Source organism: Lynx canadensis, chromosome A1 (assembly GCF_007474595.2).
Source record: "Lynx canadensis isolate LIC74 chromosome A1, mLynCan4.pri.v2, whole genome shotgun sequence".
NCBI lineage: Eukaryota > Metazoa > Chordata > Mammalia > Carnivora > Felidae > Lynx > Lynx canadensis.
Genome location: NC_044303.2, coordinates 367,198 through 943,913, shown reverse-complemented (window position 1 = coordinate 943,913; position 576,716 = coordinate 367,198). Strand labels below are relative to the sequence as shown.

Sequence of the window (576,716 nt, the reverse complement as noted above, 5' to 3'; positions counted from 1 at the left end):
ATCAACCTCAGGGCACCTGGGTGGTTCGGTTGGTTAAGCGACTGAACCTTGATTTGGGCTCGGGTCATGATCTCATGGTTTGTGAGTCTGAGCCCCGAGTCAGGCTCCGTGCTAGCTCTGCAGCGTCTGCTTGGGATTCTCTCTCTCCCTCTCTCTCTGTGTCTCTTAATTAATTAATTAACAAACTATCAATCTTATCTAGAAACACCCTTAAAGATGCATTCGGAATAATGTTTAGCCAAATGTCTGGGCACCCTATGGCCGCAACGTCGATACATTAAATCATCACACCCTAGCTTCCACCCCCCAAACACTTCTGATGATGTGAAAAGCATCTAATTCCTTGTACTGAATCCTGTATCAGTGACAGTTCTGATAAGAAACATGGAACATTGAAATTCAGTAACTGGAGGACGTTTTATAAAGGTAATATTTTAAAAGATGAAGAGAGGGGTGCCTGGGTGGCACAAACCATTAAGTATCGGACCCTTGATCTCAACTCAGGTCATGATCTCACAGTTCACGAGTTGGAGCCCCACATCAGGCTGTGCCCCAATGGCACAGAGCCAGCTTGGGATTCCGTCTTGCCTTCTCTCTGCCCCTCCCCTGCTCGTGTGCGTTCCCATGTGCATACACTCTCTCTCTCTAAGTAAATAAACTTAAAATAAAAATAAAAAGCAAAAGATGAAGAAAAACTACAAGGTAAAAGAAAACCAGGAAGGATCGTATAATAAATAGAGCTAGGCACTACGTGTGCCCTGAAGAAGCTAGTGGAAGGGGCAGTCGCTGACACCAGCTCGACCCCAAGACCTGACATTTACTGCCCACCTGCTTGTACTCACCAACCTTTGTCTTACATTTTTCCTTCAGCTCTTCCTTCCAGCTCATCTCTTAACTGAGGCAGAGGACCCTACAGACATGGCATGCCATGATAGAAACTGAAACGACCCCTCAAGCAACACTGACTGCCCCAAGGAAGAACTCCAGGGGCGCAGACTACCCAGAACAGTTTGAGCTTAACCCCTAGCTCGTGCCTGCGCAGATGGACCTCAGTAACCTCTGGAATAACCAACCATAATCTCTACCTCGTTCTAACACTAACATCTCCTGTGGGACCCAAGGAATTTAACAAAAATCCCCTACCCCTGGACAAGCAGAGCAAGACTAACTCCATTTTGTGCTACACCCACCATCTCGTGTATAACCCCCACATGACCTACTTATTGCCTAAGACACTCCCCCACCCTAGTCAAGCCGCTGAGCACACCCTTACTGGAAACCGGTTCATATAGGAATGCAGAACCCCTAACCGCCAAAGATGTAAACCCCGCCTTTCGCCCGCCAAACTTGCGCGCCAATTCTTAAACCCCGCCTTTTGCCCGCCAAACTTGCGCGCCAATTCTGACCAGAATGATAGGCTAGTTCAAACAGTTACTATAGGGTAAATTGTAATTCAATTGGCCACCTGCGTGTGGACTGACATCACTATGCAACTTTTCTGTGTGTGTTACAATCTCATTGGCCACTGGCCCCTATAAAACTGCTATGCCTCTTAACCTAGGGGTCCAAGTCCCTGCTCCGCTGTGTCGGGTATACTTGGGTCCAAGCCCGAGCTTGCAAATAAACCCTCGTGCGTTTGCATCGGTATCGGCTCCTTGGTGGTCTCTCAGATTCGAAATTCGGGGCATTACACTCCACCCAAGGGGAAGCACAGGCCTCATTTACGTAACGTGCTATGTATTCATAGGCATGTTTCTTTAAGGTGCACGTGTGACCTTATGTCTGCCTCTACATGTGATTACAAGGCTTTTCTGTCTAAATATTCATCCTAACCCTACATAAGAGAAAGTTATTTGGGATGTCTGGGTGGCTCAGTCAGTCAAGCATTCCACTCTTGATTTCAGCCCATGTCATGATCTCACCAGTTCATGAGTTCAAGCCCCACGTCAGGCTCTGCACTGACAGCATGGAGCTTGTTTGGGATTCTCTGTCTCACTTTCTCTCTGCCCCTCCCCTGGTCATGCTGTCTGTCTCTCAAAAACCAATTTAAGGGGCTCCTGGGTGGCTCAGTCGGTTAAGTGACCGACTTTGGCTCAGGTCATGATCTTACAGTTAAGTGGGTTTGAGTTCTGCATCAGGCTCTGTGCTGAATGCTTGCTCAGAGCCTGGAGCCTGCTTCAGATTCTGTGTATCCTTCTCTCTCTGCCCCTCCCTGCTTGTGCTCTGTCTCACTCTGTCTCTCAAAAATCAATAAATGTAAAAAAAAAAAAAAAAAAAAAAAAGGAATTTAAAAAAACTCTCTCTTCTTTTGAAAATAAATAAACAAACAAATAAATAAATGAATAAATAAATAAATTTAAAACGTTTTTTTAAAAGAGGAAGCCATTCTCCATTGCTCAAGGAGTCACGGCTTTGGAAGTTGTTCCCTGTGACCTCATTTACTGCAAATAAATTTACTTTGTGTGATGACTCCACTTGGAATTGTCTGTGACTCACCAGAGAGTGAATTCACGTTAGCTCGGTTGCATTACTAGAACCCTAAGAAAGAAGGCTGAATGGAGAAGTTCAAATGGTAGTACTGTGATAAGGGACACAGCCACACACAGTGACCCTACAGAGATATTCCCACTTCACTTTTCTTTCTCCGTAGGGTTGTCGGATTTAGCAAATAAAAAATACAAAAAAGCCTTGTTAATTTTGAGTTTCAAGTTAAACAACAAATGATACTTTAGCTAAGGTGTGTCCCAAATTTTGCCTGGGTCACAGTTACACTAAAAAACAGATAGATTGTTATGTATCTGAAATTCAAATTTAACCAGATATTTTATCTGGCAACATTTTTCTTCCCTCCAATTTCCTTTGAAACTTGATTGCAGGTTAGAGGGCATGGGAGCCTGTGTGATGCATTCCATATAAGTTCACCTACCCAGGTCATGGAATAAGATGGAAAAAAAGTGGAAAATGGATGTTAAGAAGTAAATAGATGTACAGCAGAATCTTTTCATGACTACAATTCCTAGAAGGGTACCTGTTACCTTCATTAAACCCTGAATAATAAACCCCTTTATTACATTAAGAAACTTTCTTCTTTTTAAACCTTTATCTTTTCAGTTTTAGATCCACAGCAAAATTAGGAGGGGGACAGAGATTTCCCATACACCTTCTGTCCCCTCACATACATATCATCCCCTATCAACATCTCCAACTGGAGTGGTACATTTATTACAATTGATGGACCTATATTGACACATTATTATTACCTCAGATCTGTAGTTTACCTTAGGGTTCACCCTTGCTTTGAGTATTCTATGGGTTTGGAAAAATGTATAATTATAGTATCATACAGAGGATTTTCACTGCCCTGAAACACTGTGCTCAGGCTAATATTCATCCCTCTCCCACCTGACTCTGGCAACCACGGATCTTTTTACTGTCTCCACAGTTCTGCCTTTTCCAAAATGTCACATATTTGGAATCATACAGTATATAATCTTCTCAGATTGGCTTCTTTGACTTTGTAATATGCTTTAAGTCTCCCCCATGTCCTTTCATGGCTTTCTAGTTCATTTATTTTTAGCACAGAATAATTTTCCATTGTCTGTATGTACCAAAGTTTTATTTACTCACTTACCGACCATAGGACATCTTGGCTGTTTCCTAGTTTGGCAATTATGAATGAAGCTACTATAAATATCTGTATGTAGGTTTTTGTGTGAACATAAGTTCTCAAATCACTTGGGTAAATATCAAAGAGCATGGCTGCTGAATCTTATGGTAAGAGCGTGTTTAGTTTTGTAAGAAGCTGCCAAACTGTCCTCCAAAACAATGAGTGGGAGGTCCTACAGCTACCCACTCTTGCCAGATTCAATATTGTCAGTGTTCCAGATTTTGGCCGTTCTAATAGGTGTGTAGTGATATCCCACTGGTTTTATTTGCATTTCCATAATGACATATGATGTGGAACATCTTTTCATATGGTTATTTTCCACCTCTATATCTTGTTTGGTGAAGGGTTTGTTAAGACCTTTGCCCACTTTTTTAATCAGGTTGTGTGTTTTCTTATTGTTGTGTTTTAAGAATCCTTTGTCTGTTTTGGACAACATTCCTTTATCAGGCAAACCTTTTGCAAATATTTTCTCCCAATCTGGGTACTCTTCTCATTCTCTTGACATTTCCTCTCCCAGAGCAAAAGATTTTAATTTTAATAGAATTCATTTTATTTATTATTTTTTTCCTAGATTGTGCCTTTTGTATTATATCTAAAATGTCATCTCTGTACCCAAGGTATCTAGTTTTTCTGCTACATTATCTTCTTGGAGTTCTATAATTTTGCATTTTACATTTAGGTCTGTGATCCATTTTGAGTTAATTTTTGTGAAGTGTGTGAGGTGTGTGGATAGCTTCTTTTATTCTTATTTATTTATTTTTTTGTATGTGGATGCCTAGTTGTTTCAGAATCATTTGTTGAAAAGACAGTATTACTCCATTGCACTGCTTTTGCTCTTTGTCAAAAGTTAGTTGATCTATATTCATCAAGGTCAATTTCTTTTTTTTTTTCTTTTAAGATTTTATTTTTGAGTAATCTCTACATCCAACATGGGGCTCAAACTTACAACCTCAAGATCAAGAGTCACGTGCTCTACCAACTGAGCCAGCCAGGCACCCCTATTCATGAAGGTCAATTTCTGGGCTCTATATTCTGTTCCATTGATCTCTTTCTCTATTTTGTTGCTAATACCACATTGTTCAGATTACTGTGGTTTTGTAAGTGTTGAAGTTTAATATCAATCCAACTTTGTTCTCTTTCAGTATTGTGTTGGCTATTTGGGGTCTTTTTGCCTTTCCGTATAAACTTGATAATCAGTTTGTTCATGGGGTGCCTGGGTGGCTCAGATGTTTAAGTGTCTGACTCTTAATTTTGGCTCAGGTCATAATCTCACAGTTCATGAGTTTGAACCCTTTGTCGGCTGTGTTGGAATCTACACTGACAGTGCAGAGCCTGCTTGGGATTGTCTCTCTCTCTCTCTCTCTCTCTCTCTCCCTGTCTCTCTCCTCTCTCCCACTCACACTCTCTCTCTCTATCTCAAAATAAATAAACTTTTTTTTTTTTTTTTTTTAAATTTTTTTTTTCAACGTTTATTTATTTTTGGGACAGAGAGAGACAGAGCATGAACGGGGGAGGGGCAGAGAGAGAGGGAGACACAGAATCGGAAACAAGCTCCAGGCTCTGAGCCATCAGCCCAGAGCCCGACGCGGGGCTCGAACTCCCGGACCGCGAGATCGTGACCTGGCTGAAGTCGGACGCTTAACCGACTGCGCCACCCAGGCGCCCCTAAATAAACTTTTTAAAAAAAGAATCAGTTTGCTCATATATACAAAATAACTTGCTAGGATTTTTATTGGGATTGCATTGAATCTATAGATCACATTGGGAAAAATTGGCATCATGACAATACGAGTCTTCCTATTCATGAACATTGAATATCTCTCCATTTATTTCATTCTTCTTTGATTTTATTCATCAGAGATTTGTAGTTTTCCTCATGCAGATCTTGTACATATTCTGTTAGATTTATACAGAGGTATTTATTTTGGGGTTGTGCTAATGTAGATGGTGTTATGTTTTTAATTTCAAATTCCACTTGCTCATTGCTAACATATAGGAAATCAACTGACATTTGTATATTAACCTTGTATCCTGCCACCTTGCTATAATAGCTTATTGGTTTCAGAAATTAGAAACTTCCTTTTTATTACAAATTGATGGGATTTAAAAAATTATGGCAATACAGTGAACTTTTAAAAATACTTACTTTAAATCTATTGAAATGATTGTAGTTTTTTCCTGTTAAATTCACTCAATTTACTGAATGTGCTAAGCTTTTCTAGGGGCTTGGGTTATTCTAATACACAAAACATAAAAATTTCAGCCTTTCTTTTCCCCTTGGAGAGCAAGAAGGGGACTCTTCCTGTTCCTCCCCAGCTTAGGGACCATGGCAAGACCATGGCAGGCCACACGGCTCCTGCTGGCCATTCTGGTGATCTGGTGGTCTCATTTATAAAGCAAGGAAGAAAACTTTTATGAGTGTCAAGGCGTCAGCAACAAAAACTACTGTGACTAGCACGATGCTGTTTGTAACCAACAAGTACAACAGAGAAAGTAATACAAAGTGCAATTTCCACATGGTCCAAGTCTTAGAGCTTCAGAAGCAGACTGCTGATTATATGGAGCATCATATTTACACTGACATATTATGGTCCACATTTCAAAAGGTGGAGACTACTAATTGTGTCTTTCAGAATGGATAACTTCACAGGCAAATCAAGTGCTACTTTTCAGTGGTTTGGAGACTACAAAATTCTGAACAAAAACTGCACTACCAATGGGTAGCTGTCCTGGAATGCACACCTGTGATTGTTCGAGAGTGTCCTACAATAGCAGTAATTCTCATTATGGTTTATAAATGTTTGTCAACTAATTAAAAAAAAAATCCTGCCTTCCAAATTAGAGACATAAAGTAGAATAGTGGTTACCAGGAGCTGGAGGTGGTTATTGGTGGAGGAGAGTTATTGCTTGATAGGTATAGTTTCTCTTTGGGATGAAGAAAAAGTTCTGGAGGTAGATATTGGTAATGGTTTTGGATGTACAATCCAGTGATAATGTAGTGATAATGTGGATCTACTCAATACAACTGAAGTGTGCACATAAAAATGATTAAAATGGTAAGTCTTATATATATTTTACCACAATAAAAATATAATAAAAATAAATAGAAATGAAAACTTCCTGCCTTCAGAGTATTTACATTCTATTGAAGAAACTTTGGATTTAATTTTAAGAGCAATGAAAAGCTATTTCTATGTTCTGAGTCTTTAGATTACAAAACCTGATTTTAAAAATGTACTACTTATTTATTTATAATTCAGGCTGTTTTGTAGAAAACTGTTTGTAAGGGAGCAAGAATAGAGACGGGCTGAGAGATAAATGTGGCTTTACCCAGCAGGACAACGGTGGTGATGTACTAAAGTGGGTATGTTGGGGATTTTAGATAAATGGAGCAGATCTACGTTACTCTCAGGGGGAATAAAAACCTCGATGGTAAAAGGATAAAAACAAGATGCAGCACATTACAAAGTCTGAATTAGCAGTTAATGTCCAAAAGAAACAGTGAGGTCTGAAAGAAGCATGTATGTACTAAATGTTTCATATAGGTACATACACATGTATGTAATGCACAGGAGATAACTCGGTGTTATAGAAAAAAATACATAAATAGAGGGTAGGGGTTAGAGGGGTGATCAAAGGCACTTCATCTTTTTGTTTTAAAGCTTTTTTTGACGAATAGAATATATTCATATATTTAATGTGTAAGTAAAAATTAACTTTAAGAAAACTCCAGAAGCACTTTTGAATAACTGGTGGTAATGGTGACATACTTTTTTATTCTATCCGTATCCACCTTAAAACTACACACGGTGTTCAAGAGAATGAGAAGACAAGACACAGACTTGGTGAAAATATTTGCAAAAGGCATACCTTGTAAAGGACTGTTATCCAAAATATACAAAGAACTCTTTAAATTAAAAAATTAACAAACCAATTTAACCCCTGAAAAAATACCTTACTGAAGAAAATGTACAGGTGGCAATTAAGCATTTGAGAAGGTGCTCACCATCATCTAAACATCCTATGTCATTTGGGAATTGCAAATTAAAACAGCAATGACATCTTTTAGAATGGTCAGAATTCAAAAACCTGATAGCACCAAATTCTGGTGAGGATGTGAAGCACCAGAAATTCCTATTCATTGCTTGTAGGAATGCAAAATGGTACAGCCACGTTGGAAGACAGTTTGGCAATTGTCTTAGTCTTTTTCAGGCTGTCACAACAGAATAAAATAGACTGGGTGGCTTGTAAACACAGAAATTTTTTTCTCACAGTTCTTGAGGCTGAGAAATCCAAGCTCAAGGTATTGTCAGATATGGTGTCTGGTGAGGGCCTTTCCTGTTTTATAGCCAGCAATCTTCTCACTGTGTCCTTACGTGGCAGAAGGGGTGAGAGGGTTCTCTCGGTTCTCTTTTATAAGGACACTAATCCCATTCAAGAGCACTTGACCTTCCAAAGGCACTATCTCCTAATATTATTGCATTGGGGTTTGGGATTTCAACATAAGAATTTGGGGGGGGGGGACACAAACTTTTCTTACATAATTAAATATATTCTCTCTCTCTCTCTCTCTTTTTTTTTTTTTTTTTTAGATTTTATTTTTAAGTAATCTCTACACCCAACGTTGGGCTTGAACTCACAATCCTGAGATCAAGAGTTACACACCACTCCACCAACTAAGCCAGCCAGGTGCCCAGAACTAAACATACTCTTATCATTGGATCCAACAATCACCCTCCGTGGTATTTGACCAAATGAGTTGAAAACTTACAACCACACAAAAAGTTGCACACTGATGTTTATAGAAGCTTTATTCATAATTGCCAGAACTTGGAAACTTCTCCCTCAGTAGATGATAAATAAACTGTGCTACATCCAAACTATGGAATGTTATTCAGTGCTAAAAACAAATGAGCTGTGAAGCCATGAAAAGACACAGAGCAACTTTAAGTGTATATTGCTAAGTGAAATAAATGAATCTGGAAAATGACATGTTTTATGATCCCAACTATATGACATCCTGGAAAAGACAAAACCATGAAGGTAGAAAAAGTAAAAAAGTAGTTGCCAGGGGATTGGAGAAGGGAGAGGTGAACAGGAAGATTTTGGGGACAGTGAAACTATTCTGTGCGATTCTGTGTGGTATGTGCATGTCTTTAGGCAAATATGGAAACCCACAGAACGTGCAACATCAAGAGTCAACCCTAATGGGATAAACTATGAACTCTGGGTGATGAGGATGCGTCAGCAATGTAGGCTTGTTGATTGACTGTAACAAATACTCCACTTTGGTTCGTGTTGTTGATAGTGCCCAAGACTGTGTGTGTGTGTGCATGTATGCACACATATGTATGTGTGTATGTGTTGGGGCTGGAAGCATATGAGAAATGTGTGTAATTTCCACTCAATTTTGCTGTGAACCTAAAACCGCTCTAAAAAATAAAGTCTATTAAAACAATTTTTTTTTAACATTTATTTATATTGAGAGACAGGAAGACAGAGCACGAGCATGGGAGGGGCAGAGAGAGGGGGAGACACAGAATCTGAAGCAGGCTCCAGGCCCTGAGCTGTCAGCACAGAGCCCGAGGTGGGGCTTGAACTCACGAGCTGTGAGATCATGACCTGAGCCAGTTGGACGCTTAACTGACTAAGCCACCCAGGAGCCCCGAAAAGGGCAAGTTTTAAGTTAAATATATTTTACCATCATTTTCTAAAAAGGGAATAAAACCACCTATATCTCAAATTAGTGAAAACAAAATTTTCATATAGGTAGTACTGAGCACATGTCAAAAATGTATTTGAATCATTAATGTGAAAACCAGCAGAATGAGAACTCTGGTTCACTTCAAATGTGAGAAACCTGGATTTGTATCAACGATGATAAAAGGAATGCTGTAAGATAATTGCTAGATTAAATACAGCTGGCTTTTTAAAAAAAGTTTATTTAGGGAGATAGAGAAACAGCACATGATGCAAGCAGGGGCATGGCAGAGAGAGGAAGAGAATCTCAAGCAGGCTCTGACCGTCAGCACAGAGCCCGATGCAGGGCACGAACTCCCGAACTATGAAATCACGACCTGAGCTGATACTACGAGTTGGATGCTTAACCAACTAAGCCATCCAAGAGTTGGATGCTAACCAGGTGCTCCACAGTTGGCTCTTGACCACCGTGGGGGTTAAGGGTGCCAACTTCCTACACGATTGAAAAATCCATGTGTAATTTTTGACCCCCTCAAAACTGAACTGCTAATAGCCTACTGTCAACTGGGACACTTGCTGATAATATAAACAGTCAATTAATACACATTTTATATATGTCTTATATACTGCATCCTTATTTATAATAAAGTAAGCTAGAGAAAAAATGTTATTAAGAAAATCATAGGAAAAGAAAATATATTTATAGTACTATAGAGTATATTAAAAAACCTGCATATAAGTGGACCTGTGCAGTTCAATTTGTGTTGTTCAAGGGTCAATTGTATAAAATCAATATCTTATAGCAAAATAAAATCATAACCTTGGGGATTACAGTCTTCAGTAAACAGAAAACAATAATCACATTGTGTTATTATTCAGCTCAGGCTATCAAAACAGAATACCACAGACAGGGTGGCTTAAACAACAGAAATCTATTTTTTTATAGTCTGGAGGTTAGAAGTCAAAGATCAAAATGCCGGTAGGATGGGTGTCTGATGAGGTCTCTCCTCCCAGCTTGCAGACAGCCACCTTCTCACTCTGACCTCATAGTATCTGTTCTCTGTGCACGCAGTGTGGGGGACGCTCTCATGTCTTTTCTCTTGTAAAGACACCAGTTCTATTGGACTAAGCCCCTACCCGATTTCACCTAACCTTTATTACCTCCTTATAGGTCCTATCTCCAAATGCAGTCACATTAGGTGTTAGGGTTTCAACGTATGAATTTGATATAGGGACATAATTCAGTCCATATGACACATCTTACTAGTGTTCTACAAGTTAGCCTCTAACTTTGCAATGTTGTAAAATATCTGGGCCCTATTCATTTGTAAACAGTAAGTCAAGTTACATTTCCAGAAGAACTAGAAAGTGCTATAACAGGATATTAAATCATGTAATCATCTTTTGTTGCTTCCAAACTTTGCAAAGTATCCCTAAACAGAATAGATTATGGATATTCCTCAGGTGAATTAACATGACTCTAATTCATTTTAATAGCTGCATAATCAATCCATAGTGTAAATGTTCTACAGATAATCTATTCCCCATACTGGGTTTTTTTCCCCCAACTTTTTACACTAAAAGTCATACTGTTTTTATATCTTTGTATATATGTTTCTTGATACTGATGATTTTATTATTGTAAGATAGAGTCACAAAGCCGGGATATCTAAATCAAAGGAAATAAGATATTCCAATTTAAATGTTGTTGCCATGCGCTTTTAATAAATTTTGACAGTTTTAGGTGTAATCCCTTGTGTATTCTTTTTTTTTAAATGTTTTTAAATGTTTATTTATTTTTTGGGAGACAGACAGAGTGTGAGCAGGGGAGGGGCAGAGAGAGAGAGGGAGACACAGAATCTGAAGCGGGTTCCAGGCTCCAAGCCGTCAGCACAAAGCCCGATGCGGGGCTCGAACTCACAAGCTGTGAGATCATGACCTGAGCTGAAGTCAGACGCTTAACTGACTGAGGCACCTAGGCACCCCATCCTATGTGTATTCTAATCTAGTTGGATCAAAACAATCCTAACGGGGCACTTGGGCAGCTCAGTTGGTTAAGTGTCTGACTTTCAGTTTCCGATCAGTCATGGTCTAATCGGTTCATGAGTTTGAGCCCTGTGTTGGGCTCTGTGCTGACACTGCAGAGCCTGCTTGGGATTCTTTCTCTTTCCCCCTCTCTCAAAAGAAGCAAATAAACTTTAACAAAAATTCAAAAAAAAAATTCCAGCAGGATTGAAAATACTGATATCGGGGCACCTGGGTAGCTCAGTCGGTTAGGCATCTGACTTCAGCTCAGGTCATGATCTCGGGTTCAAGAGTTCAAACCCCACGTCAAGCTCTGTGCTGACAGCTCAGGGCCTGGAGCCTGCTTTGGCTTCTGTGTCTCCCTCTCTCTCTCGGCCCCTCCCCCACTCAGGCTCTGTCTCTCAAAATTGAATAAAAGTTACGAAAAAACATTTTAAAGAAAATACTGATATCCTATTGATAGCTGTTGACATTCCATGAAAAGATGACAAGTTTATTGCATGCCAAGGACTTAATGACAAAGACTGTTCAAGCCCTGAATTTAAAAAACAAAGCAAAAACCATATTTTTATTGGTTCAGAGAAAATGTTAATATTAATGTTTTTCTGTTCAAAAAAGCCCACACAGAACTAGAATGAATAAAAACAACCCTCGAATAATAGCTACAACAAAATGAGGTGATATAGCAATGCCATGAACGCCAAAGCATAAGCAAATAGCAACAAACCACCGAAAACTGTTGGAGATAAACAGTATCTGCATCTGTGCAAGAGGAAACAGGGGAGAAATAGAGGACCAGAGAGAACTAAAATCTTCAGGTACTAACAGGTATTTATTGGGAAGCCCCCATGAAACAGTTTGAGAATAAAATCTGCAACTCCAGTATTTTGCGCAGGTGTCTTCCGAAAGATAAAAAGGTACCGAGAGAGATGGTCTCATAAACTCTCAGAAATAACCAGCTAAATCTCTCCTACTGGGAATGTTAAAGATTTAAGCAGTTCATAGACAAAGAACACAGAGGAAAAAGAGGATACAGACAAAACAAGTTACAGTGCAGAGACAGGATCAGGATATCTCAGAAAGCAAGCTGCTCTGTAACTTCTCGTAAAAACAACAGAAGATGGCACTATAGAGCTGTAAAATTGTCAAAACCATTAAATTCTACCTCTTCTCTTAAAGTTTACACAACGAATTTAAAGTAAAAATAGAAAACAAAAATAGATCCGTGTTAAATCTTGTACATAGTTAATGTACTTTGTTAAATAGAGATTAAGAAACCAGATAAGTTCCCAAAAGAAGATAAAAGGACATCAGGAACTTATGCTTGGAACACAAGATAGAAACAACACCTCCATATTTTAAAACTCGTTAAAAGACATTAAAAACTATAAAGAATTGAAAAAACAACATAAGAACCAGAAAAACATCAGAAATGAGGTAGCAATTCAGAAGAGAATCACTTCGGAAACAGAGGAAAAACTAGAAGAAACATAAAGTGAAGAAGCTCTGTAAAATGTCTTAAGAGGAAAAGAAGAAAAGGGGGAAAGTCAAACAGAAATGAAGAAAAATGAAAAATATTCAAGAGAAAGAGCAAATATAGAAGACAGGCAGGGAAGATCTTATACGTATATAAATATGAGTACAATAAATAATATGTAAATATTATAAAACAATAAAATATAATACATAGTATAATAACATCTGTCTCTCATAAGAGTCATCAAAGAAAAAAATCGAAGCAAGGAAAAAGAATAAATACTTTAAAATATAATGCAAGAAAATTTTATACCAAAATTAAAACATTGAAAGGACACCTACATATCTTGGAAAACTGACCCTGAATGACAAATACTAAAACGTATTTTTCAAAATTATTAGGCTTTGGGAGTGCCTGGCTGGCTCAGTCAGTAGAGCATACAACTCTAGATCTTAGGGTCGTGAGTTCAAGCTCCATGTTGATTGTGGAGCCTACTTTAAAAAAACAAATTATTAGACTTTTTAAGAAATAGAAAAAGAAAATATTCTTTGGAGATTCAAAGTACAAGTGATAAAATAAAATGTATTGGAGTACCTGTGTGGCTCAGTCAGTTGAGAGTCTGACTACAGCTCAGGTCATGATCTCGCGGTTTGTGAGTTCAAGCCCCACATCAGGCTCACTGCTGTCAGTCCCTTAGTGTAAAGCCCGCTTTGGATCTTCTGTCCCCCCTCTCTGCCCCTCTCCCGCTTATGTTCTGTCAAAAAAAAAATATTTAAAAAAATTTATTGTCACCGTTCTTGATAGCAATGCTTTATGCCAATAGACAACAAATAGATTTAAGAGAGTCACAGAAAAGAATGTCAGCTAGGAATCTTATAGCCAGCAAATTTAATTTTCAGATCTAAAGGATGTAGAGTAATTGTCAACAACTTGTGGAAAAAACTCAAGGAATATTGTTGCTATGAGCCCTTATTTCCAAATCTACTAGAGAATGATCTTTGGACAACCACAATGGCTGGAATGACATTAACTGACCCAAAGATTAATGAGAATTGAATTCAATGGAGAACTAAGAATATATTGGGGATATAAGGAAGAGAATATAGTATTTCATGAATATATGCTCTAAAAATTAGATACAACAAAATGTAGAAACAATGGCTAAAGGAAATCTTGAAGTCTGGAATTGTGATGCTTTCAGCTTTGCTTTTCTTTTTCAGGATTGCTTTGTCTATTTGTGGGCTTTTGCGGTCTATACAAATTTTACGATTGCTTGTTCTAGCTCTGTGAAAAAGGCTGTTGGTATTTTGATAGGGATTGCATTAAATGTATACATTGCTTTGGGTAGAATAGACATTTAACAATGTTTGTTCTTTCAATCCATGAGAACGGAATGTTTTTCCATTTCTTTGTGCCCTTTTCAATTTCTTTCATAAGTGTTCAGAAGTGTTCTATAGTTTTCAGAGTATAGAACTTTTTCTTCTTTGGTTGGGTTTATTCCTAAATATCTTATTGTTTTGGGTACAATTGCAAATGGGATGGATTCCTTGATTTCTTTTTCATTATTGGTATATAGAAATACAACCGATTTCTGTAAGTTCATTTTATATCCTGTGACTTTGCTGAATTTATATATCAGTTCTAGCGGTTTTTTTGGTGGAGCCTTTTGGGTTTTCTACATAGAGTATCATGTCATCTGCAAATAGTGAATGTTTCACTTCTTCCTTGTCAATTTGGATGTCTTTTATTTCTTTTTGTTGTCTGATTGCTGACAGGCTAAGACTTCCAGTACTATGTTAAATGGTAATGGTGAGAGTGGACATCCCTGTCTTGTTCCTGACTGTAGGGGAAATGCTCTCGGTTTGTCTTCCTTGAGGATAATATCAACTGTGGGTCTTTCGTATATGGCCTTTATGATGTTTAGGTATGCTCCATCTCTCCCTACTTTTGTTGACGGTATTTATTGAGAATGGATGTTATATTTTTGTCAATTGCTTTTCTTGCACCTATTGATAGCATCATATGGTTCTTATCCTTTTATTAATTTGGGGTATCATGTTGATTGATTTATGAATATTGAACCACCCTTGCAGCCCACTGCAATAAATCCCACTTGATCATGGTGAGTAATTCTTTTAATATACTGTTAGATTTGATTTGCTAGTATCTTGTTGAGAATTTTGCATCCAGTTTCATCAGGAATATTGCCTTGTAATTCTCCTTTTTGGTGGAGCCTTGGTCTGGTTTCGAAATCAAGGTAACACTGGCCTCATAGAAAGAGTTTGCAGGTTTTCCTTCCATTTCTATTTTTTGGAACAGCTTGAGAAGAATAGGTATTAACTCTTCTTTAAATGCCGGGTAGAATTCCCCTGGGAATCGATCTGGCCCTGGACTTTTGTTTGTTGGGAGGTTTCGATTACCGATTCAATTTCTTTGCTAGTTGTGGGACTGCTCACATTTTCTATTTCTTCCTGTTTCAGTTTTGGTAGTGTGTGAGTTTCTAGGCATTTGTCCATGTCTTCCAGATTGCCCAGTTTGTTGGCATATAATTTTTCATAGTATTCTCTTCTAATTGTTTATATTTGTGTAGTGTTGGTTGTGATCTCTCCTCTTTCATTTGTGATTTTATTTGGGTCCTTTCTTTTCTTTTCAGTAAGTCTGGCTAGGAAATTATCAATTATATTAATCTTTCAAAGAACCAGCTCTTAGTTTCATTGATCTGTTATACAATTTTTTTGTTTCTACATCATTTATTTCTGCTTTAATCAGTACTATTTTCATTCTTCTGCTGGCTTTAGGCTTTATTTGCTGTTCCTTTTCTAGCTCCTTTAGGCATAAAGTTAGGTTATGTATTTGAGACTTTTCTTGCTTCTTGATTTAGGCCTATATTGCAATCTACTTATCTCTGAGGACTGCCTTTGCTGCATCCCAAAGGTGTTGGAGTGTCGTGTTTTCATTTGCTTCCCTGTCCTTTTACATTTCTTCTTTAATTTCCTGGTTAATGCATTCTTTTTTTTTTTTTTTTTTTTCATTTATTTTTGAGAGGGGTGGGTGGCTCAATCAGTTAAGTATCTGACTTCGGCTCAGGTCATGATCTCACAGCTCATGAGTTCGAGCCCCATGACGGGCTCTTTGCTAACGGCTCAGAGCCTGAAGACTGGTTCACATTCTGTGTCTGCCTCTCTCTGCCCCTCCCCCACTCACACTCTGTCTCTTTCTCCTTCAAAAGTAAACATTAAAATTTTTTTTTAATTTATTTTTGAGAGAGCACAAGTGGGGGAGGGGCAGAGAGAGAGGGACAGAGGATCTGAAGCAGGCTCTGCGCTGACAGCAGTGGGCCCAATGTGGGGCTTGAACTCACGAACTTTGAGATCATGACCTGAGTCAAAGTCAGATGCTCAACCAACTGTGTCATCCGGGGATTCCCCCACACACACACCCACTCCCCGCCTCGCCATTCATTTTTTAGTAGGATGTTCTTTAAACTCCACGTATTTGTGGTCTTTCCAAATATTTTCTTGTGGTTGACTTCAAGTTTCATACTGTTGTGTCCTGAAAATATGCATGGTATGGTCTCAATCTTTTTGTACTTGTTGAAGGCTGATTTGTGACCCAGTATGTGATCTATTCTGGAGAATGTTCCATGTGAAGTTGAAAAGAATGTGTATTCTGCTGCTTTAGGAGGAAATGTTCTGAATATATCTGTGAAGTTCATCTGGTCCAGTGTGTAATTCTAAGCCATTGTTTCCTAGTTGATTTTCTGCCAATAAACAGAATTCTAAACAAGAGTCAAAGAGTGTCATTTGGGAAGCAATGGCAAACAAAGAATATGGGTATATATGTCAGAAAATATAATAACTATGTACTATATAAATAAAAGAATAATAAGGATCATGTTTAGATCGAGAGGAGTTAAAGTTAAGGCAACTCCTTCCGAAATAAAGGACCTAGGCGATTTGGCCTCAGCAGATGATAAAGCCACTAGGTAAATGTGGATTTTTATAATGGATGACGTAAGCTGACATCACCTATGCTAGTTACCAATTTATTCCTTCTCAGCTTCAAATCTACCCTTTGGCCTACTCTGTGAAATGGATCGGGTCCCTTGTTTTTCCTTCTCCAGCTGGCTTAATGTTAAGATGGGTCTGTAGAGGTGCTTCAGGAGTTAATTGCAGGAGGAGAAGGTTTTGTATGTGGTCCAGTTGTTTGCTCACCAGGCTCCTAGGTGCATACAACTCCAGTGCCCGCTTCCTGCAACATAGGTAGTTTCTCCAGAATCAAGCTCTTACAGTGCTTGCAACTTCTAGAGGGCCTAGGTCCTGTAGTGAATGGTGACCAGCAGCTTCCAACTGGGCCCATACCCCAATAGCTTATTTAGCTGGTCTTACTGTAGAATATGGTGTAATAAGGTAGCAAGATTTTTGAATTCTTGGGATTAGGTTTGAGTCCCATTAATTCTAGAAATAAGAGGATTTAAACCTCTATTATTTACTCTATCAAAGTAACTCTTTTATCAGACATATTTCTTTCTTATGTTTGGGGTGGAATACTTGCTGTGATGATGGGCAGAGATACATGTCATGTGCATAGGGGTGAGGGGTAGGAAATTTTTTCATAGAAGATGTATGAGTGGGTCATATCAGAATCGTGGGTAGGATGCTCGAATTCATAGGAAGGAGAATGTTAGGAATAGGGTTTTGACGGTAAAGTTAATGGTGTCTAGTTCTGGTATGTATGGGTTGTGAAATGCTCTGAAGAATAAGATTGTTGTGAGAATATTTATTATGACGATATTAGCATATTCCACTAGGAAAAAGAGGGCGAAGGGGCCTGCTGCATATTCAACGTTGAATCCGGAAATGAGTTCTGATCCTCCCTCTGTTAGGTCAAATGGGGCTTAATTGGTTTCTGCTAATGTTGAGATGAATCATATTATGGCCAAGGGTCATGTGGGAGGATTAGTCATATGTGTTCTTGGGTGGTAACTAGTGTGGCTAATGTGAAGACCCCATTTATTAGCAATACTGATGGGAGAATAATGGCTAATGTAACTTTGTATGAGATTGTTTGGGCTACAGCTCGTAGGGCTCCAATGAAAGCATATTTTGAATTTGAGGCTCATCGTGATCAGAGGATTGAGTAGACAGCAAGGCTTGACATAGCTAGTGTAAACAGTACTCCTAAGTTTATGTTGATGAGTGGATATGGTATGGGTAGAGGAATTCATATGGTTAGGACTAATGAGAAAGCTAAGATAGGTGCTCTAATGAATATGGATATAGAGGATGTGAGGGGTCAGAGGGGTTCTCTGGTGAAGAGTTTTATGGTGTTTGCAATAGGTTAGAGTAGACCACATGGCCCATATGGCTCTACAATGTTTGGTCCTTTGCGAAGTTGTATATATCCTGATAGCTTAGGTTCGACTAATGTTAGGAAAGCTATGGTGAGGAGGATAGGAATAATTAATGAAAGATTGGTGATCATAAACATTTTGTTAGGGAGAGGAGTTGAACCTCTGATTATAAAGGTTTAAGTTTTATGCAATTACGGGGCTCTGCCACCCTAATGAACGCAAACTCTCAGGCAATGTAGATGGGTGAACTGTTTAGATTGAGATTAAATCATCTATTGGGTTGAAGGCACTTTGGTAAAGTAGGCCTCATTTCTCTTGTCCTTTCATACTGGGAGAAATTGTTTGATAGGTAGAAACCGACCTGGATTGCTCCTGTCTGAAATCAGATCATGTAGGACTTTAATCGTTGAACAAACAAACCTTTGATAGCTGCTGTACTATTGGGATGTCCTGATCCAACATCGAGGTCGTAAACCCTCCTGGCGATATGGACCCTAAAATAGGATTGTGCTGTTATCCCCAGGGTAACTTGTGCCATCGATCAAGTATTTTGGATCAATAAATGATGTTATACTTTTGACTGGTTAGTCTAGATCTAAATCCCTCGGAGGTTATTTTATTCTCCGTGGTCACCCCAACCTAAACTGTTGGCCCATGGGGAGATTTGTTGTCCCTATTGGTTGTATTGGTGTAGTCTCTTTGGGCCAGTGAATTAAAGCCTCTTAGGGTCTTCTTGTCCTACTCCCCCCTCTTCACAGGAAGATCAGTTTCAAGGATTAGAAGTAAGAGACAGTAAAACCCTCATGTGGCCATTCATACTAGTCCCTGTTTAGGGAACAAGTGATTATGCTACCTTTGCACGGTCAGGATACCACGGCCGATTAATGAACGTCCTTGGGCGGGCAGGGCCTCTCATACTAGAAATGCCAGAGGTGATGTTTTTGGTAAACAGGCGGGGTTTGCATTTGCCAAGTTCCTTTCACTTCCTTTAATCTTTCCTTAGTTGCATGCCTGTGTCAGGTCAACAATTGGTTTGATATTTAGTTTATAGTTAGATTATTTTTATCTTGTTGTTAATTATCAGTGTTATCTGCTCTGATATGAGCTTATGCAAGGAGAAATATTTCTTGTTGCTCATACGAGCATTAGTGCTTCTATTGTTAAATAGATTAACCCAGTATTAAGTTAGGAGTTGCTTGCATATTTTTGACATTAAGATGTTTTGATTGTTGAGCTTGAATGCTTTCTTAACTGATGGCTGCTTTTAAGCCAACTATGGTTATGTTTATGCTTACTCTCTAAAGAAGGTTGTATCCTAGTTCTAAAAAGCTATACCTTTTTAGATTATATTTTAAACTCACATTAGAATTTTGGGGTTTTTTAGGTAGGTTTAAAGTTGAACTAAAATTCTGTTCTGGGTAACCAGCTATTACCAGGCTCGTTAGGCTTCTCACCTCTCCCTACAGATCTTCTCACTATTTTGCAACTTAGATGAGTTCATCCTGTAAAGATTGTTCATAGGTAGCTCGTCCGGTTTCAGGGGGCTTAGCTTAAGTTCTCTTTGTTAGGTTGGCTAATTCATTATGCAAAAGGTATCAGGGGTAATCTTTGCTGTATAGTGCTTTTAATCTTTCTTTCATCTTTCCCTTATGGTGCTCTCTCTATAGCGCCAAGTTAAATTTCTATCTCCGATACTTTTAAGAATTACCTAAATGTTTTGATTTGTTATTTTATGTTAGTTGAACATATGGTTGTTTGGGCTCGTTTGGGCTCAAGATGGTCAGTTTGATGTGAAATCTTCCGGGTGTAGGCCAGATTCTTTGTTTAAGCTACATCTTGCTTTATCCAAGCACACTTTCCAGTATGCTTACCTTGTTACCATTTGTCTCCTCTTGTGTTTTTATAGTTTGAATAGATGGTCTTTGGGTTTTGTCACGTGAGGAGGGCACGGGCAGTGTGAGGCTCTCTATTCTCAATTCACTACTAAATCCTCCTTTGGTTCTTAATTTCCTAAGGGCTTCGTGGAAAGTGTTCTGGTACAGAAAATGTAGCACATCACTTCCCACCTCAAGGTTACGCCTTGACCTAACTTTTTCGTGTTGAGATACGTGTGCTTACTTTGCTTCCTTTTTAGGGTTTGCTGAAGATCGCGGTACATAGGCTGGATCAGCAAGGGGTGGGGAGGTAGATTGGGGTTTATCGATAATAGAACAGGCTCCTCTAGAGGGATATAAAGCACCACCAAGTCCTTTGAATTTAAGCTGCTGCTAAGAGTTGTCTGGCGGATAGATTTGTTTAGTTAGCTGACTTCACGGCTAAGCATAGTGGGGTATCTATTCCCAGTTTGGGTCTTCGCTATCGTGTGGTCGGAGGTGTTAAAGTTACTTTCGTGCTGTATTTTTATGTTAACTGTAGCTTTTTACAGACTAGGTAAAGTTTAACGTTAGCGTGGGGGTCCTCTATAACACGCTTTATGCCATGGGTCTATCAGTTCGGCTTAACCGTGTGACCGCGGGGGCTGGTCCAAAATTTACCAATCCTCATTTAATATGGCTTAATTGAGCTTTCATTCACGGCTTACTTTTTTTTTTTTTTTTTAATTTTTTTTTTCAACGTTTATTTATTTTTGGGACAGAGAGAGACAGAGCACGAACGGGGGAGGGGCAGAGAGAGAGGGAGACGCAGAATCGGAAACAGGCCCCAGGCTCCGAGCCGTCAGCCCAGAGCCCGGCGCGGCGCTCGAACTCACGCACCGCGAGATCGTGACCTGGCTGAAGTCGGACGCTTAACCGACTGCGCCACCCAGGCGCCCCTCACGGCTTACTTTTTATCGCTGCTGTATCTCGTGGGGATGTGGCTAAGCAAGGCGCCACGAGCTCCATGGTTGTGTGCTCGAAACCCGCTCCTTTAGATCATTAACGATTTGGAGGGCGTTTTCACCGGGGTGCGGAGGTTTGCACATGCAATCCTATTTACTTAATGGAAAGGCTAGGACCAAACCTTTCTGTTTATGGAGTCTGATGCCTAGATGAGCTAGGCATTTTCAGTGCCTTGCTTTGTGTATTTAAGCTACGTTAACAGGGAATATGCTGGGTTGGTCGATTGATTTATGGGATTAGTTGTGAGAGACTATTGCTCAATAGGGACGAGTTGGAGCTCAAGGATGTCTTTGATTGTGTAGTATGAGTGGAATGGGATTTTATCCGAGTCAGATACTATTCCTGAGGGGTTGTTAGATCCTGTTTGGTGTAGGAATAGAAGGTGGACTGCTGCTAGGGCTGAAATAATGAATGGGAGAATAAAGCGAAAGGCGAAGAATCGTGTCAGGGTGGCTTTGTCTACTGAGAATCCTCCTCAGATTTATTCTACTAAATTAGTTCCGATGTAGGGGATTTCTGATAGGAGGTTGGTGATGACAGTAGCTCCTCAGAAGGATATTTGGCCTCATGGTAGAACCTAACCTGTGAAGGCTGGAGCCATGACCGCAAATAACAGTACGATTCCGATGTTTCATATTTCTGAGAAGGTATAGGAGCCATAGTATCTGCCTCGGCCTACATTCATAAATAAGCAGATGAAAAATATAGAAGCCCCGTTGGCATGTATATATCAAATGATTCAGCCGTAGTTTACATCACGGCAAATGTGGGTTACCGATGAGAAGGCGGTTGCTGTGTCTGATGTATATAATGCATGGCTAGGAATAGGCCTGTCAGAAACTGTAGGATCAGGCAGACTCCTAATGAGGAGCTGAAATTTCATCAGGCTGAAATGTTGGATGGAGCTGGGAGGTCGATGAATGATTCGTTGATGATTTTGATGAGTGGGTGATATTTTCAGATGTTGGGCATTAAGTTCTTATAGTTGAAATACAACGATGGTTTTTCGTATCATTCATCACGGTTAGATTCCGTGTGGGAATAATGGTAACGTACACTGTATTTATTTAAGTACTATTTTTGTGATTGGGTCTGTCAGTTTTTCTTCAAAGCCTCCACCATTCTCCTTGATGGTGGATTTGGTTTGATTGTGGCTGGTGGTATTGGTTGTGGAATTGTATTAAATTGGGGGGTTCTTTATTAGGCTTCATGGTCTTTTTATTTGGGGGGTATGCTTGCGGTGTTCGGTTATACTACGGCTATGGCTACTGGACCATACCCTGATGTTTGAGCATCTGATAAGGCTGTGTTAGGAATATTTATTACAGGGGTATTAGCAGAATTGTTAACGGCTTGTTATATTTTGAAAGAGGTTGAGGCTGTATTTAAGTTTAATGGTGCAGGTGATTGAGTTATTTATGATACAGGTGATTCAGGATTTTTTAGTGAAGAAGCCATAGGAATCACAGCTTTATATAGCTATGGAACCTGATTAGTTATTGTCACTGGTTGATCCTTGCTTACTGGTATGTTAGTAATTATGGAGGTTACTCGTGGAAATTAAGTAGGAATGGGCCAAGAATTAGGATGATCATAAAAGAAAGGAAGTATAGTTTAATTAATCCTTTTTGGCCAGATGCAGCAGGTGATGTTTTTATAGGAAAGTAGGAGATGGATTTTGGTAATACATTTTCTAATCAGATTATATCTAGTAGCACTGATGCGGATTTTTGGCTTATAGTTAGGTTTGCTATTGGTGGGAGGCGGTGCACATGACTGGGAAGTATCCTAGAAGATTAGAGAATTTGAAGAGGTTTGAACGATATTTAAATTTTAGGCTTTTAGTTGCAAGGTTTATTTCTAATGCCGGAATGAAACCTATAATAGTCATGGCAAGGGCAGTTAATTTCAGACAATTAGGCATAGTTATCTGTGGAATTGTTGGGAGGATATTGTAAGTAATTAGGTACTCCGCAAAAATACTCCCGATTAAAAGACGTTGGATAGAGTTGATTAGGAGGGGATTATTTTCATTGATTAAAATTAAGGAATTGAAACGAGGCTGTCCTAGAAGTGAGAAGAATATGATTCAGATACTAATATGATTCGGTAGCTGTTAGAGATGTGGTGATGAGAGTTATTAGTAGGGCTTAGGCGTTGGCATACCATGTGTTGGTGGTCTCAATGATTAGGTCTTTAGAGTAAAAGCCTGTTAGGAAAGGTATTCCTGTGAGCGTGAGGCTTCCGACAATGAGGGATGTAGCTTCCTTTGGAATTCATCCTCTTAGGAGATTTTGTAGGAATTACCCTGGTAAGACAGATCCCTGTTAAAAACTTTCCCCTTGGGTCAGTGGGTTGAGCGTCCAACTTCGGCTCACCTCATGATCTCAAGGTTTGAGTTTGAGCCCCATGTCAGGCTCTGTGCTGACAGCTCAGGGACTGGAGCCTGCTTCAGATTCTGTGTCTCCCTCTTTCTGCCCCTTCCCCTCTCATACTCTGTGTGTGTGTGTGTGTGTGTGTGTGTGTGTCAAAAATAAACATTAAAAAAAATTTTTTTTAACTTTCCCCAGCACCCTGAAGATTGAATCTCAGCAAGTTCAGAGAGTGGACTCCTGTAAATTGCACTTCCACAACACTGGGAATTCTAGTTAAGTTCCAGGAAAAAGATTTCCAGAAAATTCCACCTCCGCGCCACCATAGCGCATTCTCTGCCATTCTGTGAGTTATTGTCACACTCCACCCAATAAGGTCTGGCAGGGTGGGTAGAGGTATCTTTCATGGGCATTCTGTCTTAGTCCTGAAGGTGGTAACTACTCGTGACATCTGATATTCCTGTGTTTTCTAGCATTCTCTTCACTTTTAACTAGATAATCCCTTGTTATTCCAATCTCCTGTGGTAAGGAGAAAGTCAAACTGCAAGGTCTGAGGAAACAATTCCCACAAGAACTGTCCTCACTTCTGAAACCAGATGTAAGTTCAGGGGGTTCCCAAAACCACCCTCAGTTTCAATAATTTGCTGAAGGATTCACAGAATTCACAGAGAGTTATTATATTCATAGATTATTACAGGGAAAGGATATACGTGAAAAACCACCAAGGGAAGAGACATATTGAGCAGAGTCTGGGAAGGGTCCAAATGCAAATCTTCCGGTCGTTCTCTCCATACAGAAACATGATTAGTATTACCTTTCCCTGGCCATGAGGTGTACACAAAGTATTGTCAACCAGGGAAACTCATCAAGCTTTTGGTGTCCATAGTTTTTATTAGTGATCAATCACATACTGCCCACGTGGCTGGCTTTTAGTCAAGAACCCCTTCCAGTAGTCAGGCTAATACCTGTAGTCTCCATTTCTTCCTGAGGTTGGAACTGATGTGGCACTGATATGCCGCTTAAGATAATGTCTTTTATTTTGAAATAATTTCAAACTATAAAGAGTTGTATTCACACAAAAATTTCCTGCTTAACTTTTCTACTCAGATTCACTGATTGCTAACATTTTGCATCATCTGCTTTGTTGCTTTCTTTCTTTATACGCACATACTTGTTTTTTTTTTTTTTTCCAGAATGATTTGATTTAGTTGCAGACATAATGCTGCTTTGTCCTTAAATGCTTCAGCATGTATTAAATTATACGGGTATTCTCTTTCATAAATATAAATGAAGTATTGAAGACATACAGATGGCCAATAGACACATGAAAAGATGTTCAACATCACTCATCATCAAGGAAATGCAGATCAAAACCACAAGGAGATATCACCTCACACCCGTCAGAATAGCTAAAATCAAAAAAGCGAGAAATAACAAATGTTGGCAAGTATGTGGAGAAAAAGGAACCCTTGTGCACTGTTAGTGGGAAGGTAAACTTGTGCAGCCACTGTAGGAAATGTTATGGAGGTTCTTCAAAAAATTGAAAATAGTCATGATGAGCACAAGGTGATTATGGAAACGAATTGCCATATCATACACCTGAAAAATATAACACTAAATATTAACTGAGAGGAATTAAAATAAAACATAAAATTATTTAAAGTAGAATTACCAAATGATCCATTAATTCCACTACTGGATATTTACACAAAGAATACAAAACACTCATTCAAAAAGATATATGCACCCCTATGGTTATTACACCATTATTTACAATAGCCAAATTATGAAAGCAACCCAAGTGTCTATTGATAGATAAATGGATAAAGAAGATGTAATATATGCATACAATGGAATATTACTCAGCCATAAAAAAAGAATGATGTCTTTCCATTTGCAACAACATGGATGGATCTAGGGGGTATAATGCTAAGTGAAATACGTCAGAGAAAGACAAATACCATATGATTTCACTTATTTGTGGAATTTAAGAAGCAAACGATGAAAGACAAAAAGGGACAAACCGAACACCAGATTTGTTTTATTTATTCATTTTGAGGGAGTGAGAGACAGTGAGCAGGGAGGGGCAGAGAGAGAGGGAGAGAGAATCCCTAACAGACCCATGCTGCCAGAGCAGAGCCCAAGGTGGGGCTCAAGCTCACAAACCATGAGATCATAACCTGAATTGAAACCAAGAGTCAGTTGCTCAACCAACTGAGCCATCCAGGTGCCCCCACCGCAAAGACAGACTCTTAACCATAGAGAACAAACTGATGGTTACCAGAAGGGAAGGGGATGGGAATGGGTGAAATAGGTGAAGGGGATTAAGAGGACACTTACCATGACGAGCTCTGAGTAATATTTGGAATTGTCAAATCACTATATTGTACACCTGAAACTAATATAATACTGTACGTTAACTAACTGGAATTAGAACAAACACTTAAAAATATATTAAAAAATAATGATCAAAAAAGAAATGTTCTCAACATTCAAATATACACTAAAAAGTGTACAATCTTGTGCTATCATGGTTTTCATGATTTATTCAGCTAATAAATCGGTCTGTAAAAATATGCATAAAATATTTAAATATATACATATATTTATATATAAATATGTATATATTATATAATGTATATATAAATATACATATAAATATACATATATATACATATATATGTATGCATATGTGTATGCATATATATGTATAAATTTATATATATATATGAAGTATCAAATTCCACTGTTAGAATACGATTCCTAGAATCCAAATTTTATTAATTGTCCTAATATTTTCCATTATGGCAATTCTCCCTTTCCCTGTCCCCAGCGGGGATCTGGTCTGGAAGCAAGTATTGTATTGATTTGCCATGTCTCTTGTCTCCTTCAACTTGTGAAAGCCCCTTGGCCTTTTTTGTCTTTCATGACCATGACAGTTTTGAAGAGCCCAGGCCAGTGATTTGGCAGTGAATGAATTTTAAAGATGTTACCCCCGTGATTCTGATGCCCTCCGTAATTTCAGAATCACTAACTCAGAGAGTTCTTTCTGCCTGAGCTGCCCATTCTTCCCCAGCCACACAGATGTGCTAGATCCTGTTCTCAAGGAGATACAAAGGTACTGCTGGGTCCACATTCTACTTATCTGTGTCACTCACACTGGGCTCAGTGCCTGGCATCCTGTAGGGGCTTAATGAAAATTGGGCTTGGGAGCTGTATACACCGGGGCTTCTGGCCCGCCTATACCAGTGACCAACTTGGGCAATGACTTGACCTCTCCAGATCATGTTTCCCTTCTGCCAGCCTAGTTGTGGGGGTTGAGGGTAGGTTGGACTACATGCTCTTCAAGGGTTCTTGCAGATTTAAAGCTTGGTTGTTGACCTTCAAAAGGTTTGGCCCAGGACCCTTTTCCTCCCCTTCAGGAGCTGGATTGGAAGTCACAGGTCTTCAAAGTCAGTCACTCATTCTTTTATCATATACCTATGGATCATCTATGTGGGGGAACCTCTGACTCAATTCTTACCAATGGAATATGGCAAAGGAGATGGGACGTTATTCTCTCGATTAGGTTACATTATGTAAGGATCCCTTTCAGCAGATTGGAGAGAGATACTCTTTGCTGGCTCAATGAAGTAAGCGGCCATTTTGAAGATGCCTACATGGCAAGAAACTGTGGACAACATCTAGGATTTTCAGTCAGCTTCTAAGCTGACCGCCATCCAAAAGCTGGGCACTCAGTCACACACACAGCCTCAATGAAATGAATTCTGTAAACACCTGAATGATTTTTGAAGCAGATTCTTCCCCAGTCAAGGCTACAGGTGAGAATATAGCCTGGCCAATATCTTAATTGTAGCCTTGTGAGGTTCTGAAACAGAGGACCCAGCTAAGCCATACCTGCATTTCTAGCCTTCAGAAACTAGGGAATGTAATAATTGCATTAAAAATAGCAAGAAGGGGCATCTGGGGGGCTCAGTTGATTAAGCATCTCACTCTTTTTTTTTTTTAATTTTTTTAAATGTTTATTTCGAAGGATAGAGAGAGAGCATAAGCAAGGGAGGGGCAGCGAGAGAGAGAGAGAGAGAGAGAGAGGGAGACACAGAATCCAAAGCGGGCTCCAGGTTCTGAGCTGTCAGCACAGACCCCAAGGTGGGGCTCAAACTCAGGAGCCATGAGATTATGACCTGAGCTGTAGTTGGATGCTTAACCTACTAAGCCACACAGGCACTCCAGGCATCCCACTCTTGATTTCGGTTCAGGTCATGATCTCACAGTTCCTGAGATCAAGCCCTGAGTCAGGCTGTGCACTAACAACATGGAGCCTGTTTGGGATTCTGTCTCGCTCTCTCTCTGCCCTTCCCCCACCCGCACGCGCGCACTCTGTCTCTCTCAAAATCAATAAATAAACATTAAAATATTAGCAAGGAAAGAAATGTATTCTTTCACTGTGCTGAAGGACAAAAGTCCAAAATCAGGTTAACTGGTCCAAAGCAAGATGTTAGCGGGGCTGTTCTCCCTATGGAGGCTCTAGAAAAAAAATACATTCCTTACCACACTTATAACTTCTGATGGCTGCCACATATGTTAACTTGTAGTGATACCATTCCAATATTTACTTCTGTGGTCACATTGCTTTCTTCTCTTCTGTGTGTCAAATCGTATAAGGATCCCTCTTATAAGAATATGTGTGAATGTGTTTAGGGCCAACACTGATTGCCCCATACTTTCCCTAACTCAAGATCCTTAATTTAATCACATTTGCAACTCTTTGCCGTATAAGAAACATTCGTATTTCAGGGACTGATATCTTTGGGAGACATAGTTCGGTCTACTACAGTTAGTGAGTAGTATTTAAAGTTGGTATATACATATATATATATATATATATATATATATATATACACATTTATTTACTTACTATTTTTTTCACAGTATTCAAATTGCCTATTCTTGCATGAGTTTTCGCAGACTGTATTTTTCAAGGAATTAATCCATTTCAGCTAGGTTATCAAAAGTGTAGGCATAGAGTTGTTAATAGTATTCCTTCGTTATCCTTTTGATGTCCATAAGAACTGTAATGATGTTCCCTGTTTCATTTATTTTTTTAAAGTTTATTTATTTATTTTGAGAGAGACAGAGACAGTGCAAGCAGAGGAGAAGCAGAGAGAGAAGGAGAGAGAACGAATCCCAAGCAGGCTCCATGTTGTTAGCGCAGAGCCAGATGTGGGGCTCAAATTCACGAAACTGAGATCATGACCTGAGCTGAAACCAAGAGTCAGATGCTTAACCCACTGGGCCACCCATGTGCTCCACCCTGTTTCATTTCTGATGTCATTAATCTGTGTCCTCTATTTTTTTCTTAGGTTGCCTGGCTAGAGGCTTATCAATTTGACTGAACTTTTCAAAGAACCAGCTCTTAACCAGCTTTTAATTTCATTGATTTCTTGTTTTCAACTTAAATGATTTCTGCTCAGATTGTTGTTGTTTTTTTCTGCTTACTCTGGCTTTAATTTGCCTTTTTTCTAGTTTCCTAAGGTGGAAACTTGGATAATTAATTTTATTTTATTATTTTTAAGTTTTCAAATTTATTTTGAGAGAGAGAGGGAAAGAAGGAGATGGGCAGAGAGAGAGGGAGAGAGAGAACCCCAAGCAGGCTCTGTGCTGTCAGTGCAGATCCTAATGTGGGGCTTGATCCCACAAACCACTAGATCATGACTTGAGCCCACATCAAGAGTCAGATGCTTAACTGACTGAGCCCCTCAGGCACCTCTTAGATAAATAATTTTAGGTCTTATTTCTTTTTAACATATGAATTCAGTGCTATAAATTTCCTTCTAAGTATATTTTCACTATATCCACTAATTTTCATAAGTTGTACTTTCACTTTCCTTTATTTCAAAACATTTTGTTTCTCTTGAGATTTCTTCGTTGACCCATGTGTTTAGAAATGTGTTGTTTACTCTCCATGCAGTTTTTAATTTTCCAGTTCTCTTTCCAATATTTAATTTTAGCTTATTCTACTGGGGTCTGAGACAAGACATTGTATGATTTCTATTCTTTTAAATTTGATAAGGTATGTTTTATGATGCAGAACATGATCTATCCTGGTGAATGATTCGTGTGAGCTTGAGAAGAATGTGGATTCTGCTATGGTGGGATGAAGTAGACTATTGATTTCTGATTGAGTGATGGTGTTGTTGAGTTCAACTACGTCCTTAGAGATTTTCTGCGGCTGGATCTATCCATTTCTGACAGAGGGGTGTTGAAATCTCCCACCATGATACTGGATTTATCTATTTCTTTTTGCAGTTCTATCAGTTTTTGCCTCATGGTTTGGTGCTCTGCTCTCAGGCACATACATGCGGAGGACCGTTAAGTCGTCTCACAGAATTGACTCCTTAGGTCACCTGGATGGCTCAGTCAGTTAAGGATCTGACTTCAGCTCAGGTTATGATCTCACAGTTCTTGCATTTGAGTCCCACATCAGGCTCTGTGCTGTCGGCACAAAGCCCACTTTGGATCCTCTGTCCCCCTCTCTTTCTTCACCTCCCCCCTCACTCTCTCTCTCAAAAAGAAATAAACATTAAAAAAAAGAATTGACTCCTTTATGAATATGTAATCCTCTTCTTTATCTCTGATAACTTTTTGCATTGAAGTCTGCCCTGTCTGAAATTAATACAGCTATTCTCACTTTATTCTGATTGGTGTTAGAATGATATATTTTTCTCTATCCATTTACTTTTTTTAAGTCTTTATTTAAATTCCGGTTAGTTAACATACAGTGTAACATTAGTTTCAGTTGTACAGTATAACGAGTCAACACTTCCACACAACACCTGGTGCTCATCACAAGTGAAAAAGTACAGCATAACTGTTTTTAAAGTAAGCTCTATGCCCAACGCAGGGCTTGAACTCAAGACCCCAAGATCAAGAGTCTCATGCTCTACTGACTGAGCCAGCAGGCACCCCATATCCTTTTAATCTATATTTACTTTTACATTTAAAGTGAGTTTTTTGCACACAACATGCAGTACAGTTTTGTTTTCTAATCCACTTCAACGGTCTCTCTTTTAATTGGTACAAATTAGACCATTGACATTCAAAGTGATTATTGATGTATTTGGATTGATATCTACTCTATTTGTTATTGTTTTCTATTTGTTGCCCTTGTTTGTTCCAACTCCTTTTCTGTTCTGTGTGGTTTTAATTGAGCATTTTATATGATTCCCGCTTCTCTTTCTTTTTTTTTTCATCTTAAGTTTATTTATTTATTTTGTGAGAGAGAGAGAGTGAAAACAGGGGAAAGCAGAGAGAGAGGGAGAGAGAGAATCCTAAGCAGACTCTACATTGACAGTGCAGAGGTTCAAACTCCACAATGAACCGCAATGAGGGGTTTGAACTCACAAACCATGAGATCATTACCTGAGCCAAAATGAAGAGTCAGACGCTTAACCAACTGAGCCACTCAGCGACCACCCCCCTCCCCCGCCCTTTTCTCTTTGAATATTTAAAAAAAATTTTTTTTTAACGTTTATTTATTTTTGAGACAGAGAGAGACACAGCATGAACGGGGGAGGGGCAGAGAGAGAGGGAAACACAGAATCGGAAGCAGGTGCCAGGTTCTGAGCCATCAGCCCAGAGCCCGATGCGGGGCTCGAACTCGCGGACTGCGAGATCGTGACCTGAGCCGAAGTCGGTCGCTTAACCGACTGAGCCACCCAGGCGCCCCTCTCTTTGAATATTTTAGACATCAGGTCTCATTGAATGTGCTGGGCAAAACCACACACATTGATTATAAACAAAGTTCCACCTCTACCCAACACAGGGAGTTTGATCTGTTCTATGTCAAGACTTGGACTTGGGGACTGGGTCCCCCTTGCCTTAGAAAACATGGTACACCTCAGGAGCACCTTGTTGGTGCCATACTTGGTGCAGATGTCTACGCAGTTATCTCCCAATTCTTTAGCATCATCCATAGTCAACTGACCTCAGCCTCCCAGGGAGCTGAAATCATAGACTTGCATCACTGTGTCCTGGCTCTCATTTTTTTTTTTTTTTAATTTTTTTTAAACGTTTATTTATTTTTGAGACAGAGAGAGACAGAGCATGAATTTATTTTTGAGACAGAGAGAGACAGGGGGAGGGGCAGAGAGAGAGGGAGACACAGAATCGAAAGCAGGCCCCAGGCTCCGAGCCATCAGCCCAGAGCCTGACGCGGGGCTCGAACTCATGGACCGCGAGATGGTGACCTGAGCCGAAGTCGGACGCTCAACCGACTGAGCCACCCAGGTACCCCTCGTGTCTCTCACTTTAAATCAAAAGCTAGAAATTATTAAGCTCACTGAAGAAGGCATGTCAAAAGCCAAGGTAGGCTGAAAGCTGGCTCTTGTGCCAAATGGTTAGCCAGGTTGTGAATGCAAAGGAAAAGTTGTTGAAGGAAGTTAAAAGTACTACTCTAGTGAACACGTGAATGGTAAGAAAGCTAAAACATGAGGCCAATATGGAGAACCTTCAGTGGTCTGAATAGAAGATCAAATCAGCCACAACATTCCCTTAAGCCAAAGCCTAACTCAGAGGAAGCCCTGTGTCCAATTCTGTGAAGGCTGAGAGAGGTGAGAAAGCTGCAGATGAAAAGTTGAAGCCAGCAGAGATTGGCTCCTCAGGTTTAAGGAAAGAAGCCGTCTCTGTAACATAAATGTATAAGGTAAAGCAGTAAGTGCTAATGCAGAAGCTGCAGCAATGTATTCATGTATTCAATGTATTCATAAGGCCCAGTTAAAATAATTGATGAAGGTGGTTACGCTAAACGACAGATTTTCATTTTAGACAAAATAGACCTCTACTGGAAGAAGATGCCATCTAGCATTTTCTGACTTAAGAGCTTTAAAGTTCAGGCTGACTGTCTTGTCAGGGGTTAATGCAGCTGGCACCTTTAAGTTGAAGCCAATGCTCTTTGACCCTCCTGAAAATTGTAAGGCCCTTAAGAATTATGCTAAATCTACTCTGCCTCTGCTCTGTAGATGGAACAACAAAGCTTGGATGACAGCACATCTGTTTACAACGTGGTTTACTACACATTTTAAGCCGACTGTTGAGACTTAACGCTTAACAAAAAGATTCCTTTCAAGATACCACTGCTCACTGACAATGTACTTGGTCACCTAAGAGCTCTGATGGAGATACACAACAAGATGAGTGTCTTCATGCCTGCTGACAAAACATCCATACTGCAGCCCATGGATCAAGAAGTAATTTTGACTCTCAGCATCCATTCTGGAGTCTGTGGATCAAGGAGTAGTTTTGACTTTAAAGTCTTATTCCAAAAATATATATGGTAAGGCCATAGCTGCCATAGACAGGGATTCCTCTGGTGGATCTTGGTAAGGTGAATTGAAAACCGGGAAAAGATGCATCATTCTAAATGCCATTAAGAACATTTGTGATTCATGGGAAGAGGTCAAACTATCAACATTAAAAGGAGCTGGGAGAAGTTGATTTCAACCCTTATGGATGACTCTGAGTTGAAGTTTTCAAGACTTCAGTGGAGGAAGTAAAGGCAGATGTGGTGGAAACAGCCAGAGAACTAGAATTACAAGTGGACCCTGGAGATGCATTGCTGCAATTTCATGATAAAACTTGAACATATGGAGTGGTTGCTTCTTATGGATGAGCAAAGAAAGTGTTCCTTGAGATGGAATCTACTCCTGATGAAAATTGTTGAAATGACAACAAAGAATTTAGAGTATTACATAAGCTTAGTTGATAAAGCAGCAACAGAGTTTGAGTGGATTGACTCCAGTTTTGAAAGAAACTGTGAGAAATGCTATCAAACAGCATCACATGCTATGGAGAAATCGTTCATGAAAGAAAGAGTCTACTGATGTGACAAACTTCAATGTTGTCTTATTTTAAGAAATTGCCACAGACAACCCAGCTTTCAGCATCCACCACCCTGATCAGTCAGCAGCCGTCAACATCAAGGTGGGACCCTCCACCGGCAAAAAGATTACAACCTGCTGAAAGCTCAGATAAAAGTGAGCATTTCATAGAAATAAAGTATTTTTTATCTTTATTTATTCTTGAGAGACAGAGAGAATATGAGTGGGGGAGTGGCAGAGAAAGGGGGAGAAAGGGGATCCGAAGGATCTGAAGGATGCTGACAGCAGAGAGCCCAATGCAGGGCTCAAACTCACAAACCATGAGACCATGACCTGAGCTAAGGTTAGACACTTAACCGACTAAGACACCCAGGCACCTCTAGCAATAAAGTGTTTTGAAATTAAGTATGCAAATTTTGGCGGGCATAATTCTATTGCACAATTAATAGTCTACAGAATAATGTAAATACAACTTTTGTATGCACTGGTAAGCCAAAAACTTAATTTGACTCATTTTATTGCAATATTTGCTTTATTTTAGTGGTCTGAACCTGAACCCACAATGTCTCCAAGATATCACATTTCTTTTTGTTTTAATTTTTTTTAACGTTTATTTATTTCTGAGACAGAGAGAGACAGAGCATGAGTGGTGGGGGGGCAGAGAGAGAGGGAGACACAGAATCAGAAGCAGGCTCCAGGCTCTGAGATGTCAGCACAGAGCCCGACGCGGGGCTCGAACTCACAGACCATGAGATCATGACCTGAGCCGAAGTCGGACGCTTAACCGACTGAGCCACCCAGGCGCCCCAAGATATCACATTTCTATATTTATCTTTGGTGTGGTTGTTCTACACATTAGTGTGAACAGGTTCCACTATTATTGTGGAACTATTTCTTTTTTCAATTTTGTCAGTTTTTACTTTATATATTTTGATGGACTGTCATTGAGTGCATAAATGTTGATAATTGTTGAATCTTTGTGCCGTATTGAACCTCATATTTATATATAACATTCTTCTTTGTCTCCTATAAACTTTTGATTTACAGTCTATTTTGACTAAAATTAGTTTAGCCACTCTTTCTCTCTTTGGGTTACCATCTTCATGGAATATATTTTTCCATCCTTTTACCTTCAACCATTTATGTCTTTGAACCTAAAGTAAGTCTGTTGTAGAAAGCATATACTTGGATCATGTGTTCTTTTCCATTCTGCCAATCTCTGCCTTTTGAGTGAAGAGTTTACATTTATATTTAAAGTAATTACTGATACAGGCGCCCTGACAGTGTGAAGCCTCCTTGGAATTCTCTCTGTCCCTTCTCTCTTTGCCTCTCCCCCACTTGTGTGTGCTCTCTCTCTCTCTCAAATAATAAATAAACTTGAAAAAAAAAGAATCGCCGTTGAAAAAAAAAATAACATAAAGAAGAACTAAATTCTGATAATACTGATAAATATTGATAATACTGATTAAAAAAGTACTAAATTGTACTATTTGTTTCCTATTTTCCCTTTAGCATTTTTGTCCCTTATTTTCTGTGTTAGTGCTTTCTTTTTTGTTTAATTAATATATGTAGTAAAATGTTTAATGTTTAACTTTCTTTCTCATTGATGTGTATGTATTCCATAGTTATTTTCTTTGGGGTTATCATGAGGCTTACATCAATTCTAAAGTTATAATACTCTAAGTTGAATTTATACTAGCTTAACTTCAGTAACACAAAAACTACTCCTCTACAGCATCATCCCCACCCCTTTCAGTTGTTGTCACAAAATTACATCTTTTTACATTGTGTGCTCCAAATGTAAACTAATAATCGTGTAAAATGCATTAGTCTCCTAAATTATGCTTTTTAAATTTTTACTTAAATTCCAGTTAGTTAAAGGTGTACCTGGGTGGCTCAGTTGGCTAAATGTCTGACTTCAGCTCAGGTCATGATCTCACCTGGTCAACTAATCTTCAAAGCTAGAGAGAATATCCAATGGGAAAAAGATAGTCTCTTCAACAAATGTGTTGGGACACTCAAGAGCAACATTCAAAAGAATGGCCCTGGACCACTTTCTTATACCACACCCAAAAATAAAATCTGAGACCTGAAACCATCAAAATCCTAGAGGAGAACATAGGCAGTAACCCCATTGACATTGGCTGTAACAACTTCTTTCTAGATATGTCTCCTGATATAAGGGAAACAAAAGGAAAAATAAAGGAACAAAGGGGAAAAGAACATACAGGCAAACCAAGAAAGAGACTCTTAACTATAGAGAACAAACTTGTGTTTACCAGAATGGAAAATTGGTGATGCGGATTAAGGAGTGTACTTGTGATGAGCAACAGATGATACATGGAATTGTTAACTCATTATATTTTACACCTGACACTAATATTATACTGTATTTTAACTAACTGGAATTTATTTTATTATTATTATTTAAATGTTTATTAATTTTTGAGAGACAGAGAGAGAGACAGACAGAGCATGAGCAGGGGAGGGGCAGAGAGAGAAGGAGACACAGAATCTGAAGCAGGCTCCAGGCTCCGAGCTGTCAGCACAGATCCCAACGCGGGGCTCAAAACCACGAACCGTGAGATCATGACCTGAGCCAAAGTCGGATGCTTAACCAACTGAGCCACCCAGGCGCCCCATGGTCATCTTTAATATGATTGTTTTAAAGTTTTGTCTACTATAGCAGCCATTATATCAGCAGTTAATATTGATTAATTTTTTTTTCCTTTGGTCTGTACTTTCCTCTTTCTTGTGTGCTTTGTGATGTTTTGTAGTATGCTGGACATTTCAATCTGACTATGTGATAACTCTGGGGATCAGATTCTCCCCCTTTGTCAGGGTTTACTGGGCTTTGTTATTGTAACTGTAGTTTTTATTTTTTTTAATGTTTTTGTTTATTTTTGAGAGGGGAGGGAGCAGAGAAGGGGCAGAGTGAGGGAGGCACAGGATCTGAAGTGGGCTCTGAGCTGACAACAAAGAGATGATGCAGGGCTTGAACTCGCAAACCATGAGATCACAATCTGAACTGAAGTTGGACGCTTAACCAACTGAGCCACCCACATACCCCTGTTTATAATTTTTGTAGTCTGTGTGCCAAGAATCAACTTGAGGTCAGTTAAAATGCTTAAGGTCTTTTCACATTTTTTTCTGAGCCTTCCCGTGGGCATACATGGTCACTGTCTAATTTTTCTCACATATGTGGTTGTTTTTTAATGGCTCAGTCTTTTTTTTTTTTATAAATTTTTTTTACTGTTTATTTTTTATTTTTGAGACAGAGAGAGACAGAGCATGAATGGGGGAGGGTCAGAGAGAGAGGGAGACACAGAATATGAAACAGGCTCCAGGCTCTGAGCTGACAGCCCAGAGCCCAACGCAGGGCTAGAACTCACAGACCGCGAGATCATGACCTGAGCCGAAGTCAGATGCTTAACCGACTGAGCCACCCAGGCGCCCCAATATCTCAGTATTTAATGTCTGGCTTCCAAAAGGTTAAATGTGAAAAATGAAGGGGGTGGAGGACAGTGTGCATGGATATAACATAATTCTAAGAACTGATTCCCAATTTATTGATATTTGGTTTCCTTTATTGTTTGCTATTAGAAATAAAGCCACAATCTTGTGCATCAGTGTGTCAGTATTTTGTTAGTATATCTCCAAGACAGATTCCTAGAAGTGAATTTCTATTTTTAAATGTAAATTTTGAAACACACCTAGATCAACACCAAACTATTTTGAACACCTAGGAAATTGATCTCAGGATTAATGCAACAATCTGCATAACTTGAGCCACATGGGCACTGGGCAGGTACATGGTGTGGAGAGGTGAACTGGGGGAGAGAAAAGCCACAGAGGGTAAGGTGCCATTTTTGCGGAGAGAGAACATAAAGAGAAGGAGAAAGGGGGAGAGTGAGGCACATAGGGATGTTGCAAGAAAAACATTCCCCCTGAAAGTAGCTGGAGTGAAAGAGAGAGTAAGAGTGAAAACACTCTCAGGGGACTGAATAAGAAATCTGTTCCCCAAAACCACTGACAAGGAGAAAGGAGAAAGTTTCCATACCACCAGGATTCTATAAACAATGCAGCACAGAGTCTGAAGGTTTCAGGCTGAGTGCCTGGAGGTTCTCTGGTAAGGAAGGAGGGTGGATCCCCAGGAGTAGGCAGCAGAGTCTGAGGGTTCCATGTGCGACATAGGGAGAAGTGATTCCCCTGCATGGAGTGCATTTGGTAGAGACCATAAGGGCTCCTCACAGGGAAAGGTCCCAGTAGATCCCAGAGAGCAGCCATATTTGCTGGTATTGAAACAAAGATGCCAAGGCATGGCTAAACCTGGTGGGGACTGTGTGTTGTGATTTGCCATAATCTCTGAACCTCTGCCACTGCACGATCACATGAATATTTTCTGGGGCAAGCTGGCACCTGGCTATTGCTCAGTGAGACCCTCCCGCAAGAGTCGGCGTGGGTCCAAGTCGTGGAGGTTTCTGAAGTGTGGGGTTTGAAACACAGCTCCATCTGAGATAAAACTCTGGAAGGAGGTGCTGCCTGATAGGCAGGCAACTTGGACATGGACAGGGTAGAGGTCAGGTGTGGACAGAGGCATGAAACTAAAAAGGGGTGCTTGATCACCAGTCAGTGAGAGACTGTGGTTCCTGTGCCAGAGACTAGGGTGCTGGGTGAAGCCATTTCCACCTCTGCCACACATGCATACACGCAGGCACACTAATCCAGCCCAGTAAGCTAAGCAGTGCCACCTAGTGGTGAGCAGAGCCATTAGACTAAGCCCGGCCCAATTGTACTCTCCAAAGCACATTCTCCAGAAGACCAGCACAACTCACTCTACCTGCTTAGTGTACAGACTATAGAGTGCTACATAGTTTCAGTTCTAGGGGAAACTGGATGTAACTTCATCCAGGCTTCATTGTGTTTGTTGGTTCATTTATTTCCTTGTTTTCTTTGCTTCTGTTTTTGCTTAAATTGTTTTCTTTATTTTCTTTTCTTTCTCTTTCTTAGATACAGAAAGAGGAAATTTTATATTTTTTCACTTTATTTTTTATTTCATAAAAATTTTTACTCTATTTCATTTTCTTTATTTTATTTCATTCTATTTTACTATAAAATTTTTTTAATTTAAAAATTTTTTCATACCTTTTTTTTCTTTCAATTCCCTTTTTAATCTATTCTATCAAGCTTTTTTCAACAAACAGACTGAAACACACCTAGGATCTAATTTCCTTTATTGATTTTTTGTTTTGTTTTTAATTTTTTAATTTTAATTTTTTATTTTATTAATGTTTCTCTTCCTCCAAAATGATAAAATGAAGGAATTCACCCCAAAAGAAATAACAGGAAGAAATGACAGCCAGGGCCTTAATCAACACAGATATAAATAAGATGTCTGAACTAGAATTTCAAACCACGATAATAAGAATACTAGCTGGAGTTAAAAAAAAAAAAAAAAGCATAGGAGACACCAGAGAATCCCTTTCTTCAGAGATAAAAGAAATAAAATCTAGTCATGCTGAAATTAAAAATGTTGTAACTGAGATGCAATCTTGAATGGATGTCATGACGGCAAGGATGGATGAAGCAGAGCAGTGAATCAGCGATATAGAAGATAAATTTATGGAGAATCATGAAGAGAAAACAAAGGCCAAAGATCACAATACAAGACTTAGAGAACTCAGTGACTTATTAAAAAGGAGTAACATCTGGGGTGCCTAAGTGGCTCAGTTAAGCGTCAAACTTCAGATCAGGTCATGAGCCTCACAGGTGATGGGTTTGAGCCCCACATTGAGCTCTGTGCTGATGGCTCAAAGCCTGGAGCCTGCTTCAGATTCAGTATCTCTCTCTCTCTCTCTCTCTCTCTCTGCCCTTCCCCTATTTGTGTCCTCTCTTTCTCTCTCTCTCTCTCAAAAATAAATAAATAAACATTAAAAAAAAAAAAAAAGGGAATAACATCTGAATCATAGAAGTCCCAGAAGATGAAGAAGGTGAGAAGGGGGCAGAAGGTTTATGTGAACAAATTATAGCAGAAAACTTTCTTAATCTGGGGAAGAACACAGACATCAAAATCTAACAAGCACAGAGAACTCCCATTAGATACAACAAAAATCGACCATTACCAAGGCATATCATAGTTAAATTCACAAAACACACAGACAAGGAAAGAATTATTAAAGCAACAAAAGAAAAAAAAGTCCTTAACCTGTATGAGAAGACAGATCACGTTCATAGCAGACCCGTCCACAGAAACTTGACAGGCCAGAAAGTGTGGTAGGATATATTTAACATGCTGAACTGGAAAAATATGAAGCCAAGAATTCTTTATCCAGCAAAGCTGTCATTCAAACTAGAAGGAGAGATAAAGAGTTTCCCAGATAAACAAAAACTAAAGATGTGACTACTAAACCACCCCTGCAAGAAATTTTAAGGGGGACACTTTGAGTGCAGAAAAGACAAAACAAAACAAAAAAGACCAAGAGAAACAAAGACTAGAAAAGACCAGAGAATACAACCAGAAACTCCGTCTCTACAGGCAACACAATGGCAATAAATTCATATCTTTCAGCACTCACTCTAAATGTAAATGGACTAAATGCTCCAATCAAAAGACACAGGGTATCAGAATGGATAAGAAAAGAAGACCCATCTATATGTTGCTTACAAGAGAATCATTTTAGATCTAAAGACACCTGCATATTGAAAGTAAGGGGATAGAGAACCATCTATCATGTTAACGGTCATCAAAAGAAAGCTGGAGTAGCCATACTTATATCAGACAAACTAGACTTTAAAATAAAGACTGTAACAAGAGATGAAATAGGGCATTATATCATAATTAAGGGGTCTATCTACCAAGAATTTCTAACAACTGTAAATATTTCTGTCCCCAACATTGAGCACACAAATACATAAATCAATTAATCACAAACATAAGGAAACTCATTGATAATAATGCCATAATAATAGTAGGGGACTTCAAAACCCCACTGATAGGAATGGACAGATCATCTAAGCAGAAAATCAACAAGGAAACGGTGGCTTTGAATAACACACTGGACTGGATGGGCTTAACAGATGTATTCAGAACATTTCCTCCTAAAGCAGCAGGATGCACATTCTTCTTCGGTGCACACGGAAAATTCTCCAGAATATATCACAAACTGGGTCACAAATCAGCCCTCAACAAGTACAAAAAGATCAAGATCATACCTTGCATCTTTTCAAAACACAACACTATGAAACTCAAATCTACCATGAGAAAAAATTTGGAAAGACCATGAATACTTGGAGATTAAAGAACATCCTACTGAAGAATTAATGGCTTAACCAAGAAATTAAAGAGGAAACTAAAAAGTACATGGAAGCCAATGAAAATGAAAACACGACAGCCCAATACCTCAGGGATGCAACAAAGGTAGTCATAAGAGGGAAGTATATAGCAATTCAGGCCTTCCTAAAGATACACAAATACACAATACACAATTACACAACCTAACCTTACGACTAAAAGAGCTGGAACAAGAACAGCAAATAAAACCAAAAACCAGCAGAAGAAGGGAAATAATAAAGATTAGAGCAGAAATCAATGATATTGAAATAAAAAAAACAACAACAGTAGAACCAATCAATAAAACCAGGAGCTAATTCTTTGAAAGAATTAACAAAATTTATAAACCCATAGCCAGATTGATCAAAAAGAAAAAGGAAAGGACAGAAATAAATAAAAATCACGAATGAAAGAGGAGACAGGGGCGCCTGAGTGGTTCAGCTGGTTGAGCGTCTGACTTCGGTTCAGGTCATGATCTCACAGTTTGTGAGTTCGAGCCCCGCATTGGGCTCTGTGCTGTCAGCTCAGAGCCTGGAGCCTGCTTCAGATTCTGTGTCCGTCTCTCTCTGCCCCTCCCCTTCTTGTGTTCTGTCTGTCTCTGTCTCTCAAAAATAAATAAATGTAAAAATAAATTAAAAATTAAAAATAAATAAAAAATAAAAGAAAGAGGAGACAACAAACAACAATGCAGAAATACAAATAATAAAAGAATATTATGAGGAATTATATTCCAATAAATTGGGCAATCTGGAAGAAATGGAAAAATTCCTAAAAACATGTAAACTACCAGACTTAAACAGACTTAAACAGGAAGAAACAGAAAACTTGATCAGACCCCTAATCAGGAAAGATATTGAATCAGTAATCAAAAATCTCCCAACAAAGTAATGTCCAAGGCAGATGGCTTTCCAGGGGGAATTCTACCAAACATTTAAAGAAGAGTTAAGACCTATTCTTTTGAAGCTGTTCCTAAAAATAGAAACGGAAGGAAAACTACTAAACTCATTCTATGAGGCTAGCGTTACATTGATTCTAAAACCAGACAAAGATCCCACTAAAAAGGAGAACAACATACCAACTTCCCTGAGAAACATGGATGCAAAAATTCTCAACAAGATGCTCACAAACCAGATCCAACAATACATGAAAAGAATTATTCACCATGATAAAGTGGGATTTATTCCTGGGATGCAGGGCTGGTTCAATATCTGCAAGTCAATCAATGTGATACATCACATTAATAAAAGAAAGGATAAGAATCACATGATCCTCTCAATAGATGCAGAAAAAGCATCTGACAAAATACAGCATCCTTTCTTGGTAAAAATCCTCAAGAAAGTAGGGATAGAGGACCATACCTCAAGATCATAAAGGCTATATATGAAAGACCCACAGCTAACATCATCCTCAAAAAAAATTGAGAGCTTTCCACCTAAGTTAGGAACACAATAGGGATGTCCACTCTTCACCACTGTTATTCAATATAGTGTTGGCAGTCCTAGCCTCAGCAATCAGACAACAGCAAGAAATAAAAGGCACAAATTGGCAAGGAGGAAGTCAAACTTTCACTCTTTGCAAACAAGATGATATTCTATGTGGAAAACCCAAAAGATTCCACCCAAAAACTGCTGGAATGGATACATGAATTCAGCAAAGTTGCAGGACATAAAATCAACACACCAAAATTGGTTGCATTTCTATACACCAATAATGAAGCAGCAGAAAGAAATATCAAGGAACCAATCCCATTTACAATTGCACCAAAAACCATAAAATACCTAAGAATAAACCTAACCAGAGGTGAAAAACTTATACACTGAAAACTAGACAAAGGTTATGAAAGAAATTGAAGAAGACACAACAAAATGGAAAAACCTTACATCCTCAAGGATTGGAAGAACAAATATTATTAAAATGTCAATACTACCCAAAGCAATCTACATATTCAATGCAATCCCTATCAAAATAACACCAGCATTCTTCACAGAGCTAGAACAACAATCCTAAAATTTGTATGGAATCAGAAAAGAACCCAAATAACTAAAGAAATCCTGAAAAGAAAACCAAAGCTGGAGGCATCACAATTCCAGACTTCAAGCTGTATAACAAAGCTATAATCATTGAGACAGTATTGGACTAGCACAAAAACAGACACTAGATCAATGGAACCCAGAAATGGACCCACAAACCTATGGCCAACTAATCTTTGACAAAGCAGGCAAGAATATCCAATGGAAAAAAGACAGTCTCTTCAGCAAGTGGTATCGGGAAAACCTGACAGTGACATGCAGAAAAATGAACCTGGACCACTTTCTTACACAACATACAAAAATAATCTCAAAATGGATGAAAGACCTAAACATACGAGAGGAAGCCATCAAAATCCTAGAGGAGAAAACAGGCAGCAACCTCTCTGACCTTGGCTGTGGCAACTTCTTTTTTTTTTTTTTTTAATATTGTACCATGTTTTATTAGGCATATTTGAACACTGATATGACATCATGGTTTTGCATCTATTTCTCATTTCAGCACAGCTTTCTTAACTGTGCTGCACCAAAGTGTTTCAAACCACTGTCATGCCTGGTTCTCCAGAGTTCTCCAGCTTTATGAACTGGGAGAAAAACTGAGTCACAATCTCTTGAGATGGAAAAAAGTGTGAAAGGAAATTTCATATCCAAAATGCAATAAAATTCAGTGAATGAAACTGATGCTAGACATTGTTTTTCTCTTTGAAACCTCCCCAAATAAGTTTTGCATTGCCAAAAAATATAAATAAGATGGGAATTTTTCAACCTTTGTTATACTAGTACGATAACATTTTATTTTATTTTATTTTATTTTATTTTATTTTATTTTATTTTATTTTGTTTTATTTTATTTTACATCCAAATTAGTTAGCATATAGTGCAACAATGATTTCAGGAGTATATTCCTTAAGGCCCCTTACCCATTTAGCCTGTTCCCCCTCCCACAACCCCTCCAATAACCCTCTGTTTGTTCTCCATATTTAAGAGTCTTATGTTTTGTCCCCTCCCTGTTTTTATATTATTCTTGCTTCCCTTCCCTTATGTTCATCTGTTCTGTGTCTTAAAGTCCTCATATGAGTGAGGTCATATAATGTTTGTCTTTCTCTGATTAATTTTGCTTAGCATAATACCCTCCAGTTCCATCATGTAGTTGCAAATGACAAGATTTCATTCTTTTTGATTCCCGAGTAATACTCCATTGTATATATATACCACATCTTCTTTATCCATTCATCCATCGATGGACATTTGGGTTCTTTTCATACTTTGGCTATTGTTGGTAGTGCTGCTATAAACATTGGGGTGTATGTGTTCCTTCTAAACAGCATACCTGTATCCCTTGGATAAATACCTAGTAGTGCGATTGCTGGGTAATAGAGTAGTTCTGTTTTTAATTTTTTGAAGAACCTCCATACTGTTATCCAGAGTGGCTGCACCAGTTTGCATTCCCACCAGCAGTGCAAAAAGAGATCCTCTTTCTCTTCATCCTTGCCAACATCTGTTGTTGCCTGAGTTGTTAATGTTAGCCATTCTGAGAGGGGTGAGGTTGTATCTCATTGTAGTTTTGATTTGTATTTCCCTGGGTGTTGAGTTTGATAAGTTCTTTATAGATTTTGGATACTAATCCTTTATCCGATATGTTATTTGCAAATATCTTCTCCCATTCCGTCGGTTGCCTTTTAGTTTTGCTGATTATTTCCTTTGCTGTGAAAAATCTTTTTATTTTGATGAGGTCCAAGTAGTTCATTTTGCTTTTGTTTCCCTTGCCTTTGGAGACGTGGTGAATAAGAAGTTGCTGTGGCCAAGATCAAAGAGGTCTTTGCCTGCTTTCTCCTCTAGGATTTTGATGGCTTCCTGTCTTACATTTAGGTCTTTCATCCACTTTGAGATGATTTTTGTGTGTGGTGTAAGAAAGTGGTCCAGGTTCATTCTTCTGCATGTCGCTGTCCAGTTTTCCCAGCACCACTTGCTGAGGAGACTGTCTTTATTCCATTGGATATTCTTGCCTGCTTTGTCAAAGATTAGTTGGCCGTATGTTAGTGGGTCCATTTCTGGGTTCTCTATTCTGTTCCATTGATCTGAGTGTCTGGTTTTTTTTTTTGTTTTTTTTTTTTTGTTTTGTTTTGTTTTTTTTTTTTTTTTTTTTTTTTTTTTTTTTTGCCAAGCCACAGTAACTTCTTATTCAACACATCTCCAGAGGCAAGGGAAACAAAAGCAAAAATGAACTATTGGGACCTCATCAAGACAAAAAGTTTCTGCACAGTGAAGGAAACAATCAGCAAAACTAAAAGGCAATCAACAGAATTGGAGAAGATATTTGCAAATTTCATATTAGATAAGGGTTAGTATCCAAAATGTATAAAGAACTTATCAAACTCAACACCCAAAAATGAAAGAATCCAGTGAAGAATTGGGCAAAAGACATGAATAGACACTTCTCCAAAGATGACATCCAGATGGCCAACCGACACATGAGAAGAGCCTCAACATCACTCATCATCAGGGAAATACAAATCAAAACCACGAGATACCACCTCACCCCTCTCAGAATGGCTAAAATTAACAACTCAGTCAACAACAGATGTTGGCGAGGATGCAGAGAAAGAGGAATCCTTTTGCACTACTGGGGGGAATGGGAACTGGTGCAGCCCCTCTGGAAAACAGTAAAGAGGGTCCTCAAAAAAGTAAAAATAGAACTATTTCATTTGCAACAATGTGGATGGAACTAGAATGTATTATGGTAAGCAAAATAAGTCAGAGAAAGACAAATATCATATGATTTCACTCATATGTGAATTTTTAGAAACAAAACAGATGAACATAGGGGAAGGGAAGCAAAAGTAAGATAAAAACAGAGAGAGAGACAAACCATAAGAGACCTTTAAATATGGAGGAAAAAAGGAGGGCTGCTGGCAGGGTGTCGGGTAGATGGGCTAAATGGTCTATGGGCATTAAAGAGGGCACTTGTTGGAATGAGCACTGGGTGTTATCTGTAAGTGATGAATCACTAAATTCTATTCCTGAAATCATTATTAGTGCTATATGTTTACTAACTTGGATTTAAATTTAAAAAATAATTAAAAGGAAAAAAATAAAATAAAATATAAATTGTATGTGATTTTGCCCGTTTTGCCAATTCTTCTCTTATGTTGTATCAGAGAAATATATATTTCTGCCAGTAGAAGTATATATAAAATACGTTTTCTCCTGTAGTGATTACATTAACATGTTTCTAACTTTTTTCTTATCGCTTACCAATAGTGTCCTGAAAGTCCAAATTTCTACTAGGAGTAATCGGTGAAACATTTAAATAAGTAAGTAGAAAAGGTCAACAGAGAAAATGCAAATAAATAAAAAGGAAGATATTAATAAGGATAGTTCATAAATTAGCAAACTAAAGAAAAAATAAACGAAACAAGAGTTTGGCGCCTGGAAGGGGGTGACGCTGTTATAAATTCCTAAAAATGTGCAAATGGCTTTGGAATTTGACTGTGTGAAGGCTGGAAGATTTTGAAGAGGAAAAATTTCCCGATAAATACATTTTAAGTTACAACTTCCCTTTATATTTGCTTCGGGTTTTCTCATATATTTTAACATTTTGTATTCTAAAAAAAAATTTTTTTTAATGTTTATTTATTTTTGACAGAGAGAGAGACAGAGCATGAGCAGGGGAGGGGCAGAGAGAGAGGGAGACACAGAATCCGAAGCAGTTCCAGGCTCTGAGCTGTCAGCGCAGAGCCCAACATGGGGCTCAAACTCACAGATTGCGAGATCATGACCTGAGCTGAAGTCGGACGCTCAACCGACTAAAACACCCAGGCTCTCCTAACATTTTGTATTCTTACTACCATTTCATTCTTAAGTATTTCTTCATTTTCTTGATAATTTCCTTTTACCCCAATAGTATTTAATAATCATTTATTTAGTATTCAAGTATTAGGGCTTATTAATTTTGTTATTAATCCTAAATATTATTAGATTACGGTTGGAGAATATGGTATCTATGATATTGATTTTTAGAATACATTAGGGATACTTTAGGGCCAAATCTGATCTATTGATGTAAATATTTTTAATGTAAAAAATATCTATTTTCTCTTTGCTAATTCTTCATATACACATTAACTGGGTTAGTCAGATCCTTTTTTTAATCTCATCATATTTTTTAATTTCCTCGACGTATCAGGTTTTGAGAGTGGGTATGTTACAATCCTCAAATAATAACTGTTCATTGATTTATCTAAGTCTTACTTCATTTCCTTGTTTTGCTTTATAGCTATATTGTAGCTATATATTAGTTTTTAAGAGCTACCATAACAAATTGCTACAAACTTAGTGGCTTAAAACTACATAATTTTATTCTTTCACAGTTCTAGAAGCCAGAATTCTGAAATCAAGCTGTCAGCAGGGCCATGCTCCCTCCAAAACTCTAGTTTTGGAGTTCCCTCCAAAATTCAAGAATTATTTCTTGCCTCTTCCGGCTTCTGGTTTCTCAGGCATTCCTTATATTGTGGCAGCATAGCTCCAATCTTTGCTTTTGTCTTCACATGGACTTTTCCTTTGTGCGTTCTGTTTTAAGATCCTTAAGTATATGTACAAAGACCTTTTTTTCCAAATAAGATTACTTTTGCAGGTTCTGGATGAACATATCTTTTGGGGAGGGCAGCCTTCAAACAACTGAAAGTGCTATATTGAAGGTACATGTATGTATATGACAGTTGTACCTTCTTACTTGACTGTATATAATATGCCCATTATTTTACTTCTATGTATATACATAACCATATAAAATGCATATACACAAATGTATACAATTATATACGTCTTATATCATGCCATGGAGGGGTAGGCAGCAGTGGGAATTTTTTGTTAGAAAATTTTTTTTTTAATGTTTATTTATTTTTGAGACAGAGAGACAGAGCATGAACAGGGGAGGGTCAGAGAGAGAGGGAGACACAGAATCGGAAGCAGGCTCCAGGCTCCGAGCTGTCAGCACAGAGCCCGACGCAGGGCTTGAACTCACGGACCGTGAGATCATGACCTGAGCCGAAGTCGGACGCCCAACCGACTGAGCCACCCAGGTGCCCCTTGTTAGAAAATTTTTAAAGTTTATTTATTTTGAGAGACAGCATGTGCAAGAAGGGGAAGGGCAGAAAGAGAGGGAGTGAGAGAGAATCCCAAGCAGACTCCACAGTCAGCATGGAGCCCAACTCAGGGCTCAAACTCATGAACCATTAGATCATGGCCTGAGCTGAAATCAAGAGTTGGACACTTAGCTGACTGAGCCACCCAGGTGCCCAGCAGTGGGAGTTTTCAATTGGGAGTTGCAGTGTCTGTAGGGAATTTAAAGACAATGATAAAATCTAAGAATTAGTCTGCATTTTATTATCACTATGGTCAGGCAATTTTAATTAATATCAGTGGTAAAATATTCTTAAAATGATCTCTTTTGTTGGTCTCGGTACAAAATAATTACTGCAGGTACTGTTGAGTATTAATAATAAACATGTAAATTCAAATTAACATGTTTTTATTGCTTTTCATTTAACAAACATTGTATTTTACATACAGGTTAATTCAGAAAACTCCCAATACCACTATCACCCTATAATACACATCAACTTATTTATACATCTTTGTTTTAAGAGTGAGTTTATAATAATTCTAAACCTTTAAAGCTTGCTTCATGTGCAGTTCAGGTCTGCAACCCTTTGGGAAACTACATATTACTTCATTTAAACAACAGGTTATAAATAAGTGATAATAACACAGTCATTGTAAAAAAATAAACAGAATTTGCGTAACCTTAATTCTGTTATCATGTGTGACCACTTGGGTCTTTTGTCTCTGTTTAATAACTGCTTAATAAGAACAACAAAGCAATGTTATTAAATATTGATCTTTTGACATACTGCTCATGGAAAGGCAAACATTGTGACTGAGAATATATTCCCTAGAGCCAGATTGCCTGTTTGATCTTAACTTTGTCACCAGCTAGCTGTACGATCATGGGCAAGTTACTTAAACTCTCTCAGTCTCAGTTTCATCATCTTTTAAATGTGGGTAATATTGAAATATGGATTAATAAAAATACTTTAGAGCATTTCCTTGTGATTTAATGAATTATCACACATATTGCAGTTAGAATTACACCTATAACATTGTAAGAAATTGATAAATTTTAGCTTTTATTATTATTAATTCCCAAGTGGCTCAGTGGTACATCAAGAAAAAAATTCTCTGGGGTGCCTGGATGGCTCAGTTGATTAAGAGACTAACTCTTGATTTCAACTCAGGTCATGATCTCATGGTTGGTGAGATTGAGCCCTGCATCCCTGCTTGGGATTTTCTCTCTCTTCTCTCTCTACCCCTCCCCCACTCCCACCTGATGGTTGGCTCTCTCTCAAAATAAATAAACATTAGAAAAAAGAAAAAAATTCTTCATAACAATACTTTGATAAAACAAAAATATCTTTAATGTAAAATTAATGTATATTATTGTAATACAAAAGAAAAGATTTGGGGTGCCTGGGTGACTCAGTCGGTTAAGCTTTTGACTTTGGCTCAGGTCATGATCTCATTGTTCATGAGTTCAGGTCCCTCATCAGGCTGTCTGCTGTCAACACAGAGTCCACTTTGGAATCCTGTTTCCCTCTCTCTCTCTGTCCCTCCCTATCCCCTGTCCCCACTAGCTCTCTCTCTCAAAAATAGATAAACATTTGAAAAAAGAAGAAGAAAAGATTTAATGCTTGGAATCAGTACATAAAACGAAGAAGCTTTGAGAAAATATACTTGAAACCAAAATTTACTCCTGGAAAGTGGCTTAGTATATAGTTCTAAAATCATGATCAACAACAACAACAAAAAATCACGATCCAAGTATTTCATAGAATATTGGATCAAAACACTTGTGGGGTGAAGGATAGATGAGAAAAGTGACTGAGGGAATAAATGCTTATCCTGATAAACCACCACCAACAAAACATATTTTAGGCAATAAAATAAGGAAGACTAGGAAAGAAGGAACAGATTGGAAGCTTAAGATGGCCGATTGGTTTTTCTGTCTTTTCCCCCACTCTCCCAATATTTAAGATGACTGCAGTGATTTACTATAGAACTTTATGTAATGGTGGAAATATTTCTTATCTATGCTGTCCAATATAGCAGCTACTAAGAATGAGAGAGTTTAAGTACCTAGCTAGCTGATGATAGTCAAAGGCAGGTGATCTGGCTCCAGAAAGTGTACTCTTTTTTTTTTTTTTTTAAATTTTTTTTTTTCAACGTTTATTTATTTTTGGGACAGAGAGAGACAGAGCATGAACAGGAGAGGGGCAGAGAGAGAGGGAGACACAGAATCAGAAACAGGCTCCAGGCTCTGAGCCATCAGCCCAGAGCCTGACGCGGGGCTCGAACTCACGGACCCCGAGATCGTGACCTGGCTGAAGTCGGACGCTTAACCGACTGCGCCACCCAGGCGCCCCTAGAAAGTGTACTCTTAATCACAATGTCTCTCTGCCTTTCCATGGGCAGTCAGTCTTTAATTATCAAAAGATCCATAATAAACAGCATTGCCTTGTAGTTATTTATCAGTGTCACAATTTTTTTTTTATTTGGACCTTACAACACCCTGCATTATTTAATTACAAAATAGCAAGTGAGGTGGAAGTGAGGATAGTCATGGGTTTGTAATTAGTAGCAGACAAATAAGAATTTGAATGCAACTCTTCTGTCCTTGGAAGCTCGATGTAATTTATCATAGAGCCTCTTCGGTTTGCTCTTGTGGTCTGTATAGGAATCATTGTGTCTACCTTTAATAATGAAAAGTTATTCAGAAAATACTTTAAATGTATTGAAGTAAATATTATCACCAATGTCGACTTTTGTTGTTCTAATTCAACATTCCTTGAAATCACGGCAGCATATCAAGGAAAGAATCTATGGACCTCTTACTCTTGTCATTATAGAGAAACAAATGTTATCATTTTTTCATCTTTGAACAGTATCAGTGCCAGAGAATTGTGAGCAAGATAATGCCTCCAGAAATACGTGACGTGTGACTACTGAATCTAGTATCTAACGTCTCTGACACAGACCTTACTTTAAATTGTCTATACAACTCTACCCTGTTAATCCAACGTACCTCTCTGGCTTGCCTTTACCACGTGCTTAAACAGGATAGGGATGGTTATAATTTGCACAGTTATTGAAATGTTGGTAATACATTTTGTTGCTTCATTTATTTCCAAACAATAATTGAGGAGTTAAAACATAAAAATCTTGGTGACATTAGGGATGTCCACGCAATCCAGCACTACATATAAAGACTCTCGTCCATCTATGACCATGCTTTTCCTTAGGTGATTTGTGTCTGTCACTCAATAGGCCTGTGTCTTCACCATATCCCAGAAAAAATAATGAGGGGGTTCAATCGGTTTTTAAAATCCGTTTGTGTCATCTGTAATGGTTTTTTACCAACTTGTAAACACCGTCAGTTGTAATCCCACGAACAACCGCTAGGGTGGGACGAAAGAGGCCTCGCTTTCATCTTTACATGGAATCTTGGATGTCGCACGGCACCCTGACGTGCGCCGAAGACGTAGGTGTAGACGGTGAACAAAAGAGAAGCCCCATCGTCGATGTGGCTTCTCCGGGCACACCCGCCCCGGGGCGCGCCGCAACGCCGCGCGCCTTCGCTCGGCTCCCCGCAGCCAGGCCGGCCCCGGTCGGGCGAAGCGATGGAGCGGAGACCCCATGGACCGTTGAGGACCAGGCGGTGGTGGAAGGCAGTGGGGAGGCCGGGTAGAGGCTGGGGGAGGGCAACGGAAAGAGGCCGCGGAGGAGGACGACGGCAGCGGCGAGGGACGCACCGAGGGGAGGCTCCGGCCCTTCCAACAGGCGGGAGCCCAGCTCCAGGGGAGCCCGCAGCTTCCTCCATCTTGGTTGATGGAGGCGGGGAGCGGCGTCTGGGTCCCTCCACCGTGGCGCCCGTCCCCCAGGGCCCCTCAGACGCAGACGCCGGCATCGGGGGCCGTCCCCCCGGCCGAATGGCGGAGCCCAGTTGGGGCTTCGCGGGAACAAGTTTCCCAGCCCCACGGGGTCTGGTTTTGAACTGGTCCCAAGTTCCCACAGCAGTCCCGACAAAATGGAGGACGTCGTCTCCTCCTGCAGCCATGACGGGAGGTGGGGGGACTATTCCCCACGGGGGTGAGGCGAGGGTGGGAGCGCTCCCACTCCCCGCGGCACGTTCGGGAACCCACTTCACCCGCTGCCCCGACCTCCCCCTTGCAATCGCTCCAGCCCGTGCCCGGGGGCTCGCCCCTCTCGGGGGGCTTCAGGAACTGGACAGGGAGGGCGTTGGGGACATCGAGGCCGCGTCTCTCCTCGGGCAGGGTCGTTGGGAGCGGCTGCAGCAGCCCGGGCGCCCAGGCCCGAGCCAGGGCAGGCGGCCACGGCCTCAGATTCGCGGGCTGTCCCGGGCCCTGGAGGGCACCCCGGGCGCCCAGGGCCGGAGCCCGTGGCCGGTGCAGCGGGCGGCGAAACTCGGGCTGCCTGACCCTGACGGACCCGGGGGTGGGGGCGGGGTGGGAGGCGGGGGTAAGGAGGGGAGGGGACGCGGCCGAGGGCCGGGAGCGGGCGGAGGGGGGGAGTGGAACGGCGACGCCGGGGGGGTGTGGCCTGCGCCTGACGGACAGCCTTTCGGACCACCCCCCCGAGGGGCGTCCTGAAGGAAGGCAGGTGTAGCCAATGGACGTGCCCGAGGCGCCGCGGCCCGCCTTTCCGGCCAGCCAATGAGGGCGCGGAGGGCGGGGCCTCTCCGGGCTCGGCCGCACCGCCGCCTCCTCCGTCTCCTCCGCCTCCTCCTCCTCACCAGCTCTAAACCCGGGACTGGACCGAGCGGAGTTGTGCGTGTGGCCGATGGCGGGGTGGGACTGGGGGTGGGTCAGGGGAGTGGGGGTTCGTTCCGCGGAGCCGCAGCCAGAACCGGGTGAGGCTTATCCCCGCTGTCTTTGCAGTCCAGATTCGCCGGTAGTAGGGGTGGCTGGGTGCAGCGCAGCCGCGGGAGGAGGAGGTGGAGGCGACTGGGGAGGCGGAGATGCGTGAGCCTCCCACCGACCCGGGATTAATACCCCGCGGCGCGGCCGCCGTCGCCGCTACCGTGTCGGGGCCTCGGGGTCTCCTCCGGGCTCCGCTCATGTCACAGGCGTCTTCGCGTGCGGCCCGAAGGGCTGCGAGAGTGAGGGCGAGGCCGGGAGGGCTGGGTGAGGCGGACGCCAGAGGCGGGGGTCGCTCGGGGGGCGGGGGTTGCCCGGGCCGGGGCGGTGGGAGGTCGCGGGGTATTTTTCCCTTTCTTTCTTGCGGGGGGGGGGGGGGGGGGGGGGGGAGGTAGAAAGGTGGGGGGAGGGGCGCCTCAGTTCGTTCTCCCGCTCTCGGGGCTGCGCTCCCGCTGTCTCCGCGGTAGCCCGAGGTCCCCAAGTTTTTCGGGGCGAGGGTGCTGCCTCTTCCCCCACCGGGTCCCCTCCGTCCCTCTTCTGTTCCCTGGAGTTTCTCGTCTTGTCTAATTTGGGCGAGTTCTAATGGCGGACAGGGACTGCAAAGTCTCCGAGTCAGAGCAACTGCTTGGGGCAAATGTAGGAGATTTCACCCGGCGGTGACGTGAGCCGCTCCTTACCTCCGAACTGGTGTCCCGATTGACCGGGATAGCGCTGGGTGGGCAAATTTAGGAGGGAATACAACTCTCTTGCTGGCGTCGAGGGAACCTTTTGCCTTCCACCAACCCCGCCCTCCCCTTCCCTTAGAGCAGGCTTGTTCTCCACCTCCCATTCTGTAATTTGAGGAACGAGATTTAGCTACATCTAGTCGTTTAGATCCCTGTAGTAGTTGTTGTGTGTTTTTTTTAAACCTCGCTTCTCCACCGCTCTGGGTTGGGGGAGGGAAGAAGAGCACGGAAACTCCTTGACTTCTTACCCTTTGCTTCCTCCCTCTGGTGGTTAGGAGTTGGTGCTACGTCCAGATGGGCTGTAATTAAATAGTTTCGCCCCTCTCTCTCCTGTCATCCTAGGATCAGGAATCACCTTCAGGCCAGTCTGGTGGGGCTTTGGCAGAAATTAAGGAAGAAGACATACCATTTGTGAGTAATTTTACCCTGCTTTTTCATTTAAATGCACTTAGTGCAATAGTTAGTCGATTTATCTTTCTGTTATCTTGATGGCAGAGAGCTAGTTGCTTAGATGGATGGACCCTGTCCCCAGAGCCAAGTCAGGGTAATCCCTGGGAAAGCACTGGGAATGTATGCTGATACACCACTGGATAGGATTTAAAGTAGGTTTCACTTTAAATGCTTTGAGTGTAACTTTTTTTCCCCACCTTCTCAGTGGATAAAAATATTTTTTTTCTTTGCTGTTGGATTAAGAAAGAAGTAGGGGCACCTGGGTGGCTCAGTAATTGAGCCTCCGACTTTGGCTCAGGTCATGATCTGGTGGTTTGTGTGTCAAGCCCTCCATCGGGTTTGCTGCTTGTCAGCCTGTCAGCACACAGCCTGCTTGGGATCCTCTGTCCCCCTCACTCTCTCTGTCCCTCCCCCACTGGTGCTCTCTCTCTCAAAAATAAACATTAAAAAAAGAAAGAAAAATACTCTGAATTTTCTGTTCTTTTAAGGTTGATGAAGAGAGTATTTTTTGTATGTTTGTCTTACATCTGAGAAAGCTTTCTATTTAAGTGCCCTGATAGTCCTCCAGCCAGCATCACATCAGGAGGTACATAATCTAGTTGTCACACTACTTTTAGTTCTGAGATTGACCACGAATTGGTAGTGACAGCTGGATCTCTCCATTATGATGTTAATGTATTTTTCTTTGTACCAGGAAGTAATCTATGTAATGTTTCATTTTGGTGCAATAAAATGCCCAATTCTCTGTCAGTTAATTGTTTTTTAACACCAGTCCTTGCCTGAATCAGTAATTTTATTAGGAGTCTGAAGATGATGATTTTTTAATGTTTAGTTTTGAGAGAGAGAGAGAGTGTGTGCATGCACGCGTGCGCAAACGGTAGAGGGACAGAAAAGGGGAGACAGGATCCCAAGTGGGCTCTGTGCTGACAGCAGAGAGCTTGACATGAGGCTCGAATTGGCGAACCCCAAGATCATGACCTGAGCCACCCAGTCGCCCCTGAAGATGATGACTATAAAAAAAGAATCACTGATTCCACATCTATTATCTGGGATTCAGTACAGTTTTAGGTCCTGCCTATTTTGTTCTTTAAAGCTGTTCCTACACCTTACAGTTGGCGATTGAAATGAAACTTGTGATTAGAATAACTCACATGGTAGTACCCCTGCTCTCTTTGGCCTTGTTCTCCTTACCAGTCTTGTCTTTGCACTTAATGCTGTTATTCTTTAGTTAGTTAGATCAAGGACACTGTGTCAGGATGTAGACTGCTGTCTAGCTTTCAGGAATGGATATTGTTTTAATTCAGTAATTTTTCTATAATCCCTGCGTGGTGATATTTCACATTCCCTGGAGTTTTGTGAGGTGATGGGATGTAGGCACTGTTCTAGAGCTCTGCTGGGTATTCACAGAAAAAGGGAACCAGTGAGGGGTGAGTTTGACAGGGTAACAAGTCACTGACTCAGTTATTACCACTTAGAAAAGCCATTTTTCTCAGAGTATTCCTAGGTATTTGCAGCATGATGTAGTATAAAGAACTAGGGTTTAGTGCCAGCCAGATTGGAGTTAAAATTGCTGCTATCTTGGGGTGCCTGGCAGGCTCAGTCAGTGAGGCATATTTGACTCTTGATCTCAGGGTCATGAGTTCAAGCCCCATGTTGGTCATAGAAATTACTTAAAAAGTGGGGTGCCTGGCACTTGTACCCCAGTGTTTATAGCAGCACTCTCAACAATAGCCAAATTATGGAAAGAGCCTAAATGTACATCAACTGATGAATGGATAAAGAAGATGTGGTTTATATACACAATGGAATACTATGCGGCAATGAGAAAGAATGAAATATGGCCTCTTGTAGCAACGTGGATGGAACTGGAGAGTGTGATGCTAAGTGAAATAAGCCATACAGAGAAAGACAGATACCATATGTTTTCACTCTTATGTGGATCCTGAGAAACTTAACAGAAACCCATGGGGGAGGGGAAGGAAAAAAAAAAAGGAGGTTAGAGTGGGAGAGAGCCAAAGCATAAGAGACTCTTAAAAACTGAGAACAAACTGAGGGTTGATGGGGGGTGGGAGGGAGGGGAGGGTAGGTGGTGGGTATTGAAGAGGGCATCTTTTGGGATGAGCACTGGGTGTTGTAAGGAAACCAATTTGACAATAAATTTCATATATTAAAAAAAAAAGTGGGGTGCCTGGGTGGCTCAGTCAGTTGAGCATCTGACTTCAGCTCAGGTCATGATCTCACGGTTCATGAGTTCGAGTCCCACGTCGGCCTCTGTGCTGACAGCTCAGAGCCTGGATCCTGCTTTTGATTCTGTGTCTCCCTCTCTCTCTGCCCCTCCTATGCTCATGCTCTGTCTCAAAAATAAATAAACATGAAAAAAAATTTTTTAAAGAGAATACTTAAAAAGTAAATAAAATTTCAAAACATTAACAACAAATTTCTGCTATCTTATATATTTGGAAAGTGCAAACTAAATAAAGGTAAATAAATGAACATTTATTATGGGCATTTTATAAATGAGTAAATTACGTATATCTTCCCAAGATTGCTGTTAAGATTTAATTGACTATAAAAATAGGTAAAGTGCCTGGTCCATAAGTTTTGGGACACACACATATACACATACATACTGTTAATGGTAACTGTAATTCTTATCCTCTAGGTTTTTGTGTTTTTGTTTTTTTTATTACATGAGATTTCCTCAGGATTATCTTTCAACTTAAAACTAAGTTTTCCCTTACTTTTGTTTTATTTTTAAAATATTTATTTATTTTTGAGAGAGAGCGCACGTGCGCACGTGCTAATGGCGCAGAGCTCCACGTGGGGCTTGAACTCATGAACCATAAGATCATGACCTGAGCTGAAGTCAGATGTTTAACTGACTGAGCCACCCAAGCTTCCCATAAGTTTTTCCTTTCTGCTAAGCTTTTAATATCTGGAGGCTCTTTATTATGTTAGAAATGTTAATTTGGGGGGTACCTGTTGGCTTAGTTGGTAGAGTATGCAACTGTTGATCTAGAGGTTGTAAGTTCAAGCCCCACGTTAGACATAGAAACCACACAAAAAAGTTAATTTTCTATGATCTTTACTCATCACCCAGATAGAGTACTGATAATTTTGTAGTTTTTCATTTTATGTTTGTTTTTCCTGCATTTATCTATCGTTCTTTTTTTTTTCTCTTTTAACTATTCCTATTAGAAGCTTTCCTCAGATATTTCATAATTCTTGACTGGTCTACTTGTGATTAAGAATTCGGAACTAGAAAGCAAATCAGAAAAGTGTGGTTGGGCTTTCAATTTGGGAACTTCACTGTAGAATGGTTCTTTTGGCCAATTGATGGAGAATCTCTAGAGTCATTATCTTTAGGTCTTTTCCTGTTTTTGTTGGTTCCTAATTTCATAGAGAAGAGTGTTTCTGACGCGCCTGTGTGGGTCAGTCGGTTTAGCGTCTGACTTCAGCTGAGGTCGTCATGAGTTTGAGCCCCGCATCAGGCTCTGCTGTCAGCACATAGCCTGCTTCGGATCCTCTGTCCTCCTCTCTCTCTGCCCTTCCCCTGCTTGTGCTCTTCTCTCAAATAAACTTAAAACGATTTTTGTTTTTAAAACATAGGTGAGTGTTCCTGAGAAAGAAGTCTTCCAGGGAAGAGTCAGGTCCTGAAAGATAAAGGTCTGGATGCCACCTCTGTGGGAATCAAGTGGGAGGAAACATTTCGTATGCATGATATTCAACCATTCATCCATGCTTGGTGAACCCCAGACAAAAATCTTCTGTTCTATCCAAAGAATAAAAGTCTAGAACCTTGTGCCAGGGTAGGGAAGAACCTGTCATCATCAACATGGAGGGAGACAATAGTTCTAGGATCTCCCAACCTCATTTTAGCTCCCCCATCCCCTGTTCCAGAGATATCTGCACTTCCTGGTTTCTGAGCCTTTTGAAGATTCTACGGCATAATCAGGAAGTTTCTCTTAGCTTGTTCCATCACTATTTTAGTTTGGCTGTCTCAGATCCACCGAGGTAGTTACTCATCCATTTGCTCTTCAGCTTACAAAATCTTGTTGCTTTTTTTCTTGTTCTTCCTTTCCTTGTGTGTAGGAACCTTACCATTGTTTATGGGGGTTTTAGAAAGGAGTGAAGTTAGTTGTGTGTGATTAATCTACCGACTGAATCCCTACCAGGCTATTGATTTCTAGATAGTAATTTTGTACTTGGACACTTTACTAATTCCCTTGCTATTTGTTGTAGTTGTTCATTTGAGTCTTCTTTGTCCTATCTGATTACATTTTTATACCTCCAGAATCATAGCACACCTTTATTTTGTTTCTGATCTCAAATGGGAATGCTTATAGCAGATACTCACTAAACATGAGTTGGCTTTCGAGTTGAGATTCTTTTTATGTAAATATATAAATATTTTTATAGTAAGACCTGTTCTGTGACAATATAAGTCCACAAAGATGCAGTAGGACATGTTCTAGGACTAATTAATGATTAACAACGGTTTTTGTGGGGCGCCTGGGTGGCTTGGTCGGTTGAGCATCCAGCTTTGACTCAGGTCATGATCTTGTGGTTCACAAGTTCGAGCCCCACGTCAGGCTCTGTATGACAGCTCAGAGCCTGGATCCTGCTTCAGATTCTGTCTCCCTCTCTCTTTGCCCCTCCTATTCTCATGCTCTGTCTCTCTCTCTCTCAAAAATAAATAAACATTAAAAAAAAATTCTTAACCGTTTTTGTAACCTATGTCCTAATTATCTTTTATAGAGCCTACAGAATATAGATGGCCAAAAAAATGAACCTTTGAAACCATAATTTTTTTTATGGTGTGATTTTTTTCCCTAAGATTTTATTTTTTAAGTAATTTCTATACCCACCATGGGGCTTAGACTCACAACCTTGAGATCAAGAGTCGCATGCTCTAGTGACAGCTAGCTAAGCACCCCAATAATTAATTATTTTTAAATACTTTACTGTTGATTTTAATTTTTGTAGATTCATAGAGCAAGTTAGTTTACCTTTCTTATGTGCTAATCTTGTCATATTAACATCTCAATGTTTCGGGGCGCCTGGGTGGCGCAGTCGGTTAAGCGTCCGGCTTCAGCCAGGTCACGATCTCGCGGTCCGTGAGTTCGAGCCCCGCGTCAGGCTCTGGGCTGATGGCTCGGAGCCTGGAGCCTGTTTCCGATTCTGTGTCTCCCTCTCTCTCTGCCCCTCCCCCGTTCATGCTCTGTCTCTCTCTGTCCCCCCCCCAAAAAAAAAACAAAAAAAACAAAAAACATCTCAATGTTTCTATTTTAGCTTTAAACCACTGACAGATTCTTTGTAATAATGTAAATTTTGTGTAATTGTATGTAAACATTGAAAATTGAATGGCTATTAAATCACTCAACTGATAAGAATATAACAAAAGCTTTTGCAACTTTTAAAAAGCATATTTTAAAAATTGACCATGTATGCTTAAAAATGGTTAAAATGGCAAGTTTTATGTTATATATACTTTGCCACAAACTTTTAATTTCCTTCAGGAAATAAAAACAACTGAGATGTCACTAAAGGTAAATACAAAAGGGCAAAACACTCTTTTCTTTGTTTTAATAAGTCTTATCTGTACCCCTAATTAAGTACCCTGTTAATTTTACAAAGTTGTTACCAATTACCTAGAGATAGTCTGCATTTAAAATTCTTATTTGGTCTGCAGCCTAACTTTTTTGCATGGTGGTGTTATAATCTTTTATCAAATTTCTCTGTGCAGATTTTCCTTTCCTTTTCCATTACTTGAGATTATATTAATTTTCATTGTATCAAAATGAAAATATGTTAAACATTGGTTATCAGTTGTAGATGATTAAGATACCAAAGGAGACTAGCTAAATGTTTAAGATTAGACACTTGTTGAAATCCCAGGATGTAAGCAAAGTATTTGCCTGAATACCTTCTCATAGGAGAGGGATTTAACTTTTTTTACTTTCTTTAATATGATCCAAGCAGACGCCAGGGACTTACATGTCCAGTTATCTGAATAAAAACCTTGGAATTGTATATTATCCCCATTTACAGTTTATAGTTTAGAAAACTTAATTAATGAGGTGAAGTAATTTGCTCAGTGCCACACAACTAATCGCTGAAGTAACTTTTTCTGTTTTTGGATATTATAGAAGTAGTCAAAACTTTTCTGTAGTCTTCTGTTTCTGAAATTAAAGTATTTGGTCAAATTATATGCACAGTGAGTTTTAGCAGTAGTTTAACTTTTTTATAATCTGTGATTTGAGAGTAGATGAATACTTAAATCTTTTTTCAGAGATGGAGGAGTGCAGTGAGCAAAGCATGAAGAATGGTCTTTCTTTTAATTTCTTTGAAAAGATTAAGACATGTCACCAGAGGATACTGTGGCGTCAGCAATAGCCCTTTTCCAGAAGTTGTTCTTCTCTGTTGTAGGTTTATTCAAATATAGATACAAAGGACTAAGAGAATTCATGTATAACAGCTCTTATATGTCATAATTCAGTTTAGGCTAAATTATTACCTCTTTCCTTTGAAAATCAACCATGTAACCAGTTTACTGGATGAATGTTAATCATGATCCCAACTTTTGTGGTTTTTATAACCCTTTTAAAGTGGTCTCTTAGATTTGTTATCTTTTCTTTAAAATAGACTTTCTGAATGTTGATTTTGTTTTAATAAATTTATCTTAATAAAAGATAAGTAATTTCTAAAAATTGTTTTATACATTAATTGCATATAATATACTGGCTATGAAATCGATTCTAGAGTCAGATTTCTTAGATTTCAATCCTAACTCTATCCTTTGGACATTTGAACAGGCTATGCTGATTACGTATCTTCTGAGTCTTCATTTCCTAATGGGTAAAATGGGAAAAAGAATAGTTTCACTTCACTTTTATAAGCATTAACTGAGTTAATATTTAAAGATATAACACATACTAAGAATAAACTTTACATGTTGCATGACTTTATTATCAATTAAAATTAGTTGGGAAAATTTTTGAATAGAAATGTTATGTAGCATATTTCATTATGAGTTGTTTAAAATGGAATGAAGACTGCCATATGAAATGAGTTTTCTTAATAATTTAATACCCATGCAGTTCCCACGTTCTTTATTCTTGAAATTCTAAGAACATTGAGGCTGTCATATATAAACTTACCTCAGCTTTTCATTTATCATTTCTATGTACTTACAAATATTCCAGTTATACTTAGCTTTTCCTTGTCTTTTAGATAGAGGTGATTTTTTTACTCATAATCAGTTTCATTACCACCTGTGCACATATCTCCTGTCTACTTTTAAGATCCTTGCTTCATCGGTTATTTACTTTTCCAGATTCTTCAATTATGTCTGTCTGCTGGATCCTTTCCTTCGTCATACCCTAGTGCAGAGCAGGTTCACAGAAGTATTTGTTGAATATAAATGAATGCTAAGAATTTGAGGCCTAGAGTTAGGGCCTGGGGTTTAAGTTCTACTCAGTCTTACCTAGAACAATTTAGTTGGTTTTCCTTTCCTGATTTGTAAAGTAGATTAAGTTATACCTATATTATGGAGCTGTTTTCAGAATTTTACATGAAAAACCCGTAGCATAATGTCTGGCAATTTCTGGACAAGGATAAGGAAGATTTAATCAAAGTTATGTTAGAAACGGATAATTTGAAAAACAGTGACAAAGACGCTAGAGCAATAAGGATTAGATGATAGTCACTTATTTTAGTAGATAAAAGTATAGTATAGTGATTGTATTTGGATCCTGGGTGATTGGTATTTGATAGAATGATTTTGTTACTATTTCCTATTTCAAAAGAAGACTTAGATTTTTTTTTTCATTGTAAAGGGTAAGTTAAATTGAGTACTATGAGTGCATTTTTTAAGGACTACTACAAACTGGATGATTAATTTCCATCAAACTCTGAGGTAGGCATTAAATGGTTAATGAGAGAGGAAAAACAAAATGAGTAACAATATTTTCCCTGAGGGTTGGATAAAACTCACCAGAATTTAAAATTTCATTTGTGCTATTTCATTGCAATAAAACACAATGACCATAATATACTAGAACTTTTGTTATTTACTTTCCTCTGTTACAGGTTCTTTGGCATGGATAAATGTTCAGTGAGAGGATTAGACTTGGCTGAACAGACTCCTGTTTTATTAAAGAGTAAAGCCATGGCAGCTAGCCTCATGGATGTTGGAAATTCATTTGGTGGCCCAACTAGTTCTTTAGTTAATAGATCTAGAAACTCATCAGTGGAAGATGATGATGATGATGATGATGATGATGATGATGATGATGATGTTGTATTTATTGAATCTATACAACCTCCTTCAACTTCTGCTCCAACAGTAACTGATCAAAGAAATTTTATATTTGCTTCATCAAGAAATGAAAGTCTACAAGGAAATTATTCCATAATTCTTCCTTCCTCAAGAGATTCAGCTTCTCAGAAGGGAAATATAAGTGAGACAATTATTATCGATGATGAAGAGGACATAGAAACAAATGGAGAAGAGAAGAAAAATTCTTCCAATTATATCGAATGGGGACTTCCTGGAACTAAAAATAGAACCAAAGATTTGGATTTCTCTACTTCCAGTCTTTCAAGAAGTAAGGTAAATGCAGGAATGGGTAATAATGTTATCACTACAGAATCGACTCTGAAATTCCTATTGCTAATGTTACAACCTTAGAAACAGGTATAAGCTCTGAATGCTGGGCGAGATATGAACTTAATGATTACACGTATAACATCACTGTAGAATACCAACTTGGGAGATGTCGCTAAAGGACTTCAGTCAAGTAATTTTGGTGTTAATATACAAACATACGCCCCATCTTTGACTTCACAGACCAAGACTGCAGTAGGACCTTTTAATCCTGGTAGAATGAATGTGGCAGGAGGTGAATTTCAGAATGGAGGATTTACAACTCATCATAGTCCTGGTAAGCAGTAAGTGATTTTATTGATCTTCTATACATGAAATACTTTTTTTTCTTGACTTTCATATTAAGATAGAATATTTTGCTTGCAATCTACTTGGTCCCTGATTTTTCAGAAATTAAATCTGTTTTACCCACTGCGATTTACATCTGAAGTGTTTTAATTGAAAACCTCCATAATTACTACAACCACCTACCTAGTTTCTTTTTTTTTTTTTTTATTTTTTTAACATTCATTTTTGAGAGAGACAGACTGAGCATGAGCGGGGAGGGGCAGAGAGAGAGGGAGACACAGAATCCAAAGCTGGCTCCAGGCTCTGAGCTGTCAGCACAGAGCCTGACGTGGGGCCTGAACCCATGAACCACAAGATCATGACCTGAGCCGAAGTCAGCCGCTTAACTGACTGAGCCATCCACGTGCCCCTAGTTTCAAATCATAGAATAAAAAAATGGATAGTGAATTGAAGAAATAAAGTAATATGTAATGATTTAATTTTATTTAACTTGTAATAACATAACTTGAAATTTCAATTTTTGCATTTCAAATGTTTACTTTTGGACTGCTTGTCTCTATTTTTGTTTTAAAATCAGCATATTATTAGTTCCTTTATTTTAAAAGTTATTTTGAAAACCCTATATAGTTTTTTCATTTTTTTGTCTATTTATTTATTTATTTATTTATTTATTTATTTATTTATTTATTTATTTTTGAGAGGGAGCAGGTGAGCATGTGGGAGAAGGGTGGGGCAGGGGGCGGGCGGAGAGAATCTTAAGCAGGCTCCACAATCAGCACAAAGCCCAGTGCAGGGCTCATTCCCATGATCCTGAGATCATGACCTGAGTTGAAATCAGGAGTTGGACACTCAACCCACAGAGCCACCGAGGCACGTATAGAGGCCTACATTTTTAAAGCTTATATGGACAGTCTTTTTCTGATAAAGTTAAAATATAATGAAAATTATTTAAAACTTAGCAGATCTTTTTGGCAGCTTTGTCATGATTTAGTGTGGTGTTTGAGAGTTAAAATTTTTGTTTTGGTATTGGTTTTTGGTCATTTTAGTGCTTTAAGCTATTGACCAACTTAGAAGTTTAGGAAAGGACTGAAAAGGAACTAGATTTAAGAGCCTCATTTACTGCTTTTAATGGAATGCCAGAATTTTTTTTCTTTTTTTAAATTAATCTTTTTCTCTGGTTATGAGAATACTACATGATTATTACAGAATATTTGTAAGAAATTATGGCTAGAAATAAAGTATCTTTCACCTTATCCTACCAACTAGCAAGGACTACTCCTAAAATTTTGTTTTCAGTCTTTTGCCTCCATGGTTTTAAAAAATATAATTTAGAGCACATTATATATAATTTTGTGTTTCTGTTGGTTTACTTAATCTAGATTTTCACATCATTTTAAAAATAGAATTTTCCATGTGTATAAGATTTTTGTCTGAGATAACACATTCCTCTACCTTTTTATTAGCATTTGTATAGTATCCCATTTTTTACTGTTGAAACTGTCCACTAAATTTCTTTGTCTACGTTCTTTATTATTTCTACAGGACAGTTCTCAAACATTTTGGGCTCAGTTTCACTCTCAAAAATAATCGGGGGCCCCCAAGATTTTTAAATTTGTATCAATTATGTTATTAGAAATTAAAGTGTAAGACATTTTCTTAAGTATTTAACAATAATTACATATTATATGACAAAATATAATTTTTAATGAAAACTATTTTCAAAATTTAGTGAACAGTGCCATTTTTTCACATTTCTGCAAATCTCTTTAAAGTCTGGCTTAATAGAAGATAGTGAAGTGTATGGTATCTCCTCACATCTATCTATTTCTACATTGAATCTGTTGCAATATCTTGTTTTGTTTGAAGTATAAAAAAATCTGGCCTCACATAGGTATTTGGTTGTAGGAGGGAGTACTGTTTTAGTGATCTTTTTAGAGAATTATGGATAGGTACGGGTTTTTTGATAACAGTCCCAAAACTTGATAAGTGACGCTTTTTTAAAGTTGTTTTTTTTTTTTTTTTTTTTTTTTTTTAATTTTTTTTTTTTTTTTTTCCCAACGTTTATTTATTTTTGGGACAGAGAGAGACAGAGCATGAACGGGGGAGGGGCAGAGAGAGAGGGAGACACAGAATCGGAAACAGGCTCCAGGCTCTGAGCCATCAGCCCAGAGCCCGACGCGGGGCTCGAACTCACGGACCGCGAGATCGTGACCTGGCTGAAGTCGGACGCTTAACCGACTGCGCCACCCAGGCGCCCCTCTTACAGGTTCTTAACAATGTGGAATCTGAAATCATATAACGAAGTTTTCATACTTACTACGTTAAGATTCATTGATCTGTGGATGGATCTTTTACCTTTGTATGATTCGATTACATTGTGCTTTGGTCAAATAAAAAATATATATATTTTGAAAATATCCATTCATTGAACTTCTAGATGTTGATGTGTTATTTTAAATGTTGACACTTTAGAAAGCTGTCAAGGTGACAGTGGTGGATACAGGTTTTCAAAGATGTTGATTTTCACTTGAAAGCTCAAATTTTCTCTTAGCAACAAATACTGTCATTTTTCTTGAAGTGAATTTTTCTTGATTTGTTTTCAAGAAAATGTCAGTAATCAGTTTGTTAGTTATTCTTTTAAGTAAAAATGGTATTTCATGAAAAAAGCCTAGTTTAGCTTGCAATGTAACTATTTTATAAGTGCTTTTCCTCTTTGCCTTCAGACAACCATTGTATTTTGGTATGAAACAGAAGTGTTTTAGGCATGCTTCCCTGTTCATCACACAGAATATTAAGATATAGTCAAAGGCTGAAATCTAGTAAAATCGATACCAATTTTTATTATTTCATCGTGGACATCTGTTTAATAAATAATAACACTGGCCTTTGTCCTTAGGTCTTAGGACAGAGACTAAGTCCTTGGAATTTCCCAAGTATTGGGATTGTCTTTTCTATTTACGAGCCCTTTGGATCACATCTGAATTTGTTTGGGCTAAGACTTTGATCAGAGGAAGGCTGAGAGAGGGTCATCAGAAAGACCCATCATGTGATTAGAGTGTTGGAGGTTTTAGCCAGTCCAGCCTCGAGGGAGGAGAGGAAGGCTAGAGATTGAGTTCAGTCACATGCAGTGAATAAGTCTGTCAGTCATACCTATGCAATGAAACACCAATAAAAGCTAGACACTGAAACTCAATGCAGCTTCCTGGTTGTTGAGCTTATCAATGTGCCAGGTAGGTAACACACCTGATTCCAGAGAGAGTAGGCACAGAAGCTCTGCATTTGGGACCTTCCAAACTTTACCCTTCTTTATCTCATTTGATTGGTCCTGATCTGTATCCTTTATATTAAAACTGTGATTGTGGGGCACCTGGGTGGCTTAATCCGTTAAGCCTCTGACTCTGGATTTCAGCCTAGGTCATGATCTCACTGTTTGTGGGTTCGAGCCCTGCATTGGGCTCTACGCTGACAGCACAGAGCCTGCCTGGGATTCTCTCTCTCTCTCTCTCTCTCTCTCTTTCTCAAAAATAAATAAAACTTGGGGGAAAAAAACTGTGATTGTAAGTATAGAGCTCCTCTGAGTTCTATGAGTCATTCTAGCAAATTATCAAAGCCGAGAGGATAAATAAACCGGGAACCTCCTTGATTTATAGCCAGTTGGGCAGAAGTATGGGTGGCATCTGAAATGACTGGCAATCTTGTTGGGGGCTATGCCATTTAAACCTTTGGGGTCTGATGCTAACTCCTGGTTAGTATTAGAATTGTATTGACCATTTGGTGTTGGAATAACAACCATAAATAAGTGAAGGTGATACTTTTTCTTTTCTCAGATATATGGTAGTGAAGAAATACAGTTCAGTTCCACTGCCAGCAGTTATACCATCGCTGCTTTTGTTACCATTATTGTAAATGCCAACAGTGAAAAATGCAAATAATCTTAGTATTATTATGGAAATAGTTTGGCCTCACAGATCCCCTATTATTTCTTTTTCTAATACAGTGTTGAATAGAAATGGTGAGAGTATAGAGCCTTGCTTTGTTCTTGACCTGGGGTTAGGGTAGGGGGGCATTTGACATTTCATCATTATTAGTTCTTGTCAGATATAATTATCTTTTTTATGTTTATATAATCATTTGTTATTTGAAGTTGTTTCTAGTCTTTGCAATTGTAAACAGGTTTTTCATGAATATCTCTGTAAGTTGACACACTTCTTTAGAAAAGTTTCTGTAGGTGGAATTGTTAAGTCAAAGTGTCAACATATTTTTATTTTTCATTTAGTTTAATAATTTTAGTTGGTTTTTTTTGAGAGAGAAAGAGAGCACATGTATGGGGGAGGGGCCAAAGTGGGAGAGAGAATCTTAAGCAGACTCCTTTCGCAGCGTGGAGCCCACAACCTCAGATTATCACCTGAGCTGAAGTCAAGTGTCAGACGATTAACTGACTGAACCACCCAGGTGCCTCCTCATCAATGTATTTTTAAAGGTTTTGATGGTTAATGCAAAATTGCCCCCACCAAAAAATGGTATTACTTTCCTTACAGCATAAATTTTTTCTCCATATTGTAAGCTTGGGGGTAGGAGTGTTAATGTTTGCTGAACTGATCATTAAAAGGTGGTGTCATCTTAATTTACACATCATTGAATTTTAAAAAATATATTTGCATACTTTTTATGAATTTATGTTTGCATCTATTTATTATTATGTACATCTTTTGTTTATTGAATAAGAATTAAACCTGAGAAATCATATCATGAAAACTTGTGATCTCTTTGATGAAACAGTTGAAGATGTTGAAGACTTGAAATAATGTCCACTGAAAATCATCCTTTTGGATCTGTGTATTTCTTTTACTTACATTTTATTTTAGAATTATTTATTAAATTTTAAATAGCTATTTGTGTAAGCATGAATTCCATCTTATGTATATATAAGCTCTTAAGTGCAGTTAAAACCAGAAACCTTGCCATGTATTTTTTTATGTTTCAACCTTGGCCATTTTTCACCTTCTGAATAAGTTTAAGTTGCGTATTTATTGGTAAATGTGGATAAGTAAGATGCTTTTCAACTTAAAAGCATAGCATAGACTGATAATATAAAAAGCATCCTGTAGTTAGATGCTATACCATCATTCCACTGAAATTGTGGCTATAATTGAGACTTGCAAATGTTATTTGGAAGTGGTTTTGATTACTCTTGGCTTGTCATCCCTTTATCTCACTAATTCAAAGTGTATTTTACATTTTTATATTTTTTTATCATTTAAAGTGTCAGTGATTTTAAAATACAACAAAGAAAACATTACATGGCTCAGTTGACACTCATTCATCTACATGGAGATGTTCTTAACTACATGTGTTTAAACTGTTTATGATATATGACAACAAATTTCTATTGTTTATGAAGAGTAGATGAATTTACAGTGTTCCTGAGCTCTCTAAAATTCTGTTTTTGGGGACAAAAGTGACAGAACTATATCCTTTAAATAATAACCGTGTAGAATTCTAAAAAGAATGTTTACCAAGTTGTCAAGTGAAGAGTGATGTTTGAAGCTGGGGCTTCTGGATGGCTCAGTTGTTGGAGTGTACAACTCTTGACCTAGGGGTTGTGAGTTCAAACCCCACGTTGGATGTAGAGATTACTTTAAAAAAATAATAAATTTAAAAAATTTGTAAATGTTTGAAGCTTTCTTAAGTGTTAAGTCAACTGTGAAAGGACAGTCTTTTTGTCATTGTTGCTATTTTTCCCTCTTTAACTTGAATATAGCAAGCATAGTAATAGTTGTCTAATTTTAGTATTGGCCCTAGGTTTTGTTTTTGCTTTTGCTTGCTATTAGCATTAGTAAAACTAATTTCTGCCGGACTTCTAGAAGAAGATGGCACCAATTACATTATTATTATAATTTTTGTTACTTAGAGCTTCTCCAGAGTGTCTTATTTTAGTTTATCTGTGTGTTCTACGTCTAAAAATTGAAGGATTTCCAAAAAAGGAAAAAGAAAAAAAATAAGAGCAAGATGAAGATTTTTGGAGTTGAGTTACATAAAAATCCAGGGCTTATAGGTTCAAATTTCATCATACAAAATTATGGCTTTGCATAAAGTACACATAAAATTTTGCATTTCATCTTATAAAAATAAGATTATTGTCCATTGACTGGACCTTTGAATCGTTTAATCCTTACATTAACTTTTAGTGTTGACTCTATTTCAGTGAAAGTTATATATTCATCACCTATCTTTATATAAACAGCAAAAATCTCATCACAGAAAATACCTATAATGTAGAAATTGCTCTTGCATCTGTTTTATTTTTTATTGCATTATAAACATTTCTGGCCATTATTCTGATTTTAGGGCATTATATTTCTGCTCATATAAATATAGTGGAAAAATGAGGGCTCTAAGATCTAAGAGAAGGAGCCTCTGAGAAGTAATCTGTTACTTGTGGCTGCTTTTCTCTTGTGGGTGTGTGTTCAGTTCCAGAAAAAACTGCAGAGAAAGGCTGAAAATCTAAGTGGAACTTTGAGTAGATTCACAGAGGCCCACAAAGAGGGATACTGGTAAAAAACAAACATGGGGCACCTGGGTGGCTCAATTGCTTAAGCATCTGACTCTTGGTTTGGGCTCAGATCATGATTTCTGTTTTGTGAATTCGAGCCCTGTATTAGGCTTGGTGCTAGCAGCACAGAGCCTGGCTGGGGTTCCCTCTCTCTCTTTCTCTCTCTCTCTCTCTCTCTCTCTCTCTCTCTCTCTCTCTCTGTCTCCCCCCCCCCCCCCCCTCTCCCCAACTCGCATGGTCTCTGTCTATCTCAAAATAAACTTTAAAACATTTTTTAAAAACAAACAAAAAAAACCCAAACCAACAAACACAACCTTTCCAACCTTTAGTTTGGGATGCTGACCTAATCCAGAGCCTCAAATTTTTTTCAGTTTTTTATTTGTTTGTTTATTTTTGAGAGAGTGCAAGTCAGTGAGGGACAGAAGATCTGAAGTGGGCTCTGCGCTGACAGCAGTGAGCCTGATGTGGGGGCTCAAACTCAGGAACTGTGAGATCATGACCAGAGCCAAAGTCAGATGCTCAACCAGCTGAGCCAACTAGGTGCCCTTCAGTTTTTCATACAAACAGAATGAAAAGCAATCAGCAGCATGAAGATCCAAGGCCATACACCAGAAATCAAGAGGAAAACAGACAATAGAAGCAAGGTTTTGGGATCCAGGTAATAGGATTATCAGACAAAGATTCTAAGGAACTAATCATTTTAACGGCAGGCTGGGCAAAGCTGAAGAGTTGTAAGTGAACTGGAAGAAATCTCAGAGAAAATCATCCAGATTGAATCAGAGAAGTCAAAAGGGTGGAAATCCAGAAAAGAATGTAAAAGATGTATGACACTTGATGAAGAGGACATGTATTTAATGTTCCGGAAAGAAACAAGACAGAAGAGGTACAACTGAGAATTTTCTAAAATGGAGAGAAAGCATTAACTTACAAATTAAAGAACATTTACAAATCCAAATCCCAAGCAAGATAAATACATTAAGAAACTATTAGAAGACATATATAGAAATCATAGTCAAAATTGGAAGCAATCCAAATGTCCATCAACAATAGGATGGATGGGGCGCCTGTCTGGATCAGTTGGAAGAGCAAGCAGCTTGGGATCTTGGGGTCATGAGTTTGAACCCCACAACGGGTGTAGAGATTACTTAAATAAATACAACTTAAAAAAAATAGGGCAGATAAATAGTACTAGCCACATAATGGAATTTTCAACAGCAGTGCAAAATAATGAACTATATATTCAGTGTGAATGAAATTTACAGACAAGATGTTGAGTTAAGGTAATCAGGCACAAAAGAGTACATACTGTATGATTTTATGTATGTGAATTTCAAAAAAAAAAGAGAAAACTAATCTTTGAGGTCATAATACGGATGGCTTGTGGGAAAGGCAGGAAATTATTCAGTGAGAAAAGACCAGGCTTCTGGATGGTAGTCATGCAAGTATATTCATTATAAAAAATTTAATTGAGCTCCACACTTAAGATTTATAAACTTTATGCATACATGTTATTCTTTAACATGCAAAAACAAACAAACCCCACTGAGACACCAAAAGAACTTTTCACTAGCAGACCAACACTAAAGAAATACTAAAATATTTTTTAGGCAGAAGAGTTTAGATGCAGGAAGAAATGAAGAACACCTGAAAGTCAATAGTGTGTCTAATATTTATTAGATTTTTGGATGAGTAATGTAACTTCTAGGTCTTAATTTTCCTTGCATATAATGAGGGATTTGTACCAAATAATCTACTTGGCCCATTCTCTTAAAACATACTTGGGGTAGGATATGGAAGAATTTGATTGAGAGGTTAAGTTTAACCTGTAGACACAAATACCAAAAATAAAATGAAATAAAAATTTGATGAAATAAGAAACTCTGAAATTTCCAGAAAACAAATAGTTGTGGTATTAACAAAGGAAGCATTTGCTTTATGCACCAAAGCTAAAGTGAAAAAGAAATTTCAGAATCTAATTACTGTCCTGAGCATACATTGATGTCTCACATTCCGTAGTTGTATATAAATATGCTTCCCTTAAGTATGGATAACTCCCCAAAATTACAAAAACCAGTATTTTTTCTTTGGGGTTCTTATTTCTCCCATATTAATGGTAATAACAAATCTTGTAATGGTTCCTATCCTTTGTTTCTGTCATTTATTAAATCTAGTTTGGTATCTAGATGATACGCAGGGAACTTTGATCCCAGAAGAAGATGATACACAACCTATATTTGTTATATAGATGAATATGTAATTTTTGTTTTCTTTGGAATGGTTCAGAAGTAGGAAAATTGAGTAGTAATGAAACTTCTGAGTACTAGGTGATAAAAAAAAAAAGTTCATTGTACTATATTCTGTATTTGCCAGCATGTCATCCTATGGTCTGAGAGAGTTGCTTTTGTTACTTGTTCCATTCTATTTTTGCTTGTAAGATAAAGGTATCTTGAAATAGGACAAAGAAAATTAGAAGCAGTAGGTGGGTAATTTAAAACTGAAAGTATAGTTGTTAATGTTAGTAGTATTTTGAAAGGCCTTTGACGATGTGATAGGTGGAGGGGGGCCATAGACTTCTTGTTAATGACCAAAGCTATTTTTGAAGAGAGGTGACAGAATAATTCAGTACTCTAGGGCCTCAAAGCTTCATCATCATGCAAGAGTTAGTTAGAAAGGCAGAACCCTGGGGCACCTGGGTGGCTCAGTCGGTTAGGCATCCGACTTCAACTCAGGTCATAATCTCACGGTTTGTGAGTTCAAGCCTTGCATCAGGCTCTCTGCTGTCCGCACAGAGCCTACTTCAGATCTTCTGTCTCCCTCTCTCTGCTCCTCCCCTGAGCTTGCATGTGCGCATGCACTCGCTCGCTCTCTCTCTCTCTCTCTCAAAAATAAACATTAAAAAAAAAGAAAGAAATGCAGAACCTCAGGCTCTTCCCTAAACCTGTTGATTTAGAATCTATGTGCATGTATGTATGTATATATTTTTAAATATTTGACTTTTAAGTAATCTCTACACCTATTGTGGGGCCCAAACTCCCAGCCTCGAGGTCAAGAGTTGTATGCTCTACTGACTGAGCCAGCCAGGCACCCTTAGAGTCTCTGTTTAAACAAGATTCTTAGGTGATCTCGTGAATGTTAAAGTTTGAGAAACATTACTACCTGTACATAATATTGTACCATTTTGAAGCTAACAATAATATATGATGGAGGAGTCCGTGTGTGAAGTTAGGAAAACTGAGACTTTGCAGAATAATCCATCACCTATATTAATGATTATGAAATAATATTTAGAAGGCTGAGAAGAAACTGTAGAAAGAGTTGCTTTAAAAAGTATTTTGGAAGGGTGCCTGGCTGGTGCAGTTGGTAGAGCATGCAGCTGTTGATATTGAGATCATGAGTTCAAGCCCCACATTGGGTGTAGAGCTTACTTAAAATGAATAAATGAAATTTAAAATAAATAGTGGTGCCTGGGTGGCCCAGTCAGCTGAGCATCCGACTTAATTTTGGCTTATGTCAGTGGTCTCATGGTCGTGGAATCGAGCCCTACATTGGGCTCCGTGCTGAGCATGAAGCCTGCTTAAGATTCTGTCTCTCTCTCTCCCTGCTCCCCACCCTCTGTCCCTCTCTTCTGCTTTTGCTCTCGCTCTCTAAAATAAAATGAATAAGAAGTATTTTAGAGGGGAGTATAATGATGTTCTGCATTTGCTTGAAATACACAAAACACATTGTTTAGAGGGATGAATAGATGTTGATAAAGCAAAAATAGTAAAAGAGGAGAGAATAGACTTGGTGGGCATATGAGTGGTCACTGTAAAATTTTTTCTATGCTTTATATTTTTCGTATTAGGGAGGAAGTGGTTATGAAAATGGACATCACATACCAGATTCTGTACTTCTCTTTGATTTGCATATTTGCTTTATTTTGTAATATATATATATATATATATATATATATTTGTAATATATTAATACTTTCCTCTTTGAGACAAAAAAGTGGCTAAATATTTTTTTTGCAAATGCCCTGTGTACCAAACATACTGCTTTACTATATGCATTATCTCATTTAGTCTTCATAACACTCTGATGAGTTAGATATCATTTCCAGTTTGTAGTTGAGAAAACCAAAACACAATTTAATGTACTTGCACCATCTAGTAAGTCAGGAAATGCATTTTGAACCTAGGGTCCTTAAGAATTGATAACTACCGCATTGCACGATTCAAGGGCCACCATTTACAGTTTGGGCACAATAGAGTACCGTTCAAATACAAAGTGGATGGGGCATCTGGATGGCTCAGTTGGTTAAGCTCTGACTTCGGCTCAGGTCATGATCTCACAGCTTGTGAGTTCGAGTCCTGCATCAGGCTCTGTGCTGATAGCTTGGAGCCTAGAGCCTGCTTTGGATTCTGTGTCCCCCTCTCTGGCCCTCCCCTGCTTACTCTCTCTCTAAAATAAACAAATGGCACAAAAACAGATACTCAGATCAGTGAAACAATAGAGAACCCAGAAATGGATCCACAAACGTATGGGCAGCTAATCTTTGACAAAGCAGGAAAGAATGTCCAATGGAATAAAGATAGTGTCTTCAGCCAGTGGTGCTGGGAAAACTGGACAGCGACATGCAGAAAAATGAGCCCAGACCACTTTCTTACACCATATACAAACATATTCAAAATGGATGAAAGACCTAAACGTAAGACAGGAAGCCATCAAAATCCTAGAGGAGAAAGCAGGCAAAAACCTCTTTGACCTTGGCTGCAGTAACTTCTTGCTCAACACGTCTCCGGAGGCAAGGGAAACAAAAGCAAACATGAACTATTGGGACCTAATCAAAATAAAAAGCTTCTGCACAGCGAATGAAACAATTAGCAGAACTAAAAGGCAGCCAACAGAATGGGAGAAGATATTTGCAAATGACATATCAGATAAAGGGTTAGTATCCAAAATTTATAAAGAACTTACCAAACTCAACACCCAAAAAGCAAATAATCCAACGAAGAAATGGACAAAAACATGAATAGACACGTCTCCAAAGAAGACATTCAGATGGCTAACAGACACATGAAAAGATGCTGAACATCACTCATCATCAGGGAAATACAAATTAATACCACAATGAGATACCACCTCATACCTGTCAGAATGGCTAACAGTAACAACTCAGATAACAGCAGATGTTGGTGAGGATGCATAGAAAGAGGACCTCTTTTGCACTGCTGATGGGAATGCAAACTGGTGCAGCCTGTCTGGAAAACAGTATGGAGGTTCCTCAAAAAATTAAAAACAGAACTACCCTATGACCCAGCAATTATACTACTAGGTATTTATCCAAGGGATACAGGTGTGCTGTTTCAAAGGGGCACATGCACCCCAATGTTTATAGCAGCGCTATCGACAATAGCCACAGTATGGAAAGAGCCCAAATGTCCATCGATGGATGAATGGATAAAGAAGATGTGGTATATATACAATGGAGTATTACCCATCAATCAAAAAGAATGAAATCTTGCCATATGCAACTATGTGGATGGAATAGAGGGTATTATTCTAAGTGAAATTAGGGAAAGACAAATCTCATTATTACTTCACTCATATGAAGAATTTAAGATACAAAACAGCTTAACATAAGGTAAGGGAAGCAAAAATAATATAAAAACAAGGAAGGGAACAAAAGAGACTTTTAACTACAGAGAGCAAACTGAGGGTTGCTGGAGGGGTTGCCTCCGGGAGGGGGACAGGCTAAATGGGTAAGGGGCATTAAGGAAGGCACTTGTTGATATGAGCACTGGGTGTTATACATAGGTGATGAATCACTGGTATCTACTCCTGAAGTCATTATTGCACTATATGCTAACTAACTTGAATGTAAATTAAATAAAATGAAATGAAAAAAGAATTCAAAGTGGATAGTTCCCCTGGGATTGTGCCACAGGGTTGCCTGGCTCTGACCATTTGCTTATAGGGCTGCCTCACTATTCTGTTAAACTTGCAAAATGAAAATTTTAAAATATTTTTCTGATGTGAATTTTGAATTGTTCCATGACTTTTTCTTGTATGTTTTATTTTTAAGATTCTTGGATCTCCCAGTCAGCATCATTTCCCCGTAATCAGAAACAGCCAGGGGTGGATTCTTTATCACCAGTGGCCTCCCTTCCTAAGCAGATTTTCCAGTCTTCAGTCCAACAGCAACTTACTAAACCAGCTAAAATCACTTGTGCACACTGCAAAAAACCTTTACAGAAGGGACAGACAGCTTATCAACGAAAAGGATCAGCTCACCTCTTTTGTTCTACCACCTGCCTTTCTTCCTTCTCTCATAGGCGCACTCCAAAGAAACGCAATGTAATATGTAAAAAGTAAGCTGTACTTTTCAACCTGGCTCCATATAATTGAATACTGGCAGTATAGATGTGGGTTGAATGTAATTGAGAGCTGTATAGATTCATGGATACAGTTGTTGCAGAGATATCTTCAAGTTTATTGAGCTTGAGTTATCCTAGAGTGTGTCAGAGCTGTGAGTTCATTTGTGCTGTCCTTACTCTTGGCAGGAAAGGAGAATGTAAAAATTGACCCTCTCTCTGCCACTGACTTTGCCTTGCTCCTTCCCATCTTTTACCTTCGTTCTACCAAGTTGCTACCACCTTTTTTGAGTCCTTCAAAAATCATAATAATCTGTGAGAAGGTTCTTGTGCTACAAAATGTTTTTACCTCCAAATCATCTCTTGCTGTACTATTTAGGAACTCTTGACAGTGAAACCAAAGGTGGGTTTTGCTAGATCCAAAAATTACAGTTGATTCCTAGGATTAAATCATGAGAAAACGAAAAATGTCATTTCTTGTTCATATATTTGACTTTTATTAAAATGTAATATTCTTAAGTTTCATCTGTCCCTTGTGTTTCAGAGATGCACCTACAAAAAAAGCCACTACTGTTCAAGTTGAGTCAAAAGAATCCTCCCAAGAATTTTGTCGTACATCTTTGCCTCCCTGTGAAGACAACCAGAATCTTAGAAAAAGAGTTAACAAATCAAGATGTATAATCTGTAGTAAACTAACAGAGGTCTGGATTTTTATATCGTATTTAAGCTACTATGTAGGTTAACAAGGATAATTTTAAGTGTTATTATATGTTCTGCCATCTACATAATATGCACGTCCTGGATCTACACAATGAAGTTAAAGGAAAGGATGAGGATATGTTAGAACTGTTTTGTGAACAAATATCCCATTTGCATGCTATGGACAGTACACAGCTATTTCCATGGAAGTGGATATACTCCTAAACAAAGTAATGGTGAATTTTGTTCTTACTAGCCACTCTAAATAATAAAGTGTAGTTTCAGGACACGAAGGAAGCAACCAATCCTGGTACAAGAATAGGTAGAACGAGTGGAGTGTAAGCGTGTTGAAAACTTCACGTTTCTTAAGTGGTATTGCCATCTTTCCGGTTGCCTAAAGAAGAAACATGCATGCAGGCAGTCTTTACGTAACAAACGCCTTGGCAACTGAATTTGGTGTTCCTTGGAGCCATGCAAATTGAGGGCATGATTTTATCTCAGTTACCACAGAGCTGAGCAAAGCGAGAACCGTCTTATTTATGCATATACAGACACCATCCTGAATATAGTAATACTGATTCTTTTAGCACCTTCCATGAATTTTCTAGGGCAGTGAAGTTTATAATAACAAAAATTACAAATCCATTTCTTTTAATTAGGTCGTATCAAAATCTTCTGAACAGTTTGTTTCCTCTAGTTTTTAAGTGTCTCTGGGGAAGTTATTACTGACCTTATAGCTTTTTGTTCCATGAATTTTACTTTATTGTAAGATCAAAGATAAAAATGAAAGAATAACAAAATGTAATTTTTACCCTTTTCCCTGAATATTTCTTCCACTGAGACATTATTAGAGATTGTTTCTTTTGAAGAAACTAGTTATCTCCTTGCTTACTGTGCTAATCTGGCTCATTTATTTAATAAATTCTGGCTTTTCTTTTAGATTCGTCATGAAGTCAGCGTTAATAATGTAGTACATAAACTGTGCAGTAACCAGTGCTTTAATAAGTACAGGTTAGCCAATGGTCTAATAATGAATTGCTGTGAACAGTGTGGAGAGTACTTGCCTAGTAAAAGTGCTGGAAACCATGTCCTGATGATTGAAGGTCAGCAGACAAGATTTTGCTGCCAAAGTTGTGTTAATGAATATAAACAGGTAATTATTTTCAATGCATTTTAAATGATTAAGTATACAATAGCTTTTCCCTGTTAGCTTACATTAACCAGATTTATCTTAGAATCTCATTTAGTTCCACTTTTGTCAGTCACTGAGCTGTCGCATCTCAAACGAGTATTGAAATCAATTGATTGTTCCAAGCTAGTCTTCCTTCCTCTTCTGTGGTTTAGAATAGCTTGAAAAGAATAGGTATTAACATAAATGCTTGATGGAATTCACCTGTGAAGTGAGTCCTAGACTTTTGTTGAGAGTTTTTTGATTGTTGATTCAATTTCAGTACTAGCTATTATCAGTCTGTTCAAATTTTCTATTTCTTCCTGATTCAGTTTTGGAAGATTATATATGTTTCTGGAATTTACCCGTATCTTTTATGTTGTCCGTTTGTCAGCATTTAATTTTTTATTATTGTATCTCCTTATAATCTTTTGTATTACTGTAGTGTCATTATTTCTTCCCATTTCTGATTTTATTTGAGTATTTTTTTTTTAATGAGTAGCTAATGCTTTATCAATTCTGTTTATCTTTCATAGAACCAGCTCCTGGTTTCGTTATTCTTTTTTTGTTTGTTTTGTTTTTTTGGAGAGAGCACGTACAAGGGGGTAGAGGGGCCAGGGGGGGTGAGAGAGAGAGAGGGAGAGAATGAATCTCAAGCAGGCTCCATGCTCAGAGTGGAGCCCAGCACAGGGCTTTATTCCATGACCCTGGCATCATGATCTGAGCCAGAATCAAGAGTCAGATGCTCAACTGACTGAGCCACCCATTGTTTTTTTTTTTTCCCTATTGTTTTTCCAATCCTTATTTAAATCTATTTGTACTCTCATCTTTATCATTTTATTAGCTTTCAGCTCACTGTTCTTTCTCTAGCTCTTTTATGTATATGGTTAAATTGTTTTAGATTTGGCTTGTTTCTTGAAATAGACCTGTATTGCTGTAAACTTCCCTCTTAGAACTGTTTTTGCTGTATCTCAAAGATATTGGACTACTGGCATTTTGTCTCCATGTATTTTTTTTTATTTCCTCTGATTTCTTCATTGACCCATTGATTGTTTAGTAGCATGTTGTTTAGCCTTCATGTGTTTCTGTTTTTTCCCATTTTTTTCTTACAATTGACTTGTAGTTTCATACTGTTGTTGTCAGGAAAGATGCTTCATATGATTTGATTCTTCTTAAATTTACTGAGACTTATTTTGTGGCCTAACATATGATCTGTCCTGGAGAATGTTCCATGTGCACTTGAATGTGTATTCTGCTGGTTTGGGATAAAATGTTCTATATATACCTGTTTGATCCGTCTGCTCTAATGTGTCATTCAAAGCCACAGTTTCATGTTGATTTGCAGTCTGGATGATATATCCATTGATGCAAGTGGGATGTTAATGTCCCCTCTATTACTGTGTTACTGGCAATTTCTCCTTTATGTCTGTTAACATTTGCTTTAAATATTTAGGTGCTCCTATGTTTGGTGCATAGATATTTACAATTGTTACATCCTCTCTTGCTCTCTTTCCTTGTGGTTTGATGGATTTCTTTAATGTTATGCTTGGATTCCTTTCTTTTTTATTGCGTATGGATGGTTTTGAGTTGTGGTTGCCATTGGGTTCATATATGACATCTTATGTGTATAGCAGTCTGTTAAGTTGATGGTTGCTTTATTTCAAACACATTCCGAATGCACTACATTTTTACTACCTTCTCCACGTTTTATGTCTGTGTCATATTTTATATCCTTTTATTTTGTGTATTCCTAGATTAATTTTTGTAGATCTAATAGATTTCCTACTTTTGTGTTTTAACGTCCATACTGGCTTCATAGTGATTAGTCCTACTGCCTTTACTGTATGTTTGCTTTTACATGTGAAATTTTTCTTTTCCTAATTTTCTTCCATTTATGGCCTTTTTTTTTTCCAGTTAAAGAATTCCCTTTAACATTTCTTATAAGGCTGGTTTAGTGGTGATGAACTCTAACTTTTGTTTGTCTGGAACTTTCTTGTATTCTGAATGATAGTCTTGCTGCATAAAGTCTTCTTGGTTATAGATTTCTTCTTTCAGCACTTTGAATGTATCTTGTCACTCTTTTGGTCTGCATTGTTTCTGCTGAAAAATCAGCCGGTAGCATTATGGGGTTTCCCTTGTATGTAACTGTTTTGTTGTTTTAAAAGTTCCGTATTTATCATTACTTTTTGCCATTTCGATTATGATGTGTCTTGGTGTGGCCCTTTTTGAATTCATCTTGTAAGGGGCTCTTGGTGCTTCCTAGACCTGAGGGCTGTTGGTGCTTCCTTCCCCCAGATTAGGGATATTTTCAGCTATTATTTCTTGAAATAAGTTTTTGCTCACCCACTCCCCTTTCTGGCATCCCTATATTGCAAATGTCATTACCCTTAATAATGTTGCAGAATTCCCTTAATTTTTTTTTCATTTTTTATTATTCCTTTCTCTTTTTGCTGTTTAGCTTGAATGATTTCCATTACTTTGTCTTCCAGATCACTGATCTGCTCTACTTCCTCTCATCTCCTATTGATTCCCTCTATTGCAATTACTAAATTCTTCAGCTCTGAGTCCATTCTTTTTTATATTCTCTATCTCTTTGTTGAAGTGCTTACTGAGTTCATCCACTCTTATCTCAAGTCTAGTGAGTATCTTTATGACCATTCATGAATTCTTCATCAGGCGTATTGGTTATCTATATTTTATTTAGCTTTTTAATTGTGATTTTGTCCTGTTCTTTCACTTGGGCCATGTTCTTCTATCTCCTTATTTTGTCTAATTTTCTGTGTTTGTTTCTATGTATTACGAAGGTCAGCTACATCTCGTCTTGAAAGTAGTGGCCTTGGGGCGCCTGGGTGGCGCAGTCGGTTAAACGTCCGACTTCAGCCAGGTCACGATCTCGCGGTCCCTGAGTTCGAGCCCCGCGTCGGGCTCTGGGCTGATGGCTCAGAGCCTGGAGCCTGTTTCCGATTCTGTGTCTCCCTCTCTCTCTGCTCCTCCCCCGTTCATGCTCTGTCTCTCTCTGTCCCAAAAATAAATAAACGTTTAAAAAAAAAAAAAAAAAAAGAAAGTAGTGGCCTTATATAGAAGAGGTCCTGTGGTGCCCTTTTCTGGCCAGTCTTTTCTGGCCACCAGAACCAGGTGCTCCAGGTGTCCCTTGTGTGGGCTGTGTGTGCCCTCCTGTTGTGACAGAGCTGTGATTGCCTTTGGCCCAACCATCTGTAATGACCTACTTTGTTTCCTGTAGGCCCAGTGGGCAGGATTTGCTTCTGATGCCATTGAGAAGCCTGTCATAGTTGTTATGGGCTCATTTGTGGGTGGGGTGGCATTCAGCCTAGCAATTTGCAGTTAGCCTTTCTGTCACAGCTGCAGGGCAGGGCTTGCTCCCTGTGCAGCCAGGTAAGGATCCCAGTTGCAGAAACTGCAGGTGTGTTATTTCTCCCGCTTCCCTAGGGCAGGAATCACTTTAGAGTGGTCCCAGTCCTGGCTGGGGCAGGGCAGACGGTGCTAGCAAGTTAGAGGGAGAGTGTTAGCGTTAGCTTTTGCAAGCAACCAGTTATCTAGGCTGGGGGCGGTGGGGAATGCTACCCATCAGCACTTTTCCTAGAGTAATCTGCAGATTATTCTGGCACACTTTCCAAGAGGAATCAGTAAATCTTCATGTATTCCTCAGATGCTTTTCAAACCGCTGCTTCTCTGGTGTATCTCAGGTCAAGTTATTTAGTATATAGATTCCTTTAAGGGGGTGGACTTCATTTCCTATCATCTTCTTGCTATCCCAGCATTAAACCCACTGGTTTTTGAAGCTCCCAAGGCTTAAGCCCTACTGAATTTTCCTTCCTTCCTTCCTTCCTTCCTTCCTTCCTTCCTTCCTTCCTTCCTCCCTTCCTCCCTTCCTCCCTTCCTCCCTTCCTCCCTTCCTCCCTTCCTCCCTTCCTTCCTTCCTTCGCAGAGGCATTACTTTATTCAGGCAGGGATGAGCCAGACACAACATGGTAGGAATACAGGGGGTCAGGACATGGAAGCACACCCTCACCCAGTCACCCCAAGAGGGTGCAGTGAGTGGAGACGGGGTTGGCGAGCCCTATCACAAGGACCACCACAGCCCCCTCCTCTGGGAGGAGCCTTTCCCAGCTGACAGGAGGGAGAGAAAATGGGGTGCAAGTAAAGGAGCCTAGTCTTACAGTGGTTCAGCTAAGCTCCACTGATTTCTAAAGGTTTTGGAGTTAAGCCCTGCTGGTTTTCAAGGCCACACGTTATAGTGACTCAGATCCTCGGTGTCAAGAGTGCACAGTGTGGGGTCTGAGCCTCTCTTTTCTCCATGCTTGTGTTGTCCCTCTTGTTTGTGGTTAGTTACACCAGGTATTTATTTGGTTCCCAAGCACATCTCGTCAGTGTGGACTTATCTCTGTGATTAGCTGCGGTCTTTAGGTCATTTTCAGAGTTCATTGTGTAGATGTAGCTGTTCTCTTGTTGTGTCCATGGAACGAGGTGAGGTCAAGATCCTCCATCAATTGGTACCAGATCATTTTTATGGGAAAAGTAAGATCTTTCTTGTTTTTATGTTTATTTTGAGAGAAGTGGGGCTTGATCTTACCAAGTGTGAGACGCTTAACCAACTTAGCCACTCAGGTGCCCCTTTGATCCCATAGTTTTAATTAATATATTTTGATGATTTCTAAAATATATCTGTAGATGATATTTTTTCCTCTTTTTTTATTTGAAGGTTGTTTTGTGTGTAGATATATCTTTCAATTTCAGACTATTCTATCCATCTGTAATCTCCATTTTAATGTTCCACAAATACCTCATATTCCATATCTAAAGCTGAAACTCCAAACCTGCTTTCATTCTGTTTCCCATATCCTTATCTCACCATTCAGTCAGATGCCTAGGCAGAAACTTAGGGCTATTCTTTACTCCTCCTTCCTTAACCTCCAGAGTCACTCAGTTACCAATAATCCAGATTCTACTTCCTAAATATCTCTCAACTCTATCCTATCTCTATTCCTATAATCCTAGACGAAGCCACCATCATCTTTTCCAGAATGACTACCACAGTTTCCTGGCTGTCTCTGTACCATTTCATCTTCCTTACAGTTAGAAATGATAATACCATCAGAGCAGTCTAAGTACAAACTTGGTTATGTTGCTCCTGCCTTTTTTACTTCAGTGCCGCCAATATTGCTTTCAGGATTAAATCAAAACAAAATTCTTATAAGTTTTTTAAACTTGAACGCAGTGTTCAATTGTGCTTTGTAGAAAAATATTATACCTAATAGGATGCATTCACATTATATACATCTTTGTTATTTTGATTTTTTAGAATTTTATTTTATGGACTCTAAAATCAGTTCTATGTCTTTATTAAATGGAATCATACAATATGATACTTTGTGGCTGGCTTTCACGTATCGTACTGTGTCCAAGTTTCATCCAGGTTGTAGCATATAACTTCACTTGTTTTTATTGCCAAATACTATTTAATTGTATGGATAATACCCACATATAAAAAAAATTTTTTTTTAATGTTTATTTATTATTGAGAGACAGAGACAGAGCATGAGCATGGGAGGGACAGAAGCGGGGAGACACAGAATCCGAAGTAGGCTCCAGGCTCTTAGCTGTCAGTACATAGCCCAACGCAGGGCTCAAACTCACAAACCTCAAGATCCATGACCTGAGCCAAAGTCGGATGCTTAACTCTTGAGCCACCCAGACACCCTTTCCCACATTTCTTGTTTATCCATCAGTAATGGACATTTGAATTATTTCTACATTTTGTCTGTTATGAATAATAACATTGCTGTGAACACTTTGTACAAATATGTGTAGACCTCCATTTTCACTCTGGCGTTGGTGGGTCATATGGTAACTCTTTAACTTTTCAAAAATTGCCAGGCTGTTTTCCAAGGTACCTGTACCATTTTACATTTGCACTATCACCTTAGGAAGGTTTCAATTTTTCCACATCTTTGCCAACACTTGCCATTATATCACATATCTTTTATTATAGTCACCCTAGTGGATGTGAAGTGGGATGTGGTGGTTTTGATTTATATTTCTTTGATGACAAATGAGCAACTTTTCATGTGCTTATTGAGCAGTGGCATATGCATTAATCTTAACAATTCTAACATAAAATTGTAATCTGTTTCTCCCAGATGATGGAAACAAAATCAAAAAATTTATCAGCATCAGAAAACAGAAAAAGGAATGCTATTAGAGAAGAAAATGAAAGGAAATTATATGGATCATTGAATACTCTTTTAGAAAAAAAAGAGGGAATACCAGAAAAAAAGGAAAAGACTTCAGAGCTACAGGTGTTGGCAGAATGTAGGACAGATGATACATCACTGATCAAACAGGATGTGAATTTACCTTCTATAACCATAGCTGATAAATTTCAAGAGCAACTGGAAGAGAAAAAATCAGAAGACTCCATTATATCGGTTGTACTTTCTGCAGACCCAGGTACATGGCCCCGTGTTTTAAATATTAAACAACGGGACATTCTTGTTGAAAACGATCCACCTCAAGTAAGAAATTTTAACTTTCCAAAAGACAATACAGGGAGGAAGTTTTCAGAAACTTACTATACACGAATTCTTCCAAATGGTGATAAAACCACTAGATCCTGGTTACTTTATTCAACTTCAAAAGATTCTGTGTTTTGTTTGTATTGCAAACTCTTTGGGGAAGGAAAAAATCAATTGAAGAATGAGAATGGGTGCAAAGATTGGCAGCATTTATCACATATTCTTAGCAAACACGAGGAAAGTGAAATGCACATTAACAATAGTGTTAAGTATTCAAAATTAAAATCTGATTTGAAAAAAAATAAAACTGTGGAAGCTGCAGTACATGGATTACATAAGAATGAGAAAAATGATGGTGTGCTCTTGTTGTACACATAATATACCTGATGTGGTTTTGACATAACAAGGTCATACATTTATTCAGAAAAGATCTGTAACCCTAACAGTACCATTTGTTGTTGTGAAGCTCCTATAACTTTCAACAGTTCATTAGCAATAAGTATAATAGCAAATAGTAAAGAATGTTTCTGTTTCAAATTCTAAAGCTAATTGGATTCAATAGTAATTAATGCGGGTTTCAATAAAGGCGATTGTTACTTTTTCATTCTATCAATTCACACCTTTAAAAATTGGCATTTGAGGGCTAACATTTGACAGGTTTGGTTAATTTTCTGTTCTGATTACTTTGAAAAAAGGAGAGAAAGGCTTAGATTTATCAGTAGTAGTTTGAACAAGATACTATGTGAACATTCTCATTATTATTAAAGTAAAAACATTTAGAAACAGTTTGAGAGTAGAATGGAATCCGAAACTGCAGCTTTTTGCTATTAAACCAAATACCTGCGATTTCTTTCTTTTGGGCAAAACATTGTTTTATTATTTGGGCAAAATGGCATTATTTGTTACTTCATATTAAGGTGATTACTTTGCATTTTATTTACTTTAATTTATAAATATTTTAGATTTTATTCTTGTGTGAGAAGTATAAGAATAAAGAGTGTATACCTATTTTTATGTTAGTACAAATATAAGAAATATTAAAAATATATTAAGTTAACCTTTAGGTTTTGTGGCAATTTTTTTTTTGTTCTGAAGACTACATGCTTGAAATTTGAGAAACACACTAATGAAAATTAAGGCTGTCCACTTTTTCAAATGATCAGTGCTCCCATTACTATATATTTAGTAATTCTCCCTTTATATCTGATTTCGGATACCGACTTTATCATATATTAAATTCTTACATATACTGGGCTTTGTCTCAAAGCTTTGAAACAGAATGACAAATGAACAATGAGTAGAGCAGAACTAGGTGTATTCTTTTTGGTGAGTGACACTAGGAGTACTTGGAGACTCTGTCACTGATGCCAGTGCTTAAAGCTATTATTAGAGGACCCACAAAAATCATTATCATTAATGTATTATAACCATTTTGTTTTTTGACAACTCGACCATTTCAGTCTTTCAGAGTTGGATCTGAATGAGGCTTTGGGACGTTACCAAAAATCCAATTTACTCTTAAAGGCCTAAGAGAATACTCTAGAGAATATAACACAGGATTTGAAGTTCCTTTCCAAATGTTTAATGTGCCCATTATTTCACTAAAACTTACCACTAATTGAATGACATTATATGGTTATATTCGATAGACGCTTGGTATCAGTGGTATCTGAGCAAGCTAATTAAATCAACCAGTGGCTACTTAAGATAATTTGCAAAAACATCAAATTTATCCATTGAGAAAACAAAATTAAATCCTGTCCTTTAAATTCTTATTTTATTTATTTATGTATGTATGTATGTATGTATGTATGTATTCTTATTTATTTTTTCACCATACTATGAGGCACCATAAGCTCTTGATGTAGTAATGAATTAAATGTGAAAAATTTGGGGGAGCCTGGATGGCTTAATTGGTGAGTGTCTGATTCTTGATTTTGGCTCAAGTCATAATTTCGTGATCATGAGTTGGAGCCCTGTATCAGGCTGTGCCAAATAGCACAGAACCTGCTTGGGATTCTCTTTCTCCCTCTCTCCCTGCCCTTCCTCTGCTCACATGTGTGCATATGTGTTCTCTCTCTCTCAAAAAAATAATAATAAACATTAAAAAAATTCAAAAGACGTAGATGCTTGGGTGCCTGCATGGCTCAGTCAGTTAAGCGTCCAACTCTTGATTTCGGTTCAGGTCATGATCTCATGGTTCGTGAGTTTGAGCCCTGTAATGGGACTCACACTGATGGTGTGGAGTGTGCTTGGGATTCCTGCTCTCTCCCTCTCTGTCCCTTCAGCTCTCTCTCTCTCTCTCTCTTTCAAAATCTTAAAAAAAAAAAAAAAAAAAATTAGAGGCTGGGTTTTTCCATATTTACTGTAAATTTCTCATTCAACTTTTTGCTGTGTAAAATTTTTCATAATATTCATAAAATGTTGAGGGAAAAATGAACTAAATTCAGAACATAATAAAAACAAACATCTCCAGGCAGGGGAATGATTTTTTTCCGCCTTATCAAGTTTTTGTTTTTTTAAGTTTATTTATTTATTTTGAGAGAGAGGGGGTGGGGAGGGAGAGACAGGGGGAGAGAGAGAATCCCAAATGGGTTCCGCACCATCAGTGCAGAGCTGGACACAGGGCTCGATCTCAAGAACCATGAGATCATGACCTGAGCCGAAGCCAGATGCTTAACCAACTGAGCCATCCATGTGCCCCAAGTTTTGTTTTGTTTTGTTTTTTTATAAGATGAGTATGTTCTCACTATAAAAGGAAGAAAACAGTTCAAGTCTTGTTACCATCTCCTACTTTCCCTACAGAAGAATTTGTCAGCAGTGATCTGGACTATACCCAGCATTTGTTTTCATCTTTTTAATTTCATTGAGAACAGGCATTAGGAAATATTATCTCTTGCCACTAATTTAATATCAAAAATTAGTAAAGACAATTCAGAATAACAGTCCATAAGAAGTGGCAGGGGCACTTGGGTGGCTCAGTTGGTGAAGCGTCTGACTCTTGGTTTCAGCTCAGGTTATGAACTCCCAGTTCATGAGTTTGCTTAGGATTTCCTCCTCCCCCTCTCTATCTGCCTTTCCCTACTTGTGCTGTCTCTGTCTCTCTCAAAATAAGTAAACTTAAAAAAAAAGAAAAGAAATGGCAATCTATTGGTTTTCTCATTTCACAGAAGGCAAGTGAAAATATTTTTGTAAATTTTTTCAGATTTTCTGTCTTTAAAATTCTTACATTTTACCATTTTCTTCCTGTGATTCCTAGACTCACCCCTGCCCCATCTCAGTGCTGAAAGCCAGTAAGAGCCGCTAATAGCTATTTTATATATACAAGGTAAAATTTGCTACATAGGATGGAAAAGTGGATAAGTGATTGAAGTAAAGACGTCAATAAAGAGTAATGCTTTATAATTTCAGGTCATGTCACTCTTCTGTTTCAAAGCTTTGAAGTTCCCCATTGCTTTTATTTTAAAACTGCAACTCCTTGGCACATCATGTATTGGTAGCTGCAATCATGAGTGGCAGATAATAGGGAAAAGTTGTAGACAAAAACAACATGAAGTACAAAATTGTAGAAATGGAATAGTGTTCTATAATTTTGAATTATAAAGTATGCCCGTGTTAGGATGAGATTAAGAATTTGAGAATATAACTATGGCTGAAAGAAGAATCTAAGCCAAGTACCCAAGTCTTTGTGTTCAGAAAATTAGGTTAGCAAAATAGTGGTGTAATATTGAGGACAATAAAAGGTTTTCAAAAGCTTGTAAATGATTTTTTTTTTTTTTAAAGCAACAGTGATTTTAAATCTAGAGCGTTCTGGAAGTCACATCTAGAATGAAGAGCAGATAATCCGGTTTGCTTCTATACAGATAAATAAAGCAAGGGAGACCTAAAACCTGGGAAATCAGACTCACCTCACACATGTAGATACTAAAAGACTTTCATGGGACACCTCACTGGCTCAGTTGATAGAGCATGTGACTCTTGATCTCAGGGTCATGAGTTCAAGCCCCACATTTTAAGCTTAAAAAAAAAAGACTTTAATAATTCATTAAAATTAATTAAATGCCTACAAATTAATAAAAACCAAATTAATAGGGGCACCTGGGTGGTTCTCTTGGTTAGGCATCTGACTTGGTTTTGGCTGAGGTCATGATCTCATGGTTTGAGATCGAGACGAGCTCTGAGCTGACAACATGGAGCATTCCTGGGATTCCCTCTCTGTCTCTCTCTGCCCTTCCTCTGCTCATGTGTGTGCAAACACTCTTTCTTTTTCAAAATAAATAATTTTTAAAAAGTAAAAATAACCAATATCAAGAATCAGTGGAAGGACAACTAGCTGGCTCAGTGGAGTGTGGAATCCTTGATCTTGGGGTCATGAGTTTGAGCCCCATGTTGGGTCTGGAGATTACTTAAAAAAAAAAAGAATCACTTGAGATCCCATGGACATTTAAAACATAAGAAGGTTATGGTGTACCTGGGTGACTCAGTTGAGTGTCCAACTTCAGGTCACAATCTCATGGTTCGTGGGTTCTAGCCCCGCATTGGGCTCTGTGCTGAAGAGCCTGGAGCCTGCTTCAGATTCTGTGTCTCCCTCTCTCTGCCCCTCACCCTCACCCTCTACTCTGTCTCTCAAAAATGAATAAATGTTAAAAAATATTTTTTAATTCATAAAATAAAAAATAATAAACTTTAAAAAAAGCAGTCATTACTGTGAAAGGAATTAGCCTAGGGAGGTATATGAAAAGTTTAAAGACAAATACTATGTCATCTGATGCAAAGAATGGCCAAGGTGCCTTAGAAGGGGTGATCAGCTGACTTAGTGCAGAGTGGGAGGACCTGTGAGACCCTAACTTAGTGCATATTCAGAGAGCCAAGACATGGAAAACACAGAAGTTAGGAAGCAACAGTTTGTACAGGTGTTCATTATTCCCACCTTCATTCTACATTTTGTTTGTCAGAAAACAAAACAAAAAACCAGGACTTTAGTGAAATTGAGTTGATTTAGGAAAGGAATACTAGGACAAGGGATACATTTGTTATATCCTGGTCTTTTTTTTCGGTTTTTGGTTTTTGGTTTTTTGGTTTTTTTTTTGGTAGGAAGAACTGTTTCATTCCAAGAAAACACCTTTTCTTTACTAAACAATAAGTTAGTTTATATCTTTGATATTTTTTCATCAAAGCCTAAAATATTAAAGTGAAAAATATAATGTTTTTAGACGATATAATCTCAGAACATTAAATAAGTTACCATCCTTAATTTGCTGGTACAGACAAATATTTCCCATGGCTTTCTCAGAAAAAACAATTGTTTTCAGAGATTTGGAGAAGTGTTCTTAAATTTTAGAGAATCTAAGACCTTGGGAGCTTATTTATTTTAAATTTTTTTTTTCAACGTTTATTTATTTATTTTTGGGACAGAGAGAGACAGAGCATGAACGGGGGAGGGGCAGAGAGAGAGGGAGACACAGAATCGGAAACAGGCTCCAGGCTCTGAGCCATCAGCCCAGAGCCCGAACTCACGGGCCGCGAGATCGTGACCTGGCTGAAGTCGGACGCTTAACCGACTGCGCCACCCAGGCGCCCCACTTGGGAGCTTATTTAAACTGCAAATGTCTGACATGTGGCTCTGGAACCTTCGCTTTTACCGTATTTTAGGGGATTCTGGTGCAGGCTGTTGCCAGATCACACTTTGAGAAACACTGCGCCTGGGAAATGGATTCCTTCCAACTGAATTCAGCATATGTGTGCTTCTGTTTTTGCTGCTGCTGGTGACAACAAAATCCTACCTGCCACTGCTGAATTTTTGTGTTCTACAGATGCCATAGCCATGTTTCACACATACCTGATTTATATACTGTGTTTCATCACCTTCCATTCTCTATAGGCCTTAAATTTAATTTGGAAATGGATTTTTAATTATATGTATATAACAACACAATACATCCCTATTTCATTTTACCTTATGAATATGAAGTGGGACATATTTTTTCCTAATTTATCTTGTAACCAAACCAACCAGTGTAGTTGTTTCAAAGCAACAGTGTTTTGTAGTTTTCAATGTACAAATCTTCTGTCTCATTAAGTTTACTCCTATGTATTTTATAATTTTTGATGCTGGGATTGCCTTCTAAAAATTTGTTTTTAAGTTTATTTATTTTGAGAAAGAGAGAGAGCAAGCACTAGGAGGTGAGAGCAGAGAGAGAGAGAGAGAGAGAGAGAGAGATTCCTAAGCAGGCTCTGCACTGTCAGCAAAGAGCCCAGTGCAAGGCTCGAACTCACAAACTGTGAGATCATGACCTAAGCCCAAATCAAGAGACAGACGCATAACCAACTGAGCCATCCAGGTGTCCCTAAAGATTTTATTTTTTAAGGAACCTCTACATCCAACATGGGGCTTAAACCCACAACCCCAAGATCAAGAGTCACATGCTCTTATAAGTGTGCCAGCCAGGCGCCCCATATTGATTGATTTTCTGATATTGAAACATCCTTGCATCCCTGGAATAAATTCCACTTGATCATGTTGAATGATTCTTTTCATGTATTGTTGAATTTGGTTTGCCGATATTTAGTTGAGGATTTTTGCATTTGTATTCATCAGGTATATTGGCCTGTAATTTTCTTTTTTGTAGTGCCTTTGTCTTCTTTTGGTATTAGGGTAAGGCTAGACTTGTAGAATGAATTTGGAGGCATTCCTTCCTCTTCATTTTTTTGGAATAGTTTGAAAAGGATAGATATCAACTATTTTTTAAATGTTTGTTAGGGGACGCTCAGTCAGTTAAGCATCTGACTCTTGGTTTCAGCATAGCTCATGATCTTGTAGTTAGTGGGCTTGAGCCCCATGTCAGGCTCTGCACTGCCACTGCTCGGGATTCTCTCTCTCCTCTCTCTGCCACTCCCCTGCTCTCTCAAAATAAATAGATAAAAACTTTTAAAAAATTAAAAAATAATAAATATTGGGGCACTTGGGTGCTCAGTTGGTTGAGCGTCTGACTTTCACTTGGGTGGTGATCTCATGATTTGTGGATTTGAGCCCCAAGTCGGACTTGCTGCTGTTACAATGGAGCCCACGTTGGAACCTCTGTCCCCCTTGCTCTCTCTGTCCCTCCCCTGTTTGCACACGCTCTCTCAAAAAAAAAAAAAAAAAAAAAAAATTGGTAGAATTAACCTATGAAGCCATTTGGTCCTGGGCTTTTGTTTATGGAGTTTTTTGATTACTGATTCAATTTCACTACTAGTAATCAGTCTTCAAATTTTGTATTTCTTCCTGATTCTGTCTTAGAAGAATGTATGTTTGTGGAAGTTTGTCCATTTTTTCTATATTGCCCAATTTGTTGGCATATAATTTTTTGTAGTGGCCTCTTATAATCTTTTGTATTTTCATGGTCTTGGTTGTAACTGCTCCTCTTTCATTATATTTATATTTCATTATATTTTCATTATATTTATTTGGGCCCTTTGGGCCCTTTATCTTTTTCTCTTGATGAGTTTGGCTAAAAGTTTATCAATTTCGTTTATCTCTTCAAAGAATCAGTTCTTTTTTTTTTTTTTTTTTAAAGAATCAGTTCTTAATTTCCTTGATCTTTTCTTTTTTTATTTTCAGTCTCTATATCACTTATTTCTGCTGTGATCTTCATTATATACTTCTTCCTACTTTGGGCTTTGATGTTCTTTTTGTAGTTACTGTAGGTGTAAGGGTACATTGTTTATTTGAGTTTCTCTTGTTTCCTGAGGTAGACCTGTATTGCAATAAACTTTCCTCTTAGAACTGCTTTTACTTCATCCCAGAGATTTTTGTTTGTTTGCTGTATCCCAAAGATTTTGGAATGTGTTTCAATTTTTGTATGCCTCCATATATTTTTTGATTTCCTCTTTGATTTATTTGTTGCCCCATTGGTTGTTTAGTAGCAGGTTCTTTAGCCTCTAAATGTTTGTAGTTTTTTTCCATTTTTTTTTCCTACTTTCTTATTACTTTAGTCAGTGAAGATGCTTGATATGATTTCAATCTTCTTACAAAAAATTTTTTTTGAGACAGAGGGAGCACAAGCAGGGGAGAGGGAGAGAGAGAGAATCTCAAGCAGGCTCCCATACTCGGTGTGGAGCCTCATGTGGGGCTTGATACCACAAACCTGGGATCATGACCTGAGCTGAAATCAAGAGTTAGCCCAACTGAGTCCAACCAACTGACCCACCTAAGTGCCCTTCAGTCTCCGTAAATTTATTGAGATTGGTTTTGTGGCTAACATGTAGGTCCATCCTGTGGAATGTTGCTTGTCTACTTCAAAAGAATGTGTATATTGCTGGTTTGGGGTGGAATGTTCTATATATATTAAGTCCATATGGCCTAATGTTCAAAGACGTTTCCATACTGATTTTTCTGTCTGGCTGATCCATTGATGTAGGTGGGCTGTTAAAGTTCCCTACTATTATTACTGTTGATTTCTACTTTTATGTCTGTTAATGTTTGTTTTATATATTTAGGTGCATTTATGTTGGGTTTGTTTTTTTTTTTCAATATTTATTTATTTTTGAGACAGAGAAAGAGCATGAACGGGGGAGGGTCAGAGAGAGGGAGACACAGAATCCAAAGCAGGCTCCAGGCTCCGAGCTGTCAGCACAGAGCCCAATGCGGGGCTCGAACTCATGGACTGTGAGATCATGACCTGAGCTGAAGTCGGACGCTCAGCCGACTGAGCCACCCAGGCGCCCCTGCATTTATGTTGGGTTTATAGATATTTACAATTGTTATATTCTCTTAGTGGCTTAATTGCTTTATCATTATGCATTGCCCTTCTTTGTCTCTTGTTACAGTATTTTTTTATTAAAAAAATTTTTTTAACATTTATTATTGAGAAACAGAGAGAGACAGAGCATGAGCATGGGAGGGGCAGAGAGAAGGGGAGACACAGAATTCGAAGCAGTCCTCAGGTTCCAGGCTGTCAGCACAGAGCCCAACACTGGGCTTGAACTCACAAACCATGAGATCATGACCTGAGCTGAAGTCAACCGCCATACAGACTGAGCCACCCAGGAACCCCATTGTCATATTATTTTTTTAAAGTCTATTTTGTGTAAGTAGTGGTTCCCAGCTTTATTTTTTCATTTCTGCTTGCCTGGAATATCTTTTTCTATGTCTTTACTTTCAGTCTCTTATGTGTGTGCCTGAAGTAAATCTCTTTTAGGTAGCATAAACATGAGTGGTTTTTTTTCTTTTTTCTTTTTTTTTTTTTTTTTATTCATGTAATCACCCTATGTGTTTTCATTGGAGGATTTAGTACATTTATATTGAAAGTAATTACTGATAGTTTTTGTTTTGTTTTCTGGTTGTTTTTGTAGTTCTTCTCTATTCTTTCTTTTCTTGCTGTCTTTTTTAGTGATCTGATGACTTTTTTATTGTTATACTTGGATTCTCTTTATTTTTTGTGTTTCTATTATAGGTTTTTGATTTGTGGTTACCATGATGTTTGCAAATAGCACCCTTTAAAAAAATGTTTGTTGGGGCACCTGGGTGGCTCAGTCGGTTGAGCGTCTGATTTCGGCTCAGGTCATGATCTCGCGGTCTGTGAGTTTGAGCCCCGCGTTGGGCTCTGTGCTGACAGCTCAGAGCCTGGAGCCTGCTTCGGATTCTGTATCTCCCTCTCTCTCTGCCCCTCCCCCGCTCATGTTCTGTCTCTCTCTCTCTCTCTCTCTCTCTCTGTCAAAAATTAATAAACATAAAAAAATTTTTTTTAATGTTTATTTATTTATTTTTGAGAGATAGAGTGAGAAAGTGTGAACAGGGGGAGAGGGCAGAGAGAGAGACACTCAAGCAGGCCCTGCACTGACAGCACAGAGCCTGATGTGGGGCTCGAACACACGAACCATAAGGTCATGACTTGAGCCAAAAACAAGAGTCAAGATGCTTAACTGACTGAGCCACCAGGCGCCCCAACATCCTTTGTTTATAGCAATCTGTTTTGTTAATGGTCATTTAAGGTCAAACACATTCTAAAAGCACAATTTTACTTCCCTCACAACACATTTTCTGTATTTGACATCAAGTTTCACATCTTACGGTTTTGTGCATCCCTTAACTAATTATTGCAGATATAGTTGTTTTTACTACTTTTGTCTCTTAGCCTTCATACTAGCTTTATAAAAGATTACTGCATTCTCTATGTGTTTGCTTTTACCAGTGAAATTTTTTCTTTCATAATTTTCTTACTTCTGGTGTTATGGCCTTTTCTTTTTGACTTAAAACAATCGTTTAATATTTCTTCTAAGACCAGTTTAGCAGTGATGAACTCCTTTAACTTGTATTTGTCTGGGGAACCCTTTATTTCTTCAATTCTGAATGATGATCTTGCTGGGTAAAATAGTTTTGACTGTAGGGATTTTTTTTCTGTTTGGCATTTTGAATATATCATGTCACTCCCTTCTGGCCTGCAAATTTTCTGCTGAAAAATCAGCTGACAGTTTTATGGGTGATCCCTTCTATGTAACTAGTTGCTTTTCTCTTGCTGCTCTTAGGATTCTCTCTTTAATTTTTGTGACTTTAATTATTATGTATCTTGGCATGGATCTTTTGGTGTTCATTTTGTTTGGGGTTCTTGATGGCTTCTGAATCTGGATGTCTGTTTCCTTCTCCAAGTTAGGGAAGTTTTCAGCTATTATTTCTTCAAATAAGTTTTCTGTCTCTTTCTCTCTCTTCTCTTTCTTGGACCCCTGTAACGCAAATGTTAGTATCCTTGATGTTGTCATAGAAGTCCCTTAACCTACCCTAATTTAAGAAATTCCTTTTTCTTTTTGTTGTTCCACTTGAATGATTTCCACTACCCTGTCTTTAGATTCATTCTTCTGTATCCTCTAATCTACTATTGACTCCTCTAGTGTATTTTTAATTTAACTTATTGTATTCTTCAGCTCTGATTAGTTTGTTTTATGTTTTCTATCTCTTTGCTAAAGTTCTCACTGAGTTCATCCATTCTTCTCCCAAGTTCGGTAAGCATCTTTATCCCCATTACTTTGAACTCTTTGTCAGGTAGATTGCTTATCTTTTTTTTTTTTTTTTTTTTTTAGTTCTTTTTCTGAGGTTTTGTCTTGTTCTTCTGTTTGGAACATATTTCTCTGTCTCCTCGTTTTATCTGACTCTCTGTGTTTGTCTTTATGTATTAGGTAGGTCAGCTACGTCTTGTGGTCTTAAAGGTAGTGGCCTTATGTAGAAGGTACAATTTCTCTCTGGTTACAAGAACCAGGTACTCCAGTGGTGTTCCCTGTATGGGCTGCATGTGCCTTACTGTTGTGATTGATTGGGTCATGACTACTGCATGTGTACTGGTGGGCTGTGAGACCTGGCCATGAGTGGTGTGGGTGTGCTGGTGGCTGGGTTAGCCTACACCGAGTGTCTCACTTCCAACACATGGCTGCAGGTGTTTTGGACATGCTGGTAGGTGGGATTTTCCCCCATCCTGGCCCCTGACTGTTGAGGGTGTGCTGTTGGGCTGAGGTGGCCCTCGTTCATTGGATCAGGAGTTACTTGGAGGGGTAGTGTTCCCTGATGAGGCTGCCTGCTGGGTATTGAAGGGCAAAAACTCATTTTGGAGGCGTGAGTAGTGCTAGCAACTTAGATGTAGATGGTCAGAACTGGTGCTTATCAGCATTAGGGCAACTAGACTGAAAGAGGGCAAAAAAATGACACTCATCAGTCCTTCCATGCCCAGAGAAAGTTTCTATAGATCCCTGCCCCTCTGGCACATGCTCTAAATCAGTCAATAAATTTTCACTTTTGGCCCAGGCTCTTTTCACACCGGTACCTCTTTGTTGGGCCTTGAAGTGAGTGAAATTGTGTGCTGCAAGGCCTTTAAGAGTACTGTTTTGGTTTCCGCTAGCCCTCTGGCTCTCCTGGAGGTAAGCCCCACTCATTTTCATAGACAGACGTTATGGGAGCTAATCTATCTGGCTCAGATCCCCCAGGGCAGGGGTTGCCCAATGTGAAGTTTGAATTCTTACTCCTTAGGGAATACCTCTTTGCAGGTGACATACCTCTTGCTTATGGGTTGCCATGCTAGGGGTTTGGTTCCTGATTAGACAGTGTCTTTGCCCATCCTACCCTGTGGCTTTTTGTTTATATCTTCAGCTGTGGAAAAACCGTTCTGCTAGTCTTCAGGTCATTCTCAGAAAGATTTTTTCTTTGTGTACTCACAACCATGGTGGATTCATGGGAGGAGGTGACCTCAGGATCTTACTACTCTGCCATCTTTCTCATTTTTCCTTGGCATTCCATGATTGTAAAAGGGTCAATTTTCCTAGAAGACATAATAATCTTTAACTTTTAATGTGCCTAACAACAGAGTATCAAAATTCATGATGGATACAGTTGCATGGAGAAATAGATGAATCCACAATGACAGTTGGAAATTTGAACACCTTTATCAGAAATGGACAGATCCAGCAGGCAGAAAATCAGGAAGGACACAGTTGAACTTTACCATCTTTCAACTGGATATAATTGACATCAATAGACTACTTCACCAGACAATAGCAGAGTACACATTCTTCTGAAGATCACATGGTGATCACATGGTGAATGCACCAAGAATGATCACATTCTCAGACATAAAAAATACCTTAAATTTAAAAGAATAAAAATTATATATGTTATCTCAGATCACAGTGGAATTAACATAGAAATCAATAATAGGAAGATAACTGGAAAATCCTACAATACATGGAGATTGAATAACACATGAGTGAAAGAAGAAATCTCAAGAGGAATTTAAAAATATTTTGAAGTGGAATGAAAATGCAAGTTATCGAAATTTCTAGGATGCAGCAAAAACTGCTTAGAGAAAAATTTATAGCCTTGAATGCATAAATTAAAAAATAAAGTCTAATCTATAATCTAGGTTCCATGTTAGAAACCTGGAAAGAGAAAAGCAAATTAAATCCAAAGTAAGCAGAAGAGGGGCACCTGGGTGGCTCAGTCAGTTGAGCCTCTGACTTTGGCTCAGGTCATGAGGTCACAGCTTGTGAGTTCGAGCCCAGTGTCGGGCTCTGTGCTGACAGCTCGGAGCCTGGAGCCAGTTTCAGATTCTGTGTCTCCGTCTCTCTCTGCCCCTCCCCCACTCACATTCCTCCCCAACCCCCCGGCAAAAGAAACATTAAAAAAATCAAAGTAAGCAGAAGATAAGAAATAAGAACTACAGTAGAAATCAATTAAAATGAAAAGTAGATATTTTAAAAAATATTTTTTAATGTTTATTTATTTTTGAGAGAGAGAGAGGAAAACACAGAATCTGAAGTAGGCTCCAGACTGAGCTGTCAGCACAGAGCCCAAAGTGGGGCTTGAACCCATGGACTGCGAGATCATGACCTGAGCCAAAGTCAGACACTCAACCAACTGAGCCACCTTAAATTGAAAAGAAGATATTATAGGAAATCAATAAAACCAAAAGTTAGTTCATTGAAAAGCTCAGTGAAATCAATAAGCCTCTAGCTGGGCTAACTAGGAAGAAAGAGAAAGGACACAAATTACTAATATCAGAAATGAAGGAGGGGACATCATTACAGATCCCATGGATATTAAAAAGATAATGAAGATATACCATTAACCCTTCTATGCCCACATATTCGATAGCCTAGGTTTTTTTTAAAACTCATTTATTTTGAGAGAGACAAAGACAGTGCAAGTAAGGCAGGGGCAGAGAGAGAGAGAGAGAAAAAAAAAATCCCAAGCAGGCTCTGCACTGTCAGCACAGAGCCCAACATGGGCTTCGAACTTATAAAACCATGAGATCATGACCTGAGCCTAGACCAAGAGTCAAAGAGTTGGTTGCTTAACTGAATGAGCCACCCAGGTGCCCCTAGGTGTTTTTTTTTAGATTTTTTTTTTTTTTTTGAGAGAGCAGGGGAGGGGCAGAGGTGGGGGGGACAGAAGATCTGAAGCAGGCTCTGCTCTGACAGCAGTGAGCCTGATGCAGAGCTGGAACTCACAAATCGCAAGATCATGACCTGAGCTGAAGTGGGATGCTCAACTGACTGAGCCACACAGACACCCCGATAGCCTAGATAAAATGAACTAATTCCTGCAAAGGAACAGTCTGCCAAAAATCACACAAAAACTAATAGGCGATCTGAATAGGCCTGCATTTTTTTTTTTTTTTTTGAGAGAGAGAGAGAGAGAAAGAGCATGAGCAAGGGAAGGGCAAAGGGAGAGGGAGCGAGAGAATCTTAAGTATGCTCCATGCTAAACACAGAGCCCAATGTGGGGCTCAATCCCATGACCTTGGGATCATGACCTGAGCTGAAGTCAAGAGTTGGAGACTCCACTGACTGACCTACCCAAGCTAGTATAATTAATAATCTTCCAAAAAATAAAGCACTAGTCCCAGTTGGGTTCACCGGTGAAGTCTACTAAACAGGTAAGAAAGAAATTATACCAATTCTCTATAATCTCTTTCAGAGAGTAGAAGCAGAAGGAATTCTTCTTAATTCATTCTATGAGGCTCACATTACCTTAATACCAAACTAGACAAACACATTGCAAGGAAAAAAAAAAAAAACCACTACAAACCAATATCTCACAGGAACATAGATAAAAACATCCTTGACAAAATATTATCAAATTGAACCCAACGATGTGTAAAGAGAACGGTACATCAGAAGCAAGTGGGTTTATCTCAGGTATGCAAGCCTGGTTCAACATTCAAAAATCAATTAATGTAATTCATCACATCAACAGGCTTAAGAATAAAATCACATGGTCTTATTAATAGATGCAGAAAAGGTATTTGACAAAGTCCAACATTCGTTTTTTAAAAAAATTCTCAGTAAACTAGCAATAGATGGTAACCTCCTCAACTTGATGAAGAATATCTACAAGAAACCTATAGCTAACATCATGCTTTATGGTAAGAAACCCAACTGTTTCCTGCTGAGATGAGGAACAAAGAAAGGGTATCCTCTCTCTCCACTGCCATTCAACATTGTTCTAGAAGTCCTAGATATGCAGTAAGACAGAAAAAGGAGAAACAAGGCATAGAGATTGGGAAAGAAGAAATAAAACTGTCTTTGTCTGCAGATGATATGAGTATAGCAAGGTTGCAGGACACAAAAATGATTTTAAAAGTTAATTACTTTTTTTAATATACCAGCGATGACCAAGTGGAATTTGAAATTAAAAATACAATATCATTTACATCAGTGCCTGAAAACATGGAATACTTAGATATAACAAATTACAAGATCTATATGAAGAAAACCACAAATCTCTGATAAATGAAATCAAAGAAAAGCTAAATAAATGGAGAATTATTTCATGTTCATGGATAGTAAGACTTAATATTGTCAAGATGTCAGTTCTTCCCAATTTGTTCCACAGATTCAATGCAATCCCAATCAAAATGCCAACACATTTTATTTTTGATATAGACAATCGGATTCTTAAGTATACATGGAGAAGCAAAAGACCCAGAATAGGCAACACTATATTGAAGGAAAAGAATAAAGTTGGAGAACTAATGCTACCCAATTTCAAGACCTCCTATAAAGTTACATTAATCAAAAAAATACTGTACTGGAGAAAGAATAGACAAATCAATGAGACAATAGAGAGCCCAGAAATAGACCATCATAAAAACAATTCAACTGATCTTTGGCAAAGGACAAAGGTAATACATACTATGGAACAAAGATTGTCTTTTCAAAAAATGGTGCTGAACAACTGGACATCCACATATTTCTACAAAGGAGAGAATCAACACACACACAAAAACCTTACACTCACTCTTCACAGAAATTAACTCAAAATGGATCACAGACCTAAATTAAAACACAAAATTATAAAAAACCATGGAAGAAAAATGGAAGAACATTAAAAAAAATTTTTAATGTTTATTTTTGAGAGAGAGAGCGGGGGAGGAGCAGAGATGAGAGGGAGACAGAATTTGAAGCAGGCTCTAGGCTCTGAGCTGTCAGCACAGAGCCTGATGTGGGGCTCAAACTCAGGAGCCATGAGATCATGACCTGAGCCGAGGTCTGACACTTAACTGAGCCACCCATGTGCCCCTGAAGAAAATTTAAATGGCTTTTAGTTTGGTGATGACTTTTTAGATACAACACCAAACCAAAGGCATAATTTATGAAAGAAAGAAGAATTTATGATGAACTTCATTAAAATTAAAAATTGTGGGGTGCCTGGGTGGCTCAGTTGGTTAAGCATCCGACTGTTGGTTTCAGCTCAGGTCATGATCTCATGGTTCGTGAGTTCAAGCCCCACATCGGGTTTCACGCTGACAGTGTGGAGCCTGCTTGGGATTCTCTCTCCCCATCTCTCTATGCCCCTTCCCTGCTCACTCTCTCTGTCTCTCTAAAATAAATAAATAAACCTAAAAAAAATTTTTTTTTTTAAATTTCTACTCTGCAAAAGACACTGTCATGAGAATAAAAAGACAAGCCATAGGTTGCCAGAAAATATTTGCCAAAGACATCTGATAAAGGACTATTATCCAAAGTATACAGATAACTTTTAAAACTCAACAATAAGGAAACAACCTGATTGAGAAATGAGCCCATGGCTTTAACAGACACCTCAGAAAAGATATATTGATGGCCAGTGAGCAGATAAAAAGATGCTGCATGGGCACTTGGGTGGCCCAGTCAGGCATCTGACTCTTGATTCTGGCTCAGGTCATGGTCTCACAGTTTGTGGGTTTGAGCCCCATTTCAGGCTCTGCGCTTACAGTGAGGAGCCTGCTTGGGATTCTCTCCCCCTCTCTCACTCACACTCTTTTTCTCTCTCAAAAATAAATAAATAAACTTAAAAAAGAAAAGAAAAAAGCTGCTCCATATGGCTATTTTCCGGGAAATGCAAACTAAAACAAGAGGGAGATACCACTACACCCTGAGCAGAATTGTCAGAATCTAGAACACTGACAGCACCAATGCTAGTAAAGATGTGGAGAAACAGGATCACTCATTCACTGCTGGTGGGAATGCAAAGTATAGCCACTTCGGAAGACAGTTTGGCAGTTTCTCAAACACTAAACATACTGTTAACATGATCCAGCTATCTCACTGCTAGGTATTTACCCGAAAATGTTGAAAACTTATATCCATACAAAAACCTGCACACATATCTATGGCAGCTTCATTCATAATCACCAAACTTGGTAACAACCAAGATGTCCTTTAGTAAGTGAATGGATAAATCAACTGTGGTATATTGGAATGGATAATGGAATATCAGATAACGGAATATTATTCCATACTACAAAGAAATGAGCTATTTAGCCATGAAAATACATAGAGGAACCCTAAATGCATATTACTAAGCGAAAGAAGGCAGTCTACAAAGGCTACACACTGTATGATTCCAACTATATGACTTCTAGAAAAGACAAAACTATAGAGACAATAAAAAGATCAGTGGTTGCCAGAGGTTGGATGGGGAGAGGGATGTAGGTGGAGCACAGTTTTACTTTTTTTTTTTTTTTAAGAGAGCAGGGAAGGGGCAGAGGGAGCGGGAGGGAGAGAATCTCAAGCAGGCTCCACACCCAGCACTGAGCCCAATGTCAGGGTTGGATCTCATGACTGTGAGATCACGACCTGAGCTGAAATCAAGGGTCAGATGCTTGACCGATTGAGCTACCCAGGTGCCCCCACAGAGGAGTGTTAGGGCATTGAAAGTACTCTGTACAATACTATAATGGTGGATACATGTCATCATAAATTTTTCCAGACCCGCAGAACGTACACCACCATGTGAACCCCATTGGACTCTGTGTGATCACAATGTGTCAATGGAGGTTCACCAACTGTAACAGAGGTGCTATTATTGTCCATTAGGCTGATAATGGAGAAGACTGTGCATATGTAGGAGCTAGGAATATATGGGAAATCTCTGTACCTTCCTCTTAATTTTGCTGTGAATCTAAAACTTCTCTAAAAAATAAAGTCTAAAAAAATGACAATAATATCTACCTTCAAAGATCGTTATGAAAATTAGTCAGTTAATAAGTGCAAAGCAATTAGAATAATGCCTGGCAGATTTTGCCTGGCATCTAGTTGGTAGAAGCCAGTGATGCTGCTGCACATCAAATAATTATTTGGTCCAAAATGTAAATAGTGTTCAGGTTTAAAAAACCTGCTTTAATGCTTCTGAGGTACCTTGATGTGGATGGTCTGACTAGGGAATGAGGGTAGCTAAAGAAGAGAGAAGGACTTAGACCTGTGTTCTTCAACAATTGAAATGAAGATTCCTAAGAAAGACATAATGACTGAGGAGTGGCCAGTGAAGTATAAGAGAGAAAGAATACCAGAAGAATATGATTGTACAGAAGACAGAATTGTGTTTCAAGAAGGTAGAAGAAAAGTGGCCAATAATAGTAACATTTATGGGGTCAGAATATTTTCCAAAGTTTAGACCATAATTCATTTACTATGCACAATAACTGTCAAGTAGGTATTTCCCATGGTGGAACTCGGGCACGGATCTACAATGTCAAATGCTGCTGAAAAGTCTGAGATTTAACTATTGCATCTGATAAAGTAGAGGCTGTTGCCCATTGTGTCAAGAGAGGTTTCAGAGGAATGGAATGTGGGGATAGACATCCAATTAATGTGGCTTAAGGAAAAATAAAATGATGAGCAAATGAAGACAGAAAATACAAACAGTTCTTGGGTTTCCTTCCTTCCTTCCTTCCTTCCTCTCTAGTAAAGAAACAGCTAGAGAACAACATGGGTCTAAGAAGGATTTTTTTATTACTTATTTTTTAAACATTTATTTTTTTTTAAAGTTTATTTTTGAGAGAGAGAGAGAGAGAGAGAGTATGAGCCAGGAGAGGGGCAGAAAGAGAGAATCCAGCACGGAGACTTACACAGGGCTCAATCCCAGGAACTGTGAGCTCATGACTGGAGCCTAAATCAAGAGTCAGACGCTTAACTGGCTGAGCCACTCAGACGCCCCTTTCCTTTTTTTTTTTTTTTTTTTAATTTAAAAAAAAAATTTTTTTTTAACGTTTATTTATTTTTGAGACAGAGAGAGACAGAGCATGAATGGGGGAGGGTCAGAGAGAGGGAGACACAGACTCTGAAACAGGCTCCAGGCTCTGAGCTGTCAGCACAGAGCCCGACGCGGGGCTCGAACTCACGGACCACGAGATCGTGACCTGAGCCGAAGTCGTCCGCTTAACCGACTGAGCCACCCAGGCGCCCCGCCCCTTTCCTTTTTTATTTTTAAGGTGATAGTTATTTCAACAGTTTGTTTTGTTTTGCAAATGGAAATAGTTCAATACAGATCAAGTGACTGACTAGATAACTGCAGAAGCAAAGTGCTTGGAAAGAAGATGTTATCCAGTGGGTTGGCCTTAAGAGGGGATCATTGGCAATTCATTCTTGTAATAGGAGGGATGGGTAGGGAGGGTAGAGGTAGGGAGGAGTATTGGTTTGAGGAGAGAGAAAATAGTCTGAAATTGTTAGGTGAGAGAAATAACTAGGGGCTGAGGTCTTACCTGACATTTGTGGTTGTAAATTTAAAGAGTGGTGAGAAAGCTATTACAGGGAGAAGGGAGAGTGAAGAAGAGGGAGAGTGGGAGAGGGAGCATAAACTCATGCTTATGTGGTCACAAGCTTTTTGGAGCTAGGTTTTTTGTTAAAGGAGAGGGAAAATGTTCTCCAACTTGCAAGGGGTCATGGAAAATGTATCCCATCCTCAAGTCTGGTGACCCATAAATAGAGGAAAAAAACCCATCCCCTTCTAGGGAGCCTTCTTGGCTGTTAGGGAAACAGTCCTCAGAGGAAAACCATGTTCCAGTTAAAGCAGGAAGATGAAGATATTCAGAGAAAAAAATGAAAGATTGAGGATTTTGCTGATGACTTGGGAGTGAGATTCCAAGCACTCAACAGAAGGCTTTGGAGCAACTGAGAGGGCTGCGGGGAATTGGGTTAGACTCAGGAATTTACAGAGCTATACGGGGATTAGAGTGTGGATGATTAGAATTTTGGTGGCAACTAAGGTAAGTAGGGATTAGTCTTGATGGTATTTTATTTTTATTTCTTTGGATAGTTTGAAATTTTTTGTTTAAAGTATAATTTAGATACAGTAATGCTGAGCCTTTTAGTGCACAGTTTACCAGGTTTTGGTAAATACAGTTGTGTAGCCACCACCTCAATAGTTTCAACATTCCAAAAATTTCCCTGTGTCTCTGTGCAGTTAACCCCTCACCCCTCCACACTCTTGGCAACCACTGATACATATTCTATAGTTCATTCCTTGTATTGGTGAGTATATTCTATTATGTGAGTGTACCATTGTTTACCTATCACTAGTTGGACATTTGGATTGTTTCCAGTTTTTACTAATTACAAATAAAGCCCCTATAAACACTTGCATATAGTTTTTTTGTGTGAATGCAAATTTTCACTTCATTTGGATGGTTAGGAGTAGGATTGCTTTTCTAAAGTAAGCATATGGCTTTTTTTCTTTTTTTTTAATGTTTATTTTTGAGAGAGAGAGAGCGAGCGAGCACGCACACAAGCGGGGGAGGGTCAGAGAGCGATAGGGAGAGACAGAATCCAAAGCAGGCTCCAGGCTCTGAGCTGTCAACGCAGAGATGGATGTGGGGCTCCAACCCATGAACCTTGAGATCATGACCTGAACCCAAGTTGGAGGCTTAACCAACTGGGCCACCCAGGTGTCTTTTTCTTGTTTTTTCTTGTTTTTTGTTTGTTTGGTGTTGTTTTTAAGATTTTATTTATTTGAGAGAGAGAGTGAAGGGAAGGGATGGGGGGGAGAGAGAGAGAAAGCGGGGGGGAGAGAGAGAGAGAGGAGAGGGGGAGAGAGAGAGAGAGAGAGACAGAAAATCTTAAGCCGGCTCCATGCCTGCTAGAACTCACCACCCTGCTATCATGGAGATCATGACCTGGGCTGAAATCACCGCTTCAGGGACTGGGCCAATCAGGCAACCCTAAAGGACGCATATGTTTAGTTTCATGAGAAACTACTGAAATGTTTTTCAGAGTGTGAATTCATTTCTTTTTAACACTCACTGAAGAGTACCTGCCCATGTGCCAGGAGAGGTACTGGGCAGAATCGAGTAGTTTGGCACACGCTGTATGGCTCACAAATCTTAAAATATTTGCAGTCTGGCCCCTTATAGAAAATGTTGACCCTTCTCACAGAATGTGGTCCGTAAGAGTTCAGAATTTCATAAGCAATTTCATGGAGTCCTTCTCTGAGGTGAATAATCAATAGCACAATTATTTTATAGTCTCAGTAAATATAATAAAAAGCTTGCTGTCGAAACGGGCTGAAATAAATGTGTTTTTACGTGTTTCAATTAGTGGGAAACATCTTCAAGGCTATGCATAAAACCTGCAAATTTTCATTTTTTCATAGTCACTGAAAATTGAGCAGGATATTTAAAATATGGATGTTCCCCAATCACTGTGTTTTCACACACTGCTGCACACATCGCACAAATTTTCACCCGACGCCGTCCAACACTCGGCTAGCTAACTTAGGTCAGGAAACCGCATTTCCGCCAGCCTAGGAGGTTGCTTGAACCCGCAGCTCTAGTAACGTCGCGCTCCGGCGCACGCTAGCTACCGTGCCGGTTAGCGCCGATACTGCGCAGGCGCGTCAGCTCCGGCGCCGGCCTTTGCGGTGGGGCGGGACTTACGGCCGGCGTCTCTTCTTGTAGCTGCGGCTTGTGGCAGCGCCATTTTGAACGTGCAGCCGCCTCGGGCGGGAGTCCTTCGGGGTAGGGCATCCGGCGTGGCGACCTAGGTGTCTTCTCTGACTTTGTCCTTCCAGATTCCGTCTCTGTAGGTATATATAGTGATACGGCTATAGATCTAGAATTCTATCCGGTATAAGTGAACTCACTAAGATGATGTTAAGAGGAAACCTGAAGCAAGTACGCATTGAGAAAAACCCGGCCCGCCTTCGCGCTCTGGAGTCTGCGGCAGGCGAGAGCGAGCCGACGGCCGCCATGGCGCTCGCGCTGGCTGGGGAGCCGGCGCCACCTGCCCCGGTGCCCCCGGAGGACCACCCCGACGAGGAGATGGGCTTCACCATCGACATCAAGAGCTTCCTCAAGCCGGGCGAGAAAACGTACACGCAGCGCTGCCGCCTCTTCGTGGGGAACTTGCCCACGGACATCACGGAGGAGGACTTCAAGCGGCTCTTCGAGCGCTACGGCGAGCCCAGCGAGGTCTTCATCAATCGGGACCGTGGCTTCGGCTTCATCCGTTTGGTGAGTGTCGGGCCCCGGCCGCAGCGTTGTCCGGGGAAGGGGGCGTGAGGGAGCGGGGCGCCTCGGCGAAAGCCCTGGGCACAGCCGCGGCCCTTTCTGTGGCCTGTGAGCATCGCGGCGCCTGTCGTCCCGGTCTTCCCCCGGCGCGGCGTGGTAGCCCCGTGTTTCCGACGAGCGGGCCGGGGCTCCCCGGCCCTCCGCCGTGGCCGTCGCCGACGTTTCGGCTGTGCGCGCGGCGGCCTCCGCTGGCCCGCGCCCCGGGGGCTGCGGCTCCCCCGCCTAGGGGTTCCCGTCGCCTGCTTCCCACCGGGGGCAGGGGAGGGGGCCGCCGTGTTTTGGGGTGAGACTTCTCCCGGCGAAACTGTGTCGTGAGGGCCTTAGATACGGATTTGGAAGGGAAGCTCCGGTCTCACCAGAAATTTCGTGGGGCATGGAAGAGCAGCCAGCGGACTCGCTTCTTGAAAACGTTTTCCGAACGATCTCCCTGGTTTCAGCCAGACTTGGAAGCGTTTAAAGGTAAACCGTGTCGTTTCTCACCCCGCCTCAGCGCAGCACATCTTCAACCGCCTAGTTCTGAAACGCTGCAGTATCTGGACGGCGTTGGATTATCGGATAGCTGATGTAATATGCGTCCTCTCCCAAACATTCTGGAAGTTTCTACGTTGTTTTTTTTTTGGGGGGGGGATGAATTATATATATAAAATCATATATAAATATATTTAATATTTTATGGTCATGTTTTGTTGCCGGAAGAGTACACATTTTACCTTTTTTTTAGTCCAGATCTTAAAAAGTTTTCCAATATCATGCAAAAACTGTGCCTCCCTTACATCGAACAAAAAAATTCATCAAACAGCGAGGGTATACTCTTCTTAACAGGGCAAATATCTACGCTCTTCAGTTTTCCTGAGTGCTTTGTGGTGAATCATTGTCACTTACACAGCTTCATTGTAATTCATATTTAGATGCTAGGCTTTTTCCCCAAGAAAATAACTTTGTTGGAGACATTTTTACACAAGTACTTTTTCTGCGTGTGTTGCCTTTCTAGTTTGACCCTCAGATTTTATGCGCTTTGCAGTTTGTGGAAGCTTCTTTTTGGAACTTTAACTTTCAAAATTGCGTTCTCTTCATGATTGACCCAGGCAAAATTTTAATGTGTAGACAGAATTGATTGTAATTTTGTGACATTGTATTTTTTTTAGGGAGAACGTTTGAACATCTAAAATCTTAAATGGCTTCAAGAGAAGGGTAAATCTTCATAGAATATTAATGAGACCTGAAAATGTCCTTGAAATTCAAGTTAAATAATCAGTGCGTTTTAAACATAAAATTATAAATCATTACCTTTAGGACAGTAGGGAAACAGCCTGTCATTTGGTAAAGTTATTTTTAATATAAATCCAAAAGTTATTTTAAAGGAAGTGAGGTTAGGCAACTTTTAGTAAACTTTCCAAAAGGATGTTATTTAACATTTTCATAGTCTTTAGCTTCTGGCGCCATGTTGGTCTGTTCTAAAGTTTACATTCGGGAGGAAGAATGGTGGGACTCCATTTCCCTTTGTTTTGGGAGCCTTGCACTTAAAAATAAGCCAATAGTAAATATCTTAACATGGAAAAATCTTACTCCTTTCTGTCTTTAAAGCTACTAAGAATCCTTTCTCCTTTAGTGTATTATTGGCCCTGCCAATAGAACTTTCTGTAGTGATGGAAAATGCTATGTGTATGTGCTGTCCGGTGTAGTAGCTACTAGCCATATGTGACTCTTGAGCGCTTGAAATGTAGCACTTGTGCCTGAGGATTTGAACTTTAAATTTTACTTACTTTTAAATTTAAATAGCCACCTGTGGTTAGTGGCTACTGTGTTGGACAGCACAACTCATTGCTATTAGTTTCTTTTTTTTAATTTTTTTTTAATGTTGATTTATTTTTGAGACAGAGAGAGAGCATGAATGGAGGAGGGGCAGAGAGAGGGGGAGACACAGAATCGGAAGCAGGCTCCAGGCTCTGAGCCATCAGCCCAGAGCCTGACGCGGGGCTCGAACTCACGGACGGTGAGATCGTGACCTGAGCCGAAGTTGGATGCTCAACCGACTGAGCCACCCAGGCGCCCCTAGTTTCTTTTTAAAAAAAAGTCTTAATGGGATTATGAAATGGGGAGGTGGGAGGGGCTGCTGTTGTCTGCTCCTTTGGGATATGCTCCTCTAAACCTGTCATGTTATTTTTTGGTGTAGGAATGTTAAAAATTTGCCAGTAGGAAATTAGAATTTAGCTTAAAAGATTTGACTTTATGGATAACTTTACTGTTTAATCTGAGCTCTATGATAAACAGGTAAATTTAAAAGCTTTAAGTATTTCTGAGTTATGTATCTTTCTGCTTAGGAAAACAACATAGTGTATACCTGATCTGAACGTAAGTAATGATATAGTGGCTGTAGTGTGTAGTGGTGGTGTAGTGGCTCTAAATAGTGGCATAATTTTATCTGATATATATTTTTAGATTATATTTTCATTTAAAAAACAAAAAATTTTAATGTTTATTTTTGAGAGAGAGAGAATGGGGGAGGGGCAAAGAGAGAGGGAGACACAGAATCCAAAGCAGGCTCCAGACTCTGAGCTGTCAGCACAGAGCCCGATGCGGGGCTTGAATCCACAAACTGTAAGATCATGACCTGAGCTGGAGTCGAACACTTAACCAACTGAGTCACCCAGGTACCCCAAAACAATTTTTTTAATGTTTATTTTTTGAGAGAGAGAGAGACAGAGCCCGAGAGGGGGAGGGGCAGAGAGAGAGGGAGGACACAGAATCTGAAGCAGGCTCCAGGCTCTGAGCCATCAGACAGAGCCCCGTGTGGGTCTGGAGCTCAAGAACCTAGAGATCATGACCTGAGCTGAAATTGGAGGCTTAACTGACTGAGCCACCCAGATGCCCCTGGAAATACTAAATGCAAATAAATTGTCTTACACTGGTAGTTGTCGTTTTCCAGTTAATTGGTAAGGTGAGACAACATTTTTGAGCTGTTATAGGATCAGCATTGCTCATATGTAATGGTTGGGAAAAAGAATTTAAGTGGCATTTCCTCATAAGATCATAAAGCCATATTATGATGTGAGCCTGTGGTACTTTAGGGTTGAAATAGACTGTTTATTTTGGATACATTTTGTGGAATTTTAGACCTAAAAGCTTCTTTTTAGGTTTTGGCTTGTTACTGACAATTTAGATTGGATAAATTAACTGAAAAGTAGTAGTGCATTTTTTAAAAAAAGATTATATGTATTATAACCTTTTAAAAAAAGATTATATTATATGTATATATGTAAGTAATCTCTATACTCAGAGTGGGGCTTGAACTCACGAACTCCAGAGCCGCTCACTACTCAGACTGAGCCAGCTAGGTGCCCCTGTGGTGCATTTTACAGCTAGTTTAATGTTGTTAAAACTGGTATTAGTTTGATCTGAACTCAGTTTCTGCTTTTATCTTTTTCTTCCCCCTACTTTTAACTTTAGTAAACCAGACTTCTGGAGCGGTGATTTATAGACGTGTGTTCCCTGTCCAGCAGATTCAGGTATCCTCCCAGTGTAAGCAGAAGGCCACTTATATTCCCTACTATTCACGCTAGCAGTGCTGACTACCCCATCTAAAAACTGTCTCACCTCATCAGTTAACTGGGAATTTGTTGGAAATGCAAATTCTAAGGCCCACCCAGGATCCACTGAAACAGAAATTGTGGGTTGGGGCCCTCAATCTTGGGTTTTAGCTAGCCCTCCATGTTATTCTTATGTTTGCTAAGGTTTGAGAACCACTGTTGTAATTAAAGAGTTAAAAATCAACTGAATTTAATATAGTCATCGCGGATTAAACCCTTTCCCCTCGTGCTTTTTGTTTTTAAGTATGAAATGCTGTGTGTTTCTTATGGAATGTCAAACATTAGAGAAGATGTTGCACAATCTCCTTAGTAGGCCTGTCTAGCATATAATTTCAAATGCTCTTTTAGTTCAGGGAAGTTTTCTTACTACAGTTTTAATTTTAGTGAAAGATTGTCCCCTAACACATTAAATGTAATCACTGTTAATCTTTCATTTTTCCATAAAAAATCAAACCATACTATATACTCTGTCGTGTTTTGAGGTTTTCATTTAATATATCTGGTATCTTTTATGTCATGAGATTGATTTTTAATGACCGTATTGTATTTCACAGTATGAATGGACTGCCATTTACCCGATCAACTTTCTATTGATTGACTTGAAGGCTGTTTCCAATTTATCTCAGTGGATTAGTACTATTACAGTGGGAACTTTTAACTGTTAGTTGAACAATGAGAAAAATATCAGGTGCTTTGGAATGAGCCTTTGGAAAGGATCCAATGTACATCATTTGACCCTATTACAAGCAGTCTGTAACTTGGGATAGTCACCTAGTTTCTTGATACTTTTTGTATTATTTTTAGTTAAGAACCTGTACTTGTACTTTTTATACAGAGTAATGCTGGGACACTAGCTGAAAGGAGGGATTTATGATGTATTTGGTAGAGATTATGAATTTTGTATAGATCTTTGGCAACTTATTTCTTTTGTTTGTTTTTACTAAATATAATTTATTGTCAAATTGGTTTCCATGCAACACCCAGTGCTCATCCTCACAAGTGCCCTCCTCAGTGCCCATCACCCACTTTCCCCTTTCCTTCATCCCCCATCAACCCTCAGTTTGTTCTCAGTATTTAATAGTCTCTTATGGTTTGCCTCCCTCCCTCTCTGTGACTTTTTTTTTCCCCCTTCCCCTCCCCATGGTCTTATAAGTTTCTCAGGAACCACATAAGAGTGAAAACATATGGTATATGTCTGTCTCTGACCAACTGATTTCACTTAGCATAATACCCTCCAGTTCCTTCCACGTTGCTGCAAATGGCCAGATTTTTTGGCAAGTTGTTTCAACCTCTCTAGGCCTGTTTACCTATAAGTGAAGTGGGGATAGTAATAACCCACTTTATAAGATTGTTGATGAGACCAGTAGAAGATAATGCATACATATTTGTGAATATATATAAAATAATGAAGAGCTGGAATATACTACCTGCTTAGTAAAAGTTACCTCGGTATCATTATTCTGAGTCATGAAGTAAACAAATATTTGGTTTCATTTCAAACACATAATTTTAATTGATTTTACAGATACTTTAGTACAGATTTACAGCAGTGGTTTTTGAGCACATGCATGCCAGTGGGGGAGGGGCCTACTGAAAGGGAGAGAATCCCAAGGAGGCTCTTTGTCCTTCCATCTCACAAACCTTACAAACAGTGAGATCATGACCTGAGTTGAAACCAAGAGTTAAGCGGAGGCTTAACTGATTGAGCCACCCAGGCATTGCAACCCCCCCCTTTTTTAGTAGGCTCTGTACCCAGCATGGAGCCCAATGCAGGGCTTGAATTTACCACCCTGAGATGAAGACCTGAAGCTTAATCAGCTGAGCTACCTGGGTGCCCCAACAGCAGTGGTTCTTACATGGAGTGGTTCTGCTTCCCAGGGGACATTTGACGATGTCTGGAGACATCTTTCATTGTCAGAAGTGGGGGTTGTTTCTATTGGCTTATTAAGTCTCCTGTAATGCACAGACCCCCTCCCTCCCCCCCCCCCCCCCAAGAATTATCTTGCCCATAATGTCAATAGTGCTAAAGTTGAGAAACTCCGGTGTGGGATTATTTAAAACCATGAAGAGTATAAACTTTGAAGAAGGATCATGGCATTGAAAATTCCTGACAGCATAAACATTTCATTTGGCTCAAAAGTATTAAAAATTGAATTCATTGCCAACTGTAAAAAAAATTACTTGATTTAACATAAAAATTGGGGATTTTCTGCTTCCTCTGTGGAAAAACAAAATATATGACATTGTGATTATACTTGACTGAATTTGAAGAGGAGACATCCTCTGGAAGCACTTTTCACTTTTAGAAAGTCCTCACCAAGTTCTCTTTATTCTTCTACCCCTAACATTTTATTATGAAAAATTTCAGATACATAGAAATGAACATCCATAGATCCACCATCTAGATTCATACTTAAGTTTTCTTATAATGTGTTTTTCACGTATCTATTCATCTTTTCATCCATCAGTTCTTGACTCTTAAACACTCCAGCATGCTTATTATTAAAATTTTTTTTTAATGTTTATTCATTTTTGAAAGGCAGAGCACAAGCAGGGGTGGGGCGGAGAGAGACGGGGCGGGGGACACAGAATCTGAAGCAGGCTCCAGGCTCTGAGCTGTCAGCACAGAGCCTGACGCGGGGCTCGAACTCACGAACCGTGAGATCATGACCTGAGCCGAAGTCGGATGCTCAACCGACTGAGCCACCCAGGCGCCCATCCAGCATGCTTACTAGTAACTAGAGTCCAATATTATTTTTGAGGTATTTGACCTCTGCATACAGCAAAATGAACAAATTTTCAGTGTACAATTTGGTGATTTTAGATAAATAACATTTGTTTAATTCAAACTATCAGGATAGAGAATGTTATCATCTCTTGAAATTTCCTCCTGTCCCTTCCCATTCCCAATTAAACTTAACAGCATTATTCTTATTTTTAATATTTGTTTATTTTTGAGAGAGAGTGAGCAGAGAAAGGGCAGAGAGAGGGGGAGACAGAGGATCTGAAGCACGCTCTGCACTGTCAGCACAAAGCCCGATGCGGGGCTCCAACTCACAAACTGTGATATTGTGAACTGAGCTTCAGAAGTCAGGTTCTTAACTGACTGAGCTACCCAGGCACTCCATACTTAACAGCATTTTAATTCAAGACTTCATTCTTAAAATCTACCTCTTAAGAGTTGTTGGGTCATATGACAGATTAGGTGCAAAGTGCCTATCCCCTGTTAGATATTTATTAAATGTTTGCTGGTATTACTATGTTAAGAGTAATTTTAATTAAAAATTTCTAAGGGTAATTTTTAAAAAATAGCCATTTTGAGGGGCACCTGGGTGGCTCAGTCGGTTGAACATCCAACTTCGGCTCAGGTCATGATCTCACAATCCATGCATTCGAGCCCTGCGTCAGGCTCTGTGCTGACAGCTCAGAGCCTGGAGCCTGCTTCAGATTCTGTGTCTCCCTGTCTCTCTGCCCCTCCCCTGCTCATGCTCTGTCTCTCTTTGTCTCAAAAATAAATAAAAACATTTTTAAAAAGTAGCCATTTTGAGTATCTGTAAAAAGGTTAGATTTGTTGGGGCACCCCGAGGCCCAGTTAGTTAAGCATCTGACTTCGGCTCAGGTCATGATCTCACAGTTGGTGAGTTTGAGCCCTGTGTCGGGCTCTCTGCTGTCAGCACAGAGCTTGCTTTGGATCCTTTGTCCTCTCTCTGCCCCTCTTCTGCTCGTGCTCTTTCTCTCATAAATACACATTAAAAAAAAAGGTTAGACTTGTCTTTGTAAAATTAGTTCTATAGATTTTTGTGTAAGTTGTAGTAATTTAAAGTTGTTGTATTTTAGGTATTAAATAAAGATCTGTTGTGACCTTAGGACTTTTTTCATAAGACAGTATATTTTTACTCTTACTACAAATGCATATAAAACCTGTTTAAATTCTCACTGTAGAGTTCTCACAACACAAAGGAAAAGAACATACTTATATTAAACTTGTTTGTTGATGTTTAGATGTCTGTATTCTATACCAACTTTGAATTCTTCAAGAAGGAAGTTCTCTTGTGGTTTCAGCATTGAACATATTTTCTAGTGTATAAACGGGTGTGCACTTGATTTTCTGTATAATGGAGATAACTCTTACAGCCCATGAATGTATGTGTTTGCTTCTCTCAATATAATGGAGAAATGTGTAGCCCATGAAAGTATTTCAGGAGACCTGGTTAACAACATCTGATAGTAGTTTTCACAGGAAATGTAAAAAATGAAAGAGGAAAGGGGATTTGTGTAGCATTGGAGAGGTGGGTTGTTTTAATAAAAGATATAAATATCAAAAAACAGTATATACTGAAAATTATTCTGTTCAGTAATAGCTTCTAGTAACAGGTGCTTGGTCTCAAAAAGTAATTATGATTTTCTTTTAATATATGTAAGAGATTTAAAAAAGATACTGTTGTGAATATTTAATAGCTGGTAATTTGTGTATGAGTAGACCATCTTTGATGACTTGGGACATTGGGGTTGGGATTTTCTAATTAAAATGTTTACAGTTATTTTTTGAACACTTAATAAAATGCATGTGATACCAAAATCGAAAGACACAAAACAAAGTGACCCTATCAGCCATTTCCAAAAGCTACCCAGCTCTTCTCCCTAGAAACCACTATTTAAAAGTATTTGTGTTTATTACTATCATCTTTAAAAAGTGATTTTTCCTCCTAAAAAGGAATCCAGAACACTGGCTGAAATTGCAAAAGCAGAGCTGGATGGCACCATTTTGAAGAGCAGACCTCTCCGAATTCGTTTTGCTACACATGGAGCAGCCCTAACTGTCAAGAACCTCTCGCCGGTTGTTTCCAATGAGCTTCTAGAGCAAGCATTTTCCCAGTTTGGTCCAGTAGAGAAAGCCGTTGTGGTTGTGGATGATCGTGGTAGAGCTACAGGAAAAGGTTTTGTAGAATTTGCAGCAAAACCTCCTGCACGAAAGGCTCTGGAAAGATGTGGTGATGGGGCATTCTTGCTAACAACGTAAGTTTTAAACATCTCATCATCCTGTGCAGTTACATATGGGCTTCTCTCTCTGTGCTGAACTTCTGTCTTTCTTTATACAGTTCATACTGTCTTGTCATATGGTAAGTAGGTGTTGAATAAGTATATAGTGAATATAAAGAGGAATTTTTGTGTGATTCCAAGAGTCATACTTCAGACTTCAGTGTATTGATTCATACTTGAATCTTAGAAATGATTTGTATTACGATTTTTATTCAGTTTACTGAATGTTATATGCAAAGTAAAATTTTATATTTAAATAATGAATGGATGAATTACATTTTACTCAGGTTTTTTTAAGGCATAATTTGCATGAATTAAAATGTTCCCAATTTTAAACATAGAACTCAAGGAGTTTTAACAGATGTATGTAACCTAGCACCACAATCAAGATCTAGAACATTTTCATCATCCTGACGAGTTCCTTTATGCCCTTTTGCAGTTTCTCTCTACCCCTTAACCCTGTCCTAGATAGCTATTGGTCTTTCTGCTCTTACAATTAGTTTGTCTTTTGTCTTTTCTGGTTATTTCGTATAAGTGAAATAATTTGTACTCTTTTGTGTCTCATATCTTTTGCTTAGCATAATGTTAATGAGATTCCATCCATATTATTGTATTAGTATTTTGCTCACTTTTATGGCAGTTTTATTCCACCATATGGACATAATTACAGTTTGCCCAGTGACCTAAGGGTGGGTGAATGTTCGAGATGCTCTCAACTATTAGCCATTGTGAATAAAGCTACTATGAACATTTCTGTACAGGCTTCTTGTGAACATTATACTTTCATGTGGCTTGGGTAATTAGGGATAAATGGCTGAATTTTCAACTTCATAAGAAACTGCCAAATTGTTTTTCAAAATGGTTGTGTCATTTTACATTCCTACAAGCAATGAGTGAGAGAGTTCTAGTTGCTCCATACTTTCACCAACACTTGATAGTTTTAGTCTTTTGGATAGTCTAGTATAGGAGTGTCTCCTGGTGAGTTTAAATTTTATTTTGCAAACAACTAATGATTAGCATCTTTTCATTTGCTTTTTGTCTATTTTTATATCTTTTGTGAAGTATCTTGAAATTTTTTGCCTAGTTTTTAAATTTAGTTTTTATTTATTTATTTATTTATTTATTTATTTATTTATTTTTTAACGTTTTATTTATTTTTGAGACAGAGAGAGACAGAGCATGAATGGGGCAGGGGCAGAGAGAGAGGGAGACACAGAATCAGAAGCAGGCTCCAGGCTCTGAGCCATCAGCCATCAGCCCAGAGCCCGACACGGGGCTCGAACTCACGGACCGCGAGATCATGACCTGAGCTGAAGTCGGAGGCTTAACCAACTGAGCCACCCAGGCGCCCCTAGTTTTTATTTTTAAAAAATATTTATTTTGGAGAGAGAGAGAGAGCACAAGTGGCAGAGGGGCAGAGAGATAGAGGGAGAGAGAATTGCAAGCAGGCTCCATATGGTCATCGTGGAGCTCGACCTGGGGCTTGATCTCAGCAGACCATGAGATCATGGCCTCAGCTGAAATCAAGAATCAGATGCTTAATTGACTGAGCCACCCAGGTGTCCCTGTCTACTTTTTAATTGGGTGGTTTGCCTTTTCGAATTAAAACATCTGGATACAGGTCTGTTTTAGGACTATTTCTCCTAGTATGTGGCTTGCTTTTTAATTTTCTTAGTAGTGTTCTTCAGAAAGCAGCAGTGAAGTATAATTTACATTTTTTTTCTTTTATGATTTATGTTTTTTGGATCCTTGTATGAAAATTTTTTCCCTTCCTAAGGTAGCAAAGCTTTTCTTGTCCTTTCTTAAGACATTTTATAGCTTTTTTTTTCTTTTTCTTTTTTTTTTTTTTTAAAGTAGGCTCCATGCCCAGTGTGGACCCCAACGTGGGGCTTGAACGCATGACCTTGAGATCAAGATCCAAGCTGAGATCAAGAGTTTCACGCTCAACTGATTGAGCCACCCCAGCATCCCTAGCTTTTTTTATTTATACCTGTGATCCATTTTGAGTATGCTGTGAGATAGTAGATTTTTTTTTCCATATAAGTGCCATTTGTTGCAGCACCAGTAATTGTAAAGATTATGATTTCTCCTTTTTTACCATTTATCTTTATCAAAAATCGAGGGGAAGAAAATCTGCACTCTTTCATTTCACCAATTGGTGTGTCTTTTACACCAGTACTGTCTTTCACTCTTTTTTTTTTTTTTTAAGCTTTTATTTTTAAGGGGCGCCTGGGTGGCTCAGTTGCTTAAGCGTCCAACTTTTGGTTTCGGCTCAGGTCATGATCTCACAGTTCGTGAGTTTGAGCCCCACATCGGGCTCTGCTGACAGCATGGATCCTGCTTGGGATTCTCTCTTTCCCTCTCTCTCTCTGCCCCTCCCCTGCTCAGGTACTGTCTCTGTCTCTCTCAATATAAATAAATAAACGTTAAAAAGAAAAGAAAGAAAGATTTTATTTTTTAGTGATCTCTACCCAGTGTGGGGCTCGAACTTAAAACACCGAGATCAGCATTTGCATGCTTTACTGACTGAGCCACCAGGCACCCCACACTATGCTAAGGTTTGAAATCAAGTAGTATCACCCAACTGAATTGTTTTGTTTTTTTTTTAATTGTTCTGGGTGTTGTGTTTTTTGTTTTTTTTTTGGTATAGCCTTACTGATTTTATTTATTTCCCAATTTGAGTGTAATTAATGTACAGTGTTACTTTAGTTTCAGATTATCTTTACTGATTTTATTTTATTTATTTATATGTTTTTTAAAGTTTATTTTGAGAGCAAGCAGGAGAGAGCATGAGTGAGGGAGGGGCAGAGAGAGAGAATCCCAAACTGGCTGTGGGGCCAAACTCACGAACTGTGAGATCATGACCTGAGCTGAAGTCGGACGCTTAACTGACTGAGCCACCCAGGCACCCCCTGCATTTTTACTGATTTTAAAATCACCTTGTCAATTGAAAAAAGATCTTCTGGGCTTTTTTTTTTTTTTTTTTTAAATTTTTTTTTTTTTTCAACGTTTATTTATTTTTGGGACAGAGAGAGACAGAGCATGAATGGGGGAGGGGCAGAGAGAGAGGGAGACACAGAATCGGAAGCAGGCTCCAGGCTCTGAGCCATCAGCCCAGAGCCTGACGCGGGGCTCGAACTCACGGACCGCGAGATCGTGACCTGGCTGAAGTCGGACGCTTAACCGACTGCGCCACCCAGGCGCCCCGCTCTTCTGGGCTTTTGATTAGAATCGTGTTGAGTGTTCAGGTCATTCTGAGGAACATTTTGACATCTTCATAATACTGACTTTTTTCTAGTCCATGAATGGTGTATCCATTTACTTAAAAATATTCGTAAGTAATTATAATAGTCATTCAACCTGTTGCCGTATTAACATGCCTTTGCTTTCAATTTGCCCAGGGTGGTGTTCTTGATGTTCATCCTTAGTCTTTAGACTGGATTTGGTGGAAAAGTTCCCTAGTTGATTGCTGCATTGATTCCTTTATCTCTGTTAGAGATAAAGTATCCATTTACTTTACTATTGGTTGGGAGTATTCAAATGTTTTAAGGTTTGGGGAATTGGACACAAGGTCAGTGTAAAACATCTCTGCCCCACGGAGCATAGTTTGGTGATATGTAAAGCATTTTTCAATTTGTTTGGGACTGTCAGGTGTTCATGCTAAAGCTGTAATTCGTGTTACATATGTTTTACAGCACTGCCAGTTTTCAGAGATTTTGGTCTTACACTCTGTTTAGAGAATGCTTGCTCTCCTTGTTCCACTTTATTCATATTTTGCTAAGAAACATCTTAGAGAAGCTGTTTTATCTTCATTTATTCATCCCCTCTGCAGTATCAACTGATACTCTCCAATTTATTTTTTGTCATAGCATTTACTGGTTTAATTTGTAGGTCTTTCTCTGCAGGAGAATGCCAAGTTCCATTGAGGGCAGGGACTTGGTCTTGTTCAGTACTATAATCCTAGCACCTGTATTTTTTTTAATTTAATTTTAATTGCAGTACAGTTAATATATAGTTTTATGTTAGTTTCATGTTGTACATACAATACAGTGATTCAACAATTCTGTATATTACTCAGTGTTCAGCAAGATGAGTGTACTCTTAATTCCCTTTACCTATTTCACCCACTTACCCTGCTCTCTGTTGTTAAGATTGTTTTTTGTTTTTTCTTTTTTTTTTCTTCTTTGTTTCTTAAATTCCACATGAATGAAATGCTATGGTATTTGTCTTTCTCTGACTTATTTCATCTACCACGATACTCTTCTAGCACCTGTATTTTAATAATTCCTGGCTACAAATTAAGCTAATAATAATAATTTGTTAAAGTTTTTTTGTTTATTTCGAGAGAGAGAGAGAGAGAGCGCGTGATCAAGTGGGTGCATGGGAGGGGCAGAGAGAGAATTGTAAGCAGTCTTTACATTGTCAGCATGGAGCCTGTTAAGGGGCTCAAACCCATGAACTGAGATGATGACCTGAGCAGAAATCAAAATTCATGTGCTTAACTGATTGAGCCACCCAGGTACCCCAGCTAATCAATTATTTAATGAAGGAAGGAAGGAACTAAAAATACTCAAGGCATGTGATTAGTATTTTTTCCATTGCAAGCTTTGATTAATTGGTATTTTTTAAAAGTTACAGCCAGGCATTGGAAAACAACCATGTCTTACAGGTAGCTTTTAGAATAACTTAAAAACAATTTTGAGGGAATGGGCAAGTGTTGACATTGTATTATCCATTCTGTTTCATAATCATGGTCATAAACATAAGCATGTTGGATTTTGTATTTTTCAGATGAGAAAACTGACCCAGAGATGTTAAATAATTTGTGTAAGATTGCACAACGAATAAATGGTGAATTTTAGCCTGATGCCACATCCCTTTTTTTTTTTAATTTTTTTTTAACATTTACTCATTTTTTTGAGAAACAGAGCAGGAGTGGGGGTGGGGGAGGGGCAGAGAGAGAGGGAGACACAGAATCTGAAGCAGGCTCCAGCCTCAGAGCTGTCAGCACAGAGCCCAACATGGGGCCCGAACTCACAGACCATGAGATCATGACCTGAGCCAAAGTTGGATACTTAACCGATTGAGCCACCCAGGCGCCTCATCCTTTCTTTTCATATTGTGCTATAGGTGGAGTGATTTTTTTTTTTTTTTTAGAGACTCTTCCTTGCTCAGGAACTTTGTTGTTAGTTAAGCCTTCTAATGGAACTCATGAGATCATGACCTGAGCTGAAATCAATAGTCAGATGATTAACTGACTGAGGCACCAGGTGCCCCTATTTTTTTTTTTAATTTTATGTATTGGCAAAGGTTTAAGAATACCCAGTGAGTGAAAGTGAAGTCACATGAGTGTTTTATGAATCCTGGTGCTGATGGAAATCGGTCACTTGGAGGTATTTAGTTACTGAGTATAAAAACCTTAAGGTTGTTTTGCTGTTATAATAGAGGTATATTTTAAGTAAGTATTTGACTCAAAACTTTGGTGTATCGCTTTATATCTGGTTTATCATGATTGGCTACATCTAAATTTCTTAATAGAGAATTGAGTAAGTATATCATATTTCTAGTGGATTAGTGTGTATTTTTTCAAGAATATTTCATGACATCAGGAAATGTAACTCATGAAAAAAATTCCTTTATTATTTTTTAAGTAATCTGTGTGCCTAGTGTGGGGCTTGAACTCATGACCTTGAGAAGAAGAATCACATGCTCTTTTGACTGAGCCAGCCAGGTTCCCTGAAAAATTTTTTTAAAGGGAGTATATACCACAGAGAAGAGAGTAGACTAGAGGTTCAGGGAAATAGGGAATTCATAGCTAATGAATTTGGGGTTTTTTGGGGGGCGATAAAAGTATGCTGGTATTATATCATGGTGATGGTTACACATACTAAAACCCATTGAACTGTACACTTTAAAATGGTGAATTTTATGGTATGTGAGTTATATCTCATTAATGATACAAACAAAACTAAACACATTGCAAACTCCACATCTGTTTATGGCAGGGCCTTTGGCTATGCATCTGTGCTAACTACTGCTCAAAAACTTAAATTCATGTAGATAAATATATATAGGGGTGCATGACTGGCTCAGTCCATAGAGCATGTGGCTCTTGATCTCGGGGTCATGAGTTCGAGCCCTCTGTTGGGTGTGGAACCTATTTAAAAAAATGTATATTTATTTTCTATAAATAAAACAATGTAGCAAGTAAAAAAAAAAAGGGACGCAAGACAAGACTAGATGTATGCTACGATCCAAATTTGTGTTAAGAAACTGATCAGAAAAAAAAGAATGGAAATAAAAATGTGAGTATGTCAGCAAAAGTTATATTTGATAAGTGTGCTTACAGGTGTATCTTGGAAGTCTCCTTGGTTTCATGATTCACTGGTTGGACTCAGGCCTAGCATATAGTTTTACGTCTAAGATTTATTACAGGAAAAGAATACTTAGAGCAAAATCAGTAATGGAAAAATGCACACCAGGTAAAGTTTGGAGGAAACTAGGTATAAGCTTTCCAAGAGTCCTTTTCCAGTTGAGTTGGAAAAGTACTTGGCTTAATTCTGCCAGCAACTAGTTAAGACAATAGAATGAAGTGTTAACTACCAGGTGAAGTTTAACTGATCATAGTAGCCATGTCCATATATAAGGAGTGGGGTGGAGGGTGGTTGGTTTTTTAAGTTCCCACTTACCTGGCAAAATACCAGAATTTAGGACTTCATGAAGGAAAAAAGCTTAGATGGTTTGTGTTCAACATAAACCACATTGTTTGCACAGTTTTGGCACAGAAAATCAGCCTTATCTGTTAGCATGGTGGGATAGCTGTTTCAGGCCTATTTTGGTAACTCTTTAAGCAGATAAGGGATTGATACATTAATTTTTTCATACCTTTCCTATCTTATATTCCTACTTTCCAGGGATTACTTTTCCATCATTTTATTTGCTTCATCGCATCTTTCCGTTAAATGGGGTTCTTTTAGATTCAGAAGAAATACTTAAATAAAAACAATACTGTAATATTGCTTTTGCTTATATAAATTGGAAACACAAGAGGTATCTAGCCATACCTGCTGGTGGTGGAAGTATGAATTACTATTTATTTACCTTTCCAGAAAAACACCCATAACTTTTACACTGTTGGTGTCATTTGGGTCCAGTTTTAGTTTTATACTTTCGTTTTTGAGAAATATTTATAAAGGTTGATATTTTATTATTTATTAGAGGTCTTCAGAAGAACAAAAAGAATATTAAATAAGCTTTTTTTCTCCATAAAATTTACCATATGGGTCCATTGGGTTATTTTGTAATCTGAGATCATATAGGTCCTAGTGATTTTATTTTTCCTCTGTCATAAAACTTTATCATCCTAAGAATTGTTTATCATTACTCTTCAATTCTCAGCTATATTAAAGACTAAAATTGACAAAACCCTGCAAAAATGCTGTATGTGTGTAAGAATTTAGTAGTGAAACAAATTGTCCTTACATAATCCTTTTTTTAATTGCATACACAAAAGGTTGCATCATCTTTTAAGTCATCACGTCACCTTGTTCTCACCATTCTGCTTCTAAAGAGATCCCTGAACAAGTGAGGAAAGATCAGTCACAAATATATATTTTTTCTAAGTTTGTTTATTTTGAGAGAGACAGAGAAAGGGTGAGTGGGGGAGGGACAGAGAGAGGGAAAGGGAGAATTCCAAGCACTGCCAGCGCAGAGCCCGATGCCTCGAACTCACAAAACCATGAAATCATGACCTGAGTCGAAACCAGGAGTAGGATGCTTGACTGACTGAGCCACCCAGGTGCCCCAGTCACAATTATGTTAATCATTCTGTTTCATTTCAGAAAACATAGAAACCTTGAATGTCCACCAATAAGTATGGTTAAAAATTATGGTGCATGCATACATCTGAAATGGTGCCATTTTATATTGAATGATAAAGGATGTCTGAAGAAAGCATGGACAGGTGAATTATTCTGTGTAAAATTATATATATCTAGCAGAAAGGAAAATCTGAAGAGATGTTCATGAAACATAATCAGAGGTCCTTTCCAAATGGTAGGATTTCACAGGACTCACTGACTTCTATAAAACGTATTATGGACAATTATCAGTATTACAGCTAAACCAGTGATGGATTAGTTTAGAGCAGAGTGAGGAGAAGAAACTCTACACATAAGAACCTCCAGATTGAGCATTAATGGTTGATCACTGATTTGTTTCCTTTTAGTCTTTATACCTATGAAATATTTTTCTACACTACTAAAAAGAGTAAATTTAGTAATTATACCTATAAACAGAACTTATGTTAGGTTTTAAAAACTTTTTTGGGGTGCCTGGGTGACTCAGTTGAGCGTCCGACTTTGGCCCAGATCATGATCTCACCATCCTTGAGTTCGACCCTTGCAGTGGGCTCTTAGTTGTCAGCGCTGAGCCTACTTCGGATCCTGTGTCCCCTTCTCTATCTGCACCTCCCCTACTCGTGCTCTCTATCCCCAAAATAAATATTTTCAAAAAGAAAACAACACCTTTTTTTTTTTTTTTAACACAGATCAAAGTGAAATAAATAAGATGTGTGAGATAATGGACAAAAGGAATTTTTACAGGCAGTGGTGCATACAGTGAAACCATAAATGTTCACATTTTAACATACAGCCCAACAAACAAAAATAAGAGTCTCTTAAGGACATCATTTGAACACTACACATGGTCTTTCTGTTTTATGTAATGTGATGAACGTGGTTGTGACTGCCTGATCTTTGCTCACTTATTCATGTATCTCTTTAGAAATGGAATCCTAGGTGTAGGTATAAATATATAACATTTGTTTTTTTTTTTTTTTTAATTTTTTTAACGTTTATTTATTTTTGAGACAGAGAGAGACAGAGCATGAACGGGGGAGGGTCAGAGAGAGGGAGACACAGAATCTGAAACAGGCTCCAGGCTCTGAGCTGTCAGCACAGAGCCTGACACGGGGCTCGAACTCACGGACCGCGAGATCATGACCTGAGCCGAAGTCGGCCGCTTAACCGACTGAGCCACCCAGGCGCCCCATAACATTTGTATGTATTGGTTAAGTTCTGTCTCAGAGAGCTGTATTCACTTTGATGTCTTGTGTCTGGTGGCCCATATTCGTATGTTGAAAATTGAAAAATTTTTGTTACAAACTCAGCATTATTTGGGAGTATAGTAGAGATGTCATTATATTCTCTAATTTTGTTCATCATTTCCTTGACTTCATAAAATTAATTTTGTCATTTCTAAGTAATTCTGTCATGTTCTGAGCGTGATGATTTGCTTAGTACGTTTTCCTTCTTGAGTCTCCTTTTCTGATTTTTCTTTTGGATGGTAGAGGCCTTCTGGTATTGAAATAGGGGGAGTGTGAGTTTCTTTGTTGGCCTTGCTCAGATGTAGTTCTTACCCGGCCGCATTATTTTTCTGGTGTGTGTGGTCCTGCAGTGGCTTCCAGTGGGTAAGTGGTCCATATAGTGCATTTTGTTCATTTGTCCCTGGGCCTCTTTGGGTCCTCTTAGAAGTAACACATCCTCCCAGGGTCTCAGGAACTCTCAGCTGCTTTCTCATACCTCGTTGGCTTGCATATGATCTATGAGGCTGTATTTACTCATTCTTTTTCTTTTTTTTTTTTTTTTTTTTTTTTTTTTAAGTAGCTCCAGTGTGGAGGCCAGTGTGGGACTTGAACGCACAACCCTGAGGTCAAGACCTGGGCTGAGATTAAGTCAGACATTTAACAAACAGCCACCTAGGCGCCCCTGTATTTACTCATTTTATTTATTTGTTTATTAGAGACAGAGAGAGAGACAGAGTGTGAGCAGGGGAGGGGCAGAGAGAGGGGAGACACAGATTCTGAAGCAGGCTCCAGGGTCTTGAGTGGTCAGCACAGAGCCCGACATGTGGCTCGAACTCACGAACCGTGAGATCATGACCTGAGCTGAAGTTGGACGCTTAACTAACTGAGCCACCCAGGCCCCCCACTCATTCTTTATTACACTTCTGCTTTTAGATGTTAGATATGAGGTCTCACCCTTAAAATTGAGGCCTGTAAGGCTCTTTTCTTTTGGGTTCCCACTTAATTTATCTGCGGTTTCTATAATCTCATCGTCACCCCAAGGTATTCCGCACTTGATTCTATTTCTTATTCTGTCTAAAATGTCTTCATTAGTCCCGGAATAATTTTTTTAAATAAAGATTTTAAGTAATCTCTACACCCAGTGTAGGGCTCAAAACTCACAACCTGCAACCAGAGTTGCATGCTCCACCAACTGAGCCAGCTTGGTGCTCCCCAGGAATCATTTTTAATAATCGTTTTTAATAACAGTTTAGAATTTGAAGTCTTTGTTACTCTCAGGATCTTTATTTGTAAAGGGAAGCTTTTAGAATCCAGAAAGCCCCTTTACTTCTTAGTTCTTATGTTAAAGCTGCAAAAGTTAAGTGATTTGTTTTTTTCTGAAGGCAGTATAGATTTTACTATTACTTACATGGTAAGAGACTGATAGGAACAAAATTTCTTTCTTTCTTTTTTTTTTTTTTTTTTTAAGACTTAGGCAAAGATTTTTTACTTGTGGTTAGGCCTACATAGTTCCAAAAGGTGAACATAATCAACAAAACATCTGCAAGTACCAGAGGAGGTGCTCTGTTATCAGTAGAAGGCACTGATGATAAGAAAGATTGATGTGGATCTTCATGTACAGATGATGGTTCAATCCTGTCAAATGAATATGCTGTATTTTGAGTGTGATAATTGGGAGGCAGGAGCTGGAAGAACCAAAGCCTCTTCTCTACTGGATTAGGCAGCCACGCCCTCCAGAGGTATTATTAGAGATGACATGTAGGGGACTGTGATGGTAGCAGTGACAACATAGCAGGTGTGCCAATGATGATGTCATCACCAACAGTTTGACAGGATCTATAAATCCTTAGGTGCTTCTCACCCAGCTGATCATCTGTAATCCATTCCTTGGACAGGCCATCAAATCCACTTTCACAAAAATGAATCCAGTGCATTCAGTTATCACTGAAAACACATCAGTCCTGGTATTTGCTAATTTGGAAAAAATGGTAAAAATACTGTTGGATCATTTTAGAAATGAGTCCAGTCAAAGCTACAAGAAAATGTTTGTACCAAACACACATGGGTACTTTTGGTGGTATAATTTTTAAATCTTGCTCTTGGCTATAAAATCCTTACAAAGTTAATAGCAAGGAAAATTTTGATGTCAGCATATCATCCATTCTATTTCCTTTCCCTGTTTTGTCTTCCTCAGTGAACTTTCCCATCCTTTTGTTTTACTTAGGAAAGTAGTAAAGAAGGAGGGTTTACAAGTCTTATCTTTGATCATCCACTCTTGTCTCCTCTTTCCCCCAACCTCCACCTTGAATGTGTTGTGTCTTCTGGCTCTCTCCTTCTCTATTTGCTTGGCTGCTTGGCCAGTGTGTTTTAGATGTCATTTTAGGTTTTAGGAAGACTTTTCTGAACAAGACTGGTTAGACGCAGGGAGGCTGGAAGGTGGTTGGATATGGGAGTTTGGGATGGTGGGATATGGGGATAATAATTCCACATACATAATATATGAATCAGATGCTCATTCTTTTCCATTGTGCTGTGTAAAAATTAACTACAGTGGTTATGTAGGTTCACAGTTGTTGATTTACTCCTCTGTCATTTTGAATAGGCAGCGCTCTAAAAACAAGCGTTCATTTTTGTTTGACTTTAACGTTCATTTGTATCTGGTGCAGCAAATGTTTATTGACTAATTTTAAGAGTATATGGGGGGGGGTGGGAGCACCTTGGCTCAGGTCCTGCTCTCGCGGTTTGTGAGTTCGAGCCCCATGTTGGGCTTTGTGCTCATAGCACAGAGCCTGGAGCCTGCTTCGGATTCTCTCTTTCTGCCTGTCCCCTGCTTGTGCTCTGTGTCTTTCTCTCTCTCTCATAAATATTAAAAAAAAAAAAAAAAAAATAGAGTATATATGGTAACTTCTGAGACATTTTTCTCAAGAAATTTCCCAAGTATGTATCTTGGAATTATTATTATTTTTTAATGTTTATGATTTTTGAGAGAGAGAATGAGCAGGGGAAGGGCAGAGAGGGAGACACAGAATCTGATGCAGGCTCCAGGCTCTGAGCTGTCGTGGGACATAATCTCATGAGCTGTGAGATCATGACCTGAGCTGAAGTTGGTCGCTCAGCTGACTGAGCCACCCAGGCACCGCATGTATCTTGGAATTAGTATAAAGAATTTCTAGGAGGATGTTAATTCTAGACATTGTATTAATTCTTATGCTTTTTACCTATCCAGGACCCCTCGTCCAGTCATTGTGGAGCCTATGGAGCAGTTTGATGATGAAGATGGCTTGCCAGAGAAGCTAATGCAGAAAACTCAACAATATCATAAGTAAGATTTTACTAATAAATATATTTTTAGATATGTGCTTTCAAGGATGTTACATGACATTTATTGTCAAGTATTGTTGGATTACAAGGTTTTCTGTTCAGTCATATAATCTGGTTAATAGAGTGGCCTGGTCTACATGGAATGCTCTTCTTGTATACAATGGGCAGAACATTAACTTACGAAAGTCTGCTTTTATAACTGGGACCGGAGTAGGTAGCTAGATGGAGACTGTCAGTAATTATGACAGAGACACAATATAATTTAGATACCATGAAAATATTTTTTTAATTAGTATGCTTTAGTTACATTACAGGTTAAAGGGAGACTTTTGGTGGGGGTAAAGCAGGGGAGAGCCTAGTTAGATAATGTGGCACAAGATAGGCACTCCTAGTGGTAAAAAAGAAAAATAGCCAGTTTTCAAAATGTGTATTATTCGTGTACTAGTTGCTTTTTGCTCGATATGTTAGAAATACTTTTACATAAGTTGCCTGTATGAATATATTTTATTACTTTTTTTTTTTTTTTAATAATTTTTTTTTTCAACGTTTTTTTATTTATTTTTGGGACAGAGAGAGACAGAGCATGAACGGGGGAGGGGCAGAGAGAGAGGGAGACACAGAATCGGAAACAGGCTCCAGGCTCCGAGCCATCAGCCCAGAGCCTGACGCGGGGCTCGAACTCACGGACCGCGAGATCGTGACCTGGCTGAAGTCGGACGCTTAACCGACTGCGCCACCCAGGCGCCCCCTATTTTATTACTTTTAACCAGTCACTTGTTCATTATGGTAGATAAAACACGAGCATGCATGAATTCAGCAAATAATGGAGTGCTTTTGTGCTAGGCACTATTCTAGGTGTGGTCAGTGCAACTCTGAACTGTTTCTGCCCTCCTGGTGCTGACATTTCTTGTGGTGGAGTCACACAAGAAATAAGGAATCAAAAATTACAAAACCCGTATTAAAGGTTAACATACGATGTTATAGGTATATGTATGGTCTAAAAGCTTAGATCAGAGGGTATGCATATTTAAAATTGATTAATACTGGCAAATGGTTTTCCAGAAATAACATACTAATTTATACTCTTTGGTATGTATAAAGGTGTTTTTCTTTATCATGACAAAAAACGGATGTTATGATTTTAGGATTTGATAGCTGATGTTTAAAATGGTATTTTATTCATGTTACTTTAATTAGTGTTCTTTGATTATAGGGCAGTTGAATGTTTTTCTTTATGGTTGATTTAAATGAGAAATATGAGTGCTTATTACATGCGTGGTACAGGAGATGTTTCAGTGAACAAAATAGGCCAGAAATTCAGGCTGTGTTGGGGTGGTAAGGAAGGTAAACAGTAAAGTTAGTAGAACAAATACGGCAGAAAGACAGGGGAAAGTGGCTGCTGTGAGCAGAGTGGTGTGGCTCTTTGTATAGGTGGTTGGGGAGCCTACCTGAGAGGGTGACGTTTGATTAACAGCTTGAAGGGGTGGGGAGGAAGCTAGCTATGTAGGTATCAGATGTGGATGGAATAGAGAATAGTGATCTCAGCACAGGAAATAGTAACTATAAAGTCCAAGAAGGAAGACTCTGGAGAGATTCTAGGAACAGTAGAGAGGCCCGTTTAGTTGGAGCATAATGAGTAAGGATGGAGAGATGAGGTAGAGATAAAACCTTGGGAGGAGTGCAGATTATTGTGTCTTGCTGGGTACTGAGCTGATTGGGCTTTTTGTATTGTATGAGAAAGGAATGAGCAGAGTAGTGGCTTAAACCTAAATTTAACAGAAGCTTTTTGGCTACCGATTGATTTAAGAATAGATTGTCAAGGGTGGAATTGGGCAGATAAATGAGTTAGGAGCTCACAGTGGGGATGGTGAAAAGTGGTCAGATTCTGGATAGATATAGTTTGAAAATAGACTTTGGAATTTGCTGATGGATGTGGGAGAAAAAGAGTTAAAAAGCACGATTACATGGTTTTTGGCAGAAGTAACTGGAAATAAGGAAATTGCTAATGATTGATCTGTAGAATCCTGTAGGAGGAGCAGTTTGGGGGGAGGAAGTTCAGGAACTTTGTTTTGGACATGTTAAGTTTGAAATGGTTTTGAACACCCAAGTGGAGATGTCAAGTTAGTAGTTGGATTTGCATCTGGAATTTAGATGAGCTCTGTGGGCTGCAGTTACCACGTGTGATAGAAAACTGTGTCAAAGGATTGAGCCCTGGAATACTCCAATATATAGAGGTTTGGAATATCAGAAGGAATTAGCAAAGACAGGAGTGGGAACAGTCATTGGTGTAGGGGGATCAGCCAGCAGTGTGTCCTTGAAGCAAGGAAAGAACGTATTTTAGGAGAGAAGGATCAGTTATAATTCAGAACCCATTTGATTTCTCATATGTTTTTTTTCCAAAGACTGATTTACTAGATGCTTGACTTTTTTTTCTGGTTATAGTTTACCATTACAAATTTGAACTAGAGCATACTTTCTGGATTCAGGGTTTAGAGAACTGGAATTGTAAGGGTGTTGCAAAAAGTGGAGTTTATATGCATATAGGAAAATTTGCTTATATAATGGTTTAATTAACCCAGCAAACCTTACAAGATCTCATTATATTTCCAGTTTTACTACTAAAGAGTTGTACTTAGAAGGGAATGTTCACAGCATAAGAGCCATGATTCAAATTTAGTTTAACTCCCCAAATCCATATTGTTTCAGTAGTGTTTCCCTGGAGAAAATTAAGATTTTTTAATATTTACAATTATAGTCCAAGTGTGACCTAGGAACTACTGAATAATAAATAATTCTTTCAGAAAAATTAGTGCATGGTTGATTCCCCCAATTTTCCCCTTTCCCAGTCCATGTTTAAAAAAGAAAAAGTATTTTTTAGGTATAGAATACCTAGATCATAGTTAACTTTGTTTTTTTTTATGTGCCTCTAAAAATATTTGAAGCTGTTTCTTGTGACTACATCTTTACCTCTGACGACCTCCCCCTTTATCTCCCAAATTTGTCTTACCTACCCATCTTTCCCTCCCCACCCTAAAACGAAAGTTAAAATTTAGGATTGCAGGAAATGTATATTTTTTGTTGTTGAGACATCTATACTTTTATTGGTGGGGTACGGATTATGTTCTTACCAATGTTTTAAATTTTATTTATTTATTTTCAAAAGTTTATCTATTTTGAGAGAGTGCACATGAACAGGGAGGGATGGAGAGAGAGAGAATCCCAAGCAGGCTGTGCACTAACAGTGCAGAACCATGAGATTGTGACCTGAGCCAAAATCAAGAGTTGGACACTCCATTGACTATGCAACCCAGGCACCTTACCAATGTTTTTTAATAGAAGCTATTATAGGCAAGAATAATTGAAAAAATTCTTTGAATTTCAGGTACATTAGTACGTCATTCTTTTTTTTTTTTTTTTTAATTATTTTGGTCATTTGCTCATCTTTTATGCATTCATTCAAGAAATAAGTACTAAATATATACAGTGTGCCAGATAACGTGCTAGGTATTTGAGGTATAGCATTTAACAGACGTATTTCACATCCTCATTGAGTTCATAGTCTAACAAGGAAAAACAAGTATTAAATAACTACAATTGTAATAAGTTTAGGCCTTTATTTTTTGGTGTAGCCAATTAATCTAGCACATAACACTCAATAAACTATTTGCTTTTATTACTATGCCTAAAAGTTACTTAAAAAAATTTTTTTTTTTTAACATTTACTTATTTTTGAAAGACAGGCAGAGCATGAGCGGGGAAAGGGGGGAAAAGAGAGAGGTACAGAATCTGAAGCAGGCTCCAGGCTCTGAGCTGTCAGCACAGAGCCTGATGTGGGGCTCGAACTCATGAACTGTGAGACCATGACCTGAGCTGAAGTCAGACGCTCAACTGACTGAGCCACCCAGGTGCCCCTAAAGGTTACTGTTAGAGAACAACTTTGATTCTAGACAATTTATTTAGGGCATATTTGATTCCTGTGTTGCATGTTGCCTTATATAAAATTGTTGAGGGAAAACCAGAAAGCCTTATTGAAGGTGATAATTAGGGGAGTGCAGCTTGTAGGTAGTATCAGATTGCTTAGTTTTGAATCTTGGTTCTATGCTTACTAGTTGGGCATCCTTGGGCAGTTTCTTAAACTCAAGCTTGTTAAAACATGAATTACCATATTGTCATGAGGTAATTCATGTAGAGTACTTGCCCAGTACAGTGCCATGAACATTGTAACTGCTTGCTAAATGGTAGTTCTTGTTGTTCTTATTTGTTGTTTTTTTGCCTTTTAAACATAGATTTCTGTATGTTTTCAAATGTAAACTCTTAGGGAAAGAGAACAGCCACCACGTTTTGCTCAACCTGGGACATTTGAATTTGAGTATGCATCTCGATGGAAGGCTCTTGACGAAATGGAAAAGCAGCAGCGTGAGCAGGTTGATAGAAACATCAGAGAAGCCAAAGAGAAACTGGAAGCAGAAATGGAAGCAGCTAGGCATGAACACCAATTAATGCTAATGAGGCAAGGTAAAATGGGTTTTCATATAGATATAGTATGATTTTTTTTTTCTTAAGGCACATACTATTTAAGTTGCTGTTTATGAGTTAGAAGGTAGTTGGAACTCACTGTAACGGAAACAAAAATCTCCCTTTTCCAAGAGAACTTCCTTAAAAAAAAAGCAAAACGGGTGCCTGGGTGGCTCGGTTGGTTAAGCGTCTCACTTCGGCTCAGGTCATGATCTCACGGTCCATGAGTTCGAGCCCCGTGTCGGGCTCTGTGCTGACAACTCGGAGCCTGGAGCCTGTTTCGGATTCTGTATCTCCCCCTGTCTCTGCCCCTCCCCTGTTCATGCTCTGCCTCTCTCTGTCTCAAAAATAAATAAACGTTAAAAAAAAAAAATTAAAACAAAACCATAGAACTTACTAAAATAAGTTTTGCCTACATAAGTAGTATTCTTGGATGTTATTAAAGTGGTTAAATTTTGCCAGTAGAAGATAGATGACTCTGCTGGCAAAAAGAAGCACAGTGGGTAATTCTTTTTTTTTTTTAATTTTTTTTTTCAACGTTTATTTATTTTTGGGACAGAGAGAGACAGAGCATGAACGGGGGAGGGGCAGAGAGAGAGGGAGACACAGAATCGGAAACAGGCTCCAGGCTCTGAGCCATCAGCCCAGAGCCTGACACGGGGCTCGAACTCCCGGACCGCGAGATCGTGACCTGGCTGAAGTCGGACGCTTAACCGACTGCGCCACCCAGGCGCCCCCAGTGGGTAATTCTTGGTATGTGGATTTGGCAAAAGTCACATATCAAATGTTGTACACCTGACACTAATATAGCACTGTATGTTAACTAAGTGGAGTACCAATAAAAATTAAAAAAAAAAGTTTATTGGGACGCCTGGGTGGCTTAGTCTGTTTAGTGACCGACTGCGGCTCAGGTCATGATCTCATGATTCATGGGTTCGAGCCCTGCTTTGGGCTCTGTGCTGAATGCTTGCTCAGAGCCTGGATTCTGCTTCAGATTCTGTGTCTCTTTCTCTCTCTGCCCCTTCCCCGCTTGTGCTCTGTCTCACTCTGTCTCTCAAAAATAAATGTAAAAAAAAAAAAAGTGTATTTATTTTGAGAGAGAAAGGGAGAGCATTCACACATGTGCATGAGCAGTGGAGGGGCAGAAAGAGAGAATCCCACGCAAGCTCCATGCTGTTAGTGCAGAGCCCGATGTAGGGCTCAATCCCATGAACTGTGAGATTGTGACCTGAGCCAAAATCCAGAGTCGGATGCTTAACCAACTGAGCCAATGATGCTCCCCTAGAACAAAAACTTGTACTTTTATTTTTAAATTTATTTCGAGAGTGAGAAATCATGAGCGGGGTAGAGTCAGAGACACAGGAAAGAGAATCCCAAGCAGGCTCTGTTCTGTCAGCGCAGAGCCCAACTTGGAGCTCGATCTCACAAACCGTGAGATCATGACCTGAGCCGAGATCAAGAGCTGGGTTGAGCCATCCAGGTGCCCCTAGAGCTGACTGAATTTTTAAGAACAATCATAGTGGGTGATAATTTATTCTCATAGTTACTGGTCAAATACCTAACCATAAGACAAGCTGCTTGAATATATGTAGAAGCCCACTTCTTTCCTCTCTGCTAGGTTTCTTTTTATGCCTATCTTTACTGTTTATCTTTCCCCTTCTTTAATTTTCCAAATAATTTCTTCTGGTAATTCCTGTCACTCATTTTTTCAACTATCTGTAATAATTTTGTATTTTTTTTTTTAATGTTTATTTTTAAGAGAGCATGTGCGTGCACACGCGAGTGTGGGGGAGAGGCAGAGAGAGAGGGAGACAGAGGATCCCTAGGATCCCAGAAGTAGGCTCTGTGCTGACAGCAGAGAGCTTGAACTCACAACGGTGAAATCAGGATCTGAGCTGAAATTGGACACTGAGACACCAGTGTGCCCCATAGTTTTGTATTTGTTAAAAATAAACCTGTGATTGCTTTCTATTGTGTTAATTTTTTTGTTTTTGTTTTTTAAAGTAAGCATTTAGTAAACATTTATCTACCTTCTTTGACTACCTCCAGAGATCAAGGCACTATAGATATCTACCTAGATTTCTGCCTTCTTATTGGACTGTTATTTAATCTTTGTCTCCTCTAAAGTATTTTTTATACTAGAGCTGGTATTTCTTTAAAAGGTGAAAATGTGATCATCATTCATCTTTTTAAATCCTTTTGGTAGAGTTTTGATTACTAAAAGTCCAGTGTTTGTTTTTTCTGTTCAGTAAAAGTTTATTGAACATGTATGAAGTCACTAACTGTGCTGATGCTAATTAAATACATTAAAAAACAATCCAGCTCAACAACTATAGAAACTAGTCAGACGTTTCTGGTTTCATTTGGATTCTAAACTTAGCAGTTCTGTAAGTTTACTCTTCAGAAAATTGAACTCATTTATTGTCATGTACTATGTTTAAAGATTAAGTCTCTTATGTAGCAGAAAATTTGAAAATTGTTTTATGTGATGAGGTTTCAGAATCATTTGCTGCTTAGAGCTGGAAGAGAGGCCTTCAGTTTTATCTAGTCTGGTGGTTTTATGGTTTTAACATTTGGTTACACATGAGAATCAACTGGGGGATTTTAAAAAATTTAGTTTCTTGGGCTCCATGATTGCTCTAGTACTTCTCTCTAATATGAATTGTTTTCTGCTCAGAGCCTGCTGGGCACTTTGCCACTGTCTACAGTCATGCCATAATCTTAGCACATAACTGATTAAATATGGAAGCATTTATACTACTATAAGCTATTTGTTGCTGCTGATGATAAATGGTATTATAACAGTCATTTCTTCAGCACATAATGTCAGTTGAAGAAGACACTGAGGTATTTGAGGATATAGTGTTGACAAACAGCAATATTTCTTTAGGCCTTATAAAGCTCTTCTGAGCTTTTAGAAGATGTGCCTCATCTCTAAGGACATTGTATGTATGTATGTATGTATTTATTTTTTAGAGAGAGAGAGAGGGAGACAGAACATGAGCAGAGGAGGGGCAGAGAGAGGGGGAGGAGACACAGAATCTGAAAGCAGGCTTCAGGCTTAGCTGTCAGCACAGAGCCCAACTCTGGGCTCGAACTCAACTGTGAAATTATGACCTGAGCTGCAGTTGGACGCTTAACCAACTGAGCCACCCTGGCACCTCCAGTTTGAGTTCTGAAGCACAGTAATTTTGCAGTTATTTCCCCTGAGCTTTTGTTTTTTCATTGTTTTTTGTATGTTTCTTTATAACCCCTGTTAACGGTATTTTTGGTTTATAATATTAGAAAAGCACATTGATTAGTTTATATTACTCCTGGTTTTACTTTTGCTGAAGTACATCTTACATTTATTTCAGCAGATATCTGCTGGTAATTTGTTTCAGTGTTAGTTTGTTTCATTGTTAGTCAAAACTGTTTTTAATTTGTAGTTTTCTTTTATTCTATAATTTTATACTTCATACAGCATTTCCAAGGGTGTATTGGGGTGGTGGAGAGATTTTAGGTAATCTGTGTTCTGTGGCTGTGCAGAAACAGAAACAGGGCTCTCTGGTTGACCTTTCATGGAAATAGAAAACCCAGTTAGTACAGAAAATGTGTCTCCTCCCCTGTCCCCCCTTCTGCTTTCTTGTAGGAATCACAGGTTTCTTCTATATTTTGTTTGTTTTGTATATCCCTTAATGAAAAGAAAACTTGAATATGTCAGTAGATATGTATGTGTATTTATTTATAACCAAAGAGTCTTCTATTTATCTTTCTCTGTACCTTGTTATTTTACTTTCTACAGTAGTACATACTTCCAGATCTTGGTTTTTTGTTTTTAATTTATTAGAAAAATTATTTTTCAGTTTATTTATTTTGAGAGAGAGAAAGCATGCTTGTGCATGAGTGGGGGAGGGGCAGAGAGAGAGGGAGAGAGAATCCCACGCAGGCTCAGAGCTGTTAGTGCAGAGCCCGATGTGGGCCTTGATCTCCTGAACCATGAGCTCATGACCTGAGTCAAAATATGGAGTCGGATCCTTAACCATCTGAGCCACCCAGGCATCCCCGTCTCAGTTTTTAAATGGCTGCATATATTCTTTTAAGTGGGTATAATTAGTTTAGCTCATCCTCTGTTGATTTATCTGTAGTTCTCTTTCCAGGTTGTTGGTAAAAGCAGTGCCTCAGTGAATGTTTATATATATATACCTTAGCAAAGTTTTGTGACTTTTTTTTTAATGTTCATTTGTTTTTGAGAGAGAGAGAGAGAGAGAGAGAGAGCGAGCGAGCTTGTGTGCAAGTGGGGGAGGGGCAGAGAGAGAGGGAGACACAGAATCCAAAGCAGGCTCCAGGCTCTGAGCTGTCAGCACAGAGCCCAACACGGGGCTCAAACTCAAGAGACATGAGATCATGACCTGAGCCAAAGTTGGATGCTTAACCAACTGAGCTATGGAAGCGCCCCAGTTTTGTGAATCTTAATTCTTCTTGGATACACTGATACGTTTTAATAGTTGTACTTTACTGATGTTTATTTAATGTTTTCTAGATCCAAATCCCATTATACTTACTACAGGTTTTTTTTTTCCTTCTCCATTTGTTTATGATCATCAGCATAGGAGCAGTTTCTGAATTTTCTTCATGGTTATTTTGTGTTATCTTTGTTCCTAGAGTTATAAACTTTGAACAGATGAAATTTAACTCTGCATGAATTTTGTTATTACTCTCTCCTCTTCCACCACTGGGTTTTTATGATTGTATTTTCATTCTTTATATGTGCTATCAAACTGGTAAATCAAGTAGTAGAAGTATATTGCCTTTATAAATATCTTTTGATTCCTGATAACTGAAGGAAAGAAAACCAATGGAATAGGCATATTTTATTCCTCTTTCATTCTCTTTTCCTCTCAACTTTTATTTATTTTGCATCTGATTTGTTTGGATTTATTTAACTTAATTTTTTCTTTTTCAGTATAAAGGCTGATTTTGTTTATTTTTCTGGTGTTTTAGAACATTCAAGTTTTATTCTCTTAGTAGTTTTCAGTTACACAGTAATTATTTAAAACATAGCCACTGTGTTACACATTAAATCCTCAGGCTTTACTATTCTTAAGGGCAGAACTTTTATCCTTTTACCAGACTCTCCCTGGTTACTTTACTTTCCAGCCCCTTGAAAGCCACTTTTCTAATGTTTGTTTCTAAGAGTTTGATTTTTTTTTTTTTTTAAGATTCCACATGTAAGTTCTACCATGCAGTATTTGTCTTTATTTGACATACTTTACCGAGCTTAATGCCCTCAAGGTCCATCTGTGTTCTTGGAAATGTAGGGTTTCATTTTCTTGTGGCTGAAATAATATTCCATTGTGTGTGTGTACGTATATTGTGTGTATGAGGGTGTGTAGATAGATGTATATTGTGTGTGTACACCACATCTTTATCCATTCTTTCATTGATAGATAACTTAGGCTGTTTCCGTATATTTGCTTTTGTGCATAATGCTGCAGTGCACATCAAAGTGCACATATCTCTTCAATACTGTGTTTTCATTTCAAGTTAATGTTCTTTAATTTGATAACGTTCATGTGTTTTAATCTTAACCCTATTAAATAGAGGAGTCATGACTTGCCTTTTCATCATTTGGTGTTTATCCTCATGATTTAAGAAGGGTTCATAGAAACAACATTCCTTGAGTTCTTGCATGTTCTAAAATACTATCTGTGATCCTTAACATTTTAAACTGGTGCTTCGAATTCATGGATCTTTTTCTGTCTTCCTTTCTTAAGTACTTGATAGTATGTTTCATTGTCTTCTAGCACTGAATGTTTCTGTGGGAAAGTCTGAGGTAAGCCTGAGTTTTTTCCCATCTTGTCGTAAGTGACTCCATCTTGATTCTTTCTTCTTAAAGTTCAGTAGCTTATTTAGGATATGTTCCCCCCCACCCCCACCCCCCCCCTTTTTTTTTTGTGAGAAAATTTGAACATAGAGTTGAAGGAATTTTAAGGTGTTCACCACTTAGATTCTGTTACTAACATTTTACTATACCTTATTACTGCTTTCTGTCTGTCAAGATGCATCTTGTTGTGCAATACAGTGTTTCAGCTTTTCCTTGGGGCTAAATATGCCCTTACAATCTGTAGATTCAATGCTTATATTTCTAGAAAATAGACTTGTTAGGTCAGAGAGTATACATTCAGTTTTCATGAAGGATATTAAGTTGAGAAACACTTCTACAGTCTAGTAAATCAAATTTTAAATTTGTCTGTATTCTCCTTTAGTTCCTTATATTCCCATGTATTTGATATATTAAAATTATAGATGTAATTTTATGTTATTTATCATTAAATTAGGCAAGGATTTTCAAATGTTATTTGGTCTAGTAATCAGTAGTGCTTCAGGGGCGCCTGGGTGGCTCAGTCGGTTAAGCCTCCTTCTTCAGTTTAGGTCATGATCTCATGGCTCATGAGTTTGGGCCCTACATCTGGCTCTTTGCTGTCAGTGCAGAGTCCACTTCAGATCCTCTGTCTCCCTCTCCCCCGCGCGTGCGCGCGCTCTCTTTCTCACTCGTTCTCTTTCTCAAAAATGAATAGAAACGTTAAAAAAAAAAAACGTAGTGTTACATCTGATGTCTTTATGTGTATGGATGCCTTTGGATTCCTATTTTTTTTAATGTTGATTTATTTTAATAGAGAAGCATGAACAGGGGAGTGACAGAGAGGAATGGAGAGAGAGAATCTCAAGCAGCTCCAAGCTGTCAGCATGGAGCCTGATGTAGGGCTCAATCTCATGATTGTGATATCATGACCTGAGCCAGAATAAAGAGGTGGACACTTACTAGAGTTGGGCATCCATGTGCCCCAGGATATTTTTTTAAGAAAATACCTGTTACTGTGATTTACTGGATCAAAGGAAAAAACACTCTAGCTCTCTATTTTTTTGTAATTTTTTTCCCCAGAAGGATATTTCTCTGGCAGTGTTTAATATATAAGCTTTGGTGAAATTTCAGGAACTTTAGTGTTGGGTTCTTTGAGCTAATTATTTTACCAATGTTGCAGATGAGGAAATACTGTCTGAGAGGGTAAAGCAGCTTTCTCAACAGGCATAGCTTAAAAGGAGAAAATCTTGTTGGAAAACAAATGTCTTAGTCCTTTTCGTGGAAGAAAATGCATATTTTTACATTTATTATATGTGGTAATTTGTCCATGATTTAAGAGAAGCTAGCCTACAAACTCATGTTAAAATTATTATAGGATATACTGAATAGACTTTTTTGGATAATCAGTGATAAAGGGACACTGCACATTTTGGCTTATTGAGGTAGATAATATATTTTTGGTGTCTACTAGCTTTCTCCAGCTAAAGTAATTATATGATAGTTGTATGGTTCTCAGTGGTTGTACAGTGGAGTCAACTAGGGAGCTTCAAAAAAAAAAAAAAATACTGATATCTACCTCCCAAGAGATTTTGTGGTTAAAAGGTACTTAAGTAGTTCTGATGAGCAGTTAAGGATGACAACTAATGGTCTGAATGTTCAAAATCATTGTAGTAGTGTTTGGTGACTTTTTAAGATAGCTAAGTGTTCTGTCAACTGGCATGTTGACAGAATCACCCGGTCCCTACTACCTGTGTCGCTACGGTACATTTATAATCAGTCTGAATGTTTTTTTTTTTTTAAGTTTTCTTTAATCAGTGTACCCCTCGTGGGGTTCGAACTCATGACCCCTAGATCAAGAGTTGCATGATCTTCTGACTGAGCCAGCCAGGCCCGTCTGTCCAAATCTTTTTTCATTGACATAATTAATACATAATTCGATCTGTTTTCAGTCTGTAAAAATGGGAAAGATAATTATCTTGTTAAGGTTAATGATGCCTACTTTGTCATGGTTATGATATTAGGGTAACTGACTCATAGAATGTTAACTGTGACTGTTAGTATTTTGGTATGTTCTCTTCTTTTTAAGTTTACATATTTATTTTGAGAGAGACACATGCAGGAGGGGCAGGGAGAGAGGGAGAGAGAATCCCGAGCAAGCTCTGCACAGTCAGCACAAAGCCTGATGTGGGGCTGGCACTCATAAACCGTGAGATCATGGCCTGAGCTGAAACCGAGTCGGACACATAACTGATGTAGCCACCCAGGCACCCCTGTTATGTTCTTAATAATAGTGATTTGTTAAGGAACATTTAATCAAGATAATTTATGTTCACATTAGAAATTTCAGATAACATGATAAGGGAAAAGGGAAATAAAAGCAACCAGTAATTGTGCTATGCAGAGTATTTTAATATTTTTTGATCCATGTGTGTATGCACACATAATAATTTGGTAAGATATTACAAAGATTCTTTAGCACTTGGGCAAAACAAATGTACTTTTTCTCATCTTGTACTACTCTGGAACCCCTGTTCTTGATATAGCAAAGATTCATGACAGCAGCAATGCTCATCTTGTTTAAAATTAAAATGATCTTGTTAATATCAGAATTCAGCCTTTATTCCCCTTATAAGAAAGAATTCTCTCATTGCTTGTTTTTATAAGAAATTGACTTTGCATAGGAGGAATCTTACACTAATTGTATTTTGGGAGGGATATTCTTTTGGTTTTAAGCAGCATCTTATCTCTTTATTCTGTTTGTGTGTTCTGGTCTTATGTGCCCTCTGTTCATGTCTCCCAAAGCATCTTTTTGTGCTTTATATTCACTGCTGAAAAAAAATTTTAATGTGTTTACGAGTGTACATGAAAATATGTCTGCCATTTATTCCATTTTTAGTATGTTCTAGGCCTTATGTTAAAACAATTACTACCCATTTTAATTTATTAACATAAGGATGAATTTTATTATTTTCATACCTATGAAGAAACAAACAGGTCCAGAAAAGATAGTAATTTGATTATACAGCTTATATAACCTTTCATTATAAGATGGTATAATAGACAAAAGAGAAGCTAGGTGCATGAATATGAATAAGTTACTAAATATATTGTCAGTAATAATATGTTTATTGATTTAAAAATACAGAAAGAGAACGTAGAAATATTAATGTGTGGTTTATTTTATAGATCTAATGAGGCGTCAAGAAGAACTCAGACGATTGGAAGAACTCAGAAACCAAGAGTTGCAAAAACGGAAGCAAATACAACTGAGGTAAAAGAACATCACCATAATACATATATGAACATACCCAGTTTTTGTTGTGTGTGTTATTGATAAAATTCCCTACTGTCTATTATAAACAAATTGTACAAGTTGGAAAATACAGAAAAGTAACAAAATTTTCCATTTTGACTATAAACTAGCATAGTTCTTTGTTATTCTTATGTTTCCTTTATTTTTTTAGCTGGTTATGGACACTTTGCATTCACTGTGAACGTACATAAGGGACTTAAGTGCTTCATATAATTTGTAAGAATGTATTATGATTTCCTGGATCGTTTTTTTCTAGAGATGGCTATATATTAACTGCTCTTAGTTTTAGTTTTTCTTGTTTTGGGCTTCTGATAATTTGCTTAAAGATTTATGGAAGTGGGATACATGATTAAAAAGGGGTATGGGCATTTAAAATCTCAGTATACGATAGACAACTGTGATGGTCAACTTAAAATATTTTAGGTTAAATAAGGATGTTTGGGAGACTGGTTGATCTAAGATGTATAAATAAAAATTAACAGCTTTTCTTATACCAGAAATATTTAGTTGTGAAATATAATGAGATAAATGTTACTTTTAAGAGTTGTTGAAAATCATAGTAATTAGGAAATGTTATAAACAGAGCTATGATATATTTAAAAAATTTTTTCTTTTTTAATGTTTATTTTTTGAGAGAGAGAGTGCGAGCAGGGGAGGGGCAGAGAGAGAGGAAGACACAGAATTTGAAGCAGTCTCCAGGCTCTGAGTTGTCAGTACAGAGCCTGACATGGGGCTAGAACTCACGAACTGTGAGATCATGACCTGAGCTGAAGTTGGACGCTTAACCTACTGAGCCACCCAGGTGCCCCTCAAAGCTATGATACATTAAGCACACTTAAAGTTTGGTTTTTTAAGTGTTATAAAGGTAGTAAGTGCTTGTGGTAGAAAGTAAGGTGATCGTGGGAAATAAAAAAAAAAAAGACAAGGTGGAAAACCTTGAATAAATGTCAAGTATGGTCTGGAGATAGATAGTATTCAGTATATTTTAATGTATTTTTTCTAACTTTGTGCTTGATTAAAACAACGTGTATATGTTTCTGTCTTGGAACTACTCTGATTTCACTCTAACCTACTTTTTTGAAATTATGGTATTTCGACAGGCAGCATTCGCATTTTTTTTTTTTTTAATGGTTATTTATTTTGAGAGAGAAGGAGTGAGGGAGTGGCAGAGGGAGGGAGGGCAAGGGAGAGAGAGACAGAGACAGAGAGACAGAGAGAGAGAGAATGCTAATAAGCAGGCTCTGCTCCGTCAGCACAGAGCCCAACGTGGGGCTTGATCCCACAAACCGAGAGATCTTGACCGGAGCTAAAACCAAAAGTCAGACGCTCCATCTTCTGCGCCACCCAGGTGCCCAGCATTCTATTTTCAAGCCTCCACATCCCCCAACTGGTGAATCAGAAATGGTAGGGGTGGAGACCAGCCAACTGTGCTTAAAAATCTTCCAGGTGATTCTAATGCATCATAAAGCTTGAGAACCACTATTGTATAAAACGCCCTGCATGTTTTCCTTACACAAGGGACCTTTTGCCAACTTCTTCCTTGTTGCTTCTTTTTATGTAAATATGTTAAAGTCTCTTCTACTTTTACAAGAAAAGGAAACCTCCCCTCCCATACATAAAACTATGACTCCATCTTTCCCTGATATTTATACTTGACAGCTAGACTTTTAGAATTAGTACTCTACCCTTCATCTGCTAAAAAAAATAACCAGTGTCGGAGAACCCATAAAAGGGCATAAAAAGAAAAACAAATGGGGGCCTGGCTTAGTTGGTGGAGCATGCAGTTCTTGATCTCAGGGTTATAAGTTTGAGCCCCACATTGGGTGTAGAGATTACTTAAAAATAAAATCTTTTTTTTTTTTTAATTTTTTTTTTTTAACGTTTATTTATTTTTGAGACAGAGAGAGACAGAGCATGAACGGGGGAGGGTCAGAGAGAGAGGGAGACACAGAATCTGAAACAGGCTCCAGGCTCTGAGCTGTCAGCACAGAGCCCGACGCTGGGCTCGAACTCATAGACCGTGAGATCATGACCTGAGCCGAAGTCGGACGCTTAACCGACCAAGCCGCCCAGGCGCCCCTAAAAATAAAATCTTAAAACAAAAGAACATAGTTGTATTGCAAGTGAATAACATTATCACTCTGAAAGGGGATGGGGAAGGAAATAAGGACCCTAAATAACTTTGGAAAACACTGTCTTGACAGTATAAGCCAATGGCAAGAAAAACAGTACATCAAAATTTTAATCTAGTTAATGTGTTTCTCACAGGGATATGGGCTAGCAGTTCTAAGACGACTTTTTAATTTTTTTAATTGTTTATTTATTTTGAGAGAGAGAGCAGGGGAGGGGCAGAGAGAGGAGAGAGAATCCCAAGCAGGCTCCATGCTATCAGTGCAGAACCTGACATAGGGCTTGAACCCACGAACCGTGAGATCTGACCTGAGCTGAAATCAAGAGTTGGACGCTTAACCGACTGAGCAACCCAGCTCCCCTGATTAGGTCTTTAATGGAAAGAATGTATATGTATTTTTTTTTGAGTAAACAGATGAACAAATGTAGATAATCAAATGCAGGTTTTCTCCTTGTTGGAGAAAGAGAAAGGCTAAACTAAAATGAATCCTGGGGTGTTGAATTGGGATCAGAGGTATTGGTATGAACTCAGTATATTTAATTTAGACAGAAATATAGATGTGTGTGTGTATGTGTGGGTTCACATACATACATGTATTTCATAATCCTTGTCCACCTAGAAGTGGTGAACACACATCGTGCCCAGATTTTGGTTTCTAAACACCATTCTGTAATAAATGGAACCAAGGCTTTGTGGGGAAGTGGTTGATTACTGGACTGGAAGGTGTGAGATGATCCTGGAATGTTGTGCCAGAGAATAAGAAAGTACAGTTGTACCTCTGAGATACTGCAAGTTTGGTATCAGACCACTGGAGTAAAGTGAATATTGCAATAAAAGGTATCAGATTAATTTTTTGGTTTCTCAGTACATATAAAAGTTAACATTTACACTATACACTGTATAAAGTGTATAAAGTGTGCCAAGAGCATTATGTCTAAAAAAATTTACACACCTTAATGAAAAAACACTTATTGATTAAAAAAAAAGTGGAGGATGCCTGTGGGGCTCAGTCGGTTAAGCGCCTGACTTCTCATTTCGGCTCAGGTCATGATCTCATGTTTCACGGGTTTGAGCCTCACCCTGGGCTTTGTGCTGATAGCACGGAGCCTGCTTGGAATTCTTACTCTCCCTCGCTGCCTGCCCGCTCCCCCCAACTTGTGCTTGCTGTCTCTTAAAATAAATAAACTTAAAAAGAAATTTTTTTTTTAACATTTATTTATTATTGAGAGAGCGAGCATGAGCAGGGGAGGGACAGAGAGAGGGGGAGACACAGAATCTGAAGCAGGCTCCAAGCTCTGAGCTGTCAGCAGAGAGCCTGACACAGGGCTTGAATTCACAAACTGCGAGATCATGACCTGAGCCAAAGTCAGATGCTTAACTGACTGAGCCACCCAGGTGCCCCAAAATAAATAAATAAACTTAAAAAAATGAAAAAAAAAAGTGCTAAGCATCATTGAGCTTTCAGTGAATTGTAATCTTTTTGTTGGTGTAAGATCTTTTCTTGCTGTTGATGACTACTAACTGATGAGGGGCTTGCTGAAGGTTGGGGAGGCTGTGGCAATTTTTTTGACTCTTCACAAATGATTTCTCTGTCGTATGTGATGCTATTTGATAGCATTTTACCCACAGTGGAACTTATTTCAAAATTGGAGCCAATCTTTACAAACCCTGCTGATGCTTTATCAGCTTCATTTATGTAATATGCTAAGTTCTTTGTTGTCAATTCAACAATTTTCACAGCATCTTCACTAGTAGTAGATCCCATCTCAAGAAACTAATTTCTTTTTTTTTTAAATTTTTTTTTTTTTCAACGTTTATTTATTTTTGGGACAGAGAGAGACAGAGCATGAACGGGGGAGGCGCAGAGAGAGAGGGAGATACAGAATCGGAAACAGGCTCCAGGCTCTGAGCCATCAGCCCAGAGCCCGACGCGGGGCTCGAACTCACGGACCGCGAGATCGTGACCTGGCTGAAGTCGGACGCTTAACCGACTGCGCCACCCAGGCGCCCCCTTTTTTTTTTTTTAATTTTTTTTTTTTTTTCAAGAAACTAATTTCTTTGCATATCCATAGAAGCAGCTTCTCATTTGTTAAAGTTTGGTCATGAGACTGCAGCAATTCAATCACAACTTCAGGCTTTACTTGTAATTCTAGTTCGTTTGCTCTTTCCACCACATCTGCATTTACTTCCTTCACTGATATCTTGAGCCCCTCAACTCAAAGTCATCCATGAGGGTTGGGTTGGAGTCAACTTCTTCAAACTCCTGTTAATGTTGATAGACCTCTTCCTTTGAAGCACAGATGTTCTTAGTGGCACCTAGAATGGTGAAATCCTTTCTGGAAGTTTTTCATTTTACTTTGCCCAGATCCATCAGAAGAATCACTGTCTAGGGCATCTCTGGCTTTGTGAAATGTATTTAAAAAAAAAAAAATTTTTTTTTTTTAACGTTTATTTATTTTTGAGACAGAGAGAGACAGAACATGAACAGGGGAGGGTGAGAGAGAGGGAGGCACAGAATCTGAAACGGGCTCCAGGCTCCGAGCTGTCAGCACAGAGCCCGACGTGGGGCTCAAACTCACGGACCGCGAGATCATGACCTGAGCCGAAGTCGGACGCTTAACCGATTGAGCCACCCAGGCGCCCCGTGAAATGTATTTTTAAAAAAATAAGACTTAAAAGTAAGAATTGCTCCTTGGTCTGTGGGCTGTAGAATGGATGTTGTTAGCAGGCACAAAAACATTAAAGTAATTGTATATTGCCACCAGAGCTCTTGGGTGACCAGTTGCATTGTCAGTGAGCAGCAATATTTTGAAAGGACTCTTTTTTTTTTTTTTTTTTTTCCTGAGCAGAAGATCTCAGCAGTGGGCTTAAAATACTCAGTAAACCACATTATAAAAAGATGTGCTATCATCTAGGCTTTGTTGCGCAATGTATAGAACAGTAGGGTGAGCATAATTCTTAAGAGCCCTAAAATTTTCAGAATGGTCAGTGAGCATTGGCTTCACCTTCAGGTCACCAGCTCCCTTAGCCCCTAACAAGACAGTCAGCCTTCTATAGCTATGATAGTCCTAGATTGCATCTTCTTTCAGTATAAGCCTATTTAGTCTACATTGAAAATCTGTTGTTTAGTGTAGCCACCTTCATTAATTATCTAAGCTACATCTTCTGGATAACTTGATGGCAGCTTCTACATCTCTGCTAGCTTCATAAATTTTTTTCCTGTAGTTTCTTCACCTTTTTCAACCTGCATAGAATTGAATAGCATTAGGGCCTTGTTCTGGATTAAGTCTATAGGGAACCTTGTGGCTGGTTTGATCTTTTATGTAATGTACTTAAAGTCCTCTATTCCAGCAACAAGGCTATTTTGTTTTCTTATCATTCCTGTGTTCACTGGAGTAACACTTTTTTGTTTGTTTCTTTAAGAGATAGCACGATTCGGGGGGGTGGGGTGGGCAGAGAGAGAGAGGTGGAGAGAGACTACCAAGCTGGCTCCACACTGTCAGTGCACAACCCAGCGTGGAGCTTGAACCCATGAAGCCATGAGTTCATGACCTGAGCCGAAACCAAGAGTCAGACGCTCAACCAGCTGAGCCACCCAAGTGCTGGTGGAGTAGCACTTTTTGATTTATTTCTTTGAAGAACTTTTCCTTTGTATTCACAACTTTGCTAACTGTTTGGTGCAAGTAGCCTAGCTTTTGGTCTCTTTTGGCTTTCACCATGCCTTCCTCATGAAGCTTAATCATTTCTAGCTTTTGATTTAAAGTAAGAGACATGCAGCTCTTCCTTTCACTTGAATACTTAAATACCATTCTAGGATTAGGCATTGGCCTAATTTCAATATTGTTGTGTCTCAAGGAGTAGGGAGGCCCAAGGAGAAAGAGAAGAGAGGGGAGAGAGAGGGGGAATGGCTCGTTGATGGAGCAGTTAGATTATACAGTGTTTATTGATCATGTTTACTGTCCGGATGTGGGTGTGGTTTGTGGTGCCTCAGAACAATTACAGTAGTAAGCAACATCAAAAATCATCACACATCATGGGGCGCCTGGGTGGCTCAGTCGGTTAAGCATCTGACTTCAGCTCAGGTCACGATCTCACCGTCCGTGAGTTCGAGCCCTGCGTCGGGCTCTGGGCTGATGGCTCAGAGCCTGGAGCCTGCTTCCAGTTCTGTGTCTCCCTCTGTCTCTGCCCCTCCCCCGTTCATGCTCTGTCTCTCTCTCTCTCAAAAATAAATAAACGTTAAAAAAAAAAATTAAAAAAAAAATCATCACACATCAGTCTTACAAATATAGTAATGAAATATTTTGATAATTACCTACCAAAATATGACACAAAGACACAAAGTGAACAAGTGCTTTTGGAACAGTGGCACCAATAGCCTACAGAGTTGCCACACCCTTAGTTTGTAAAAAAAGAAAAAAAATTGTATAAAAAAATACTGTATGTGCAGTAAAGCAAAACCCAGTACAATGCAGTAGACCTATATTCATAAAAGATGAGACATGTTGAAAATACATAGGAGCCACAATGAAGGTGCTCCTAAATGGCCAAACTTGGAAAAATTTCAACAACAAAATAAAAAATGGTAGTATTAGATTTTATTTATTTTTCTTATAGAACTTTTTTTTTTTTTAATATTTTATTTATTTTTGAGAAAGTGCAAGTAGGGGAGGGGCCGAGAGAGAGGGACAGAGGATCCAAAGTGCACTGAGTAGTGAGCCTGATGCGGGGCTTGAACTGCCAAACCAGGAGATCATGACCTGAGCTGAGGTCAGATGCTCCACCAGCTGAGCCACCCAGGAGCCCTGATAATACTACATTTTAAACTGCAGAATAAATTAGATATCCAGAAGCTCATGCTGATAAAAGTAAACAATTGAATGAATAAATAAATGGAAGACAATGGACAGCTTTTCCTTACAATAGAACAACAATCAGTATGGAAGGAATGAGAGAGAGAAAATCACCAGTGGGCATGCCATGTAGTAATAATAATTGTTACAAACAAGATTTACTGATGGGTGTTTCAAATTTATGCCCAAACTTGAGAAACGCAGTTTACGTTTCTCTTTTGTATTACGTACTAATGGAAAAATAGTAAATTTAAAGCGGAGAAGCAAAAAGCATTAAGGTTCATGTCACCTGTAATGAGACATTGACACCAGATACTGCTTGATACAATAACTCAGAAGGATACATTGTCATTTTTTTGTGTTTTTTTTGTTTTTGTTTTTTTTTTTTTGCCAAACATTTCTAGCATTGGACATTTTCATGAGGGCATATAACATGAGCCCAGCTTGAAGGACATTGTACAAAATAATCAGTTGGTTTTTTTTTTGTTTTTTTTTTGTTTGTTTGTTTGTTTTTTTTTTGAAGTGTCAGATTCACCCTGAGGCTGGTGGGGAAGAAGGTGTGCTGAGTGCTCAGGCTAGAGACCGTGGCCTGTGCACATGGTAGACCTCTGGCTGCCAGGCTGGCAGGGCAGGGAGGCAAGTGCTGCGCACCTGACCATGGCAGCACATAGGTGGGCTTTTGCCTCAGCTGGGCATGGTACCCCCTGAGGACCTTCTGCCCCACACATCCAGTACAAGGTCTGGCAGTCAGTGACAGAGCAGGGCTCCCACGGCCCAGGTGCCCCCAGCAATCCCATTCCTGCATTCCTGGAATGCCCCAAGGATTCTAGTACCATGGCCTGGGCATTGTACTAGCGCATCATGACGGAGCCAGGAGTGTGGTTTGCAGTAGGAAGGAGAGGTGTGTAAGATGATGAAACAGGTTGAAGGAAAAGCAGGAGAGAAGGAAGAAAAAGTAGATGGAACCACAGAACACATCCTGAAGTTGCAGGAGAAGCTTGTGGCCCTACAGGAAGAGGCAGTAGCTTTTCCTACAGCCCAAGAAAAGTTTTACGTGAAGAAAAATGGAGAAAAAGCAGAGGACCTGACCACTCCGACATCACCTGCATACCAGCAGAGTGACTGTTTATACAGGATCTCACCTCTTCAGCACATAGCGGGGGACGAGCCCTAGAGCCCTTTTGGCAGCTGATAAAGTCAAACAGAGATGCAGACTCCCAGGTGCTTACAACCCAGCACTACATGGGTTCAGCAGCTCTTTGTGCAGAGGCAATAATAATGGCCCAGAGCGTAGGCAATCCCGAGGCAGTCCGTGAGCGTCCATGGGACTGCTCATCCCCCATCTCACTATGGACCCAAGATGCTGGCCTGTAGTCCTAGTCAACAGCTCAGCACCTTCATCATTTACTGAAGTGCAGTACCTGTCCCAGCCACAGTTACAGCCCTATGCTGTGCCTGGTCATTTTCAGCCCACCCAGATAGCTTCCAGCCTGGTGGTGCCCTGTACTTACAAAAGCAGGTGGAACATGGTAGCTAACAGACTGGCTTCTCTGACTTACTCCTCCCTGTGCCCCATGCATCCAGCTTTTGGACTCTGTACCTCCCAGCTGCTTCCTGCAGGTGTAACCAGCAGGAAAAGCTTCCTGCTGCACCTGCATGTGCAGTCCAGAGAAAAATTAGACTTTGCAGTTACCAGCTAACCAGGCCCTTGGGTCTTTTTCAGCAAAGACAGAACCCGTGATTCTACCACAAACCATATTTTATTATCAACCTCATCTCCATCCCCTCCTCACCCTGCCATGGGTGAGGATCCCTAGTCTGTCCCAGGCCCGGGCAGTGAAACCTACATGGCACTGGAAAAGAAAAAAATGCCAAGTTCATGAAAGACCAAGAAAGACTGAAAGTGAAGTAGACTAAAGAGAATAGTTAAATACAATGTAATGGATTCTAGAAAGAATCCTAGAACAGAAGAAGGGCATTAATGGGGAAACTGGTGAAATCTGAATAAAATCTGTAGTTTAATTGTAATATACTAATGTTAATTTCTACTTTTAATAGTTGTACTATGTTTGCGTTAAGATGTTAATATTAGGGGATGCTGCATGAGGGATAGACATTCTGTACTGTTTCTGCAACTTTTTGTTAAGTTTTGTTAACTTTTTTGTTCTAATTTGAAATTAGAAATAAGTTAAAAAAAATCGTAAGTATTAGGGATATACTTGGGAATAAAAGACACAAGTACAAGTTTTGCTTCTTTGGAATTTAGAGAAGCATAGGGAGGCGGATAGTTGCAATGATCAGATTATTAAAGTGAAGTGCAGAAACTATGGAGTACTTAGTAATTTTTAAAAGGGTACCTATTTGCACATTAGGTGAAATGTTGGTTGCTTGATGTGAGGAGTGTTCTGTGTATGTGGTAATTTGTAATTGAATGTTTTTTCATTAATCTTACATATTTTTTAAGTTTATTATTTTAGCAGTATGCACCCATTGTGAGGCTTGAATCCACAACCCTGAGGTCAAGACTTGTATGTTCTTCTGACTGAGCCAGCCAGTCACCCCTCATTTATTTAATATGCTGGAGTATATCAGATTCAATTTGAAATTCAGATAGCTGTGTACTATCAGCAAGAGTAATTCAACATGTGATGATCTTATGGGTAGTCTTGATACTTAGCTGTATTGTAGCAGATACAGGCAGTGATAAATCTGTTAACAATCTTAACCCTATGTCTGCCAACTAGAAAGGCTTTTTTTTATATTTTGACTAGGAAGTTTCTTTTGAAATTAACTGTAAGAATCTTGATTTAAGAAATGTGAACAGGGGTGCCTAGGTAACTCAGTCCAACTCTTGGTTTCGGCTCAGGTTATGATCCCAGGGTCTAGATGGGGCTCCATGCTGGGTGGGGACATGCTTGAGGTATCCTCTCTCTCCTTCCCTTCCTCCCTGCCCCCCGCCCCCATCTCTTGTGTGCCCTTAAAATAATTCTTAAACAAACAAACAAACAAAAAAACAAAAAGAGGGGCGCTTGGGTGGCTCAGTTGTTCAGCATCTGACTTCGCCTCAGGTCATGATCTTGCGATCTGTGGGTTCGAACCCCACATCGGGCTTTGTGCTGACAGCTCAGAGCCTGGAGCCTGCTTCAGATTCTGTGTCTCCCTCTGTCTCTGCTCCTCCTTCACTTGCACTCTGTCTCTGTCTTTCAAAAATAAACATTATTAAAAAAATGTGAGCAAGTTGTCTGAAAATTGAGCAGTTTTGCAGTATATATAAAGGAAAGGGGACAGTGTGTCTTGGAACTTTCACTAATAATTGTCAAAAATCTTCTGTACTTTCAGGGGAAAGCAAATAAAATTATGGCACTTAAACTGAAGAAATACATCTGACTGAGGTTCCTACCATACAAAACAGCTTTAATTATTAAGCCAGATAATTTGGACTCTGCTGTTTTGTTTCACTTTAGTTAGAAGATTGACAGAATGGCATAAGAAAGTATGTTTTGAGAGAAATTAAATAATTTATCCAGGGTATACAATTTTCTGGTTTCCTTTTAGTGCTACAAATAAATTACTAAGTTTCTCACGGGTCACTTAATTCTTCAGAGACCGTGGCAGTGAAGAAGGAAGACTAGGACAAGGTGTTGATGAGCTTATTCCGACTGTGACTTGACCACTTTAGTAGTTCATTTATTTATTTATTTCTTCATTCCTTCTCTTACCACCCTTCTGCTCACTCATCTATCCATCCACCTGTTTTCCTTTTTTATGTCATTTCAACACAAAGATCTTACTTAGCCCTGCAACATGTGTGGAGGGCATGTGCTAATAAAAAGGAACAAAGAATAGCAGGACACTTTTATCCATTATTTATATCATCGTTTAGTTTCTAGATCCTTTCTATTTTTCAAAGCCCTACAAAAATATGTGAGGCCTGAGAATAATTAGTGGGTTCAAATTAAATTGTAAAATTGAAGTTTTATCACTTTGCAATTAAGTGTAACATGAAGGATGTTAAAATTTGCCACACCTTTTTTACTTATTAGTTCCATTTGTAAATGTAACCTAGGAAGTTATCCTTCACTTGAAGAGATGTTAAATGTACATGTAAAGATACTCATTAAAGCATCTTGTGGAATAGAAAAAATTAAAAGCAAACGTATATACAATAGGGAATATTTCTGAATATTGTCTGTATGTTCAGATTTTGGAATTACCGGTGTGGTATCAGAACTTATTTCAAAATTAAGTAGAACTTCTCGAATTTATATACAAAGGAAAAGAAGGGAAAAATAGCTGTTTAAAGTGATTATACGTTTTTATCTTATTTTTCCTCCTGGTTTATAAATCTATTCTTACATTATATCAGGAAAAAACCCTGCTTTAATAATGACAAGTACATTACAGATTTTGTTTAAAATACTTTATTTTGTTTTAATTTTAAAATGTTATGGCAGGGGCGCCTGGGTGGCTCAGTTGGTCAAGCATCTGACTTCAGCTCAGGTCATGATCTCGCGGTTCGTGGATTTGAGCCCCGCTGACAGCTCGGAGCCTGGAGCCTGCTTCGGATTCTCCCTCTCTCTCTCTGCCCCTCCCCTGCTTGCACTCCGTCTCTCTCTGTCTCTCAGAAAAAAAAATGTTAAAAAAAATTAAAAAAAAACCAAAACTCAATGATACATTACATGTATGAAATAAAAGAGTTAATGGTCCTGTTCTCTAGAGTATTCCCACTGTGACAAACTTTTTCTACCTTCTTCTGTTCTCACACAAATAATTTTTAGAAGCAGTAATAGGAATGCTGTTTTTTTACTTGCTTTTTTTTCTGGCAGCTTTACCTTGGACTTTGTTTTGTGTCAGTAAATGCAAATCTGCCTTTGTAATAGTTGTTGTGTGTTCCTTGGCATCAATGGGCCATCCTTGTTTCCCGTTTTTTTTTTTTTTTAATTTTTTTTTTCAACTTTTTTAAAATTTATTTTTGGGACAGAGAGAGACAGAGCATGAACGGGGGAGGGGCAGAGAGAGAGGGAGACACAGAATCGGAAACAGGCTCCAGGCTCCGAGCCATCAGCCCAGAGCCCGACGCGGGGCTCGAACTCAGGGACCGCGAGATCGTGACCTGGCTGAAGTCGGACGCTTAACCGACTGTGCCACCCAGGCGCCCCATCTTGTTTCCCGTTTATAGTTGATTGTGTCTTCAACCTTTTCCTTTTAATTAATGCCACAGTGTATATCTGTACAGCGTGTATCTGTACATACATCCTTGCACATTTGTGCAGATATTTCTTTTTAGTTTACTGGAAATGGACTTGCACATTTAAAATTCTATTACATCTTACAAATTATCCCTGAACAAGGTCTTTGTTGCAATTTTGAAGACCAAAGAACTTTGAAAACCAAAATGTATCATTTTGTGGCAGGATCTGATAAGAGCCTATTTGATGACAAAACCTGACGTGTATTTAGGTCTGTGGTCGTATCAGACCTTTACTATTTTCACCAAAATGAATGTTCATCTTACTGGGGAAATGCCAGTGTGGTTGACTATTGGGTTCTGTCCCAGATCTTACTAGTTATATAATAACTGTGCATGAACCCTTTTCGAAATCAGGAAAACTGAATTTCAAAACATACGTAGAATTAGAGTTTTTGAATAGGAAATTAAAAAAAAATTTTTTTTTAATGTTTACTTATTTTTGGGAGACAGAGAGCAAGCAGGGCTGAGGCGGAGAGAGAGGAAGACTCTCCTCCAAAGCAGGCTCCAGGCTCCGAGTTGTCAGCACAGAGCCCAACACAAGGCTTACAAACTATGAAATCACGACCTGAGCTGAAGTCAGACACTTAACTGACTGAGCCACCCAAGCGCCCTATTGAATAGGAAATTTTTACCTGTACCCGCATATATTTTCAGCTATGTGAATATGAAAGTGTTTTCTTTATAGTAAAATTTATGAGTGTGTTAACGTCCAAGAAGTGGATTAACCATTTTACTTGAATACTCAATTTACAATGGAAATGTATATTGGAGACTTAGACAAAAATCTCAAAATAGTCTAGATTTTGCTTAAAATTTCTTAGAAACATTGTCTTGTTACTAACCTGTGGTCTGACACAAATTCTTCAACCAGTGGTTTTTGTGCTGTCTGTGAGATATATCATTTCTTTTAAGTTCATGGACTTGTATTTAGGGGAGGAAGCATTATACAACAAACAACAGAGTATCTTGAAATTGGATTGTTACACTTAGTAACAATAATAAGTAATTACCTTAAGTAATAAGGTACTTAAATGAGCAATTTAGAAAATGTGACTTAATGAGAGGACATCAGTATTATATAGTCTTCACTATTTAAATTATGGGGCGCCTGGGTGGCGCAGTCGGTTAAGCGTCCGACTTCAGCCAGGTCACGATCTCGCGGTCCGTGAGTTCGAGCCCCGCGTCAGGCTCTGGGCTGATGGCTCGGAGCCTGGAGCCTGTTTCCGATTCTGTGTCTCCCTCTCTCTCTGCCCCACCCCCGTTCATGCTCTGTCTCTCTCTGTCCCAAAAATAAATAAAAACGTTGAAAAAAAAATTAAAAAAAAAAATAAATTATTTTTTATTGTTTGGGTGGAGGCATATACACTTGAATTTGCATTGACATAAAAGCCAATATAATGTGAGCCTGTTAACTTCAGGTTATTTTGTAGGTTTTTTCCTTGTAATCATAAGTAATTGCTGATTTACTAGTAATTGTGCACACATATTATAGTTCAATATTTTTTTCTCTCACATGCTTAAATATACCTCTAGGACTGAGGTTGGCAAACTTTTTCTTGGAAAACGGCTAAGGACTAAATGGTAAATATTGTAGGCTTTGCAGGTCATATGGTTTCTGTCTCAACTACTCAGCACTGCTCTGACCCAGTGGTAGCTATAGACATTAAGTACATGATTGTCTTTTACAACTTGATGTACAAAAACAGATGGTAACCTGACACCTGTTCTAGAGGTTTTCTTCAGGGGGTTAATAAAATGGAGAGAGAGTTTGTTAAGGATTCCTTAGACACGATAGATTTTTTGACTAGGCAGTTTTGTTCTTTGCAGTGGCTTAGATTGGGATTGGTTCTGAGTGTCTTTATGCCAGTGATAGATCCCACCCTTTCTCTTTATATATAGTAAGAGAGTACATGTTTGAGCTTTTGGACTCCTGATTTCTTGACCATAAGCACATAACTAACTCAGTTACATGTTGTTACTCTGTTTTTTGATTTACCCTAGGTACTTTTATTTCTTTGGGTTACTTGATTAATTAAGGCTTAGAGCAAACTAGAAGAAGGAAGGTAAATCTAGTAAGTCAATCATTATTCACAGATTTTGCATAAAGTTACTTATAAATGGTTTTGTTTTACATGAAATACAATTCCTGGTAATGGCTTACATGTTGCAATTTTTATTTAAAAATCTTTCAGACATGAGGAAGAGCATCGTCGCCGTGAGGAAGAAATGATCCGACACAGAGAACAGGAGGAACTCAGGCGACAGCAAGAGGGCTTTAAGCCAAACTATATGGAGAATGTAAGTAAAGTACTAGTTAACTAAAATTATTTTATATTGTTAGGTGCACAGTGTATATTTAATTTCTTTGGATATTCGTTTATATATTTTTTAGTCTTCCTGAATTTCTCGTGTTTATGTTAAACTAATGATTTTCTTAACTTCTTACAGGTAATAACTTAAAAGTAGTTTCTGAACATACTATTAATGTTTTATGAAAAGGATGTTAAAAATTTTCCACTTTATCTTTTTTTAATATATGGTACTAAATTAGAACTCTTGATAAATCTATATTCTCTACTTGATTTCATCATTTACTGATATTAAAAATTCTTTGTATTAGATGATTTTAGATATTTACAAATGTAGAATGGTATATACAAAGGTACACTAGTATGTGCTTATTACCCAACGATGACCGTTATCAACACATAGCTGGTCTTTTCATCTTTAAGTATACCCACTTTCCTGAATTATCATTATTTTTTAAATGTTTATTTATTTTGAGAAAGGGAGAGCACATGTGTGAGAGTGGGGGAGGAACAGAGAGAGAGAGGGGTAGAGAGGAAAGATCCCAAGCATGCTCTGCTCTATCAGCATGGAGATATATTTTATATTTTATAAAATGTAAATAAAATTTATATATTTTATTTATTTTGTTTACAATTGGTTTCTTCAAATTGGCTGATAAATCTAGTGTTTTTAGTCTGTAGGTTTTCTCTTCCCCCTTTAAATTTTTTTTTATCTTTTTAAGAAACAGATCCTTGTTGTTTAGAGTATTTCACATCCTATATTTTGTTGAATTTATCCTTGCAGTGATGTTTAACAAGTTTCTTTATCCCTGAATTTCTCATAAACAGGAGTTCCAAAGATTTGGTCTAATTCAGGTTTTTGTTTTGGGTAGGCAAAATGGTAGGGCAAACACGAATACTTGCAATATGTTATAATGCACATGTTCTTATTGTTAACTAACAGTCTTATTCTTCACCTTTAGATGAATGCCATTTTAACAGTCATTATTCTGAAAAATATTTACTAGTGTTTTTTTCTCTAGCTGTTCAAAAGCCATGATTCCTTAATATTATTAAGTCATGACTCTTTTTGCTGGCCTTCTCTGTCCCTGTTCTTCTGTCCCTAGAAAAATTTTAAACTTTTTTCATTAAGAAGGATACACACAGAAAAAAATACATCCTAACTTGTGTAACAACAAGAAATTTTTATCTTAGCTTGCATCAAGTCAATATCCTTTGACTAAAAATTATGTGGCATTTAAATTCAGTTAGGAAAGTTTCTTCTTACTTATAAATCATACTAAAGGTTTAATTGATACCTAAATTCCATTACCAAATTAGTTGAGTGTTTTAAGCATTATAAATTTTCTTTTGAGTAATTTCTAGCATTATTTTGCAATTCTCTTTTTCCTCTTTGGATACATAGTATTTGCTTATGATATATTTTAACCTGTGGTATTTGGTCTTTTGGTTGTTACATGTGAATATAAATCTGTTGGATTTATCAATGCGAGGATATTTTATGATGTCATGAGAGTATGTGGAATTAAAATTTTGCAGGCCCGTGCTCGCTTTGGCAGCACATACACTAAAATTTTGCAGGTCCATGTTTTGGAAACTAGTGATTACATGTTTTTATCTTCAAATATTATCAAGATGTAAACCACCTATGATAACATTTCTTAGGGAAACTATTTCGTAACATTTAGGATTAGGAAATTGTTCCTTGTCCCTTTATGTACCTGAACATTTCTTTTCCTAAAGTGCTTGCTTATGGTTAAAGATGGCGGAATTATCTTTCTTACTATTCTTCTGGCATAAACTTTAAATTCTTGGAACACACTTGTAGCTATTTGTAATAACGTCATATACGTAAATCATTTAGGTGACTTAGGAAAAAATTAAATGCATTCTGCTGTTTAAGTTGGCTATATCATAAACTTGATTGCAGACTCTTCTTTGAAATTATTTCACAATTTTTAAAATACATACCACTTTTTAATATATGTTCAGTGGCATTTAATATAGGTATAATTAATGAAGGGCAGATTTTAATTTTCTCTATTAAAAAATTATTTGGAAATGTTGCTACAATTTAAAATTGGAATATGTAGATTCTTTAATTTGAAAACATTTGTTATGTTTAAAATTCATTTTAATGGTAAAATTTTACAAATATCCAGTGAACTTTGACAAGAAACTTATTTAAAATACTCATGATGGATTTTTTGGCATTTCAAAAATAGATTATTGTTTCACAAGATTATGCTCTTAGAAAATGTAGATGATGATCTATTTTAACATTAAGATATCTTTGTTTTCAAGTAGTTACTTAAAGTATATATTGCATATTTGAAGCATCATGAGATTAATTTGGCTAGAGTAGAAGTCAGCAAACTATAGCCTGGGACCACTGCCTAGTTTCATACCACTCTGCCACCGAGCTAAGAATGGTGTTTACATTTTAAAGAGTTGGTGGATAAGAAAAATAAAAGAATGTTAGAAAGTATTTGTGACTCACAAAACCTAAGATATTTACTCTTTCACCCTGTACAGAAAATGTTTGCTAAACCCTGGGCTGGAGAGTTGGTACTGGGTTTTTTTTGTTTGTTTTTTGTTTCTGTTTTTAATTAATATTCTTGTTAGAGCACAGCATTACTAGAGTCTTAATTTTCTGAAGAGAAACTGTATTTAAAATAGTATGTAACAATGGAATTAAATATTTAGGGGAAAATATAGTCTCTGTCGGATTTTTAGATTTTTTTTGAGACTAGAAATTATAGATAGACAAGTTTTTCATCATTTTGGTATCAGTTTTATTTGGTTCCTAGCTTCATAATGCTTGTTAATATAAGCTAATGAAACACTAAAGAAATGTTAACAAAAGCTCTTTATTGGTCTTGACTATTCTTTGTTAATAGAGAAAACATTGAATTGTATCAGTTATTCTTCATTTACTTTGAAAACTGTCTTTGGGAAAAATTTTTAAATTAATGTTTGTTTTTGTTTTTAAAAGCTTTGAAATTAGGCCCTCTTATGTGCTTTCTCTTTTTTCACTGTTCAGTTTAAAGGGAGGAATCAAATGGTAAGTGTTCAGCTTGCCCAAGTAGTAAGAGTGAAGTATAAAGTAGATTTACTTGGTTTAAGATGCCACCACTCATTTCTTTCTAATATTCCTATTAGATATATTCCAACACAAATAATAGTATGGGTTTTAAAGTATGAAATAAAAGCTGATATTCATATTTTGTTCCTTGAATAATAATTTTTTTTTTAAGTAATAAAACAGGGAAAACACACAGTCATGTCTGGTCATGTTTTTCTTTGCTAGCCTCAACTTTATCATAATTTTATGACATATGAACATATTTTTAAGGGTTTCAGAGATATGTCAGAACTTCGTCAACTAGTGGTTGCCATTTTAATTTCATACCTTATTTCTTAGAAGTCAAGCTCTTTGATAATAGCTCTGGTAATCATAAACATGTTACTTTTCATTTCTATAGCATAATATATTTTTGGCTACCATAACAATGTATATATTTTTGTGCTGTGCCCTAAGTACACTTAGGCTTATCTTTATTAAGTTGAGTGTATTTGAACGATTTTCTAGATAGTACTTAGTAGGTTGAGATTTTCTACTTACACAATTTAATAGCTTTTGAGGTTACTCCACTTACTATAGATTAAGTAGTTTATTTTTTATTTATTTTTATTTTTTATTTTAAAATGTTTATTTTTGAGAGAGAGAGAGAGAAAGTGTGAGTGGGGGGCGGGGCAGAGAGAGAGGGAGACAGAGGATCCAAAGTAGGCTCTTTGCTGACAGCGGAGAGCCTCCTGTGGGGCTGGAACTCAAGAACCTTGAGATCATGGCCTGAGCTTAAGTCAGATGTTTAACTTCCTGAGCCACCCAGGTGCCCCTAGACTTAGGAGTTGAAACATTTAAATACTACAGTGCACCAGTCTTTTTCTGTGGATTCAGTTTGCCTTGGAGTAAAGTGGAGGTTTTAATTAGAATATTTTTTAATGAAGTTTCTTAGAGTAAACTTGGCTTTCTTGAGAAAATGATATTATAAAAACATGTACATGCTACTGTATTTGTATGTAGTTGTATCAAGTAGTTATAAACTACCTTGTTTAGGTAAGTTGGGGCAGTGTTTTAAGACTTTAGAAGTATTTTTTTTTTATTAGAAGTTTATTTTTGGTGTGGTAAATATTAATATTTGCTTTTTAGTGAATAAAAGAATAGCCCTTCAGATTTTTGAAATACATACATGAAGAATATTGAAGAATTTTGAAGAATTTTTATTTTTGTTTGAGTAGGTGGGAATAGCCTTGGATATTTAAACCTATGTACATAATAAACCTGAAAATAAATGTACATTACATGCTGAGGCAGTAATTTGATCCAGTTATGTGTCTTTTGTTAGAATTGTTCCATTGTAGCTACCTAATATGTTAGTAGGCCAAAAGCATTAAAGAGATGTAGCCAGAGGCTAAGGGTATAATGCCTCTTCCATGGTAGTGTTTCTCAAATAGTGCATAATAAACACTCAGGGATCTTTTTTAAAAATGTAGGTTTTTGTCTTAGGTCTTCAACCTACAAATTGAATCATTTTGTGATTCTAGTAGGATCTAATGCATTCTCCGTTGATCACAGTTTTGGCTAAATTCACTAGTTTCCAACCTTTGCAGCACATCTTTGGAACTTAAAGAAAAATCCCTGCTTTCCAATCCACTACATATTTTTGATACAGTGGGTCTGGGTTGGAGCCATGGGATCTGCATCTTAAGAAGCTCTTCAGCTTGCTTATTTTCATTAGCAAAAATAGACTATTAGCCATACGTTGAAATGAGACATAGTCGAAATATTGAAATAAGAATAGTAGTAGTTCAATTTTTTATGGGACCTGGGGAGTTGAAGGGAGGGCTCAGAGTCAATCAACTTGGGGAATAAGATTCATACACTTAACAATGTAAGTAGCACAACATTCTGTGTGAATAGTGTTCTGTGGGATTTTGGTGTGACAACTTCGGTGTGAAAGTTGAGCTTTCAGCCTATATGTGGACAATACCTACAGGTATTGTCTCAAATCATACATTAACTTTTTAAACTTTTTGTTTTTTAAGTATTTCATCTAGACTGGGGGTTGACAGACTAGGGTAAGCCTGGTCAAATCTGAACACTGCCTGTTGTGTTTATGTTTTGCTTATAGCTGCTTTGCCCAAAGATAGCTGCTTTGCCCAACCGTATGAGACTATATCAAGCCTCTCTGGCCTGCAAAGCCTGAAATACATATTATTCTGGCCCTTTACCAAAAAAGTTTGCCGACCCCTGGTCTAGGTCCAGATTGTTGGGAGTTGGGAGGAATCTGTAAAAAGTGACTCATGTTAACCAAACTCAAAGAGTTTGTGAATTAAAAGTAAATTTATTAATTAATATGCTTTTTTCCAGTGTTTTTGGAAGTCTCATTGAACAGAGCACCTCTTATCCTAGAATCAAAGTCCCTGAAGAGTCCAAATTAGTGACCTGAAGGTTTATTGGTAGTTATGGTTATAAATCAGAGCAAAAGTTATTAGAGGAACTGTTTGATAAGGCATCATTGCCCCACAGCTGATATCTTAGAGTTTTCAAATGTTTTCTTAGTAGAGACATAAAGCATTGTTCTTTCAAATGTTACCTTCTCTTGATCAGCATTGCCAAATTGGACCTATTTAATCAGCCACTTCTTTATGTTAGTCTTTTTTCCTCCTTCTTGAGTGGGCATTGTTTCTCTTAACTGATTTACTTAGAACCCAGCTTTCTCTGATGTGCCATGTACAAAACTCAAAACAGAAACTCTAGCTAGTAATAAAATTTCATTAATAGATGTTGGCACAGAGAACTGATGATAATTATTAATTACTAATAAGTAGGTACAAATAACATTTTCTGAAATGATCTGTGAATTTTTGAGAGAAGTTGCCATTTTGTGGTTTCCACGTGGCTATTACTCCTCTTCCTATAAATTATTTAGCTCTAATAAATAATTTGATTTTATTGCAGAAGAAGATTATTTTTTAGAAGTCTAAATACCTGAAGCATTCAGAAAAAGGACATATTTTACAAGGGATTTTTATAGCATCTTCATTATTCTGTGGAAATAACGGAAGAATTATTTGCTGTAGAGCTTGGTGTCAGATTTAGGTGTGACCTGGGGGGGCAGGTTAGTACCTATTGCTGTTATAATAGCAGCTCAGTTACAGTGGTTTGGGCATGATGATGATGATCATGATGATCAAAATTATAGCATTTACATTGCAGTGATCTCCCATATAATGTTCTAGTTGTGACCAGTTTTTTTATTGTTAATGTTTTCATTTATTTACTAAAATAATTTAATGTGTTTCTTACAGTGAGACAAGAACTTTTCTGAATATTTGGGATGGAGCGTAATTGGAACTAGACTTAAACTTTTGTAGTCCAGTGAATACAAAAATTAATATATGTTTATGTTTGTTATGTTCATATATACTTTGGAAGTGATCGTTAGAATTTTGACGATTGGGGGTATTTGGGTTGAAGAAATGTATCACTTTTAACCAGCTGTTGAAATCTTTGATCACTTTTCAAAAGGATTTTTTAATAGTTTTAGTATTATCTAATCATTTGTAGGGGAAAACCTCAAGAATTTTCAACCAAACTAGGACAACTGAATATAGGTACTATTTAAAGTTACTTTTTTTTTTTACAGCAGGCATAAAATGGGCAGTCTCTTGCAAACCAGGATGTATGGTTATCTTAATCATACATTATGATTACAATTAATGGTTTTTTCTTCTTCTGTTTTATCATTCATATTTTAAAAGTCTTCCAAATGACTCCAAAGGGAAATGCATACTGAGCCTCTCTTAAACTCTGTACCAACTTTACCAGAGGATACTTTATTGTACTTAATTATTTTTATGTCATATTAGATGACTAGTGCCTTTTTTTTGTCTTAACCTTCCATTAGAGTTTCAGAGAGGCTTATAATCCAGAAAAATTTCTTTATCTCTTTTCTTCTCCTGGAGAATGTCTGCATACACTCAGTGCATGCATAACCTTCTGTTACTACTCACCTCAGCTGTATCATTTTTAATAATGATTCTTTTTTAGTACTTACCACATTGCATTCTAATTATTTTCTGACTTTGTTGTCCACTAATGGATCTTATCATTGAGTTTTTTGAGTTTGAGAGTGTTGCATTTGTCATATTGTGGTTACTTAGATGTAAACAGAGAATTAAATAGTGTGGTGTCTTATTTTTCAGATACCAATGCAGCTTAGTCACATGGTTTTCAGTGTTGTTTATGGGCCACTATACTTTGGTATTTATTGAATACTAATGTCTCATGTTAAACATCTGTAGTTTTGAAACGATTGGTGTTAAGACTATTGATGTATTTTTGTAGACTTCATATTGGAATCCCACAATGAAGAGTAAGTTTTTCAAAAACAGTCAAATAACAATTTTTGATGTTTGGTTTTCAGTACACCTAACTATTCATTGATCTCACTTGGATATCCCATCAGAGTGTTAGACTTACAGAAGGATTTTAGAGGATTCCATTTAGTAAGAAAATTTGGTCACTGTTTTTACTGTGTTCAAAGTGCTGAGTACCATAGAGGGTACAGAAGTGAATCAAGTTGAGGATTAGGTCTTTGAGTGTCTTATTTATTTTGTTAAAAAAAATTTAATGTTTTATTTATTTTTGAGAAAGAGAGAGAGAGAGAGCGAGCGAGCATGAGCGGGGGAGGGGATGGAGACAGAGAGGGAGACACACAATCTGAAACAGGCTCCAGACTCTGAGCTGTCAGCATAGAGCCCTGTGCGGGGCTTGAACTCAAGAACTGTGAGATCATGACCTGAGCCGAAGTTGGTCAACTGACTGAGCCACCCAGGTGCCCCGTCTCTTTGATTAGAGTATTGTAGGTGCAGAGTATCTGCATAGAGTGTACAGAGATAAAGCTAAAAAGTTTTGAGAGTCTAGGGGCACCTGGGTGGCTCAGTCGGTTAAGTGTCTTAACTCTTGATTTTGGTTCAGGTTATGAGCTCATGGTTCATGGATTCAAGCCCCACGTCTGGCTCCATACTGACATCATGGAATCTGCTTTGGATCTCTTCCTCTCTCCTCTCTCTGCCCCTCCCCTGTGTGTACGTGTGTGTGCTCTCTCTTAAATAAACTTTAAAAATAAGTTTTGAGAGTATAGAAAGAGATTGCAAAGGGAGTGTCGAGTGCATTGAGTAGCCTCAGCACTGTTGTGGAACTTATTTGGGTGTATTTTTTTTAATGTTTTTTTAAAATTTATTATTGAGAGAGTGAGCAGGAGCGGGGAAAGGGCAGCGTGGGGGACGGGGACAGAGGTTCCAAAGTGGGCTCTGCATTGATAGCAGCGTGTTCGATGGAGCGCTTGAACCCACGAATTGTGAGATCATGACCTGAGCCAAAGTCAGATGCTCAACCAACTGAGCCACCTAGGCGCCCCTGAGTGTTTGTTTGTTTTTTTTTTTTCTTTTAAACTGATATGATTGGTTTATTATTCCACTGTGTTGTAGGTATACCTCATGTCTTTTCCTTTGAAATGGTAAGTTCTTTGAATCGTACTTGGTTCAGAATGGTAAGACTTTTAGCTTAATGTTTACCTTTTTTTGAGGGGTTGGAGAAGAGGAAAGTCAAGATTGGTAAATAGAGGTGTTTAACTAAAGTAAACACTTTTGAGATGTCAAATATGTATAATAAAACTAGTAAGAATTTTTACATATTAAATAATTTGAATTAAAAAGATTCTATGAAGACATAAAAATTTAGCTTGTTATTTCTGCTTTGTGACTTCTTAATGGAATACTCAGAAACCCCCCTTTAAGTTCTACAAGGTGATTAAAAAAAGTTTTTTTTTTTAGGTCAGTCTCAATCTAGTTAGTATCTTCTTTACTTTATGTTGAGGACATGAAGTTCTGTCGTGTCACCTGAAATATCAGAGTTTTATAACAATTTAGACTAAATAAATGTGAATGTCTATGGATAGTTATTATCTAACTGTTAGTGGCAGGAAACTTGGGTTTGTGAGCATTCTCTGCTGATGAAATGCATTTATTTCTGTTTAAAATATCAAGTAATTGAAAAGTATATGGGTAAGTTTGCCTGTACTTTGTCTTATGATATCCTGCACTATATTGTACACCACGTTTCAAAACCTGTTTTCTGGTTGTAAATTTACCATGTTTCTCAGAAGGTAACTTCTTCATTTGTCCTGTTACTGGTTTTCCTAAATTTTGCTTTTAAACAATTGATATGCTTATAATAGTAGTTTTTCTTATAAATTTGTGTTTTAAATACACGAATTTTATTTAGTTACCACTTAAATATTTTTAAAATTACTATAATTGAACCTGTTGTTTTGAGTTGTCTACTTAAGAAAACTATGTGATTTGTTAAAATTTCATAGCTTATGGTATACTAACTACTAAGATAATTTGTTTAATACCTAGCATCACACATAGATTCCCCATTAAATATATACTTAATTCTTTATACATTGGAACACTTGTGCTTTGTTTGCACCTTCCACTGCTTTTTTCTGTTGATGGGACCAGTTTGGAATTGCTTCTTGTACAGTTTATATTTGTTCTTTTGTTTCATCCTTCATACTTTGGTCTGGCCAGTCATGTTAGTTGTTTTGACTTTGATAAGGAAATGTACTGGTTAGGAGGTTATGAGTGAAGAGTTGCAAACCAATTACCAGTATTATGTGAGCTTTAATAGGGTAGTACTAAAAATACTGTATTTGTGTTGTAGCTGATACCATCATGGATGATTTCTTTAAGAGTTTAGGATAAAATAACTAAATTTGAAGAATAGATATTCCTAATCAGTTTCAGTCTTTAAAAACCTGTCTTTAGAGTTTGCTATGACAAGTGAAAAAAGATGATGATAATGATAATTTTGAAAGTATCCCTTGGATATGTGATTAAAACTCTTCTCAGCTGAATATAAATTTGTTTAAATATAAGTTTATTCTCTTCTGTCTTTTGATATATGGTGGATTATTTGTAATTAGATTTAATTAATCTTCAGTTAGAAAATCACTCTATTTATTAAAAAGCAGCAATTAAGTTTTGAATTTGACAGGTGGCACCAGAATAATCTTTTAAGATTCCTGAACCAGGCTTTAAAAATACATTGAATGAATTTAGATTCAGAGGTATGTTTTGAGGTTAACAAATGCAGTGAGCTAAGAGTAAGCCCCCCTTTTTGTATTTGTTGTTTCATTTTATTTCTGATTTGAAATTTAACAAGTAACAAAGTTTTATTTCATGACTAAAATTTGTAGTATAAATTTATATATGGAATTGATTATTCAAAAAGAAACATTAAATTTTTTAATGGTTTTTATTTTATTAGTTTTTAAATATTTATTTTTTTTTTAATTTTTTTTTTCAACGTTTATTAATTTTTGGGACAGAGAGAGACAGAGCATGAACAGGGGAGGGGCAGAGAGAGAGGGAGACACAGAATCGGAAACGGGCTCCAGGCTCCGAGCCATCAGCCCAGAGCCTGACGCGGGGCTCGAACTCATGGACCGCGAGATCGTGACCTGGTTGAAGTCGGACGCTTAACCGACTGCGCCACCCACGCGCCCCTAGTTTTTAAATATTTATTTAGAGAGAACAAATTGGGGAGAGAGGCAGAGGGAAAGAGAGAATCCCAAGCAGGCTCTGCGCTTCAGTACAGAGCCTGATGCAGGGCTCCATCCTTTGAATCGTGAAATCATGACCTGAGCTGAAATCAAGAGTCGATGCTTAGCTGACTAAGTCACCCAGGTGCTTCTCTAAGAGACTATTTTTTATTAATTAATTATTTTATTTTATTTTATTTTATTTTATTTTATTTTATTTCATTTTATTTCATTTTTTATTTTTTATTTTTTTTAGGAGAGACTATTTTTTAGAGCAGTTTTAAATTCATAGCAGAATTGAGCCGAAGATAGATTTCCCATATACCTCCTTCCCCTAACTTACCGACTCCTTCACTATCAAACTGACACATCCTCATCACCCAAAGACCATAGGGTTCACTCTTGGTGTTGCACAGTCTGTGGCCTTTGGCAAATATGACATGTACCCATTGTTAACACTATACAGGATAGTTTCACTGCCCTAAAAATCCTCTGTCCTCTGCCTGTTCATCCCTCCCTCCTTCCTTATCTTGGGCAAGCACTGATTTTGTTACTGTCTTCATAGTTTTGACTTTTTCAGAATGTCATATAGTTGGAATTGTAATATATAGACTTTTCATATTGGTTTTTGGTAATGGCATTTTAGGTTACTCTGTGTCTTTTCATGGCTTAATAGCTTGTTTATTTTCAGTGCCAAGTAATGTTTCATTGTCTGGAGCTACCGCAGTTTGTTGATCCATTCACCTAATAAGGACATGTTGGTTGCTTCCAAGTTTTTGCAGTTATGACTAAATTTAGTTGCTATTAACATCCATGTGCAGGTTTTTGTGCGGTCATAAGTTTTCATCTTTGTGTAAATATCAAGGTGTGTGGTTGCTGGATTGTATGTATGTATGTTTAGTTTTGTAAGAAACTGTTAAATTGTCTTCTAGAAAAGTAAACATGCCATTTATAATCCCTATCAGCTATACGTTAGAATTCCTATTTCTCTACATCCTTGTCATGTTTTGTGTTGTCAGTGTTTAGGATTTTGGCCATTCTGATTGATGTGATATCTCACTGTTGTCTTAATTTGCAATTCCCTAATGATATATGGTGTAAAAATATCATTTTAACAGCCACATAACCGAAGAACATTTCTCCAATATTCAGGGGTGCAGATATCATGGAATGCATGTATTCAAATTGAGGGTAAAAAAATCACCATAAATTGTATTTATTGAAAGACTGTCTCATGTTACTTAAAAACATCCCCCCTTCTCTTTCTAGTAGTGAGTAAGTAGTATGTTTGGGAAATTCTTGTTTTTAATTACTTGAAGTAGAAATTTTAAGTCTTCCAAGCATTCTCTGTTGGTTATGTTGGAAAGTTTGCATGCTATTGTTTATATCAGTGGAAACATGTCTTACTTCCCTTTTTAGTTTAAAATTATTTTTATTTTAACAGTATTGTAACACTTTTTAAAGGAGTGAATAATTTCTTGGCAAAGATACCTAGTGGTTATTTTTGTAATTTTTCTTTATACCTATTTCTTAATATTTCACGTAATTGATTTTTATTCCAGTTTTTTTTCCAGATATGTTGTGTTTGTTATGTAGTGAAAATTTCAGATACTAATAGCTTATTTCTTCTTAAAAGTTTAACTAGATATCTAATAATCTTATTATTCTTTTGTGTAAACTTCTCCAGTGAAGGAAAGGATAGATTTCTGAGTGCTAAATGTAATTTATATTTCGGAATGTTTAATGATAAAAAGGCCGAATCTTGTTATTTCCCAAAACTTAGAATCTTCTCTGAAATTATATATCATTTAGTAGATTTAAATGTTCTGTATCAGTATTTTTACATCAAGAATTTTAGCATTTTCTCTATTAAGACATTGAACCTAAATGGTACATGGTGATCCCTTGTCAATCCCTAGAAGTTTCTTCAGAAGTGTACATGAAAGATGTTTACAGATTAAAGAATAATGATCCTTGTCATTCTAACAAGGATTTAGATTAATGAGTGTTAGATGAATATATTCTATCAACTCATTGCAAAGTGTTGTGTCAGTTGATACTATGTTGTCATTTCTGTAGCTCACTTTTCTAAACCTTAGGCATATAGTATAATTTATTTTAGCCTTATTTTTGTATTGTTAATTCTTTAAATTTGGTTATCTAAAAAAAGTAAACTACGAGATCTTTAAATTCACAGGTTGGTATCCTGAGTGTTAAGTATTAAAGGAAAAGATCCTATTTTACATAAAATAATGTTTACTTTACATTGGTGCAGATTTTCTGCTGCTTAAATTTTCATGAGCAAATACTGACCGGAACTTAGAAGCAGTGGTTCTTAATCTCTTTGGTTTTGATATCTTTCTACACTATTAAAAATTATTGAAGACCCCTAAGAGCTTTTGTTTAGGTTATGTCAGTGTTTACCATATTAGAAATTAAGAGAGAAACTTGAAAGAAAATGGGTTGTAGTGGGAACAGTCGCCTTATATTATATTTTTGCAGATCTTTTTGAAGTTCCACTTTAATGTAGTGGGAAGAGCGGTATTGTTTTACTCTTTTATAAATTTATTCAATGTTTGGCTTTATAGGAAATGGCTGGATTCCCATATTTGCTTTTGCATTCCATCTGTTGCAAAATGCTCTTCTGGTTGAAGTGCATGAAGAAAATCTGGCTTCACTTAGATAAATTAGTAAATAGAGATGAGTATATTTTAACATTTACAGATAATTGTGGATATTTTTGTTTAATGTTACAGTGAAACTTGACAGTTTTCATTGTATTACAATCCGTTGGGCTGCCTTAAACTTTGAATGGATCTTTTATCAGTGCATGATTTTGTAATGTCATATACCAAACATTATAAAAATATTGACCTACTGAGTTATACAGATCTTCCATATTTTAATGTATTTTATTATACAAAATAAAAAACAAGTCACATTTTTAAAATATCAACCACTGATCTTATCAGAAAATGTGTACCAAACACTGTCCAAAAGTATAGCATTCCTGTGATACCTTTTGTAAGCCAAAATGGCATAAAATGAAGAAGCAGTTACCATTAATATTTATATGAAAAATGTTTTGAGGGTTTCCAGGCCCAAAAAATAACCCCTTAGGCTTCTCTGAAACCTTAGGACACATCTTGGTAGCTGATGCACAGAGTAAGTCAAGTTAGAGCACAGATGTTCACAGATACAGGCAGCTTGGTGTTGAGATGTTGAGTCTAGTTCCCAGGGAAAGAAAGAGCTTGGCCATGCCAGTCTTGCTGCTCTAGGTTTGTGCTGCCTCTGAAATTGCTTGCTGCAAAACACACTGAACTTTATTTTTACTTTTTGCCTTTTTTCCATAAAAGTGAAAATCTTTGGGTGCTGTTTGGTTAGCAAAAACACTACAAATGTAGGTGTCTCATAAAAGCTAAGTGGTGTAATGCATGCACACTTTCAAAAAGCAAGGAATACCTGTATACAAGTCAGTAACCATAGTTTGTCAGATGACATCTTGTTCAGTTTGCAACCCAGTCATAAGAATGGTTTTTCTTGAAGAACCACCCTATTTTAGAATGCAAGCAGAAATGCTTTATGTATGTATCTTGTTGCATAGATTATTAAAAAGGCATGTGGTGGTTTAATACTCATTTTAACTGCATCTAGGTACTCATAGTTGAAAATTTAAAACTGCAGTTTGTGTGTGAAGAATACAATGATAGTTACTAGTAAAAATTGAATGGAAGTGCCTTGATTTGTGCTAAAATCTCAACATTTTTGCCTGTCATTGCTTTTGCATCATCCACACAATAGTTGATAGACTGAAAAGCCCAACTAGATCATAGTCTTGTATCCATGTTCTAGTGTTTATTTTTTTATTATTTTTAATTATATATTTCTAGTGTTTAGTAAGACATGAAAAGTTTTGAATTTGTGTGCTTCCTGAAAAGTCTTGCGGACTCAGTACTCACATCAACCACACTTTGAGAATCCACTGTTTTAATGGAATGCTGCTTTGATATGTGGTTCTGGAAATTAGTCATATTTTGCTTCCTTTTTTGGTCACCTGTGAATATAAGCATAGTTCAGTGACAGGCTCAGGAATACATACATACAATTAAAAAAAATAATGTCTTTTTAAAATTTTAATGTTTATTTTTGAGAGAGAGAGAGAGAGAGAGAGAGACTGAGTATGAGTGGGGGAGGGGCAGAGAGAGAGGGTGACACAGAATCCAAAGCAGGCTCCAGGCTCTGAGCTGTCAGCACAGAGCCGTATGTAGGGCTCGAACTCATGAACCACGAGATCATGACCTGAGCTAAACAGACGCTCAACCAACTGAGCCACCCAGGTGCCCCAGAAAGGCACAACTTCTTATGAACATAGAATAAATTAAGAACCTTCCCTTTTTTAGTCTTTGTTGGAATCCTTGAAAAAAAAAAATGAAGGTGCTTTGTGAAGGTGAAAACTTTATGAACTCTATTTTGGCAGAATTTCATAGGTCAGTTCAAACTTGAGTAAGTTATTTGACAGTGCTGTGCCTTAGTTTTATGATCTTTAAAATCAGATAACAGTAGACCTATCTTACAGGGTTGCTATGAAGAGTAATTGAATTAATTAAACCAAATTTTTATCATAGCTTTATTATCTTGTTACAGTGCAGTCTTTCAAAATTTGGTTTATATTATGCGCCAGTTCTGACTTCAAATATTAGAATTCATGGAAGTGAAGGTCTTGTGTATTGCTTTTTGGATGGGTACATAGTTACAGTGAATTTCAAGTGTTTCTCACTGATACTTGATAAATCAAGTTATAATGAGAAGTATTGTCTTAATTTTCATTGTTTAACCTACCCTTAAATATAATGTGACTTGCATTTTACTAGAAATAAGTAGCAGTGAATTTTTAGAAAATAACAGTAACCTTAAGACATGACCTTATAGGAAGCTGAAAAGTTCTTTTGCTCTTTCTAAAATAGCTAAAAAATAATCTGTCATCTAATTATACCATCTCATTTTCTTAGTCTTACATGTGAAGCTGTATAAAATAGTACTTGGTACTTTTCTTTAAGGAAATGTCAACAAATACTAAGTATGGAATATATGAATATATGTATGTTTAGTGGAAAATGCTATAATATATATATTGGTGTTTTAGCATAGTGATAGGCTACATTAGCATGGATTATCATAAGACATTCTGATTGTCTCATTTAAAGAAAGATATTATAGAACTGGAATCAGTTTCTAATAGAGCATCAGAAAGGGAATGTTATGGCCACTGTTGAATAATTGACTTAAAATCATAAATCTAGGGGCACCTGGGTAACTCAGTCAGTAGGGCATGTGACTCTTGATCTTGAGGTAATGAGTTTGAGCCCCACACTGGGTGTGGAGAATACTTAATTAATAAAAGCTTCTTTGAAAACCTATAGTCTCTCCAGAATTCTGCTAATGAAGGAAATGGAATAGAATAATTTAAGAACAATTTTTTAAAAGTACTTTGTGAATAGTAAAGCTAAAGGTTACTTTGGAAAGTGATAGGTAAAGCTGAAATTGTAAGGAGATAGTAAAAAAGTTGTCTCCCTCCTTGCCCCCACCAGTGAATCACAGGCACCAGTTAGCATGTCAGAATTTATAAGGGAGATTTGAAAATTGAAGTCTCAAACAGTAAGACTGTCATAATTACCATGTTAGTGGCTAGATGCTACATTTCTCATCTTTAATAGTTAAGGCAAATCCAAAAGTAAAAATACAAATTATTAATCCCTTATTCCCCAAAAATGTCATGATCAAAAAAAAAAAAAAATCCATGTATTTTACTGTGGTGCTGAAATGGACCAGCTTTTCAGTAACAAGAATCTGCTATAACTAATACCTGGAATAGTTTGGATATGCTGAAGCAGTCCACATTTTATCAGGTTTTAGTGATGAGGAAATGACAACTTGGTTTGATTTATTGATGATAGTATTATATGTGATCATAAAATAGTATTTTCCATATGACTTCATCAGAAATCCATTCTATAAAATAGTCTAGTTCTTTTCCTAGTCAGTAGTGTCCGTCACTAGCCAAAAGTTTTATGAGAAGAGACAAATTTGTTTTTTGTAAAGTTTAAAAAAAAAAACAGTGTAAAGAAAGATTTGGGATTTCCATTTTCTAAATAACTTGATAAAACATTTCTTTATGATGCTGTGTGATGTTTTCCTTGTAACAGTTTCATTCAAAGTTACGTCTTGAGACATATCTATTAGGTTACATCTGGGCAGTTGATTTGCTGCTTAATGGCATTTGTCTACCGTAAGCTTTTCTTTATTTCTAGCTTTTATAGGTGCTTTCACTGGTATTTTGTATTACTAAGTGGAATTTTAAGCACATTTTAATAAAATTGCTTTTAAAAGTAGAAAAAGGGTGCTTTTTAAAGATTTAGACATTGCTACAGTTGTCTTAGAATGTGTTTTATGATTGCTACATTTAACACTGATTTGATAATTGAAAAGATCATTAAATAATAGTGCAAATTTCCATCACAGTATGTTGAGTAATTTCACCTAGAGATTTCATTGAAGTTACTTCTATGTAACTACTGGTAGTAAATGAAGTTTTTTAGAAGCAGTTGAATTTTACTGAAATTTAAAACATTTTGTAATTTGCATGACCTTTGTATCACTATTAACCTTAGCATTTTGTTTCAGAATTTGGCAACTGTGTAATAACACTTTTATTTAGATTTCCAAATAAAGGAAGCAGTGCTATGTTGAATTTTTAATAATTGTGTGCTGGGAGACTTTCATGGCCTGTATAGGTCATATCTTGGGTAAAACGATGCTTGGATATTTGAATAAAAACTCAAGTGTGTATTACAGTATTTCTAAAATGAAAATTGTCTATAACTTTATTTTAAGCTTAGTGCCCACAGCTGTTTGTGTTGGATGTTTGAAAACATTTGCATATAAAAGGATTAACGGTCATTTCTGTTTTAAGACTTCAGTGAAATAGTGGGTCCTGGTGGTTATTAATGCTAGATTTTTCTTTTTTGGAATCTAGCCATTGATCTATTGAACTAAGAACATTAAAAACATCTGTGGTAGATTTTATGTAATCTGACAGTATAATCTAGCAGTATAAACTGAATGCTCTAAGCACTGTGGCATATCGAACCTGGGAGACCGAAGTTCTTTTCAGGTTTATTAAGTAAGTGATGTTGGAAACTTTTAATTTTTTTTTAATGGAAAGTGATGTCCCAATTTATTCTTTTCTTTCTGATTTTAGATGGGAAATGTAAAGTCATAAGATCGATAGGTTGACTGTGACAACTATGCTTACTTACAGAGAGAACAGGAAATGAGAATGGGTGATATGGGTCCCCGTGGAGCAATAAACATGGGAGGTAGGGATCTGAAGCAAAAGTCTTCTGTAACTTGTAATTCTTTGGGGAACTGTACATGCTGTTTGTGGTATCTACATATCAGTAACAGTCTAAAATTTGGAACCAACATTTGTAACAGTGAAATCTCATATATTTAGTAAGTTGAAAAAAATAGAAGTACATTAAAAACAGTGTGCCTAAAAACACCATTTTCATTTTGTTAACTTGACGGCTAAGGGTATATTATATTTTAATAGATTTAATGAAAGAAACCTGTAACCAGGTTTTGATACAACCTGAAACTTGTTCAGTCATTGCATGGTGTAATGCAGCTGTGTTGTTGCATTTTTAAAAAATCAAACTTCATGCTTTCAAATTGGCTTTTTTACCTTAGAAATTGATAGTTCCTGACTTTGTAGTGTCTTTAAACTTTTTGAGAGTATTTTATAAATTTCTATTGGTAAGGTAACCTTTTGTGTAACTTTGGAGTTATTTTTTATTCATTTTACTGAATGTTTAACTTATTTTGCCGTAACCTAACGTATTGTGCACAGAAGTACATTGTTTGGAGGCATCTGTGACATGTCAAGGAAATGATATGTGTCTTACACATCTAGGCTAATGCATAATTTTAGAGTTGATGTAAAGGTTTAATGAAAGTGCCTACATTAACATCTCTACTAGTGAGGGATACTGTATCAAGTGAACAAGGTGAAGGGAAAATAAGTGTGGGATGTTTTTGTAGGTCTTTTTAAGTTTGAAATGTTATATACTTAAAAGTTAGATAAGCTTTTTATATATTCATTTCATATTGTCCCATAGAAGCTGTCATGAAATTTAAGTCTTTACATAACATAATGTGAAGGTTAATTACTGTAGCATTCTAATATGCATAATATATACACCCACTGAGAAAATCCTGATTGTACTTAGAATATGTGGTGTAGAGAGTAAAAAAACCTTAAAGCATCTAATATCTGGAATTAGCTTTTTCTGTGATCAACCTTTTCCCCCTACTTCTCATGCCTGTTTCTTTGCTGCTTGTAGTCAGATCATCTAAAATTGTTTATTGCTGTTTACTTGGTCACTTTTCTTACCTGCCAGTAAAAAGTTACTTAGCATTTCTGGTATACAAAGGAAGCATGAGACATGGCCCTTACTCATAAAGATCTTAATTGTGATGTTAGTTGCGATGGAAACATGAAATAATTAGTGAACAAAGAATACAGAAGTTCTTCAGGCTTCGTTCTAGTACATAAATTCTAGAGGCACAGTTGAATATATAGTAATGTACAAGAAGTTCAATTTTAAGTCTTTTTCAAAGTAAAACCATAGAAGGTGTGTAATACAATCCAGGTGCTTTTAAGAGTTGTAAGTGTGAGGTTATGGATTGTAGGTACCTTGAAATACCATTATAATTATTAGATTGCTGTGAACATCAGAAACAAATGAATTATTTCTGATGTGCAGAGGCCTTGAAAACATTCTGACTGCTTGATTAGCAACTTTATCAGAAGAATAATGAGAATATACTTTTAGATTCCTTATTAAGAATTTAAGAGAATTAAAAATTTTTAGGGCATTTTATTTTACCAGAGAACCATATTACAATTGATCACTTTCTCAACTCTCCTAAAATCTAGTCCATTTAATTTCTTCCTTTTTACATTTTATTCAATCTGAGACTTTATCCTAATGGTTTACTTATGAGTCATTATCATTCAGTTGAATGTCACTGTCAAATCAGTAAATTGTCATGTCCTATCAAGTTACGTTGATGGAATGTGGAAATAGACTTTCTGGTGTATCACCAGTTTATCTACCAAGGAAATCACAGATTATAAAACTGCTTTTCAGGGGACCAGATAATTCTAACATTTCTTAGATCTTTAAATTTAGTTTAATATAGCTGTGTGATAGAAAGCTTAATTACTAGAAATAATACTCTAATTATTGATAGTTGAAAATGTTATTTTTGATTTTTTTATTGTACCCATAGTTGTATAGCTGTATTTGAATCTTATAACAGTTAACATTTTATTAAAAAGAGAAGTAAACCTAACCCTTGATGTGTTCTTTTAGGGAAAGTTAAGATTCCTTACAGATAATGTCTCCATTCTTCCTCATTTCCATGTGAGAGATGTTGTGGAAATATTTTTTTAAATTAAATTTTATTTTATTAAAAATTTTTTTAAGGTTTATTCATTTTTCAGAGACAGAGAGTGGGGGAGGGGGGAGAGGGGCAGAGAGAGAGGGGGACACAGAATCCGAAGCAGGCTCCAGGCTCTGAGCTGTCAGCACAGAGCCCGACGTGGGGCTCAGACTCAGACTGTGAGATCATGACCTGAGCTGAAGTGGACGCTTAACTGACTGAGCCACCCAGGTGGCCCAAGATGTGGGATTCTCGTAAAAATTTTTATTTATTGCTCTGCTGAGGGAATAGAAATATTCTTGGATAGATAGTGTAGATTTATCATCAGGAACATTTTGGGATTAAGGAAATAATCTTCCCTATGCAGTGGCTGGGTTCCTGGGGATTGAGTTGAGAGTCCGTATCATATATTGCCAGGGACTGGTAGGGAGTAAGAATTTTTTCTCACAGCTGCTCCCTAGGCTCAGTCATCTGTAGAATTCAGCTGCATTAAGATACTGTGTAGAGTTGTGGGTTTGAATGAAAATGTCAACTCTGCTTACATTGTGTTTTTGAGAAATTGAATTCTGAGTGTCATAAAATTGACCTATCAAACAAAATACTAGAAGAAAACTCTTAAGTTAGAGTCAGTCTTTGTTACGAATTTTTGATGAAAAAACGTATGAGTACTTTAAAAATAACAAAATTCAAAGTAGATACCTAAAAATGTTGTATTTGAAACCATTATAAATATAGTGTTACAGCTCAGCCACTATTGCAATTAACATGAGGCCAGGTGGATATCTTTTTGATGAAAAAATTTGAAGTACATCTAGTTGTCCCCATTTCCGGAATTTCAGCATGTCAAAAAAATTCAAATAGCTGTTAATATTTATATTTGGTTACAGTTGCTTTTTAAAAATAAGCTTTGTCATGATGAGCCTTTTTTTTTTTTTTTTTGTTTAGATTGCCTATTTCTACATAAAGTTAAAAAAACAGTACCTCCTATAGTTTTGGGATATATTCAGTAACTTACATAAAAGTCAAGAGGTTAGTTTTAGTGAACTTTATATATTTATTCGTAGTTTCCAAAGTGCTAATCCTTTGCTGTTAATTTAAACTGGTAGAGTATAGTCACCATTGTAAGGGAGTAGTTGGTTAAAAAGCAGACTATAGCAAGTAACACTCATTTTTTAAAAAAATCTTTCAAGCTTTGACAGTCGCAGATATCCTGAAATAATTAATAGTTGTTTCACTTGTTTTGTGTACATTTGATTTGGGGATGAAAATTCTATAGTGTAGGTAATGCACTGTTACAGAGTAGATAATTGAGCATCCATTCTCGAAGAAGGAAAATGATTTTGGTAATAGTCTTGCTATATAGTTTGCTTAAGTATTGTTAAATTTTTAATGTTTACTAAACTAAGATAGGACAGCTCTAAGTATAGATTGTTTTGCGTAGATGCATTTAGCCCAGCACCTGCTGGTAACCAAGGTCCTCCTCCAATGATGGGTATGAATATGAACAACAGAGGAACTATACCTGGCCCACCAATGGGTCCTGGTCCTGCCATGGGACCAGAAGGAGCTGCAAATATGGGAACTCCAATGATGCCAGATAATGGAGCAGTGGTAATGTATCATAAACATTATTTTGATTATATTCAGTAATATATACTTTTCTGCCCCAAAGGTAACTTCACACTTAACATAATTTGGCATCATTTATTTTGGCGGTAAAAATCAATATCCACTGAAGAAAAAGTAATTTTGTGCAGTTATATGTTGACTTATGTGAAAGGCAATTTTTAAGTATCACAAGAATTAGGATTACCAATCATGGTATGCTTTTGTACTTAAGTATATGGCCAATACACATTTTAATTATAGTTATTTTTATATTGCTTTTAGTTTGTATCCACTTCTTACCAGTATTCAATGTAAAGGTCAAGATTTTAAGATTGTGTTCTTTTTCCTGTGTGTAGACTCCTTACCTTTGGTGGGGAATAAAACTCCAGTATGTGTGAAAACACAGTTTTCTGTAAATATTTTTTAATAACAAGATTGCTTATGATTAATTTCAGAGAATTTAACTGTAAAATAAGGTACTTTAAGGTTGTAAAATATATTTTAAATTACATTTTGCAATCTTACAGGATTACTAATTATATTTGTTATAAAATTTAAAGTATACAGTTTTATGTGTGGGTTTGAGAGTGTGAAGATATCTTTGTGTGGGTTAAGTAATTATAAAAGCAAAATTTTTCAATAATAGTTCTTATTTTGAGTGTCAGTAGCAAGACTAATAACTTCTCATTTCCTTTAAAGTCTGTCACTATTTAAATGAGGTTTTCTATTGGCAAAACATTGTTTCATTTGGTTTTTGTTAATGGTTGTTCTAAATAGCATTTAAAGGAAAATTGGTAATGATTGTATACTTTGAAAGGCAGTTTTATTTTGGAACTACCACAACATGTGTTAAGGCGCCATTGCTGCTAAGAAAGAAAAAGCACTGCCAGTTAAATTCAGAAATGCCATTGACTGTAAATCCATACTGATTTCAGAGATATTAAAAGTGAATGTGTGTCTTAGGATTGATGGATACAGTGTTTGATCATTTTTAAATTTATTTACTTTAGATGCAAATCTTTAAACATTTTGGAAAAATTGGACATGGTAACAGTTTTTTATTTTAGTGAGTGTATAGAGAGATAGAAAAGCAGTGCCATAATATCTACTATGATCAGATGGCGCATAATTAGTATATTTGTTTCCTTCTCTGGAGGCTTTATTTTACAGTAAAATGTCTGAAAGCTAGTAAAAACTTTGCTTCGGTTAAGTTTTTGTGTGGCTTATAATCATCAGTAGTAACTTAAAGTAGTATTAACTGGCCCGTTTTTCCACCCTTCCCTCTGAAATTGTAACTGTTACTTAAATATCACCCTTGATTTTTTTCACAGTGACATTTTACTACTGCATGTAGGGAGTTCTGTTCAATCTTTGAGATTAACATATGTGGTTATTCTTGTAAAGTTTTCCAAAGCAAAGAATTGAGATATTTAATTGTGCTGTTAGTAGTACATGTTAATAAATTGTCAGTTTTTAAGAAAACCATATTTTCCCATTGATAGTCTTTCCAGAAAAACACATCAAAAGTTTTAATATTGAAATAATAATTCTGTGTGTGATTGTACTAGTACTTTCTATGTTCAAAGCACTGCTGTTGAAATTTTTAGGATGTTTATACCTTTTCAGTGTGATGCTGCTCCCCAGTTTTATTTCTTTGATTTTCAAAAAGTATTTTTTTTGCACAGCACAGTTGTATGCAGTATAAACTTATTTTTTTATTAAAAAGATCAGTATTGTAATACTGATTAGGTTTAAAATGGCATTCCCTTCTTAAAATCAATTCTTTTTTCATGAAATGGGGGCATAGCATTAGCAATATGTAACTCTTCAGATGCTTTATTTAATTTTTTTTTTTTTTTTTGACGTAGTAACTAATTAAATTGCTCCTTTCTTCCTTCTATGTGTGATCCTGATTCTGCTGGACTTTCTGCTGAACTTCATGACACCACCACTTGGGATTTTGCCAATTTTTCTTGTCACTTAATATTTGGCGTGTTCCAAATGGACTTCATGTTTATCATGTGGTATTATAGCATAATGATAGATTTCCGCAAGGACCGCCATCTCAGATGGGATCACCTATGGGGAGTAGAACAGGTTCTGAAACCCCTCAAGCACCAATGAGTGGTGTAGGTCCTGTTAGTGGTGGTCCTGGTGGTTTCGGTAGAGGAAGCCAAGGGGGCAACTTTGAAGGCCCTAATAAGCGTCGTAGATATTAAACGTTCTTTCATTCCTGGCTACTTAGAGAAAAAAAACCTCCGTGGTATGCCTTTATACTTTTACCTGTTACCTGGAAGAAATGGTTTTACTGTTAATGTATGTAGACTTTAAAGTTTTTCTTTTGTAAAACTTGAGGTTTTTGTATTTTTCTTTATTCATACATAAGCTTTGTAGATTAGAATGGTGATGATGATGCTCATCATTGTGAATGTTAAAATGTGTTTGTGACTTTAGCTAAATATAAATATGCCATAGAACTGTGACGTCTATGTAGTTACTTAATCTCAATAAAGAAATCATTTTGGATAATTTACAAATGTTATTAGTATTCTCTCATAGTTTTACTAAACTTTGCTGTAACAGTAGTACTTTGGTTGCTTTAATTAATTCCAGCCATTTAAAAATGAAACTGATTTTCTGCTTTTTAGGTTGTGCAAGTAGCACTGAAGATAGAAGCTTAGTGAAAGCTAATGTCAATAAGGGGTAGATAGAATAGTATATGGGGAGGGGTGGGGATGGGAGTTTACATTTGTATAAACCATTGATGTTCTTTCTGTGAAATCAGAGTTGCTGTCTACATTTCATATAGATTCTAAATATTCAAATATTCTGAGAAGGAATATTAAGGATATCTTTGTCCTGTGCTGATTTTTTCAAATAAATCTTTTGAATCTTGGAAAAAAAAACACTGTTTGGAGGCAAATCTCTTTTGCTTATAAAATAATGTCTATTTTTAATCTAATCTGCTATTATTTGGTGTCAGTATCTAGATCTTACCCTTTAAATTTCCTTACACTCATGTTAGGTTGGATGTTCCATGAAGATTTGGTGTGATTTAGAAGAAATTAGGCATTTCTTGAGAATGTTGTTTTATAGAAGTACTAAAGGTGGATTAACTCTGCAGTGTTGTAAATATCTTCCCATAGTTGGGTAAGTCTCTCCAGTAAAACGTGTCTGACAGGCTAGTTGTGTTTGTTTCCAAGGGAAACAGTTCAAGTGGTGATTGGGGGGAAAAAAAAACAACGAAAAGGAAAACAGGAAATTGAGAATGTGGCTAAATAAGGTCATTGGAATCGGATTAGATCCCTGAAGTTTGATTTTCAGTACTAGGGAAAAACTGATTTAATCACATTATAATTGTTATTCTAAAACAAAGTCCTTGCTATATTTAAAATATTGTATGTTAGCCACGTCTAGTTTAAAATTACATTTACGGAATTTTATATTCACCTTAAACTACAAATCGAATGCATCAGCCATTGATCATAACGTAGTTATTTCTCATATAACATTTCAGTGTGTTACTGTATCATACTTTTAGCATTTTCATGAAGAATAATGTGCTATTTTGAAATGAATAGTATGTAAATATTCATTTTTGCATGGTATATGTTTATGCTGGAAGGCATACTTTGGAAAGAAATAAATTTGGTTAATTTAAAATCTTGCACAGAAGCAGTTAGGTATAAAGCAAAACTGAGATGCATTCCTTTGTAACAGTGAAAATTTTCTTGTGTACTATTTCACGTTCTATTTTTTAGACACAGCAGTATGGATGGAATTTTCTAAAATTGTGGTATTCATAGGCTTTTGTTTTTGGCAAATCTTTAAAAACATTTGGAGATTATAAAATAATAGTCAAAGACTGTTCTCATCACATTTTCCATGTACATGAGTTGGCAGGGAGTGGGATTATTTTATTAAGTACAGTGTAGGGAGTTTTAACATTAACTATAATTTTTAAATGATATCTATAGCACCTAAATACACTTTTCCGGTCACCTGTATTTTTATTCATACAGTTCTTAGGTAATTTCTAGCACTGTATTTTGCTTCAAAGCTTAATTAAGAGTGGAAAAAGCTTGATCCTTTGATGTTAATACCAAGCTGTTTTTGGCCAAGGTTGTGAAATTCTGTAACATTGATTCAAGAACATTTGAAAGCCAGTGCCCAAGGAGATGTCCTAATCTTCTGAACATTCTAGTGTCCGGCTCAACTCTGGCTCCAAGAATTGAGTTCTACACAGCTTTTTCCTTGCATCAAGAAAATCTTTGTTCCAGTGCTTACCAAGTTTACCCTGGGAACAGTCAGCTTCTGAGTGACAGTCAAGTGGAGCATCTGGGAACTTCTAGTTATTCAGTTTTTAGTGTTTTTGTATAAACAACTTTGTGGCTGGTTCAGTCAATATTTTTTTCTGGTCAATTAGCATACATACCAGGAAAGATATTTAAATGTCATTTTCTTAAAAGCAGTAGATATAAAAATAAATAATAGTATTAGCTTTTTAAAATAAGTGTGAATTTGTCATGTTACCATAATTCTGTCCATAAAAAGGTAATTTGAAACATCGTAGAATTATAATATCACAATATTGTGTTTCTTTTTGTGTCATGATTTGAAACAGTTTGAAGTCTGTAGGATTTAGATCTCATGGCAATTAATATGTAATTTGCACAAAATAAAGGAATACCCATTTTCCTAATTATTTTGTCAGAGTTTCCCCATTTTTGTTTTGAAAATAAACAAACTTGGACAGATCTAGTTTTTAAAGAACTTACGGTTCACCCATATTTCATAAAGCTCAATTTGTTATTCCTTGAATTTTTGAGTTTTTCTATTTAAAATGAGTACCGATCATTCAACGAAAGAGATTAAATATTTCTTTTTAACCCTACAGTATCAGTAATATTGGGGAAAAAGTAACCTGGTTTCACCAGAATTGACATTTAATAGAACTAGAAATATCAATAAGGACAGTAATGAAATGTTGGATCTTGTTTCTCAAATACTAATTGAAATTACACCTTTACATTTTATGCAAAAACATACTTTGAACATTTCAGTAACTTGGTGTTTATATTTGAAGTCTGTAGTAATTTGCTGAATATCAGCGTGAATGATTAATAGTCACTAAGTAATATTTGGAGATTTGGTTGATAATTACAACCTAGATTCTGAATGAGAAAAAGATACATGGTGTGATTGAAAGAAAATGCCTTGTGAGAGAATGTGATCAAATTTATGTTTAAGCTTTTTAAAAAAGGTTTGAAATTTATTGTCTAATGGAACTAGTCAGAAATCAAAGGAATACATTATTTTGCATAAGTAGAGGAAAATTTCTGGGGAATGTTATGGTATTTAAATGTTCTGTGTGTGCTGTTGTGTTATAATGTCTAATAATATGTTAAAATAAATTCCTGAAATATGAAAGGGTAGTAATGATGTAAAAACTCAGACTTAATACTTTCAAGAATAAGATGGTGAACACCCACATATCTAACTCCTAGATTAGACAGTTGTATTTTTCTGTGCTTGCTTCATAGATAGTTGTAGACATGAACTTATTTAGTGGGGAGAGGTGGGAACTACTTCAAAGTAAGTAACAAGTCCATCAAAGTTGTATAGACCCATGTGGGTTTATTTCATCCTAAAGAAAGCAGGATTAAATAAATTGAGAGTTTTATTTTGTTTATTTTAAAGTTTATTAATTTGAGAGAGACGCAGCAGGGGCAGAGAGAGAGGGAGAGAAAGAATCCCAAGTAGGCTTTGCGCCGTCAGTGCAGAGCCCAGCACAGGGCTCGAACTCACGAACCTTGAGATCATGACTTGAGCCAAAACCAAGAGCCAGTCGCTTAACTGATGGAGCCACCCAGGCACCCTGAGAGTAGTTTTGTATTTCACAAGAGCATTATATCCTTTCCTGCATCCTTCAGAACTAAGTTTCTAAAAATAGGAAACAATTTTAGTATGCTTACTTTACATAATTGTTTTTCACAGTTGTGTAAAATAAAGCATGCATAGCTTCCTGAGTGAATGTGGACAGGTAATTCATAGAATGTCGCTCTGGGGAAATCGTGAAGAATTTCATTTTTATAGTATGTAATCTTAAGTTTTTAAAAACACAGTATCTGATTAAGATCTGTATTTTGCATTGTATGTTGTATTAGGTTTTTTTTTTTTTTTTTTTTTTTTTTTTTTTTTTTAAAAGCACTTGTCTTCTATGTGTAGAAAAAACAGTTTGGAAGTTTCTTTTGTTTACTGGATTACTGAATAGCAGTATTGGTGATTGAAGTTTGAATCTTACATGACTGAATATTTAAAGGCCCAACCAGAACACTGTTATCTTGGGAATATTACTTGACTTCTTGCCTTTTTCTATAAAATCACATTTAGGTTATAAATATCTCCAAGGTTTCCTTTTGGTTGAAAATTACTCTTTGATTATTTTTTATTTACTTGGTGGAATCAGTGGTATGTACTTTGTTTTATGATGTATAGTTTTCCTTTTCAGTAAGAGGATTTTATTTTCTAGATGGAGAATTTTCTAGATTTTCTAGATGGAGAATACTGCATTTCTTAAAGTGAGCTAGCCAGAATTTATAGTGCACATTAAAAAAAGTTATCTTTCAAGGATATTGTTTTATGGCTTGAATCACTGTTACCAGGACCAACTCTTCCTTCCTTTGCAACAGATACTAGGTTTCGTTGACTATGTTTATATAAAAACCCTAAGGTAGAATTACTGTTTGCTTTCTGAATTAAAGAAGTTGATTTTAAAAGATGGTATTGTGCTTGTACATGTACATAAAATTTCACTTCTTATACAGTATAATTCAAATTTCATGTAAGGTACGTCCGTCTTAAAGTTAAGACTAGTTAGTAGGATTAGATACAATTAAGAAGTGTATTTAGTTTGAATACATGATTTTTGAATTTTCAACTTTTTTTTTTAAGTATAGTTAATAAGAAATGGTTTTTATTCATTAAAAATGAGGGCCCTGCATTGCATGAACAGTAACGTATAGACGTTAATTGAATAGTAATGTAATGGACCTTGTGTTTCTTAAATGCTCTGTGTAAGTGTGTTTTTGGTAATGTTCAAGACTTTGGAACTGATAGTGATATCTATAATTTGTTTCTGGTTCTGAAATCATCATTTCAGATATTTAACGTAGGATATGTATGTATATGAGGTACTGTCAAAGCTTAAAGGAGTAGCCACAGTAATCCGTTACGTTTTGTGTTACATCCCTGCCTGGATCTCTAAGACATACTCTTCCTTGTTCCATCTTCATTATGCAAAATGTCAACTTAGCAGACTTTGGTGAATGCAGATGAGAGTTTGTGTATGTTTTGGGGTTTAGGAAACTATATAAATACAATCCTATTTATCTTGCACAGGTTATTTATATTGTTTTATTGTACATTTTGCCAGAATAAGTTTTTCCTCAGGGTATTTTCAGATTATTAGATAACATTAATCAGTATCAAATATGATGCATTGCTTAGATTTACAAATGTCTGGTGTTTTTATGTAATGAGAAAAAGTAAACAATTTAACACATAGTGATTCTCTTAATTTGTGATCTTTTTAGAAGTGTTGGAGGTAGTAGTAACTTACTCAGTGGTTATTGCTTAGTTTATAATGCAAATTCTTAGAATTGGTTAGAATATTTACATGTTCATGGACTTGGTTAGAATATTTTAAACATTAGGGGTCCACAGTTAGCAAAGTGAACATAAAAATCAGAGTGTCTACAAAGTGATACTTTCTCAGTCATAAGGAATTTATGGGGGAGCCATGTCATTCAGAATTGTACTATACCCATGTATTTATTTTACCAGTATGTATTGAAGGGTCCTGTTGTTTGCCGTACCTGTTCTCAAGGTTGAGAGATACAACTGTAGAAAAACAAAATCCCTGTTCTAAATTAAAGGACAAAAGTCATGAACATCCTCCAGATTAGTAGTTCTCACACTTAAGTGTGCATTAGAGTCATCTGGAGGGCTCATTAAAACAGCTTTTTGGGGCCCACCCCACAGTTTTCTCATTCAGCAGGTCTCAGGTAGGACTAAGTAATGTACATTTCTAACAAGTTCCCTGGTACTGATGTTGGGTTTGGGGACCCCACTTTGAGAGTCTCTGTTCTAAAGTATCACTCAAAAGAATCACTGTAACATTTTTGGTTGGTTGATTTTTGTTGGTGGTGGTGTAGGTCATTGTGCTGCTGTTTAGGATCCCTGGCCACTCATTGAGACCATCCAAATACTCCCAAACTTTTCTCTGCCAATTGACGAGTACCACACAAAAGCCATTAAATTTTTTTTTTTTTTAAACATTTATTCATCTTTGAGAGACAGAGACAGAGCATGAGTGGGGAAGGGGCAGAGAGAGGGAGACACAGAATCTGAAGCAGGCTCCAGGCTCTGAGCTGTCAGCACAGAGCCCGACGTGGGGCTTGAACTCATGAACTGCGGGATCATGACCTGAGCTGAAGTCAGACACTCAACCTACTGAGCCACCCAGGTGCCCCCCAAATCCATTTTTTAAAAGCAGGCACTGTCATGGCTATTGATTGCTAAATCCTAACAGGTGATATGTATTTATCCTTTTTTGAACTAGGATTTAATTTTTGTGTCACAAGCCTAGTTAGTTCAAGTGAAGAGGGAATGCAGAAAAGTATAGTTTGAAAATTTTGTAAAAGTTTTTTACTCAAGTGACTTTAAGCTACTTACACCAGTATGAGAAATGAAACAATGTAATAATCTGTTTTGTATCAGTGTATTTGAAGATGGGTATGCCTGACAGGTGAAAAGTTCTAGAACTGTCCGGGTCTTTGCTTACCATCTTGGTAAATATGAATAGAATTACACCATTTTGATGGATTAAAATGATGGTTTGACCTTTCTCTTGTGTGAACTGGTTTTTTGCTTTTGTAGATTAAAGATAAAGATGTCATAAATGTATTTTCTAAGACCATGAGTATATTTATTAAATGTAATTCCCTCTTGCTTTGCAGCTTCAATTTTCATTAGTCGTTTTAGAACATAATGCTGAACAAGGAGTTCAATAAATGGAAATTGTTAAGTAGTTTTATGGTAAAAAGTTACAGCCTGGATTGTGAGACCTTACAAAGACTTACGCTACGTATATGTATGATTCAAAGTCTATTCAGAATTATGCAGTACGTTAAAACAAATCGGTCCATAATGAGAGCATATATAGTTGTTATTGTTGACTATAGTTTCTTCAAAAAGTTTTTTGAATATATTAGTGCAAAGAAACAATCACCTGGTTTGTAGCCTTGTAAAAGTCTCAGCAGGTAGTTTCTAAAACATTGTGGTGTATGTCTGCTAAGAATATCTGTGTATAGAAAACAAGGATAGCGACTTGTTTCTAGTTGTAATTCAGATGTCACCTGGGTGCCTGTCTGTTCTTCCCAAATACTGCTCTAGCATAATGTCCTCTCAGTTTTACCAGGAAATCCACATTGACCAAGCAATGTGACTCTGAGAGGTTACATTATCTGTCATCAAGGAAGACAACTTAGCTACCCTTTCAACTTTGCACCAACCCACATCTCCCTCACTTTTTTATTAAAAAGTCAGATTTCTTGCTCTGTGGAAACCCAGGACTTAAGAGACTACAAGGTTTCTTCTCCAAGGTGGCTTATTTAATCTGTTTTCCAAATGAGGAATTTTCATGCAGTCTAATGAGTGAAACTTTGTTTCATTGTTTACTTCTAAAAAAACTTATGTGAATAGATTTCTTATACATTTGGTTTTTCTGTTATTTATTACTCATTTTCTCCAGTCAGAAAATGATTTTTTTAACTTCTGTGGCAGTACTTGGACACTACAGCGAATTCTGTTTCTACAGAAGTCAACGCTTAACTTTATTTTTAGGTACACAAATGCAGAAAAATAGCGTAAAATTTGAAAAAGGAAACTGTTAATCTATGCATTACTCAAGTTTTCTGATTCAGATTATAGTTTCCCTATATAGTAGTGTCCCCTTATCTAAGGAGGGATTATTCCAAGACCCCCAGTGAAAGCCTGAGAGCACAGATATTACCAAACCCTATATAAATAATAAGGTTTTTCCTATTTACATACGTATCTGTGACAAAGTTTAATTTATACATTAGGAACAGTAAGAGATTAACAGTAATGACTAATGAAAACTACAATTATAATAATATACTGTAATTAAAGTTATGTGAATGTGGCCTCCCAGAATATTGTAGTCATGTCTGTGGTGATGTGAGATGATAAAATGCCTATGTGATGAGACAAAATGAGGCGAATGTTGTAGGCATTGTGATGCAGCATTAAACTACTAGTGACCTTCTGACCATATACTCGGGAGTGTCATCTACTTCCAGGTTGTGGGTAACAAACTGTGGAGAGCAAAACCACAGATAAGGAGAACTCCTATAACTCTGCACACATGACCTCGTATTTAAGAGCCCCTATTATCCTAGTAGGCAGGTATAAGAACTTTAGTTTTGTGCTTGATCTGTTGCTGCAGCTGTTCAGAATTACACATGATTAATTAGGAAGATTGGAAAGACCTAATTTTTTTCTTTCTTTAGGTACGGTTCGCCTTTATCTGGAGCCATTAAATCTTTAAAATGTTAGAAGAGATCACAAGTTTTTGGAAAATAACAAGCTCCAAATTTTGGGGGTAGGAAGTATAATATAGAAAGCACAAGTATTCGGATTCTTAATGTCTACCTTTCTATATAATACGCTTATATTTTAGGAAGAGTAAATTTAGTTTATGTCCCAATATTTGTGCTACAGATGATAGAGCTGAGGTAAACTAAGGTGTAGTTAGGTTCGTATTATGATCTTTTAGATCTGTAAATGGATGAGCTCTTCCTTTTGTTGATTGAAATTACAGATCTCATAATTTGGATTGTGCAGTTACTTGAACAGTGTGGAAGACTACTTGTCACAAGCAATTTCTAGTCATTCTATCCAGTAGATTATATAAATATGTACATGTTAAAGAATATAGCAACATTTAAAACATTCTGTACTGGTTTTGTACAGTTGCTGTGTTGGCAGTTTCTTGCAGTCTTGGCACTGCAGATAACTGCACAGAGGAGAGCAGCCCTCGGCTCCCGTGGCACTGGTGTTCCAGACATGGGAGACCAAATAGAGTTGAAATAATTTGTGTAGTCATAAGGGTAGAGAAAGTGACAGCTCTTTTAGGTAAAAGGACTAGAAAATGTGTGTCTCAGGAGACAAAGGGACAACATTCTGTTTGATTTAGTCTGTGCTGATAAAAGACAACATTGTGATGGATGAAGTGGATGCCATAATTCTATTGGAGCTGTGCTATTTAGTGTGGTGGCCATATGTGGACTATTGAATCTTTAGAATGGGACTAGTAAGACTGTAAGATTTCTAATTTTATTGTAATTAAATTCAGTTTATCAATACAGTGTTTAGCATATATGGAACACCTTGGGTAAGCAAATCTATTTTTGCATCTTTAATGAAATCTAAATACACATAAATATTGGAGAAAATTTACCACTTAAACAGATGTGTAAAGTACAGAATTGCAACGACTTGGTATGAAGAAAATGTAAAGTATCAATAATTTTTAATATGGCCATATGTTGAAATATATTTTGGATATGTTAAGTTAAATAAAATACACTGTTTAGCTAATTTCATCTGTTGCTTTTTTCTCTTTAATGTGTTTCTTAGAAACTTAAAATTTCTTACAATGTGTGCATTATTTTTCTTCTGGACAGTTCTGGTCTAGAATAGTAACTGTCAAATTTTTCTTTTCCTTATATGGATATAATCCCAGAATCTCCCTACATGGTGTAATTATGCAGTTCACTTATTTTTTTTCTTTTTAAAATGAAAAATTTGAAGTTGAACTTCAGAGTTTATGTATTAGACATTAGGTGTTAGTGACGTTGATTAGGTGTTAATGAGATTGATTTCCTGTAGTCTAATTGCTTGGTGTTTATGCAGGAATGCAAGAAAGGAGTTTTGAGTACCAGTTTTCAAGAAATAAATTGTACACATTAAGTTTACATTTACTCCTTTCACTTTTGTTACTTTTCTTTTGGACTTACCTATTGGCTACTGTTTCCATAAAATTTTCAGCCCTAAAAAATTTTTATTGTCATACAAGATTTCTCTTTAAATCTTTGTGTGAGGTTTTTGTGTTATTTGTTTACTTCATTCTGTCCAGGATGTCAGTCAGCTGTAGCAGAGTAAGGACCTTATTATTTAGTGTTTTATCCTCATAGTATGTCCTTATTAAATGTTTGTTTAGTGAATGAATGACACCAGCTGGTGTTTACATGAGAATATAAAAATGAATAGAATAATGGTTCTTGCTCTCTTGGGATTTAGAGTTTAATGGTTATAGGTAAGCAAAGTGTAAGACCACTTGGTAGGAAGGAAGGGAATACGAAATGTTCTGATAATCTAGAAACAAGGTTGGGAAGACGGGGAGGAGTTCACTAAAATGGTAACTTTTGAGCAGGTCATAAAGGTGAGTAAGTACTTGCCAGTTTTGGGATTTTGGAGGGGAAGGAGAGGGCGGGGAGGGTTGTGGGATGATGGAATGGTGTGGTTGGAAGGGCTAATAAGTAAACAGATCCTGGGCAGTTACAAGGAGTTGTCTAGGGGAGGGAGGTAAGTATAGAGAAGGGAAGAAGTAAAGATTAGATAAAACTGATTGACTCAAGTTAAGGAGTTTGGATCTTTGCCTTTTGGGTGACTGGGTGTCAGAACAGTTACTTTCTGTACAAAATTACTGGATCAGAAACAAAGCAGAGACCACATAGATAATTGGTTTACTCCCACAGTCCCCACCCCTCACATGATATTTGAAGGGATCTTTAATGTTAGTGATGATTGTTGAGATTCCAGACAGGAGTAATTCAGAAGTAGAGTGAATTTAACAGACTGTGTTAGTGGGAGACGGGGAGACGAAGAGTGATCTAGGAGTTTCTAATTTGAATGATAAGGTGATGGTGGTGAAACCATTAACTGAAACACAGAAGGTAAGTGTGTTTAGGATTGGGCGTGGGGGAGGTGTAGCTGCTTGAGGGAGAGGTAGGTATTGGATTGTATGACATTTTGGTTTGAGTACCTTGGTGGATTGTTGGGATTTTAAAACTCTACAGTAAATGTATTCTCTCTCAAGGCACTATCATTTGTTCCTGAAGGTGACTACATTACCCTCTAACTTGTCCTGCTTCTACTTTTGCTCTTGTAATTTATTTTCCACATAGTATCTAGAACATTTTTTTAAAATGTGAGTTAGATAATGGTCGTCTCCTTTTTCAAATGCAATAGCTTTCCATTTGAATTAAAACCCAGCTATATTGTAGGCCATTGGGTTTGTTTGTTTTTTAAGATTTTTTTTTTTGAGCAATCTCTGCACCCAACATGAGGCTCAAACCCACAACCCCAAGATAACAGTCACACATTTTGCCAACTGAGCCAGCCAGGCGCCCTGAGGCCACAGGGCTCTAAGATCTGTTTTCAGTCTTCCACCCTTTGTGTACTAAATACTAAAGCTGATCCTCTGTCTCCCCAGATATTTTTAAGAGCCTTTCCTCAATAGAATTTACATTCCTGTCACTTTGTCAGTATATGCTATTTACTTATTTGCTTGTTGTGCCTACATTTTCATCTTATCAGGGTTCCCAGCTAGCATAACATTTGACACTCAGTATATCTTGAACCAGTCTGAGGCAAAATCCAGAAGAAAGACTGGGAGTAGTGTGGAGTTTTCAGTACTAGTTAAAGTGTGTGCATGAGAATCCCAGATTGCTTATTCATTCCCTAAATAGTTACTGGGCATTTGTGTCTCAGCCTGGACTTACAATAGTGAAAAAATAGAACGGGCCCTCGCCTTCTTGGAGCTTGAAGTTAGTGGGTGGCAAGAGAAATCATCAGAAGAAATGATAAATTCTTAGACAATTCCATCATTGTATTGAGGGTCAGAGCAAGAAGAGCCACTAGAGAATGGGAGTGAATTGCCCAGTTTTTAATAGAATTTAGGAAAATATGTACATATTTCCTAAATAAAAATGTCTAAATAAAAATATATCTAAAAAGAAAGTACTAAGAGCCAAGTGAGGGAGGGAGACAGGAAATGTGAAGAGAGTAATTTGAAATGGATGGATGGAAATGACATCTTACTCTGAAGCTGGTGAGTGGATGAGGCAAACTTGCAAGAAGGCAAATTTTAAATTTTTTAAAAATTGAAACAAGGGTTAAAATTTTTTCAATTAAAAAATGCCACAGTTTTGTATATCGGGTACACCAAATACATGGTGTTTTGTGGGTGGTGAAATCCTAAGCATTAAGGAGACCAGAGGAACTGGAAGTGAATATAAAAGTCTTCCTGAAATGTCCAAATATTGATATTTCTCTCCAGAAAAAGAACATTTTCTTCCTAATTGAATGTAAAATGAAGGCGACTGGTTTTAAGAATTTACATATTTGTCTTGCATCTTTTCTTACATTTAGTATATGTTGAGAAGATTAGAAGCAGCAAAAGGGGGACAGGTTGGCTGTGAAGAGCAACTCGTCAGGACATAGAAGGGGCTCCTATTAAAGTGCAGCAACTTGAACTTACTGTTGTTGTGATTTTCCACATACCCTTCGTATATGTAATCATCAGATACACTTCTACAGACACTGAAGGTCTTATTGTGGTATTTTCTAGTAATTGACTTTTAAATGACAGTGGTTAAGATTTCCAGGAGAAATCTTTCAGAAAAAACTTGGATGTTATGAGAGGAACATCTAGGACTCTTGGGGGCTTTGATACATAACCTGGGTATTGCATCAAAAGAGCATGAAAAGCTTTTGTACGAGTATTGGGAGGGAAAAGGCATGTGATACACAGTTTGAAGAAACTTTCTCACTTGGTCTTTTATTAATAGTTCCTGTTTAAGAATGGTAATGTTTCCAGTTCTCTAAAGGGTTTCTTATAGGCTACCAGTTCCCTTCTACCTCATCCTGTTTTATGTGCTTGCTTCCTTTATCATGTTCTTGGAGTTTAACACCCCATTACTGTTCAATTGGATGGATTGTATGGATTTTTAAAATTATTTATAAAAGAGGCATTGCTTGCTTTTCTGAGTCGCCTTTACAACGATTTGAACTATTTCTAAGGAGATAAATTAACATTTTTCTTAGTTACATAGTAGACATTACTGAGTTCCTGCATTTGGGTTTTTATCTTTCATATATTTTATAGTAAATGCAAATTAGTATAAGTTAGGAAGAATGGGAATGCCACTGAGTCTGGGAACCTGAAGAAAATAATTTCCTGTTTTGCCATTTCTTTTTGACCTTAGAACTGATGAAAAGTTGGGAAATAAATGTCTAAGTGCTATATTTAGGAATGATTTAAAAATTTTCCAGTTTGCATTATGGTACGACTTTAAATCAATATGTTACAGTGGTACATATTATCTAACATCTACAAGGAGGACAGATAAGTTGAGTCAACTTGAGGTAGCCAGAGTTGTAATGTGGTTTTTTTTCTATATAGCTAATATGTTCTATGTGAAATAGAAGTATATTTTAATATTTACTTGAGCCATACTTAAGTTTTCTATCCTTATACTCAATAGTGTGAAAAGAGAATGGGTTTTTAAGACCATTAGTTAGCTGTTTGAACTAATTTGTATAACTTTTTCAGACATTTTTTCCTCAGCATTCAGTATCTTTACCGTTTCATTAATTTCCCATGTCCATCATCCTGCCTTTATTTAGCTCTCCTCCTCATCCCAGACTTCCTCTACAGTCCTGCTTTTTTCTGCTCCAAACTGAGCTATTGCTGTTGCGAACAGCTGTAGCAGAACTGTACCCGTTAGAACTTCAGTGGATTGTATGTGCTCTTGGCTGGATCACCATTAAACGAACACTTGAGAATTTGGCAGTAACTATTCTTTCTCTGTTTGTTCCTTGCTAGTTATTTTCTTTTAGATAGCGCTTGCACATGCACACACAATAGCATAGGTGCTAGTACTACCATGAGTTTTTTAGAATTTTATCACATCGTTAAAAATAACTTAGGTATTAAAATGCTAATTTAAGGTACATGTGTTGTTGCTGTCATACTTGGATATACGCTAACATGTATTTCGTCAGTAAAATGAATGATTTTAAGTGGATAGGACCCATGGATGCATTGTAAAGGATTACTGTCATTGTTATATTTGGAAAGAGCCTAGGTTAGTATACAGAAGTCACAGATCATGGATGAATGATTCTGCAGTAGGTAGCCCCATTTGTTAAGTATTTGCTACATTTTAGACTAAGAACCTTAATGTGGGGGACCTTTGTTTAAGACTGGGTAGGTGCAGGTGCTCCTCTTGTTGACCAGTTCCAAACTCTAGTAGTGGCAGAGGTTGGAATACAGCACGAGAATTACAATACACTGAAGAAAAGTCCTAACGGAAAACAAAACGATGGTAAACATCAGTAGGGGGTAGCATCTTTGAGACTTATATTATATTTGCATGATGTTGGTGGCAGGCCAAAGAAAAAACAAAAATTCAAGAAAGTACACATGAATATAAAATCAGTCTTGGTCTCTTGTTATGAGTAAAGAATGCATTTTGTTGTGATTGACCTAGAGCATCACATGCAGTAGGTTATCTTGTATCTCATTACCCATTTAAAAAAAAATAGCTTGCTGTGTGTTCAGATCCGTGGTGGTACTGGGTATATTTGGGTGACTTCACCTACTACACTTGAGACCTGGTGTCCAAAATGAAGTGTTACAGAGAGTTTGGAGAAGAGAAATGAGTAGAAGATAAAAACTAACTGGGAAAGATTTGCATAGGATGAGAGAATGTTGTTGCTTAGGAGTGTGAGATTTAAAGGACCGTTCACAACAAAAGGGGGAGAATTCTTAATGTGTGTGTCCAAGGATTTGAGGAGGTAAAAGCTCCTGAGTATCATCTTCAAGATGAGTTACATCATGTCTTTGGGAGCAGGTGCTATCAGAGAAGGCCCATTATGAACAAAGACTGGGAGCTGATAACTGTGCGTGAAGCTGGTAGTCCAAAATGAGAGCAGAAAACTAATCAGATATTGGGAGTTTTTTGGTCAGAGAATGATGGTGGTACGATTAATACTGTCCAAAAAGTTAACTACATTGTAGGAAGGGTGTATTTGTAGTAACTTAGACTGCAGGCAGGGAAACGAGTTTTTATATGGTATTTGGATTGGAGAGGAAGAGTAGAAGTCAGGACTTCAATTAATTATGAAACCGTCAGGGCTTGGTGATTAAGTGGATACGGGGTCCAGTTATGTGAAGGAACGCAAGGATGACTGATTTTAACCAAATGGTGAGTAGTTTTGGTGCTGCCAACTTCCAAGAATAGGGCAGCAAGGTCAGGATGGAAGGCTTCAGGTACTTGTGACACCTTGTAAGGGTTTCAGCATGAAAAATTATGCTTAGGAAAAGGTCTTGGCTCATGAGTTTTGGTTGTCACCAAAAAAAGTTAATAGTTGATAAAGTATGAGACAAATAGTTCACCAGTACAAAATCTATATAGGTTGGGGGCTGCGATACCTTCTAACCATCTATGTAGATGGAGCTGCTTAGGTAGACTTGGAAGGGCTTGGTGAATGGAGTCTCATACTGGATTACATTTCATCCATAAATACTGCAGTTGTGTTCATTAGTTACAAAAACAGTCTGTTACAGAAATGGACATTTACCTAATTTTTTCATATTTGGTTAGTGGTCAGCACAAGGAAATGTGGAAACCAGAGGTGGATTAATGCCTGTTGTCTTACTCCTCAAAGTTGAAAGTTAACTTAAGTAAGCCCTATATTATAGCCATCATCTAAATACTTGAGATCTGGAAATAATCCTTGTCACACTATTGTACTTTAGAAAGCATTAACAGCCAATATATATGAACTTACCTTCAAATACTATTGATATGTAAACTACTTAATGTATTTTTGAATTATTTGAATAATATCCATCTATTGTACAAACGAGGAGGTATAAACTGGTCTGTAGTGAAAGTAAATTTTTCTATGCTGTGTTTACAAGTCACCTGACTTCTCTGTCCAGGCATAATCATTGTTATAAATTTCTTGTGTATCCTTCTAGAAGTTTCTGTGCACTCAGGCATATTTGTGTACATTCTTAGTACATAGGCAAGCACACTGTACACATTTGCCATTTACTTATTTCCTCACAATACTCTGTTTTGGAGATTGTTCCAAATGCATATGTGACAGAAAGATCCCTTGTTCCTATACCTGTTGGTAGGTCATTGTCAGGTGTATACCAGATCTTTCTTGGCCAGGGATGTTTCCTTCTCCTCTCCCTTATATGCCCTAACATATGTCTTAGGATATATGTTATGAAGCATGCGTGTGAATGTATATATAGGATAAAATTTCTACCAGTTAAATCGGTCGTGGTGTATGTATGTTTTTATAGAGTTTTTTTTAGGTGTTGCCTACCTCTCTATAGACAGAACTCAGCTTTATTCCCTGAAGCCCCCAACCAAATGCATATAGTCAATAAAGATCACATGTTAATAAAACCTGATGGGATTATTGTAGGTAATAGTGGACGTTTTGGAATAGAAATTATGTAATTGAAATTGGAAGAGCTTTAAAGTCTAAAGTTGGCTTATAAGAATTCCAGGAATTAGAGACCTAAAGTCTTGTGCTTTAAAAATTAGATTACATTAAGTAGATGCCTGTTTAATTAAATGAACTATTAATATCTTCGAGAGAGTTATCAATATGTAAGATTTTTAAAGGACTTGGTGAACATCAACAGTTTGCCTTATGAGAGGTGTTGACACAATTTAATAATGGGTTATTTTATTGTGATAGAGAAAAGTAGGGCATTTGACTCCAATTCAAATTGAAGTCTTTAATTTAAAAAATTTCTACAGTTCTCCAGTGATGGGGAAATGGGCATTACTGTGCCCAGATAGCTAACTTGAATTTCATTTCTTAAATAATCAGTTATAGGAAGAACCATAAACTCTTCTAGAAGAATTCCCATCTGTGGTGTTCATATTATGATTTTACTTTGAATTTCGAATCTTACATTAATTCGGAAATACTGGAGGGAAGTAGGTATTTCATTTGCAAACCAAAAAGGATGGAGGCTGTAAGCTGTATTTTAGATTAGCTCTGCTTGGAATTAATAAAAAGACATTTGTGTACATTTCCAAAGAATTGTGGTTTGTTATTCAGTGAATTATATAAGTTTGAAGACTTCATAGCAAAATGAAATGATTGTTTTGTGTGCTTTATTTACTTTTTTAAAGTAAGTTCTGTAGCCAAACATGGGCTTGAACTCACCATCCCAAGATCAAGAGTCGCATGCTCTAACCAACTGAGCCAGCTCAGAGCCCAAAGTAATTTTTTTAATTAAAAAAAATTACTATGTTCAGATAGTAACTATAAACAATTATGTATATATATTGTTTACCCAAGGACTTGAATGAGCAATTTGCTATTTCCAAAACTAATCTTGGTCAGAGATCATTTATTCCACTTTATTCTTCAATATCCATCATAAATTTGAAGTATTCTATCTCCAAGGTATGACTAGAAAATAAACATTGTTTTGTTTCACCATATCATGTAGTTATTAGATTTCCTAAATACATTGAGCACATACTATGGCAATACTAGAGAGTTTCTGACTGACTCCTAATAAACACTGGGGATACAGCTGGTCTGGGGAAACTGACCTGTCCATTTTAGATGGTCAGAGGAGGATTCTCTAAGGAGATAGCTGATACCTGAATGATCAGAAGAGGGGACTTGCAAAATTGGAGGTGTTGAAGGTGAATCCAGTTCAAGCTGAGAGGATTATCATTTATGGCAAGGAGGAGGAGAATGTGGCTCGAATTAAGTGAACAAGACAAAGGTGATTCTTAACCCTTTTTTCTCCCCCCCCCCCCCGGCTGACCTCCCCCCCATGAAATTTTAACACAGCTGTTCATGTCCTGTAAATATATGTTATGTCCATGCTTTTATACATGAAAAGGGATTTTTGCCTTCCCCTACTCCCACCTTCAACTAATTTTCTCCCTCTGGGAATAATACTGCCCCACTGAGTATGCAAGATGTACACCAGGGTATGCCATAGTAAATAGTTGAGGTCTTTTCTTTTTTCTTTTTTTTTCTTTTCTCTCCTCTTCTTTTCTTTCATAAGGATTTTATTTTTAAGTAATCTCTACACTCATCATGGGGCTTAAACTCAAAATCCTGAGATCAAGAGTTGCGTGCTCCGCTGACTGAACTAACCAAGTGCCCCTTGGGGTTTTTTTTCTTGACGAGATAATTATGAAGGCTCGGATCAGGCAGTGACATGATCTAGTTTATGTTTTAGAAAAGAATTTTGCTACTCATGAAGACTTAAGGAGAGCCAGAATAAAAGCAGGCAAGTGAATTAAACCAGTAAGGAGAGGTGAAAAGTAATGGCTTGGTCTATGAAGATTTTTTTTTTTAAGTTTATTTTGAGAGAGAGATAGCCGGGACGGGGGGCAGAGAGAGAGAGGGAGAGAGAGAATCCCAAGCAGGCTCTGCGCTGTCAGCGTGGAGCCAGATGCAGGAGTTGAACCTATGAACCGTGAGATTATGTTCTGAGCTGAAATCAAAGAGTTGAACACCTAACTGACCAAGCCACCCAGGTGCCCCAAAGATTATTATTATATAGAGATAAGGAAGAGGAGGGAGAGGGAGAGAATAAATGGATGTAGCATTAGTGGTCATAAGGTATATGTTGATCAAAGCTTGGCGAACAACGCCCTCTGAGACACAAAGGGAGGTTGCCTATAGAACCAACTGAAATGAAGGAAGAAAATGGCTCTTGGGAAATGAGAAACTTGTCTGATTTAAAAAAAAATTTAGGGGCTCCTGGGTGGCTCAGTCGGTTAAGTGTCTTACTTCGGCTCAGGTCATGTTCTCACAGTCCATGAGTTCAAGACCCGTGTCTGGCTCTGTGGTGACAGCTCAGAGCCTGGAGCCTGTTTCAGATTCTGTGTCTCCCTTTCTCTCTGACCTTTCCCCGTTCATGCTCTCTCTCTGTCTCAAAAATAAACGTTAAAAAAAAAAATTAAAAAAAAATTTAATGTTTATTTTATTTTTGAGACAGAGTGTGAGTGGGGGAGGGGCAGAGAGAGAGAGAGAGGGAGACAGAATCTAAAGCAGGCTCCGGGCTCTGAGGTGTCAGCACAGAGCCCGACGCAGGGCTCAAATTCACGGATTGCAAGATCATGACCTGAGGTGAAGTTGGACGCTGAACCAACTGAGCCACCCAGGTGCCCCAAAACTTGTCTGATTTTTAACCTTGTTATCATTTGGAGTTTATTTCTTAGTCATTTGTGTATAAGTAGATGATCACACACGCAGTTTAGAATGGGCAAAACTCCAGATTTATTTCAACTTTCTATTTTTTTCTCAGTAGGAATGTGCCCCCCATATTGTGTACCTTCCCATTCCAGACTTTTTACTGGGAAATCAGCTTAAAAGCCTGCCTGTTCTTCCATGTTCTGAGTACTGGTGGTCATTAGTACGTGGCTATTTTCAGTTAAATTCTCATTGTTTGTTAGAAGTAAATGGTTCTAATCTAATAGACAATTCTTGGACCCTCCAAGATCCTGAGGGGGACCTATTGTGAATTCCCTGAGGCAGAAGCACTCTCCTATGTAGGTGCTTATTGCAATTTGTTGAGTCAGTGAACCGGCAATATTTCCAAGATCATACTGGAAGGTATTGGCAGAACCCAAATGAGATTTTATACCACACAGGGTTTGTCTCAAAATTGAGTGTAATGAATGCAAAATTACTGGGAATTTTTTTTTTTTCACTTCTTACAGTTTATTTAGAGAGAGTGTGTGCACATGGGAGGAACAGAAAGAGAATCAGTGTCCAACAGGATCCCACCACCAGCACAAAGCCATGGAGGACTCACACTCCTCAACCACGAGATGACTTGAGCCCAGATCTGACACTTAACAACCTGAGCCATCCAGGCACCCCTGGGAATGTTTTAATAAGCCCTGATGGTGACTGAAAATGGGAAATAGCATAGCATAGATGGTCTTAAAAAGGGACTGCAGGGAGTTCTGAGGTTTGCACACCATTCGGATCCCGTTTCTCCTTGCCAAGGGGAGGCATGAAGTCCTTGTGGGCTCTGATGAAAGACAGTGTGCATCTGGAGCTTTTGCTGATTGATGGGAGTATGTTGCGTTTACAAATGATGCAGAGACACAAAGTATGAGAAGTGAGATTTATGACTTATTTTTTTTTGTGCTTTTTGTGTTTTCTGTTGTGTTTCTACAGCCCAATTTCTCAAACCTAGTGGTAATCAAACAGGAAATTTTGTGCATTTTTAAAATGTGACCCCCCCCCCCAATTTTTTTTATATCTCTCATCTGTTTTTCTTTTTTAGAACATGTGTTGGTTATCTTGTGTCCAAGACAAGGTATTAAGACATTTGACCACCTTAATGTATTTTCGTATAAACGCGGTTTTGACGGTACCCTTCTAATCCAGCATCGTGTTCCCACGAGGAGGAGTTGCTGGCTGGAGCACTAACATGGAAGTAGAAACCTGACTGATGTTCCTCATCTTGGGGCACCACTGGTTTAGTTTAGCACCCGTTCTCTACCCTGTATTTAAATAAATTTAAATAGATAAAACATTACAGTGCAGATTACACTTACTTGATGTTTAAGTAGTTTCTCTCCAGTATAACATTGTGATATTATTCACTGCATGTGAACATACTTTTTTTTTTTTACTAAAAAGAAAGTTTTTTTTAACGTTTATTCATTTTTGAGAGAGCAGGAGCAGGGGAGGGGCAGAGAGAGAGGGAGACACAGAATCTGAAACGGGCTCCAGGCTCCCAGCTGTCAGCACAGAGCCCAACATGGGGCTTGAACCCACAAACCATGAGAACATGACCTGAGCTATAAAGTTCGACGCTTCGCCGACTGAGCCACCCAGGTGCCCCAATACCATTTTATTTTTGAGAGAGAGAGCGTGCATGTGCATACATGAGTTGGGGATGGGCAGAGAGGGAGACGGATCCATCCAAGCAGGCCGTGTGCTGTCAGCGCAGAGCCTGATGTGGGGCTTGACCTTTGGAACTGCAAGATAGTGACCTGAAGTTGGGTTCTTAACCAACTGAGCTACCCAGGTGTCCCTCACATGTTATCTTCAAAGCAGGTAACATTGTTATTCTATGTGGATGTAAGTATATGGTGAAAAATAAAAACTGTTGAATGTCATTTGGTAATTCATTTCCAGTGCCATTTCGTTATAAATGAATGTGGTTCAAAAATTAAATAAACTGAGGTTCTTTGTGCAGTAATGTATGTGAAATATTCAACTTTTAAAGAACTAAGAAACCATACGGGTAAGTTCATAACAACTATCTTGAACTAAAAATGCAATTTATTACTGTACTCCCACTTGTTTTTAAAAACTTAACCCTGGGTTTGCCTGGCTGGCTCAGTCTATAGAGCATATGACTCTTTTTTTTTTTTTTTTTTTTCCAGTATATGAAGTTTATTGTCAAATTGGTTTCCATACAACACCCAGTGCTCATACCAAAAGGTGCCCTCCTCAATACCTATCACCCACCCTCCCCTCCCTCCCACCCCCCCCCCCCCCCCATCAACCCTCAGTTCTCAGTTTTTAAGAGTCTCTTCTGCTTTGGCTCTCTTCCACTCTAACCTCTTTTTTTTTTTTTTTTTTCCCCTTCCCCTCCCCCATGGGTTTCTGTTAAGTTTCTCAGGATCCACATAAGAGTGAAACCATATGGTATCTGTCTTTCTCTGTGGAGCATACAACTCTTGATCTCAGAGTTTTGAGATCAAGCCCCAGGTTGGGTGTAGAGATTACTTAAAAAAAAAAAAAAAACAAACATAAAAAACTTAACCTTGATTATGCAATGATCAAGGATATGTTTTCTTTGGCTTTTTTAGGGGAGAGGTGCTTGAGAAATCTCAGGTCATCACAAGAGGATAATGCTTTTTGAATTTTTTAAATTATTTTAATGTTTATTTTTGAGAGACAGAGTGCGAGTAGAGGAGGGGCAGAGAGAGAGAGGGAGACAGATCTGAAGCAGGTCCACAGGCTGTGACCTGTTCAGCGGCAGAACCTGATGTGGGGCTTGAACCCACAAACCACAAGATGAATACCTGAGTTGATGTTGGTCTCTTAATGGACTGAGCTGCCCAGGGACCCTCCTCCGTCTGCCCCTCCCCCACTTTGTTTTGATTGAAACGCCTTTGTGGGAATTTGTGGACAAAATTAAGTTTGGAAATTTTCAGTGGTATCTTTCAGTCACAAGCCATTGTTGACCTCATGACAATTGCCTTGAAAATATATATGGGTCTGGGACCTTGAAACTGAGTTGTAACTTTTCTTAGAAGTCATTAATTACGTATGATAAAAATCATCACATTTTTCACTTTTTTAAAAAAATTTTTGAGACAGGGAGGGGCGCCTGGGTGGCTCAGTCGGTTGAGCGGCCGACTTCGGCTCAGGTCATGATCTCGCGGTCTGTGAGTTCGAGCCCCGCGTTGGGCTCTGTGCTGACAGCTCAGAGCCTGCAGCCTGTTTCAGATTCTGTGTCTCCCTCTCTCTGACCCTCCTCCATTCATGCTCTGTCTCTCTCTGTCTCAAAAATAAATAAACGTTGAAAAAAAATAAATTTTTGAGACAGGGAGAGTGCATATGTGAGCTGGGGAGGGGCAGAGAGAAAGGGAGACAGAATCCCAAGCAGGGTCTCTGCTGTCTGTGCAGAGCCCATCATGGGGCTGGAATCCAGGAACCATGAGGTCATGACCTGAGCTGAAATCAAGAATCTGCCACTTAACCGACTAAGCCACCCAGGCACCCCTAAAAGTCATCATCAAGTACTTTATTAGATTTCATATGAGTCTTTGCTGAATTTTACATTTCTTTGATAACTACAGTAAATGTTATGACTGTTGGAGAAAAAGACTGTGTATCAATAAATTATTTTCCTGAAATATCTAGTTGTCCTCAATAAAGCTGAAAAAAAATCTTTATTTTGTAAATATTTTCTAGATTTCAATATTATTTAATATTTATAAATGATGATTCTTACCTACTCAAGACCTTATTTTATTTTGTTTTTTTTGTTTTTGTTTTTGATTTTTAATTTTGAGAGCAAGAGCAAACGTGAGTGGAGAAGGGGCAGATAGAGGGGGAGAGAGAATCCCAAGCAGGCTCCACACTGTCAGCAGAGCCTGATGCAGGGCTCGAACCCATGAACCATGAGGTCATGACCTGAGCCGAAATCAAGAGTCAGACATTTAACCAAGTGAGCCACCCAGATACCCTTATTTATTAATTTTGAGTTGCTATATGAACTTTAAAATAGTTTTTTTCTGATTCTTTAATTAAAAAAAATTTAAAATCCTGTGGTGCCTGGCTGGATCAGTTGGTGAAGCGTGTGGTTGTTGATCTCAGGGTTAGGATTTTGCACCTCACGTTGGGTGTAGAGATTACTTACAAAAATAAAATCTTTGGGAAAAAAAAAAACTTAAAATCATGCTTTTTAAAAATTTGGAATAGCCTGTCATTTCAATTTGTGAATTTTATTTGGTTTGACAGCCTTAATTTTCATAAACTTTGTATCTTAGGAGCTCCTTTCCAGTCGATACATCCTGCATCACAGGCAACCACTGTTTTGTTTTGATCACAGTAGATTAGTTTTGCTTGTTTTTGAACTTCATGTAAATGGAACCACAGAATGTATACCCTTTGCCTCTGGCTTCTTTCATTCAACATAGTGCTTTTGAGATTCATCTGTGTTGTTGCAGGTGTCAGCAGTTGGTTCTATCTTATTGCCGCAGAGCGTACCACGAAGTGACTATGCCACATTTTGTTTGTCCAGTCCAGAATTCTTGGGTTAGATTCCAGTTTGGGTTGTAATGAATAAAGCTGCTGTGAACATTCCTGTCCAAGTCATTCAGACTTCTCATTTTTCTGGGAGGAAATATCTGGGAGTGGGATTGCGGAGTCTCGTGGATATGTATGTTTCTTAGAAACTGCTAATTTTCCAAAGTGTCTGCCCTACGTCAGTGCACGTGATTCCTGCCCCGTACTGCATCCTTGCCAACACTCAGTATTGTCAGGTTGTGTTAGTGTTAGCCATAGAGTGAGTGTGTAGAGGTATATCCGTGTAGTTTTAATTTACGCTTTCCTAGTAACTTCGGATGTTGAGTAACTTTTCACACTTCTTGGTCATTTGGGTATGTTTTTGTGTGTCATACCCTTATTACTGTTTGTACAGTAGCCCTTCCCCCCACTTTAAGGGAGACACTTCGTAAAAGGCGAAAGATTTATGCGATCTGAAGAGAAACCAGAGCATAAGGGAGACACTTTGAAGAACCCAGGTGGATGCCTGGAGCTGTGGATACTACCAAACCTTACAGATAACTGTTTTTTCCTAATATACGTAACTATGATAAGGCTTAATTTATAAGTTAGGCACAGTGGGAGATTAATAACAGTAACTAATAAAATAGAACAACTTAAGTAATTGTCCAAATGTCTTACTGTACTGTCACCTTTCTCTTGCTGATGTGACGTGCCTATGTGATGAGATGAAGTGTGGTGAAGTAGTATTAGGCTACTGTTGACCTGACAAAACGTTAGGAAAGGACCGTCTGCTTCTAGACAACCACTGACTGTAGGTAACCAAAACTGGTAAAAGCGAAACCATGGGTAAGGGGGGACTGTTGTAACTAGGTTGTGTGGTTTCATCACTATCTGTGTAAAAAAACCATAGGGATCTTTATTAGAATTCTGGAAAGCCAGATGATGTTGGGAATCCAAAATTGGATGTTCATATTATGGATTTTTGCTTTTTGTAAAATATCGGCTGGAAGATAGAAATTATATAATTGAGCTTTTATCATGATATCTCGCTGCTAACTTGGGTAGAAGAAATAGGGTTTGATGAAAAAAATCAAAGCCCTCAGTTTGCTATGTTTTATTGCCAATTTTCAACTCAAAAAGAGGTGAGAATTTAAAATGTTGAGAAACTTCTTAAAAAGTTTATTTACTTATTTTGAGGGACAGAGAGAGAGAGAGAGAGAGAGAGAGAGAGAGAGAGGCACAGAGAGAATCCCAAGCAGGCTCCATGCCGACAGTACAGGGTTTGTTGTGGGGCTCAGTCTCATGAATCGTGAGATCATGACCTGAGCTGAGATCAAGAGTTGGATGCCCAGGTGCCCCTAAAATGTTAAGAAACTTTTTGTCATTGTGACTTCCAATTAATTCAGTTAACTGAAACTATTCAGTTATATCATTTGTTCATCAGTCGAAATTGTATTCCATCAGAAAGAGTGAATTTGTGTAAGTAGTATTATTTTAGAAATTTGCTGTTTTCATGGGCATTTTCTCAAGTTTCTTTGGGAGATGGCTTTTGGATTTTTGGCCGAATCTTTCTGGTATATTATTCACTTAATCACACACTATTTCCCTATACTCTTTGAAGTTATATTCTTTGTTGCTTAAAGAGAATCTATTAACATTCAAATAAAATTACTTAGTAAAGAATATGCTACATATTTTCACTGTTGTGAATTGCCTGTAATAATAGCATTTGGCTTATTTATTGCTTCAGTGACTGGTATTGTGGTCTGTGTCTTTGTAATGAAGGCCAAGGGTCAGATTCAGTTGTGAGCACTATGCCATCTAAGCTGTCTCTGATGGTGATGTTCGATAACGTGGCTGTCCCCCTCTCCCCCGTACCTGCAAACTTCGGAACACAGGCTCCTTTAGGGTTTGATACCATGGGAATCTACTTCAGAGGAAATCGTTACCTAATTTTAGGTTGATTTCTGGCAAGGTGTTTACAACACGAGCCGTTAAAGTCCTGTCTTGGGTATTTACAGTTTGTTGTAATTTGAATAGTCTCGCTCAGCCTCCATGCTTGCTGAAGTATAACCTATATTTTAAACCTCCCTTTCTTAGAACGTTACTTCTATTGTAGCTTATATATTAAATAATGCAAACTACATGTAATGTGTGGATGAGAGTAGGGTTGAGTACTCAGTGGGAAAGGATACCTTCTTTCACTCAAAGAGGGGAGAGTCATTGTTACCTAGTTGACTGTTAAGAATGGGCCTTCTGTAGATCTTTAATGTTTTATTCTTTAAGAAAAATCATCAGAAAAGCATACATGATATTATTGGATGCTTACATTTCTGACTATGAAAGGTATTAGGGTGTGGTCAGAGGAGCCATGTTTCACTCTTAATCCATGTTTTGGCAAGTCAAACATGAACTTCTATGTAGTTCTTACCCAGTTTTATCCTGAATAAAAACAGACCACTTTTGTCCAAAGTGGTGTCTTGTTACAGTGATGCTTAAGATTTCAGTTATAGGAGACCTTTTCTTTTAATGTAATTGTTGGCTGCTTCTCCTCCCCCCAATATTTGACAGTATCGCTTTGATAGAGACACTGTTCTTCAGCATCGGAATTATGTGTGTCACCTTTCTAGGACTTTACAGATTTTAAATCCTAAGCGTCTGTATCATGGAATGGATGTACACGTGCATTGGCTCACTGTGATTCTTTCATTGATGTTGATTATAATCCAGTGTACAATAAACCTGGCCACTTCTTTGTAAGACCACGTCTTTAAACAGAATGCTAGTGATTTTGAATATTGAATTCAGATATTAAGCCACCATTTTATTTATTTATTTATTTCAATGGAATTACTTCTATATTTTATTTATTTTATTTTTAGTTTAACTTAATTAATTTAATTTTATTTATTTTGAGATAGTGTGAGCAGGGGAGGGGCAGAGAGAGAGAGAGAAGGCTTGAGAAGCCAGGGTCTGCACTGTCAGCACAGAGCCTGACAGTGGGACTCAGACCCATGAATTGTGAGATCATGACCTGAGCCAGAACCAAGAATTGGATGCTCCACTGATTGAGCCACCCAGGCGCTCTTAACCCACCTTTTTAAAGACTAGATATTGGCGACTAAACGTGGATAATTCTAGAGATTATTTTTCCAGGTTTCAATATATGTGATGAATGCTTTGTAAATTGCAGGTTCACATTTTTGAGAAGTTGAGAAGACAGTTATTTTTAGCAGTCCTTGTGTCATTAAGAATTAGTAATCCAGGAGAGCTGGAGTGGCTCAGTTGGTTAAGCGTCCAACGTCGGCTCAGGTCATGGTCTCACGGCTCAAGAGTTCGAGCCCCATGTCAGGCTCTGTGTTGACAGCTCAGAACCTGGAGCCTGCTTCAGATTCTGGGTCTCCCTCTCTCTCTCTGCCCCTCCGCTGCTCGTGCTCTGATTCTTTTTCAAAAATAAATGAGCATTAAAAAAAAAATTAGTAACCCAGTTGTGCAGTTTGGTTTATGGTTCCATTCTTCTTGTCAGCCTTAATTTTACTAAAGGAAATACAATGGTAGAAGTGTATGTGTATATATATATATATATATATATATATATATATATACACACACACACACACACACACATATATATATATATATCCAATTTAAGAATGCTTTAATGACTTCACAGTTACCTAAGATTATGTGCAGAATGCTACTTGCAGGTGGAAATATATATAAAAGATAATTTCTTGTTGATTTGTGGCATGTGTTGTTTGAAAAAATATTGAAGGTTTTATAACTTGGACCATGGGGTCCTGCTGGATCATTTGGAATCCCCTTAAATTTACATGCAGAATTTTGTGTACATATTTTTTTACATGCAGATTTTGGGAGCAGTTTCATATTCCATCCAGTTTTCAGGTGAAATTGAGACCCAAATGGGTTTTGAAAACAATATTAATTTAGGGTAGTTATTTCCAGTGTTTTGGGGTCATGTACCCTAACAGTTAAAAAAAATGAGTGCCAATTTGTGTATTTCTAAGCTGTAATAGTGTAGTATTGTGTATAACATTTCAGGTATGTTATAACATACATTTTAGAAGGATGAGATAATATATCTAAAACTGTATTCCAATGAAAAATCTGGGGTTAATGCTCTGTGTTTGGAGAATGTTGGTTCAAGGGATTATTAGGGTCGGTTGAGTCTTTTTCTGATGGAGCACAAGAGGTATATTTGTGTGCCTTGCCCAAGTACAAGTAGAATAAAATGTTGCAAATTAGAGTAGGAATCAGTATCCTGTGTAGGATTCTGGATTATAAAATTTCAGGCAGTGGTATGCTGAGGGATCCACCATGCAAACAAGAGGGCCTGCCTACCGAAATAAGGAAGGATTTAGCAAACTAGGCTCTCAATATTTTAAAATTATTAGCAGGCTTGGAAACTCAAGGTGTAGGATTTAGTAGTGATTAATGCCAAGACATAAAATTGAGTTGAATTTTAAGTCTGTTGATGTTCTTCGAGGAAGTGGATTAATTCAAAGGAAGATCTTTACTGAGTGGGAACCGACTACGGTTAAGAACTTTAAGAAAATGATTTAACACTTCTTTTTATTGATCATTGAAACTGGCCAAATTTGATTTTTATTTCTAGGAGGGTGAAAGAAAACATGGATGAAGCTGCCTGAATATCGGCTTCTGGCATGAATCAAGTTCAGAGACTAGGAAATGCTGGTGTCAGATTTCCTTTCAGGTCAGTCAATGTCCGTTAAAACAACGTTCCTTGCTTCTTAGTTGCCTTAGTCCTACTTCCTGGTGCTGCCTGCGGACCTCCGGAACGGATGTGAAGGATAGTTTGTAGTAGAAGCTGAACCCTCTGCTCCTCCGCGGTCCTACGGGATCTGCAGGGGCACCGGCCTTTTATCTGAGCAGTCAGAGGCTATTTTTAACTCCACATTTGCCCTCGTCTTTCCTCACTGGTTGGTATACTGACTTGTCCTTAGGTAAAACTGAACTAAGAGTAGAGATAAAATATTAAACAGGTCTTATTTACTAAGAAAAAAGTTCCCTCCTGGGTTTTAGTGATCCTAAGTCTAGGATTTTAGTCTTATGTTCCTTGTAAAGTGTGTAAATCTTTGTTAAAAATCTTACTTATTTTTTAGAGAGCACAAGTGGGGGAGGGGGCAGGGGGGGAGAGAGAGAGAAAGAGAAAGAGAAAGAATAGATCAGGCACGCTGAGCGTGGAGCTGGTCTCAGGGCTCAACCCCATGACCTGATCCTGCTCATGACCTGAGCCAAAATCAAGAATCAGACGCTCAACTGACTGAGCAACTCAGGCGCCCCGGAAAGTGTGTAATCTCAGAAATGGTGGATTTTTTTATTTAAAAAAAAAAAAAAAATTTTTTTTTTAATGTTTATTTATTTTTGAGAGAGAAAGCACAAGCAGGGGAGAGGCAGAGAGGGAGGGAGACACAGAATCCAAAGCAGGCTCCAGGCTCTGAGCTGTCAGCACAGAGCCTGATGCAGGGCTCCAACTCACAAACTGTGAGATCGTGACCTGAGCTGAAGTCGGACGCTTAACTGACTGGGCCACCCAGGTGCCCCTCAGAAATGGTTTAATGTCATAAATTCAGATCAGTACTAGGGATAGCAGCTCCATTTCTCCCTTGCTGCTCTTTCTACCCTTTTAAAAGGTAGCAAATTTTCTATTTTATAGCAACATTTACATTGTGACTTAAAAAAGCATTATTTTTTTATTTATTTACCTGAGAGAGAATCCCAAGCAGGGCCCATGCTATCCACGCAGAGCCTGATGCAGGGCTCGATCCCACAGACTGCGAGGTCGTGACCCGAGCTGAGATCAAGAGTTGGACGTTCAACTGACTGAGCCACCTAGGCACCCCTACATTGTGACTTATTATGACAGAATTCCGTTGATGGTAAAATGTCATCCTAATAGCTCCAGAAAGTATTGTTTTAAGGTTATTTCTTTTCCAGCCACTTTATCTGGTGGCGATAAAGGAGCTCTTGTGTTTTTGCTACAACGGTTGTCCCCGGGGACCAGCAGCACCAGCCTTAAGGGCTTCTCTTGGCAGTGCAGAATCTCAACGCACAGCTGACCACATCAACCAGACTACCCATTGAAACGAGATCCCAGGAGATCTGAGCACACATTGTGTCAGAGGCTCTGGCATATAAGGAAACCTGGAGAAACTTCCCCCTTTTAAAGTATCTGATGCCCACGAATACAAAAATGTGAGAGCTCTGGTTTGTGTTCTTTTATCCAGCTCTAGGAAATTAACTTTGGTTAGTAATTCTCAAAGCTGGCCCTTTAGACCAGTGTCGTTCTCCTCTGGGATCAAGAATGCACATTCTCAGGTCCACCTACTGAATGTAAACTTGAGGGTTGAGATCCAGCAAAGCAAGATTCTTTATTTTAAGAGCTCTGTAGGTAGGGGTGCCTGGCTTGCTCAGTCAGTAGAGCGTGCGACTCTTGATCTCTGGGGTTGTGAGTTCCAGCCTCACATTGAGTGTAGAGAATCCAGGGGGTGGGGAGGGAATGATAAAAGCCATCCAGGTAAATTGTGGTTTCTATTATTTACAAAATTAGAATCCCTTTTGAAATTAGAGAATTACTTTGTAAATATCCTTTAGACCTTTTGTTGGTATTAAATTTTCAGACTTCTTTGTGAATCCTTTACTTAAAATTTGAAGAAATAGCCTCAGAATGTATGGGTAAGGGGAAAAAATTTAAGATACATAGGCTGACTGTGGCACAGATCAAAGCTGTGGCATTATGTGGCCAGCGGAGAGAGATCTTACAGGCTTGTCAAGTGAATTTGTCATTGGAACTTGAGGATTTTGAAGTTAATTTTGGTAAGAGATGAATAGTGTTTTTATTTGAAGTAAGTGCTTTTTTATTACAGATTTTATAGTCAGCAAAAACAGAGTGATTCATTTCAGGAAGATAATTAACTTTTATTAAAAGTTTTGGAAGTTAACAAAATGCAGGAATTTTATTAAAAATTGGATTATCTTCAGGTTATCCTTTGAAACAGTGGTTCTCATGTTTTCAAGGTATAGCAGAACCCTCTGGAGGCTTATTAGAACACAGACCCCACTGTTTGTGATTTAGAAGGCCTGAGAATTTTCATTTCTAACAGCTGGTGTTGCTCTGGCATGGGGACTACATTTTCTTTGTTTTTTATAATAGAAAATACACTATAGATATTAATTCCTGTTTGCTAATAAAGAATTTGTCTTTTTTTCCAGGTCATCTTATGGGAGAAATGCTTTTAAAGACAGAGGAGAAACAGCCAGAAAACAGATATTTCATTTGTGAATTTATTACTCCATATAAACAACTTATGAATAATCGTTAACACTTGACATTATGCCTCATGGACAAATTTTCCGTGGTTAAAATATCTGGAATGGTGCAAACTTCCACTTTCATTCAGGTGTTTTATAAAAGAGTTTTTGCTGGCTGATGTTGCAAAGTAGTGTGGTAGTAGCCTACAAATACAGAACGACAAACTCTCCTTTCAATTCGCTACAAATGGGAACTGTTAGAGGGATTTTTTTTGGCATCCCCTCTAGCCTGCAATTTGGGGTCAGTCCCCAAGATAAGGGGCTACTCATGAAATTTGGCACTGTTGTGAGAAAAATCATGTTTTACTAAAGCCATGTATATATATTTAAGCCCAAAGAAAGCAAAGAGTATGAGGGAAGTAGTGTGTTGTAGAATAATGAAAAATTAATTTCTTCCAAGTTAAACTGATATGCAGTATTAGGGTTCGATTCCAGCTGGGGTTCTTGGGGGCTCTGGATGTCGGCAGAGGACTATTTCTGGACTTTAATTTGGTCCTTATTTGTGCCTCCTCACTGTAATTCGATTTAGCTTACTAGTAACACTTTTCTTTACTCGGAAGTAGATGGGAGGCCTAGAAATCCCAGTCTGGTCTGAAAGGAGATTTATCTGCAAGTCTGCACAGAGGAGAGGAAAGCCGTATGGATCCTGTGAGTGGTTCTCTGCGTTTACTTAGCCAATAAAGTTTAAAAAGTTTACAACAGTTTTAGTTTATATAGTATTTAGGCCATGAAACACGAACTGTATGAAATGTTAACATTTTCGGAATTACTTCACAAGTCACTTTTTGACAACTCTGGCGTACGTGTCCTCCTTTTCCTTGGTCTTTGCTGATCAGTGATCCTAAATGACCTATTCTCGGAGTGAAAGCAGACTAACTGTGGTCCAACATTTGCGTAGTGTTAGGTATTAGAGGTTTCTCTTTGGTACGAAGCATTGCGGAGAAAAGCCCGTATAACGTGTTTTCCGCTACAGCCATGCTTGTTAGAGTGGGCCAGGTACGAATGATACAGAAGTTCACGGAGTCCTCCAGCTAGGATGTGCTCACTGCCATATGCACCAGAAAAGAGTAAAGACTGAGGGGTGATTTTTTCTAAGATAAAATTGAAGTAAAAATGTGGACTATGCGCACTTCAGTGATGATGTACTTAGTGATACCACCCACGGCCCAGATGATAAAGTTTAGTTCTATATTCTGTGTTGTATATACTTTCTAAGAAGATTGCTTTGGTTTTGACCTGCAGTACCTAAGCAGGTCTGTAAACCTTTTGGTTAAGCTGCCGCTTGAGAATTGCTTTGTTTTCCAGAGAAACCAAGGCTCACACTTTGTACATACTTTATTTGAATAATCAAAGTAGCAGCATTATTAATATCTGACGGAATTATTAGCTGCCTCATCACAGAACCAGCAAGAAACCACTCTCTCAAGTGCGAGTCTCAAGACAAGTCTCCTTCATCCTTAAGAAACCAAAGTGGACGAGTGTGCTTTTCATTTGGCTCCAGAGAAGCTATAGCTGAGGCGCGGGGGGGACTCAGTGAAGCATCTGCTCTTGATCTCGGCTCAGGTCATGACCTCACCGTTCGTGAGTCTGAGCCCGTGTCTGTCAGCGCAGAGCCTGCCTGGGAGTGTCCCTCCATCTCTCTGCCCCTCCCTCTCTCTCTCAAAAGAACAACAACAAAGCTGTAATTTAGAGCAAAATGTATTAAGTTGTGTGGCTGTACCTTCCATTCCTGGTAGACACAACTGTTTACAGAATTTACTAGCACCTCTGGCACAAAGCTGAGATGGACAACTCAAAGGTGGTGTTACTCCAAGTAAGCTCAAACTTTGTCTTCCTTCCCTGACTGACCCCGCTTCTGTCAAAAGAACTTGCCACTTTCCCTATAATTTTCATCTGTTAAAGATTTTTTTTTTTTTTTTCTCCTTGCTGACTTCTAACAGCTTTGACCCTTCTGAGCCTAAACTCCTACTGAAGGAATTACTCGTCGTTCTACTTGGTTTCTAGCCTGGCCTTACCTCTTGGATCAACAGTACATCACCTTGTAATAATGTGTGCTTATAAAGATGACGATGGAGGTCTTCAGCATGATTTTGAGAGAACAAATTTTCTTTAAAAACCCATTTCTCTTAGTGTGTATTAGATTAAGGTACTGTCTCCCTTGCTGTTCCTGACCTATCCACTGCTGCTCGGTCTTGTGATTTTTCTAGAAAGTACTAGATACAGTACTAGTGCATGATTCAATATAGCTGAAAAAATTCCAATCCCAGCTGTCATTTAGTTAAAAATATCACACATTAGTATCCACCTTGAAGTCTTGAGACTTGAGATACAAAGAAAATAGACCAACATTGTGGTATTTTATTGAGAAAACTGTAGGAAAAAGCCGTTTTAGTACCGTAAAGTAAAAACGGCTCTCTCAAATATCTGTACAATGTGGTCAAATATGTGACCTTTTGAAAAATTTTCATTAAAATTGTAATTCAAACAATTATAAAACCAATCAGGAACTAAATAATTTTATACATCTCTGTAGTCCAGATGGAGTTTGACTTACTAGTTTGCCAAATATTTCTTAAGAGAATTTAAGACCTGTGGGGAATCTGTGGAAGACGATAGCTCTTCACATGAGGCCCAGTGTGGCGGACAAACCTCGGCTGCCTTCCCAGCGTTCGTAACGAGGGCACAGGATCTGCTTTTTAAAAATTACTTGATGGATTCTAAGAACAAGGATAAAAGTTAGTTCGTGAGTCGTATCTTCTTTTATCTTTTCCCGGAATAAAGGGTAACTGCAAATACAAAAAGTTGTCACCTCCAATTCAGGACCTGTGGCAACTGCAGAATAGACATCACACCGCCTCCCTCGAACCTGCCTACCAAGTCAGAGAAGTCATCCTTCGAGGCCAGCAAATTCGCCCCTTATTTAGTGCTTGGCATACACAGACTTGTTTTTAATGCAGAAATTCACCAGGGCTAGTAGAAAATTTCAAGTTAGAAAAGAGACTTTTAATTTTCTTAAATAATTCTATATACCATTCCACATTGTGGAAAAACCGACGTATGCAGTCTGGAGACATCGAGATTTGAGAACACTGGCACAAATACATCTCTATTTCAGAATATATTAGAACCCCCACGTCCCATCTTACAGCCCGTAACAGATACCCAGCCCGAAACTGCAAGAGGTTTACAGATGAAACTTCAAGTCTGGAGGTGTTAGCTGTGCCAGGGTCCTAAAACAGGTCTGGAAAGGACTCCGTCCCGACTCTGTTCCGTCACTGCAGCTGCACCCTGTATGCGCCTATCAGCAACTTCACCTGTCGAAAGAAAAGAGGCAACGTAGCAGCACCAACACCTCTGCCGAGCCCCCCTTTTCTTAGAGGAGGGAGAACACGCGCGCGCGCGCGCGCGGCCGAGAGTTCTTATTTGGCAATGTTCTCAAATTGATTATCATTTCAAGTGTTAGGTTATCACTTTTAATAAGTCCAAGTGCTTAAAGTTCTTATAGTAAATAACTACCACTTATTACATAGACTTTTTTGGTTCATCTTCATTTTACAAAGAAATGTTTAGTGAGCAGCCTATGAGACATACATATGGCCATTAAATAACAGCCTAGAATACAACTCAGGATGCTCTGTACTGGAGAGATGCATTCTTCTCATCTTTCCACACAATTTATGACACACAATTATGTCTAACACATTGTATGTTCTTTTTTTTTTTTTTTTTTTTCCCTTTAAATAGGCTTCACATCCAGCGTGGAGCCCAATGTGGGGCTTGTGAACTCACGACCACTGGATGCTTAGGGACACCTGGGTAGCTTTGGTGGTTGAGTACCTACTTCGGCTCAGGTCATGATCTCACGGTTCGTGAGACTGAGCCCCACATTGGGCTTGCTGCTGGAATAGCAATGTGAGTAGTTGCACTAAATGTGAGGAAAGGATTGTCACCTTGGCAGAAGGCGCTTCCGTCAACCTTATGAAGAGTTTATTGAGGCCTGTAGCAGGGCTGAACGAGTAAACAAAATGGCTATCCTAGAGAGAAAGACCACAGTCAGTGTTTCCTCAAACTTCTACGTCTAAGAGTATCACTGTAGCTTAAGAGAACAAAAACCTTTCAGACTCCCAGTGATGTAGAAGAGAATACCAGTTTTGTATTTTAATTTATATAAAGCAATTTCCTGTGACTACTTTCCCCTTGATTTATTAAAAAGATACAAATGACAAAAAAAGCTTGTTAAGATTTATCTGCAAAAAAACAATACTCAGATAAATCTTTAGGATTAGCATGTATCCAGCCATATAGAGCCTGAGTGTTAAAAATCTTCATAACCAGTTAATTTTGCTGAATTCAGCCTAAGGAAAGAATTCTACCTGTGGAAAAGGAAACATACACAAAGATTCTTCAAGACCATTTTTTTATGTTAAAAAATGTATATAGCCACTAATAGATTTGTTATTATAAAGCAAAATTATAGTATAATGGTTGCCTAAAGCTCAGCCTAAGTACACCCATGTTATACTAGTGGTTGTGTTTCTGGGTATTTGAAGAACAGAATACTTTTAAGATTTCCAAATTTTTCTTTAAGTGAATGTCTGTAATTATAATTAGGTGGGAAAAGGCAGAGTATTTTAAAATCAGTATGTTTCTTCTACCTTAAGAATTTCTAAGACGTGGTAAATGTAACTTAAGGCATATATATCAAACATTTAGAAATCCAGACTTACATTGACAAAATGTGGGACAGTTTTACTTTATGATTATGGGTTATTGCCTCATTTCCAAGTGGTTTACTAAATTAAAATTAACGTACTTTATTAAAACAGCAATTTAAACGTCATCTGTGCTTCTGGATCAGAAGAATGCGCTTTTCAGTAACGAACTACAGAAAATCTTACCAGAAAAACCGGAAGTTGAAATTTATCATTTAACACTACAGCTTGCACACTACACGGTCCACAGAGCCGAGCGATTACTTCTTTACCCAAAAAGTTTGCATGGAAAATAAACAGCAGGATGCCAGAGCCTGAATAAGGGAGATGTAAACACAGATTTTAACACCACTCCTAACGTGGCCACCTTTCAGCTCAGAGGGAGACGCACCCCGTACAAGTTGGAAGCGGTCCCCGGAATGCTCCTGGGTGGAGAAGCACCCCACCCGGTGCCCATTCACACCAAATCGCCAGTCCTCCGATCTCAAACGTTGGCATTCGAAAACGTTTTTTAAAAGTTTATTTATTTTGAGAGAGAGACAGAGGGGGAGAGAGAATTCCAAAGGCTCTGTGCCCAACCTGGGGCTCGAATTCATGAACCATGAGCTCATGACCTGAACCGAAAGCAAGAGTCAGATGCTCAACTGAGCCACCCAGGTGTCCCTCCCAGCACTTTTCAAACCACAGATCCCTTTTATTTTCTGTCTAATCCCTACTGAGAACTCATGAATCAAAATTTTAAAAATACGCTTTTCTACGTAACAGTTTTTGGTCTAAAAAAGTAGCGGTATTTATAATTTGCAGCTGAATACATATTCGTGTCCATGGAATGCAAATGTCCATGGAAGCAAACTTCTGTGGTGGCTGTTTCTGGGTGTGGGTTTGAATGATTGTCCATTTTCTTCCACATGGTATTTGGCCCTTTGCAGATTTTTCGGTTAATACCCAAACTTATTCTAGGCGGGGGGAGGAACATGAGGTTTGAAGCTTTCACTGAATATCCGAACTGTACCGCATGACTCATTTCTTTGAACATAAGCCATACTTTCCAGTATAACAGAAAATAGGCGTATGAACTCCATGCCCCTTCTGGTAAGCCACTTTCAGGACAAAAAAAACAATGGTCCAGAACAATTATAAACAATTATAAACTTCATAAAAGAGACCCCAAGGAACCATCTGTCCTGATCCCAGGGAAAGAAGGACACACAGAGCCCCTGGCCCTCTTACCTTTCCTTTCAAGCTGTTTAAGGTCTGACATCCCGGTTTTGCTCTCTAGCTTTAAAATGCAACCCCCCACTCACCTGAGTGCTGAGGTTCAAAAGAAGAGAAGGCCTACAGTCTTTTTCTCGTCAGCTCCACTATCAAAGAGTTGAGTATTTATTACTGACTGCACCGAAAAGGAGGGTGGTGTAACTCTTCAAAATGGGCCGAATGGGGACACGTGGTCAATAGGGAAAATCCTATCCGAAAATCTTTCATTCAGGTGCTGTTTATTCTGACCAAAAGGAGATCTAAGGGAGGTGTGTTTATTTGCTCTCCTCTGACAAATACTTGAATTTCACAGAAGAAAATGACACAGGGGACTCTAATCAGTTTGCCAGCGGTTGTTTTGTGGTATCGATATAAACATTTTCTCCAGCCGAACTAGGTGTTGAACAATTACAGTCTCCTCAAGAGCCCAAGGTCAGTGTTTCTCAGGGCTGAGTGTGCTCCTAAATGGAGACTTCACCAGGGTGTTGACTGAGGGTCAGGTCTGGGCGGGGCCTGAGAGTCTTGCATCTCTCACGAGCTAGCGAGGGGCAGGAAAACCTATCAGGATCTTCCATCTGAGGACGACAAGGCACCTTTGAGGTTTTGGAAACAGAAAATTTCTGTTGGCTGCAGATGTTGTGCATGTGCAGAGAAGAGCCCTCAGTAACCCTAAGGCAGTCCTGGTGCTCTGGGGCCCATGAGTTACGCATGCTGGGAGACGCCGGGCTCAACTCCCCCATCCCTGCACCCCAACCCCCGACCTGGTGCTCGCCACCCAGCAATGCGAACTAACCGTCTGGACAGTGGAAACCACAAATGATTCTTCAGCGTCCAGGTCACTAAACACAGGTGTTATGAACAGATGTCTTTTCATGGTATGAAATTTTCATGGCTATATTTTAATTAAATTTCCATTAAGGAATCCATACGATTTATTAATTAAAAAAAGTTTTATTTATCTTGACAGAGAGACCTAGCATGAGTGGGGGAGGGGCAGAGAGAGTGAGAGAGAATCCGGCGTGATGCTCTAAGTCACGGAACCACGAGATAATGACCTAAGCCAAAACCAGAGTTGGACGCTTAACTGATTGAGCCACGCAGGTGCCCCTGAATACGTATTTTTTAAATGGATGTTTTTATTTTTTTAACAGAAAAGGCAAAGCCCAGCTTCCTACTTTCAGGCAGAGACAGTGTTACCTCCATTTAAACGTGTGGTGTCCCAGTGTCCCAGAGAAGGCCGTGCCACGGTCATGGTCTTGCCTGCAAAGCAGCTGTTAAGCAGAGCCTAGGAAGCAGAACTGAAGTTTCCATCTCTTGGTACTCAACTTTACGATGAGCCAAGACTCTGGGCTTAGAATCCTGAAGCTAACTAAATTTTAATAAAACTCAATTAAAAAAAACCAAAACGGGGCGCCTGGGTGGCGCAGTCGGTTGAGCGTCCGACTTCAGCCAGGTCACGATCTCGTGGTCCGTGAGTTCGAGCCCCGCGTCAGGCTCTGGGCTGACGGCTCAGAGCCTGGAGCCTGCTTCCGATTCTGTGTCTCCCTCTCTCTCTGCCCCTCCCCCGTTCATGCTCTGTCTCTCTCTGTCCCCAAAATAAATAAAAAACGTTGAAAAAAAAAAATTTAAAAAAAAAATAAAAAAAAAAAATAAAAAAAACCAAAACGTATAACTAGAGTTGCGTGGGTGGTTCAGTTTAAGCGCTGACTTGATTTTGGCTCAGGTTATGATCTCACAGTTCATGGGTTCAAGCCCCACACTGGGCTCTGCACTGCCAGAGGGGGGCCTGCTTGGGATTCTCTCGCCCTCTCTCTCTGCCCCTCCCCTGCTTACGCACGCACTCTCTCTCAAAATAAATAAACATTAAAAAGAGAAAAAACCAAACAAGTACAATTATTAAGACCCAACTTCCATACTGTGTGTGTGTGTGTGTGTGTGTGTGTGTGTGTGTGTGTGTGTGAGAAATGGTTTTATTAAAGTACGGGGACAGGACCTGTGGGCAGAAGAGCTGCCCCAACTTCCGTACTTCTTAAACCGGTGCTAACACAGTGCTCTGTGGGTCCCTCCAGGTCACCTAGGATGGTGGGTAGCAACCGGGTTTCTCTTTGCCAGAGTAGCCCTGCTGTTAACCATCTGGCAGAATTATTACACACACTGGGACTCTGTTCAAGTTATGTTCACAGAAAGAGGTCTGCACTGTTTAAAAATTAAAGTGTCCCTTTTCAAACTGAGAGAAAACACAGGCTTACCTTCTGGTATGTTCTGTGGGGGTTTATAATTGAAATCCGTTGAAAAATCTGGCCCCTCACAGAGACGGTGACATGCTATTGGGAAGATTGGTTCTAACAGAGCAAGACGTGCCTCAAAGTAGTCCCTTATTGTTTCTTCTGCTACTCTTGAAAGTCTAACAAAAAAGAATAGACTGGTTAATATTGACGTAGAAAATAACCATGAGTCACATTATCATCAAACTGTTCAATACCGGTGAGGCCTTCCCAAATCAACTTAAAAAAAAAAACGTTAACTTCCTACTCATCGTTCCCTCTCTGCACTTTTCTTTAGCGCTCAGCATCTGACACACTATGTATGTCTTACTGTCTGTGCTGTCACATGGAAATTCAGGCTGTAAGAGAGCAAATCTTTCTCCCTCACTGCTGTCTCCATCTTCCCAGTCTTCTGAATAGTTCCTGGTACACGGACAGCACTCAGGACTTATTTGTCTATGAAAATGAGAATTCTATTAATAAATTCAAAAACTGCGCCCCCCCCCCACACACACACGCCTTGTTATAGTACTTAGTTTAGAAAGCAGTCGAATGAACTGAGAAGTGCTAATTCAGAAAATATTTTTAAACGACTCATTTGGTTTGCCCAGGACATTCTGGTTTTAGGAGGAGAAGTCTGGCGTGCTGGATCACAGACACACAAAAATTACCAGCTGGGGAAGGCTTCCGGCAAAGGCCGCCGATGTCGGCAGACTCACCACGCACATGCCCTTTCGTTCTGTTTTTTGTCTCTCGTCTGAAATTTACCTTACTTGCTGCTTAGGATACTGATACTGGAATTGGAGTAACTATCGTGCAGGCACGAAGACCTGGAGTCACACCCTGAGCGTGGCTGGCGGTGGAGGAGGAAGAGAGGGGAAGAGTGGCCATTCCTGCCGAAGGCTGCCTACCCCCGGACTTCCTGTTACATGAACAATAAACACCTTACTTGTGTTACCTACTGTTTGTGAAGTTTCCGTTATGTGTTGCCAAAATAATTAAGTGAAAAAGCTACCGAATGACTTGCATGAACTTTTAATTAGAATAAAATGATTTAGAATTCTCTTAAAAAGAGGTGCCTAGGTGGCTCAGCTGGATGAGCATCTAACTCTCGATTCTGGCTCGGGTCACGATACCAGGCTTGTGGAATCAAGCCCAGGGTTGGACTCCGTGCTGAGCATGGAGCCTGCTTAAGATTCTCTCTCTCTTCCCCACTTGTCCTCTCTCTATCAAAGAAAAATAATACTAATAATTCACTTGAAAAAGAATGATCTTGAAAGGATAAACTGGGGTATATCCAGACAATGCGATACTATTCAGTAAAACGAGAAATGTGCTATCAAGCCATCAGACACGGAGGACGAAGGTGGCTATGTTTTTATAGCGTTATTTACAACAGTCAGATATTGGAAGCGGCCCAACTCTTGGTCCATCGACTGATGAATAAAGATGTGGAATACATATACAATGTAATGTTATTCAGTCATAAAAAAGAACGATGTCTTGTCACTTGCAGCCACATGGGTGGAGCTAGAGAGCATTACGCTAAGTGAAGTAAGTCAGAGAAAAAGACAAATACCATACGATTTCATTCATGTGTGGAACTGAAGAAACAAAACCAAGGAAAAATGAAGACACAAACCAAAAAACACATTCTTAACTACAGAGAACGAAGTGTGGTGGCCAGAGGGGAGGCTGGTAGGGGGAAGGCTGAAACAGGTGACCGGGAAAAAGTGTACACTCGTCACGGAGGAGCACCGGGTTTGCCGGGTCACTACACCGTCCACCTGAAGCCAGTGTGACCCTGTATGTCAACTATACTGGAGTTCAAACAAACGAGCGAACATTAAAAAAAAGGCATGGAAGGATCTTCGATGCCTACTACTATGAGAAAGAAGCCATCTGAAGAAGGCAAGCATCAGGATTACAACTGCATGACATTCCGGAAAAAGCAAAACTAGAGAGAAAGTAAAAAGACGAGTGGTTGCCAGGGGTCAGGGGGTAGGAAGGGATAAGCAGGACAGAGGATGTTCAGGGCAGTGGCACTCTGAATGACACCAATGGTGGGGTACATGTCATTACAGTGTGTTAAAACCCCAAGCTGCACAACACCAAGGTGAACCCTCAGGTAAACCAGGGGGTTTGGACGGGAACAGTCCATGCAGGTTCACTGGGTTCAGTGGATACGCCACTCTGGCGATAGAAGTTGGCGGGGAAGTTGTGCATGTGTGGAAACAGAGGGTATTTAGGAACCTCTGGGCTTTCGGCTCAACTTCACCGTGACTTAAGACTGCTCTAAAAATTATGTCGGGAAAACTTTAGGAAGATGGCGGCGTAGGAGGACGCTGGGCTCACCGCGCGTCCTGCTGATCACTTAGATTCCACCTACACTGGCCTAAATAACCCAGAAAACCGCCAGAGGATTAGCAGAACGGAGTCACCAGACCCAAGCGCAGACGAGAGGCCCACGGAAGAGGGTAGGAAGGGCGGCGAGGCGGTGCGCGCTCCACAGACTGGCGGGAGGGAGCCGGGGCGGAGGGGCAGCTCGCCGGCCAAGCAGAGCCCCCGAGTCTGGCTGGCAAAAGCGGAGGGGCCTGACGGACTGTGTTCCGACAGCAAGCGCGACTTAGCGTCTGGGAGGTCATAAGTTAACAGCTCTGCTCGGAAAGCGGGAAGGCTGGAGGACAAAGGGAGGGAGAGCTGCTGAGCCCTGGACGACAGAGTTCAGTTTGGTGGGGAACAAAGGCGCTCGCCAGCGCCATCTCCCCCGCCAATCCCCCAGCCAAAATCCCAAAGGGAACCGGTTCCGGCCAGGGAAATTGCTCGCTCCGCGCAGACACCCAACTCTGTGCTTCTGCGGAGCCAAACCTCCGGCAGCGGATCTGACTCCCTCCGGCTGCCACAGGGCCCCTCCTGAAGTGGATCACCTAAGGAGAAGCGAGCTAAGCCTGCCCCCCCTGCCGCCGTGCACCTTGCCTTCCCACCCCAGCTAATACGCCAGATCCCCAGCATCACAAGCCTGGCAGTGTGCAAGTAGCCCAGACGGGCCACGCCACCCCACAGTGAATCCCGCCCCTAGGAGAGGGGAAGAGAAGGCACACACCAGTCTGACTGTGGCCCCAGCGGTGGGCTGGGGGCAGACATCAGGTAGGACTGCGGCCCCGCCCACCAACTCCAGTTATACACCAGAGCACAGGGGAAGTGCCCTGCAGGTCCTCACCACACCAGGGACTATCCAAAATGACCAAGCGGAAGAATTCCCCTCAGAAGAATCTCCAGGAAATAACAACAGCTAATGAGCTGATCAAAAAGGATTTAAATAATATAACAGAAAGTGAATTTAGAATAATAGTCATAAAATTAATCGCTGGGCTTGAAAACAGTATACAGGACAGCAGAGAATCTCTTGCTACAGAGATCAAGGGACTAAGGAACAGTCACGAGGAGCTGAAAAACGCTTTAAATGAAATGCAAAACAAAATGGAAACCACCACGGCTCGGATGGAAGAGGCAGAGGAGAGAATAGGTGAACTAGAAGATAAAGTTATGGAAAAAGAGGAAGCTGAGAAAAAGAGAGATAAAAAAAATCCAGGAGTATGAGGGGAAAATTAGAGAACTAAGTGATACACTAAAAAGAAATAATATACGCATAATTGGTATCCCAGAGGAGGAAGAGAGAGGGAAAGGTGCTGAAGGGGTACTTGAAGAAATAATAGCTGAGAACTTCCCTGAACTGGGGAAGGAAAAAGGCATTGAAATCCAAGAGGCACAGAGAACTCCCTTCAGACGTAACTTGAATCGATCTTCTGGACGACATATCATAGTGAAACTGGCAAAATACAGGGATAAAGAGAAAATTCTGAAAGCAGCAAGGGGTAAACGTGCCCTCACATATAAAGGGAGACCTATAAGACTCGTGACTGATCTCTCTTTTGAAACTTGGCAGGCCAGAAAGAATTGGCACGAGATTTTCAGTGTGCTAGACAGAAAAAATATGCAGCCGAGAATCCTTTATCCAGCAAGTCTGTCATTTAGAATAGAAGGAGAGATAAAGGTCTTCCCAAACAAACAAAAACTGAAGGAATTTGTCACCACTAAACCAGCCCTACAAGAGATCCTAAGGGGGACCCTGTGAGACAAAGTACCAGAGACATCACTACAAGCATAAAACATACAGACATCACAATGACTCTAAACCCATATCTTTCTATAATAACACTGAATGTAAATGGATTAAATGCGCCAACCAAAAGACATAGGGTATCAGAATGGATAAAAAAACAAGACCCATCTATTTGCTGCCTACAAGAGACTCATTTTAGACCTGAGGACACCTTCAGATTGAGAGCGAGGGGATGGAGAACTATTTATCATGCTACTGGAAGCCAAAAGAAAGCTGGAGTAGCCATACTTACATCAGACAAACTAGACTTTAAATTAAAGGCTGTAACAAGAGATGAAGAAGGGCATTATATCATAGTTACCAGGGTCTATCCATCAGGAAGAGCTAACAATTATAAATGTCTATGCGCCGAATACCGGAGCCCCCAAATATATAAAACAATTACTCATAAACATAAGCAACCTTATTGATAAGAATGTGGTAATTGCTGGGGACTTTAACACTCCACTTACAGAAATGGATAGATCATCTAGACACACGGTCAATAAAGAAACAAGGGCCCTGAATGAGACATTGGATCAGATGGACTTGACAGATAGATTTAGAACTCTGCATCCCAAAGCAACAGAATATACTTTCTTCTCAAGTGCACATGGAACATTCTCCAAGATAGATCATATACTGGGTCACAAAACAGCCCTTCATAAGTTTACAAGAATTGAAATTATACCATGCATACTTTCAGACCACAATGCTATGAAGCTTGAAATCAACCACAGGAAGAAGTCTGGAAAACCTCCAAAAGCATGGAGGTTAAAGAACACCTTACTAACGAATGAGTGGGTCAACCAGGCAATTAGAGAAGAAATTAAAAAATATATGGAAACAAACGAAAATGAAAATACAACAATCCAAACGCTTTGGGATGCAGCGAAGGCAGTCCTGAGAGGAAAATACATTGCAATCCAGGCCTATCTCAAGAAACAAGAAAAATCCCAAATACAAAATCTAACAGCACACCTAAAGGAAATAGAAGCAGAACAGCAAAGGCAGCCTAAACCCAGCAGAAGAAGAGAAATAATAAAGATCAGAGCAGAAATAAACAATATAGAATCTAAAAAAACTGTAGAGCAGATCAACGAAACCAAGAGTTGGTTTTTTGAAAAAATAAACAAAATTGACAAACCTCTAGCCAGGCTTCTCAAAAAGAAAAGGGAGATGACCCAAATAGATAAAATCATGAATGAAAATGGAATTATTACAACCAATCCCTCAGAGATACAAACAATTATCAGGGAATACTATGAAAAATTATATGCCAACAAATTGGACAACCTGGAAGAAATGGACAAATTCCTGAACACCCACACTCTTCCAAAACTCAATCAGGAGGAAATAGAAAGCTTGAACAGACCCATAACCAGCGAAGATATTGAATCGGTTATCAAAAATCTCCCAACAAATAAGAGTCCAGGACCAGATGGCTTCCCAGGGGAGTTCTACCAGACGTTTAAAGCAGAGATAATACCTATCCTTCTCAAGCTATTCCAAGAAATAGAAAGGGAAGGAAAACTTCCAGACTCATTTTATGAAGCCAGTATTACTTTGATTCCTAAACCAGACAGAGACCCAGTAAAAAAAGAGAACTACAGGCCAATATCCCTGATGAATATGGATGCAAAAATTCTCAATAAGATACTAGCAAATCGAATTCAACAGCATATAAAAAGAATTATTCACCATGATCAAGTGGGATTCATTCCTGGGATGCAGGGCTGGTTCAACATTCACAAATCAATCAACGTGATACATTACATTAACAAAAAAAAAGAGAAGAACCATATGATCCTCTCAATCGATGCAGAAAAGGCCTTTGACAAAATCCAGCACCCTTTCTTAATAAAAACCCTTGAGAAAGTCGGGATAGAAGGAACATACTTAAAGATCATAAAAGCCATTTATGAAAAGCCCACAGCTAACATCATCCTCAACGGGGAAAAACTGAGAGCTTTTTCCCTGAGATCAGGAACACGACAGGGATGCCCACGCTCACCGCTGTTGTTTAACATAGTGCTGGAAGTTCTAGCATCAGCAATCAGACAACAAAAGGAAATCAAAGGCATCAAAATTGGCAAAGATGAAGTCAAGCTTTCGCTTTTTGCAGATGACATGATATTATACATGGAAAATCCGATAGACTCCACCAAAAGTCTGCTAGAACTGATACATGAATTCAGCAAAGTTGCAGAATACAAAATCAATGTACAGAAATCAGTTGCATTCTTATACACTAACAACGAAGCAACAGAAAGACAAATAAAGAAACCGATCCCATTCACAATTGCACCAAGAAGCATAAAATACCTAGGAATAAATCTAACCAAAGATGTAAAAGATCTGTATGCTGAAAACTATAGAAAGCTTATGAAGGAAATTGAAGAAGATTTAAAGAAATGGAAAGACATTCCCTGCTCATGGATTGGAAAAATAAATATTGTCAAAATGTCAATACTACCCAAAGCTATCTACACATTCAATGCAATCCCAATCAAAATTGCACCAGCATTCTTCTCGAAACTAGAACAAGCAATCCTAAAATTCATATGGAACCACAAAAGGCCCCGAATAGCCAAAGGAATTTTGAAGAAGACGACCAAAGCAGGAGGCATCACAATCCCAGACTTCAGTCTCTACTACAAAGCTGTCATCATCAAGACAGCATGGTATTGGCACAAAAACAGACACACAGACCAATGGAATAGAATAGAAACCCCAGAACTAGACCCACAAACGTATGGCCAACTCATCTTTGACAAAGCAGGAAAGAACATCCAATGGAAAAAAGACAGCCTCTTTAACAAATGGTGCTGGGAGAACTGGACAGCAACATGCAGAAGGTTGAAACTAGACCACTTTCTCACACCATTTACAAAAATAAACTCAAAATGGATAAAGGACCTAAATGTGAGACAGGAAACCATCAAAACCTTAGAGGAGAAAGCAGGAAAAGACCTCTCTGACCTCAGCCGTAGCAATCTCTTACTCGACACATCCCCAAAGGCAAGGGAATTAAAAGCAAAAGTGAATTACTGGGACCTTATGAAGATAAAAAGCTTCTGCACAGCAAAGGAAACAACCAACAAAACTAAAAGGCAACCAACGGAATGGGAAAAGATATTTGCAAATGACATATCGGACAAAGGGCTAGTATCTAAAATCTATAAAGAGCTCACCAAACTCCACACCCGAAAAACAAATAACCCAGTGAAGAAATGGGCAGAAAACATGAATAGACACTTCTCTAAAGAAGACATCTGGATGGCCAACAGGCACATGAAAAGATGTTCAGCATCGCTCCTTATCAGGGAAATACAAATCAAAACCACACTCAGGTATCACCTCACGCCAGTCAGAGTGGCCAAAATGAACAAATCAGGAGACTATAGATGCTGGAGAGGATGTGGAGAAACGGGAACCCTCTTGCACTGTTGGTGGGAATGCAAATTGGTGCAGCCGCTCTGGAAAGCAGTGTGGAGGTTCCTCAGAAAATTAAAAATAGACCTACCCTATGACCCAGCAATAGCACTGCTAGGAATTTATCCAAGGGATACAGGAGTACTGATGCACAGGGGCACTTGTACCCCAATGTTCATAGCAGCACTGTCAACAATAGCCAAATTATGGAAAGAGCCTAAATGTCCATCAACAGATGAATGGATAAAGAAATTGTGGCTTATATACACAATGGAATACTACGTGGCAATGAGAAAAAATGAAATATGGCCTTTTGTAGCAACGTGGATGGAACTGGAGAGTCTGATGCTAAGTGAAATAAGCCATACAGAGAAAGACAGATACCATATGGTTTCACTCTTATGTGGATCCTGAGAAACTTAACAGGAACCCATGGGGGAGGGGAAGGAAAGAAAAAAAAAGAGGTTAGAGTGGGAGAGAGCCAAAGCATAAGAGACTGTTAAAAACTGAGAACAAACTGAGGGTTGATGGGGGGTGGGAGGGAGGGGAGGGTGGGTGATGGGTATTGAGGAGGGCACCTTTTGGGATGAGCACTGGGTGTTGTATGGAAACAGATTTGACAATAAATTTCATATATATATATATAAAAAAATTATGTCTATTAAAAAAGCAACAACTACAGCTTACGCAGTTTTGAGAAAATGTCCGTAAGCCAAATTACAAGCATAATTAAGGTTTTAAGGAGTCACTCCTAGGCAAGACTGTGTTAAGTTTAAAAGTCTGAGGACCTCAAGGACTTGCGGAAAAACAACTCATATGGCACTTACTAAACGTATGAGCTTTTGAGAACAGAAACCTGGCAGGACTTCCACGCGACAATCTTTTCCCGTTCCACACCTCTAATGATGACGTGTCCGAGACGACTCTGTGACCGAACCATGGCACATTCACGCACACTTACGTCTCTAAATGATTCTTCAGCAAGTCGTACACCAACACGTTGTTACACTGCTTCGCAAAATGCAGGGCACTATTTTGGTGCTTTGACAAAATATTGCAGTCAGCTCCACATTCAATGACAAGTCGTACGATATCAGAATTTCCTCTTTTACAGGCCTATGACAGGAAAAAAGGAGTAGTAATCACTTAACTGCAAAATAAGAGAACTACCCATCAGTGTTTGTCCCCTTCTCCACACGTGAGCCCAGGTGTTCTTCGAGAAGAGGACAGAAGGTCAGAGAGGGGGGGAGAACACGGTTATCAGGTCTCACCCACGGTTACAAACTGTGACATTAATGACAGGTGGCATATGCTCCTTTTAGTCCGCGAACAGTACCGAAATCTGTGCTACGTTCAATCTCCTCCCTGACTCCTGGGGAAACGGGCAAGTCTGAGAAAGGTACTTCTGTCCCAAGACAGAACAAACACCAGGCCTTTCTAAGCTCTGGCGTGCTCCACTCTTCAGACCAAGTTCTGTGCCCTAGCAGCCGATACCTTGGCACCCAGACAAGTGAGATCCTCTTGGGAATCTCTAAGGGAGCTCTCTTAGCATCACAAAGTAATTTCAAGATTTTCCTAGAAGCTGCTTTAAAGGAGACTAATTAAGCACAGATACAAATCTGAATCCAGCAGATCTAAGATGGAGCTGGATGCAGTTCAAAGACCATTTCGAGAGTAAAAAGACCTACATCCAGGCTCTCTCCTGTCTCTGTTACTTACCGGCTTTGTGACTTCAAGTAAATCCCTTAATTCTGAGTCTCACTGTTTCCACTTGTCAAGAGGGGATAACGGTACTTCTGCCTCACGACACTGAGGCTGAAATTAAAATAATATATTGTACACAGATATACAATGGAATCCTACTTGGCAATGAGAAAGAATGAAATACGGCCTTTTGTAGCAACGTGGATGGAACTGGAGAGTGTTGTGCTAAGTGAAGTAAGTCATACGGAGAAAGATACCGTATGTTTTCACTCTTATGTGGAAGGGGAAGGGGAAAAAAAAAAGTTACAGAGAGGGAAGGAGGCAAACCATAAGAGACTCTTAAAAACTGAGAATAAACTGAGGGTTGATGCAGATGGGGGAGGGGAACGTGGCTGATGGGCACTGAGGAGGGCACCTGAGCACTGGGTGTGGTACGGAAACCAATTTGACAATATGTTTCAATATTAAAATATATATAATATATATTGTACATGGAACAGGGCCAAGCCGGTAAGCTTTCCCACAAGAACAATGCCATCTCGTGTGCTACTGAGCGTGCGGGACAGCATTTCTACAGAGCAGGTGTCTAAGCCGTGTAATCGCTAGGTCAAAGGGCCTGCATCTAGTGACAGATCTGACAAATGCCCTTCAAAAGCATGTAACCCTGTGGTTCTCACTGGGGTGGTTTTGCCCCCAGGGGAATTCAGGCAATGGATGGAGACATTTCTGGTTGTTACACCTGAGGGTGGGTACTATGTCACCTGGTGCAGAGGTCAGGGATGCTGTGACACATCCTACAAGTGATCTGGCCCACAATGTCAGTAGCAGGAAGGGTGAGAGGCCCCTGCTGGGACCAGTTATATGCCCAACATTAGGGGGTGAGAATGTGGTTTCTCCACCCCCTCACATTCTGGTAATGATCAAGTTTACACATTATTTCTGAGACGAAAGGTTTTTTATTTTGTCTTAAACATTTCTGAAAATCTTTCCCCAGGTTTATTTCTTCTAATTCTCACATTCAATAAAACCAATTTAATATACTAAATCTAAGTAAAGCTTAAACAATAGGTGCCCCCCAAAACCCAACACAAACAAAAACCAAAGCAAACCAAAAAAATAAAAAACAAAATTAAATACATTTATAGGCAGTCTAATTTAGACAACAGTTTATTATGTATGCTTAAGCTCCTCTCTGGGAAGAAACAAGAAACCATCCCTCGACCTCCTCCCCTCTGGGCACTGCCTTCCTCCTTTTCAGACCAACTCCTAAGTGCCAGCTACATCCAGCATCCACCTTCCCAGACCCTGCAATCCCGCATCCCTCAAACCCAATACAAACTCTGCCCGGATGAGGGCGCCAACACCCTCTGCAGTGCTAACCCCCAAGGGCAATTTCTCCCTTTCCCCCAATTTCTCAGCCCACTGTTCTTTGGCATCTCTGCCCCACAGATGCTTCGGGCCAGCTCACTCAGGATACCTCTCCCTCCTGATCTTCCTCCTCCTCTGGTCTTTCCTATGTGGCTGCCTTCTCTGACCGTTCTTTCCCTTCCAAATCTCAGTGGTGACCCAACTCTCAGCCTAGGGCTGTAATCACGTTGTCTACACAGATGAACCCAAATCTGAACATACAGCCCACACCCTTCTCCTGAGCAAAAGATCACAATGTGAAACATCTGAGCATTTTCAGCTCAAATGCAACCCCACTCCCATTGTATATTGTCTGTGTTCCCTAAATTAGCAAACAGGATTACAAGCATAGCCGTCAATTACCAAGAATTCTACACAGGAATTCTACCTCTTTAAAACACTGGTCTACCCACTTCTATCTCCACTGTCACTACCTGGGTACAGACTATTGTTTCACTTAATTTAAAAAATGTCCCCTATATGTCTGCTAACTCCTGGTCTTTTATCCAATTCCTTCCCCCTGCTGACCTAGGGGGACATTAAAAACAATCACCTTTCTTCCGATTATGTTTCTCCAGCTTAGTGGCTCCTGAACGCTCTCAGGATTAGGTCATCCTAATTCCTGTGTCTGCGCTCACTGCCCCGTGCGCACCTCCACACACCTGACTACTCGGGTATCTGCTGAGCAGCATGTATCCGGTGATTTCGCGGTAAGACAAAGTTTTAATTCATGCTTTGGGGTGCCACCTCTAAACATATGGCAACAGGAACACATAAAGGAAAATTAAAATTCGAAAGTAGGGCTCCTGAACAAAATAAGCATTTCCGCGAACCGGAAGTGAAACAGCAGCACAAGGAGTGAGTTCGGCCGAGGGGACAGGTGATGCTGGCCTTGAGAGTACAAAGATTCAAGACCACACTGAGGCCCGGGCCCGGTGGTAACTTGAGCCTGTACCTGTGCTCTCACTGACTCAGGAAATGCAGCTGAAACTCAGTACGGCCAAGAAACACCTACTCGGATTAAGAGCTTGCACCAACCTGTATCTAGGAAGGGGGCAGTAAGACAGAGCCTCCCTCCGTGCAGGGAACTAACACACGGTGTGATGTCAGGACCTGTTATGTCCTAACAGCATCTTAGGCCGGGAATTTAGAACTGCCACAGGAACATTCTAGACTGGGCTAGGCCCCAGGAGAGGCAAATACAAAACTGTTGTAAACAGAGAGGGGCAATTAAAGGGGGAGATATGTAGGAAGCTTTAGCAACCTTCCATTCAAAACAATCATCAAACCACAACTGCAAACACACACGAAGAAATCTGATTCCACTCACGTAAAACCATAATGCAAGCACACCGTGCTCTTTCCCACTCCCAGGTGTCAGTACACATCTTACTCCAGCTTCCGCTCACACAGCTCATCCCTGTCAGCTTATGTATCATTCTGTGGGATGCAGCTCAGCCACCCATCACATCCACCGTGTCTCACCTCTTTTAAAAAGAAAAAAAAAAAATTTTTTTTAAATCTTTATTTATTTAAAAAAAATTTTTTTAAACATTTATTCATCTTTGAGAGACAGAAAGAGGGAGACACAGAATCTGAAGCAGGCTCCAGGCTCTGAGCTGTCAGCACAGAGCCCAATGCGGGGCTTGAACTCATGAACCGTGAGATCATGACCTGAACCGAAGTTGGAGGCTCAACCGACTGAGCCACCCAGGTACCCCTAATCTTTATTTTTGAGAGAGAGAGAGAGAGAGAGAGAGAGAGAGAGAGAGAGAGAGAGACAGAACAGGAGCTGGGAGGAACAGGGAGAGAGGGAGACACAGAATCTGAGGCAGGCTCCGGGCTCCGAGCTGTCAGCACAGAGCCCAACACGGGGCTCAAACTCACAAACCATGAGTTCATGACCTGACCTGAAGTCAGATGCTTAACCGACTGAGCCACTCAGGTGCTCCTTACCTCTTTTTTTTTTTTTTTTTTTAACGTTTATTTATTTTTGGGACAGAGAGAGACAGAGCATGAACGGGGGAGGGGCAGAGAGAGAGGGAGACACAGAATCGGAAGCAGGCTCCAGGCTCTGAGCCATCAGCCCAGAGCCCGACGCGGGGCTCGAACTCACGGACCGCGAGATCGTGACCTGGCTGAAGTCGGACGCTTAACCGACTGCGCCACCCAGGCGCCCCATACCTCTTTTTTTTTTAAAGTAATCTAAACCCAACGTGGGGCTCAAACTGATGACCCCAGAGATCAAGAGTCATATGCTCTACTGACTGAGCCAGCCAGAAGCCCTGCCCTGTCTGGCCTTGAATCCACACTGCTAGGCCTGCCACCAACTTTCATGTGATTCCAGAGCTCTCTGTGCTTATTCCTATTACATTATTGTTCACGCCAGCTTTTAACTGCTTCTTTGCTAAACGGTTTCTCTTACACATCTGTGTCCTGTTCCCCATCCTATTCTCGGCCCCCAGCAGACTGCCTGGCAGAGGCATCTGTGAAGAGCGAGGGAGTAGGTGACCCGTGTGAAGTATTTACCTTCATTAGAGCAGTCTCACCGTTACTCTGCTGGACATTTACAAAAGCTCCTGCTTCCAAAAGAATAGCCACTGTAGTTAGGAAGTTCTATTAAAAAAAAAAAAAAAAAGCAAATTTAATTCCCAAAATTCTTTAGAAGATATTTTTTGACGATTTGAAATTTTTAGCCATCAGGAAAAATACTCAGATTCTATCCCAAGCAGGTTGGTGAACACGGTTCTTCACTGTGCCCTCCTGCTCAGGCTCCACACAGCCACACGCCCTTTGCCAGCAACTTCGATCTCAAGTGGAACCACTGGTTTCAACCTATGAATCTCTGTGTATTAATCTTTTAAAAAGATAATATGTGGCAATATTTTCATTAAATTCTTAACCAAAAGGAACATTTAATTTCAACTGGAAAAGATTTTTAATTTTTTTAAATGTTTATTTATCTCTGAGACAAACAGCGTGAGTGGGGGAGGGGCAGAGAGAGAGGGAGACACAGAATCTGAAGCAGGCTCCAGGCTCCGAGCTGTCAGCACAGAGCCGGACGTGGGACACTTAACTGACTCAGCCACCCAGGTGCCCCTCAACCGGAAAAGATTTCTAAAAGATCTAACATTGAAACCAGTATTAGGTACCTCAACCAGAGGTCCTTTTACTTTTTCTTTTTTTAAAGTAAACTCTGTGCCCAACATGGGGCTTGAACTCATGACCCCGAGATCGAGACTCGCATGCTCTACCAACTGAGCCAGCCAGGAGCCCCCAGGGTCCTTTTTCAATATAAATCACTTCCCACTACGTGAATCACATTTTGAAAATTCAATTACAAAGTACAGCTACTAATTAACAAAAATCTATTCATGACAAGTCTGAGATGAACTGAAATATGAGACTCTAAAGCTTTGTGACTATATGAGAGTTACATTTCAGGACAGGACAGAAACAGACTGTCCTAGTCCACAGGTAGGAATTCCTACGGACTAAGAAACTGAGGGCTCTTGAGTTCCCAACCTTCTCGGCTGCGTGAATGAGGGCGGTGGTCCCATTCTTCTGTCTGCCATTCACCTTAGCCCCTTTCCTGATGAGGAGCCTCAGCAGGTCGTCTTGCCCTCCGGCTGCGGCGAGCATCACCAGTGTCATCCCGCTTGAATCCTTCATTGGTTTTGTTGAGGAAAAGACATGTCAATGTCTATCAGAAAAATTCCAGAACTAAGTCTCTTCACCTACGATGTTTCAACGTGAAATCGCTGAAGTATACTGATTTAAGCATCTACCTAAGTCTTTCACTAAAATATCCTTATTTTTTTTTTTTTTTTTTAATTTTTTTTTCAACGTTTTTATTTATTTTTGGGACAGAGAGAGACAGAGCATGAACGGGGGTGGGGCAGAGAGAGAGGGAGACACAGAATCGGAAACAGGCTCCAGGCTCCGAGCCATCAGCCCAGAGCCTGACGCGGGGCTCGAACTCACAGACCGCGAGATCGTGACCTGGCTGAAGTCGGACGCTTAACCGACTGCGCCACCCAGGCGCCCCTAAAATATCCTTATTTTTATTTAAGTTTATTTATTTATTTTTAATAATTAATCTCTACACCCAATGTGGGGCTTGAACTCACAACACTGAGATCAAGAGTTGCACCACACCATCTTCTGACTGAGCCAGGCAGGTGCCCCTCACTAAAATATCCTTATTATAATCAGAAACTAATAACCTTCACAATTTCTTTAAATGTCATAAAAATTTTACAACTTCCAGGTATTAATGTTCTAAAGGCCCGTCAACATTCTGCACGACATACTGATGAATAGTGCATCTTGATGCTATAAAAATGGCAAAGGTACTTATTTATTTATCGCACATTTCAGGTCTGAAAGCCTCCTTGTGTTCTAGGTAAAACAGGTGAAACTCACATTCGTGATAGTTGCTTAGCTGGCCAAAGATCTGAGGCTAGAAATGACCACTAGAAGTGACCTAAGTCCAAGGGTAACTGAATGCTGTCTGGATTAGACAAATGGCCTCTACAAAAGCTAACTGTTGGGAAATGACAGTTTGATTGCTCAAGGGATGAAGAAGAAAATTCAGAAGCAGGAAACAGGACACTGATATGATTGGTTTCTAAGAGGCTATGACAATCTAGACAAATTAAAATACTTTATAAAAAATTTTAATGTTTATTTATTTTTGACAGAGAGAGAGAGACAGAGAGGGGAGACAGAGCACAAGTTGGGGAGGGGAAGACAGAGAGGGAGACACAGAATCCGAAGCAGGCTCCAGGCTCTGAGCTGTCAGCACAGAGACTGACACGGGCCTCGAACCCACAAACGCGAGATCACGACCTGAGCCGAAGTTGGATGCTTAACTGACTGAGCCACCAAGGCACCCCTAAAATACTTTAAAAAGAGATAAAATTACATAAAGTTGACAAAAAATAAAAAGCCAAAACATTTCCAATCATTTGAAACAAACACATGGGAAAATCAAGCCATTTATTAAATGCCATTTGATAAAACCAAGTTCTAACAAGGTGAGTTAATTTGGCTACAATCTGAAAGTTTAGCAGAATTCACCTGCATGAGCAATCTGAACACAAATGTAAGAAAAATTAACCGAAATAAGGTAGTGCACTTCCTCTCATCTGCAAATTACCTTATTACCACAAAACATATTAGAGGGAAAAAAACCTTTTTTCTAACTTAGTAAAGTTCCCTGTAGCTGCTAGGCTTTTTATTAATGAAGACCAAGCTACCTAAGAATGAAAGTAGGGAAAAAAGCACCAGATAAAACCCAACATCCATCCCTGATAAGAACTTCAACAGATAGACAAAAGGAAGTCTGCTGTCCACTAGAAACCAACAACAGCACAGCAGAAAAAGGATCTTCACACAGCCTCAGGGGAAAGCCACCCTCAGACGAGAGACAGAACAGGATCGCCTGCATCAGAACTCTTCTGCAAAATGTCACCAAGTTTACAAGACCAGAAAAAGAAATATTACTGTGCACGAAGGAAACAAAACAGTTACTTTTCAGCAGATGATCATATTCTCTACCCAGAGAATAATTTAAAAGTTATTAAAGTAAGAGAATTTCAAAGTGACCAGAGACCACACACACACAGAGATCAATAGCCTCACCGAACACCTGTAATAACGTGTTAGAAGACAAAATATGGGAGGAAAAAGATCCTAATGATCACACTAAGATAATTTAAAAATGATCAAATATGTAGGAAAGCATCTAAACTAAATGTTCAAGAACCGTATGAAGGAAAAAACTCATAAAACCGCTTTAGGAATAAATGAAGAGCTGAATGAATGTAGAGTTATCACGTTCTTATTTGGAGGACTCAAATGTAAAAAATGTCAATTCTCAGCCAAGTTTATCTATAGAGTTCATACAGTTAAAAAAATGCTTTGAATGTTTAATTATTCATTTTGAGAGAGAACGCACACACACAAGCAAGGGAGGGGCACAGAGAAGGAGAGACAGAATCCCAAGCAGGCTCGGCACCATCAGAGCAGAGCCCAATGCGGGGTTCAACCTCACAAACCACATCATGACCTGAGCTGAGATCAAGAGTTGGATGCCTAACTGACTGCACCACCCAGGTGCCCCAGATTTCATGCCATTTTAATCAAAATCCCAATAATTTTTTTGAACCATAATCTCTGAAGATTAAACCTAAAAATCCACCACGAGAGCATGAAAACTAAAGAAGAAAATATAAAAATCTCTTGTAAGTAAGACAAGACACCCAAAAGCCATAAAGGAAAGGACTGACAGATGTGACTATCTAAAAATAAAAATCCTCTGGGGCGCCTGGGTGGCTCAGTCGGTTAAGCGTCCGACTTCAGCTCAGGTCATGACCTCACAGTTTTTGAGTTTGAGCCCCATGTCGGGGCTCTGTGCTGACAGCTCAGAGCCCGGAGCCTGCTTTGGATTCTGTGTCTCCCTCTCTCTGCCCCTCCCCTGCTCACGCTCTGTCTCTCTCTCAAATGAATAAACATTAAAAAATAATAATAATAAAAGAATAAATAAAAATAAAAATTCTCCAAGCTTAAAAGACTCAGACACAAGGAGTCATTTTATGCCCTCAAGCAGCAGAGGTTCAACCACAGACAGAACCACAAACAAAACCAGACAGGTCACAGCTGAACCAAATGGTCACTGTAGGGGTTGGAATTACAAGGTCTGTAATTTTCTACATTATACATCTCTACTGTGCTTTCAGTTTATAAAGTGAACATTACTTTTATAACATTTTATTTTAGAGAGAGAGAGCACGAGCCAGGGAAAGGGATATGGGGTGGGGAGGGGGAAGAGAGCATCTTTCTATTTTTTGAGAGAGAGAGAGAGACAGAGAGAGAGACAGAGACAGAGAGACAGAGTGAGCACAAATGATATAGGGAGAGAGAATCTTAAGCAAGCTCTATGCCCAGTGCAGAGCCCGACTCAGGGCTCGATCTCATGACCTGGAGCTGAACAAGAGTCAGATGCTCAACTGACTGAGTCACCCAGGCACCCCTACTTTTATAATTAAAAAAAATTTTTTTTTAATGTTTTTGAGAGAGAGAGAGAGAGAGAGAGAGAGCGAGCAGGGGAGGGGCAAAGAGAGAGATACACACAGAATCTGAAGCAGGCTCCAGGCTCTGAGCTGTCAGCACAGCTCAAAGCGGGGGCCTGAATTTATGAACCGCGAGATCACAACCTGAGCCGAAGTTGGTGCTTAACCGACTGAGCCACCCAGGCGCCCCCTTACTTTTATAATTTTTAAAATATGAAAAGTAAAACTGAATTATGTGAAAAGCGCTACTTTCCATCTTTATTTCATGAGATTTTACTAAGATGTATTACCTCTTGGTCCAGGTTATAGTCTTCATTTGAATTAAGTGCAACCTTCACAGCAATGTAATCCCCATTTTTCACAGCATCCCTCAATAAATCTACAATGAAAGAATTAAGATAAATTAGGCTTCACACATCTAGATTCATGAAAAGAATCTCCAAAATTCCCACACTACTCACTACTCGGAATTGCATCTGCTGTAGTAAAACTCTCATCTTCCCCATCAAGATGCTTTTGAAAATCTTCTAATTTCATCCACTCCAACTTCAAGTCCATGCCCAAACTCAAAATCTGTTGTCTGCCATCTGGAACACAGAAGAGGCTTATTAATACACTTTTTTTCCCTGTAACAATGCCATTTTCTTAAGTTTGTAGTGTCTTTTGAAAATTTTTTCAACGTTTTATTTTGGAGACAGAGACAGAGTGTGAGCAGGGGAGGGGCAGAGAGAGGGAGACACAGAATCTGAAGGAGGCTCCAGGCTCTGCGCTGTCAGCATGGAGCCTGATGCAGGACTCGAACTCACAAGCCACGTGTGAGATCATGACCTGAGCCGAAGTCAGATTTTAACCAACTGAGCCATCCAGGAACCCCAAATCTCTTAACATTTCTATCTTTGGCCATTCTTCTTGGATATATATTTCCTCCAATCATTTATGTAGGTAAAGCCATTCTAAATGTGTAAACCAAACTTGTATGTAAATAAAAGCCACTGATCCTTCAGACTCAGCTCCAAACTCTCCTCCTGAAAGCCCTCTGTGCTCCCTCCTACCCATAAAGCAAGTGCTAGTTTCCTCCCTCATCTGTCTGACCCAGGGGCTCGTTAACATTAGGAAAGGACATGTTGATCCACTATCGGCCGTGCAACAAATAAGATTTGAACATAACTCATTAGGGAGTAATTCAAAACAACTGTGCTCTTTTTTAAAGTTTTTTATTAAAAGAATTTTTAATATTTATTTTTGAGAGAGACAGTGCGAGCGGGGGAGAGGTAGAGAGAGAGGGAGACACAGAATCGGAAGCAGGCACCATGTTCCAGGCTCCGAGCTGTCAGCACAGAGCCCAACGCTGGGCTCGAACTCATGAACTACGAGATCATGACCTGAGCCGAAGTCAAATGCTTAACCAACTGAGCCACTCAGGGCTCCAAAAAACAACCGTGCTATTTTAGAAAGTAAAAAGCATAAATATTTTATGGTCAGAGTTAAAGTATTTTCACCTAAAACCAATTCCTCAAATTTTACAAATGTTAGGCAGTTAATCTTGCCATCGAGATGAAGTTTGTAAAAGACATGCAAGTAAATGAAGGAAATTCTTCCAAAGCTCTTGACTCAAGCCAACACTTCTCTTTGCACCTCCAAGAGCATTCCACTGTAGCAACAGCACAACCTTCGGAGCTGCACATCCTGGATTTTCTACATCCCAGCTCCACATGTCAGCTGCATGGCTCTGAGTAAGTCACATCAAGTTGCCTTACCTCACCTTCTGAATAGCAGTAGTAATAGTAAACGCAACTACCGTTCAGTAAGAATTAGCACATTTAATCCATACACAATAACCTGTAAGGGGATACATGTTACAGGTAGGGTGAAGAGGTTCTGGATCTGCTCAGATACACATCAGGAAGCCAAGAGCCATATTCGTACTGTGACATATCTGAGCCCACAGCTGGACCTCCTCACTCTAGCACGGCACCAAGGTACCACGAAAAAGATCCGGGAAGCAGGACACATGAGGGTTTGTATCAGCTGAGAGAATATGGCCTAATTTACAGGACTCTTACAAAGTAACAAGAAAAGGTTATGCTTCAGCTCAGACTTTGGTCTCTCACGTAGCAAACTGGTTCAAAATCCTATGTTCGTTCCTACCAAGTACTGGATCTTGATTCAGCATCTGGTAATTTTAACTTTTTCTCTTTATTTTTAATAAACTTTATTAGTTTTAATTTAAAATTTTATTTTTAATAACGCTAAAGAATGTGTTAGGAGGTGAACATCAGTGCACACAGCACTACCTTGAGCACAGAACCATGCCAGGACCTAAACACTCCCACCTGGTACCTGCCCCCCCCCCCCGCCCTCCTCCAACAGTGATGTTAAGGATCCATAATTTGAATGTCATTCTCTTTCATTCTTTTAAAAATGGTTTTGCCATCGGGGCGCCTGCGTGGCTCAGTCAGTTGAGTGTCTGACTTTAGCTCGGGTCATGATCTCACCGTTCATGGGTTCGAGCCTGGCGTTGGGCTCTGTGCTGACAGCTCGAGCTGGGAGCCTACTTTGGATTCTGTGTCTCCTCTCTCTGCCCCTCCCCTGCTCATGCTCTCACTATGTCTCTCAAAAAAGAATGAATGTAAAAAAAAAAATTAAAGAAAGAAATATATACAGAACTGTAGGTAATTTTTATATATTGGCCTTATATCTAATCACCTGTTAAACATTTAACATTTCTAAAAATTTGTGGATTCTTTTGAGTTTTCTACATATATGATAACATCTGATAATGAACAGCTTTTTGGGGGAAGGGAGAGGGGAGGCCTCCTTCCCAAAGGCTTATATCTTTTGTTTTTCACTCTCTTACTGTACTGGGTAGACCTTAGAATAATGTGGAATAAAAGCAGTGACAGATGTTTGCCAAAAGTTTAACGTTCTTGAGAAAGCTCCCTTTTAATTTTTAATTTACATCCAAGTTAGTTAGCATATAGTATAATAATTATTTCAGAAGTAGATACCAGTGACTCATCCCCTACATGTAATACCCAGTGCTCATCCCAACAAGTGTCTTCCTTAATGCCTTACCCATTTAGCCCATCCCCCCTCATAGCCCCTCCAGCAACACTTGGTTGTTCTCTGTATTTGAGTCTTTTATGTTTTTTCCTCCTCGTTTTTATATTATTTTTGCTTCCCTTCCCTTATGTTCATCTGGTTTGTATCTTAAAAGTCCTCATATGAGTGAAGTCATATGATATTTGTCTTATTCTGACTGACTTATTTCGCTTAGCATAATACCCTCTAGTTCTATCCACATAGTTGCAGATGGCAAGATTTCATTCTTTTTGATTGCTGAGTAATACTCCATTGTATGTATATATGTGTGTATATATACATATATATATACATACACACACACATATACATGTATACAGACACGTATAAACATGTATACACCCCCTCCCCACATATATACGTCACATCTTTATCCGTTCATCTGTCGATGGACATCTAGGCTCTGTCCATACTTTGGCTATTGTCGATAGTGCTGCTATAAACACTGGGGTGCATGTGCCCCTATGAAACAGCACACCTGTATCCCTTGGATATACACCTAGTAGTGCAACTGCTGAGTCGTAGGGTAGTTTTAACTTTTTAAGGAAGCTTCATACTGTTTTCCATAGTGGCTGCACCAGTTTGCATTCCCACCAGCAGTGCAAAAGAGATCCTCTTTCTCCGCATCCTTGCCAACATCTTTTGTTGCCGGAGTTGTTAATGTTAGCCATTCTGAGAGGGCTGAGGTGGTATCTCATTGTGGTTTTGATTTTATTTCCCTGATGATGAGTGATGTTGAGCATTCTTTTCATGTGTCTGTTAGCCATCTGGATGTCTTCTTTGGAAAAGTGTTCATTCATGTCTTTGGTTCATTTCTTGACTGGATTGTTTTTTGGATGTTGAGTTTGACACGTCCTTTATAGATTCTGGATACTAACCCTTTATCTGATATGTCATTTGCAAATATCTTCTCCATTCCATCAGTTGCCTTTTAGTTTTGCTGATTGTTTCCTTCACTGTGCAGAAGCTTTTTATCTTGATGAGGTCCCAATCGTTCATTTTTGCTTTTGTTTCCCTTGCCTCTGGAGACGTGTTGAAAAAGAACTTGCTGTGGCTGAAAATCCTAGAGGATTTTGATGGATTCCTGTCTTAACGTTTAGGTCTTTCATCCATTTTGAGCTTATTTTTGTGTATGGTGTAAGAAAGTGGTCCAGGTTCATTTTTCTGCATGTCGCTGTCCAGTTTTCCTGACACCAATTGCTGAAGAGACTGTCTTTATTCCACTGGACATTCTTTCCTACTTTGTCAAAGGTTAGTTGGCCATATGTTTGTGGGTCCATTTCTGGGTTCTCCATTCTGTTCCATCGATCTGAGTGTTTCTGTGCCAGTACCAGACTGTTTTGATGATTACAGGTTTGTAATACATTATTACATTATAAATGCCAGCCCAGCCCCAGGAATGTTCATGCAACCACACTGTTGCAGAGGCCTGGAGACTGTGGCCAGGTGCCAGCCTGCCCCAGAAAAAGTTCACATGATCGCGTGGCACCAGCGTTTCAGGGATTAGGGTCTGTAACAACACACATCTGGCACCAGGCTTCACCCCCCTCTTCGCATCCTCGTTCCAACACCAGCAAACGTGGCTGTTCTCCAGGGTTTGCTGAGACCTCTGCCTGCTGGGGGGAGGCCACACAGCCTCTACCAAATGTCCTCTCGGCAGGGGAACCACTGTCTCTCCCTGTGTGGCCTAAGGACCCTGAGGACCTTGCTCTCTGCTTCCGAGGATGCACCCTTCCCACCAGAACTCTGCCAGGTATTGGGCTGTGGAGTTTCAGACTCTATACTCCCCTGTTCATAGGGTCTTAATGCTATCCAAACTCTCTTCCTTTCTCTTTTCTTCCTTTCTCGGGAATTCCCTTATGGGTATTTCTACTCTCTTTTTCTCTCCAGCTTCTTTCAAGGGGAGTGCTTTTCCCGTACTCTCCCTACTTTCTCTGTCCTCTCTCTGCAAGCAAAAACAGATCCCTACCCCTCTGCGGCTTCTCTCTACCCCAGTTCACCTCTCTGCACTGTGTACCTGCTGAGTTCTGTGGTTCAAGTTGTGCAGATTGTTGTGTTAATCCTCAGGTCAATTTTCTAGGCGTGAAAGAGGGTTTAGTGTTGATCTGGCTGCATTTCAGGGACGAGAGATGCAAAAAGCTTCCATGCTGCTCCACTATCTGACCGTTCCCCGAGAAAGCTCCCTTTTATTAATTTGTTAGGTTTTGTTTTTTAGAAATTGAGGATGTTTCTGAATCAATTTCTCCTTTACTCACTGAATTCCTAAGGACTGCTAACTATTAGGTTATGTTATATTATAATAGGTTATGTTCTTACATACAGCTAGGTTCAATTGCCTAACGTTTTGTTTGGGATACTTACATCTGAGTTCATGAGTAAGCTTGACCTGTCACTTTCCTTTCTTACAAAGTTTCTTTCTCATTATGGTTCTGAAAGTATAATGGGCCCAAGGAACAAGGTAGCATTCTTTATTTTAGGAAGACTTTTTTATAATTTTGGTAAGCTCTTGTATTGAAACTATCTGTGCCTGGTGTTAAAGTTTTTTTTTTAATTTTTTTTTTTTTACATTTATTTACTTTTGAGAGACAGAGAGCAAGCGGGGGAGGGGCAGGAGACACAATCCAAAGCCTGCTCCAGGCTCCAAGCAAGCTGTCAGCACAGAGCCCGATGCTGGGCTTGAATCCATGAACCATGAGACCAGGACCTGAGCCAAAGTCGGACGCTCAACCAACTGAGCCACCCAGGTGCCCTGTAGTGTTAAATTTTTAAGGCTATTTTAAATTACTATTTCACATTCTTTTTTTTTTTTTTAACATTTATTCATTTTTGAGAGACAGAGACAGAACACAAGCAAGGGTGGGGCAGAGAGAGAGAGAGAGAGAGAGAGAGAGAGAGAGAGACATTCAGACAGACAGACAGACTTCAAAGCAGGGTCCAAGCTCTGAAGCTGTCGGCACAGAGCCCCACGTGGGGCGTGAACTCACAAACCACAAGATCATGGCCTAACCGACTGAGCCACCCACATGCCCCTCACATTCTTTAATAGCTGTAAAACTACTCAATTTTTGTATTTCTTTTTGGGTCAGTTTTGTTAAACTATATTCTCCCAGGAATTTTCCCATTTCACTCTATTTTCAAATCTATTGGTAAAAAACTGCTCACAGAATTATCTTTTTAATCTGTACACAATCTACAATCATGTCTCTTTTCTCACTGGAAATATTGTTTGTTTATGCATTCTCTTTTCAATTTTCATTCTTTAGTCAACATTGGTAGAAGCTTGTCTATTCTATTAGTCTTTTCAGTGAACCAACCTATGGCTTTACTGATGTTCCCTACTGTTGGAAGGAGGTCATTGAGAGGATATGACTTTGGGTTGACACAAGCAATGAGAGGCTTTTCTTCAGAAGGTTCCACCCACCATTTTCATACTAGGAGCTATTTCAAGGACATAGCCTTGAGAGTTTAAGGTGTTGTTGAGACTATCTGGACTAAGTATGTGACTGAATCCAGTTAAAGCCTCTACATAAACTTTTAAGATTCACAGGGAGGGGTGCATGTGTGTGCGTTGTGTGTGCGCACATGCACAGACTGATCTACCCGACTTGTGGCAAACGAAGGCAAGTCTCATATGTAAAGTCCCTTGCTTATTAAATCTGCCACCTATCAATCTGGAGTGGCCGGCCTCTTTCTTTGGTTACTTCCTGTACTCCCCAGACAGGCTGGATTCGGATTTCACCCAGGGAAGTCTGGAGTTTGCAAACCAACACCTACTATCTGTTCTTTATTGTTTAATATCCCAACAGCAAAGCCACTATTTGGCATGTGCCCTGTGGGCAACCTCTTTCGTCCCCTTTGTCTACTCCTCCTAGAAGGTGTCCCAATTTCCTGTAAGCTCAGCAATGTATCAGAAAGTATGTTTTACATAGTATTCAGAATCCAGCTGTATTGCAGTATGAGAGTCACCCACACTATCTAGCCTGCCATACATCTGGAAATATTTTATTTTTATTTTTATTTGAGAGAAAGAGCAAGAACATGCAAAGGGCAGAAGAAGAGAGAGAATCTTAAGCAAGATCCATGCTAATCGTGGAGCCTGACGTAAGGCTCAATCCCATGACCCTGGGATCATGACCTGAGGCTGAAATCAAGAGTTGGTGGCTCATATGACTGAGCCACCCAGGTGCCCGCTGAAATACTTAAAAAATTCTCTTTGGGGTGCCTGGGTGGCTCAGTCGGTTAAGCAGCTGACTTCAGCTCAGGTAATGATCTCCTGGTTCGGGAGTTCGAGCCTGTTGTTGGGCTCTGTGCTAACAGCTTGGAGCTGGAACCTGCTTCGATTCTCTCTCTCTGCCCCTCCCCCACTTGCATTCTTTCTCTCTCTCAAAAACAAAGAAACATTAAAAAACAATTTTTTTTAATTCTCTTCAATTGTTTCTTAAGATTTACAAATAATAGAGTTTTACCAGGTTAATCTCTTTTGTTTATTGTGTCCTAGTTTTATATACATATGTGTGTGTGTGTGTGTGTGTGTGTGTGTGTGTGTCTGTGTGTGTGCACACACTCTTCCCCACAGCTACTGTACTCTAATTCTATCCATGATTCTTTCTCCTTGGCAGCCAATTCCAACATCCCCAGGATAGCATTTATAATATAATTTTATTTTAGCAAGTGTTATTGCAAAGTTAAAAGGGTAGAATACAAATAAGTCTGTATTTGATAATTTTCTGAAAGAAATCTAATGAGATATACAATCAGACTGCTTGGCAAGAGTAGGTAATGTAGAAAACCAAAAATCTTTATAATTTCTTTTTTTTTTTTTTTTTTCCAACGTTTATTTATTTTTGGGACAGAGAGAGACAGAGCATGAACGGGGGAGGGGCAGAGAGAGAGGGAGACACAGAATGGGAAACAGGCTCCAGGCTCTGAGCCATCAGCCCAGAGCCTGACGCGGGGCTCGAACTCACGGACCACGAGATCGTGACCTGGCTGAAGTCGGACGCTTAACCGACTGCGCCACCCAGGCGCCCCAAAAATCTTTATAATTTCTAAATGTGCTAAAAGCAAAGTATAGGAACTCAGAAAATACCTGTTTAATCAATTTAGAAGTCACAGAATGACTTAAGTCTTCAAGATAAAAATGTGTTTCTTTGGAAGGGTCAATAAAATCTACTTCATTACTTCCTGATCAGAATTATACTGGGAGAGAGGAGTTAGAAAAGTGAAATATGGTACATTATCCTGAAAAAATACTGCAAAATAATTACAAACATACTTACCAGAATTCTCATCTGCTTGGCTCATACTATCCAGAACCTCTTGATCACCTTCTGCAGCTATATAAGCCCAAGTATCAGTTTCATCTCTTGTATTTCTCCTTTCTTTAAGTAACTGCTTGTTTTCCTTGGTTTTGTGATCTTCTGTGATTTTATAATCTAGTGGTATTTCTTCTCTTTTCCGATTAGTCTCAGGAAAATCATTTTTTTCTTCTGGAGTTAATTTAAATAAATCAAATGCATTTCTGATTTCCTTAAATGCTAGTGAAAAAATAAAATTGAGAATAAATATGACTCACAAATTTCTGTTGTAATCAAAAGAAAATCTAGGTATTAAAGAAATAGTAAGAATTTGAAATTTTTACTAGTATCTGTCTTGGTTATAAAGCATGATCAGATTTACTATCAAAGCTGTGAACTTGTTTCAACTGGCCTTTCTACTGCCTGCTCAATATTTAGAAAGGTGTCTAAAGCGAATGGCTGTTAAACTAGGTGTTCGGAACTACTGCCTGTTTTGACAAAGGCCTACTGAAGATAGTGAGCCTCAGAATAATCCTAGTCTCAGGACACCACTGTCCTTCTGCTAAAACAACTGCCTACAACTGTATCCCAAAGTTAACCTTGCACGAAAATGGCTCTTGGTGGAGAGTGGGGGAAACTGAAGGGTGCCAGCACACTGACCATGCACCTGGTAAAATTATACCTGATGTCTGTAAAAATCTACTTAGCTTTTAACTAAACATAAAAGTGGAAAGAAGATGGGGTGCCTGTGTGGCTCAGTCAGCTAAGCCCCCGGCTTCGGCTCAGGTCATGATCTCACGGTTCATCGTTTCAAGCCCCACATCGGGCTCTATGCTGACAGCTCAGAGCCTGGAGCCTGCTTTGGATTCTGTGCCTCTCTGTCTGCCCCTCCCCTGCTTGCACTCTGTCTCTCTCTCTCTCTCTCTCTCAACAATAAACATAAAAAAATTAAAAAAACAAAGTGGAAAGAAGAGTGGCAAAACAACAGATATGACATAATAACCCCCAAAAAGGGCAGAATAGAAAAAAACTAGGAAGAATTCCATTATAAACTCAGGGTACAAGACAGATAGATTTTATCAGCAGGGATGTTGAAAATTGGCCTCCTAGTGAGTACCATTATAAAAGGAATGAACAGCAGTTTAAGAGTACATATTCCAAGTGTATGTGAGGAAGAAAAAAATTAGTTCCAACTGTACTATATTTTGAATCCCTAATCTCGACTCTGAAGAATGATACATGCTTAAAATATGGTACTTTGAATAGATACCCCTAAGTTATAACTACTTTATGCAAAATCCATCAAAACAAGTGGTCCTTCCCAGCTTCCTATAATACTCTAACTTACTGCTAAGTCCCAACCCAAGCTGTAACCAAAATCTAATTTGAATATTACTTCAGCCATATACAGACTTGGGTGGGCGGGGGGAGGACAAGAAATTACCTATCTTTTAGAATCACTGCTTCATGAGAACATGTGTTCCAAGTACTTTTGGTACATGAACTAAAATATCCAGTGGGGTTTATTTAAATACTATAATGGTGAATGCTTTATAAAGTACCTGATTCTAGTATTGACATGTCATGGATTCTCAATTATGGTGTATCTTGATGTGATACAAAATTTAAATTCAGTATCATACTTATATAAATGACTCAGCGCTTAAATACAATTAACGTATTAACAGTGGTTTGTCTCATTTAGCATCCATCGTGAGAGACCTTTACTCTTCCACCACAACGGATTTATAATGTACTAGATCAAGTACTAGTGTACTCCATCAAAAGGAGAAACAAAAGTGAACAGAAGAGAAAAAAATTACAGAAATATGAACTGTCATATAATAAAGTAACTGTTTAAACAAAAGTAGCATAAAGTTCTAAATTCTCCAGTGAATGAAATTTTCTAGTTCTGTGACACTGCAGGTTAGAAAAGAGAGACTGTCTTCACAGTAAATTAAATTTTTGTATAAAAGACTGCAATGGTAAAAGGTAAAATGTTAGTATTCACACTCACTCTTTAATCCCTTTGGCTCTTTACGACCTTTTTCTTCCTTGTCCAAATCCTGCCTTTTCTGGTATTTTTCTTTGGGTTCATTTTTTTTAATCTCTTTCTCCTAAAAGAGACATATGTAAGATCCAAAACAAGGACAGAGAAGGAAGTGATACTATATATCTGAAAATTGGAAAACGCAGGTTCCTGGCATCAGTGACTGTCTTTTGGGTACTATGGCACATGACCATGGATTATTATATCCTTTTGAATGTCAACTGCTTCTTCAATCAAGATTATCCCTCAACTCTGATGATTTATAAAAATATCAAATTCAAAACTCAACACCTCACTCTTATTTTTTTTAATTATTAAAAATAAAGAAAATTCCAAAAAATCTTCCTACACTCCTACTAACCAAACATGACTATTTTTATTTCTCCACATTCTCCCCTCTGATCATTGTAAATTTGCATAATTTTGTTGTTTAAAGTTCATTTTCCTTTATTTACATCTCACAGATATTTTTACATGACTGGTTTCATATTTACAACTTTCCTCACTGTAACATTTTAGAACCTTTTCTATTTTTGCTACAGTGACCTCCTAATTAGTATTTCAATGGACAGGTAATAGTCCCAAAGCTGATACAGCAATATTTTCCTAATCATTTCCCTCATGGAAATGGTATGGTAGACAGACTGGCATGAGTTTTAGTGAGGCTAACACTGCCATAAGTATCTTTGTATACCTAGCTTTTTCTTCCTTTAAAATGACTTCCTTAAGATAAATCCACAAACACAGAATAATGGATGGAAAAAAAAAGATCTTTTTCATAGCCCATGATACTGTATATATGTATACCTTAATAATGTGCAAAATATTTCCATTTTGAAAAGCCATATGAAAATAATTTTCATAATAATGGGATAACTCCTATTAAACACATTTTTGTAAGATTAAAAAAATTCATCATGTTAGTGCTTATTATTTAAGTAAAAAAGTAGTATATTTTTAAGACAATAGGAAAAATACCCAGTAAGGTATGAAAAGCTAAGCTGATGAAGCTTATTTTCAGTTTTACTACACGACGTTACACATCATCTGAGTAGCCCTGAAAAAAATCCTTGTTTTGTTCACAAATCAGTCCTCAATTTTCTAGTCGTAGTCTAAAAGAAAGCAAACTTTAAGACTAAGAGATTATAGTGTGGGAGGTCCAGAAGCTGGATGGTCTTCACCATTTATAACTACCTATTCTAATCACACATTAAGGAACTCCCTAACCACAGAAAAACTATTCTTATAGCTTGTTACACCGTTTCCACTTTGTCTTTGTAAAGTTTCTTGAACACTCAAAGGAGTGCCAGCTAGACAGGAGCATTTCTGTACTCCGTAAGATTTTTACTGCCCTTCAACTGATCCCCCCAAGTACTCACCTCCCCAGCTGAGTCAGTAGACCTGAGGCCTCTCTCTTCCACACCTGCTCTTGAACTCTTCTGTGTCTGGGCAGGTGCAGGTATCAGCTTATCTAACTCTGTGGTGCTTCTGCCTCTGTCCTGACTCCTTTGCTTCTTATGTACAGGTTTCTTCTCTAGGAAAAGGTTCCTGTTTTCTAGTGTTTTGCTCTCTCTGAGTTCCTCAGTCTTTCTCAGTTTTTTCCTTTTTCTCTTTGCTTTGACATCAGCATCTTCATCGGCACTCACAGAGCCATCTGGCTGTTTATCAAAAACATCCTGAATTGCATCTTGCCCTGCTTTGTCTTTTGCACTTTTAATCTTCTGTTTCTCTTCTCTGTTGTCAGAATGAAAATCTTCATTGTCATCTTCTTGAGAAGGGGAGTCATTAAGTACACTTGATTCAGATTCCAACTGAGATTCAACACATTTCTCTTTTTTTGTTTTTCTGTTTTCTTTGGAATCTTCTCTTATTTTAGCCTTTAAATCTCTTCCTTCACCCTTTTTAACTTTCTTTAATTCCTTAGTTTCTTTTGTGTCCTCTTTTTTGGGCTTTTTGGATTCCTTTATTTCTTCTTTGGCTTCCGAAATTCTTTTCTTTGTCCTTAAATCAAAAACTAAACTTTCAGAAGAGCTCTCCAGGTCTGGTTTGGATTTATCTTTTAGTTTCCCAGTCTTTGCTTTTTTCTTTTTCAGATCATCTGGGCTTTTCTCTTCTCTATGCCTCAATTTTTTCTTTTTCTTCTTTGGAGAAGTATCTTCTTTTGTCTCACTTTGCTGATCACTATCAGAATTTGCCTCAAATATGTCATTATTTAAGGACAGTTTCTATAAGATATAAAAAAGACTTAAATACTCATTAACATAGTAACTGGAAAAGTAGTACGAATGAAATCTAGTAGTAATTTTTTTCCCCAAGTTTCTCAACTTCTTAAAATTATTAATTGAAGTTGTATATTACCTATGTCTCTGATTTAGCAAATAGGTTTTGGTTGTGACACTGAGCATCATTTTAAAATGAAAGCAGATAAACACAGTGAAAAAAACGTTAGTGCCACTGAAGGTCCTAAACTAAAGCAGAAGTGAGTCATAACAGCCTTATGAATGGTGTGTTTTACATGATCTGAAGTTCAAATTTTCCAAAAACACCAAAAAAGTTATCTGTACAGAATTGGCTGTCAAAAAAGTAGTTATCAATCCAAAAGCAAAGTTTTTTTAAGACTGAATCCTAGATGTCCTTAAATTTGCTGTTATATTTCACAGTTACATACGGAATAAGCAAGACTGTACACAAATCTTACTTCCCCAACTGATTTGATTTGTGTTGTATAATCTGAAATACCTCCTATGGAAAATAAAGTTTCCTATTCTAAAAAAACAAAACAAACAAAAACCCTAAATAAACAAACAAAACCACACCTTAAAAATATAATATGTATAGGGGCGCCTGGGTGGCTCAGTCGGTTTAGCATCCGACTTTGGCTCAGGTCATGATCTTGCAGTGTGTGAGTTTGAGCCCCGTGTCAGGCTCTGTGCTGACAGCTCAAAGCCTGGAGCCTGCTTCAGACTCTGTGTCTCCCTCTCTCTCTGCCCCTCCCCTGCTCATGCTCACTCTCTCAATAATAAATAAATGTTAAAAAAAAAATAAAAAAGATTTATTATATGTATAGACACAAAAACACTATGCAAACACTATGCAGTATTTTCAGCTCCCATTTCCCCAAATTCTTTTCTTCTAAATGACTAGGGGGTAGAAAGGGAGGGAAAAGATAGGTACATTTACAAAATGTTTTCCCTACAGTGTGTAAGAAATGAATGCCACCAAGGTTACAGAGACAGTGAGAATATGGTGGAATTGGCATAAGTTTTTCAAATTTCCCAGAAGCACTTCATAAAAAGACAAGACTAGGGTGCCTGGCTGTCTCAGTCAGTAGAACATGTGACTCTTTTTTTTTTTTTTTTTTAAAGAATTTTTTAAAATGTTTATTTTTGAGAGAGGGGGAAGGGGCTGAGAGAGAAGGGGACAGAGGATTCAAAGCGGGCTCTGCGCTGATATAGGACTCAAACTCACGAGCTGTGAGATCATGATCTGAGCCACCCAGGAGCCCCTGCAAGTATTTTTTTTAAATGTGGTTGAAACTCAAATTGTAGGGAAAGAAGATCAACATTCAGTCCTTAAAATAAAGACTTCCACTAGGTAAGAATCTATTTCTTGTGAAAAATTTTCACCATATAGTTCTAAGTTTGAGAACCTCTGCCAATATTCTAAAAAAAAAATAATTTCTAATGGAAAAGAAAAAAAGCAAAAGCAAGTTGAGAAAGAGTTGGTTTAATTTATAAAATAGAAGCTTGGAATGAAATTTACATGGGAAAGAACAATGGGAAAGTCTTATAAGATTCATAAATAAAGCCAATTATTTGTGGAAAAAGAGGACCAAGGATAAAACAATGGACAAATTCACAGAAGAAAACCCTTACCCTAACTTTTGCATCTGTTTTAATATTATCCCACTCTAGCCCACCATCAAATCTTTTTCCAAACTGATTACAGAACTTTAACTTATCTAAGCTCCTCTGATCTCTTTATCCTTACTATCAGAAAAAGCTTACTAAAAAGCAATAAAAGGGGTGCCTGGGTGGCGCAGTCGGTTAAGCGTCCGACTTCAGCCAGGTCACGATCTTGCGGTCCGAGAGTTCGAGCCCCGCGTCAGGCTCTGGGCTGATGGCTCAGAGCCTGGAGCCTGTTTCCGATTCTGTGTCTCCCTCTCTCTCTGCCCCTCCCCCGTTCATGCTCTGTCTCTCTCTGTCCCAAAAATAAATAAAAAATGTTGAAAAAAAAATTTAAAAAGCAGTAAAGTAGCTAAAAACTAAAGTGGGAATAGAAGAGAAAAACAAAAGACCTGGATAATCAGCTCTGTGCATAATCTGTAATAGATTAAAATTTACAGCTTTATCAAATGATCTAAGATTTATTTTATTTTAATTAGCATAAAAATCAGACATAAGAAATGTGTTAATAATGCAGACAAAATATAAAGTATGCACTGTACAGTAGTAACATGAATAGTACAGAATATATTCTTTTTTTTTTTTTTTTTTTTTTTTTAAATTTTTTTTTTCAACGTTTATTTATTTTTGGGACAGAGAGAGACAGAGCATGAACGGGCGAGGGGCAGAGAGAGAGGGAGACACAGAATCGGAAACAGGCTCCAGGCTCTGAGCCATCAGCCCAGAGCCCGACGCGGGGCTCGAACTCACGGACCGCGAGATCGTGACCTGGCTGAAGTCGGACGCTTAACCGACTGCGCCACCCAGGCGCCCCCAGAATATATTCTTAAGGTACATAAAAACAAGATGCTCAAATCATGGACAAATAAAGTTCTGACATGTTTTTAACCCCCCCACTTTCACCTTACTGTTGACTGGAAGGAAAATATTAATCAACACGTACAAACTATACTTGTTCATCAACCGTGATCATAGGTTGACGACAGAAAGAAGAGTTTGGCAAAAATCAATATAAGCATTCTATGAGAATCAAGTGGCTATACAGAATTTATAATAGGAATACTATATGTTTTATTACCATTTGTAAATTTTTACTGCACATTCCTTATACCAGTAAAATTTGCAGTAAGTTTATTATACTAAAAAAAGAAATATGAACTAACATATGATACCTGAATATCCTTCTTGACTGGCTTAGCTTTGTTCTCCACAACTTTCTTCCTAAATTCGAGAAGAACTTCTTTACAGTCCTCAAGATGAATCTCAGGCTCCCAAGTATCATCATCTGATGTGTACCCTTTCCATCGAACCTTGTAAAGGATTTTACCCTGTTACAGAATTAAAAACAGGCAAATAAAGGACATTAAATTTGATAATATAAGTGATTAAATTTCCAAAAACATAAAACCCTGATAATGCATGAATGAACTTGAAATGGAGATTAACATCATTATAAAGTACGTTCATCTCTTGAAGCAAGTGGGTTTAAGAAAAAACAGTGCCACACCAGGGACGCCTGGGTGGTTCAGTTGGTTAAGCGTCCAACTTTGACCTAGGTCATGATCTCGCCATTCCTGAGTTTGGGCCCCGTGTCAGGCTCTGTGCTGACAGCTCAGAGCCTGGATCTTGCTTTGGATTCTGTGTCTCCCTCTCTCTCTGCTCCTCCCCCACACACGCTGTCTCTCTCTCTCAAAAATAAATAAATGTTAAAGAAATAAAAAAAAAAAGAATGAAAAAACAGTGCCACACCAAAACTAAAAATAAACAAATGGGACTATATCAAACTAAAAAGCTTCTACACTACAAAGGAAACCACTAATAAAATGAAAAAGCAACCTACTGAATCGGAAAATATTTGCAAATCACATGTCTGATAAAGGGTTAATATCCAAAATATATACAGAACTCAAACAACTCAATAACAAAAAACCCTCAAACAATCTGATTAAAAATTGGGCAGCAGATCTTTCCAAAGAAGACATATAGATGGCCGGGGGGGGGGGGGGGTGGAGTACAGATGGCCAACAAATACATGAAAAGATACTCAACACCACTAATCATTAGAGAAATGCAAATCAAAAACACCATGAGATCTCATTATAAAAAAGAAATAACAAGTATTAGGAAGGATGAGGAAAAAAGGAAACCCCCTGTGCAATGTTGGTGAGAATGGAAACTAGGTTAGCCGCCATGCAAAAACAGTATAAAGGTTCCTCAAAAAATTTAAAAAACACAAACTACCATATGACCTAGCAATTCCATTTCTGGGTATTTATCTGAAGAAAACAAAAACGCTAATTTAAAAAGATATATGTACCCCCATGTTCACTGCAGCATCACTTCAACAGCCAAAGAGTGGAAATAGCCCAAGTGTCCTCAACAGATGAAGAAAATGTGGTGCATGTGTGTGTGTGTGTGTGTATACACACACTTATGTATACGCACATGTGCGTGCGCGCGCACGCACACGCACACAAATGGAATATTATTCGACCATAAAAAAAGAATGGAATCTTGCGCCTGGCAACATGTCTGGACTTCAAGGGCATTATACTAAATAAAATAAGTCAGACAGAGAAAGACAAAACTGCATAATCTCACTTATGTATGGAAGGTAACAAAACAAAATGAAAACCCAAGCTCACAGATAAAGACAACAGACGAGGTTGCAGATGAAGGGGGCAAAAGGCACTTCCAGTCATAAAACAAGTCATGGGGATGTAATGTGCAGCATAGTGACCATAGTTAATACTGTACTGCATACTTAAAAGTTGCTAAGAAAGCAGATCTTAAAAGTTCTCATCGTAAGAAAACGTTTGTAACTATGTAAGGTAACAGACGTTAACTAGACTTACTGTGATGATTTTGCGGTGCATAAAAATATTGGATCATTATGTTGTACACCTGAAACTAACACTACTACTACTGGTATATGTCAATTATACCTCAATTTTTAAAAATTAAAATACATAAACAGTATTACTGATCTACTTTTCATAAATTGAAGATTGAGGTCCTTCACTGATTATATAAGCAACATGTAATCTTTGAAAATCAATAAAAAGCAGGAAAAAACCCAAAAACCATCCATAGAGTATTGATAACGATTTGACCTATTTCCCACTCTTTACATTTACAAATGTATTTACAAATATGTAATTATAACTACGTATTAAACACATATTGCTTACAACACTAAGTGTATCATTTAGATACTTATCTAATACTATGATTTTACTTTCTTTTTTCACTTAGATATGGAACACTTCTTGTTTTAGTATTTTTCAAAAGCATGATTTTTACTGATTGTTTTAATTTTTTTTTTTTCAACGTTTATTTATTTTTGGGACAGAGAGAGACAGAGCATGAACGGGGGAGGGGCAGAGAGAGAGGGAGACACAGAATCGGAAACAGGCTCCAGGCTCTGAGCCATCAGCCCAGAGCCCGACGCGGGGCTCGAACTCACAGACCGCGAGATCGTGACCTGGCTGAAGTCGGACGCTTAACCGACTGCGCCACCCAGGCGCCCCTACTGATTGTTTTAAATACAATAAAAAATACAGGGGCGCCTGGGGCTGATTGTTTTAAATACAATAAAAAATACAGGGGCGCCTGGGGCTGATTGTTTTAAATACAATAAAAAATACAGGGGCGCCTGGGGCGCCTGGGTGGCGCAGTCGGTTAAGCGTCCGACTTCAGCCAGGTCACGATCTCGCGGTCTGTGAGTTCGAGCCCCGCGTCGGGCTCTGGGCTGATGGCTCAGAGCCTGGAGCCTGTTTCCGATTCTGTGTCTCCCTCTCTCTCTGCCCCTCCCCCGTTCATGCTCTGTCTCTCTCTGTCCCAAAAATAAATAAAAACGTTGAAAAAAAAATTTTTTTTTAAATACAAAAAACCTCTCCCTTTGGAAACCAAAGGTTGTTTTGTTTCCAATTTCTTTTTAAACAAAGCTGTTACATACTTGTGCATCTCTCATCAGGTTGCTAGAATAAAGTCCCCAAAGACAGATCAATTGGGTCAAATAATAAAGCCATTTAAACACTGTTAAGGGGTACCTGGGTGGCTCAGTTGGTTGAGCCTGCAACTTTGGCTCAGGTCATGATCTTGCAGTTTGTGGGTTTGAGCCTTATGTCAGACTCTGTGCTGACAGCTCAGAGCCTGGAGCCTGCTTCAGATTCTGTGTCTCCCTCTCTCTCTGCCCTACCCCCATTCACACTGTCTCTCTCTCCCAAAAATAAATAAACATTAAAAAAAATTTTTTAACACTGTTAAAACACACTGCCAGAAAAAATATTTCTAGAAAAGATGTTCCAATTTACATTTCCACAAGATAAAAGAGCTCATCTCTGTATATCTCTGCAAACTATAGCAGGGCCTATCTCCTATTTTAGTTTGGTCATTCTGTGAGCTAAGAATGGTTTTTACATTTTTAAATGGTTGAAAACAAATCAAAAGAATAATTACATACAAATCAAGTGCTTTACAATCTGTCATGCATGGCTTAAATCTTGGCATTTATTAGCTCATTTAATCTTTACAACAACCCTGTGAAGTACTATTACTCATTTTATAGAGGAGGAAACTGAAGCTTCTAGAAAAAGTAACTAGTAAAGATTACACAGCTAAAAAGTAATTCGGCTGAAATTAACACCCAACGGCACTTAACCAGCTTCTGCATATGAAAAGTTATCCAACTCTGTGAGGATAGTATATATAGGTATCCAAAGGTGGATGCAGTTAACATAGCCTAGTGAGGTCCCAAGAGAGAAGATCACAGTCTTTGAGAGAAGGAAGGATTTTTAGGATAATGAGGTCATGCCTTCCCCTTGAACATTAACTTTAAAAGCTAATTTTGCCTCTCAACCTACAAAGTATAATATTTACTATATGGCAATTTACCAAAGTCTGCTGACTTCAGCTTTATGATCACTTACATAATTATTATTAAGCCATTCACATTTTTTCTTTCAAGAATTACCTGCAATATGCCCACTTTAACCACTGCTATGTAACACTGTACCATGAGTTCTAGCCAGAGCAATTAGATAAAAAGATGTAAAAGGCATTCAAGTTAGAAAGGAAGAAATACAACTAGATTCACTCTATATAGAAACTCCCAAAGAATCACAAGAAAATGACTAGATCTAATGAATGAATTGAGCTTGAAGAGTACAAGAATAACACACAATCATCAGCTGTGTTTCTACACACATGTAATGCACAGTCCAAAAAGGGAACTGTTTTTGCCTTCAATTTTTATTTTAATTCCAGTTAGTAAACATACAGTGTAATATTAGTTTCAGGTGTACAATACAGTAGTTCAACACTTCCATAATCACCCTGTGTTCATCATGACAAGGGCATTCCTTAATGCCCCTCACCTATTTAACCCGTCCCCCCACCTACCACCTCTCTGGTAACCTTCAGTTTGTTCTCTATAATTGTCTGTTTCTTGATTTGTCTCAGTCTCTCTCTTTTTGCCCTTTGCTTGTTTGCTTTGTTTCTTAAATTCCACACGAACGAAGTCATACGGTATTTGACTCTGACTTATTTCACTTAGCCTTATCCTCTCTAGCTCCATCTATGTCATTGCAAATGGCAAGATCTCATTCTTTTCGATGGCTGAATAATATGCCATTGTGTATGTATATATATATATTATCAATCACATTTTTATTCATTCATCAATCGATGGACACCTGGGCTGCTTCCATTCTTGATTATTATATCCAATGCTGCTATAAACACAGGGTGCATGTATCCCTTTGAATTAGTGTTCTTGTACTCTTCGGATAAACACCCTGTAGTATACTAGACCATAAGATAGTTCTATTTTTAACTTGAGGAACCTGCATACCGTCTTCCATGGTGGTCACACCAGTTTACATTCCCGATAACAACACAAGAGGGTTCCTTTTTCTCTACATCCTCGCCAACACCTGGTGTTTCTTGGGTTATTGATTTTAGCCATTCTGATAGATGTAAGGTGATATCTCATTGTAGTTTGGATTTTCATTTTCCTGATGATAAGTGATGACGGGCATCTTTTCATGTGTCTGTGGCTATCTGTATATCTTCTTTGCAAAAATGTCTGTTCGTGTCTTCTATTTATTTCTTAACTGGATTGTTTTTGGGTGTTGAGTTTTAGAAGTTCTTTATATATTTTGGATAGTAACCCTTTATTAGATATGTCATTTGCAAATATCTTCTCCCATTCTGTAGGTTACCTTTTAGTTTTGTTGATTGTTCCTTCACTGTGCAGAAGCTTTTTATTTTGATGTAGTCCCAATAGTTTTTTGCTTTTGTTTCCCTTGCCTTAGGGGATAGATCTAGAAAAAAGTTGCTATGGCCAATGTCAGAGAAATTACTACCTGTGCTCTCTTCTAGGATTTTTATGGTTTCAGGTATCACAATTGGGTCTTCATTTTTTTTTTTCCTGTATGGTGTAAGAAAGTGTTCCAGTTTTCCTCTCCCCCCCCCCCACCCATTTCCCCATTTGTTGAAGAGACTGTCCTTTTCCCTATGGATATTCTTTCCTGCTTTGTCAAAGATTAATTGACCATGTAACAGTTAAGAGACTGTCCTTTTCCCATTGGAGGTTCTTTCCTGCTTTGTCAAAGATTAATCACCATATAATTGTAGGTTTACTTCTGGGTTTTCTATTCCATTGATCTATGTGTCTATTTTTGTCCCAGTACCATACTGTTGACTACTACAGCTTTGTAATATAACTTGAAGTCCAGAATTGTGAGGCCTTTAGCCTTGCTTTTTTTTCCCCCCAAGACTCCTTTGGTTATTCGGGGTCTTCTGTGGTTCCATACAAACTTTAGGATTTTCTGTCCAAGGTTCCATGAAAAATGCTATTGGTATTTTGACAGAGATTACATTAAATGTGTAGACTGCTTTGGGTAGTACAGACACTTTAACAATATTTATTCTTCCAATCTATGAGCAGGAATGTCTTTCCACTTCTTTGTGTCATCTTCAATTTCTTTCATCAGAGTTTTATAGTTTTCAGAGTACAGGTCTTTCGCCTCTTTGGTTAGGTTTATTCCAAGGAATTTTATTATTTTTGGTGCAACTGTAAATGGGATCATTTTCTTAATTTCTCTTTCTGCCACTTCACTACTGGTGTACAGAAATGCAACAGATTTCTGTACATTGATTTTGTATCCTGTGACTTTACCAAATTCGTTTATCAGTTCTAGCAGTTTTTTGGTGGAGTCTTTGGGGGTTTTCTGTATAGAATATCATGTTATCTGCAAATAGTGAAAATTTTACTACTTCCTTACCAATTTGGATGGCTTTCATTTCTTTTTATTGTCTGATTGCTGTGGCTAGGACTTCCAGTACTATGTTGAATAAAAGTGGTGAGAGTGGACATCCTTGTCTTATTCATGACCTTAGGAAGAAGCTCTGTTTTTCCCCATTAAGGATAATGTTAGTTGTGGGTTTTCCATATATGGCCTTTATCATATTGAAGTATGTTCCCTCTAAACCTACTTTGTTGAGGGTTTTTATCATGAACAGATGTTATACTTTGTCAAATGCTTTTTCTACATCTATTAAAATGATCCTATAGGTTCTTTTCTTTTTTTTTTTTTAAGTTTATTTTGAAAGAGAGAGAGTATGAATGCATGTGCAAGGGGGAGAGAGAGTGGGGGAGACACAGAGAGAGAGAGAAAGAGAGACAGAGAATGAATCTCAAGCAGGCTCCATGCTGTCTGCACAGACAGTTTTGTGGGGCTTCATCCCACAAATCATGAGATTATGACCTGAGCTGAAATCAAGAGTCAGATGCTCAACTGACTGAGTCACCGGGATGCCCCATTATCCTTTCTCTTACTGAAGTGATGTACCATGTTGATTGATTTGCAAATACTGAACCCTTGCAACCCAGGAATAAATCCCACTTGACCACAGTGAATGATGTTTTTAAATGTATTGTCAGATCTGGTTTCCTAGTATTTTGTTGAGAATTTTTGTATCTGTGTTCATCAGGGATATAGGTCTGTAGTTCTCTTTTTTAGTGGTGTCTATCTGGTTTTGGGATCAGGGTAATGCTGGCCTCACAGAATGAATTTGGAGGTTTTCCTTCCTTTTTAATTTTGTGGAATAGTTTTGAGAAGAATAGGTATTAACTCCTCTTTAAATGTTTAGTAGAATTTTCCTATGAAGCCACCAGGTCCTAGACTTTCGTTTGTTGGGAAATTTTTTAATAGTAACTCAATTTCTTTGCTGGCTACTGGACTGTTCAAATTTCTATTTCTTTCTGTTTTAGTGATTTATATGTTTCTAGGAATTTATCCATTTTTTTCTAGGGTGTCCATTTTGTTGGCATACAGTTTTTCATAATATTCTCTTATGATTATTTATATTACTATCATGTTAGTTGTTACTTCTCTGATCTCATTTGTGATTTTTATTTCAGTCCTTTCTCTTTTTTTCTTGATATCTCTGGCTAGAAGTTTATCAATTTTACTTTTTCCAAAGAACCAGCTCCTCGTTTTATTGATCTGTTCTTTTGGGTTTTACTTTTTAGTTTCTGTATCATTTATTTCTGCTCTAATCTTTATCATTTCCTTCCTGCTGTTTTCTTCTTCTTTCTTTCTTTTTTGTTATTCTTCTAGCTTCTTTAGACGTAAGGTTAAATTGTTTATTTGAGGTTTTTCTTGCTTCTTGAGGTAGGCCCATATTGCTATAAACTTCCCTCTTAGGACTACTTTTGCAGCATCCCAGAGGTTTTGGACTGTTATGTTCCAATTTTCATTTGTTTCCATGTACTTTTTAATTTTTTTTTTAAATTTCCTGGTTCACCTATTCATTGTTTAGTAGCATGTTACTTAACCTCCATGTATTTGTAGTCTTTCTAGATTTTTTCTTCTGGCTGACTTGCAGTTTCATAGTGTTGTGGTCAAAAAGATTTATGGTATAACTTCGATCTTGAATTTGTTGAGCCTGGTTTTGTGAGCTGATGTGATCTATTCTGGAGAATGTTCTGTGTGCACTTGAAAAGAATGTGTATTCTGTTCTTTTAGGATGGAATATTCTGAAATTATCTGTTAAATCCATCTGATCCAGTGTGTCAATCAAAGCCATTGTTTCCTTGTTGATTTTCTGTTTAGATGATCTACTGATGTATGTGGGATGTTAAAGTCCGCTACCATTACTGTATTATTATTGGTTTGTTCCTTTATGTTTGTTACTGTTTTATGTATGGGCGCTTCCAAGCTGGGTGCATAAATATTTACAACTGTTGTATCTTCTTGTTCAATTGTCCCATTATATAGTGTCTTTGTTTCTTGTTACAGTCTTTATTCCCAAGTCTATTTTTTCCAACCTAAGTATCATTACTCCAGCTTTCTCTTGATATCCATTTGCATGACAGATGTTTCCTCATTCCCTCACTTCCAATCTGCAGATGTCTTTAGGTTTAAAACAAGTCTCTTGTAGGCAACATATAGATGACTCTTGGTCTTTTATCTATTCTGTCATCCCATGTCTTTTGATTGGAGTATCTGGTCTATTTACATTCAAAGTAACTATTGGTAAATATGTATTTATTGACATTTTATTGCTGATTTTGTGGTTGTTTCTGAAGATTTTCTCTGATCTTTTCTTTCATGTTTTGTTGATTTTCTTTACTGATATATTTAGATTTCTTTCTCTTTTGTATGTTTATTAGTGATTTTTGACATGGTTCCCATTAGATTTGTATATAACCTCTTTTACATATAGCAGTCTATATTAAATTGATGGTCATTTAAGTTTGAGCTCATTTTCTCTCCTCTACTCCCCACATTGTAGGTTAAGTATATATTAGTATATCTTACGTCCTTTCTTTTGTGTATGAGTTCCTTGACTGATTTTTTATAGAAATATTCATTTTTACTGTATTTCATACCTCTATACTGTCACTTTTGGTCTATCTTTTCAAAGAGTCCTCTTTAACAGTTCTTTCAGGGCTGGTTTAGTGATTATTTATTTATTTATTGCCCAGGAAACTCTCCTTCTATTCTGAATGATACCCTTGCTGGACAGGGTATTCTTGGCTGCAGATTCTTCCCATTCACCACATTGAATACATCATGCCACTCCCTACCAGCTTGCCAAGTTTCTGCTGAAAAATCTCCCCCTAGCCTTATGGGCTTTCCTTTGTAAGTTACTGACTTGTGTGTTGCTGCTTTAAAAATTTTTTCTTTATCACTGTATTTTGCAAATTTAATTACAGTATGTGTTGGCATGAATCTGCTTTGTTGATTTTGATGGAAGTCCTCTGTGCCTCCTGGATATGGATATTGGTTTCTTTTCCCAGATTAGGGAAGTTTTCAGCTTTTATTTCATTAAATAAAATCTCTGCCCCCTTTTCTCTCCCTTCTTCTTCTCAGACTCCTATAACATTAATATTGATTGATGGTGTCACTGAGTTCCCTAAGCTATTCTTTTTTTTTTTTTTTTTTTGTCTTTACCTATTTTTGAGAGAGAGACAGAGACAGAGTGTGAGCGAGGGAGGAACACAAAGAGAGAGAGACACAGAATCTGAAACAGGCTCCAGGCTCCGAGCTCCCAGTACAGAGCCCAATGTGGGGCTCGAACTCACAAACTGCGAGATCATGACCTGACCCAAAGTCAGACACTTAACTGACTGAGCCACCCAGGTGCTCCATTGGGCTGTTCTTAAATTTAATTTTATTATGTTTTTAGAGAGAGATTGTAAACAGGGGAGAATAGCAGAAGGAGAGAGAGAATCCATGGTCAGCACAGAGCCCAATGTGGGGCTTGATACCACGATCCTGGGATCATGATCTGAGCCAAAATCGAGTCAGATACTCAACCACATGAGCCACACAGGAGCCTCCCTAAGTCTATTCTTGTTTTGTGTAATTCTCCTTCTGGCTTTTGTTCAACTTAGTTACTTTCCATTATGGTCTTCTAGGTCATGAATTTGTTTCTCTGCTTCTTCCATACTGCTATTCATTTCATCAAGTGTGTTTCTCACTTGTTTATTTAAGCCCTTTATCTTTGCTATGTTATTCCTTATCTCTGTGTTAAGGGTATCACTCATGTCTTCCACTCTTTTCTCAAGTCAAGTGAGTATACTTATGATCACTGCTTTAAATTCTCTATTAGGCATGTCATATATGTTTTGCTTAGATCTCTGACCATAGCGTTGTCCTGTTTTTTCATTTTGGATAAATTTCTATGTCCTCATTTTGTCTGCCTCTCTGTTTCTGTTAAGAAAGTCAGCTATTTTATATATACAATGAAATACTACTTGGCAATGAGAAAGAATGAAATCTGGCTATTTGTAGCAACATGGATGGAACTGGAGAGTATTATGCTAAGTGAAATAAGTCAGTCAGAGAAAGACAGATACCATATATTTTCACTCATATGTGGATCCTGAGAAACTTAAGAGAAGACCATGGGGGAGGGGAAGAGGGGAAAAAAAGTTAGAGAGAGGTAAGGAGGAAAACCATAAGAGACTCAAATACTGAGAACAAACTGAGGGTTGATGGGGGGTCGGGGAGAGGGGAAAGCGGGTGATGGGCATTGAGGAGGGCACCTGTTGGGATGAGCACTGGGTGTTGTAAGGAAACCAATTTGACAATAAATTATATTATACACACACACACACACACACACACACACACACACACACAAGAAAGTCAGCTATGCCTTCTACTCTTGAAAGTAGGAACTTTATGAAGAGGATGTCCTGGTGTGCCCTGCAGTGCAGTGTCCCCTGTTCACCAGAACCTGGCACTTAGAGAGTATCGTATGTTGCTTATACTTGGCTGTTGTATCTTAGTCACATTACCTTTCAGTGCAATTGTTTGCACTGACTCTCTACCTTTGTGGGCTGTGCCTGCTCTCTGTTGTTAGTGGGACCCAGGCAAGACAGCTCTGAGGGGGGCATGCCCATCAGGGAGCTTGGGAGCAGGATGATGTTGTTAGCAAATTTTGGGTTGGGCCACTAGTCCAATGCTGGATTCCTTGAAGTGCTATAGCAGCTGGGAGCTGTGCATGGAGGTGGCAGGGGCTAAAAGGCTGGCATGGTGCATGATCATAGCTGGGTATGGGTGGGCCTGGTGCACGAGAGTGGGTGGGAGCATGTGGCTGGGTGCAATATGCTGGGTATTGGAGTGAGCATGTGTGGCTTTAACAAAATTCATCCTGAGTCCAGGACCAAGGTTAGCAGGCCTGGAGCGGGCGAGTTCTCAGGAGAAATCATGGGCATGGCACACTGCTAGCACATTAGGTAGCAAGTGTTTGTGCAGCTCTGCCTCCTATAGGTGGCTCTGAGTTTATGCTGGTGGGAGTGGAGAGGAAAACAGCACCTGCCAGCTCCTTTGTTTTCAAAGAAGTCCCCCAACATGGTCCAAAATCAGTATGAACAGATCTGTCTCCTCTATGCCCCCAGTGTTGTATGCATGCTGTTTTTATGTTGCCTCTCCACAAAAGTTGCTATCTCTTTAAGAGTGGCCACCTAGCTATCACTCACCCTAGTGGCCAGTGCAGTGCTGAGTCAGGTGACTTTTAAAGTTCCAGGTTTCAAGCCCCACTGGTTTTATAAACTCACAGAACTCGGCTCCTGTGGTTTTTAATGTTATGGGGATTAGTTTTCCCCGTGTGAGGTCCCTGGTGTGAGGGCCCATTTCTCTGCTCTCTCCATGCAATGCAGCTCCCTCTCTCCTGCAGGCAGCCTCTCTCTGCCTTTTTGACCTTCCTAACCTTTCAGATGCAGCTTCTTCTCTATATTTAGTTGTGGAATTTCTTCTGCCAGTCTTCAGATTGCTCTCCAGTTTACTAACTTGGATGGAGACGTTATCTAGTTGTAAATATGGGATGGGGTGAGCTCTGGGTCCTCCTACTCCACCATCTTCCCAAACTCCTCCCAAAAAGGAAATTAAGAAAACAATTCCATTTATAACAGCACCTAAAAGAATAAAACACTTAGGAATAAATTTAACCAACAAGGTAAAAGACTTACAAACTTACTACAAAGCTGCAGTGATCGAAACAGTATGGTACTGGCATCAGGACAGACACAGAAAAATCCAAAAATGAACCCATACATCTACAGCCTATTGATTTCTAAAAAAAATTTTTTTAATGTTTATTTATTTTTGAGAGAGACAGAGACAGAGCTTGAGCGGGGGAGGGGCAGAGAGAGAGAGGGAGACATAGAATCTGAACCAGGCTCCAGGTTCTGAGCTGTCAGCACAGAGCCCAATGCGGGGCTCAAACCCACAGACGGTGAGATCATCACCTGAGCCAAAGTCAGACGCCCAACCAACTGAGCCACCCAGGCTCCCTGGCCTATTGATTTTTGATAAGGGTGTCAAGTCCAATATGGAAACAAATTGTGCTGAAACAACTGGATTTCCCCCCCAAAAAAGGAAGCTGGACCCTACCTCATACCATATACTAAAATTAACTCAAAATGAATCAGACCTAAATTTAAGAAATGAAACCATAAAATTTTTAGAAGAAAACATAGGGGTAAATCTTCAGGACCTTGGATTTGACAATGCATTCTTGAATTTAACTCCAAAAACAAAAACAGGTGAGAGGAGTTCATCAAAATTAAAAACTTTTGTGCATCAAAGGACATTATCAACATAGTGAAAAGGCAACCTATAGAACTGAAGAAAATATTTACAAGTCGCATCTGAAAAAGGATTAATATCCACAATACGTAAACAATTCCTATAATTCAAAAATAAGACAAACAAAAAACTAAGAAACGAAACAGAAAAATAAGGCAAACAACCCACTTAAAAAGGGGAAAGGACTTGACCAAACATTTTTCTAAACAAGATATACAAATGGCCAATAAGCATATGAAAAGATGCTTATCACCATTAGTCTTTAGGGAGATGCAAATAAAACCCATGAGACACTATTTCACACCAGTTACTAGATGGGTATATTAAAAGAAACAAAAACATGTAAAACAAATGTGTGTGAGAATGGGGGGAAATTAGAACCTTCTAACATTAGTGGTAGGAATGTAAAATGTTACAGCTGCTGTGGAAAACAGTTGGCAATTCTTCAAAAAGTTAAACAGAATTACCTTATGGCCCGATAATTCCACTGCTGGGTATACACCCAAAAGAACTGAAAACAGGAATTCAAACAAGTATTCATTCAACCATGTCCAGTAGTGTACTGTTCACAACAGCCAAAAAATGGAAATAATCCAAGTGTCCTTCAACAGATAAATGGATAAACAAAATGTGGTATACACATACAATGAAACATATTCAGTCTTAAAAGCGAAGGAAATTCTGACACATTCTATAAGATGGATGAACCCTGAAAATACTATGGTCGGTGAAATAAGCCAGAAACAGAAGGACAAATATTGCATGATTCCACTTACATTAAGTACCTGAATTAGCAGATTCACCGAGACAGAAGGTAGAATGGTGGATACCAGGGGTTCAGGGGAGGAGAATTATTGTTTAATAGGGACAGTTTCATTTGGAAAGATGAAAAAGTTCTAGAGATGGACAGTGGTGATGGCTGCATATCTACCCAAATGTACTTAACAACTCTTCTGTCTCTGTGCATTTGCCCTTAAAAACATTAAGATGGCAAATTTTAAGATACATACATAGAGAAACATGTATGTGAAACTACAATAAACAAGACTTAAAAATTACCTATTGTCGTTTGCCCATTTTCTCACTCATTTATAATAATTTTTCTTTTTAATGTTTTATGGCTATCAAATCTTTATCATACATTGGGGTGCTTGGGTGGGTCAGTTGGGTAAGGGTCTGACTCTTGATTTCAGCTCAGGTTATGATCTCACGGGTTCGTGAGTTTGAATACTGTTTGTGGTTTCAGCTGTCAGTGGAGAGCCTGCTTCAGATCCTCTGTCTCCTTCTCTTTCTGCCCCTCCCCCGTTCATGCTCACTCTCTCAAAAATAAGTAAACATTAAAAAAAGTCTTTATCACATATATTCCAAATTTTTGCTCCTCCAGATTTCTGGTTTATCTTTTCTGCTCAATATCCAATCTCACTGAGAAGCAAGAATAGATGAAATAGTTTTCCACTTGACCTGCAGGGCACTATTCTATCTTACACTTAACACCTGCCTGATGTTATTCACACAACCACCGAGGCAATAAACTTTCCAAACCAAAGGCCAAGTGCTGGTCCCTCTCCTTTTACCCTTCAACATACCTACACTGCCTTTCAATCATTCTGCCACCTGTAGAAAGACCAACATCGGTCTTGGATTGGAAACTAGTAGAATTGAAAACTAAGAAATAATGGGGAAAAAGTGCAACTTAACTTTTAAAGATAAGCCTCATAATCTTAAAATAATAACTAAGTCTAAACTGATACAGTTTGATGGGTCAGTTACATAACAGGATGAAGGGACCGATGCTTGTGCCCCATTATTTTTATGTGTACATAGAAACAGTAGTATCTGCTACTCAATGTAGCTTTTAAACCCTTATTTACCTTCAAATGGGACAGAAAAAAATGTATATAAATAGAGGAAAAAGACAAAATCAGTATTAACAACTGGGGGATATGCACGAAGGTATATGTGAGGCTGTATATAATTCTTACAACTTTTCTGATGACTAAAAAAAAAACAACAGTAAAAAAAACTAGTAAACATTTACTTCTACATTGAACACAGTTATAAATTTAGTGCTAGCTGTCAATTAAGCTCAACCTGGTCAATGAGAGTAAGTGCATGAACAGCCATTCTCAAGTATTAAGTAGCACATCTCAATTCTAGCTCCATATTTCATTTGTTAATAACTGTTATTGATCTTTATTTCAGCAGTTTTGTTTCATTCATTCATTGAACAAATATTTATTGAAAGTCACTATATGTTAGGAACTTTGAGTCTTAGAGATACAACAGTATAGAAAACAGATTAAATCCATGAACTATATGTTCTTTTACAGAAATCCTGTAGATCCAAATATTGCCCAGGGGTTTGCCATATATTAAATTTCATGATAAATTTATCTTCAAAATGCCAGAAACAGTCTATTTTCTTGGTAGCCAAGTTTTCTTTTAGCTTACTCAGTGAGCCAAACCAAAAAAGGCAGAAGACAGTCCTCCTATCCTCCAAAAGTGCATACATTAGATAATTAGTTAAAATTTTTTTAGAAAAAGTCTCAAGGCCAATGGGTCCCAGTGTATTATAAGCATGAAATGTTAAAAAAAAAAAAAAAGTGCAAATGTAATTAAGCATTTCAATGGATTCCAAACGTGTTAATAATAGAAGTAAAAATATCTAGTCTGTTTTAGTGTTGCTTTAAAGTCGACAAGGAACACGTCAAAAAAATGTTACAATAATCAATAATATTAGGAATATGAAACTGAGAACAGCTCATGCATGTAAATTATTCTCAAATTAGTTTCCCATATTTCTAGCTTCAACTTCCTAAGTAATGGCTGCCTTGCTTGCTGGCAACAATATTATAGATTTTAAATAACCCAATTAATCAAGCAAATATTCAATGTTAAACAATATATAGATATATGTCAGTTAAAATTAAAAAAATTTTAAGCACATGGAATATTAGTAATACTCTCAAATGTTTAGAAATTAAGCAATGTATTTACACATAAGTTATAGCTACTGGAAAATATTTTTACCTGAATGAAAACATAGTACAAACATAATTTATGAGTTGCACCTAAACTAAGATCAGAGGATAATTTATAGTACTAAAGGCATATAATTTGAAAAAAAACAAAGGCTGAAAAACAGTTAGCTATGTATCCACCTCAAGATGTTAGAGAGGAGCCTGGGTGGCTTAGTCGGTTAAGCATCTGACTCATGGTTTGGGCTCAGGTCATGATCTCAGTTTGTGGGTTCAGGCCCCACATTGGGCTCTGCAGTGACAGCATGGACCCTGCTTGGGATTCTCTCCCTCTCCCTCTCCCTCTCCCTCCCCTCTCCCTCTCTCTCTCACTGCCCCTCCCCTGCTCACAGTCTCTTTCTCAAAATAAATAAGTAAACTTAAAAGAGAAAAATTATGTGATCACCTTGACAGATGCAGAAAAAAAATTTTAATGAAATTCAACACCCATTCATAAAATTATTTAGTAACTAGAGATAGAAGGGAATTTCTTTAACCAACTGAGGGCACATACGCATAAATTAAATGTATTTCTGTATATGAGCAACAAACACAATGGAATTTTTAAAAAGACTATTATTGCATCAAAAATATCAAATATACCTAAAAATACATTAAAAAAATTTTTTTTAATGTTTATTTATTTTTGAGAGAGAGAGTGAGACAGAGCATGAGCAGGGGAGGGCCAGAGAGAGAGGGAGACACAGAATCTGAAGCAGGTTCCAGTCTCTGAGCTGTCAGCACAGAGCCCGATGTGGAGCTCAAACTCACGGACCACGAGATCATGACCTGAGCCGAAGCTGGATGCTTAACCGACTGAGCCACCCAGGTGCCCCTACCTAAAAATATATTTAATAAAAGATGTTTAAGACCTCAACACAGAAAACTATAAGACATTACTGGAAGAAATTAAACTGATCCTAAATTTATCCACAGATTCAATGCAAATTCCAATAAAAATCCCAAGTTTTTATGTAAGGAAATTGGCAAGTCGATTCTAAAATCTATAAAGCATTGTTAGAGAAAAATAAGAAAGATCTGCTCAATAAAACATGACCCCCACATTACACTATGCACAAAATCAATTCTAAGTGAAGTGTTAAACATAGAATCTGAAAGGGAAAACAAAAGAGCACCTAGAAAAAAAATTATAGAGAATATCTAGGGTAGAGAAAGATTTCTCAAACCAAACATAAAAAGCACTCAACATCACGACAAAGTTTCCTTACATTAACTATATAAACTGTTCATCAAAAGATAGCAGGGAAAGAGATCTGCTCACATCACCAACAAAAGGTATGAATCAAAATATGTTTCAACAAATCAATAAAGACAGACAACCCAGTAGAAAGAGATTTCATAAAAGAGATAACTAAATCTCCATTAAGTATATGAAAAGATGCTCAATGATTTCAACACTGATTACTAACGTAGGATCAGAAAAATACAAATTAAAAGTAGGAAATACCATCATGAACCCATCAGAACTGGCTAGAAATAAAAAGTCTGACCATATCAAGTGCTGACAGGATGCAAAACAAAAGGGAATCTCATAAACCATTAGTAATAGTGTAAATTGGTACAACCGCTTTCAAAAATAGTTTCCACTGAACGTTGAAGATACCTGTGTCCCTTAAGTCTGAACAATTCCATTTAGTGTTTATAACCAAGGGAAACATGTACACAATGTATCAGGAGACATGTTCATCACAGAAGCATTATTCGTAACAGCCAAAACCTGGAAACAACCCAAATGCCCCTTAACAGTAGGAGAAAAGATAGGCTGTAATATATACATGCACCCGAATAATGTGCAGCAATGAAAATGAAATAAAATACAGCTCCACACAACATGGATTAAATCTCACAAAGATATTGTTGAGGGAAAAACCCAGACACACAAAATAAATATTGTGAAATTCCATTTAAATGAAAGAAAAAGGGGCACCGGGGTGGCTCAGTTGGTTCAGTGTCTGACTACTGATTTCGGCTCAGGTCATGATCTCACAGTTGCTGAGTTCGAGCACCGCATTGGGCTCCACGTGCTGACAGTGCAGAACCTGCTTGGGATTCTCTCTCTCCCTCTCTCTCTCTCTCTACCCCTCCAGCACACACTCTCTCTCAAAATAAATAAATAAACTAATAAATCAATAAATAAATGAAAAGAAAGTATGAAAAGAAAGAAAGAAGGAAAGAAAGAAAGAGAGAAAGAAAAAAACAGGTAAAATGACACTCAAGTGTCAAGGAATGCATCCTTAGATGGAAAAATTACAAAGCAAAGCACGAAACCTATTATCATATAATAATTCAGGACAATGATTCTGGGTGAGGGTGGGGGTACTGATCGAAAAGGGGATTCAAAAGAGGTTTTTAGGGATGGCAGTCTAATATTTCCTCATTTGGGTGGAGGTTACACAGGTGTCGGCTTTGTGATAATTCACTAAATTGTGTAACTAAAGTATTTACTTATACACTACAAAATCAAATCAAATGCCCATAAACTGGCACTAAAAAAAATGCCAGTTTTTTATTATACAAAAATGACTCCTATTCAAAATTGAAGGTAAAACCCAAGATTTGTCAGATTCATTTAATTCTTCTGAAAACATACAAAAAATTAGTTAGCAATAAACTGAAAGAATATATAAACGCCAATCTATAAATTTATATATAAATTTAGCATTGATGCTGTTCCTCCAAGCCAACCCTCATCATAATGACGGTCTTAGTCTATCTATCAGGATAGCACAGTCTGGTGGCTTACGAACAACAGAAATACCATAGACGACAAGATTATAAGAAGGCCAAACAAACTGCTACCAGGACACTTTTGTTTTTCAACTGGCTGGCTCACTCAGCAGTACTTCTAAAGTAACTGCCACAGTCCTGTTCTGCTGAGTTAATACTGTTCATCTTACAAATCACTCACTTGCAAGAGCATCTAAAAATACAAGGCCCTGAAAACTAGAAATCTCACCCATTTGTACCCTTAATGTCTTAAACACTTAAGCTTCTTAGTTTCATCCACTTTTGACTAGAATATGAGACTTTGGGTATAGTGCCTACAATTCTTTGGGACCAGATATATTAAATACTGTATGAACTTAACTATACTGGAATTAAAATACATTAAAAAATATTATACCAAATAGGTGAATCACCTTAATTCTAAGGCTTTTACTCTCTTAACCAAATATTTTTCTTTTTCTTTTTTTTTTTATTAATTTTTTTTTTCAACGTTTATTTATTTTTGGGACAGAGAGAGACAGAGCATGAACGGGGGAGGGGCAGAGAGAGAGGGAGACACAGAATCGGAAACAGGCTCCAGGCTCTGAGCCATCAGCCCAGAGCCCGACGCGGGGCTCGAACTCACGGACCGCGAGATCGTGACCTGGCTGAAGTCGGACGCTTAACCGACTGCGCCACCCAGGCGCCCCACCAAATATTTTTCTAAATATCTTTTTTTTAAAGGTTTATTTAATTGGTTTAAGGCGGGGGGAGGGGCAGAGAGACAGAGAGGGAGAGAGAGAATCCCGAGCTGGCTCTCCACTGTCAGTGCAGAGCCCTACACAGGGCTCAGGAAACAGGAGATGACAACCTGAACTGAAATCAAGAGTCGGATGCTTAACCAACTGAGCCACCCAGGTGCCCGGATTTTTCTAAAGATCTTATATGTGCCAAGCACTTGTATTAAATGAAGGTGATACAAAAACAGTTTAAGATTGGCTCTATTCTCTTGGGGCATCTGGGTGGCTCAGTTGGTTAAGCATCCGACTTCAGCTCAGATCATAATCCTGTGGTTTGTGGGTTCGAACCCTGCGACAGGCGCTGTGCTGACAGCTCAGAGCCTGGAGCCTGCTTCAGAGTCTGTGTCTCCCTCTGTCTCTGCTCCTCCCCTGGTCATGCTCTCTCTCTCTCTCAAAATAAATGAACATTAAAAAATTTTTAAAAAGACTGGCTCTACTCTCATCAAGGCGCTTTTGTAATATATTTGGGAAAACTATACAAAACAAAGTTCCTACGTTTACTGTATTGCAACTAACAATAATATTAATGGCATTAGACTTCAATTATTTATCCTCAATAGCCAGAACTTTTCAGTGTAAGCAACCGTGTACGCTACAATTCATCTCTATATCCTCAGAACTTAACACTGCACCTAGCACAAAATATGTGATTAAAAAAAAAAAAAAGTTTGCTGAATGAATGGACAAAAAAATTAACACAAAGTAGCACGTGACAAATAGAGAATAACAGACAATAAAAAGAACATACCGATCCGACTACGATATGGGACCTTTGGTCATCTCACACTTACCTACTGAGACCAATTAGTTACTAGTTTCCTTATTGTCCATCCTTCCACCCTCTCTCCTTCACCCCAGCCTGCAGTCCATGATTCATTCACTCATTCAATCATGTGATATACACAAAGCACTTACTGCACGACAGGCAGTGGATTGAGTACCACTGATACAAAAAGTAATAATAACCATATTTCCTGTATTAGAGGAGCCTAAACCTAGCAGGAGAGGCAGACATATATAAAGATTAGTGCTTTAAGTGCTAAAACAGAGGTCTAAACAAAGTGCTACAAGGGCATAAATGAAGAAGCACCTCACTCTGCAGGGACCAGGGTCAAAAAAGGATTTCACAGACAAACTGACTCCGGGAGAGAGAGTAAGACCTGAGAGACTGAGGAGAAAGAGAACAGTAAGCGCCAAGTGTGATGAAGAATTTCACGTATTACTGTGTGGCTACAATCACATAATACGCAAGAAGAGAGGAAAGATAATGGTCAGGCTTTGGAGACCTTTAAATGCCACCTCCTGGACGCGATTCTGAGCACGAGAAGATCTGAACGATCTGAAAGCGGAAAACCGATCACGGCCTTGGAAAACACTGAGACGACGGCGTGGACAACGGACTATGAGAAGCGGCACGATTTCAGCCTCACTCCTTGCCAGCACCGAGCAGTGGCCCCAGTCAGTTATCTAAACGCTGATGACCGTGACAAATCCTTCACCAACGGTCGGCCCCCTTGATACTCACACACCGCATCCTACACTGCTTCCTCTCTTCTGGCCACACAACCCTTTCAAACTTCTTGAAACGTACCCTCACCGCCACAGACAGCCCAAGAGTCCGTCCAGGGTTGTCAGCGCAGGGCTCCCAACGTGCGCGCGCTTGCGTCGGCTCTGGATGTCACGTTCCTTTCCCCCGCCTACGTCGTGTGTCTGCCCAAGCTTTTCCACCTTGTGAATTCGGGGAGGGCTTCGCGTTTCCGCGCGGCAACCCTCTACAAACTCCCATCGCTCCCCGCTTCTGCACTTCAAGCCCTGCACGCCCAGCCTCGCCTCCCCCGGCGCCCACGTACCCCCTCCGTCTTCATGTCCAGTATCTTTTCCACCTCGAACACATCCTCCCCGTCCTCCTCGCTGTCTCCAACGGCCTCCGCTCCTTTCGTGGCTGCGTCCTTCTCTTGGCCCACTGCTCCAACACCTTCTCCTTCGACTTCAGGAGACTCACCATTGCTGTCGGCACCTGAAACAGCTGCGGTCACGCTCGCTTCCTCCGCAACCGCCGCAGCCGCCGCCGCCATAACAGGAGCCTAGCAAACCGCCGAAGACGAGCGGCTGCGACACACACCCTGGCGGCTCCTCGCGCTCCGCACTCGGCTGTAATCCACTCGGGCAGCGTGACGCGACTGAGAGGGAAACCCGCCAATGGCGGGCTCGGGACCCTGGAGCGACACGCGCTTGAGCCAATCAGATGGAGGCGGGCGCGCCGGGGCCCCGCGGAGCCTACGGGAAGCGGGCGGGCGGGCGGAGGGGCGCTCCGGCGGAAGGGCGGGGCGGCTCGGGCCGTGAGAGACGAGCGCGCTGGGCGCCTCTGGCGCAGGCGAGGGGTACCGGAGGGCTGTTCGGGAGCCCCTGACGCGAGGGGTGGGAACGGCGCGGGGGAGGGGCTTGTCCGGGCGCGTGAGGAGAAAGGACGGAGGCTGGCGGGGTACCTCGGCAGGGGGCGCTGCGGCGTGGAGCTGGAACGGGCGGCGGAGGCGGGCTCCCCGGTGCTTCCCGGGTCGGGAAGGGGTGGCCGGGGAACACCGGAGCGCGGGAGCTCGCCCTGGAAGAGAAGCTGAGGCGCTTAAGGGGGGTGAACGCCGCGTGGGGCCTCCTCCCTCGTCCGGAGCGCGCAAGGGCCCAGCCCTGGGCCTTCTAGGAAAAACAGCGCCCCCTCCCGCCCGGACCTGAGCGGGCCGGAACGCGATGCCCGGCCTTTCGTGCCTGTGTAATTTTGATTCGTTTAACGCATGTGAACGAGCCAATCAAACATAATTCAGAGTTGTATTGTATTTTATTAAGTATTGTTTAAAGATAGGAGAAAATTTTTTTTAATGTTTATTTTTGAGACAATGCGAGAGACAGAGTGCAAGCGGCGGGGGCGCTGACAGAGGGAGACACAGAATCCAAATCGGGCTCCAGGCTCTGAGCTATCAGCACAGAGCTGGGGAGGGACTTGACTCAGGAACGGTGAGATCATGAGCCGAAGTCGGACGCTTAACCGACTGAGCCACTCAGGCGCCCCGGAAAAAAAAATTTTGTTTTAAGGAACTGGCCAAAAAACATTTGTTTTCCAAGTTCTAGAGATTTTTTCCCCATTGAAAACATTGACGTGATAAAGTATTTTGTCCCCCTTATGAATGATTGACAAAGATAGTCATCCAAAGTTGCTAGGATAATCCACCTAAGGATAAAATATTTTTCTCACTTTGAATTGCAAATAAAATCTTTATGGTAGCAAGCTTTTCATTTTTTTGTGTCTTCGAATGGTGGACTTAATTTACAAGATTTCATTTAAATTAACTCTGAGGTTAACTAAAGAATAATTTATGGTCCAGCGGATCCATTTGGAGAGGCACATCAGATCTTTGAGTGGGCACAGTGATTTATTAGTTTAGTTTAGTAAATGCATCCTGTGTACCAGGACGTTACTAAGCATTAAGAATACAAAACACTCCAGCGTGGCATTAAAATATAGCTGACTGTATTGGAAGATCTCATTGGCTTTATTCAACGTTGGGGCAGCATTCCATTTGGCAAATAGAAAGGAGATCCGAAGAAATGCAGAAAGAAACAAGCTTCGCAAGGCAGAAAGGAGGTGGGGCATGGAGTCATAAACGAAAGGATTATTTCAGAAAAATTCGCTGTCCTTTGGGGGAAGGCTGGGGTCTATCAGACTACCTCACTAGTACAGCTAGGAAATTCCAGACTCCTGGTTAAGATTATATTCCTAGAAGAGGCTGAGACTGCAGTTAGGTTGGGTATGGACTCTCGGTTTGCTGATGTGGGGCTTGGCACAGATAAGTGCGCTTTGGGCCTGTCGTCTCATTCTTAACGGTCTCTCTGCCTGCCACAGACTCAGTCTAAAAAGGAAGACGCAACAATTCTAATAATTGGATATCTTTTTTAAAATAAGTTTTTAGAAAAATACTGTAAACAACATCTGTTGATGAGAGAAAGCTCATTTTTTCAGAATTTCAGTTAATACGCATAGAAGAAAAGATAGAGGATCACAATATTTCATGAAAATGATTCAGGCAACAAAACCATGAGGTGAAAGATTGATGACGAACTGGCTGCCAAAGTATCTCTTCACAGATTATTTGTTGGTTGTAGGGGAAACACAACTTCACATTGGAAAACCCACTGATCCATATTAGCATTACTAAAAGTAAAAGAACCAAACCATATGGCTCCTGTTGACAAAAAGATTGATCCTTAATCTATTCAGGACCTTAGATCAAATTTCCAGTTTACAAGAAATATGGGGAAAGAAAAAGTGGAAACAATCAAATCCAGAATGTGGGACATCCTTTAGGACGACTGACCTTGTTTCTTCAACAAGTCAATAGCAAAAGAAGAGGCAAGAGAAGACTGTTCTAAATATATAAAAATTTGGCAAAATATTTTAAATGATGGGATTTATATTGATTATACTATTTTTCTGCTTTTATATATTTTTGAAATAAAAATTTATGTTCACTGTAAAAAATTTTTAATTCAAAAGTATGTAACAGAAATAAAGTTCCTATTCCTCAGATGTAACCAGTTTAGAATACGACAGATTTTTATCTCATACATGTATAAACACCCATTTATATAACTTTGAAATGTGCTCTCTTCCACATTGTTCCGCAACTGTAATATGTACATGCGTATATAACATATGCATGTGTGTGCGTCCATATGTAAGACGAATTTCCAGATGTAGAATTCCTATTAATAAAAGTTATAGGTCAAGGAGGGTACTGATTGAAATTTGGATTAATATTGTGAGCACTGGGCGTTGTATGTAAGCGATGAATCACGGGAATCTACCCCCAAAACCAAGAGCACACTGTATACTCTGTTAGCCAACTTGACAATAAATTATATTTAAAAAAAAAGTTTGGGGCGCCTGGGTGGCGCAGTCAGTTAAGCGTCCGACTTCAGCCAGGTCACGATCTCGCGGTCCGTGAGTTCAAGCCCCACGTCGGGCTCTGGGCTGATGGCTCAGAGCCTGGAGCCTGTTTCCGATTCTGTGTCTCCCTCTCTCTCTCTGCTCCTCCCCCGTTCATGCTCTGTCTCTCTCTGTCCCAAAAATAAATAAACGTTGAAAAAAATAAATAAATAAAAAATAAAAAAAAAGTTTAAGTAGATTATTCAAGTTTACCTAAGTAGTAAATCCTTCAGTATATGTATATCATTAGGAAACAATACCAAGTAGTCATTGTACACAATGATAAGCACATTTGTTTAAAAAGGAATATGTTGAAAGAGAACTGCAGCCCTGACTGGAGAGACAGAACTTCTCAACATGGCTGACAAGGTCCTCCCTGGCCTGGACCCAACCTTGCTCCAACCACAGCTCACCCCACTCCCCTCCCTTTATCTGCTCCAGCCACACTTGCCTCCTGGTCAGGCTAACCTGCTCATCCCCCAGGGTCTTTGTACATGCTGTTCCTTTTGCCTAGAATGCTTTTCTCTCCCCTCTTACCTGACATATCCACTCCCATTTATCACTTCCTCAAGAAAGTCTTCCCTGATCACTCACTACAGCTGTAATTGTGCATGCATTAGACGATTGATTTTTTATATTGTCTGCTCCCACTGTAGTCTAAGCTCCAGGGGGCAGAAGCCATACCTGATTCTTCTCTCTGTTGTATCCCCCACACCTAGCACAGGGTCTGTCACAGAGTGAGTACCCAATAAATATTGAATGAATGAATGAGGAGTTTCAACAGCAGTCACCATATGTAAACATTAACTAATTATCTAAATGTTCAGGTGGTCTCACTAATTTGAGGGATCCCAGAGCTAATTGGTGTTCCAGAGAGCACTTTGGGAGATCCAAATTAAGGCAAAAAATAAATTTGGATTAATATTGCAAAATTTTAGGGGTGCCTGGGTGGCTTAGTTAAGCTCTGACTTCAGCTCAGGTCATGATCTCACGGTTCATGGGTTTGATCCCCACATCAGGCTCTGTGCTGACAGCTCAGAGCTTGGAGGCCACTTTGGATTCTGTGTCTTCCTCTCTCTCAGCCCCTCCCCCGCTCATTCTCTCTCTCTCTCTCTCAAAAATAAATAAACATTAAAAAAATTTTAAAAATATTGCAAAATTTTGTTTTACCAAGTACATGTTTTCATTAACAACATAAGGAAGTCTGTTAACCTTCATACACTCTGCTACCAGGTATCATTCTTTTATTCCTTAATCTAATAAAACAAACGAGTTTATCTTCTATGATTATGTCAAGCAGCAAGGCCAATGGCAAGATCTGATTGATATAGCCAGTAAAGATATAACAAGCCACTTTAGATTTAGATGATTTGTTACTTATATAAACAGCAAGAGGAAGATAGTCAAAGATGCCAGCTCCCCTTGGTTCTCGTCCCACACCCGAAAAGGAGCTAGATAACTGCAAAGTGAGTTGTGGGACACATCAATGCTGAGGAGCCAAGTCTAGATGCAGCTATAAGGATTTTTAGTCTGTAGCTGTATCTGAGCCTTATGCCTTGTCAGGACTGGGAGGATAAAAAACGGTCTCATGTCTGCCTCCCAGAGAGATAGGCAGGTGGGAGAAGGCCTCACGGTAGCACCTCACAAGCTTCCTTGCTATCCGTTGGGTATCAAAGAGTTCTGCCAAGACTCAATTATAGCTGTGGTTCGAGTCCAGGGAATTAGGAGGGGTCATACATTAGGATTTGGGGAGTCACTCAAGATGAAGGCAGGACTGCCAATAGAAAGGGAAATCCCGAACCATATGTAAATGTGTTGAGGTACTGAACATTTGGTGAATGACAGCAAGGAGGACAGGTTGGAGGACAGCCAAAGACTGAACCTCAAAGAAACCAAAGTTTTTGCATAAAGGTAGAGAGGTAACGGCCTGGAAATGGTAGTGTAGGGGAAGATGGAAAGACCTTACAACCTTCATAAAAAATAACTCAGAATGGATCATAGACCATAACATAAAATGCAAAGTTTATAAAACTTCTACAAGATAACATAGGAAGAAATCTACATGACTGTAGGATTTTAGATGCAATACCAAAAGCAAGATCCATGAAAGAATTGCATGAGACACCTAGTTTCTCTGAGTGACAAAAAATGTATCAAGAGATCTACAGACTAGGACGCAGGGAGTATGCGTACCGAGGGCAAAGGTCTAGATACTCAGGGCCTGGAAACAGGCTGGCATGTCAGCAACACTGACATCAGCCAAAGGCCTTGTTTCTCCCCAGCTTACTCAGCCTAGCTGGCCAGATTCTATACCAGACTCCTTAAAGGGGAGAAGGAAATAGGCTCCAGGACCAGCCAGGTGTATCTCTTATTACTTTAAGCATTTAAACACAAAAAATCTGTAATATTGTAATTGGTCATCACTTGTTAGTTCATTAAAATAATCAATTCTGTTTCTGTTTAAAGTGAGTGCTACATTGAATAAAATCTGAATTAAACTTCATTATAGGTATCTATTGATATCTGATTATTTTACACATAGAAGCATGAATAATGTTTAAAATACAACTTCAGTTGATTCAGCCTTGATTGTAATTAAGAACTCTGTGAAGAGGAGAAGTGGTGTCTATGGTTTGGATCCCCAGTAGCTGCTTAGTTGCAGAGTCCCAGTCTCGACCCAATTCAAGCCGTTGGCAGATAGATGGATATTGTCCTTCGGTTCTTCTTACCCACTCACTTGCTTTCTTTATTTCTTCAAAAGCCCAGGGAATATTTCTAGATTAAAAAGAAATGTCTCCATCAATTTCAGAATATAATTACATACGAAATATAACGTGGTACGAAATGCAGCACATTAGATCTGACAAAATAATTCTGTCAAAAATTAAGATATTTAATCAAAGCAATTCTAACATTTTATGAAAGTTCTACCTACCAGACTGACATGGTGCTTTTAACTTATTCGATACATTTTTTTAATGTTTATTCTTTTTTTTTTTTTAATGTTTATTCATTTTTGAGAGACAGAGAGCAAGCAGGGGTGGGACAGAGAGAGAGGGAGACACAGAATCCAAAGCAGGCTCCAGGCTCTGAGCTGTCAGCACAAGGCCCAAACTGAGGCCCGAACTCACAAACCGTGAGATCATGACCTGAGCTGAAGTCGGACCTTAACCGACTGAGCCACCCAGGTGCTCCTTATTCAATACATTTTTAAGTATATTATACCCATCACTTTCCAGCTTCCAAATGCTTCACAGACTTCCTGGCTGCCTCCAGGACAATTCAAGCTTCCTCCAGCCTATGTGTATTTGTCCTTTTTTGTCCCTTTTCATTTTTCTTGATCTAAATCCATCCATTCTTCAAGCAGAAACTCAATACTCTTTTACAAACCAGGCTTCTATTTCTCTCTCCTTTTTACTGTACCAGGAATTCTCAATTTGATTAGTTAGCCATTTTCCTAGGTATTTTCCTAAGACCCATGAAACTGTCATATTTAATTATCATACAAACCAGGAACAACGTACTACTAAATTGTGCATTACATAAAAACTTCAAGTTTGTGTCCATAAAATGCTGTCGAATATTCAAGAATGTCAAATATTCAAGTCTATTCAAGACTCAGAAAAATTCTGAGATTTTTTCATTAGTATTAGCTACTTCCTCATTTGTTTTGTCACCTCTAGAATTCATTAGCAAACAAGTCGTAACATATACTAAAGTTAAAAAAAAATTCTATGGGCAGGGGGACTAAAAATTTGGAAAATTCTCCATCTTCCTGGTTTTTTTCCCTGTGAACTGGGAAAGAGCCATTAGTATAGTGGGTGGCTAAGAGCTAGTTTCAAAGCCTGACTCTGAAATCACACAATGTTGGCTATGTGATATGGTGCAGCTTTCATTCAACACTGAAAGCCTCAGTTTCCTCAATCATGATAATAATATGAGATCCTAGGAGGTTTGTTGTGGGGATTAACAAAACACATGGCTCAATAGTCCCTGGCCCAGAGTAGGTAATCACTAAATGTTAGCTGAATATCATGATGACATGAACATATAAATGGCAAGCACGATCGAACAGATTTGTTTGTCAGTAATCATTAGTCTACTTATAGTTACTAACTACTGAAAGCAACAAAACTAGTTTTATTTATTAAAAAAATTTTTTTTAATGTTTATTCATTTTTTTGAGAGAGAGAGAGACACACACACACAGAGCACGAGTGGGGCAGGAGCAGAGAGAGGGGGAGACACAGAATCTGAAGCAGGCTCCACGCTCTGAGCTGTCAGCACAGAGCCCAACACAGGGCTCAAACTCAAGAAACCTGAGCCAAAGTCAGATGTTTAGCCAACTGAGTCACCCAGGTGCTCCAAAACTAGTTTTAAATATTCTCACTAATTCAAGTGGCCTTCCTTTAATCCAGCTGGCCTGTAAACTTTTGACTGACCATCCCGCTAGCATGGATGTTAAATAAACATTATAAAAACTCCCAAAAAACAGGTTTGATTATTTATTTTAATTTCATCTGTAAATATGTATCTCTAAGAGACAAGAACTTTTTCTTACACATGACATTAAAATAGCTATAAATAATTCTTTAATATCACAAAACATTCAGGTACTGTTTAAATCTCCTTAATTGTCTGTCTCTCTTTTAAAAAAAGGTGTGTTGTTTTTTTTTTTTAACATTTATTCATTTTTGAGAGACAGAGAGAGACAGAGAGAGCCAGAGTGCTAGCAGGGGAAGGGCAGAGCGAGAGGGAGACACAGAATCTAAAGCAGGCTCCAGGTCTGAGCTGTCAGCACAGAGCCCAACACAAGGCTTGAACTCAGGAACTGCAAGATCATGACCTGAGCCAAAGTCAGATGCTTAACTGACTGCATCACCCAGGCACCCCTCTTTCTCTCTTTTTAAAATAATACGGGTTTTGTTCAAATCAGGATCCAAACAAGGTCTCACATTGCCTTTGGGGCATGTGTCCTGTAACTTATAGCTTCCACCCCTTGCCTTTTTTCTTTTGCCATTTATTTCCTCACACTCCAGATGCTGCTGATTGCAGTCCATGGTATAATTTAACATGTTTAATACCTCTTCCCTGGTACATGGACTTTATTATGCAAAATATCTACATAGTTTCAAAGTCAAAAAGGTAAAACAAGATATAGTAGGAAGAACGTAGCTTGTCTCCTCCCCCTTTCCTTATAGATAGTATTTTTATAAATTTTGCTAGTTTTCCCACTTATCTTGCCTTTTTAAAAAGGCATAAGCAAATTATATATGTATGTATGTGTGTTATGTGCATGTATGTATATTCTGTGTATATACACACACATACGGGGTGACCATTTGCATGGGGTATGGATGAAGTTTTGGGAAGTAAGGAAAGTATTCACACGGAGGCTCAAGGCCTCTTGTGGTGCCTGAGGTCAGCCCAAGGGCTAGAAGCCAGGGTCCCAGAACTGTCTCTCTCCACTCTGTCACATTATGGCATAAAACTTCCAAGTGGTCACAGAATTCTAAATTTAAACCCAGCCTTCATGAAGTTGTATTTGCCAAGGCAGGACTTTAAAACATATTTTATTTGACAGTTTGCTAGTTTCATTTATAATTTTTAAATACTTAGATAGTATGTGGGTTTCCATCTATATTCTTGTGCCAGGCCTGCAACTGTTGGGAACAGGACTGGTCCTAACAATCGTATTGCAGATTTTCCAAAAGCACATTTAATCAATATACCATAGTGAAAAGAACACTAAACCAGGAGCCATAGATCTGAGCTCCAGTATAAGCTACACTTAACCCTCTGAGCCCTGGTTTTTCCTGGAACCCAAGAGGCAAAAACACTGTGTCTGCCCTGTCAATGACAGAATAGTGCAGGCAAGATACTCCCTGTGAATAAATTCTCTTTGTTCTTACAATTCCATGTAGCTGCTTGTAAAATTTAGTCAAGAAATGGTTAGAAATATAAATGAGTTACTTAATGCGATAATTAAAGTCACCTGGAAATGGAAGCGTCATCCAACTTCATCAGTGATTTGAAGACTATTCCCTTTTGTTCCAACTTGGTACGAAGAAACTGCAGTACCAGAAATGTGGCGATCAGGTCCAGGAGACGCTCGCTTCCTTTTATACCTGAAAGTGGAAAACTCTTTTGTATCTGTTGTAAATTCTGCATCTCAAACCGTGCCCATTTATGAAAGCACTATGAAATAATACATTAGCAAACCATAAACCATGGTACATTAGCAGATCATAAATTAGCCTGCTATGTAAATAACAAAAGAGGATGAATGAAACAAGCACCATAGCACCCTGGCCATTGTTAGGAAGCAGTTATAGCCACAGCTCCAATCCTTTGCCATCTTTAATAACCAGAGACGCATGAAGTTGGTGAAAGAAATTCAGTTCTTAGGCTCCTGCTACAAATACCTCAGAGGAGTAAACTAAATATACAACAGATGAACAATTGATATGGCTGGCTAAGTCGGTATATCAAATTATTTCTAGTGATTAGACCACTGAAATAAATTTCTAGGCCTAAGATGGAGCCACTACTGCCCGGGGTGTCATGACAGTGAACCAAAGCTTTTGTGTCCCTGTAAAAGCTCGCCTTGATCAGAAACAAAAAAGGTATATCCAGTCAGCCAATCCCCCAACACCAAGCCAACCTGGATGCGATACTCACTACCCTGTTCCTTGACGTTTCTGAATAAGGCCAGAAAGGCAACCCTAGTCAATCAATATAAGCCAAGTACTTCTTCCTTCTTCCCACTTGCCTCTTTCTATAAAAGCTTGCAGCCCAGTCCCCTTACTTTGTAGTTCTCTGGACTCTTGAGGGTAGAGAGTACCAGCTTCAGGAAATGTAAAATAAATGTTTTTTAGATCATCCAAATTATTCTGATTATTTTAACACTACTACAGGTAACAAGTGTTATTTACCCAAACCAAGAAATTTTACTATAAAATACAATTGAAAATGAATGTTTTTATATAGTGAGCCAGAAAATAAGAACCCATTTTAATTTTCTAAATGCAAATCACATATTTGAAATCACTTGATACAAAAATTAGACTTCAAGTATTGTTATTTTTTCAATCTCACATTTCATGAAACTAAACTTTTTTTTTTAATCTTTATTTATTTTTGACACAGAGAGAGACAGAGCATGAGTGGGGGAGGGGCAGAGAGAGAGGGAGACACAGAATCCGAAGCAGGCTCCAGGCTCTGAGCTGTCAGCACAGAGCCTGACGTGGGGCTTGAACTCACGGACTGTGAGAGTCTGACGTGGGGCTTGAACTCACAAACTGAGATCATGACCTGAGCCGAAGTCGGATGCTCAGCTGACTGAGCCACCCAGGTGCCCCGAAACTAAACTTTTAACATCTATCTTGAGTGGGTTCAGAACAAGCCACCCCAGAACATGCTACTTTTGGATGTGGATAATCTTGAGCTGAAGGCAATCAAGATCCAGCAAACTCACAAAAAGCTTTTTACCTCCCACCTAACGGCCTAAAGAAATTAGAAAGGAGGCTTATATCAGGAAGAGAGCTATTACCAGAGACTAGTTTTTCACATAAGAGACTAACCTACATGGTAAGTCAACATTTGTTTATCAAGCACCTTCCTGTGAATCATCCCTGCCCCTCCCCCACTTGCCCAGACCCCTCTCCATTTCCTCAGCTCAGTGCCTGGCTGCCTGCGAGTCTCCCATCTTTGTGGGACTCCCTTTTGTACAGGTATATATGTGTGTGTACATAATTAAAATGGTTGGTTTTTCTCTTGTTATTTTTTTATCATAGGGTGTCTCAGCCAAGAACCTAGAAGGGGGTAAGAAGAGTTATTTTCCTCCCCTGCAATCTTCATCATCATTAGAGTTCACAGTGAGTTGTGTGCGAGCTTCCCAGGTAAATTATCTGTATTTCCATCTTAGATTTTGATATGTAGTCCTGTTAGCATCACTACAACATAGCCACTTAATGTTTTTTTATTATGAAATCTTTTAAGCATACAGAAAAGAGAACTGTGTAGCTTGTCAACTTTTATCATTTTCCCACATCTGCTTCAAATTCCTCTCTTTTCTTTAGAAGAAATAACATATTATAAAATTGAAGCCATCTTATATATGTCCTCCAACTCCCTGTTCCTCAGCTCTCCAGATTTTCAGACGTAAACACTATTTGGATCTTTCAATTTACATTCTCATGATGTACGCTCCTTTGGTTGTGGTGGTTGTTTTGCAAAGTTAGTTTCTACATATCATGTGTTCTTCCTTCCAAGTCCTTGCTTAATCAATTAAATGCACTTTTCTTCTTTTGTATATACCTTACATATGCATATGTTGTGTGTATGTATATATATATGTGTATATATATATATGTATACTTTGTATATACCTTACCTATGCATATGTTGTCTTTTCTTCTGTCTACGCATTTACAAAAAATTTTAATGTTTATTTTTGAATTTTTTAAATGTTTATTCAGTTTTGAGACACGGAGTGAGTGTGAGTGGGGGAGGGGCAGAGAGAGAGAGGGAGACACAGAATCCGAAGCAGGCTCCAGGTTCTGAGCTGTCAGCACAAAGCCCGATGCGGGGCTCAAACTCATGAACCATGAGATCATGACCTGAGCCAAAGTCAGCTGCTTAACCAACTGAGCCACCCAGTCCCTGTTTATTTTTGAGAGAGAAGAAGAGTGAGCAGGGGAGGGGCAGAGAGAGGGAGACACAGAATCCAAAGCAGGCTCCAGGCTCTGAGCTGTCAGCACAGAGCCAGACGTGGGGATTGAACCCTGAGATCGTGACCTGAGCTGAAGTCAGACGTTTAACTGACTGAGCCACTCAGGCTCCCCTATTTTGAATTTTTAGAGGAACCTCCATACTGTTTTCCAGAGGGGCTGCACCAGTTTGCATTCCCAACAACAGTGCAAAAGGGTTCCCCTTTCTCTGCATCCTTACCGACATCTATTGTTTCTTGGGTTGTTAAATTTTAGGCATTCTGACAGGTGTGAGGTGGTGTCTCATTGTGGTTTTGATTTGTATTTCCCCGATGATGAGTGATGTTGAACATCTTTTCATGTCTGTTAGCCATCTGGATGTCTTCTTTGAAAAAGTGTCTCTTCATGTCTTCTGCCCATTTCTTCACTGGATTATTTGTTTTCTGGGTGCTGAGTTTGGTAAGTTCTTTACAATTTTGGACACTAACCCTTTATCCAATATGTCATTTGCAAATATCTTCTCCCGTTCTGTTGGTTGCCTTCTCCCGTTCTGTTGTTAGTTTTGTTGATTGTTTCCTTCGCTGTGCATTAGGTTTTTATTTTGATGAGGTCCCAATAGTTCATCTTTGCTTTTATTTCCCTTGCTTCCAGAGACATATCAAGTAGGAAATTGCTGTACCCAAGGTCAAAGATGTGCTGCCTGTTTTCTCCTGTATGATTTTGATGGTTTCCTGTCTCACACTTAAGTCTTTCATCCATTTTGAGTTTATATCTGTGTATGGTGTAAGAAAGCGTTCCAGTTTCATTCCTCTACATGTCACTGTCCCATTTTCCCAGCACCATTTGCTGGAGAGACTGTCTCTTTTCCATTGGGTACTCTTTCCTGCTTTGTCAAAGATTAGTTGGCCATATATTTGTTGGTCCATTTCTGGGTTCTCTATTCTATTCCAGTATTCTATGTATCTGTTTTTGTGCCAGTACAATACTATCTTAATAATTACAGCTTTATAATACAGCTTAAAGCCCAGAATTGTTATGCTTCCCACTTTGGTTTTCTTTTTCAACATAACTTTGGCTATTCAGGGTCTTTTGTGGTTCCATAAAAATTTTAGGATTGTTTGTTCTAGCTTTGAGGAGAATGCCTGTGCAATTTTGATTGGGATTGCACTGAATGTGTAGATTGCTTTGGGTAGTATTGACATTTTAACAATATTTGTTCTTCCAATCCATGAGAATGGAATGCTTTTCCATTTTTTTTTGTCTTCAATTTTTTTCTTAATTTATTTTTTTGATTTACATTCAAGTTAGTTATCATATAGTGCAACAATGATTTCAGAAGTAGATTCCTTAATGCCCCTTGCCCATTTAGCCCATCCCCACTCCCACAATTCTTCCAGTAACCCTCTGTTCTCTATACTTAAGAGTCTCTTATGTTTTGTCTCCCTCGTTGTTTTTATATTAGTTTTGCTTCCCTTTCCTTATGTTCATCTGTTTTGTCTCTTAAAGTCCTCATATGAGTGAAGTCATATGATATTTGTCTTTCTCTGACTGACTAATTTCGCTTAGCATAATGCCCTCTAGTTCCATCCACCTAGTTGCAAATGGCAAGATTTCATTCTTTTTGATTCCCAAGTAATACTCCATTGTATATATACCACATCTTCTTTATCCATTCATCCATCAATGGACATTTGGGTTCTTTTCATACTTTGGCTATTCCTGATAGTGCTGCTATAAACACTGGGGTGCATGTGTTCCTTCTAAACAGCATACCTGTATCCCTTGTATAAATACCTAGTAGTGCAAATGCTGGGTCATAGGGTAGTTCTATTTTTAATTTTTTGAGGAACCTCCATCCTGTTTTCCAGAGTGGCTGCACCAGTTTGCATTCCCACCAGCAGTGCAAAAGAGATCCTCTTTCTCCGCATCCTCGCCAACATCTGTTGTTGCCAGAGTTGTTAATGTTAGCCATTCTGAGAGGGGTAAGGTGGTATCTCATTGTGGTTTCAATTTGTATTTCCCTGATGATGAGTGATGTTGAGCATTTTTTCATGTGTTGGTTTGCCATCTGGATGTCTTCTTTGGAGAAGTGTCTATTCACCTCTTTTGCCCATTTCTTCACTGGATTATTTGTTTTGGGGGTGTTTTGAGTTTGATAGGTTCTTTATAGATTTTGGATACTAACCCTTTATCTGATATGTCGATTGCAAATATCTTCTCCCATTCCGCCAGTTGCCTTATAGTTTTGCTGATTGTTTCCTTCGCTGTGCAGAAGCTTTTTATTTTAATGAGGTCCCAATAGCTCATTTTTGCTTTTGTTTCCCTTGCCTCTGGAGACGTGTTGAGTAAGAAGTTGCTGCAGCCCAGGCCAAAGAGGTTTTTACCTGCTTTCTCCTCAAGGATTTTGATGGCTTCCTGTCTTACTTTTAGGTCTTTCATCCATTTTGAGTTTATTTTTGTGTATGGTGTAAGAAAATGTTCCAGTTTCATTCTTCTGCATGTCGCTGTTCAGTTTTCCCAGCATCACTTGCTGAAGAGACTGTCTTTATTCCATTGGATATTTTTTCCTGCTTTATCAAAGATTAGTTGGCTCTATGTTTGTGGGTCCATTTCTGGGTTTTCTATTCTGTTCCACTGATCTGAGTGTCTGTTTTTATGCCAGTACCATAATGTCTTGATGATTACAGCTTTGTAATGCAGCTTGAAGTGCAATATTCTTCGATTTTTTTCATAAGCTTTCTATAGTTTTCAGCATACAGATCATTTACTTCTTTGATTAGCTTTATTTCTAGGTATCTTATGGTTTTTTGGTACAATTGTAAATGGGATTGATTCCTTGATATCTTTTTATGCTGCCTCATTATTGATGTATAGAAATGCAACCTATTTCTGTACATTGATTTTATATCCTACAATGTTGCTGAATTCATGTATCAGCTCTAGCAGTTTTTTAGTGGAGTCTTTAGGGTTTTCCATGTAGTATCATGTCGTCTGCCAATTTGCATGCCTTTTATTTCTTTTTGTTGACTGATTGCTGAGGCTAGGACTTCCAACACTATATTGAACAACAGGCATGAGAGTGGACATTGCTTCATTTTCCTGACCCTAGGGGGAAAGTCCTCAGGTTTTCCTCACTGAGGATGATATTAGCTATGGGCCATTCATATGTGCCTTTTATGATGTAAAGGCATGTTCCTTCTGTCCCTACTTTCTTGAGGGTTTTTATTAATAAAGGATGGTGTATTTTGTCAAATGCTTTTTCTGCAACTATTGAAAGGATTATGTGTTTCTTATCCCTTCTTTTATTAATGTGGTGTATCACATTGATTGATTTGCAAATATTGGACCAGCCCTACAGCCCAGGAATAAATTCCACTAGATCATGGTGGAAGGTTCTTTTGATATACTGTTGGATTCAATTTGCTAGTATCTTGTTGACAATTTTTGCATCCAGGTTTAACAGGGATATTGGCCTGTAGTTCTCCTTTTTTGTTGGGTCTTCATCTGCTTTGGAATCAAGGTAATGCTGACTTCATAGAATGAGTTTGGAAGCTTCCCTTCCATTTCTATTTTTTGGAACAGTTTGAGGAGAACAGGTATTAACTCTTCTTTAAATGTCTGGTAGATATCCCCTGGGAAGCCATCTGGCCCAGGACAATTTTTTTAATGTTTATTTTTGAGAGAGAGACAGAGCACAAGTTGGGGAGGGGCAGAGAGAGAGGAAGACACAGAATCTGAAGCAGGCTCCAGGCTCTGAGTTATCAGCAGAGAGCCCAATGCGGGGCTTGAACTCACAGACCGTGATCTATTTTGGAGAATGTTCCATGTGCACTTTAGAAGAATATGTATTCTGTTGCTTTAGGAGGAAATGTTCTGAATATATCTGTTAAGTCCATCTGGTCCAGTATGTAATTCAGAGGCTTTGTTACCATGTTGATTTTCTGTCTAGATGATCTGTCCATTGTTGTAAGTGGAGTATTAAAGTCTCCTACAATAATGGTATTATTATCAATGGGTTTATGTTTGTGATTAATTGATTTATATATCTGGGTTATTCCAAGTCAGGGGCATAAATATTTACAATTGTTAGCTCTTCTTTAAAAAAATTTTTTTTGATGTTTATTTGTTTTTGAGAGAGAGAGAGAGACAGAGAGACAGAGCATGAGTGGGACAGGGGCAGAGAGAGGGGGACACAGAATCCGAAGCAGGCTCCAGGCTCTGAGCTGTCAGCACAGAACCCAACGTGGGGCTCGAAACCACGAGCCGTGAGATCATGACCTGAGCCAAACGAAGTTGGATGCTTAACCGACTGAGCCACCCAGGTGTCCCTACAATTGTTAGCTCTTCTTGATGGATAGAGCCCTTAATTATAATGCAATGCTCTTCTTCATCTCTGTTTTCAAATCTAGTTTGTCTGATATAAGCATGGCCACTCTAGCTTTCTTTTGCCGTCCAGAAGCATGATAGATGATTCTCCATCCCCTCATTTTCAATCTGTAGGTGTCCTCAGGTCTAAAATGAGTCTCTTGTAGGCAGCATATAGATGTATCTTGTTTTTTATCCATTCTGACTCCTTTGTCTTTTGTTTGTGGCATTTAGTCCATTTACATTCAGAGTGATTACTGAAAGATATGAATTTAGTGCCATTGCGTTATCTGTAGATTGCGTGTTTCTGGTGATGTTTTCTGGTCCTTTATAGTCGTTGCTGCTTTCCACTCTGACAGTCTCCCTTAGAATTTCTTGCAGGGCTGGTTTAGTGGTCGTGAAATCCTTCAGTTTTTGTTTGTCTGGGAAAGTCTTTATCTCTCCTTCTATTCTGAATGACAGGCTTGCTGGATAAAGGCTTCTTGGCTGCATATTTTTCCTATTCAGCATATTGAATATTTCCTGCCACTCCCTTCTGGCCTGCCAAGGTTCAGTGGACAGGTCTGCTACTAACCTTATATGTATACTCTTGTAGGTTAAGGACCTTGTATCTCTAGCTGCTTTCAGAATTTTCTCTTTATCTTTGTATTTTGCAAGTTTCACTATGATATGTCATGGTGTTGACCTGTTACTGTTGATTTTGAAGGGAGTTCTCTGTGCCTGTTGGACTTAGATGCCTGTTTCCTTCCCCAGATTAGGGCAGTTCTCAGCTGTAATTTGTTCAAATAAACCTTGTTCCCCCTTTTCTCTCTCCTTCTTCTTGAACTCCTATGATATGGATATTGTTTCATTTCATGGACTCAGTTCTCTAATTCTCCCCTTGTGATCTAGCAATTTCCTTTCCCTTTTTTTTCCAGCTTCATTATTTTCCACAAATTTATCTTCTATTTCACCTATTCTCTCCTCTGCTTCTTCAATCCTTGCTGTCACTGTATCTAGTTTATTTTGCATCTCAGCTATAGCGTTTTTAAATTCATCCTGACTAGTTCTTAGGTCTTTGATCTCTGCAGCAAGGCTTTCTCTGGTATCTTCTATGCTTTATGTTTTTTTCAAGTCCAGGTATTAGTCTTATGACTGTTGTTTTAAATTCTTGTTCAGATATATTGTTTATATCTGTTCTGAGCAAGTCTTTGGCTGTGATTTCTTCTTGACTCTTCTTTTGGGGAGAATTGTTCCATCTTGTCATGTTGGCTAAGTTTCTGTCTTTGGCGTGTTTGAAAAGCATGTCTTGCAGCTGAGAGTACTACTATACTAAAACGGGTCATACACTGCCCAAGGCCTGGCACTTCAGTAGGTAAGTGTTTGTTGTGTGCACTCTGCTGTTGATTTTGCCAGACCTCATTTTCTTTTTTTTTTTTTTAATTTTTTTTTTTTTTAACGTTTATTTTTTTTTGGGACAGAGAGAGACAGAGCATGAACGGGGGAGGGGCAGAGAGAGAGGGAGACACAGAATCGGAAGCAGGCTCCAGGCTCTGAGCCATCAGCCCAGAGCCCGACGCGGGGCTCGAACTCACGGACCGCGAGATCGTGACCTGGCTGAAGTCGGACGCTTAACCGACTGCGCCACCCAGGCGCCCCAGACCTCATTTTCTTAATACAGGGAAAAAGAATTAAATAAAATTTTAAAATAAAACAACAAAACCAATCCATTATCTCACAAATAAAATCAGCAGAGACAAAAGAAAATATGGGGACTGTTTAATTTAGTGTGTTCTTTTTTTTAAGCATTACATATAAAATCTTAAGCATTACATATAAAAATAGACTAATTTTTAAATGACATTAATAACAAGCAACATGTATCTCTATTAAAAACATCATAAATAATAAAGTTATAAAATGCCTAAATAGTATTATCAGAATCACTTAGAAAATAAATTAAGAGGGGGAAGGAAAGATAAAAGAGAAACAAAGAAGAGGATAAAATGGAAAGTTTGGTAGAGAGATATAAAGCCAAATCAGAGAAAAAACCAAACATCTCGCAACTATACCAGAGGAAAAAAGGCTGAAAAACACACATACAGAAAAATAACATGAGTAATATGGAGATATAAAAATTAGTATAGAGAAAACCCATAGGAAAGGTATATCCATAAAGAAAGCTTACCCACTGCCATCTGTGATGCCAGATGCCCTAGCTTTCTTCTTATTTCTGTGGCCATTTCTTCTCAGTGTCTCCATTTCTGCTCAATGTCTTTGCTGGTTCCTATTCTGTCTGACTACTAACTATTGGCATGCCCAAGGACAGCCTTCAGCCCTCTTCTCTGTTCTAGCAACCCTCTTTCTTTAGGTGATGTCATACATGCCCATGGTCCATAGCTTTAAGTACTGATGGTTCTCCCAAAGTCTTTTTCAATTCTTACCTCTTTCTGAGCTCTAGCCTCATAGAACCAACTAGGTATTTCTTTCTAATGTCTGCTAGGAATCTCAAATTTTAAATGTCCAAAACATAACTCTATTAGTGTGTTTGTAGGCTCAATCTACAGTTGTTTTCCCTTCCCATGCTCATGTCTGAAAACTCTCTTTCACCTGTCCACATCTAATTCATCACCAAAGCCTGATGTTTCTTTTTCTTTTTAATTTTTCTTTTTGTTTATTATTTACTTTTGAGAGAGAGAGAGAGAGAGAGAGAGAGAGAGCAAGCGGGGGAAAGGCAGAGAGAGAGAGAGAGAGACAGAATCTCAAGCAGGCTCTGTACTGTCAGCACAGAGCCCAATGCAGGGCTTGAACTCACGAACCATGAGATCATGACCTGAGCCAAAGCTGGATGCTTAACCAACTGAGCCACCCAGGAGCCTTAAGCCTGATGTTTCTTGAGAATGAATTTCAAATCTTCTCAAGTATACACTTAAATTTTTAAAAAATTAAATGTATTTATAGGGTATAAATAACAAACACTCAAGTAGGAATTGCCCATTTATGTATTATTTTTGTTTTAAAAGACTAGTAAAATATACATAACATAAAACTTACCATCTTAACCATTTTAAAGTATATAGTTCAGTGTTACTAACTACATTCACGTTGTTGTGTTACGGTCACCACCATCTATCTCTGGAACCCTAACTCCCCCATCCCCTATTCCTCTCAGCCCCTAGTAACGACCATTCTACTTTCTGTTTCTGTGAAATTGACTATTCTTGGTGTCTCGTATGGAATCATATGGAATCAAGTGGAATCATACAGTATTTGTCCTTTTGTGACTGGCTTGTTTCACTTAGCATCATGTTTTTGAGGCTCATCCATGTTATGGCATGGATTAGAATTCCTTCCTTTTTAAGGCTGAATGATATTCCATTGTATGTATATATCACATTTTCTTTATTCATTCACCCATTAATGAACATTTGGAGTGCTTCCGCTTTTTGGCTATTGCAAATAATCCTGCTATGAATATGTGTGTACAAATATTTCTGAGTCCCTTCTTTCAACTCTTTTGGTTATATACCCAGAAATGGAATTTGCTGAGTCATATGGTAATTCTATTTTTAATTTTTTGAAGAACCACTCTATTGTTTTCCCATAGCAGCTGTACCATTTTATGTTGCCACCAACAGTGCACAGGGTTCTGATTTCTCTACATCCTTACCAATACTTGTTATTTTCTGTTTGTTTGTTTTTTATAGTAGTCACCCAACTACCCATTTTAAGAAACAGAATATAATCATTACCTTGAAAGTGTCTGTGAGTTATGTCCCAATCATATTCTCTTGTTCTCCCTCTTAGAAACTACCACTATGCTAATGTTTGTGTTTATCACTCAGTTCTATCACAAGGTTTGTACCTTGTTTATATGCTGTTTATATGTGTCTTTAGGCTAGTTTATAGTATGCCTTTCTCACAATTTAAATTTTATTTATTTTTGGTGAAAAGGCATGGCTGATGTATGTAGTCTACTTTATTAATCTTTTCCTTTATGGCTTGTGCCTTTCTTTGCATTGAAAATTCCTCTCTGAATGATAAATTAAATACTTCCAAATGTTAACATCTGGAGAATTTACGTGAAGGGTGTATGAGAATTCTTTGTACTATATTTGCAACTTTTCTGCAAGGCTAAAATCACTTAAAAATAAAAAGTTAAAAAAAAATTTACCTGTCCTAAAATCAAAAAGATTCTTTCCAGTATTTTCTTCCAAAATTTTTATTGTTTGTTTTTTAATACTTAGGTTTTCAATCTATTTGGAATTTTTGAGTATGGTATGAGGTAAAGGGCCAAACTGTACTTTTTTCTTATTGTTTGGTTGTCCCATCACCATCAATTGAAAAGTCCATCTTTTCACCCTTGATGGGTGTTCTTTTTTTTTTTTTTTTTTAAATTATAGTCACCCTAGTGGGTATGAAGCAGTACATCACTATAGTTTTTATTTCCATTTCCCTGATGACTAATGAGGTTGAGCATCTTTTCAGGTCTGTATTAGCCATTTGTATGTCTTCTTTGGAGAAATATCTATTCAAATCCTTTGCCTACTTTTTAATTGTACCATTTAGCTTTTTATTACTGAATTATAAATGTTCTTCATATATTCTGGATACCAGTCCCTTATCAGATACATGATTTGCAAACATTTTCTCCCATTCTTTGTGTTGTCTTTTAATTTTTCAGTTGCACACAAAATTTCAGAAAATTTTAATTGAGGCATACCTTACATATACAATTTTAAATTTGATCAAGTTTAGTTTGTCTATTTTTCTTTTGTGCTTTCAGTGTCAAGAGACCATTGCCTAATCAAAGGTCATGAAGATTTGCTTCTGTTTTCTTCTAGGAGATGAATAGTTTTAAGTTATATTTGGAAGAAAGAGATCCAATTTCACACTTTTGCCTCTTAGATATCCAGTTGTTCCAGTGCCAGGTGTTTGTGGAAAAGGCTGTTCTTTCCCCGTTGGATTGTCTTGACATCCTTGTCACACAACAACTGACCATAATGAAGAGGCTTATTTCTGGACTGTCAATTCTATTCCATTGATTCCATTCCATCTACCTTTATGCCATTACCACATTGTCTTGATTAATGCAGTTTTTCCTTAAATTTTGAAATTGAGAAGTGTTACTCCTCCTGTTTTTTGTTTTTTTCAAGATTGTTTTGGCCATTCCAGGTCTTCCATATGAATTTTAGGACCAGCTTGTCAATTTTGGCAAGAAAGTAATCTGAGATTTTGATAGGGAGTGGATTGAATCTGTAGATCATTTGGGGGAGTATGGCTATCTTAACAATATTAAGGCTTCCAATCCATGAACATGTGACATTCTTCCATTATTTAGATCTTTTAAAATTTCTTTCATTAATATCTTATAGTTTTCAGTGTACAAGTCTTGCATATCTTTTGCTCAATTTATTCCTAGGTATTTTATTGTTTTTGATGCTATTGCAATCTTTGTCATATTTTTAAATTAAATTATGTTAGTAAAATAAGCTGAAAAGTATTCTCATATTTTTCCTAAGATCTACAATATTTTGTATTAGGTTGGAATTATCTGTTCTTTGAATATTTGGTAGAAGAATGGGGTAAAATAATCTCAACCTAGTGTTGTTTTCTTTGTGAGAAGGTTTTAAACTAATTTCTTTAATCACTACAGAATTATTCAAGCTTTCTATTTTTTCTTTAGTTGGGTGTGGTAAATTTAATATTTTCTGAAAATTCACCTAAGTTTTAAGCTTTATTGGCATAAGGCTGTTCATAAGATCTTATTATTCTTTAAATCTCTCTACCACTTTTCATTAACTACCCTCTTTTATTCTTAATATTCTTTATAATGCCTTCTTTCTCTTTTTGTTCACTCATGCAAGAACTTTGTGATTATTATCAATCTTTTTAAAAACTCGACTTCTTTTGGGATTTTTTTGGTTTCTTTTGAGAGAGAGAGAGAGTATGTGTGGTTCTGTACAAATTTTAGGATTGTTTATTTCTGTGAAGAATGCCATTGGAGTTTTGATAAGGATTGCATTGAGTCTGTAGATTGCTTTGGGTAGTATGAACATTTAAGCAATATTCCAATCCACGAACATGGAATAACTTTCTATTTTTTTGTGTCTACTTTAATTTCTTTCATCAGTATCTTATACTTTTTATGTATAAGTCTTTCACCTCCTTGGTTAAATTTATTCGTAGGTATTTTATTCTTTTTGAAATGTGTAAATCGGATTATTTTCTTAATTTCTTTTTCTGATAGTTCATTATTACCGCATAGAAACACAACTGATTTTGTGTATTGATTTTGTATCCTGCAATTTTCCTTAATTTGTGTATTTGTTCTAATAGTTCTGTGGTGGAGTCTTTAGGGTTTTCTATATATACTATCATGTCAGTTTGCAAATAGTGATAGTTGTACTTCTTCCTTTCTGATTTGATGCCTTTTATTTCTCTTTCTTGCATTGGACCTCTTTCTGACTAGGACCTCCAATACTATGTTGAATAAAAATGGGGATAGTGGACATCCTTGCCTAAGATCATTGGGCTCCTGATCTTAGAGGAAAAGCTTTCTGCTTTTCACTACTGAATATTATGTTAGCTGTGGGCCTGTCAAACATGGCTTTTATTAGGCTGAGAAACATTCCCTCTATACCCACTTTGTTGAGAATACTTTTTAACATAAGTGATAAAAAAGACTTGTCAAATGCTTTTTCTGTATCCACTGAGATGATCATATGATTTTTCTTATCCTTCATTTTGTTAATGTGGTATATAATGTTGATTAATTTGCAGATGTTGAATCATCCTTGCATCCCTGGAACAAATCCCACTTGATCATGATACTTTTAGCGAATTGTTGAACTTGAGTTTCTAATATTTTGTTGAGCATTTTTGCATCTGTAATCATCAGGAATATTGGCCTGTAATTTTCTTTTCTTGTAGTGTCCTTGTCTGGTTTTGGTATCAGGGTCATGCTGCAAATCTGATTAAGACTTCTTTTTTTTAAGTTTTAATTTTAATTCCAGTTAAGTTCCAAGAGTTTTTTGTTGATTATTTTGAATCGTCAACAATCATATCATCTGTAAACAAAGAAAATTTTAATTTCTTCCTTCCTGATCTGTAGATCTTTTACTTTCTGTTCTTGCCTTATTGCATTAGCAAGGACTTCTAGTACAATATTAAAAAGGAGTGGAGAGAGGGGAAACCTTTGTCTTGTACCTGATCTTGATGGAAAAGCTTCTATATTCTCACCATTTTGCATAATATTAGCTGTAAGTTTTTTATAGATAGTTTTTAGTTGAAGAGGTTCTCCTCTATTCATTGTTTACTGAGATTTTATTTATCTATTTATTTATTTAATTTATTTTTATTTAGATCCACGGTTTAGTTAACACATAGTGTAATAATGATTTCAGGGATAGAATTTAATGATTCATCACTTACATATAACACCCAGTGCCCTCCCTAATGCTCACCTCCCATTTTGCCCATCTCCCCACAATACCCCACCAGCAACCCTGTTCGTTTTTTGTATTTAAGAGTCTCTTATGGGGCGCCTGGGTGGCTCAGTCGGTTGAGCGTCCGACTTTGGCTCAGGTCACGATCTCACGGTCCCTGAGTTCGAGCCCCACGTCGGGCTCTGGGCTGATGATGGCTCAAAGCCTGGAGCCTGCTTCCGATTCTGTGTCTCCCTCTCTCTCTGCCCCTCCCCCGTTCATGCTCTGTCTCTCTCTGTCTCAAAAATAAATAAACGTTAAAAAAAATTAAAAAAAAAGTCTCTTATGGTTTGCCTCCCTGTTTTTATTTTATTTTTGCTTCCCTTCCTCTAAGTTCATCTGTTTTGTATCTTAAATTCCACATATGAGTGAAATCATACAATATTTGTGTTTCTCTGACTGACTTATTTTGCTTAGCATAACACACACTCTAGTTGCATCTGCATTGTTGCAAATGGTAAGATTTTATTCTTTCTGATTTCCAAGTAATATTCCATTGTACATGTATACCACATCTTCTTTATCCATTCATCAGTTGATGGACATTTGGGCTCTTTCAATACTTTGTTTACTGAGATTTTATAGCATGAATGAGTATTGGATCTTCTCAAATGCTTTTTCTGAATCTATTGGTATAATCATGTAATTTTTTTGTTTTTAGTTTGTTGATGTAATGGATTACATTGATAGATTTTCTAATGTTGAACCAGCCATGTGTACTTGTGATAAATCCCACTTGGTCATGTATATTGTTCTTTTTACACTTTTCTGGATTCAACTTGCTAATATTTTATTGAGGATTTTTGCATCTATGTTCCTGAGAGATATTGGTTTGTAGTTTTCTTCTCTAGTAATGTCTTTGTCTAGTTTTGGCATTAGCGTAATGCTGCCCTTAGAATGAATTAGAATGAATAGAATGAATTAGGAATTATTCCCTCTGCTTCTATACTCTGAAAGACACCATAAAGACTTGGTATAATTAGTTCCTTAAATGTTGGTAGAATTCACCAGTGAACTCATCTGGGCCTGGTGCTTTCTGTTTTGGAAGGTTATTAATTATTGATTCAATTTATTTTATAGACATAGGTCTATTCCTATTTTCCATTTCTTCTTGAGTGACTTTGGCAGATACTGTCTTTCAAGGAATAAGTCCATTTTATCTAGATTGTCAAATTTGTAGGCATGGTTATTCACAGCATTGAATATATAGATCACTTTGGGGAGAATTGACATCTTCTTGTTTTGAGAGAAATTTTTTCCACTTAGTTAGATCTTTTAAGAATTCTCTCAATAATGTTTTGTAGTTTTCATTTGAGAAATCTTGCATATCTTTTAAAAAATTTATTGTTAGGTATTTGATATTTTTAATACCACTATAAATAGTATTTTAAAATTGCTTTTCTGGAGAACTTGGGTGGCTCAGTTGGTTAAGCGTCCAACTTTGGGTCAGGTCATGATCTTGCGGTTCACATGGGTTTGAGCCCCGCATCAGGCTCTGTGCTAACAGCTCGGAGCCTGGAGCCTGCTTCAAATTCTGTATCTCCCTCTCTCTTTGCCCCTCCCCTGCTCATGCTCTGTCTCTGTCTCTTTCTCAAAAATAAATAAACATTAAAAAAAATTTTTAATTGCATTTTCCCATGATTTGTGGCTAGCAAATAGAATAATGGAATTAAAATTGATTTTTGTATTTTGATCTTCTATCCTTTGACCCTGAATCAGCTTTTGTTTGTCTTTTGTTAATTTCCTTATTTCCTTAATTTCATTTTTTTCCTTTTTTTCAGGCTTTTTATTTGTTAATCTGAATACATACATATACATGCATACATTGTATTTCCTTGTGCTTAGTGTTCTTTTCTTTTAACTGACGTATAGTTGACACACAATGTTATGTTAGTTTCAGGTGAATAACAGTGACTCAGTAATTGTACACATTATACTACACTGACAATCATTCAGATGTAGTTACCATCTGTCATTATACACTGTTATTACAGTGTTATTGACTATATTCCATATGCTGTACTTTTCTTTTTTTTTTAAATGTCTACTTATTTTGAGAGAGAGAGAGAGAGAGAGAGAGAGAGAGAAAGTGCACAAGCAGGGGAGGGGCAGAGAGAGGGAGAGAGAGAACCTCAAGCAGGCTCTGTGATGCAGCACTCCATCTTAGGAACCGTGAGATCCTGACCTAAGCCAAAATCAAGAGATGGATGCTTAACTGACCGAGTCAGCCAGGCGCCCCCTATGTTGTACTTTTCATCTCCATCACTATTTACCTATAACTAGAAGTTTGTACCTCTTAATTCTCTTCACCCATTTTGCCCATCTGCCCTCCCCCAACTCTTTTCCCTCTAGCAACTGCCAGTTTGTTCTCTGTCTCTATGATTATGGAAACAAAGTTTCCTTTATTTTTAAAGGATCTTTTCTGCTGGATATAGAGTTCTTAGTCTATAGGTTTTTTCTTTTAGCACTTTAAAGATATAATTCCATTTTCTGGGGCACCTGGGTGGCTCAGTTGGTTAAGTGTCTGACTTTGGCTCAGGTCATGATCTCATGGTCCATGAGTTCAAGCCCCACATCAGGCTCTGTGCTGACAACTCAGAGCCTGGAGCCGGCTTTAGATCCTGTGTGTGTGTGCCTGTCTCTCTCTGCCCTTTCCCCACTTGCATCCTGTCTCTACCTCAAAAAATGAATAAATGTAAAGATACGGTTTCATTTTCTTGTAGCTTCCATTATTTCTGATGTGAAATAATATAAAATTCTTATCGATATTCTCTGGACTCTAATGTGTCTTTTTTCCTGTCTGTGTTAAGATTTATCTGTGGTTTTCAGCAGTTTGATTCTGGTCTACTCAAATGCGATTCTAATTGTATTTATTCTGCCTGAAGTTATACTGAATTTCTTGGATCTATAAGTTGATGTCTTTCAACAATTTAGAAAAAAGTCAGTTATTATTTATTCAAACATTCTTCTATCTACTTTCATTCCTTCTGAGACCCAATTACACAAGTGTAAAACCTTTTGATACCATTTCACATGTCCTGGATTCTCTTCTTTACCTCATTCTATTTTTTTTTCTGTGCTTCAGTTTGGATAATTTTTATTACATTATATTATTATAATTTAAGTTACCTGATACTTTTTTCTGTTTTGTTCATTCTGCAGTTAAGCCCATCCAATGACCTTTCCATTGAAGATAATTTTATTTTCCAGTTCTAGAATTTTCATTTGATTCTTAGAGTTTCCATCTATTTGCTGAGATTCTCCCATTTGTTCACCCATTATTTTCTGGTAAACCTTTACTGTATTTATAATAGCAGTTTTAAAATCCTTATCTGCTAATTCCAACATCTGGGGCACCTGGAGGTCAGCATCTATAGGCTATTTCCCCCTAGATTATAAGTCATATTTTCCTGCTTCTTTGTATGTTATTAAATTTTCATTCTATACTGTACATTGAAGGTTGTGGAGCCCCTGAAGTATGTTATCTTATTCAAAAGAGTGTTGAGTTATGTTCTGGTGTATCCTGTGAAAGTTTTGTTTTAGGCTTTGTTAAGGGGCCAATTTTGTTTTTTCCCTGATTTATGGTCCTTTTTACCCTTTTCGGGTTTTAGTAGAAAACTTGAGATGTTTACAAGTTATTTTTTTGTTGTTAAAAAATTTTTTTAATGCTTATTTATTTTTGAGAGAGAGCGCACACACGCGAGTCGGGGAGGGGCAGAGAGAGAGGGAGACACAGAATCCAGAGCAGGCTCCAGGCTCTGAGCTGTCAGCACAGAGCCCAACACAAGGCTTGAACTCAGGAACCACAAGATCATGACCTGAGCCAAAGTGGGACGCTTAACTGACTGAGCCACGCAGGCGCCCCAAGATGTTTGTCAATTCTAATTTGGTATACTTCAAACACCAAACTCTGTCTCCCCAACACCTGGCAGCAGCTGGAATCTCTGCTCTTTTTCTCTCCAGCTGTTGCTTTTTTTCCGGATTCCTTGAAGTCATGTGTGTGTACAGGTTAGGGGAGAGCCAACAATCTGAGGGAATCTGTATGCAGATTTCAGAGTTCTGGGCTCTGTGGCTCCTTCCTTTTTAGGAGTTTCACCCTTACTTTCCGGGTACTCTGGCAGCCTTGAACTCTGACTCCTATGTCGTTATCCCATTAAGACTTTCCATTCCAGTTCTAACCTCTCATGTGCCTCATGAACTGAGAAGTACCTTTGGGTGAATGGTTGGGTAAATGTAGAACTCACCTCATTTTCTTCCTTTTTTCAGGGATTTTGATCCTTCTAGTTTCTGCCTGTTGTTTTTTTTTTATTGCATTCCAGGCCTTAAAAGAGTGGTTTTAAAATACTTTATCTGAGCTTACTAAATATTTTTTTAAGATTTTTTTACATCTTTGTTTTTTTTTTAATTTTTAACTTTATTTTTCATTTTTTAAAATTTACATCCAAATTAGTTAGCATATAGTGAAGCAATGATTTCAGGAGTAGATTCCTTAATGCCCCTTACCATTTAGCCCATCCCCTCTCCCACAACCCCTCCAATAACCCTCAGTTTGTTCTCCATATTTATGAGTCTCTTCCGTTTTGTCCCCCTCCCTGTTTTTATATTATTTTTGTTTCCCTTCCCTTACGTTCATCTGTTTTGTCTCTTAAAGTCCTCATATGAGTGAAGTCATATGATTTTTGTCTTTCTCTGACCGACTAATTTCACTTAGTATAATACCCTCCAGTTCCTCCCACGTAGTTGCAAATGACAAGATTTCATTCTTTTTGATTGCCGAGTAATACTCCATTGTATATATAGACCACATCTTCTTTATCCATTCATCCATTGATGGACATTTGGGCTCTTTCCATACTTTGGCTATTGTTGACAGTGCTGCTATAAACATGGGGGTGCATGTGTCCCTTCGAAACAGCACACCTGTATCCTGTGGATAAATGCCTGGTAGTGCAATTGCTAGGTTGTAGGTAGTTCTATTTTTAGTTTTTTGAGGAACCTCCATCCTGTTTTCCAGAGTGGCTGCACCAGCTTGCATTGTCACCGACAATGCAAAACAGATCCTCTTTCTCTGCATCCTCGCCAATATATGCTGTTGCCTGAGTTGTCCATGTTAGCCATTCTGAGAAGGGTGAGGTGGTATCTCATTGTGGTTTCAATTTGTATTTCCCTGATGATGAGTGATGTTGAGCATTTTTTCATGTGTTGGTTTGCCATCTGGATGCCTTGTTTGGAGAAGTGTCTATTCATGTCTTTTGCCCATTTCTTCACTAGATTATTTGTTTTTTGGGTGTTGAGTTTGATAAGTTCTTTGTAGATTTTGGATACTAACCCTTTATCTGATTTTACTTTGATGAGGTCCCAATGAGCTTACTAAATCTTACTGGTGAGAGATTTAGTCAGATTCAAGCTCCTTTATCATTCCAGGAAGTAGAATTCTCATGTAAATTCTCACCTTTCCTTTTTGGTGTAGTGCAAGTCAAACAAACAAAGACCTGCTAACTCTGGAATAAGCCTGGAGTATGAAAACCCTGACTTTTTTGAGGGGATGGCAGGGTAGTTAGACACTGCTATTCAATGAATACTGACTACTGTTTAATAATGTGTTTTTACTTAAAAAAATGTCTTAACCTAAGACTAGCATTTGACCTTCAAACCACTTGCTTAACCGTCCCCTTCATTATCATGACAAGAAACAGGTCCACAGAGATTGAACTTGCTCTGGCAAAGACTGCCTAGACACTTATCAAAGCTGTTTTCTCTTCCTGGACACCAAGCTAAAGTGTATTTCCCAGCCCTCTTGTATCTGGGAGGGGCTCTGTGACTAGTTCCTGCCCCAGTTTGTCTTTCTCTTACTATCTACCAGGTAGGTGATGCCAGGGCAGTATTTTCTTCTTTCCTTTTCACTAGAGTAATTTTAAAGACACTTTTGATAATGGTAGAGCCACAATATGGACGGAGCCTGGGCCTGTAAATGAAAACTTGGAGTGGAATTCTCCTGCTGAATACTATTTGACTGTGATATGTGCAAGAAAATAATCTTTGTGTTAAGCTACTGAAATTTTGGATTTTTAAAACAGAAGTTATTGTTACTTATGCTAATTAACTTACACAGGTAATACCCTAATTAGTGGTAAAGATATGACTAGAAACTGGTCCTCTTGTTTCATTTGATGGTTAACAAATATAATTCCACTCATATGTAACTTATATAATTATCATATTAGTATACTAGTTTACAACAAAATTTACAACAGTTAAGAGCATGCCATTTAATTAATAGAAAAATGGTGACTTACCTAGAGATCTAATGCCTTTTTGTTCAAGAAAGCTATTTAAAATATTTGTATTAAGGTTTAAAATAAATCCCAGTTCTGATGTAAGTTTCCAGAAGCCATCCTATGAAATAAAAAAGCAAATTTAAGCCACATTGTTGAAATTTAATCACACACATAAGAATTTATGTAATAAATAATGTTTCCAATTATTTAAATTCAGTTTATTAAGACATTTCTAAAATTTGTATTATAAAAAATTTTTATTATCATTTTTATTATTTTTAAAATCAAAGTTCTTCAGGGGCGCCTGGGTGGCTCAGTCAGTTAAGCGTCTGACTTTGGCTCAGGTCATAATCTCACAGTTCATGGGGTTGAGCCCTGTGCTGACAGCTCCAAGAAGGGAGACTGCTTTGGATTCTGTGTCTCCCTCTCTCTCTGCCCCTTCCCTGCTCTGTCTGTCTTTGTCTCTCAACAATAAATAAAATATTAAAAAATGAAAAAAAAAGTTTAAGTCAAAGTTCTTCATACACTAGTGACATAGTATTGTTAGGAATCTCAAAAACACTATGGACAGTATGTATCAGATGGCACTTATGAAAAGTCTGGAAAGAGGCTCATGTGCAGGCATTTTAAAAAATGGTGTTATGAATTTTTTCTTCTAGTAATGCTTTGAACCAATGTTTCTCAAACTTTTAAGTAGCATGATTCCTTTTGTTCAATATTAAAAATGTGCCTTTATGAAGTCCAAAATATGAAAATGACAAATTTTTACTAAATATAAAATTGTTACAGTGAATATGCTCTTTAAAATGACCTTACTGTCCCCTGCCCACCCCAGCTAAGTCTCTACTTGAAAAAAACATTTTTTTTAATGTTTATTCATTTTTGAGAGAGCCAGATAGACCATGAGCAGGGAAGGGGCAGAGAGACAGGGTGACACAAAATCTAAAACAGGCTCTAGGCTCTGAGCTGTCAGCACAGAGCCTGACGCAGGGCTCGAACTCATGAGCCATGAGATCACGAACTCGGCTGAAGTCAGATGCTTAACCAACTGAGCCACCCAAACATCCCTAGGTCTCTACTTTGAAGGCTGATGTTTATTACATATTATGAGGTGGTCGTAAGCCTGAACATGGGGATCTTGACCTTAAAGTATATCAACTTCAGATCCCAGAGGAGCTAATACAGAAAGCAGAAAGGTGGATGAGGTCATAGGCAGGTACACAGACTCCATGGCAATAATTTGAAAAATAACAGCAGTGGTACGTGCCAACTAGTATTAAACTAGTCCTAGGTGCTTAGATTTAAGAAAAACAATCTTTTTAGCCACTTCCTATGGAGAGACTATTACTATACCCACCTTGCAGATGAGATCACTGAGGTACAGAGAGGTTAAGCAACTTGTCCACAGTCAGACAACTAACAAGCAGCAGAGGCACCATGTAAGCTCTACTAGTCTGGCTCCAGGGCCCAGAGACGGCAGCCTCTGCTGTACTGCTTCCTACGCTGCTTTCAAGGACACTCTTCCAGGTAAAAAAAAAAAAAAGCTGGACAGCTGTTATGATCATGTTTAAACCTCAAAACTACTCTATGAGGCAGACACTATTATTGTCCCCAGTACATGGATGAAGAAACTGAGACTCAGAAAAGTTATCTGACTTGCCTCAAATCACAAAGTACTAACCGCGGCTCAAATTAGTCTTACACTAAATCAAGTTGCGTTTCCACTTTACTAAACTACTTTACATTAAAACAAATAATTACAGATACGAGGCTGGGTCTTAGTACCAGCGCAGGAACTAAGTTTACTTAGTGTTTATTAGCTTCACAAATGGAATGATAAGCTCTAACACAGTCTTACATGTTGAGTGATATTCCTAAGACCATATGCGAAAACAGTTAGAGTATACTTACAGCTCTCGTCCTCTACGTCAAAGTGGGAAATTTACATAATTGCAATTCACCTGTTCTAGAACCTAGGAAATCAAGGTCTTACCCCATGACCCGTTCAGGGATGATTAACTTTCAACTGAGGAATATTAACATTCACTTGCATGATATTCTAGCCTAACAGTTAAAACTAGATAGATAAATACCATTATCAAGCACACTGTATTTATTGTTGACTTTTTTTTGGAAAATTTTGCTCAATGGAAGAAGCAGTGTATTGATTTACATTCTGCCACAAGTCACTTATCTCACTATTGTACTGATAAACAACCAGGTACTTTGAATAGCTCTGCTCTAAACTATGAAGCTAATTAACCACAGACTTAAGGAGAAATAAGACTAGTACCTCAGTTTGTAGACTGAAGAGTTTGGTCCAAGGCACAAAATTCATCCAGCTTTGTTCATCTTTTTGTGCCTGAAAGCTTGCAGTAAAGGCACTTCCTGTTAGAACAGATTTTGCCAAACGACGTTTCTGAAATCTTGGTGTTTCAACATTTTTTGTTTCAGAAAAATGCCCATTACTTGAAGTAGATGATGAAATTATGGCACAAACATTTGCTGAAGAAGCCTCCAATTCTGTGTTTGCAAACAGATCTATCTGTGGCTTGTAAGCAGTGCTCGAATGAACTGAGGAATTTTGAAAATAAAGAGGAGAACCAGAAGGGTAATGAAAGTCAAACTCTCTGGATAGACCAGAGGAAGGAACTCTAGGAGGAGAGAAAAAAGTATTCGGCCGTGGGGGAGAGTCCAACTCAAGAGAATTGCTAGCACAATTGTCAGTCTTATGACCTTGATAACTGTCAGGTAGATCAACCTGTCCAAAGTTACATGAGTCACCTGAATAAGGAACACAAGCAAAGGAACTCAAAGGCAGGAGAGACAGTCTGAAAGCGGCAGATGACTCAAGGGAAGAATCACTACAACTGTCAGTTTGAAGGTCTTGGTCATTCTCAGATGGACCAGACTGTTCAGAACTAGCAGGAGAAGCAAGACAAACCTTTGAACGATGTAAGTGGGAAGGACAGTGGAAACGAGAACCAATTACGGGCTCAACTTCCAAACAGGCTAACCTATGGGCAGCAGAAATACTGCAAGCACCCTGTTTTAGGAAAGGGTCACTTCTATATAATGGTTCAGTTCCTGTTTGCTGAAATGAATCCATCTGACTTATATCCAATGGCATTTCCACATCTTCACATGCGAAATTGAGTGTTAAAGATTTTTCTGATAGTGGGGAACTGAAGCAACCCTTTTCAAAATCTTCAAAAACTTCCAGCTTAGGTGATCCAAGTTTTCTGTTAGTCAAATGATGTCGCAGCTCTTCATTCCGTGTAGAGAATGCTGAAAGAGGCTGCCCGAAAGGGAAAAATGTAAGGGAAAACACAGAATAAAATGAACATCCTTCCTAGTAGTTGACTTCCAAGCAGACAAGCAGCTGCTTATCCCAGAGCATTGAAAAGAGGAGATATTCAAGATAATTTAAGTACAATGTCCTTGTTTTGTAGATACAGAGTCTGAGATCTGGAGAGAACAGCAACAATAAATACATCAAATATCTTAGTTTCTCTTTGTTCTTAGCATCTTGGAATTTCAATATCCCTCATTTTATACAAGAGGAAACTGAGGACCAAAGAAGTGTCTTGTACAAGATTTTATAATAGCAGTATCATAATGTGTAAATTAGCCCTAAAATAAGCTGATAATTTGAAATAAATTATTCTAGTCTTTTATACTGCTTTACAGCAATATTAGGAAACTGAGAAAACTGACAAAAATTTCGAAAGCTTTAAAGTAACTAAATGAATATATTTTTACACTAGACTTTGAATAACATGGAAAACAAAAGGGAATTAAGGATGCTATGTTACTACTATTATTTGAATGTTAAAGAGTCATTCCTAAAAAGTTGCATGTAAATAAAATCTAGTTTTATATGAATTACAAGTTTGAGATATTTTGGAAATAATTAGCCTGGCGGCACCTGGCTGGCTCAGGTGTAGAGCATGTGACTCTTTTTTTTTTTAAGTGTATTTATTTATTTTGAGAGAGAGAGGGAGACAGGGAGAGAGAGAGAGTGTGTGTGCATGAGCAGGGGAGGGAGAGAGGGAGGGAGAAAGGGAGAGGGAGAGGGAGAGGGAGAGGGAGAGGGAGAGGGAGAGGGAGAGAGAGAGAGAGAGAGAGAATCCCAAGCAGGCTCTGCACTGTCAGCACAGAGTCCTATGTGGGGCTTGAACCCATGAACTGTGAGCTCATGATCTGAGCTGAAGTCAAGAGCTGGACCTTAACTGACTGAGCCACTCAGGCACCCCAAGCATGTGCCTTTTGATCTCGGGGATGTAAATTTGAGCCCCATATTGGGTTTGGAGATTACTTAAGAATAAAATCTTAAGAAAAATAATTAGCTTGTCATTTTACCAATGTAAAAGAGCTATTTTTAAAAAAGAGTAGTCCTTTCCCAAAGAATTTCCACAATGGTTATGCAATTTTGTACTCCCACCAGCAGCGCGCGGGAGTTACGGTTTTCCACATCCTCATCACATCTAGTACTGTCAGTCCCTTTTAGGCCATGCTGGTGGGTATGTAAAGGTATTTCCCTGTGGCTCCAACTTGCATATTCTGATGTACAGCATCTTTTCATATGCTCGTTTGCCATCTGTATACCTTCTCTGGTGAAGTGTCTGTTCAAATCCGTTCATTATTTTATTGGATTTTCTTATTATTGAATTTTAAGATTTCTTTCTATATTTTAGATAAGTCTTTGCCAGGTATGTTTTACAACTATTTTCTCACTGTCTGTGTGGTTTCCCCTTTCATTTGCTTAAAGGGGATCTTCTGAAGAGTAAAAGTTTGTGTGGTTTTTTTGTTTTGTTTTTTATTTACTTGAGAGAGAGTGTGTGTGTGCATGCGAGCCAGGGAGAGAGGCAGAGGGAAAGAGAGAGAGAGAGAGAGAGAGAGGGAATGAGAATCTTAAGCAGGCTACACGCTCAGCACAGACCCCGATGTGGGGCTTGATCCTGTAACCCTGGGATCATGACCTGGACAGAAATCAAGAGTTAGACATTCAACTGATAGAGTCACCCAGGCAACCCAAAGAGCAAAAGTTTTGATTCTAGTGAAGTCCAATTCACCAATTTTTTACAGATTTTTTTTAATTTAAGAAAACTTGGGGTGCCTGGGTGGCTCAGTTGGCTAAGTGTCTGACTCTTGGTTTTGACTCAGGTCATAATCTCACAGTTCGTGGGATCAAGCCCTGCATCAGGCTCTGTGCTGATGGCATGGAGCCTGCTTGGGACAGTCTCTCTACCTCTCTATCTGCCCCCACCCTGGTCATGCTCCGTCTCTCTCAAAGCAAACAAACAAACAAACAAACAAACAAACAAAAAACCCTAAAAAAATTAAGAAGCCTTTGTCCAACCCAAATTCACTAACATTTTTTCCTACTTTTTCTTCTAGATATTCTAGCACTGTTCAGTTGTTACATTCAAGTCTGCAATCCAATCAATTTTTGCACACAGTGTGAGCTGAGGGCAGAGGTTCATTTTTGTCTCATATATGGCTATCCAATTTTTCCAGAAACATTTGTTGGAAAAATCACCCTTTCCCATTGAATTACCTTGACACCTTCGTAGAAAATCAATTGACCTTATATATGTGGGTATATTTCTAGACTCTCTACTCTGTTCCAACTGTTACACGTTCCAGTGATGTTCCCATGGTACAGATGTCTATTTTACACCAATATCACACTCTCCTAATTACTGTAGCCTTATAAAATAGTAGTCTTGAAATCAGATAGTGTAAGGCCTCCAGCATTTTCTTCCTTTTCAAAGTTGTTTTGGCTAGCCAAGATCTGTTACCCTTACATAAAACGTTTGAAATTAGTGTGTCAGTTTCTTTTTTTTTTTCAGTGCCATTTACTTTATTTATTTTTTATCTTTTGAAATTAGTGTTTTTTCTTTTAATTTAAATCCAAGTTAGTAAACATATAATGTAACAATAACTTCAAGAATAGAATTTAGTAATTTGTCACTTACATATAACACCCAGTGCTCATCCCAACAAGTGTTCTCCTTAATGCCCCTTGCCCATTTAGCCCTTCCCTCCAACCCAACACCCGCCAGCAACCCTCAGTTTGTTCTCTGTATTTAAGAGTCTCTTATGGTTTGTCTCCGTCTCTGTTTTTATCTTATTTTTGCTTCTCTTCCATTATATTCATCTGTTTTGTATCTTAAATTCCACATATGAGTGAAATCATATATTTGTCTTTCTCTGACTTATTTCACTTAGCATAATACACTCTAGTTCCATCCACACTGTTGCAAATGGCAAGATTTCATTCTTTTCGATCACTGAGTACTATTTCATTATATATATAATATATATAATATATAAATATATATATAAATGTATGTATACACACACACACACACACACACACCCCACATCTTCTTTATCCATTCATCAGCCGATGGACATTTGGGCTCTTTCCATACTTTGGCTATTGTTGACAGTGCTGCTATAAACATTGGGGTGCATGTGCCCCTTTGAATCAGCATTTTTGTATCCTTTGGGAAAATACTTAGTAGTACAATTGCTGGGTCATAGGGTAGTTCTATTCTTAATGTTTTGAGGAACCTCCCTACTGTTTTAAGAGTGGCTGCACCACTTTGCATTCCCACCATCAGTGCAAAAGGGTTCCTCTTTCTCTGCATCCTTGCCAACATCTGTTGTTGCCTGAGGTGTTAATTTTAGCCATTCTGACAGGTGTGAGGTGGTAGCTCATTGTGGTTTTAATTTGTAGTTCCCTGATGATGAGTGACGTTGAGCATCTTTCATGTGTCGGTTGGCCATCTGGATCTTCTTTGGAAAAGTGTCTCTTCATGTCTTTTTCCCACTTCTTCACTGGATTAGTTGTTTTTTGGGGTGTTGAGTTTGATAAGTTCTTTATAGATTTTGGATCCAAATCCAAATCCAATCCAATCCAAATCCAATCCGATATGTCATTTGCAAACATCTTCTCCCATTCTGTTGGTTGCCTTTTAGTTTTGCTGATTGTTTCCTTTGCTGTGCAGAAGCTTCTTATTTTGAGAGATCCCCATGGTTCATTTTTGTTTTTGTTTCCCTTGACTCCAGAGACATCTCAAGTTAAGGAATTGCTGTGGCCAAGGTCAAAGAGGTAGTTGACTGTTTTATCCTCTAGGATTTTGATGGTTTCCTGTCTTACAAATGGGTCTTTCATCCATTTTGAGTTTATTTTCGTGTATGGTGTTAAGAAAGTGGCCCAGGTTCATTCTTCTGCATGTCACTGTCCAGTTTCCCCAACACTGTGTGTTGAAGAGACTTTTATCCATTGGATATTCTTTCCTGCTTTGTCAAAGATTAGTTGGCCATACGTTTGTGGGTCCATTTCTGGGTTCTCTATTCTGTTCTGTTGATCTATGTGTCTGTTCTTGTGCCAGTACCATACTGTCTTGATGATTCCAGCTTTGTAATACATCTTGAAGTTTGGAATTGTGATGCCTCCAGCTTTGGTTTTCTTTTTCGGGATTGCTTTGGCTATTTGGGGTCCTTTCCAGTTATATACAAATTTCAGGATTGTTTGTTCTAGCTCTGTGAAGAATGCTGGTGTTATTTTGATAGGGATTGCATTGAATATGTAGATTGCTTAGGGTAGTATCGACATTTTAACAATATTTGTTCTTCCTATCCAGGAGCATGGAATGTTTTCCCATTTGTTTGTGTCTTCTTCAATTTCTCTCATAAGCTTTCTATAGTTTTCAGCATACAGATCTTATACCAATTTGGTTAGGTTTATTCCTAGGTATTTTATGGTTTTTGGTGCAATTGTAAATGGGATTGCTTCCTCGATTTCTCTTTCTGTTGCTTCATTATTGGTGTATAGAAATGCAACCAGTTTCTATACGTTGATTTTATATCCTGTGACTTTGCTGAATTCCTATATCAGTTCTAGCAGTTTTTTGGTGGAGTCTTTTAGGTTTTCCACATAGAATATCAGGCCACCTATGAAGAATTAAAGTTTGCCTTCCTCCTTGCTGATTTGGATGCTTTTTATCTCTTTGTGTTGTCTGATTGCTGAGGCTAGGACTTCCAACACTATGTTGAATAACAGTGGTAAGAGTGGACATCCTTGTATTCCTGACCTTGTGTTCCTTAAAGACCTCAATTTTTCCCCATTGAGGATGATATTAGCATTGGGTCTTTCATATATGGCTTTTATAATCTCAAGGTGTGATCCTCCTATCCCTACTTTCTTGAGGGTTTTTTTTTAATCAAGAAAGGCTGTTGTATTTTGTCAAACACTTTCTCTGCATCTATTGAGAGGACCATATGGTTCTTGTCCTTTCTCTTATTGATGTGATGTATCACATTGATTGTTTTGTGGATATCGAACCAGTCCTGCATCCCAGGTACAAATCCCACCTGGTCGTGGTGAATAATTCTTTTAATGTATTATTTGATCCGGTTGGCTAGTATCTTGTTGAGGATTTTTGCATCCGTGTTCATTAGGAAAATTGGTCTGTAGTTCTTTTTAGTGGGGTCTTTGTCTAGTTTTGGAATCAATGTAATGCTGGCCTCATAGAGTGAGCTTGGAAGTTTTCCTTCCATTTCTGTTTTGGAACAGCTTCAAAATAATAGGTGTTAACTCTTTTTTAAATGTTTGGTAGAATTCCCCTGGAAATCCACCCAGCCCTGTACTCTTGTTTGTTGGGAGATTTTTGATTACTGAGTCAATTTTTTTTTTACTGGTTATGGAGTGTGTCAATTTCTAAACAAAAAAACTTGCTGGGACTTTGATTTGTATTGAATTGAATCTATATATCAATCTGAGGAGAATCAATACCTTAACAATATGGAATCATCTGATTCAAGAACATCTATTTAGGTCTTCTTCAACTGCAATTTTCTCAGCAATTTTTTAACTTTCAATGTATAGGTCCTGCTTATATTTTGTCAAATTTGATTCTATGTATTTTGTATTTTCTATGGTATTGTAAGTGCTATTGTTTTTTAAATTTCAGTTTCTGATTATTACTAGTATACAGAAATCCAGTTGGTTTCTTACATTGACCTTGCATCCTGTAACTTTGCCAAACTCACTTATTAGTGCCACTAATCTTTCTATAGAGTCTTTAAGAGGTTCTACATATACAATTAGGTTGCTTATGAGTAAAGAAAGTTTTGATTCTTTCCAACCTGTATGCTTTTTATATATTTTTTCTTGCCTTAGGTACCAGCTAGAATATTCTGTACAATGTTGAACAGAAGTGGTAAGGTCAGACATCCTTGCCTTGTACCCACCCTGAGGGGAAAACCATTCAGTATTTTACCATTAAATACGACATTGACTTTAAGTTCTTCCTTTGTGCCCTTCATCAAACGAGGGATTTCCCTTTCCTAGTAGCCTAAAAGCTTCTTGTTATTTTTTTTTCCTTTTTTAATTGTTGTAGGCTGTCTCTGTGCTGAGAATCAGCCTGAAGTAAACTTAATGCCTTCGTAGGTCTTTTCTGAGCTTTTCGTTGGTTTTGTGCAGACATTTTTTAATTATTCCCATATATGCAGTTGTTTTTGAATGTCCTGGTGTTCAGTGTCTGGCTCCCAAAAGGGGAAGAGCAAAAAATGAGCAGGGGGAGTAAAGCTGCAGGCTCTTTAAATCCCCTGGAAGTCACTTCAGCCAGAGGGCAGCGGGCTTGCAACAACCGGAGAGCTGCCTCAGAGGCCACCTACCTCTGTGTCTGCGAGGCGGGCTGCAGTCACCCCCCAACCCTGCCACTGCCCATCTCTTCTGTGGCAGCTACAATTTCTCTTTGATCTAGGAGGAACTATGTGACCAGAGAAGTAAACTCAGAAAAAACGTGGAAACAGGATTTTCAGAAGTTATTCTTCCCCTTTCCTTTCTTTAAAGACGACTAGAAGATGAAACAAAACAAAAATTCTGCATGCAGGATTTGAGGAAACATCTGTGGTTTTGTTGTTGCTCTGTTGTCATTTACCATCTCCAAACATGGTTTTATGAGCAAAGCAAGCAAATGATATCTGATGTGTTTTTATATTCTTAACTGACATAATAACTTCAAAATGGATCGAGGAAAATGAATGTTGCACATCTTCCCAAAATTCCTCTCAAATTTTTTCGTTAGATTCTGAATTCCAAAATTTTGGCTTTTTTTTTTTTTTTAACCAACCTAGACACCTAAGGGTCTAATAGCACTGTTATGTTCCTTTGGTTTTGCATATGCCTTCCACTTTCTATGCAAGTCACATTTCTCAGCTTCTGTTTCTGGCTACAAAGGCCACAGTATAAAGCACTATTAGCTTTAAGAATTATTCGTGGTGGATTTAGATTACTATATAGGACTTTTATCACTACTTTCATGATGAACCTATCAATTACTTAGAATAAATAACTTTAGTTTCCTGTATGGCAGTTTATTTGTCTATGAATGAAGCCAAATCACAGTTGTTCTCCTTTGGGACTCTATAAATACATTTATATATGGTGGCTTTCTCAGTCACATAACAGCTTTTTTATAAATGCGCAGATATCTTCCATTATGAGGGAGACAACAGTTTCTGCGTATACAAGCAATAGGGTGCTATTTTAGCAAAGGGTTCCCCTCACCATCATTAAAATATGAAAACACAATATCGACTTATTTGGTAATTAACATTTACCTGTACCACACTGGCATCTGGTTGCTCCTCCTGCCAGCTCATGTATGGCAGGAAATCTACATCCTCTTTGGCAATAAGTTCCATAATATTTGGAATATTAGGAGAAGGTGCCTCCTTACCATCCTATATTGAATCACAATTAGGTAGAAATAAAACAGACATTATCAAATCAAATGATTACTATATATTCTAAAGCCTGGTGAATCCTTAGTGCGTTTGGGTGTCAGATTGGGTGTCTTGGGCCACAAGAGGGAGAGAGAGAGAGAGAGAGAGAGAGAGGCACACGCTTAGCTTTCCTCTTTATTGAGCTGGGTGCCGTGTACAAAGTGCCTTCTGTGGGTTCTCCTCTTAAATTTATGAAAGAGAAAGGGCCTCTCACGGGAGGGGAAGCTCAAGCCCTTTCTACTTTTTGAGGGTCTCGCATTAATAAAAGATGAGAAATACCAAAATGTAACAAAATTGTAGCATATCTCAGAAGTACACACATAACTAATAATTATAACATTAAAAATAGTAGTACATGTGACTCATTTAGAGAGATTATCACAAACGCTAACTGTGAGGCCCTTCATGAATGCAAGGCCCTGCTTTGGTGGTCCTCCCTGCCCTCTTCCCCTGCTCTTTGTGAGTCATGAATGTGGATACTGTCAGTGACAGAGCAAGAGAAATTTTCTTAATATGCAAATACAAATGAAATAGCCATGAATTAACAACAATACATACCCTTTTCTCAACTGCCACAAAGCTTGTAAATTGTGTTATGAGAGAGTTTTCTTTACTGAGTTTAATAATCAGAGATTTTAACATTTGCTTCTTCATCTAGGATAGAATCAAACAAGTGTAGTCACATTTCACTTTATTTTTCACTAGTTAGCCATGTATGACCAATAAAACAAGTGTTAAATAATCTAACAAGGCATTTTTTCTATAAAATAAAGCATTTTACAATTAGCATTTCAAGTTAAATTGAGTCAATGGCCCTGTGTGAATGTCTTGAGTAGGGGACTCTGCAAAATAGGATCAAGTGACTGGCTAAGTCATAGAAAAAATAATTCATATTTACATAGCTCTTTACGGTTAACAAAGAACTCTCATCCTCAAGTGTGGTGAGCTTCTGCATTCTTTTACAGACAGTCCACGCCTCCCATTTTAAAGATGGGGAGTCCAAGGTGTGGAGAGGTGGAGGGACCTGTTCAGGAGTATTTGGTGGCAGGGCTGGTCAGCTGCCCCTAGAGGAAAGGAGGCCTAAAGTAAAGCAGAACACAGGCTGCTAATCCAAGGGCAGCAAGGGAGAACAGTGAAAACACAAGGCCCTCTATCACTGGCTGTGACTGCATTCACAGCCAGGCATGGTGCCTTCTTTCTGGGAGGGCACTGGGTATGACTGCTCCTAAGCTCATTTAAGTTCACAGCTCCAGAGGCACCAGGCCATCGGTGGGCTGGCTGAGTGGGACCCCCTGCCAAGGGCCGCATCGGCTCAGTGAAGAAGGAGCAGGGCAGGCTCTGGCTGCACTGTCTGTCTTTAGGCTGCTCACCTACCTGCCCTGCACCTGGGCTGCTTCATCACTACGATGAGACTACCAGCGCCTACAATGTATGAAATCTAAGGTGATATTTATGACAGGCACTCAGTGACTGTCCTCTGAGCCCTCTTCTGGTCTCTTTCTGATAAGTAAAATGGTCATAGAATTCTCAGGAAACCAATGACATCTGCTCTTTCATTGATCCATTTAACGAACAGGTACTGAGCACCGTAGGTGCAGAAAATACAGACACGACAATGAATTCCCACCCCCCACCCCCACATGCTTCTCCACCCAGCTATCCTCACTTTACGTTTCCATGGATAAAATCAATTTAAGAAGCATCAAGAACAAGGAAAAGAGCGAACCTCATGATTCGTTTCATTTTCATGGAGAATGCCATCTTCATAATCTCGGATCAGAGCTCGCGCTGTCAGCTTGTGTATCATCTGTGTTGAAGCAGCAAAGGGGAAAAAAAGATTCAAATGGCTTCTAACTGAAGTCTTACTTAGAAAACCACTTTTAACTTGAGGTATAACAGTACATACAGAAAATTCACCCCTTTTAAAAGTGTCCAGTTTGGTGAGCTATAACGAATGTATACAGTTGTGATGACCACACTGAAATAAAGATTCAGAACAGTTCTTCACTTTCAAAGGTTCCTCATGCCCCTGGCTGTCACCTCTAGCCCCTGGCACCTACTCATCTGTTTTCTGTCCCTACAGTTTTGCCTTTTCTGTGAAAGGGTATTTTGCCACTTCAGTTTATCTCAAAAACCATAAGCTGTTCTTCTGTAGGATGAGTCAGCCTAGTGCTGCGATGCCCCACCGTGAATGTGACCTCCACTCAGAAGGGCAGGGGCAGCAAAATGTGCCCTGGGAAGTGTGGGGTAAAGGATCGCCTCCCTTTCTCTCCAACGAAGAAACACAACTGATCTTAAATGGCAATGTCTCATTTCCATAATAATTCCAACTCTTGTAATTTTGTTATCAGTAGGGCCACAGCTCACAGAGAAAGTACCACTATAAAAACTGCAATTTCATGGAGAATGACCTCTTCCCAGGCAAAATCGTTTGACTTAATTTCCTCCTTAGATTCAATTTTTAAACCAATATGGAGATTCCCTAAACTTCTATACACACATCACGGGCAAATAATAAGTTATAATTATTGATTTGGGGTAAAAAAGCAAGTCATATTTTATTCGAAAAACAAAAAACAAAAATCTGCAATGTCTGGGAAATAGTTTATCTGCTTATGCAAATACTTCTATGAATAGCAAACTGCACATATAATATACATAGGTGAGGGATTTTCCAGGTCTGACTATAGTAGATCAAGTACTAATGCAAATACTACAAACTTTTCAGTGATAATTCATTTGCTTTTAATCCAAAAGTAGAAAAAACAAACACACTCTCAATATATGTTTACTCTTGGCCTAGGACTATTATACTGAGTAATATGAAATAACATGGGTAGATCGTGGCACTTAACTTTTATTGAGTCATGGACACATTCGAGAACCTCCCCTAAAAACTGTTCACGTATAAAATACCAAGTTTCGTTGCAGTTATTCATAGCCACTGATGCTCATGTGGATACACGAGACTCAAGAACCCCAGAAGAAGAAGTACTGTGTTAGAAACTGAATGCAAGTGTCCTCATTTGTACGGATAACAATCCTCCACATCATATTGTGTACTGAAGTGTCAACACAGAGAAACAGGAGCAACAAAGGAAGTACAGGGAGCATCATACAAGAAAATATTAAATGATGACAACTTTCAAACAGTGAGTTCATAGTTCAAGTTTTGAATCTTACAGTTCCAGTTGTCTTCTGAAGTTCAGTAGTTGATACCATTGTAGAAAATTCTTTCTCCTGAATTAATGCACACAGAGTTGCCTGAAACGGGGTGGGGGTGGGAAGGAAATCCCTTATTAGCTTTTTCACTCCACAGTGTCTTGGTTAGTTTCACAGTGATTTTCTCTCTCCTTTCAATGGAAGTTAAAAGGCTCCCCGATGTCCCTAGGTAACTACCCATTATGTTTGCAGAAGCAGAAAAATTTGCCAGCATATTATGATCTGGGGGGAGGAGAGGAAAGAAAAGAGAAAGAAAAGAAAAATAGAACTCTTGGCAACATACATTGTTCTTCCCACACTAAAACCAGCCATGTGCTTCCTCACCTGTGTGCAATGAGGAATAAATCCGTAGACAAGGAGTCGATGGTTGAGGAACAAGGACTGCACCTGGGCTGGGGCCTGCAGGGGTTCAGGTGCATCTGCACTTAGCTGCTGCCACTTGACGGAGACAGAGTGACAACTTGGAGAATGCAACCGGGTCATCTGGTCTTCTATCTATTTATAAGAAAGGAATTATTTCTCTTTCAATGTTACACCCAGAAAATAGTGACTTAACACTGAGAATAATTTTACATTCTATCTTTCAGGATTTGTAGCTCTCTGCTTTTTTTTTTTTTTTTTTTCTTTCTTTTCCTCCTTCCTGCTCAGGGTACTTTTTCAAAAAGATTTTAAATAGAATTCTTTTTTAAAAATTTTTTTTCTAATTTTTATTTATTTTTGAGACAGAGAGAGACAGAGCATGAATGGGGGAGGGGCAGAGAGAGAGGGAGACACAGAATCTGAAACAGGCTCCAGGCTCTGAGCTGTCAGTACAGAGCCCGACGTGGGGCTCAAACTCACGGACCGTGAGATCACGACCTGAGCTGAAGTTGGACGCTCAACTGACTGAGCCACCCAGGCGCCCCTTAAATAGAGTTCTTAATAGCATTAGCACATAATTTAAACGTGCAAAACATCCCTAAATCATTCCATTAGTTAATTACTAATATACAACTTTTGCAGGGAGTAGATTCCAATTATACAAATTAATCCTACAAAGGGCTTGAATAGATGTTTTCCAAAGAAGCTATACGGATGGCCCCAAGGAGCACATGAGAAGTTGTTCAACATCACTAGTAATTAGGAAAATGCAAATCAAAACCCCAATGAAATACAACTTCACACTCTACAATGGTTATTATGAAACAAAACAAAACAAAAACCCCAAAAACAACAAGTGCTATTGAGAACCCTAGTACATTGCTGATGGGAATATAAAATGGTGCAGCTGCTATGAACAACAGTATGGCAGTTCCAAAAAAGCTAAACACAGAATTACCATATGACCCAGAAATTCCACCTCTGAGTATACACCTAAAATAACTGAAATCAGAGTCCTGAACACATGCTTGTGTGTCAATACTCAGAGCAGCATAACTCATAACAACTAAAAGGTGGAAACAACACAAATGTCTATCAACAAATGAACCCATAAACAAAATGTGGTGTGTGCACACAATGAAATATTACTTAGCCTTTAAAAAGGAAGAAAATTCTGACATAGTCTACAATGTGCATAGATCTTGAAAATATTATACCAAGTGAAATAAGCCAGGCACAAAAGGACAAATACTATAGGATTCCGCTTACATGAAGTATCTAAAGTAGTCAAATTCACAGAAAGAAAGTAGAATGGTAGTTGGCAGGGGCTGGGGTGTAGGTACAATGGGAGCAGCTCTTTAATGAGTTGAGTTTCTGTTTCGGATGATGAAAAATTCTGGAGATGGATGGAGGTGACGGCTCCACAACATTACGAATGTGCCTTAATGCCACTGAATGCCACTAAAAATGGTTAAATGGTAAATTTTATGTATATTTTGCCACAATGACAGATAATGCTAACAAAACATGGATACTACTTTACCTTTAAAAATCCCCCATGATACTTTATAAAGAAGAAATCAAACTACAAGCTAAGAGAATGACCCAATTAAGGAGAATGTTTCTGCTAGATGTTAGACAATAACTGAGGGGTGCAATACCTTCAGGCCTGTGGCCTTTTTGTAGGGCCCCTTTCTATTAACGAAAACACAGAAGTTACTGTCAATGGATTTGTAAGAAGATATTATTTCCACATATAAGCATAAAACTAGAAATAAGATGTTTGAGAAACGTACCTGTTTTTTCCAACTGTGTTTGGATTTTGAGTTAAAATACTCAAATACTCCAGCACCGTACTGGGACAAAGTCCTTAAGATATGATGATTTGCTGTAGAACTGATCACATTTCACATGTTATAATCTTCAAGAAATTTTAGAAATGTTTTTGAAGTACATGTAGTTAACAGTGTTGATATAGTTCAGAACTCAATAGAGGAAACATTATATGCAGAAGAATTGCTTTTCTGTAGTTGAGGTTAGAGAGATAAAACTCAGGACAGACAGTATGAAACATCTGAAGCTTTGGGTAATTTAGGCTCCCATATATCAGAAAACCTATTTCTCTTTCACAATAGAAAAAAAAAAAAAGCAGAAATTCTTGACTCCTGATTTACCAAAAGAGAGAATAGATGATTCTGAAAAACCTCTGAAAAGTTATCAGAATACTGGTAAAAATATCAACCTGCTTTCAATGAATGTCAGTTACCCAAATTTGATCCCAAAGGCCAAGAACTGGCAAAGAGTTAATAAAGTCTACATCTTCAAATATAATGCACATCTGGGGGCACATGGGTGGCTCAGCCGATAAAACGTCCCACTCTTGATTTTGGCTCAGGTCATGATCTCATGGTTTGTGAGATCAAGCCTCGCATTGGGCTCTGCGCTGACTGTGCAGGGCCTGCTTGGGATTCCCTCTCTCCCTCTCTTTCTGATCCTCCCCTGCTCTCTCTGTCTCTCAAAACACACACACAAACATTAAAAAATTATGATGCACAACTAGATAGCAAAAAGGATAGGGAAGTGTCTTTCTAGCAAAAATAAGCTTTGCTATTTGAATGACAATGTCGTATTAAATTTCTCTTGATAATAATTCTGTAACTATTAAGAAAGCTTTTCTTAGAGACGTTCCTCCTAAAATAATAAAGAAACAATTATTTTTCAAGAAAAGAGCTTAAGAAAGTTATTTATTTCTGAAATATGTCTTAACCTATTTATTAAAGATTGGATTTGTCTTTAGTCTTCAAAATTAACTGGTGGTGACTACAACACCCGTTAGAGAATCCCCCTAAGCTGGAGTTTATTTCTCTTTTACCAATTTCATCAGCTAGTAAGGCTGCTTGGAATCTGTTTTTGCTCCTGCTGTGCGGACCTCAGGGGACAGCTTGTTACAATAGGCAATAGTTCAGTCTCTACTCCTGGAGAACTCACATCTTGCTAGAGTTTGTGAACACAAATGAGTATGAGAAACCTGTAGAAAGATCCTAAAAACCTGACAGAAAATCAGTAAAACTTCCAGCTCCCTCAGGCTGGGTTGTGTGAGAGCACAAAGTCACCTCCCAAAGGAGGTTTGTGCCCACCCACCCCCATCACGGCGTCCTCCCCTATTGCCTTCGTGGCACTTAGGAAAACCCATCTCCCTTTGAGCTTACTGGGTTGTTTGCTGTCTGGCTCCCCATACCCGGCACTGTGGTCCCGCACCAAGGTGCATCTGTCTCATGACAGGCCCTCAGCAAAAAAGGAATCAACGGGGCCCGGTGTCTTCTGCACTGATGTCTGAGCCACGACCCTGGCACTGCCTCTGCCGCACGGTCAGGGGAGCAGGGAGGAGGCAGGTCCCTGCAGCGTGTTGCGGCCAGCCCCCTGTGTGTACAGGCCCAAGTTACTCAGGTGAAGTCCATTTAGGAGCACTTGCTGGGGAAGTCCACGGGGGGCTGGATAATTTCCTGGTTGGCCTGTGGTGCCCAGCTCTCACATTAGGGAACAGGACTGGAGCTGTGACTGAGGCAGGGCAGACAGAGGAGAAGAGCCCTCTGGGCAGGCAGGTCTGGCTTGGGTACAGGGCCCTCAAAGGGTGTCTAGGCCTCCAGCTCCTGAAAGTCATGGCCGAGGCCTGAGGAGGACCCCGGTCCAGGACAGCACAGTGGCCCCAGAGAACAGCAACACCCACCTCCACCCCTACCCTTGTGTTGAGGGGCTCTCCCGCTCCATGCACTGTCTCAGAATAGGGAGGCCTGGTGATCGTTTGCCAGGATGGTGACTATGTGGGGGAGAGTCCCAGGAGACGAGGGTGCAGGCATGCTCTGTGCAAACACCAGTCTGGCCCTTGGTGTTTTCCTTATGTTTACACCATACACCTCGGTTTCGTCCAAAACAGCTAACTATAATTGGGGTGGGGGATCATTCCAACAATGAAGAGGGTCTAGCCTCCAGAGAGAGAGATCTTAAGTCCATTACAGGGTTTGAAAATGCAAATGTGGCAGCCACCACAAAGGTGTGAAGGAGCAAGAGCCTGGGGGGGACCCTCAGCCCTGGTCACAAACCGCCAGGGGTGGAGGTGTGCCCGGCACTCAGGCTTCTCAGGATAGGCAGGAAATCTGGATTTTTATGTAACATAATAATATCTAACGTTGACTTGGTGTTTGCCGTGTGCCATCTCTGTTCTTAAGACTATTCTTAAGTACTTTTTATGCTTATTTTTTTTAATGTTTATTTATTTATTTTTGAGAGAGAGACAGAGACAGAGAGAGACAGAGAGATTGTAAGCTTGGCAGGGAAAGAGAGAGAGAGAGAGAGGGAGAGAGAGAGAGAGAGAGAGAGAAAGAGAGAAAGAGAGAGAGAGAGAATCCCAAGTAGGCTCCATACTGTCAGTGTAGAGCCCTACACAGGGCTGGAACTCACAAACAGTGAGATCATGACCTGAACCAAAATCAAGAGTCAGACGCTTAACTGACTGAGCCACCCAGGTGCCCCGTAACTACTTTTTATATATGAGCTCATTGAATCCTCAGAGTAAACCTATTAAATCTATGACTCTTTCACTATCGTCTTCATTTTATACACAAGAGATTTAACAACATGCCCAAGGTCAGAGCTAACAAATGGCCAATTCAGGTATTGAGACCCAGGCAGTCTCAGAGCCCAGAGCTCTACAACTATATGCTAAACAGTTTCTATATACCGTTATCAACTTCAAAACTTCTAGAAATCCTGTGTAGGCCAACAAAAAAAACCCTGCCCACAGGCTGCCTTCTTCACCCACAGTGTTCACTGTGTCACTAGACCTCCCACACTTACCCAATACCACAGGAGAACAGCCTGGTGTGTTGGACATTTCTTTTCACAAGCTGCAATGTCAGACTCTCATTCTGGAGGTGCCCATCAGATATAAGGAGAATGTTCCGTAACCCTCGAGAAGGGTACAGTAAATTTAAATACCGGAGTGTTTTCCAGAAGTCTGTATTTCCCATGGTAGGTGTAGCGGACTAGAGGAAATGAAGTGAAAGGTTATTTACTACTTTTGGGGTCTATTCACCATTAACTGTCATCATTTACTGAAGCACGTCTCAGTGAGGGTTTAGAGACATTGTCACTGAAAAGATATATTTTTTTCTCAATTATATATTTGTGCAACAACTACACTTACATCCTCTTAGTTTATTTTATGTCACACAGTCACTATAATATTATCAGTGGACACTTATTTGACTTTTTTTATGCTTCCCCAGGGTTTGCTGGCATGGACTGAGGAAGCAATTAGTCATTCTCAGCTTCCTCTGTCTTCAGAAATAGAAAAAAAGGAACAGAAGAAAACATTCCAACGCTGCTGCATTTAGGTGGTAGGAATGTGGGCGATTTTTTTCTTTCTACCCTTTTTAATTTCCAGTTTTTCTTTAGTGAGTTCATATGGCTTTTATTAATAAAATAAAAGAGCCCACCAACATACAAAAACTGAAGGACTGGGGGTGTTCCAATAGCGCTCGTGGGGGGAATAAGTCTGGACAGTACTGTTAAACCTTGATAGGAAAAGACCCAAGAGATGAAGGAAGGTCCTTTTACTCACCATAATGAACTCTGTTGGCACATTGTTGCTTGTGATGTACTTAGGATATGAAAATAATTCCTTGTAACCTGTGTGATAAGATTGGCGTGAGGTGTAGCTACGAAATATTCACTTTACTGACCACTAACAATGTTTGATAGTTGTAACATACAAAAAATTCGCCACACTATTCCTTTAAATAATAAACTCTAGTGCACTGAAACTATGCACTTTACAATGCAAAGTGTCCTGAATAAAATTACATGTAGACTTCTGTTCTGTAGCAGATTGCTCATGCAAAGTGAGATGTGGGGTGTCACAACAGCACAGGCAGCCTGGCCACGGCAGGGACACGTTCTCCTTCCAGGGCCTTGGTTTTCCCAGGCTTATCTGACCTCTGCCCAGCAGCAGCAGACCCTAGCTCCTTCATAAAAGGGCAGGTCTTCTGCTCAATGGGATGGAAAGTAAGAATCATCAGGACCGGACTGCCCCCTCACTCTACTCCGGTTCTTTCTCTCATTCCTGAAATACCTTCTTCTGGTGGCTGACATGTCCCTGGACCCCCACCTGGCGGATGGTATTGCTCTTCCTCTAAAAGGGCTGATCTGATGCTTGCTGAACCCTTATAGATTTTCTACATTGTGCTGATTTCACATGTTCTGTCCATATGCTTGGGACCCTCCTACATCTCAACCAAGGGTCTTGCATTTGGTTCAGCTGCTAGGAACACTAGTAGTATTTATAAAGCACTTGATATGTGATAGGCACTGTTTTAAATCCTTTGCAGGCATTAGCTCAATCCTTACAACAACACTGTGAGGTAGGAACTATCACCCTTATATTACAGATGAGGAAACTGAGGTATAAAAAGTTCAAGTAATTTGCCCAAGGTGACAGCCAGGGCTAGTAAGTGATAGAGTTGGAAGGTGAAGCCAGGGATCTGGCTCCGGTGTTCTGGTTCTTGAACTCCATGCTATGCTACCTCTTACTCCATAGGTGAGGTCAGGGTACTAACAGCCATCAGCTCTACCCATGAGCATGCTCATATTAAGGAGGAAGCACGCTTTGGACCGGGGCCAAAGAGCACTCACCTGTGCCAAACTTGACAATGTTTATCTTTTGCTTCTTTCCCACCAAGGACAGTGCATATAAGGCAATTTGCTTGGCTTGCAAGAATGTCGCACCCTCCATGGAAGCGGAGCAATCAAGACAAATAATCACTTCATTGTTCTCAGCTAGGTCAGGGAGTGTGATATCGAGGTCTGGTTGAAAAACAAGCATGCAGGCCTAAAAAAAGAAAAAAGGTGCTGGACTGGTGTTTATCTTAAACTGGTCTGGCTTGTTTACATTGGTATAGGCATGCCTTGGAGATATTGTGGGTTCGGTTCCGGAATACCACCATAAAGCAAGTATCACAATAAAGTGAGGTAAATAAAGGTTTTGGTTCCTAGCGCATATAAAGTTATGTTTACACTACAGTGTAGTCTATTAAATGTGCAATTGCCCCGTGTTGGGCTCTGCACTGACAGCAGGGAGCCTGCTTGGGATTTTCTCTCTCTCTGTCCCACTCACAATCTCTTTCTCTCTCAATCTCTCTCTCTCTCTCAGAAATAAATAAACATTAAAAAAAAATAGTTATTTTTTTTTGCTGCCGAGGGTCCTGCCTCGATGTCAATGGCTGCTGACTGACCAGGATGGTGGCAGCTGAAGGCTGGAGTGGCTGTGGCAATTTCTTAAAATAAGATTAACAGTGAAGTTTCCGCATCTATTGACTCTCCCTTCCATGAATGATTTCTCTGTAGCATGTGATGCTCCAGATGTGTAGCTGTGTAGATGTAATGTGTAGCCTGATGGCAGGGCTCGATACCATGACCCCGGGGTCATGACCTGAGTCAAAATCAAGAGTCAGACATGCTCAACTGACTGAGCCACCCAGGTGCCCTGATTCTGAGTTAATTTTTGAGTGGTGTAAGATAGTGGCCTAATTTCATTCATTTGCATGTAGATATCCAGTTTTCCCAGCACCAATTATTGAAAGGGCCATCCTTTCCCCGTTGAATATTCTTAGCTCCCTTGTCAAATATTAGTTGACAAATATGCATGGGTTTATTTCTGGGCTCTTAATTCTGTTCCATAGGTCTATGTGTCTGTTTTTACAACAGCATCACACTGTTTTGATTGCTACAGCCTTGCAGTATAGTTGGAAACCAGGAAGTGTGATGCCTCTAGCTTTATTATTCTTCCTCAAGATTGCCTGGGCTATTCAGGGTATTTTGTGGTTCCATCATGAAATATCTTACCATTTGTTTGTGCCTTCTTCAATTTCTTTCATCAGTGTCTTAAGGTTTTCAATGTACGTGTCTTTTACTTCCTTTGGTTAAATTTATTCCTAAGTATTTCCCCCAGGTGTCCCATGGTCTATAGTTTTCTTATAGTATCCTACAACTTTCCTGAATTTATTTATTAGTTCTAACAGTGCTTTAGTGGAATTTTTAGGGTTTTTTTATACATGAGATCAAGTTATCTGCAAACACAGACAATTTTACTTTTTCCTTTCCTATTTGTATGCTTTTCATTTCTTTTTCTTGCCTAATTGTTCTAGCTAGGATTTCCAGTACTACATTGGATAGGAATGGCTAGAGTAGGCAGTCTTATTTCTGATTTTAGAGAAAAAGCTCTTAGTTTTTCATCGAGTCTGATGTTAGCTGTGTTTGTAATACATGGTCTTTATTATGTTGAGGTAACCTTCTATACTCAGTTTGTTCCGAGCTTTCATCAAGAAAGGGTGTTGAATTTTTTCAAACCCTTCTTCTGCATCTATTGACAGGATCATATAATTTATTTTATTTTTATTTATTTTTAGTTTTTAAATGTTTATTTTGAGAGAGGGAGAGCAAGCAAGCAGGGGGGGGGGCAGAGAGAGAGAGAGAGGGAATCCTAAGTAGGCTCTGTGCTGGCAGCATGGAGCCCGACACAGGGCTCAATCCCATGAACTGTGAGATCATGACCTGAGCCAAAAGCAAGAGTTGGACGCTTAACCCATTGAGCCACCCAGGCACCCCAATTTTTAAATTACTTTTTAAAAAGGACAATTTTTTTTCAGGTGGGAAGGGGCAGAGGGAGAGGGAGAAAGATAATTCCATGAAGGCCTCAGGCCCAGTGCAGAGCCTGACACAGGGCTCAATCTCATGACCATGAGATCATGACTTGAGCTGAAATCAAGAGATTTCGGACACTTAACTGATGGAGCCATTCAGGCACCCCATTTTTAAATTTTTTATTGATGTGTACTTGACACACAATGTTACATTAGTTTCCAGTGTACAAATAGTAATTTGACAAGTTCATATGTTATGCTATGCTTATCACAAGCATAGTACCATCTATTATAATGGCATTGACTATATTCTCTATGCTGTTCCTTTTATTCCCATGATTTATTCATTCCACAAGTGGAAGCTTGTATTTTTCTAGCATTCTTTCATTTCAAGAACTCTTTTTACCATTTTTCATAAGTCAGGTCCAGTGGTGATGAATTCCCTTAGCTTTTGTTTGGGAATGTATCTCTCCTTAATTTCTGAAGGACAGTTTTGCTGGGTTTATGCTATATTGTGATTTATAAGACATATATATTTGGTCAACTCATATATATTTTGTCTTTGTCCACTGTTCCTCATGCACATCTCCCAAATCCCCTGGGATTTCCGGGGTGCCTGGGTGGCTCAGTCCATTAAATATTGACTTTGACTTCAGCTCAGGTCATGATCTCATGGTTTGTGAGTTTGAGCTCAATGTTGGGCTCTGTGCTGACAGCTCAGAGCCTGGAGCCTGCTTTGGATTCTGCGTCTCCCTCTGTCTCTGCCTCTCCCTGCTTGCGCTCTGTTTCTCTGTCTCTCAAAAATAAATAAACATTAAAAAAATTTTTTTTAATCCAAAACCCTTGGAATTTCCTAAGTGATGAGAGTGATAAAGGTGTCTTTTGTTATGTTAATGAGGTGAGTTTTGGATCGCCACCTAAGGAGGGGGGCTGGTTGCTAGGAGAATCAACTATATGATCAGAGAGTTAGAACCTTCAGTCCTGTCCATAGACTCCTGGAAGGGCAGTGAGACTGGAGACTGAATCAATCTCCAATGGCCAATAATTCTTGCCAATCATGCCTATGTGATGAAGCCACCATAAAAACCCAAAAGATGGGCTTCGGAGAGCTTTCACATTGGTGAACACATGGAGATGTGGAAGAGTGGCGTGCCTGGAGGGAATGGAGGGTCTGTACCCTTTCCCCAGACCTTGCTGATGCATATCTGTCATCTGGCTGTGCCTGAGTTACATGCCTTTGTAATCAACTGGTGGCCTAGGGAGTAAAATTCCTCTCTGTGTTCTGTAAGTTGCTCTAGCAAGCTAATAAAAGCTGAGGAAAGGATTGTGGGAATCTCTGATTTATAGCTAGTTGGTCAAAGTACAGGTAACAACCTGGACTTACATAGTATAGTGGTATGTGGGGAAGCCCTCTATCTGCCTTTGGAACTGGGTCCAGGAACCCAAAAGACAGTATTCTTAGTTGGCAGTTTTTCCTCTCAACACTTTGAATATATCATCGCACTCCCTCCTGACCTCATGGTTTCTGCAGAAAAATCTGATAGCCCTATGGGAGTTCCATTGTATGTGATGAGCCATTTTTCTCTTGCTGCTTTCAAAAGTCTCTCCCTGTCCTTGATTTTTAATATTTTAATTATAATGTGTTTTAGAGTAATCTTCTTTCAATGGATCTTGCTTGGGGTCCTCTGAGCTGCCTGAACCTGGTTATTCATCTCTCCATCAAGATTTAGTAAGATTTTAGCTATTATTTCTTTGAATAATATTTCCACCCCTTTCTCTCCTTTCCTGGGATGCCCATGATGCAAACATTCTTTTGCTTGATAGTGTTCCATAATTCATGTAGGCTTTTTTCACTCATTTTCATTCCTTTTCTTTTTATTCCTTTAATTTCAAATGATCCGTCTTCAAGTTAGTTGATTCTTTCTTCTGCATGATTAAGGGAGTTGGTGAAGCTCTGTCTTGAATTTTTCAGTCTGTCATTATATTCTTTTTTTTTTTTTTTTGGTAAGCAGCAGTCACTGTGATTTATTTTTTTTCTACTGAATCTTTCTTTCTTTTCTTTCTTTCTTTCTTTCTTTCTTTCTTTCTTTCTTTCTTTCTTTCTTTCTTTCTTTTTCAATATATGAAGTTTATTGTCAAATTGGTTTCCATACAACACCCAGTGCTCATCCCAAAAGGTGCCCTCCTCAATACCCATCACTCACCTTCCACTGCCTCACACCCCCCATCAACCCTCAGTTTGTTCTCAGTTTTTAACAGTCTCTTATGCTTTGGCTCTCTCCCACTCTAACCTCTTTTTTTTTTTTTTTTTCCTTCCCCTCCTCCATGGGTTTCTGTTAAGTTTCTCAGGATCCACATAAGAGTGAAAACATATGGTATCTGTCTTTCTCTGTATGGCTTATTTCACTTAGCATCACAGTCTCCAGTTCCATCCACGTTGCTACAAAGGGCCATATTTCGTTCTTTCTCATTGCCATGTAGTACTCCATTGTGTATATAAACCACAATTTCTTTATCCATTCACCAGTTGATGGACATTTAGGCTGTTTCCACAATTTGGCTATTGTTGAGAGTGCTGCTATAAACATTGGGGTACAAGTGCCCCTATGCATCAGTACTCCTGTATCCCTTGGGTAAATTCCTAGCAGTGCTATTGCTGGGTCATAGGGTAGGTCTATTTTTAATTTTCTGAGGAACCTCCACACTGCTTTCCAGAGTGGCTGCACCAATTTGCATTCCCACCAACAGTGCAAGAGGGTTCCTGTTTCTCCACATCCTCTCCAGCATCTAGTCTCCTGAGTTTTTCATTTTGGCCACTCTGACTGGCATGAGGTGATATCTGAGTGTGGTTTTGATTTGTATTTCCCTGATGAGGAGCGACATTGAGCATCTTTTTATGTGCCTGTTGGCCATCCGGATGTCTTCTTTAGAGAAGTGTCTATTCATGTTTTCTGCTCATTTCTTCACTGGATTATTTGTTTTTCAGGTGTGGAGTTTGGTGAGCTCTTCATAGATTTTGGATACTAGCCCTTTGTCCGATATGTCATTTGCAAATATCTTTTCCCATTCCGTTGGTTGCCTTTTAGTTTTGTTGGTTGTTTCCTTTGCTGTGCAGAAGCTTTTTATCTTCATAAGGTCCCAGTAGTTCATTTTTGCTTTTAATTCCCTTGCCTTTGGGGATGTGTCAAGTAAGAAATTGCTACGGCTGAGGTCAGAGAGGTCTTTTCCTGCTTTCTCCTAGGGTTTTGATGGTTTCCTGTCTCACATTCAGGTCCTTTATCCATTTTGAGTTTATTTTTGTGAATGGTGTGAGAAAGTGGTCTAGTTTCAATCTTTTGCATGTTGCTGTCCAGTTCTCCCAGCACCATTTATTAAAGAGACTGTCTTTTTTCCATTGGATGTTCTTTCCTGCTTTGTCAAAGATTAGTTGGCCATACTTTTGTGGGTCTAGTTCTAGGGTTTCTTTTCTATTCCAGTGGTCTATGTGTCTGTTTTTGTGCCAATACCATGCTGTCTTGATGATAACAGCTTTGTAGTAGAGGCTAAAGTCTGGGATTGTGATGCCTCCTGCTTTGGTCTTCTTCTTCAAAATTACTTTGACTATTTGGGGCCTTTTGTGGTTCCATATGAATTTTAGGATTGCTTGTTCTAGTTTCGAGAAGAATGCTGGTGCAATTTTGATTGGGATTGCATTGAATGTGTAGATAGCTTTGGGTAGTATTGACATTTTGACAATATTTATTTTTCCAATCCATGAGCACGGAATGTTTTTCCATTGCTTTATATCTTCTTCAATTTCCTTCATAAGCTTTCTATAGTTTTCAGCATACAGATCTTTTACATCTTTGGTTAGATTTATTCCTAGGTATTTTATGCTTCTTGGTGCAATTGTGAATGGGATCAGTTTCTTTATTTGTCTTTTTGTTGCTTCATTATTAGTGCATGAGAATGCAACTGATTTCTGTACATTGATTTTGTATCCTACAACTTTGTTAAATTCATGTATCAGTTCTAGCAGACTTCTGGTGGAGTCTATCAGATTTTCCATGTATAATATCATGTCATCTGCAAAAAGTGAAAGCTTAACTTCATCTTTGCCAATTTTGATGCCTTTGATTTCCTTTTGTTGTCTGATTGCTGATGCTAGAACTTCCAGCACTATGTTAAACAACAGCGGTGAGCGTGGGCATCCCTGTCGTGTTCCTGATCTCAGGGAAAAAGCTCTCAGTTTTTCCCCATTGAGGATGATGTTAGCTGTGGGCTTTTCATAAATGGCTTTTATGATCTTTAAGTATGTTCCTTCTATCCCGACTTTCTCGAGGGTTTTTATTAAGAAAGTGTGCTGAATTTTGTCAAAGGCCTTTTCTGCATCGATTGACAAGATCATATGGTTCTTATCGTTTCTTTTATTAATGTGATGTATCACATTGATTTGCCAATGTTGAACCAGCCCTGCATCCCAGGAAGGAATCCCACTTGATCGTGGTGAATAATTCTTTTTATATGCTGTTGAATTCGAGTTGCTAGTATCTTGTTGAGAATTTTTGCATCCATATTCATCAGGGATATTGGCCTGTAGTTCTCTTTTTTTGCTGGGTCTCTGTCTGGTTTAGGAATCAAAGTAATGCTGGCTTCATAGAAGGAGTCTGGAAGTTTTCCCTCCCTTTCTATTTTTTGGAATAGCTTGAGAAGGATAGGTATTATCTCTGCTTTAAACTTCTGGTAGAACTCCCCTGGGAAGCCATCTGGTCCCGGACTCTTATTTGTTGGGAGATTTTTGATGACTGATTCAATTTCTTCGCTGGTTATGGGTCTGTTCAAGCTTTCTATTTCCTCCTGATTGAGGTTTGGAAGCGTGTGGGTGCTTAGGAATTTGTCCACTTCTTCCAGGTTGTCCAGTTTGTTGGCATGTAATTTTTCATAGTGTTCCCTGATAATTGCTTGTATCTCTGAGGGATTGGTTGTAATAATTCCCTTTTCATTCATGATTTTATCTACTTGGGTCATCTCCCTTTTCTTTTTGAGAAGCCTGGCTAGAGGTCTATCAATTTTGTTTATTGTTTCAAAAAACCAACTCTTGGTTTCATTGATCTGCTCTATAGTTTTGTTTATTTCTGCTCTGATCTTTATTATTGCTCTTATTCTGCTGGATTTGGGGTGTCTTTGCTGTTCTGCTTCTAGTTCCTTTAGGTGTGCTGTTAGATTTTGTACTTGGGATTTTGCTTGTTTCTTGAGATAGGCCTGGATTGCAATGTATTTTCCTCTCAGGACTGCCTTCGCTGCATCCCAAAGCGTTTGGATTGTTGTATTTTCATTTTCCTTTGTTTCCATATATTTTTAAATTTCTTCTCTGATTGCCTGGTTGACCCATTCATTCTTTAGTAGGGTGTTCTTTAACCTCCATGCTTTTGGAGGTTTTCCAGATTTTCCTGTAATTGATTTCAAGTTTCATAGCATTGTGGTCTGAAAGTGTTCCTGGTGTGATCTCAATTCTTTTATACTTATGAAGGGCTGTTTTGTGACCCAGTATGTGATCTATCTTGGAGACTGTTCCATGTGCACTCAAGAAGAAAGTATATTCTGTTGCTTTGGGATGCAGAGTTCTAAATCTATCTGTCAAGTCCATCTGATCCAATGTCTCATTCAGGGCCCTTGTTTCTTTATTGACCGTGTGTCTAGATGATCTATCCATTTCTGTAAGTGGGGTGTTAAAGTCCCCTGCAATTACCACATTCTTCTCAATAAGGTTGCTTATGTTTATGAGTAATTGTTTTATATATTTGGGGGCTCCCGTATTCGGCGCATAGACATTTATAATTGTTAGCTCCTCCTGATGGATAGACCCTGTGATTATTATATAATGCCCTTCTTCATCTCTTGTTACAGCCTTTAATTTAAAGTCTAGTTTGTCTGATATAAGTATGGCTACTCCAGCTTTCTTTTGACTTCCAGTGGCATGATAAATGGTTCTCCATCCCCTCACTCTCAATCTGAAGGTGTCCTCAGGTCTAAAATGAGTCTCTTGTAGACAGAAAATAGATGGGTCTTGTTTTTTTTATCCATTCTGATACCCTATGTCTTTTGGTTGGCACATTTAGTCCATTTACATTCAGTGTTATTATAGAAAGATATGGGTTTAGAGTCATTGTGATGTCCATAGGTTTCATGCTTGTAGCGATGTCTGTGGTATTGTCTCAGAGGATCCCCCTTAGGATCTCTTGTAGGGCTGATTTAGTGGTGACAAATTCCTTCAGTTTTTGTTTGTTTGGGAAGACCTTTATCTCTCCTTCTATTCTAAATGACAGACTTGCTGGGTAAAGGATTCTCGGCTGCATATTTTTTCTGTTCATCACATTGAAGATTTCCTGCCATTCCTTTCTGGCCTGCCAAGTTTCAGTAGAGAGATCCGTCACGAGTCTTATAGGTCTCCCTTTATATGTTACAGCACGTTTATCTCTAGCTGCTTTCAGAATTTTCTCTTTATCCTTGTCTTTTGCCAGTTTCACTATGGTACGTCGTGCAAAAGATCGATTCAAGTTATGTCTGAAGGGAGTTCTCTGTGCCTCTTGGATTTCAATGCCTTTTTCCTTCCCCAGATGCGGGAAGTTCTCAGCTATTATTTCTTCAAGTACACCTTCAGCACCTTTCCCTCTCTCTTCCTCCTCTGGAAGACCAATTATGCGTAAATTATTTCTCTTTAGTGCATCACTTAGTTCTCTAATTTTCCCCTCATACTCCTGGATTTTTTTTTATCTCTCTTTTTCTCAGCTTCTTCTTTTTCCATAATTTTATCTTCTAGTTCACCTATTCTCTCCTCTGCCTCTTCAATCCGAGCCGTAGTTGTCTCCATTTTATTTTGCAGCTCATTGATAGCATCTTTTAGCTCCTCCTGGTTGTTCCTTAGCCCCTTGATCTCTATAGCAAGAGATTCTCTGCTGTCCTTTATACTGTTTTTAAGCCCAGCGATTAATTTTATGACTATTATTCTAAATTCACTTTCTGTTATATTGTTTAAATCATTTTTGATCAGTTCGTTAGCTGTTGTTATTTCCTGGACGTTTTTCTGAGGGGAATTCTTCCGTTTCGTCATTTTGGATAGTCCCTGGAGTGGTGCGGAACTGCGGGCACTTCCCCTGTGCTGTCTTGAATAACTTGTGTTGGTGGGCAGGGCCGCAGTCAGTCCTGATGTCTGCCCCCATCCCACCGCTGGGGCCACAGTCAGACTGGTGTGTGTCTTCTCTTCCCCTCTCCTAGGGGCGGGATTCACTGTGGGGTGGCATGGCCCATCTGGGCTACTTGCACACTGCCAGGCTTGTGGTGCTGGGGATCTGGCGTATTAGCTGGATCGGGAAGGTGCACAGGGGTGGGAGGGGTAGGCTCAGCTCGCTTTTCCTTCGGAGATCCGCTTCGGGAGGTGCCCTGCAGCACCGGGAGGGAGTCAGACCCACGGGAGGGAGTCAGACCCGCTGGAGGGATGGATCCGCAGAAGCACAGCGTTGGGTGTTTGCGTGGTGCAAGCAAGTTCCCTGGCAGGAACTGGTTCCCTTTGGAATTTTGGCTGGGGGATGGGCGAGGGACATGGTGCTGGCGAGCACCTTTGTTCCCCGCCAAGCTGAGCTCTGTCGTCCAGGGCTCAACAACTCTCCCTCCCGATGTCCTCCAGCCCTCCCGTTCTCCGAACAGAGCTGTTAGCTTATAACCTTCCAGATGTCAAGTCCCACTTGCTGTCAGAACACACTCCGTCTGGCCCCTTCCCTTTTGCAAGCCAGACTCGGGGGCTCTGCTTGGCTGGCTGCCGCCTCTCTGCCCCGGCTCCCTCCCGCCAGTCCGTGGAGCGCGCACCGCCTCGCCGCCCTTCCTACCCTCTTCCGTGGGCCTCTCGTCTGCGCTTGGGTCCGGTGACTCCGTTCTGCTAATCCTCTGGCGGTTTTCTGGGTTATTTAGGCAGGTGTAGGTGGAATCTAAGTGATCAGCAGGACGCGCGGTGAGCCCAGCGTCCTCCTAAGCCGCCATCTTCCCAGGATCCTCCTGTCATTATATTCTTAAGCTCCAGACTTTCTGTTTGGTTCTTTTTTATGGTTTCTATTTCTATTAAACTTCTCATTTTGTTCACATGTTGTTTCCCTGATTTCGTTTAGTTGTTTATCTGTCTTCCCTTGTATTGTATGGAGTTTTCTTAAAGTGATTATTTTGAGTTTGTTGTCAGCAAATCATAGATCTACATTTCTTTGGGGGTCAATTACAGGAGCTTTGTTAGTTTCCTTTGGCGGTGTCATGTTTGCCTAATTCTTTTTTTTTTCCTAATTTTTTAATGTTTATTATATATTTTTAAGAGAGAGAGACAGAGCATGAGCAGAGGAAGGCAGAGAGAGAGGGAGACACAGAATCTGAAGCAGGCTTCAGGCTCTGAGCTGTCAGCACAGAGCCCAACACGGGGCTTGAACTCACGAACAAGGATCATGACCTGAGCCAAAGTCGGATGCTTAACCGACTGAGCCACCCAGGTGCCCCTGTTTGCCTGATTCTTCATGATCTACATAACCTTGCACTGGTATCTGTGCATAAGCTTGCACTAGTTTGGCAGGTAAAGACCTTTTCCTGTTGGTTCCCTGGTTGGTGGGTTTACCTCTGGAATCACAATTGTGCAGAATTGGAGTCAATTTTGAGGCTGTTCCTAAGTCTATGGTGTGGTCTGCAGCTGATATTCTTGTTACCAGAGGGTTGAGCACGTCTGGTCCCTGGGTGGGTGGGTCTGCCTCGGAACGTGTTCGGTAGAGTCACCTGGGATGAGAATCCACTTCAGAGTCCATAGGTTCTCAGTCATCAGACCTATTACCAGGTACATGGATGGGTGTAGCTTCCACTAGGTCACTGGAAATACTCCTGCCTAGTTGCTGGATGGTCTCTAGTGGACAAGATTGGCCCTGGACTACAGTTGAGAGGGGCTGGAACCAAGCACCACAACTGTTTCAGGTTCCACAGCCACGACTGGGATCTGCAGACTTGGCTCTGAAGGTGAAGATAGATGTGTTCCATGGGGTCTCTGGGTGGACCGACCCTCCATAGCTGGAGGGCTGAAGCAGAGTATAGGGCCCTTTCTGGATCTCCTGAGGTGCAGACATGAGTATCCAATAGGTCCTATGCCAACAGGACTGCTTGTGGACTGCAGCTAGGAGGGGGTTAGAGCTGAGAATTTTCAGAATCTTCTGACAGCCTTTTCAGAATCTTCAAGGTTGTAGATGGAAGTGTCCCTGGACTCACAGGCTTGCTTGAAGATTGTGACTGTGAGGAGGCTGGAGCCAAGTATAGGGTACTTTCAGGATATCTGGGGGCACAGACGGTGCCTGCAGCCAGGACCATGGTCAGCAAGTCAGCCTCCTGGGTGCAAGCCTGCCTTTTCAAAACAGTTCTCCTCACTTTTGAGCTGTATTGGCATTTCCAAATCTCCTAACTGGATCCCAAAGTTCCCAAATGGCACTTTGTCCACGGATAGATGCCAAATTGTTGTTGGCGGGGGGGATACATGTGAAGGACATCTTGTTGGGCCATCTGGCTGATGTCATTCTCGATTTTTATTCTAATAAGAAGAGATTCTTTGTCATAGGGACACAAATGGTCTTATGGCCATAAATAATTTTGTATCTGTTTTTACAGTATCAATATTTAAAAACTATTAAAATACACAGACTAACAATGTAATGTCTGAAGGCATTTTTTGTTTTCAGTGGGGATTAAGGTAAAAAATAAAGTCATTATAGAGAAACATGCCACATGAGGAACTTGGTTGAAACCTCAGAAGTTTATCATGCCAGATCCCATAAGTATTTTTAGTTGTAAAATCTTGGAATGGTGAGAGTTCATTTTGCAATGCTAGTTTTCCAGGACTATCAGTAACTTCCAAATTTAATTAATGTATTTGAAATATTTTTTTAATAGTGTCCCTCATTTTTAAGTAAGAAGGACCATACCTCACTTTCTTTTTCTGGATGTTTTTCGACCCACATTCTTGGGAGATGTGCATCAGATAAACCGACATGAAGGGAGAATCCATTGCTGTCTAAGGAGCTACCGTCCATGGTGCTAATTACAGCTTTGCAGTCTGTACTCTACAAAACAAACAACAATGACAACAAAGTAAATAATGGAATAATACCATAGTATCAATTTGAAGTTGCCTTTCTTTTTTTTTTTTTTATTTTATTTTTTTATTTTTTTTTTTCAACGTTTTTATTTATTTTTGGGACAGACAGAGACAGAGCATGAACGGGGGAGGGGCAGAGAGAGAGGGAGACACAGAATCGGAAACAGGCTCCAGGCTCCGAGCCATCAGCCCAGAGCCTGACGCGGGGCTCGAACTCACAGACCGTGAGATCGTGACCTGGCTGAAGTCGGACGCTTAACCGACTGCGCCACCCAGGCGCCCCTGAAGTTGCCTTTCAAGTAGCAAACCCTTGCATAATTTATATAACTCCATTAGCAATCAACATTGTAGTCATAAATTCTAAAATTATGATGTTTTGAGAAGTGTGACCATTATTATATCAGTTACCCTCCTGAAATGCTAAGGTTGATGTACACAGTCAAATTTAGATACGTTTAAGACAGTCTCAAGTCCTGGATCCTAAGGTTATAGGTCTATGTATTCAGTTAGAACTATCTGGATATAGCAGAAGGTATAATAGATAATCATAACTTAGAATAGTATAAATAGAAACTTCAATAGAAATCTTATAATTATGACTAATTCTTTTTTTTTTTTTTTAAAGCACATGTATTTGTAGGTCATGTTGAATAGGGCAAAACCTATAGAGGGCACATCATACAGGATCCAGATTAGACTGGAGTTATTTCAGGCACGTGGGTGAAGAGTTTCATCCTATCCTTAGTGAGAAGGAAAAAGAGATTTGTAATTCACTGTGTGTTCAGGTTCTCATTTCAGAGTATGAGTTCAGTTATCAAGAAAGTATTTTATTATCTTCATAAAATTTTAAATAAAAGAATCTATGTAGATATTCTTTTTTTTTTTTTTTTTTTTAAGAAGGACAAGTTCTTAAATTTTTTTTTTTCAACGTTTATTTTATTTTTGGGACAGAGAGAGACAGAGCATGAACGGGGGAGGGGCAGAGAGAGAGGGAGACACAGAATCGGAAGCAGGCTCCAGGCTCTGAGCCATCAGCCCAGAGCCTGACGCGGGGCTCGAACTCCCGGACCACGAGATCGTGACCTGGCTGAAGTCGGACGCTTAACCGACTGCGCCACCCAGGCGCCCCTCTATGTAGATATTCTTACACAGCTATTTGCTGTCAAATCATCTGGAATACAAAACACACAAGTGCAGGGAACATGCCCCTGTTCAGAGCCTAGATGAGGTCAGCTACATTAGATGTGCACTTTGCTCATGCTCTCTATGAAAAAATGAACAAGTATCAGGTGGAACTTTCAAATTTTAAAGCTGTCCATCAATAAAATGAACTCCTTAATAAAGTAGTGCATTCCCCACTGTTAGAATTGTTTAAGCAAAGACAATTAACCATGTTTCTGGGATATTATACCGGGACTTTCTGCATTAAGGCAAAAAACTTTTTTTTCCATTCTAAGAATCTGGGTTTCTGTTACCTAAATTTCTTCTACATAAATCGATTGGCTTTTATGATGTTATATTGTGGGTTTTCTTTTCCTTAAAGATTTTCTTTTATTCTTTAACATGAATACATGTAGAATAAAGTGTTTGATTAACAAAAGGGGGAAAGGAGATACAATTTGCCTCCAAATGACAATCCTTATCAATGAGAAAATTAAGTCATTTGACTTCTCATATAGCACTGAGACTATATAGAGAACTATAGGTAGATGATTCAAGATGCTATAATAAATTTGTCAAGTGGAAGATAAATTGAAAGATAAGAAGGAAGGTATGAATAGAAGAAAATTTGTCCGTAACAGAACCAAGGATGTTTTTGAAGCTTATGGAACCAGATTGAGGAATTAATTGTACCTGAAATAGAGTGACAAAATGATGACTATAATTTGTAGAGGATCAGAAATATGACGTAGATTGTGATTCTCACAGATTAATTTTTTAAAATTAATGTTATCTTTTAGTATTTTGTTGGTGGATTCCATAATGTTTTGCTATGAAAAAAATGTGTGTGCTATATCTCTTATTAGGAATGCCTTCTCTTACTTGCTAAATTTGGAAGATGATATGACTTGCATGAAGATTAATATTTATAATTATTTAGGTTGTCACTATGTGACTTCCATTGGTCCAACGAATGATTTTTAATCACTTTATTAAGAGATAGAAAATAGCTTTCCCATATGTTCTGAACTCCTTAGTATGCCCTACAAACTACCTCATTTAATATGACAAGGTGTTTAGTAAAAAAAAAAAAAAATTATGTCCCATATATACAGACATCCTTTATTCTGTAGGAAAGATGAATTTCTTGATATGTACCAGGCGTTGGTGAAGCAAATTAGAATTGAGTGATTCCCTGGATTTATAGTTAACTCTCATATTTTATGGCCTTTTAAAAAACTAATTTTAGTGCAAATTATCCCAGAAATACTGCAGAAAAAATGTCTAGAAGCATAACAACTACATATAGTAAAACCCTAATAATAAATTATTAAACTATTTAAGCATTGGCTGTTAGCCCTAGGCGCAACTCTAAAATTATGGTTCCACAGAATTTTCTATCATCTTCTAAAACAAACTCCAAGTTGTAATACAGTCTTCTACTTCATATCAAAATTATATAAACATAATAAGTGATCCTGAATAATATGCATCTAACAAAAGAAATATCCATTATTCTGGATATTTATTCTGTATTTATAATAATATTATATAGTATTTATTATACAGTATTCTGATAAATTAATGTGCCATATTGTTTCAAATTCAGACAAATGTTAAAATATTATGTAGCAAGCAACACATATGAAATACTGAATGATCAACTAAATGGAGGCTTTACTTTGTTCAACCACTCTCATCCACCAAAAAAAATTTTTAAATTACATATCATATATGCAAATTACTCCATCTTTCAAGCTTATAATAATCTTTGGGTCCTTTCACATAAATAAACAAATACTTAAATATGTTGTTTTTTTCCCATATATCCCTGTACATTGTTTTTTTTTTTTTTTAATTTTAACTTGTTTTATTTTTTATTTTTTTAAAATTTACATCCAAATTAGTTAGCATATACTGCAACAATGATTTCAGGAGTAGATTCCTTAGTGTCCCTTACCCATTTAGCCCATCCCCCCTCCCAAAACCCCTCCAATACCCTCAGTTTGTTCTCCATATTTATGAGTCTCTTCTGTTTTGTCCCCCTCCCTGTTTTTATATTATTTTTGTTTCCCTTCCCTTACGTTCATCTGTTTTGTCTCTTAAAGTCCTCATATGAGTGAAGTCATATGATTTTTGTCTTTCTCTGACCGACTAATTTCACTTAGTATAATACCCTCCAGTTCCTCCCACGTAGTTGCAAATGACAAGATTTCATTCTTTTTGATTGCTGAGTAATACTCCAATGTATATATATACCACATCTTCTTTATCTATTCATCCATCGATGGACATTTGGGCTCTTTCCATACTTTGGCTACTGTTGATAGTGCTGCTATAAACATCATGTGTCCCTTCGAAACAGCACACCTGTATCCTGTGGATAAATGCCTAGTAGTGCAATTGCTAGGTTGTAGGGTAGTTCTATTTTTAGTTTTTTTGAGGAACCTCCATACTGTTTTCCAGAGTGGCTGCACCAACTTGCATCCCCAATTATGACTAATTCTTAAATTACGTTTTCATAAACAGAATCACTTTTGGAAATGTGAATTATATGCTTTAAACAATAAAGGCAATGTGATAGACTGTGAAATGGCCTCAAGGGTTTTCCATTCCTGTGTGCTGGCCCCTTTGAAATGCAACTTTGCAGCTCTTCCTGTCAGGAAGTGGCCTTTGTCTGCCTTTGAATCCAAAGTTGGCCAGTGTGACTTGCTTTGGTCAATGGGATATTGGCAGATGTGATGCAAGAGGCTTGGAAAATGTTTGTGCAGTGAGTCTCACCTTCTCCTGTTGCTGTTGAGAACTCTCCCACTACCATACGCATGAAGCTAAGCTAACCTGATGAAGAGAGACACGTGGTCGTCACCCCAGATGACACCAGGCCAACAGCCAGGTATTAGAATAAGACCATTCTAGACCATCTTGTCCCAGCCAAGCCAGTGCAGCCCATTAGAACTGCCCAGCCATGGGGCGCCTGGGTGGCTCAGTCGGCTAAGTGTCCAACTTCGGCTCAGGTCACGATCTCGCAGTTCGTGGGTTCGAGCCCTGCGTCGGGCTCTGTGCTGACAGCTCAGAACCTGGAGCCTGTTTCAGGTTCTGTGTCTCTCTCTCTCTCTGACCCTCCCCCGATCATGCTCTATCTCTCTCTGTCTCAAAAATAAATAAACGTTAAAAAAAAAAAAAAGAACTGCCCAGCCAATTCACAAAACTGTGAGAAATAACAAATGTTATTGTTTTAAACCATAAAGTTTTGAGATTGTTTGTTTCACAGCAAAAGCTACCTGATGCAGAGGGCTTCTTGTTCAGGATGGACTAAATGCATGTGTTTATCTCCATTCTCTACCAAAATCCTAAAACCCCCTACCATAAGAGGGAATCAATTAGAGGGTATCAACCCTTAAAGACATGGAGAGTAGGAACGAAGACGGTCGCAGATGAGAGATCTCAACAAAGCTGACAGAGGTGTGGTGGAAGGTGTACAGAGAGTGGAGGAAGCTACCATCTGGGTGGAGGACTGCAGCGACTCAGGAAGGGTCACACCTTGGAGGTACTGCAGAAAACAACAGTACTAGCGAGGAGACTATGCACTCAGTTGCCTTGGTGCAGACCTCCTCCCTGCTCTAAGTAGCCAAGCAGCTAGCACCGATAGCTAGAGCCCTGTTCTCTCAATTAAGGAAACTGAAGATTAATTACTTAGAGAAATTCAAGCAAAGAGTATCTACAGGAATCCTGGGTATAACGAAGCATAGGTGTGCAGTGACGTAAACTGGGGAAGGACGTGCAAGGTGGCATCCTAAGTGTGGGCCCCTCAGTCCCTCTCCCCAGTCATACTTTATGAATACCCTAGAGGAGTTCTGAATAACTGCAGAAAGGCTAAAACACTACCATGAGACTCACCATCAAAAAGCCAGCCAGTTGCCAGGGCCTCCCGTGCAGGGCCTCCCATCCACTCGCCCCACCTCACAGCATCTAGCTAGCTTTGTGTGTGTCTCAGTTAGACACGAGCACAGAGGGGTCACCCAGGCATTTAAGGAAAAGCCTCTAACACAAGATATAGAGAACAAAAAGCAAAAGCCAGAAGGAAAAGAGAGCTCAAAGAAAAAGGACACAACACAGGGAAGAGAAGAAAAAATGTATTTTCAGAGAGACAAGAAAGGGAAGGTACTGCATTCATGAAACACACAAAGATGCTATAAAAAAGGAATATTCATTCATTCATTCATTCATTCATTCATATTTTAGAGAGAGAACACATGAGGGAGAGGCAGAGGGAGAGAGAGAATCCCAAGCAGGCTCCATGCTCAGTGCAGAGCCTGATGTGGGACTCGATCTCATGACCCTGGAATCATGACCTGAGCCAAAATCAAGAGTTGGACACTGAACCGACTGAGCCACCCAGGTGCTCCCCAAGAGTAATATTTACAGAGCAGAAAAGAGCTCTTGCAAATTAAAAATATTAGAACTAAAATAAAAATTTCAGTAGAATGGTTGGAATTTAAAATTGAAAAAATCACTGAAAAATCAGAAAGTAGAACAAGAAAACAATACAATGGTCAACAGGAGAAAAAAAGAAAGAAAACAAGAGGCTCCATCCAGGGGACACCTGATTGAAAGGCAATGCAAAAGGTACAGGAGAGAGGAACAACTTATTTTTAAAAATATAACAAAAATTTCCAGCACTAAAGGCTACGAGTTGCATACAATGAATATCACCTTCTTATAAAATTTCAGAATACCAGGGATAAAAAGAAGATCTGAAATTCTTGTAGAAGTTAAAACAAAACAAAACAGATTACATACAAGGAATGGGGGATAAGAATAGCATTTAAGTTCTCAGAAGTAACACTAGAAGCTAGAAGATAACGTTTTCAGTATTTTCAGAGGGTGATTTTCAACCCGAGATGAAAACCTCAACAAATGATCAGCATTAACACATGGGATGAGGACAGCTTCAGGCACTGCTGCCCACACACTCCACCTACTCAGGAAGTGAATGGAGGCTGTGCTCTGCCGATGGAAGGAGTAACACAAGAAAGAGGATAAGGAACAAAAGTCCTGCAAAGGAGAATCAGAAAAGAAAGGCCCTGGGACAACCCCTGCCCTGCAGTAACCAGGCTGGGCTGCAGCGGAGACACGGAAAAAGAAGAGGGTCTCAGGGGGAAAACATTTCCGAATTACTGGGAGCATTCAGCAGTGAAAAACAGTATCCCGAAGAGTTTTAACCTGTGTGCGACTGAGGGTAGCGGAGAGGCAAGATAATCAGATTTTCATCTACTGCAGTAAGAAGCCAAAAAAATACTTTTGAAATAGATGAGTCAAGAACAAGCAGTAAAAAAATGTATCATTCACAACTTTGGAGGCCAGCAGAAAGGAGGTAAAGTATTTAAAGTGGTTCACTGTCTCTGGAGGCGGGTCTGGAAGCGGCAGGGTAGAACCGACTGCAGCTTGTTGTAGAAGCTGTTGTTAGCATTATGATTATGTAACTTTTTAAGCCATGTGTGTGTATTGCCTTGATAAAATAAAACTATGCTAAAATAAGAGCTCTTAGAGAATAAACCAAAGATTTACTAACCTTTTGTCTCAGTTCATGTGTATCACTAGAAATGAATTCAATCACATATGGCATCTCAATGGACATACACAAAGAGAAGCTACCAAAAAAGAAGAGAAAGTTGTCTGAGTCTATAATCTTAAATATTAAACAACTACTTGTAGTCATTTTTTAAAATTATATATATACACATATATAATACATATAAATATGTATATATAATTTTAATATACATATTTAAACATACATATTTAAATATGCATATTTATATATAAAGTTATATATAAATAAATATATAGAATACATATGTAAATATGTATATATATATAATTTTAAATGAAAATTTAAAACCAGTCCATTCAATGACTGGTGGGTTTTATATTTTTGGTACTAACCTTTGCTTTGTTCCTATTTCCTTTACATAAATCTTCTCTACTGTATCCTGTTAAAAGAAAAATATACATGTATAACTAAGTATCTACTAAGTTTCACAATGAGACCTCAAAGCTGAAAGTAGTGTTGCCAAGGCCACAACCTACAGCAGCTATGAGACAGCTGGTCTCATGTTGGAGTAGCGAGACAGAACATTTGGTCATGGAAAAACAGTAACTTCTAAAATGCAACTGATATTGGGGATAATTTATGACCATTTTAATAGAGATTTTCAACTATACCTATGTCTCTATGAGTGTATATGCACACATATACCTATACACCTATATATACATATACACATATAAACACAGTTTACATAAATACATACAAAATAGGAACAAAGTGTTAACCAGTAGCTTTGGGCTACTATCTTTGGCAATGGAATTAAGGGTTGTTTAAATTTTCCTCTTTGGTTGCTTGGCATTCTTTATGCCTATCTAAATTATTCATAATGAACATGTAAGTAGAGACACAAAAATTTTTTAAGTGACTGAACAGAATAAAAATATGATACCCATTGAGTGTAACTGTGCCTTGTATCTAAATGCAGAAATGTCAGCAAAACAGATTTTGCACCACGAAGATTAGATTATTTTGGATACTTTTTCTTCCCTGTGAATAAATCACCAAAAAAAAAAAGCTTCTTTAAATCTTTCGTAAGCATACGAACCTGACTGTTTTCATTCAAAGCTCTGTCCTGTTGCCAGGGTGCTACGGTGGCGGGCATGAAGAAGACGGCCCTGGTGCCTTGGATGCTGAGTTCCATGATGTAGGTAATTTTGATCAGGACCTTAGCCTTAGGGGGTAGATTTCCAACACTAACAGTAAAAACATCCTGAAATAGAAACACATTACTCAGCTTTCCACTCAAAAGCATAAGCATTCTATGCTAGTTAATCCTCCCTATTACACGAGCCACTTAAATTACAATCTGCCAGAGTCTTCCTCGGAAAATGGGCATATACCGTTTTGTAGTGCTAAAGGAGAATCCTGGAGCTGGTCCCCAGGGGTGGGAACGGTGTGACATCTACGAAGGGCAGAGGGAGGGGAGGCCCCCTGGAAGCAGGACCCCACCTGACTGGGGAGCCTCACCGTCCTCGTCCTCGCACAGAGGCCCTGGGCACGAGCTCTGCACAGCCAGCCTCCAGACAGCCCCTTCTGGAAGGGCCCGTAGCCTCTCCGACCTCCACAGCATCTGGCAGCACTTCTGTCAGGAGCCGGAGAGCTTCAGCAGTTCTCGCTAACTTGGTCCTCACTTAATTCTTTCACCCTACAGTTTACTCATCATTTTATTTAGAAAAGGCATTTCATTTTCTTTTAAAGGGGCATTATAATCACTGCATAAGGAGACAGACTCATGAGTGACTAGGGCAGAAAAAAGACAGAACAGATCTATTTTTTCTGATCCTACACAGAGAAGCTCTTAATACCCCAAGCGTATCTTCTGTTCTGCTTGACTGTACTGCCATGAAATTCAGTATGTTTAGGAGCATATAATACTAATGATAATATCCATTTGCAAGAACACCCAATGAAGAAATGGATTCCAACGAAGGGATAAACAATGGAGAGATGATTAGTAAACAGTGTTTGTCCTTGAAAGAAGTGCATGAAAACCTGGGGCTCATTTGAGGGACTGCCACGGAATAGAGTGGGGCTGCACTTCCGTTTCTATGTAGGCTACAGATAGATGCAAGATGTCACTTCTGTTGCAACAAGCCGGATAATCTACAAAACTGTAACTTGTCTTGAACCGCCAGAACACGGAGTTGCAAGGCAGCCAAGTGAACTGAATTCCAAAGAGTGACGGGCCCCTCAAGGCACAGATGGGGCACGGGAACTGTGGATTCCCCTACGGGCTCCGAGGGGGCCAGCATCTTGGTCTAGCGTAGCAGGGAAGCTAGCCCTCACTCGGCAGCTTCCGACCACGGAGGCTGGGCCCTTGATTCAGCTTCTCCCAGCTTCCGACTTGGCCTCGAAATTTCCTCTGCATTTCCTCATTAACTCTTTATTTACCCTTTTCTGTTACTTCCTTGCTTAACTATTTGGGACGACAAACTAGACCTCTATCTTTGCAAACAGTGTATGAAGAGTCGTGAGGCAGATTTGCACTGTTGCCAGAGGAGCAGAAAGCAGCGGTCTGTCCTGCTTGGGTGGCAGGCAAGGTCCGGGGTGAAGGCAAGGACAACTTTAGTTTTCCCTTACGTGGAGAGACGCTGAAGCCAAGGCTGTTTGAATGTACGTGTCTTTTAAGTTAAGCAAACAGGGGCACCTGGCTGACTCAGTCAGTAGAGCATGCTACTCCTGATCTCAGGGTCATGAGTTCAAGTCCCATGCCGGGCATAAAGCTTACTTAAAAAAGAAATTAAGCGAGCAGATGGAGTCTGGACATTCCAACCGGAAGAATGAGGGCCTCTGCAAATGGCATTATGTTTTCAAGATGACGAGTAATAGCTCAGGCTCACTGGGGTTTGAAGTGGGAGGAAGGACGTAGTGCAATGAGGCTGAGGCAGGTGAGGCCAGGCTTGGGAGGGTCTTGGGCACCGTACTGATGGGCTGAGGGGATGACGGTGGGCCCCACAGTAGTGGCCATAGGAGAGGTGGTGAGATGGGCAGGCCTCCTAAGCTGGTAAGAAACCGGAACAGACGATTATTTGGAGATGGATGATGGACAACAGGGAAGGGAGGACCGAAGGGTGATGCCCTGGGTTCCCGCCTGGCCAACTGCGTAAGTGGTGACGCCATTATTACCACCAGAAAAACAGGAGGAGGAAACAGTTTGGAGGGGAAGGGAGGGGAACGAAATCAGCTTTAGACCTATTACCTAATAAGTACGTGTGGTTTTTAAAAATATTTTCAGGGGTGCCTGGGTGGCTCAGTCGGTTAAGCATCCGACTTCGGCTCAGGTTACGATCTCACAGTCCGTGAGTTTGAGCCCCGCGTCGGGCTCTGGGCTGATGGCTCAGAACCTGGAGCCTGCTTCCGATTCTGTGTCTCCTTCTCTCTCTGCCCCTCCCCCATTCATGCTCTGTCTCTCTCTGTCTCAAAAATAAATAAAAACGTTAAAAAAATTTTAAAAAAATTATTTAAAAAAATAAATAAATAAAAATATTTTCAATTACGGACTTCATGACCACTCCACCTCGTTCTTTTTAACCTTACTTCAAAACGCACTAAATATAAGATTAATTTAGATAGGTATATCCTAAATGTGGACCAAGGCAAAATTGAGTCTAGTAATTTTGACAGACTCTTTATGGTGCCTTAATCCAAGGAATCTTAGGAAGAGAAAAAACTGTATACTTTAAAGCTGAATTAGACTTAAGCTTCCTCAAGCCAGAAAGCTAGGGAATCTGGGTATGGCAGCTCAGGTCTTTTTCTGCTTTCCCTTTGCCAACCAACACTTAAAGGCAGGTGTCCCAGGGCTGCATCCTTGCATGATGCCCAATGTGTCACCATGTCAATTTAGGGCCTCCCCCGATGACTCCCAGATCCCCACGCCCAGTGCAGACCTTTCTCCTGATGCCTGACCAGCTGTCTCAGGGACCTGTCCCCGCAAAGTCCCATCAGTCTCTTAGACTCATCATCTCCTCCTGCACTTGTCACTTCCACACCCACGAAGGATCTGCTTCTCTCAAATCCCTGCCTTGATGAACAGCCACACTGATCCCAGTGTTACTCTTGACTCGTTTCTCCCTGCCACACCCTCCAATCTGGCTTCAGTCTGTGCACTCCACTGCCCTGGCATCTTTCGGATGTGCTGCCTCCTCTCCGTTTCCACTGTCACTACCTTAGTAGTTTAGTTTGGGCCCTCATCCCACCTCTTGCCTAGATTACCACAAGGGCCACCAAACTCCTCTCTGTGACAGTCTGCATGTTTGTGTTCCCCCCCAAACCCAGAGGTTGAAACCCTGACACCCACTGGGATGGTATTAGGAGGTGCAGCCTTTGGGAAGTAATCAGGTTTCAATGAGGCCTCATGATGGAATTAGTGTCCCCATAAGAAGAGGAAGAGACTAGCACCTACTCTCTGCTATATGAGGAAACCAGGAAGAAATCCACCATCATCATTTTGGACCTCCCTCCCTTCAGAACTGTAAGAAATAAGTGTTTGTTGGTAAAGCCAACTTAGCAAACTAGACAATCTCCCCTGCCCTGAGGTGTCCCTCTGGCCACTCCAACCTTCTCGTCACCACTTGAGTGTTCTTTCTCAAAGGCAATTCTTATCAGTGTCACTCCAGCCAAGTCGAAATATTTCTATTTTCCCAAGGAACCATGCTTTTTCAGGTCTGTTACAGCCTGTGTACGTGTCTCCCCTCTGTCTGCAGGCCCTTACCTCTTAGTTTACCTGGAGAATTCCTGCTTATCTTTCAAAAGAAGAAATCTAGTAGGCATGGTACCAGTACCTGCTTCCAGATTCTCCATAATTTTATCCCTATGAAAGCAATTAATCAGAATGAAAAGAATCTGGACCTGTCTCCGGACTCTGCAGAAATGCCTCCCTGGGATATGATTTGGTGGAAACTGGATAAATTGCTAGGTAGGCTTAGTTCTAAGAAAAATGCATATACAGTGGACCCTTGAACAACATGGGGGTTAAGGGTACTGATCCCCATACAGCCAAAAATCTGCTTATAACTTTTGCTCCCTAAAGATTTAACTACTAATAGCCTATTGCTGACTGGAAGCCTTACTGATAACATAAACAGTCAATTACCACATGTTTTACATGCTATATGTTATATACTATAATCTTACAATGAAGCAAGTTGGAGAAAAGAAACTGTTCCTAAGAAAATCATAAGGAAGACAAAATAAACTTACAAGGCTGTACTGTATTTATCCAAAAAAATCTGCCTAAAAGTGCATCTATGCAGTTCAAACCTGTGTTGTTCAATGGTCAACTGTATATTACACTCTTTTACCAGAAGATGAAGATTACGTACCCCAAATGTCTTTTCATTGTCACTTCTGGGAAACTCTGTTCCCAAGGACAGAAGTAGCTGTTCTTATTTGTTTGGCAATTCTGACACCGTTTCCTCCCGCATTCAGGTAAGCCAAATGGTTCTGACCAGCTTGACCTCCCCTCACTAACGGCAAGTTAAACTCTAGGCCTAAAACAGCATAAATTATCCCAGTTTCTACTATGAATTTCATGTTTCAAGTCCTATTCCAACTCTTTCTCCCTTCTGGTAAGTATGTTAGAGGAATGCATGAATATCAAGCCCTACGGGTGCATCCTGGTCCATCAAGTAAGTGCCATGGCCTTGACTGATGGCTTCTCGGTATTCACGGTGGGCTGCTTCCTTCTCTTTAACCTGGAAAAGATTATTTTCAAGCCAGTCATAACATGAATAGTGATTTCAGACTTTAACAAGAAAAACTTCATCAATATTTATTAAAACCTATGTAAAACCAGAAAACTAAGCATCTAAGGTGAAATGAAACCTATATAAAGTGGTCATTAAAATGTAATTACCTAATAAGAATTTGAATATTAAAAGGCCAAAATGATGATGTTGGGACCAAAATATTTCACAGTCAATAGTGAAAAAAATATTTGATTGGGATTTTATGTTGAACAAAAATAATAAGTTAAATCTTAAATTTAATAAAATAGCAGTTATTGCAATTGTGGGCTAATCCTTAGAATAAACAAAGAATGGGGGCGCCTGGGTGGCGCAGTTGGTTAAGCGTCCGACTTCAGCCAGGTCACGATCTCGCGGTCCGTGAGTTCGAGCCCCGCGTCGGGCTCTGGGCTGATGGCTCAGAGCCTGGAGCCTGTTTCCGATTCTGTGTCTCCCTCTCTCTCTGCCCCTCCCCCGTTCATGCTCTGTCTCTCTCTGTCCCAAAAATAAATAAAATTTGAAAAAAAAAAAAAAAAAAAAAAAGAATAAACAAAGAATGTATCACTTGTTATTTCTTTTGGTACACCCTTTCTTACAACAATAGCCATCACCTCAGTCTGTCTGTTACAGCAGGGCGCAGAGGGTCATTGTTTGCAAAACTGTATAAGGGCTTCACCAATTTTCCTATGTGCCTCTCTTAAACTTTTGATACTGAAATTGATCTTTTCTGAAGTGCTAGGCAAAGAATTTGCAAGGCACTGACTGATGAACACTGGACAGACAGGAACAGAAACCAGTTAATCAGGGAGGGATGTGTCCCAGGAAGCCAACTGCCCAAGTGCTTGGTTCTTCAAAGATTATTTCTGTCTTATGACAAGGTTGCTACTCAACCTTATAGCTATGGGGACTCAGATGAGAAACATTTGAGTAAATGGGAAACTTACTTTGAAACCAAAGAGCGATTGCAGTGCATTTTCTCCCCTTACCTCTCCTACTATGTGTTTCCCATTGATGAATGCTTCAAAACCACAGACAGCTGCCTTATCATCCAAGGGAAAAATATATTTTGCCTCAATGGGCACAGAACTTTGATTTGTATATGTCTGAAAAACAATGACCTGAAGAAGAACAAAAAATCCATGTACTTGATGAAACCATATGGAACAACATTTGCAGGAACAACTATTAACGGAAACTACAATGTATATTTTCTTTCAATTGCTTGAATTTGCATCATGTCCCTCAAACTCCCAATCCTGGCTTCAGGGGCTAGAGCATTCTACAGTTATGGTGTAGAGTCCATGTTACATTATAAAACATAGTAGCTACATCTTTAGGAAATTCATACACACATGGCTAGAATAAAAGTCACTAGTATTACAATATTGTAAACAATGGCTTAACAGAAGCAATGCAACTTCCATTAAGGCGGCAACACAATGGTCCCTTCATGTGTGGATCTTGATCTCTCCTTGGTGTCACATGGGCCCAGACACTATTCCAGAAGGGTTCTTATATCTGGCCTGTTTTCAGGTCTTGGCACTTCTTCCTTTACCTCTCTGTGCACAGCCCTCCATGGGTTTTCTCATCCATGCTCATTTCTTCCTGTCTAGACGACTCCTGAATCAACTCTTTTCCACTCCTACATACTGTCTCTATTCCTATCAGATTAATTTTACTAAATGGACTGTGTTCATCACATCACTCCCTTGCTTAAGAAAAGGCCAGTCTTTAAACATTTGAAAATTAAAAAAACAAAACAAAACACCTAGACATATAATAAACAGTAACATTTAAACGTGGCAATAATGAGGAAAAAATATTTAACCGTTTGTCATTAATAACCTCTGGGAAGAGAGTGAAATGAAACATTAAAAAGAATACAGGTGGGATGGCTGGGTGGCTCAGCCTGTTAAGTGTCTGAGTCTTGATCTAGGCTCAGGTCATGATCTCATGGTTCATGAGATCGAACCCTTCTTCAGGCTCTGAGCTGACAGCACGGAGCCTGCTTGGGATTCTGTCTCCCTCTCTCTCTGCCCCTCCCCTGCTTGCTCTCTTTCTCTCTCAAAATAAACAAATAAAACAAAACAAAAAAGAATAAAGGTTATGAACTTATACAAAAAAGCTGTCCACAACCAGATTCACAGTAAACTGGGCTGCCCCCAGAGAAAAAATGTGCCACACCAGAGAAAAAATTCAAGGCACATCCATTTAAAAAAGAATTTGATTTTCTCCAAATCAGCAGGTCAGCACCCTCCAGGGTGCTTCAAACAAAGGCCTCACCAGCTGGTGGCAGCCATCTGCTCACCAGGCAGCTCCCTGGAACTGGGGACTGGCCATGGCCCAAGATAGCCCCAAAGGATTGAATCCCAGAGTTTCTTGGGTGTCTGGTGACTCCAAGCCATTGTAGAAGGTCAGAGAGCACCCGGCAGAGGAGTCACGCAGATCGCTGACCAGGAGGCTATCACGCGCTCCCATGCATGGAACTCTCTTCATCTGTCTCTAGGATATCCAGTTTTACCAAACCCCGCAAGGGCACCTACGCTCCGCCTGTGACTGATGGATAGGATCACTGTCTAACTGTCTTTTGGTTTAGGTTAATGTTTTCATCCTACTCTGTGCATGTCCTGCCTGCATCTAGTCAGCAGGTCTGTCTTCGCACGGGAGCTCCCAGGGAATAGGCCTATGGCAGCTTCACTCTCTCTGCAATTGTATGACTGGGCACTCAGAAAGCAAGGAATATTTGATAATGATGATAAAAGTATTTTTACTAGGTCTTAGAAGAGAAATAAATACAGTGGTACTAATTTCTGACATCTTAATTTTCCTCCTTCAGATGAAACTACTATTTTAGTTTTATTACTAAACTAGAAACATTAAACTCATTCTAAGAGTCAAGTAAGTGAGCCATGAATATACAAGTCCCTGCTCTTGGGCCTCTGTTTGGATATTCAAAGTCAACCTACAGGCCGGCTGTCTAATCACAAATTAGTGGAAAATTCACTGCTAAATCAGGAGTTATTTTTTGGGCAAACTTCCCCATGGAAAAAATCTTCATCAGGTTTAAAATATCAAATGGCAGAAGTTTTCTAATCCACAGTAATGTATACATGACTCTCCTTTTAACATAATCACCATTTGTTTTGTATCTACTGCTTATGAAAAAATGCCCTACTTTACATTCATTATATTTAATCCTCACAATTTTACATATGAAGAAACTGAGGCACAAAGAAGTTAAATAATTTCCTCAAGGTCGTAGAGCTAGAATAGAATGAGCGAGGATATGAAGCTAAGTCTTTCGAACTCCGGATTCTCTGCGCTAGACCGCCGGTTGAGGAGGCTGGCCTCGCGAGTCACAATGATCTGCGTTGAAATCTGTGCTTTATCATACAGTTAACATCTCCGCACATCAGATCCCTCATCTAAACAATGGGCATAATCACAGCGGCCACCTCACAGAGTTTTGGGGAGAATTAAATACAGCCTGTGAAAAACTCAATCCAGGGCCTGACTCATAGGAAGTGGTAACCATGGGGTCACAGCTCCTACGTGGCTCCAAAGAGATTAATATATAGTAGAACATTTACGAGGAGTCCACACCAGGACAGAGACAAAGTCTATGACATTTCCCTGAACCGCCTCTGGGACGAGGGTTTGGATCAGAGCGAACGGAAGGCAATGATCAGATGTATGCAAACTAGTACGAATATCACACACAGCACACCCGCTCCACCCGCCACACCCATTTCCCCAGTTTAAGGTGACCGTGACAGGTAATCTGATTTCCCTCTGCAGAGAGAGGACTATCCCAATACCAGACTCAGATGTTTTTATCTTCCTAAGAGGTCTTGATAGCCGTTCAGTGCACTCTTTAGTGTTAGGAGCCAACGATGAGGTCAAATCTTAGAAAACAACCTTCACGGCACACTGGCAGTCGACCTGCATGTGTGCCCATGAGCTTGACTTTCTGTCCCATGACCTTGGGGGCACTAGCTGTGAACTTCTGGCTGTGGCCCAGCACGGCACTTGAGCATTACCTCTCCCCCTCGCCCCTGCTACAGAAGGGGTACCACTCCCCGCTGTGCCACTGTGATTTAGAACAAGAAATACGTATTCGGTCTTCGTGCCTGTTTCTCCCACAGAGCTCCCACAGCCCTCAGCATCTCCCAAGTGAGAAGAACAATGTGGGCATCTCCATATTCATAACAAACCCCTTTCCACCACATCCGAGTTTATGTTAGAGAGGTGACTTCTGGAGGGGCGCCTGGGTGGCTCAGTCAGTTAAGTGGCTGACTTCGGCTCAGGTCATGATCTCGCAATTCCTGAGTTAGAGCCCCGCATCAGGCTCTGCGGGACCCGGGACCAGCCTCTGAAGTGACAGCAGGGGAGGAGGGCAGTCCTGCGGGACTAACCTGTGGGACTGGACACTACTTCCAGGCAGACAGTGTCAGAACTGAGCTACTGCTTGGGGGTGTGAACACACATCTCACACTCCCTCTACTGGATCATCAGTGTTTTTCTCGTGCACTGGCTCACACACGTGCCATGATTTCTCTCATCTTAAAAGAAAAAGGAAACCAATCTGATTCCACTTCTCTTCAGCCACGGTCTCATTTTCTCTCCTCTTTCCCCCCGTTTTCTTTGGCGCTCACTCTAATTAGGCTTTCACACCCACTGCTCCATCAAAGAGGCAATTGTCAAGATTGTCGATGATCTCCTTATTGCTGAATCCAAAGGTCAAGTCTTGGCCTTGACTCTACCTGGTCCGTCAGCAGCCTTTGACAGAATTATCATTCTTTCCGGAGACCCAGGCCCCCCGGGTGTCTCACTGGCCATTCCCTCTCTGTCTCCTTTGCTGACCAGCCTCCTCTCCCAACCCACGGCATGTTGGTCTTCCCTCCCTACCTATTCTCTTGGTGATCTAAAGGGGACACAGGACTTTAAACAGAACCTAAGTGCTGGCAACCCCCCCCAGTTATGACTCCGCTGGGAATTAACTTTTCCCTGCACTCTAGACTCAAATGCCTAACTTCCTGCTCAGCTTTTCCATCTGGACATCAGCGTCTCGTGTGATACGACCGAGGATGGCTTCCTGATAGTCCTCCCAAGTTGCCCTCCTACCACCTTCCCCATTTCAGTACGTGCAAACGTGATCAGTCCTTCTAGTTGCTCAGGACAAGAACCTTGGCTTCATTCTTGACACTCGACTTTCTCTAGTGTTCACGTCCATCAGCAAATCTTACTGGTTCTACCTTCAATCCTTTGCCAGACCAAATCATTTCTTACCCACCCCCATTGTTAACCGTCATCCTTGAACGAATTGCTTGAATGGTCACCTACGTTTGGTGCTATGACATGCTCCCAGATGTCCTTTTCAGGACCAAGGCTGCTGGGAGTGTCCTCTGCTGAGTCCTTCCCCAGACGGTACTCAGCAAAAGGTGGACCGCCTCACCCAAGATCACGACCCCTCTCCACAGGCAGCCACATCCAGTGACTGATGCCTCTGTGAGCACAAAGCTTGGCACCCGGCCTCAATCCAGAATATCTCTGAGGGGCTATCCCAGCTTCGGAGCTCCCTCTGAGATCATCTGAGGACTCATATGCATCATATGCTAGAGGTGTCACGGCTCAATGTCTCCTTTTGCCACGTCCTGATTCCCTCACTCTCTTACAGGAGCACTTCCCAACAAGCTTCCTGAAAACAAATTTTTACCTGGAGTCTGTTTTCCAGACCACGTGACCTAAGATGTCTCCTAACTGACCTTCTTCATACTGTTCTCAACATGGCAGCTAGTATGATCCTAATAAAACAGGTCAGATCATATCACTCCTCTGCCAAACATCTTCTAGTGGCTTCCATTTTACTCAGAATTAAGGACAATAACTTGTCCTGTATCCTGACGTGAACTGACCCCCACACCACCTTTCTGACCCAATCTGCTGCCATGCTTTCCCCTTCCACTCTGCTCTAGCCACAGTGGCCTCCTTGATGTCCCTGACCATATCAGGCTTGCTCCCACCACAGGGCCCTTGCACGTGCTGTTGCCTCTACCTGGAATGAGCAACACCCAGATGTTCACATGGTTTAGCTCCCTATTTCTTTTTTTCTTTTTGATGGATACACTTCCTTTATCAAGGATGACAACCTAAAAAAACCCCAAACCCCAAACATGTAAAAACCTGGGTGCTAGAAATACAAACTCAATTCATTCAAATTCAAACTCATCCAAACTCTGGTCACAAACCCTAATGAGGTGCACTAGAGCACCTAGTCAGGGAGAGGGGGACAAAAGTGAAGCCAAGAGAAACAGTAAGAATGGGGGGGGGGTTCCACACTCCCCTAGGGATCACCCTCACAAGTGGTACCTCTACCAGTGACAGTGAATACCCACCAGGCCCTAACCTTTTGACCCCCACCCCATCCCAGCCCAGGGCTTTAAATGCCAGTCCCAAGTGGCTCTCCTTCCCCTGCTCCATTGTCACTTGCTCAGGCTTCCAACCTCACTCTTCTCCTCTTCCACACCCTTCTCTGCGATTAGTAGGGGGTCAGGGTACTGTGCGAGCTGCACTGAGGCTGGGGGCCAGGGGAGGCAGGGTGGAAATGGAGTGCACAGGGCAGAAGGGCTGTCCAAGAATCCCTCTCTTCACAGGATCCCAAACTGCACACCTGCTTCCTCTTCTGTGTCCACTCAGGTCTGAGAAAGTATCCTGTACTCATAAGCAGCTACCTGGAGAGCTGCAGGTCAGAGAAGGGGAGGGCTTGCTGGCTGGCACTGGTAGGAGGGCTGGGGGGAGGTGGTGGGCTGGCTGGGGGAGGGGGCAGTGGTGGGGAGGGCTTGCTGGCTGGCACTGGTGGGCTGGCTGGGGGGAGGTGGTGGGAGGGCTGTGGGGGGAGGTGGTGGGCTGGCTGGGAGGAGGTGGTGGGCTGGCTGGGGGGGAGGTCGTGGGAGGGCTGGGGAGGTGGTGGGCTGGCTGGGGGGGAGGTGGTGGGAGAACTGGGGGGAGGTGGTGGGCTGGCTGGGGGGGAGGTGGTGGGAGGGCTGGGAGGAGGTGGTGGGCTGGCTGGGGGGGAGGTCGTGGGAGGGCTGGGGGGAGGTGGTGGGAGGGCTGGGGGAAGGTGGTGGGCTGGCTGGGAGGAGGTGGTGGGCTGGCTGGGGGGGAGGTCGTGGGAGGGCTGGGGAGGTGGTGGGCTGGCTGGGGGGAGGTCGTGGGAGGGCTGGGGAGGTGGTGGGCTGGCTGGGGGGAGGTCGTGGGAGGGCTGGGGGGAGGTGGTGGGCGGGCTGGGGGGGAGGTGGTGGGAGGGCTGGGGAGGTGGTGGGCTGGCTGGGGGGAGGTCGTGGGAGGGCTGGGGGGAGGTGGTGGGCTGGATGGGGGGCAGGTGGTGGGAGGGCTAGGGGGGAGGTGGTGGGAGGGCTGGGGGAAGGTGGTGGGAGGGCTGGGGGTAGGGGCAGTGGTGGGGAGGGCTTGCTGGCTGGCACTGGTGGGCTGGCTGGGGGGAGGTGGTGGGAGGGCTGGGGGAAGGTGGCGGGAGGGCTGGGGGTGGGGGCACTGGTGGGCTGGCTGGGGGGAGGTGGTGGGAGGGCTGGAGGGGAGGAGGTGGGCTGGCTGGGAGGGGGTAGGCTTGCTGGGGGAGGGGGCAGTGGTGGGGAGGGCTTGCTGGCCGCTGCTGGTGGGAGGGCTGGGGGGAGGTGGTGCGCTGGCTGGGGGTGGGGGCCGTGTGACAGCCTCTTCCTGTGGTCCAGGCTGCTGCCCAGCCCAGGCAGGCAGGCACCATACTGCCTTGGCGGGCCCACGTCCTCCTGCTACTCCCCGCCATGGGAGTCCACAGCAGACTCAGCAATGATGTTGCTGGCTGTTTTAGCAAGGGTGAGGAGCACAGGGCCCTGCTGCTCTGTGCGAGCGGAAGGCAGGCTGTGTTAGTTGGGCTCAGCTCCACTGGGGGCTTTGGAAGGAGGGCTGCTGGGGTCGGGTCACGTACCTAGTCCCCTACTTCCTACATGGCTGTACTCAGGTGTCACCTCGGTGAGGCCTTCTTGGCCATCCTACTTACAAGTTCAAACCCCCCATCCTGTGCGGCTCCCACCTCCCCCCCCCAACCAGGCTCCTACCCTCCCTGTGGCTCCCACCCTTCCTGAGGCTCCCATCCCCCCTGCAGCTCCCCCTGCTTAGACTTTCTTCTTTAGCACCTACCACCATCTACATATGATGCACTCTGTTTATTTACAATGTTTACTGCCTATCCCCCAATAAAATGTATGCTTCATCAGGGCAGAGTTTTTCTTTTGTTCCTTGCTGCATGCCTAGAGCCTGGAACAGTCGGTATGTAGTAGGTACTCAATGAATAAATGAATTTTAGAAATGCACATTTCAGGGTGCCTGGGTGGCTCAGTTCATTGAGCCTCTGGCTTTTGATTTCAGCTCAGGTCATGATCTCACAGTTGTGAGATCAAGCCCTGTGTTGGGGCTCAGCGTGGAGCCTGCTTGGGCATCTCTCCCTCTCTCTCTGCCCCTCCTTCACTTGTACAAGTCTCTCTCTCTCTCTGTCTCAAAATAAATAAACAAACATGAACGAAAAAGAAATGCACATTTTAATTCATGCAACTATAATCAAATTGTCATTTATGACTCATATCCATTTAAAGTATCATAAACCCACAAAGACATACCTGGGCTACAAAGTCTATTATTCTTCCTTTGATGTGAACCTCCTCAAGAGGAACTGAATTGCCAGAGAAATCCTGAAGGCCAGACTTGATGTTGCCGAAAGGTTTGGCATCTTGTAACTGATAATCTACATATTAAAAATTATAATGTTAGCTTTAATACCATCCCTGCACTATCTTTGTTATCTTAATCTTTATTTCTTTCCCTTCCCCCTTCATACAGTATATTTCAGGAAAAATGGGCAAGTAGCATTTTATGATTTTCAGTAGTCAATTCTGTAAAGTAAGTGAACTCATATGAGAAAAATGGGGGCAGCATTTATAACAGACACATTAACTTTTTAATCTACAGATTCCGAGGAGTCATCTTGAAAATTTAGAATCATGCAATTACTTGAAAGACATACATTTAAACATATACACAAGCACACAAAAGTCTTAAGACTATTTAAATAAGTGTAGTTTATGCATGAATCTAGATAATGCATTCCTTGGCCTGCAATTTTGATTGGTCACTACCATTTATTGTGTCACAGAAGCATGTAAGGCCAATATGAGACTGCTTAGACATTCAACCCAAGGAACACTGAATCAAACTTAAAAAAAAAATATTTTTAATAAAATAAAAGCAGGGGAGGGGCAGAGGGAGAGGGAGACACAGAATCTGAAGCAGACTCCAGGCTCTGAGCTGTCAGCACAGAGCCTGACATTGGGCTTGAGCTCACAGACTAGGAGATCACGACCTGAGCCGAAGTCAGACGCTTAACCGACTGAGCCACCCAGGTGCCCCGCTAAATCAAAGTTCTAATATAGCATATGAAAAAAAAAAGTTCCCCTTCTATACCAGGTGGTACAAGAATACACATATAGTTAGATATGTAAATATATACTCTCTTGCCAGATATTTAATTTAACGGCTCTAGGACAGAAAACAGGAGTCATTTGCTTATATGTGAAGTCATACATTTCTGATAAAAAATAATTGGATCACAGTTGAAAATGTTAGTGTGTTTTGACAACGCTATAATAAATGTTATAAATAGTGTGGGCTTCTGATTTTCTGAGAAGCTCCCATCCTCTCATGTATTTCTACAAAGCTGCACATTACAGCCTTGGGGGGGTGCCTTCGCCTGAGGCAGATACTGATCTCATACTCAACACGGAAAAGCTGAGGCTGCAGAGGCTTATGCAGCTTGTCCCATATTGCACAGCCTAGTAATCAGCAAGTCGACACTAGAACCTGGGCTTCCTGGTTCTAAAGCTGTGTCTCTTGTCTACTCCACCAACCCCCTGACACTTCTTGCACTTGGCATCTTAAATTGCTTCAGTGGGTTTGTGGCCCTGGCCGTCTGCAGGTGTGAGAGTTCAACGCGGTATGTTAACAGAGTAAGATGTAATTTTGAGAACACCTAACCTCTCTCAAGTATCCTGGTTTTTACTTCTACAAAGTAAAAAAGGAAATAGAATATTTATGTATGAGTTCCCAGATACAGTTACTGAACATGAACATAAATTCCTCTAAGAATAAAATGTTTGAGTTCTATAAATATCACATAAAACAGCATTCAAGAAAATTGTCTTACCTTCAACCTTTGAAAAATTTGAAAACTCAGGTCTGGATTCTTCTAATTCAGTAGTATTACAAGGATGAAAGTCCTTTATTTCATCTCCGGGCAGGCAAAATTTAATGATATATTTCAATTTAATCTGATTGGTTTTATACACAACAAATTCATCATCCTAGAACCAACAGAAATTAATAGGTATGGGGACAAATCCTTTATTGGCAAATGTTTTCAGAAAAGCAGGTTTGCTAATTTAGAAAATATTGAATTCAGGCAGCCATAAATATGCAATAATTATTTAAACTTAAGCATATTCAATAAAAACAGGAGCTCTCTGCTTGTTTCTTGAAATAAATACCTCGAAGTCCGTGGTGACAGTGGCTGTTGCTCGAACCCCATGGACACTGTCATAACCTGGTGGTGCTTCCGACAAGGAGAAGTCTTTTCTGTGTAAGTCCGCACACTTTCCAAGGGCTACATCACAGACAGCCAGGAGCCTGGTGCCATCAGTCTCTCCCGGGTGGGAGTACTTAATACCCGTACTGCGAGGGAAAGGAAGTACGTGTTTGTGACTTACGGTCACATGGCAATAATATTTTAGTACCCATTATCCATCTCTATATGTGAAATATTGTCTCAACGACTTTGCTGGCAGGATGTTCCAGATTTTACTGCTATTAAAATATCTCTGAAGGGTCAGTTTAGAACTTTATTATTCACTTACTTGTTTCAGATGTTGCCTTTCTGTTGTGCAGGTAGTTCAAAGTACTTTCTTTCAGGATGGATGCATTCCCCTGTTGCCTCAAATCTTTATTAACTACTAAAACACACACATTTTGGTACAGCAAACACCAAAGTGACGAAAGATAAGGAAAACCCCCCATCTTATTAGTTAAGAAAGAGCAGATTACTTCTGTGCACTGAAGCTCAGAGAGAACATGAAATACCAGGTAAGTAAGAACTGGTCAAAGGGAAAGACAGCACTGGTATTCTCACAAAGCCTTCTGAATCCAGATGGAGAAACAAAACTTCAAACAACATCTAAATGAGAGATTTTGTTTTGACTTTCTTCAGGACTCAGCAGCTTTAAAAAAAGCAACTTTTCTCTCTGCCCTCCCATGCTCACTCTCTCTCTTAAATAAATAACCTTAAAAAAAAAAAAAGCAACTCTTGTTATTAAGGAGCATAGGCTAGGACACCTTTGGAAGCAACATTTTTGGGACATATCTTTATTTTTCCAAATATCAAGACCCAAATATAAAAGTGTTGCCTGAAGACCCTTTGTTCTATCCCCTCTAAGACTTGCCTTCCCCCTCTTTTTTTGAGAGAGAGAGATCGAGAGCACGCACATGCACAAGTGGGGAGGGGCAGAGGGTGAGGGAGAGAGAGTCCCCACAAGCTCCACGCTCAGTGGGGAGCCCAACATGGGGCTCAATCCCACGACTGCGAGATCATGACCCAAGCAGAAATCAAGAGTCAGACACCCAGCTGACTGAGCCACCCAAGCTCCCTAAGACTTACTCCCTTTTATTTAAAAAAATTTTTTATATATTAACAATACTTTATTTTTAAGTAATCTCTACACCCAGAGCAGGGCTTGAACTTTCAACCCAGAGATCAAGAGTCGTGTGCTCTACCGACTGTGCTTTCCAGGTGCCCCAAGACCTGTCCCCTTAAAGAAAATAATCAATTTCCCCCATTTCTCCTAAAACTTGTTTCCCTGTGACTGCTGAGCCTGTGACCCTTGACTTTACCTCCGCTTCCTCCCTCTCCATCCCCCACCTTTCTCAATGGCTGCCTCTATCTGCTTGCTTGCCCATCACCCTTCAGCCTGTTGCAGTTTGGCTCAACTGAAACCACTCTGTCCAAAGTCCCAAAGTCACCAAGGACTTCAACTTGGTTAAATTCAATGGAATCCCAATTTGTTAAAAAAAAAAAAAAATCTTAACATCTAAAAAAGTTTTTCTTTGAAAGATTTGTACAGAGGAAAGAGCATTTATACCATAAGTGTTAAGTTTCAAGAACAATGATAAGACAGACAACCACATAGCTCCTGCCAAGTTTAAGAAACAGAAAAGAGGGGCGCCTGGGTGGCGCAGTCGGTTAAGCGCCCGACTTCAGCCAGGTCACGATCTCGCGGTCCGTGAGTTCGAGCCCCGCGTCAGGCTCTGGGCTGATGGCTCAGAGCCTGGAGCCTGTTTCCCATTCTGTGTCTCCCTCTCTCTCTGCCCCTCCCCCGTTCATGCTCTGTCTCTCTCTGTCCCAAAAATAAATAAACGTTGAAAAAAATTAAAAAAAAAAAAAAAAAAAGAAACAGAAAAGAACAGGAGCGCCTGGGTGCCTCAGTTGGTTAAGCACCCAACCTTGGCTCAGGTCATGATCTCATGGTTAGTGAGTTCAAGCTCTGCATCGGTCTCTCTGCTGTCAGCATGAGCTAGCTTTGGATCCACTGTCTCTCTCTCTCTCTCTACCCCTGTTCTGCAAATGTATGCACGTGTGCCCGCTGTCTCTCAACAATAAATAAACACTGAAAACAACAACAACAACAACAAAAAAACGGAAAAGAACATCATCAATATTTCTATGTTGCCCTGTGGCATTACCTTCCCTGCCACCCAGAGGGTAATCTGATCGCCATCTTGTGTTTATGTATATATTATTTTTTCTTTCTTTTACAGTATTGATGCATAGACATGTGTCCCTCAACAGTATGCTTAGTTTTGCTTGTTTTCAAACTCTATACATACAGAATCATAGAGCAATTATTTGCTCCACGTTACCTTCCTAAGACTCCTCCATTTGGCACGTGTAGCTGTAGTACACGTGTCTCAACTGCCATATAGGACTCCATGTAGGCCGACACCAAAATTTTTGGATCCATTCCACTCTTATTGGACATCTGCATCATTTCCAGTGATCTTACAGTTTTCTTAGCCATCTGTGTACATGTCTCCTGGTCTATGTAGACCCACTAGGGAAGTGATTTTCAACTCAGGCTGAATCATCCAGGGAGCTTAAAAACCTCACCCCTAGACATCCTGATCTGACTGATCTGGGGTGAAATCAGCACCAGTGGTGTTTAAAAGCTCCTCCAGGTGGGGAGGTGGGTGGGGCGATGGGTGAAATAGGTGATGGGGATTAAGGAGGGCACTTGTGATGAGAACTGGGTGTTGCACAGACGTGTTGGATCACTAACCTGTACACCTGAAACAAACATCACGCTGTGTTAACTGGCTGGAATTTGAATGAAAACTTTAAAAGAACGTCCTTCAAGGGGCGCCTGGGTGGCGCAGTCGGTTAAGCGTCCGACTTCAGCCAGGTCACGATCTCGCGGTCCGTGAGTTCGAGCCCCGCGTCGGGCTCTGGGCTGATGGCTCAGAGCCTGGAGCCTGTTTCCGATTCTGTGTCTCCCTCTCTCTCTGCCCCTCCCCCGTTCATGCTCTGTCTCTCTCTGTCCCAAAAATAAATAAACGTTGAAAAAAAAAAATTTAAAAAAAAATAAAAAAAAAAGAAAGTCCTTCAAGTAAAAAACATAAAAAGATAAAAATAAAATCTCCAGGTGATTTGAATGTGTAGCCAGGATTGAGAACCGCTGCTTCCTGGTTCCTAGTCCAATCTATAGGATTCCTAAGTCACACCATTAATTATGCTCTTCAACTACAGCAGATGATGCCAACATTTCCTCAAGAGTGCTTATCAGTTTATTGACAGTGTCTGGGAGTTCAGACTGTTCTAGAGACTTACCAACACCTAGAGTTGTTGCTTTTTTTTTTTTTTTTTTTTTTGCTGATAGGTATTAAATGGTATATGATAGATGAATTTGCATATTATTGATTAGTAACCTTTTCAAATGACATTGTCCATGTGTTTCCTCTTCTATTAGGTTCCTACTTATGTCTTGTCTACGGCCATACCACTCTGAACACGCCCGATCTCGTCTGATCTCGGAAGCTAAGCAGGGTCGGGCCTGGTTAGTACTTGGATGGGAGGTTCCTACTCATGTCTTTTGTCCATTTGCTTTTTGAGTTATTTTTTTCTTACGGATTTCCATAGGAATTCCTGAAATATCCTGGATAATTAATTATCCTGGCCTGGCCTGAATCCAGGCTCCATCATTTAACTAGCTCTGTGACTTTATGCAAATTACTTAACCTCCATCAATCTGTTTCCTTGTCACGAAATGATGTCACAATACCACCTGTGAGGTTTATAGACAATGTACGTGAAGCACTTAGTCCGGTGCCTTGCACAGGGCAGGTGTTTAATACCCTGTGGCTATTGTGGGGATAGATTTAAATATTAACAAGGATATTGACGATGAAATATTATTCTATACACAGAGTTCATTTACAATAGATAAGACACAACTTAAGTTGTGTAAATGATAAGTTGTGTATATAATGTGTATAAGCACATGAGAGGTCATGTGCTATAGAAGTTAAGATCACTGGTCCTAGAGAAAGACAAAATGCTATGTGATCTTGGGCAAGATACCCTCACTGCCCCTCAGTGTTCTCATCTGTGATATGGGATAATAATAGAACTGACCTAAGAGGGTTGTTGTAAGGATTAAGCAGGTAAATATATGTAAAGACTCTCAGGATAGTAAAATCAAGGTGATTTAAAATAAAATTTTCCCAAATATCCACCACAAAAGACATATTTCTATGGTATACTGAGAAAACTGGTTGCTTTCACCGATATGTTTCTTGGATGAGAAATCCCTTACAAAGGAAAGATGGAGGAAACCACATAGCAACTACTTGGGTATAAATCCTTGGTGATGGGTGTGAGTAACATGGTTAAGACATCATGTATAGTATATGTAATATACTAACCTGAGTGAATCGCTGAAATATATCCCACTCCCAAGATTTCCAGTGTCTGTTCTCTTTGTGCCACGATCTTCAACTACTTTGGGTAAAAGCAACCCACTAAAAAGAAAAGGACATTAAAATGATTTACTAAAAGAAAGGGTATTTTTAATTATAGGGTCATAATTCTAGCAAAGACAGGTGCTATTCAAGGAGGACATTATGCTAAGTGAAATAAGCCAGACACAGAAAGATAAATACTGCATAACCTCACGTATATGTGGAATCTAGAAAAGTCGAACTCAGAACCAGAGTGCAGAATGGTGGTTTCTAGGAGGTGGGGGTTGGGGAAAATGGGGAGTTGTTGGCTAAAGAGTATAAACTTTCAGTTCTAAGATAAAGAATAAAAATAAATTATCTTTGCTAAGAGTAGACCTTATGTTCTCACCACAAGAAAAAAAGATAACTATATGAAGTGATGGATGTGTTAACTTGATTGTGATAATCATTTCACAATATACATGTACATGAAATCATCATGTTATGCATTTAAAAAAATCCCCTTGTACAACCTAAATATATACAATTATCATTTGTCAATCACACCTTAATAAAGCTGGAAAAAAGACACCAATTAAAAAGACAAATAAATAAAGAGCATGAAATGAAAAGAAAAATGTATTTCAAAGTAATCTCACAGAAGGATTTCTAGGTGCTATTCACATGTACCAATCTATGGTCAGTTTCTCATCCCTGTCTTGACCAGCCTGGAGGTGCTGGCCATTCTTCCTGCCTTGGGTCAGGGCTCTGACTCCAACCTGCCAAGGTCGAGCACTCAGCAGAACCATGTTTAGGCCCAATGCTGACTGCGTTTCTCCCTGGCTCAAGAACTTACACGTATCCTGCAGGCCTTCTAGCATTGCTAAGAACTCTCTGCAATCAAAGTTAAACCCTGTTGTTTCTGAGAAGGTGGGTAAAGGGAGACTTCTGCGTTTATTACATGAACATCTCCAGTTTGAATTTTGTGTTATGAAATGTAATTACCTTTGTAAAGTGGTTTTTGGGTTTTAGTCCTACTTAAAGGTTTTTAAAAAAACTTTCCTATTTTTCAATTAGTACCTTTATATTTTCATTTTTCAATCTTTGTTCCATGTGGAGTTTATCTACGTGTGAGGAATGAGGTAAGGGTCCAACTTTGTATTTTTCCAGGTACTAATCTGTCCCAATACATAGTATTGAAGAAATTATCTTTCTTCCACAGAAATAAAAGCTACTTTTATCGTGTACTAAACCCTCTATGTTTTTGCATTTACTTTTGGATTCTTTATTGTGTAGAATCATCTTTTTGGGCACACCTCACTGTTTTAATTAATACAGTTTTATAACATGTTTTTAGTGTCTGGTTAATTCTTCCTCATTAATCTTCTTTTTCAAAATTACTCTGGCAAAGTCAAATTTAAAAAAATATGTGCAGTATAATCAGCTTTTTATTTCTTAAAAAAAACATCCTGTTAGCACTTTTATTGTGATAGCTCTAAATTTATAGGTTAATTTAAGGAAACTTGGCATCCTGCCGATTAATGTAAGTGTCTTTTGGGTCCTTCAACAGCAGTTGAACGTTTTTTCTAGATGTATCCTGTATATTTCCTTTTATGTTTCCTCTTAGGTATTTAGTTAAGGACCCAGATGTAATCATATTCTCCCCTGCTCTCTGTGAGTGCAGTTTGGCTCTAATATTAAGTGATTATTCAAAGCAAACAGAAATTAGAGTTACGTTTTGAATAGATAACTCATAGCATCTAGGTACTCTAATTTCTAGACCCTTCTCTTTAAGTATTGGACATTCCCAAATTAGACACACAGAAGAGCCATGAAATAGAGAATCTCCTTTCTTCATATGATACTGTCTTCAAGAAGCAATTCATACCCATGTACTACACTTTAAAATACATATAATAATAAATAAATTATATTTAATTATAATTTAAAGGGCTCAGTTTTCTCTGGAATGAAATAAGCTGGTTTTAACTGAAGAAACCCAGGTAGGGTATAAAAAAGGTAGGAAAAAGGGTAAAACACTTCATGTTCGTGAGGCTGAAACATTTGGAAAATAAAGATGGTGTCCTCTTACCGGGACAGGATCCCTACAAAGCTTTGTACGGGAGATCCATGCAGTAAGGACTTCACATTGCCAAGCCGGCTCAAAAACTCTGTGGCTTCATTCACTCTGCCAACTCTAAATATCTGCAAGATGTCTACTGGACCTTTACTGTAAAAAGCAGAAGAAAAATCTTGAGACTGTACAATCGAAAGTAAAATAAAAAATCATTATTAGCAGGAGAAAACCCAAAACAGCCCAAACGTCCATTATTATGGAATGGATTCTGTGAGTCACAACATTACATTTCTTGCAAATACTATGTAGCCATTAAAAAAAAATCACACTCTTAAAAAATAAATAAGTATATGAAGTAAGACTTGTTGTAAAATGAATTTTAAAAATAGGTTACAAAACTTTATGCATGGTATGATCCCAAAGTTTTTCAAATATATAACATATAGAATAAATAGCTTGAATTCATTGCACTCAATCATTCACAAATACACTCTGTGCTGAGTGTTCTGCCAGGCACTAGAAGTGAGATAGCATGGTCTCTGGCTTCACGGGGCTTACATCCTAATGGCGAGACAAAAATGAAAAGTTAACAAATAACTGATTTTAAGTTCTACTCTACCAGGTTCAGAGACGGGATAGTCAAGAAAGGCCTATCCTTGAAGGTGACATTTACTGCAACACGGCATAATACAGTGTGTATTCTAAGACTTAACTGGTTGTTATGGGAAAATTAATTGGATGCGGCAGGAGCGGGAAGAACGTCAGGAAGGAGATGAGACAACGGTGTCTGGACTGAAGGTGGCAGCAGTGTGAACGAAAGAAGCCAATGGATTACAGACATTTTGGAGGCAGAAGTGACAGGAATGGAGATGTGGGGATGAGGGACAGTTGACAATGGCTCTGGGTGGGTGACTAGATGGGGAGGCATGGGGAAAGACTGGGGGACTACGGAGGGACGGAGTTGTGGGGTGGAGAGGGTAGGAGAGTCTATCCAGTATGTCTTCCCAACTCCATGTTTCTTGGTGTCACATTGGTAGCCTGAGATTAGCTATGGTGGGAGCATTTTTATACCACAGAAATCAGCAGTCGTTACAAGTCAGGACTTTTATTTCAGAGAGCTGGCTTACCAACACACCGCTAGGTGAGGAGAAGAATCAATAATTCAATTTGGGATATATTTATTCTACACCAAAATGTTAACAGTGGTCATGTTATCTCTGGGTTATCTCTGGGTGGTGAGATTTTGGGTGATCTTTAATTTTCTTCATGTTTTCACACATTGTCTAAACTTTCAGCAAAGAACATGAATTTTGTAACTAGAAAAAATGAATATGAAAAAATCATCATTAGTGAAATGAAATGGAGAAAATCTTCTTCTCCTTTTCCTGCTTCTGCTTATTCTTTTCCTTCTTCTTCTGCCGCTTCTACTTGTGCTTCTTAACAGCAGCAGAATCTCTCCACACAGAGAGGTCCACTTTTGTTGTATGACATCACCAGGGTGCGAGGTGAGATCTCTAAGGGCTTGAGTTACATTAGATGACTGAACTGCACCCCCCTCCCCAGGGCTTGAAGACATGGCTCTTCCTTCTCTTTGACTCCCTGGAGAAAGTCAGTCACTCCCCTCCTGATTCTGCCTTCATTGTTAGTAGTTTCTAATTTAGTATTAGATCCTAGCAGATATCTAGGGGTGGGTCAAAAGTCAAATCAAAAGAAGTAAAAGTTATTTGATTATATATAAAAGCAAAATCTGGAAAAGATCTAAAGGAAAGGATTTTTTTAACTGATGTAAAAGTCACATAACACAAAACTAACCCTTTTGAAGTATACCGTTCCGTAATAATTAGCATATTAAAATGTGCAGCCACCGCTTCTACTTAAACATTTCAGCACTCCAGAAGAACAGCCCATGCCCATTTAGCAGTCGGTCTCCATTCTTCCCTCTCCTGGAGCCTGGCAATCTGCTTTCTGTCTCCATGGATTCGACTTGTCTCTTCCAGATATTGCACATACACGAAATCATACAATATGTGGTCTTTCATGTCTGGCTTCTTTCACGTAGCATAATGCTTTTGAGACTCACCCATCTTGTAACGTGTATTAGTACCTCACTCATTTTTGGTGATTAACATTCCATTATGTGTACATACCACGTTTTGCTAATCCTTTCAACCACTGATGGACATTTGGGTTGTTTCCACCGTTGGGCTATCGTGAATAGCGCTGCTATGAACATTCATGTATCCGTATCTGTTTGAGTACTTGTTTCCACTTCTTTGGGGTATCTAACGAGGACTGGAATCGCTGGGGCAGACAGTAATTCTGTGCTGAATTTGTTGAGGAACCGCCAAACAGCGGCTGCACCATTTTATGGGAGTTCCAATTTCCCCGCATCCTCACTAACACTGTAATTACCCATATTTTCATTTTCTCAAAAAAAAAAAAAAAAATACAGCCATCTTGGTGGGTGTGAAGTAACGCTAGTAATGGCATTTGAGGGCAACTGATCAAGGAAGGCAGAACACCGTTTTAGACAGGTCTGAATTAGTCCATAAGGGGGGTGCTTCCAGCTAGCTGCCGGAAAACCAGTTCTCAAAGCAATAGCAAAACCCACACAGGACCCCGATTTGTGGCATTTGCTGGTTTCTATGGTATAAATCCTCCCACCACAGCCGATGTCAAGTTACTAATGGTATTCAGCTCACAAAATTCCTAAAAATGTAACAAATGGCCCCCGTGGTTTGGCTCCAAGCAGTGTGTGAGGCTGATTAAGGCTAACCTGGCCCATTGTACCTAATGAGAGCTGAGATGCCAGAAACACCCAGAAGAAAGACTTCAGGCAGAGGAGTGCTGGGAAGTTACATTAGTGGGCTGAGTGACCAATCCAATGGAAGTCAGTCCCACCCTTAAGAATAATCCATCAAATTAGTTTCTGAACCTTGAAACTGGGTCCAGGCTCTCAGAGGAAACTAACACCCAGTGAAGGCTGGTCTGAGAGGCTGATCCAGCCTCCTGTTGCTCCTGCTGCTGTCCTGGCTTGTAGAACACACGTGAGCACAAGAAACAGGGAGTCTCACCATCAGTGAGGAAACAGATAACGGATGTGACTGACGGTTAGGGGTGCCATATCTCTGGCCATGTTTTCCAGATTTTCAACTGAGTGTTTTCATGCCATTGAGTGGGCGTCTTAGAAACTACCATGCACACAGCTGCATTTTAAAATCTTAATGTAAATGGGTTTTCCTATATAACACCCTTCAAAACACAAATAAGCCTTGTGATTTAAAATTTTTAAATTTAATTCTCAGCAAGATTAGGTAAGCTTGAACTCAGAGTGAATGGGGAGAGTTTTCAAGCATAGAATACTGTCCCAAGTTATATTATAAACACTGAAGAAAGAAATTTGTCATCACAATATAGTTACCTTGTTATAGAGGATTAAATCATACCGGTTATTGTGGAGAGTAGCTTTTTTTTTTTTTTTTTTTTTTTGAGAGAGAGCATGCCCGCATGCATGTGGGGGGTGGGGAGAGGGAGAAAGAGAGAATCTTAAGCAGGCTCCGCCCTCTCAGTGTGGAGCCCAGCTGCAGGGGGCTTGAACTCAGGAGCCATGAGATCATGACCTAAGCAAAAATCAAGGGTCTGGGCCACCTAGGCACCCCTGGACAGTAGCTTTTTAACAGAATCTGAAATAGTATTACATAATAACAGATCCTAAGACATTTCCTTTATGCATACCTGTGATTATTCTGTAAAACCTCTTTTCTAACTCTGAAAAATTCTTCAGTGTTCTGTTCAACATGCTCAATTTTGCATCTCAAAGCTCGGTATTTGGCAAGAGAAGGCGGGTTGGGTCTGGACAGATTAGTTTCACAGACATTAACCATGTCTCTTATTAGCTGTAGATGGAAATGATGTAAGACGTCAGAATCACTACATATCAAAATATTTATAGCACATTACACTTTCTCAAAAAGATTGGAAAAATAAGATTTTATTTCCCCAAAGCTTTTTTTCTTCCAAAGGTTTTACTTTTAAGTAACGTCTGCACCCAATGTGGGGCTTGAACTCAAAACCCAGAGAGATCAAGAGTCACATGTTCCACCAACTGAGCCAGCCAGGTGCCCCTCCCCAAAGCTTTTGATCAATATTTTGATCAATATGTAAGTGGCACATTAAAGGTAATACCTTTAGTATGTACTGTGCCCTCAGTGATAGCATAATATACAATAATAATAATAATAGTGTACATTAGGACAGCACCTCATTGTTGATAAAGTGTTTTCAGCTACACTGTTCCTTTAATCCACACTGTTACACTGGTCTTATTAGATCTTATTATCCTCACTGTATAGATGGGGACAATGAGGCTCTGAGAAGCTGAATCAATTGCTCATGACTCCACAGCAGAGAGGGGAGAGTGACTAAATAGGAACTCAGATCATCAGGACTCAAGTCCAATTCTGTTACCAAAAAATTCATTAAACATGTTCTCTATGCCAGGCTGGTATTAGATTTGAAAGACACAAAAATGATGAAGAAACAGGTGTCTTCCCTGAAAGGGAACCCTGGTATACTTAGTATACTCATAGGTCATGGAGCTTGGAGGAGGGAACACAGCTCCTGGATAATCTGAATTACGTTTATACAGGAATGTATTGCTTCCACCATCTTTGAGGCTAAGGAGACATTGACAGGGGAGCCCTATTCACTCTACTTGCCATGCATCCTTATGACCTTGGCGTGGCGAGGGGCTAATTTCAATTCAAATACACCAGCCAGAAAAGAAGAGACTGATGAATTTTTCTATATAAAAGTAAAGAATTTCTGTATGGTGAAATAGAACACGTCAACCATCACCCCAATTCACCATAAGCAAAGTAAAGAACAAAACAAAACGAAACAAATAAACTGTAGCAAATATTTGTAACTCACGTCCCAGGCTAAGCTCCCTAACTTCTTAAGATGTCCTAAAAATCATGGAAAAACATCAAGATCCAAAAGAAAAAGAGGCAAAGGACATGAATTGGCAGTTCACAGAAAAAGACACACAAACGTCCCCTAAATACAAATCCTGGAACTGAGAGGTCATTTCTCATCCACGAAATTGGTAAAGTCTATAAAAGTTTGACAAATACACTTGTGGTAAAACTACAGGAAATAGAAACTCTCATTCCCTGATGATGGGTGGGCAAACAGTAGAACCTTTATGAGGGAATCGGACAAAATCTATCACAATTACAGATGCATTCACCCTGTAAGCTAGCACTTCTATTCGTGGGACATGTCTCAGGGACACTCCTCTGAAGGTACGAAATGACAAATACAAAAGCGAATTCACTGTGGCACTGTTTGTAGTAGCAAAGTCCGGAAACGATCCACAATGTGGTGAGTGAAGATGCTCTCTATGTACAGGATATGTTAAGTGGGAAAAGCGGGTGCAGAGCAGCAAAGATGGCATATGACTCTTTATTTAAAAAAAGGAGAAGAGGAATAAGTATATATGTGAATATTTACAGTTTTGTGCATAAAGAAACTGCAAAGACAAACGAATTAGTAAAAATGGTTATCTATCGAGTTGGGGAGTTGCAATGGGTGGAGGGGACAGGGTAGAACAGAGACTACTCTGAGTATTCCTTGTAAATATAATTTTGACCGGGCACCTGGGGGTCTCAGTCGGTTAAGCATCTGACTCTTGCTTTTGGCTCAGGTCACGAGCCCGGCATCAGGCTCTGGGCTGACATCGCTGAGCCTTCTTGGGATTCTGTCTCCCTCTCTCTCTGCCCCCCCTCTGCGCGCTCGCTCTCTCTCTCTCTCTCTCTCTCTCAAAATAAATAAACTTTAAAAAATATGTAATTTTGACTTCTGAATAATGCAGATGCATCACCTACTGAAAATACATAAAAGTTAAATGAAAAAGCATTTGGGTGGGCATCCCAGACACCCGCTCAATACGAAAACCAGCCACTGAGGTTCTTTCTTCCGGTTAGGCAAATCATGAAACTTTAAATTTGGAAGACTCCTTTCTCATCCTGCGGACTGGTTCACCTCATCTGTTGGTTCTTCACTTATTTTGGATTGCAGGGGGTAGGGGGGCCTCCTCTAAGAGACAAGAAAAGAAATACTCTGGATGGGATGCTAGGAAGCACTGTAGCTGTAAGGTGATGTAAGGGGAGCCAGGTGGAGAAGGGAGCACAGAGACGGGAAGAAGCTGGCCCCTGATGATAATGCTGCCTTTGAGCGACTGGACCAGCAGTCACCCTACAGCTGGCTTCCTGTTACGCAGGGGGGTGAGTATCCTCATCGTTCAAGGCAATTACAGCTTTCTGTTTCTTTTACAAACACAATCCCAACTCATCTCCTTGAGATAGGGAAACTGAAGGGCTCCATAAAAATCTGCTTTTTACTCCTTTTCCCGCTTCTATTCTTTTTTTTTTTTTTTTTTTTTTTTTTTTTTAACGTTTATTTATTTTTGGGACAGAGAGAGACAGAGCACGAATGGGGAGGGGCAGAGAGAGAGGGAGACACAGAATCGGAAACAGGCTCCAGGCTCCGAGCCGTCAGCCCAGAGCCCGACGCGGGGCTCGAACTCACGGACCGCGAGATCGTGACCTGGCTGAGGTCGGACGCTTAACCGACTGCACCACCCAGGCGCCCCTTCCCGCTTCTATTCTTGTTAGGACCCCCACTTTACACGCAGGTCAGAATGCAAATAGTGCATGTCCTCCTTGTATGGGACCAGGAGTTAAGGATTTCTGTAGAAGAGATAATACCTAAGGAAGGACCAGGTGAGAAGACCTGAGAAGCCAGTATGTGCGCATTCCAGATCACCAGAGTTACATATCTCACACAACCCTCCGGGCTCCAAGGAACATCACCTAAGCCCTCACTTTGTTTTGAGCAGTTCCTGCATGCCTGAGAGCACATGTACACCAGACCACGACGCTCCACAGAAACCCCAGACCTCAGGCAAAGATAAGATTCCCTCTCCCAGACACTGCCTGTACCTGCACTCTCTCTCCCTTCAGTAACCTCTGCTTTCACCTCCCGCTGGCCCACCTTTGATTTCTATCCTGCAATTTCTTTCTTTTTTAATTTTTTAAAATGTTTACCTTTGAGAGAGAGAGACATGGAGATAAGTGGGGGAAGGGCAGAGAGAGAGGGAGACAGAGTCAGAAGTAGGCTCCAGGCTCTGAGCTGCCAGCACAGAACCTGATGCGGGGCTCGAATCCATGAACAGCGAGTTCATGACCTGAGCCGAAGTTGGACGCTTAACTGACTGAGCCATCCAGGCACCCCATCAATCCCGCTGATTTCTATCCTGTGAGCAGCCAGGAAGCCGCTCTGGGTCCTCAGACCTGGCCGGCCGGCATCATCCTAATGTAGAAAATTACTTTACCGTGCAGCAATTCTAAACATATCTGCCTTTGTGCTAGTATTCCAACACATTCATGTTTGGGAACATGGTTCAGATAACTTCCATAAGGATCCGAAGCATTCTAAAATGGCTCAGCATTTATTTTTGAGCCAACTTCTGTGATTCGGTGCTATCTTATTAATCAGATTTGAAAAGATTCTTCCCCAACATATTTTAAATTGAATTCTGTATTTCAGAGATTTACCTGGCAGAGGTCCTCTTTCTTAGCTAATAGTCTCAGGTTCACTTCTTCAGTTGCTGTGCCTCTGTGAGGTATTAATCTGTAGAACTCGGTCATCATATTTTGCAATTGTTCTTCTGTTTCTCCATTTTTCAGGGCTGCCTTTACTAGAAGGAGAACTCCCTCTGCCTTGCTCACCTTTAAGTGGACAACAATATACTCTTATTAAAATCGAATCTTTACAATCAAAGAGAAAGTGAAGGAACATGCATAAAAATACCTAAAATAGTTGTTAGATACGTCATAACTATTAGTTTTCTACTGGACACCAGCCATAAAACAAATGCCACGTTTATGGGAGATGTATCTCAGCTGTGACAATGATGCCATGAGAAGGTTTCCAAAAATGGGCTCAGCTTAACTAAAGGAAAGAACCAGAGCCTTAAATATCTGTATCTGTGTATCTATATCTCTACCCGCATCTACATCTGTATCTATAGCTACAACTGCATCCACAGCTATGTCTATATTCACAGAGAGAGGAATTCTAACACAACCATAGGAGATGTGCTTTTCACACAAGAAATTTAGAAAGATTTTAGAAAGAAATTTAGAAATTTAGAAAGAATCAAAGTAAGAACAAAATTCAGCAGAATGTGTTTCTAATTACACAAGTGCATTTTGAGCCTTGTGCCAGGAAACCTTTTTCTCCCTGAAATAAATGAGTTCAGTTCCACAGGAGAAGACTGTACTATTTTACTACGACAACGCAAATGTACCACTGGGAATACTGTCTTCACTTGCTCCTTCAATCATGTAAAATTAAGAAGAGTACCTTCTGGAAGCATGCTGTCTTTCTCTACAATAGTCACAAGTTCCAAGACTGTGAAGCAGTGACGGAAGCAGAATAGGGTCTGAGCATCCGACCGAGGACCAACAGTATCCCTGTCCCTCAGGCCTGCCACAAACCTCGGGACCTAGGAGAGCGGGCCTCCCACAGAGCTGGCACCAAAAAGCCTGCTTGGAGCAGTTCTTGGGTCTGACATTTGAGAGACAGGAACATCTAGTTTTCCCGGAAGCTTGTTTTCCTCTCAGCACTCTCCACATTCCCTTTCTCCAAGGTACGAAAAAGCATGTCAGGAACGCATCCAGAACAACCAGACCGGTGCGCAAACACACGTGCTATCATTCAAGCTAGTGAGCCAGAAAGCGGGTCTGTCACGACAGAGGTTTGCTTGGAGGATGCACGTGACTCACGTCATTGAGACTAATCCTGTTCGCAGGCTTGAGAAGTGTGTGCTCCAGGTGGCCGAGAGCTTCCGCCCAGACCATCCCCACCAAATCGCTCACCTCTTTGCTCAGAGTGCTTGAATTCATTACCTCCTCCAAAAGCAACTGCAACAACAAAATTTGAAAACCAACAAGAAGTTTCGTAAGCGGACTGATTTAAAACCAAGAGAGAAGAAATAATTTCAGCCAGGCAAAGAGTCACAGGCAGTCAAGTGACTGATAACTTTGAGCTTCCACTTCCTCCCTACACTCTCATTTCCCCTTCTCTCTTTTACTCCCACTCTATGTTTCCTTTTGACTCTTCCTTCACTTTATCAGCTTGAGGCCTGCCAGTGGCATCAAAGGTTAAGCAGCATGAAGGGTTAAGGACCCCTGATTCCTGGCCCAGGTTATAATCAGATTTTGTGAAAGCCATGAGGGTTTGTTGCTGAAGCAAGCAGGAAGTTTCATGGCTTGTCCTGGAACTCACTCCCCACCGGCTGCCCTGCCGTGCATTTTTGTGAGTTTACCTTTCCTGTTCTTAACTCCCACTCTTCCCTCCTGCCAAGTTTTTATTTGTCACAAAGAAAACATTTCTATTCAACATACTCAGTCAGTCACAAAAACCAAACACATGAGTCAGTCTTACCGCCTGCAGTTTTTCAGATGCCAACTGGGTTGCTTCGGGTGTAAAATATTCCCTTAGCAGAAATCCTTGTTTCTTCAGTTCTTCAATGTAATTTTCATAGTGCTCACTTGCATCTGCAGAGGTTTTCTTTACAGAGAAGTGTCTTCTAGTCTGTGAATCATAGCGTGGAGCAAAATGTCAGGATGCGAGGATGTACTAACTTATTCACATACGGGTCTTTACCGAACGCCTCCTATGTACCACAGGGGAAAGCAATGTAAATAGGCATTGGATCCCTGCCATGAAAAAGTTTATTAACTATTTTCAAAGAATTACTTAAATCTTCAATCCTTCACAAAACAGCCTAAAACCTGAAAGGGAGAAAAGCTTGAGCAGGCCCAACATGCAGAAGAGGCACATTTGATTCACTGGAGAGTCACTCAAACGTCTGTTCAGAGACTACACATTCTTAATTTACATACTATTCTAATTAGCTTTGAAATCTGGCTTTCAAGCTTTTTGGAAATGGGAAAAATAAATCAGGGGAAGGGAGGAAAAGAAAAATAGCTCAGAAATGAGGTACTGTTAGGGACAGGCACACCGTCAAAATGAAATGATACTACCACAGCAAGGAGAAAGGCAGAAAGCTCTCAGGTCACGCAAATAATGTTGAGGGAGTGGAACAAGGCATCCTGTGGATAGACGCAAACTGTCTCCCTCATTCCAACCTGCCCATGGATGTGGCATTCTTCTGCTTTTCCTGGAAATCCGTGCTCCTGTAGTGAGCAGTTATCCCAAAGTCATTAACTTCAGAGAACGGGGGAGGTCTTGCCCATGGGTGTCGGTTTGGGTGTCAGCCAAGCCTCTGGCTCTGGAGTGTGCCGCCCCAGGAAGAAGCCAGGCTACTCATGACACTGCTCAACTGCCCTCCCGCACTGGTGGCCACAGGACACCTCTGAAACTTAGAGAAAAGAGCATACCATGTTCAAGTTACTCCATTTGAGAAGGCAGAGTTTAACACAATTTTGGAAGGTTTCCATCAAATTGGCTTTTTTTTCCAACGTTTATTTATTTTTGGGACAGAGAGAGACAGAGCATGAACGGGGGAGGGGCAGAGAGAGAGGGAGACACAGAATCGGAAACAGGCTCCAGGCTCTGAGCCACCAGCCCAGAGCCCGACGCGGGGCTCGAACTCACGGACCGCGAGATCGTGACCTGGCTGAAGTCGGACGCTTAACGACTGCGCCACCCAGGCGCCCCCAAATTGGCTTTTTATGAGAGGGGCAAACTAGAAAAGCCTCTTCTGCAGGACAGCTCTTTCACAGTTGGTGAGGATAATTTCTATCAAAGTGAACACACTCACCGGAGGAGCACTCTACTTGAGTTCTCAGACTCACGCCTGCTAAGGGCGGAAGGCACTCAGGAAGGGCTCTCGAGATAGTAAGCAGGAGGGGACGCAGTGGCTGATGCAGCCTTATAGTTTTCAGTAAAGAAAACCAGTGACAACACACTCTATCATGGTTTTCAACTTGATGTTTCCTTACTTTTTACCCACACAACTAAATCCCCCACAAAGTAGAGCACATGTCTTTGGGTAAAAAGTTAAGAAAACCCCTTCTCCTCCTTGGACACATTCGACTTGGATTAACTTTTTATATTTGTTCCTGTGGAAAGCTGGTAAGGGTGGGACGCTGTAATATTAGGCAAAATTGCTTAGGTAATAGTGACCTCTCATTAATAAATTGCATCAGGACCAGGAGTTCAATGAATGAAACTTAAATGGTGGGTGGGAAACCTGAGCCTTGGGCTTCCCTGAGGGCAGTGATGCAAGCGATGGGCATCTCCCTTCAAGACCTCTCCAACCTAGGCCTATGTTACAACTGGTATGGGCTACTGTGGGTGACTTTCCACGTCAGGTAGATCGTGCCTCCTCCTGATGTGAGTCTCCCTCCTGGCACCACAGCTGGCACCTCCAGCGGGGGCAAAGCCAGAAGCATCCAGAGCCTGAGTAACATGCTGCGAGGACCACTCCCCCTGAAGAGGGTCTGTGTGCCCTGTGGGTGCTGTGCTTCCTGCCTGTAGGTCTGTCCAAACGGAAGACACCCTGACGGTGTGGCAGCATTTGCTTTGAACTTTAGGTATTAGTTCTGAATTTATTTTTGTGCCATAATAGTTGCAGATGGGAACCATGCCCTTGACTTGACAGTGACCTAATGCAAAGGTCTCGGGCTCTGCAAAGGCTTCCTGGTTGTTTGTGAGCCTACGATACTTTACATTTCAGTATCAGTTCTGTCCCAGTGGGTTCTGTCCCAGTTCTGTCCCAGAGGGTTACAGTCATGAATCTTCCCTGGTGGTGATCTATCTCTGAGGGGCAGGGTTTGAAGTAATTTAAAAAAATTTTTTTAATGTTTATTTATTTTTAAGAGAGAGAGAGAGAGAGAGAGAATGCAAAAGGGGGAGGGGCAGAGAGAGAGAGGGAGACACAGAAGGAAGCAGGCTGCAGGGTTGGAGCTGTCAGCACAGAGCCTGAGGCGGGGCTTGAACTCGTGTACTGCCAGATCATGACCTGAGCTGAAGTCAGACTCCTCACCGACGGAGCCACCCATGCGCCCCTAAGTAATTTTTATCTTTGGCTTCTGGTAGATCACTTGGTACTCAGCAGGTACTTAAAGTGTGTGAATGGGTGGTTTTTAGCAGTGTGTGCGTTAGGAGAGTTCCCCTAAGTGCTTCGACACAGGGGCAGGAAGCCCACGTGCCCTGCACCCGCTGAATATTCCCCTATTGACATTGAAGAACCCCGTGCGGCTCTAGTCAAGGTGCCGCTCTCACCCCCTTTCCTTCACCTGCTACATTGCAACGGAGAACACGGCTCAACTTTTCAAAACCATTTACCAGGTAAAAAGAAAAAGGGTAACAGATTGGCCGGTACCTTGACCAATGTTAAGGAAACTAGTTATGAACGAGGGTGGATAAACACATACGAATCAATATAAAGATCGATACCTTGACGCCGGTGGCCGAGAGGAAGTGTGCGGATATCAGGAAGGCGGCGTCCCCGGGCTCCTCCCGGGAGCACTGCAGTTCCACCACCGCCACTGCCTTACCACCCTCCGCCCCAACCTGGAAAATAGGTCGTATGTCCATTAAATAACAAGCCGCACGCACCATTTAAAAATGTAGATTATAAAGCCAATACAAGTTCACGCGAGATACAATTCGGAAAATACACAAAGTATGAAGAAAAAATAAAAATTACCAGAAAGCACACTACAGATATAATTACTATTAATATTTTGGTGTATCTCCTGCCTGTATTTTTACTACAGATCTATCTGTATGTGTTTAAACTATACCACTTTTTATATTTTCTCTATCACAGAAGGAATGTTGTTTTCAAGTTACATTTCATTAAAATATCTAAAAAATACAAATGGAGCATCATTTTGAATGCGAGGGTTTTCATTTACACGACATTGGAGAAAGAATTATCTCCTTTTCTTTTTAATGAGTGGTAACGGAAATTCAACATAATGTAAATAGTGTCAAATCTACTCTTAAAATACAAGAAGCCATTAATAAACACGGAAGAAGTCCTTTACTTTTAAAGTCCCATCAATATTTTGTACTGTTTATATTTTATTGTGAGCAGGTATTACTTTTATAATAAAAACACGAGGAAGTTAAATGTTACATTTTAAATATAAAATTTTTTTGACTATTAAAAATCAACTCATCTATTAAATATTTATTCAGGATATGCACAATTTTCCAAAACAATGAGAAAATTATCAAACCGGAAAAGTAATCAGAAGACATTCGGGGGTATTTTTTCAACTACAAATCAGGCTCTTACTTTTTCCAAGGTGTTATATTTTGCAACTTCGAAATCTTGTGGAAAATGAGGAATTCCAGCATTCTCTGTATAAGACCTGAAATGTGTAGAAGAAAAATGAAACATTACAATGGACTTTTAAACTAAGGAGACTTTTCATAAAATTTTTCTTGGATGTCTCCTAATTCCATACAAAATACATTTTAAGTCCCTAATGCCTCCTTAGATATTCTGAAAATGGTTAGAAAGTCTTATGGAATGAGCTGGATTCCTCCTGTGTGTAACTTTAGAGTTCTCATGCCAAATACTGGGCGTCTGCATCAGAAGGTGGGCGTCCTGAAGCAGAGGCAGGGCATAAGAGAAGCAGGCCAGCGCACTGGAGAGAGCACCAATCCTGCATCCTCTTGGGTTCTGACCCTTAGAAACCAATCACTTAGGCTCACACCAGAGATTGTCTGGACTACAGTCAACAGCCCTTTGAAATAAAAGTGTCAGACTTCTCATAATCTGTACTTTTATCTTTGGTATTTGCTCTCTCTTTTAACACTACGATTAACAAATAAAATGAGGCTAAACGTGACCCTTAACTGACATTACAGTTTGGGGTATGCTGGAAGAAGCTGCACATGGTCCATTTGCAGAAGGCTGTCATTTCCAGTTTTTGACACATTAGGTAGGGAGTAAGGGACTGTCTCTACTCTAAAGGCTTCTCTGTAAGGTAGCAGGGTGAGCAGACTGCCCAAACCTTTTCTTTTTTCAAATCAATCCAACTATCATGTCCAATCTTGTATAATACTAAGATGGAAATAATTATCACTCTACTAGTTGAAGTAAAAAGTCTTAAATAAATAAAAGCCTAGAATTAGAGAAGCAAGATAAACAAAAATACTACAAGAAACGTGAGGTACTAATAGTATTTTAAAACTGTGTTTGAGGTTTACAAAATACTTTGCAAAACTGGAGAGTCTTAATGATCAGAAGTAGATTACTCTGTGAGTTCCACAACGTTTTCCTTCTCAGTGGAGTTGTCCTGGGACAGATCATCTGTTGTCATTTCTAAGAGAAAACAAATAAAACACTTGTTTGCTACTCAAAGATTTATTAAAATTATCAACAATAAACCCTGGAATTGTTAAGATTCTTGAGTATAGGTAATATTTACCATGCTATTATCTTTTTTAAAGATGTCCTCAAATTAGCTATAGACATTGGTGATCTAAGGACAGAGCAGGTGGGACAAAAAGATTAAAGACAAAAGATGGTGAGAATACATTATAATTCTCTTTTAACAGGCATGTGAGGACAATTGTAATAAAATCTGTATTATGTGAAACTCATTGATAGATATACAATTTCAAATAGCATTTTTCTCTTCTGAAGATTATGGTGAGGATAGTTATGAAATGCATTTCTTTCTTCTTTTTGAGAGAGAGAGCATGTACATGCAAGTGGGGGAGGGGTAGGCAGAGAGAGAGAGAGAGAGAGAGAGAGAGAGAGAATCTCAAGCAGGCTCCATGCCCAACAGAGTCCAAGGGTTCAATCCCACAATCTTGGGATCATGACCTGAGCCAAATTCAAGAGTCAGACACTTAACCAACTAAGCCACACAGGCGCCCCATGAAATGCATTTCTTTTTTTTCCTTTTTAAATTTTTTTGTGTTTTATTTTATATTTGAGATAGAGAGAGAGACAGAGCACGAGTAGGGGAGAGGCAGAGAGATGGAGACAGAATCTGAAGCAAGCTATAAGCTCCCAGCTCTCAGCTGTCAGCACAGAGCCCAATGCGGGGCTCGAACTCATGAGCAGTGAAATCATGACCTGAACCCAAGTCTGGCGCTTAACCGACTGAGCCACCCAGGTGCCCCAACATGAAATGCATTTCTAATATGCTGCAGGATCTGAGTGGTTCCCCAGTGCCATCATGTCACAAATGAAGGAACTGGGATGTTTTAGTTTAAAGGAGGGAAATTCGAGGGCTCCTATGTGAAGCCAAGCAATTTTTGCTTCATGTTTTTCTTATAAAAGAATCATAACACTGTCTATGGCATTATGATACATAGGGAATAACTTCTTTTATAAAAGGATTTCTTTCCAGTTTTAATTATGCTACCAAGGGGTGCCTGGTGGCTCAGTCGATTAAGCATCCGACTCTTGATTTTGGCTTGGCTCATGATCCCAGGGTGGTGAGATCGAGCAACATGTTGGGCTCCATGCTGGGGTGTGGAGCTGCTTGAGATTCTCTCTCTCTCTCTCTCTCTCTCTCTCTCTCTCTCTCTGCCCCTTTTCTCCGCTTGCATGCTATCTCTAAAATAAAACAATACGTATATGTATGTATGTATATGTATATATATATATATATATATATATATATATATGCTATCAAGATATCAAAAGGCGTCAATGTAGTTATAGTAATTCCAAATCCGAGGGTATTATTCTGGATGTTGAAAAACATTTTCAATGTAAAAGGAGTTTACTATTCTTTTTTTTTTTAATGTTAATTTATTTTTGAGAAAGAGAGAGAGACAGAGTGCAAGCAGGGGAGGAGCAGAGAGAGAGGGAGACACAATCTGAAGCAGGATCCAGGCCCTGAGCTGTCAGCACAGAGCCTGATGGGGGGCTCGAACTCACAAACCATGAGATCATGACCTGAGCTGAAGTCAGATGCTTAACCAACTGAACCACCCAGGCACCCCTGGAGGAGTTTACCATTCTGCCTATTTTGTTTTAGCTACCATTTCCTGAGAGCAAGAAAGTCTGATGACAGCATTTCTGGACAATCATTTGTCTAAAGAGGCTGCACCATACCAAACATTTAGATTTCTAAAATTCTCATAAATATTACAATTTATATACACAATATGGTACCTAACATATATCATGTGCTTACTATAAATTATTATTTATCAGAACTGCTTGACTTTTGATGTGTCTCATGAAGACTGCATTTCTCTATGTCCAAAGGCTTGCTTCTTGGCCAGATTCCAAAATAAAATCTGGTCTATAAAGGAGATATGTTTCCTTCGGAGAGATCAGCTTTTGGAAAGAACTTATTTAGCAAAATGCTAATCATAAAATTTCCAGTCATAATTTTTTAAACACAAAGTTTCTTCCCCTTCCCAGATAAAATTACACATCAAGTTTTCTGAGATTATCAGTGTTTTTGTAGTCTTTTTGAAACTGATCACATTAGATTGGATATTAAGAAATTTATTCCTATTGCTAAAGTAGTCTTTTGTCCTTCACTATTTGCCTATATTCTGAGATAAGAAGTTTAATTATTTTTGTCATATTTCTTTTTTTTTTAAGTTTATTTATTTTGAGAGAGAGAGTGCACACATGTGTATGCGTGCAGGGGAAGGGCAGAGAGAGACAGTGAGGGGGAATCCAAAGCAGGCTCTGCTCTGTCAGCACAGAGCCCAACACGGGGCTCAATCTCATGAACTGTAAGATCATGACCTGAACCCAAATCAAGAGTCCGATGCTTAACTGACTGAGCCACCCGGGCACCCTATTTTTGTAATATTTTTGGACAATCCTTTGACTATACTATCTTGGACAAACCAAAATGTTTCTTATAGCACCTATAATATATTAAGTACTTGATATAAAATACTTACCAGAACTGCTTGCCTTTTGACAAGGAGGTGGTGTGATGTCTGGTGACTTATTAGGATCATAATTCGTTACGTCCAAGAGTCTCCTTTCTTTGATAGATTCCCATATAAAATCTGGGTTTGTTATATGGATATGGTTCTTTTGGATAGAGTTCAGTTGATACTGGCTCAGAACATCAGCATTATCTAAGATTATATGTGTGCACTTAGAAAAAAAAAGAACCAAATCATTATGTACTTGTAAAAATAATATCTAAATACATTACTTGTATCTGCAATTTTCACCCTTAAAGAATCTTGAAGATAATTTGTAGTCATCATTCTCAGCTTTCTAGAACCCTTATAAATAATATAAGTTTTAGTTACATAAAAGTTAAAAAAAAAATCAAGGTTTTTTTTTAATGTTTATTTTTGAGAGAGAGAGTGTGCACACAGGGGAGGGGCAGAGAGAGAGGGAGACAGAGGATCCAAAGCATATGCTGACAGTGCATGCAGGGCTCGAACTCATGAACCGTGAGATCAGTACTTGAGCCAAAGTCAGACACTTAACCAACTGAGCCACCCAGGTGCCCCCAAAATCAACAGGTTATTTTGAAAAAATTTTTAATGTTTTACTTATATTTGAGACAGAAAGAGAGAGTGACAGAGAGCAAGCAGGGGAGGGGCAGAGAGAGACGGAGACAGAATCTGAAGCAAGTTCCAGGCTCTGAGCTGTCCGCACAGAGCCTGACCCAGGGCTCGAATTAATGAGCCGTGAGACCACCACCTGAGCCAAAGTCAGACACTTAACTGACTGAGCCACCCAGGTGCCCCCACAGTTTTTAAAGAGTATGGATATGGGGTGCCTGAGTGGTTGGAGTCTGAGTGTCTGAGTGAGCATTCCACTCTTGATTTCAGCTCAGATCATGATACCAGGGTCATGGGATCAAGCCCTGCATTGGACTCCATGCTGAGCGTGGAGCTTGCTTAAGATTCTTTCTCTCCCTCTGCCCCTCTCCCTTGCTAGCGCTTGCTCTCTCTCACTCTCTCTCTACAATAAGAACATAAAATTAAAATTAAAGTAAATAATAATAAAAAATTAAAAAATAAAAAATGTAAAAAATAAAGAGTATGGATATGAATGTACCACAATGGATTAACCAACCCTAGGGGTTATTTCCAAATTTTCACTCCTCTAAACAAAGCTGTGCTGAATATCTTCTTGTACACTTGTTTAATTATTTTCTTAAGAGTAGAATGGCAGATTCAAAAGGTATTCATTATTTATTTAATTTGCTAACTTGTAATTTTATTTATTTTTATTTTTTTAACTTTATTTTTTTTAACTTTAAAAAATGTTATTTTAGAGAGAAAGTATGAGCAGGGAAGAGGGGTAAAGGGGGGGAGAGGGAGGGAGGGGAGAGAGAGAGAGAGAGAGAGAGAGAGAGAGAGAGAGAGAGAGAATCTCAAGTAGGCTCCATGCTGAATAAGGAGCCTGACACAGGGCTCAATCCCATGACCCTGGGATCATTACCTGAGCTGAAATCAAGAGTTGGATGCTCAACCAACTGAGCCAGTCAGGTGCCCCATTAAGTTGTAATTTTATTAATTTATTTTGCAATAAAGAGTATATGTACATTGTAGAAAATCTAAAAAGTACAGTAGTAATAATAATAATAAATTAACATATTCCCCACCATTGTTCCCAGTTACTCTCCCCAGCGGCACCTGTTGTAACTTCTGGAGTATCCTTCCAGAGCTATTGTACACATAGGCAACACACACGTAAGCACACAGCCCTGTGTTTAGCCACAAATGGCAGCACCCTAAACATGCTGCTCTGAATGTGCTTTTCCACTTGGCAATTTATCTTGGAGCTCATTCCTCAACAATACATACCCAGCTGTCTCCTTGGTTATAATACCTGGTAAGCACATTTCAAAAATGTATGTACATTGACAACATAACTTTCAAAAAGGTTGCACTCAAAGTATGTGGGAAATTCCAAATAAGGAGAGACCATGATGCTATTCTTTATTCTTTACCCAGAAGATAAACTGAGAAGGTGTAACAGTCATGAATCATCCATCCACCCAAAGAAATGGTGAGACAAGCAAGTGAGGGAAGCTGTATAAGGAAAGTTATGCAGTTCTGCTTAAACCGGAGGTAAATAGAGACATTCCGTTTCTGATAACCACAGGCAAACTACTTAAGTGCCAGAAAGCACCTAGCATCCCACTGGCGTTGAACATACTTCATAGAAAAACCACACTCGCTGGCAGCAAGCCCCGGGGATCTGGTTCAGGAAGGGGCCGGCTGAAGTCACCCATCAGTTCAGCAACACAGGAAGGAGCAACAGACAGGGGCAAGCCTGGCGTTTGGAAGCCTGGGATCCAATGACTTCAGACTTTAATTTCATTATGATGAAGTGTTTAAAAAAGGAGAGGTTAGCCTTAATCATTTTTAAGATTTCATCCAGCTGCCAAAATTCTATATTTAAACTGTCAGGCCTACAATTCATTTCAAAAGAGGGAAGCTCCTTCAGCTTTTAAATAAACAAAACAAGCAATACAAGCTGTATCACAAAGATCAGTCTGCAATGCATGTTTTCCTCTCTGTCCCTTACAGGTCACACCGTACAGGTGACACTCCAGGGTTGACAGACTGGTGAGTGATTACACAGAGAGCTCTTTTCTCTAATGTTTACTTATTTATTTTGAGAGAGAGAAAGCATGCACTCACATGGGGGAGGGGCAGGGAGGGAGAGAGAGAGAGAGAGAGAGAGAGAGAGAGAGAGAGAATCCCAAACAGGCTCCGTGCTGTCAGCGCAGAGCCCAACGCAGGGCTCTACTTCACAAAACATGAGATCATGACCTGAGCCAAAATCAAGAGTCGGGCACTTAACCAACTGAGCCACCTGGGTGCCCCTGGATAGAGGGCTTTTTGCAAAATGCTGTACCCCATAACTTTTCTCCTTTGAGAATAGATTTGGCTGGTCTGAAATTATTTCTATTTATATCTTTGGTTATGCTCTAATATCCTCAGATTCACAGGGCATGTAGGATTTCCCTACAGCTCACAGCAATGGAGAGAAGGTGGGATGATGGTTTTCCCTCCTCTGCCTTTCTCCAGTCCACTTCCCTGTTGGCAATGTCACAATTTCACCTGCTTTCGGTGACTTTCTCCTTCTGCCAATTTTCTCTGCTTACTCTTCTAACCATGACCCGCTCTCCCTTTTTAAAAAAATGTCTTAATCTTACTATTTTAAGATAAGCTCTACCTCCAATGTGGGGCTTGAGCTCAAGACCCCGAGTCAAGAGTCACATGCTCTACCCACTGAGCTATCCTGGCTCCCCAACCCACCCTCCCTTAATGCACAGTGTTTACCACACAGTTCTTACAAAATCTGCAAATACCTGAGGATTTAATAAAAAGGAAAATTTTCCACCATTCTCCTTAATGTCATTTTGTAGCTTTTTCTTCTGTTGACGAGATAAGTGCTTGCCTTTCAAACAGAAGGTACAATTTGCAAAGATCCCCACAGTCATCCTGTAGGAAAAAAAAGTTTCAAGTCATTTGAAGGATAGTTTTAAAGGATTCTCTTCTCAGTGAATACAACTGACTGAATCTAGAATTGCTCTACATGCAAACTGTGGGAAGCTGGGCATTTTAAAAAGGCATTGCAATCACGTTTAACCACAAAAATTGGACAATCGTCAAACCTGCAATAAGTATATTAATTTTAGAATCATTTCTAGTTTTTACGTCTGATATTATGACACCCGAAATACACTGGTATAGGTGCATAATATACAGCTAAATGAAAACGTACAGATTTTAGTTATAGATCAAGTGTGTGGTTTAAGAATATAGAAGCACTTATTTCTAAATTAAAAATACTATGTGATAATGAAACCATGGATATTTATATATAATTCTATAAAATCAAAGAGACCCAATAGTTATGTCGGTTTCCGTTAAGTCATTCTGGGGAAAAATTGAGCAATTAGTAACAAACATATACAATTTATGTTTAAAGGGAAAGATATCTGTATGTTAATCCAATTTCTTTTATTGTCATACTTTCCAAATTACATTAAAGATTACTCCTAAGAAAAATGAGCGTATTTTGATTTGAAAGAAATTTTATGGGTATTTAACAATAAACTAATAAATGGTGAGATACTGATTTAGTTCACAGTAGCTATTTGTCAATTTTTTAAAACTGGAGTCATCTCTAACAGGTTCTCCCAAATAAGCTGATGTTTGGGGAAAGGGGCTCCCAGGTCTGACCTCCGAGTGAGGCCGATAGTTGGCGGGCTCTAGGACCACGGGACGCCGCCAGTCTCCCGGGCGGCGCCTACGGGGGCCCAGCCTCCCGCCAGACCCAGAGCTCGGGGTTCCGGGTTTCTCCTTAAACTCCACCTCCCTCTCGAACGCCCAGTTCTCCCAGGCTGGAGTCCCCACTCCACTCTCCTTCGATGAGCAATGGTGCCCATTCCTCAAGGCCCTAAATGCCGCCTACGTGAGGGCCACCCCTCATTTGGGACAAAATGCCCACTGCCTCCCCCATGTGTGTGCTTCAGGCACCCAGACTTACCAAGTCCGCAACCTAGGCCTCCCCCCTGTTCCCCTCTAGGCAAGTGGATGCCGGGTGCTGCTGGCCCCTCAAGCCACTGGGTGCTACCCTTGATTTCTCCCTGTCTTACCCCCTTCGGCGATCAGCAGCTCCTTCTCAGCACCCCTAAGCACAAGTGGAACCTATCCACTTTCCCCGTCTCCGTCTCTGTTGTCACCCTGGCCCATGCCCCCATCAGTGGAGTCCCGACTCCTCTCCCCACTTCTGCTCCTCTCTGCTTCTAATCTCCACGCTGTAGCTGCAGAACTTTTTTTCTTAAAGTTATGTTTCAAATGAAATTTAAATTTCTTACTATGGTTCAAGGCCTGGCCACTCTCCCCACAGCCTCCTCCTGGACCTCTCTCTCACTCTGCCCTGGCCACACTGGCTTTTTTCTCCAGGGTGGCAAAAACCCCGTTGGGTCCTCAGGGCCTTCACACATGCTGTTCCTTCTCCCTGCGACTCTTCTCCCTATCCCCACCCTACACTTGTGTATCCTACCCAGGACCTAGTAGTATCTGTCCAGTAAATGAACAAAGGGGGTTCAAATTTTTTTCTTATGACATCTGGTTAAACTGAAGTCCCTTGATCTAATTCTGCCCTTCCATAGCATTAATATTTACTTACTTTCTATGTGTTGATTGCCTTTTATGTTTGAATTGGTTCATACTTGTCAGGGTTTGTAGATGGGAGAGCTGCTGATGGATACTGTGAAAGTTATCACACTATGTCATTCAGATTAATTTGTCTTGCTTTTAATCTCTGACAGTTAAAAAACAAACAAAACACTAAAACTCTCTAATGAATCTTTAAAAATTTTCAGAAAAGTCTCTATGTAATGCATCCTGCCACTGTTGGACAGGGAAGGCTGGATGGGCATGGCTGCTCGGATCCATCTCTCCAGATCTGTCCTGGGTGAGTTCTTAAGTCCTCTGACCTGGTCTTTAAAAAAATGTTTTTTGTTTTTTTTTTAATTTTTTTTTTAACGTTTATTTATTTTTGAGACAGAGAGAGACAGAGCATGGACAGGGGAGGGTCAGAGAGAGAGGGAGACACAGAATCCAAAACAGGCTCCAGGCTCTGAGTTGCCAGCACAGAGCCCGACGCAGGGCTTGAACTCACGGACCGCGAGATCATAACCTGAGCCGAAGTCGGACACTCGACCGACTGAGCCACCCAGGCACCCTCCCAAAAATGTTTTCTAATAGAAAGTCATTCGTGCTCATCTTAGAAAATGTGGAAAATTCATAACTGCATAACAGCAAAATAATTTCAAAACATAGAGGTCATGTTAACAATTTCTTTTGCTTTCTCTTCCAGGTTTTTTTTCTACGTGTATGTACTGTAATTGACTATTTTATTATCAAAATTGAAATCATACCATATTCACAATACTTATCTTGCATTATGGCAGCATTTTGTCATTAGCATTAAATCATTAAACATTCTTGGAAAACATTTTTAACAGAGACTGAGATATGTATCATAAATGAACTATTTCTATATTGCTGGGCAAGTAAATTATTTCTAATTTTTGGCATCAAAACCAAAGCTAAAATGTATATCCCTATATGTAAATCTTTGTTTGCAACTCCCATGATTGTCTTAGAGAACAGACCTAAAATCCTAAACAATACTGAGTCAGAGTTCAAATAATTTTTATTCTTGTTAATTTATATTTAGCTTAAATTGTATTACTTTTCAGTTTTGCCTAAAGTTCCTAGGAAATTACTATGAATTTGTCTTTATAGAAATAACTTCTCCCCCAAAGTAGGTTAAACAGTACCAAGAAAAATAAAGAGCATATACAGTGATGGAAATGTTCGAAGGTAGATTATGGTGATGATGCACAATTTGGTAACTTTATTAAAAATCTTTGAATCATGCAATTAAAATGGGTGAAATTAATGGTATATAACTTATATGTCTGTAAAGTTGTTTTAAAAAAGTACCTATGAGGGGTGCCTGGGTGGCTCAGTCGGTTGGGCATCCAACTTCGGCTCAGGTCATGATGTCACAGTCCGTCAGTCTGAGCCCTGCGTCAGGCTCTGTGCTGACAGCTCAGAGCCTGGAGCCTGCTTCGAATTCTGTGTCTCCCTCTCTCTCTGATCCTCCCCTGCTCATGCTCTGTCTCTCTGTGTCTCAAAAATGAATAAAAACATTAAAAAAAATGTTAAAGTACCTATGATCCCTCTATCGGGAAATAACTCCACTGTTGATATTTTGATATTTCTTTCAATATCTTTGATATTATTCTTTCCTGTATCAATATATTTTACAAATTATTTTTATAAAAATATATATTTGTGAATATTATTTATTGTATTTTATAGCGCTTCTTTTATCTAACTTAAAAAAATTTATTTTTTTTATGTTTATTTTTGAAAGAGAGAGACAGAGAGAGAGCCTGAGTGTATGGGCAGGCAAGGGGCAGAGACAGAGGGAATCTGAAGCTAGCTCCAGGCTCTGAGCTGCCAGCACAGGGCCTGACACAGGGCTCAAACCTAGAACCGCGAGATCATTACCTGAGCCAAAGTCTAACGCTTAACTTACTGAGCCACCTTGTAATGAGAATTTGCCCATATCACTAAATATTCTTTGAAAATATTTGTAGTGGCTATGTGTAATTTAACTTTTCCCCAAGTCATCAGATACTTGGTTAGTGAAAATTATTCATTAGAAAATACACTTTGAAGAACATGTTTTAAACTTATTACATAGATATTTTTTAGCCTTTATTTTGGTGTAAAATGGACCTAACATACAATTTACCATTTTAACCATTCTTAAGCGTACAGCTCAGTGGCATTAAGTACATTCACAATTTTGTGAAATCAAAGTATAAACAAACATTAAAAAAATTTTTTTTTAATGTTTATGTATTTTTAAAAAAAAATTTTTTTTTTCAACGTTTATTTATTTTTGGGACAGAGAGAGACAGAGCATGAACGGGGGAGGGGCAGAGAGAGAGGGAGACACAGAATCAGAAACAGGCTCCAGGCTCTGAGCCATCAGCCCAGAGCCCGACGCGGGGCTCGAACTCACGGACCGCGAGATCGTGACCTGGCTGAAGTCGGACGCTCAACCGACTGCGCCACCCAGGCGCCCCAATGTTTATGTATTTTTGAGAGAGAGAGAGAGAGAGAGAGAGAGAGAGAGAGCGCGCATGAGTGGGGGAGGAGCAGAAAGAGAGGGAGACACAGAATTCGAAGCAGGCTTCAGGCTCTGAGCTGCCAGCACAGAGCCCAAAGGGAACTCACACACTGTGAGATCATGACCTGAGCCAAAGTTGGACGCTCTACCGACTGAGCCACCCAGGCACCCCTAAACAAACATTTTATCAAACTCTGGCCCATTCTTAGCAGCTGGGGCCACACAGGAGGTAGAGAAACAGACTCTAAGTTCTATGCAATCTCAAATCAGGCCTTGACTTCTGTCTTCCTACAGATTGTATGTGGTGTCTCTCTGCAATGTGTGGCCTCTCCTGGCTAGCAGCTCTCCCAAGAGACATGTGCCACCAGTCTCTCCCTGCTTTCCAAGCTTTTCCTAAACAACAGTCAGCATCTCTGCATATTTTTACCCGGGCCTACTACATACATATGAGATCTCTGAGTGTCTTCCATCCATCAGGCCCTGTGTTAGGGACACAGGACTAGAGCATACATCCCCAGCAACTGAGAAATTTCCTGAGCAACTCCTCCCAAATTCCAGCTACTCTACCCAAAAACCAGTGGTGCAGTTGGAAGCAAGAGGCTTACTGCCTTGCATTTTCGTGTCTTTACAAATGGCATTTCTTCCTCTTTGAAAGCCTCAGTATCTCCCTAGACAGTAGCTCTTTCTGGAACCCTTCTCCCTCTGATTTGCTGCCCTGCTCTGGCCCTCTCAACAACCCTACATACAGCCTGGCAGCTTTCATCACACATCTGTGGATAATCATTGGCTGTTCTCCACTCTTATCAATTTCTCTACGAGGATCAATGCTATTTGAGGGGCTGTGCCTTGTTTATCTTTATATCCCTAGAATCTAGCTCACTTTTGGTACACAGTAGGCATTCAATAAATGTCTGCTTACTAAAAAGTCTTTCATGCATCAGTTAAAGCCTAGGATTATAGAAAAGCCTTCTATTTCTAATTATTTGCATATTTGGACCCACACTGCATCAATACCACACTCCCCTAGTGGGACTAATAAACCCCTAAAAAGCAAAGACCACCTACTTTGGTACTGCTTCTATTCCCATGGAATATTATACCTCTAAGCACACAGACAGAACGTAATGTTTACTGCATAAACGATCAAGTCAAATGTACCTAAAAAATCCACAACACACACATATTGAGAGTGAATCCTCCTTTTTCACAATACTGCACTTTAAATATTTTTATGTTTATTGTTATTTTGCAATCCAGAATCGAAAGGTTGAACACTCAGCAAAGCCTTGTTATTCTAGAAGCTGACGTCTACCTACTCAGTCCTCTGGATGAGTCATTCGGCATTCCCTGCAGGAAGTATTTAACGGATTTACAAGTTTTCAACTTTGATCTTCAACATAAACATTAAATACTTCTATCACGGTGTTCCTAATTATGAAGTCGGATTACATTCCCTGCTTATTCACCAAAATACTGTAATTTTATGAAAAGTTTCCTTTGATACCTAACTTGAAGAAGAAAGGCTGTCTGCATACTGGGAACAAGAAACGTTGAGTTCTACTGCGATCTGTTCATCCCTCGCCCACCCCCCCCCCCCAGCCGAGCCGGGACGCGTCCAGAGACCCCCCCCCCCCCCCCCCCCCCGCTCTGAGGGCCAGCTCCTCGTGGCGGCCCCACCTGTGTCCTGTCACCTGGGCCGGCGACTCGCACGAGAACACTCCAACCCCTCCCCCCCGCCCCCCGGGGGGCGCGCGCTGCAGTAGCCAGGGCTGGGAGGACAACTGCGAAACCACGGTCAGCCGCGGCGTCGACACGACCACCTTCAGGCCTAGACTACAGGACCACCCGGAGGGCGGCGGGCCTGCGCCGGGCCGGGTCGGCCACCCAGGGGCGCCAACGCACCTGCCAGGGAATCCCGCCCACTCTGCACGCCCCCGGCTCCTGGCGCTCCCGGCTCCCGACGTCCCCGCAGCCGCCGTTCTCGGCTACCAGCGCTCCTGCCGGGATTGTTTCCGGATTCCGGATTCCCGGCTCCAGGCTCCGGCGCTGAACCGGGCTGCGGCAGCCAAGCCCAGCCAGTGAGAACGCTGCCGGAAGCCCGCCCTTGGCTGCCTCCCAAGGCCGCGCCCCCGAGGACCCAGGGCTCCTAGCCCGAAGATTGCGGGCGGTCGCCCAGGAGTGAGGCGTTGGGCTCGGGTAGGGTTTCTCTTCCTGGATCGGATTGAGGGTTCCGCATTTTTTCAGTTTCATTTTTTTGGTCAGGATTTGGCAGTGAGGGTAACTCCAAAGTTGCAGTTTGGTGAAAGTGGGTGGTTGGTGCTGCCATTTAACTGAGAAGTGAGAGTAATTACTGGGAACAGAAGAGAAGCAAATTTCGGGAGGGTGTGAGATTGGAGGAGCAAAAGGGTAAGATAATGAAACTTAGTTTAGGACTTCCTGAGTTTGAAGCTTGTGGTAGGGTTCTCACGTAGGTATAAATATATACCTGCCATTCCGGAGAAGTGGGGGCTGAGATTCATCGAGTAGGGGGTAAAATAATAGGAAAACAATAAAATTCACCAGCTACTGAATTAAATGAGAATAGAAAAGATGTAGAGAGGGTGTGGGTTTGAATCCAGACTCTACTATTTATTACTTGGGATTGCCAACAAGGTACTTTACTGGGACCTCCATTTCCTTTGTCTTTTGTAACGTTTCTTTATTTTGAGAGAGAGAGAGAGAGAGAGAAAGAGAGAGAGAGCGAGCACATCCATACTTGTGTGCACAGGGGAGGGGCAGAGAGAGAATCCCAAGCAGGCTCCATGCTGTCAGCACAGAGCCCAACAAGAGGCTGGATCTCACAAACTGAGATCGTGATCTGAGCCAAAACCAACAGTCAGATGCTTAACTGACTGAACCACCCAGGCGCCCCATCATTACCTTACAGAGTGGCATATAAATCAGCTTAGGTGACATTAAGCAAAACTGGTATAGTAGGGAGTCCCAGGGTCCATCCCTCCCCAAGAACATTTTAAAAAACCAGACGAAAACTCAGAAACCACCTTATCTTAACCCAGACAATAGTCAAAAGTTGACAGCAAACAAGCAGATGTGTAACCAGGAGAAAGGTGGAGGAAACAAGGTAGGAGGTTCTTACATGTTTTAACCCGTTCCGCTCCCTTTGCCAGCCCTCATGCCCAGTGTGGATAATCTGGTTCTGGAGGGAGCAGAGCAGAGCAGACTTTGTCCTAAGGAATTATGTTTGTCTGTTTTGACCTGTCTGGGGGTTCCGTGAAGGACTGATACAATGGGCTTGCCTTTGTTTCCCCTAACTCAGACTTTCTCAGGGCAGATAAATAGCTACTTCGGGCACGCACCTCCAAAACACTGAAAGGCAAGTGAGCAAACTTGCTGCATGGGACAACAAATCCCAACAAACAGTTAGTACAAAGTACAGACAGGCTGAAGGCCTGGGAGGAAAAGCATGAGAGGAACAGCCAGGAATGAGATTTCCTAGAGGAATAAGGGCTTTGAAAAGCTGTGTACACAGGTGCATCTAGAAAGCTCACACATGCCCAGGACTCATGCTCAGAAAAGACTTAAGAACACCGTAAGTTTCTATTTCTGGCTGATCTTTAGGCTGCCTAATGCTGGTGAGAGCAAAAGGCAAGCTGAGAGCAAAATGCAAACTGACTCCCCACAACCCCCCTCCTCCTTAAGGCGGATATCTGTAACAATTCCTCAAGCACTGGTGACTGCTTAAGAACAGAGGAAGGGGAGAAACAAATGGTCAATTGGTCAAGATTGCAGTCATGCAGAATGTGAAACTCCACTATAGTTTGTAAATCTTAATGATTTACAAGAAAAAGTCTTTTTCCTTTAATTTTTTTCAGTGTTTATTTTTGAGAGAGAGAGAGTGGGCGTGGGGAAGGGGCAGAGAGAGAGACAGAATCCAAAGCAGGCTCCAGGCTATAAGCTGTCAGCACACAGCCCTACATGGAGCTTGAACTCATGAACTGGGAGATCAAGACCTGAGCCATAGTCAGACACTTAACTGACTGAGCCACCCAGGAGCCCCTTTTCTTTTTAAAATAGGTTTCATGCCCTGCGTGGAGCCCAATGCAGGGCATTAACTCAAAACCCTTAGATCAAAACCTGAACTGAGATCAAGAGTCAGACACTTAACTGACTGAGCCACCCTGGTGCCCCAAGAAAAACACAGTCAGATCTCCAGGAACCTATATTTCCTGGAGCCCTAATGTCACCTTCCCCTCCGTAGGATAGAAAACGCATATAATCAGTCACTCCTCACAATCACAATGGAGATCTTTCTGCCCACAGTTTCTGTCCCCATGCTATAATAAAAACACCTTTTTGCACTGTAAAACATCATTATTATTATTATTATTATTATTATTATTATTATTATTTGAGAGAGAGAGAAAGCACACTATTGGGGGACAGGGGCAAAAGAAGAGAGAGAATCTTATGCAGGCTCCATGCTAAGCATGGAGCTGGACGCGGGGCTTGATCCCATGACCCTGGGATCGTGACCTGAGTTGAAATCAAGAGTCAGATGCTCAACGGACTGAGCCACCCAGGCACCCCTGCACCATAAAACATCTTAAGAATTCTTTCTTGACCATTGAGCTCCACCATCCAGCATCAGACACAAAATAAACCTTTTAGAATTTCTGGGGAAAAAAATAAATATAAGTCAAAACTGGTTACAAGAGGGAAGCCTGGGTGTCTCAGTCAGTTAAGTGTCTGACTTTGGCTTGGGTCATGATCTCATGGCTTGTGAGTTTGAGCCCTGCATCGGGCTCTGTGTTGACAGCTCAGAGCCTGGAGCCTGCTTCAGATTCTGAGTCTCCCTCTCTCTGCCCCTCCCTTTCTCAAATATAAATAAACATTAAAAAATTGTTATAAGAAACAAAGGACATTATATATTAATAAATGGGTCAATACATTAAAAAATAGAACATTTATAAATATATACATTTCTAACAACAGAGCCCCAAAATATCTGAAGCAAACACTGATGAATTGAAGGGGGGAAATAAGATAGTTCTAAAATAATAGTTGAAGACTTCAATACCCAATTTCAGTATTTGATATAACTAGAAAGAAGATTAATGAAGAAATAGACACTATAAACCAATAAGACCTAAAGGACAAATATACAGGGGCGCCTGGGTGGCTCAGTCGGTTGAGCGTCCAACTTCGGCTCAGGTCATGATCTCGTGGTTCGTGGGTTCGAGCCCCGCGTTGGGTTCTGTGCTGACAGCTCAGAGCCTGGAGCCTGCTTCCAATTCTGTGTCTCCCTCTCTCTCTCTACCCTTCCCCTGCTCATGCTCTGTCTCTCTCTCTCTGTGAAAAATAAACAAACATAAAAAAAATTAAAAAAAAAGACAAATATAGAATACTTCATACAATAATTGCATAATACATATTCTTTTAAAAGAACACAAAACTAGGATAGACCATGTGTAAAGCCACAAAGCAATTTTTGGTAAATTTAAATAACTGAAATCATACAAAGTACTTTCTCTGACTTCAGTGGAATGAAGCTAGAAATTAGTAACAGAAAAAAAAAAACTGGAAAAATAGCAAATATGTGGAAATCAAACAAAACACACTTAACCTGTGGGTCAAAGAGGAAATCACAAGGGTAATTCGAAAATACTTTGAGATGAATTAAAACAAAAACACATCATACTAAAACTCATGGGATGTGGTGAAAGTGTTCAGAAGAAATTTATTGCTGTAAATGCCTATATGAAAAAAGCAGGGAGATCCCAAGCTAACAACCTAAATTACACCTAAAAGAACTAGAAAAAAAAAAAAAAAAAAAAAAAGAACAAATTAAACCCAAGGTCAGCAGAAGGAAATAATAATGATCAGAACAGAGGTATATGAAATGGTGAATAGAAAAATAGAATTAATGAAATAAAAAGTTGGTTTTTGAAAAGATCAACAAAACTGACAAAATTTTAGACTGACAAAGAAAAAAGAGGGAGCTTAAATTACTAAAATCAGAAATGTAAATGGGGACATTATTATTGACCTTATAGAAATAGGTTTATAAGAGAATCTGCAAACAATTGTACATCAACAAATTAGATAACCTAGATAAAATGGAGAAACTCCTAGAACACTCCACTTGCTCAGGAAGAAATAGAAAATCTGAATAGATATTGAGTAATCAAAAACCACCCAACAAAGAAAAGCAGCCCAGAATCAGCTGGCTTCACTGGTGAATTCTATTAAATAGTCAAAGAAGAAGTTCCTATGCCTGACACATAGGAACTGCTCAATATTTTAAGGAATGGGCAATAGAACACATGTGGAAGTTTTTGGATAGCCCTGCCTATTGTAGTTAATGTAATTTTTAGGATATGCAAATCACTGGTAATTTTCATATTTGTGGAAAGTAAATGTGCTAGTTTAAAAATGTGTAGGGGCACCTGGTGGCTCAGTTGGTTAAGCATCTGACTTTGGCTCAGGTTGTGATCTCAAGGTTCATGAATTTGAGCCCCACATCCGGCTGTCTGCTGTCAGCACAGAGCCCCCCTTGGATCCCCCGTCTCCCTCTCTGCCCCTCCCCAGCTCGCATGCTCTCTCTGTCAAATACAAAAAAATGTGCAATAAAAGCCTGTAGAATGCTTTGAAAACCACCAGACAATTAAATAAAAACCTTAATTATTGTTATTTTCAAGAAGAGGGTAAAATAAAAATATAGGTGTGACAAGTATCATAGTATTGCTCTGCTGTGATTATAGCAATGATTCAGGCTACTATTCCCCTTTCCTGTGTATTCAACATTATGGCTCAGGCATTCTAGAATGTAGTAGATGTGATAATCCCTTTGTTACTTAGATTCACAGGTTTCCATAATCTTTTGCTGCAATCCAGTGCACCAGCAACAGTTTTATCTTTATTAAAATAACCAGGTTTTTTATTTTATTTTTTTTTATTTTTTATTTTTTCAACGTTTATTTATTTTTGGGACAGAGAGAGACAGAGCATGAACGGGGGAGGGGCAGAGAGAGAGGGAGACACAGAATCGGAAACAGGCTCCAGGCTCCGAGCCATCAGCCCAGAGCCCGACGCGGGGCTCGAACTCATGGGGCTCGAACTCATGGACCGTGAGATCGTGACCTGGCTGAAGTCGGACGCTTAACCGACTGCGCCACCCAGGCGCCCCAACCAGGTTTTTTAAAAAGCTGTTCTTTTGGCATCCAACATGGTTGATGGAAACTTCTTTACTGCAATAAAATTCCAGAAATCCGAGTTTGGGAACTGGTAAGGAATTCCCTCTCTTTCCCATAGGTGAAGTGGGCTGTGGGTTTTCTTGCTTTTGCCTGGAAACTACTTGAATCTCTTCAGTATTACCTCTAACCTGCTAGAGTCATCCTTTCTAGCCTGGATGATTCCAGCATGGGGATCACCCCTTGATCAGGCCTGCAATTCTATCGTCTCTTGACAGAGAAGTTACTACTATTACTAGCCCAGCAATGAAGAATTTTCAACTCTCTGAACATCTTTCATAGCCAGATCAGCTGTGTTAAAATATTATTCCCAATAACTTGAGAATAACATGGTATCAATTTGTATTTTACAAAACCGTTTGACATGACCTGGAGAGCTGGGCCTGGCAAACAAAGTGAGTTCATCGAGTTGAAATCATGACAAGGATGGAAGCACTTTGATGGACATGTTTATGGTACAGATTTTGGTGATAGTTTTATGGGTGAATACTTACTTCCAAAACTCATCAAGTTATATACATTAAATATGTATAGCTTTTTGTATGTCAATCATACCTCAAAAAATGGTTTCTTAAAAAGTGTGCAAACACCTCCTGCTCATTAAATTTGACAAGATGTTATGCTGTTTTTATATAACGTTTTAAATTAATCTTCTTGATGATTCTGTGAGGTAGGCATTGTTATCATCCCCATTTTGCAGATGAGAAGACTGAGTTTCTCAACGGTGCAGTACTGAAGACTACAAAGCACCTTGTAAGTCCTCAAGGTAGGATCTGATCCCAGGAATGCCTGATTTCAAAGCATGGGCTCTTAATCATTTTATTATAGTGTCCGCCTCCTCTTATGATGGCATAAAGGATGGTATCAGAATGCATAATTTGTGGTTGAACCCCCTGGATGGGAGCTCTTAGTCTAATTTCTCTCCACATCAATACTGAAGATGCAACAAGATAGCTGACGAGGGTGAATCTTTCACTGTGTGGCACAATAGAAGTTGGAAGTTTCTCCCCTCTACCCCTCCCACCTTGTGATGGATTCTGAAGACACTTCACGCTTAGTGGGCAGTTTTGAGAATTGCCTGGGCTATAGAGGAACATTTAGGTATTAGAACCTTAATTTAACAACCGATTAAGACTTTAGTGTGGTAACAGTCTTATTTTTATTCAACCAACAAGCAATATGGTACTACATACCACATTGGAATAAAAATATAGCAATAAAATACAGGCACAAAATTAGAGGATATTGTGACTATCTTAAAAGACACACAACATTTTAAGAGAAATAACGAACTTTTGGGCATGCTTTTTCAAGCCAAAGGACTGTTATAAATGAAGATGAGAGTTTGGATCCTCACAAGGCATCTTAAATAGTTTTGTGATCTTGGAAGTCTTGGGATTTGGTTTCATCCATAATGAAAAAAAGAAAAAAAGCAAATCCAAAACCTTGCTTTAGGGAAAGTCTATTTTTGAGGGTGGAAGCAAAACAATTTTGGGGGGCAAATTTCTGCGAAAGTGTTTTTTTAATTATCTTTAACCAGTGGTAGTTTATTTCAGTGATTACACTGGTTGTTATAAATGGCACTTTGACTTTTTTTTTTTTTTTTTTTTTTTTTACAAATTTCACTTGGCTTACTGGTGTTTAATTAAACAGACCTGAAGCCCAGGTAGTGTAGGCTACGGTAAGTTGCACCGCATTGTTCTCTACCTACACAACCCTCTGTGGTGGCAATAAGGAAAACATTTTCTGAATTTTGCACTTTCAGTGTTTAAAATAAAGAGTTTTAACATCTAATGGCCACGCACAGCCAAACCATGTATTAGCTGTACGAGAAATGATGAGTGATGACTATTTTTGGAGTGAATTCTCACCCGTTTACCTTGGTCTGGTGAGTGCCTGTGAGCACTGTCACACCCAGCCAAATCGGAAAACAAAACAGACGGACGTTAAACAAAAAGCACCTCCCCCGCGCCCATCACCTCGAAAAGCACTGGTCTGTAGGTTGTTAGCTCTGAATCTCTAGGTTCCCAGCTTTTCTCTGAACACGGCGATCGACTTCTCGTTAAGGCGCTATCCCTAGTTTCCAAGGCTGGACTGGGGTTGGGGGCGGGCTAGCTCTGTCCAGGAAGTTCTCTTTAAGAACGGTTTTTGTTTTTCCCTCCCGCCCAGCCGCCCGCCTACTCCAGCCACTAGCCCCGCGGCCCAGGCGGAAGGCGCCTCCCGGTGAGACCCTAGGTAACGTCCGTCCCTGAGAGACCGCCGGGAGTGGTAGTTTACGTGGGTTTCTCCGGTGCCCCCGCGCAAGCGCCGAGGGGGCCGGTGGAAACTACATTTCCCAGGAGCCCTCGGATCAGGGGCGGAGCCGGGCCTGGGGGCGGGGCTCCGGCCGGAGGTGCTGGTTGTGGCGGCTCATTCATAAGTGCGGTGGCGATTTTCGCTGTGGTTTGAGTGGACTGAGAGGCCAGAGGACTGCGGAGCGGTAATGTGTGGGCAGAGGAGCGGGGGAGCTAGTGTGTTTGTGGCCCTGCGCCTAAGAGTGCTGGCGGTGCGTGGGAGGGATCTGCTCCGGCCTCAGCGCTGGCTCAGCTGGGCGCCAAGCGAGCCGGACGCTCGCCGGCCGTGCGACGGTGGCCAACACTTCTGTGGCCGTCCCAGCTTAGCGCTGTTTTTGTGGGGAGCCTTCTTTTCAGGGACTCTCACCGCCTGTGGTTTGGGCTTTACTTCAAACAGCTGTTCAGAGGCGCGGGGGACACAGTGGGTTCGAGAAAGTGTAAAGTTGGTTTGCTTTCTGTCCTTACGTAGGCCCGTCATCACCCTAGTCGTCCTTGTCTTTCAAAGCTTTGCTGTGCATTCGTGGCGTTCGAGGACTTGTATTTGGGGGACTGTTAAATCACCTCCCTAACCAACTAGTTATACGGTCTGAGGATGGCTTTGAGTTAACTGTTTGTATCCACTTTTCCCCTCAGAATGCAGAAAATGTATCCCCCCAGACTGCTTTAACGTTTACATAGCAGTCTTTGGAGGTTGCAAGGCTGTCCATTTGTTTCAAACAGATTTTAATGTCTAGAAAATCCTAGTCCACATACTAACCCTTTGTAGACATACTAACCCTTTGTAGACATATATATGTTCCCTTTAGCAAGGCCTTCCCAGCAATAAATAGCAGATGAAGTGAAACTATTTTTATTCATGCTGACAGTAAATATACTTTGAAGGTCATAGTCATGAAGTTGAAATGAAGGAACAGAGGTGTTAAGTGCGGGAAGACGCAGATGCCTTGAATGCTGCAGCACAAGGGGACTTGGACTTGTCAGTCTAGTAGGGAACTTCTCTAGTTTTCAATGTTACAGAATAACCTTGTTGCTTGTGTCTCTAAATTCGGATTTCAGAAGTTTCCTGCTAAAGTCACTTCAGTTTAACAAAGATTACCTGGCTGGTTTTGATGAAATGTTGGTCCTTTTTCAAAAGGCGTCATCTCAAAAATAATTAGAATTACTTCGCTAAGAACAGATTTTCAAAAATTATTCAGGAATAGCAGATATTAAGCAATCTTCCCTAATCTTAAATGTACTACCCAAATGTATACACCAGAGTAATCCCCACTAGTTAAAGATAATAAGACTCCCTATCGTCCCCAAAGGCAGAAGCCGCTTCTCAGTCAATGATGCCAACCCCCAGCTTCCTAGATAACCATGAGTCTGACTTCTGTACCTATACATTTATTTTGCCTGTTCTTGAACTTCATATTAAATGGGAACATACAGGTGTGAATTCGTTGAGAGTTGGACTCAACATTACTCACCTGTGTTGTCTGTAGCAACAGTTCCTTTTTTCCTTTCTCTTTTTAATGTTTCAGTAGCTGTGGTTCTCAAAAGTGGTAAAAATCACACCGCCACTTTGGTCTTTGCTTATTGAGTAGTTTGCGAGCAGTCGTTTTGTCTTCTATTTGGACAGTTGTACACACTGGTGATTCACAGCATTTGTACCTAATGCACTGAGGAGTTTTAACAACTCGACTCATGACGCTGTTTCAGGATTGTGCTTCAGAAGATGGAGGACAAGTATTTTCAGCGTAGGTCGCTGAGTGCAGTAAATCAACAAGGGAAACAGCAGTCACTTGATTTAAAATTCCATTAAATCCGGTTTTGATGAAGTGACACCATCTGTCTTTCAGTTCGTCAGTCATACTGAGTACTTTCAAGTGCCGAATAGTGGCTACCAGAATGGACAGCACAGGTCCAGGTAACCTTGCTTTCCTGTCTTTATCTCTTGCACACTGCTCTGCACTTTGCCTTTGTCAACTTAACAATGTGTCTTGGATATTCCAAGACGGCCATATCAGTCAGTACCTGGTCTCGCTTGTTCTGTTCAGTTGCATAATATAAAAGCCATAATTAGTCGGTCCCCTCTTGATAGACATTTAAGTTAATCTCGGTTTGTTACAAACGTGAACTTGTGCCAATATAGCACACAATGCCTAGATGTGAAATTGCTAAGTCAGAGTTTCTGTGCATTTACGATTTGGATAGATAGTGTCAAATTGCCCTTCAAAAGGTTTTACCAGTTTACATTCCCAAATGACGCTTTATGGAAGATTTCTTTTCCACACTGGGGTTTATCAGTTTTTTAGTTTTTGCCAACCTGGTATGTGAAAACTGGTATGTCATTACTGTTTTAATTTCTGTTCCACTTGAGTGAGTATGAGCATATTGTAATGTTTGTGCGTCTGTATTTTTCTGCTTGTATCTTTTTTTTTTTTCAGACACTAGGTACAAAGCTAAATAAATACATGTATGCCTCCAAATTGCCATTTTTCATTTCCTTTTGTATTATATTGATAAAGTTAAAATCTAGAATTGTGTCTGAAAAATAATGTGAAACGTCATTTCGCTTTGGTACTAGATTTTCTCACCCCTCACTTCAGAGATATGGCTATACTAATTCTCTCCTCTGTCCATCCTCATTAGCCTACAGACCTGCTTTTATTTCTCCTGTCTTAAAAAATCATTCTTCACCATGCTTCCCTGTACAGCCACCGTTCCATTTATTTCCTTCCCTTTATAACAGAACTCCTGGGAAGAGTTAGCTGTCCTTAATTTCTCATTCTTTCATGTATTTCCTCCATTTAAGCTTTGGCAGCGTCCCTCTCCCTTCCAGCTGCTCTCATTGAAGTTATCATGACCTTTACGTTGCTCAATTCCAAGATCAGTTCTCAGTTCTCACCCTTCGTCTGTTAACAGCATTTAACACGTCTCTTTCTTCCTTGAAACTCTTTTTTCACTTGGTCTCCAGGACACTACTTTCTACATTTTCTCTTTTTTGTACCCTCAGTCACTTAGTGATCTCGCCCAGTGTCAAGGCCTTAAAAAACATCTATATGCTGATTCTGTCAGCAAGGAACTTAGGTTTTTGATTCACTCAATTTGGATATTTTTAAGACTTAAAAAAAACAAACAAACAAACCACGTAACTTCTTGCCCAGTTGCTTTGCTGATTAAGTCTTTTGAATTTGAAATATCCAGTAGATTTTTGTGCTGGTTCGCGGTTTGGGTAGAACAGCTTTAACCGATGTTTTTTGTTGGCATCTTCTTTCTACAGGCATTGGAAATTAATAGCAGTTCCAGCTTGTATATTATTTAAATATAATAGTGTCGTTGGACTAAAATGTTCGTGATGCCAGCCTCTTCAGAGTTAAACAGTGGGCAGAGCTTCCTAACCCAGTGGATGACCAATCCTTCTCGGGCTGGGGTCATATTAAATCGTGGATTTCCTATTTTGGAGGCAGACGAAGAGCAGCGAGCAAGTGTGAACATTTCTACCAGCTTTCCTGTTAAAGCCACGCATTTTTCAGATAGCTTCACCTTTATAAGTGAAGAAGATTCACTTCATGAAGAACAGAAGTTGGACTCTAACAGCCCTTATAAACTACAATCAAATAAGTCTGAAACACATGCAGTGTTTCCTTTAACTAAAGAGGAACCACAAATAGTGGCATGTCAGGGTGCTCCTGGACACTGGGAAGATAACAAAAATGACATTGTCTCAGATCTTTCAAGTGAATGCAAAGAAGTGCCTTATAAAGACCCACTTTTTAAAAAGCTTGAACAGGTACAACAGAATTTGGCCTAATGTATTTGCATTATTGCAAGTTTCTGTTGATGAAAAGTTTTCTTCCCCTTTCCTGGGAAATCCTCAAAATACCAAATTTTGCCTTTTATCTAATGTGAAACATTAACACAGGTTTGATATGTAACATACAACACTCGAGATAACAATGTCTTTTAAGTTTCTGCTTCGTTTGGTAAAAACTGAATTGGAAATGGCTGATTAGATATTAAAGGGGAAAAGTTGATCATAAATGTACTGATACCTATCGTATTGTAAGAATCTACAGATTCAAATGACTTTTTCTGTTTCTATGTTTCCTTCATAAAAAATAGGATTTTAGAGTTTGGGTGGCAGATGTAGTTACTTAGGGATCACTCTTTGAAACTCTGTATTAGAGATGATACGAAAAGGGAGATGAGAGGGGTTAAGATAAATGTAAGGAGCAAAGATCCCTAAAGAAATGTAAAGTTAGTTTAATCAAGTTTTATGTTTAAAAAGCTGAAAGAAGTACAACAGAAGAAGCAGGAACAGCTGAGGAGGCAGCATTTCGAGCAACTACAGAGACTTCTGGAAGAACAAGAGAAGCTGCTCACTACTGTGTCTGGGCACCAACCACTCCCAGGTACTTTGTGCTTACACAGAGCCTTCAGTCAGCTCAACAGTGAACAGTGACATTTCTCACCTTTAGTTGTTTGACAGGTTTTTTCTGCCATTACTCTCTCATATGTGGTGAACCCCAGTTTCTTTAGGGGCCTTGCAGATAACTATGAAATGGTGGTGGTGGTATATGATTGGGACAGGTGGGAGCTGGGCCATTCTGGAGCATGTGTGCCCTGCTTAACGGCAGTCATACTTATTTATAAAATAAAAGTTTGAAGATTTTTAATTTTTTTTTAACATTTACTTATTTTTGAGAGACAGAGCATGAGCGAGGGAGGGGCAGAGAGAGCGAGGGAGGGGCAGAGAGAGAGAGGGAGGGGCAGAGAGAGAGAGGGAGACAGAATCCAAAGCAGGCTCCAGGCTCTGAGTTGTCAGCACAGAGCCCGACGCGGAGTTTGAACCCATGAACCGTGAAATCATGACCTGAGCCTGAAGTCGGACGCTTAACTGACTGAGCCACCCAGGTGCCCCTAAAGATTTTTTTTAATGTTTATTTATTTTAGAGAGAGGGAGTGAGAGAGCAGATGAGTGGGGAGAGGGGGAAAAGCAGAGAGAGAGAGAGAGAGAGGGACAGAGGATCCAAAGTGGGTTCTGTGCTGACATCAGAGAGCCCTGTGTTGGGCTTGAACTCAAAAACTGTGAAATGGTGACCTGAGCCAAAGTCAGATGCTTAATCGATTGAGCCACCCAGGTGTCCCTATAAAATTTTAAAAAGACCTAGCAGAATAAAAGATGTAGAGCCAAATTTGGCCTAGGGCTACTGGCTTACAACCCCTGCCTGAAGAATGAAAAACCCCGTAGGGTGTCTGGGTGGCTCAGTCAGTTAAGTGTCTGGCTCTTGTCTCCGCTCAGGTCATGATCTTGTGGTTTGTGGGATCGAGCCCTGCATTAGGCTCTGTATTGATAAAGCAGAGCCTACTTGGGATTCTTTCTCTCTCTCTCAAAAAAAAAAAAAAAAAAAAGAATGAAAAACTCCTCAGGGTCATAATGGTAAAATATATGTAGAGGCTACTCTGGTCAGCAGAGGAACCATACCAAAAATATTTTCTATGGTGGCAGATGACACATCTTTTGTTGTATACTAGATCAATTAACAGAAAACACGGTATGCTTATCAGGGGACTGTAAACCTGTGTAAATTTGATCTCTAGCAGTGGTTTTGAGAGATGTTTCACCATACCACATTATAACAAAAACATTTAAAATCGTGACTCACAATTTCAAAGAAATTTCGTAAATCAGTCTTTACTGGTATGCCTGGCATGTTGTAAGGATGTTCTCTATTTATTTTGTCCTAATCTCATTCATTGAAAAAAGTACCAGTCATGATTCTGATGATAAAATTACTAATGGATTGTATCCCTTAGTTTGAGAAATAGTGATCTGGAACATGTGTTTGCTTTTTTTTTTTTAAATTTTTTTTTTTTTTTTTCAACGTTTATTTATTTTTGGGACAGAGAGAGACAGAGCATGAACGGGGGAGGAGCAGAGAGAGAGGGAGACACAGAATCGGAAACAGGCTCCAGGCTCTGAGCCATCAGCCCAGAGCCCGACGCGGGGCTCGAACTCACGGACCGCGAGATCGTGACCTGGCTGAAGTCGGACGCTTAACCGACTGCGCCACCCAGGCGCCCCATGTGTTTGCTTCTTGATGGCACCTTCCCAGAGACACAGTGCTGATTCACAAAAGTGCCTGTTCTGTTCAGAGGTTGCACTGGGCATTGAGAATACGAAGAATAAAAGACATTGGCAGATGAATGTGCAAAGTAGCTGGATGGGATTCAGGGAATAGTAGTAGTGATAGTGATGAGAAATGTATCAAATGAAGAGTGGTTTAGGGAATTAGGACGTTTATCTTAGTAAATGTAGAGAACCCGGTGTGTGTCTTGAAATAGTTGAATGGGTCAGGGTTCCTTTATGGAATACATAAGAGGATAATCCAGATCATTTCAATAACAGCCTGTGATACTTTTTAAGGTAGAAATAGCACTACGGTAGAGCAATAAGGAAGCAGTTTCAACATTGTTGATATAAAAGCTAGCGCCTCTCAATTATGGCACATTGCTTTTAGGACAGTGATTTTTAACACTGTTTGGTCTCAGGACCACTGAACACTCTTAAATTAATGAGGACTCCAGAGTATTTGTTCTATGGGCTATGGCTGTTGATACTTAACTATCAGAAATTAAATTGGAGAAATTAAAAAACTAATTCATTAAAATAAAAAGCAGTTACATGTTATCATAAGTAACTTAATGAAGAGGTTTTTCTAAAAAATTAGAAGAATGGCATAGTTTTATATTTTTGAACATCTCTTTTAACTTCTGGTTTAAAAGAGCTCAGCTGATTGTCCTATCTGCTTCTGCATTCATTCTCAAGTTATGTTGTTTTGATTGAAGCATGTGAAAAAAAATTTGGCCTCACATGGATGTTTACTTGGAAGAGGGAAAGAAGAGTACTGTAATAGCCTTTTCAAATAATTGTAGTTATTTCTTTGATATTGCACCCAAACCTAACAATTGGCCGTTTCTTAGTGATAATTCAAAGTATGGAGTCTGAAACTATATTAATGAACTTTTTTATACTCCATTACATGAAATATATTGGGATATCTTGGCATTTTGAATGGCTCTTTTATCATGCATGATTTAGTAAAATTGTGCATTGGTTATTTGCAAAGTAGTGGTTCACTGAGTTCTGTAGGTCTTTAAAATATACTTAAGTGTATTTTATCATATAATATCAAAAAATTATATCCATTAATACCACTACAGAGCTCATCGTAAAAGTCTTGAAGTAACAGGGTGCTGCCTGGGTCGCTCAGTTGGTTGAGTGTCTGACTTAGGCTCAGGTCATAGTCTCACAGTTCTTGAGTCAGTGCCTGCATGGGGCTCTCTACTGTCAGCGCTGAGGTGCTTGGAATCCTCTGTCTCCCTCTCTCTCTCCCTCTGCCCCTGCCCAACTTGTGCTCTCCCTCTCTCTCTCAAAAATAAACGTTAAAAAATTTTTTTAAGTCTTTTTTTTTTTTTTTTAAGTCTTGAAGTGTTATGAAGCTGTCAAGCTCATGGTGGTAGGTTTGTTTAATAAATTCTAATTTTTACTAGAGACTTCAAGTTTTACTATTAAATACTGTAGTCATTTTTTTTGAAGTGACTGGCTCACTTGTTTAATTTTTGAGAAACTGTCTGCCAAGTACGAAGGTTTAAATCATCATAGTTTTGTCATTTATTCTTTCAAGTAAAAATGATGTTCTTTGAGAGAAGTGCCTAGTCAAGCTTACGTCTCAAACCAAGCTATGTCTTGGTTTGCAGTAGAAGTGATTTATGCACGCTTTTTGTTTTGTCCTATAGAATGTTGAAATGACACTTGAACTCAACAGTTCAAATTCAGTTTAAAAATTAATAATTCTTGCAACTTTAGGACCTTTTTATTTTATTTTTTTGAGAGAGAGTGCGCTGAGGAGGGAAAGAATCCCAAGCAGGCTCCACATTCAGCATGGAGCCCAACATGGGGCTTAATCTCACAACCGTGAGATCTTGACCTGAGCCAAACCAAGAGTTGGATACTCAACCAACTGAAACACCCAGGCGCCCCTATCTAGGACATTGTTAAATAAAACTGTTTGTTTGTTTTTAGAGAGAGAGAGAGACAGCGAGAGAGAGAGAGAGAGAGAGAGCACCAGCAGGGGAGATGGGCAGAGGGAGAGAGAGAATCCTAAGCAGGCTCTACACCCAGCGTGGAGTCTGATGTGGGGCTCGATCCCACGACCCTGGGATTATGGCCTGAGCCAAAATCAAGAGTCAGACGCTCAACTGACTCAGCTACCCAGGCGCCCCTGTTTTTTGTTTGTTTGTTTTTTGTGGTGACTAATACAGTGACTGCTAGCACAGTTTGGTGCCACTGTTTTGCTGTCCTGCTTTTGAGTGAAGGTACCACGGGTTTCTGTTTTGCTCTTGCACCATTAGTGCATGAAGTGAAAAAGACAAATACTATCTTAATATCTTATGAAAATAGATTTGACTTTGTGGATGCACTGAAAGAATCTTAGAGACCTTCAGGGGTTTACAGACCACACTTTGAGAACTGCTTCTTTGGAGTATTGCACTTTTATCAAAGACATCTTCAGTCTGAAGTGAGGTGACTATAAGTCAAAAACATTTGGGGGTGCTGGGTGGCTCAGTCATTTGAGTCTGGCTTTTGATTTTGGCTCAGGTCATGATCTCATGGTTTATGGGTTCAAGCCCCGCATTGGTCTCTCCACTGACAGCGCAGAGCCTACTTAGGATTCTCTCTCTCTTCCTTTCTCTCTGCCCCTCCCCAACTCATGCTCTCTTTCTCAAAATAAATAAACTTAAAAAAATCTTTGGATGGAGAGAGTATTGTTCTATAAAAGAAAGGAGTTTGAGCCTGATAGTCTATGAAGACCTACCTCATTTCCAGTTTTATTTGTGATCTGGGATGAGGCAGAGGGTTTGAGAGATGGGTGGCATGGCTCTTATAAAACCCTTCACATTGTGTCTTCTCTTCTTCGATTTATATATTTTTAAATATTTATTTTGAGAGAGAGGGAGAAAGAGAGAGAGTGTGTGAGCAGGGGAGGGATAGAGAGAGCGAGAGAGAATCCCAAGCAGGCTCCATGTGGTCAGCACAGAGCCCAATTTGGGGCTGGAATGCACAAACCCTGAAATCCTGACCTGAGCTGAAATCAAGAGTTGGATGCTCAGCTGACTGAGCTACTTGGGTGCCCCTTCTGGTTTTTTTTTTTTTTTTTTTTTAAGATTTTATTTTTAAGTAATCTCTACACCCAACTTGGGGCTCAAATTCATAACCCTGAGACCAAAAGTCACGTGCCCCACTGACTGAGCCAACTGGTGCCCCTTCACTTTTTTTTTTTTTAACATTTTACATTTTTTCAATGTTTTTTACTTTTTTTTGAGGGAGAGACACAGAGTCCAAGCAGGGGAGGGGTAGAGAGAGAGGGAGACACAGAATCTGAAGCAGGCTCCAAGCTCTGAGCTGTCAGCATGGAGCCTGATGTGGGGCTTGAATTCGTGAGATCATGACCTGGGCCAAAGGTGGATGCTCAACCAACTGAGCCACGCAGGCACCCCAGGTGTCTTTAGGGAGCTTATTTGTCTTTAGGGAACTCTTCAGATCATTTACAGCTATTGGCATTGGTGCTCTCTGTGTTTGTTGTGGGGCTGCAGAGTTGAGAATTCCAGCAGTGCTCACAGATGGAAGATGAATGGTGCCTTCCAGAAGCAGGCTGTGTTGCAGCTGTGCCAGGTCTATACTGCACATCAATTGTCGTATAAACATACCCTTGATTCAAATTATGCAGCGGTCATTTTGGACTTCTAAATTTCATCATTTTGTTAAATAGAGTTTCCTAATATAAGGAGGAAAAAATACTTTGATCACTTTGGAGAAAACCTGGTAGGTAGGGATCACTAACAGGTAGAAGCGAAAATGTTCTAGGAAGTCATTAGTTTTGATAATTTTTTTTTCTTTTTCAACTATTTTTTTTAATTGCAAGGTTTAACCCTGCTGCCTGATGGTCAGAGCCAGAAGTATAGATCTCCAGGAAATTCAACCACTGTAGAGAAAACCTCGCCCTTCCTACCATCACATGTCTACCAGAATCAAACCCAAGAAAAAACACACACTTCCAACATTTTATCTGATGAACAAAACAACTTCTGTAGAACTACTCATCCAGATTTTGTCTTAACTGCAAAAACTGGTGCTCCTCTCACTTTGTTTTGTGAGGCACAATATCAAGAAGCACTTGTGAAAAACAATGATTTGAAGGAAGAAAACCATGACTATCCTATAGGTGAGTTACTTCTATTTCTCTCTTTTGTACTTAGCTAGCAGTGTTACCAAGCTGTGCTAAGACAAGAAAAGTCCTTCCTGCATTTTTTCCCCTGTCCTCCGTGCCTGTGGCTTTAATTATGAGCCCCTACATGTTGTGTAACCATTGAGCCTGGATTGGACACAGAACTGGACACAGAATTTTGTGACTTTCTGAGAATAATCGCAATACTCATGCTGATTTCAAACCTCTCAAGGTAGCATGGGGTCTTCAAAAAGGGGGATGGTGGGTTCTGTGTGTACTATTTTTCTCAGAGCTTAGAAATAGTTTGAGGTTATGTAGTATGTGTGGTAGTGGAGGGGCACATGATCGAAGATGGGAAATGTGAGAAATAGGTTGGTGGTGGCAGTTGTTATTCAGAAGAGAAATTCCGTCCACTCCCAGACACTCGGTTTGCCCTCACTGTACCTCTGTATTCCTCGCGCTCAACATGTTTTTGCCAGAGAACTGGCAGCATCTGATGGTCTAAACTCATGGAGGTCTTGTGGCATTTCTGGTGTAGTTTCTTCTGGTCTTTTTTTTCCTTTTTTAAAATGCTGTTTCTGTGCCCCATTCCCCCTTCCACTTTTTTTTTTTTTTTACATTTTGTAACTGTAAAATATTGTATAATTGTGTTCTTTTCCCAGCCAAGATGGAAAATCATGTGTTCTTTTCCTACTCAAACATAATGGTAAATTTCATAGTTTCATAACCATAATTTTAATGGTTGTCATCATGCTGGTCATCAAATAATATATCAGTATTTAATGTTCTTTGCAGTAGGGCTGAGTTGTTTCCAGTATTTTTAATTTGAATTTTATTTTCAATTTTGATGGTGTTTTCATGAATATGTTCTTCGGAGAAAGTTCTAAAAAAGTGCAGAAAATATGACAAAAGGTGTCTACCCTTACTAGTTAGGATTGGGCACCTTTGTGCATAGTATTTTATTTCTGATTTAGAATATGGAAAGGTCACATGCCTTTTAAAAATTTTTTAAGCAGTATACTCTCTTACCTTTTTATTTTGGAAAATTTCAAACATCCAGAAAAGTTGAAAGACTATTGCAATGATTAATAATAGACCTTGATTCAGCAGTTAATATTTTGCTGTATTTACTTTGTCTACATATTTTTCTATGTGTGTATGTATATCTATACATCTGTATTTCTGCCTACATTTAAATGTAACTTGCTCAGTCATTTCATTGCAAGTAATATGCAGGCATTATGTTACATCACTTCAAATATTTCAGGACACATCAAGTAAAAATTATGATATTCTTCTGTATAGATAGTATTCTCTAATACTATTCCTTAATATTTAAATTCATTTTAGAATTCCCACCATTGTCCCAAATATGTGTTTTTTTAAAAAAACCAGGAACAGTCAAGTTCATCTGTTACATTCAGTTGTTACAGCTCTCTTTTTAGTCTTTTTTAATGAATTTTTTAAAAATTTATTTATTTATTTTGAGAGAGAGAGTGAGTGCCTGCGCAGGAAAGGGAGAGAGAGAACCCCAAACAGGCTCCATGCTGTCAGTGTGGAGCTGGAAGTGGGGCTTGATCCCCACAAACCATGAATTCATGACCTGAGCCGAAATCAAGAGCCTGATGCTTAACCGACTGAGCCACTCAGGTGATCCTAGTCTTTTTTAATTTAGAAAAGCCCATAACATTTACCTTGTGAACAGTGTCATGTTTTAAATAGGGTTTTGTAGTTTATCTCCTATTAAAGAAATCATATTAAAAAGTCATATAAAGAAGTCATAATAAAGAAATCCTTGAGGGTTCTAAAATCTTTGGCATATATTACTTTTGATAAATATTACTTTAGCATAGTAACTTGTAAAATTCTCAGGTTTTAAGATGTTATTCTTTATTTTTTGGAACTAAATTGTTCCTAATTTTTATCCTAGGAGAAGGTGTTTCACCATGTTGGGAGAAAGTGGCCGAACCTATTCCGGAAGGGAAAGATGTGAATGTAAAAAAAATTGGTGATTCTTCAGAAGTGGCTAATATTGAAGAAAGGTATCATCCATATTGAAAGGAATAAGAAGTGTGACAGTTTAATGTAATAGCCAGCTATTATGGTAGAGCACTTTCTTTTTAAAAAAGACCCATGGTTTTCTTGTTTTTGCTTGAATATGCTTTTAAGTATAATGTTGAAGTTACAACTTACCACATATTGTCAGCAACAGACAGTGGTCGGGGAGACCTGTCAGATCAGATAGCTTTGCATTGTTTTGGAAGAATTGAGCAAACTTTTTTCACCAAAGAGAAGAAATCTGGATAAAATTAATCTTCTCTCAAATAGGTAAATCCTATTTTGGCAAAGACAAAAACAAATTAATATTGAGTCTCACATTTGGTGTCACTTATAAATTATAATTGGGTAAGCTTAGTTACAGAATTTAAAAATCTTATGACAAATATAAACTATCAATATTGAGATTGTTTCTTATTTTCTTAAATACTTGACATATTTTAATAGATGTTATGGATGGGCAAATTACTTCTGATTATTGCTCTATTACATTGTCAAGGATCTTGTTTTTAAGTTTTTTTTTAACGTTTATTTATTTTTAAGAGACAGAGTGTGAACAGGGGAAGGGCAGAGAGAGGGAGACAGAATCCGAAGCAGGCTTCAGGCTCTGAGCTGTCAGCACAGAGCCTGACGCAGGGCTTGAACTCACAAGCTGTGAGATCATTACCTGAGCTGAAGTTGGCACTTAACCAACTGAGGCACCCAGGTGCCCCTGTCAGGGATCTTTCTTAAAGTGCTTATTTGATGAAGTATTTTCAAAATATATTTTATTCTTAGTTATTTATTTTTTTAATGAAATTTTTAATGCATTTTTGAGAGACAGACTGTGAGTGGGGGAGGGCAGAGAGAGATACAGAATCCAAAGCAGGCTCCAGGCTCTGAGCTGTCAACATAGAACCCGACGCAGGGCTCAAATTCACGAACCATGGGATCATGACCTGAGCTGAAGTTGGATGCTCAATGACTGAGCCACCCAGGCGCTCCTCAAAGTATATTTTAAAGTTATATAATCTATAGGCAAAAAATGAACTTCAGAAGGGTTTTTTTTTTTTTTTTTTTTTTTTCCAATCATGTCTAGAGTGTTGTATTTTTCTGTATTTTGGGAGATGGGGTAGGATTATAGCTTTCTTTGGATTCTCATACGGGGTCTGTGACTTTGAAAACGGTTAGTTCTCAGTGTAATCAGAGGTATCTCTGTCAGGCACACTGAGGCAGATATTCACCACATCTTGACTTGCATGCTAAATAACTTTATTTTTATGATTAGGCCTATTAAAGTTGCTATCAGAGAGAGGAAACAGACATTTGAAGACTACTTAGAAGAACAAATTCGACTGGAAGAACAAGAACTGAAACGAAAACAACTAAGGGTAGGCATCGCCACTATCTTGATTAAGTTAGATGAGCCTTTAGAGATTTATTTATAATTTGCTTTAAAAAGAACATTGAGATAACTTGGATATACCAGAATTAATTCAAATATTCTTTATTTTAGGAAGCAGAAGGATCATTGCCAATCAAAGCAAAGCCAAAACAACCATTCTTGAAACGAGGAGAAGGTTTAGCTAGATTTACTAATGCTAAATCTAAGTCTCAGAAAGGGAGAGAAAGTAAACTAGTGCCTAATCAGAGCATTTCAGAGGACCAACCTGTGTTTAAAATGGATAGACAGCAATTCCAGCGGAAAACTGCTCTAATAAACAAAGAACTGTGTACAGAGAACCCTCCTGTTAAAAAGAACAATAAAGCTAGGGCCAGCAGTGGTTTTGTCACACTTAGTCAGAAGCCAAAAGTGCTTAAGGGTAACAACAGGAAAAGTCTTTCTCCATCAGGATTGAAAATACTGGCAGGGAAGAAATGTGATGGGCAATCTAGAGACCAGATCAAATTAGAAAAAAAAGTTGAATCTAATAGTAGAGAAATGCCCGAGTGTGCAAAACCTTGTGATGTTGGTTGCAAAGTCTGGAATAAGACACCAGGTAGAGACAGACTTCCTCTTTCAGCAGGGCTGGTCAGCTGCATGGCTTCTAAGAGCCCAATAAATGAGACCTTGAAAAAGTCAGAATCTTCTCTTGACATTTCTCTTCAGAAAAAGTTAGAAAAGTGGGAACGAGAAAAGGAAAAGGAAAATTTGGAGTTAGATGAATTTTTGTTTTTGGAGCAAGCTGCTGATGAAATATCATTTTCCAGTAATTCTTCATTTGTACTGAAAATCTTAGAGAGGGACCAGCAGATCTGCAAAGGGCACCGACTGTCTTCCACCCCTGTCAAAGCCGTACAGCAGGAGAAGATGGTGACACTGGATCCCATTCTTCAGTGTAACCACAATGAGGCTCCAGACTGTACTGAACCTGATAATGTGTGTGAGTGTGAGGTCGCACCCAAACAGACTGATTCAGTGTCCTCACCTGAAGCACATAGGGAACAGTCTTGTAAAGTCAGTAGGAAAGCATTCCAAACTAGCACTTCTGAAAATCAGACTCGGTGGAATGTAGGTGATGACGAAGGTGCCATGGACAGTGACAGTAGCACCGACTCTGAGGAACAACTTGATGTTACCATAAAACCATCAACTGACGATAAAGAGAGGGGTTTCAGCAGCAGAGAAGACAGTCCACAGGTCTGTGATGGTAAGGGGCCTTTTAGGGACACTGGGATGCAAGAAGATCAAAGGAGAGATGTTGATTTAGATTTGTCCGATAAAGATTACAGTAGTGATGAGTCTATCATAATAGAAAGCTTGAAAAACAAAGTTTCTGAGTCCTCAAGAAGACCCTCATCTGTAAGTATGAGTAAAATTGACTTTGACGATGAAAGAACTTGGACTGACCTTGAAGAGAATTCATTTAAACATGATGCTGTTCTTGGGACAGAGGTCACTAATGGGACTCCTCAGACAGCCTACCCTAATAAGAGTGAAATATGTGTACCAGACAAAGCAATAAAAAGGAAGGTCGCACCAGTCAAGAAGGGAGAAGACTTGAGGAAATCCAGTAGGAGCACAAGCCCTCCTCCTACGTCAGATCTCATGATGAAATTCTTTCCTGCTTTGAAACTGAAACCCAAATCAGATTCACACTTGGGAAGTGAACCCAAGTTAAACCCAAGTCAAGACCAACCACCTGGTAAGTCAGCATTATAAAATAGGTATCAGAATGTTATAAATTTAACATTTATCTTATCAGTAGGGGTATCTTATCAGAACACTTAAAATCCTAATCGTTCTAGTTGCTCAGTAGAAGTCTAAGTAGGTGATTGTTAAAATTTGATTTGTTTTGTGGGTCTAAATAATGTAATGGCCGCTAGTACAAAAGATATGGATGCATTCTGATTTCAGATTTTCTAATTTAAGCCTATGTCTTATTCTCAAGGCTGTAACATTAATTGCTTCATTATGAATTGAGGTAACATAAGTTTCTTTTGTAACTAGAGTATCCAATCTGTGGTTTGTATCACTATGAGGTGAACCTTTGTGTGTGCACTTTTTAAAATGACTATGTATTTACTTATTTTTTTTATTTTTATTTTTTTTACTACTCATGTGCTAACTTGCTAGATAGGACCAAGAAGAAATACAGTAAAATTGAAGTTTCCTTTCTTCCCTATATTTGGGTTCCTATTCCTTTTCCTAGAGGAACTTATATTCCCATTTCATTTGTATATTCTAAAAAGATTCTGTGCATATGAAAGCATATGTGGAGTGGGTATGTAATCTTCTTTCTACACAAATGAAAACACTTAAAAATTTTTTTTTAATATTCAGTTTTTGAGAGAGAGAGGGTGTGAGCAGGGGAGGGACAGAGAGACTGGAGACAGAATCCAAAGCAGGCTCCAGGCTTTGAGCTGTCAGCACAGAGCCTGATGTGGGGCTCGAACCCTGGAGCTGTGAGATCATGACATGAGCCAAAGTTGGACACTTAACTGACTGAGCAATCCACGCACTTTGAAAACCCGTTTTTTATAGGCCATTCTTCACCTTATAATAAATTTTGGAGATTGTTTTTTCCCGCTTACACATCTGCCACGTTCCATTTGATGGTTGTATAGTTGATGCGATGGACTTCTAAAACTTATATGGAAAACTCCTTTCCATCATATCATGTAGTAAACTGTGAATGCCTACCAAAGCACAGGTGCTTTAAATTGTAGGGGTGCCTGAGTGGCTCAGTCGGTTGAGTATCCGACTTTGGCTCAGATCATGAGTTCAAGCCCCGCATTGCCTCTGTGCTGACAGCTGGGAGCCTGGAGCCTGCTTCACATTCTGTGTCTCCCTCTCTCTCTTCACCTCTCCTTCTTGCACTCCATCTTTCTATTTCTCAAAAATAAGTAAACATTGAAAAAAATGTAAATTATAACTTAAGCTATGTAAGTAGGCTTCTTGCCCAGTGTGAAGCCCAACAGAGGGCTTGAACCCATGACCGTGAGATCAAGACCCGAGCCAAGATCAAGAGTTGGACGTTTGGGGCACCCAGGTGGCTCAGTTGATTTAAGTGTTGGACTCTTGATCTCCGCTGAGGTCATGCTCTCATGGTTTGTGGAATTGAGCGCCACATTGGGCTCTGGCCTAACAGGGCAGAGCTTGCTTGGGATTCTCTGTCTCACCTTCTCTTTGCCCTTCCCCGCCCACACATGTGCTCTTTTTTTTTCTCTCTCAAAATTAACAAACCTGAAAAAAAAAAGAGAAAGAGTTGGACACTTAACTGACCGAGCCACCCAGATGCCCCTAACTTAAACTATTTAAAAAAATACTTTGATTTTAAAAGTAGTACTTTTTGCAGAAAGTTTGGAAGCTTAAGTATAGAATGAAAAATGTTTATAACTGAACTATCCAAAGGTAGCTGTGATACCATTTTGGAATTTTTCCTTCCAGTCATTTTTCCTATGTATTTTTAATATGGTACAGACATTTGTTAAAACTTATGTTGGGGTGCCCTCGTGGCTCAGTCGGTTAAGCGTCGGACTCTTCGTTTTGGCTCAGGTCGTGATCTCGCGGTTTTGTGAGTTTGAACCTCGTGTTGGGCCCTGTGCAGGCAGCATGGAGCCTGCTTGGGATTCTCACTCTGCCTCTCATTCTGCTCCTCCCCACTCGTGCTGTCTTTGTCTCTCAAATAAATAAACTTAAAAAAATGATAAAAAAATAAACTGACTTTATCTTTTTTGGGGCACCTGGGTAGCTCAGTCAGTTAAGCATCTGACTCTTGGTTTCAGCTCAGGTCTTTTCTCAGGATTTGTGGGATTCTCTCCCTCTCTCTCTTTCTGCCCCCGCTGCCCTGCTCTTTCTCTCAAATAAACTTAAAAAAAAAAGTAAAAAAACTTAGCTTTTCTTTCTTGGGGTGCTTGGGTGGCACAGTCAGTTAAGCGTCTGACTCTTGGTTTTGGTTCAGGTCATATCTCACAGTTTGTGAGTTTGAGCCCCATGTTGTGCTTTGTGCTGACAGTGTGGAGTCTGCTTGGGATTCTCTCTCTTTCTCTGCCCCCGTGCTCCAGTCTCTTTCTCTCAAAATAAATAAACTTAAAAAAAAAAAAACAAACCAAAAAACAAATTACCTTATCTTCTTTGACCAGGTGTATAATATGCACTGGCCATTTCTTTAAAACACTTTTGTGTATTTTAAAAATGGTTGCAGAACATAGGGTGCCTGGGTGGCTCAGTTGGTTAAGCATCTGACTTCAGCTCAGGTCATGATCTCATGGTTTGTGGGTTCAAGCCCTGAGTCGACTCTGTGCTTACAGCTCAAAGCCTGGAGCCTGCTTCACATTCTGTGTCTCCCTCTCTCTCTGCCCCTGCTTGTGCTCTCTCTCTCTCAAAAATGAATAAACATTAAAAAATTGTTTAAAATGGTTGCAGAACACTATGTGAATACAGCATCATTTTATTCAGTAATTTCCTTAATGTTGGGCACTTAAATTATTTTTCACTGTTAGAAATAATGTTGCAGTGCATATTTTTGTGCGGAAATCAATTTTTCAAAAGGGTAGTGGAAGAACAGAAGTGTTGGCTTTTTTACTCTTTGAAATAGCAAATTGGTATGTGAAAAACATCTTAATTTGTATTTCCGTGATTAGTGGGAGTAAACTTTGATTTTGATGTTAATTATTTGCTTTAGATGTCTTGTGAATTACTTACTCATGTTCATATATACAGATTTAAATTGAAGTGCAATTGATGTACAACATCAGTATTAGTTTCAGGTATACATCATAGTGATTCAGTATTTTTATACATTATGAAATGATCCCATGATATGTCTAGTTTCTATCTGTCACCATACAGTTATTACAATATTGGCTGTTATCAAAAAGACAAAAAACATATGTATTAGGTTTTTAAAAATTATTTGAATGATTTCTTTTTATATGTAATGTTAATTCATTGGTAGATTGTTACTCTTCAGTTGAATAATGTCTTTTTGAAATATAGATTGGTTTTATCTGGAAAGTCAGGGTCATATAGTTTTTTTTTTTTTTTTTCAGAGGCGTTGTTTCTTGTGCATTTTAATAGTACAGATGTTTACCATATATTTGGCTCTTAGTATTAATAGCTAGCTGGTTTCTGCTGCTGAAGACCTTTTGTGAAGTTCTATATATATGTCCTATTTTATAGGTGACAGTGCTCGATCTCAAGTTTTGAGAGAGAAAGTAATTGAATTGGAAACAGAAATAGAAAAATTTAAAGCTGAGAACACATCTTTAGCTAAACTTCGCATTGAACGGGAAAGTGCCTTGGAAAAACTTAGGTAAGTTTGCATATAAGTTGGGAAAAGATACAATGATTCACTTTTATCTTTAAGATTTTATCTAGAATATTTGAAACAAGTTTTGTCGATCCAACAATAAAAAGGAAAAGGAAGTGAAACCTTTACCACATAAGAATTAAAAAAAAAAAAGATTTTTTTTTTTTTTTTAACATTTATTTATTTTGGAAAGGCAAAGAGAGACAGAGCACAAGTGGGTCAGGGGCAGAGAGAGAGGGAGACACAGAATCCAAAGCAGGCTCCAAGCTCTGAGCTGTCAGCACAGAGCCCAGTGTGGGGCTAGAACCCAAGAACTGTGAGATCATGACCTGAGCTGAAATTGGACACTTAACCGGCTGAGCCACCCAAGGCGCCCCACCGCATAAGAATTTTTTAATTAAAATGACCCACTGTCATCAGAAATGTGTTAGAAGGGGAATTCTCTTAGTGATGAGTTCATAAATTGAAATTTGACAAGCATTTTGGAGCTGTGATTTCAGGTGCTACCTTGGCCAATGCATTAATTTTCTAGGGCTAATGTAATAAAGTACAGTTCATCCTTGAACAATGCAGGAGTTAGAGGCTCCAAACCCCTGCACAGTCGAAAATCCACATAAAACTTTGACTCCCTAAAAACTTAACTACGAATATTCTACTGATCATTGATTGGAAGCCTTAACCAATAACAGTTGATTAACACATAGTTTGTTATATGTGTTATATACATATTCTCATGATTAAAGTAAGGTACAGAAAAAAAAATGTTAAGAAAGTCATAAGGAAGAGAAAATACATTTATAGTACTGTACTATAAAAATTCTTTATGAGTGGATCTATGCAGTTCAAACCATGTTGTTTAAGGATCAACTGTACACACAAATGAGGTGGGTTAAAACAACGGGAATTTATTTTTTCATGGTTCTGGAGGCCAGAAGTCTGAAGTCAAGGCATCCAGTGGAACTATGCTTTCTTTTCTTTTCTTTTCTTTTTTAAAATTTATTTAATATAATTTATTGTCAAATTGGCTTACATACAACACCCAGTGCTCATCCCAAGTGCCCTCCTCAATGCCCATCACCCACTTTCCCCTTTCCCCCACCCCCCATCCACCCTCAGTTTGTTCTCTGTATTTAAGAGTCTCTTATGGTTTGCCTGCTTCCCTCTCTGTAACTATTTTTTCCCCTTCCCTTCCCCTAGGGTCTTCTGTTAAATTTCTCAAGTTCTACATGAGTGAAAACATATGGTATCTGTCTTTCTCTGACTGACGTATTTCACTTAGCATAATACCTTCCAGTTCCATCCATGTTGCTGCAAATGGCCAGAGTTCATTCTTTCTCATTGCCAAGTAGTATTTCATTGTATATGTAAACCACATCTTCTTTATCCATTCGTCAGTTGATGGACATTTAGGGTCTTTTCATAATTTTGCTATTGTTGAAAGCGTTTCTATAAACATTGGGGTGCGTGTGCCCCTATGCATCAGCACTCCTGTATCCATTGGGTAGATTCCTAGCAGTGCTATTGCTGGGTCGTAGGGTAGTTCTATTTTTAATATTTGGAGGAACTTCCACGCTGTTTTCCAGAGTGGCTGCACCAGTTTGCATTCCCACCAACAGTGCAAGAGGGTTCCTGTTTCTCCACATGCTTGCCAGAATCTATAGTCTCCTGATTTGTTCATTTTAGCCACTCTGATGGTGTGAGGTGGTATCTCAGTGTGGCTCTGATTTGTATTTCCCTGGTGATGAGTGACCTTGAGCATCTTTTAATGTGTCTGTTGGCCATCTGGATGTCTTTGGAAAAGTATCTATTCATGTCTTCTGCCCATTTCTTCACTGGATTATTGTTTTTCGTGTGTGGAGTTTGGTGAGTTCTTCATAGATTTTGGATTCTAGCCCTTTGTCCGATATGTCATTTGCAAGTATCTTTTCCCATTCCTTTGGTTGCCTTTTATTTATTTATTTTTTTTTAATGTTTTTATTTATTTTTGGGACAGAGAGAGACAGAGCATGAACGGGGGAGGTGCAGAGAGAGAGGGAGACACAGTATCGGAAACAGGCTCCAGGCTCCGAGCCATCAGCCCCGAGCCTGACGCGGGGCTCGAACTCCCGGACCGCGAGATCGTGACCTGGCTGAAGTCGGATGCTTAACCGACTGCGCCACCCAGGCGCCCCTTGGTTGCCTTTTAGTTTTGTTGATTGTTTCCTTTGCAGTGCAAAAGCTCTTTATCTTGATGAGGTCCCAATAGTTCATTTTTGCTTTTAATTCCCTTGCCTTTGGAGATGTGTTGAGTAAGAAATTGCTGCGGCTGAGGTCAGACAGGTTTTTTCTTGCTTTCTCCTCTAGGGTTTTGATGGTTTCCTGTCTCATATTCAGGTCTTTCATCCATTCTGAGTTTATTTTTGTGTGTGGTATAAGAAAGTGGTCTAGTTTCATTCTTCTGCATGTTGCTATCTGGTTCTCCCAGCACCATTTGCTAAAGAGATTTTCTTTTTTCCATTGGATGCTCTTTCCTGCTTTGTCAAAGATTAGTTGGCCATACATTTGTGGGTCCAATTCTGAGTTCTCTATTCTATTCCATTGTCTATGTGTCTGTTGTGTCTTGGTGATTACAGCTTTGTAGAGGCAAGTCTGGGATTGTGATGTCTCCCACTTTGGTTTTCTTTTTCAATATTACTTTGGCTATTTGAGGTCTTTTGTGGTTCCATACAAATTTTAGGATTGCTTATTCTAGCTTTGAGAAGAATGCCTATGCAATTTTGATTGGGATTGCATTGAATGTGTAGATTGCTTTGGGTAGTATTGACATTTTAACAATATTCTGAGCATGGAATGTTTTTCCATTTTTTTGTGTCTTCTTCAATTTCCTTCATAAAGTTTCTATAGTTTTTAGTATACAGATCTTTTGCATCTTTGGTTAGGTTTATTGCTAGGTATTTTATGGTTCTTGGTGTAGTTGTAAATGGGACCAGTTTCTTTATTTGTCTTTCTGTTGCTTCATTATTGGTGTATAAAAATGCAACCAATTTCTGTACATTGATTTTGTAACCTGTGACTTTGTTGAATTCATGTATCAGTTCTAGCAGACTTTTGGTGCAGTCTGTTGGGTTTTCCATGTAGAGTATCATGTTGTCTGTGAAAAGTGAAAGTTTGACTTCTTAGCCAATTTGGATGCCTTTTATTTCATTTTGTTGTCTGATTGCTGATGCTAGTACTTCTAACACTATGTTAAACAACAGTGGTGAGAGTGGATATCCATGTTGTGTTCCTGATCTCAGGGGGAAATCTCTCAGTTCTTCCCCATTGAGGATGATATTAGCTGTGGGCTTTTCATAAATGGCTTTTATGATGCTGAGGTATGTTCCTTCTATTCCGACTTTTGAGGGTTTTTATTAAGAAAGGATGCTGTATTTTGTCTAATGCATTTTCTGTATCTATTGACAGGATCATATGGTTGTTATCTTTTCTTTTATTACTGTGATGTATCACATTGATTGATTTGTGAATATTGAAACAGCCTTGCAGCCCAGGAATGAATCCCACTTGATCATGGTGAATAATTCTTTTTATATGCTGTTGAATTCGATTTGCTAGTATCTTGTTGAGAATTTTTGCATCCATGTTCATCAGGGATATTCGGCTGTAGTTCTCCTATTTTGTTGGGTCTCTGTGTGGTTTGGGAATCAAAGTAATGCTGGCTTCGTAGCATGAGTCCGGAAGTTTTCCTTCCATTTCTGTTTTTTGGAACAGCTTGAGAAGGATAGGTACTAACTCTGCTTTAAATGTCTAGTGGAATTTTGCAGGGAAGCCATCTGGTCCAGGACTCATATTTATTGGGAGATTTTTTGATAACTGATTTAATCCTTCACTAGTAATGGGTCTGTTCAAGTTTTCTATTTCTTCCCATTTGAGTTTTGGTAGTGTGTGGGTGTTTAGGAATTTGTCCATTTCTTCCAGGTTGTCCAGTTTGTTGGCATATGATTTTTCATAGTATTTCATGGTAATTACTTGTATTTCTGAGGGATTGGTTGTCATAAATCCACTTTCATTCATGATTTTATCTATTTGGGTCCTCTCTCTTTTCTTTTTGAGAAGCCTGGCTAGAGGTTTATCAATTTTGTTTATTTTTTCAATAAACCAATTCTTGGTTTCATTGATCTGTTCTACTGGTTTCTTAGAGTCTATATTGTTTATTTCTGCTCTGATCTTTATTATTTCTCTTCTTCTGCTGGCTTTGGAGTTTCTTTGCTGCTCTGCTTCTAGTTCCTTTAGGTGTGCTATTAGATTTTGTATTTGGGATTTTTTTTTTTTCTTGAGATAGGCCTGTATTGCAATGTATTTTCCTCTTAGGAGTTCCTTTGCTGCATCCCAAAGCGTTTGGATTGTTGTATTTTCATTTTCATTTATTTCCATATATTTTTTAATTTCTTCTTTAATTGCCTGGTTGACCCATTCGTTCTTTAGTAGGATGTTCTTTAACCTCCATGCATTTGGAGGTTTTCCAAACTTTTTCCTGTAGTTGATTTCAAGTTTCATAACATTGTGATCTGAAAGTGTGCATGGTATGATCTCAATTCTTTTATATTTATTGAGGGTTGTTTTGTGACCCAGTATGTGATCTATGTTGGAGAGTGTTCCATGTGCACTTGAGAAGAAAGTATATTCTGCTGCTGCAGGATGAAAAGTTCTAAATGTATCTGTCAAGTCCATCCGGTCCAGTGTATCATTCAGGGCCCTTGTTTCTTTACTGATTCTCTGTCTAGATGATCTATCCATTTCTGTAAGTGGAGTATTAAAGTCCCCTGCAATTACCACATTCCTACCAATAAGATTGCTTATGTTTGTGATTAGTTCTTTTATATATTTGGGTGCCTGTGAATTCAGTGCATAGACATTTATAATTGTTAGCTCTTGATGGATCGACCCTGTAATTACTATATAATGCCTTCTTCGTCTCTTGTTAACTGCCTTTAATTTAACGTCTAGTTTGTCTGATATAAGTATGGCTACTCCAGCTTTCTTTTACTTCCAATAGCATGACAGATAGTTTTCCATCCCTTCATTTTCAATCTGAAGGTGTTCTCATGTCTAAAATGAGTCTTTTGTAGACAGCAAATAGATGGTTCTTGTTTTTTTATCCATTCTGATATCCTGTGTCTTTTGATTGGATCATTTAGTCCATTTACATTCAGTGTTATTATTGAAAGATGTGGTTTTAGAGTCATTGTGTTAACTGTAGGTTTTATGCTTGTAGTGATGTCTCTGGTACTTTGTGGTCCTTGCAACGTTTACAACGTTTACAAGCATCATAACTTAAATGGGTGCTAAGACTCAAATGAGAAAAAATGAAAAAAAAAAAAAAACCCAAAAGAAAGGAAAACCTCTAGGAATAACCAAGGCCTTTAAAGAAACTGTAAGAATGCCCACAATATTGAAACCCTCCTTTTTTTTAAAAGGGGATTTTTTTTTTTGGCTTAAAATATTTCACTTGAAATGAATTTATGTCAGCTGTCAATGAAAGAATGTCACTAATACACTGTGGACACCTTTGGTTTGCAATGCAAATCCGTGCCCTTTTTTTTTTTTACATGGTGAACTTCAACCTAGCAATTATTACAACAGATGTTATAGTCTAAAGCTCAAACACATTTTAGCAATTTTGAAATTGAATTGTGTACAGACCAAATAAAACGTACATCATAACACACATTCCCACCTAAGACCCTGGGGGACCCTTGAGCCTTCCACGTCGACCTCAGTGCCTTTTCACTCAAGTGCTTTTCTCAGTCGTCGAGATTGTCTTCAGGCTCGCTTTTGGTCTCCTTAGGCTCAGGCTCTGCGTCTGGTTCCGGCTGTGCTGATGTGGTTGTGGGAGCAGCAATGGCTGCAGGGGTACAGGAGCCACAGCAGGTGCATCCACGGCCTTTTCCTTCTTGTGTTTTTTGTGCTTCTTGTGCTTCTTATCCTCCTTGTGTTTCTTGTCCTTCTTTTTCTTTTTCTTCCCACCTCTTTCTGGGTCTGAGTTCCTCGCCAGAGATGGGCTTGGTGTTGGGCTTTTAGCTTTTTTGACTGGTACCACTGGTGACCAGTTGGTAAAGGGTGACTGAGACTGGACAGGAGACTGAGTTGGTGGGGGCTTTTTAATTGTTGGCTCAGGAGATCCTGAGACAGATTGGGAGGATGAAACCCTCCTTACAGACTGAGGGCTTGGTGAGGCAGCCTGTTTTGTGTTTTTGGGTTTCGGAGTCCTGGAGACTCTCCTGATGGGCCTAGTACTTGGACATCGGGACTGCCTACTTTGGAGTGATTGATGATGCTCCTCTTCGAACAGGTGGAGGACTTGAGGTCTGAGGACCTCAAAGCCATTGTGAGGGTGAATGCTGTTTGGTTGTGGTAACTGGGGCTCCTAGGTAGATCGGCTTGGGGAAGACCCTTTCCTATGCTTTGATACTAATGAATGTGAATGTCTCTTGGTGACTGGGGAGGTTCTTTGTTTGGTAAGTGGAGAATGGGAGAACCCACACTTCGGTGGTGGAGATGGCAATGCCCTTTGTTTAGGAGGGGGAGGGGGAGAAGCCGTTCTTCTTTTTGGAGGTGGAGGAGAGTATCTCCTTTGTATTGGAGGAGAGTATCTTCTTGGGGAAGGTGAGGGCCGACGGGGAGGGGTGGGGTAGGAGAAGTGTGTTGCTGGCAATCCTTGGCATTTCTTGGCTCACAGCTAAACATTTGGGTTGTTTCTACCTTTTGATTATTGTGAATAATGCTACTAACATTGGTGTACAAATATCTGTTCAGGTCTCTGTTTTTAGTTCTTTGGGGTATATACCCAGGGTTGGAATTGCTAGATCATATGGTAATTCTATACTTAATTTTTTGAAGAACTTCCAAACTTTTATACAGTGGCTGCACCAGTTTGCATCACATTAATTGATTTGATATGTTGAGCCAGCCTTATGTTCCAGGGATGAATCCCACTAGGTCATGGTGTAAATCCTTTTAATGTGCTGTTGGATTTGGTTTGCTAGTGTTTATTGAGGATTTTTACATCTTATATTCATCAGGGATATTGGCCTGTAGTTTTCTTGTGGTGTCACTGTCTGACTTTGGCATCCAAGTGATACTACCCTCATAATAAAATGAGTTTGGAAGTGTTTCTTCTCTTTTTTTGGAAGAAGTTCAGGAAGGATTGGTATTAATTATTTTTTGAATGTTTGCTGGAATTTACCTGGGAAGCCATCTGGTCCTGAACTTTTCTTTCTTGGGAGGTTTTTGATTTCTGATTCAATCTCCTTATTATGGGTCTCTTCAGCCTTTCTGTTTCTTCTAGATTCAGTTTTGTAGGTTGTATGTTTCTAGGAATTTGTCTGTTTCTTCTAGATTATCCAGATTTGGGGATATAATTGTCCATAATGTGATCCTTTTTATTTCTGGGGCATCTATTGCAACATGTCCTCTTTCATTTATGATTTTATTCGAGTCTTCTGTCTTTCTTAGTCTTCTAAGGGGGTTGTTGATTTTGCTTGTTTTTTCTTTCTGAGACTTCCATAATGAGCATATTGGTTCCTTTGTAGTGCTCCATAGATCCCATGGGCTTTCTTCACTCTTTTTCATTATTTTTCTTTTTTCTCCTCTGACTGGCTAACCTCAAATTATCTGTTTTTGAGTTCACAGATTCTTTCTTCTGCTTAAGTCTGCTGTTGAAGTTCTCTATTGTATTTTACACTTTATTCATGTATTCTTTAGCTCCAGAATTTCTGTTTTTGTATTATTTATTTTATTTATTTTTAAGTAATCTCTACATCCCCTGTGGGGCTTGAACTCGTGACCCTGAGATCAAGAGTTACATGGTCTTCTGACTGAGCCAGCCAGGCACCCCTTAAGTTTTATTTATTTATTTAGTTTTAAGTAACTATAGTTTTGGTTTTTTTTTAATGATTTCTGTCTCTTTGTTGAACTTGTTGTTTGTTTTTTTTCCCCAGGTATTATTTTCCTGATTTTGTGGAGTTGTTTATCTGTGTTCTTTTTTTTTTGTTGTTGTTAAAAAAATTATTTTTTAATGTTTATTTTTGAAAGAAAGACATGGCACGAGTGGGGGAGGGGCAGAGAGAGAGGGAGACACTGAATCCAAAGCAAGCTCCAGGTTCTGAGCTGTCAGCACAGAGCCCGACGTGGGGCTTGAACCCACGAACCATGAGATCCTGACCCGAGCCCGAAGTCAGACGCTTAACCGACTGAGCCACCCAGGCGCCCTTATCTGTGTTCTCCTGTAGTTTACTCTTTAAAACAATTATTTTGAATTCTTCGTCAGTTCTTAGATCTGCATTTCTTTGGGATTGGTTACTGGAGCCTTATTAATTTACTAGTTTCCTTTGGTGGTGTCACATTTGCCTAATTCTTGTGTTGGCATTTTTGCATTTGAAAGGCCAAAAAGCTCTTTTTGTCTTAACAGACCAGTTTTGGCAGGTAAAGACCTTCTCTTGCTGGATGCCTGGACTGATGGTCTGCCTCCAGGATCATAATTGAGTGGGGTTGTAGTGTGCCTACTGCCGAGTCCACAGTGTCCTTAATTGGCAGGTCTGTGAACAGGGACATGACGGATGTGGTTCCTACCAGATCCTCAGTTGCACAGGACTGCTCTAGGACCAGAGTCCAGCAGGGCTGAAGCTACATCATGGGGCTGCTTTCAGGTCCACTGTTGAGTGTGCAGACAGTGGGTCTGTTACCAGGAGTGAGAATGGGTGTGGCTCCTACAGGTTTTGAGCAGCTTCCTGCTAGGCTCCTCAGTCCTCCTGCTGGGTCCCTGGGTGAGCAGGACTGACTCCAGTACCACAACAGAGCAGGGCCGGAGCCAGGTTACAGGACTGTTTCTGATTTTATAGTCACGACTGAGGTCTGTGGGCCTGTTACCAGGGACACAGTTGGGTGTGGCTCCTCCTGGGTCCTTTGGCAGATGGGGCTGGAGCCGAGCCTCCAGACAGACTGGGCTGTTTAGGCCTGTAGCTAGGACCACGTTTGGTAAGCCTGCCACTGGGCCATGGGACTGTCTTCTCAAAGTGGCTGTCCTCAGCCTTAGGCTTCACTGGGGTTTCTCAACCTCCTACCTGGATCCTAGAGCTCTCACAAAAGCAGTTTTATCTGTGGTTGGCTGTCAGATTGTTGTTTGTGTAGGGAGATGTGAGCTGGGGACGTCCTATTCCACTATCTGGCCGGCGTCACTCTCCATATGTTCTTAACAGAGCCTCAGAACGAACCTGGGTTATGACAGTTTCTCTGATCGGCATTCTCCTAAGCTAAACACCAAAGTCCCCACACTGGTCTATAAGACCTGAATTCATCTGGGCCCTCTGTTTTGTTTGTTTTTTGACACTTTTTCCTGCTGTTCTGTCTCTTGTTCGCTCTGTTTTAGCTACCCTGGCCTCCTAGCTGATCTTTGAACACATCAGGCATATTCCTACCTCTGGGCTTTTTGCCTGTGGTGTTTCCTCTTCCCGAGCTGTTTTGTCTATATATCATCGTGGCTGTTCTCTCGGTCCCTTCAGATTTTACTTCAAATATTATCTCAGCAAGATGACCCCATCCATAATTTCAGTCTCCTTGCTATTTCCTACACTCTTCCCTTGCATTATTTTTCCCCTTAACACTTTTCTAATGTGCCATATATTTTATCTCATTTATTATTATGTCTCTCCCATTAGAATGAGAAGCTTCATGGGAATAAGGATGTTTGTTTTTTTTCACTGTGGTTTCTCCAGTACCTTAGGGTAGTGCTTGATTCATAGCAAATGCTCATTGAATATTTATTGGGGGAATGCTTCATGGAATTAATTGACAGCTGTTTCAGTACGATGGATGGAAGATGGATTCACTAAGACCAGCAGTTCCTACATTCCTAGGCTGTCTCTGGTGTTCCGTTTTGTACCACATGTGGATTACTCCATTAAGATGGTCCCTTTAGATGATAACACGGTTTGGTCATTTTAGGAGAGAAATTACAGACTTTGAACAACAGAAAGCAAAAGAATTGACTCGGATAGAAGAGTTTAAAAAGGAGGAAATGAGGAAGCTACAAAAGGAACGGAAAGTTTTTGAAAAGTATACTACAGTTGCAAGAACTTTTCCAGATAAAAAAGAACGTGAAGAAATACAGGTATGCCAGTTCTTTACGTTATACTTATATAAGTTAGTAAGGATGACAGTCTAGTAAGGATCTCAGAGTTATATGATGTGTCAAAGAGAAATTGGGTATCAATTTATTGATCATTCATTGACTCAACAAATAATCTGAGATACTACATGAAGAACATTTTTTGTAGTTTTGGCTTTTAGAGTGAAATATATCAGTTGTTTTCTTACCAAAGTCTTCCAAAAAAAAAAAAAAAAAGACTACAATAACGGCATCGGTGAATTAATAAGCCGAGAGTTGGAAATTCACCAGTGTCATGTTGCATTGACCTGTTTAATGTCCCACATACCAAATGCTGTTAATTCTGTTCATTTATATGAATTGAAGCCCTCTGTACTAACTGTAAATCTTGCACTCTTCCTTTGGGTAGAACACTTGCTCACCAATCTTTCCCAGCACTACATTTGTATGTTTTTCTCTAGTAGTTACCTTTCTCTTTCACTTATTGGTTTGACTTTCTGGTCTTGTAGTAAAAATCTGTTTTAGTTAGCTTGTCTTTGATGTTTCTCATAGCTTTCGGACCTCTTTTCCCCCAGTTATTAATACTTGCAAACTCTTAACTATTTATTTATTTTTGAAAAGCCAAAAAGTTTTCTTCTGTATATTACTGTCCAATTTTCCCAGCACTGTTTGTTGTTTTTTTCCATTGGATATTCTGTCCTGCTTTCTCAAAGATTAGTTGGCCATACGTTTGTGGGTCCATTTCTGGGTTCTCTATTCTGTTCCATTGATCTATATGTCTGTTTTTGTGCCAGTACTGTGTCTTGATGACTACAGCTTTGTAATACAGCTTGAAGTCCAGAATTGTGATGCCTCCCACTTTGCTTTTCTTTTTCAGGATTGCTTTGGCTATTTGGGGTCTTCTGTGTCTCCATACAAATTTTAGGATTATTTGTTCTAGTTCTGTGAAAAATTCTGGTAGTATTTTGATAGGGGTTGCATTGAATGTGTAGGTTGCTTTGGGTAGTATAGACATTTTAACAATGTTTGTTATTCCAATCCATGAGGATGGAATGTTCTTCCACTTCTTTGTGTTGTGTTTAACTTCTTTCATAAGTGTTCTGTAGTTTTCAAATCTTTGATTAGGTTTATTCTTAGGTATCTTACAGTTTTTGGTGCTATTGCAAATGGGATCGCTTCCTTGATTTCTTTTTCTTCTCCTTCATTATTGGTGTATAAAAAGGCAACAGATTTCTGTATGTTGATTTTTATATCCTGTTACTTTGCAGAATTCATGTATTCGTTCTGGCAATTTTTTGGTGGAGTATTTCGGGTTTTCTACATAGAGTAACATGTTGTCTGCGAATAATGATTGTTTGACTTCTTCCTTGTTGATTTGGATGCCTTTTGTTTCTTTTCGTTGTTTGATTGCTGAGACTAAGACTTCCAGTACTGTGTTTAAATAGAAATGGTGAGAGTGGACATCCCCGTCTTGTTCCTGACTGTAGAGGCAAAGCTCTCAGTTTTTCCTCATTGAGGAGGATGTTAGCTGTGGGTCTTTCGTATATGGCCTTTATGATTTTGAGGTATGTTCCCTCTATTCCTACTTTGTTGAGTGTTTTTGTTAAGAATGGGTCCTTTATTCTGTCAAATGCTTTTTGTGCATCAATTGAGAGGATCATATGGCTCTTGTACTTTTCTTTTATTAATGTGGTGTATCATGGTGATGGATTTGTGAATACTGAACCACCCCTACAGCCCAGGAATAAATCCCACTTCATTGTGGTGAATAATTCTTTTAATGTACTGTTGGATTAGATTTGCTAATATCTAGTTGAGAATTTTTACATCCAGATTCATCAGGGATGTTGGCCTGTAATTCTCCTTTTTAGTGCGGTCTTGGTCTGGTTTTGGAATCCGGTAATACTGGCCTCATAGATTGAGTTTAGAAGTTTTCCTTCCATTTCTGTTTTGTGGAACAGTTTGACGAGAATATATATTAACTTTTCTTTAAATGTCTGGTAGAATTCCCTTGGGAAGCCATTTGGCCCAGGACTACTCTTGTTTGTTCGGAGATTTTTGATTACTGTTTCAATTTCTTTGCTGGTTATAGGTCTGCTCACATTTTCTATTTCTTCCTGTTTCAGTTTTGGTAGTTTGTATGTTTCTAGGAATTTGTCCATTTCTTCTAGATTGCCCAGTTTTTGGCGTATAATTTTTCATAATATTCTCTTACAGTTGTCTGTATTTCTGTGGTGTTGTTTGTGATCTGTTTCATTCATGATTTTATTTGTTTTGGTCCTTTCTCTTTTCCTTTTGATAAGTCTGCCTAGGGGTTTATCAATTTTATTAATTCTTTCAAAGAACCAGCTCTTAGTTTCATTGATCTGTTCTGCTGGGTTTTGTTGTTTTAATATCATTTATTTCTGCTCTATTCTTTATTATTTCCCATCTTCTGCTGGCTTTAGACTTTATTTGCTGCTCCTTTTCTAGATCCTTTAGGTGTAGGGTTAGGTCATGTATTTGAGACTTTTCTTGCTTCTTGAGGTAGGCCTGGATTGCAATATACTTTTCTCTTAGGACTGCCATTGCTGCATCCCAAAGGTTTTGGACTGTCATGTTTTCATTTTCATTTGCTGCCATGTACTTTTTTATTTCATGCGTATTAATGAGCTCCTTAGGGCTCCTCACTGCCTTCAGGTGAGTTCTCAGGTGGTGGGCAAGGAGATCTTGCTTCTGCTCATGCTCCTTGCCTCAGCTTTCAGGCACTCCCCATATCATGCACCCACATAAGCCATGTAGGTGATGAATTTTTCCTTAGTTTTGACATTGGTCTTGATTTTTATTTGTACAGTTGCAAATTGCTTCTAGACATTTCTAGGAGTTTCTTCACAAATGTCATTTAGTCCATCTGAAACAGATCAGTTTCTTAAAACCCATTTCTTCTAATGAATCTGAAACAGAATCTGCTTTCAGGGCTGGTGGTTTTGACTTTGAATGTTTTATTCATCCCTTTACCTCAGCTCTTCATTCAATTAGTCATGATTCCTGTTAATTTTTTCTTTACCAGATAATCTCCCATTTGTCTTTCTTTCTATTTCAATTAATAGCTTAGTGTAGACCTTTATTACCTCATGGCAGTGTTATTGCAGTGAACTCCTTAGTAGTGCCTTCCTTCTTCTGGAATCAGTTTTGTTGATGGTATGAGGTGAGTCTTTACCCTGAACTCCATTCCCTTTTCATGAAAAACTTGATGTTTTTGAAATGTGATTGACCAAGCCTTCCCTTTTCTGCTGCCTGTGCTACGGCAGCACTTATGTTTTGATGATGTATCTCTTTTCTTCTATTGCGTTATTCTAGTAATTTTTTGTTGTTGTTGTTTTGTTTTGAGAGGCTTTGAAACAGCAGATAGCAGATTTACAGGAAGATTTGAAAAGAAAGGAAGCAAAATGGTCAAGCACACATGGCCGTCTTAGAAGCCAAATAGAAATGTTGGTCAGAGAGAACACAGACCTCAGGGAAGAAATAAAAGTGATGGAAAGATTCCGATTAGACGCCTGGAAGAAAGCAGAAGCTACAGAGAGCAACATAAGGATGGGTCCGTGTGTGACTGCCACAAGAAAAGATGGATCCGTGGTAGGTTTGGAGCCAGTTTCGTCAAGTCAGGGAGATATTAAATATTTGAGCCCTCAAATTTATAGAGCTGGAGCAGAGGAAGTGGGGAGAATGGTAGGGGATGTGATCAGAGATGTGATAGAGGGAGGTGGGACAGAGTTCCTTAGGCCTTAGTTGATTCCTGTAAGCCCTTGGGTGTTTCCTCTGAGTGAGAAGTGGAGCTATGGAGGGCTATGGTTGAAGAGGGGGCCTGATCCTTTATTTTAGTAAGGTCACTCTGTCTGCTGTTGACTGTAGACTGAATGGGGAGGAGAAGGTTATAGGCATGATTGGGAATGCCAGTTAGGAGATTGTTACTGTTATTCACACCACAGATGAGAGGGGCTTTAGACTGGAAGAGCAGCAGTGGAGGGCTGAGAAGTGTATAGGATTTGTTGATAAGCTGGATATTGGATGTGACAGCAAGGAAGGAGTCAAGAATGGCTTCCAGTAGGGTTCCTGGGTGGCTCCGTTGGTTCAGCATCCGACTTTTGGTTTTGGCTCAGGTCATGATCTCACAGTTTCGTGAGTTCTAGCCCTGCATCAGGCTCTCTGCTGACAATGCAAAGCCTGCTTAGGATTCTCTTTCTCTCTCTCTTCTCTCTCTCTGCCCCTCACCCACTCACGCGGTCTCTTTCTCTCTCAAAAATAAATAAACTTTAAAAAAAATGGCTTCCAAGTGTAGTGTAGTGATTTGGCATAATAGAGTTTCCATTTATTGTAAGAGACCACAAGAAAAGAGCATGTATTTCTTGGGAGCGTGGATATTAGGATCTCAGGTTTAGGTGGGTAAATTTGAAATGCCTATTAGCCCTCAGGTTGAGATATTGTCTGGGAAGTTATGTACATAGCAGGAGAAGGTCAGATTGGAGCTAAAAGTTTAGGGGTCATCAGGATGTGTGGTAAAGCTTTGGGCTGGCGGAGTTCACCAAAGCTAAAAGTGTGGGTAGTAAAGAGATCCACGTACTGAGCCAGAGTGTGAGAAGATGGGGGGAGGAAAATTGACAACCAGAGGATGGAGTTAAGGAAGCCAGTGTGGTGTCCTGAGAGCCAAGTAAAGAAAGTACTTCCCAGAGGAGAGAGTGGCCAGCGATGTCAAAGGTTGCTGCTAAGTTAGATGAGGGCTGAAAATTGGTCATTGGATTTACCACGTAGGAATGTGTTGAAAGTAAAAGCCTGACTAGATAAGAGAGAATGAGAAGTTTCAGACAGAGAATAAGAACTTTCTGGAGAGATTTTGCAGTGAATGGAAAGAGAAGGGGTAGTGGCTGTAGGAAAGGTTTTGTTTTTGTTTTTGTTTTGTTTGTTTTAATGGGAAAAGTAACAAGTGTTTCTGTATTGACAGAATTGATTCAGTAAAGAGGAAAATGCCGATGCAGGAGAAGGTGGGAAGAAATTGTTGGAGCAATGTTCATAAATGAGAGAAGGGGGGATTTAGGGAATGAAGGGAGGGTCTGGCCTTGGCCAGGAGCATGGACAGCATGTGCCTGGTAGCAGAAGGTTGAAGGTGTGGAACCCAGGCTCAATGTGTGGTACCTGTTGGTAGGAAGCTCCCTCCTAATGTTAGTATTGTCAGTGAAGTGAAAGCTTGGTCATCAGCTGAGAGTGAAGATGTAGGAGGTTTGGGGAGATGAGAGAAGGAGAGTGAAAGGCAAAGGAACTAGGGAAGTGTAGTCTGGTTCCTGGACTGCTTTGGGAGCCTGTGTAGGTTAGAGATCATATATTTCAGGTGAGAGTTGTTTGCATTATTTTCTTGTTCAGCATTTTGGTTGTAAGGTGGTGGAGAGTTATATTTTAGAAGAGGTGTGGTCATCCAGGTGAATACCACAAAGTGAGTGAGGGCATGGAGGCAACAGTATATGCAACCAGAGTCACTGCGGTGAAACTTGGTTTAAGCTGCATAAGACCATAAGGTTTTGAGGGACATAGAAAATCTACATGGATTAATGAATTGTAGGACCCTGTACAGTTGGTGGAGTTAGGGTGTTAGAGGAATGAACTAGATATAGCAGTCTGAAGAAAGTGGGGTTCTCCCCACCTCCCCAAACCTTTTATTATAACAGCTTCCCCAAATAGAGACATTTGAAAGAACAATAGGATGACCACCTGAAGAGTCACCTAGATTCAATCACTGTTAATATTTAACCACTTGTGTGTATGTGTTTTGCTGTACCATGTGAAGCTAATTGCAGAAATCGTGGCATCTTACCCCTGAATACTATAGCATTTTATTAAATGGCATTGGCTTTTTCAGTAGACCAGGGTAATTATTTTGTAGAATTCCCCACATTCTGGATTCAAAGCCTTTGAAAATGAGATGTTTGCAGTTATTGGTAATTGCACATATTGATAATGACCAGTTGTAGAGTTTGTCCATTGGTGTCCATGGCTGAGGGAGGATAGAGTAGGTTGGGAAACTGAAGCTAAGGCAGTGGAGTTATCTCCTGGCAAGGTGAGTACGTGTTGGGTGAGTTGTGGACATGAGACACAGAACTAGGACAGGGGTGGTTAGGCAGGAGAGAGATTTGGTTGGAATCAGTGATGGGGAGCAAGGAAGACCTACCTGTACCCTGCCTCTAAACCTAGGGGTGCAAATTCTGAGGGTGAGAAATTTCCATCCCTAGAAGGAGGCAGTGGTGAGCCATCTTAGTAAGGAGCTAGGGCTCAAAGTGGAGCAAGATGGTTGGGAAGTGTTCACAGGAGAGGTAGAGATAAGGGGGTTTTGCTGATGTTGAGGAGTAACTAACTGCCCTCTTCTCTGGCTAATCTGGCAACAGTTACAGAAGACTTTCATTTTATGTTGTCTGTTATGCCCTCACTTGAAGAATGAATATACAGTTGACCCTTGAGCAACATGGGTTTGAGCTGTGTGGGTCCACTTGCACACAGTTTTTCAATAAATACGGTACAGCACTGTAAATATATTTTCTCTTCCGTACAATTTTTTTTCATTTTTTAAATTTAAAAAAAGTTTTATTTATTTTAAACATCTTATATATTTTTGAGAGAGTGCAAGCAGGGGTGGGACAGAGAGAGGGGGGGACAACTGCCTTGACACCTGCGAGCCTGACGTGGGGCTTCAACTCATGAACCAGGAGATCATTACCTGAGCCGAAGTCGAAGGCTCAACCGACTGAGCCACTCAGGTGCCCCTGAGTGTATGACTTTCTTAATAACATTTTCTTTTCTCTAGCTAACTTTATTGTAAGAATACAATACATAGGGCACATGGGTGGCTCACTCAGTTAAGCGTCTGACTCTTAATCTCAGGGTTGAGTTCAAGCCCTGCACTGGGCTCCACACTGGGTGTGGTGCCTACTTAAAAAAAAAAAGAATATGGTGTATAATACATATGACATAAAAATATGTGCTAATGTGTTTATACTGTTAGTAAGGCTTCTCGTCAACAGTAGGCTATTAGTAGTCACATTTTGAGGTAGTCCAAAGTTGTAGATGGATTTTCAACTGCTTCGGGGATCAGTGCCCCTAACCCCCACAGCGTTGTTCAGGGCCATCTGTTTTTCCAAAGGTGGTGTGTGTGTCTGTGTGTGTGTGTGTGTGTGTGTGTATAGTACATTCATAAATAATAGCTTGTTCACTCTGACCTGTAGTGATGATAAATGAAAACAACATAAACAAACTTAAGCCATTCTCCTTGCAAGCTGAGTTTTAGTTTCATTCATTGTACTAATATGTAGACAAGCACTAATTTTATATTCAAAATTATCTCATACTATAGAATTCATCAGTTCGATTACAAAAGAGTCAGATTTCTTCAGGAACCCAGGTAGAAAAATACAAGAAAAACCATTTGCTGACACAAGGTAAGAAGTTGCGTGATATTTTACAAAATATATTAGGAATTTAAAGAATAGAGAATTTACACCTAATATAAGAAGTAAAACATTGTAAAATATCATTGAAGCCCCTATGTATTCTCCCCAACTTACTTCCACCCTGACAACATTCCTTTGCTTGTTTTTCATTCTTTTACTACATTATGTCCATAAATCAATATAGTATTGTTTCTATGTATCCCTCTACAATTTGCTTTTTTCTCTCAATATTTTGATACCCACATTAATACATATAAAACTCTAGTTTGTTGATTTTAATAGCTATACAGATTCCATGTATAATTGCACAATTGAGTTTTCCTGTTGATGGACTTCATGTTTTCCCCCAGTGTGTCAATAGAATGAATAAGGCTGAAGAAAATATCTGTCATGTGAGTTTCTCCAGGATACATATCAAGAGTAGGATGCTGGGTCATACCAGGTTTGTGCTACTGGAGGAGATTTTCCCTTTGCTCTGCAAAGTGGCTTTGCCAGTTTTTTTGCTGTCAGCAGAGTATGCTTTTTGTGCCTACCAACCCTTGACCTGGTCGGACTTTAAGACTGTGGCCAGTCACTGGGGCGCCTGGGTGGCTCGGTCGGTTGAGCGTCCGACTTCAGCTCAGGTCATGATCTCACGGTCCGTGAGTTCAAGCCCCGCGTCGGGCTCTGTGCTGACAGCTCAGAGCCTGGAGCCTGTTTCAGATTCTGTGTCTCCCTCTCTCTCTGCCCCTCCCCTGTTCATGCTCTGTCTCTCTCTGTCTCAAAAATAAATAAACGTTAAAAAAAAAAAAATTTTTTTTAAAAAAAAAAGACTGTGGCCAGTCAGATGGGCATGAAATGGTGGGTTAGTGTAATTTTAATATGCATTTCTCTGATTCCTGGTAAGGTCATGTGAGCATCTTTTTGTATATTTAATGGGCATTTGGGTTTCCTCTTTTGTTTATTGCCTGTTCATTTCTTTTGCCCATTTAAAACTTTTTAGGGAGTGGCTTCTCTTTATTGAAGTTATTCTGCGTACCAATCCTTTCTCAGTTACAAACACTGCCACGATCTTTTCCCAGTCTGGGTTTAGCTTTCGATTTGTGTTTTTTATATACATGTTTTTCCTTTTAATATGGAATTTATCCATCTTTTTTTATGACTTTAAGAAATCCTTCTCAATCCTTAGGTCACAAATATATATTTTCTCTCATTAACTTTTGTTTTCACAACTAGATTTTTAATTTACCAGGAATTTTTAGAAATTATTTTCATGAATTGAATTTATAAAAGTGGATATAACATATGCAGCTTGATGGTTGTAAAGGAAATACTTGGATAAATACCAGCAAGATAAAGAGAGTAACAGCACCCCAGAGCTCTCACCTCCATGATCATATTACATTCCCTATCTGTGTAGTTTCTACTCTTACAAGTGCAGTCCTACAAAAATGCTTTTTGAACTTCCTGAATAGTTATGCTATATGTATTCTGTTGTCTTTTATTGTACATTGTTTTTGAGAGTCATGTTGATCTGCAACTCTAGTTCACTAATTTTCCTGCAAGGCAGTTTGAATGTTTATGAATATATTAAAATTAACCTGTTGATGGTTAAATTTTTTTTAAGTTTGGGATGTTAAACAATGATGCTGTGAACATTCGTAAACGTCTCTGGTTACATTCATTTCTCTAGGGCACATACTGCAATTACTGGGTAATCAGTAAGAATATCTTTAACACTCATAGATTTTCCCAAGACATTTTCCAAAATGATTTTACTGCCTAACCAGCAAAGTAATGTAAGTGCTTGCACTGCTCCACACCTTGTTGATACTTGGTATTGTCAGACTTCAATTTTTGCCAGTCTGGTATGGATGAAAACTATCTCATCATAGTTTTGATTTGCATTACTGGGATTACTAAATATGTTAAATACCATTGCCTATGTTTATTACCTATTTAGATTCCCTCTATGAGAAAAATTGATCAGGTCTTTTACTCATTCTGTGGTGTTGTCTTTTTCGTTATTGGTTTGTGGGGGGATTTCCCCTCCCTCCGTTGTAATCATTTAAGAGTTACACACATTGCAAATATCTTCTTCCAGTCTGTGGCCTGCCTTTTTACTCTTTATGATATCTTTTGGTGAACCAAAACTGTTTTCCTTTTTTTAATTGAAAATGTATTTGACATACAACATTGTATAAATTTAAGGTATATAATAATGTTGATATATGTATTTATATATTATGATTGCCAGTGTAGTGATAATTAATACCTCTATCATATCACATAATTATATCTTTAAAAAAAGTTTTTTAACGTTCATTTATTTATGAGAGAGCGTGAGCAGGGGAGGGGCAGAGAGAGAGGGAGACACAGAATCCATAGCAGGCTCTAGGCCCTGAGCTGTCAGCAAAGAGCCTGATGTGGGGCTCGAACCCACCAACCATGAGATCATGACCTGAGCCGAAGTTGGACGCTTAACCGACTGAGCCACCCAGGCACACCTAGTTATTATATCTTTTTAATGGTTGAAGAGTTTAAGATCTAGTTTCTTAGCCAAATTGTTCATTATAATACAATATTACCTATATTCACTATACTGTTCTAGGACTTATTTACTACTTGTTGCAAGTTTGTACCTTTAAACAACATCTCCCCTATCCACCAAACTCCCCCTCCCTGGTAACCATGGTTTCACTCTTGTTTTACAAGTTTGGCTTCTGTAGATCCCACTTGTAAGTGATATCATACAATATTTGTCTGTCTCTGTCTGACTTACCTCACTTAGCATAATGTCCCCAAGGTCCATCCATGTTATTGCAAATAGCAGTATATCTTTCTTTCTCATGGCAAAATAATATTCTGTTGTGTATCTATATCACATCTTTATTCATACATTGAGGGGCACTTAGGTTGTTTCCATATCTTGGCTATTGTGAGTAATGCTGCAGTAAACATAGGCTTCAATATCCTGTTTTTATTTCCTTTGAGTATGTACTCAGAAGTGGCATTGCTGGATCATATGGTAGATCTATTTTTATTTTTTTGAGGAACTTCCATAGTGGATGAACCAGTTTATATGCCCACCAACAGTGCATAAGGATTTCCTTTTCTCCACATCCTTGCTAATACTTGTTACGTCTTGTCTTCTTGATGATAGCTTTTCTGGCAAGTGTGAAGTGATATCTTGTGGTTTTGATTTGCAGTTCCTAGATGATTAGTGAAGTTGAACATCTTTTCATGTACTGTTGGTCATTTGTACGTCTTCTTTGGAAAAATGCTTATTTAATTCCTTTGCCCATTTTTCAGTTACATTATTTTGTTATTGAGTTATATGAGTTTTTCTGTATTTTGGATATTAACTCTGCAGAAGTTTTCTCCCATTCTGTGTGTTGCCTTTTCATTTTGTCAATTGTTTCTTTTGTTGTGAAGAAGCTTTTGATTTTTGATTTGTTGATTTTTGCTTTTGTTGCTTGTGCTTATGGTGTCATATCCAAGAAATCATTGCCAAGACCAATGTCAAGGGATTACTTCCGTGTTCTCCTCTAGAAGTTTTATGGTATCAGGTTTTATGTTTAAGTCTTTAATCCATTTCAAATTAATTTTATGAATGGTCTAAAAAGAGATCCAATTTTACTTTTCTGCATGTGTTCGGTTTTCACATCATTGGTTGAAGAGACTGTCTTTCCTCGTTGAGTGTTCTTGGCTCCTTTGTTGAATATTAACTGATTGTATATGTGAGGGTTTAATTCTGGGCTTTCTCTTCTATTCCATGGGTCTGTGTGTCCTTTTTTATGCCAGTACCATACTGTTTTAATTACTCTAGTTTAGCAGTATAGTTTGAAACCAGCAATTGTGATGCCTCCAGCTTTGTTCTTTTTTCTTAGGATTGCTTTGGCTATTTGGGGTCTTTTGTGGTTCTATACAAATTTTAGCATTCTTTGTTTTGTGAAAAATGTCTTTGGTATTTATTTTGATGGGGATTGCACTGAATCTGTAGATTGCTTTGGGTAGTATGAACATTTTAATTCTTCCCGGAAGTATAATGTATCTTTCCATTTATTTGTGTCATCTTCAATTTCTTTTAACAGTCTTACAGTTTTCAGACTATAGGTCTTTCATCTCCTTGGATAAATTTATTCCTAGATATTTTATTCTTGTTGATGTAACATGGAATTGTTTTCTTAAATTTCTCTTTCTGATGCACTTGTTATTAGTGCATAGAAAATCAGCTGGTTTCTTTGTTAATTTTTGTATCCTATAACTTTACAACAACATTTATTAGTTCTAATAGATTTTTTGGTTGAGTCTTTAGGGTTTTCTATATTTAGTACGTCATCTGCAAATAGTGAAACTTTTGCTTCTAATTCAAATTGGACTTCATGTTGAAGTGCTGAAGCAGACAGCAGGAACAACATTCCTGTAATGACCTTTGATATTCTAGTATGTTTCCTTCCCTTTCTCTTTCCTTCTCCAAGTCATGGGGGTCTCTCCTCAGAGATCTGGGTGCTGTTGGAGACAGATGTTTCTTTAGCCACAACCCATGTAACTGGCCTAGCTGGGCAGTCACTTGTTGCTTTTGCTTTGCTATCACTTCCTTTGGAGAGGTTGTTACTGCCACTGCCAAACAACTTAGCGTGCTGCGTCTCCCTGGGGAGGGGAGCAGCTCTGGCAAGTTCCTCCCTCTCTGCATCCAAACTCATCGCTGTCCTGTTCCAGTGGCATGTTGGAATCTCCCCTCAGGGTGGACTAGACTTCTGCAAATTCTCTTTTGTCTGTGGGTATCCACCAAGGTTTGTGCTCTCTGGGTTTCTTTTCCAGTCATGGTGAATGGGGACGGGGCAGGTTCACTAACTCCCTTGGATATGCATCCCTTACTGAGGTCCTATTTTTGGATGCCCAGGTGGGCAGGAAAGCTCCCAAATCCCTTGGTATGAGGTGCTGAGGTACTTTCATTTGGTTATAGATGTCTAATTAGTTGTTTAAAAAGGGAAGGAAAAAAGGAATGACTTATACTGCCATGATGCTTGATGGTACCTTACAGTTACCCACAATTCCCAAGATTCTTACTTAATGTTGTTGAATTTCAGTTTTTCTACTTTACGGGTGGTGCCTCTTAAGTCTTCCCTATCTTGCGGTCATAAACCTATCCTCCTATATTGTCTATATCTAGCTATTCCAGCACTGTTTATTAAATAATTTAATCTGTCCCAACTTTTTTTTTTTTTTTTTTATTTTTTTTTCAACGTTTATTTATTTTTGGGACAGAGAGAGACAGAGCATGAACGGGGGAGGGGCAGAGAGAGAGGGAGACACAGAATCGGAAACAGGCTCCAGGCTCTGAGCCATCAGCCCAGAGCCTGACGCGGGGCTCGAACTCACGGACCGCGAGATCGTGACCTGGCTGAAGTCGGACGCTTAACCGACTGCGCCACCCAGGCGCCCCATTCTGTCCCAACTTTTATAAGATATGTAATTTTATAAGGTATGTTTATACTCAAAGTAGTGAACACAGACTCAGGAGTCAGAGCTCCATGTCCTGCTCATGTGACCTGGTCCTGTCAGTGGGTCTCTGCTTAGAGGCTTCCAGTTCCTGCTCATGAACAGCTTGAGAGAAGAATTAAGCTTCATAGGATTGAATCCTGGTTTGCTTTATTAGCTGACAACTTTGGTACGTTATTTAACCTCAGCCTCGTTTTCCTTACCTCTAAAATGGGGATATTAGTCTTTTCTATGGAGGATGGTTAAAACATTTAGGAGTGAGGTCCAACAGAGCTTACTTTGCACATGTAAGTAAGGTGCAGGCAATTGTTTTTCGTTTATCACATCAAAACAGAGCATTCCTCTCGTCCCCAGAACCTTCTACCATCTACCCGTTTGCCCAAGCCAAAATGCACTCCCAGGGATCTCTAAACTAATCCTTCTGATGTTGATAGTTTCTGAATTGATTAATTAGGTTGAACCATATGAAACCCAGCTCTTTGGAACTTATCAGTGATTTAACACAGTGCAGTCAGAACATTTCTGTCTCCCTGGGTACTGCACAAGCCTTCTCAGATGCCCGCCAACTGCCTGAATGGACTCTGCTTCTGTTCTTTAGTGTGCTCTCTGTGTAGCATCCAGTGGCACGTACTTGAAACAAACTTGCAAATTTTGGGCATGGTTTTTTTGTTTTTTTTAATATGAAATTTATTGTCACATTGTTTTCCATACAACACCCAGTGCTCATCCCAACAGGTGCCCTCCTCAATGCCCATCACCCATCCTCCCCTTGGGCATCATAGGAAAAAAATATGAGAATGTCAGTATATTTTTTAAAATTCAACTTAATTTGTTGTTGGTGAATGTGTGTATATGTGTATACACTTATTCTATAACGTATGTATTACTAATATAGTATATGATTGGTGTGCTGGTCATAACCTAAACAGTTTAAACCACAGCAGTTAGGTCTGGATTTTAATACCCAGTTATTTTGTCAAGCAAAATTCGAGATGTATTCTTGGATGCCTCTATTATATCTACCCTACATCTAACCTCTAACTAAAGTCCTTGTGATTAGCTCCAAAATACCTTTGGATTCATCTGTTAGGTTAGTTGAGCACCTGTCTGTTCCTCCAGATTGTAAATTCTCAGAAGATGGATATTGTCCTTGTCTTTCTTGGGTCACACTGGACTTAAGTGCCTGAATAAATATTTGAAGTTCTATAATGAACTCCTATGAATTAGTAAAGAAAAATATTAAGACTTCCTTAGCTAATGGGTAAAGGATAGTAGTTCACAAAAGGATATGAACTAAGGAAATATTTGACCATAATATTAAGTAAATTTAAAACTTTCAATTAAATATGAAAACTAACTCCGACAATTATATTCTAACAGGTAATCCATCTCGAAGATCCAAGACTGTGCCTCCTCGTGACTTAGGCAATTTGGATAAGGGACAAGTAAATCTCTATATTTTTATATATTTAAACATAGATTACTCAGGCTTGAAACTGCTTAGTTAACTGACTTAAGTTTCTAAACCATTTATAAAGGTTTTTTACCTAACATTGTAAATGTTTTTTTTATTTTTTATTTTTTAATGTTTTTATTTATTTTTGAAGGAGAGAGAGACAGAGCATGAGTGGGGGAGGAGCAGAAAGAGAGGGAGGCATAGAATTTGAAGCAGGCTCCAGGCTCTAAGCTGTCAGCACAGAGCCCGATGTGGGGCTTGAACCCAAGAACTGTGAGATCATGACCTGAGCCGAAGTCAGACGCTTAACCGACTAAGCCACCAGGCGCCCTGTAAATGTTTTTTATAAACACCAAATGCTAGCTGTCAAATCCTATAATAGGAGAATCTGGCATTTGGAAATAAATGTAAATTTTAGCTGCTTGAAATGTTATTACACGTCCTTTATGACAGATGAAAGAGAGCCTTTTGTTGTTACAGACTGCCTCACCCAGGGAGCCCCCTGAATCAGTGGACCTTTCAGATCCTGAATATAAAAAGGATGACAAAAAAGAGGAAAAAGAAGAAATCCAGGGAGAAATCAGTCATCCTGATGGAAAGGTTAAACTTTTTTTTTTTAAATAATGAATATTATAAGAAATAAGTATAGGTTAAAGTAGAATTGGAACACTTAAGATTCTAAAATAATTGATCTTCAAGACCACTGAGGGACCTTACGAACTTTAGTTCCTTGGGGTGTGACCTTAGCTTGAGTCTTTGGACTCCTAAAAATGCTAGACACACACAGGCATTTAGTTGCCCTTTCTAGTTTAGGGATACAGCAAAGGAGGGAATACAGTTCTTTGTTTAAACTCTGTTCTTTCTCTAAACATAGCTAAAAAGCCTTTGTAATCTTTGGTACTTTTTAAAAGCCTCTGTTCTAGGCCTTATCCTTCCTGCAGCCTTTCTGTCCATCTCTAGCTGCACAGTTTTATTCTTGTGCTTAGGAAAGGTTTTGAGCAGGAAATCGCCTGGCTTAGTGTTCCAGCTAGAAGTAAGAATGAAAAGGGAAGGGGGACATAAACAGGGTTTGTTAGCAGGGAGGGAATGAGGTAGTTTTTCCTCAGGTTTATAGAAAATTTACTTTTCTGAATACCTTAATTTGACCCATTTTAATTGAAATGATAAAGCCAAAATTCACTACTAGTCTTGAGGAGTGAGAAAGGACAAAATAACAATAGTCAAAGGAAGTAGTTAGACTTTCCCACCAATAATTTGTTATACTAAAGCAGAGTTGGTACAGGAAAAGGTGTTTTTTTTTAAGAAGAATTCTAGCTAATAAATGGAAAAGGAATGAGAAAACTTGAGAATCATCACTTTGCAATCTCTAATTGAAATACGGGTTCTGGGCAGTAGTCATGAAAAACCATGAACCCATGGATGACAGGTTGATGGGGCTTCATGGCAGATCTAACTAATGTGACTCAGTTGGTCTTGAGTTCATGAGGACAGCAGGGGATTGCCTTCTGAATGTGTAGCTATAAGCAGCTCTCATCAGTTCCTAGAGAGTATTCTTGTCAGAATAATTCAACCAGAATTTAATCACACCTCTAGATGTGACTACTAGTTTGTTTCCAGGAAGTATAAGGATATATGAGAACATGTTAGATGACACCATAATGGGAAAGCAGTCAACCAATTCCAGAGTGTGGGAAATTTTATATGGTTAATGACCCAGGTCCTTTAATAAGTAATTATCATTAAAAAGGGGCAGGGCAGGGACTGTTAAAGGTTGAGATTTAAGACATATATCAAGTGTTGTATGTGACCCTGTTTTGATCAAATAAACTGTAAAAAGTCTTTTTCATGAATTCAGAGAAAACAGCATGGAGGTTATACCATGATGAAGGAATTAGTTTGTTACAAAAATAGACACCTAGATCAATGGGACCGAATAGACAGCCCAGAAATAAACCCATACTTATACGGTCAGTTAATCTTGACAAATGAGGCTAGAACATCCAATGGGGAAAAGATAGTCTCTTCAATAAATGGCGTTAGGAAAACTGGACAGCTACCAGCAAAGAATGAAACTGGGCCACTTATTTATACCATACATAAAAACAAACTCAAAATGGATTAAAGACCTAAATGTGAGACCTAAAACTATAAAAGTACTTGCAGAGAACACAGGCGGTACTTTCTTTGACGTTGGACATAGCAACATTTTTCCAGATATGTCTCCTAAGACAAGAGAAACAAAAGCAAAAATAAACTATTGGGACTACACCAAAATAAAAAGCTTTTGCACACAGCATTTGCACACAGCAAAGAGAACCAATAACAAAACAAAAGGCAACTTACTGAATGGGAGAAGATATTTGCAAATTATATATCTGATAAGGTGTTAATATCCAAAATATATGAAGAACTTATATGACTCAACACCCAAACAACAAATAATCCAGTTAAAAAATGGGCAGAGGATGTGAACGCATTTTTCCGAAGACGACATACTGATGATACATGAAAAGATGCTCATCATCACTGTCAGGGACATGCAAATCAAAACCACAAGGAGATATCACTTTACACCTGTCAGAATGCCTGAAATAAAAGACAAAAAAGTGTTAATGAGGATGTGGGGAAAAAGGAACCCTTTTGTACACTGTTGATGGGAATGCAAAGTGGTGCAGTCACTGTGGAAACAGTACGGAGGTTCCTAAAAAAGTTTAAATTAGAAATACTGTATGATCCAGTAATTCCACTACTGGGTATTTACCCAAAGAAAAAGAAGACCTGAATTTGAAAAGATGTATGTGCCCCTATGTTTATTGCAGCATTATTTACAGTAGCCAATTTATGGAAGCAAACTAAGTATACATTAATAAATGGATAAGGAAGATGTGTGTGTGTGTGTCAGAGGAATATCACACAGAGGAATATCACACACACACAGAGGAATATCACACAGCCATTAAAAGGATGTGATCTTGCCATCTGCAACCACATGGATGGACCTGGATGGTATAAGTCAGACCGAGTATCATATGATTTCACTCATGTGGAATCTAAAAAATTAAATAAATAAACCAAAAGCAGAATCAGACCTATAAATACAGAGAATAAACTGATGGTTGCCAGAGGGGAAGGGGTCGGGGGATGGACAAAATGGGTCAAGGGGAGTGGGAAAAACAGGCTTCCAGTTAGGGAATGAATAAATCATGGGGATGGGGATGAAAGGTGCAGCACAGGGAATATAGTTGATGATATTGTAATAGTTTGGAGACCGATGGGAAAGCCACAAGTGAGCAGAGCAGAATGGATAGACTTGTAAGATCACTATGTTGTACACCTGACACTAATATCGTGTACAGTCAACTATACTCTAAAAAAAGAAAATTCAGCAAAAAATGAGTTGGTTTTGGTAGAATAGGTGACATAAGAATGGTGGTGTGTTGATACTTGGGAGTTTATTAACTTTTCTCCTTTTGTGACAATGTTGCTTGTATTACGAGAGATATCAAAGTAGTCAATTTGGAAAAGAGTTAGGGACATTTTTATCATCTGGTCTCAGGAGGAAATCTCTCATGTTGATAATCTTGTTTCTCTTTTTTTGTAGATAGAAAAGGTTTATAAGAATGGGTGCCATGTTATATTGTTTCCAAATGGAACTCGAAAAGAAGTGAGTGCAGATGGGAAGACTGTCACCGTCACTTTCTTTAATGGTGATGTGAAGCAAGTCATGCCAGATGAGAGAGTGGTAGGTTTCCATAGCAGTGTTTTTCTTCATGGCTTAAACATCTCCAGAGAGGGGCGCCTGGGTGGCTCCGTCGGTCAGGTAACGACTGCGGCTCAGGTCATGATCTCACGGTTCGTGAGTTCGAGCTCCGCGTCGGGCTCTGTGCTGACAGCTCAGAGCCTGGAGCCTGCTTCAGATTCCGTGTCTCCCTCTCTCTCCACCCCTCCCCTGCTCACCATCTGTGTCTGTCTCTTAATAATTAATAAACGTTAAATAAAAAAAAAAAAAAAAAAAAAAAAAAAAAAAACATCTCCAGAGAAAAAGCATACTGACTTTGTGTCTTTACAGATCTACTACTATGCATCTGCCCAGACCACTCACACTACTTACCCAGAAGGTCTAGAAGTCTTACATTTCTCAAGTGGACAAATAGGTAAAAACTTGTTCTGCCCTTTCTTAATTAAATGGTTTCCTTTTTAAAAAAATAAGGGGCACCTGTGTAGCTGAGTCAGTTGAGCATCTAACCTCGGCTCAGGCCATGATCTCACAGTTTGTGAGTTCAAGCCCTACATCAGGCTCGCTGCTGTTAGCACAGAGCCTGCTTTGCATCCTCTGTCCCCCCCCTCTCTGCCCTTCCACTGCTCACGCTGTCTCTCTAAAAACTGAATAAACTTAAAAAAAAAAACCCAGAAAAATAAAATAAAAATATTTATAGTAATTTTTTTTAAACAGAAAAACACTTCCCAAACGGGAGAAAAGAAATCACGTTTCCTGACCAGACGATCAAAAACCTATTTCCCGATGGACAAGAAGAAAGTATTTTTCCAGATGGTACAATTGTAAGAGTACAAAGGTATGATAGCTGTTAAATTTGCTTCTAGATTTGTCAATTTTCAACTTCTATTTCCAAGTGAATTTTGAAAGTCTTAAAACATTTGTATAAGTCATTCAGAATGTTTGTGAGTTTAGCACTGAGCACAGATATACACTTTGAGAGCAGGTGAAGAGTTTTCAGCATTTTGGAGTTTAGATCTCGTTAGAGACGTATAGGCTCTAATATATACTCTACAGAAACTTAAAGGAGGTCTGTATAGCACATGACAAAAGGGGAATGGCAAGTATTTGTACAGAATTAAATTTGGTGAAACTGGAAAACAGTGAATAAGACACAAAGAAGGAAAGCTGCCCAGTATTTAAGAATAACCAAACTGGCAGCAGTATTTGAATTAGACTGTTTATTTCTTCTCTGGCTTATATTTTGATTTGCTGGATCTCCCTGTCCCAGCCTGATTAGCATTTTACTTCCCTGGCCTCCCTGACTCAGTTTTTTAAAATAACAACCTCTTTATCCTTCTGAGTGTTACATTTCTTGAAGTTAGAGAATTCTTCCTAGTGACGTCTTCAATCCACAATATAGAATTTCTTGTACTCACTGTGCTGAAGGTTTGTCAAGTTCACTGTCCTACTTTAGTTTGCACCCTCCTGTCCTAGAGTGTGCATGCATTTAACTAACTTGAATTCTGTGACACAGCAAAAAAAAAAAAGTAAATGCTAATTCAAATAATGTAGCAACTTCTTATGCAGTGTTTTTCCTGAATATGGTTCGAAACTTTCTCTGCTGCTCAACCAAATAAATACCAATGTCTTCTAAAATTTGCGAAAAATTTTACTGTACATTATACTCTGAACAATTTCAGAGACTTCCATCTTTTTTTTTTTTGTCTTATGTTTGAGATTTTCTGTAATAACAAGAAAATATGAAAACCTCCATGTACTCATCTGTTCATTTTCCAACAATTTTAATTTTTTTTTTTATGTTTATTTTTGAGACAGAGAGAGACAGGGCACGAGTGGGGGAGGGGCAGAGAGAAAGGGAGACAGAATCAGAGGCAGGCTCTAGGCCCCGAGCCATCAGCACAGAGCCCGATGCGGGGCTCGAACTCGTCAACTGTGAGGTCCTGACCTGAGCTGAAGTCGGACGCTCAACCGACTGAGCCACCCAGGCGCCCCCATTTTCCAACAGTTGTTAACTCACGGCCAGTCTTTTTTCATCTAAACTCAGGCAAATGTCAGATATTAGTTCATTCAGGATTATTTTGGCATTTTTGATTTATAGCAGTCGTTCTTCAACTTCACTGTGCATTAAAACCACCTGAAGGGATTGTTCAATTGCAGAATGCTAGGACCCATGCCAATAATTTGCATTTTTTTTTTCAACATTTATTTTTGGGACAGAGAGAGAGCATGAACGGGGGAGGGGCAGAGAGAGAGGGAGACACAGAATCAGAAACAGCTCCAGGCTCTGAGCCATCAGCCCAGAGCCTGACGCGGGGCTCGAACTCACGGACCGCGAGATCGTGACCTGGCTGAAGTCGGACGCTTAACCGACTGCGCCACCCAGGCGCCCCAATAATTTGCATTTTTAATGAGGTCTCAGGTGATGCTGTTATCCCTGGTCCCAGGGCTGCACATGCTAAAGCAGTGGCTTTTTTTTTTTTTTCAACGTTTATTTATTTTTGGGACAGAGAGAGACAGAGCATGAACAGGGGAGGGGCAGAGAGAGAGGGAGACACAGAATCTGAAACAGGCTCCAGGCTCCGAGCCATCAGCCCAGAGCCTGACGCGGGGCTCGAACTCACGGACCGCGAGATCGTGACCTGGCTGAAGTCGGACGCTTAACCGACAGCGCCACCCAGGCGCCCCATAAAGCAGTGGCTTTCAAAATGGCTTTTAAGTCTAACACTTAAATGTGGCGCAAAGCCACTACATTTACATAAAATCTGAGAAATAACCAAAAAAACAGTGTGGAGAAGTGGTAATTCACCATCTATAAACCTTGCTTTGTTTCTAACAGCACATCATACCTATTTTTAGGGGGTTCAGTTTGAATGTCCTGCATGCACATCAAACAGTCCACTTGGGATTAACTGCTTCTTTTGTTTCACGGCTTCTGAACAGGTCTTAAGTCTAGTCATGCCCCTTCCCAGGAATATAAAGTCTCTTTTCCAACCTGATAAAGAGCAAGCATTACTTAGTGAAAAGAATAAAGGTAAAAACTGAAAGCGGTATTTTAATACAATGCCCAGTTTTTCTTAGATGCATAATACATCTAAAGTTAAAAAACAAACCTAAGGATTTTGTAGTTTCACGACATAAATTTATTAAAAACTTTTCATGGGCACCTTTCCTTTTTTATTATTTTTTTAATGTTTATTTTTGAGAGAGAGAGACAGGGACAGAGCGGGAGCAGGAGAGGGGCAGAGAGAAAGAGAATCCGAAGCAGGCTCCAGGCTCTGAGCTGTCACTGCATAGAGCCTGACACGGGGCTCAAACTCAGGAGCCATGAGATGACCTGAGCTGAAGTCTGACGCTTAACTGACTGAGCCACCCAGGCGTCCCCCTTTTCATGGGCACATTTAAGTGCTAATTTGATCATTGGAACTAATAGCGTGAAGCAGAAACAGGGTGGAAAGAATTTGCAAAGAAGGCATTGTATAAGGAAAGGACCACAGGAGGCTTTAAGAAAAGAGAGAACTGTCAGAATCAAAAGCCACTTTTAGATCATTTTCCTGTTACATATTTAATATTTTTAAATAAATTCTATTTTAAATTTACAGAGATGGCAACAAAATCATAGAGTTTAATAACGGCCAAAGAGAACTACACACTGCCCAGTTCAAGAGACGGGAATATCCAGATGGCACTGTTAAAACTGTATATACAAATGGTCATCAAGAAACAAAGTACACATCTGGTCGAATAAGAGTTAAAGACAAGGATGGTAATATCCTAATGGATACAAAATTGTAATGATCCTATATGTGACTCATCATGAAATAACACTAACTTGATTTTCTTCTCAAAAAATGTACACTTCTTGTGGATTCTGTGGTTTCATTTATATATAAGTGGAAGAGATTATGTTTGGATTATAAAATAAAACATCATAGTTTTTTATATTCTTTGAAATGTACAAGAACAGCTTTCATTTTTAATTCACCTGTCTTCTACAGTTGAATGCATGTCCAAGGAAAGAAATATTACTTTATGAACTGTGTAGACTGTAAAAATAATGAGACTCTTACTTGTTGAAGATGGTTATAAAAACCAAGAAGTACAAGAAATACCATAGCACAGATTTTTCATGAGCACATCAGCCACAGAACAAGACTTTGCACAGAAAGTTTAGTCAAGGAATAAGAGAATGTCTCCAGTCAGAATATACTGTGTTCAATTAGTACTAAAATTAAAGCATTTATCTACTGTAGAGGTTCTTTAATATAATGGAATGGGAAGTTAAAACCATGAATAAATATAAATAGGTCAAACAACACAGGTAGAAGAGTTCATTCTGTGAGTACAGAGCATCACAGGAGAAAAGTTACAGTGAGGATATGTAAGTGGTCAGAATAGGACACTTGAGGATGGAGGGCGTGTGAAAAATAACTAGCTGGTGTTAACTGAACAACCACAGGTACCCTGATGTTATAACCTATAAAACTGTAGGCTGACAGAAGCAAGATGTCCTTGAAGGAAGGACAAGGCACCTGCAAGGCACTTACATAATAATTACAGGTTGCTGTAGTCACTACAATAACTTTAAAAAAGCTAAATATATCAATTCCAGATGATTTAAGAACTGAATATGAAAAAAGTTGCAAACTTCTCAAATAAAGAGTTATATACATCATCTCAGGATAGAGAAGGATTTTTAAATGAGGCACAGCGCAAACCTTAACAGCTTGATGAATGGTGTGTCTAAAGATACCACGAAAAAGAAAAGATAAGCCACAGACTAGAAGATATATATATATATATATATATATATATATATATATATATATACTTGACAAAGGATTAATATCCAGAATATGTAAAGAATTCCTACAGATAACATAATTACAAACAACTCAACACAAAAATGGACAAAGGATATGAAAAAGCAAACAAGTGACTACTAAACCAGTGAAGGCATATTGAAATAATAAGATACCTTTTTATACTAGTATCATATACTGGCCACACCACATGTTGCCAAGGGACTCAGACTACTGATGGTAGTAAATGGAGTAAACCACCTTTTGGAGAACAATCACCTCGTGACCTAGTAAATTCCACTACTAAGTACATATACTAGAAAACCCGTAACATGTACACTTATTTGTAATTGAGAAAAAACTGGCAACAGTCTAAATATCTAGCATCAGAATTATGTGCACAGATAGAAGAGTGAAAGTGAATAAAGTAGAGCTCTGCATACCAACATGGATAAACAGTGCCAATAGTGAGAAAATTAAAGGTGCGATAGCGCACGCACTAAAAAAATATACACAGCAGTACTATTATCTTGCTTATGGATGCATTCATATGTAGCAAAATAAGAACGTAAGATAAACGTAAATAAACACCAGAATCACAACAGTGTTCACCTCTTCAGGGAAGAGAATGATTGGGGAAGGTCACTATAGGAGCCTCCAACTGTACTAAGAAGGTCTTACTTAAACTGAATATATATTCGTTATAAAATGAACTACATTTTTTCATATGCCTAAAATACTTGCTTTTGAAATTATTGTAAAATAAAACCAGAAAATACTTGAAAGCAAATATTTATTAACTATTTTTTTTCAAACAATTCCTAGTAGTTTAACATGTAAGAAAAAAAACGCCAGCACAACTGCAGAACAAGTCAAGAAAAGTAAGCCTGAACTGGCCTACATGTAACAGAAAACCTTCTGGGCTGCTGTAGATGCTCTGAAGTGTTTACCTGAAAAACAAAATGCATGTTATTTAAAACCTTTGCTTAATTTAATGTTCAAACTAGTTACTGAATCACCTGTTACATTTATGTGGATGAATAAACAGCTGGTTACCCAAGCAGTTCAATAGCTTTATTAGGACATGGATTGTTCAACAGTGTTCTGTGCATACCATATCCTTGTGTGCTTAAATTACTTCTAGTGCCCATCCCCAACAACTATCTGGTACTATGAATAGTCATGATAGCCATTCCAAGCATTCTTACAGATGCAGATCCTCTCTGGTTCTGGTATTTAATAGGTGAAAAGGGCCTACAAAGAAGTCTAGGAGAGTCTTGTTGAGCTTTGTTAAAATTCTTTGAGAAATCAAAGAAAATCCAAAGATGCTTTTATGGGCAATTTAGTATTAATCTCCACTATATTAGTTGCATGCTTTATGCTGATCATAAGGGTGAACAAGAAGTCATGATACTTACATCATTCGTCTCGGTCGGCCAGCCCCATTTCTACTAATGACATATGAACTGGATACTGTTCATCTTCATATAACGTCACTATTTGTTCTGGTGCCTGAGCCTAAAATTAAAAGACAGTTGTCAAGAAAATACAGTAAGGTCTTTGCTGGCTTTTCTCTCCTACATTTTGCCTGTATCACACTGGAAGGAAAAGGCATTCTCCAAATTTATTAATAATTTATACTTTAAAGAGGTCTTTGTGATGGTTTCCTATTAAATCCCATTCTTTCCATTCTTACACTTTATTTAAAATTTAAGTCTTCCCAAAAGTTTACCTAGATTGAGCCAATGGGCTTTAACCTACCATCCCTGTTAAAATTCATTTATATTCTACCCATGTACCTTTATGCATAAACTGACCAAATTTTGAATGTTATTCGTGGTGGTAAATAAATACATTTATCTGTAAAAATACTTACAACTCTGTGTTTCCACTGGCTTCCTGAGAGAAACCATACATAAGCTATTTACTTTGCACACACAGAAGCATGATATGTACCTCTAGAGGTTTTCAAAATGTACTTTCTAGTTGTTTCATTAAGAGCTCATTCTTGTCAGAGCCAGTACGTCAGGAATCCCCAAATCCTGGGTAGGTTGGGCCGAAACAATAGTGTTGAGGACCAGGCTGAATTAAAGAGTGTATTTCCATTCAAAGGGGTTGTTGCTATACCACTCTGGCTGAGTGCCAGTTTGGACAGGAGACCTAGGATTCCTGGAATTTATAATATTTAATCAGAAGTTAGAAATACAGAATTTTGGGGGGTGAGTTTTTCCAATTTTAAACACTGCACTAAATAAAACAGGTTCAGGCTAGATTCTGCCTATGGGACACCCCTTTGTGACATGCTAATCCTCTAAAGAAAGAATATTTAGGGGTGCCTGGGTGGCTCAGTCGGTTAAGTGGCCGACTTCGGCTCAGGTCATGATCTCGCAGTCCGTGAGTTCGAGCCCCGCGTCGGGCTCTGTGCTGACAGCTCAGAGCCTGGAGCCTGTTTTGGATTCTGTGTCTCCCTCTCTCTGACCCTCCCCTGTTCATGCTCTGTCTCTCCCTGTCTCAAAAATAAATAAAACGTTAAAAAAAATTTTTTAAAGAAAATATTTATATTAAACATGATCTGGACTTTCTTATTTGAACCTTTGTTTTTTTCCATTTTTCCATAAATGTGTTATATGCATGATATAGGTGTGGTGTGTGTGTTGTACGTGTAGTGTGTATGTGATATGTGGGTAATGTGTGTGCAGTATGTTATGTGTATTCTGTATGTGTTGTGCGTTTTGTGTGTGTTATGTGTGGTGCTGAGTGGTGTTTTAGTGTGTGTTTGTGTGGTTTATGTGTTATGTTGGTGTGTGTGGTGTATATGTGGTGTATGAATAACATTTCTGTAGTGTGCTATATTTTGGTGTGGTTTTTGTGTGTTATATGTGGGTTATGTGTAGTTTGTGTGTGCTGTATGTTTGGTGTATGTGATGCTTGTGTGCTGTGTGTATGGACTGTGTGTGGTATGTGTGTTGTGTGTGTCTGGTAATATGAGCAGTGTGAGTGGTTTTGACTGGGGCATGGTGTGTGTGTAGTATGCGTTGTGTGTAATGTGTGTGCATTATGTGTGAGATGTGCATGGTGTATCAAACATGTATGTGTATGTGGCATATACTTGTGTGTGCAGTGTGTGTAGTATAAGTGTGTAGTATAAGAGTTGTATGTGTGGTGTATGAGTGGTGTGCATGGTGTTTGTTGTGTGATATGTTTGTGTGGCAGATATTTGGTATGTGTGGTGTGTAAATAGTGTATTAGTGTCAGGTATGCAGTATGTGTTTATATTCCCTATGTGTTTTGTGTGTTGTGTGTGTGCTACCCGCCTTAGTGTGTGGTTTATGCTAGTGTCTGTTGTGAGCGGTGTGGGTGTTCCAGTGTTGGGTTCGTTATATGTGGTGCCCATGTGGTGTGTGACTGATCTTTCTGTAGTGCATATTGTATATTTGTGTGTGGTGTTTTTGTGGTGTATCAGTGTGCTATATGTTTGGTGTGTGTTGTATATTTGATGTTTGTGTGATATGTGTGTGCACATGGTACATGTATACTGTGTGACAGGTATGTGTGGCATATGTGTGGTATCTTGTGTTTTTGGTGTGGTGTTTGTGTTATATGTTGGGTAAGTATATGGTGTATGGTATTTATGTGTGGTGTATGTGCAGTGTGAATGGTATATATGTGATGAATGGGTTGTGTGCAGTTTATAGTATAAATGTGTTGTAGGTATGATGTAGGTGTGGTGTGTGATGTTTGAATGTTGAATGACGTATTTGTGTGGTTGGTATGTATTGAATGAGTATATGGTGTTTGGGTGATTTGGTTTTTGTGTGTGTTCTGTATGTGTAGTGTGTGTTGTATGTTTCTCTGTATTATGTGTGGGGTGTGAGTGCTGTATATGTGGTGTAGGTTATTGGTGGTGTATGTGTGTGTGTTAAGTGTTGTGTGTTTTTGAGTTGTTCATGTGTTATGTTTGGTGTCTCAGTGAATACATGGTGTGTGTGAATGGTATTCTTGTGGTTGTGTGGCATGTGTGGTATGCATGCTATATGCGGTATTTGTGTGTCTTGTGTGTTTTGTGTAATTCTTGTTTGTTGTATTTCAAGTGGGTATGTAATGTGTTTTATGTACGTGGTATATGTGTGCTCTGAGTGTGGTTTTTTATGATGTGTGTGGGAAGTTTGTGGTTTATGTGTAGTTTGTGTAAAAGGTTTTTGGTAAGTGTATGTTCTATGACATGGTTTTTTGTGTGGTACATGTTTGGTGTATATTTTATGTGTGATATGTGGTGCATGTGTGTCTTTGCCATTTATTTTGCATGTTATAAGTACAGTGTGTGTTGTATGTTTCTCTCTGTGTGCTTGGTGTGGAACGTGAGTGCTGTATGTGTTTATTTGGACTTTTTGATCAGTTCTACGGCATTAAATTCAAAACTAGTACACGTCCATCCTTTTCAAGACTTCGACCAGAATTCCTATTCTGGTCTTTCCTACTTTTCAGATACAGTTCAATTCACTTCCCAGACCTACCTTATTATTGCTTTTACTTTTTTATTATTTTTATTATTATTGTTACTTATTATTTGAATGCCTAAGGAGGAGTTCAAATACTATATATATCCTAATCTCTTTAGATGGAAATAATCCTTTTTTAAAGTTTATTTATTTATTTTGAGAGGGCCCATGAGCAGGGGAGGGGCAGAAAGAGAAGAGAGAGAGAATCCCAAGTAGGCTCCATGCTGACAGTGTGGAGCCCCATGTGGAGCTTGAACTCACTAACCATGAGATCATGACATGGGCAGAAATCAAGAGTCAGATGTTTGTGCCACCCAGGTGCCCTGGAAATAATCAATCCTTATACACCACCTCCCCAAGTTACCTATACTTCTTTTATGATATGATAGACTGTATTTCATTCTACCTCATTAATGGTTTACAAATGTTTGATTTCCTTCATTGACTTATGAATTCTTTGACTACAGGACACTCATCTTGATCATTGTCATCTTATTGATTGATCACATCAATGATATTTTATAATAAAAGTTTGCTAAATATAAACTAAAACATAGTTTTAACAAACCTTAAAATTAATCTTGTATATTTATAGCTTTATATGCTTAAAAGCAATTTTTTTGCATCTAGAGTTGCATAGATTGAAAGCACTTTAGGGGCGGCATCTGGGTGGCTCAGTCGGTTAAGCCTCTGACTTCAGCTCAGGTTATGATCTCTCGGTTCTTGAGTTCCAGCCCCATGTCGGGCTCTGTGCTGACAGCTCAGAGCCTGGACCTGCTTCTGATTCTGTCTCCCTGTCTCTGCCCCTCCCCCACTCAAACTCTCTGTCTCAAAAATAAACAAACAACAAAAAAAGAAAGTACTTTAGAAAATTAATAGGGACCCTAGAAATAGCTTCAAGTAGATTTAATTAAGATAGATAGTTACCATGGAAGAAGCATAAAGTTGTTTCCCTTGAAGACAGTCTATCATAGCCCACAGTGCTTCCATGCTCCATTTGGGACAATATGGTATTCTGGTCTTCCCCGGATCTCTTAAGGGAGGTTTAAACCCTGCCAAGAGAACCTTTATGGCTCGGGCTGGATACTGCATAAGGTGAAGAGGAATCTGACGCAGTCTGTCACAAAAGAAATTCTTAAAATGTTCAGAATGTCATGATTAAAATTCTCTAACAGCCAAAACTAAAACATAGGTATAAAGGTTTGGATATTGGATTTGGCAATGAATTCTTAGCTGTGACACCAAAAGCACAAACAAGAGAAGAAAAAATAAACTGGACTACAACAAAATTAAAAACTGTGCAAAGGACATAATCAACGAAGTGAAAAAACAACCTACAGAATGATAGCAAATATACATTAAAAAGTAGACATTTCTCCAAAGAAGATACATAAATGGCCAACAAGCACATGAAAAGAACTCAACATCACTAATCATCAGGGAAATGCAAATCAAAGCCACAATGAGATGTAACCTCACACCCATTAGGGTGGCTAGTATCAAAACCCCAGAAAATAATGAGTGTTGGTGAGGATGTAGAGAGAAACTGGAACTCCTGGGACACCTGGTATAAAATGGAAAACAGTTTGCTGGCTCCTCCAAATATTAAAAATAGAACGAGTATGTGATCCAGCAATTCCACTTCTCAGTATATACCCCCAAAGAATTGAAGGCAGGGTCTTGAAGAGATATTTATGCATTCACATTCATATCAGTATTATTCACAATAGCTAAAATGTGGAATCAACCAAAATATCTATGAATGTGCAGGATACAAAATCAGTGTACAGAAATTGGTTGCATTTCTATACACCAATAATAAAGCAACAGAAAGAGAAATCAAGAAATCGTTCCCATTTACAATTGCACCAAGAACCACAAAATACCTAGGAATAAACCTAACCAAAGATGTAAAAGATCTGTATGCTGAAAACTACAGAAAACTTATGAAGGAAATTGAAGAAGACACAAAGAAATAGAAAAACATTCCATGCTCATGGATTGGAAGAACAAATTTGTTAAAATGTCAATACTACCCAAAGCAATCTACACATTCAGTGCAATCCCAATCAAAATTGCACAGGCATTCTTCTCAAAGCTAGAACAAACAATCCTAAACTTTTTATGGAACCACAAAAACCCTGAATAGCCAAAGTTATGTTGGAAAAGAAAACAAAAGTGGGAGGCATCACAATCCCAGACTTTAGCCTCTACTACAAATCTGTAATCATCAAGACAGAATGGTATTGGCACAAAAACAGACACATAGACCAATGGAACAGAAGAGAGAACCCAGAATTGGACCCACAAATGTATGCCCAACTAATCTTTGACAAAGCAGGAAAGAGTATCCAATGGAAAAAAGTCTCCTTAGCAAATGGTGCTGGGAGAACTGGACCACAACATGCAGAAAAATGAACCTGGGCCACTTTCTTACACCACACACAAAAATAAATTCAAAATGTATGAAAGACCTAAATGTGAGACAGGAAACCATCAAAACCCTAGAGGAGAAAGCAGGCAACAATCTCTTTGACCTCAGCCGTGGCAATTTCTTGCTTGACACATCTCTAAAGGCAAGGGAATTAAAAGAAAAAATGAACTATTGGGACCTCATTGAGATAAAAGTCTTCTGCACTGAAAAAAAGAAAAATCAACAAAACAAAGGCAACCGATGGAATGGGAAAAGATATTTGCAAAAGACATACTGGATAAAGGGTTAGTATCCAAAATCTATAAAGAACTTACCAAACTCAACACCCCAAAAACCAATAATCCAGTGAGGAAGTGGTCAGAAGACATGAATAGACACTTTTCCAAAGAAGACATCCAGATGGCCAACAGACATGAAAAAATGCTCAACGTCACTCATCATCAGCGAAATACAAATAAAAATCACACTGAGATACCATCTCACACCAGTCAGAGTGGCTAAAATTAAAAACTCAGGAAACAACAGATGCTGGCAAGGATGTGGAGAAACGGGAACCCTCTTGCACTGCTGGTGGGAATGCAAACTGGTGCAGCTGCTCTGGAAAACAGTGTGGAGGTTCCTCAAAAAATTAAAAATAGAATTACCCTACAACAGAGCAATAGCACTACTAGGAATTTATCCAAAGGATACAGGAGTGCTGATTCACAGGGGCACATGTACCCCAATGTTTATAGTAGCACTTTCAACAATAGCCAAATTATGGAAAGAGCCTAAATGTCCAATGATGGATGAATGGATAAAGAAGATGTGGTTTATAGATACAATGGAATACTACTTGGCAATGAGAAAGAATGAAATCATGCCATTTGCAGCAACGTGGATGGGACTGGAGGGTATTATGTTAAGTGAAATACATCAGTCAGAGAAAGATATCATGTTTTCACTCATATGTGGATCTTGGAAAACTTAACAGAAGACCGTGGGGGAAGGGAAGAAGAAAAAAAATAGTTACAAACAGAGAGCGAGGGAGGCAAACTATAGGAGACTCTTAAATACAAAGAACAAACTGAGGGTTGATGAGGGCGGCAGGGGAGAGGGGAAATGGGTGATGGGCATTGAGGAGGGCACCTGTTGGGATGAGCACTGGGTTTAGTATGTAAGCGATGAATCATGGGAATCTATCCCCAAAACCAAGAGCACACTGCATACACTGTATGTTAGCCAACTTGACAGTAAATGATATTAAAAAAATATCCATCAATGGATGAATGGATAAATAAAAGGTAATATATACAATGATGGGATATTATCCAGCCTTAAAAAGGAAGAAAATTCTGATACATGCTACCACATGGATGAACCTTGAGGACATTATGCTAAATGAAATAAGCTAGTTATACAAAGACAAATGCTGCATGATTCTACTTATATGGGATACCTACAGCAGTTAAATTCATAGGGAAAGAAGTAGAATGGTGGCTGCCAGGGACTGGATGAGGGGCGAAAGAGGGGGAATACTGTTTAAAGGGTACAAAGGTTCTGTTTTGCAAAATGAAAAGACTTCTGGAGGTTGGCTACATAGCAATGTAAGTATAGTTAACATTACTTAACTGTACATTTAAAAGTGGTTAAAATCGTAAATTTTATGATACATGTATTTTACCACAATCAAATATTACAAACAAAAAAAATTAGAAAAAAAACAGGTGTCGGCAAGGATGTGGAGAAACTGGAAGCCTTATGCATTGCTGGCAGGAAAGTAAAATGGTATAGACACTGCAGAAAAGTTTGGCAGTTCCCCAAAAAGTTAAACAAAATTACTATATGATCCAGCAATTCCACTTCTAGGTATACACACCAAACAACATAAAGCAGGGACTCAAACAGCTACTTGTACATTAATGTCCAAGCAGCATTATTCACAATAGCCAAAGGATGGAAATCGCCCACGTGTCCATCAACATATGAATAAACCAAATGTGGTATATACAAAGGAGTGTTATTTAGCCATAAAAATAATGAAATTCTGATACATGCTATAATTGAATATGCCCTGGAAATGTTATCCTAAGTAAAATAAACCAGACACAGAAGGACAAATACTCTATGATAGTACTTATATAAGGTACCTAAAATAGGGCAAATTCATGAAGACAGAAAGTAGAATAAAGGTGATCAGTAGCTAAGGGAAAGGAATGGAATGTTATTGTTTAACGTGTACAGAATTTCTGTGTGGGATCAGGAAAAAGTCCTGAAAATGGACAGTGGCATTAGCTGCACAACATCCTGAATGTACTTAACACCAATTAAATGTATGCTTAAAAATGGCTAAAATGGTACCATCTTACACCTGTCAGAATGGCTAACATTAACAACACAGGCAACAACAGATGTTGGCAAGGATGCGGAGAAAGCCAAAATGCCTTTGCATTTTTGGTGGGAATGCAAGCTGGTTCAGCCACTCTGGAAAACAGTATGGAGGTTCTTCAAAAAACTAAAAATAGAACTACCCTACGACCCAGCAATTGCACTAGGCATTTATCCGTGGGGTACAGGTGTGCTGTGTCAAAGGGACACAGGCACCCCCATGTTTATAGCAGCACTATCAACAATAGCCAAAGTATGGAAAGAGCCCGACTGTCCATCAATGGATGAATGGATAAAGAAAATGTGGTGTGTATGTGTATATATATACACACACACACACATACAATGGAGTATTACTCGGCAATCAAAAACAATGAAATCTTGCCATTTGCAACTACGTGGATGGAACTGGAGGGTATTATGCTAAGTAAAATTAGAGAAAGACAAAAATCATATAACTTCACTCATATGAGGACTTTAGAGACAAAACAGATGAACATAAGGAAGGGAAATAAAAATAATATAAAAACGGGGAGGGGGACAAAACAGAAGAGACTCATAAATATGGAGAACAAACTGAGGGTTACTGGAGGGGTTGTGGGAGGGGGATAGGCTAAATGGGTAAGGGGCAGTAAGGAATCTACTCCTGAAATCATTGTTGCACTCTATGCTAACTAATTTGGATGTAAATTTTAAAAAATAAAAAATTAAATAAAAAAAAAAGAAACAGAAAAATAAAAAAAAGAAAAAAATGGCTAAAATGGTAAAGTTTGTTATATTTTACAATAAAGAGACTTATAGATTTAAAAAATCCTAATAAATAAATAGCTTTAAAATAGTTTTTCTTTTATAAGAAGAACCAAAACTTTCCCAATAATTATTTTAAAAAGCTCTAAGAATTCTAATTCAACTAAGTTGACTTAAAAGAAAAAAAAAACCTGTTTATTGTCAGCTTTTCAGTTGATCCGTAATCAACAAATTGCACCAGGACAGCTAGAGGATTAAAGTCTTTAACAGACACAATCTTTGCTCTATACCATAAGCCATCATCATATTCAGCAAGGCAAGGCATTTCTAGAAAGACAGAAAAAAGGAAAAAATCACATTGCTTTGTATTTTCTTTAAAAAATTGTTTTTAATACAGAAAAGTACAAAGAAAACGTAAACACCATAAACCCATCATTCAGAACTAAACACTCAACAGTTTGTCAAACACTGGATCCTGCATGTTTCTGCTTACAGTCTATGCACCTGTTTCTCCTAATTCCCAAGCACTAAACTCTGAAGAAAGGTACTTCTCCCATTCTCACAGTTCCTAGTTCCTCTGCCCATGGCTTAGACCATCCTTGCACTGCCCTTGCATCTTAGACTTCCCAAATGTCTTTTCATTTGAGCCATCATCTTCTGCAAAAGATGCTTTCTGCTATTCCTGCTTTCAATTTGGTCCTCCTTCAATCCATTCTGTAGAAAACCACCAGGATTAAATTTAAAAAATTCAATTGCCCTTGTTTATAATTCTTCAACGGCATTATAAACATCTCCAATATCAAGTCCTTAGTACTGCAATATATAGGGTTCTTCACAATCTACTCCCAACCATCTCCTACCACATATCCTCAAGTGTTACCTAACTAGAATCACTTGAGCTTCTACTTTAGCTCCTGGCTGTTCCCCATATCTAGAATGTTCCTCAATGCCCCCTTTAATGATAAACCTCTTTCAAAGATCAGCTCCAATTTTACAAAGCCCTGACTACTACTAATCGTTGGTTTCTCTGTGATCCTACGGCACTGTGAACACACCTTTAATGCAAGCTGTTATTTTCATACTGAACTTAGTTTTCATGCCCCTCTCAGCAAGCCCACTAGTTCTTATGTGCAGAACTATATTTGTATTCCTAATACAGTATCTGGTACCATATTGCTTGGTAAAAAATCTAATGAATGAATGCTACGCTTGAGTAAAACTGGAAAAATTAGTATAGTATCTACTTCCCTTTTCTTCGTACACTTTTAGATTTCAGGGTAGACAGAGCATACTTCAGGCTCCTGTCTTCTTCTACTTCCACCCCTCTCATTCTGTATGTTATCCTATTCTCTTCTACATAATCTCCACAAAAGTGTAGTTGTGGGCAAATGGTATTTAAATACTACACAACTCTAATGTACAAAGATTTTTATGAAAGAGTTGTAAACAATTTCTTGAGTTTATAGAGAAGATTATCAATGAAACAGTAAAGAATCTCCTTTAATAGAGCGGTCTGCATAATAAGCAATTGACTGAATCACTGTTAACAGTCCTTCCAACTTCTACCATTTCCAGCCTTAAAAACATGGCTGAAGTTTCATCTCAAAATAGAATTAAAAACAAAACAACACAACAACCCAACCAACCTAGTCGTCATGTTATTTTAACCTACGAAATAACTTTTTAATAGGCATTTGCCTACAAATCAACTTGTACATATGCATATTAAAAAAAAACTTTTACTGAAGGATAAAATACCCACAGAAAATGCACAATATATGTATAGCTCCATGAATAATCACATTACACACAGTAGGTTTCTGTGACTTCCCTTTAGACAAGAACACAATGAGGAAGGAATTATCTCATCCAGGCTATAAATCTGAGTTTATAAAAAGAAAAAATTATGAATTTATTTGTCACTCCTTCAACAAATGTTTATGAGCACCTAACTTGCACAAGGTGCCCTTCTAATTGCTGATGGCACAATTAGGTACAGAGAGTCCCAACTCACAGTGCTTTTTGAAAAAGAAGCAGTACGCATGAGGAAAAATGGGGCAGGGGAGGGTGGCGGGCAATGCTACCTTCTATGGGGAGGGCAGGGAACACCTACAGTGTGGGGACGGTTGAGCAGACATCTAAACTGCTATGTACAGTTTTGGGGAAGAACAGAGGGAAAGCGAGTGCTGTTTATCAGCCAAACATGAGTCACAACTAATTAAAATCTCATTGAGTAAAATCAGGTAAGATTTTAGGCTCATGCTTTCCTTTGCTTTAGCTTATCCTCTGATACACAAAATACTAAGAAAAAATACATCTCTGTATCACATAGTGATAAAAATGTATAGATACCACTCTTGGTTTTCAGAAATTGTCAACACCAGTAATGAGATGCATTTTTTTCTTAAAAGAATCACATATACAATAAAGATGGGTAGGAATGGATTAGAAGAAAAATATACACCACTATTTGACCTATCCTGACAAGACAGGACACAATCTGAGTGCCCATATCCTACTTCAAAATTACCAACTTAGGTGGTTTGTAATTAAAATTAATGTCATTTAGGTCTGAATGACAACTTTCACAATTTGAGCTAATGGTAAAACCTCAGGCTTAGAAAAATCATCTTATGCAGTCAATTTTCCAATGCAGACCGAGTTCTGGAACATGGAAATGCCCCAAGGCAGTTGCTTCCCTTCATCTGGAAAATGAGAACGACACTTCATCTACAGTGTCTTGTGGACTCAAAGAGATGGTGCTTATAAAGTGTACAAGTATCAGTTAACATTAGAAATAGACCAGCCTCAAAAGTCCATTCAAACAAAACAACGGTTTTATTAAGGATCCTATTATACTCAGAAAATTTAGCATACCTGTTCTAAAATCCGTCAGCGGAGGAAATGTTTCCACATTCTTATTGAACCTCCTCAGTGCTTCGTTAAGGCTTTCAGACTCAGATTCCCAGCTAACTCCACTGTCATCTGTGTCACTATGCTGGTTAAACAGATTACAACTTTCTACAGAATCAAGGCAAATATACACCTAAGTGGGGAGAAGGGAAGGAAAAGACTTTCGAATTTTGTAATTTTTAGTATCCACTTATACGGACAAAATTATTGCAGCAGGCAGTCTGAACAAGGGCCTTGATGATCCCTTGTACAGTTCCTCTCCCACATCAGACCAGAGTTGATCTTTGTGAACAAGAGAGTGTGACAGGAGTGATGATAGGTTACTGCTGAGATCAGAGCATCAAAGACACGTGGCCCCTGTCTTGGTCGTATGCTCTCCCTGCAACTCTCCTCAGGGAAGCATGCGCCATGTTCCCAGCAAGCCCGCGGGGAGGCCCACAGGGCAAAGCACTGAGCCTCCAGACCACACCCAGCAGAGACTTTTTGGAAGTGGGTCCTGGGTGCCATTTCTACCACCAACATCTCCACAGCCCGTCAGCGAGAGATCCCGAGCCAGTACCTAATTAAGTAGCTCCTGGATTTCTGACTCTCATGTGGGTTTTGTTCCAAGCTAAGTTTGGGGTAATTTGTGATGCAGAAATAAATAACTAATAGGAAAAGAAATCATTACAAAAACCAACTACAGCTGTATACTATTTTCTCTGATGGAACTATATAGCAAATTCTTCCGCCTGTGAAAAGCGGCTTACTATGGAAAAGAGCTGAAGGAACGGCCTGAGCTACTTAATTTGTCACTTCGTTCTTGTTAGGCAAGGTCATGTAATTGAATTTTCTTTAGTGAACTTATTTATTCAGTCAATATATGTTGAGTGCCCATTATATAACAGGCAGCATTCTAGTTCTGGGAACACATCTGTGACCAAATCAGGCAAAAGTCCTAGTCTTCATGGAGCTACATTCTAGTATGGTGAAGCAGACAGTCATAGTAAGAAAGGGACACTGTGTGTTAGAAGACGGTAAGTGGCATGGAAAACAGAGCAGGGTAAAGAGCAGCTAGAGTTCAGTGTGGGAAGAAGCCATGGAAATGAGATGTTTAAGATTTCATAGATGGAAACAGTTCTGCCCTAAAAACCTAAATATTGATATAAACATGACTAAAGCAACACAATACTGGAAACACAGCAACTGCCTGGAAAACTTGCTTTATTAACAAATGTCTGAAGAGGAAATGACACAGTGGGCAAACTGGAGGTCACTGATTTTCAATTATTTAAGATCAGGAAGACAGAAGTGTGAAGAGTTGATCCTCGAGTTTAAGATCAAGACTGCCTGTTATATTTTTAACCAACAACCGATCATTTAGACCACATACCTCATTAGGTGAGACCACATGTTTAACTTGAACAGCATAGAGTTCTTCTGGGGGAGGCAGAGATGAAGGCAAGTATGGTGGTAAAACAGGAGTTTCTGTTTCAGACAAAAGCAATTCCTAAAGCACCAAAAACAAATTCAAATTTCAGAATAGCTATTACAGAAATCCAATACATTCATTACAGTGCCAATTAATTTTCAATTAGCAGAAAGCAAGCTCTCTTAGATAATGAATACCACAAATAATTTTGTTTTAGGACCAAAATGTGAGTAAAGATTTTCAGCACTCTTGTTCCTCCAGTTAAAAAATTTTTGTGTGTGTTTAAAAACTCAGATGAATTTTTTTTTTCATGTATACATATTTACATATACACACAAAACTCTGGAAGACTGGCTAACAGTTAATGGTAATTGTCACTGCTTAGTGGGACTGGGGCATCTGATGTGTAGAAAGGGGACTTTTTTTCTATTCACATTTCTACAGTATTTATTTTTAGAATAAGTATATACCTTATAATAAAAACTAAAATAATATATGAAATGCCAAAGGAAGATTCAAGTTAAAATCGTCAAAAAAAAAAAAAAAAGTGTGCTGTCTTTAAACTCTAAAAAAGCATAACCAAAAACTAAAACTTATGTGATTCCCAAGAGGATCCTGGCAGTCAGCAGTTATTAAACACAAAGGTATTATAAAAATTTGGATGTTTTTAAAAAAATTCTTTTAATGTTTATTTTTGAGAGAGAGAGAGACAAGAGAGAGACAGAATGCGAGCGGGGGTGGGGTAGACAGAAAGGGAAACACAGAATCTGAAGCAGGCTCCAGGCTCTGAGCTGTCAGCACAGAGTCTGATGTGGGGCTTGAACTCACAAACCAGGAGATCATGACCTGTTCCGAAGTTGGATGCTCAACTGACTGAGCCACCCAGGTTCCCCTGGGTGTTTTTTTTTTTTTTTTTTTAAAGAAAGCTTTAAAAGATTCTTAAATGTGGTAATTAGCATAAAAAGTAAAATAATCACATTTAAATTTGTAGATTAATTTATTAATATTTAACATTTCCAAACTGGTGGCAAAACAGAACAAAATCTATCTGAACCACTTAGTAGAGTTCAGCAAAAAGTGACTATGACTGCTAAATTTTACTGATTTGTTACAAAGCACTTGACAATAAGTTTGCTATTTTTATAATCATAGGAATAAAATTCTACTTATTAATAATGAAACTTTCATTAAAACTCTTCCTGCATCAAAAAGCACAAGTGACAAAAGAAAAAAAAAGACTTCGTTAAGATAAAAAATTTTGGTGCTTTAAAGGACACCATTAAGAAAGTGAAAAGACAACCCACAAAATGGGAGGAAATACCTGCCAATCGTATTTCTGATAAAGGACTTATATACAGAATATAAAGAACTCTTACAATTCAACAAAAACAACCCAACTAAAAATGGGCAGGAGATTTTTTCATTCTTTTTTACCTTTATTTTCTATTTTCTTCTGGATTTATTGAAATATAATTGACATATAACATTGTATTAGTGCAAGGTATACAATGTAATTATTTAATACATGTATATACTTTGAAATGACTACCACAAAAGGTTCACACCAATAACCTCATAATAGTTATAAATTTTTTTTTTCTGATAAAAACATTTACTATCAACTCTCTTAGCAACTTTCAAGTATACAATACAGTGTTAACTATAATCACCATGTTGTACATTACATCCCCAGGACTTACATCTGGAAGTTTGTATCTTTTGATGCCTTCATGCATTTCCCCCTCTCCTCATCCCTTACCCCTGGCAACCACCAATCTGTTGTATCTGAGTTCAGTTTTTTTTTAGATTCCATGTATTAGATCATACCGTATTTTTGACTTATTTCACTTAACATAATGCCTTCAAGATCCATCTATGTTGTCAAAAATGGCACGAGTTCCTTTTTATGGCCAAATAGAATACTATTCCAGTGTGTACAAACATACAGCCTCACACCACACACCCCACATCTTTATCCATTCATCTGCTGATGGCCACTTAGGCTGTTTCCAGGTTGTGGCTATTGTAAATAATTCTGCAATGGGCATGGGGTACAGCACACATTTCTTCAAGACAGTGCTTTTGTTTCCTCTGAATACATGCCTAGAAGTGAAATTGAGAATGACAGTTCTATTTTTTTTTTTTGAGGAACCTTCATACTATTTTCCATAGTGGTTGTACCAATGTACATACCCACCATGGTGCACAAGGGTTTCCTTTTTCTCTACATCCTCACCAGCACTTTTTTGTCTTTTTGATGATGGCCATTCTAACATGTGTGAGGTGACACCTCATTGTGGTTTTGATTTGCATTTCCCTGATGATTAGTGATGTTGAGCACCTTTTCATGTGTCCGTTGGTTATTTGTACATCTTCTTTGAAAAAATGTCTGTTTAGTTCCTGTGTCTACTTTTTAATCAGATTGTTTATTATTTACTATTGATTTGTGTAAGTTTTTATATATTTTGGATATTATGACTTATCAGATATTTGATTTTCGAACACTTCTTCCCATTCTGTAGGCTGCCTTTTTATTTTGTTGATGGTTTCTTTTGCTGTGCCGAGCTTCTTGGTTTGATATAGTCCCACTTGTTTAATTTTGTGTTTGTTGGCTTTGCTTTTGGTGTCAAATCCTGGGAAGAGTATTTGAACAGAAATTTCTTCAAAGAAAATATACAAATGGCCAAAAAAAGAGCATATGAAAAGATGCTCACCATCATCAGTCACCAGAGAAAAGCAAATCAAAACTACAATGAAATACCACTTCACACCTATCCTAGGATGGCAGGGCGGGGGGGGGGGGGGGGAGTCAGATAACAAGTGTTGATAAGGATATGGAAAAAAAAATGGAACCCTGGAGACTCCTAGTATAAGAGTAAAATGGTGCATCCCCTTTGGAAAACAGTCTCAAAGTTCCTTAAAATGGTAAAAAGTCACTATATGACTCAGCAATTCCACTGGTAGGAATCAGGTCCATATCCAAGAGAAGTGAAAACAGATGTCCACATAAAAACTTGTATGCAAATGTTCACAGCTTTATTCACAATTGCAAAAAGGTGGAAACCCAACTGTCCATCAACCGATGAATGGATAAACAAAATGTAGTATATCCATGTAATGGAAAGTTATTCATCAATAATAAGGATACATACTGCCACGTGAATGAAGCTTAAAAATGTTATTCTAGTAAAAGAAACTGTGTTACAAAGGGCTACATATTATGTGATTCTCTTTATATAAAACGTCCAAAATAGGAAAATCCAGAGAAACAGATTACTGGTCTCCAGGAAACTGGGAGAGGAAAGTGACTCCTGTTGGTATGGGGTTTCTTTCTGGAATGATGAAATGTTGTGGAATTAAGTAGTTGTGATGATTGCACAACTCTGAATATACTGAACACCCACTGCATTGTACATTTTAAGATGGTGAATTTTATAGCATGTAAATTATATCTCAATAAAGCTGTTATAAAAGAAAATGCTTATTGCTTCCTGATCTTATATTAGATCCCCTGTATTGATGAAGTATCCAAGTTTCCAAAATGTTTGGATTGTAACTTACCTCAAATCTTATTTCCCATCTTTCATCCTCATACTTTTTATCATAATCTGTTAGTTTCTGAAATAATAAAGTATTGTTAACTAATAAACCAAATTCAACTATATAATATTTTTAAGGCACTTTCATATTTTGTCCCCACAAAAACTGGGTGCATGTCCTTGTTGGCATTCATGCAGTTATTTTGGGTTAACTATACAAAAATCTAATGTTCTGAGTAATCTTCATAGTGCAACAAGAAGAATCTTCAAAATCATGTTAAACACACGTCAATGGTAATTATAGCTACCCTTGAACAACATGAGGGTTAGGGGCATCGACCCCCCACCACACACAGTGGAAAATCCACATATAACTTTTTACTCCCTAAAAACGTAACTGTTGACCAGAAGGCTTACCAATAAAAAAAAAAAAAACAAAAAACCGCTGATTAACACATATTTTATATGTTATATGTATTATATATTGTATTCTTATTATAAAGTAAGCTAGAGAAAATGTTAAGAAAGTCATAAGGAAGAGAAGATACATTTACAGTACTGTAAAAAAAAGTCCACACATAAGTGGACCCACGCAGTTCAAACCTGTGTTGTTCAAGGGCCAACTGCAAAGAGTAGGAGGTCTTACCTCTTCTTTTAAATGTTCACACTGAAGAGTACAACGGGAGGGGAGGAACTTAGTAATCTTTATAAAACCAGTTTAACAGATGGAACACCTTTCATACAAACACATGAGTACAAATACACATGAGCACACATACACACACCACACACACCCCCCTGCTCAAAAGAGAAAGCTGGCAGTGAGAATTACATGTAGAAAGTAATATCACATTTCTAAGTGTGAGAAAAAGTTTTCTATATTGAACTGAACATTCAATATTTGGCTGTGTCCTGTCATGAAAATGAGTATTTAAAAATGTAACAAGTGAACTGTGAGTCTAGAAATAAAAAATATCTTGCTATATAAAATGTTAATGTTATTATTTATGATGGATTCCCTATTGCCACTAAGTATTTATGGCATCTTGCAATGTGAAAACATATCTATGACAGGCTAATTATGTTTTTTAAAATATAAAAAACAGAAACACTGGAAAACTGAAAGGAGCTATTTCTTGAAGCTAAGCTTAAAATCCAGAAGCAAAATGGGGAAAATGTTAAAATGTCAAATAAATGGAAAAAAAAGTTTATCTGGGGAGAGAATCCTTTTCTGGCAGCGAATTCTATTAAGATTTGTATGTATATGTTCAAACAGCATATATACAAAACAACATTAGATACTGGATGGTCTTTTCACTAGGTTTGAAGATACAGAAACATTAAATGAATCTTAATGCAATTAAAGTCTTTTTTTAGGACATTTAGGACATAAAGCATGACGTAGTGTATTGTTTCCTCAACAGATAATTTAAAAATTCTCTATATTCTCTTAACATATCAAACACAACCATATTGAAGACTTAAAGTGTAAGGCAAAATATGACATTTTATCCAGAATCAGTTTTTCAATAATTTAGGTTCTTATAGAAAAACAGCTCACTTACTTCTTTCAATATCTCTTCAGAATGCTCAAAAGTACAGTATTTATGGTATGCCATAAAATAAGAAAGTGACATTCCATCAAAATAGAGATGAATCGATAATTTCCCCCATGGGTTTTCAGGTAATTCCTGTTTAATTTCAATAAAGATTATTATTATAAAATAAAGTCTGTTTGAAGATTCAAAGTTTATAGCAGGCAAATATGATGTTAGAGTTCTGACAATCGCAGTTTTACCAGTTTGACTAGTGGCTCATTTCATAAAATTTTCTTCCTGGCATTTTGGCAGGTTATAAAACAGTAATTCTACTATTATAGTTTCTGTAAAATATATTTACATGTAAGATAGTTTGCTAGTTATTTACTAGAAAATTACATCATCTTTAAATAATACTAATAATTTACACTAAGTAGAAGGAGAAAGAAAAGGTATGTTCAGAGGTAAAGAAATGAAGTTTTGTTAAGAATCCAAAAATGACAGAATCAGAAGACATCAATGACTGTCTAGAAGGAGGAGTTAGGATAATGGCTTAAACTCTTAAGTCCGCTTAGCATTATTAGGTACTGAACATGTACGTAGCTGATAGGCTGATCATTTTTCATTTATACTTGGTACCACCTTAGTCCAAACTCCTGTCTCTACTGAGTTTCTATAATTGCTTTCCAGCAGACCTCCCTGCTTCTATCTTTTCTACTCTCTAGCTTTTCTCAGTGCAGCAGAGTGAAAATACTAGAACGTTAAAGGTAGATCATGTCACTCCTTTGCCCAAGCCCTTGAGTGGCTGCCTTTGTCAGCCTGACAGCTGAAGCTTTCACAAACCTCTCCCCCACCCCCAATTCTTTTCTATCGTGCTCCTTCTGCTCCAGCCCCAGTGGCTTCTCTGCCAGTCCTCGAACACCCCAGGCATGCTCCAGCCTTGGAGCTCTCTGCACTATTCTCCAGACATCTCATGGTTGGTCCTCTCACCATCTTAGAATCTTTACTCCTATCTCATTTTTTGCAGTGTGGCCTCCCTTGACCACTGTGTTTAAAATGTTAACTTCTCCCCTGCCCCGCTTTCCCATCAGCCCTTCCTGCTTTGTTTTCTTCCTAGCACTTACCACAACCTAATATACCTTGTATTTTATGTTTTTTATTTTGTTTCCCACTGCTGAAATGGAAACTCCATGAAGGCAGACATCTGACTATTCAGTCCATTGCTGTACCTCCAGGTTGAGACTAGAGTCAGTCAGTATTTCTTAGTATATAAAGTCACAGGAGCAAGTCTGGGTAAGGTCTGTTATGGCAGTAAGGGCTGTAGGGCATGCACATTCATGGTTTCTGACAATTTCAGCAGCCTTGGGTACACTATGAATTGTTCTCCTGTGTTAAGCTAAACAGCAAAGAATTTTGATCTCTATCTTACTGCCATGATTTTCCACAAGGGCTATGAATAACCGGAGAGGGGCTCTTGGTACTAACATCAGCAACATTAAAGCTTCTGTACTGTTTTATATAAGTAGGTCTGTGGCTCTTGTTCAGTCTTTATCATCCTGTAGTCAGTCACCTTTCATACAGAAATACTTTCCTTACAGTGTTTGTATCGTTCTACTGGAATCCTCAAACATAGCTGCAGATCAATCTCATTACCTCACTGCTCAGAAACCTCCAATGGGCTCCACTTATTCACCTCTACCTCTCTTAAATCCTATTCACCACCACTTCTCCTCACAAAACCTCTTTTATTCTAGCCAAACAGTTATGCTATTTCCTAATTGTACCGTGCCCAGTTCTGTTTCTTTACGCTTACTTATGAATTCTATTCCCCTGGTCAGGAGAACTTTCCCAACTTTTAAGGGCTACCTCACTTACCATCTCTAAGTTCCTATTACACTTACTCTTTTTACCAGTCACTTGGCTCTTGGCACGTCACTTTGTAGTGTGAAGTTTTTAGGTTTATATCTTACATCTAGTTGTTTCACCAACTACATAAGGTCTTTGAGCACAGGGGCTCACCTGCACCTCACACAGTGCTACGGACATGGTCACATCCTGAGAACTACTATGTATGTTTATAAACATCTCCAATTCTTTGATACTGCTCCTTATTAGGTTGTTAATAAAGAATCTTTCAGATTCCTGACTTTAGTGCTTATGAAAGTTCTCAGGAACTTGCTCAAAATTAGATTTAAAACAAGCCTAGAAACCAAAGTGGTAACTTTTCTATGTTAGTGAATAAGTTATATTCAAATAGGAACATTTTTCATCATTAAAATATCCCTCAAATTATGTTACCTACAACACATTATGGCCAATAACTTAAATCAACAATATATGCCTTGAATATAAATTACCATAATGTGAATTTCCACCTCTCTCTTCGAAAGCAGTTCCTGAAGGAGTTCTATTGCATCTGGTTGCCAGACATTCCCAACCTATTTGGGATTAATAAACTCAGATTCTTTCACAGTTTCACAAAATATGACAGAGCAGAAAGCAAATGAAGTTATATAAAAGTAGCCATAAACAGGTAACGGGAGACAGTAGTATAAGCTATACGACCAGTTTCGAGCAGTTTCAAGAGAATATCATGGCCATATGAAACTAATAATTTGTCTGAGCTTCCTTCCCTCACTACAGTTCTCTCTTAAAGCATTTTAGGCTTGGGGCGCCTGGGTGGCGCAGTCGGTTAAGCGTCCGACTTCAGCCAGGTCACGATCTCGTGGTCCGTGAGTTCGAGCCCCGCGTCAGGCTCTGGGCTGATGGCTCAGAGCCTGGAGCCTGTTTCCGATTCTGTGTCTCCGTCTCTCTCTGCCCCTCCCCCGTTCATGCTCTGTCTCTCTCTGTCCCAAAAATAAATAAACGTTGAAAAAAAAATTAAAAAAAAAAAATAAAAAAGCATTTTAGGCTTTAAAAATATAAACCTACATTAAAAACAAAGCATCACAAAAAATTTTTTTAAAACACCAATATACCAATGTGGTGCTTGGATAATGCCTAAAATAGGTATTTCTTTTTTTTTTTTTTTTTTTTATGAAATTTATTGACAAATTGGTTTCCATACAACACCCAGTGCTCATCCCAAAAGGTGCCCTCCTCAATACCCATCACCCACCCTCCCCTCCCTCCCACCCCCCATCAACCCTCAGTTTGTTCTCAGTTTTTAACAGTCTCTTATGCTTTGGCTCTCTCCCACTCTAACCTCTTTTTTTTTTTTTTCCTTCCCCTCCCCCATGGGTTCCTGTTAAGTTTCTCAGGATCCACATAAGAGTGAAACCATATGGTATCTGTCTTTCTCTGTATGGCTTATTTCACTTAGCTAAAATAGGTATTTCTTAAGGAGCAGTGATTGTCGTGTTTTTAATGTTAAGACATTCATGTGGCAAAGAATTGGGGCCTCCTGCCAAAAGCCACTGAGGAGCCTCAACTTTCCACCAATGCCACGTGAAAGCGATTTGGAGGCAGATCCTCTACCCCAGTGAACCCTTCAGATGACTGTACATATCCATGCAGTTTTACTAGGGGCTCTGAGCCAAAACCACTCAGCTAAGCTGATCCTAATCCCTGAACCACAGAAACTATATGAAAGAAAAAAAAGTTTATTGTTGATTTAGACTACTACGTTTTAGCTTAATTTGTCATGCAGCAAGAGATAATTAATACACCACTTCTTTATCTGATTTCCAGCTTCAAATCTGTTGTGATTTTATTTGAGGAAGAAATAACTAAATTTTAACAGTCTTACACTTACCCATCTATGAAGATATTAGGTCTCTTTACTTATTCAGATTTTTTTAAATGTTTATTTTTGAGAGAGACAGAGAGACAGAGACAGAGACAGAGCGTGTGTGGGGGAGGGGCAGAGAGAGAGGGAGACACAGAATCCCAAGCAGGCTCCAGGCTTTGAGCTATCAGCACAGAGGCCAATGTGGGGTTCTAACTTGTGAACTGCACAATCATGACCTGAGCTGAAGTCTGGTGATTAACTGACTGAGCCACCCACGCTCCTCTCAGATTTTTTTTTTTTTTATCCTTCAGTTTGATTTTGTAGTTTTCTTCACAAAGGCCCTTTAGCTGTCTTAAGAAACTTATTTCTAAGTATTTTATTATTTTTGCTACAACTGAAAGGGATTGTTAATAAAAAGACAATATTTAAAATTAATCATCCTACAAATTACAATTTACTCACAGATTTGGTATTATAGAGCTGGCAAGGAATACAAAACTGGGGTATATCAGGATATAGTAAAATAGGGTAAAGGTGACATTGTGGAATCTTCTCGGTGAATCCATGATCTAAATATTGTACCTGAAACAAAACAAATAAAATTTATAATTTAAATTTACTATTAAAAACTAGGGGCCAGTAGGGACTCTTAGGTATTTAAAAAAACAGACATCCTGGAAAGAGATCTAAATGGATTTGAAAATTTTCCAGAAAAAAAGAAACATTGTATTCCTTAATTCCATACAGTGTATTAAATTTCATTGTCAAAAGTTTTTTTTTTACACATAAACCAGCTTTCTTTTTTAAGAGTCTTCTGAGATTTACAAATTCCTTTAGAATTTCTTTTGAAGATAATTTGTTTTGTTTTTCCTAAGTATTTTAGAAGCACTGGTTTACATTTAATAAAGGAGTATACTGGTTTGTTTTCTTGTTGAATTTTAAGAGTTCTTCACACATTTTGGATAATAGTCCTTCATAAGATGTGTCTTTTGCAAATATTTTCTCCCACTGTGTGGCTTGTGTTCTCATTCTTTTGACATTGGCTTTCACAGGGGAAGTTTTTCATTTAAATAAAGTCCAGTTTATCCCTTATTTTATGGGTCTTCTGTGTGATATCTAAAAAGTCATTACCATCCCCAAGGTCATTGAGGTTTTCTCTGCTATCTTCTAGGAATTTTATAGTTTGTGTTTTACATTTAGGTCTATGATCCATTTTGAGTTAATTTTTTTGAAGAGTGTAAAAGTCTGGGTCCAGGTCCATTTTTGTGTGTGTGGATGATCACTTGTTTCTGCAACATTTACTGAAAAGACCATCTTTGCTTAGTTGTTTTGCCTTTGCTCCTTTGTCAAAGATTAGTTGACTATATTTTTGTGGGTCTATTTCTAGGCTCTCTATTTTGTTCCATTGTTCCATTTGTTTATTTTTATTTTTCTGCTAATACCACAATATCTCAATTACTGTGACCTTATAGTTAAATTTTGAAGTAAGGTAGCATCAGTCCTCTGATTTTGTTCTTCTCCTTTGTGTTGGCTATTCTGGGTCTTTTGCCTCTCCCTATAAACTTTAAAATAAATTTGTTGATATCCACAAAACAACCTGCTGGGATTCTGATTGGCATTGCATTGCATCTATAGATAAATCTGGGAAGAACTGACATTTTGACAATATTGAGTCTTCCTATTCATGAACTAGAATATCCCTCCAGTCATTTTGTTCTTTGATTTTGTTCATCAGTTTTGTAGTTTTCCTTGTATAGATAGATCTTGTACATATTCAGTTAGAGTTATACCTAAGTATTTTGGTTTTTTGGGTGCTAATGTAAATGGTATTGTATTCTCAGTTTCAAACTCCACTTGTTCATTGCTGGTCTATAGGAAAGTGACTGACTTTTGTATATTAACCTTGTATCCCGCAACCTTGCTATAATTGCTTAGAGTTCTAGGAATTTTCTTGTTCATTCTTTTGCATGTCATCTGTAAACAAAGTTCTTCCTTTCTAATTTATCTTTTATTTCCTTTTATCTGATTGCATTAGCTAGTACTTCTATTATGATGTTGAAAAGGAATGGTAAGAGGGAATATCTTTGCCTTGCTCCTGCTCTTAGTGAGAAAGTCATGAGGTTTTCACCATTAAGTATGATGTTAGCTGTAAGTTTTTTGTAGTTTTTTTTTTTAATCAGGGTAGGAAGTTCCTCTCTATACCTATTACAGAGACTTTTTAGTATGAATGGGTATTAGATCCTCTCAAAAGCTTTCTCTGCATCTACTGATATGATCATGTGATTTTTCTTTTTCATCCTGTTGATGTGATACATTACATTAGCCAATTTTCAAATGTTGAATCAGCCTTGAACACCTGGGATAACCATTTGGTCATGATGTATATAATTACTTTTATACATTGTGGATTTGATTTTCTACTATTTGGTTGAGGATTTTTGTATCTATATTCCTGATACTGGTCTGTAGCTTTGTTTTCTTGTAATGTTGTCTATTTTTGGTATTACAGTAATGCCGGCCTCACAGAATGAGTTAGGAAGTATTTCCTTTGCTTCTATCTTCTGAAAGAGATCTTAGTAAAATATCTTCCTTAAATATTTGGTAGAATTTACCAATGAAACCATCTGGGCCAGGTGCTTTTTGTTTTGGAAGGTTATGAATTACTAATTCAATTTCTTTATTAGATATAGGACTATTCAGATTTTCTATTTCTCTGTGTGGGTTTTGACAAATTGTGTCATTTTAAGGAATTTGTTCATCTAGGCTGTCAAATTTGTGAGTATAGATCCACTCATAATATTCCTTTATTATCTTTTCATGTGCCCTCTTTCATTTCTGATATAAGTAATTTGTGTCCTCTCTTTTTCTTAATTAGCCTGGTTGCAAGCTTAATGATTTTATTGATCTTTTCAATGAAACAACTTTTAATCTCATAGATTTTCTTTCTTGATTTTCTGTTTTCAATTTCATTAATTTCAGCTCAAATTCTTATTTTTTTCAGCTTAACTTTGGATTTAATTTTTTCTTTTTGTAGTTTCCTCAGGTGGAAACTTAGAAAATTGATTTTAATCTTTGTTCTTTTCTAATATATGCATTTAATGCTGTGAATTTCCTCTAAGCAATGCTTTCATTGCATCTCATAAGTTTTAAATTTTTTTTTTTTCAACGTTTATTTATTTTTGGGACAGAGAGAGACAGAGCATGAATGGGGGAGGGGCAGAGAGAGAGGGAGACACAGAATCGGAAACAGGCTCCAGGCTCTGAGCCATCAGCCCAGAGCCTGATGTGGGGCTCGAACCCACGGACCGCGAGATCGTGACCTGGCTGAAGCCGGACACTTAACCGACTGCGCCACCCAGGCGCCCCTACATCTCATAAGTTTTGATAAGTGTTTTCATTTTCATTTAGCTCAAAATATTTTTAAATTTCTCTTGAGATTTCTTCCTTGACCCATGTGTATTTTAGAAATTTGTTGTTAAATCTCTATGTATTTTGGGATTATCGTTCTGTTACTGGTTTCTAGTTTAATTCCATTCTGGTCTGAGACCCGACACTGATTTCTACCTCTTTAAACTTAAAGTGTGCCTTATGGCTCAGAATATGGTATATCTTGATAAATATTCCATGTGAGTTTGAGAAGAATGTATTATTGTTCAATGAATTAGTCCAGAGATGGCACTTATATCCAGTTGATTGATGGTATTTTTGAGTTCAACTATGTCCTTACTGATTCTCTGCTTGCTAGACCTGTCAGTTCTGATAGAGTGTTGAAGTCCACAACTATGTTAGTGGGTATTTCTCTTTCCAATTTTATTAGTTTTTGCCTCGTGCAGATTTACTCTTTTGTTGTTACACACATACATATTAGGAACTGTAATGTCTTCTTAGAGAATTGACTCCTCTGTCATTATGTAATGCCCTTCTTTATCCCTGATAACTTTCCTGCTTTGAAGTCTACTCTGAAATTATAGATATCCCTGCTTTCTTCCAATGAGTGTTGGCACAGAATATTTTTCTCTATCCACTCATTTTTTTCCACTCATTTTAAATCTATATGTGTCTTATACTCAAAGTGGGTTTCTTGTAGACAACATACAGTTAATTGGTACATTTATTTGTTACTATTTTCCATTTACTGCTTTTGTTCTTTGTTCTTGTTTTCCACTATTTTTCTGCCTCGTGGTTTTAAATGAGCATTTTATATAATTGCATTTTCTTTTTCTTAGCATATCAATTATACTTTTTAAAAAGCAATTTTTAGGGGCAACTGGGTGGCTCAGTCAGTTAAGCATCTGACTATTCATCTCAGCTCAGGTCTTGATCTCTTGGTTGTGAGTTCAAGCCCCACGTTGGGCTCCACACTGGGCATGAAGCCTACTTAAAAAAAAGCAATTTTTAGTGGTTTCCATTTAGTTTACTATAATACTGAATTATTATCATTATTAAACATTTACACTGAATCCAAGTCTATTTTCAAAAAACATTTACCACTTTGCAGGTATCATGAATACCTTATAACAAAACAATCCTAATTCCTTTCTTCCATTCCTTGTACTATGGTTATCTATTTCACTTATATTTAAGCAAGCATACATATGCATTTGGTATATTTGTATATACGTACATAAGCATATATACTAACCACATTGTTGCTATCATTACTTTGAACTATTATGCTACATCAATTAAGAATAAGAAAACTCCAAGTTTTATCTCCACTTATTCCTTCTTCAGTTCTCTTTACTTAGATCTGAGTTTCTGACCTTTATTATTTTCCTTCTCTTTAAAGAATTTTTTGTACTATTTCTTGCAAGGCAGGTCTACTAGCAACAAGTTCAATTTTTGTTTCTCTGTGAAAGTCTTTGTTTATCACTCAGTTTTGAAGGTTAATTTCACAGTTTGGTGGGGTGTTTTTCTTAAGATTTTAAACATTTAAACCCACCTTCTTGTTTGTATGGCTTCTGAGGAGAAATTGGATGTAATTCTTAATTTTTTTAAAAGTTTATTTATTTTGAGAGAGAGTGAGAATGCGCATGTGAGCAGGGAAGGGGCAGAGAAAGAGGGAAAGAGAATCCCAAGCAGGCTCACAACGTGAGCACAGAGCCCAACGTGGGGCTAAATCCCATGAACCATGAAATCATGACCTGAACTGAAATCAAGAGTCGGACGCTTAACCAGCTGAGCCACCCAGCTGCCCCTGGATCTAATTCTTTGTCTCTCTATAGGTGAGGTCCATTTTTCCTCTGGCTTTTTTCAGGATTTTTTCTTTAATTTTCTGTAATTCCAAATGATATGCCCAGGTGTAGTTTAAAAAATTTTTGTTTTTGCATTTATCCTGGTTAGTGTTCTCTTACCTCCTGGAACTGTAGTTGAGTGTCTGACATTAATTTGGGGAAAATTCTCAGTTGTAATTATTTCAAATACTTTTTCAATCCTTTCTTTCTTTTACTGGTATTCACATTATCCATATGTTATACCTTTTGTAGTTGTCCTTGGGTATTTGAATTTTTTTTTCAGTCTTTGTTCTCTTTTCAGTTTGGGAGGTCTCAGGATGTGTGGTGTGTGTGTATGTACACACACACACACACACACACACAATCTGTGTCCAGTCTACTAATAAGTCCATCAAATGCATTCATTTTTGTTTATGTATTTATCTCTACTTTGTCTTTTCTTAGTATTTTTCTCTCTCTGCTTACACTGTCCATGTGTTCTTGCACAGTCTACTTTATCCACAAGAACCTTTTCATATTAATCATAGTTGTTTTAAATTCTCAGGTAATTCCAACATCTCTGTCATGTCTTGTTCTAATGTGTCTCTGTCTCTTCCAGTTGTGTTTTTTGTTTTAATATGCATTCCAATTTTTTTTCTTTTTAAAAGTTAAAATTTATTAAAAAAATTTTTTTAATGTTTATTTTTGAGACAGAGACAGAGTGAAAGTAGGGGAGGGGCAGAGAGAGAGGGAGAAACAGAATCTGAAACAGGCTCCAGGCTCTGAGCTGTCAGCACAGAGCCCGACGCGGGGCTCAAACCCACAAACCGTGAGATCATGACCTGAGCCAAAGTCAGACGCTTAACCGACTGAGCCACCCCGGCACCCCTTAAAATTTTTTTAATGTTTACTTTTTAGAGAAAGAGAGAGAGCACGAGTGGGCAGAGGGCAGAGAGAGAGAGGGAGACACACAGTTCGAAGCAGGCTCCAGGCTCTGAGCTGTCAAAACAGAGCCTGACATGGGGTTCGAGCCCACAAACCATGAGATCATGACCCGAGCCGAAGTGAGATGCCCAACTGACATGTCACCCAGGCGCCCTGTTAAAATTTATTTTAATTGACATATAACATTAGTTTCAGGTATACAAATAATGACTTGATATTTGTATATAATGTGAAATGATTGCCACAATAAATCTAGTTAACATCCATCGCCATAAATTTTTTTGTGTGAGAGGAAAACTTTAAGATTTACTCTTAGCAATGTTCAAATATACAATATAGTATTATTATAGTATTAACTATAGTCACCATGCTGTACATCCCCATGATTTATTTTATAGCTGGATGTTTGTATTTGTTGATCCTTCACCCACTTTGTACACCCCCACCCCTTCATCTCTTGGAACCACCAATCTGTTCTCTGTATCCATGAGCTTAGTATTTTTTGATACTGATGGTGTTTTGTTTTTTATATTCCACAAATAAGTGAGATCATGTGGTATTTGTCCTTCTCTAACTTTATTTCACTTAGCAGAATGCCCTCAAGATCCATTCATATTGTTGCAAATGGCAAGTTTTCTTTCTTTTTTTGTGACTGAATATTCCATTGCATGCATGTGTGCGCGTGTATGTGTGTGTGTGTACATATACATGCATCAACAGACCACTTAGGTTGCTTCCATATCTTGGCTATTGTAAATAATGCTGTAATGAACATGGGGGTGCATATACATACATATATATGTGTGTGTGTGTGTGTGTATGTGTATATATATATATATATATATATATATATATATATATATTGCATACAGCTTTTTTTTTTTTTAAATTTTTTTTTTTAATGTTTATTTATTTTTGAGACAGAGAGAGACAGAGCATGAACGGGGGAGGGTCAGAGAGAGAGGGAGACACAGAATCGGAAACAGGCTCCAGGCTCTGAGCAGGCAGCACAGAGCCCGACGCGGGGCTCGAACTCACAGACCGCGAGATCGTGACCTGGCTGAAGTCGGACGCTTAACCGACTGCGCCACCCAGGCGCCCCTGCATACAGCTTTTTGAGTGTTTTCATTTCCTTCAGATAAATATCCAGAAATGGACTTTCTGGATATGATAGTTCTATTTTAATTTTTTGAGGAACCTCCATACTGTTTTTCTGTAGTGTTTGTACCAATTTACATTCCCAGTGCACAAGGGTTCTCTTTTGTCCACATTCTCACCAACACTTATTATTTCTTGACTTTTTAATAACAGTCCTAACAAGTACGAAGTGATATTGTAGCTTTGAGGTGCATTTCCCTAAAGATTAGTGATTCTGAGCACATTTTCATGTACATGCTGGTCATCTGTATGTCTTCTTTGGAAACATGTCTATTCAGATCCTCTACCAAATTTCCAGATTGTTTTTTGCTATTGAGTTATATGGGTTCTTTATATATCTTGAATATTAGCACCTTATCAGATACATGATTTGCAAATACTTTCTCCCATTTGACAAGTTGCCTATTCATTTTATTGATGGTTTCCTTTGCTGTGGGAAATTTTTTAGTTTGATGTAGTCCTAGGTATTTATTTTTGCTTTGGCAGCCTTTGATGGGTCACCAAGACCCATCATCAAGGAGTTATTGCCTGTGTTTTCTTCTAGGAGTTTTATGGTTTCAGGTCCTTATTTCAAATATTTGATCCATTTTGAGTTAATTTTTGTGTATAGCATATGATATAATCCAGTTTCATTCTTTTGCATGTTGCCGTCCAGTTTTCCCAACACCTTTGTTGAAGAGAAGGTCTTTTCCCCATTGTATATTCTTGGTTCCTTTGTCATAAATTAATTGACTACATAAGCATTCGTTTATTTCTGGGCTTTCTAGTCTCTTCCACTGCATCTGTTTTTATGCCAGTGCCATACTGTTTTGATGTACTTTTTAAAGTTAATAAGGAATGTCAATAAGTGATTTTGCCCAAATGTTTTGAAATTAACATATTACTATTTAATTGGGTTGGTTCGGCAATCAGCATTTAAAAAAATGAAATAGAACTGAATAAAAGGTATCTGAGTACATTACAGGTAGTTAGGGTGAGTACAGTTTAATGTAATATATTTTTTTTAACATTTTATTTTTAAGAAATCTCTACACCCAACGTGGGGCTCAAACTCACAACCCCAACATCCAGAGTCACATGCTTCACCAACTGAGCCACCCACGCACCCCTAATGTAATTATTTTTTTTTCCAATATATGAAATTTATTGTCAAATTGGTTTCCATACAACACCCAGTGCTCATCCCAAAAGGTGCCCTCCCTCAATACCCATCACCCACCCTCTCCTCCCTCCCACCCCCCATCAACCCTCAGTTTGTTCTCAGTTTTTAAGAGTCTTTTATGCTTTGGCTCTCTCCCACTCTAACCTTTTTTTTTTTTTTCCTTCCCCTCCCCCATGGGTTTCTGTTAAGTTTCTCAGGATCCACATAAGAGTGAAAATATATGGTATCTGTCTTTCTCAGATATGGCTTATTTCACTTAGCATCACACTCTCCAGTTCCATCCACGTTGCTACAAAAGGCCATATTTCATTCTTTCTCATTGCCAGTAGTATTCCTTTGTATATACAAACCACAATTTCTTTATCCATTCATCAGTTGATGGACATTTAGGCTCTTTCCAGAATTTGGTTATTGTTGAAAGTGCTGCTATAAACATTGGGGAACAAGTGCCCCTATGCATCAGTACTCCTGTATCCATTGGGTAAATTCCTAGCAGTGCTATTGCTGGGTCATAGGGTTGATCTATTTTTAATTTTTTGAGGAACCTCCACACTGTTTTCCAGAGCGACTGCACCAGTTTGCATTCCCACCAACAGTGCAAGAGGGTTCCCGTTTCTCCACATCCTCGCCAGCATCTATAGACTCCTGATTTGTTCATTTTAGCCACTCTGACTGGCGTGAGGTGGTATTGCTTTGTATTTCCCTGATGAGGAGCGACGCTGAGCATCTTTTCATGTGCCTGTCGGCCATCCGGATGTCTTCTTTAGAGAAGTGTCTATTCATGTTTTCTGCCCATTTCTTCACTGGGTTATTTGTTTTTTGGGTGTGGAGTTTGGTGAGCTCTTCATAGGTTTTGGATACTAGCCCTTTGTCCGGTATGTCATTTGCAAATATCTTTTCCCATTCCGTTGGTTGCCTTTTAGTTTTGTTGGTTGTTTCCTTTGCTGTGCAGAAGCTTTTTATCTTCATAAGGTCCCAGTAGTTCATTTTTGCTTTTAATTCCCTTGCCTTTGGGGATGTGTCAAGTAAGAAATTGCTACGGCTGAGGTCAGAGAGGTCTTTTCCTGCTTTCTCCTCTAGGGTTTTGATGGTTTCCTGTCTCACATTCAGGTCCTTTATCCATTTTGAGTTTATTTTTGTGAATGGTGTGAGAAAGTGGTCTAGTTTCAACCTTCTGCATGTTGCTGTCCAGTTCTCCCAGCACCATTTGTTAAAGAGACTGTCTTTTTCCCATTGGATGTTCTTTCCTGCTTTGTCAAAGATTAGTTGGCTGTACGTTTGTGGGTCTAGTTCTGGGGTTTCTATTCTATTCCATTGGTCTATGTGTCTGTTTTTGTGCCAATACCATGCTGTCTTGATGATGACAGCTTTGTAGTCAAGGCTAAAGTCTGGGATTGTGATGCCTCCTGCTTTGGTCTTCTTCAAATTACTTTGGCTATTTGGGGACTTTTGTGGTTCCATATGAATTTTAGGATTGCTTGTTCTAGTTTCAAGAAGAATGCTGGTGCAATTTTGATTGGGATTGCATTGAATGTGTAGATAGCTTTGGGTAGTATTGACATTTTGACAATATTTATTCTTCCAATCCATGAGCACGGAATGTTTTTCCATTGCTTTATATCTTCTTCAATTTACTTCATAAGCTTTCTACAGTTTTTAGCATACAGATCTTTTACATCTTTGGTTAGATTTATCCCTAGGTATTTTATGCTTCTTGCTGCAATTGTGAATGGGATCAGTTTCTTTATTTGTCTTTCTGTTGCTTCATTATTAGTGTATGAGAATGCAACTGATTTCTGTACATTGATTTTGTATCCTGCAACTTTGCTAAATTCATGTATCAGTTCTAGCAGACTTGTGGTGGAGTCTATCGGATTTTCCATGTATAATATCATGTCATCTGCAAAAAGCGAAAGCTTGACTTCATCTTTGCCAATTTTGATGCCTTTGATTTCCTTTTGTTGTCTGATTGCTGATGCCAGCACTTCCAACACTATGTTAAACAACAGCGGTGAGAGTGGACATCCCTGTCGTGTTCCTGATCTCAGGGAAAAAACTCTCAGTTTTTCCCCATTGAGGATGATGTTAGCTGTGGGCTTTTCATAAATGACTTTTATGATCTTTAAGTATGTTCCTTCTATCCCGACTTTCTCAAGGGGTTTTATTAAGAAAGGTTGCTGAATTTTGTCAAAGGCCTTTTCTGCATTAACAGGATCACATGGTTCTTATCGTTTCTTTTATTAATGTGATGTATCACGTTGATTGATTTGTGAATGTTGAACCAGCCCTGCATCCCAGGAATGAATCCCACTTGATCATGGTGAATAATTCTTTTTATATGCTGTTGAATTCCATTTGATAGTATCTTATTGAGAATTTTTGCATCCATATTCACCAGGGATATTGGCCTGTAGTTCTCTTTTTTTGCTGGGTCTCTGTCTGGTTTAGGAATCAAAGTAATGCTGGCTTCATAGAAGGAGTCTGGAAGTTTTACCTCCCTTTCTATTTTTTGGAATAGCTTGTGAAGGATAGGTATTATCTCTGCTTTAAACTTCTGGCAGAACTCCCCTGGGAAGCCATCTGGTCCTAGACTCTTATTTGTTGGGAGATTTTTGATGACTGATTCAATTTCTTCGCTGGTTATGGGTCTGTTCAAGCTTTCTATTTCCTCCTGAGTTTTGGAAGTGTGTGGGTGTTTAGGAATTTGTCCATTTCTTCTAGGTTGTCCAGTTTGTTGGCATATAATTTTTCATAGTATTCCCTGATAATTGTTTGTATCTCTGAGGGATTGGTTGTAATAATTCCCTTTTCATTCATGATTTTATCTATTTGGGTCATCTCCCTTTTCTTTTTGAGAAGCCTGGCTAGAGGTCTATCAATTTTGTTTATTGTTTCAAAAAACCAACTCTTGGTTTCATTGATCTGCTCTATAGTTTTGTTTATTTCTGCTCTGATCTTTATTATTGCTCTTATTCTGCTGGATTTGGGGTGTCTTTGCTGTTCTTCTAGTTCCTTTAGGTGTGCTGTTAGATTTTGTACTTGGGATTTTGCTTGTTTCTTGAGATAGGCCTGGATTGCAATGTATTTTCCTCTCAGGACTGCCTTTGCTGCATCCCAAAGCGTATGGATTGTTGTATTTTCATTTTCATTTGTTTCCATATATTTTTAAATTTCTTCTCTGATTGCCTGGTTGACCCATTCATTCTTTAGTAGGGTGTTCTTTAACCTCTATGCTTTTGGAGGTTTTCCAGACTTTTTCCTGTAATTGATTTCAAGTTTCATAGCATTGTGGTCTGAAAGTGTTCCTGGTGTGATCTCAATTCTTTTATACTTATGAAGGGCTGTTTTGTGACCCAGTATGTGATCTATCTTGGAGACTGTTCCATGTGCACTCGAGAAGAAAGTATATTCTGTTGCTTTGGGATGCAGAGTTCTAAATCTATCTGTCAAGTCCATCTGATCCAATGTATCATTCAGGGCCCTTGTTTCTTTATTGATCCTGTGTCTAGACGATCTATCCATTGTTGTAAGTGGGATGTTAAAGTCCCCTGCAATTACCACATTCTTATCCAATAAGGTTGCTTATGTTTGTGAGTCGTTGTTTTATATATTTGGGGGCTTCCGTATTCGGCACATAGACATTTATAATTGTGAGCTCTTCCTGATGGATACTCCCTGTAATTATTTTATAGTGCCCTTCTTCATCTCTTGTTACAGCCTTTAATTTAAAGTCTAGTTTGTCTGATACAAGTATGGCTACTCCAGCTTTCTTTTGACTTCCAGTGGCATGATAAATGGTTCTCCATCCCCTCCCTTTCAATCTGAAGGTGTCCTCAGGTCTAAAATGAGTCTCTTGTAGACAGAAAATAGATGGGTCTTGTTTTTTTTTATCCATTCTGATACTCTGTCTTTTGGTTGGCACATTTAGTCCATTTACGTTCATTATTATAGAAAGATATGGGTTTAGAGTTGTTGTGATGTCTGTAGGTTTCATGCTTGTAGCGATGTCTCTGGTACTTTGTCTCACAGGATTCCCCTTAGGATCTCTTGTAGGGCTGGTTTAGTGGTGACGAATTCCTTCAGTTTTTGTCTGTTTCGGAAGACCTTTATCTCTCCTTCTATTCTAAATGACAGACTTGCTGGGTAAAGGATTCTCGGCTGCATATTTTTTCTGTTCATCACATTGAAGATTTCCTGCCATTCCTTTCTGGCCTGCCAAGTTTCAGTAGAGAGATCCGTCACGAGTCTTATCGGTCTCCTTTTATATATTACAGCACGTTTATCTCTAGCTGCTTTCAGAATTTTCTCTTTATCCTTGTATTTTGCCTGTATGACTATGATATGTCATGCAGAAGATTGATTCAAGTTATGTCTGAAGGGAGTTCTCTGTGCCTCTTGGATTTCAATGCCTTTTTCCCTCCCCAGATGCGGGAAGTTCTCAGCTATTATTTCTTCAAGTACACCTTCAGCACCTTTCCCTCTCTCTTCCTCCTCTGGAAGGCCAATTATGCGTAGATTATTTCTCTTTAGTGCATCACTTAGTTCTCTAATTTTCCCCTCATACTCCTGAATTTTTTTATCTTTTTCTCAGCTTCCTCGTTTTCCATAATTTTATCTTCTAGTTCACCTATTCTCTCCTCTGCCTCTTCAATCTGAGCCATGGTTGTCTCCATTTTATTTTGCAGTTCATTTATAGCATTTTTTAGCTCCTCCTGACTGTTCCTTAGTCCCTTGATCTCTGTAGTAATAGATTCTCTGCTACCCTCTATACTGTTTTCAAGCCAAGTGATTAATTTTATGACTATTATTCTAAATTCACTTTGTTATATTTAAATCCTTTTTGATCAGTTCATTAGCTGTTATTTCCTGGAGATTCTTTTTGGGGGGAATTCTTCTATTTTGTCATTTTGTATAGTCCTTGGAGTGGTGTGGAACTGCAGGGCACTTCCCCTGTGCTGTCTTGAATAACTTGTGTTGGTGGGCGGGGCCACAGTCAGACCTGATGTCTGCCCCCAGCCCACTGCTGGGGCCACAGTCAAACTGGTTTGTGCCTTCTCTTCCCCTCTCCTAGGGGCGGGATTCACTGTGGGGTGGCGTGGCCTGTCTGGGCTACTTGCACACTGCCAGGCTTCTGGTGCTGGGGATCTGGTGTATTACCTGGGGTGGATTGGCAAGGTGCACAGGGGCGGCAGGGCAGGCTTAGCTCGCTTATCCTTCAGAGATCCGCTTCGGGAGGGGCCCTGCAGCACTGGGAGGGAGTCAGGCCCACCGCCAGAGGGATGGATCCGCAGAAGCATAGCGTTGGGTGTTTGCATGGTGCAAGTTCCCTGGCAGGAACTGGTTCCCTTTGGGATTTTGGCCGGGGGATGGGCGAGGGAGATGGGGCTGGCGAATGCCTTTGTTCCCCGCCAAGCTGAGCTCTGTCGTCCAGGGCTCAACAACTCTCCCTCCCATTGTCCTCCAGCCTTCCCGCTCTCCCAGCAGAGCTGTTAACTTATAACCTTCCAGATGTTAAGTCCCGCTTGCTGTCGGAACACACTCCGTCTGGCCCCTCCCCTTTTGCAAGCCAGACTCGGGGCCTCTGCTTGGCCGGCAGGCCGGCCCTCTGCCCCGGCTCCCTCCCACCAGTCCGTGGAGTGTGCACCGCCTCTCTGCCCTTCCTACCCTCTTCTGTGGGCCTCTCGTCTGTGCTTGGCTCCAGAGAATCTGTTCTGCTAGTCTTCTGGCGGTTTTCTGGGTTATTTAGGCAGGTGTAGGGGGAATCTGAGTGATCAGCAGTACTCGGTGAGCCCAGCGTCCTCCTATGTCGCCATCTTCCCCAACCCCCTGTAATTATTTCTTAAAGCAGACCACAGGATAAACTTTAAAGATATCAGGTTAAGGAATGAAAAATTTATTGTGCATACTTGAAATGTAAAATGACCTTAAAAAAATAAAAAGTAATTATTAAAATACCAAAGTATAATACAAATTTAAAACAGAGATCTTAGTGTGAGAAAAATCAATGTTCACCACCATCCTATTTATTTAGATTCCATACACGTAAAGTTCATGTGTCATGACAACAATGCAAGTTTATTTATTTATTTTTTTCTGTGGGAGAGAGAGACAGAGACAGAGACAGAGCATGAGAGACAGAGAGGGAGACACAGAATCGAAGCAGGCTCCAGGCTCTGAGCTGTCAGCACAGAGCCTGACGTGTGGCTCAAAATCACAAACCGTGAGATGACGTGGGCTGAAGTTGGACGCTTAACCAAATGAACCACCCAGGTGCCCTGATTTTTAGTTTACTTTTATATTAAGAAAGAAAAAGGGTTACCTGAACAATTCAAATGTATGTGAAAGTGGACCCATTTGCATTTAAACACATGAATCTTTAAGTATCCATATGCTCAAATACTGAAAATTTGAAACCATTTCACTTTTATTAAAACGATTTAAAGCTTATAGTCCAGCAGAAAAAGCACACGACTCAGATTGGAAATTTAGCAATCAGATGCATAGGTATGAATGCCAGCATCACTACTCACTGATATGGTGACCTTGGGCTTGTCACTGGATCTAAATATCAATTTTCTTATTAGTAAAATGTGAATAATCTATTCGATAGTTGGAAATGAATTATAAAATATGAATGCACACATGCGAAAGAAGCTTAAAAACCTGAAGTGCTATGTAATTGTTAGGTATCATCATCAAATATGTAATAAAAGTCTTGTGCAAGTAGAAACAAAAGACTTTTCTCTTTAATTTTTCCTTCCTCCCCCAAGAATGTGGTTTTTCAAAATATGCAGTTCTCTCTGAAGACTTTGCATGAAACTCAAGTACTACCTCAGTATTCTGGAAAGATAAACTGTTACTGTGAAAGGGTAAATTAGCTGGGCTGTAAACAAATTTGCTAAGGAAATATCTAACATATTGGAAAACAAGCTGCCTTACTTGTTTGTGTACGAACAGGGCTGCCAATTACAAGTAAGTGGTACCATTAAGGCACCAAAAGCCAAATCTCTACCTGGAAATATTTTTTGATTATTCAAGTTAATAAATATACTTTAAAGTAAAAATTCTTATTCATTCATTCATTCATTTATTTTTGAGAAAGCACACACATGTGTGCATGTGCAAGTCGGGGAAAGGCAAAGAGAGAATCCCAAGCAGTCTCCATGCTGTCAGCACAGAGCCTGATGTGGGGCTAGATCTCACAAAATCATGACCCAAGCTGAAATCAAGAGTCGATGCTTAACGAGCTGAGCCACCCAGGCCCCTATTTAAGTTCTCTCTACATCCAACATGGGGCTCAAACTTATGACCCCAAGATTAAGAGTCACACACTCTGACTCAGCCAGGTGCCCTGGAAATAAAAATTCTTATTATGAATAAATGTATAATGTATCTGGTCTTCCTACAAGACTGAACTCATTAATACATGTTTTAATCAAACTTTCATTATTTCTACTCTAAAGATCACTTAACATTATAACATTTAGCCTTAAAGTAGTCACAAAAGTATACCAGACTCACCTTAATACTGCCGCCAACAACTTCCATTACCTTGCCTCGATACCATATAGTATCTGATCCTCTTACTGCACAGGCTTCTCCCTTTTTCCAGAAATAAGGCTCCAAAAGACCAAGGCATTTTAAATTACTTTGAATTTCATTCATCATTTTTGTTAGCTCAAATTCTGAAGAAATTATTAAAAATAGAAAGCATTTAGGAAGAATTTCCTCCCATTTTCAATATGAAATCATCAATAACCTTTAATAATCTCATCACCGGGATAATAGTATAAGGAACTACTAGAGCTTTAATAAAAATATAACTCCTTCAGTGGCTTCCATACGTTTCAAAACATGGAACTAACAGCATGTAAATAATTATTCTGATCTCTGGTTATAAATGTAAGCATTATTTTGGGAATAAAGCATGGTTAAAAGCTCTAAACACATTAACAGATAGCCTAATATAAAAGAACTACCATGTTAAGATAATGTCATTTTACCAGCATACTTAAGTAAAGTAGAACACAAGTCAGGTGTTACTTGATGCTTAGATAGACACAACATAATTCTGGGATATAAAATTAAAATTCTAATGTTGCTATTTGCTGCTAATTGGCTCATCATTTCCACAGTAAATACATATCCCCATAACTGATACCACTGAAGGCAAAGTATGGGGGCAACTGCCACATCAGTTCTACCACTTTAGTTGTGTGATCTTGTTTCTTTACCTCCATGAGCCTCAGTTTGATCTGTAAACCTGGTATGACAGAACCTGTCTCCATTATCAGTATTGCGGGGGATTAAATGTAAAACATCTAGCACATTGCCTGACAACGTTAACAGTCAACCAGCTTTAGCTATGACTATTCACTTCTAGAATAGCAAATTGCACAGATCTGTTTTGTGTTTGAATTAGAAAAACAGGGTTTAGGAGGTCAACAAATGAGACAAAAATTTCAACAAATGCATAGCCATCATACCCCTATCCATAGCTGGAATACTTATTATGGAGCTAATGGACTTAAATACCCATGAGTGCTAGAGCTGCTGTTAGTTACAAAGTATGCTGGATGCACCCAGGTTGTAGTAAGGAAACATTTGTACATAAGCCTAAAGAGATAGCAGGAAGGAGATGAATATTCTCAAAGGGCTCCCAATCTCCAGTCATTCGTTGTGGTTTCTTTCCTCATTCTACAGAATATGAACTTTTATATTCTTTTCTCTTGGAGAGCTCCCAAACTTGCATAAGTGCCAGGTCCTACAAACCTGGAACCAGCTCCATGTTTTTCTTATGCCCAGTGTCTATCCCTGATGTCTCAACAAATGATTTTTATGTGAAAAGCACTTTGCAGGAGTTATTTTCACAAAAAACCTGTGAAAATGAGGTTAAACCTTGCCCAAGGTATTTCAATCTATGTATACTTCATAGAGAACTGGGCTGCTAGCTACTACTTTTAGTGATTAATCAATCCCACATAACATAAAAGATATTACCTGACAACTTAGGTACTACAAATATAGTTCCATCATCGCCAATGCAGCTGACTGTTGCCTCAAATACTTTCATGTTAGGAATAGCTGGTGGTTTGTAGCATCCAGTGGTTCTTGGTTCTGGAATTTTCTGCTTAAATTCAGATACCTTGTGTTCACTGATAACAGCAGCAGCTTTTTTGTCAGGGTCAAAGTTAGTCTTAATACACTTTGTAACCATTGAATCTTCTTGTTCTGGGGGGATTTCCAAAGACTTCTCAGATGAATGGCTGTTATTTAATTTTTTAATTCTGTAACATCCAAAAAATAATATATCTAAACATGAGCAAATAAAAACATTCTTTGGAAAACGATATAAAGAGAGTCCTTCAAATATACTAGAAATTTAAAGAAAATATTTGTTCTAGTCTAGGATACATTAGTCTAATTTGTTACATAAAAAAGAGCATAATTTAAGTTATAATAAAAATTGTTTTAAATTATAAATCAGCTTGAGAAAAAAGTAATATAATCTCACTTAAATGTTTTAAATTACTGCCTCATATTTACATGTTATTCTGTCTTAAAATCTCAAAGTATATTACAAGTATTGTACAATTAACTAGATCTTAAAGGGAAATACAACATCTTCAGGCTGATTCTAATTTAGTCCACAGACAGAACATACACACATTCTATCAAAATAATACAAATAATAAGTCCCTTAAAAATAATTCAGCACTACTGAGATAGTGTCAGTGGTAATAAGCTATAACTCATAATTTTTTTACTTCCTGTCATTCCCTTCCAGTTAAAAAAATGTACGCCTACTATAAAAAAAAACCCTATAGGAAATATTGTTTATTTTCATAGAATTGTAGGTTTTTGTTTCTTCTACTTTCTTGTATTTTCTTTAAAAAAAAAAAAGGAGATAAGCACTTGTGAGACAGCTACATAATTCTTCAACTAACATCGTTCCCACTTGGACTTCAGCCTTGAGACAGCTGATAGTTTTAGTGCCGTAAAAGCAGTAAAGAACATCACGGTGGTACTCGTTAGCAGTATTAACTTGCCTAGCACTTTCCACTTTACCATTCTTTTACCAAGGAATTGCTTTAGCCTAAAGCCAGTGAACCTGAAGAGAGACACATGCAGGGTATCTTTACGCAGAGCCTTGCTGTATGCCAGTACACGCTACCATGCTTACCTAACTACTTCATGCCCCATTTTATTTTTGATTTCTCATTCTCCTACCATTACATCAGGACTGGGGTCCTGGCCCAAATAAGTTAATTTATAATAGTGCAAGATAAAAAAAGAGATCTGGCCACGTATGGTACAAAGTGGCTACTTGGAACATGTGTTTGCAGTTCTAATAGGCCTTGTATCTAGAAGGCGAGAAATAAAAAGCAGCAGCTAGGGCTATAGCAATATCCTCATCCTTTGCCTCTTGTACCAATGGTACCTTAAACCACAAACTTAGTACCTGAAAGGTCTTTAAATTTAAATACTGTTCAATTACTTTTCTGCTATCCATTCGTGTTTCACATAAACACATTTTGGTATATACCTACCACAATTTCCAACATAAAGCTTCAACATTTCTGTCTAAGCAAATGATGGCAAAGGGCTCAGATATGGTACCCAGTATGTAATTTTTTCCTTTGGTTTAGAGTGTAAATGCCAAAGCAAAAGGGAAAACATAAAAACAGAAATGTCAGTAGGGATTTAAAGATGTAAGAGCTAATGAGCCTGAATAAAGAAATAAGCAATCCTGAATGAATTTATTTCTGAGCTGGCTTCTCAAGGTTAAGTTTGTAAATCATTAGGAGCAAACAAGATGAAATTCAGGTTTGAAAGCACACAGATATAAGGATTTACACAGGCAAGTAAGAAGCCTTCATTATAAACTGGTGTTAAAAAAAAAAGTACATACCTCCTTTCTCTCAAAGCCAAACCCTTTTTAATCAAATATTTAGAAACATCGACACGCTCTCCTTTCTCATCTCTGCAGAAAATTTTCACAGGTAATGGCCATGTTGTATTGTTTTCCTGCAGTGATTTAAGAAAACAGTAAATATGAAATACTAAAAGGAAACCTTATAAACAACATACTTCTCACAGGCACTTCCTCCACATTTATCCAAGTCAGAAAAATAAATTTCCAACCTAGTAAAGTTATTTTGGTACCTGACTCTATCAGAGAGAAAATAACATGGAAGAGAGTCAAGTGGGACAGATAGTTGGTTTGTGAAATGTGTCAGGAAGACCTGTCTTATCTTGTTTTAAAGTTTATTTATTTTGAGAAAGACACTGAGTAAGCAGGTGTGCATGAGTGGGGGAGAGGCAGAGAGGGAGGGACAGAGAAGAGACAGAGACAGAGAGCAGGTTCTGCAACATCAGCGCAGAGCCCAAAGCAGGGTTCAAACCCACGAACTGCGAGATCATGACCTCAGTCAAAGTTGGACGCTCAACTGACTGAGCCACCCAGGCACCCCAGGAAGACTTCACTGTCAAGGTGAAACATGGGTGTATCTGTCAGGGGAGGCAGACTACAAACTTTTCTTTCAGCCTAGAACAGGCTGGGGGAACATAAGTTACAAATTTGTCTATCTTCCTAAACCGTTTGCAAATTATAGAACTGAAATGTATTTTCCCAGGTGTGCTGTGTGTGTGTGTGTGTAAAGAAAGGAAAGTGCTGCAAGGCCTATATACTCTGCTTCACATGGAATTAGGAAAATAGAGAAAGTACACATAGAAAAAGTAACACGGAAAAATTACCTAAGAAAATTCTAATCATTAACACAATAAAAGGTATCCCATTGGAATAAAAGTAAAGAAAGAATACTTTTAAGGGTTCTGAAAAAATATATCCCTCTTCTCAAACCTATACTTACACAAACACCCATTTTTATGCATACAATCAATATGATTTCACTAGAAGACTAACTCTTCAGTTTGTAAAGAATAGCAAAAGGCTTTAGAAATGCTCTCTAGCATGTTTTTTGACATGCAAATTATCAACTCAAGATTATTACTTTAGAAATGTTTTGATTAATTCATATAATCATCTATGGGGTATCTATAATAAACAGGTGTTATAACTTGAAATAAGACCAAAAATGCTGCCAAAAAATCCAAATAGTTTGCTGTTATTTTCTCAACAATAAATTGTAGAAAACATCATTGTAACTGTTTAGCCCACTACACACCTGTAAGATTATGGTTGCTACAGCTCCAGTCAGGTACAATGAAAGACAGTCACAAGCTGTAGCTGTCCACTTGTCACTCCCACCAGTTGGTCTAAAACAACAAAAACAGACAACTTGTTTTATAACAAATAGCATAAGATACAGAAATATAAAAGAACCACTATATGTATATATTCATATATATATGAACAAACTTCATATGTAGTGAGAAATCAATTAAAGCATGGCTTCTGTTATTTTCATAATTTTCTTCTGTTTTCATAGACTTTTGCTTATTCCTCTCTATTCTACTTAGGGATCATATCATATGCTAACATGTATATCTGTTCTGCAGCTACACTGAGAACCCTTAAAAAGGTAATGTTTTATGTACTTTTTTTTTTTTTTACCTATTATGTACATTTCATACATGCTGAGTAGACTATAAACTCTTGAGAGTGGGGATAACGTATTATGTGTTATGTCCATCATCATATCCCTAATGCCTAGGATAGTGCCTGGTACACAGAAAGCACTTTAAAACTATTTAATGGAAATTTAAAAAGAACAATCCCTTTGCAATAATGATTCCACTGCCCAAACATTTTTGAAAGCTTTTTTCTGGAATTTAAATCTAATATGAATTGCTACACATGAATATTAGCCTCAATAATTTATGGACAATTTATTTTTAATATTCGTGGTAAAAATGTTCAATAGGGGCGCCTGCGTGGCTCAGCTGGTTAAGCATCTGACTTTATTTATTTATTTATTTAATTTATTTAAATCCAAGTTAGTTAACATATAGTGTAATAATGATTTCAGGAATAGCATCCAGCTCTTGATTTCGGCTCAGGCCAGGATCTCACAATCATGAGATCAAATCCTGTGTCAGGCCCTGCACTGAGCGTGGAGCCTGCACAGGATTCTTTCTTTCCCTCTCTCTCTGCCCCCTCCCGCTCACGCGTGCGCTCTCTCAAAATAAGTAAACGTTTAAAAAAATGTTCAATGAATATTGACAGGTCAATGAAAAGCAGAATATTCAATTTCCTCGTCTATTTTAGTTTGTGGAATTGAAACTGACTGACTTTCCATCAAATCCGCCTCCAAAGAATAAAGAACTAGTACCATGAAAGAGATTACAAGTATCATAATGCAGGCTCTAAAGGTTCTCTATACATGATTTCTAGATCTGGAGTTTCCATGGAGTCGACCTATCGGGTAAACAACTAACCTGGCCAATCTTTTCACATTAATGAGTGAACAAAACCAACTGTGCATGTAGTTTGACCAAGTAGGATTTAGTAAATATGCTACACTATTTACTAAGAAGCCCAAATGATGTTCTTAAGAATTAAGAATTTAAATTATCAGTGACTCTTAGAATTAGTTGTGGTTTTCAAAATTTATTATGACGATATTCAAATAAAAATCAGTGTTAACAGGGGCACCTGGGTGGCTCAGTTGGTTGAGTGTCCGACTTTGGCTCAGGTCATGATCTCGAGGCTCATGAGTTTGAGACCCACATCGGGCTTGCTGCAACTAGCCTCTCAGTGCAGAGCTCACTTCGGATCCTCAGTCCCCTTCTCTCTGCCCCTTCCCCACATGCACTCTCCCCCAAATAAATATTTAAAAATAATCAGTGTTAACATTAAGATTTTCTTATGCTCTATTATGAATATACATTTTGTAAATATTAACTTTTAAGATTATGAAGTATTTACAACATTAAAAAATTCTTTGGTCTGTATTCATACAACTCTGTTTCAGTTGGGAAAGATGAAAAGGCTCTGGAAATGGATAGTGGTAATAAAGGTTGAACAACATTGTGAATATGTTTAATACAACTTAAGTGTACACTAAAAATGGCAAAATATATATGTTTTGTATATTTTACTATAAGAAAAAGATTTTTCAGAAGGGTAGTAAATCATAGTGATTAGAGCTCCAATTCTTCTTTTAAAACATCTACCTATTTATTTGTCTATAGCAGGGGAGGGACAGAGAGAGGCAGAGAGAGAATCCCAAGCAGGCTCTGGACTGTCACCACAGAGCCTGACTTGGGGCCTGATCTCACAAATTGTGAGATCATGACCTGAGCCAAAACCAAGAGTCAGGCGTTTAACCAAGCCACCCAGGCACTTTGCTCCAATTCTAAATTCAGACTTGTTTATAATCCTAGCTCAAAAGTTAATAGATGTATTACTCTGGAAAATAACCTCTTGAAGACTCAATTTTCTTATCTATAAATAATACCTTATCTATAGCTTAAAGGTTTATTGTGAGGATTAACTAGAGTAATGCCTGTAAGACAATTAACACAGGGTCCAGAAGTGCTAAAGGTTAGCCAGTATTAGACTCATGAAATAATGGTATCCCATTTGAGTCCAAAAGATATAATTCAAGGTGTGTATAGGAACACATTCTCTACATTATTGGATACAATTAAAGGATTGATGAATTCTGTTCAATTGCTCTGATTGAACTGTTCAAGGTAGAACTGAAAATTAGGATAAAATATTTTTTTAATTTTTAAAAAGTTTGTTTTTGAGAGAAAGTGCATGAGCGGGGGAGGGGGAGACACAGCATGTGAAGCAGGCTCTGCGCTGACAAAGAGTGCCTGATGTAGGGCTCAAGCTCATGAGCCATGACATCATTACCTGAGCCAAAGTCAGACGCTTAACTGACTGAGCCACCCAGGCGTCCCCAGGATAAGAATTTTTAGGATGGTTGGCCTGAAATTTCCATTCCAGGGCATTAAATTCTTTCAATTTATAGAACAAATTTATTGATGTGGCCCCACAGTCACTCTTAGTAATCGCAGACAGTGGAAAAGGTACCTGAAGATTAATGTTCTGTGCAAACAGGCAGATTATGGAAACTACTATTGATAAGCTCTTCAAGAACATTAAATAAATGGTCTACCAGCAATTAGAACAGAAAGGGGTCACTAAGAACAAGGTATCCTATTGTGGAGACCAATTTTAATACAGTGTAGGGAAATACTAGTGACTAAAAGAGATGTGCTCCACAGCAGTGAAGTCAGCTGGTCTTGACTGTTCATTTATTAGGGCTGGTATAAAAAGAATTACTGTCATGATGCCCCTAAGATCTCTGAGTTCCAATTCTAAGATTCTATAAATCTCTTATTTTTATTAAAGTATAATTAACAAAGTTATGTTAGTTTCTAGTGTACAACATATTGATTCAATAATTCCATACATTACTCAGTTCTCACCCTGGTAAGTTTGTCACCATACAAATAAAGTCATAACATTATTGACTATATTCCCTATGCTGACTTTTCATTTTATGAAGGGAGTTTTTTTAATTTCATTTCCCTTTATTTTATAAAGGGAAGTTTATACTTCTTAATCCCCCTTTATAAAATTCTATAATTCTTATTACAAAGAATTAGATTTATTTCCATGGATTTATCAATGAAGAAATGTGTCCTACAAACAGAAAACTGCCACTTCTGTATTTTTCAAAAAGAAATCTGAGGATAATACATACCCATATTAAGTCCCATAGGAATCTTCTATGAACAGTTATATACAAAAAATTGGGACAAATGGATAAATTCTTAGAGACATAGAATCTTCCAAGACATAGTCAGGAAGAAATAATCTGAACAGACCGACTGGTGGTAATGCAAGTGAGGCAATAAAAACAAACAAACAAACAAAACAAAAAAAAACCCAAACCTCTCAACAAACAAAAGTCTAGGACCAGATGACCATACAGGTGAATTCTTCCAAACATTTAAGAAAGGGATAATAATATTTACCCTCAAACTATTTCAAAAGTTAAAAAGGAAGGAATACTTCCAAACTCATTCTATAAGGCCAGCATTACTCTGGTACAATGGGATATCACTTCACACATCTTCTTCATCCACTCATCTACAGGTTGACAGGTTGCTTTCCTATCTTGGTGAGGCTACTGTAAATAATGCTGAAATGAACATAGGGGTGTGTATGTCTTTTTGAATCAGTGTTTCAGTTGTGTTTTGATAAATACCTAGAAGTGGAATTGCAGGATTATATACTAGTTCTATCTTAAATTTCTGAGGAACCTCTTTGGTGTTTTCCATAGTGGCTGCACCAACTTATATTCCAACCAATAGTACATCAGTTTCCCTTTTCTCTACATCCTCACCAACATTTGTTATTTCTTGTCATTTTGATAATAGCTATTCTAACACGTGTGAAGAGATATCCTATTGTGGTTTGACCATCTGTAAGTCTTCTTTAGAAAAAATGATCTATGTGTAAGACCTGAAACCATAAAAACTCTAGAAAAGAACACAGGCAGTAATTCCTCTGACATTGCCCATAGCAACATTTTTCTAGAGATATCTCCTGAGGCAAGGGAAACAAAAGCAAAATTAAACTATGAGGACTACATCAAAATAAAAAGCTTTTGTATGGCAAAGGAAACAACCATCAAAACAAAAAGACAACTTACTGAATGGGAGAACATATTTGCAAATGATACATCATCATGTTTTAAATGAAAGAAAAGTTCCTGTGCTTTTAGAAGGAAGAGGTAGATCACTATTGCTTTCCTAGCTTCATGGCTCTAGAACTCTCTGGTGCTGTTCTCCCAAAGTGACAGAAAATATGGCCTCATACTTTGATATCTTGCTCCTCTCCCCTACTTTTATCTGCATCTTTTCTTTCCTTTGCCCCAGTGTCTGTCTTGCTCAAATTAGGCTCTATCCCCAACAGTTTCTGCTCAGTGTGAGGTCACGGAAGAGAGCATCAGTTTACTTCCAAAGGTTGTATGGCTAAGGTTCCAGCACCACAAAAATGCGGCACATTATAGATCTCTCACATCCAATTATGAAGAGCATCTTGCATTATTCCCTTCTTGGTCTTGGTTGTTGTTCTCAGATTGGCTTGCATGCTCCAGTGAAAACCTGTTGCCAATTCCTATTCTCAGAGCTGTTAGAATCCCAGTCAGCCTTCCTTCCACACAAATGCCGATAACCCTAAGGATCCATAAGGGCATGGTGTACCACATGGTGTACTTGTTTGTATTTGGGGCTTACAGAGGGAAACCTAGTTGTCTACTTAGGTTTTGGAGATTGACTGTGCTGTCTTTAGTTTTGCTATCCAAACTGCTGTGTGTTTATGGTAGAATTCTACTAGATTCAAAAAGTATTTCATGCCACTTTCAGAATCCTAATTCACTTTTTGGTAATTTATATATTTTTAGCTTTCCATGCAATGCTAAGCTTATAAAATATACTTTATTTCTATCTGCCTATGTCCTTCAAGTTTTTAATAATTTAACAGTTTGAATCTACCTAGATACCCATGATACTCACCTATCTATATTCCTTGGTACCTCTAAAGTTTATGTGCTCCAAATTTTTATCTTTCCCTCTTCTTAAAACCTCAAAATTAACTAGATTTTTAAATAACTGCTTATTTGTGTGTGGGGGGGGGAAGAGGGAGGGAGGGAAAAAATACGAGTGGGGGAAGGGCAGAGAGAGGGGGGACAGAGGATCCAAAGTGGGCTCTGTGCTGACAGCAGAGAGCCCGAGGTGGGGCTTGAACTCATGAACTGTGAGATCATGACCTGAGCTGAAGTCAGTCACTTAACCAACTAAGCCACCCAGGCGCCCCCCAAATTAACTAGATTTATGAAATTTCAGAATTCTAGTAAAATTAAAACTGACAAGAACCAAACAAAAAAGAAAAATACTTGTAATTATTCAATAATGAGAAAATTTACTCAGCTAAAAACTACCTTATATCAACAAGAGAGCATTCCAAAGATAATCTTCCCATTGTCCTTAGGTTTTCTTGAAGCTCTCGTAAACAGGTAATATTCACTACTAGTTCAACACCCACGTCATACAGCAAAACCTATGAAAATAGTAACTTTGAGTCTGTGGAAAGACAGTATTTCAAAATGTTTTTCACAAATTGAATAGCATAATAAAAATTAGATTTAAAAAATTTCAAGATAAAAATACTGAATCCATTTACCTTCACAATTATATTTTTAACTCTGCATTTACCTCTACCAATGTGTCTGTAACCATTCTGATGATCTGGCCTCTTTGCCACTGATTTTTATCTGGGATCCTAACTGCACAGTGCATATCATTTCCCCATTTAACGGGTTCCCATTTTGAGTCTTCATAAGCAGCTACCATCTTTTCTTCTAAACTGTATAGAGAAAAAAAATTAACTTTCAAACCTTTTCTTACAACACCTAAGTCTCTAACCATGTCTTCTACTGTCCCCCCATTCTCACTCTACTCAAGCCAAACTGGATACCTTGTTTTTCCTTGAATACCCAAGCACATTTCCACTGCAGGGCCTTTGAACTTGTTCTTCCCTCTGCATGAGATGATCTTCCTCCAGATACCCTCATGGTTTACTCCCTCTCTTCCTTTAGGATCCATTTCAAATGTCATAGTCTTTTTGAAGCCTTCCCTGATTATCCAAAATTGCCTTCCTCCTTAACTGCTTTTACTCTACTGTCTTTATCACCATCTACTACAGTAAATATTTTGTCTATTGTCTCTCTACCAGAATTTAAGCTTGATGATGCCAAAGACTTGTAAATGTTTTTACCACTGTATCCCCAACACCTACAATACTGGTTGTCAAAAATAGGTGTTCAATAAGTATTTGGGGAATGACTAATTCTAATATAGTGAAAATAGCCAGTAAATACACTATTTGTATACTTTTAACCAGTGTTTCAGTGACTGTTTAACTGAAATAATTTTGCTTTTAAAATTCTACATTTGTGATTTCTAGATTTTTGAAACAAAATATAGAAAAAAGCCCATATGCAATCCATGTTTTCCTTATATGTTATACCTGTTAAGTAAGTTTTCTGTTAATAACCACTGAACATAAATCTTCTCAGGAGATATCACATTACAGATATGTACAGGTAGTTCCTTATTATAAAGTGATTGGAGATTCTCATTAGGTAGAGATTTTATAGATACAGGATTTAAGCTGTTTACTTCATTTGAAATAATTTCTTCTGGAGAAGGATCCCATACTTCACTATGTTTTTTGGAATTATCCTTGAGGGTATACCTGGAAAATAACAAAACCCATTAGCAAAAATAGTTTGCAAAATATTCATGTTTGTATTTTCTTAGATCTAGAGATGAACAAGTTTTTTTTTTTAAACGTTTATTTTTGAGAGACAGAGAGATATAGAGCATGAGCAGGGGAGGGGCAGAGAGAGAGAGGGAGACACAGAATCTGAGGCAGGCTCCAGGTTCTGAGCTGTCAGCACAGCCCAATGTGGGGCTCGGACCCACGAACCGCAAGATCATGACCTGAGCCAAAGTCGGGAGCTTAACCGCTGAGCCACTCAGGTACCCCTAGAGATGAACAAGTTTTAGCTATGATTCGCTGCTTCCCAGTTTTCATATTAACAGCAATTTTAGTTTCTTTTTTTTAAAAAGGGCTAACTATTACCAAAGTAAGTACAAAAACCACCCTTAAAAGCCAAACTTTCTCTTTTTTTTTTTCCAGTGAGCAAGAGCATGAGTGGGGGGAGGGGCGGAGAGAGAGGGAGAGAGAATCCCAAGCAGGCTCCACACTCAGTATTGAGTCCAGCATGGGACTTGATCCCACAACCCTGTGATCATGACCTGAGCTGAAATCAAGAGCTGGATGCTCAACCAACGGAGCCACCCGGGTGCCCCCAAACTTTCTATTTTAGAAGCGTTTTAAATACCAAGTTTGGTCATAATTTCATCATCTGCCATTGATATCTTGCACTCAAAAAGAGAAGAATTATTGATAATTTGTTTTGATGACTAAAAAGTACCAATCCACTTGCCAGTGAGAATACAAGTGGAAGCCAATTGCTATTAAGGTGTATTAAAAAGAGAAATTATTGAAGTGTTTAGAATGTTTAATAAGTCAGGTTAGTTCATACTGAAAACACAGATAATTAGATGTCCTTTATTTTTATTAAAGAAAAACTTAATTTCTTTCACAATAAGCTTGAGATTTAGCTAACCAAGGTGACTTAATTTTTGTTGCTATATCTAATGGATAATTTTCAGCCCTTACTTGACTTGAATTCTCAGCACTAGCTACTCTTTCCTTCTTGAAACGTTCTCTCTCCGGTTCCTGGTTTTTCTTCAGTCTCGGGCTCATGATCTACCAGTTTTGGACTTTCTTTCTCATAGATTATAATCCTCATAGTTGCATCTTCATCAAGGGAAATTGAGATGAATAATGAAAGTGATTTTCATTTATTCTAATGGACTCATTTATATGCTGCTAACTCCCAGGTGAATCACTTAACCATGTCTCTCTTCAGAGATCCATATATTCATTTCCTCCATTTAATTAATGTTTACTGCAAACACTCCCACCCCTCTGCCCTTCTACACTGCGGTCACCTCAACCACTGGTCTGTCTTGGGTATTATTAGCACAATGGCTCAAATCTGGCTCCGTTCAACGTATCCACTTGAACCCAGAAAAAATTCACATTTCTTCAAATGGGAATGTGGGCTAATTCTACCACTAACTACTCTATACTGACATTTTTCTTACTAATTCTCTTCTCAAATAGGTACAAAGGGCTACTAAAGCAGATGTTCTACCTAGAAATAAGATGCTATTCTCTTTTTAGAAGTACTTTAAATCCTGAGGAGCCATTCTCTTGGTTTCAGGGTCACTTAGGGATGGAGGGAAAAGCCACTCTACTCCCCATTAAACTAATGACTCCAATTATTTTTCCGTCTATTTTTCCTGATTCAAAAACAGGGGGAAACTCCAAAGCAGATATCCAAAAGAAAATGATATGCCACTTCCTTTTTTTTTTTTTAAGTTTTATTTATTTTGAGGGAGAGAGAGAGGGAGAGAAAGAGCAAGCAGCAGGGGGTGGGGGGGCAGAAAGAGAGGGAGAGAGAGAACCCCAAGCAGGGTCCGCACTGTCAGTGCGTGGAGCCCAACACAGGGCTCAAACTCACAAACCACGAAACCATGACCTGAGCCAAAATCAAGAGTCGGATGCTTAACTCTTGATGCTTAACTTGAGCCACCGAGGTGCCCTACCACCTTCCTGTGAATAAACTGAATTTTTTAAAGTTTGTAGGTCTACTTACCCTACTTCATAAGATGCTAGGCCCTCTTTGACTAGCTGGTCATTTATACTAGTAGGATTCATTCCGGGAGCACCAAGAGAATCAAAAAGCTCAACTAACAGCACATTATCTTCCAGAATTTCTGTAAAACCATTAAGACGAGTTTGGGGAAAGAAAGAAATATGTCATAAAATATACTAAATGAGGCAATTTTAAATAACAGGAAACTTAATTTCATTTTGCATACATGTGGTTTCTTGCTAAGTAATATCAAAGTCTCTCTGCAGGGGTAAAAGTAGCATTTTGCAAACATAAAGCAATTGTCCATGTCGTCTGTAACATATGCAAATTAATACAATTTTTATTTTAGATTATTGTGTGCTGTTCTATAACACATCAAAAGCAGTTTAAAGCTTTTAAACTCAGAAAAATATAACTTGACCTATATTCATTGAATAAGTGTTCTGATGTGTCTTTAAACTGTTTTATTAAATTCAAACTAGTTCCAGAGGACAAAAGAATGAAAGTTAATTCAGTCCAGTGATTATCTGCTAAGGTTTACAGCTTTTAGAAAAATGGCACAAAGTTCAAAACAACAAAAACTCCAAAAACACCCTTAATTAAAGATTGGAACCTGGAATTTTTTCCCATTCCTCTGTTTTTAGAACAAACCATCTAACTTTTAATTTCTTTTAGAAAACAAATTGGCTACTTCAACAAGTAGATCTATTTAGATTTCTTAAACTAAACTGGGAGTTTGACTATGGGCAAAATTTACATCTCATGTGCCTGTTTACTTGCTTATGGTACACAGCACAGAGAACCTGCCTAATATGTATCTGCATAAACAACAGAGGAATTTCTTAAGAAAACACACACTTCAATATGCAGTGAATGCATACTTAAACTGCAGTTTATGCCTACAATTTCTATACAACAGCAGCTGGAGCTGCAGGCCAGAATGATGATGCTAAATAAAAAGATGAAGAGTTACCAGCATCCTATATCATAAAAACACATATTACAAAACTTTTTCCAAGGGCCTAAAAATGATTGTGGACTCCTTTTTAATGGATCAGATACGTCATCTAGAAATAAAAGGCTAAACGATGATGAGCCTCAATAAATTTTCATCTCCGTACTTTTCCATTTCTTGTGCTCTCGCGTTCCCTTCAGTTCTTTGACTATATTTCCCATACACAAAGTTCTTTATTCCTGTATGTTCTGTACTGTCACCACCTTCCTTGCTCTGCTAATTAAAATTTAAATATCCGTTGCTTTATAAGGTAACAATGCATATTAACGGAAAGCTCCCCTTCTGGTCTGTGGTAGTTCATTTTAATATTAATGTCTTAAAACTCTTAATTTCATCATTGCACAGGTTGATAAGGTATTTTAGATTTAAGGAGTGCCAGAAGGCCCTGCTCAAATTACCTAGGATAATAACTATATTGTGACTAGTGTTTGGATATTAATGGTGTAACAAGTAATTAAGTGAGTAAGCAAAAGAAAGAGTAAAGAAAGGAACCAAGTCAGGTCCACTGCAGGGAGGGGGAGCTAAAACCAACAGAATAAAATACCAAAAGGAAAGTTGGTAAGCAGAATTATCTAGGTTAAATTCTGCACAAAATCAGTGGAGATAACTCAAGGACTAAGAAGCCCTTAATTTACTGTTCATATCAGAGAAGACAGATATAAAAATGTTATTGACTGACAATGCAATATCTATAATCACATTCCTCCCTAAAGAAACTATTTCTTCAGAACAATTTCTTGTATCAACAATGTATATAAATTATCACTGATAGGCATCAGTTCTACGTTAAGTAACCTTGAGCAGCTGACCAGTAAGCTTCAGCCTCCTCATTGTAAAAGAGGCTAACGCTCTTACAGTAGTTGGGTTCATTTAACGTAGTATGATAAATGTGAACAAATAGGTGCTGTAAAAATTACCCTGGAAATTCCCATAAATCAACCCTAAGTAAACATGATCTTGTATATTCTGCACTAGTACTTATTAAGACCAACACAGTCAGATAAACAACAGAATCCTACACCTCCCCATACCTGAATTCAAACCCTTTGGGGCCAGACATGTTTCAGAACTCTTCAAATTGAGAAAGACTACGTAAAACATACACTGAATATTTTGTAATAGCTCCAGCAGACTGAGGCAGCAGCTTACAAACATACATTATTATCCTGAAACGGAATATATGATATTCACTATAAAGGAGAGAGATAAAGACTGTATGTACCTTCATGTCAATTCAGATCAGATTTTGCTACTCAACTTTTCATTTTCAGAACATGTTGGGTTATAAAATTGTAAGGTAATAGTCAGCCTGTATCTTGGACCCAAACTCCTCCAAAACAGAAACAACTTTTTTTCTAAATATGGGGAGAGCCTACAGTTGAATTCACTTAAGTCATATGAAATGAAAAAAAAAAAAAAAGAACATATGAAAACTATTTACCAGTTATGTCCTACTTCCCCTCACTTCCCTGCACATTAAACTTTAGCATCCATCATGCCAAAATCAGGATAGAGTCCTTGCAAAAATGCAAACAGAAATAAGAGAAGCTAATTTCTGGCTTTAGAGCTTTCAAGAGGCCACGTCCAGGATGACTTCATCTTTTTATTTTTTTAAGATTTTATTATTTATTTATGTTTTAAAAAAATTTTAAATGTGTATTTACTTTTGAGAGAGAGAGAGAGAGAGAGAAAGAACACAAGCGGGGAGGAGCAGAGAGAGAGAGGCAGACACAGAATCGGAAGCAGGCTCCAGGCTCTGAGCTGTCAGCATAGAGCCCGACGTGGGGCTCGAACTCACGAACCATGAGATCGTGACCTGAGCCAAAGTCAGACAGGTGCCCATTAAGATTTTATTTTTAAGTAATCTTTATACCTAATGTGGAGCTGGAACCTACAACCCTGAGATCAAGTCACACCCTCCATCAACTGAGCCAACCAGGCACTCTTGGGATGACTTGGTCTCTGATGGTAAATTCTGCCTCTTGCTGATTTTAGATTCTAGAGCCTGCAACTATACCTACTATACCCAATGCTCAATACATGTTCTCACTACTCTTACTGATGACACATTGAATTTATTCTGAGATCTGGCAAATGTTATAATGTTACTCTTATTTAAAATTATATATGACCATACAGCAACAAATGAAAATGGAAATAGCTTACTAACGACTGAACATGTCATAAATTTATCTTGAGTCTTTTCTTCAAATTTGTCCTTAGCTTTTTTGGACCACTGCACTGCTCTCATACGTGGTTCAATATAGGCCAGCTTACATTTGATTGCCTGTGTCAAACAGAATTGTGCCATTAAGAAAAGTAAACTTAATTTCCAATTATTTTAAAATTACAATAAAATTTTATGTGAACAAAAAACTTTGTGTTTGAATTTAATGCATATTTAGAAAATAAATAAATGTACAAAGGTATCTACAAAATATTTTATAAATACAAATAATTGGAATCAACAGAGTATTTGGTTGAAGGAATTACTGCACATTTAGACATTGATATAACAAGCATCCACTGAAAGTATGATATGCTGTTAAATGAGAAAATCAGGTTATAGGACTATTTGTCTAATCCTATAATCGCTAAAAACAGAGAAGACACATCTTAGATTTATATATATCAAAAATATTCAACAATTCTGAGTGATTCCTCTTTTTATCTGTATTTCCAAGTTTTTCCTATAATTTTTACCCATTTTTAAAATGAAAAATATTGTTTAACCAAATTCAAACGCTTAGGTGCAACATGAGATAGAAAATCAGCCTTAACCATATCTCTGGGGAGTAGGATTCCAAGAGAAGGGTAATTTTTCACTTTTTCTTCCAGACTTTTCTCTCTCTTGCACATGTTATATATACTTACACATAAATGAGATTGCAGTAAAAGTACTCCTATGATGAGTTTTGTTTTCACAAAATACATCATCCTCTTACCTCATTATACTGGTATAACATTAAGAGCTGCAGAACAGTAATACATAGACACAAACATACATACACATATACATTTATAATTAATGCTTATTTGCTAAGATATACATACATCTTAATAACTTATAGTTGCTATATAGAAAATTATAGGAACCACAGCAACTCTTTTCTATAGTCTATGTGTTAGGAATTACTTACAGACAAAGATGTTAACAGAATATTTCTATGGTAAAAATGATTTCTAAAATTACTTTCATATTTGTGCTAATATTCTAACCCTATGATTCATGATAAATAGATTACCTTCTCTGGGGGATTCAGAAACTCATCCTTTATTTTACGCATTTCTTTAAGTGTTATTTTTGCAGTATTGCCAAAGTCCACATATTTAACTTCAACTTCACGACGTCCAGGCAATCCTTCAAAAGTTATGAAATTAGAAATTGCAAACTTGGAAAAAAAGAGACCCAGAGATTTACCTTCCAACATTACCCCTAGCTTACTAAAGATAGATAACTGAGCAAAATATTAAGATCAAATAACATCACTTCCACGATTAATCTGTACCAACTCAAATGGGATCAGTTTTCAAGCATAACATTTGCCTGTAGAAATAGTGTGCAGTCTCCTACCAACGACTTTTGCTCGGTACCAAACTCCATCTTCAAATTTAGCTACACAGGCTTGATCTTGAACTGGACAGAGGATTTCCAGATTTTCTCCATCTTCACTTTTATAGAATTCCTCAATTGTCTTTAATAGAAATAAAAAATCCAGGCTCTCTATCTAAGAGATAAAGGGATTAAAACACATGGTATGTATTATAAGCACTATTCATAAAATTACCAAATGTTAGAATCAGATAAATCATGTCACATAATTTATATTTGAAGTATCTTATTACAGAAGCAATATATAAAATTAGCAAATGTGGACATAACAAAAGTTTTAAAAATCACATTTCTCCAGGGGCACCTGGGTGGCTCAGTTGGCTGAGCGTCCCAACTTCAGCTCAGGTCATGATCTCATGGTTCATGAGTTTGAGCACTATATCAGGCTTGCTGATGTTGGCACAGACCCTGCTTCAGATCTTCTGTCCCCTCCTCTCTCTGTTCCTTCCCTGCTCATGCTCTCTCTCAAAAATGAATAAGAACATTAAAAACATATCCAGATACCTTAAATGTATATCCTTCCAGATCCTTTTCTTATACACAAACTTTCCATATTTTTTAAAACAAAAATTATATCATATATGCAATTTGATTACAGTTTGATAATTTGCATTTTCTTTTTTCTTTTTTTTTTTTTAAATTTTTTTTTTCAACGTTTATTTATTTTTGGGGCAGAGAGAGACAGAGCATGAACGGGGGAGGGGCAGAGAGAGAGGGAGACACAGAATCGGAAACAGGCTCCAGGCTCTGAGCCATCAGCCCAGAGCCCGACGCGGGGCTCGAACTCACGGACCGCGAGATCGTGACCTGGCTGAAGTCGGACGCTTAACCGACTGCGCCACCCAGGCGCCCCGATAATTTGCATTTTCTATCAGTTCTCACTTTTCTATTTCAGTAAGGATTCCTATTAACACTCCAGACCACATTTAGATACCCCATGCTGACCTAAACCAGTATTCAATTCAAGACTACACATTATATCTGGTTATTTCAATAAATCTTTTAGAGTCTACCATGGTACTTTTATTTTAATGACTTAGTCTTGCTGAAGAGCATCTATCATGTAGTTACATCCTCATGCTATTATTTAGCTTGTTCCTCCATTAAGTAGTATCTAGCTCCTGAAATTTCCCAAAAGCTAAAAGTTGGTATCTATAGGTGTGATGGATTCAAACATTTTTTGGCCAGAATACAAGTAATTATACTTAAGTTGTAAATATACTTAGGTTGCAATACATCAAAAGACATAATAATCACTAACTCAACATTAACATGCTAAGATTCACATATAGATTGGGGTGATGATTCTGATCCCTCTGTTGTACAGTTATGTTTTTATCCTGTACCCACCAAATAATTCATGTAGTACTATTCTGGCATTATATGAATGTCCAGTTTCCTATCAACCATCAATCTCGTGGTTTTAAAGTGAATTGCTAATTCTTTAACTCAGTAATTTCAGTAGGGTTTGTGAAATGACTGCATTGAGCAAATCTGAAATTTCTTGTACTAAATAAGACTATTTGGTTACTGTAGTTCTTAAAGCATCTGAAACACAGTTCTTAAAAAAACAATCCCAAAACATCATAGATAAACGTTTATCTTTCCAAATAAAAATTCTTAAGTTTAAAAAATACTTTAAAATCCATTTCAAATGGCAAAAAATTAGGTTTTTCTCTTTTTTGAGCATTATAATGCGAGTGGAAATTTTGTGAATCTAGCTTTTCTTGTTATTCCATTTAAATTACTTAAAATTTTAAAATTTTCTAAACTTTTATTTCTAAGTAGATATTATTCATGTTCTTCCATTAAATAGGTTATCCAAAGGGAACAGTGAAAAATTCAACAGAGGAGTGACATCAGCAAAATAGCAGACTGGGGGTTCCAAGTTCTCGTTCCCACACAGAAACATTGAAAAAAAATGAGAAGCCATATGAAATTTTTCAGAACTCTGGAAAAGTCAAGGGTTTACTGCAACCAAGCAAAACCCAATCAAGTTCCTGGCATTCAAAGAAATCTCTGTCAAAACATTTGCTGCACACAAGCGAAAGGAACAGAGACTTTAGTGATCACAAAAAGGAACAGTCTTTACAAAAATAGAATGGGAAAGTCTCAAACAAACCGACCACTATAGTCTTCAACAATTAAGAAAACCCAGCAAATCCCAGGGCAGTGGGGATCTGATTTTCAGAGTTACAACATTCTAATAGTCAAATGCCCAGTTTTCAACAACAAAAAAAAAACAGGTGAAATACAAAGAAAAAGGAAAACATGGCTCACTCATAGGAACAAAATAAATAGTAACCACCTCTGAGGAAGCCCAGATATTGGACTTACTACACAAAGACTTTAGAACTGTCTTAAATATGTTCAAAGAACTAAAGGAACACATGGATAAAGAACTAGAGGAAACCAGAAAAACAATAAAGGACCAAAATTAAAATACCAACAAAGAGACAGAGATTATAAAAAGGAATCAAACAAATTCTGGAGCTGAAAAATACAATAAGTGAAGTGAAAAAAACACCAGAGGGTTCAACAGCATGTTTGAGCAAGCATGAGAAAGGATCAGTGAACCAGAAGATAGGGTAACTGAAATTATTAAGTGGGGAAAAGAAAAAAGAGCAAAGGGAACAGAGACTCAGGACTTGGATAGAGACTAAGGGTATCATTAGACATATTAATATACACATTATGGGAGTCTCTGAAGGAGAAGAGAAAGAAAGGAGCAAAACAATTATTTGAAGAAATAATTTCTGAAAACTTCTCAAATTTAGTGACAGACATGAATCTTTAAATCCAAGAAGCTCAATGTTATGGGTTAAATTATATCTCCAAGCAAGATGTGTTGGAGTTGGAACCTGAGAATGTGACATTATTTGGAGAAAGAATCTTAACAGAGATAATCAAGTGAAAATGATTATGGTAGGTCTTAATCCAATATGAGTGGTGTCATTAGAAGGGGAAGATTTAGGTACAGAGACAAACACAGAAGAATGCATGTGAAGATGAAAGCAGAGATTATGGTAACGCAAGTCACAGACCACCCAAAATTTCCAGCTAACCACCAGAAACTAGGAGAAAAGAATGGAATATTCTCACTCACAGCTCTAAGGAACCAACCCTATTTATACCTGAATCTCACACTTCTAGACTCCAGAACTATGGGGCAATAAATTTATGGTCTTTAAGTCACTTAATTTGTGTAACTTTGTTATTGCAGCCCTCGGAAATGAATACAGATTTTGATTTTGAGAAGGAGGGTGTTGCTGTAAAAAATACCTAAAATGTGGGTGTGTCTTTGGAATTAGGTAATGGATAGAGAAGAAGTTTTGAAGTGTTTGAATGAAAAGTCCAGATTGCTTTGAAAAGAATTTTGGTAGAAATATGAATGTCAAAGTTTCTTCTGGTGAGATCTCAGACAGAAATTAGGAGCATGTTATTGGAAACTAGAGGAAAGGCAATCCTTGATATAAAGTGGTAGAGAACTTGGTTGAATTGTATTCTGTCAGATAGAAAGTAGAACTTTAATATTTAGCTGAGAAAATCTCTAAGAAAATTGTTGAATGTGCAGCTTGGTTTCTCCTTGCTGTTTACAGCAAAACACGAGAAGACAGAGATAAAGAATTGCTAAACATAAAGGAAACAGAACTTGGATTTAGAAAATTTTCAGCCTATCCATATTGTAAACAATGAAAAAGTATGCTTAGAGAGGACACCAAGGGTGTGGCTGAAGAGATTATGGGCAGGTGGCTTGTGGATCCAATCAATCATCTCAGCAGAAACTCTGCCAGCTTGAAATGGAGGGAATAGAGATGGGAAGAAAGAAGGAAGGCTGTTGAACTTATGGGATTCTATAGGCAGGAAGTGAGCTGATGGAGCTGTTCAGCCCTGCACATGTTTTATCTTTGAAGAAAAAGGTATAATGACCCTGAAGGTAGTTCAGAGGCTGGCGTGTCTGCTACTGCCACCAGGAGCCCAGAGGGCACAAGTCTGAGAGGCAGGATTGACTTGTCCTCTGTTCCAAGAGGTGCAGCCTCCTGGGTTCCACAGCATGAAGACAAATACTCAATTCCAATAATTGAGGCTGCTTCTAGAGCTGAGTAGGTAAAGCCAAAATAGGCTGAATAATCCTAGTGGGACTGAAAGGTGGAGCATCTAGCCAGTGAAGATTATTCTCAAGTCATAAGAATCTAATAGAATTTGCCCCGCTAGGTTTTAGATTCCTCTGGTTTCACATATTCAGATATAGACAAGAATTTTGCCCCAGCTTGTATGCTACTAATTCTTCACCTGTACTTGAATTAGACGATGAGATTTGGGACTTTTGGCTGATGATACTTATGTATAAGATTTTGGACTTAGAATTGATGCTGGAATGATTGGGATGGGATGAATGCATTTTGTATGTGAGAAGGACATGAATTTCTGATGGAGCAGAGAGTAGACTGCTTTGGGAACTGTGTCCTCCTCAAAAAATATGTTGGAGTTCTAACCCCTCAGTACCTCAGAATGTAACCTTATTGAAGATAGGGTTTTACAGAGCTTATCAAGTTAAAATAAAGTCTTAGGTGGGACCTAATTCAATATGACTGGTGTCCTTATTAAAAAATTGAGACAGACAAGTTCAGAGAAAATGCCATGTGAAGGCAGCAGAAGAGACTGGGATAATGCAGAAGCCAACAAGTGGTAAAGATTGCCAGCATACCACCAAAATCTAGGGAAAAGACATGGAATGGATTTTCCCTCTAAGACCTCAGAAGGAATGAAACCTGTCAACACCCTGATTTTAGACTTCTAGACTCCATCACTTCAGACCACAAAATTTTGTCATTTAAGCTATCCACTTTATGGTGTTGTGTTACAATGGCCCTAGGATGCTAATACACTCAACAAACCCCAAGTAGAATAAACCCAAAGAGACACACTCATACGCATTATAATCAAATTATCAATAACCAGAGACAAAGGCAGAATCTTGAAAACAGTGAGAGAGAAGCAACTTGTCATGTACAAGGGATCACCAGTGAGATTACTTGCTGATTTCTTCTAAGAAACCTTTGAGGAAAGAAGACAATACGGAGATAAATTTAAAGTGCTGGAAAAAAAAAAACCTGTCAACTGAGAATTACAGATCATCAAAACTGTCCTTCAAAAATAAGGGAGAAATTCAGCCATTCACAGAGAAACAAGTGGTGAGGAAATGCAGGAGTCCTTTAGGTAGAGCTAGAAGGATGATAGAGTGTAGCTCTAGCATGTAACTCAGAGCCACATGAAGATATAAAGATCTGTGGTTCAGGTAAATACAAGGACACACATGAAAGAAATATTAATTTTGGTTTGTAACTCCACTTTTATTTCTATTTATTTCTATAGGATAATATCTATTTCTATAGGACTTAAAAAACAAAATCAGAAATCTATTAGCACACAATGTATAAAGATTACTTTTTTAATATTTATTTTTGAGAGAGAGGGCACACAAGCAGAGAAGGGGCAGAAAGAGAGGGAGACACAGAATCCAAAGCAGGCTCCAGGCTCTGAGCTATCAGCAGAGAACCTGACAGAGGGCTTGAACTCGTGAACCGTGAGATCATGACCTGAGCCAAAGTCAGATGCTTAGTCGACTGAACTACCCAGGTGTCCTAAAGATTAATTTTTGACATCAATAATATAAATGGGGAATTTGGAGCTGCAGAGGAGTAGGGTTTTGTGCAATTAAAGTTGGTATAAGTTCATATTAGATTGTTATAACTTTAGAATATTATATGTAATCCCCATGGTAATTATAAAAAAAACTATAGATATATACAAAAGGAAATAAGAAGATAATCAAAACATGAAACTACAACATTTGCAAAGCCATGTTCCCTGTAGCATTATTCACAATAGCCAAGAGGTGGAAGCAAACAAAATGTCCATCAATGGATGAATGGATTATGGAGAGAGTTTTAGTTCTGCAAAATGAAAGTTCTATAGATCTGTTGCACAACAATGTGGGTATGGTTAACGCTACTGAACTGTACATTTAAAAATGGTTAGATAGTAAATTTTGTTATTTTTTTATGACAATGTTTTTTTAAAAATATAAAAAATGACATTACAAAAAAAACCCCACACAACTAAACACAATAGAGATAAGTAATACAAGAAATGAGAGACAAAAAAGCTAGAAGATATACAAAAAACAAATAGCAAAATGGCAGAAGCCTTTCCAACAGTAGGTACTTTAAATGGATTAAACTCTCCAACTAAAAGGTAGATTTGCAGAATGGATTTTAAATATTTTTTTTTAATGTTTATTTATTTTTGAGAGAGAAGGAGAGTGCGATTAGGGGAGGGACAGAGATTCCAAAACAGACTCTGTGCTGATAGCTGAAAGCCTGATGCGGGGCTTGAAATTACGAACCAGGAGATGGTGATCTGAGCCAAAGGTGGATGCTTAACTGACTGAGCCACCCAGGTCCCCTTACAGAATGGGTTTTTAAAAAATGGTCCAACTATATGCTATCTATAAGATAATCACTTTAGATCCAAAAACATACATTGGTTGAAAGTGAAAAATTAGAAAATGGTATTCCATGCAAACAGTAACCAAAAGAGAGCCGGGGTGGCTACGCTATTACCAGACAAAATAGACTCTAAGTCAGATAATATTACAAGAAACAAAGAATGACATTATACATTGATAAAAGGGTCAATTAACCAACAAGATGTAACAATTACAAATATATATGCACCAAACATCAGAGCCCTCAAATATATGATACAAATATTGACAGAATTGAAGGGAGACAGTTTTTCAATAAAAGGAGACTTAAGTGCTTCATTTTCAAGAACTACAAAGATTATCAAGATGAAAATAGATTACTTGAACAACAGTATAAACCCCTTACACATGAAAGACATATATAGAACATTCAAGCCAACAGAATTTTTCTCAAGTGCACATGAAACATTCTCAGGATAGACAATACGTTAGGCAACAAAACAAGCCCTAATAAATTTTAAAAGACTGAAAACATACACAGTATCTCTCCTAATCACAATGGAAGAAGACTAGAAATTAACAGAGAAAAACTGAAAAATTCACAACAAACTTATGGCATGTAGCAAAAGTCGTGCTAAAAGGGAACTTTACAGCTGTAAAATATATACAGTAAAGAAAAGAAAGATCATAAATAACCTAATGATAAACCTTAAGGGAAAAAAAAGGTAAAATAAACCCAAAACTGGAAGGAAGAAAATAATAAAGATTAGAGCCTATATATAAATAAAATAGAAAAAAGAGAAACAATGGCTAAAAAAAAACAAAATCAAAAGTTGGCTTTTGAAAAATTAACAAAATTCACAAACCACTGACTAAGAAAAAAAGGAAAAATGCAAATTACTAAAGTCAGAAACAAAATGTGTCAAGTTGGGGCACTTGGGTGGCTCAGCTGGTTAAGCGCCTGACTTTGGAGCAGGTCTGTGAGTTTCAGCCCCACATCGGGCTCTGTGCTGACAACAGGGAGCCTGGAGCCTGCTTCAGATTCTGTGTCTCCCCTCTCTGCCCCTCCCCCACTCACACCTCTGTCTCTTTCTGTCAAAAGTAAATAAAAACATTAAAAAAATTAAAAGAAAATGCTACCGATTTTAATAAATAAAAAGCATTATAAGAATCTACTATAATTAGAAACACCTACCAAAACTGAATCATGAATAAATAAAAAAAAGCTGAGCAGACTTGTATCTAGCAAGGAGACTGAATCAGTAATCAAAAACTTCCAAATTAAGAAATGCCCTGGATCATATGGCTTCTATGATGAATTCTATCAAACTGATAGTTACCTAAAAGGAGGTGGTTGGGGGGGATGGGTTAAATAGGTGATGGGGGATTAAGGAGAGCACTTGTGAGGAGCACCAGGTGATATATAAGGAAATAATGCATCACTATATTGTACACCTGAAAATAATATTACACTGTAAGTGGAATTAAATAAACACTTAAAAAAATTAATACCATCCCTTCTTGGACTCTTCCAAAAAACTGGGGGGGATAAACTCATCCTAACTCATTTTAAGAGGCCAACATTACCAGAAACTAAAGCCATACATAGACATGATAAGAAAACTATAGACCAATACCATTTATAAACACTGATGTAAAAACCCTCAACAAAATACTTACAAAACAAATTCAATGGCATATTAGAAGGATTATATATCATGATCTAGGGGAGATGGATTCCTGGAATGCAATGATGGTTTAAAATACAAAACAAACTAAAACAATGCAAAAGACATTAACAGAATGAAGGAAAAAGAAAGACCATGATCATCTCAGTTGATGCAAAAATTGTATTAAAAATATTTTTTTTTAATATTTATTTACTTTTGAGAGACAGACAGACAGAGCGTGAGCTGGGGAGGAGCAGAGAGAGAGAGAGGGAGACACAGAATCCAAAACAGGCTCCAGGCTCCAAGCTGTCAGCAGAGAGCCTGATGAGGGGCTCGAATCCACAAACCACCAGATCGTGACCTAAGCAGAAGTCAGATGCTTAACCGACTGAGCTACCCAGGTGCCCCAAAAATGGTATTATTACTTTTTTTTAATTTAAATTCAAGTTAGTTAACATATGGTGTATTAGTATTGGTTTCAGGAGTAGAATTTAGTGATTCATCACTTACATTTAACACCCAGTGCTCATTCCAACAAGTGTCCTCCTTAATGCCCATCACCCATCTAGCCCATCCTCCAACCCTTCTCTTCCTCTCCTCTAACAGGAATTGAAGGAAATTTCTTCAACATCATAAAGGCCATATGAGAAAAACCCACAGATACCATTGTCAATGGTGAAAGACAAAAGCTTTTCCCCTCAGACAGAAGAAAAAGATGCCTGCCTTTTCTACTTGTATTCAACATGATATTAGAACTTCTACCAGAGCCATTAAATAAGAAAGAGAAACAAAAGGCATCCCAACTGTCAGAAGTAAAATAATCTTTTTTGTAGCTGATATAATTTTATATGTACAAAACTCTAAAGAATCCACAAAGAAAACCTGTTAGAAAAAAACTCAGCAAACTTACAAAATATAAAACCAAGACATAAAAGTTAGTTATGTTTCTATTTAGCAGTAATGAAAAATCTGAAAATGAAAGTAATAATTCCCTCTACAATACCATCCAAAAAGGTGATACACTTAAGAATAAACTTAAACAAGACACTTGCTGTATATTACACAACAGTGATAAAAGAAATGAAAGAAGACAAAAATAAGAGGAAAGACATCCCACATTCATGGATTGAAAGACCTAATATTGTTGACAATACCACCCAAAGCAATCTACAATGCAATGCAGTCTCTATCAAAATCTCAGTGATGTTTCAGGCAGAACAGAAAAACCCACCCTAAAAAAGTCAAACGGAATCTCAAGGGACCACAAATTGCCAAAACAGTTTTGAAAAAGAACAAAGTTGGAGAACTCACACAGCCCGATTTCAAAACTTGCTGTATAAAGCTATGGTAATCAAAAAAAGTGTGCTACTGGCATAAGAACAGATAGACTGATGGAGTAAATAGAGATCCCAGAAATAAACCTTCACATATATTATGGCTAACTGCATATTGACAAGTATGCCAAGACCATTCAATGGAGAAAAGACCATCTTTTCAACAAACAATGCTGGGAAAACTGGACATCCACATGGAAAATAATGAAATTGGACTCTTCTCTCATATCATACACAAAAGTTCACTCGAAATCAAAGACTTAAGTCTAACAGCTAAAACTATAAAAACTCTTAGAAGAAACCATAAGGGAAAAGCTTCGTAATGTTAGATTCAGCAAAAATTTCTTGACTATGACACTAAAAGCACAGGCAACAAAAGAAAAAAACAGAAAAACTGGATTACCAAATTAAAATTTTTTGTGGATCAAAGAATGCTACCAAGAGAGTAAAAAGGCAGCCCACAGAATGGGGGGAAAATCTGAAAATGATGTATCTGACAAAGGATTAAAATCCATGATGTATAAAGAACTCCTACACCCCAACAACAAAATAATCCAATTCAAAAACGGTCAGGGGCGCCTGGGTGGCGCAGTTGGTTAAGCGTCCGACTTCAGCCAGGTCACGATCTCGCGGTCCGTGGGTTCGAGCCCTGCGTCGGGCTCTGGGCTGATGGCTCAGAGCCTGGAGCCTGTTTCCGATTCTGTGTCTCCCTCTCTCTCTGCCCCTCCCCCGTTCATGCTCTGTCTCTCTCTGTCCCAAAAATAAATAAACGTTGAAAAAAAAAATTCAAAAACGGTCAAAGGACTGGAATAGGTCTTTCTCCAGAGAAAATATACAAATGGCCAATACACACATGGAAAAATGTATTCAACAATCTGAGCCATGTGGAAAATGCAAATCAAATCCATAATGAGATACAATCCATATCCTAAACAGCTATTACTTAAAAAAAAAAAGTGTTGGTGAGGATATGGAAAAATTGGAACTCTTATGCATTGCTAATGGAAATATAAAATGGTGCAGCATTGTGGAAAACAGTTTGGCAGTTCTTCAGAAAGACAAACCGAATTATAATATAATTTAGCAATTCCAGACCTAGGTATAAACCCAAAAAAATTGAAAGCAGAGACTCAAACACTAGAACACCCATGTTTATAGCGGCATTATTCACAATAGCCAAAAGGTTGAAACAATCCAAGTGTCCATCAACATATGAATGTATAAACAAAATGTAGTATATACATACATTGAAATATTATTCAGTCATGAAAAGGAATGAAATTATGATACATGTTATAACATGTAAACATTATGCTAAGTGAAACAGATAAATTCATAAAGACAGTGGGACAAGTTATCAGAGGCTGGGGGTGGGGAAGAAAAATGGGGAGTTATTGTTTAAGGGTTACTGAGCTATTTGGGATGTGAAACAGTTCTGGAGATGAATAATGGCAACAGTTGCATGACACTTGGGGTATTTAATGGTACTGAACCATACATTAATGGTTAAAATAGTTAATTTTATATATGTTTTACTTCAATTTAAATATAAGACACTGTAAAAAAAATTCAATAAAAGAAATGTATGCAAGTCCTAACTTAGGGCCAAATAAGGCGACTTCCACAACTTATCTGGGGAGCCCGCAGAACATGGTACAGGGTTTAAGATGACAGGTTCTGAATGAAGCTACACTACCCAGTCTAATCCTGGCTCCACCTTTCTGTAGCTGTGTGACCTCAGGCAAGTTGCTTCATCCTTTTGGTCAGAATCTCCAATCTAGACAAAAATACTAGTGTCTTTCTCACAGGATTGTTATAAAGATTAATGAGTTATTCACTTATTATTACCCTTAGAATGAGTTAATTCATATGAAGCACTGACACAAAGAGATTAATAATGACGAACTCATTGTTAGTAGCTAGCTAAACAAACCCATCAATCCACATTCAAAATTAAATATGAATGCCTTTGATCTGAATTTAGTTTGGTGTTCAAATTCAGAAAATTACCTAGTAATAATTAGTAAATTCTCAGATGTTCACGGTCAGAAACAGGTTTTATCATAGTATTTTGATGACAGTTCTACGTGCTTTCCTATTGCCCAGATTTCATAAGGCAGCAAGAAACACATATATTAGGTATCCTTCACTGTCCTTTCCTTCTATATTTCACTAATTTGCATGATTAAGAGTTTCTTAAATTACTACGAATCATGAGAATTTCTTGTTTAAAGTTGCAGCTATGAAACTTAAATTTACAGAATGTTGGTATTGGATTGTTCTAAAAGTCATACTAGGTACTCATTTCCCTTATACATTGCTACTTAAAATTTGAAAAAAAATACTTGGTCTCTAAGGAATACTAAATACTTACCAACTGAAGATAGAAATCAGTAGGACTATTTATATGACAAACCATAACTGAAACATCTGTCATTTCTTTAGGCAAAACAGGCGGGTGATAATGTAAAGTCATATTTTTTTCAGAGTGGCTTCTTGGTGATTGTGACCTAAACCTAATCGAAAGCACAATCAAAGCATAAGCAAGAACCATTTTCTTCAAAGAATCTCTTCTCTTAGCAATTTGGTCTGAAGAAAAGACTTGTGCATATACTTATTTATCTACCAAGAGTATTCCCTTTCCAATTTCTCTTCTAATACATTTCTTGGTATTGTCTCCAATTATCAAACTAGGTTAAATAAGATGTCAAGTCTCCAAAGTCAACAATTGACCTTCAATTTTGTGTTGGAACATTTTTGAGCCAGGCCTGTTTCTTCTACTCAGATTCAAGGATTCTCCTCTTTTGAACAAAAACAAAACAAAACAAAAAAACAGTTTCTCATCTTTCAGTTAAATTGATAACCATAGTTCATAGTAGCACCCAGGCCAGCTGAGGGTCTCCGTGGGCCCCCTCCAGCTCTAATACTACTCTTATTTCTCTACAATGAAACCTACTTGGGTCACTTCCAGAGTCATCTCCCCACTCGGACAAAAAGTATCTTCCGCTATCTCTCTCAGTCGTCCTACTTTGTTCATCAGTGATGGGGGTGGGGGAAGAAACTTGAAGTATCTATTCTAGATTCAGACATTAAATACAGAGTGGGTGATCATGAACTTACTCTAAAGGGTAGAAAATTTAAGTCAGGCACTGTTAAACTGTAATTCTTAAAACCCTAGGGGAGCTGTCTGTGAAGTTATCAGGAGTCTAAAATTTGTTTCAGTATCTACAGTTTCTATTTTGAGTTGTAATTGAGTTTTAATTTCTTTATTAAATTATCTGAATGTCATTTTCTGACAACTATACTTAGAAAACTAATAGCGGTTTTTTTAATCTCTTAATGTTCACTTTGGAGTCAGTCCATAGTTTTTAAAGGTAAATTCTGCTATTCCAATTTATAACTATAATCTCAAAAGTATTTAATAAGTTACCTACCTTGCTAATTCCATAAAAACTAATGCATCTCTAAGAGACACAGGCATATCACTGCTTATTTGATTTGTTGGTGGTTTCTGCAGGTCTACAATAAGCACACCATCTTCTTCTCTAAAAACTTTCATTAAAACAGCCTTGTTATTTACCATTTTCAAAAATTCTACTTTAGCTTCTTCTCCCCAGCCTTCATTCTGTGGAAAAAGTAAAATTCCGATGTACTTAGTAATTATAATTAGGGCTAATGGTACAATACTCTGGATTTATCTTTGGTTTTGTTTTGTTTGGATTTGGCTTTATACAACCAAAGACTGCAAACGAGCAAAGGGACTCAACCATAGACACTAAACAACAGCTATGGTCATAAACCCAAGGTCGGTGCTTATGTATGCACAATATATGGGTGTGTGTGTGTGTGTGTGTGTGTGTGTGTGTGTGTGAGCTCTATGCCCAATATGGGGCTTGAACTCATGACCCCAAGATCAAGAGTCACATGTTCTGAGCCAGCCAGGTGCCCCTAGACCTTTGATTTTATGAACAGTCTCAAGGTGTCCGTAAGCTATTGTACTTTAGAATTTAGTTTCATCTCTGAATATTAATACGAAGATTATAAATATTCTAAAATAAAACAAGTATTGCATAGTTTTTTTTCTCTTAAATGACAAATTCAAAAGGTAATTTTGAAAGTATAATGGGAGCCATGTAATGCAATCAAGATATCTGTAATCATCAGTTAACTGAGTTTCCGTTAACTAGGAATATAGGAGGTACATGCTACTTAAACAGTAAGGATAAGTATTCACTCATTTAAAAAAATTTTAAGTTGATCTTTGAATCTTTAAGTCCCCCCCACCATACCTAAAGTAAATTTTAAGAGTTAAAACTATACATTTCTGGTGTTAAGTTCTTTATAGATTTTAAATATTAATCCCTTATCAGATACATTATTTGCAAATATCTTCTCCCATTCAACAGTCTGCCTTTTCGTTTTGTTCATGGCTTCCTTTATTGTGCAAAAGTTTTTTATTTTGGTGTAGTTCCAAATACATTATTTTTGCTTTTGTTTCCTTTGCCTGAGGAGACATATCTAGAAAAATGTTACTCTGGCCAATGTCAAAGAAATTACTGTTTTATTTAGGACTTTTATGGCTTCAGGTCTCATATTTAGGAATTTAATTCATTTTGTGTTTCTTTTTGTGCATGGTATGAGAAAATGGTCCAGTTTCCCAGCACCATTTATTGAAGAGACGGTCTTTTCCCCATTGTATATCCTTGCCTCATTGGTCATAGATTAATTGATCTTATAAGCATGGGCTTATTTCTGGGTTCTCTATTCTGTTCCATTACTATTTTGATTAGTATAGCTTTGTAGTATATTTTGAAATCTGGAATTGTGATACCTCCAGCAGAGCTGTTGAATCGCTCTGTTGTATACCTGAAACTAATGTAACTGTGTGTGCCAACTATGCTCAAATTTTGAAAAAGCTACGTTTCTTAAAAAATAAAACCTCTTTCTAAAGGTTATAAAATTAAATTCAACTCAGAAAATGCCAAAAATTACAAAAGACAAAATTTAAACCAATTTTACCATTTTGAGGAAAACACCGCGTGTGATATATTTCCTTTTACTTTTTATTTATTCATTCTTCCAAATATATGTTGAATGACTACTATGTGCTAGGTAATCTGCTATGTGCTGGGAATACAATGATGGGCAAAGACACAGACTCCTGCTTTCATAGATTTCATAATAATGTAACAGTTTAACATATATTCTTACACACAATTCCTGTCTTGTAGGAGTTGTTGAGTCTTGCTGGGGAATAGACAATGCAAGTAAATATGCAAGTACTTATGCTTAAATATTTATGAAATTTTTTCTAAATACTGCAAAGTAATATGTGATATGGGCTACAACTAAGGAACAAAGTGTCACAAAAATAGTAAAGAAATGGAAACTCACACTACACTATATTTAAAAATTTTTCAGGTCCAGGGGGAAGATGGCGGCGTAGGAGGACACTGGGCTCACCGCGCGTCCTGCTGATCGCTTAGATTCCACCTCCACCTGCCTAAATAACCCAGAAAACCGCCAGAGGATTAGCAGAACGGAGTCGCCGGAGCCAAGCGCAGACGAGAGGCCCACGGAAGAGGGTAGGAAGGGCGGCGAGGCGGTGCGCGCTCCACGGACTGGCGGGAGGGAGCCGGGGCGGAGGGGCGGCTCGCCGGCCAAGCAGAGCCCCCGAGTCTGGCTGGCAAAAGCGGAGGGGCCTGACGGACTGTGTTCCGACAGCAAGCGCGACTTAGCGTCTGGGAGGTCATAAGTTAACAGCTCTGCTCGGAAAGCGGGAAGGCTGGAGGACAAAGGGAGGGAGAGCTGCTGAGCCCTGGACGACAGAGTTCAGTTTGGTGGGGAACAAAGGCGCTCGCCAGCGCCATCTCCCCCGCCAATCCCCCAGCCAAAATCCCAAAGAGAACCAGTTCCTGCCAGGGAACTTGCTCGCTCTGCGCAAACACCCAACTCTGTGCTTCTACAGAGCCAAACCTCTGGCAGCGGATCTGACTCCCTCCCGCTGCCACAGGGCCCCTCCTGAAGTGGATCACCTAAGGAGAAGCGAGCTAAGCCTGCCTCTCCTGCCCCTGTGCACCTTGCCTACCCACCCCAGCTAATACGCCAGATCCCCAGCATCACAAGCCTGGCAGTGTGCAAGTAGCCCAGACGGGCCATGCCACCCCACAGTGAATCCCGCCCCTAGGAGAGGGGAAGAGAAGGCACACACCAGTCTGACTGTGGCCCCAGCGGTGGGCTGGGGGCAGACATCAGGACGGACTGCGGCCCCGCACACCAACTCCAGTTATACACCACAGCACAGGGGAAGTGCCCTGCAGGTCCTCACCACTCCAGGGACTATCCAAAATGACCAAGCGGAAGAATTCCCCTCAGAAGAATCTCCAGGAAATAACAACAGCTAATGAGCTGATCAAAAAGGATTTAAATAATATAACAGAAAGTGATTTTAGAATAATAGTCATAAAATTAATCGCTGGGCTGGAAAACAGTATACAGGACAGCAGAGAATCTCTTGCTACAGAGATCAAGGGACTAAGGAACAGTCACGAGGAGCTGAAAAACGCTTTAAATGAAATGCAAAACAAAATGGAAACCACCACGGCTCGGATGGAAGAGGCAGAGGAGAGAATAGGTGAACTAGAAGATAAAGTTATGGAAAAAGAGGAAGCTGAGAAAAAGAGAGATAAAAAAATCCAGGAGTATGAGGGGAAAATTAGAGAACTAAGTGATACACTAAAAAGAAATAATATACGCATAATTGGTATCCCAGAGGAGGAAGAGAGAGGGAAAGGTGCTGAAGGGGTACTTGAAGAAATAATAGCTGAGAACTTCCCTGAACTGGGGAAGGAAAAAGGCATTGAAATCCAAGAGGCACAGAGAACTCCCTTCAGACGTAACTTGAATCGATCTTCTGCACGACATATCATAGTGAAACCGGCAAAATACAAGGATAAAGAGAAAATTCTGAAAGCAGCAAGGGGTAAACGTGCCCTCACATATAAAGGGAGACCTATAAGACTCGTGACTGATCTCTCTTTTGAAACTTGGCAGGCCAGAAAGAATTGGCACGAGATTTTCAGTGTGCTAGACAGAAAAAATATGCAGCCGAGAATCCTTTATCCAGCAAGTCTGTCATTTAGAATAGAAGGAGAGATAAAGGTCTTCCCAAACAAACAAAAACTGAAGGAATTTGTCACCACTAAACCAGCCCTACAAGAGATCCTAAGGGGGACCCTGTGAGACAAAGTACCAGAGACATCAGTACAAGCATAAAACATACAGACATCACAATGACTCTAAACCCGTATCTTTCTATAATAACACTGAATGTAAATGGATTAAATGCGCCAACCAAAAGACATAGGGTATCAGAATGGATAAAAAAACAAGACCCGTCTATTTGCTGTCTACAAGAGACTCATTTTAGACCTGAGGACACCTTCAGATTGAGAGCGAGGGGATGGAGAACTATTTATCATGCTACTGGAAGCCAAAAGAAAGCTGGAGTAGCCATACTTATATCAGACAAACTAGACTTTAAATTAAAGGCTGTAACAAGAGATGAAGAAGGGCATTATATCATAGTTACAGGGTCTATCCATCAGGAAGAGCTAACAATTATAAATGCCTATGCGCCGAATACGGGAGCCCCCAAATATATAAAACAATTACTCATAAACATAAGCAACCTTATTGAGAAGAATGTGGTAATTGCAGGGGACTTTAACACCCCACTTACAGAAATGGATAGATCATCTAGACACACGGTCAATAAAGAAACAAGGGCCCTGAATGAGACATTGGATCAGATGGACTTGACAGATAGATTTAGAACTCTGCATCCCAAAGCAACAGAATATACTTTCTTCTCGAGTGCACATGGAACATTCTCCAAGATAGATCATATACTGGGTCACAAAACAGCCCTTCATAAGTTTACAAGAATTGAAATTATACCATGCATACTTTCAGACCACAATGCTATGAAGCTTGAAATCAACCACAGAAAAAAGTATGGAAAACCTCCAAAAGCATGGAGGTTAAAGAACACCCTACTAACGAATGAGTGGGTCAACCAGGCAATTAGAGAAGAAATTTAAAAATATATGGAAACAAACGAAAATGAAAATACAACAATCCAAACGCTTTGGGACGCAGCAAAGGCAGTCCTGAGAGGAAAATACATTGCAATCCAGGCCTATCTCAAGAAATAAGAAAAATCCCAAATACAAAATCTAACAGCACACCTAAAGGAAATAGAAGCAGAACAGCAAAGGCAGCCTAAACCCAGCAGAAGAAGAGAAATAATAAAGATCAGAGCAGAAATAAACAATATAGAATCTAAAAAAACTGTAGAGCAGATCAATGAAACCAAGAGTTGGTTTTTTGAAAAAATAAACAAAATTGACAAACCTCTAGCCAGGCTTCTCAAAAAGAAAAGGGAGATGACCCAAATAGATAAAATCATGAATGAAAAGGGAATTATTACAACCAATCCCTCAGAGATACAAACAATTATCAGGGAATACTATGAAAAATTATATGCCAACAAATTGGACAACCTGGAAGAAATGGACAAATTCCTGAACACCCACACTCTTCCAAAACTCAATCAGGAGGAAATAGAAAGCTTGAACAGACCCATAACCAGCGAAGAAATTGAATCGGTTATCAAAAATCTCCCAACAAAATAAGAGTCCAGCACCAGATGGCTTCCCAGGGGAGTTCTACCAGACATTTAAAGCAGAGATAATACCTATCCTTCTCAAGCTATTCCAAGAAATAGAAAGGGAAGGAAAACTTCCAGACTCATTTTATGAAGCCAGTATTACTTTGATTCCTAAACCAGACAGAGACCCAGTAAAAAAAGAGAACTACAGGCCAATACCCCTGATGAATATGGATGCAAAAATTCTCAAGAAGATACTAGCAAATCGAATTCAACGGCATATAAAAAGAATTATTCACCATGATCAAGTGGGATTCATTCCTGGGATGCAGGGCTGGTTCAACATTCGCAAATCAATCAATGTGATACATCACATTAACAAAAAAAAAGAGAAGAACCATATGATCCTGTCAATCGATGCAGAAAAGGCCTTTGACAAAATCCAGCACCCTTTCTTAATAAAACCCCTTGAGAAAGTCGGGATAGAAGGAACATACTTAAAGATCATAAAAGCCATTTATGAAAAGCCCACAGCTAACATCATCCTCAACGGGGAAAAACTGAGAGCTTTTTCCCTGAGATCAGGAACACGACAGGGATGCCCACTCTCACCGCTGTTGTTTAACATAGTGCTGGAAGTTCTAGCATCAGCAATCAGACAACAAAAGGAAATCAAAGGCATCAAAATTGGCAAAGATGAAGTCAAGCTTTTGCTTTTTGCAGATGACATGACATTATACATGGAAAATCCGATAGACTCCACCACAAGTCTGCTAGAACTGATACATGAATTTAGCAAAGTTGCAGGATACAAAATCAATGTACAGAAATCAGTTGCATTCTTATACACTAACAATGAAGCAACAGAAAGACAAATAAAGAAACCGATCCCATTCACAATTGCACCAAGAAGCATCAAATACCTAGGAATAAATCTAACCAAAGATGTAAAAGATCTGTATGCTGAAAACTATAGAAAGCTTATGAAGGTAATTGAAGAAGTTTTAAAGAAATGGAAAGACATTCCCTGCTCATGGATTGGAAGAATAAATATTGTCAAAATGTCAATACTACCCAAAGCTATCTACACATTCAATGCAATCCCAATCAAAATTGCACCAGCATTCTTCTCGAAACTAGAACAAGCAATCCTAAAATTCATATGGAACCACAAAAGGCCCCGAATAGCCAAAGTAATTTTGAAGAAGACGACCAAAGCAGGAGGCATCACAATCCCAGACTTTAGCCTCTACTACAAAGCTGTCATCATCAAGACAGCATGGTATTGGCACAAAAACAGACACATAGACCAATGGAATAGAATAGAAACCCCAGAACTAGACCCACAAACATATGGCCAACTCATCTTTGACAAAGCAGGAAAGAACATCCAATGGAAAAAAGACAGTCTCTTTAACAAATGGTGCTGGGAGAACTGGACAGCAACATGCAGAAGGTTGAAACTAGACCACTTTCTCACACCATTCACAAAAATAAACTCAAAATGGATAAAGGACCTGAATGTGAGGCAGGAAACCATCAAAACCTTAGAGGAGAAAGCAGGAAAAGACCTCTCTGACCTCAGCCGTAGCAATCTCTTACTCGACACATCCCCAAAGACAAGGGAATTAAAAGCAAAAGCGAATTACTGGGACCTTATGAAGACAAAAAGCTTCTGCACAGCAAAGGAAACAACCAACAAAACTAAAAGGCAACCAACGGAATGGGAAAAGATATTTGCAAATGACATATCGGACAAAGGGCTAGTATCCAAAATCTATAAAGAGCTCACCAAACTCCACACCCAAAAAACAAATAATCCAGTGAAGAAATGGGCAGAAAACATGAATAGACACTTCTCTAAAGAAGACATCTGGATGGCCAACAGGCACATGAAAAGATGTTCAGCGTCGCTCCTTATCAGGGAAATACAAATCAAAACCACACTCAGATATCACACCTCACGCCAGTCAGAGTGGCCAAAATGAACAAATCAGGAGACTATAGATGCTGGAGAGGATGTGGAGAAACGGGAACCCTCTTGCACTGTTGGTGGGAATGCAAATTGGTGCAGCCGCTCTGGAAAGCAGTGTGGAGGTTCCTCAGAAAATTAAAAATTGACCTACCCTATGACCCAGCAATAGCACTGCTAGGAATTTATCCAAGGGATACAGGAGTACTGATGCATAGGGGCACTTGTACCCCAATGTTCATAGCAGCACTCTCAACAATAGCCAAATTGTGGAAACAGCCTAAATGTCCATCAACTGATGAATGGATAAAGAAATTGTGGTTTATATACACAATGGAATACTACGTGGCAATGAGAAAAAATGAAATATGGCCTTTTGTAGCAACGTGGATGGAAATGGAGAGTGTGATGCTATGTGAAATAAGCCATACAGAGAAAGACTGATACCATATGGTTTCACTCTTATGTGGATCCTGAGAAACTTAACAGGAACCCATGGGGGAAGGGAAGAAAAAAAAAAAAAAGAGGTTACAGTGGAAGAGAGCCAAAGCATAAGAGACTGTTAAAAACTGAGAACAAACTGAGGGTTGATGGGGGGTGGGAGGGAGGAGAGGGTGGGTGATGGGTATTGAGGAGGGCACCTTTTGGGATGAGCACTGGGTGTTGTATGGAAACCAATTTGACAATAAATTTCATATATTAAAATAAATAAATAAATAAAATAAAATATCAGTGTGAACACCCCCCAAAAAAAAAAATGAATTCACACACAAAAAAAAATTTTTTTTCTCTCCACATCTGACTCAAATTTAGTGGTTTATTTGGATATTTCATCTATCATTCCATGCATATATGCTTATTCAACTCAATTTCCCACTAAGAATATTTCTAATTATGGAACCTGAAGTTCATTTCCTTTTTTACTGGCACTGATAGTTTATTATGCAAAATGTACTTACAAGACAATTGGTGCCTCGAACTTACACTTTGCAATCTGACTGGTAATACATAGCTAAAATTGGAATATTTAGCCCCCAAAGAAGAAATAATTTAAGTCTCACTTACTGAATTCTGTGGAACAATGTCTTTCAATGAGCATGGCAGTGCTAATGGCTGGACGTCTTTCAGCAGCTCTTCAATATACGGTTCAGACTTCCTAAGAACTAGGCATAAGTCATTTATTACTATATGCTGCTCAGCAGTGTGTTCTGATCTTGCGTGGGTATCACCAACTCTAGAAGAATTCAAGTGGTATTTATTGAAAATAATACTTGAAACACAAATTTGCTTTCCTCCATAAATGCATAAAAGGTATGCATTTCTTTTTTTAAAAATATAATTTACTGTCAAAACAGGTATGCATTTCTAAGGATAGTCTCCTTAAGCTGAATCTTCCAGAAAGTTATACTCTGATTCATACTTACTGCATAGCTTTAACCTAGTTTTTATAAGTACAGACATTGATTTTTCTCTATAGAATTAAATCTCAATTGACTTAATCTGAATTGTCTTTCATATTTCTATTTGGCTTAAATTTAAAGGGGATAATGATGTCCTCAAACAGAAATCTATTTATTTATAAAGCTATGGCCATTAGATAGTGACCATTTTATAGTTAATAGTGGTCCTTACTATAGAAACATTTTCAGTTTTATTTTTATTATTTTATCATTTTTGTTTTATTTTCCTAGAAGACTGAGAGAAATATTTTTGAATACCTACAGTTAGACACTATGCCACTTCAATATGCACTGATAAAATTATAGAAGTCTGATTTAAAATTTTACTGAGTCATCCTGCAGCTAGTTGTAATACTTTATTTAAAGGAAATACTTTTGTGCATCATTCCCTGTTTTGAAGCAACACAGAAAAGTACTTAAGTTTGGGTTACATCAAAAATCTCCTTTGGGGCTCCTGGGTGGCGCAGTCGGTTAAGCGAACGGCTTCAGCCAGGTCACGATCTCACGGTCCGTGAGTTCGAGCCCCGCGTCAGGCTCTGGGCTGATGGCTCAGAGCCTGGAGCCTGTTTCCGATTCTGTGTCTCCCTCTCTCTCTGCCCCTCCCCCGTTCATGCTCTGTCTCTCTCTGTCCCAAAAAAATAAATAAATAAACGTTGAAAAAAAAATTAAAAAAAAAATCTCCTTTTACTAGCTCCTCACCTAGTAACATTGATAAATGATAATACTTCACTAATTTAGTAATTAGTAAAACAAATTATAGAGCCAAATTATATGCCTTAGAAGTGAAGAATGATAAATTACTCCTCTCTATCCCCATTTTCAATTTCCTTTATTCTTTAGTATCTCACCCCCATGATCAACAGGCCAGAAACATGTAACAACTATAAAACATCATACCCCGTAACAATTAGGACTTCAGAATTTCCAAAATCTACCATGAATATTTGTATTAGTGCAACTTCACGGACTGAGAATTTGGTTGGACTACAAAATTTTCTAATATTTTCACTTTCTATTGGAATTAATTCAGTGATAGTTCCTCGACACCACATTCCATTTTCAATACTGTTGACAAATATTCTTGCACCTAAATAATGAGGAAGACAAATCATTATCAGTATTTATGGAGAAAAATACCTAATAAGCTCTAACTTATGAACACATATATCAGTTTCATCACGAAGAAATCTTAATTCATTTATTTACTGAGGACATATACATGTCAGGTGCTATGAAAAAAATAAAGGTAGTATACTGTGATAGTTTCTGTTATATAGCTAAATAGGGAGCTAAAAACAAGGTTAGCAGTCTCTTATTGAAGACCTATGTTTTATGAACTATACCAAAGATGAATGAGACCATCCTGCCATCAAGAAGCTCAAGAAAGAAAAAGAGATGGGCAAATAAATGACTGTACTTACAACAATAAAAATTTTCTATCCATGCGTGTGCACACATAGATGTACAGATATATAAATGCTGAAATCTGTAAAATACTTTGGGAGCATAAAGGAAGAAGCAATTACCTTCTCTTGATAAAGAGGAATGAAAGTAAAGAAACAATGAAAGGCAGTATGTGACATGCCAAAATTAAATACACACTGGGAGTTCAGAGAAGGGGAAGATGAACCAAGGACATAGCAGCAGAGGAAGACCTTAGGGAGAGATCAGATGAATTACAAATTAATAACCAGGAAAAAAGGTCAAGAAAGAAGGAGGCCTGAATTTGAATGCTCACTATGATCTCAGTGATGTTCTCAGTACATTACGTTTGAATTTACTTACTCCACACAACGACCCTATGGAGATGGTGGCAAAAAGGTAGGAGGAGAATCCAAGTAGTCTTAGAGTCCATCCTCTTAACAACTAAGTTACCTATCTGAGATGAACTGGTAGATCTGACCACTGATTATATACAGAGGGATCCTGTATAATCCCCTCTGGACATGCTAATAAAAATAGGATAGTTGAGAGGCACATTAGGGCAACCTTTTAATTTTAGTTCTAACCAAAATGTTTATTTGGCCTAAAGATTATCATCAACCTTTCTCTTATGTCGATGTACCAAGTAAGCAATTATTTTGGCTTAAAGATTATCATCAATGTTTCTCTTAGGTAGATACACTACGTAACCAATTATTCTTAGTTTTAAACTATACACTATTAAACCATTCTTTTAAGTTTATTTATTCATTTACTTTCAGAGAGAGAAAGATAAGGCACATGCGTGAGAGGGAGGGAGGGAGGGAGAGGGAGAGAGACAGAGAGAGAGAGAGAGAGAGAGAGAAAATCCCTGCACTAGTGCAGAGCCTGATGTGGGGCTTGAACTCCCAAACCATGAGATCATGACCTGAGTCGAAATCAGGAGTTAGACACTTAACTGACTGAGCCATCCAGGAGCCCCAAACCATTCTTTTTTGATAGGTAAGTTAAAAGACTATTGAAGACATTTGTTGTCCTTTGCAGTGAAGAGCATATGTAGGAAAAAGGAACAAAAGGATATCCTCCTGAAGTATCATTTCACATTTCTTCCCTTATCACTCATTACTCAAAATATAGGTACTTAAGTCATGCAAATTTATTTGCCTTGAAATAATAATTGTCCTTAATTGAAAACAATGAATGACTTTTTGGCTTTTTTAGAAAATTTTCTGAATCTAAGCTGAACTCTTTCGGACATGTATTAAATTTTAGAGAATTACTTGTAGCCATAAAAGTTAAGTTTAATACAACATTTCTTTCTTCTTAGATACTCAACAGTTAAAAGTTATCTAAAGTTAAAAATTACTATTAATTTTTGTCAGAAGTATACGATAATCCTAATTTTTGAATATTCTGAGAAGCTACACAGATAAGCTGAGAGTTAGTCACACTTTTAAAGTACTATATAACTAAACAGGTAATACTTTTTGGTATTATACATAGGCATTGATTGCTATTAATAGATGGTTTTCTCACTCTGTTAATAAATCAAACAAATAATAGCTTCGTCTTATAATCAAATTTAGTCAATGTATTATAAGGAAAACATTTGCAATAAGACCCTAAATTATGGCAAATTACACAAACCCTCAGTGTGGGTACCCTCAAAATATACTACCCTCTGTGGGGTCCTAGGAAACAGGTACCGGTGTTCTCCTGCATCTCATTTAAGTGCTTAATGACATCCTCAATATTCACATGTGGACAGCAAGGGACTAACAGCCACAGTACAAGGAATCGTGTTAGAGGCCAATTTTCCCTGGAGACAGGGAAGCAAATTACATAACCTGCGACGGGCTTTGTAATTTAAAAAAATAACTCCTTTCACTCTGTAATTGAGGTTTTATATATACTTCACTCAGCAGTCAATATTTAGCTAACTTACCTAAATAAAATTATATCACTACAAAACTTTTAAGTTTATTTTGAGAGAGAGCCAAAGAGAGCACAAATAGCAGAGGGGCAGAAAGAGAGGGAGAGAGAGAAACCCAAGCAGGCTCTGCATTGTCAATGCAGAGCCTGACACAGGGCTCGATCACACAGACTGTGAGATCTTGACCTGAGCCGAAATCAAGAGTCAGACACTCAACTGACTAAGCCACCCAGGCACCCCTCTTATAAAACTTTTATGCTTCTGGAACAAATCTGTATTATAAAAGGTCTATAAGGGTTAGCCTATAAGGGTTGGCCAAATACTATATAATATTTACATAAACTTGTTATTTTAGCTTGGAGTAATATTTCATTACCTAGCTCCAAAAGGTCTGAAGGATCAAGGTGTAAACTCTTATTGCAAAACTGATCGACCTTCTTTTCCAGTACTGTTGCATCTTTAATTTGTGAATACTTCCGGACATAAAAGTGGCAAGGATGTATTACATGGCTTACAAAAACTAGCTCTGGAGAACCTAGATAAGAATATTTAACCCATATTAACAAATCATAAGTTAGGAATGAATTCACAAAAACTGAATGCAATATCCTCTAAAAGAATATTAAGTGTCTTGTGGCATTGAAAACTCTAGAATACTTAAGCCCCACAAAAAGAAGTCCAAACCCAAAATAGTAACTAGACTGATAAAGTTCCCACTACCAACATTAAATCCTTTAGCATAACCTGAACTGCAACTATTTTATTTTACATGCCAGGTATTTTAAGTGGAATTGTAGTTCACGTGGTAGTTAGATGCTGAAGTCAAGATATGCTATAACTCTATCATATTACAACAAAACATTAGTTTATTTATGGATATTTTGGAACTCAGAACTCCATTGATATTAAATAGACTTCTTGCATACCTCAAAAAATCCTGTTTATACTATATCCAAAGAACTAATAATTAGCTCATAGATACTCTGAATCACAAATCTTACCTGGCTAGAAAGGGGTGAAAAAACATCTGGGCAAAGCCAAATACTAAGCACCATTTAGGGGAAGAGATATATGTTTTGGTGGAAGCTGGGGGTGGTAGTGAGGGTAGAATAGAAGAAAAAAATATTCTGTTTACAGCAGTAATGAAGCCAAGTGTAGCTACTGAAAAGATGTTCAGAATATAATGTTATAAAAAAAAAGGAATTAAAAGAACAGAACAGTGTGCACGGTGTGCTATGTTTTTGTATAAAAAAAGTTAGAAAAATAATATATGTGTATTTGTATATTCATAAAGAAACTGTGGAAGGGAAAGAAGGACCGAATGAAATGGGAATAGTTAGGTAAAAATTTCACAGTATTTTAATACATAATTTTTGAACAATGTAGATGTTTCATTTAGTAAAAATGTTTAAAACTCAAAAACTAGGAGGAGTGGAATTGGAGACAGTCAAGTATAGACAGATGATAAAAACTGAACAAGTGGATCATTTTAACTATCCAATACAGATCACAAAGAATAATATCCATATTGAATATGGGGTAAAGAGATAAATATGTGTAACTGGGGAGACAGTTGACAGAAGTGTTATAAATTTCAGAAACATTTTTGCCAATAACAGCCAAAACTAATATTCAAAAGGAAGAAGTTTTAGTTGATAGTAATATTCATTTTACTCACTGCCTTCATACTATGTAAGAGTTACTTTACGTACAGCAAACTCCACAACATCAAGTTTAGAGTTGCTAAAGTACCTGCTTTTGATCCAACAGCGGAAGATGATTTTTTCTGAAAAGGCTTTTTTGGATCTCTAGGTGTTTCCACAAGATAATCTGTGAAGCGTGCTTCATCAAAATAGGAAATAAAGGCAATTGTACTAGTTTTATTAAGTTGACAATGGTATACTACTGTTTAAAAAGCTGTACTTGAATTGGCAAAATACTGGAATGGTAAGACTCCTTGTTATCAGTAGGTAAAGTCATAATAGATTTCTTAAATCACTGAGATTTCAGTGATAATAATACAATGGAAACAACTGAAAACATGCTCCTCCCTTTTTTTTTTTTTCATTCAAAATGTCATTCTGCAGAATCAACCAATGAAACAGACTGAGAAGTGATGGATAACAGATCTCTTAACTCACTGAGATTTCAGTGATAAAATATAATAGAAACAACTGAAAACATGTTCCTTCCCCTCCCCCCCCGCCACTGTTTCATTCAAAATGTCATTCTGTAGAATCAACCAATGAAACAGACTGGGAAGTGGTGGGTGGAAGAGAACTAAAATGGAACTTGAAAATGGTCCTAAAGAAGACCAGTAATATAACTGCACAGTAGTAGTAGTTAATGGGGAGAATCTAATCAAAGTATTATGATACATTGAAATGTTACAAAATAGATGCTATTATATTCATGACAGATTTTATTTCAGATTATGTAACAGGTTATATCTTTAAAAAATTTTTTATAACAGATTATATCTCAGAACAAAGATTTAGGAGAAGCTATTCTTTAAGGACAAAGACATGAGATCGTTTCTACAAGTATCTTCATTTTTTATATAAGGTTTATGTGTAGAATACCAAAAAGTCAAATACTTCAATTAAACCAAACATTAAATTAACATCTTAGAGTTTAGATTATTGCATTAAAAATAAAAATTATCCTAACTCTGGAAAATGTGAAAGCAGGGACAAGGAATCAATGGATGTTAACTCATAATGAAGAAGGTATAAGATAACAGCACTATGTTTCTATTAAATATAGGGACTAATTTTGTTTCTAATTACAGACATATTGTTTCCTTGTTTTTGTATTTTCACTCACTTTCCAGGTTTTCTTCAATAATTTCTTCAATTATCACATCAGGGCTAGATCCCATCTGAGGCAGAATAGTAATGGTTTTAGGGGATGGTGTTGCAACAATCTCTTTCTGTGGCTGGAAATCTTCTGCTTCTAAATGCACATCATTGGTTTCCCATTGCAAAGAACATGGTGGGGCTTCATTAGTTAGGAAAGACACGTCAATCTTTTTCTTTTCTTGTGATGGGTATGTATCATGACAAGAAAATTCCTTTTTATGATTATATTGCTTTTGAACATTCTGTTCCATTTCATTTTCTTGGGGATTACGTCTGTTTAAAAAATAGACAAGTATTAAGAACACTTGTGATGAGCACTGAGTGTTGGAAGTATGTGATAGATCACTAAATTCTGTACCAGAAACCAATATTACACTGCATGTTAACTAACTGGAATAAATAAAAGTTGGGAGGAAAAAAATACATAGGCATATGGCTACTTTAAATTGTTTCATAAATTTTTTGTATCTACATTCAAGTCATTTCCTATTCACATGACAGTTAATAAGGTGACACATATAGGAGTGTCTCGGTGGCTCAGTCAGTTGAGCATCCAACTCCTGGTTTGGCTCAGGTCATTATCTTGTGGTTCATGAGTTTGAGCCCCACATCAGGCTCTGTGCTGGCTGTGTGGAGCCTACTTGGGATTCTCTCTCTCTCCCTCCCCTGCTCATGCTCTCTCTCTCAAAATAAATAAACTTAAAAAAATACCATGACACATATAAAAAGGTAAAGCTGTATAGGTGCCTCAGAAGTATCTTTTACATAGCCTTACTGATGTATAATTTGCATAACATGAAACTCAATCATCTTTACTAAATTTACAGTTGTGCAACCATCACCATAATCTAATTTTAGAACATTTTAATCTAATTTTAGAACCCAGAAGGAACTTTTGCCCATTCCCAGCCCTAAGCAAACCTAAGGTTTTTTTTTTTTAATATGAAATTTATTGTCAAATTCGTTTCCATACAACACCCAGTGCTCATCCCAACAGGTGCCCTCCTCAATGCCCAGCACCCACCCTCAATTCCCTCCCACCCCCCAACAACCCTCAGCTTATTCTCAGTTTTTAAGAGAAACCTAGGGGTTTTAAAAGGTCAACAAGAGGTATAATCAATGAGAAGCTGAAGGAAAAAGTTGATACAGTCATGTCATAATCTTCTAGTCCTAAAAAACAGTGAATATAGGCTTAAAAAATCATTGTGATTTGGCTTAGCTGTTTGATTTTTAAATTATGGTTATTTCTTCTAATTCCCTAGCTTAAAAATAAAGTATAGGAAACAGTGAAGGGTACAATCCTGAACAGATCATTAGAAATCTCCACCTAGCCTAAAAACCACCTTAAGTCTGAACCCTTCGGGAGGTATTATTTGGTAGCCACTAACCTACAGCTAATCGTTTATATGGTTGCCTCCATGTTTTTCTATCTTCTTCACATATCCACATAGATTTAGGCTATCAAATCTACAAGTACAGAAATTCTATCAAAGAAATGAGATGGAGTCTCAAAAAGCTTATCTTTTAGTTAACCCATTACGAATTTAGCTTCATCACAAATCATCACTGAGAAAACATTTTAGGGCTGGAAGCAGACCGTGCTCTACATGGAAGACTACCTGACCGTGAAGACGGGCAAGGAGATCTTTGGCACCATTGGCATGTGGCCCAATGCCAAGAATAATCGTGACCTGGACTTCACCATCAATCTGGACTTCAAGGGCCAGCTGTGCGAGCTGTCCTGCTCCACTGACTACCGGATGCGCTGGGGCGGAATCCGGCTTCTGCCACCCTGGCCGGGCTGGCCCTGCACGGGCCCAGGGGCTGCGGCATTCTTAGGCAGTTTGGGGGCTCCCTCTTCCTTTCCTTCCCTCTCTCAGAAGGGGGTTTTAGGGGCCTGGGCTGGGAGGAGGGGGCACATCGTGACTGTGTTTTTCGTAACTTATGTTTTGATATGGTTGCATTTATGCCAATAAATCCTCGGCTGGGATGGGTAAATAAATAAATAAATAAATGGCATTTTAGGGGTGCCTGGGTGGCTCAGTCGGTTAAGCGTTGGACTCTGGTTTCAGCTCAGGTCATGATCTCATGGTTCATGAGTTTGAGCCCTGCGTTGGGCTCTGGGCTGACAGCACAAAAGCTGCCTGAGATTCTCTCTCTCTCCCTCTCTCTCTGCCCCTCCTCTGCTCTGTCTCTCAAAATAAATAAACTTAAAAGTAATTTTTTTAAATAAAAAAATAAAAAGCATTTTAGAAATAAGAACTAACAAGGCCAATTAGATTCAGCAATGACACATTATCTGTTTCTTCCAACAAAAGGTATGCTTTGAATACACGTTGAATTCAAAAGATATGTATATCTGAGGATATGTATATGTACACAACTTTGCAAACCACACATTCCTTTTTATAACAACTCTCATTTGACCTGGGATATTTAACACTGTCCACCAAGTCCAGTCTCAAACTCCTCCTTTGACTTCTAGAGCACCACTTGCTCCCATTTGTTCTTCAACCTCTGCCTATTCCTTCTCAATCTTGTTTTGTTTTGTTTTTGCAGGTTGCCCTTTTTCAGTTTTAAAATTTAATATTTTTCCAAGGTACTGTCCTTGACTTATATCAGTACCTACTCTTACTGGGCAAACCCATTGTTTAATTACTACCTGTAATAAGTAGAAGCAGATTACAGTGTACTTTCTCTTAAAACTAGGAAAAAATTTAAGACTACTCTGAATTAAATTTAAAATCAAAACAAGATATATGCAGACTCTTAAAGAGACAGAATAGCTTTTGATACTAAAAATGTTCAATAGTGACAATATTCAAGTTATGGAAATATCTAGAAGAATGTATTCATTGCAAAGACTGATGATTATCCATGGAAGCACAAAAGTAAGGTCACAGACAAATATGGTACAGGGCTCCACACCTGGGGGAAGATGCCCTGAGCCCAAGGACTGGCACTCTAGACCTCTGGCAGGGTCTTTCCTCTGAGGTAAGAAATGTGCTATCTAAGCCTAATGCTATTAAGCTACTTGATTAATCTTTTCCCCTTTATTCCAAACAAGACTGCAAACAAAGAAATTTTTGATAATTTCGCTTCTTAGGCCTGTCTGGACTAGAAAAGAATCCCAACACAAGTATCCTAGTCCCTGTGGCAATTGTATTTGTCCATTAAGTTAATAAACTAGCATTCTGGCTAAACTGGCATTCAGTTTTGTGAATTTGGCTTACAGGAGTTTACCTGGCTTAAAGCAGATCTGCTCATGTCTGTTCCTGACCTTTTAACACTGTGGGCTAAACTCTAGAAGGTAATGAATGTGATGCTCCCTGAGGGATGATTTCCCCTGGACACATACCACTTAAAATTGAATGAACTTATTTTCTTTCGGTGGGTTTCTAAACCATCTGTATTCTGACTAATCCTAAACCTAGAATCAAGTTCAAGACCTTTTCTTAAGTTTTAGCACATGTAGCTAACTGCTCTCTGGACATTTCCCCCCATACATCTCATCAACAACAATAACTCAACATGTCTACTATCCCCAACTCCCAAATTTTCTTCTTGTAGTCCCAATCTTGGTGAATACCAATCCATCAACTTAATCACCAAAGCCAGGTCTGTAAAGGATGCTTCTCTTTCCCTCATTTATCACACTCAAACAATAAGTTTTATCAATTTTCCCTACTTAGCATTTGTCATATCTATTGCTCTCTAGTGATACTACCTATGTTTCGTTTCTCATCATTTGCTGAGACTATTGATACAATAGCCCCACTGATCCTTCAGCCTCTAGACTCATACTCCTTTCCAAATAATCCTATAAATAGCCACCAAAGTTATCTTTTTAAAATTCAAACTAATTATTTTATTTTCATGTTGAAATCATCTTTTAGTGGTTTTCAACTGTCTATAGCTGTGCTGTCCAATAGAGCTTTCCATGATAATGCAAGTGTGGGACTGTCCAACATGGTAGCTACTAACCACAAGTGGCTACTACTGAGCACCTGAAATGTGCTAGTACAATTAAGGAATCCAATTTTTCAATTTTTTTTTAAGTAATCTCTACGATCAACGTGAGGCTCGAACTCATGACCCCAAGATCAAGAGTCACATGCTCTACTGACTGAGCCAGCCAGGCACCCCTCCAATTTTTTCTTTTAACTTTGTTTTAATTAATTTGTGCTTAAATTTAAATGGGCACATGTGGTTAATGGATACCATATTGGATAACATGGATGTAGAAAAAAAAAGTCCAAACTGCTGCACAGCATACAAAGTCTTCAGGATTTAGCTTATATGTATCGTCTACCAAGTGAAATTATATACGCAGTTCCCTGAATGTAGTATGTTATCTCACTGACCATACCTTTCTTTCTGTTATGATGCGTCCCTCCTTTTTGATTGCCTTTCCAATTGTTAGTCATTTTTCATAGATAAAATTTTCCTTTTCCCAAATCGATTGTTACCACCAAAAATGGACCATTCCTTTCCTTTGCATCTCCATTAAATTCTGTATATATTACTATCATAGCAATTATTCACTTTATTGTTTACATATGTCATCCTCTACTTACTGTAACTTCTCTGACATATATAATGTTTAGCATGTTAGTGCTTAGAACAAAATCAGTGTTCAATCCTGTCTGAACGAATGAATCTCAAAGATAACTTTCACATATATATCATTTAATACTGATTCCAGGTCGTTTCATTCTTAAATATATCACACAGAATTTAATGGATAGAAACCGTTGCCCTTTATATTATTTTACAGCTTTTGAATCATACATACAACACATCAATTTTCCTGTCTCTTAGGTAATTTTTCTGTTTCTTAGACTCTATCAGATATTAATGGCATGTTGCCATTCTTATACTTACTTTGTTAAGCTCTCAAATTCAATCTTTCCCATATTGTTGAACATACAGATGATCTCACTACAATTCATATTCAACCTGAAATAAAACACTAGCATGTAAGTAAATGTTCTAATCCAAGTTTATTACTTTCTCTAAAAGTTAGCTGAACTGAACTATTACTTTCTATAAAAGTAAACTATTCCTATACTTTTACTATTACTTTCTATAAAAGTCAGTTGCTGACATTAAACTCTAAGACAGAACATTTTTAAATGCTCTAATACAAATTTGTTACTTTCTTTAAAAGTCAGTTGCTGACATGAAAAACCCTAAAAGACAACAATTTTTTTCTTTTTCCTTTTTTTATATTTAATTTTTTTTTTTTTTATTTAAAAATTTTTTTTTTCAACGTTTATTTATTTTTGGGACAGAGAGAGACAGAGCATGAACGGGGGAGGGGCAGAGAGAGAGGGAGACACAGCATCAGAAACAGGCTCCAGGCTCTGAGCCATCAGCCCAGAGCCTGACGCGGGGCTCGAACTCACGGACTGCGAGATCGTGACCTGGCTGAAGTTGGACGCTTAACCGACTGCGCCACCCAGACGCCCCTATATTTAATTTTTAAAATTTACATCTAAGTTAGTTAGCATATAGTGCAACAATGATTTCAGGAGTAGATTCCTTAATGTCCCTTACCCATTTTTAGCCCATCTCCCCTCCCACAAGCCCTCCAGTAACCCTGTTTGTTCTCCATATTTAAGAGTCTGTTTTGTTCCCCTCCTTGTTTTTATATTATTTTTGCTTCCTTTCCCTTGTGTTCATCTGTTCTGTGTCTTAAAGTCCTCATATGAGTATTATGCTAAGCGAAATTAGTCAGAGAAAGACAAATATCATATAACAATTTTTTTCTAATGTATAAGTTACTATTACATTATATGGTTGTTAATTTGGGAAACATTTGTGACCCAAATTTCAATTTATACTTGCTTGCTATTTAATAAATCTAGGCTCTAATACATTTTATACTTAATTGTTATGTTCTCCTGAGTTATAACTTCTTACCTGGGAGAATTCCTTAGTTTTAGAGTGCTAACTTGTAACAATTCACTCTCAAATGTTAATTTCAAAGTACGGATAATCTAGAATCAGAAGAGAAGTGTTACTCAGATGTGAAATTTTTAAAAATAATTATCGCTGAAACAAATTAAGATTTTAGAATTAAAACTATATCCTTTAATAAGTGTTTTACTAATTAATGTGTTCAAGGTTTGATTTTAGGCATCCAATGAGAGCAAATCAAGTGTTTATGAATTTTTTCCCTAACGAAATTTAAAATCTTTTAGAGATATAAATAACAGATAACAACAAAAGACAGTAGTTAACAAATAGAATATAGTTATGTAATCACAGAAAATTCTGATCAGATTCACTCTGCACTTGCACTGCTATCCTCAAATGTCTTTTTTGCCTCATCTTCTTAATGAATCTAACTAGGGAGAAGACCAAATCTTATCACTTTTTTACACCTCCTAATGCCTCATGTGTAATACAACTGGAGAGAGGCCTGACCAAGTAAGATGGTGGCAAACTCTTCACCCATCACTTATAGACTTTGAAGGCAGAAAAACCAATGGCTTCTATTTTACACCTCAGTTCTTCCCAAACACATGCTTATCTGTGGGAAATGAGGCCATGAGGATTCAAAGACAATAGAGTAGGATCTATATCCAAAGAGAGCAAGGTAGAACTCAGAAAAAAAGATCAATGGTTAACCCTGTCTTGTCAAACAATCTCATCAGAAACATGTTTTTATTTTTGCCCAACTATGCTCCCTAGGCACCTGGATAGATGACAGGACATACTGGACACACCCTATCTCTTGACCTGCATATTCGGAGAGGCAGGAAGAAGGGGGAAAAACCCTGAATGAGATCTTTAAGTTAAATTTTATTTTAGAGAGAGAGAAAGCAAGCAGAGCATGAGTGAGGGAGAAGTGGGGGGGAAGAGAGAGAGAGAGAGAGAGAGACTTTTTTTTTTTTTTTGAGAGACAGACAGACACTCTTAAGCAGGCTCCATGCTCAGCACAGAGCCCAATGCAGGGCTTGAGCCTGTGACCCTGGGATCATGACATGAGCCCAAATCAAGAGTCAGACGCTCAACTGCCACCAGGCGTCTTTTGAATTAAGTTTTTACGAGCTGACAGACATATCTAAATTCATATCATGAAAAGAAAAACAAGTCCCATTAAGTTTGCTGCCCTTATATATCCTCATTTTTTATTCAAATATCTTAGGAACATCAATTTTCAACTCAATGTCACCCTACTTGCTTTCGGATTGTGTGTTATAAAGACCTTACTGAACCATTTCCCTAACTGGTAAATAACAAAAGGCTAAATAAATTAATGTTTGTCTTAGAATTCAAACTAAGAATTGAGGCCAAATAAATTAGGATAATCTAAAAATATATTCTTCTTAAGTCTTAAATAGTATATTCCAAAGCATGTAAAATAATACACTTCAGAAATAATTTATATTATGATCTATTAAAATTACCTGATTCAGGTCACAATAAGTCCTTAAAGAAGGTGCTGATTTTAACTCTCTTGCTATCTTCATAGCTGCAGCCAAATCATTTTTTTTCTCTTCAATGTAGCTTTTAGCCATTATTACATTTGACAGATAATCATCTGTATTTCTTACTACTTCTTCACACAGGTTCTTTTTCCTTCATATAAGATCCCAAAATTATTTTACAGCATTTTATAAATATGCACATGAAAGTAAGTCTATAGTACGTGAGTAGTAACAAAAGGGTAATTTCACTAGTTTATGAACATGGTAAATGAGGCATTCAATTCAACTGAAATGTATTACAATTGAAAACTATGTATGGATAACTACAGAAAAAGCAGGATATAATTGTCATGTCACAGAATTACAGAAGACAGACCCGAGATGATTCTACCTAAAAGAGAAATCCTATCTTGTAATCACTTGTGCCATTTCAAAGACCCATTTGTATTCATTTCTCAAAAGTGATGTGCCTTCACATTTTAAAATTTCCATCAACACACACATAACACATAAATATACAATAAGATTTTATTTTTTTATTTTTTTAAATGTTTATTTATTTTTGAAAGAGAGAGAGCATGAGTGGGAGGAGGAACAGAGACAGAGGAAGACACAGAAATCGGAAGCAGGCTCCAGGCTCTGAGCTGTCAGCACAGAACCTGACACAGGGCTCCAACCCACGAGCTATCAAAGAAAAGCCCTGGGCCAGATGGCTGCACTGGTGAATTCTACGAAAAATTTAAAGAATTAACAACAATCCTCCTCAAACCCTTCCAAAAAATTGAAGGGCTGGGAACACTTTCTAACTTATTCTAAGAGGCCAGCATTATCAAAGCCATATGCAGACACTACAAGAAAACTACAAATATGATTATGATTATTATATGCAAAATCCTCAACAAAATATTAGCAAATTGAATTCAGCAGCATATTAAAAGGAGAATACATCATGACCAAATGGGATTTATTCCTACATTGCACAGATGATTCAACACATGAAAATCAACGAACGTTAATACCACAACATTAATACCACTCCAGAAAGAAGTGAAAATCCCTACATGATCCCCTCAATCGATGCAGAAAAAGGATGACATAGGGACACCTGGGGGGCTCAGTTGGTTAAACGTCCAACTTCAGCTCAGGCCATGATCTCGCGGTTTGTGAGTTCAAGACCTGCGTCAGGCTCTGTGCTGACAGCTCAGAGCCTGGAGCCTGCTTCGGATTCTGTGTCTCCCCCTCTCTCTGTCCCTCCCATGATCATGCTCTGTCTCTCTCTGTCTCTTGATAATAAATAAACGTTAAAAAAATTTAGAAAAAGGATGACATATTTCAACACCCTTTCATTATAAAAACACTAAAAGAAACAGGAATTGAGGGAGATTACATCAACGTAAAGGCTATATATGAAAAACCCACAGCTAACATTACACTAGTTAGAGAAAAAGCTGTCAGTTCTTCACTAAGATCAGAAGCAAGATCAGGATGTGTTTTGGCCAATGCTATTTAACATATTATTGTTACATTCTAGCCAGAGTATTAGGCAAAAAATAAATAAAAGACACCCAAATTGAAAAGAAGTTTAAATTATCTATTTTTGCACATGACATGATTTTGTATGTACAAAACCCTAAAGAGGCCATAAATATACTAGCAGGGCTGATAAATGAATTTAGCAAAGATGTAGGCTACAAAATCAACACACAAAAACTAGACACATTTCTATACATTAACAGTCTGAAAAGGAAATTAAGAAAACAATTCCTTTAACACAAAACACAAAAGAATATAGTTAGGAATAAACAGACAAGGAGGGAACAGTCTGTACACTTACACACTATGCCAGATTACTGAAAGAAATGAAAGAAGACAAAAATAAGAGGAAAGACATCCCACATTCATGGATTGGAAGACCTAATATTGTTGACAATACCACCCAAAGCAATCTACAATGCAATGCAGTCTCTATCAAAATCTCAGTGATGTTTCAGGCAGAACAGAAAAACCCACCCTAAAAAAGTCATATGGAATCTCAAGGGACCACAAATTGCCAAAACAGTTTTGAAAAAGAACAAAGTTGGAGAACTCACACAACCCAATTTCAAAACTTGCTACAAAGCTATGGTAATCAAAAAAGTGTGCTACTGGCATAAGAACAGACAGACTGATGGAACAGAGATCCCAGAAATAAACCCTCACAAGATATGGTTAACTGAGTACTGACAAGCATGCCAAGACATTCAACAGAGAAAAAACCATCTTTTCAACAAAAGGTGCTGAGAAAAGACATTCACATGGAAAAGAATGAAATTGGACGCTTCTCTCATACCATACACAAAAGTTCACTCAAAATCAATCAAAGACTAAGTGTAACAGCTAAAACTGTAAAATTCTTAGAAGAAAACATAGGGCAAAAGCTTCGTAACATTAGATTCAGTGATGATTTCTTAGATAGGACACCAAAAGCACAGGAAACAAAAGAAAAAAATAAATAGAACTTTATCAATAACTTTCATGAAAAGGCAAAGAGTGAAAAGGCAATCCACAGAATGGGAAAAAAGTCTCTGAAAACGACAGATCTGATACAGAATTAATATCATTAATGTATAAAGAACTTCTACAACCCAACAACCCAACAACAAAATAAATAATCCAGTCCAAAAAAAGGACCTGAATAGACTTTTTTTCAAAAAAGATATATAAATGAGGAATAAATACGCACATGAAAAAATACTCAACATAACCAACCAGTCATGAGGAAAATGCAAAAACCCACAAGATTAGTGTTTCATATTCATTAGGATATGATTATTAAAAAAACCCAGAAAACAACATTGTTGGTGAGGAAACTGGAACCCCATGTACTACTGGTGGGAATGTAAAATGTATAGCTACAGTGGAAAACTTTGGTGTTTCCTCAAAAAGTTAAACATAAAATTATCATATGGCACTAAACTGGACATTAAAAAATAACTAACAAGGTAATCTTTGTTATGTATATTTTGCACCATAAAAAAGTTTAAAATGCATGCACATGACTTGTAACTTAAATGTTATAATTAACGACCACATGTGATATCGATAATACCAATATGGAAGACTAAAGAAATCAACCTATTTCATTCATAGTATATTGAAGACTATGTCCGAGGCATCCTAATGGGATTAAAAAAAAGAAAAAAGCACTAAGAGTCCATGGACAAATACTGTTACTAATTATATTACTTTTGGCATGTTGAAACTTTTATGATCCTATTTCTTGAATTGAAAAATGTGATTAAAAATTGGAGGCACCTGGGTGGCTCAGTTGTTTAAGCATCTGACTCTTGATTTTGGTTCAGGTCATGATCTCGGCTCAGGTGGTGATCTCTGTTTGTGGGATCAAGCCCCATGTTGGGCTCTGCTCTCACAGGGTGAAACCCGCTTGGGATTCTCTCTCTCTCTCTCTCTCTCTCTGCCCCTCCCCTGTTCATGCTTTCTCTCTCAAAATGAATAAATGAACATTTTAAAAAATTAAAAAAAAAGAAAAATGTGATTAAAAATTATTAAAGGTGTATTTTTGTATCCTTTGGATAAATACTTAGGAGTGCAATTGCTGAGTCATAGGGTAGTTCTGTCTTTATCTTTCCAATTTGAAGGGGCACATGAACTCCAATATTTATAGCAGCACTTCAACAATAGCCAAATTACAGAAAGAGCCCAAATGTCCATCAACTAATGAATAAAGAAAATGTATTATGTATACGTACATATACATATACTATATATATATATATATATATACACGTATACATACACATGGGTGCATATATATGTATACAATACCACCCTATATATATATCTATATATATATATATAGATGTGTGTGTGTGTGTGTGTGTGTGTGTATGTGTGTGTGTGTGTGTGTATACACATACACGGAATATTAGGCATCAAGAAGAATGAAATCTTGCCATTTGCAACAACATGGATGGAGCTAGAGTGTATTATGCTAAGTGAAATAAGTCATAGAAAGACAAATACCATATGATTTCACCACATGATTTTGTTAAGAAACAGATGAACATAGGGGAAGGGAAGGAAAAATAAGATAAAAATAGATGGAGGCAAATAAGACTTAACTATAGAGAACAAACTGAAGGTTGCTGGAGGTAGGGGGTATGGGCTAAATGGGTAATAGGCATTAAGGAGAGCACTTGGGATGAGCACTGGGTGAAGAATCACTAAATTCCACTTCTGAAACCAAAACTACATTATATGATAACTTGAATTTAAATAAAATTTTGAAAGAAAAAAATTAAAGATCATGTATATCAGAGTTTTTAAAGTGATGGATATGTAACTGTGTGGTATGTCTAGAAATGAGTGTTAGTTATTACTTTCTCTGATGCAAATAAACAATGAAAAATGATGGAATGATGTAGAAGAAAAAGCATGTTTGCATTTTTCAAGTAAGCAAAATTCTGCAACATGGAGTCAGATTTTTAAAATAATTTTCTGTGCTGCTTTAAGAAAGAAGCTTATTTAAGTTAGCTTTAGAACCAGATGGCAAATAGCCAAAAAGTTTTTAAAATGTACAAATTGTTGTTTTCAAGTTGTAGACATCAACCTGTAGAAATCACCCATTACCTTCCAAACTCATTCAAAAGTTACTCATTATTTCAATTTATACAAAGAAATAAAGTGACAAGCTAATGTTAAAAACTTCAGTTTCATTGAGTTTCTATTTTTTTTTTAAGTTTTAGTTATTTATTTTGAGAGAGACAGAGACCTAGCATGCTCAAGGGAGGGGCAGAGAGGGAATCTAGGAACTGTGAGATCATGATCTCAGCTGAAATCAAGAGATGGACACTTGAGCCACCCAGGCACCCTGAATCTATATTTTTAAGTTATTACCTGGAATCAAGAGAAGTAAAAAGTTGATCAAACTGTTTCTCCAGAACCTCTATAAGACTGACTGTTTCTGCTTTTGTTTCACTGTGTATGTGTTCAAGCATCTGGAAAGAACATAATACAAAGACCTAATTTGGTATTTTTATTTTATAGAAATTGTACTGTTTAAATAATTTTAAAAGTAACAGGTACTTATTAGACCTTTCAAAATAACAACACAAAGGAGATTAGGTGATAAAAATGGAATAAGTTATAAGGTTCCAACTTTAAATCCTGTTACTTGTCATCAAGATCACACCTTTGTTGACACTGAGTACCAATAAACTGGCAAAAAGGCCTAGAAAATCCACTACGTTTTCTAAATTTCTTATTCCTTTTTATCATTACAGGAAGAGCCACTCTGGATAGCTTAATTTGTCTCTGGAAGGATTCCTTAAATGAAAGAACCTTAATATATAATATTAAAAAAACATACTTGAGTTAAAATGTTAACTATTCCACATCTTTGCACTTTTTGACAAAGAATTATTGCTTAAGATGTATGACCCATTTTTTTTCCTTCCAATTTCTCCCTTTTAGAATAGGAACAAGCAATCCCATACCTGTACAACCAATGTTGGAAAAACTGAATCATACCCTGAACCCCAGCCATACCTGATTTAGAAGATATTTAGATTAGATTCTGGTCTTAGACTTGATGCTGAAGGGATGGGGTGAATGTATTTTGCATGTGAAAAGGACATGAATCTGGAAGTGGGTTTCAGAGGGCAGGCTGTTATAGGGTGAATTTTGTCTGCCCCCCTCCCAAATTCATATGTTAAGGTCTTAACTCCCACATCTGCTATACTCTTTTGATTGCCTTGGTTGTTAATTTGTTGTTATTAGGTGCTTAGGAGTTTGCTTTTGTCACCAAGTGAGTCTCTCTTTTGGGGGATGGAGTAAGGAAGGAAAGAGAACAAGACTCTGTGTTAGGGTATTCAGCTGAGTAATGCGCAATGTTAGAAAGATGATCTACGATACTTTCAAGACAAACTTCAGCTCACAGCAAGAAAGAATCGTGGTTCCTTAATAGTGCTCCAGTTTCAGTAGGCTGCTAGCACAACAATGCTAAGAGACCAATCTCAGCAGGCCATGGGAGTTTTCCATTCTTTTGTATGTTTCTCTACCATTAGATTATCCTGTTCAATAACTCAGTGCTAAGCTCCAACTTCAGTAAAAAAAAAAATCCAAATGAACACATTTAAAGAACATGCCTTAATTCACAATAGGCTTTAATCATTCAAAATGCTTACTTTTACAGCAACACTTAATTGTTCAAAATTATAGCCCGCTATCTTCAACGCTTCCTCAATTTCTTCTTCTGCAGTTTTACTTTCCTAAGAAGGGGAAGGGGGACCACATACAAATATAAAAATAGATGCTTAGATACACTGTATTAGTTGCAAAAACATCAAGCTACAATTTTGGTTACAAAAGCAACAGACCACCATAGAAGTCTGAACATAATAAAAACAACACTTTCAATCCTACTTACCCAGAAATTCAAAACCATTAACATTTTAGAGTTTTGATTATGGTATTCCAGGTTTTTTTAGAGACCTTTTTTAAAAAAATGGAATATTCTGCAACTTAAAACTATTTTGAAAAAATTATCATGGCAATAAATGCACACACATGTAAAAATTAAGTTTTTAAAGAAGAGTATAATTTGGCTATGTTAAAATTTAAACTTGAAGTAAAAGATAGCAAAATTAAGTGCTTTCTCCATTCCCCAGATCACCAAAGTTCTCTTTAATAATAGTATTTTGGAATTTATTCTATTTCTAATCTTAAACTAAAACAATACATTATTTTACAGTAACAGGTAAGATTCAATCTTCCAACAATAACATCACCATCATCATCATAGCAAATGTTAGGCCTTTTAGCTGCCATTAAAATGATTTGAAAAATCACCTTTAGAATTTAAAACCTGTACTTTATACAAGTTTCATGTAATAGGATTCAATAACTAGGTTCAAAGGGAACCTACATATGGTTAAATGTCAAGAACACTACAGAGTTGGTCAAAGGAGAATGGGCTGCCTTAGGAAGAAATAAGAATTGTTCAAGTATAATTATAATAAAACAAGAGATTCAAGTAAGGAGTATAGGTTTACCGCTTACCTTCATGCTTCCAAAAAATCTATAATTATAGGAACCTTGAGAAGAGACAATAATTAAGCTACCAGACACAAAGTAAAAATGTTTGGTTTCATCTTACTTCATAAGTAACATTTTTTCATACCGCCATTACAGTTGAGGAGTTCAAAATAGTCTTGTGTGTGGATGTTGAATGTTCCAAACCAATAGTTAGCTGATCAGTAGTCTTTTTAAAGTCCTGAGAACAATTCCTTATCCTGAAAAATGTCAAGTACATTATTTCAGATGCCACATTAATATAACAGTTCTAACCTTCTATTCTCATTTTTACTGTCCATCAAAAATAATTCATATGATATATTACATAATACTAACATGTACTGTTCGTTCTCATTTATAATAAGCAAAGAGAGAAGCGATGGCTAAACAGGTTTTCATATAAAACTTAATTTTAACCAAGAATTCAACTTCTTAGCAAATCCCTAAAAATAAGAGCTTACAGTATAAATTGTGCTTTAATCTCCTAGTTACCTCTCCTTACCTGATTATTTTTTGGTAGAGGTGTTGATAGCCACTGAACTGCCTTTAAGCTCAATTAGTTATATACAAATGCCAGCTATTAATAGAATGTACTCACAGGCCTGGATAATTTACAAAAAGGTAATGAATTTACCAGGTAAGTTAATGTGAAAAGAAAAAGTTCAGTTTCTTATCTACACATGCTAGACTTTTTGCCTATTTTATTTTTGTATCTCCCTATATTGGCTCACATATAGTAAACTCTTAGGTGTTTACTTAGTCATAAGCCTAAGATAGTTTACGGAAGAAATTATGTTGTTTAAATATGTTACCTTTACAGAAAAAATAGACAAATTTTAAACATTCAATTACTTTGAAAAGCGAGTATTCATGTTCTTGAAAACATGTGAATACATTAGCCCCAAGAAGTCCATTTTTCAATTCCTGTTTCAAGATATTAAAGATAAATCAGGAAGGAAATACATTATGTATCAAGGGATGTTTATTTAAAAATAAACAATTATTTTAAACCACAATCTACTGAATTTAGGGAATAGGAGATTCTAACATAAGTATACTTGGTATGGAGAATTTAAAAAAAAAACAGTAATTTGGAAAAAATTTGGGTACTTAAAATGGATTTATCTACTTCCGAAAGTGAAATTTCACTTTATAACCATACTACATATGATATATATCTAGACAAACACATAATCATATTTAACTTATATAAGTTTTAAAAAGTCAGAAAATTTCACACAGAAGTCTAGATGTCTATCTTCTCTTGGGGGAATAAAAAGGAAGATTTGGCAACACTGGATTTGTCTTAACACACAGAAGTAATTGACTGGAGCTGAGAATGGGCCACCTCCTTTGGAGGGGCCTTCTTTTGTCTGCCACAATTCATACCACTCATTGTTTAAACTCTGTCTACCTCACCTAGTAAGTCATCTGCTGGACTTCTGCAGGGACTCAAATTTGTTGAGGCCATTGAGTCACAAGGAACCAAAAAGATTCCTAAAGATTGATTCTAATCATTTCACACAGAGCATTTGGAGGAAATGCCTGGAGGAATACAAATATAGGGGTTGGTACTCAGTAAGCCAGAGTTCCACTGGTTCTCTCAATACCCAGCTGCCAGACTTTAGCTAAGTGGTTTACTACCTACAAAGATAACTATTCTTTTGGTTTCTGTTGAAGTACCCGTTTAAGTCCAGACAGAGAAGCTGCAGCAGTCATGTGAAAGACTATGAATGCTAAGTCTAAAAAATTTTGGATTTTATTTAGATAGGTAATGAAGAAGCATGGAGCAGGGAAAAGTATGGATGTACTAAGAAGGTAGTCAAAAAAGACTAAGTAGAAATGAAAGATAAATTATGAATACGGAAGATACTGTGGAAGTTAGGGTTTACTGGAGACAAACTGAATGGGATATGAGGAACTAGAGTGATTTACAGATGCTCAGTGCCATTAACAAAACGGAAAGGTTTTAAGAAGTTAAGATGGTGTAGAAGTAGGGGGACCAGGATTTCCCTCCTCCCTCAAACACAGCTGTATTGAGGTCAGAACACTTGGAACACACAGGAAATCTATCTGGGGAATGACAGAAAAATCTCCACAGGTGGAAGGAGATAGTTTGGTGGGACAGAGGTGTGTGTATGCAAATTGGGGGACATAAAACAGCATGGCAATGGAGGGGAGGGAATCCCTTTATGTACAGAGACAAAAGGGAGAGAAAGAGAAGCTATGGATTGTGGTTTTGTGTTAGGACAAGAAAAAAACCTCTCCGGACCACGGACTGGGGAATGAGAAACACGGAGAGTACCAGTCTCTACTCTGCAAACAGCCTTAGGAGCTGAAGAATGGAGATTTCAAAAGTGCATGACTCTCCAGACCATGTGCATGTGCTAGTGGGGAGAGAAGCCAGTCCTCCGGCCTGGTAGTAATCTCAGGGGTGCATTGGGAGAGAACAGTCCCCTCCCTTGAGTGCTGTGGAAAGAGGGTATATTGCCCCTCCAAGGACAAAAGATCCTGCAGGTGCTAGCCATATTGGCAGGGCAGAGCAGTGCTACCCCAGAACTGGGTCTTCATGGTGTGGGATCCTTTAAGACATCAGGTTTTGAATCCAAGCTAACCACCTAGGAGGCGTGGGACAACTGTGGAGCAGGACAAGCCCACCGCCCATGCTACCCTGTAAGGGCTGCCTTAACAGCATAGTTTGAGACTCCTGGTCTGGGGAGGAGAGACTGGGGTGTCACCATTTTTCTCCCCATCATCAACACAGTGGGGCTTCAGGGAACAGGACAGTGGCCCCCATGGAGCAGGATCCGCTTACACTAAACCCCACCCCTCCGTGCCTGGCAACTGCTTATCTACTGGAGCGAGACTGACCCAAGGCAGGTAGCTGACCTCTCCTCCAGACCAGCACAGTCACTGGTCCCAGATACCAACAGACAAATGTCCTGAGTTTTAATTTTTTAATGTTTCTTTTTGAGAGAGAGGCAGAGCACGAGTGGGAGAGGGGCAGAGAGAGAGGGAGACACAGAATCTGAAGCAGGCTCCAGGCTCCAAGCTGTTAGCACAGAGCCTGATGCAGGGCTCTAACTCAGGAGCCATGAGATCATGACCTGAGCCAAAGTTGGACGCTTAACTGACTGACATACCCAGATGCCCCTGTCCTGTGATTTTGTATGTATTTTGTTTGTTATGTGATTTTTTTCCCCTCTTCTCTTCCTTTCCTTCTCTTCTCTCTTCTTTTTCTTTATATTCTCTTCTTTTTTTTCCTTTGGAATCAGGTTCATACTTTCAGATTTGATTTTTGGTCAATTCTTAATGTATATATATAAATTTTCTTCTTGTTCTTTCTCTGCTTTGTTTCTTTGTGTAATCAGCATTTTTATTCTTTTTACACCTTTTCTAGATCTCCTTCTTTATTTTCCTTTCTCTTTCTCTGGATTAAGACTTATAGTTTCTCTGATTCTCTGCTTGTTTTTTTTTTTCTTTTTCCCCTTTCATTTTTCTCTTTCTATGGGATCAGGTCCCCTTCCCTTTCTTTCAGGGTTACTTCAACGAAAAATCAAAGCACACCTGTCAGAAGGTCTAAACAATCCACCACGACGAGTAAGGAGGAGCTTTGTAGAAGACTGATCAGTGGAGTAGAGCAGCCAAATACACAACAGAGTGCACCAACACACTCTAAAAACACCTCCTGAAGGCCAGGCCCTGGATAGTGTATGACCCCTTTTTAATATAGCAGTTCTCACAGTTACAGGACACATAACAAGCTATTAAAACATGTAAAAGACACAAACCTAGCCAAAATGATGAAATGGAAGAATTCTCCTCAAAAGAAATACCAGGAAGAAATGACAGCCAGAATTGCTCAAAACAGATATAAACAATATATATGAACAGGAATTTAGAGTAACAGTCATAAGACTAATAGCTGGGCTTGAAAAAAAAGCATAGAAGACAGCAGAGAATCTATTGCTGCAGAGATCAAAGACCTAAGAAATAGTCATGATGAATTAAGAAATGCTATAAATGAGATGCAAAATAAAATAGATGCAGTGACAGGGAAGATGGAAAAAGAAGAGGGGAGAGTAGGCAAAATAGATAAAATTATGTAAAATGATAAATCTCAAAAAAAGAGGGAAAGAAAATTACTAGACAATGAGGGAGAATTAGAGACCTAAGTGATTCAATGAAACAAAATATCTGTATCATAGGAGTTCCAGAAGAAGATTAGAGACAGAAAGGGGCAGAAGATTTATTTGAACAAATTATAGCTGAGAACTTCCCTAATCTGGGGAAGGAAGCAGACAGCCAAGTCCAAGAAGCACAAAGAACTCCCTTCAAAATCAACAAAAACAGGTCAACACCATGACATATAATGAAACTGGCAAAATACAAAGATAAAGAGAGAATTCTGAAAGCAGCTAGGGACAAATGGGCCTCAACCTACAAGGGTAGACACATAAGGGTAGTAGCAGACCTGTCCACTGAACCTTGGCAGGCCAGAAGGGAGTGGCACGAAATTTTCAATGTGCTGAACAGGAAAAATATGCAGCCAAGAATCCTTTATCCAGCAAGCCTGTCATTCAGAATAGAAGGAAAGATAAAGGCTTTCCCAGACAAACAAAAACTGAAGGAGTTCATGACCGTTAAACCAGCCCTGCAGGAGATCCTAAGGGGGACTATATGAGTGGAAAGCAGCAAAGACTATGAAGGACCAGAGACATCACCACAAGCACGAAATCTAGGGATAACACAGTGGCACTAAGTTCATATCTTTCAATAATAACTCAGAATGTAAATGGACTAAATGCCTCAATCAAAAGACACAGGGTATCAGAATGGATTTAAAAAAAAAAAAAGGAAAAAAAGAAGATCCATCTACATGCTGCCTACAAGAGACTCATTTTAGACCTGAGGACACCTGCAGATTGAAAGTGAGGGCATGGAGAACCATCTATCATGCTCTGGATGGCAAAAGAAAGCCAAAGTAGCCATATTTATATCAGACAAACTAGATTTTAAAACAAAGACTGTAACAAGAAATGAAGAAGGGCATTACATCATAATTAAGGGGTCTATCTATCAAGAAAAGCTAACAAATGTAAATGCTTGTACCCCCAACATGGAAGCATCCAAATATATATATCAATTAATCACAAACATAAATAAATGTATAGATAGTAATACTGTGATTGTAGGGGACTTCAATACTCCACTTACAACAATGGGTAGATTATTCAGACCGAAAATCAGTAAGGAAACTGTAAGGCTCTGAATGACACATTAGACCAAATGTACTTAACAGATGTATTCAGAACTTTCATCCAAAAGCAGCAGAATACACAATCTTCTTGAATGTACATGAAACATTATCTAAAACAGATCATATACTGGGTCACAAAACAGCCCCCAACCAATATAAAAGGATTGAGATCACACCATGCATATTTTCAGATCACAAACACTAAAAAACTTGAAATCAACCGCAAGAAAAAATTTGGAAAGCCTCCAAATACATGGAGGTTAAAGAACACCCTACTAAAGAATGAATGGGTTAACCAATTAAAGAAGAAATGAAAAAAATATATGGAAACAAATGAAAATGAAAACATGACAGTCCAAACCCTTTGGGATGGAGCAAAGGCAGTCCTAAGAGGAAAATACATTGCAATCCAGGCCTATCTCAAGAGGCAAGAAAAGTCCCAAATACACAATCTAGCCTCACACCTAAAGGAAAGCAGCAGCAAAGAAAGCTCAAAGACAGCAGAAGAAGAGAAATAGAGATTGAAGCAGAAATAAACAATATAAAATCCAAGAAAACAGTAGAATAGATCAATGTATCTAAGAGCTGGTTTTTTGAAAGAATAAACAAAATTGATAAATCCCTAGTCGGACATCTCAAAAAGAAAATAGAGAGGATCTAAATAGATAAAATCACAAATGAAAGGAGAGATCACAACCAATACCACAGAAATACAAAGAATTTTAGAGAATACTATGAAAAATTATATGCCAACAAACTAGACAAACTGGAAGAAATGGAAAAATTACTAAACACTCACAGATTACCAAAATGCAAATGGGAAGAAACAAAAAATTTGAACAGACCCATAACCAGCAGAGAAATTGAACTGGTTATCAAAAATCTCCCAACAAATAAGAGTCCAGGACCAGATGGCTTCCCAGAGGAATTCTACCAGGCATTAAAGAAGAGTTAATACCTACGCTTTTCAAGCTGTTCCGAAAATAGAAACAGAAGGAATGCTTCCAGACTCATTCTATGAAGCCAGCATTACCTTGATTCCCAAACCAGATAAAGACTTCACTAAAAAGGAGAATTATAGTCTAAAATCCCTGATAAAGATGGATGCAAAATTTCTCAACAAGATACCAGCAAATCAAATTCAACTGTATATTAAAAGAATTATTCACCATGATCAAGTGGGATTCATTCCTGGGGTACAGGGCTGGTTCAATATTTGCAAATCAATCAACATGATACAACACATTAATAGAAGAAAGGGTAAGAACCATAGGATCCTGTCAACAAATGCAGAAAAAGCATTTGACAAAATACAGCATCCCTTTCTTAATAAAAACCCTCAAGAAAGTAGGGATAGAAGGAACATACCTTAATGTCATAAAAGCCATATACGAAAGGCCCACAGCTAATATCATCCTCAACGGGGAAAAACTGAGAGCTTTTTCCCTGAGATCAGGATCACGACAGGGATGTCCACATGCATCAGTGTTTGTTTAACATGGTGTTGGTAGTCCTAGCCTCAGCAATCAGACAACCCAAAGAAATAAAAGGCCTCCAAAACTGGCAAAGAAATCACACTTTCATTCTCTCCAGATGACATGATACTCTACATGGAAAACCCGAAAGATTCCACCCCAAAATTGCTAGAACTGACACATGAATTCAGCAGAATTGCAGGATATAAAATATACGGAAATTGACTGCATTTCTATACACCAATAATGAAGCAACAGAAAGAGATTCAAGGAATTGATTCCATTTACAATTGCACCAAGAACCATAAAATACCTAGGAACAAACCTAACCAAAGATGCAAAAGATATGTATGCTGAAAACTATAGAAAGCTTATGAAGGAAAATGAAGGAGACACAAAGAAATGGAGAAACATTCCATGTAAATGGATTGGAAGAACAAATATTGTTAAAATGTCAATACTATCCAAATCAATCTATATATTCAATGCAGTCCCTATCAAAATAACATTAGCATTCTTCACAGAGCTAGAACAAACAATCCTAAAATTTTTATGGAACCACAAAGGACCCCGAGTAGCCAAAGTAATATTGAAACAGAAAACCAAAGCTGGAGGCATCACAATCCCAGGCTTTAGCCTGTATTACAAACTGTAATTATCAAGGAAATATGGTATTGGCATAAAAACAGACACATAGACCAGTGGAATAGAATACAGAACCCAGACATGGACCCACTAATATATGGTCAACTAATTTTCAACAAAGCAGGAAAATATATCCAATGGAAAAAAGACAGTCTCTTTAACAAATGGTGCTGAGAGAACTAGACAGTAAGATGCAGAAGAATGAAACTAGACTACTTTCTTACACCATACACAAAAATAAACTCAAAATGGATGAAAGACCTAAATGTGAGACAGGAAACCATCAAAATCCTAGAGGAGAAAACAGGCAGCAACCTCTTTGACCTCGGCTACACCAACTTCTTACTTGACATGTCTCTGGAGGCAAGGGAAACAAAAGCAAAAATGAAGTATTGGGACCTCATCAAGATAAAAAGCTTCTGCACAGCAAAGGAAAAAATCAGCAAAACTAAAAGACAACCCATGGAATGGGAGAAGATATCTGCAAATGACACATCAGATACAGGATTAGTATCAAAAACCTATAAAGAACTTACCAAACTCAACACCTGAAACACCATCCAGTGAAGAAATGGGCAGAAGACATGAATAGACATTTTTCCGAAGAAGACATCCAGATTGCAGAAAGACACATGAAAAGATGCTCAACATTGCTCATCATCAGGGAAATACAAATCAAAACCACATTTAAATACCCCCTCACGCCAGAGTGGCTAAAATTAACAACTCCAGAAACAACAGATGTTGGTGAGGATGTGGAGAAAGGGGAACCCTCTTGCACTGCTGGTGGGAATGCAAACTGGAAAACAGTGTGGAGGTTCCTCAAAAAACAAAAAATAGAATTACCCCACGATGAAGAAATTGCACCACTAGGAATTTATCCAGAGGATACAGAAGTGCTGATTCAAAACGGCACAAGCACCCCAGTGTTTATAGCAGCGCTATCAACAATAACCAAATTAAGGAAAGAGCCCAATGCCCATCAACTGATGAAGGGATAAAGAAGATATGGTATATATACACAATGGAGTACTATTCAGAGATGAATTTTTGCTATTTCCAACTACATGGATGGAACTGGAGGGTATTATGCTAAGTGAAGTAAACCAGTCATAGAAAGATGGATATCATATGTTTTCATTCATAAGTGGAATTTGAGAAACTTAACAGATGACCATAGGGGAAGGGAAGGAAAAATAAGATACAAGCAGGGAGGGACACAAACCATAAGAGACTGTTAAATACAGAGAACTAAGGGTTGATGGGGGCACAGGTTGGGTGGGTGGGAAAAATGGGTGATGGGCATTGAGGAGGGCACTTGTTGGGATGAGCACTGGGTGTTGTGTGTAAGTGATGAATCACAAGAATCTACTCCCGAAGCCAAGACTACACCGTATGTTAGCTAACTTGACAATAAAAAAAAAAAATGACAGGTTTCAAATGAAATAATTCCTTAAGGGTTTCCTGTATTTCTCTTATTTCCCACATAATTTATGACCACATTAAATATGCTTTAAAAAATTAAACTTATACAAAAATAGAATTACCATCTGAGTAGGGTCTCAGCGAATTAATAAGTTTCTTTAACTCTCATAAAGTTGCAAAGTAAAACTTTATTATTTTTTCACATTGATCCATTCCATAGTCAACCATAAAAGTAAACTTACTTAGAGGACTGAAACATGGAAAAATCTAGCAAGTGTCAAAATATCACGGTATTTCATCTAACACAACATTTATTACATGTTTACTGTGTTTGGCACCAGGGATGTAGAAGGCAATAAAATGTGGTCCATGCCCTTATAGGGGCTTACAGACTAACAGAAGACATATATAAATAAATAAGTGCAATAAAAAATAACTCAGGTGCTGGTTTCCAGCTGGGTGGGATATGTTTTTAAAAAATCTCTGCATTACCAATTGAGAAAAAAATCTCTACGTTACTAACACACACACACACACACACACACACACACACAGTCTTATGGAAGAAAGGAAAAATAAAAGAATCTCCAAGTTATCACTTTTCATTTTATCAATCACCTCTCAAACCATCTCTTTCCAAAGTCCTCCACTGTATCATACTCGTGATACTTAAGAATCAGTACAGAAATAGGTTATTTAACCACATCTTACTCTCAGCCAGTACCACAGTAACTTTTGCTAGAATGATAATCTCAGCTTTATCTTGCATTCTTTTTCCCCGCCACTTTAAAATTTTTTTTTTTCAACGTGTATTTATTTTTGGGACAGAGAGAGACAGAGCATGAACGGGGGAGGGGCAGAGAGAGAGGGAGACACAGCATCAGAAACAGGCTCCAGGCTCTGAGCCATCAGCCCAGAGCCCGACGCGGGGCTCGAACTCACGGACCGCGAGATTGTGACCTGGCTGAAGTCGGACGCTTAACCGACTGCGCCACCCAGGCGCCCCCCCGCCACTTTAAATAAGGACAAATTAATGTTGCTTCTGTAGGAGTTTGTCCATTCCATTAACAGCTAAGACAAATTATAAAAGAGCACTCTACATGGGAGATACAGGCTTCCAGTTATGGAATGAGTAAGTCACTGGAATAAAGGAACAGCACAGGGAATATAATCAATGATACTGTAATAGTGCTGTATGCTGATGGTAGCTACACTTGTGGTGAGCATAGCATAACATATAAAGAAGTTGAATCACTGTTGTGAAAATGATGTAATATTGTATGTCAACTATACTCAAAAAAATGTAAAACAGATAAAGAACACTCTATAAACAATGGGGTAGAAACACTGATGTAAGAATGACATTTTACCAATGATGCTAAAATTATCCTTTCAGAAATACATGAAATTTAAATACTAAAATAAGTGCATATAGAACATACTTTTTAGCCTTCAGTTTTTCTATAAAAGAATCTTCTTTAATACATCCATCTGTTGGGTAGTATCCTTGTCTCATATTTATAGTTGTAGCAACCTTAGGTCAAGAATAAAAACAAAGTCATTCAACAAATTCTGTTTATCTGGAATTCAAACAACTAGTGTGCCATTCATAGATAAAGTTGATAATCTTAAAGATTCTCTTTAAATCAAAGAAAAAACTGTTCATGTATGATGCTTTTACCCTATTTTAATATTTGAAAAAATCTAATTTTGGCAACTATTAATTAAACAGAACATTAATTAAAATGCTTAATTCTACCACAATTCTAAAGGAAATAGCTGTAATGATACTTTTAAGATCTACTCTAAAATATTCACAATGACATCTCAAGTTATGTTCAAACTCTACAATTATATTTAAGAATAAATTTAGTAAGAAAAAAGTTCTAAGAAAAGAAAATGAATTTATTGGGGATCATAAAACAAGAACGGAATAAATGAATAATGTCCAGTTCCTGGAGACAAAGATTTAATATCCTTAAATACATCTAATATAAAATTAATACAATTCTACAGTCCATATGGAAAATATATTATGTGAGAATTACAAAAATTTCAACATATCATTCAGTAGAGATTTATTTATCCCACCAGATAATAAAGCTAATGTAATTAAAATGCTAAGGTACTGGCACAATAAATGAGTAGAATAGAGCCTTGAAACAGATCCATATATATATGGAAACTTAATACAGAATACAAGGGGCATTTCAATTAAAAAGAGGAAGGAGGGGTGCCTGAGTGGCTTAGTCGGGTGAGCATCCAACTTCGGCTCAGGTCATGATCTCAGTCTGTGAGTTCGAGCCCACATCAGGCTCTGTGCTGACAGCTTGGAACCTAGAGCTTGCTTCAGATTCTGTGTCTCCTTCTCTCTGACCCTCCCCCATTCATGCTCTGTCTCTTTCTCAAAAATAAACATTAAAAACTAAAAAATAAATAAAAAGAGGAAGGATTATTCAACAAGTAGTATGAGAAAGTCAGCTAATCATTTTGAAGAATGATGTTATACACCCACCTAACATCACATATTATAAAATATTTAAATATGTATCATAAAATGAAATGAGCATACAAAATACATATATAACTCTGAAATGGAAAGGTCTAATTAAAACCCAGAAACCATTAAAGAGGAGGAAAACAAGTAAAAGAAACATTTCTGAAAGGCTAAATGTAATCAAAAGTGAAAGACTGGTAGAAAATAGTTAAGATATACAGAATAAGATATTAATATCCCTATCATATGAACTCTTCTTACAAGTTAGGGAAAAAAAAACAATTCAAAAGGGAAATATCCAAAGTATATTTCAAGATCTATTAAAGATTCTCCCAAAAGGGAAGCTTGAAGTCAACATATGAGGGTGCTCTATTTCACTAGTAGTCAGGGAATTAAAGTTTAAAGTAAGAAAATAACTACTTTTCGCCCATCAAAATGCCAAACATTAAAGTAAATATGACAAATTCAAACATTAATTTGTTTTGGAGTTAGAAATTAACAGAACTGGCTCAGAATTTTTTGGGGAGGGGTGGTTTTGAAGAATTATATACAGATATAGTGAAAAACTGGGGTGCCTGGGTGACTCAGTTGGTTAAGCATCTGATGCTCAGTTGGAAGCATCTCGCAGTTCATGGGTCCAAGCCCTGCATGGGGCTCTGCACTGACAGTTCAGAGCCTGGAGCCTGCTTCAGATTCTCTCTCTCTCTCTCTCTCTGCCCCCTCCCCCTGCTCGCACTCTGTCTCTCTCTCTCAAAAACAAATAAATATTAAAAAAATTTTAAAGGTATAGTGAAAAATTTTCAAAACCACTTAAATGTTTATAATAAAGGTATTAGTAAATAATTACAGAACTTATGTACAATGGTTTGTTACATAGCCATTAAAAGTAATTGCAGGATATCGGCCAATGTTCAAAAGCCAGCTAAGGTCTATACATTAGCTATACTCATTGTTTGCTATTAAAATTTTTTTTAATGTTTTATTTATTTTTGAGAGAGAGAAAGAGTGACTGAGCAAGCAAGTGAGGGGCAGAGAGAGAGGGAGACACAGAATCCTAAGCAGGCTCCAGGCTCTGGGCTGTCAGCACAGAGCCCTACACAGGGCTTGAACTCAGGAGCTGTGAGATCAGACCTCAGCCTAAGTCAGACACTTAAAACGACTGAGCCACCCAGGCGGCCCCAACTGTTTGCTATTAAAGGGGAACTCAATTTTTTTTTAATGTTTTGTTTATTTTTGAGACAGAGAGAGACAGAGCATGAGCAGGGGAGGGGCAGAGAGAGAGGGAGACACAGAATCTGAAGCAATTCCAGGCTCTGAGGTGTCAGCACAAAGCCTGACGCGGGGCTCGAACTCACAAACCACGAGATCATGACCTGAGCCAAAGCCGGATGCTCAACTGACTGAGCCACCCAGGCACCCCCAAAGGGGAAGTCAATTTTGAGTTAAAAATTCATCTTTCCTTCTACATAGTACTACCGACTGATTTAACTTAAATTTGCACACATGTACTTTTTAAAAAAGTAATTGTAGGAGACTCTAATGAAAGTTAATGTTGCTACGAGAAATAAAGCTGATTACTACATGTTATAGTCACCCATTTAAATATACTTTTTTGGTGGGGGAGAGGATGTCTGTCAAGGTTTTTTTTGTTTGTTTGTTTGATGTTTATTTATTTTTGAGAGACAGAATCTGAAGCAGGTTCCAGGCTCTGAGCTGTCAGCACAGAGCCCAACACAGGGCTTGAACTCATGAACTGTGAGATCAGGACCTGAGCCAAAGTCTCACACTTAACCGACTGAGCTACCCAGGTGCCCCTAAGGTTTTAAGTATAACAGACCAAAGATAGTCTTGTATTATAAGATAATTAGGAGGCAAATGTTACTTTTTTTAATGCTTTTTGAGAGAGGAAGAGAGCACATTCATGTGCAGGGGGCAGGGCAGGGGGGGAGGGAGGGAGAGGGAGAGAGGGGGAGAGAAAGAGAAAGAGAAAGAGAGAGAAAGAGAGAGAAAGAAAGAGAAAGAGAGAGAGAGAGAGAGAGAGAGAGAGAAATATCCCAAGCAGGCTCTTTGCTATCAGCGTGGGGCTCCATCTCATGAACTGTGAAATCATGACCTAAGCCAAAATCAAGAATTGGACACTGAACCAACTGAGCCACCCAGGCATCCTGAAAAAGTGTTACTATTAACACAACACATTGGACTGAAAGTTATTTTTTGAGAATATCCCACCCCCAAACTGGCAGCTAAAACCTTAATTTCTATATGCCTATTCACTTATCCCCCTTTGGTTTAGCATTTCACAGTTAAGAGATTAATGTTACTATCAACAGATTTGAGAGGACACCTCTTCCAGAAAATTTAAGAAAATATTAAATACAACTGACCTAAAAGACTTCAGTTAAAATTGTATACAGATTCTTAACTTGTAATATATAAAACAGGTTCTCTCCCCGACCCTCACAGCTTGTCATTTTTAAAAAAATTATGTAATTAGAGGGGCGCCTGGGTGGCTCAGTGGGTTAAGCGTCCGACTTCGGCTCAGGTCATGATCTCCCGGTTCGTGAGTTCAAGCCCCGCATCGGGCTCTGGGCTGACAGCTCAGAACCTGGAGCCTGTTTCAGATTCTGTGTCTCCCTCTCTGTCTCTGACCCTCCCCCGTTCATGCTGTCTCTCTCTGTCTCAAAAATAAATAAACGTTAAAAAAAAATAAAAATAAATAAAAATTATGTAATTATCACTGGTTTTTGTTTTTAGTTTCAAGTTTTTAGATTCCAGTTAGTTAAAACAGTGTTAATATTGGCCTCAGGTGTAGAATTCTGACCCATCACCCATTTAAACCGTCCCCCTACCCACCTCCCCTCCAGCAACCCTCAGTTTGCTATTTGTGGTGAGTTTTTTGCTTGTTTTTGCTACCTATAAATGAAACAATGCAGTCAAATTTAGCCAGTATTTCTTTTATGGTTTTTGCTTTCAGTGATAGGTTTTAACAAGGCTTCCCCATCCAAGATTATGCAATTATCTGTACTTTCTTTTAGTTTAAATGTTTAATTTGCATGTTAACATTTCTAATCCACATGGGACTGGTAATAGATAGTAATTATCTATTGATTAGAAAACTTATCCTTCCCTTCTCACACGGTATATTTTTGGACTCCGGTCCAATAGATCAATACAATGTCAGTATTTCTGGAATGATACCTAAGTATGATCTTATGAACAAAATCTGCCATCTTGCTGTGCAAAATGTAGAATGCTTATGAAGTAACCATTAATATCAATCAAAAGCAAAGAACCAATGTTATCAAAAACCATACAACTATGAAAGATAAAGACTGGTAGATAGGGGTGCCTGGGTGGCTCAGTCAGTTGAGTGTCCAACTCTTGATTTTGGCTCAGGTCATGATCCCAGGGTCATGGGACTGAGCCCCACATTGGGGCTCAGTGTGGAGTTTGCTTAAGATTCTCTCTCCCTCTGCCCCTCTCCCCGACTCCTTCTCTCTCTCTTAAAAAAAAAAAATACCGGTAGATAAATTAATGTTTACCCAAACTCAGAAATAAGAACATAAGTATATCTATTAATCCGGAATAGAATCATTTTAGGCTTAAATACCTAGGCCTTCAACATTAAAGATAAATCATAAATATAAACTTAATGTGAACATAAGTATTTAAATCTTACTTTTTAGAAAAGAGCATGTAATATAAAAATAATAAACTACATTACTCAAATAGTCTATAAATTCAGTCTTTTTACTAATTTAAACTAGTTCATTCTCCTATTCAAAATAAATATTAGATATAAGCAAAAATCTACATTTTAAAAACTAATAAAAGAGTGGTAACAGGGCACCTGGATGGCTCAGTCAGTTAAGCGTCCGACTTTGGCTCAGGTCATGATCTCACAGTTTGTGAGTTTGAGCCCTGTGTCTGTGTCTCCCTCTCTTTCTACCCTCCTCTGCTCATTTTTTCTCTCTCTCAAAAATTAAAAAAGAGTGGTAACGATTTCAGGAAGGTTTCTTGAAGGGACTCCCTTAAATAAGGATCAGCTTTAGTGCATGTGAAGAATCTGATTATACTTCCTTGTCAATTCCCTGGGCTAAAAGCACAAGAGGAGAAAGGGGAAGGATGAAACAGATCTCCTGAAGTAAGAGTCAGAACTAGTTAAAATGATACAAAATAGATTTATCATAACCATAAAATCAAAACTAGCATTTGTAAATGTACCATAAACATTCATGTAAATGTTATTCAAAATAATACAAGTATAATGATTTAAGACACTAAGCATGAAGTCATTTGCCAAAAAAGGGAAAGGTTACTGTTCTAATAAATGTCTCTGTTTTTTTGAGTATTATAACAGGATGGATATAAGCAGAGACAGTTCCAGTTGCCTGTTTATTCCCTTTCCCACCACAAGACTGAATCTGTCAGGGATCTTCCATTACAACCACAGGAACTAGGCTCCCCTTTAACTATGTAGTGAAGCCACATCTGAGGAACCCAATGTCAAAAAAAGGACAGGAGAAAGGAATTTCCCACAATAAAGGCCATAATTTGTAAAGTATGTAATTCCAAAATAGACATCTTTTAACATGTAAATGTTTCCATTATAATTCAAACCTTCACAAATTTACATGTATGTATGTATGTTATTTTTTTTTTTTTTACCATGTTTAACCTACAAACCAATTAATCCACACCTAAATGATCATGGGTTGATTATAACACTTATTTGAATGGTCTTGAAGCTTGTAGAGAACTTTTACATAACTCAAATTTGACTTACAATCCTATAAGAAAAGTAGGTATTATTTCCATCTCATGAATGAGGAAACTCAGGCTTTGTGTGACAGAACTATGACTGCATTCCAGATCTTCGGCTTCTATCTTGTTTGTCTCACTGACAGAAAACAATGGCTACAAATCCTCATCATCTGATATCTCAAGTGGAACATTAAGAATTTAGAGATTAAAGGGTGCCTGGGTGGCTCAGTTGATTAAGTGTCTGACTTTGGCTCAGGTCATGATTTCAAGATTCATGAGTTCAAGCCCTGCATCATGACCACTATGACCTTGTAGAACCTGCTTGAGATTCTCTCTCTCCCTCTCTCTCTCTGCACCCCACTCCCATGCTTTCCTTCTCAAAATAAGTAAACCTAAAAAAAAGAAAAAGAATTTACAGATTAAAAGACAATTTTCCAGGGACATACTATATAAATTGAACTACATTTGTATTTGTAGCAAATGCAAAGGATGTTCATTAAATTTTACTTTATTATGGGTCTATAGATTTTAATCCTAGTGCAACTGTACTTTTTTAGTGCCTGTGAAGTTAACTTCAGGCTACTGTTTTGTTTCTCTTTTTAAACTATGGCATCTCTACAAATATAAATTCGATAACACACAAAGTTTCAGGGTCAGGGAGAGTTCAAAATTTCCTTGCATGCTATTGGCGTGGTAAAGAAAGGTAGAGACTTGAAAGGAATATATGTCACTAAAAATAAGTAAAAAGACCATATACAAAAATAAATTCAAGATGGATGAAAGACCTAAATGTGAGACAGGAAACCATCAAAATCCTAGAGGACAACACAGGCAGTAACCTCTTTGACCTTGGCCACAGCAACTTCTTACCAGATATGTCGCCAGAGGCGAGGGAAACAAAAGCAAAAATAAACTATTGGGACTTCATCAAAATAAAAAGCTTTTGCACAGTGAAGGAAACAATCTACAAAACTAAAAGGCAGCCTACAGAATAGGAGAAGATATTTGCAAATGACATATCTGATAAAAGGTTAGTATCCAAAATCGGTAAAGAACTTACCAAACTCAACATCCAAAAAACATACAATCCAACTAAGAAATGGGCAGAAGACATGAATAAACACTTCCAAAAAAGACATCCAGATGGCTAACAGACACATGAAGAGATGCTCAACATCACTCATCATCAGGGAAATATAGATCAAAACCACAATGAGATACCACCACACACCTGTCAGAATGGGTAAAATTAACAACACAAGAAACAACAGGTGTTGGCGAGGATGCAGAGAAAGGGGAACACTCTTGGACTGTTGGTGTGACTGCAAACGGGTACAGTCACTCTGGAGAACAGTATAGAGATTCCTCAAAAAGTTAAAAAGAGAACTACCCTAAGATCCAAAAATTGTACTACTAGGTATTTACCCAAAGGACACAAAAATACAGATTTGAAGGGGGACATGCACCCCTATGTTTACAGCATCATGATTAACATTAGACAAGCTATGGAGAGAGCCCAAATGTCCGTTAACTGATGAATGGATAAAGATGAATGGTGTGTGTGCGTGTGTGTTAAAAGACATTCTTATGGAATATCACTCAGTCATCAAAAAGAATGAAATCTTGCCATATGCAATGACACAGACTGAGCTACATGCATGATGCTAAGTGAAATAAGTTAATCAGAGAAGATAAATACCACATGATTTCACTCATATGTGGAACTTAAGAAACAGAACAGGTGAACATATGGGATGGGGGAAAAGAGAGAGGGAAACAAACCATGAGAGACTCTTAGAGAACTGATGGTTGATGGAGGGAGGTGGGTGGGGGAAGGGCCAGATGAGGGATGGGTATTAGGGAGGGCACTTGTTATGATGAGCACTGGGTGTTGTATGTAATTGATGAATCACTGGATTCTACTCCTGAAACCAATATTAACTGTATGTTAACTAAAAGTTAAATAAAAATTTGAAAAAATAAACAAAAATGATCATTGGAAACAGTAAAAATTAGGATAAACGTAAAAAATAAATAAAAATACGGGTGCCTGAGTGGCTTAGTCGGTTAAGCGTCTGACTTCGGCTCAGGTCATGATCTCACAGTTCGTGGGTTCAAGCCCCCACACTGAGCTCTGGGCTAGTATCTCTGAGCTCGGAGCCTGGAGCCTGCTTTGGATTCTGTGTCTCCCTCTCTCTCTGCCCCTCCTCCAATCATGTTCTGTCTCTCTCTGTCTCAAAAATGAATAGACATTAAAAATAATGTAAAAAAATAAATGAAAATAATTAAAAAGAGGCAATTTTCCACAGAAGTCTCCAAAGGGGTGCCTGGGTAGCTCAGTCAATTAAGCATCTGACCCTTGATTTCAGCTCAGGTCATGATCCCAGGATCATGGGACTGAGCCTGTATTGGCCTCCATGCTGTGTGTGAAGTCTACTTAAGATATTCTCTCTCTCTCCCTCTCCCTCCCTCTGTCCCTCTCCCCTGCTTGCACACTTGCTCTCTCTAAAATTTAAAAACTTATTTTTAAAAAGAGTCAAAATATATAGGCTGATTAATGTAGAACTTTAACTTTGTATTTTCTTGAATATTCGTAACAATTATAAAACGAATCAAAAAAAGCTTTATCTTTTGTTAAGCTGCTTTAAGACTCAGCAGCAAAAATTCAAAATTTCAGGTTCTAACAAAAGTATGTTTTCTCTAACATTTTTACCTTCAACAGTAGGTTATAATATACTGACTATGAAAGATGATAAAACTTACCTCACAATCAGGACATATAATTGTGTTGTGTTCTTCAGTTATTAACAAGCACAGTTCACAAAAAGCATGTCCACATTGAAGTTCATGGTGGTGACCTATGAAATGAAATTCTGCTGTGAATTAAACTGTCTATAGTTTGTTAGCATTGAATGTGCAGCATTAATCAGAGGGAAAAGTTAAAAGAGGGGACTCTTACATGGGAAGAGATATCAAGTTTCATTAGAAATGCAGGACCTGTTAAACAAAATTCAGTAGAAGCTATTAAGTCTGAAGGAGGGAAAAAGTCAAATTGAAAGCCAAGCAGGGCTATGTAATATTGTTTGCATTAATTTAGTTTCTGGTACCGATACTACTTCGAATTTGCCATATCTTATAATCATACAAAATGTTCTGACATACTTCATTTGATCCTTGTACATATCACAGCCAAGTAGGCTTAGGAAGGTTACATTCAACTTAGAAATCGATAAACCTTTTGGTGATGTGGCTAAATGGTATAATCTAGACTCCAGCCTAGTTCTGTGTCCAAGTCCAATACTCTTTCTATTTGTTCCCATTGCCTCTAATTTATATTTCCAATCCTGTGAAGAGAACAGGGAGGGCAGATATGAGACACTGGCAAGACCTCTCTCTTACAATGACCTAAGATACTTGACAGAAGCCAGATGCTACTACTGTCACACATACATGATCCACATAAAGATAATTTCACAAACCTAGCATTTATGAGGGGAAATACCATAATCCTGAGTGAAAGCCTAATATCAAGATTTTAATGCTGTCAATAGAATTTAAAGCTTATCATAGTAAACATATTTGTTTTAGCTATGTAACTTCAAAAAGTTGTCATTTTAAAACACTTTGTAAGAAAAAAAGGAAAAGCACTAGATAAAATCAGTTATATTTTATTGCCAAAAGACAGTGTTCTTGCTGATTTATAAGAATTACATTCTTTTGATAAAAAAGCTTTAGTTTGCAAGCCAAGCGAAATATCTGAAACTTGCTTATGACCAAGCTAAATTTTACAGCTCTATTTAAATTTCAGAGATAATATTTCCAAATAAATCAAAATTGTTTAACTGTTCTATCCTTATACAATTTCTGATATTGTACCAGTCTAATCTGTGATACATCATAGCTTACAAAGCACTTCCACAATTTTATATGCCTAAATACCACCTAGTATTTCTGAGCATTGTAATACAAACATATGGAAGCATGAGTGATTTTAAAAGGTCATGTTCGTAAACTTTATCTGGTAATGCTTATTTGATTCAAACAATGGAGATTTTCTATGCGACAGCTGTGATAAAAAGAGTAGGAGAAACTTGGCTCCCCACCTTAAAACACAACTAACCAACTTTTTCTACAAAGGTTCACTCACATCTCTCAAATGGAGTCCATCTCGGAGGGACTGAGAAAATGAACGAATTTCACTATGAAAGTATAAATGTTAAGTAGTCATTGGAGTGGTAATAAGACTTCAGCAACTGCAGTTTGAAATTCAACAACTCCTGCCAGAGACAGCACTCTAAGGCATTTTAAATTACATTAAAGTAACCTGAAAGTGTTTTCACTGGAGCAGATTCTAAATCCATAGGAGTGCAGTGGATTTCCCCCCTTGATGTACAAAGAAAAAACACAAGATGCACAAAAAGAGTGAATTGTTTCCCAAACAATGCCTTAAGCCAAACTGAGCGATAACGCTTCCCTCCCAATGCCAAATATCTGTTTTCTAATCCTGGAACGTTTTAAAGTGGTCTACTCGTTACTCCTCCTGCAACAAAATCTACACAAGCAAATCAAATTTCGTTACTTCTTGATCACAAGACAATGGGCTAAATTTTTATATCTACCCTTTCATGAATCTGTGAACCCGGGGGAGTTTTTGAACTAACGCTCAAGAGAGCTCACACACCATTCCCTAATAGAATCAGTGAAAAAGGGAGAGAAGCAGGTGCCAAGTGGAGAAAGCTTCGGAGAGGTACGGAGCCACCCTGACCACAGGGGACGTCTCTGCCGCCCCGAGGGTGGGCTGCAGACACGCAGGGAGGCCTATGACACAGTTCTCCAGGTCCACCTTGCTGTAACTGAGCAGCGCCCCACACTGCCACCCCACTCGGCTCCCAGCCCTCGGGACAGGCCTTGCTCTCCGTCTCCAGGCCCAGCAGCCTGACTGGGACAGAGCCTATGGAGGGCAGATGGCCAAGGCGGGGCTGGGCCCCATGGGGGTCTCCTCACCAGAAACTCTGGACTCCCTTCTTCCACACTGAGTGCACTGAATCTCGGCAGCGCCCCACGGCCGACTCTTCCTCCCCATCTGCCGATAGGCAGACAGGCTGAAACAAGCCGTCGAAGGTACTGCCGCCATGGCGGCCTCCTTCGGGATCCGAGGACGGGTACCACGTGCCAGTCCCGGCGTCCCTTGCGGCAGCGACCAATCCTCAGGGCAGGCGGCTCCTGATAGCCAATCAAAGAGTTTAGCCCGCCTTCTCAGCTTGCCACGCTGGGGCGTCCGGAATTCCAGGTGCGGGGTGGCTGTTTTCGGCTTGGACTTGGGCAGGTACAGTCTGAGGAAGGACGCCACCGGAGGTCAGGGAAGGACCACTTACTTTCCGATTTTTACCTAAAGCACACTCCCGTAGCACTCTTACTGCATTCAAATTAAGATTTCGCGTATTATTACTTAAATTGTTGTCGACTTTACAGGTAGAAAACAATCTTTTGTATTGAAGTCATCCTTCTTCCCTCAATATATTAGGGCTAGAGGCCCTAAACCTGTGTGCTGGAAATGTGGGGGCTTGACTAATAGTAGCCTTAGTGGAGAACCTATCAGTATCTACCGGTGGGGAGATTCCATTAACAATTTCAAACTAAAGTCTGGTCATCGTTAATAGTTGTTAATGGTATACAAGGCACTGCTGGGAGCAGTTGGGGATGCTAAGCATTTGTAAACTAACAGGTTCCTGCTTGAGAGGTATGTAGCCCTCTACCTCTAAAACGGTAACTTCTGCTGGGGTGGCTTGTGTTAAGTGCCAGAGGAGATTAGAGACAATAAGAATTACCGCATTCTGAAGAGATGATGTCTAGCCTTCCTAAAGGATATAGGGGTTTACATTAGACCTTAAAACCTGGGTAGGACTTTAAGGAGTAAACAGGACATCAGGCTTTCCAGAGAGAAAGAATGGCTTAAGCAAAGAAGAGTGGGAGATGCAGTGGCCTCTCTGGAATTTAATTTGTAGGCCATTAAGTCAGAGCATTAATTTCCTTAAAGTGAGCTTTTTGGAGAAGGTATATTGGGGTAGAATTTTGGGGAGTCTTCAATATTGGACTAAGGAGTTTGGACTTTACCTTTCAAGCAGTAGAGTGCTAGTGAAGTTGTAAGAGCAAGGGCTAAAGTAATCTGGTAGCAGTGGGGCAGGTATATTGTGGAGGAAACATCTAGAGATGGCAGAGTGCCTTCAGAGGGTAAGAATAACTGCCTGCATATATTCCTTTTTTTCTCCTCTATTAAAAAAATAGAAACAAATATTATGTTCAGGCATTTATCTCTTTGAATATTATTTCTCCCTTGTTATTTTTTCTGGAGCTCCTGTTAGACAGTAAATAGGGCCTTTTCATTCTATACCTTTCTTAACTTTGCTTTCATATTTTCCATTTCTTTATCTCTCTGTGCTGCATTCTGGGAATTTTTTTCAGATATCTATACCTGTTAATCAATTCTCTCTTCAGCCGTACATAATCTGCTATTTAACATGACCACTGAGTTTTAAATTTTCAGTGACTATTTTATTCAATTCTAGATATTCTCTTTTTTTTAATTTCAAATTTTGCCTGATCTTTTTTGGAGAGAATTATGTTCCTTTCTCATGTTTTTTATTCCATCTTTTATTACTTTAATATTTTAAGCACACTTATTTTGTTATATAACCCCAACATTCCTTTTTCTGATATTCTTCAGAGGTATAAATATGCAATTTTATTATTTTTACCAATCCTCATTCATGGTGATTTGTTTCTTCATATGTTTTGTAATTTTGGATTTTAAGCTCATGTTTGAAAATGTTTATCTGTGGGAATCTTGTAAGACCTGTATTAAGGATACATTTCCCCAGATTTCATTTTTGCTTCCTTTAGGCACCTCAATGCATGATGAATCTAGGAGCACTTTAATTTAATGTCTTGGCTTGTGTTTTGATAGACTACCCTGACAGCATATTTCAAATCCCAAGCCTACCTGAAAGCATGTATATATTGTAGGTAACGGGGGAGATATTTTCCCCACCTAAAGGTATACAAGATAAACAGAATTCTTTACCTTTTAGCCTACCTGTTCACTCCTGCCATCAGTGTGTGAACCTAACCTACCATGCAAAAGCTTGGATTAGCAGCTGTTTTGTTTATTTATTTTTTGCCAATTCAATGCCTGTGCCATGATATCTCCTTGTGGCCTTACTTACATTTCTCTGACTAATGAGTTTTCATGTTTATTAATCATTTAGACTTTCATATTCTTTTTTTTGCCTTTTGGGTTGTTTGTCTCTTGACTGATTTATAGTAATTCTTTATTCTAGATTCCATTGCAAATATCCTTTCCTAGGCTATGATTTGTTTTGGGGTGTATGTGTGCGTGTGTGTGTGTGTGTGTGTGTGTGTGTGTTTTACTTTATGATATCTCTTATTGTCCAAAAGTGTTGTATTTTACTATGGAATTTTCGTTAAGATTTGCAATTTGTGAATATTGTTTTAAAATCTTTCCCCAAGCTAAATATTCATTGTATTTATTATCTTCTACAAGCTTTATTACCTTCTCTTCTATTTTAAAATTCAGCTTTGTTGTCATTGGTATTTGCATAGGGGTGGGAGAAAGTGAGGTGCAAAGGAAATATCAGAACGCAGTAATTTGGTTGGGCAGGGTCTTGAACCTTGATTTACTCATTACATATGTGTCTCTATGTATACACCATTGTTGTAGTGCCATCTCAGAACACAGATACAGAGATAGACATTCCACATTTTATTATGACTTTTAAAAGCATCAAGTATATTTTAACCTTGGTTCTACTTTCGTTTCAATAAAACTGTGGATTTAACATTTATAAAAATTTTATTATTATTTTTAGTATGATATTTATTGTAAAATTGGTTTCCATACAACACCTAGTGCTCATCCCAACAGGTGCCCTCCTCAGTACCCATCTCCCACTTTCCCCTCCCTCCTAACCCCCATCAACCCTCAGTTTATTCTCAGTTTGTAAGAGTCTCTTATGGTTTGGCTCCCTCCCTCTCTAACCTTTTTTTCCCCTCCCCTCCCCCATGGTCTTCTGTTAAGTTTCTCAGGATCCACATAAGAGTGAAAACATATGGTATCTGTCTTTCTCTGTATGACTTTTTTCACTTAGCATAACACTCTCCAGTTCCATTCACGTTGCTACAAAAGGCCATATTTCATTCTTTCTCATTGCCAAGCAGTATTCCATTGTATATATAAACCTAACTTCTTTATCTATTCATCAGATGATGGACATTTAGGCTCTTTCCAGAATTTGGCTATTGTTGAGAAAGTGCTGCTATAAACATTGGGGTACAAGTGCCCCTATGCATCAGCACTCCTGTATCCC

General features: G+C 38.7%; 6 protein-coding genes and 1 pseudogene across 22 annotated transcripts; 4 read left to right on the top strand and 3 right to left on the bottom strand.

Annotated features, from left to right (window-relative positions):
- Nucleotides 1-52,456: 52,456 nt before the first annotated feature.
- On the top strand, nucleotides 52,457-85,203 carry ZMYM5 (zinc finger MYM-type containing 5). Of its 8 annotated transcripts, none has more exons than XM_030307318.2 (8): nucleotides 52,464-52,693; nucleotides 53,768-53,836; nucleotides 61,967-62,489; nucleotides 62,727-62,820; nucleotides 75,452-75,737; nucleotides 76,285-76,441; nucleotides 77,380-77,592; nucleotides 83,766-85,203. In XM_030307318.2, the coding sequence occupies exons 1-8, from the start codon at nucleotides 52,497-52,499 to the stop codon at nucleotides 84,516-84,518; spliced, it is 2,292 nt and encodes a 763-aa protein (XP_030163178.2). In that variant the 5' UTR covers nucleotides 52,464-52,496; the 3' UTR covers nucleotides 84,519-85,203. The 8 variants fall into 8 exon arrangements, with proteins under 8 accessions (XP_030163226.2, XP_030163234.2, XP_032450464.1 ...); XM_030307327.2 differs by having other exon boundaries at nucleotides 52,578-52,610; XM_030307307.2 differs by having other exon boundaries at nucleotides 52,679-52,693; nucleotides 53,701-53,836.
- A 20,615-nt stretch (nucleotides 85,204-105,818) lies between these two features.
- On the top strand, nucleotides 105,819-211,867 carry PSPC1 (paraspeckle component 1). 6 transcript variants are annotated; one of them, XM_030307264.1, is made up of 9 exons: nucleotides 105,821-106,369; nucleotides 114,728-115,029; nucleotides 127,365-127,460; nucleotides 131,778-131,974; nucleotides 141,006-141,090; nucleotides 155,557-155,662; nucleotides 173,671-173,728; nucleotides 177,301-177,470; nucleotides 179,501-180,373. In XM_030307264.1, the coding sequence occupies exons 1-9, from the start codon at nucleotides 106,004-106,006 to the stop codon at nucleotides 179,684-179,686; spliced, it is 1,566 nt and encodes a 521-aa protein (XP_030163124.1). In that variant the 5' UTR covers nucleotides 105,821-106,003; the 3' UTR covers nucleotides 179,687-180,373. The 6 variants fall into 6 exon arrangements, 5 of the variants coding, with proteins under 5 accessions (XP_030163132.1, XP_030163124.1, XP_030163152.1 ...); XR_003967030.1 differs by lacking the exons at nucleotides 173,671-173,728; nucleotides 177,301-177,470; nucleotides 179,501-180,373 and adding exons at nucleotides 208,033-208,131; nucleotides 210,651-211,867; XM_030307272.1 differs by lacking the exons at nucleotides 173,671-173,728; nucleotides 177,301-177,470; nucleotides 179,501-180,373 and adding an exon at nucleotides 181,590-183,171 and having other exon boundaries at nucleotides 105,819-106,369.
- LOC115499176 lies at nucleotides 148,634-149,813 on the top strand (annotated as a pseudogene).
- Nucleotides 211,868-213,676: 1,809 nt separating the features above from the next.
- On the bottom strand, nucleotides 213,677-273,423 carry MPHOSPH8 (M-phase phosphoprotein 8). Of its 5 annotated transcripts, XM_030307235.2 has the most exons (14): nucleotides 273,122-273,422; nucleotides 252,290-252,445; nucleotides 248,592-249,437; nucleotides 247,180-247,279; nucleotides 245,145-245,402; nucleotides 237,225-237,350; nucleotides 237,054-237,142; nucleotides 233,213-233,353; nucleotides 232,217-232,303; nucleotides 227,538-227,692; nucleotides 218,965-219,119; nucleotides 215,648-215,775; nucleotides 214,700-214,783; nucleotides 213,677-214,063 (listed from the first exon to the last, which is right to left on the bottom strand). In XM_030307235.2, the coding sequence occupies exons 1-14, from the start codon at nucleotides 273,344-273,346 to the stop codon at nucleotides 214,022-214,024; spliced, it is 2,592 nt and encodes an 863-aa protein (XP_030163095.1). In that variant the 5' UTR covers nucleotides 273,347-273,422; the 3' UTR covers nucleotides 213,677-214,021. The 5 variants fall into 5 exon arrangements, with proteins under 5 accessions (XP_030163095.1, XP_030163086.1, XP_030163101.1 ...); XM_030307226.1 differs by having other exon boundaries at nucleotides 213,731-214,783; nucleotides 273,122-273,423; XM_030307241.1 differs by having other exon boundaries at nucleotides 213,731-214,783; nucleotides 233,267-233,353; nucleotides 273,122-273,423.
- A 4,823-nt stretch (nucleotides 273,424-278,246) lies between these two features.
- Nucleotides 278,247-392,699, bottom strand: PARP4 (poly(ADP-ribose) polymerase family member 4). The gene is made up of 34 exons (XM_030307214.1): nucleotides 392,541-392,699; nucleotides 386,284-386,416; nucleotides 382,892-383,093; nucleotides 380,261-380,327; nucleotides 379,293-379,368; nucleotides 378,443-378,559; nucleotides 375,461-375,610; nucleotides 374,800-374,937; nucleotides 373,567-373,740; nucleotides 369,683-369,843; nucleotides 365,963-366,100; nucleotides 363,856-363,951; nucleotides 359,376-359,559; nucleotides 359,036-359,192; nucleotides 357,456-357,580; nucleotides 349,773-349,904; nucleotides 348,670-348,756; nucleotides 344,109-344,273; nucleotides 343,399-343,445; nucleotides 343,025-343,103; nucleotides 336,119-336,256; nucleotides 324,145-324,340; nucleotides 323,075-323,142; nucleotides 322,309-322,496; nucleotides 319,251-319,350; nucleotides 317,419-317,589; nucleotides 317,056-317,136; nucleotides 315,599-315,679; nucleotides 314,431-314,526; nucleotides 313,708-313,830; nucleotides 305,360-306,364; nucleotides 303,085-303,184; nucleotides 282,242-282,374; nucleotides 278,247-279,021 (listed from the first exon to the last, which is right to left on the bottom strand). Exons 2-34 carry the CDS (start codon nucleotides 386,413-386,415, stop codon nucleotides 278,826-278,828), a joined length of 5,103 nt encoding a protein of 1,700 aa, XP_030163074.1. The 5' UTR covers nucleotide 386,416; nucleotides 392,541-392,699; the 3' UTR covers nucleotides 278,247-278,825.
- A 7,603-nt stretch (nucleotides 392,700-400,302) lies between these two features.
- CENPJ (centromere protein J) lies at nucleotides 400,303-451,496 on the top strand. The gene is made up of 18 exons (XM_030307201.1): nucleotides 400,303-400,367; nucleotides 401,923-402,130; nucleotides 403,487-403,996; nucleotides 404,495-404,618; nucleotides 410,193-410,492; nucleotides 412,426-412,537; nucleotides 413,821-413,923; nucleotides 414,049-415,678; nucleotides 419,158-419,290; nucleotides 429,266-429,431; nucleotides 432,801-433,043; nucleotides 436,801-436,885; nucleotides 443,762-443,826; nucleotides 444,318-444,437; nucleotides 447,439-447,579; nucleotides 447,907-447,991; nucleotides 448,291-448,411; nucleotides 451,176-451,496. Exons 3-18 carry the CDS (start codon nucleotides 403,553-403,555, stop codon nucleotides 451,366-451,368), a joined length of 4,065 nt encoding a protein of 1,354 aa, XP_030163061.1. The 5' UTR covers nucleotides 400,303-400,367; nucleotides 401,923-402,130; nucleotides 403,487-403,552; the 3' UTR covers nucleotides 451,369-451,496.
- A 2,298-nt stretch (nucleotides 451,497-453,794) lies between these two features.
- Nucleotides 453,795-573,466, bottom strand: RNF17 (ring finger protein 17). The gene is made up of 36 exons (XM_030307187.1): nucleotides 573,337-573,466; nucleotides 571,096-571,190; nucleotides 562,514-562,605; nucleotides 552,373-552,484; nucleotides 551,378-551,461; nucleotides 550,089-550,189; nucleotides 545,172-545,343; nucleotides 543,679-543,755; nucleotides 542,638-542,712; nucleotides 537,719-538,026; nucleotides 536,645-536,734; nucleotides 535,269-535,427; nucleotides 532,435-532,624; nucleotides 531,143-531,311; nucleotides 522,869-523,059; nucleotides 521,809-521,950; nucleotides 509,902-510,055; nucleotides 509,573-509,688; nucleotides 508,494-508,614; nucleotides 505,313-505,433; nucleotides 503,047-503,274; nucleotides 502,233-502,383; nucleotides 501,959-502,077; nucleotides 496,220-496,310; nucleotides 494,944-495,059; nucleotides 493,032-493,318; nucleotides 491,553-491,716; nucleotides 476,016-476,135; nucleotides 474,181-474,261; nucleotides 471,851-471,976; nucleotides 470,308-470,364; nucleotides 466,708-466,824; nucleotides 465,300-465,468; nucleotides 462,614-462,749; nucleotides 457,802-457,991; nucleotides 453,795-453,893 (listed from the first exon to the last, which is right to left on the bottom strand). Exons 1-36 carry the CDS (start codon nucleotides 573,464-573,466, stop codon nucleotides 453,795-453,797), a joined length of 4,950 nt encoding a protein of 1,649 aa, XP_030163047.1.
- Between the last annotated feature and the right edge of the window lie 3,250 nt (nucleotides 573,467-576,716).

Bases quoted from the DNA above. Each gene is read 5' to 3' on its own strand.
- PARP4 (XM_030307214.1), bottom strand. From the start codon at position 386,415: ATGACTGTGGGGATCTTTGCAAATTGTACCTTCTGTTTGAAAGGCAAG. The intron at 366,101-369,682 runs GTATGCATAAAG...TGCTTTTTACAG, and splicing joins GTTTTACAGAATAATCACAG to TAAAGGTCCAGTAGACATCT. The intron at 323,143-324,144 runs GTGAGTGCTCTT...CTTATCACACAG, and splicing joins CATTGTCAAGTTTGGCACAG to GTTACAAGGAATTATTTTCA.
- PSPC1 (XM_030307264.1), top strand. From the start codon at position 106,004: ATGATGTTAAGAGGAAACCTGAAGCAAGTACGCATTGAGAAAAACCCG. The intron at 131,975-141,005 runs GTAAAATGGGTT...TTTATTTTATAG, and splicing joins ATTAATGCTAATGAGGCAAG to ATCTAATGAGGCGTCAAGAA. The intron at 173,729-177,300 runs GTAGGGATCTGA...TGTTTTGCGTAG, and splicing joins TGGAGCAATAAACATGGGAG to ATGCATTTAGCCCAGCACCT.
- CENPJ (XM_030307201.1), top strand. From the start codon at position 403,553: ATGTTCGTGATGCCAGCCTCTTCAGAGTTAAACAGTGGGCAGAGCTTC. The intron at 443,827-444,317 runs GTAAATCTCTAT...TTGTTGTTACAG, and splicing joins GCAATTTGGATAAGGGACAA to ACTGCCTCACCCAGGGAGCC. The intron at 447,992-448,290 runs GTAAAAACTTGT...TTTTTTAAACAG, and splicing joins TTTCTCAAGTGGACAAATAG to AAAAACACTTCCCAAACGGG.
- MPHOSPH8 (XM_030307226.1), bottom strand. From the start codon at position 273,346: ATGGCGGCGGCGGCTGCGGCGGTTGCGGAGGAAGCGAGCGTGACCGCA. The intron at 247,280-248,591 runs GTGAGTACTTGG...TGTCTCTTTTAG, and splicing joins CTACTGACTCAGCTGGGGAG to GAGAAAGAGATTAAAAAAAA. The intron at 214,784-215,647 runs GTAAGATTTTCT...CTTTCTCTCTAG, and splicing joins TTCAACTTCCGGTTTTTCTG to GATAGCCATTTTGTTTACTC.
- RNF17 (XM_030307187.1), bottom strand. From the start codon at position 573,466: ATGGCGGCAGTACCTTCGACGGCTTGTTTCAGCCTGTCTGCCTATCGG. The intron at 509,689-509,901 runs GTAGGAGACTGC...TAACTTTTGAAG, and splicing joins GTACCGAGCAAAAGTCGTTG to GATTGCCTGGACGTCGTGAA. The intron at 457,992-462,613 runs GTTTTTTTTTTC...CTTTTGTGACAG, and splicing joins GAAAAGCTGACAATAAACAG to ACTGCGTCAGATTCCTCTTC.
- ZMYM5 (XM_030307318.2), top strand. From the start codon at position 52,497: ATGAGGGCGCGGAGGGCGGGGCCTCTCCGGGCTCGGCCGCACCGCCGC. The intron at 52,694-53,767 runs GTGAGGCTTATC...CTGTCATCCTAG, and splicing joins GGAGCCGCAGCCAGAACCGG to GATCAGGAATCACCTTCAGG. The intron at 62,490-62,726 runs GTAAATGCAGGA...TTGACTTCACAG, and splicing joins CCAGTCTTTCAAGAAGTAAG to ACCAAGACTGCAGTAGGACC.